The following is a 576,716-nucleotide window of genomic DNA, read 5'->3' as shown; positions in this document are numbered from 1 at the left end:
CCAGTGGCTACCTCGGAGCCGTGTCGCGACTCGCTACCCCAGGTACTCACGCAAGATGAAAAGCAGCCCTGGGAGGCGCCCCCCAGCCATCCTCCCTGCTCGGTCACGGCGTGGCCGCGGCTGCTGCAGCTGTTCCTCCGAAAGGTCCGCTCCGGAGAAGAGAAAAAAAAAAATTAAAAATAAAAAGGATGAAAAAAAAGCCGCACACCTCGTTTCTCAGGAGCCGCACAGGCTGCAAAAGCACACTGCTGCGGAGTGGCGGGGAGGAGGGACGGGGAAAGTGTGTGGGTGTGCGAGGAGGAGGGGAGATGCCGGCGGAGCTGATGGAGCGCCCACGCCGAGGGACGGGGCGGGCGTACGCGCAGCCGGGCGGGGAGGCGGGGAGGCGGGAAGGAGGGATTCCCCCCCTCCGGCGCCCCGCCGCACCCGCGGAGGGGCTGCCGGGGATCCCCTGCGGGGACCTCGGGCCGCCCGTCGTGGCGCTGGAGCCCAGCGGGTCTCACGCCGAGCGCTCCCGCTCCCCCGGCAGGGTCGGCGCTGGGAGCGGGGCCGGGATCCCCTCGCGCCGGGGTCGCGCCGTCCATCGCTGCCGGAGAGGCCGGGCGGTGGAGGAGGGGATATCTATTCCAGCGCCGGCTGCTCACTGAGCGTCACTAATTTCGGTGAAGGCGAACAGCTGCTCCGCGTGTTAATTCAGGAAGAAACGTGCAGCTATTTTTGTGTGGCAAGGTCAGAAGCAAACCCGCCTGCTTCTGTGAGCGGCCATCGACACACCTGAGCTCTAAGACGTCGTGACAAACCACAACACGCACCGTAACATAAAACCCAACAGGCCCAGCCGGGTGCATTAAAACAGAAACAACACCGGCCGTGCCTGTGCGGGGCGTTTTTGAGGGGAGACAGGCAGGAGGTCGCACCTGGGGTGCGCTTCGGAGGTGGGACAGGCGCCAGCTGAGCCAGGGCACTCGAAGGTTTGTTCCTAGCCGGGTCAAGGATGCGGGAGAGCGAGGCCCGGCGCTGAGCGGAGAGTGGGCTGCGAGGCGGGGAGAGAGCAGAGCGCACCCCTTCCCTGGGCAGGGAGGGCTGCCCGCCCCCTGCCCTGCCTGGGGGCCCTCAAGTCTCCGTCAGCCCAGCGCCTCCCTCGCTCGCAGGCCGGGGCAGGGGCGGCAGGCTGGCGGCAGCGGGGCTGCGGGAGGAGCGGGCGCTCCCAGCCCGGAGCGCCGGCTGCGAGGTGGGAGCGCGGCCGACTCCCGCGCTGCTCCCTCGCTCCGGCTGGTGCGACGTTGAAATTTTTCTTCCCATCTCTCATCGGGACCTTTTCTTGGAGCTTTAACGCGCTGCCACTCTCGCCCCGGGACCAAGAGCACATCCAAATATTTACGATTTACAGCGACACCAGTCCCAGGTGCAGCGGGGATGAGGAGCTCTACACTGAGGATGTTTTTTTGGTAAAAAGCCAAAGGGACAGCAGCGATCCGTGATGGCATTACGCGGATTCACTACCAGTTCACATTTCTAGTTCAGGAAAAGGCATCTAGAGGAAACCCTTTTGCAAAGGGTTTTGCAAAACAAGATATTGCAAGGTGAGTTTTGATTGTAGGCAGCTGCCCTTTCTCTGCCAGGGCACACAAGTGCAGAGAGGGGCTTTCTTGCTGGGAAATGGCTTTTTTAAATAATAAAAGCTGATACTGAAGGAACATACTGATTTTTGTAACTATAATGTTGAAATTCCTTTCCTACTTTCTGTAACTATTAAATATATTCTGACCATTTCCTCTCTCTCCTGTTTCATGATAAAAAGCCATTCCTGCACACCCCCCAATAGAGTCAGATTGTGTCGGTTGTGATACAGGATTAACATATGGATAATCATTTCAGGGAACTATACAAAGGAAAAAACAACAATCTTCTATAAAATATAACTTTGACTGTAACAGGCTGTATTTCTGTGGTGATTTTTGTGCCTGGCTTCCTCAGGTCCTACACTGATGAGCTCAGTGTTTAACTACCCTTTATTCCCCCCTCTAGTCCACTATTTAATTGGAAATTTTGAGGCTTTTGGCTTTTTGAGGCTTCTAGGTGGATTCCAAGCCCTGAAATACACGATCCTGAGCAGCTGCCCATGCATCCAGCCTGTGCAAGAGGGTCTAGGGAGCAGCTCAGAGAGAGCAGCTGCACTGAAGACAGGGGAAAGGCTGACCCACAGCTCCACGGCACAGAACTGTGCTCCCCCAGCTGCACAGTACAACAAAGCCTTCAGCTCCAGCGACAATTGCCACTTCCAGCCTGCAGAGCCGCATTCATCCTGCTCTCTGTGGTACAAAAAGGGAAAGGCCTAAGATTTTCTAGCACGGAACAACCCCCAAAACACTGACAGAGCAGAAAGGTCTCACCTGAGGGAGCCAGTGCAGCATCAGCCACCCTGAAATGCTGTCACCAGGGACAGTTTATGGTCCCAGTCCAGACCACCTGGAAGCAGCCCTGCCATCTGCCCTTACCCCCAGCTCCGGAGACTGCCTGGGTATCTCTGAAGGCTGAATCCCCCTTGCTACCCCCAATGACCAGACATAACAACTCTTACCAGCCTCCTCGAAGGAGCACACAGCACGGTGACAGCCAGGACCACTGCTGGCACATCCAGCAGGAACGGGGCTTTCCAGCTGATTGTGTTTGCCTCTTGCAGCTGGCGTCACAGGCAGCCCCTGGGCGACAGCACCTGAAGTCTGCAAGGAAATCAGCCCCTGAAGGGTATTTTGGGTCTCTGGAGATGCAGCTTAACTGCACTCAGGTGGTACAGGGGTTAAATATGGCCCCACCTGGAAACAGTCAAGTTAATGACCAACCCCCAAATTACTGGAAGTGAAAGAACAGCAGGCTGCCTGTTGAGGCCAGGGTGTCATGACCCTCCCCATCACAGCTAAGTTGAATTTATCTGACGAGGTTCAGAGGGGAAGAATCTGCCACTTCCCTCAATGAAATTTCACTGAAGTGGAATCCATCACCCTGGCAGGCAATGACATTTTAAACTGCTTTAACTCAGTATCAATGTTCAAATTGATTAGCCTATTTCATCTCAATGGAAATTCTCACCTCATTACATTAGCGGCCAAACTTCAAATAATTTTTGAATCAAATACTACTTAAACAGTATTTCAAAACACTTAACTGATAAAATTCATCACTTAATTTCAAATTACTGCCTGCATTTTATGCTAAATTGTCAGCGGATGAAATACATATCCATGTGGGGAGCTGAGCCTGGGAGCTGACATTTCCTACTTGGCCATTTCACAGAAGCCCATTTTTCTCTCTGAATTGATGGACGAGCAGGGAGCACAGACTCAGACAGAGGCTCTGGACAGTATTTTCTAGCCTTACAAAACCTGTGTTTTCCCCTGAGGGCTGGAATGCTCACCAAGGAATTAAATAGGCAAGTTTCATCTCCCTCGGAGAGGGCCGTGGGCTGAACCCAAGCCCTGCATTCCCAGTGGTTTCTTTAACAGGTAGTGCAGGGTTTTCCAGCCAGGCTCTAAGTGAGCCTAAGATGCTTCACCATCCAGTTCCCTCCATACCTGGTCTGTCATTTGCTTCTCCTTGCAGGCTAGAAGCCACTGCAGTAGGCAACAGTATGAAATTCCAGCTCACAGCACTGTCTCCACCAGCTGTGTTTTAGAGGACATTTTTAATTAAAGGAAAAATCATAATAAAAGTCCTGTGCAGCATGCTCTGGAAACACTTTAACACTTTTGCTCCCAGCTCCATCCAGCACTTGAGCCAGGTTTAGAGAGCAGGGGGAGTTGCTCTCAGTACACAACTTGTCTTTTAAAACATTATGGATCATCAAGGACCAGGAGATGCCTCCATAGGCTGTGGCATCAGAATGGGAATTCTGAATATGCACCACAAGTTTGAACCCTGCTTTAAACACCTAAAGATTCACTGACCTCTGTCTCATTGCTGCTAAACTGCACTCAGGTTGCTGCTTTTCCGGGTTGTGCTACTACACTCCACTGGGGCAGTTCTTTTGTGCTGCATTGTGCTTCTATCACTTACATAAAATTAAAAAAAAAAAAAAAAAAGACTCCTTTGACTAAATAAACTGTGATAGAAATATATTTACACTATGCGCATTTTTACAGGAAATACAACTTGCTAAAAATTTGCAATTAATAACGCCACCCTGCAATTCACTGCAGTCAGAACTAAAGGATTTGAATTTTTAAGGTTTTTATTAGAGAAGTTGAAAGTTTCATCTCAGGACTGACAATAACATAATTATCTCTCTTCATTTATTTTGTTTATAGGAATATGTAGAATTTGTTTGTACAAGCATATACAACAAAGTAATTGGTGCTTAGTACATTGAAATCAGGAATCTGATTTGTTCTAAACTACCAGTTTTCCATGCAGTCATCTTTGAATTGGCAGCATGGACAAATTTCAAGCCGAATGCTTACATGCATTGTTTGCAATATAACTACAGCAAGCTCTGGAAACATGCAAATTAACACATTAGCAAATTGGTTTTATATCTAATGGACATAAAAAGGTTATTCCTGATATGAAATTCTGAAAATCTGCATAAATACTTCTGTGTAAAATTAAATTAGTTATGTACTTCTCTTTTACTACAAGTATCAAGAATGCCCACGTAATTAATATACACACATATATATAGAGACCTTGTAATGCTAAAAGTCTTTGTAATTAATCAAACAATATTCTGTGCCATACATTTACTCAGTATTTACCAGCTAGTAGCATGACTGTGGTCATATAATAGGCATTACAGCCTTAGTAGCATTTGTATCACATGCAAACATACTCTTAGCATTTCTGTTTACTAATTTTATCACGTGGCAACATGTATGTGATTTTCTACAATGTTGTGTTTCCCAAGTGTATAAATACTTTTTACATTTTCACAGTTACAAACTTTTTGCCAAAAGCCATTTAAACAATCTTTTAAGTTACAATGAACTGTAGTATCCGGGATCTGCAGCAACAGGATCAAAATGCAATTTCTATACAAGCAATGTAGGATGTAAACTTTTCTTAAAGTGCCTAACACGTAATTCCTTAGAGCACTGATCAGTTTTGGCACGAATACACTGTATTTCCCTCAGGTTATCCACTGCAGTAACTTCTACAGGATACTGGCTCCTCTCAGACATGATAGAGTTGATATGGCACTTGTGAAGGACATCATTAGGCTGCAGAAATACCCTGTCAAGTTACTGCTGCAGCTGACGAATTTAGTCGATGACTTTGCACACATTGTACTTTTGAATATACGCAGTTACCTTTAAACTGCCTGCTGTCTGCTGCCTGAAAAAAACCCCACTTGAAATACAGTTTAAAAATCACCCAAACTCAACTCCTTACTATCCTAATTATTACTTGGCATAAGGTCCAGTTCAGTGGGCTCAGGGACATCAGGTGCCAAGCATCTGACGAGGCGTGGCGTGGCGGTGTCTGGCAGCGTGGGGTTTCTGCACAGCAGATCACACATGAGAACACAAACGGGAAATTACATGACTTGAACTACAGCTTTGTTGCCATCTGAGATGATATTAAAGGTATCTCCTGTGTTTCAAGGCTCTGATTGTGTGGTTCGACACAGGCAATGTGCCTGGTGAGATACAGAAAGGAAAACAGGAGGGGGTTTAAAAAACTCTTCATCTTTGGGTCAGGGTTTTTCTGAACAAAGGAAATTCTTATGGAAATCCAACAAAGGAAATTCAGTGCCCAGTGTTAAAAAAGAAACAATGCAAACCTTAAGACTTGGTGGTCCGTAGCTACACTTGATATTAAGAATAAAAAAATCCAAAACAAACCCCTGCCAAAACCAAATCAAAACAAAATCCCACTCTTCAACCTCAGCAATGTTATTTTGAATTTTGCTCTCATTTTAAGGATGCTGTGCTCTCCAGCTTCAATTTGCTTGTTGAGGCTTTAAACCACTGTTGCTGGCCTGCGATCCATCTCTGCTTCCAGCTTCACCATCTGCTGCATCTCCTTTGCCTGCAATCCAAAATAACCGCATGAAGCGTTGCATTAGATCTTTTGTTCCCAATGACGCACGTTTCACATGAGAGCGTCTGAGTGAAACACGGGCAAAACACACTGAAGAGATAGGTAACAACATTATTTGGACACTCCTTGTCCCCCCCACCCCATGTCACTCTTTTTTCAAAATCAGATGTAATCTTTGTATCTACAAATTCTTAGGAAATGTGTTTTTATTCTATTCTGGGAGCCATGGGTTGACTTTCTAAAGAAATGTGTGGTAAAATGCAGAAGCCCCAGTTTTGGGGAAGAAACTAGGCAGATGCCTTTCTCCAGATAGGAAATATCTGGGAATGTATTGTTACTGCTGTTGTGAGAATACTGCAATGTGTTAATGCCTGGAATTCATCTATAATCTGGATTTACTTCTTTCATAAAGACAAGGAATGACTAAAGTCCACCAGTATAACATCTTCCTTGAAGTAGGCAGGTTTTTTTAAGCAGTATTTTTAAAAAACAGTATCTTTTTAAAAAATAATTTTTGTCTGATCTGGAGATCCTTATGATTACAGAGCGAGTGTGTTTCACCTCAGGATTAGAATACTGCTATATGCTCCATGGGATCACACACTACGAATGCACCTGAAACTGTATCCAAATGCATTATGCAAAATTCAGCAATGAATACATGCCAGACCTCACTATAAACTCTGCCTGCCTCGGGCTCTGCAGGCAGAGTTAAAGCTCTGCGTGTTAATGGTGACTGGCCTGGGAATCCCCTCTCAGAGGGGAGGGCACTTTTTAAATTCCCTTCCTCTCTGATGCACACACAGCCACACTCTCTTCTCCTGTTACCGTGTTTTGGTGTGAAACTCTGCAGTTTAAAGCAACTGAGAGTCAGCATCTCCATTTTCCCCAAGGGCTCTCAATCTGGGAAGTTATTTAAATCGTTCCCCAAGGACCCTGAATAAATTGACCCAGAGGGCAATCTAACCATCTATACAAACTCAGGAGCATTAGGACAAGTTTCAGGAAGAGACAATCCAAGCTGCTATTTTCTTTGGTGTAACTGCTGTATATCCATCATGTAGGGAATAATGCTTCGGGGACTTGATTTATATTAACTATGTTCCCCCAGAAGTTGTAAGAGTTGCTTAGACAGGGAACTTTGCTATACAAGCTGCTACTTATGGAGTCACCTATTCTGGATGTGCAAACACATTTGCATCAGTGAAAATGGGCAGATGTAGGTCAAAAGTAAATGAGGGTGCACCTCTATTCCTTTTGCAAGATAAATGTGGATTTATGCAGATGTGACATACCTGCCTTCTTGAAAAATCTAGCCCTGCGCTTGCTTAATCATCCTCATCATCTTTTGGGGAAAAAAAGTAATTATGATAACAGCAAAGCAACCATCATAAATATGATTAAAAATTAATCAATGTTCTCCATTTAAATGACTTAAAAGCTTGAAAGTAATGAAGAAATAATTTTAACATGAAAATATGGAAACATAATAAATAAATCAATATGGACAACCTCTTCTGAAACGGCTGGATTTTGCCTGTGTGTGAAATGAAACATCCAAATAAAACAAAACCCTGTGGTTGTTCCTTAGTGACTCACACATTTCACGTTTCAGGCTTGTGACTTGACTACAGGCACAGAGTCCTATAAATATTCTGTGTCCCAGTGTATTGTGTACAGAATTCTTTCAGAGAACCTGGCCTCAAAGACCACATTAGCACCTAGCAGAGGAGCAGGATCTCGCTTGTGCCGTTCTGAGGCTGGCTCAGACAGTGCATTCTGGCATGAACGCACCAGCGCAACAGGACAAGCCTCTGGAACCTACAGTGGATCCATGGAGTCAGGGGCAGCCAAGGGACTCTGCTTTCAGGATGCTCTCCTGAGATCTCAGACAGGCTAGGAAACACATACAGTAAAAGAAGAAAAAAAAAAAATTTCCCTAGCCTAATGAGAGGTTTTTTCATTATTAGTGTCAATAAATAAATGTTGTTACAGTGGGTGCTGTCAGTGGTGCAAGATGTTACCAATTCAAGAGAGTAATTCGGATCAGGCAGTGCTCTACAAGGGGATGTTCCAGCCCAGTGCAGCTCTTTCCCTTGGCAAGAAAGGGGTTAATACAGATTCCGTGGAGTAACGATTATTTAGGAAGCTACAGCAGCACAGACACATCATAAAGTGTAATTGCCAGAGCTTGTAACGTGTTGCAATTTGAAGTGAATTTTAAGGTGCTCTTCCACAGACACTAGGTAGCTATTTCCAGCCATCTATTCTGTATTTCGCTATTCTCAGAGTGGAATTACTTATTTTATTACCATACTAAAATATGTGGATACCCTTTGTCTGACTATCAGCATTAGCAGTTAATCATGTGTGTTAACACTAAACTACTTTTTTTAGATCAATAGACACTCTCACAGACAGTTTGGAACCCTAACCAGATCTTCCAGTAACAGCAGCTAATGTACAAGTTAATCTCTAAATATTTCCTCTGCACATTGCTGTTCATATTCATCTGAATTTCAGATGCTAAAGCACAAAATACTGTTAATATTGTGTCAGGCTCAAATATCTGTGTGCAAACAAGATTAACACTGTGCTCACTATGTCAATGGCACTTCCCAATGGTTGCATTTACAAGGAGGGCTCCAATGATAATGATTTAATTTAGAAGGAAAGCACACTGAAATAATAATTTGCTTATTATACGTCCATCCTACCTTGTGTTTGAGACACTGCATGACAGGATTTCAAAAGCTGTTTGTACAAAAATAAAAATGTCAAAATCGAGTAATACAACAAGAAGCAAATTAAATGAATGAAAACTGAAGTGAGATTGAAAAATTAATGCAAGGAAAACATACATAAAACAAAACAAATTTAAATTCATAACAGTTTGTACTGAAGGCTGTTTCCACACATAATTCTACTTTTCTCCATTGTATATTTGTATGAAAATTTTCTTGCCTTGTTCGATCAGGAAAAAAAAGCTTTTTGAAATTCTCATTAAACAAATACCACCTGGATGCAACTTTGATACATCAATGTATATACCAATGAAACCACAGCCAGCTGGGGGTTGCAATGGTGCACTTTTGGGGCTACAAGGAAATGGTCCGAACAGCACACATGGAAATACATGCTCTGATGGATCAAATTAGAGTGAGTTAAAAAGCTGTTAAGGACAACCCCTGTGGCAGAGGCCACCACATGCCCACACAGAAAGTGATAACCAGCACATGGAGAAGCTTATTCCATTTAATATCTGATGATTTAAGCTGACTCAAATGACAAATGAGCAAACTCACGCAGGCTGTTGCCATCCCTCAGCTGCAGAGCTGTAAGCCCAAGTGAGGAATCATCTAATTGCTCAAAGAGGTGACCCTTCAGTGACTCACACTTATCCCAGCTCCCTTATACAGAACGTGGTTATCACATTATGGTCAAAAGCACAACCAGAATCATTCTCTCCTCTCTGCATGTTTTTAAAAAATGGATCCAAAGCTCTCTGAAGCCAATGGAAAGAAAGAACTAATAACACCATAGCTCTAGATCAAGCCCATCATTTTCTGTCAGCTATCACAGTGATGCTACAGATCTGCCATAACCTAATTTCCTCCCCCAGGTCCTGCCTCCCCCAGATCCTGCCTCCCTGCCTTTAGATACTGCTCAGGAGCAGACTGACTGAGTGATTCATTCATGCTGGATGTTGGAGATGGCATCTACAGCAACTCTGTCAGGGATCAGAGCGGGACTTGTGGTTGTTGTCCAGGAGGAGGTGTAGTGATCAGCAGAGCCGTGGTGGCTGGGGCTCGGTGGTAGCAGCCACCTGAGATCTTACAGAGCTGTCATCCCCTGGGAGTTACCCAGGCTGCAGCTTTGGGCCTGTAGGACTCTCTTCTGACAGTGGAAATACTTGATTTGCCTGTACTCTTCCCTTCCCTACCTGTTACAGGGGGGAAACTGCAACACGTGTATCAGACAACGAGGCCCGTGGAAAACAAATACATATGGACAGATTCTTGATAGATGTTTCAGAGATGTTTATTCTCCAGCCGCATGGCCGGGGCTCTGCCGAAGAACTGCTCAATCACGGGACCCGAGGGTCCTTGCCTGTGCAGGGGAACACAAACCAACCAAAGGGGAACGAGGCTGACCAGGGGCTCCTACCCCTTTGCAAGATGGCTTTAATTTGTATTATGGTGTCTTCCAGAGAGTTCAAGTTGTGAACATTTAACAAACAGAGAAGTGAGTATATAACCTGTGACAGTAATGGGTATTAAACAGAAAGTAGTGGCTATTAAATGCTCCCCTTCTCTCTCACCCCACTGAACTGCTGGGTATATTATATTCCCCTTGCAGTTCACATTTTTAAGTGCAGTACTGCAAGTCTATGCAATTATTCCAGCTCTTCTGGCTCAACCTTTCAGCAAGCGATCTGCTCAGAACAGAGTGTTGCTTCCACCAGAAATAAGATTATAATTTTCCTTTCCTTGCCAAGTAGTTTTTCAATTAAAAAGAAAAAAAAAAGGGCTTATAAACCAGCAGAAAATAATAAGATATTTTAATTAGGAAAGGGTGTACTAGTACAGATAAAACTCCCCATGCTACTGTACATCTTTAGAATTCAGTCCAAACTCAGTGTCTCTCAGAGTTCAGGGATGCTCTGGGTACATTTCACCTCCAATTTTTCAATCAGTACTAAACATGTCAGTTCCAAAATGAAGAAAACTGATTTGCTTGAGTTACTTTTGGGGAGTAAGTAAAATGGATATGCTGGGTCCTTAATGACTGTCATATCCAGCTAACGAGTATCAGTGTGGCTAAACAGCTGAAAGGGCACTCTGGCTGAGCAGTTCAGCTCCCACAGGCTCAGCTGAAACAAATCTGGTGCTGTATCATCATTTAAGCCACCTCATCTCTTCATTTTGACTACCAAAGTAGGCAGTGATCATGAAAAGTCCCCATTTTGGTACAGACTTACATTCAGAAGGATTCTATTCAGTCTGACTCTGGTTACTGTTTTCTCTAGCTTGCTTTTCTCTTAAGCCTTTAAAACAAGATACCTGCTCATTCTGCTTCTCCAAGACTTCTAAGTGCTCAAGTTGAACTTTTTTCAACTGATCCATTTCCTTTGACTGCTTCATTGCCAGCTGTAATTGAGAGAAAATAAGGGGGGGGGGGGTGGAGAAGAGAATATAACACATTATTAACAAATAAAATAAAAACCTGCTTGGAAGATATACACATATATGGTGTCTTGCCCCATTTAGATGGCATGAAACATCAGAGGACACCTAGTATACCACCCAATCTTAAGAAAAGCTTAATACTAATTCTTTATTAATTGATATATACATATTGCACATAACACACAGACTTGGCAAACACACAGGAATGAACAGTAATTCTGTTAATTCAAAATAGCTTCATCTTGTACAGATGTCACATCTTTTATGCTACAAGTATGTAGAACAAAGCAAAGACAAAAATCTACTAGAGCTGGATTCTCACCACAGAGGAATGAAAAAGAATATGCAGAAACAGTGCTCAGTGACTTGTCAAAGTTATAGTTACCCTTTTTCTCTCTTCCAGGAACTTTTTTGTGTTGCTGCTGTTCAGTTCTCTGACTCGCCTGAAAAAACGCAAACGTTCTCCATGAAGACTCATTGGAAAAAAAGAAACCCAAAAGCTACAATAGAGAGAATCACAAACTCTCAAGGTGTCTTTTGTCTTCTGATTATCTGTACCAGGTGGGACTAATGGCAAATTGTACATTCCCCTGGCTACACAACTTTACACTTAGAGATTTCCAAGTAAATTAGCAGTATGACTGAAGACTTGACTGTTGTGAATGAAGTTTGCTTTTTCCTTACTCAAGAGTGGTGGTCAAAACGTCAAAAAATTTTGTTTCATTAATTTGTGCATCCCTTGCTGCACTCTGCTGTCAGTTTTGGAATATAAAAAGTGCTGTGTGTCTTAGGAGTGGTAATGGAAAAAAATAATCTGATGATCACAAGCAAAGTTACACGTATCAATACTGCAAGCTCCTTAAAGCTGCTATTTAAGCAAAAATATAAATATACAATTAATAGCTACATCAAATAACTGAAGCGTCTCTTCTTAAGATTTCTGCCATGAAAGAGAACAAAAATAGTTCAAAAAGTTGAATCAGCCTGCAAACCAGAACTGCTTTCGGATCTGGGAACAGATTTATCTTGGAGTCATTAGTGAGGTCTGACACAACAAAGCAAACAGTTACCAAGGGCTCTGACAACTCATCCTCCTGATGAGCTGGGAGTGTGCAGCACTCAAGGGACTTGGTTCAGCCGGAACAGGTTCAGGCTTTGGGATCAAAATAGCCCAGTGCCAAGGAAGGGATGTAAAAAGGGAAAGAATGAGCCAGACGGCAAGGCCAAAGTGAAGGGGAAACCCCAAAGGCTTATGAGACATCATCGTGTACATTCTGCTTTTACTCCCTTCTCAGTCAGGCCCTCATTTCACTGGAAAAGCAGGAAAGTATAATGCTCTTGAAGTACAATAATTTAAATGTAATAGTGTGATTAGACCTACTCTAGTTAGTCAAAGATGTTCTGGGGCTCAGAGTTATTAAAAGGATAAATATGAGAAAATCACCATTTTTTCCTAAAATTGTCATCTAAAAATATATCCAGCACAGTCATTAGACCTTGTTTCCATACATAAAAGCATGGTTTTAATAGAATTAACTCATTACTTCCCTTATCAGGAAATGATACTCACCTCTCTCTTTCAGCTTTGTTTTTGATAGATTTGTCCTGGCTTATGGCTTTGCTGTTCTCCATCGATATTTTAGCCTGGTTGGCACGCATCTCCTTGCTTTCCCTGGGCAAAACCAAACAAAGTCATTAATGCTTAAGATACAACAGTTGTGGAGGTTGGGTTCCTCTACACTGTGGTTACTTTTTCCTTGAAGAGTTAAGGAAGAGGAAAAAACAAACAACATGAAAATTCCCTTCCTTTGGGGGGAATTTACACAGCTTGAGCAGGCATCCAGAAATCTCCATTTATTCCAGGGAATATAATCTGAAAGACCCATTTAAAGTATTTTTACACTTTGAATATAGTAAAAGGGTATAAAACACTCTCTTTTCTCCCTATTATACGCGTTGTCCTAATATCAGCTACTGTCACATACTGAGAAAATGCAATTTATCTTTTAGAACTGCCTAAAAAATTTACAAATCCTGCACTCAGAACGTATCAGCAGTACCAACAGTAATAATATTTGCTAGTTGTGCTATGAGCTGACAGACTTCCTTTTAAAACTTCTACTTCGGGCCTGAGGAGAGCCCTTTGGGCCTGAAAAGAGTGATTTAGGCCATGATCAGGCTGGTGTTTCATTTCTCCTTCTGGCTCAGTGAACCTTTTAGCCTTTTCTGTGAAATGAGAGAGCTTTTAAAATTTTTTTATTACGGAAGTGTGATGCCTTTTTTGTTTTTTGCCTCCAAGAGTTCATAAGGTGAAGCATTTCCTGAACACAGAGTTAAAAGCAGTGGTATCACAGCAAAAATTAGTCTGGGTTCTAAAAAAAGGATGTGTTGAGAGCACATTTCATTCCAACAGTTCTTTCTCCAAATAAAAGCTTTTATGTTCTATACTGAAATTGAAGTGATTTTCAAGCACACTGTCTTAAAAGGAGTGCTGAAATAATTAATTTTGATTACTGTGCTGAAGGATATGAAAAAAGTTAGTGTAGGTGTTCAAACTGACTTAGCCTGTTTGCATCAGATACAATTTTAGAGTTAAAGAAGTTAAGAGGATTAGAGGACTACTGTGCATCACTGATTTAGAAATGAGGCACTGGCCACGGAGGTGGCTGAAAGGGCCAACAAATCACGTTGTCTCCAGGAAAAACACTCTCCCTCCCACAAGCAGTGGTGATTCCTGGAGCCAGAGGTAACTGGAAGAAGTGGATAAGCCAGGATGGTAAAGAAAATAAGAAAAAAAGGATTCTGAAACTGTGGCACTGCAAGATTTAGCTGCTGATTCCCCACTGGGTCATAGTGACTGCACCTCTGAAATTTATACAAACATGTATTTTGAAGGGATACTTTAAGCATGTAAGTCTATCCTTGGAATTTATATATATATATTTAGATGACATCAAAGTGCATTAACATGTTATTTTCTGACACCAGTATTGTTTGAATAAATAGAAATCTCTTCTTCTGTTAAAAAAACGCACTACACAATTTTTCTCTCTCTCAGGTTATTTTATCTGGAGTACATAATGCTTGTGAACAACAGCCTCATGTCCCCAATTTCTGAACTGCTGCAGGATCACCACATCCAGATCAGTCAAGGTAACTCAGGCTGGGGAGGCAGGGGGCTCAGCACCCCTGGAGCTCAATAAGCTTCAGGTTTTTAGCAGTATCTGCTGCCTTCTGCTTTGTTTTTAAATGAGCTCAAAGCACAGACAGTAATTGCTTTTTGTGCTGCACATGGAGGGAAAGCACCTTCCCTACAGCAGGCAACTGCATCATTTTAGATTATTGATCTCTGCTACCAGCCCTGTGCCCTCTGTTGTGATATCCAACTCATTACCCAGCTCAGAGAGAGGGAAGTGGTAAGAACAGCCTGCTGAGAGCCTGCTCCACCTCCCACGCTGCCCTCACACAGATCCCTTTTTTCCTGTGGATATACCTGAATTGTCTCCTGGCCTCTACAGATAAATGCATTTATGTCTTCCTACACACAACGTATTACATTAAAAAGTTTGCAAATTATGAAGTGTGAAGTCTCTTTGGGGCATTATTATTCACATGTCAATATTTCACAGTCCAAATGCTCCTAAAATATTCATAGATTCAGACACAGTCTTAAATTAGTTTTAAACAGGAAAGTCCCCTGTCTGCACAATTAGGACTGCCACACAAACTCCCAAATAAGCAGGAACACACTAAATTGCAATGAATAAAGCAGAAAGAATATTGAAGGTTGTTAGTCCTGGGACAGCTGAGCAAAAGAAGTTCTCAGGATTTATCAGATGTAAATTTTCAGATCTGGTTCTTAGTAGCTTTAAACACAGAGCAATATATGGACTGAACACAGATGATTTGTAATACGAAAGCAAAATCCATTGCTAATATAAGAATCATAGACAAGAAATGATGGAGGGCTGTTTAAACAACATACAGATACAGAAATTCTACACCCAAATACTAAAACTATGAGGGAAAAAAAACTTGTAAAAAAATGTAAGTTTTGCCTTAGTGTATATCTAATGACAGCTTCTAGCAAAGTTAAGAACATGGAAATACATATGGAAAACAAAAACTTTACTTTCCCAGGCCATATATTAGTAAATTATTGTCCAAGCATTCTGACGAATTTCCAGTAGGATAGAAAAAAAGACTCAAAAAAGAAAGTGATGTGATTTCCTGGGCTGATGCAGCCAAGTATGATTTAGAGGTACAGCACCGAGGACTGCACCTTCCTCTGGCTAATAACTTTTGAATGATGAATTTTTATAATAATTTAATAATAATTAATATTATAATTTTAACAATAATTTAATAATTAAAAATTTAATTTTTGGACTTCGTATTTGACTGGATGTGTTTTGCAGGTCAGCTTGAATAGATGGGCTAACACAGAGATTAACATAAAGATGAACTCAGTACAAGCCTTTTGCTGGGACAATTCTCTGTTGGATGGAAAGCTTGCAGGTCCCAGCATGTGTTCTCTCTGATGCAAAGATAAGCTGTTTTTTCACTCAGGAATTAAAAAAAATAATTTCAATTCCTTCTTCAAATGTGATTTATTTATTTCTTTTCCCCCACGCTTTTTATGTGAAAGGTGCTGAAGACAATTACCTATGAATCTACATATGTATGAATATATATGTGTATGTGTATGCACATATTTTATGTTCATATGCTTTTAGGTGCTCTGAATAATAGAATATAGGATAAAAAAAATGATTCCTCTACTTACCACCATTTTTAGCACTGTGACTATGATGTGTATTTAATTTTATTTGATTTCAAATAGGCAGGATGGTTAATTACAAAAGCAGTAGTGTCATGTAGCATCTTCTGGGTGATTATAGCAGGATATTGTAGATAACACATCAGTCTAATGTAGCTTATCCTGCAAACCCTTTAGACCTCACTTTTCATGGATCTGTCTTATAAGCCACCAGTACTATAAACATGAGTCCACAGCTGACAGCAACTCCAGAGGATATCTCCGTATTTGATACTTCTCAGTTTCCAGCCTCTCAGCTGAAGTTCCTGGGTAAAGCCAGTGCAAACTACCAATGCTTCATCACCCCTGCTGCCTTTAATGAGGTTCAGATGATCTAAACCAGCTAAGAAGCCCACTCCTACATCTACCTGTTGGAGGTTAGGATTTTTCCTTTTTTTTTCTTTCTCTCAGGGAATTTTGTCCCATTTGTTGCTAAGAGACGATAACGACCCGTACTTATGAGAGACAAAAGAAGCGGCCAAGGTGGGGGGAAGGGTGCAGCTGCACTCTCGTAGTTATGGGGCTTTTCTCTCGGGAAGGGCAGAGATACCTCGAGATTTTGGCTGGAGGGTGAAGGGCTGGGCTTGGCTCCTATCGCTCTTGGGATCAAAGGGGAGACAGGCTGTGGTTGCTGTGGGGAGAATGTGCCACCACTGCGGGGTTCCGTCTCCTACTGTCCTCTCCTACCATGAGTGAAGCTCTGCTCGTAAGAGCGGCCATTGCACTGGGGTCTTACGAACACCCGATCTCACTAGAAAGGATCCTCACCACCTACTGCGGTGCCTCAGGGGAAAACCCGGGACCCTGAGCCCCTCCCGCCACTGCCCAGCCCCGCTGCTTCTCTGCCGGTGCTCCGGGTTTTTGGCTACACAGTAACACCGCACCCCCTGCCTGCCGGGACACCCCACGGCTCCTGCTACAGATGTGGAGTTTCTGATACATCTCCTTTGATACCCCGGGAGTGCCCGCCTCTGCCATTCCAGCCGCTGCTCCAAGGTTCCTGCTACAGCTCATTTTCGCCATGCGGAGGGGCATCGGGACCAGCTACCCACCGTGAGTTTATAAAGGAAGCCCTTTTTCTATCTCTTCCACCGCCGCGCCCGCCATTACCCCGTGAGGGAGATGCGGCCGAGCTCGCGCCACAGCGCCCCCTGCAGGCGCGGGGAACCATCGCAGCCGCCCTGCCCGGCCGGGAGCCCCCAGCGCCCCTGCCGGCTGTGAGCGGAACTGCACCCGAGGGGAAAGGGCCTGCGGCCGAGAGAGGCTGGTGCTGGGCTTCTGCTCTGTTTGCTGCTGCTGCTGCCGGTGTTGTTGTTTGTTTGCCTTATTATACATACACATGCTAGTAAAGAACTGTCATTCCTTTTCCCATATCTTTGCCTGAAAGCCCCTTAATTTTGGAGTTATAATAATTTGGAGGGAAGGGGGTCACATTTTCTGTTCTAAGAGAGGTTCTCACCTTCCTTAGCAGACACCTGTCTTTCAAACCACGACACTACCTAAACCTTCTATGGTCACTTCTTTTACTTCTATCGCGCATTCAGCCCAGTGCCTTTGGCAGCAGTACAGGAGCTGTCAATGCAAAAAACTACAGCATTACACAGAGCAGACCTAAACCAAGCCCTCATTATTAGGCAGCACTGCCCTGCTCACCTGTCATGGGAAAATTTGAGCTGCTGGGTTTGTTGTTCATGAGCATTAATGAGCAGTTTCTTCAGTAGTTCACACTGCTGGTTCAAGTGCAAGTCGCGGATTTCCTGCTCCTCAGCGCTGTGCGTGTTGATCATCTCGGACCATTCCTTGGTGTGCTGAGCCACGATCTCTTTGACCTGTGGGAAGGTAACACCAGCTTTGTTAGAAGCTCCCAGATGGAGCAGCTCTTCCTGCTCCTGAAGGTGATGTAAAGACAATCATGAAACAGGTTCTAAAGAACACAGCTAAATTATGAAAAAGGAAGTTGCATAAATGAAGTTGCTTCACAGATAGCAAAGCCACTGAGGACACTGCTGGGTGATATAAAAAACAGATGTAAACCAAACCCTACTATTAGGACACTATTATCTAAAGTGCCCTGAATAGACTGTCTGAATAAATAGGCTCTCCACTGTACTACCATTGTTTTAAAACCTTCTCTAACACCGAGTTAATAATAAAACAGTTTCACACTTTTGTTGCCAAGAAATATATATATCTTAAAAGTACTGAACTTAACAATGGCAAAACCTAGTGAGCAGGATTTCTCTGAGGGCTTAAAGATAGCCTTTGATTTTGTGGAGACAGTTTCACAAACACAGAGTGTTTCCAGAGAAATCCTATATTTAGTACAACCTGACTCTGAAGATGGTCTATGTATCTTTGTTTTATATTCATTAAGTCAGCAGGGAATCTGACAAGTATTCTTCTCTTGCTTATCTCCCAAGACTCACACGAATAATGAGATTAAAGTTTTGGAATGTTCCCAAGAGACAGTATTAAGAAGTCTAAATCACCAGAGTGGTTATTATAATAATATATCACACTCACTGATTTTGAAAAAAAGCTAATAGAAAGATATGTTTTATTAACCTTTAATAATTATCTTTGGGTGTTTTGACATGTTATCCTACTTTTCCATAAATGGTATACAAAATGTGCCCCCCAATAAATCCATTTTCAGGTACTCATTTCAACTGCAACCAGTAACATCTGGGTCATCTTCTGCAAAAGCAAACTGGATCCTTTCTATCAAAAATTGCCATAATTTTGCTTAGAAAGTGAGAGAATGATGCCAGTATTTTAGCTGGGGTTTGCATAATGAGGAACAGATTGTCTTGCACACAGTGGTGAAGGTGAAAAAAGTGGAGATTTTATCAGCCCCAGTTTCCATTCTGCCCCAGAGAGGCTCCTCTGAAGGTGATGCCTGAGATGCCTCTTACCTAAAGCTCATGCTGCCTAATAAAGAGGGAATCTAATGAAATAAAGAAGTGAGTAATTCTGGAACAGATCAGGATGACTACCACTACTTGAAAGCCAGATCTGCACTTAACTATAGCTAAATTGTGGTCTCATATCAAAACTGGTACACGCAGCTGATAGAGAGCAACCTGGAGATTTCTACAGAGAACAACAAAAGCCTTGTGAGGCAGAAGTTGGTATGACTAAGACAGGCCCAATTCCATCAGGGGGTTTAAGAGTCAGTGTGCCTCCAGCAAAATGAGCCATGCTTATTTTTGTGCATGTGGGGAAGTATACTACTAAGCCCAGAGCCTGTCAACTGTGAAATTATATGAAGGATGTGGTGCAGTTTGTGGGAGTAGTATTTTTAATAAGGTGTTCATAAGTACTGCTTTCAGAGCCAGAAAAATACGAGGATTCAGTTTCAAAATGAGTAAAAATAAATGCTTGGATGTTGTGAAGGAAGAAAGACTAACTTTTCAGGTGGAGTTTTTGAGAGGCTCAGGGACAGACACTCCAGCTCACCCCTGGCACCACCTAGGGCACTTTAGTTTGGGCCAAGTTTAGCCCAAGCTCCTTGAACCACTGGTGTGAAAAGGTGAGCAATTCCAAAGCAGGATTTATCACTTAGATACTCTCTGCCTCTCTTGTATCTGCAGGGCCTCAAGCACCAAGACACTTGAGTTAGGTTGCATGAATCTCCTCTCAACAGTGAGACCTCATTTGGCTTATCAACCCCCAGGGAGACCTAGGATGAACTTAGGAGAGCTAGAAGTCATGGCTGAAGGTTTTAGGAAAACACGCTCCTTATTTATATTCAATGCAGAGTTTCCAGATGGAGTCAGCTCTATCCACAATATGAATAAAAAATGGTGCAGGTAGATCAGTCCAAAATCCTGGGTGTAATTTGGAGCACAGCAGCAAAGGGACCGTGCCTTCAGAAAACTCCCACAGTCACAGTGTTAGAAATTATTAACAGTTCAAAAAGACAAGTACTGTGACATGGCCCAGGGAGCAGGAGGTCAAGTGTTCACCACCACCACCACAGGCATTCCAGGAAACAAAGAAGAGTTTGCTTTTATTTAAAGCCTCCTTACACTGTAGAGAAAATGCAAAATGAACTTTGCATGAAAGACGAAGCATGACAATAAAATAGTGAAATAAATACTGGAAGCCATGGTGAAAGCAAGTGTTTTATGACTTTGTTGCAAAGAGTTTACAAAGCCCAAACAAACAAAGAGGAACAAAGACTCAAGGGCTCATTTCAAATGAATAATGTAATAATTGTTTTTAAATGGTGAATGCTATAAACCACAGAGGAACTTGAAGGCAGGAATTCTGACTCTCAAGTACACTGATACCAAAGAATCATGTAACATCTCATAGAATTATTGAGTCCAACTCCCAAAGAAAAACCCTGCAAGGTGACAGTGTGGTAATACTTAGATAAAGTATTTAATCTAAGAAGGAAGTAATAATCAGAAAAACACGCTGCCTGTGTTCATGGACAGATGTGCTGTGATGTGCTGCTAATTCCAGAAGCAGCAGGCAGTCTAAGAAGCAGATACACCTCTCCTTGTAAAACGAGCTTTTCTCTAGGGAAGTGAGAAACAGAGAAGCTTTCTTTTATTACACATCCACCAAGGCAGAAGTCTCATTTCAGGTACAGCAAGATATAACCTGATGAGAAGGCTGTAAGGGATGTGCCAAACACCAGTAACAGACTTTAAATACCCAATTTGACTCAGATTCCGAACAACTTAGAACTCATGGCCATTAAATCATCTGAAATCCAATTTTGCTGCAGATCTGTGATACACTTCAAAGTTCAGCTGTAGTAAATTCAGAGAATATCCCTGCTTTTCTCCGATTTATTAGCAGCATAGTTGAAATGACTATTTAATTTTCACTGGGCTGCGCTCTTGTCCTACTTTCTCCTATTAAGGCAGTGTTGCTCGTCCTAAAGGATAGGAAAAATAACCATCAGCTAACTTCTCTCTTTCCTGTTCTGCAGACTGTCTTTGCAAGCCTGTCCTTTCATCTGTTCCTACACTGGGCCTAAGAGACTAATTAAAATCCTGATAAGGAACCTTCTATTTCACAGCATATATGCAAGAAATTTGTTTAGCAACTAAATTCAAGCAGGAATGATCTTTGAAGTAATCTTTCCTTTTTTTTCTTTTCATCCTCTGCCTGCTTGATATTGGGACCTACTTTCCTTATACAGGGGAGTAATTTGCATTTGCTAGGTTAATTGTGTGTGAAGTACACGTTGGGACATTCAGATTTAATTTCAATATTCTATGTCAAACTCGGGCTGGATGTTTCCTCATGACAGGAGGAGTTTTGTAGATGAAAAGGTCTCTTTGGTGCCAAAGGTGTGTACAGGCACATTGTGGCACAGAGCTGTACTGGAGGACATGAGCTGTAATTAAAGATGAATTATGTTCCAATCTGATATCAAAATTAGTGGGCCAAATGCTGAGAAATGCTGAACAACTGTTAATTAATCAAACTCCTAGTATATCAGTGTAATGCATTCAGCATCTCAGAATTTAATCTACTTTAATTGCACCTACCTTCATCTAAGATAAAAGTTAATTTCCCTATGGTCTTGAGCACTGTTTTCCAACCTGTTGCTTGCAAACCTTTGAATGATCTCCAGGAATAATTCAAGGGCCCACGCACAGCAGTTGAAACAAAAGAGGTTGGTAAATAATCTGGGCAATTTTGATGGAACCACAGTGAGCAGGACATTGAAAATCATTAGAGGAAGCTTCAGAGGGGGATGACTTGCAGAGGAGTTCTTTGGGAATTATCCAATAATCAGAAGCTTGGAATTTCAAGTCTTACACTGAAGTCTTACAGTTTAAATCTTACTGTTAAGTCTCCTTTCAAGATGTCATCCTAGAACCTGACATGGGAGTGGACAAGAAAATCAATCTTTTTTTCCAGGTATGGATTAAATTGAAGGCAACCAGTTTGAAAGCAGGATTTTGAAAGGAACATAGCTCAGAAACAGAATATATTTGTGGAAAGGGAGAACATGAGTCACATTTATTGGATTTGGAAGATTAATGAACATTTGGATGTTCCTTGTGTACAAATGGCACTTAACTCCAGACTGTGAGTGACACAGGTGAGAGAGAGATCAGAGCAAAGAGATTTCTATGTAATGTAACTTCAAATGAGTTTTGGAGCTTATGTCTGGATGATTGGGAGCCAGTGCTCCTCAGAGAGTTTGTTTCACTGAGAGAGGAATAAATTTTTTATTTTTTAAGTTAACTTTTATTTTAGGAAAGGGTTCTGGACTTTTCATAGGGGAAGAAGATAGGGAGATAAGACAGTACTTTAGGTTTTATTCCTGGGGGTGGGGTTGCTACATCTACAACTGAGAGGGCAGCAACAAGAACGCAAACTTTGTTTAGAAAACCAAGATTTTCTCCACATGAAATAATAAAACCAAAGACTGAAGTTAAAAGAAGGCAAGATGAAAAGTTATTCTAGCCTCAAAGATGGCTGTGTTTGTATGAATTTTCTATTCTTGTCTGATTCTTTTTACAGGTTATAGATTTCACTGGGGTCAGTCTCCAGTACTGCCCTCTCTCCAGATGATTTTATACATGGATGAGCCTTCTGGTGTCCCTGCCACCCTCTAGTCTGGATAGCTTTCAAAAACATGTCAAAAAGTCCTGGATAAGACTTCCAAAGGAAATAGGGAGTCAGTGAACACAGTAGTGGGATGGAAGTACAGAGGAAACAGCTCTGAGCAACTCCATGCGAGCCATGACCTTGAGACCAGCTTTTCCAAATTAGCTGAGGTTGAGTCCCAGGGCACTTTTATTCTCCAGGACCTTGTAGAGAACAAAGCAACGAAGCAATGGGGGAAAAAAATCCCCACTAGAAATAAGAAGGCATTTGGCTCAAGAGCAACTTGGAGTCCTCATTCCCTAAGAAACAGATTACCAAGGCCATGGCGACAATGATGGAAAATGAAATAGAAACTTCTTTATGTATGTATTTTGGGAATGTATTTAGCATCCAAATTTCATATAACACACATTCTCTTTGTTTAACTAGAGCTGACACAAATGACCAGTTTCACTTCACGAGGCACAAATACAGCTCTTTCTTCAAAAATTTCAAAACAGCAGGAAATTCGTGTTGCTTTAAAAAAATTTTTTAAGAAACACTTTTAGACACTCAATTACTCCCATTCTTTTCAACATGTTATTATTGCTGAAAATGATTCATATGCTTCCAAGGAAATTAACTACCACTTGGGTCTCAAATCTCTCTTTCAGAAGTTGCATGTGTTAAAATTGGCTGTTTGCTTACCTTAGATTTGTGATCTGATGTTAGTGTCTGAATTTTAATTTCCGTTTCTTTCTTCAATTCAACACAATTACTTCCTCTAAAAACAAAAGGAAAAATCACAAATGTGTGCCACAAGTTAAACATCTCCCCATTCAGTCAGCTCTTACTAATTAAAATGTTAATCAAAGTTGAAGTGCTGCACGGTATTGGAATGAAATTATTTCTTCTGGCAATTCATTCACAACTTACAAAATATTGTTGGATTAATGATCATTCAATTCAAACACCACATGATTAATTCTAGATTGGCCCAGCAATTATTCTGTTGCTGAGGATGTGTCAGGCATCTCCATTTATGATACTTGGTTCCTTTTCCAGGCTTAAAATACCTTGCCAAGAGAAACCAGTTTCTGCCTGAAAACTTACAGGCCTATTCAGTGCCTTGCCATGATTTTAGACTCTGTTTTAAAAGTAATTTTGTTACTTATATTTAGTTGGAGGCAGAGGAAACAAAGTCATTTGAATAATCACCTCCCAGGGTGATTTGGGTGTACTAAATTTGAACACCTATAGAATGTGTAAGTGTCCTTCTGTGAGAACAGGTGAATGGGCTGCAAAGGAGGGGCCTGGAATAAAACAGTATCTTGAGAGACCTCTGTTTGGACACCACTGTAACATTTTTGTGTTGGATTATCCACTGATGTAAAGTGATGCAGCTCCACTGTCTGGACAGGGACACGTTCATTTATCAGCTGCAGCTGGCCCTAATAAGGAAGGTCATTGCTTGACTGCAGGAACATTAATCCATGTTTGCTCCAGAAAGGGAGATTTATGAAACTCTTAACAAGTTTAAATCCTATTTTCATATCAAAGTACTGCTAAACTTACGGAAATTAGCAGAAAATTTTACCATCAAACAACACCAAGAAAGCCCTTAATGAAAATAGTGTGGCGTGTCTTGTTTTTCCAAGGTCCAGCAGTCATTTATTTTCTAGCCAGAGCAAGGGAAATTGTGTAGATGTTTCTAGCACTGATTTGACACTTTGGAAGCAATCTAAAGTCAGAGAGAGAGGTTCTGACTGCTGTTACCACTGCCTGAAAAACCCAACAGCTAAAAGGGATGTGTTCTTTGATCACACTGTGATCAGGGTGTGGCTGTAATGCAATATCTGATTTGTTGATCAGTATGAAAGACACTGATTCTTTGGTGTGAATCAGACACGCTTTATCCCCAAATAGCCTAATTAGTTCAATCATTGGACTCTTCAGAATACCAGACATCCAAACTGATCCCTTCTCTGGAAACGCAGCTTTAATCATATCCCAAGGCAACTTCCAGTGAGTTTGGACACTGGGCATAATGGGAATTGCCCCCAGCTGCAGTGGCAGAGTCCATGGTTGAACCATGGAGTCACAGCTGGGAACAAATACCCAGGGACAGCCCAGCCCAGTGTCACCTACCCATGCTCACACACACAGATACACTTGGATTTCTGAACAGTCCCAATAAATCAGAAGGATCTTTACGTGCCCTGATTTTAATTCAGAGTGGGAACACAACCATACCTATCCCCATATGCCTCTCTGAGATTTGCAAGCATCTGAAGTGTATGACAGAAATAGCACAGGGAGCAAAACCCTGTCCATCTGTCAGTGAATTAGCATGTGATTAAAAAATGCGACTTTGCTGAACAATATGCAGTTGGCATTTGTCACACCATGTGGCAGAAATGGACCACAAAAAAAAACCGCACTGACAAGATCAGAAGAGAAAGTTGTCTTTACACCTATCAAAGCCCTTTTTGTCAGGAAATAATCTGACAATTTCAATATGAATGCCTTGAAAACACGTTTAACAAGTTCTCTTAAAACTTTTGTTGCTTGCAAATGCTCCGGAATGATAGCCAAGGAAATGGAGCTTTTCCTGTACTCACTGAACCCAGGACTCTGGATTCATCAGAGCATTTAATAAGTTCAATAAAATTTATAAATGTCAACCAATGTGTTCACTTGTACGCATGTCCTTTAATACACTGCACAGCTAGGGTGGGCATAAGTACCTTGCAGAGTGGGCTTTCAGGGCTCACCCCGAAGGAAGCCCTTTAAATATTTTGCTATGGCATTAAAAAGGGTTTTCACAGGAAGTCTGTGTTGATACTGATTTTGATTTGGCTGCTAATTAGATGCCAAAAGGTAGTCCTGTAACACTGAAGAGCCATCAGGTGACTGAGAGCTCTGGAGTCCATGGAAACTATGGAACCATGGTAAGGAACAGTATTTGGCTTTGCATTGGAGCTGCTTCTGGAGTGGTCATTTCCAATTTTAACTCATAACAGGAAACTATCATAAAGGCTTTGGTGTCCATGGAAGAAGCGTTATAAAATTAAGAAAAGATGCTGCAAGTAGCCAATGCCTCAAACTGGGAATCAAATGATCAACTGCTTTGATACTTGTCCCATTTTGGGGTACTCTGGACAGCATTGTTATCCAGAGCTTCCCAATATTTATTGCACAGAGCCAGCCATTTCCACCTTTAACTTCCTGGCGCACCTTCCTTGGCTGTTTTAGTCTGGACAGGCAGAGGCATTGGCTCCTTCTCAGGCCAACAGGAGCACTGAGATTCTTAAATACCAGAGCACAGGGAAACCTTTCTGCCCCCACAAGAATTATGGTGCAATGCCCAGAGTTCACTTCTCTGCCCCTGGAATAAATAACCTGACTGTAATTAAAAATCCAGCTATATCAGTAACGTTCTGCTGTGCTGTATTCTATGAAATTGAATCAAAGCCACATTAAATCTATCAGTCCTGCAGTTGTCCCCTCTCTGTTTGGAGTAGTGGTAATTTTCTGGAAGAAACTCCTTGGATTAGAAGTATTCGTGTGCTTACAGTTCTCCTGTCTTGGACAAAAAGAAGTACAGCATGAACTGTGAGCTTTCAGTAATTTAGTGAGGAGAATTCTCCTTTCCTTGTTTACTTCTGACAGTTCTGTTTCTGTTCCTTTCCCAGATTACAACGTGCACACTCAAAAACCCACCACCGTTCCAAATAATTTACAGAAAAAGTAGTCTTGGAAGATTCAAGGCCAAACAGGCAGCTATGTTCAGTATTCAGTGAGAGAGTTGCTGCCAGCTGTTGTTGCCAGATGACAACAATATGAAATTAAGAGCAACTATTAGCATAGCTGGATATGGAACTAAAGTAATTCCTGCTGTCTCAATGAAATTCCAGTGACAGGGTGAAAGGTGGAGAGGAGAAACTGCTGCCAGATGAGCAGCAAGGCAACAGCAGGTCCTGCTACTTAATTCCCAATTAGAATTAGACATTTTATTAAAGTCATCGGCATCTTCCACGAACCTTTCTGGGACAAGCAGGAGATCCACACAGATAATATCCCAGGCCATCAGCTTGTGCAAATCAAAACAACTCCACTCAAGTCAAAGGAGTAAGACTGATTTATCCCACCTGAGCATCTGTAGGTTTTTTGTCAAAAAGAAACTTCAACTCAACAGCACGGCAAAAATCTATTATTTTCAAACATTCAAGATTTAAAAGCCAGCTTTTCCCCTAAAATCAAATCATTGCTGCTTTCTGGTCATTAGGGCTGTTGAGGACCTTAGTCTGCTCTCATGGAACACGACAGTGACATTCCCTGGGGAGTGCAGTGAGACCAGACCAGATCAGACCACAGAAATAAAAATTTGCGACAACTCCTTCGCTTTTAATTTTAAAATTCTGATAGCAAAAGACTAGAGAAAGGCAGAGTGAGTCCCATATTTATGGGCTAGGCTCATTCTCAGGTTGATGTAGGATGCTGACTCAAGCTGCAATGAATGCTTTTTATGAATGCTTTATTCCAAACCACAAAGCATAAGATATCAAATCTACTTCAAGTCTAAAGAAAAATAATTTAATATAATCTCTTACCCCTTCTTCTTCATTGCCTTCTCTAACATTTTCTCGTATGATACCTTTTCTTTATCATATTGGGCCACTATTTTGTCAATTTGTGTGCAGTGCAACTTCTGCATGGCGCTGTGCTCCTGGAAAACAGTAGGACCTTACCATTAGGTTGCTGGATTTTTGACGTTCAATTTTCTTATAAGAAAGAAATATCAGTGTAAGAAATACCAGTGTATGTATGAACAGACAACTCTGACAATGGAATTTAATCTGGTCTAGCTATGTGGTATTAAACATTCCAGGTATTCCACCACAAGCACCAAAACATTTCTCCTTTGTTAGAAAAATTAAAACCTGCAGTGAACCATAAAAATATGGTACATTTTGAGACAAAGTAATGATGGAAAAGAAGTCGTACGTTGGAATAAATGTCCATTTAAGTGCAATTCTGAAGACCTGGCCCATGGCCCCCAGTGACTGCAGCACTCTTATCATTAAGAAATCCCACCTTGTGGCAGAGCTTCTCCTTTAGCAAGCGACAGCAAGCTGTGCAATACAACTTAACTTTATATTCTCCTTTATCTGAACAGCAGCTCATAATGATGCAAATATTTGACCAGCACAGAGAGCACCAAATATTGAATTTACACTACAGTAGGAAAAATGGTTCTTTCATTTATGTAATTTTATTAATACCCAATTGCCCTGCATTTTATCTAATCGTGGCAAAAAGAACCTCATTAATTAATAGGGCTTCATCCAGGACTTTATCTCTATTTTTTTACAGCTCTTTTTGCATCTATTCTACACTTGCTGTTCTACTGCTCTTTATTATTATTTTCTACACACCTTTGCCTTATCACTGTTTCTTCCTCTAAAAATGCTAATTAAATACTTTTACACTCACTTTTACCAAAACATTAATACAAATGCTGCAGTGCTTTTAAAAATCTAGTACTGGGCTGTACCCCAGCACGCCAGCATCTGCCAAGCACTTCCCTAGGGAACACATACAGCTTCCAAGTGTTGTATTCAGAGCGGGGAACTGAATTTGCTTTTCCACAGAGGATTTAAAGGGAAACAAATAGACTCTGTCAATATTAAAACATGCCAGCCTCATCAGGGGATGTTTACACTGACTAACCAGGCAGGGAAAAATAGGGACAGTGAAAAGAATGACTCGAGCATGACAGCACCAGCCAGCCACAGGTGAAGTGATTGAGAGCATCTCTCAAACTACCCACTCCCCTCTGAATGAGCAGAACTGTCCAATTCGTGCCATAAAAGACTAAGCACAAATTCTGCAAAGCACGAGACTCCTGCCCACTCCATGATCTAAAAAGGCACATCATGCAGAGCTAGAATTCATGCTTTTCCCTCACAACAACCATCATTTAAGCCGTCAGTCTTTGTGACACTGAAATCTTTTGCAGATCCCCTCTACTGCTACACCCTGCTCATATGAAAGTCTTGCATCTGAAACATATTGTGGACCATATCCACTCATTCCCTTCCCTGGTTTTCCTCGCTATACAAGTTTGATTTTCTGTCTGTGCTCAAAAGAAAATCCATCACACCTTGATACTGCACCCCAAACATCTGTCAAGATTCTAAGAAATATGAGTGGGTTTTTGCAGCATCTTTTGTTTTCAAATGCAAAGTTTCAGTTGGTAACGTGTTTTAGGTTGATTCAGAACATGTTTGCAGGTAAAAGTCCCCTCAGGTAGGTTCTCATGATTTCCTCAATCCCACTGAATGTGCACACCTTTCCATGAATACATTCACAAATTACATGTCATTACAGACTGAAGCCACAGATCTGCCAGTGCTCTGAGAAGCCACATAATTGGTACAAAAAGACTCAAATCACAGCAAGAGTATCCATGGGAAAAGAATAAAGAGTCATATACTGTTCCTTTGGGGTGTGTGTGTGGGCAGAAATCACAGTTCAGTCTATTAAAGGGAAGAGGAAATAAATTCCCATTATACAAACTGTTATTCCTGCCTGGTATCTCCCTAAAGCAACACAAATACTGTGTACAACTGAAAACTGAGGTCTGGAGGATTCTTATTACAGAATAGAAGGATGAGGAAATAAAAAAAAGGAACTAACACTTCCAATTCAAAAATCCAATTTGCAGAACTTTATTAATCTACAGTCCCATCATCTTTGGTACTCTTGCTTTTGCATTGTGAAATGAAGATTTTTTTAATGTTCTTTTTTACTAGGCTTTAATCCAAACAGTATTTTCAACGTCAATACGAAAGTGCAGGAGATGAATTTGGGGATTTATATTAATTATGCAGCTCTGGTTACTGTCTAAAACCATACGAAATTCCTCAAGGGGCACTTGCAACTATCCCTGTCGTGTCTGAAACCTCCAGAACTGTACACCACAATCCTCTGTTGTGCTGCTGGGCTGGCAGAGAATATATATCAAGGTAATCCTTCACTATCCTTCCTCTTCTGTCTAGCCCAAAAAGCACAGAAACTACCTGATAGCCCTGAAAAATAATAAAGTGAAGCAGGGACCCACAAGAGCAGGCTGCTAAGAGGTGAAGTTGGTGACTGAGATATGTCCTTTGCCCTTACAGCCCACCTGCCTGTGATGCCACCCCAGATCATTCACCTAAACAGTACTCAAGATATAACTTGATAAAGAAGAGATATAAACCACAGAACATCATTCAGACATATCAGCTGTTCTGCACTTGCACAGTAATATTAATACTGGGAGATTAAAGTTACTTCAGGGAATGCAGGCAGGAAATACTTTACCTCAAAAGCAGCCAAATGCAGGTGTTTTTTTCATGGATGTGTTGTTTAAGAAAAGCATTTCTGCACTCTGCAGAAGTGACTGGACATATTATTTTAAAATTACCAAAAGCACAGGTTACCAGAACTAAGATCCAAGAGAAGTTATTCCTAACAAGGAGGTTTTTTTAAATGGTGACAATTACATGAATTTGCCACTGTTTTTCAAAAGTCAAACACAAGGAATACTACAGCACCAGAGGCTGATAGCTTCCAACTGGACTGAAGTTTGGATCATGTTCTTCACTCCCAAGAGTAATCATCTGCTCTTCAGCAATCCCAACACAGGGATTTTTGGAGAATGCTACTGTAGCTGCTGGAGCCAAAATGGCTGAGATGCTGAACAGAAGTAAATAAATGAAAGGTAACATCAAAGAACACCACCGACAGAGTGCTGTGTGCTGGGAAGCCTGGCACCACTTAATTTTTGCTTCCCATAATGCATTTTCCAAAGCCAAGTTTAGATGGAAAAGCATTAGACTTTTCTTTCCTTAATAAGCATCATGAACAGTTCCCTTCCGCTTACTTACTCCTCCAGATCTCTGGAGTGTCTATGGTTAAATGAGAGCCAGCCTGTTTCTGGAGCTTTTAGGTTTAGTCTGCTTCAAACACAGGCTTCCTGAGGCTGATCATGGATAACCAACTGCAGAGTTCTCCTGCTCCATGCCAGCTGATAAAATGCACTAAGAACAGCGAGGAGCACTGCCCTGAGATCAACTCTGAGCTAACATGGCTGCACTTTCCTGCTCAGACTCTCTGAATTCCAGGAGCCGCCCTTACTGGAGCCTTTAGGCAGGCATGCCCCAGGCAGGCACTTTGCTGTTAGGACAGGCCTGCACTCTGTACTTAGGACCAGCAGGACACAGGCTGGCTCAGACACAAAATAGCTGTGCTTGAGCTAATGCTGAAAGCCCTTCTGAGCGCACGGTGTTTTTAGATTATGGCTGGCAATTTTTTCCTCAGGTTAGAGGAAGCAGGTGCAAGCCTGAAGAGATGGATAATTTTTTTTTAATATTAACAAGCACAGTCTTGGCTCAGATATCCGGTGGGTCACGTGTTTGAGGGAGAGACAACCCTGAATATGTCTGTTTTCTACATAACCACAGGACCATTTCTGTAGCAAACTGCTGGCTGTTGGCCAATGAAATGACAAAGTAGTGTCTAAAAATAAGAAGCTCTCCAAAAGATTGACCCTATGAAGGTCTAGAAACTGTTGATATCAAAAAGTGTTGGTGACAGACATTTTTTCTTTGAGCATGGGCTTTGTACACAACACAGAAGCGCAGAAATCACTCGTTTCCCCTCTGCACAGAGTCAGTAAGGAGGCTGAAATGTAACTATTTGATTTTATTATATGGCTTTCAATACTAAGAGCCCCACAAAAGTGCCAATTATTGAAAGTAATTTCTCCATACTTCATTGTACAGAGTCCCAGGCCCAAACAACAGCCATGAAAATAAACACAAGGACTGATATTAAAAATGCCCGGGCAACCACATGACATGAGATCCACAGTGAAATTTGTAAGCAAAGACAGCAAGGGGGCAACTGCCCCAAAAGCCCAGAATGGATTTACAGGTTTGCCAAAATTCAGAACTTGAGGTATTTTCTTATTGTAACTCATTCTGTAACAAGAGTAATGGTTTTCTAATGACAGAGGGCAGAGGAAAACTGGCTGTGATTTTCTAACATGAAGTGTATTTGTGGTAGTGTTGTATGTAATTGTGGTACCAGTGCCAGGAAAAAGCTGTAACACAGATGTAAACGAGGAGGACCAGGACACTTCATTTCTCAGCTACACATCCCAGTCCTCTCTGGTGATTTTGCAGTTTCTCCAGTGCCTGCCCTCCGTGCAGCACCACCTCCCATCATTACTGCCTTGTTTTCCCATGCTACCTGTCAATAAGTCGTGCAAGAGGGAGCAAGATAAAATCATTACCTGAAAAACGTGAGCCTTGGATGTTTATATGGGTCAAACAAATGTGCACTGAGTCTCAGGCAGACATACAAAGGGTTGCCACAGGGAAAATGTGCTCACTGCAGCATATTTCAGTATATTTTAAACATATATGCCTTTCTTGGGAGTCCAGCTACCATTCCTTAGTCTTTCCCTATAATTTAATTAGGAACTGCCTGTGCTAGTGAGCAACTGTTTTCAATTAGGCTCAGAGAACTCTTAATGATCCTACCTTGGCATGTTTCTTCTTTAAGGCATTCAGCTCTTTCTGCTGTTTCTTTAAATGCTTTATATAAGCCTAAAAAAAGAGAACCTGGATCAATTTTTCTGTGGCCATATTGACTTTAACTAGGTAAAATCACTATTAGAATTACTAATTACTTAGAACAAAAAATTAGGAGCACACCCTGGAAAGCTTGTGTCAATACTTACCTTCATTTGCTTTAAATCTTCTATCTTCACTTGAGGAATGAGGTCTATACCTGGGAAGGTATTGATACAGTTTATGTAAAATTTCATACATACTAGTATATCTATATTTAAAAGTTGGGTTTTACCACAGCAACCTACATTTAACTTCACAATTAATTAATGTTTTTCACCACATAAAAAAAAAAAATATCACAGGTTAATGAGAAAATTATTTGTCAAGATACAGTTAATTTCCTTTTCCCATGTACTCTTCAATCAACTGCCTTGTGGAAAAAGAATGGAATCAATGAGTGTATTTTAATCCCTTACACTTCTGGACTGAAGTGTCAAAACACAGCAATTTGAGAACTGAAAAAAAGCTCCTTCTCAGCAAACACAGCAAACCATCTATGAATATTAAACAACTTCAGAATGTTGGTCCCGAGCTGGAGATTGCACTGGCACCACTTCTTTCAGTGGGGAGGTTTCTTGGGTAGGGTTCTACATGACTACAAAAGGATTATCTGAGGCTAGGAGTGCTTCTCGTCAGGTAAAAACACAGCAGAGAAAATTTACCTGCAGCCTGTGCAGTAACAAAACTAAAATTTGCATTTTGCTTAATACCAGGTTATGGGAAAAGGAGCAGAAGTGAGCTCCAAGACTAAAGGAGAGCTTAAAAAATGAAGGGGAAACAGAAAACCAAAAGAAGTGAAAATTCTAATGAAATTTCAATCACACAAGACTTAACAGTACTATGTAGATGAATGAAAATATGTTTTGATCACTTTAACTGCAATGCAAACAAAACCCGATCCCATTTAATGTTTATGCTTTAATAAAAGCTTTGTGACATATTAAGGGGTTTTTAAAAACTAAGCACATCCTACATGTAAGTGTGAATAAAAATGCCAATACAATGGCACAAGAGCTGTAATTTTTAGGCTTTTCTGAGGTTTCGCACAGAAATGTTTGCCTGTGTATAAACACACTGCAAAGATATTTAGTTAACTGCTCTTAATAGTGCCTGTGGACTATAAGATTTCCTTTGCCTTGAAAAGGACTTTCTGGCTTTTAAGGTGAATTTAACTGGAAAATGCTCAGACACTGTAAAAAAGGAAACAAAAAAAGGGGCAGAAGAGGTAGGCAATCTCCTTAGGGAATATGAATTTTTTCTTTTCTTAGAAGCATAAGATGCTGCTCAAGTATATGGAATCAACATTAGTCTAGCAAATGAGACAGGAACAGATGTAGGCACAGATAGAGGCTGAAGTTTTCAAAACCACAAGTGATTTAACTCTTACTGAAAATCTGAGACCAAAAAAAACCCCACATTCTTGTGCATTTGAAAGCCTTCCCCATTTTGCTGGATAAGTAATTTCTAATAGCAAGATGAGTTGCATATTTTAACAGTGGTAGAATGATTGAGATCTTAGTAAATCATAGAGGTAAGAAATACAAAATGAGAATCATTACATGGGATATAAAAATGAACAGCTCTATTATAACATGCAAGAATAATGATAAAAATTGCAGACAGGAAAATGCAAAGTACTGAAATCTCAGTTTAAGAGCAGGCTTGCATCAGGCTGTGGTGTTTAAACAGACTTTCTAAAGATTTTATTTTAAAACATTTACTACATAGAACTACAACATAGAACATCTCCTCAGTTGTCCAGGTCTGACTCCATGGCAACCAGGAATCAGTTGTCAACCCCAGCAAATTTCACCCCTAATGAATGCACAATAAAACCAACACATGTGCATCTTGGTGATGATACATGAAATAAGAGAACACCTCGCTGCATAAAGTGACCTGGGTTTTACACCAGGGAAGAACTTCAGAAAGAGCTCAGGTGCCAGAGACAACCTGAACATTTGATTCATTGCCAAAAGTGAGTCCAGAGAAATACCATTCTGGTTCTCAAGAAATCCCTTCACAAGTGTGTACTCAGCCATGTGTGCTTAAATTTAAGAACAAGAGCCCTCTGTGTTCCTTTTCCCTTTGGGCCAAGGTGGATGGGTGAGTGAACCACGTTCTAATTCTTGTGGCCCATTAGAAGAAATATTTATTGTGTTTCATTCAGCTGTACAAATTTGTTTTCTCACTTAATCTTCATTACCTGGGATGACATGGGAGAAACAAATAATCCCATGTGACTCTATAAAATGACTTTGTAGAGTGAATGGTGAAGAGTTAGGAAAAAATACTTATTTCCTTATAAATGAGCACATTTAATTTTTTTTTTTCAATAAACATGCCATTTCCATAATCACTATTCAGAGTAAAACCACAATGTGAAAACATTTCTAATTGTTGGGAAATCTCTACAGAATCGAGTGAATTCTAAATACTTTTAATTACTTAAATCTGCAACTCTGCCAAGGGATTTGTGAGGGAAGAAAAAAAGCAGAAGTGTTTCTGTGGGCTATGCCAGATAACAGTCACTCCTGTTGGCAGTCCTCCAGGAATCTTTACTAGTAAACCATTCCCAGAGTCATGCAGGTTATAAGTAACATATACATATATATTAAACAATATATCTGTGCACTATAGGTGTACAGCTACAGAAAGAGGTCACTTGGTGAAATAAAGCTGTTTTACCTTTATACAGTCATTTTAGTGATAGACAAAATTGATTTGCAATTAGACAAAGACAATTCCCAATGGCAAAATGATAAGAATACAACTACAAAACTAAACTTGAATGAGTGTTTCTCTGTGACTGTCTGAATCACTTCAGAACAGAGGGAGTGGTTTTTGTGTACCTTTCTTGGCGTCAGTCCCAGACCCAAAGCCTGCAGTGGTGCTTGGTCGAAGCTCAGAGCTGCTCTGAGGTGTTACATTGGCTTTGGGATTATTGGCTTTTCCTTTTCTGTCATTCTTGGAAGTGTCATTTGGTACATCAGCTATATCACTCTGAAAGAAACATCCACATCATAATTACTTGATTGTTCTTTTACCTTTAGTGTAAAAAGTTGGGGAAATTTCTGAACTTGCTTACTTTAAACGTAATATAATTGCAACGTATTTTCAAACAACACTGTAGGAAATCCTTTGTAACCTATTTCAAATAGCTACTTACTAAAATACAACTCCGCCCCCATTTATTGAAATTTCTCCTTCTAAAGGATGTATTAATGTGATCCATAAAAAGTCAGTATTTCAGTAAATGACAAAAGCAAGACAAAGAAGCTTATATTTGAAAATGAGAAATGACAAAGTGAATTGATGGAGAAGGGCCAGTCTAATTTAAATAAAAAACACAGCATGGACATAAATGGGTTGTGTTTGTCATTGATTCTACTTACTGTTTCAATACCCATAGCTCTCATTTGGTCTGCTCTTTTTTCTGTGATAGACAAAAATTTCTTTGGATCTGATAAAGCATCCACAATATCTGTAAGAAGAAAAAAAAAATCAACTTTTTGTGCGCTTTGGAGGCGTTTGGAAATGAGTATTCTACAAAAACTTTACTCTGTCCCCGTTATTATGAGACATGGCTCGCAACAAGAGTCCAGCTTTCCGTAGTGAATTTGGCAGGACTGGAAGTGCTTATTTCCACAGCACCTGGAACATGGATCAGTTCATAATGCACCAAGGCGTGGTATTAATCTAGGTACCTTATTTAGGAAAAATCCAGTGACTCCATCAGACTGAAGCTGCTCTAACTTCCTCTCAGTTAATGACCATAGAATTTGAGACCAGAATGGGATCTCCTGAGCCACAAAGCACTAACTTTGTCCCTTGATTATTTGAGGGGGCGCTGACTGACTTGGGAGTGCAGGGAATTGCAGAAAATGCCGTTATATTTCCTAGTTAAAGAGCAGTTTCAGGTGGGTTAAAGCAATCAGGTAAATCTATTCTCACTGGCCTTTGTGATATTCCATGTCTGGAACATGACAGGCTGTGAAATGGCTTTTGTAAGAAAGACCAACATCTGAATCTTGCACATGACACAGTACTACCAGTGGTATCACAGTCCTGGGTACCAGACAGATTACTGAACCTGTTTTCCATATGCAGTGATAAACATGCAAGCATAGGATGACAAAGTCCCAGGAATTTTTTACCTGCATATCGAATAATCCCTTTCCATGCTTAACTCCAACAGTCAAAAAAAAGTGAAAATATCCAACCCATTAAAAGTTTTGGCAAGAAACTTCTTGTGCAAGGTAGGGGCTGGGCTGTATCATCTCCCTCCCAACCTGAGTTGTTCTGTGGAATGCTCCTCTGAAGCCACAGCACAGACAGGTCTCCCATTCCCACAGAAGTTGCACTACCCTTGAAAGCTCTGTTTATCTACACAAATACATCATCTCCAATATCTGCTGTGACCCACTGATGTCTTCTGAAATTTACTTCACATTCACAAAAGCCACGCAGAATTTATTTTTAGCCACGGCAACGGATTGTGGCTCAGCACCGACTGTTTCTCCTCTCCCTAACTCATTAAGGATGTCTTTTTTGTCCTTGGCACGCACTTTTCAATGAAAACCCAGGGCTACCCTGCCAGCACGATGCGTCACTTGAAAACTGAACCTGATTATCACGAGCTTCTAGGTAGAAATGACTAACGTGTTTGGGAGAGCAGGACCTCTGTGCGTTGTCTAAGTAAGCACATCACCAAAGGCTCAGCACTTCTGAGGGGGATGTGACTCATCCCTGCCTCTCACATTGTCATTTGTCCTCTGCTTACGCTTCCCTTTCTCCCCAGGGAGCTGAGCTGGGGGTGGGGAGCAGCATTTTGTGGGAGAACTGCAATTAAATATAAAACTCTGAGAATCACTGAAAGAGTACATTACAGAGGACACCAACCACTAACCTGAGCAGCCAGGCTTACTCACTAGAGATTTCTATTATAGAAGCTTCTCTTTGGAGACTGCTGCTTCATTTGCATCAATTTGTGCCATTGTTGTGTTTTATTGGGAACAGAGGGGCTGATGCAAATAAACCACAAGAAATTACCAAGCCATAAAAAAAAAAAAAAAAAAGAAAAACACACATCTTTTAAAGCCTACAATGCATCACCCATTCTAGTTATTATTCAGGGCACATTTTAAAATCTTATTCATACAGGTTAAAAAAACAAAAAAGAGAAAAAAGAAAGTAGGCAGCTACTGACTTGAGCTCTACCTTCCTACAGGTTTGTTAAAACAACCATGGAGATCCTAATGATAGCTCATAAAACAATGAGAAGTTCACTGCAGTTGATAAGTAATTAAAAACCACATGCCAGCAGAATACTAATGATTCCACCTGAGTTTCAGAAGTTATTTCCCAGTTGTTCATCATGCTGCTGTTCTATATCAATGAGGAAAATACATGAGGCACATCCAACCTATGTGGGAAGGGAGAGGAGAACTATAATTGAACTCACTTAGTTCCTATTAATATGGAGTCTGTTTTTGCCACTGCTGGCAGTAAACGACAACAACCAGTTCTCTCCTTCTAGCAGCATTTTACTGCAACAATATTGTTACTTAGGGGTAGCAATGATTTCCTACCTCTACCAAATACACCATCTACAGCAATGCTGACAGTGTAGCACACAATGTGCAAATTCTAAACTGCTGTTGAGATTCTCTTTGAAAAACAAGTCTTTCACTTCTCTATATGTAGAATGCAGTTTAAAAAAATAAAATAAATCTATTCTCCTTATGGGTCCAGCACACTCAGCAGCTCAAGCCACATCAAACTCAGTGCTAAGTTTAAATTCTATTCTTAGAAAAAGTCTGGTATCAGAAAACATCAATCCCAAATCAGGAGCACGACCTTAGCTGAGAAAATATTTTAACTGAGTCATTTACTGTCAAAAGCTTCAGTTCAGGTAAGAATTAAAGGACACTCTTAAATGTGTATCTTAGACTGATGGCTCAATTACCCTTGAGGATCTCAAGTTTAAGCAGAAGCTTACGTTTCTCTTGAGACAAAGTCCCTGCAGTTAAATACTGTCGATGAAACGTGCTGCATGATGGCATGGTGGTGCTCCAAGGCCCGTGGCAAACCTCCAGCTGCCTTGCCAGAAACCAGGATTTCACATGTGAACAACACAAATGCTTCTGTAACACTTTTTTCTCACAAAATATTGTTCCTGAAGTCTCAGCTTGTTGATTTCTTAAAGTCTGAATAAACACCAGCAAACACAGACTTGAAGATAGGTTAGGAGAACCTTCCTTTCCTTCAGTTTGTACCATGGAGATCACACTCAGAGAACTGCAGCCATTCTTTGCATAGGCAGCAGGTTTGAAATAGGTGTTGTGAAGAGAAAAACACTGGTTTGATCTATAATCTTTCACCAATAGCCCCCAAGGTAATTTCTGCAGAGTCAGAGCACTAACATTTAGTGCAATTCCTATTTTACAGTTTTAAATTGTTCACGTATTCTCCGATGTACAAGCAAATTTCATCTGGGGTGAAGAAGCCCTTTCCCTGAGGCACACCCTCAGGGGGAACTCACCCAGTACACTGATTTTAGTGGTGTAGTGATTATTCTCAGCTCTTTATTCCCACACACACACGTGGCAATTTGCCACTCTTCAGTATAAATGACCACAGCTGATCATGGAAATGGCTCACATTAAAAAAAACTGTCCTGAGAACCCAAAACCAATTAAACCACACCAAAACCATGCAAAATCGGGAGAGAAAAATGCAGAGATGCTGAATTATTTCACTAGCCATTTCTAACAATGCGCCAATATTCCCAAGAATATAGAATTGGTTTTGTGTGAAAAAACTACATTTCTGCATATAGTTTTTTATACTTATAGGCCCATCAATATAAAGTACATCCTAACCCTACAGATATTTATATCAAACAACATGTAATAAAAAAAGCAAAAAGAAGACTCTTTCTAAACTGTCAACAGAGAAAATCAAATTGAGCTAAGCAGTAGTAGCTTATTTTCCACAGTATTTTGTTATTTAGTAGATATATGTTTTATCATTAACACTGAGGCAGGCACTTGGTCAAAAAGCAGATTTCTTAACTCAATATCCAGAGATTCCAAGGAGCTAAGATACTGAATCTTTCCATCCTCCAGCACTGCATGTGTGCTTCTGGCTGGCACAGTGAAACTGAAGCACTTTAGGACTCGCACACCGAGATAAAGGCTTATCTCACCTCCAAAACCATCAGGCACATATGTTTTAAGCACAATGTTGCAGAAAACCGTTGGAAGAGAGAGTGGTTTGTTGCCTTCATTCCGAAGGGAAATGTGTCTGTAACCTGCTTGTAGCCCATCCAGAGGCAGGATCCTCTGACCAATCAGCTTATTATTGTCATCATACACTGCTATTCTCAGGACAGCAAGATCAGGGAGGATAACCTGGAAAGCCACAAAATGCAGACATTCAATGACACTGATACAGCAGCTCCCGCCCCGCCTCCCATGTGTGAACTTTGTGTGCCAGAAACTATCATCACTGTAAGATCAGGTCATTCCCTGCAAACCCCACTTTTCAAAATTAATCTTTCCTAGAAAAGCTTTTTTCACCCTAAATAACGGGTAGATTTCAGATTATGTAAATCCTGCAGCTCACAGTTACACCAGCTAAATATTTTGCATGTTTATTTTTCATTACTGAAGACTGGTGACACTGATAAGAAGGCAGGTAAATACTGCATGGGAAATGACAGATACAGCAGCAATCAAAGGGCAGGTAGTGCTGGATCAGGAGGAATTATGACAGACAGATGGGATTTGGGATGCATCCAAAAGGGCAAGGAGAGTGCAAGCACAGGCTGATGGGGATGTCTGAGGTGCTGAAATGCTGTGCTGCCAGCAGAGGTGGGTGTGCTGCTCTCAGGACATGGGGGTTCAAGGCATGCACAGGGAGCAGGGACGCTGCAGCCCCCTGCATCTGCCAGTCCCCACCTGGGCTGACCAGAACAGTAACAAAGAGATCTCCTGCTCTCCCTGAAGCAAAGGTGCTGCCTCTGTGCATGGAGCAGTGAGGAGGAGACAGACTAACAGAGAGGTGCAGCTCCACTGCCAGCCCACCTTGACTGTATGCTGGGAAAGATTTCCCACTCTTTCCCTACCTGGTGCTATTCACCAACAACTCTGGGACAAAAGAGAAGACCTCAGTAAACTGTGTCTGCCTTCTTCCTTAGACCTTCCCCCTGCCACTTCCATTTTCAGCCTTGGGGAGCACAAAATAAAGTCTGCTTTTGGTCTCTGAACCCATGTGAGCAGTTCACGGATATCCTGCTCTACTCGACTACAGCTTAGCACTCCCAGCACAGGTCACCACCAGCACTTACCCCCTCCTCCCCTTACACAACAGAGGGACAACACAGAACCCAGGTTAGAATGACTGAAACTTTATTTTAATTAAAATAAAAACGAGAAAACATGACAGAAGAACAATCAAACACAGTACCTGAGAACAATTGCGTAGGGTAAACCATCAGCTTGAGGAGAACACTGCAACCCAAACAGGGCAGGTAAGATCTCTCCCCTACAGGTCACAGATCAGCACATCTTTCATTACATGATGGTCTTTGACATAGATTTGCCAGGGAGCAGAAGTGGGGACTAAGTTTATTGTTCCCTCTCCATTAATTTGGTCTGGTAGGCACTTCCACCTTCTCATGACATTTTAGCACTGTGCCTTCAGTATCTCCAGCTAGAGGAATCCTTCCTTCCGTGTTTATGCCACTCACCTGCTTGATCTTCAATGTACATTGATTACAATGCTAAGATATGACAAGGGCCTGAGGTGAAGAAAAATAATTTCTTGGCTGACCTAAGAGCTCAAGAGAACGTGTGACCATGTGATTGCTCCCTGCAGAGTAGTAATGAGAAATACTGGCATCAGCCTCTGTACCCATGTCCCAACACACAGGTACCCCCCCTTTCAGACTGGAGCTGTGCACCCTGGAATTTATGGCCCTTTTGATGTAAGAACTCAGACAGCAGCAGATGCTGGTCATATGGCCAGCAAGCCATAGGCAGCAGAATTGCCTGTACCTAAGCATCTTCCCTGTGCCTCCTCATACACAGAGAAAGGCACTTGAAGTCACATTCATTCCAGACTATGAGTTCAGAAAAAACTCTTGCATCAACTAAATTTCTAATAAAAACTGGCTATGCTGTTAGGAAAGCAGATTAAGTGTGAAATATACCCAAGTGTGAAGTGCTATCAGCACTCGGCAAAGTCTGAACTTTGCAATAGAAGTCGGAGCTTTGGAATAAAAAAGCAACAATTTTGCATGACAACAAAACAGGTGTAAGCAAAACAGATGTTATCAAAGACAGCACTGTAACACATGTAGTCTGGATGGAACTCCAGGCAAAAGAAAAAAATAAAATAAATATATATATGTGTGCATCATATATATATAAAGACTGAGAGATAAAAACTGAACACGGACAAATTATCTCTCTCTTTAAATCCCCCACGCCAAGAAAAAAAAAAAGTGTTTTTCTTTTGCTATTGAAAAAAAGAAAAAAAAAGAAAAAGGTACATGATGCACATGGACTACTGAAGGAGGGAGCTGGCAACACGCCTGAGGAACACAGCACCCTTCCAACTTTTCCATGTAATGACATTGACCTTAGCTTTGGATGCAGCATCTCACCTGCCCTCTGGGCTGAAGGAACAGTGCAAGATAGCAGCCACTGCCAGGGCAGGGAAGAAGAAATCTCCAGGGAATGATGGTGTCCACCAGCGGGGCTCATTCTGAGCAGACTGCATACCTTGAACACAGGCATGGTCACAGAGGAGGTGGCTACCTCCAAGTGGGAGGAAGAAGCAAAGGGGAGGGAAAAGCCAAATGGAAACAAAAACAACAAAAAAAAATCATGTGATAGCTACAGAGGTTATCCATTAGAAAAATAAAACCAAAGCAAAATCAAAAAAAACCAAAACCGAAACAAACCAAAACCAAGCAGCCTCCTGAAAGCTGATTTCAGCTTTCCATTGTTTACTGCAGTAAACAGGGGCCCTACAAACCCTTTTCCATGGGAGCAGCACTCATCCGTGTGAGCAGTCAGGCCGAAGCAAGAAGGGCTGGCTCAGGAGGGCAGGGAAGCTCATGGGCACAAGTGCTGGCAAACCACAAACTGTGCTTTCCAGAGATCCTGTATCCTACCTTCCTAAAGACAAAGGATTCCTCATTGTAAACAGGGTTCAGGCCGTTGTTCATCACCATGCGTGTGCGGAACTCCTTGCGTATCGTGTCCGTGGGCAGCCCGTACATATCCACCTCCACGTACGTCCCAATCTTCTTGTCTGACAAGAACTGGCCAGATATCACCTGCAACACAGTAACAGAGTAAGGAAAAGCAACACAAAGAAAGAATATTGGAAACAGTGGTCATTTTTCACTGACATCACTCTGAGAAATGGTTTATAGCTAACAGATGCGTTTAGTTCCTCATACGAAAATGGTGTATTTCAAACTGCACCTCTTTAGAAAAGCTTTTGTGATCAGATATATAAATATAACCTTCACCTGAAATGACTGTGCTATGGTATTACCAGCTGTCAGTCATCCCAACCAGCCAGTGTCTCACAGATGCATTCACTGTATGAAAACACTGAAGAAAACAACCAGAGTTGGCACTGCTATTCCACAACTTCAAACATTCTGTTCAGAAGCACTTTTTTCTATTATACATCTTGACCACAAGAGGTGAAAGGAAACTATTGCTCTGCTTTCACTCAGGGTTTAAAACTAATCATGTGTCAGTCTGACTCCACAGAATGTGTCTGGAAAGTACAGGATGCTTAAAAAGTGAAAAAACGAAAAAACCCACACGATTCCTCTGTATTGCTATATATATAAAAATTTGTTGCCATTTCGCTCCAAGACTAATCTAGCCACAGCAGGTGATTACTCCAGGGAAAATTTTCATTCCATCAAGATGATCTATTACTTAAAAATACAGCTATTGTTTTCATTACTACAATCAAGGAGGGAAGAAAAAAACCCTGAAACATGATTTCACAGACCTAAGCTCATTCCAAATCCTTTTGTTTCCATGACCTAACATCCTTCCAGGGAACACTCTGGATAATAGATCTGAAAAGTTATGTGGCTGAGGGCTATCATTGATGGCTTTTGGTCAACTACTTAATTACAAAATTCATATGGAATTTTATACTAGTTTTAGTCACAAAAGAAAAGTAACTGTCAAAATACATGGCCCAGGAATTATCTGATTCCTTCTTGGAGGGACTGTGCTTTCATTACCATTGAAGAAAAACAGCATTAATAAAACATGTTTATTCTTCTAGAGGTGCAAATGGAACTTAGTTCAACATCTAGAATTCATGAGGAATGCTTGGCCACAGAGGGTGTGACATTCAAATGCAGCCCAAGGAAAATGCTAAATGAAAGCTGAAGTCTCTTGCTCACAAAACAGGTTTTACAATGATCAGTCTCCTTCCAAAATTTGATACCTGACCATGCTTTAGAACTACAACAGGAGCTTTGTTAATCATAGATAACTCCAAAGGGCCTGCCTCACATCAAGTATTTTTCTTTACTCATTTTGAAAGAATCCTGTCCATGTGTGCTTGGATTCCTCCCTGCTCTGTGGTGACAAGTGATGTTGTGCAATTTCACATTGTACATGGGAATGAACTTCACTCCTTTATCTATTAGTGTGGGCTCATGTATTTCAAAAAGACCATGAAGGCTGTTAGAATATGACAATGTGTAATAACACATAATTTCTAATTCTATCATGTTCCACTCAGATCAGGTAAACAAAGGCATCTTAGCCAGCAATAAAAAAAAACAAACCAGTGGAAACAATTTGCTGAAATCTACACAGCCCAAGCACATTCACTGTATATGTCCTATTTCTGCTGATTTTAAATGTGCTTTTGGATGTGATGACAGCTGTCTGTGGCTGTTTTACCTGGACAGAACATGTTGCAGCAATGACACCATCTACAGGAGTTTCAGAGAACGGGTCAAACGTCCTGTCTGGTCGTCGCATGAAATCTGGCTTTAGTAGATACCTTATTTCAAGGAAAAAAAGGAGATTATTCTTGAGTGGAAATTAAAAGTGTATTAAATACAAATGAAATGGATGTTCTGCCTTTAAACAATGAACTCTCCTACAGCACTGTAAAACACAGACTCATCCCAGCTGCAAGTGTGAGGAAGTAAAAGGAAGTATTATGGTTGTCTGGAACATGGATAAATATTAATCTTCATTTTGAATTACCAGCTACTGAGAGATGAAATCAAGCCTGGATTTTAAGATAAAAATAAATGTAATACAGTCAAGGACATTTCAAATCAACTGAATAATACAGTTTAAATATACAGGGAGTTACCATATAATAAAACACAGATGGTCTCATTTGTTTTAATACTTTAACACTTTGGAAAAACACAGAGGAATTTTTCAATTTTATTTTTCCAAGTGAAGCAGTTCCTTAGAGTTCAAGACTCATACACTAAATTTCAGCTTGAAGCTAATTTTTTCATTGTGGTTATGAAACCTTGGGGAAACAACTGATAATGTCAGTGCTGACAGATTGTTAATTATAGCAGCATGAAAGGTACCACCACAATAACACTTACGAGACCTCCCTGAGTACCTTACACTAGATCAACGTAACAGTGAAGCCAATATGTGCTTTGATGCACCAAAACCCAAGGATTCTGCCATCAAAATGAAACAGCAGTTGATCACAGAAAAGCTGCACGTTACAGACATTCCCTTCCACTCATGGAAGAAAATGTGTAACTAGAAAAATCTTGCTAATTCTGCAACCCTGACAGACAAAGCTGCTAGAAGATTAATTTTTATCCACCCTTAGTCTCTCCAGTGGATCATTGGTACACAATATTATAGAGGCCTAGACAGAATTCAGAATTAAAAAGTGCTAGAAAAATTTCAGTGGAAAGAATGTCAATGTTTTCTCCCATTTTGTAATAACATGCTTTCTATTTGAAAGTAGTATTACTCCTTTTTCTTCCATTAAAAATGTTTTTCTTCCATTAGGAATGTGATTTCTTAGTATTCTGTTAATTTAAAGTAGGTTGGGGCAGAAGGCAATTACTGGAAACATCCTTAGCCTCTGTTTTCAGCCTGCTGAAATAAAAAAATGCTGAAACCAGTGTGGCTTGATCTTGTTTCATCAGCATGAAAGCTGCAGGTCTGAGAAAAGAGGAGTACAGGCAGAAGGAAATGTTCAGCTTTTCATTTCCTTTCTGTGACTGAAACACCCCCACATTTCCAATGCATATCAAAATATTATCATGCATTACCACTACACTGCTTTAGTAGCAAAAAACTGATGTAAGAATCCAGGAATTTAGTTGATAATTTTGCCTGTCCTTCAGAGAATTTGGCCAAAGCAAGCAGGTAGTCTTTTACTAAGCTGGTGGGTCCAACAAGAAAGGAACCAAACTCTGCCAGAAGAAAGCTTTGGTTTTCTTCTATTCTTGTTATTTTGATTGAAATTAGAGAGACTGCATCTTTGTCAAAGCCCCCCTAAGAGCCTCTTCTGGGGTGCTCACAACTGCAATAAAGGCATGGAACGGCCAAGCACTGTGTGCCCATTCTGCAAATGAGGAATTTTACCAAGCTTCATCTACTCAGATTTCTTTCTGAATAAGATCTGCAGTAGTAAAAGAGTAGCTCCTTCCCAGGATGAGTTTGCAGATTTTCACGTTTCTGGACTGTCATTTCCTGTGATTTATGAAACTTCTCCTTTTTTCCTGATGTCAATGATCAGTCTGTCCTATAAAGGTAGATACTCAACATTTGAGAAAAATCTATCAGCATCACTTGAACATCCTTTGTCATGCAAAAATCATGACCAAGAACTAAGGCGAAACACTTCAGTATTCTCTGTGAAATCTGTACTCCAATCAAGAGTACACAGACTAAAAAAATGTCCCCCATGTATTCAGACTCCACTTGTCCAAGCAAATTCGGCAGTTCTGTGAACTGTGCAATGAATCTCCATTCAGAGGCATATCTTCAAAGAAAGGCTGAGAACAGAAGGTGGAGATATATTTAAATAACTGTGTATTCATGATCTTCATAATATGAATGCAAAGCCTCTTCTTGCTCATTTAAAAACTGGGCATACTTAAAAGCATATTTCATTAGAATACCTCCTTATGGGGGATAATTCTCCCTGAACTCTGCTAATTTCTACTCTTCACCTAGCATCCCATTTTCCTTTTGCAACACATAATTAGTAGTGACAAAATTTTATTAAACCTTCGTAAAGGACTCTGATACACAGTGACAACAGTTTAAACCACATCACTCACCCGCACGATCCATTGTACTCAAATTTTCCTTGATTCAACTGCATTGCTAAATCTGCCAAGAGAGAAAATTTACTAACTTCCCTGCTGAATAATGCAGATCATGAACTAAATCAGAAAATAAGACTGTTTGTCCAGAATAATCAGTTTAAATAAAAAATAAATTTAATGCATGTAAAACGCATCTAAGAAACAGAAGGAAGCAATGGGAAAACTTCATATTTCTTCACAGGAATAACAGCTTTACCAAGCACTCTGAAGTCCGTGCTGTGCTTAGGAAACAGTCTTTCCCTGAATTCAAACACACCTGGCAAGCAGGGAAGCAACAGACTGTGGGCATGTTAAGCGCCCGGGATGTGATTTCCATCATCTAACTTTTGGTATCTACAGTACAGATGTCTCCATTACTGCAGATCACTTTGCATAACAGAGGGATACAGGAGCCTTAACAGTACAAATAACCTCAGAATAAAAAATATACTAGAGGAGACATCTTTGAAAAATGTATTTCTTCACAATGACCACAGACCACTACCTCTGATGAAGCTGTCTGTATCCTGTTTTAAAGAAAGTGAGATGCATATCCCACTGGTTTTCTGTGGACTTAGTTGAATAAAATACCACACAAAAAACCCCACAAAGATCACAGCAGCATTGCTTAGTTTCAACATTTAAAGCATGTGAGTTTTAGTGAGTGCATTGTTACGGCACTTGTATAGCAAGACGTATAATAAACCTGTAATAACCTCCCTCTCATCCAACCCTCTCCAGAACTTTGTAAATAATAAAATGCTTTTCTGCAGGTTTCTACTTACACTAGAGCAATAAAACAGGTCTTTCTCTTGCCCAATGGACTGTACCTTCAAAGGGAACAAAATCTGTTCTGTTGGTTCTCTGATACACAAAATACAAGACTGTCACATGCCTATACCAGTTATTACTGGATTTACTGGGCAGCTGTAGTTTTTATTTCCTCAATCATCTTCATCTTGACAACACAGCTGGATCACAGAAGAGGAGTACAGGAAAGTTGCTCACTTCCACTTACACAATTACTACTCTTAATTTGCAACATAAAGGGGTTGGAAATGACATGCAGTAGGCGGAGGCAGTGCTGGGAGCAGAGTGAGGTTTGTATTTCTGCTCCAGCCTCCCTATCATGTCCAGTGGAGCGCTCTAAAACAGTGTATTCCAATGTATCCCCTCTCCTCCCTCCTCAGCTGGTGAAACTGGGGCACAGCTTTACAGGACAGAACTCAGGGTATGGCCATGAGAAGTGTCTGCAGTACCAAAGACACGGTGCAGGGAGGGGGAAGCAAGCACAAAAGCACTGCCACAGCCAGAAAAAGGCAATGGAAAACCGGTCTGTTACATATACACGACTCAAGACATTCCGAGATAAATTAAAAAACCCAATCAAAACAACAAAAAGCCTGCCCTGCTACACTCACACCTTCATTGAACAGGAACAATGCATCTCCTCTCAGATCACCCTGCAGAGAGGCGTTCCCATTCCCTGGCATCATTCCCTCAACTGGGATCTCAGACCCCATCCTCTGCTGGTGAGCACATGACTGCTAACACTTCCCAATAACTGGACTAGAGATGCATTTGTCACACAGTCATTACTCTTTACCATCTTAATCTGTGCACTCCATCTTTGCTTTGCGGACATGCACCCAACTGTGCCAGACCTCTGTCTTGCGAAGGCACTGATTTCCCTGTAATTAACACTTTTTGTTAATAAAAACCATTTCTGTGAGAAGATGCAGTACTCCATTATTTTTCCATAAAAGGGGACTGAATTCTCCTTCTGTGTATGGCTGGTTTTACTGCTCCTTGTCTTACGCTTCTGTAATTCCACCCCACTGTATTATTTAGCCATATGTCTGCTTCCTCAAAAAATGCCAGAAGCAAATCCATGGCATCTGTTGGAGAGTTACTGCCCAAGCCATTCTTTAGGATTGAGGTTCACTGGTCGTTGCTGCGTACCTGGGGTCTGATAGTTCAGTGAGACCATCTGGCAGCCAGCGTTCCAGAAAATTTGAGGCATGTAATTACTGGAATCCACACGGCCTCCCTTTGGGTATATCCGACTCATTTGTCGTTTATTGTAACTATAGAATTCATCAAGGAAAATGAAATAAAAACATCATAGAAATGTAGAGTCGTGTCCTGGTATCTTCAGTATTTCAACATCAAAACACACTTCTTTATGTTAATCTTACTCTTTCTCCTTCCATGAGGTACTTCCCCTTTTCCTTTGTAGACATGCAACACCAAATCTAGAAAGGTGCACTGGTTTATTTTAGGATTGGTAGAAAAGTGGGATGAGGAGGTGAAAGGATACTTCACAAACTCAATGGCATGAGTCTTCAAATACCCTAGTCCGACTGATTCATTGAAAGAGGACATGTTATGGTGAATATTGCGTTCTAGAAAGAGAAGACAAGACATTTTAAAACACCTCTGTAATGACAAATCAAAACTCAAAATCATGCACTATAACATCAGGATATTTTTGGTCTCTTTCTCCATTATCAAATAGAATCAAATTATAGTGATAAGAAATTTTGCAGAATCAAATTACAGTGATGAGAAATTTCATAGTATTTCTGACTTGCTTTTCTGTTTCACTTCTTGGGAAACCAACAAAACTTTCATTTTTTGTTTAGGACAAGATCGTTATTCAGAGCCTGCGTTGTGTGGTAGATAAGGCAAACCGACATGATAAATGGTCTGGTGTGCAGGATCAGCTCACTGCTGATCACTGTGACAGTCGTGCTCACCTTACTGCAGAGAAAGAGGAACTAAAAAAAAAGCATCTTAGTTGGAAAGGCCCACGGAATAGAGCCAACCTCAACAGCTTCATATTCTCCCAGTAATTTAGTGACTCCGTGTGGATGACTAATGGAATAACATGCTAACTTTACATTCAAGGAAACAGGTCTACAAACATACTGATGATGGTCATTAAACTATAAAAGACTCTTATGCCTTTATTTCTAAACTCAAGAAATGTAGAGATTAAAAAACTACCTAGGTTAAGCAAATACTTGTATTTCATTCAACCTTTTATGTTACCTTCTGCTACATCGAAACCTTGAAATTTTACAGGTTGAGCATAGTTGACCATTGTTGATAAATATGGATGTATATTGGTTGTGGCACCTACATATTTGTAAGATGCCATCCACGCTTGTTCATCTTCCACAGTTACTAAACCCTGAAAACACATTAAAAAGAACAATCACCATTTCTGTGTGCAAACACTGTTGTTGGGTTTTTCAAAGGTGGGACAAAATTATACCCAAATCTGCAGAAGGTTAAAGACAGTGCAAATTAATACAAGTGGAAGTTTAGTGTGAAAAGTTAAGATTTATTTTCTTGCTGATAAAAGACTCTCAATGTTACAGGATGCATGCAACAGGGCTGATGATAGAAAAGCTCCTAAGCAGTGGGTAAATATTACATGAAGTTAGTAGGATAACACTGGGATAAAAGCTAAATATTCCAACAGACTGAACAACGCTGGGAGATAACGATCCATCTTTGTCAAATAAATTCCAAAAAATTGTGATTTAATAAGCATTTTCTAATAGAAAATGTGTATACTTGGCGCTCAGTAGAACTTCCTCAACATCAAAACACAAATAAGGTTCCACTATTAAACTTTACTAACAGAAGCAAACCAAAACGCAGAGATGACATCCTTCACTGGACAAACAGATGTCACAAGACCAACAAGAGACACAGTATCAAGTTCATATTCTTATCCACTTCAACTGATAAAAATCTGAATCCATCACCTATACAAATATGCACTTTATTTATAATAGAACTTCAAGTTTTCTACAAGTATCTCATCTGCTAGAAACCCACATCAGGAAGCACTTCTTAACTGGATCTACCTGTCCAACATTTTCCTTTCTCTAAACCAGTTTGAAACACATTCTTTTCACTGAAATGAAAAAACAAACAAAAAATCTGTCAAGCTAAGCAATCTCTGCAAATTCATGTTTTTCCCACACATGCATTTTTGGTTGTTCTCCTACCAGTGAACCAGTGACCAAAAAAATCTGACTGTAGGCTGACAGTGAACTTCTGCTGGAAAGTACGAAGTGTATTCAAAAATTCGTGCAGCGCTGCTTTTCATTTTCAGACTGCAGCTCGTGTTTGCCAGCAAGCTCTCCCTCATTATTGTCTCAGGAAATAGTCAGTAAGAGGCAGTGCCACCAAGCCCTTTCTGGGCTTGGAGGATAATGCAGCTCACAGAACCTACACTACAGCAACTCATTTACTCCCTGAGATGGGAGAGTAAAGGAAAATGAACCCACTTGCCAGCATTATGGCACCTCTGCCTGCCAGACAGTGCAGACACATCTCAAAGAATGCAAACCATGGGAAGTGGAACCATTTATGCCTTCGGATAAGATGATTATAGTCACAAGTAACACAATTTTCTGACTGCATAGAATTACTGAGCTAGCAGAACGAGTCCAGGTACACATTGTTGTATGTGCATTTTAGATGGAATTAAACTTCCAGCAGCCCATGAAATCAAATTGACACCATATTTTAATGCTGACCATCAGGGCTCAACCCAACTGCTTTTCAGAAATGTGCATATTGAGGGTTCACAGATCTGATTCCAAAATATGCCAAGTACATCCCTGTGTTAGTAGAAAACAGGCATATTTTTTTGTTGCTAGGTCAATAGCTGTTAATAGAACTTAGGTCAAATTCAGGCAAAATTTACTCAATGAAACCAGTTCTTTTCACCGTCTTAACTTTGGAAAGGCCAGTAACTCAGGAAGAACTGACCACCCATCTTCTAAAACCCAGGGTTCTTTAATGTACCTCCTGTTGACTGCTCAGAACAGCTGATCATATCTGCCTATCTTGATCCATCCACACCTACACCTAAAGGAACCACAGGGAAAAGGGAGTCAAAGGGATTATGATGCCTCAGTGCCCAGGCAATGGTAGCCTGCAGGTACAGCTCTATGACTGCACCAGCAACACTTTGCCTCAAAGACAGTGTCCCAAGACAATGTACTTACTACCCATTGATTTTATCTTACTCACTTGCAGACCCTTCATTTTTGGAGTAGGGCTATACTCTGCACTGTTCACAACTTTAAAACTATGAATTAAGAAAGGGGAAAGGATGGAATGCTTCTTAAAGCCTACAGAAACAAAGGAATGGTTACAACAGCACACAACCCTGTTAGGGGATAGAGAAGACAAAAGGGAAAAGTTGATCTCCATGTTATTTACACCTCCCCATCCCTCAAGAAAAGAAGCAGAACCCACTTAGAAAACAACACAGACTGAAACAAAGTGTGGTTAGGAACAGGAGCAGCTTGAATGAGAGAAGAGGAGGAGGAGGAGAGTGGAAAGAGGTGGGAAGAGTCTTACAGAAGGGATTCCTGGGAGAAGATAAATGCAGAAGTCCCAAGGGAAAGCAAAAGGAGGAAAAAGAGAGAGGAAAACAAAGTGCAGTCAGGGTAAGGGCAGAGGAAAAAATAAAGCAGGGATGATACATCTCAACACCATTCAGAGAACTGGGTTCCCAGTGCATGACACTGGAGACTGAGATCAGATACTTCTAAGCAGGCAAAGGTCATGCATCCCTCTCTGTCCCCAAATTTTCTGACAACCCTAACCCCAGTATAAAAATATAGCAGAAGAAACCCTAGAGGACAAAAGGAGATAGAGTCACTTTCAAAACTAGGTGCAGTGAAACTGAGCATAAAATTGTTAAACCACTGAAAATGTATGGTAAGTAATATGCATGTTATATATAAAATATAAAGCAATAAAATAAACTACATAACATCCTGTGTCACCTTTTTATTGTTTTCTTGCTCAGAATCTTCAACAGCCTAAGGGAAAAAAAATATATATACATTACCCAAAGAAAAAGCAACAGGAAACACTCACAGTACGGAGAAAAAAAAACCCTCAAAAAATGAATGCATTTAGCAAAAAGTAAACCCTTTTCCACCTTCCTGCATGGCTCATCTGCCCCATACACTTTCAAAAATTTGTAGTCTCTTCCAAATTTGGGTACACAAGAATGAAACTCAACAGCTGGCTAGCCATGGGAATAGGATGAAGGATGCCAGACAGGTAAGCGTGAACCAGAGCTATCACTAGATGTTGGGGACAGGAAGTTTCAGAGAAGAATGAAGGAATAACACACCCAGATAAAGATACCACAATAAAGATCATCTGATCTGGATGTGCAAACTGCCAGGCTCTGAAAACTGAAGGGCTAAGAGTGCTGTAAACTGTGCTTGAAACGTCCACATTGGAGAAGGCCTGTCTCAAGATGTTATTTGTAACAGGGCAGTCTGATGTCTGCTTTCAGTTAAAAGCCACCACTACTTAGAATCTTAGATAAATATTGTCTTGGCACTGAATGTACATTCCTACAGAATAAAGATCAAGTCACTGATCAGCAAAGAAGCAGAGAAGTTACCCAAGGACATGTGCTGAGGATGAGGGACTAATCTGGAAACAAAAAACCAATCCTCAAAACAACAACAAAACCCCCCACCCAAGCAAAACACTCCAAAACATCCAGATAGTTAAGGACCAGCTGACTTAGTAAATGAAACTGCCCTAAAGCAAAGAAGTGAAATGATACTTCAGTGACTTCAGTGGGAGGATCCATGGAAGTCCTGAAGAAGGAAAGAAGTGAAAAGATACTTCAGTGGGAGGATCCATGAAAGTCCTGAAGAAGCAAAAACCTCGACTTGAAGAGATACACAGAAAGCAGGTCTGATGTCTCTGGTACTGCTACAGACACACTGCTATTTTCCACACCTACACTTCTATCTGGAGCAAGATCCAAAGGAAACCAAGCAGGAGGGAAGAAGTGGCCAAAATACTTGAGTGACAGAGGAGCATGATCTGCTAAGGTACCTTAGCCCTCACACGTGGGGTTTTCTCTGTAGCAAGCAGCACTAATGCCTTCATTGCCAGAGCAGCTGAGTTCTGAATTCCAATATTCTGTATCTAATTACCATCAAGTAATATTCAAGTTACTGAGCACAGACTGATAAATTGCAATTGTCAGGTATGAGTGGAATAAAGAGAACTCTTTCCCTGTCTGCCAGCTGGCTGCCTGATAGAGCCCCCCTGCCACACCACCCCAATGTGAATTATTGTCCTATTTTGCATTCACTGCTGTGGGTGGAAGAGAGAACCTACCCTAAGGGTTAACCACAAAAAATAATGCAGGAAAACCCTGCAATGAAGACACAGAATGCAGCCCTGCAAAAATACTGCTGAGCAAGGAAGCTGATGTTCCACCTCTTATTAGGATTCTGCACCTGAGATGCAAAGTAAAATATCAGAGGCTGGAGCAGGAAACTGCTTGCTGCATTTAATTAGTATTTTTGATTAAACCCCCCACTTGTATGCTGTTTCCTACATACTGATTCTGTTTCCTCAATGAGTATATCCTGTCTGAACAAGGGGAGAGTATTTTTGGCTACAAAGCTTTGTGTTCTCATGAACCTAAAGGTAAGGGGCACCTGGTGAAGATCTCAGGTTTGAATCTTCTGACAACAAGTGCTCTGATGTTTCCAAAAAGCAGAGTGACTTTTGCAACAACCTCCATGGAAAGTTTTCATAAGAATATATATGAAAGAAGCAATCCTACCTTTTTGACACTGATGGCAACAGCTTCTTTTTGACTGTAATCATCTACAGTAAGGTCACTTCCAAACTTGTACTCGGGATGAGCTTCTTCTTCCTGGTCAGCTGCACAGAAAACAAAAAGGATCAGTGCAAAAACCACAGCAACTGCTGGTTTTTTTGCAAGGCATGAAACAAATGACAGTTGAATTCACAGGTTTGGGTTTGGTATTTTTTAGAAACAGGAATAAAATCGAGGGTATTAGATTTCTAAGAGTTAGTTACTGTTAACTGTTTCCAAGCGTCGTAAATTACAGCTAAGGCCTGAGATGGTTAGTAAGAGAAATCTTATTTGCTGTATTTTTGAAGTAATCAGTAACTTGCTTAGCAAAAGTGTAAAAAAAATAGCAAATAGCCTTGGGGAAATAACAAGAACTGATGAGAGAGTTCTTTAAACAAAGATCTAAGAAGATGCCAGTGTCCTGGCTTCTGGTGCGCACTGTCAGACTCCTTGTGTGCTCCCACTATAGGGAATTGTTCTCTTTTGCTTTTAAGGTGATTCTCCATTAGAACCTACAGTACTTGAAGCTAAAAAGTAAAGGAAAAAAATATAAAATATATGAGAAGACCAAGTGGTAGGCTAAAGCTAGGACATTCACTATGACAGAGGTCACAGGCAAGTTCTGTGGTTCAGACACTTGCAGACAGCACATGATTTACATCTTCTGAAGCTGGACATTTAAAACAAACAGGGTGGATCACACCCTAAATAGGTGTATTTTTCTCTGCTGGCCATATCACTGGCTCAGAGCGAGACATTTACACTGAAGATATCTGAGGTTTGGCAAGAAAAACCCTACTCCTCATTTTATCCTTAAAAACTACAATGCAATAATCCCCGCTGATGTTGACACAAGTGTTAAACACAGTGACAGTATGTGTTTTCATAGCAAAGATCACAACTTCTTAGTCTTTCTCTCACAGACAATGAAAATCTGACTTGGTTGGTGCTCTAATATAACTTCTGAACAGTAAATGGAAATTGAAATTGTCTGGGATGAAGTGGCAAGGCTGGCGTCTGTACAAATGGTCCTGCATGGAGCCCAGACATGCTGCTGCTGCCACAGACCACAGGCACGTGGGTAAGGTGCACCCAACCCACTGATCTACCACAGGCCATGTCTGAGAGCCCTTCTCCAGGAAATTCTCACCGCTTTCTATTTCCTCTTCGTTATCATCCTCCAGGATATTTACAGGAGCTGCAGTTTCCCCAGCCTCCATCATCTTTTTCAGAGCATCAAGCTGTTCTGTTAATATGAAAAATAAAATCAAATTAGTCGTGACATGAACTGTTTGTAGCACAAAGAAATACAAGAGAACCATCACAAATGATTCTCCGAGCCTCAGATGTACTTCTATTTAATGAGTTCTCTGACTTTTCAGTTAGTAATAAAATTTTACAGAGCAAGGAGCATCATTAAACACAGACTGATGTTAGGTATGAAAAGTGGTCAGTAAGGGCTGTATCCAAAGCTCACTGAAGTTAAGGAGAATATTTCACAGAAGCACAGTATTAATGAGGTTGCAAAAGGCCTCTGAGATCATCGAGTCCTTTGACTCAACACCACCTCATCAACCAGAGCAGTGCTCTGAGTGTCACGTCCAGTCTTTCCTTAAACACCTCCAGGGATGGTAACTCCACCACCTCTCTGGAGAGCCCACTCCAATGCCTAATCACCCTTTCTGTGAAGAAATTCCTCCTAAATTTCCACAGACTTCAAAGGTCTTTGGAGCAAGCACATTACTTGCTCACAGAATAAACAGACAGCTGTCTCTTCGGTGCTTGATCCATGCAAATGGAGGCAAAGTGCTTGGGTTTTCGATTGTGTTTCCATGGGCATTTCAGTTTGACAGGAGGAGCACAGCCACGTACGACTGAAGCCAGTGCAAGGTCTGGGTGCTTATCTTTGAATGGAGAAGGACCAGGGTCTATCATTACAGCCATACTGGAAACTAATACAGCAACATTATTGTTACTGAAAAGAAGATAAATATCAGAACTGGCAACAACAGCAAGAAGAGCAATTTGAAATTCCATTTCATTTCATGCTTATCCTGGAAAAACACAGCAATGCAACCAGACCAGTGTAGGCAGAATTTACAAGAGATTCTATCTGCCTTATATTTTAGCTCAACCAGCAGTTTGATAAAGTCCCAGGATTACATTTCTGGGTCTGTCTGTGCCTGTGCAGCATGCTGATATCAAGGCCTAGACTCTGGCACTCACATGAAACACCAGGGCAAACAAGATGTTATTTACATGTAATTCATATTCTTCCAACACTAAAGTACAAACAATTTGGAAACTTTAGTAACGAAGTCTGTTTGTAGTGATCTGGAGTTTCACTTATTTATTATTTGACAAACTTTACTTACTCTTTTCTACTTCAGGTTTCAGCCTTTTATTCTTTATGAGAATCTTTCTTTTGAGGTCATTAGGAGATGGTAAGGCTTTACCTTGTTCAAGCTGTAAAACAATTCAAAGAAAATGCTTGATGAGAACAGCTATTTGGCCCCTCTGTATCCCTGCTTAGGATTTGGACTGTAGGACAGTGATACTATGGGGCAGTGAACAAGCAGTGCCACCTCAGGCACAGCCCCAGGAGGTTGTGTGCCTGCAGTTACACAATTTCCTCTGCTTCTCTCCTATCCCCGGGGAAAGCTGTGCTCAGGCAAAGCTGCTGGATGAAGCCAGTACTCGGGTCTCCAGCCTGTGCCAGCCCCAGCTGCACTGCTCTAAACATTTTCCCCTTTCTCCTGCCTAGCAGGGGGTGTGGATGTGACCTGCAGCTCCTCATCTCAGGAATTCCTGCTTTCCCTCCCTCCCTATGGCTCACACAGTCCAAGCCACAGCTTAGCCTGTTACCAGTTGATCTCTAAATAAGTCACCTTTTATGGTCCCGTCAAGCTGCAGCAACCCAAGTGAGGCAGCCCATGCACGCCTGGAGAGTGGAAATGGACTGGCACTGGGGAATGGAAAACTACCCAGTCCTCAGCTACGTAATGGGGACTGGGTTTGCCAGCAGGGTCACAAATTCAGTATTTGTGAAAGGCAAAGGGCAAGTTTCACATACACAAGGAAGTTCTACTAAAAGCTTGTTCCAGCGTGGGGAAGGAGAAGAAGATTGAGAGCAGAGAAAAAGTACTAAATCCTCTCATTTAAGCCCCATCGCATCATTGAGGCTACAAAACAGACACTTGGGTATGGTAATTAGCACCCTCTCCACCTCAGGCTTGATAAGAATATTATTCAGGCAGTTGCTGGTATAATCACAGAATATTCTGAGTTGGAAGGGACCCGCAAGGATCATTTGAGTCCAACTCTCAAGTGAATGGCCCTTACACAGATTGAACCCACAACTTGGCATTCTTAGCACCACAACAGACTGGGGTTTTTCAGTGAAGCCTAAATGAAGGAGCTGAAGGTACTTCCATAAATAGTGACAATTCTTAAAAGAATTATTCAGATATTCTTATCTCTAAATCCAAATCTGAGCTGCAGAGAAGCAGCATTCCCGGTGAACAAACAAAAAAACAAAGCACCACAACTTGAAACCAAATAAAAACAGCAGAGGTGACAAATAACCACCCAGCAAAAAAACCCCAAAAAACAAACCCATATCAAGCCAACCCCAGGAGAATGGGTGCAAACCTCCTTGTGGGAGGGTAAGAATTCTCCACACCCACCAGGCTGGCTCAGGCAGGGAGTTTAAGCACGTTGGATGAAGAGAACACATTTGCTCCTGACAGAACTGGGGCTGTAACTCCACTAGATGTCAGTGCCGCAGAGCTCATTTATGCCAGGCTTCCAGGATGCCAGGCTGCATCTCCTAACAAGACCATACTTGGATGCCCATTTGGACAAATATTTGCTTTTTTCTTAAAACCAAATCTGCTTCAGCCAAGCACCATGTCTCTCCTAAGTCTGTCCCCCTCAGTCACTAGCCCAGGTTATCCAGATCCAAGCACTTGCAAAGGACACGTTCCAAGCTCCTCCTGCCATCTCTGCAGTGTTTGCTTTGGGAGCAGCTGGGGGCTGAATTCACCCACGAGGAGGAAAGGACACAAAATGCAGAAAGCTCAGCAGTGCTACAGAGCACAGGCAGCTGAGGCTAAATACTGCACCCTGAGGTAGAAGCACAGCAGCCTTTGGCCAGCTCTATTTTAGGCTTCCCAGAGAGCTGCTGGAAGCACCTTTTTGTGAGGGATGTGGCAGCGTGCTACAAACATCACAGGGCAACACTGCAGATTTCGTTCTTTGGGATGCACTTTTCAGGGCAACCACCTGACTTTCATCAAACCTTGTGTGCTGCTGCCCCTGCAACATGCAAGGAAAGCCAGGAAAAGCAAAGCTCTAGGGATGCTAATGCGAGGAGCCCCCTTTGCCAGGGTCACATGGAGCTGAAAGGAAAGGCAGAATCCTCCTTGCTGTGGTCCCCCACAGCACTACAGAGCATCTGCAAGCTTTAGGTTATTGCTGGCACACAGTGAGCTCATTGTAGGGAGCAAGGAAGGTCTGGAGGAGGAGTTGCAGGCGCTGTGTAAGGAGCTGTTGAAATCTCAAATACTGTGTTTGTAAAGGAATGTCTGTTGTTATTTCCTGCCATGCAGGAGAGTGAAGTGCCTGCAGATTACAGCGCACTCAAGAGTCCAAACGAGACTGCAGGAAACTCCTGGTGCTTAATTTGATTCTTAATGCAGTAGTGGGGCCACCTAGACTGCAGGACCTGACCTGGAGCATGAAACATGCAACGTGCAGCTGAAAGAAGAGGTTTCTTCAGCTGAGACAATGCAATTTATGACTAATTGTTTTTCAACAGTGACTGGCAATTTCAGTGGGGAATGACCTGCAAAGACAATGTATGTGGTGTATTTTATGTAGGTGCCAACATTACATCACACATCAAGGTGGGGGGATTTCCCCAGGCTGCCTGCCAGAGCCCTGTACAGAAGAGATTAAACAAATCAGATAAAGAAAAGTTTGTACCAAAGAGCACAGCCACCCAAAACCACTAGTGAATTCGGAAAGCACAGGACTGGCAGCGAACAGCACTAAAGGTGATCTCAGTTTATCATCTCTTTTAAATAAAGCTAATATAAAAAAAAAAAAGGAGACTGGCAGAATAAAACATACTGGATGTGTTTCTAGAGGCTGCTTCAACAGGAGATCTCCAAAAAGATCTTCACAGTATTTTGACATCTTGTACTGTTGGTATTTGCTGGAAAAGATGATGTCAGTTAATTTTTAAATATAAAAAAAGAAATCACTATCACTGAGCACAAAAGAATAATACTAAGTAATGTAGACATCCCAAATTATATACTGCCCACTTGTTTCAACTGAGAAGTATTACTTTACTGTAATTATACTGTCAATAAAAGACTGTTATCTGACACAGATGAATTTAACAAGACCAAAAAAGTAGAATAACTGAATCTCACACAGCTAATGGAACATCCAAATACATTTCACAGCTTTATCACAGACAAAAATATTGCCATTATTAAGCTAGATAAAGATTGATTAGTATATTAATAGTACATTAAGTGACATTCAGTATGCCTGCATACCCCCCCAGCTTTCAAGTATCATAACACAGTATTTTGAACTATATCATTTTCTCACACGATGCACAGTTTAAAAATTAAAAATGGGCACTACATACCTGCAGTGATTTTCAAATGAAAGAATGACAGGGTACTCTGATGTAACAAATGCTGTTTCCTTAATGGCTTGAATTACATCCTGTAAAAATCCAACAATAGGATTCAAGTTAGAGCGGATCAAATAAAAAGCGTAACAAAAGGGATTTTTTTGTTATACACCTCACCCTGAGAAACACAGGGCTGTGTCTTAAATGTGCAAGTGAAGAGAGAAGCAGAATAAACCGTGTGCTCCTCATGCCCCACAAGAACTTAGACTCCCCAACAGGAGCCTCCCTGCACCTGCAGCAGGATGGCACCTTCACCCACAACCATCAATAGATCTGCTGCTATCACCTATTGCCAGGGAGAATTCCTACTCCCAGAGAAACTCCTGCATCTTCAGGCTTTTTCCACAGCTAGGGAACTTCTCAGACAACAAAGAAGATATTAATTCTGTGGTGCAGAGAGCCCCAGGCAGCAAGCCTGCTTCCTGCAGTTTCTGTGGAAAGGCAGATGGAGCACAGGGGCGTATGATGCAAGTCAGAAATTAACCCCAAGGTCTGGGCCAGAAATCCTGCCCATGTCAGTCCATCACATGGGAGCAGCATTCCAGTGCTGAGGAGGGGAGGGTGCCCTGCTTGGATTCTTGTCCAGGCCTTCTCCTGGGGTCTGCTGCCAGGTGTAGAGGCCAGGCACTTACCTTGAAGAGAATGTCTGTGCACATCGCTTTTCCATGGGTTATTATTGGTTCTTGGTCTTCACCTTTGCCATCCCAACAGTCCAGCTCGACACACCTAGAGATCAAAAAAAATTAACTTAGTGTTTCCTTACAGGTGAGCTACCTGGGACATGTTTTAGCAGTGATGGGCAAAGCAGTAAGTTGCAAATCAGTTTTGGGCATTACAGAACTCTTTCTAAGCCGTACATGTGTTATTTCAGGGTTCTTCTATACCTTTGGATAAACTACCTTAAACATGGCATGTGTGGGTCAACATATTTGCATCGTCTTTAGCACTATGCCACTCTTCTTATTCTCATTCTAGTAAATCAAGAAATTAAGCAGGAAATCATAAATTTCCTGATTCTCATTAATATAAAACTTCATAATTATAAAGCAGAAAGCCCTCCGAAATTCTCCAGCTGTCATTTTGAGATCAAACTTCTCTTAACTTTCTCTCATTTGTATCAATTTCTACATTCCACTGCCTGGAATTACTTTTGTGAGAAAAATAAGATTCGTAAACAAATAAATGTGTTTTCATTTACCACACTAACGTATTTATACGTTCAATTGTACAATATATCACCAGCAAGGTATATTAAGTAGGTTTAAAGTATCAGATTCACAAATATTTGTTATCTCCTGCTTCCAACCTGCATCCAGCCAAAAGCACTTGTCTGTACATCTCCACTGAAGACTTGCCACCAAACTGCCTGCCTGTTAAATATGTATTGTGAGAGGAACTGATGAAATAATGAGCCAGAGGATGGTCCATTTCTTGATATAATTCCAAACGGTCTAAGAAAACTGGGGCATTTTCATCTGACATCAGGTATCTGCAAAACCCATCACTGGATATGACACCTAGAAGGAAGAAGAAGGCATGGTAAATTACTACAAGAAATTAGAGTCAACAGAAATCAAACCATCCCACAGAGCAGGAATCCTAGCACAAAACCTGTTATTTACACAGGTTCCTGCAAACAAACAGCTCTCCCCTTCCTCAGCTCCAGGCTGACCAGCAACTGGTGCAAAATGTGCCATTATGTTCCCAGATAACCAGATCACAAATCAGGTGCCCACCAGTTCAACACCTGATGCCCAGCACTCACCATCAGCAGAACTAAGGCAGCAAAAGGATGTGAAGAAGGCAAATAAGTAGTGACATCTCCTCAGAACATTCCCAATAGTTTTGATCTTTGGGACTTTTTAAGTCAGGAATTGTGAGCTTGCATGGACCAGGCTTCTATGGCCCTTTCCTCCCCTCTTTCATATTTAGTCCTGTGCTACATCACTGTCAACCAGCTCGCGCAGAGACTGTTCCCCACTGACAAAAACATGGGGATGTGTGTCTAAAAATGTTTGCATGGGTTCATTTACAAAACATTAGGAAAATCTAAAATACCTAACAGTTTACTGTTTGAAATGCAGGTTCATACCTTTGTAAGTGAAAACAGAAATCTACAATGAACATGGGACATACAGGAATTCAGAACAGAGATTTTGTAACACCTCTCATCTCTCTGCTGGTCTGTGCTTCAACAAAGTATAAAAAATACAAATCAAGGGGTTTAATGAAACCAAATTAAGAATAATCAGTATGGCAATATCGGTTTTTAAGAGGTCAAAAGTCTGAAAAATGAAAATGATCTGTGGTAGTGAAGAAAGGATTACTCACAAAGAGCTCCTGCAGGGAATGGTTACCTGGCACTAATTTTGACATTGCTTTCTCTGAAGCAATTTATGAACACTCAGCTATGGTTAAGGCAAGGTTGCAGCAGCCCTATTTTTATTTTCTTTAAGTCTATTTTTCTCTTATACAGAGAAATGAAATCCAGTTTCCATTTTACTCCTAACTTTCTGAAAAAATCCTCTACTGGAGCTTAAATTTTCTGTGCTTGGTGTCAGCCAGAGGTGAACTGTTCCAGAATGTTTTACTCAAGTCCTCTCAGCTGATTCTGAGTATGAAAGAAAGGGGACAAAAGGGGACAAAATGGAAATTTCAATTGAAGGATGGTTTTATTTTGTTATCACCAAGTACTTTAAAGCAGCAGCGCAGCTGTATCTCAGATGATACATACTTCTAGTGCATCATCTTGTGGAAAAATGTCACAGCTGAATGGATGTTCTAGACAGACCACAGCTGAAACCTCAGCAACTGAGCAGAGCTCTCTATGTGTTCAACAGCTCAGTGTTTGTTTTTGACTTGCACTTACCAGGTGGAAGAATTGGGGTTTGTAGTGTTCCTGAGCACACTCTGGTTACTGAACTGCCCAGCATGAACTTGTTCAGCTTTACTCACTCCTGTCACTGAAATGTGACTGAGGAAGAGTCAGCTGCTTATTGCTACTGCCTTTTGTATGTCAGCCTTGTTTCCTAAACCACGCCATTTAGCAAAAAAACACACAAAAAAAGGGTTGTCCTCAAGTATTTTGCTCAACAGCAAAGTTTTATCTAAGAAGGGGAAAGAAGCTGATGAGATCCCTGGAGGAACACTGAGGTGGACTTCTGCTGTTTTGTTGCTGTTCTCCACAACCCCATCCCTGCAAGAGGTTTTCCACATTTATTGAAAACCTGATAGAAATAAAAATCAAAGAAACTAAATAATTAGCCAAGGTTGAATTTTTTGTTTTTTCAATTTTAGATTTATTTCCACCTTCAGAAAATATGTTTCTACACCTTATTAGTGTGCCTTCCTCATGTTGAAAAATATTTAAAATGCACTAGCACCAAGAATCAAAGATGAGTGTCTTTAAAATTATAAATAAAATGGGATAGAGCTGACAAAAATTCAAGTAATTAATAATTAGAGTTCATGTGGAGAGGGAGGGAAAGCCTCAGGCTTTACTGGGGCAGCTTTAGATGCTGCCTCCTTCTGTTGCCTGCTTTGCACATCACTCATGCGCAGAGGCTGCAGCTCTGCTGGATGTGTAAATACTTCTACCTTGATCCATGAGCCTAAATGTCTGTGGAAGAGGATTCCTGTTAGGATGGGCTTTGCAAAGCTGCAGTCTCCTCTCTGCTTGCTACAACAGCAAATCTCAGCAAAAAGGGCAGGCAACATAGATGGGGAAAGCAACATTTTTCATTTCTGCAGTTGATCCCAACACAGCTACTGCAGCAAAATGGGTAAGAACTGGGAACAAAATTCAGCCACTGTCACCTCCTACACACACAGCAGCTCAGGACATGAGCAGTCCAAGAATGGCTTGCAGGTACTTCCTGCAGCCTTGCTCGGAGAGAACATTTTTCAACCCATCCACATAAAATACCCTGCTCTGCGCCAGGCTGCTGCCCTCAAGCACTAGAGAGATTATACTATAAGAAGGTGGATGCATATGGCAATTTTTTAAAGTTTTTGCACAATATCTGTACTTTGCAGAGCTCTGCAGTCTCTCTGAAACCTTGACCACAGCCACTTGCACGTTGCCTTGTTGCTGCAAGGAGCCTCCGGTGTTGTTCTGTATTTACTCAATCCCAGCCTCTCCCTCTTCTACCAGGATTTGTAGCCACACTCTAACCTGGATCAGGGAAATAATCCTTCTAAAAAATTATCTGATTTTGAAGGGGAGGTATTTTTTTCAGCAGAGTAGTTTCCTGGTCCAGTACCCTGGGAGCCACGCAAGTGCTTGACCCACAAGGACTGTAAACTCCCTTTTAAAAGTCTGGATGCCCCAGAACAAACTCCCCAAATGCCTAAACCCAGTGAATACTGAATTCCCTCCCCCATTTACCTTTCCTCTTCAAGTCTTCATCTGGCTCGTATGTCTCAATTATCTGCATTGCTCTTTTTGTGTCATAAAAGGGAAACAAAATTTCATTGAGCCGAGGATCTCGTTGATGCTAAGGTTAGAAAACAACGGAATTCAGCAAAACAATATAGTGCATGGCTATCATCCAAGAGCATTTCATTACTGCAGATGAGAAAGAAAGAAGTGGACATCTAAAAAAAAAAAAAAAAAAGCAGCCCTAAAACTTACAGACTACTCAACAGCAACTTCAGCATTAGGTAGAAAATGAACTTTATCTTTCATAGGAAACCTAGGCAGTTTGATCACAAAAATATTTTTAGAAAAGAAAAATCCAATGCAATAATATAACTGATAATACTCTTGCTTATTCATGAAAATAATGACTGCACGTGGCATCTGTGCAAATGGGATGTTGAAAATAAATAGCTCAATGTCTCTTTGTAAATTCTCTCTCTAATCCTTTTTTTTTGGTAAACTGACAGACTTGACTGGTGGCACTGTAACCACCTCTGCAAAAATGCAAGTCTTACAGAATATCTACAGACAAAGCAAAAAAGTAAAATAAAGCTATACTATAAATACAGAATTTGAAATCTGGGTTTAGAAATAGGCAAGCACTGGATGATTATTTGTGAATTGTGGAAACATCGTGTTTTTAACTATTCAAAAACCAGCATAGGTTCTTAGAAGAAATATGCACAAAAATTTCACAGCATCATCTCTTCAACTCACAATAATTTACAATAGTAGGATTTCATAATGTATGCAATGTTTAGGTACAATTCAGCAGTGATTTCTAACAGACTAATAAAATTCAGAATTTTTATGTTTTCACTTTATAGTGTGCTATGTAATTTTGGTTTTTCTCCGTGCTGGATTAGAGCTGCACACTGTGTGCCTGATTCTCCATTAAAAGAAAATTTAAACCAGAATTGACGGAGTAGTGGCATGTAAGCAGATGCAACAAAACAAAGAAATAAATATGACTATGAAAACACTCTTTTACCCCAGAAGGTGCAGTTTCCAAGCTTTAGTTTCCGCAGAATTCAGAGATGTAACAGGCCACCCCCATACTGGCCATCAATAATTTGGAGTGGACAGGATGGTGCAGACATGGGTTACACAGCACTATCAGCATTTGCTGTAATTCCTTATGTGGAAACTTTTTTGACCTTTTTTGTTTTGTTTTCCATGAGAACAGTAATATCCAATCCAATCTCTTTTCTTACAACCAATCCATTGGTGCATGTACTTAATTAACTCCAAGAAATTACAACCAATGCCAATTCAGTCATGCAATTAAGGCGGGATCTTTCAAGTAATGCTTCTGGCAGTCTGCAGCATCTAAACACAGCAGGTTTGTTCTGGCCAGATCGGCTGCTGGGATGCCCCAGTAAAACTCAGATGAAACATGACACGAGAGCAGATGGATGCAGGACATGACTTGCTCAGCAGCACACACCAACACCACTACAACACTGGCATGCAACAGTTCCACGGTGACAAATGACAAGGCTTTATACCATTAGTGACAATACACCACTTCAAAAAATCGTAAGAAATAGCAGGGAAGGTTCTTCACTCAAGAAGAGGGCTCTTCCCTACTTGTTTTCTTCTACAGTTAGTCATGAGCAAACAGAAGAAAATAAATGGGGATAAAGCAAAAAGTCTCCTCATGAGAAAAAGTCCCAGAGTTATTAGAAGGAGCTAAGACCAAAATATTCTTCTAGCAGCAACGATCATTGCTGATTATCAATTTTCCACATGAACAAAAGTGTGTCATGTTCACTTTTTAAAAAAAAGAAAGTTGGCAACTGATAAAGATCTACTTTAAAAAAGTGAGAATGTTCTGTAGTGTCTCTTGGGGAAACGTTCTGCACCATGGAGCTTGGTGGTACAGGGAACTTGTGACACAAAACCAGACCAAAATTTGAAGTGTGAAGTTGCATCCAGAAAGACTAACTTCAGGGCTAATTGCATATGTCCCATGAAGTTGTATTTGGTTATTCTAGTTACCCTGCCAGACAGGACACCCTTACAGCAGGCATTCCCAACCATGTGAGGGTGAACTGACTAAAAACATCAGGAGAAATGATGCCCAGAGGGTTCTGCAAAGAGAGGAAAGCTCATTCAGCCTCCCCAGCCTGCCTCCAGCACCTTGGAGTGGGTACAGACTGAGACACGCAGCAGCTGAAAGTGCGCTAAAACCAGTTCTGCCTCTTGAATTTGCCCTGGGAGTGGTGAGAAGGTCCTTTTGGGGAGATGAACAACTGGGGGATGGGAAGAGTGAATGGGAAGGAGGGAGGGAGAGAAAACAAGTGGAAGAGAGAGAGAGAGGGTGGAAGAGCAAGGAATTGGGAATAGGAAAGGATCTCCCCAATACCTCCCTCCCAAAAGAATGGATGAGTCCTGGTCAGACTACTGAAAATTCCATTTTAATTGTTCCTTGCCTTGTTATTTTTTTGCTGTAAATGAACTGCAGGAGCAAATCTCAATGTGATTTCAGTCCTTTTTCTACTATAGTTCCTTTTTTTTCCCCCCCCAAAATTTGGCTTTAAAAATAGGAGACCTAGACAAAATACTCAGTGCATGACAATAATTAAGTTCCTAAAAACTTCCCAAAAGCTTTAATACTAAAGCACAATTAAATCATCTGTCAGCCAGCTGCATTTAAAAGTCAAATAGAGACAGGAGTTTGGAAAAACTCCAGGAAAGCTGCTCATTCTCCTCTCATACCCAGTAACATGCCCTCATGCTCTCTTAAAAACCCGTAACACTTAGGGCTTCTGCAGCATGCCTTGGAGGTTACTTCAAAATAATTTAAGTTAAAGAGTCTCATGAAGAGTTGCTCTGCCAAGTAACTCCCCTCTCCTGTGTAATGATAATAATGCTTTTCTATCTGCCGGCATTAGACACCACTGCTAATTGCAGTGTTGGCCAGCTGCCAAGGGGACAGAAATGATCCCTTCAAGAGGCACATTCTGGGCCTTTCATTTTGTGCCTTTCAAATGATGACCAAAACTTTAAGCTCTATTTGGAAACCAAAAGACCTCCAGCACAGACCAAAGGCATTGGTTTCAGTCATCAGAAGAAATGTCCTACTCTATAAAAAATACTTGAGTAATTTTTCCCAGCTCTGGTCACCAACTAGGGGGCCAACCACAAGATTTCCAATTCCAAAATGTATTTTTTCAACATGAACATAGCCAACAAGATGCATTTCCCGCCAATACTACCTATAAAATAAGGTTCCTAATTCCGTAAAAAGAATTGCAAAAGCAGCACAAAATTGAGAGCACAACAACTCAATTTTAATTTTTCAATCATTTACTGGAGATAGGGGGTTCTTACAAATGCTGGCAGCTTTTCTTCAGAAATTTAGGCCCAAAGAACTACACTTTAAACTAAAACAATTAGAGATCAAACTTAAAATAATGATAAAACAATAATTTACCTGAAAATGAAGAGGGACATTAAAAAAATCAGAAGCTAACATGGTTTAAGGTGGGGATAGGGCTGTGTGCTTCAAGCACTGAAGTGTATCTATCACTACAGGTGAACTGGGGGCTGAGGTGCTTTAAAGGGATAATTTAAATCACAACACTATCCTTTCTCTCTCCAGTGAAAAGCAAAAATGACAAGCCTTAGCTCTGACCCCAGCCCTGCAAACATTTAGACACTGAATTGGGTAACTAGCTGTGATAAAAGGATGTCTCACAGCAGCAAGATCAAGCCTGTGCTTCAATTTGCCACTAGATATGAACTAAAGCCCCAAGTATGTAACCCAATTATGTAATCAAGCTGTTAATCTTCTGTCTTTTCTTTTCGAATACCCTTTCTACACGTAATTCAGGTTTAGTGAAGAGTAAGGCACACATTCCGTCCTGAAAAATGAAATTGTATTCTAAATTTGGTATATAGGAAACTTAAAGCTTGGACCTTCATACTGAAGTATCCAATATTTAAACATATATATATAAAAACATACATAAAATTGAACTGTAACTAGTAAAACAATTTTAGATAGAGAGATTTTTTGGTAATGCAGCCAAAAATGTCACATAGTGAGGCCAGCAGCTTCCCATGCTCCAGATGAAAATAATCTACTGGTACAAAACCAAGTAGGATGTGTCTATTTTCCATGGGTGTGTTCTTGTCAAATCCACATAGTGCATTTATTGCTGGAATTCCAAATGAGTCAGTTTTCTATAACTTACTGTGCTTTAGGAATAGAAAAGAACCAACCCCACACTGTTTATTGAACTACTTCACACACTCACGATGCTTTTAAGGAATACTAAATACTTCTGCCAACAACTGCATTCTGGAAATACAGCAATAAAAATATTTCCTCTTATTCTGCACACATGGTATTTTAAAAATCATATACAAACTCTTAAAATATCCTCTTAGCTCTTAGATTTGTAACAGATTGAAATAATAGTGTTGAGGAGAATCAAATCCCTGTTTATAAAAGCCTACTTCAGTTTTTCTATTATTCTAGAAGGATTAGCAGATATATTTAGCTGGGGCCTGCAGGTGAAATAATTGCCTGCAATAAAATACTGGGTGCATTTTAGTGGAAACTGCTCAAATGTAACAGTATAAAAAATACAAAACACACAGAACACACTCTGTAACACAGCAGCAAGTAATCAACAGATGCAACTGCAAAGCCAACACGTAGAAAGCACAACACCACACACAGCTGGAGCTGATTTTTGCACCTGGATGTTACCATAATGGAAAGATCAGCGGATCAGAAGCGTAGCAAATAATGGCATGGGGCATGCAATGGAAAGATTGGAAGAAGCAAGCCACTGCAGACAGACTCGTATGGTAGTTAATGTATGAAAAAGCTTACTTCATTTAGAAAGCTCACTAATTGGTCTACCGTTAAATAATCAGTTTTGTCTCCATTGCTGAAAAGAAATTTATTAGAGAATGTAAGTTTTTATACACGATGCTACAGTAGGTATGATTTACATGTTGACATTGTTGATACTTTTAAAACCACCTACTATTTTCTACTTATAGTAAAGGAGCTCTAAAATCTCACTATGAACAGTCACAGAAAACACACTAGCTGTCTATGCTTGGCACAGTATATCTCCCACAACATATCTTCCTATCACTTAACAAACATGACTCCATAAAACAACATGTAAGTCCTCCAGCTGAGAATAAATTGAGTGAAGAAACTTTTCAAACTTCCAATTTCTTACTTAATTTAATTAGTTCACATACTGTGTTAATCACCTAGAGGAGCAAGTTAAAAATTACAGTAGTTAGTAAAGCCAATGCAAAAAAAAGAGTTCCAGGTGCTTCCTTTAACTCATGTAAAAGTTGCTCTAAAATACAGAGTGAACTTTTACATTAACAGTCTGAGAGGGGAGGAAGGGGTAAAACACAGACTGGAGTTTGTGCTAAAGTACTGCTGGTGCTACTAAGATTCAAGGGTAGATCAATTTTACAGTGTTCTCTCACTATTAGTTATGGACTAAAAATGCAGCAAAAAGTCTTTAAAGCAAGATTATCTTAAATTTGAACTTACATCTTCTTAAAGAGGTCCTCTATGTCAGTTCGGGGACATATCTTTTGGGTGAGCTCATAAAATTTCTCGTAAGTAAAAGCTGCAGGCTCAATTTCATCATTCTGCAACAAAATGCAAAGGTACATTTATCCAGACAAGAGAGCTTATGTGCTCTTTTCCCAAGAGAATATTTTGTATCAGAAAAAAGCAACTGAGAACTGGTTTAGCTCCCTAACAAGTATAAATTTACCTGGTGTCTTTTGTGCTCTCGCAAAGTAATTCTAAATCACCTTCATCATAGTTTGATGTGCTCGTATTCTAACCTTACAGTAACATTAATTCTACATAAACACAGAGCTGAAAAACAGTCTATTTTTCTTCTGAAGCATTAAAAAAAAAATCCCCAAACTCAAGTAGTTCAAGCCATCGCCTCTCTGGGGCTGCTGGCAGGGGCTCCCGCTGCAAGTGGGACAGAGCTGGAGAGCAGCTCTCCAAAGGAGGGGAGCAAAGAGCAGGAGGAGACAAGAAATTAAAAAAAAAAAAAAAAAAGCATTACATGCATATTCTGTGCTTATATATTTAGCATAAATAAACAAAAGGTAGTTTGTGACAGAAAAGAAGGGAAGCCTCCTCTAAGAGGCTTAAGGACCTCTGTGTCATACAGATTTAATCACATTTTGGCTCTAGTAAACAACCTCCAGTGATTAGTAAGTAACAAGCAATAGGCACACTTTTTGTGATGCAAATGACTTAGATTACAGCTCCAAACATGAATGAGTCATCAATTTATTAGTACACAAAAACAGTCATTCAAAACCACTAAATACCTTTCCGCTGGGAAGACCTAATTCCTTAAGTGCTTGAAAGATCACTTTTTCTGTTTTACCTGATGCAAAGGTTCTGGTTATGCTAAAACAAAAAACAGTGGAGAGAAAAAAAAAATCAGAGAAATGTTAGTCACTTTTAAACAGTCAGCTCTGTCTCTCTCTTGCTTTTACTGCCAACATTCTCCCCTGGCTTCAGTTGATGAATGTAAGCAGCTTCCAAGTAATAGTGCAGTTGAAGAAGTGCTCTAAGCTCCACAGAGCAGCGCTGCTCTGCCTGCAAGCCAGCCATTAGAAAATACATCAAAATAATGAACTGCAAACAGAACAAAAGAGGGGGGTTTTTTCCCCCAATACACTGGGATACAGAGCCATGCAAAGCATTCTTCTCTTCGCTCTTTTAAGCTGTGTGCTGAGATAAATGACTGTTTAGAAAGCAGCAGATTCTCCAAGTGAGGAGACTCGTATCTCTGCTCCTTCCTGGTTGTGGTGACTTCCCTTCCATTCCAGACATTAACCTGCACCTCCCAGGTCACCCATAAGGTAGGTGTGGACCGTTCCCCATGGCAGCTTCCTTCCTCTTTCCTTTTCAAGCAGCTGCTGCTATCAAGAGACTCCCAGCCACATGCCAAATCCCATTCCCTTCTGAGGTGCTCACCCCTCCCTCTGGATGTTCCCTCACCTCACAGCCAGTGAGAATATCCTGTCTGAGTCATACTACACACAAATCCTTTAAGTAGGCCTCAGTTGCCACTGGAATATTTCCACCAAACTGATGAGCATCCTGTCCTTCCCAAAGCATGACTTCACCATGCATATAACGGACAAACTGGTTTCACTTGGAATGAGATAAATCCCACAAAAATGTACCTATTTCATATGATTAATATGAAAGTGTTTGGTCTAGTTCTGTTTCCATTTGAGATGAGTTTGAATAACCCCTGGCTCTGGAAACAGGGATCCAAACCGGACAGCTCTCCTGCCTTCTGCTTAGGGTTTGAGCTAAAATGGTGTGTCCCACAACCCCTTGGTCTTGGTGTCTTCATCTGGTGAGAGAAACTGAAGTCTGTATCCAATACACATTTCTAACAAAAGCTGTACATTGGGAAACACTGATAAGAATGCGTTGCTCTTTATCATCAAGTGAGACAAACATTTGCTGAGACTTTTAGTTAATCTCATGCATAATAAATAATTGCACGTGGCAAGAGACGTGAAACAAATTGTTGCCATAGCAATTCACGGTTGTTTTGCTCTCCAAAACACTCTAAACTGCCCATAAAAATATTTTCATACTAATAGAATTAAGATCAGGAAGTGAAATATCTAAATGATAAAAAAATATTTTAACAAAACTTAGCCTTTTTTTTCTTTCTTACTGGCTCCTTACAACACTTAGATTTCTATGTCCCTATTTAGGCATCTAAGTTAGCTGTTTGATTTTCCAAAGCTGATAAGTACCAAGATATTTTCACTAAAATACAGACCAAGTTTAACTTCAGGCACTTGTTTCTTTAAAAAATACTCAGGCATCTATTTTTCTGCTAATTCTCAAACACAGAGTAATGTTAGCTCTACAATTTACAACCTATTTCCAGCCCTATAAATTTCTATGTCTGTTGTAATGAATTGGGCTCCAATAATAAATGTCCTGTAAAACATGTAATATTGGTGTAAGTAATTAATCAGATGCGTGCCAAGATTCCATGGCTGTAGGGAACTTATTTTTGATGCCAAACAAATTTTTTTCTTTCACAAAAAATGACAGCAAACATAGCAGTAACTTGTAATGAGAGCAGCAGTGTGGAGAAGATTGCATGAATCAAAAAAGATTGTAAAAATACAGCGTGACACACTCATTTTGCTAAGGCTATTGCAAATAAAACTGCCTTTCCCTCTCTCAGAAGAGACTTCATCCTAGCAGATTTACATTCATCTTGACACCTACAGGTGTTTACTCCTCATGTTGCACCTACAGTGGTTTGGGGCTTATGGTTACATGCCAGTGTACTTCCTCATAAATACTGAAAATACTTCCCGACTCTGGAACTGAGGGATGTGACTCTATTGTGCTTGTTGGTGGATTAAAGGACTTGGATACTTCAGACCTGCACCACTTTCCAACCATTACTTCAAAAATCAAGCCAGCACAACCTGTAGAAATCAATCTTCTGCCATGGCTCCACTGAATTTATCAGCTTGGCTTGACCTGGAAGTACTGACTACGCTGTACAAGGAATTATCTAACTTTGATTTCCAACCAACACTGAAGTATTGAAACAGATTCCAGACACTCTGGAGTAATCAATACTAAACACACTTACAAAACCTCTACTTTCAAATTCACTTAATTAAACTACTACAAAACAGATTTAAGCTTCATTTGTCATAGTTTAGCCTTTCCTTTTTTTCCTATACATTTTCATAGTTAGAACCTAAACTTGCTTAAATCCTTTAAAATGTAGTTATACAAAGGGACAAGCATAGACTGAGCAAAGCTAATTTCCAACCAGGCTCTCAATGAGCAGGTGCAACTCACTCATATAGAAAATCTATTTTCTGCCAACAGAAAGTTGAAGAAACCAAGTAGATTTTTTTTTCTCAACAAACACTGACCTGTTTACTCATCTATTACAGCAGTGCTAAAATCTGAACATACAAAATGTCTTACAAATTGCGTGTCTTTGCAAGATCTGTAAATGTAATTCTAGACTCAGACTGCTAAAATTTATTAAAGCCCAAAAGGCAAAACTGCTACTCTCTGAAGGTTTTCACACTGCTAACTGCCAGAATTCTTTCTCTCCCAAACACAGTACATCGATAGCAACAGACCTATGCCCCAAAATACATTAAAATCCAAAAGTAGCTTGAGAAAAATGCTTGTGACTTTGAAACTCCCAACTGTGCAACCAAGGAGTCACAAATATTTATGGCATTTACCACCAACAGCCCGAGGAGTGTCACCTTCTCAAGGCTCATCATTCCCTATGAAGAATGTGACAGCCGCAAAATTTGTTTCAAACTTGGGAGGAAGTGCAAGGAGCTCTGATTCTACAGAGGAGATTTTTTTTTTCCCTCGGTGTTTTACTGCACTTCTGTGTAAAATTGAAATACAGGAGCATTTGTGATAAGCATTCCTACAGCTGAACAGACCTGCTGGGCGTTCTGTTTCTGAGAGAGAAACCTTCCCATCTGTATCCCCAGAGCTACAGCAATTGCTACAGGAGCCCCTGGCAGCAGGAGGAGGGTGAGGAAGCAGGGCTAAATAAATAACAGTGGATTTAAACAGGTAAAATGGAAAGGTCACTTGGAGGGGAAGCACCAGTGGTTTAAACCAGTGAAAGAGGTACTGGGAGAGAAGCTTGGGTAGGAAATGTGAAACTTTGGTGCCCCTTGCATAGCAGAACCATTCAACTCACATTTCCCAGTGCTCCCTGGCTTGCCTTCCTCATATACATGTCCCTCTCCTTATGCATCTCCCTCCTCCTGTTTCCTTTTGATCTTTCCACTTCCCTTCTCTGCACTAAGTGCTCACGGATGAAAGGGGGAAGCAGTGAAATTCACCCCATCCCAGGCTGCCCAGTGCTGAGACCCATTGGTACCTGTGTCCCACTTCATTATCAGCAGCTCCTGCTGGACCAGGCCAATCCCATGGTGTTGCCATCCTACATCAGGGCCATGATTCCCCCTCTTTTCCAGTGCAGATCTGCAGAGCAGACTGAGTTTTTCTCTCCCCCATTCACACTCCTCACTGACACCTCGCCTCATCCTTTCAGTGGGTGACACAGCACTTCTCGTGTGAGCCCCTAAAATTCTCCACATTTCACTCACACCAAGATACCACATTCCTTGGAGTATCCAGATGTAAAGGAGATTCAGCTCCATGGAATAGTAGATCCCTTATGAATTTGTAAGCAACCTACTTTCGCAGTAAGTTAAACTGCTAGGGACTGATTTATGTTAACCTGTAAATACTGCAAATTCAAATTTAAAGACTTAATACAGTGGACCCAGTGAACTGGACTTTTAAGCAACAGACAGGCTTGTCTGCATACACAAATCTGTGCTGGAGCATAACAGAATTTATGCCTCACTAAATGTGATGTAAAATATTTAAAGGCAGAAATTGTTTCAGACAAGCTAGCACACTATAAATTCACACTGTGGAATAGGGTTCTGTGTTCGAACACAGGCAAAGCTATAAAGTCCTGAAAATCAATTTGTCCCTGTGGTATTGTTCCCTCATCCAGCTAATGATATTCCTCTCTTGGAACTTCTGCACAGGAGGTGCTTCATGGCAGCTGAATTTGAGAGAGAAGCAGGGACTTGGCCATGTGAGAACTGGAGGATTAACACACTGAAGCAGCTTTAACACTGTCAAGGCGTCACCTGAGTCATGAAACTAAAGAAACATGGAAAGCAGCATGGCAAGCTCTTTGTCCTCCTGCACATTCTACAGATGCAAAATCCTCTTTTCCTCCCTTGCAAAAAAAATGTTGTGTGAGGCTCATTTTACAAAGTCCTTCCTCTTGCTCCCTTCTGCCAGTTTCTATTTATGAAAAACCAGCATGCCCCAAAAATGTGGTTTGCATGTACTTTATGAAGAGAAGAACAGCTCAAGGTATGAGCATGACTGAAGTTCTAGAGCAGGAGGGGGGAGTATTATTGCCTAGCCAGAGAGGACTGAAAACCAGTAACTTGTAATAGTTAATAGCCGCACTGAAAGAAAGATGCTGTTCTGGCTTTGCTGTTCCTGACAACAAGTAACCCAACAATTCATTTACCACGTGGGCAAACCCAAATATTATCCTGGGGGTTCCTATAAAAGCAGAAGCATTTTTGGCAGACACATATATGTCTCTTTAACAAGGAATTACAGCTTAAAAGTACCTTTTTGTCCTCTACTTTACTGGCCTGCAAGCTTTTATGGTTCTTTTTTTAAAGTATTTTATCCAATTTTACAACTGAAAAACCCATCCCAGGGTTTGAGGAGTGTTAGGCTGAGAAATCTGATGCTCTTAACTCTAAGTGACTTTGGAAACTATTACAAGAACTCATATCCTCATTACAATGGACTGCAAAAAAATAAAGAAATTACTAGGTTGATAAGAAGTCCTGCCTAGCTTACCAAGGAGGTCAGATAAGAATACCTAGTTCCGTACTTACTCTTACATACATACTAGTAATAAAATTGATATTATATTCCATTATTAGGTGACAGAATTTTATTAAAATTATAGAACTAGGAACTGAAAAAACCTAGAGCTCCCCAACTGTGCTTACCTCCGAACTGGAATTTTCCCATTTGTGTTTGTTAGAAAGGCCAGCTTCATCCAGCTGAAATTAGAAATGAAATATTTTTAAAATATTATTTATTAAAATTGAGGTCTAGATACTTAAGTTTAACTTATTGCCATGTCTGCAAAATGAGTACAAACAAATCATTGTTCCGCAATAAAAACATTTTTCTGTAACCTTTTAGTGCTTGAGACAGAGCAACTCTTTAACTGTAAAGGCAAAAAGCAGTCCAAAAAAATCAGTACAGCAATTAACACAAATATGAAGATGAGAAAGTCTCATGGGATTTTGCTTGCATATGCATCAAGGAAAAAACAAACCAGCCAATAATTAAAACATACACTAGGATAAATCAAATGAGCAGTTACAAATTCTCCTATAATTTCTCCTGGGCAGGTGCCAAATATAGCCTTGAGACATCTTTGGTCTCAATGAAAGACAAACTCTTAACTCATTTAACACCATTTTCTTTATGACACTGTTTTGTAAATGTCAAACTATGAAAAACAATTGGTTTTTTTTTCCAATTCCAACAAGGAAAATACAAGGACAGGAAAATAAAGGAGAAAGGGGAGGAAAGCAAGTAACTTACTGTTTCTTGAGACACGTCATTGGACTGACATTGTTAGCTCTAAAGTTATGTATGATGGATCCAAGCCCTTCTACCCATTGCTGAAAAACACAAAAACACCGAAACACCAAATTAGGGAAACTGAAGAGGGAAGAAGTAGGAAAGTTTGTCTTGGAGGAAGGCTCCTCCTTGCAGCCATGGATAATATTAATAACCTGTGCTGAGGAAAAAAACTACCCACTTCACAGCCCATACCATGGAAAAGTCCAGCCACATTTTATCCATTATTATTTCATCCTCCACTGGACAAAGGGATTGTGCTTTCCACTCTTCCAAATGCTACACGTGCTATCAGCAGCGCTAATAAATCAGCTTATTGCCAGCCGAGGCAAGTGATCCATTGACTGATTTATTAAGCCCTCCATTTATAGCCCCATATGAACATCTGCCTCCCTTTCTGTGGTGGGGGGCAATGTCAGCTATCACTGAGCACCATTATCCAATGGGTGATGACATATTTAACTGGTCCAGTTTAGAAAAGGAATGAAATGAAATATTAATACTCTAGAGCAAACCACGGGGAGGCACAACAATTGCTCAGTGACGCTGACCTCATCTCACACCCTGCTACATAGTCAAGTCCTGCTGGGTTTTCTTGTTTTCATCCTTAAAATGCACAACATTCCAAATAACCACTGGGATGACTTCCAGCCAAGAGCAGCATGACAGCGCTTATTTATGTAATTCCTCTTTTAGGGATCTATTTTTCTGCTGTAGCCTGCACCCAGATTTTGCAGAACTGTAGAGAAGCAGCTTAAGGCTTAGGCCCGAACATGAACACTCACTGATTTCAGCAAGAATCCTGCTAGGAAAAAGCCATGGGAAGAGGAAAAAATGGCAGTGCTACCAGCCAAGTTCAATCTCAATTATGCCATTGTAACACTAGGATTACTCAACAGATAATTTACACTGGTGGAACAGAGATGGGATTTGGTCCACTGCTAAACATTAACCTTCTGAATAAAGGAGCTTTTTGCTTCTGGCCAAATGCTGTGCATGCAGCTTGAGCTGACTTGGGCAGGATCCAGAATATGACACTTATAAATAGATGGAGATGAGTGTATTTTTCTTCTCATGAATGAGTGCTGTACATCTGCAAGACAGATGAAAAAAAATCATGATTTATATTGGAGGAACACTAACATCTTTGGGAAATGGCATATTGTAAACTGCAGGCAGCAAATCCCTGCAGGCTAAAACAAGGTCTGAGGTGTCAATTCAACAGATAAACAACATACTTAAGGAGACCCTTGTACTCATGAAATATTAAATCTGTTTTGCTTTAGGAAAAGTAGTCACTTATTAAGATATGTATTAATATTTAAGTGTTCTTTTTTAAGTTAACTTTTAAATAAGTACTGCATAAGATTCAAATAGATCAAGTGTCTGTCTGGGAATCATTTGAATAACAGAACTCTCACTTAGGAGGAAAAGTCGTATTTGGGGTTTTCTTAGCTGTGTTTTTGGGCTTGAAAACACCCTCCCAGTAAGAATCTGCCCTCCCATCTCTCTTTTTCCAGCTGCATGAGTAAGACGGCTTTGTACTCATAGGCTGAAGGAACTGCCTAGGGAGATAAAGAAAGCGAGGTTCATGGGCTAAGATAATATTACTTATTAGAACTGATATAACTAGAAGCTACTGACAGATTTAGGAAACACTTATCTTTTCCTACAAATATTCCCTCACCTCAGATGATAAAGGAATGGTGCTTGAGATAATTCCATGCTAAATGCCTGAACAAATCTTATGTATACTTCCATGTCCTAGAACTGTTGAAATTCAATTACTATCAACTACCTGCATTTGAAGGTTTGTGGGGTTTTTTTGGGGTTGGGGTGTTTTTTTTTTTTTTGTTTGTTTTTGGGGTTGGGTTTTTTTGGTTTGGTTGGTTGGGTTTGGTTTGTTTTTGTAACATTCCTGCTGCATTAACACTATCACAGGTATATAAACATTTGTCCTCGTACTGTCTGCATTGTCTGTCCCCTCCAAAACTCCCCAGTCTTCCAACACTGACCCAACCACTCAATGGCACATTCACTGCAAACAAAAAGCCCTTGCAAAATTAAATTACACCAAATGCACATTGTGAATAAACTGCAGTCTTTCTCCCTTTTTTCTCTGCTAAAAACCACCACTGGTGCAGTACTGATAATATCAGCATTTCATTTGGAACTAAACACCTACAGATCCCTTCTGATTTGAAGGCAGTGGATTAAGACTACACCAGATACAACAAAAACTAACATTTAAAAGTAAGGTTTGCCAGCACTCAGCTCTGGAGTTACTTCTGCACATCTAGAAAAGCTGCCAAAAAGGAACACTGCAAGAAAAAAAAAAAAGAAGTGAAGAGAGAAATCAATACACTAAGCACTTCCTAAGTGATTTTTTTGCAGGAGTTGTCTTGATGGTTCCCACTTTAGAGGCCTCCCTAACCTTTTTTCAGTGTTAATGCCCTTCCCTAATAGAGCTGACAAATCAGGAACTGCACTCCCTTGGAGCAAAAGAGCACAAACCTACAACCAAACACTGATGAGCCACAAAAGCATCACATCTCTGCTGGCAGCAAGCAAAAGAGGGACCCAAGAGCCTTTGTCCAGCTCAGAATCATCTTTACATTGGCGTCATGTGCCCTGGGCAGGACACGGCAGCTCCAGAGCCACGTCTGCCCATCTGTTCCACACCACAGTGCAGCATCTGGCTGCCTGCCCTTTGCTTTGGGGCTAGAGCAGGTTCTGCAGCGTTTCATCAGATGCTGCCCACGGCTATCAGCTGGCCCCACATTAACCAGGAAGACAACAAAAAACCAAATTCAACAACACATTCAATGCAGTCAGACTTTTTGTCCATCTGAGCCAGAATAGTCTCCAATTAACTACTGTCTTCATACTTGCTTTTAAGGCACTGTAATCCAGTGCACAGATACTCACAAAATTCAGTGTCAAGCTGGCAATGTATTACTTTCCTTCAACAAAACGTTCTCAGATTTAATGTACACTTGTCTGATGACCTTGCAGGAGGGATGAAAGAAGGGCTCAGGTTTTTCTCAACTAACACACAGACAAATACAGCAGCAGCCTCGCTTGTATTCTATGACAGCACTCCTTATTTTACAGATGAAGCTGAAAGACCTGCAAATCTATGTAAGTAACAGGGATAAAGACCCTCAGTTCTCTTCTTTCATGCTCAGCATTTTCAAATCACTACCTTTGCAAAGGAGGAAAATCCTATAACAAGATAAATTCTGAAATGAGGTAGATAGGAAACATTTTGGTCTTAGAAAAAAAAATGTTTTTGATAGAAATCAGGGTATGTTGGATTCTCACTGATGCTAGTGCTGAATATTTTCCAATTCTCAAAATATGATTCAGTACCTTTAATCTGTCGAGGTAGCTTTTGAATGGCTCCCTAAATACAAATATTATTCCAGATTCACAGAGGGATCTGGGCCCTGCTATCTAATCCTAGAAAATCGACAGTCATGAAAAGAAACAAAAACAAACACCAGCGCACCTAAGCTCAGACCCTTAGGCTGATGGAAGAGGACAAAATCTATGCTGCAGGCTGGAACAAGCAGCATGTTGTTTTTCTCTGATGAGATCAAACACTGTCAAACATCTCTAGAAGGAGAAGGGGCAAGAAAAATCAATCAAAGAAGCACTCTCTTAGCTTTTGCTGTAGGACTGAAATGCTTCCGAGGCACTTAGTGACCCTGTGTTAGCTGAGGTTCACCGATGAAACACGGGCAGCACTGGCAGGGTGCACAAATAAGTCTGGCTTTTCAGCTCTATTTTAGCCATCAACCTTTCATTTAGGCAGGGTTGAAAAGGACATGAATTATGAAAGGTTAAAAATCACCATGGCCTACAGCTCATGAAATCCCAGACAAGGCCATGTATGGCTTATTGATCGACGGGGTCAGTATTACCCAGACATCTTGAGATTTTACCTTCCCTTGCCCAGTGCAGCCTCTCCAGAGTTGCACTCCACTTATTCCAGACATCAGGAAAGCCAGGGAGGCAAGGAGGCATTGCCCTCTGATTTTGGTGTTCAGTGTCTGGGACTGGCTGCCAAGGGCTCCGTAGCTTGAAGGCTCAGAAAGCCCACAGAGAATTGTCTCCCACCTCTTCCCAGGACAGCCGTGGGCTGGCAGGAATCACTGGCACTTGCCCTCAGCCAGCAGATGTCCCTCTTCTCTCAATGCAGACATCTCAAAACTCCTCTCTGCTCCACGAAAATCACCCTTCCTCTCACTCCAGCCAGCCACAGCAAGGAGACCAGAGGAGTGGCAGTGCCAAACCTCTTCCCTACCTGACTGACCGCAGCGCTGATTTTTGCAGGATATCGCTGTGAAAATACTGGCACAAAAATAAAAGGGATCCTTCTGACTTTCAAATGTTCCATCAGGAAAGCTGAGGCTCACATGCTCCATACTGGGAGCTGCCCGATGTGTCCAGACTGCTACCACACTGTAACAAAGCTTCCTAGCCTGGAGTGGCTTTTCCAGCCTTGGAGGGGCCTACTCTGAAAGGAGCTGGAAGAATCACTTTGACTGCTTTTGTATGCAAACTAAGAGAAACACAGTGGAGCTCTGCACAGTGAAATCGACCTCCTGGCTATGGAGAACTGAGGCTAAAGCTGTCAGTTTACTGACAATTCCCCAGTGGCATAGCCAAGAACGTCCATGAAAAGGCAGAAGAGCACATGCAAAGCCCCAACAGTTAATTGCAGGCTGGGATATGAAGATTTCTCTAGAGAACAGGGCATTACATCCTGGGCACAGGTAAGCAGTGGTCATATTTAAGGCAGTGATGAGATAGAAATGTTTATCATGTGGGCTAAGAGACATAAGCCATATACTTCCACAGTGGGACACAGAGAACAGCAGGGAGGCTTCTAGAGATCTGTTCAAGAGTGTTTTGCAGGTTCCTTGAAAAGTTTTACTTTGAAACATCAAAACAAACCAAAGCATTGAGAAAGCAGAACTTTTCTGTAATGTATTTGTGGATTATTCCCACGGGAATCTTCTGCTACTTTCTACTACTCTTAACAATATGATTTGGGCAAATGTTTAATAGCTTGTTTCAGGGGAAAAAAATCAGGGTCAATCAGGCTGGGCTGGGTAACATGGTCTAATGGAAGGTGTCCCTGCCCGTGGCAGGGGAGTTCAAACTGAATAGTCTTTAAGGTCCCTTCCAACCAAAACCATGCTATGATTCTATGAAACAGAACTTTTCTTTGTAAATCAAAACGAACTTGATTAGTAGAAACACCAACAAAAGCGATCAACCTGAAGTGCTTCGTCTTACCAGAACATCTTAAACAAACTGAAAAATAAAAAAATTCTCATTCCAGCTGAGAAGCTGGGAAGTTTAACAATGTCAAAATGAAATGTTTTCAACTGCAGTTGAAAATGCCATGCCATGAATATTGTTAGCTGTATGATATAGCCTGCATTTACCTTTATGTTGTTTGTCAGTGTGTAATTAAGCATTTTAGCACATTCTGTTCATTGTGGTACCTCACAGGTTAAGTCACCAGTGTGTGAACCACTGTCTCAGTAACACACCTGCAGAATACATCTATTTTCCATCAAATCCAACTAAAAGTGTAAAACCAGTGTAAAAGGCTGCTCCTCTCTCCTTCCCACCCTGTCTCCCCCGTGGCTGTTCCTATCCCAGACCTACTGCCAGAGGAATGGTGTACATCAGCACTTCCCAAAGCCACATTATCTTAAACACTGGTGGGAGCTTTGCCTCTAAATATGATTTTAACATTAAGGCTCTTCCTTAAATTGAATTGAATTGAATTAGGAGTGTTCACTGAACTCCTCTGCCAGCAGGGCATGGGGAACAGTACTTTCAGGCAGAAGGGCAAAATCTGTGAGCTGGAGAGATGGTCCTTTCCAACAAAACAACTGGAGCTGGGAAAGTACAACCATCAGGGCAAATTTAGCCCTGATATGCACTAAAATTAAGTAATGTTAAAGAAGATGACTTAGGGTAATCTTTTAAACTAAACTCCTTAATGCATTCCAAGAGTAGATGAGCAAAGAAGACAAGAAGTCGAGATTTTGGGTCACTGAAGTACAGCAGCTTTATTGGACTAATGTCAGCTTTGGAAAGGCAGCCCACATGCCAAGGGCTGAGGCCTCACATCAGCACTACATCTCTTCTGCCCTAAGGAAATTCACCCCCAAATATTCACTGGCCTTTTCAAATGTCCTAGATTGAGGAAAACAGATTATCCAGTTACTAGGGCACAAAAGTCCATCTGGGAAGTGAAAAAGAAAAATACACACATACGCTCTCATCTCTACTATGCATGTGTGTGTGTTTTTTAATTTTAGCTCAGGGTAATTTATATAGCCTGATTTAATCAGGATTCCAAACATCAGGTTTTAAATTCCACCTTTTACAGTTACTCCCTACTACCACAGTGGAGCTGCTTTAGGAGTGGACTACGACAGCTGCTTGCAATCAGAGACAGAATACACCCTATTTTGTGGCTGTTTTAAGAGTGGAAATGAAAACCAATTTCTCAGCTGAAAACACCAATAAAATTTAAGTAGATAGAATGTAAATACCAGAGTTGGAGCTTGGAGACAAGTGGAGAGATAATAAACACACTCTTGTTGTTGGAATAGCTATACTTGGAGCTCAGCAATGCCTCAGACAGACCTGCTGAGCACCAGGGCCACATGGGGCTGCCCCTGGGCACAGGTGATGACAAATGACAATGGGCAGCCTGGGATGGGCCTGGACTGGAGGGCTCAGCACTGCCCACGGCAGGCACCAGCCCACCTGCCACAGCGGGGGCACCCCCAGGGACTGTCCTGCTCTGCCACCCTGTGCCAGGGATCTGGCAGAATCTGCTTCCCACCAGTACCACTCCTTGCATGGATAGGCTGAAGAAGCCAGGAATTTCCACCAATTTTCTTTGTCATGGTTCCTCAGTCCCATTTTAACCCATCCTTCAGGGAGTAACAATTGCTTCTTCTCCAGCTGCAAATTATCACCTACAGAACTTTTTTGGGCAGAAAGATTCTGAGCTTTTGTGTTTGAATCTGCCACTCAAATCCCTCATTTTTAAGTATTCCAATCAGGTACAGATCAATCCTGACCCTGGTTTATCTCAGGAAGGGACAGAGTAATGCTCTGTTCCTCATGGCGAGAGTGGGGAACAGCAGAAGCCTCAGGTTTCTTACACCTATTTTACAACCCTCACACATACCAGGGCTGTTTAAGCCTCAGTCATTGCCCCTTCTCCTCCTAACTCTTGCCTCTGACATTTCAAAGGAGGGGCTTATATTTGAACACGGATTAAATCAAGGCCTATTTTAAACTGCAGTTAGCAGCTGCTCAGCTACTTAATGCCATGCAAAGGCTTGCTTCTTCTAGAGGGGATTTACTCTGTCCCACAAGAAAGATGTTTTCTCCTGAACAAAACAGGAAGAATTAAACAGGAGCACTTCTATGTGCAGATAACTCCTAGAAAATTCTATTTTAGCACAGAAGTACAGTAGCAAGTTGATGTATTTACCATACACCAAAGGTCAACACAGTACGGGCCAAATTCCCCAGTGAAGGCAACTTAGAAAGCTCTACATTGATTTTTTTGGCTTGATCTGCTTTATCCTCTCCCTCGTGCCTCAAACAGATCATATCAGATGAGGTGAATCATCACTGCTGACAGTTCTGGATACATGTTTTGGTGGAAAGGCTCCCAAATGCAGGACTCTGACATCCATGGGCTCTCAGAGCCTGCCCACTGCAGCATGACACACCAGTTCTGTAAGGCTTGGCTGTTAATGAGCAGTACATCTTTTCGACAGCATAATTAGCTCATCTCTTGTGACAGTCTGTGTAATAGGCCAACATTCTCACAAACCAATTAGTCTAATACAGGTTATTGAGATCTAAGGTGCCTAAGAAACTTAACTGCAGCCGTTTTCACAATAAGTCAGAGACACTGCTGGGTTAAGTATAAAAGTGAATGCTGCCAACATCTCCTTTGCTTTGCTTCTTTTTTCAAATGCTTTCAAAACATAACTCTGACACATTATTTCCCTTAAAGCCTGCTGAAAATACACACAGTAAAATCAATTTAGTGTACCCATGTAAGTTATAAAAGTATTTCTCCTATAAAGGAGTTTACTCAGCATTGCCAGTGTTTCCAAAGATATGGATCCAAAACAACGAAGAATAAACCACGTCTGCCATCGGGTTTAGTGATGCTGCATTCAGCAAACAGTTTTAAAGGAGGGGACTTAACAGGTGTGTGATACTCATCACTATTTAATACCTATCTCACAGGCAAAACATTATAATCCTAAATACATCCAATCAGAAAAGAAAAGGAAAGAGTGTGTGTTTTTAAAAGCCCATGAATGTCTGGATCTCAGCTAGCAGTGTACCATCAGCACTCTGATCAGGTTTCTCAGAGCAGTTTACAGCCGAGTACCAGGGCAGGTGGAGCCCAGAACTTGAATGTGAACTGCAATCTCAAGCTCTCAGGAAGGATGACATGTAAAAAAGCACCATTGTTTCCTTAAGACTGTTCCATGTCAGCGGGAAACAGAAAAGAACCTGCGTGCACTGGGATCCCCTTAACTGGAGAGAATTTTCTTCCCTGCTTTTGTCTTTTCAAATAATATGAACCACACGGTACAATTAGGTTATTGCTGAACAAAATTTTGCAGAGCTGAACTCCACCCACCAGGAAAATGGCAGCAATTGCACTTCCCTTCAGCATCCCCATCACAGACCCACTGCACCATCAACACCTTATCTGCTGAACCAGCCCCACACAGAGACACTGAGCAGCTCAGGGAATGCTCTGTCCTGTATAATGGTCTCAGTGTCTAATGTTGATAAATCACTGGGCGTGCACAGGCTGATAAAATCACTGCTTCCTCTCACCGCAGCACACAGACCTGTTACAGAATGCTCCACATGCATGTTTGCTGTCCTTTGGAAGAGTCAGGCAGCAGACACAAAACCAGGTATTTCAGTCAGCCACGCAGGCAGACTTGGGAAAAACAATTGAGCACTGCTGATGAGCTCCTCTTTTAACTCCCACACACTGTTTAATTGTGAAATACCTTGGCTATTTCTGTGTTTTCCGCTACCATGAAAGTGAAGCTGATGTTGACCAGATCTGTGCCACTGCAAACACACACTATCCGTCCTTCCAACTCATTTTCTGATTTTCCAACAGCCTCAAGTGCAGTTAGTATTTTGGGATCCTGTGAAAGAGAATAAAGAACTTGTTACATCTGCAACACTTCTGTTATGCAATGCACTATGGTAAAAATGCATTTTCGCCTCCTTTTACATTTACACCTTTAAACATTTGCCAGTCATCTTAAATGAGTGCTTTCACTTAGAAACATTGTATGCAAACCTGAAATAACAATATATTCTAACAGTTGGGAACATGATTGTGGGAACCCATATTTTCATCACGAAAAAGACAAATTAATCACTCCAAGGACTGGAAACAGAGGAACAGTACTAATCCCTAAATTAATTATTGCAATCCAGTTAAGTCCATAGTTCCTGAGAGTCATGATCTCTGTGACTTCTTGGCTGTTTCTTAGCGACGTGTCACACAAGCTGCTGTCTCTGCTGCCAGAGATTTAACGGGCGTATTTTTTAAAGACAGAGCTGAAGTCTGAAGCACACTGGTGTGGCTGTTAGCACGTGGAACATGGGGTTGTCTGCATCACCACATCTCATGTCCCTTCTCTGTGGGGCACAGATCTCGCTCTGTGGATTCCCAAGAGAATTTCTAAGAGACAGGTACCTACAGTCAACACAAAACCACTTAAGACATGAAAGTGGAAATGCGGAGTTCACAACAAATCTTCTAAACTGAGGGCCTGGAGGAGGGAGAGCCACAAATCACTGCAGAAAAACCTGCATATTCTGAAGAATACCACTGTGCAGATTTCCAAAGTTTTGGGGTTCTCCAGAACTCCTAGTTAGTACTTCTGCTGATACTCTTAAAAAAGGCAGACTGTGACCAGCTGCCCTCTCTGAGCACCTATGTGCATAAAGAGGGATGCAAACAAATCTTTTTACATTTTATGCCAATGGAGCAAGAAGATAAAATAAATTCAAACAGATAAGAACAAAATTTGGAAAATGAAACATTTTTTCCCAGATCCCTAAAACAAGTATCACAATACACTGTTACAAGATAATTAAAAACTCTTGGTATGTGCTCTTAATGTCTGTTCAGCTTTCACTGCATCCTGAATCCCGCAGCACGTCAGAAAGACCAGATGACTGAACCTTCCCACTGCAATCACAACAAATCACTTCAAAACCTAAAATTTTAGGCTACGATTGCAAAATAAAAGCTGTGTTACTGGTTTTATTTAAAGGAATGAATGCCATCCTGCATTTCACCTTCCGTTTAAATAGTCTTTGTTGAAATGAAGAGTTTAAAGTAACTATAGAGTACCTTTGGTACAGCTCCAAAACGAACACTGTTGATCAGGGAACATTCTAATACCTGTCCCTCCTGAAATGACAAAAAGGATATGAGGTTCAAAGGTCTGTTGAGACAGGGTTCCATTGGGAATTTCAGCAAAAATAAACAGTGAATTTTATTTGCAAACACTGGTAATAAACACTAAGCAGTATAGTTCCCCTTAATAGCAGTTAATTCCTTCTTAAATGCTTCACTTCTGTCAATTCTAAAAGAATAGGATGAAGACTAGTTTTGGAAATAAACTAACACAGTATTTTAGATCTTTGAAAACCAGAATATAAATCAAGTGCAATAATATATAATATACACTCCTGACATAATTGTAATATACCTTTCCTTCACTTTTCCAGCTCAGAAAAAACCCAAATTCATCCACTTGGAAGAGACAGTTGCTTTCAAAGACAAAAGATTCCTATAGAAAAGAAAATACAGACCATTATTTTAGTCAGTTTGACAAATATCAATTATTTATCATTTGAAAATAAAGGATTGTTCTGTTTCTTCCCAAAGACCCTCCTGCAGAATTTGCTGTTCCCAAGAAAACAGAAACAAGGGAGGCAGGCTTCTAAAAAAGAGATCATTTTTAATGATTTGTCTTATTGTTGATGCTTGAGACACCGGAATGCACATAATTAATATTTTCCTACCTCATTGCAACTATGAGGCAGTTTTATTTAATAAAAGCAGTGATTCTTACCTAATAAAAAATCTTAATGAAACGGAACTTCAAAAAAATTACTGAAGATTAAATGCCTTCAGGTGAAAAATATATAATCTGCCAACGCCACCTTCGGGATCAAACGGCCACATTTCCTTTTAGCATTCAGAATTTGGGAAGCACTTTTCTGTTGGACTATGGCAGTGTACATGCTGCGAGTGCTTTGCAGCCAGAGTATCTGACAAGCAGAGCTTGAAGGATATTGATTTGTAGAAGAAATCAGGAAAGAATGGCATTCCAAAGAGACCAGGCAAGGCAAAAAATCAGATTAGCTGAATTTAAAAAGAAATTTCCTCCACACACCTCCAGCCTCAATTAGAGCATCATAAATTAAGCTAAAATGCAGGAAAACAGTGTGCAGAATCAATCACTTCTTCAAGAAAAAGAGGATCCAGAACTTCCTGACTTCCTTAATTGAAAAGCAAGGAGCACTTGTGAGAAGAGTCCTCTGTGAGGAAACAAACCAGGCTCCCAACTGTGCCACAGAAAACCTGGAATAAACTGCAGCAACTCTCGGAGCAGGAGAGGATCATGGGATGGACAAACAGCCTGTTGCTCCACAGGGGCAGAGCAGGACCCCCTTTGTGTGGGGTTTTGGGGGGCAGCAAATTCAGCTGCAAGGAGCAAGACCTTGGTGCCAGCTCCTCACCCCACGTGTGCCCAGGATTGCGGAGTCTCACAGAGGTGCCTGCTGAGAACAGAACAAACTGTGCCTGATACTGTCCCTGTCATGACATCCAAGGCCCAGGTGCCCACCGAGTGTCTCTGGTATCACACCAAATATTTGAGCACTAAAAACTCACTCCTGTGTCTGCCCATTCTCTGTTTCTCGTTGAAGGTGCAAGAGAATGACCGCAGGCCGTGTTCCCTCACGCAGCTCCTCACAGGCTGTTTCTGGAGCAGTGTTTGCTGAGGGAAAATACAGCTTTTCTGAACCGCCCTTCTAAGGAATTCCATGTCCACCAGTATCTACTTCATTTATCTGGCCACAAATCTGGAAACACAGGGTAAACCAACTATCCCCATCTTGGCAGGCCTCATGATAAAAAATACCTTTTACTTATATTTCAAAAGATAAGAAAATATGAATATCCCTGAAGGCACTTACCTTCAACTTACAGAGATTTTCTGTTCAAACAAGATTAAAAATAGATCCTGATAAAATTATTCTTACCAGCATATCAGTGCTGAGTATAAGGTAAAATTCTCAGCACTTTATTTCAGCTGCCTGTGTAAAATGCCCTGTTTTGCATTCCTTTAATAAATGTGGATTAAAGCACAGCTGAAAGCAGGATCATAGTAATCATATTTCAGATAGAGTGCAGATTGATTTTCTAAAGTAGATAAAACCACTCCAGATCTCAAATGATGCATTTGAATCAGAATATAAATGTTCTGTGTTCTCTTACTTTCACTTGTAATAGGCAGGTCCTCAGTTTATACATTAAAAATAAAAGAGCAATATATTCTCCCTCCCTCCATTTGATAGATAGCACAAAAAAATACACGGATTCACTTTGTTCAATAAAGTGCTTTATGAATCTGCAAAGATGAGAGATTTATTCACGTTACAGGTATTTTGATCCAATTTTCCTTTTCTCTTCCTCAGGGCTTATTTCAAATCAGAGGGATTAAATATATTTTAAAGCTATTTCTTTTTAAAGCAAAAAAAACCCCCATATTGCAATAAAGCATGTTGGTATTGCCTCCCCACAGACATTTCTGGAAGTATTACCAGAAAAAAAAATTGAAGTTTCTTTGTGTACAATGAAAGCAAAACATGAAATATTCTAGAACTTCTGCATATTTAAAAAAGAATAGCAAATGAAAGGCAACTGGCCTCTTACCTCTTCATATCTATCAAACACAGCTCCATCTTGCATAAAAGAGGGAACTGGCTTCTGCCAGTTAAATTCGTAAGGTTTTGCCATGATTATGGAAGAAAATCCTGAAATGGAATGGAAAAAGCACAGTTCAATTACTGTCCTTCAAAAGGAGTATTTCAAAGGCCAAGCAGGAAAAAGGTGACTTCTAGCTTTTCCTTTCACACAGAAGTACTAAAATGTCACAGTGCATTTCCAAATCAAGTGTTTTCCTCCTAGGAGTACTTTAAAATGCAAAATACTTGTAAAATGTGTGTAGGGACTTAATAATTTGAAAAATACTTGCACTGTAACTTCTAGAATACAATGAGGCTGCGATTAACCCAGCTCTAGGTGACAGAATACCACAACCTGTAACGCAGGTAAGCGCTTCTTTTTTTGCTGGGAAACATCAGATGATACAGAGAAAGACTGCATTTTTTCTTAACATCCTAAACTGTATGCTACATAGGCAAAACACATTATATGTTTCAAATTTCATTTATGTTAAATGAAGTCCAGGGTATTTTCAGTCATATTTTATCCATACCTCGAGATATGAATAATATATATGGCAAAATTGATAGGGAAAAATACTGTTTGGAGATATAGGGCATTAAATAAAACTAGGTAGTTGTATTCTGCACTTCTGCAAGAGAACAAATGTGAACAAAATTGTTAATTTAAGATAAAACACAGAAGTCATATTTTATGGACATTACAATAAAGACAGCAAGTTATCCAGTACCTTTCCAATGTCTTCCAGTTACACTGAACTTTACACCAGAAAATGCCCCAACTAAACACTCTGAAATACTGAAGTTCATTTAATCTGAAGTGATTGCTCCTTCTTCATAATGCCATTCAGGACACACAGTACCCTGATTATCCCTTTACACACTGGAGCAGAAAGAGTGGGAGCAGCAGGGCAAGATAAGCCTGAGTGCTGGATGTCAGGAAATCGTCCTGCGAGATGGGATAGCCCGGGTGACAGCAGGACACTGCCACACCACTGACCTCACCCTGTCCTGCCTGTCCCAGCCCTGCCCTGCCAACTGCTGATGCTCAGCCACTCCTGACTGTCCCCAGAGGCACCACATGGGTTAAGTGCGACCAGCTCAGCTCCGGATCCACTGCACCACAGGCACAAGGCCTGGAAAAATTTGTCCAAGCGAGAAAAATAAAGAGCCTACATGAAACTCCAAGGAAAGCATGACAGCCCAGGCAATCCACGCAGACAGAAACATCTTCTTCGACTGAATTTTAAACCCAGAATGAATGCAAGTGCTTAAAAAAGTTCAATAACTTCGTAGTGTTGCCCTCCTCTGTCTTGTTTTCATTTGCATAAAACATCTTCTAACAAGAAAAAGAATGAGAACAAAAGAACTGCTAAAAGTCACTGTCCAACACTGGCTTTAAGAACAGTTATTTTGATAATTTTCTACTGAAAAAATAACCCTACTACTTAAAAGATGCAAAGCACATTTTCATGTTAACCCATCTCCTGCCCTGTTTTGGTCATTGATACAGAAATATCAAAAGTATATATCACATTTCCAAAGCCTTAGGAATAAGATAAGTGAATTCACTCTCTACAACAATCAAAAATACAATTTGAAATTATAAATACATGTCACCATTAAGTGTTCTCATTGAAAATGGGATGAAAATTCAAAATAATAGCTCTCTGCTTCCTAATCTAAAAAACAAAAAGGCCAAATGATATTTAAACTACTCATCTGTACCTCTTTTCTCCCAATGAAGGGATGCTTTGAATAAAATAGACCATCTATATCCAATGTTATCAAAAGCCCCCTTTTCTTTTTGCCAGTCTTGTGCATTTGGCCCTTGCCACTCTGTAAACAAGGAATAATATCTTATTCATGAGGACTATGAGATATTTTGAGAACCTTTCAAGGAACGTGCCAAATTACTAATTTTTATTACTTATTTTGAAGATGCTTATAATTCTCTTGTGTCTTCCAGTTTAGATCAGCCTAGAGCTGCTTCTCCCTCATTTCATGAGGGAAGGTGGATAACAGGACAGCCACCCCACTGCAGTAGCACAAGGGAGTCACGTTCTATATGGCTCACGGACTTCACACATTAGCTCAGAATAATCACAACAAATTGGAAACTTAGGGGCTGTTCTTGGAGCAAAGGAAACTTAAAACATACACACCTGAAGTGACAACCACTACTTTTATGGCATGGTGGCTGTTCCCCTATCTATTTAAATGTCTTCTATTATCAGAATGCTCTCAAGAAGAAAAGTTCCTTCAAATACAACAGGTAGTTCATGCAGCAATAAACGCTCCCATCCCTCTGGGAAAAGCTGACACATTCTGTGCTAAAACATCAGAAATGTGGTGGCACTTTTAAGGCTGTCGAGAATACTCCTCCACAGTCCCAAGCCTATATAAATGGCTTTTAGCCTTTTATACTGGCACTGAAGCCCACACAAACCCAGATTTGAAAACCTGCAAGTTCTTCAACTGCTCTGAACTCCCATGTAAGACACATCCTAATGCTTCCTCCAGCATCTGGCACTCTGAAACCTGGATGTAAAGAGTGCTTGAGCAGACACTTAACTCTCAGAAAGACTCGTTACCTTAACACTACACACGTGCACTTGGTTAGCTTGGCTCAGCTCACCATCCAGTCACAGAAATACAGCTCTGTAAAATCCCTCCTCCACAGGGGTCTTCTCCTTATCTGGTACTCACACAGTCTGATGAACTTGTTACTTCATCGCTGAGACATTAAATAGAAAGAGCTCCTCAGTTTCTGCGGCAACGCGCATTTTTCAAACCTTGCAGTCAGCCTGAGCCCTCCCCACTTTTCCAGCTGCCTTTCTGAAGCCAAGGGTCTGGACCAGGACACAGTAACCCAGCACCACCCCCTGTCAAAGGAACCAGGGTTACAGCCTTTCATCTTATTTGCATAACCTCGCGTTTAGCCGCAAGAAAACACGCCCGATTGCTCGTAACTCATCAAGCAATCAACTTCTGTCTCGGGGACTCCAGCTCGTTGTTATTTACCACCTTACCAATCTCTTCTCTAGCTCTGCTCTCTCAGGTCACTTCAGTTTACAGATGAACTGAGACAGATGAAGTGTGAGGGAAAGACAGCTTGAGTACACACAGCAAGGAGCTGGAGGAATTGTAACAAACAACATTTTTAAGCCGTATGCTTTGGCAGCTGTGCAGAAGGTGAGGAAAATTCTCTCTGCCTTTAGAAAAGCTCTTTTCAGTCTCTCACATTTCTTACACTGCTCTCAAAAATCCATTTTTTCTTAACGCTGTTAGCTTTTAAGATCGCCAAAATAAAATACAAAATATTCCCCTGTGACTCTTTGGATCTCTGTTAACCTTCATTAATTTTTTAGTAGTTCTAACAGAGTGAAAACCAAAACCAATCCCAACCAGCAAATCCTAACAAACGTGACTTTGTAGCATTCATATGGCTGCAAATATATGCATGCATATATCCTCACTATGATGAGAATCAAGAATTAACTCTCTTTAGAGAAATTTAATAACAATGAAAAGTGTGAAGATTCAACTGGGAGACATAGAAGGTTAAGGAACTAAATTTAAAGGCAGCAAAATTTTCATTTGAAAACTTTTATGCCGCCTTTAAAAACTGAAATCAAATCTTATTGTCTTAAGACTTCTCAAAGTACAACAACTCCTCTGAATACCATTCACAAAAGCAGGAAGAACACTCATAAATGCACCTCAGGACTTAATTAATGACTACAAGGGAGAGGCACTGTGAAGTGCAGTAGTTGAATGCCTTTTGAGGTATCTCCCTTTCTTTCAACACTGATTTATGCCTGAAGGCATGATTTGGATCACATGGAATTAACCTGGAGTACCCAAAGACTGAGGACACAAAATTAACCATATCCAGAAGAGCATTAATGAACACGAAAGCCTTTCTCTTTTGTAAGCTTGGCTGTACTAAACTAAATCTGGGGTGTGTGGACTATAAATCCTGGGTTTTTTCATTCTTTGACCAAAAGAAGGACAAGGTGTGGCTGAACAGGAGAAGGAAAGGATTCTGTTAATACGAAGGAGACAAATGTTTGGGGAAAGAGGTGATATTCTAAACTAATCCCCAGGGCTGGCTAGCGTGATGGATAGGATACTCCTTGGATCCCATAAACATCCTGTCAATGTTGAGACACTGCTGGAAAGGACAGCAGAGTTCCTTAGAGCTGATCCCCCCAGTTTCAAACACAGAAACTCATAATTTCCACAGTTCGCTTAGCCCCGAGTATCGTAACAGGACCTGTCAAATTTTTTTTTAGTAATTATTTTTCCCTCTGGAATGAATCCCTATTTGCTGAGTGAGAGGTGAGGAAGCTCTGCAGTCTGTGTTTGCCATTTCACCACCTACCTCTTTGAATTACACTCCCTAAACTTGCTCCAGTTATTGTCTGTGTGGGTTTCAAGTGCAGCACCCACCCAACACTACGCTGAGTTCAGTAATCTTGCCCAGGAACACATGTTTTCCTACAGATAGAAGGAAGCAACTAAAAAACCCAAAAAACAAAGCTATTTCCCACTCTTTCCTCTCACCTTGACGTACATATAACCTTCACCACCGCTCCTGTTCAGTGAACATGATTCTTCACAACAAAGACAACCAGATCTAGATCAGCAGACCTCTCTAACTTTTGGGGTCTTTTTACGGAGTTCATCCCAGTCCAGCAAGTTTACCTGCAGAGCTGTGTACTGGCGTGAACATCCAGCTGTCCATGACTGAACAGGCACTGCAGCACAGAAATTCTTATAAAAAAGCCCCTTTCATTTTTTATTGAGGCTTTGAAGTACTTTTGTATTCAAATACTACAATAGTTTCTAGAAACCTGAAGAAAAGTCAGATCTTCATATATTTATTTACTCCTCAATGTCAAACTCATTTGGTCATAAAGGTGACATTAACATAAGCAAAACGCAGAGGCAGGGTATTTTTTAAACCTGAAACTTTGGTTTCAACACTAGAATTTAAAATTCAGAGTAAGTTTTAAGAAAATAAAAGCCACTATAGTGTGAATCCTAAAAGAAACAGGGAGAGCCACCCTGCTGAATTTCTGCAGTGTATATATAAAACAATTCCAAGATTTCACAGCTCTCCAGGCTTTTCCACAGTCAAAATTTGCTGGTTTGTTGGGTTTTTTCCCCTTTTTAAAAAGTGCAGTTTTTCAGCAGGCTATTTTTAAACACATTATTCCCACAGCTAATGCAAGCAACTTAAAACAGTTCTCCCCAAAACAAGGTCCAGGATCAACAACAGACATGCAACAGGCGCCTGAGCATGCATCGTCTAGCAGCAGTCTCAATTTCCATTTTGTCTCCTTTTCCATTTCGTTTTAATTGCTGGAATGCACTGGCATGCAGGGGCAGCTGAGGGGTTAGACCACAACAAGAAGGGGCCTGTTCTGAACCAATCTTGTGAGCATTTCTCCCAGTTCAGTGAGGCTGCCCAGTGCAGGGCTCAGAAATGAGTGTACCCGCTCCTGGTCCTGCCTTCAGGTCCCAGCTCTGCCTCAGTCACCTCCTCTAATGACAGCCTGTTTCTAACAGGTAATTCCTAGGATAAAACACAGGACTCAAACAGCACCTCCCAGCTTCCTCAGGTTTTTTTCTTTTTGTCCTAATGGCTTCCTAGTTTGTTCATATCTAGAGTTTTCCCCAGGCTTCCTATTCATTCGAAAACATTCTCATTTTTTGACATAAGTGCTTACCACCCATCCTTTTCAGGAGAGAACATTTGCCTTTATGAGAAGTGAATGGTGTATAAAGAGATATGCTGGTTTTGTAAATAAACTTACTCTGGTAGATTTCCAACAAGACTCTGTTCTGACAGTGAGAAATACATTTAAATCAAGCCATTATGGAAAGCTTCTCAGATGATTCACTCAGGTCTAATTCCTCACAAAGTGTCTAATTCCTCACAAAGTTGTAAATTACAGATACTTGTAGTCCCAAGAAAGCAAATTATTTCTCTGCTCAGCAGCAATACAGACCCACTGGAGCAGAGTTTCCCTTTTGAATTGATCCAAATGGATCACCAAAGTCATCTGGACTCGTCACACAGTGTTGATAGGATTGGGATTGGTCCTTGTGTGCCACCATTGGAAACCAACTTTATTAGTTTCACTTGCTGACTAAAATGAGCCTTCAGATAGATGCCACTTTAAATGCCTGGAAAAACAAAAGTAACTTGGCAATTTCAACACCAAAATGTTCAAAAAAAGGTAAAATTTTACTCATTCTCAAAGAAACTCCTAAAGCACTAAGAGAATCTGTACATATTCCCAGAAAAAGGTATGACTTGAATAGTGAGCCACAACGCAGAGCTATCATAACTGGAAGTTACTAAACACTTAAGTTTATTTTTTATTAAAAAATAATAAACCATACATAGAAAACTACAAACTTCACTGAATAAGAAAGTTGTTTTTACTTTTCTTTCCTTCTGGTGATAGAAAATTTGGTGTTCACATTCTCGATTTTGTAACAGCAGAGGTGAAAGGCAAAGGGAAAGGCAGAGATCTTCCCAAGGGATTATTTCAGGAGAGAAAATACTCATAATGCTGTGAATTGTACAGAGGATTTAGCAATCGGACTCATCAAAAGACAGTAAATAACCACTGATTTTCATTTACTCTTATTATTCAGTATGCATCTAACAGTACCATTTTGCTTTTGATCTGTCAAGTGAACTTCATTTCATAACGTGAGCATGTGATGAACCATTCCCTAGAACTTTCCCTGTTTTATCTCATTCCAATAATAAACACTAACCATATAAAACATTAAGCTGTCTAAAAATGTGGAAGAAGCTACATTTTTATCTTTAGTCAAGCAGAAGTCTTAGAGGTGTTCAGGATTTATTTAGTTTAATGTCAAGTGTCCCATTTCCTGGAAGCCATCTCGTCCCCAGGTAGTAATAGAGAGCAAATTAGACTTTGATGAAAACAATGGTTTGTGTAATCGTTGCCAAGATCCTTTCTGGATTGCTATAGCACGTGATAGATGCATACAATGTATCTGGATTTAACCAGCAGTGACTTTTATTAAGTTTAATTACCACTCTGGGCTTTCAATAGAAGGCAATGTTAAAACAAAGGCAACCTCATGGAATAATCAAACAAATGAACAAAGCAACCAACACGTAGCACTTGCAAAACATCTCAAGTATTTTCTGATTTACTGAAGCCCAGATTCTCTCTTTACAGTTTTGTAAACTCTGACACCTTGTATCATTACAGCAACGAACCTCAAAGGAATGGGATTTGGGAGATTTATTAAAAAACAAGTTTTCAATATGATCTTTGGGCAATTAATACCATACTTAATTTCTGCTGTTGTTTAATCTGCTGCTGACAAGTAACACAAGATATCTTAAGTCAGTGAGCAGAGTTTCTCACTTTTAGGTACCCCTGTACAAAGTATTTGTGCAAATTATTTGAATTAAAATCATGGGCAATTTTGACACTTAGAACTTCAGTCTCTACTTTTTAGCTTCATTCTGGAGCTTTGTGCTCTAAAAGGTCTTAAGCAGAAGTGATTTCTGTATTTTAATATGATAGGAAGAGATAAATACATGTTTGTAATTAAAATTCTAGCAAGAGTTCAGGTGGGAGTACAGAAAAACAGCAAACAACCTTAAGTGAGCATCACTCCTGTTACAAATTCAAGAATTTGGGAGTCCAAGGACATAAAACAACTGCAAGATTCTAAGACCGAATTATTAGCTACAAATACCATGAAAACAAACTTCCAAACGACATTAATATCAGCAGTCTTTCCTTTTTAAGTGCAAGGAAAAGTGTTGGAAAGAACACAATGTAGTACCTTAAACAAAAATGAAACAAACTACAGCTATCAGCTGCTCCGTGACCACATCCTGAGGACACAGTTGTCTGTTTCCAAACACTGACACAGACTTTGTATTAATAAAAAGCAATGAAAGGTCAAGATCATATTTTCGCAATAACTTCTAAATCCCTGCGTGTTTGAAATAATCCCTCCTATGGTCAGGTACTTTAGTTCAAACTAAACTTTATTAAAGTTTGGACATGATTTATTAGGATCTTTTTCAAAATATACAGATATATTAAAAACTAATAAGCTGTGAGGAACATAGAAGTTACTTTAAAATCTAAAATTAGGAAAGTGACATTATAATTTGCTGGGTTTTGGATGATTTCTAAGAAAACAAGAGTGACCCACACTGCTGGCTTAAAATTTCAGACAAAGCTAAGGTGATCTTTGGCAATTGTTCCAGCAGTCTAAAATGCATTAATATCAAGAAGCTGCGTTCATTATTTGACAGTTGGCAGTGTGTAAAAAATAGGTATTTGTTGAAAGTTTAAACTGATTACAAATTTCTTGGGACCTGGATAAAGCCTGTGAACTACAGTCACCATGGAAATGCACAGGGCATTTATACTTTTAAGATTGCCATTGTGCAGTTTAACCCATGACATTGGTAAGAAGATTTTGGTATCAAAATCTTCATTACATCAGAAGATGTAAGCTGCTCAGATTCCATCTCAGCACCCACCTTCCGCCCTAGAGACAGAGGGTTTCACATTCCCTTCTTTAAACTGGAGAAGGTAATATGGAATGGAAAGCAAGAAGCATAGACCTGGCATCTGCACTTGATCAGTGCATTCCTTCCTTCCTTCCTTCCTTCCTCACACCCGACAGCCTGTTTGTTTTCATCTCCCTTTATCAGCACCCCTGAATCACATCTCAGAGCTAGGGCAATGCAGGCAGGGCATTATCAGCTGGCTGGAATGGAAATTAGCCACTGTCCTTCTGCCCAGGCCAGCAGTAAATGCAAACCCTGGCTAGGAGAGATTCCTAGGTGCAGCTTTTTTTTCCTACTCAGTTCTGTGACAGACCCAGGCTCAAGTAAGCACAGCAGCAGAGCTGTGAGCTGCCCTTGCTGAAGTGTGGCTGGAGCAGACTGCAGCTCCCCATGGAGATTTTAGTTGGCTGGTTTCATTTTATTTTTCTGCCAAGATTTCAAGTTCACATCACAGAAAAAAGTCTCCCAGTCAGTATCAGGAAAAGAAACTACATGGGGCTCACAGTGTGCACTTCAACACTCCTGTGCAAAAAACAGATCTGGGAATCAGAATGACATTTAATGGATTGGGGAAAAAAAAAAATAATAGCAACTGTCTGGCCTTAACACTGTTGCAGAGATTCAACTTGTCTATTCTCCTCACCCCCAGTCACTTTGCGTGTTGTATGCAAAACCAACACTCATCATCAATTGTTCAGGAAAAACACATCCCCTTTGGGGTTCGTAGGAGTCAAGGGATGCAGGTTGCAGGCCGTGGTGAGCCAGACAGCTCTGGAGTCCTGGATGGACATTTTGCTATTTCCCGTTTTCCTCTTCCTCCCTCTGAAGAATGAGGCTAGCAAGACTTGTTTTAATTACAGACGTAGTGATGCTAAGTACACCTTTCATCACCAATAACACCCAGTGCTAACTCATTAACAAGCTGGGCATTTTGCTGAAGATGAGATTGCCCCGGTTCTAAACACAGTGTATCACAACTAGGCAAGGCTAAAAATAAACTGCTGTGTATAATTTGAAAATCCAGAATCCCTCTTTCCAGCAGGACAAATACAGACAGCCATGTTGGAGATATACTGGGTTATCACTTGTTTATATCTTTAATTTCTACAGAAGCAAGAGGAAAAGCAACTGGTTCTGAGCTTTTAGTTATTACTCCTTCATTATGGTAGGTAGGTGGCAGAGTAAGCATTTCTTGCCAGTTTGTTTCAGCCACATTTCTTTTTAAATAGTTGTGCCACTGCCCAGAAGCTCTGAAAACAATAAGAAAGATTGTGCAGATAATGTGGACAAGGATAAACAAAAAATACCCGCAATCCTTGAGCTGGTCAGCTCATAGTTAACCACAAGCAGAAAATGGGAATGCATAAAAAACGTGGCATCACAGTCTCTTTCACTAATCCCTGCCTCAGAGAACCTGTGCAATCTGCATATTCATTTCTATTAATCAAATATGAAAACGACTCTCTTGACATTGTGCTCTGTTTCCTGTCACAGCAGTCGCTAGTGAACTGACAGCTGTTGTCTCTTTGGGGTAAAGGGAGGCTGTGTGAGACTACTCAGAACTTTATCTGATGAAACAGTTCAGGGTGCTAATATAGTCATTATTGAGGCATTCAGCTGTTTACATACCTTAAGAACAACACCCCTAAAATGTCCCTCTGAATATTAATGTATGGCTTGTTTAAGAAATGGGGTAAAACCAGGCATGTCAGCTATTAAAGAGAGGGGTGGGAGAGTGCTCCAAGCCAGCAACCTCTCCAAATCTTCCCGCTGGATGCATTTTGGCTTGTTCAACTATTCATAAGATATATATATATATATATATATGAAATTTCTGAAGGAAAGGCATCTCAGTTTTTGACTGCTCCAAGTGGATGATTTGACACAGTATTCCTAAAGGGATAAAAATAAAAGTGTTGGTATGTAGCCTATTTGTGCAGTATGGAGACGGAAAGGAGAGCCAGGCTGCCAGTCAGGAGTGCTGGTATGGCCTGCTGGCCCTCACAGCCCATTTGGAACACTTCTTTGCCAGCTCCTAATAAACAGCAGGATTTACAGCATGCTGAGAACTTCCATTTATTCAGATTTTTCTGGACCAACTGGCGACACCAGAGCCAGGGGACTCAGTTTCTCTGAATTCCTAACTTTGAGATGTAATTTCAGTGTCAAGCAGCAGGGAAGGAGAGGGGGAACTGATACCTCTCTGAGCTCCTCCTCCTCCTCATCAATGCTCTTTCTTGCCACCTGCTGCTGAGGAGGAAAGGGACACATGTAGCACAAGCAGAGGATACCTCTGCCTTCACAGGTACATGTGGAACACACTCACATAGGCAGGGAGATGAGCAGCACCTTCTCCTCTCTCCCTGGAAAAGTGAGAGCATGCACATCATGCTGGAACAGGAGGACATTCCTGACTCCAGGCAACCAACAGGGCAGAAAGAAGTGAAACGGATGTGTGGGGCAGAGCACAAGAATTGAAAAGAGGAGGAAGGAACTAACAACAGGAAAAGATAAAGGAAGCAAGGATGGGGTGTCTGGCACTGATGTGGGCTGAGACAGCATGACTAAGTGCTCAAGCAGACCAACACAGCTAAAATCAAAAGGGAAGATGGCCACATTTTCACCATGCTAGGAAAGAACAACAGATCATCTGGGAAATCTGAAATGGAAATTATTTGGGACAGCACAGACAAGGCTATTTTTAGAGATTATTCCAAGTATGAAGCTGGGTTACTGCAGTATGGCTGGAAGGGAAGGAACTGGGTGGAATATACACTAAGAAAGACCAACAAAAGAAAACCCTGGTGTCTGCGTGTGGGGGTGAAAAGGAGAGAAGTGGCAAGAACACTGCCAACATTCCAGGCAAGAGCAGAGGGGGGGGGGTCGTTTATTGTGACAGCTCAGGAGTGGGGATGGCAGGGCTCCTGGTGGTGAGGAGTTCAGTATTGCCCCATGCTGCAGACAGACCAGGGGATGAATGGGGAAGAAGCCTGGAAAGGTGAAAGAACGGATTCTAGACATGAGGGTGGAGGTCAAAGAAAGAGCAGTCTGTTAAGAAGCCAGCAAATGAAGTGGGAATCAACAGATGCAACCAGTTACACCATAAAAATTGATAAAGGGACCCTCACAGAGACAAAAGGAAATGTTTTGCCATTTGCACTGGCTGGATGAACTGAAGTGTTCTCAAGTGGTGCTTAACTATGGCTGCCACCATCCACTCTGGCCTCCTACAGCTCAGTAACAAGTGGCACACAGACTCAGGAAAGGCAAAGCCCATCAAAATAAAGAGCAGTGTAACACCCAAAGCACAGCAGACCCCATGGAAAGTGAAGGTAACATTTTTACATGTCTAAAACCAGCTTTGTCTTCATCACTGTTAAGCATTTCCAGCATAATAATTACCATTGCAAAAAATAAAAACTTGAGCCCAGCAGGCTTTTCCCACAAGAAAACTGGTCAGCTAGTTCAGACTGCTTTTTTTTCCTGTCACATACCTATTAAATGCTTCAGACTGTTTAATGTGATAAAAATGTCTAGACTGGTTTTTGACTGAAAGCTTAAGGAAGAGCGTTCTTTGCCCTTGGCTAGCAAACTCCTTGTAAGCACAATAAAGTGAATGCTGTCCTTCTGCAGCCCACACTTCCTGCATACATCCAATAAATCCATTGCAGGCATCTTCAGAAATCTTGAGATTTGAGAGGCCAGCCCAGGGAAATGCGAAGCATACAGGTACAACATAGTACATATGTAAATATAGTGTTTCTTTGCAAGGAAAAGTCTGCTGTTTATCATCAAATACAGGCATTGCTGAGGAGAAGATGACAGCACCTCTCACAGCAAAAAAAACCCCAAAAAATAACCAAAGATGCTCTGCTGAAATTGATGAAGAGTAAAACACTTTGCTGAAGCAGGCAGTAGAGTTTAGGCAAGGAATCCCAATGGGCACATTAGAAAAAGCGTTGCCACGTGTGAATCAGTGCATTCAATGCTTTGTGGTCCCAAGCTGCCCTCAGTCTCCAGCAGCTGTTTATTTTTGTATAACAAAACTTCTAACATAATTACAATCACTCTAAACTTAGATGCGAGTACACAGTTTATACTAAAAATACCTCTGGCAGTGAAATTACCCAGCTCAACTGGTCCACACCCTCCAGCCCTTTCTTTTCAGAGGCTCTAAATCTGCATCTGTGGAGAGGGCTGTGGTCAAGGAACAGGTGCATCTGATTCTTGTCAGCACGTGTGACTTGCATGGTGGAAAATCAGCTGCATACCATGGAAAAAGCCTGAGAAGAAACACTGTCCCTGGACACCACTCATCGTGGCCAACTCCCATAGGAAATAAACCTTGCCAAAAGAATTAATGGACAACATGATGTGAGAGGAACATCACTCTGGCCTGGTCACAAACTGGACTGTCAAATCATGCATCCAAGTCCCACTTCCCATCTTCCTGTACCCTATTTGTTCCCAAAGCAGTCCTAACATCCTGAGGATAGTTTTTTGTTTAAAATGCTCTTAATCCCCCTCCAAGATCCTAATTAACTCTTGTTCTCTGTGATCGGACCATAAAGGGCACTGCCAGTCAAAGGAGTTGAAAAAGAAACAACTGACCACACTCTGCAGGAAAACAACTCAGGGCTTGGGAATATCTATGGGAAGGTTGTTTCAGGGGAGGAAAATGGCAGTTTTTCCACATCAAAAAACCGTGGGCAAAAGGATTTGTACAGTACAGGTAAGGACTGAGCATTTCTGGTTTCCATTCTCCTTAAGATACCACTTTTCCTGAATAAGTCATAGTATTCCCCTCTGTTAAAAGAAAGAATGTGGTTTTTCAGCATCACCAGGGAAGGTGATTTCATTAGGTTTGGAGCACTTGGATACTATACAGCTACACTGTACAATGGAGAATAGACCAAGCAAGATGTCAATGTCTAAAATGAATCTTCTGCGAAATAACTACATGCACAAATTGAAAGCTTGCACCAGGGAGGTTGCACGCTGTGGGTTTGTTGTTTGCTTGCTTTCTTAAATATTAATATAGGGTTTAGATCAATAAATCTTTCCTTTTGTCAGCACACTCTCCTGAAATCTTGGTTTCTGTACAGTCCTCATCCATGTCAGAGGGTGCTTTGCACAGTCACACCACAGCTGAATTAAATCCCTTCTTTGCTCCATATATGCTTGTGTTCTTTGGGTACCTGAGTGAAATGGCACATGGAGGGAAAAGGGACTAGACCCAGCTGGTGTTTCTCTGGAAAGCCCCCTGCCATCCCCAGGAACACTGAGAGTGGTCTGCAAGTTTTTTAAGCCGAGCAGCTGGCAGCAGCCTCCTGAAGGTAGGCAACCAGGCTGTGCTTAACTGAGATACCAGGTTGTTGGCAAAGCTTTTTTGGATGGGAGATAAAAGCAGCATAGGGAAGGGAGAGGATACTGCTCCTCCTGAAACAGAAGTGGCTGGCATGAAAACAGAAATAACAGATTTCACAGTTACAGCTTTCCTTTCTACGTTGTATTTCTACTGTTTTCTCAAAAATCTCAGTAGCATGGGCTAGTTAAGGGTTAACCAATGATGTTCATTGCTGGGTGCAAACTAACATGCATCAAGATTTGTGTGTGAGAGAGTATGAACTGAGTGTTCTGGTTTAACCACACTAAGGGCACAGATTGGCACAGTAAACAGGCAGGGTAGTGGACACCAGCGTCCCCAGGTTAAGCGTTACCAGTGTGTGCTGGAGACAACCCCTTATCAGGGGCAACCGGAGTAAGCTCCCTGCAGAAACCCCCGGCAAACGCAGCACACAGCTGCTTGCTCAGAGTGCCAGCAAAAACGGAGCCCCTTTGGAGCCATCACGGGCAAGAAAGGGAGCCAGTCCAACTCTCTCTCACTGAAAAGAGCAGTCCTAACCCCTTGCTTCTGCTTCCTTTGTGATGATCCCATTCCTGCTAGCCCAAGTGATCCCATCTCAAGCAGGTCACAGCTGTACACTGGTGGAAAGCCCTTGGTATTTTCTGCTGCTCTCGTGCAGTGACCAGGTCACACAAGAGTCACGTTGTGACCAGCACAAAGGACAGACTGGCAGCACAGACAGAAGCAAGAGCAGCGAATTTTAGGTGGCAGCAAATTGCATCTCACACATGCTACTGGGAAAGACCACTAGGATTTTGAAAACTGGCTGACTTTGAGCATAATTTCTCTCAGCTTTGATACTCAGCAGCCCATTTTGCCAGGAGTGTTGGTCTAATCTCCCAATCCTAAAGCAAGTTTGCCACTTCTTAAATTTTACAACATACTGAAAACTTGGCTTTAAGACCTGGTTACAAAGCCATTCAAGAACTTGCTTAGTGTAATGATAAAAAGCAAACCCACAGCCAACAGCTACCATAGCTGGTAAGCTGAAACATTTCCAAGAGCCTATTTATTTATTTATTAATAAATCCTATTATTTATTAATAAATTGAACTCAAACCCAGCAGAATTATTGAGCAGAAAAAAAGATGGAAAAAATTGATTCTTAGTTTGTTTTTGAAGCTATGGGTAAACAACCACCTGATGTTACAGTTCAGAATGGCAATACTTGAAAATCAGGTTGAATACAAGATCCTGCAGGTGCTGGATGTGATAAGCAGGGAAACCATGCTTTTCATTGGAAATCCAAATTCACATACAAGATAAGGAAGAGTAAGTTACTCAGGCAAACCTATCACTGTGGCAGAACAATCAGATCTAGGAAACAAAGGCTGCTCTTTTCAAGCTGTGCAACGGACAGTACTCCATTACAGTTAAAGAAATAAAACTTCCTTTTGCTTTCAGACCTGGTCCTGACAGACACAAGATAACATTATCTCTATCCAAACCTGCCTTTCTCAGCTGTGGCTGTGTTTTGGAGCAGAAGTACAGAACCAGGAAAGAAACCAGGTTGATACACCGAGATAAAAACTACCTGATGCAAAGCTAACAAAAAGGCACAGCTGTAAATACGAGCTCCAGACATGCTCCCTGAACCCCTCTGACTGCATGTGCCACAAACTGAACTTGAGTTCCATCAGGAAATTCCATCAGCAGTACTACACTGCAGAGCAAAGCCACCCAGTCTGCAATCATACCTGCAGCTGGAATCAAGGCATGCCCCCACAGACCTGCTTTACCAGTGTACTCAATATTGTTTACAAAAACATTCTTAAAAAATCATGTGCTACATCTTTAAAATTTCAGTCAATGTTTTAAAGAAGAAAACAAACAAACAAAAAGTGTAAAAATTAAGGGTTTTTTTGGTTTGTTTTACGTACATGGTTATTAAGAGACATCCCTTTTTTCCTGCATCAAGAGTACAGAGAATTCTTGGAGAATTTGACACCTCAATCCACCATTCTGTTCACACACAGAAACCCTCTGGCATGAATTAAGTGATGTTTCCAGCTGGAACGAGGCGATCCCTGAGTGCCAATGTTGGTCAAAGACCAGGTGCACGTGAGACATGACCTGGTAGCAGGGAACCAGCAGCTCAGGAATGTTTTATTCAAATCTTCAGCAGGCACATTTACGCCATGCAGATGTGTGAGTTAGCTCCGAGCCAGCTGTGCTTTACCTGCTTTCTGGGGTGTCAGAACCACCTCACTGTGCCTGCTGATTTAGGCAGCTCCTCAGCCACACACAGCTCCCTGCTACTACAGCTAAGCTGCTTTCAGCTCATTTATAGTGCTTGCCAGGGATCCTGGGAATTTCTACCCATTATGGGATGTAGGGCAGCCATACCTTCTGCTGCAACACTCGTGTGAACGCTGCTCCGCAGTGCATTTACAGCCACCCAAAACAGATTGGCTGAAAGCCTTAAAATATCACAAAGCAATCAGAGATGATTTTAGACTGCTATTCTCCAAGACTCTCCAGTAACATTTGCTCTGAAGAACAGCCTGCAGATACTGAAACCTCCATAAATCACTCTGTTGCTCTAATACTGATTATGTGAATGCAAATGAATACCTGCTCCGGTGTAACACAGCAAGGCACTGAAAACACAGCTCTCTAATAGATTTCTGTCTTCCAACTATGAGCCCCTCCAAGCAGGTGCTCTGAAAGGTAAGATTACTACAGCCCAAGCATGGGTGAAATCCAAACCCCAGCTTTGTACTCTAGCCTTTAAAATTGAAAGTTTTCTTCAATAAATCCATTGTTTAAGGATTACGTTGAAACTGAAACTCAGGAAACTCAAGCAAATTGAACCAGGAAAAATGGGCATTTTTCCCCACCGGCTCTGACCAGTGCTCAGCTTATGCACCACTGCTTAGGAAGGACCCAAGAGAACCCCACAAGCATTTGCAAGAATTTGCAAGCAGTGCTTCAATGTTAACAATCCACTGGCTGGACTCAAGTGACCCATCTCAAGAACACCTCGAAAGGCACGTCAAACCTATTTTGTTCTTACTCTGTAACAGACATAAGCAAACAATGATAAATGGTGACAGTGAACATACAGGGATGACATAAAACTGCTGTGTCGCCTTCGGGGAAGAGCCCAGTGGCTCTGTTGTAAACAGTGGGAAAGAGAAGTGGGATGGTGGGACACCTGGGAGATGCAAAGGATGCAAGCTCCAGGCATTCTGCTGGCAGAGGATCACCCAGTATCACCCTGTGTGAGACACACAAGTTCATCACAATTTTCACAACTTTTTCTGTTTCTCCCAAATCCCCTGACAGCACACGGCTGAACAAGAACCTTTGCATCCGTCTTCCACAGAGAATCACAGAATCAATTCTGTTGGAAAAGATCTCTGGGATTACCAAGTCCAACTTTTGACTGAACACCACTGTGTCAACCAGACCATGGCACCAAGTGCCACATCCAGTCTGCAATTAAACACCTCCAGGGACAGTGACTCCATTACCTCCATGGACAGCTCATTCCAATGTCTACTCATTCTTTCTGTGAAGAAATTTCTCCTCATGTGCAACCTGAACCTCCCCTGGTGTAGCTTGAGACACACAAATAAAACTTAGAAATATGACTCGGTTTTCTCTGAAACATCATTAAGGTTGGAGACAAATAACTGAATGCAAACACACAATATTTAGTTGCTCCTTTTGGATACTCCTTGGGCAGTCAGTGTGCACAATTCCAGGGAGCTGTGGCTGCAGGAAGGGTTTGAAGCTGTGGCAGGAGCAGACATTTCTCATCAGTGTAATGTACTCAGAGGCACCTTGCGTGTCTCGAGTGATACAAACCATCTGAAGCACCAGCAGAATTGTATCTTACTCATCTTCTGCTGGGGAAGGAGGAAAAAAACGGTGCTTGCCAAATGTTTGAGATGGCTGCAGAATGAATCCCACAGAAGAGTTTATAGGTTAGAAAAGAAAAAATATTTAAAAAAGAAAATAGAGATCTAGTCAGGGGAGAGGGATGCTGGATCCAGAACCACTAACCTCGGGAATCTTTAGGTTAAGGTTAGCCAGTGTCATTTGTCTGGCTGTGAGCATTTTGCTCAGCTCTTAATTATACAGCATTTCTAAAGGTCTTTGCATGGTTTCAGTATAAGTACTTTTAAAATAGTGTTCTGATGCTGAACCCAAGTATGACAAGCAAACAGTCTTAAAAGATGACAGAAACTACAAACCCAGTGGACATACACCTTGATGAAGAACCAGGTGACCTGGTCTAACTTTTGATTTTCCTTCCAGGGCATCCTGCTTAATGAATTCGAATTTATGTTTATTAGCAAGCCTTTCTAAATTGCACTGCCTGTTTTGTGTAGGATGAATGCAATAGAATGTTACCTCAAAATGAACAGTTCCTAGAGTTTCTATTTCTGCTAAATACAACCTCGGGAGCTATTTTCTTGCACATAACCAGTAGTCAAGAGCATGCAACAGGTACAGATATTGCTAATAGCAATGTTAACCACCTAAATAGGCAGAAAACCAGAAGAACAGTGAGGGATACAGGTGGAATTAACTGGAAGTGAGAATACTTAAGGAAGGTTTCTGTGCATTGTGCACTACATCAGAACAGAAAGCAGGGAGAAAAATTAAAGCCAACTGGTTTCGTTTCCTACTCCTGTATAACAAATGTAACATTATTCTGCTTTATAGCAATACATAGTGACAAAATCTGTGCTTAAGTTATTTATTGAAAAAACACTGAATAGATTTCTGATGGGCAGACAATGCCAAAAAGGGGTAAAGCAAAAAAAAAAAAAAAGAAACACAAACCCCAAAACTAAATTGAAGAGAAAATATTAGACAGCATTAATGACTTCAACAACATTTTCTCCACCAAAATCTTATAGTAAATGGTATGGTTTTACCTTTTTCACAGACTGCTAATCTTACTTTTCTTTAATATATGCTGACATGGAGCTAATCAGACTCTTGAAGTTAAAATTTTTGTGTACATCTGGAGGGACCAATGATCTTGAATTAAAAGAGCACTGTTTGATACTTTCACCTTAATTTCCAGCATATTGTATATACATTCAGCTATATAATCTAACAACTGTCTTTTTAAAAAAAACAAATATGAAGAGGTACAAAGGGAAAATTCATCTTTACATCTCTTCAGGATTAGAAAATTAAATTCTAGTACAGCAATACACTTGGCTGTACACAGCATTATTTATCAGATGGTTGGAAAGCTCCCCAGAAAAACAGACCTCTCTCACAGACAAGAAAAAGGCTATGAATGACAGAAACCAGAGATGACCTAAGAGAATAATTGCATTTCTCACTCTCCAGATGAGCAGTGGTATTAATTTTATATATCAAAGGTCAGTTTTCACCAGAACATCTAATCTGACATTGCACAATTGACTACATTTGTGCTTTAACATCCTAACAGGGTGGGATGGGAGAGCTTTGCTCAGCTACTCCAAGTCAAGGTTTTGAAAGCCATGGACACTCCAGAGGAACAGGGGGATATAATGATGAAACGTTCATTGATGTGGGCAGAAACACCTGTGAGACTCAGCTAACTCACACCCTTCTGTGAACTCCAGAGAACCATTTAAATGTTTAAATACACTTGCACACTTGGTCCAAGTAACATGTGAAGTCAAAGCACAGCTCAAGTCTCTCAAAGTCTGGTTCTGCTGAAGGCATTTTCTCCCTGGGGTCAAAATTCTACCTGCATCTCCCAGTCCACTCCTCTGAACATCACTAAATGGTCACTAATAATTTTCCTATGATTTTTGACTTGTTTATAAGGTCAGCTTTCTGACAGTCACAGAGTCACATGCTGCCACAGTACCTATCAAACTATTCCAGGGCAGCCTGGAAGCTCATTCCAAGTATAACATGTGCATTATTGCTTCTTGTCATCACGGGATTTATCCCAAGCTATTTTGAGAATTATCCCCACAGAAGTCTCTACCAGATTTCCATTGCCACACAAGCTAATGATGAAATAAGCACCCTGCTTCTACTTCATTTTGGTGTTCCTCAATCAGAGCTGGCAACATTTCTAATGGTCATCGAGCCAGAGTAAAAATTTATCACCTCATCATGTAGGATCTGCAAGATTTTCAGTTAATTTGCAGGTTTTTTGTTCTTTTTTCCATGCTTTGAATATGCTTGGATCCAAAACCATTTCCCTGAGGTACATTCCAAATATACACGAACTAAATGCTGCAGAGGAATCTGTAATTTATAGTAAGACTTAAACTTTGCTTAGTTTTGTAATTCCCTCTATTAAATCACCTTTATTAGATACTCTTACTGTGAGTGCTTTACCAGAACGGTCATTTCTTGGAAACTATGGCTTCAGTCATATTAAAGACACCAAGACTCCTATTCACAGTGATCCCTCAACACAAGGGAAACAATGCAAATAGATTGGGCAGACTAAAATCAGTATGAAGATGTCATCAAGTATAGTGGCACATCAGAGTGACTGGCAGCTGCAAAAGGTGTGACCAGTGGTGAACTCCACTTCAGAATAAATACTGGCTTCATTTTAATCTGATTTTTTTTCAGCTGTGCTCTACATGCTTGGAAACATTAACAAGCACAGCTTTCGCTACTAGATAAGATCTTGCCTTTTGGGTAGTTTTACTTCAAATTATTTCTCTCTATAAAATGAGCAAGCTGTTCTAAATTCAGTATTTAGTGACTAAAAGATCCAAAATAACCAGGAAAATTTAATCTTCTGATGTGCTGCCAACCTCATTCAAAATAACCTGTGCTTTAACAGGTTTTAAGATTTAAGATTAAGATTTAAGATTTTTAAATATATGTGCACACAAAGGTACACATATGTACAAAAAGTTTATATATATATATAAAACATACATTTTTGAATGCACAGAGACTGTTTTGAGATACCTCATTGCTAGCTAAACATATTTAGATTTTTGTGCAAAATTTAATTGTTTCAAAAGGATTCAAAGATTACAAATCTTGTGCAGAGGGACATAGATGTTAGCTTTAATAAATTATTGAAAGAGTAAATCACAGTAAGTTGGTAAATGTCTGATTTCAGGCAGTTTTCAATGTTAATGTACAATAACTCCAATATCTTTTATTAAATTAAATCATGACATTAGCTTCATGAAAGATGTTCATAAAAGGTCTGTGCATCTTTACAGATAAAAATCCCAAACAAACCAAAACCAACCCAAACCCCCACAAAAACACCCTAAATACAAAACAACCACCAAAAAACCCAAACCCAACATTAGGTCTTTGAACTGGAGGAGTCTCATAAAAGTCACGTACTCCATTATTCAGGCCCTGGAAGGGCCAAATCCATTCCATTCTGATAGATGTGACAAATTTTCACCTTTATTGCTCCAGAGGCAACCAGCTCTGCAGGCAACCTATTCAAGGGCTTCACTGTCCTTTGCCCTGGTAAAGATTTTCCAACCCTAAATAATCTTTACTTCAAAGATTTCTATACTTCTTACCCCAGACACCACAGCGTACGGATTTTCCCTTTTCTCTTTGCAGAAACCTCTCAAATATTTTAAAAGCCACTGTTAAGCCATGATCAATTTCCCAGTGATCAATCCTAGAAACTGTAATCTGTCTAAAAGCTACTCAGCTGATAAAATGATCTGATGTAAAAGATGACTAATGAAGAGACCAGGTGGTCCAGGGATCACACTTCCCCTGAGGCTGTGTGCCCAGCTCTGGGTACTCCAAACCCTTCACAGCATTTTGTTGCCATAAACAATTACAAAGCACACAAACCCCAGTAACTACCATTCCTTCAGGAGCCAGGGAGAGGACTACAATAAAAAACCCCAATCCAAAGCAAAACCACACCAGGTATGACTTAGCTTTAGTGCTGGACTTGCATTAAAACCTATATCCATTTCTTGAAGACACCTAGAGAAGCTACATTCCCTTTAGACTCTTTGAAAACTCAGTAATAGGTATAAATTTAAGATTTCTGGCAAGTTCAGTAGTTTAAATGATTTTTTTTTCCTGAAATACAAGCAGTAATTAAAAATACTGATTTCCACTATGACCTATAATCAGGAATTCAGATGTGCAGACTCTGACAAATGACAAAACATGCATGATGTGACAGATAGAATACCAGCCCATGGACAGTGGACAGAAGTGATCCTGAAAGGCTTCCCAACTTACGCAATTTGGCTGGAAGTACTTTGCTTAAAGAACAAGCCATTTTAAGTTTGAAAGAAAAGTGGTAAATATTTTTGCTACATAGTTTCCAGTTTACACAGTTCTGAAACACTTTTCTTCTGTCAATTTCGTCTAATTTGAAATTAATTATTACAAAAATAAGGATGCCCAGTAAATAGGAACACAGATCTTTAAGGGTTGCAAAATAAACTGGATTTTATCTTCGTGCCAGACTGATGCTTTTAGCTGCTTAAAATAGAAAACAAATGAGGGACCAAAGCACATTTCCACACAATCCTTGTTACCATTTTTAGGTCACTAAAACAAATTATAGTACTTGCATGAGATTTACTACCTAAAATTTTCAATCCAGCTTCTTTTAATCCTGGATTAAAAAGATGCAAGGACTGAAGGAAGAATGAGAACAACATGAGCTTTCTGAGACAGATTTCCATGCTGTCCCATCTAAAAAGAGATGTGAGTAGCAAGGTCCAACTGAAACATCGATCCTGTGATCTACCAACATTTACAAAGGGTTAACGACCCTGACTACAGCTAGCTTCACTCGGCATCTACTCTGTGTCATGGGAGGGGGGTGTCTCCTGGTATTTATGAGATTGATGCTGTTGAAATAAATCAAAATGGAGCCTTAATCCATGAGTTTGGAAAGACACAGCAAAAGGAATCTCTACTGAGCAAAGAAACACGTGCAACACACTGATCTTCAGAACTTTCAGTTCGTACTTTTGTTCTATGATTGCCATTTTATGGGGAGCAAACACTATTGTCTAACTATCAAGCATCACGAAAATGAAATCCATTTTCTGAGTTTGAAACGGTGGTATCTCTGGCCACAAACACCGTAGTAAGATGAGAGACAGGCAATCAGCAACACATAATTAGTAGATCTACAACTTCCTCTTGATTGCCAAGGCTTATATAAATAAGATGTAGACACTACTCCTCCTGTCTGAGGATTAAAACATGTTTTGTTTTTTAATGGTATCTAGACAGCTAAAGAATGCAGCTACCATTAAGGAATTTTCAATGACATCAGCATGTTTCAATTAACAGAACTAGCTGGCTAATACTTGCCAGTACTTACATCTATATTTAGATTTATTTGATAGTTGCAGTACAATTAATGAGTGAACACATACCGAGAGTGTTTCCAGGATTTGGACCCAACTACTGAGGAGAAACAGAACCTTGACCAAATTCCTTTTCCTGTTAGCATAAATCTGGCCACATCCCAAAACTTTCTGGGATTTAAATAATTTACACTCAGCCAGTCAAAATGTTCCTGTACCCTACAGACAAACTCTTTCACAAGAATTTCAATGGGAAATTAAAATACGCTACTCCTGCCTCTGACAGCAGCAAACATTTCAGAGTAAGCACAAGGCAAAGCTGAAAATTACAGTGGAAGGCAATCACACTCATTTGCCAATGTAACCGAGAACTCTACCGTCCTTTTTTAAGTGTAATGAATTTGCAAATATTAAGATTCATGTGATCACTTCACCTCAGCTTAATTACTCTCCCAAGAGAATATCATATGCATAAGCAGTGCCAGCTGTAATCCCTGATTCACAGTTTAAACACTTACGCAAGATCATCTTCCGCGAGAGAAGAGGAAAACCCGCATTACAGACGGCAAAATTATAGGAAGCAGGGAAGGTGACAACTCTAGGTTTGCCAACCCTGGAATTATGCTGAATGGTTTTTAACTTGAACTCCTTCTGGAGCACTGCCAAGGATCTGGTATCAAGGGATGCTTTAGAGCAACATATTCCGCATGCAAAAGTGCCAAGAGAATATGTTAGGGAAATTAAATCATTCTGTTCCACTACTCAGCACTCATGGAAGCCTGGGCAGAGGCTGGTAATTAGCTAATTTACATGAACTCTGTGCTGAAGAGTATTTAAAAGAATTCCAGCAGTACAATCTTGAAGGGACAAGACAGCCTTGCCCAACTGGCTCATTGGCCTGCACACATCCTGTCATCCCTCTGTCTGAGGCAAGACAAGCCACTTTTAGCTGCACAAGGATGGGCAGTTGGGTGCCTGAAAATAGCTCCATCTCTGCAATTTGACAGTTAAATATGCAATTTCCTCACAAAGAGTCTAATCACTGTCCCATTTAAGGGGACTGCAAAAGCTGGATCAAGAGAAGCAGTGAATCCAACCCTCACTTCAGTATCCCTGTAGGAAAATTGGCATTATTCCTGGGTTTATCCAGCTATCTTCGGGATTGTGACCAGCAGAAACACCAGGGCAGGCAAGGCTTTAGGTGCCACGGAGCAGCACAGAGGCTCTATGGATGCTGTGATGGTATTACCTACAAGTGGTAAATGTTATCTCTACAGATTTTCAGATAGTAGAGGTCAGGGTTTTATTTTGAAATACAAACGACCTTCCCTGTATTCAATGTTTTACCCTCCCAAACTCCATTTTTAAGCCATCTCATTCCAAGGTTTGCAATGGTAAAAACATGGTAAGGTCTCAGGTACAATGAACCATTTTAACAGCGAGAACAAGTTAAAACTGCACGTTCCTCTGCTTTTGCACCACTAATGATCTGCTCATGGCTCTGCAATCACTGTGGTACATTATCTGTCTATAATCTCATCAATTTTGTATATGAAACGTGCATTTGAGAATTAATACCCTTTCTGATGATACAGCTTCATATCCTGCTAATGAAACACGAGCCCAAATGCCGTTTTCAAAGCTCCACAAATATTCCATCTAATCTACTATGCAAACATCTATCTTGGAACCCTGACAACAAGGAACTAACTTTTAATGCTTTCATAACATTTGCAAGTTGGAACAGAAGAAAAAAAAGAGAAATGTTATGCGTCAACAGGATCCTCCTCTTTATGGAAATCAAATGCCAAAAGCAAATATGGAATTCCCTCACATGGCCCTGTTGTTTTCTTCAGTTTTCCCATAGAGTTTAAAAAAAAAAAGTCTACACATGGATTTTAAATAAATTTTAAAAAACATGCACTGCAGAAGGAAAAAAGCTATATATTTCTACCAGTATTTAAGGTTCCAGATTTTATGCGTGAGGTTCAGTGATAAAACTAGTACAGCACTTTAGGCGAGACAAGTTTACAGCTGTTAATTACCCAGTGACTAAATGAGAAGAGCTGAAAAGAAAACAGACAAGCTTTGGACACAGAGCCATGTTTTTAGGACTGAAACAGAAACAGCAAAGTTGAAGCTAGAGGGATTGTTTTCCGCTTGATCTTCTGATCTTTCTGACAACATTTGCAGCCACCCCCCACAATCCCAGGGAAGAAGGAAGCAATTCTCCAGAGCGTCAAAAACAGCTGCACAGAAGAATGTTCTGGCTTAACTGCTGGAACTCTTCCGTGATTAACCACCAGTCCAGCTTGATGGAAACGACTTTCCAATCATTATTATCAGGCGTCACTATGTAAGGCATCTCTCCTCTCCTCTTCCCAAGCTGTGTGTATAAGCCCCTGGTGCTTTCACTGCACCTTCAACCCCCCCCCCTCCCCACCCCGCAAAATCTCCCTCTTCTGTAAGAGCCAGAGACCTTTCTGTCTGGATAATATGGAGCACCTTCAAGGCCCTTAACATGGAAAGAATTATAGCAGTAACTTTTTTACTAACTTCAGGGTTTTTTCCTGTGCAGAAGCAAAACACTCATTTTTATAAACTGAAGAACACAGACACATCAGGATGTTTTATGTTGCTGCACCAAAATGTAAATGAAACAACACTTAATTAAAACCAGTATTTTCTTAGGAATATGTAAAGAACTGGCAACTTTTTAGTCTTTGCTATTCTCTGTGACATAAACAATACAAAAATCGTGGACCAAATTATTTACTTGATCATAAAAAGTGAAAACTCCTGCAGCGAATGAACAGTGTTATGATGGCAGAGTTGATTAAAAAAAACCCCAAAGTTTCAAAATATCAGATATCAACTTACAGGGCCCTGTTCTAGAATGATGGGATGGCTGCAGAGCGTGGGAAAATTGCTTGTGTGTCGGCTGCACCTGCAGGACTCTGCATGCAGACATTCATGCTGAGGGTAAACAAGGAGTCAGCCATGCAGCTATTTGCAAACTGTGCACTTCCAAACATCCACTTCCATGCAGAAATGCCGGACTTGAAGGGCACAACACTCACATCCCTGCAGTGAAAAACTGAAATGATGAGCCTCATACTGTGAGACATCCACCAGTAGAAGTCCCAACCTTCATTCCTAGACCAATTATTTCTGCCAACCAAGATCTGACACTGCTACAGATTCATGGCAAGTGGTCTGACGTTCCTTTTTACTTTGTGCTTTATGCATCTGCCTTTCCAGTTTGGGGGGAAAGAGAAAGCAATTGTTAAAAACAAAAAGCAGCATTGAAGGATTTGCTAAGTATGACCAGGCCATGGAGTTCCCTCTCTTTTCTTCTTTTTCTGTCCAAGATCAGCTGCTGCCAACAGTGGGTGGGGCCTCCCACTAGTGAACAGTCCACCAGTGGAGGCCTGTATCTACAAAAGGCTCTTTCACTGCCAAAACCACTGGCACAATGGGCAAAGAGAAGGGGTGACAGGTCATCAGACGATAAGAAGATAGAAGCAGACACCTGACTGTTCTTTTTTACAGCAAAGTATAAAAACCCCCAGCAATATTAAAAAAGATGTTATGCACTGCTGCAAGCTTAGTGATTATTATCTCTGTGTTTGTCAGGCTGTTACTTTATATTTGGTTAAGTAAACTTTGTATTTGGTCAAGTAAACTCAGCATACCAAAACATTGCCAAACATGGTTAGACAGCAACAGAACCGAGTCAAAAGGCATTGTTTGAAGGGAGAAATTTAGATGGATGGGAGGATACTTGAATATAACACATCAATCAATTATGCAACCATCTGCATGACTCAGTAGATGTGAAAGATTATTCTCCTGAAGGAATGTGCTTAAAAATATATGGAACAATAATATTTCTCAGTAACTTCCCTCTACTCTGAACTTTCTCTGTCCATTTAACAAACACAAAGGTGCTTCAACACTGTTATGGATTACAGAACATTTTATTAAACCTTAATTGCTCACAGGAAATAACAAGATCACAGCCTGCAGTTGTTACACCCAGGCTTCACTTCCCACGCTGAGATAACTCCTGCTATCTGTGTATGAAACTTGCTAACCTGCTATGCCCAGACCTGCAAAAAGACTATTGCTTCATAGGACATAATCCCATAACAAATATTCCCTTTTTTGAAATCAAGTAATACACAAGAGCTGCCACCCTCCAGGTAATCGTCAAGCACTTAGAACTGCATTACTGTAGAACAGTCACACAGGGGCAGATTACAGACACAGGGGCAGATTTTCAAAATGGCCCAGTATTGCAGGCTTCAAAAGAATCTCACTCCTTTTCAGGCTCATGATGAAGTGTGTGAACTTTCAAGTGCTCAGCACCCAGTGAGAACAAACAGTCCTGTCTGTATCACTTGTACAGCAATTGGCCATTTCTCTGAGGACATTATCAAAAGCTGTTCCAGCTTTGTTCTTTTCAACAGCGTTGCTGCCTAATGGCACCAAACATTTCCTGCAAAATAAAGATAGGCTTACTTAGCTTTTCAAAATAATCAATTTGCAAAACTGGGGCAGGGAACATGTGGAATGTATTAACTTGTCCTGATTTTCAGGAGGAGCTGTCAGACGGTTTGTATCAGAGTAGGCCATTCTCTTCCTGCGAAAGCGTTGCATTTCAGGAATTCAGAAACTGGCCTGGGGGAAAAAATAAGTCCTTCTCTGCTGAACTCAGACATAAAAGGATCCGAGCTCAGAGATGCTTTGCCACTTCGCTTTCAAAAAAAAAAAAAAAAAGTTCTCTAAAATATGAGTACATTTTGATAACTTGTGGAAGTCATAAAAACGAGTTTCCATAGTCTGGTGCTACCCTGTACTACACCAAAGTTGTTTAAATTGTTGTTACAGTTAAGAAACAAGAGCCAAATTTGCTGAGTGAAGCACAGTAGATGCTCCAGAAAAGACTGCTTTCTGCTTAATAATCCCCTGACAAAAACAGGGAAAGCTAAGACTTGACATTGTTTACTATCATTACTCTTATTCTGACTGTTCTGCAATAGATGTGCACCTATGCATGAGCTCCTTTCTACAGACAGCTGCTTCTATAGAGGCAACAAGTGCTTTAGTAATAAAATTGAATTCAACTTATACATAAAAATCTCAAAACTTTTCCCCTCCATTTTTTTTTTACTTCGAAAAAGTCTTTATTCCCCCATATTCTGCCAAATTCAAGTACTGCTTCTTGACTTCTGTTTTGGCAAACATCTTTGTAAGAACCCCTTAAACAATAAATAGCAAAACCGCAGTTATGGATCTGAAACACACACTAGGTAATAACAGGGAACCAGCACTGCTTGCACAGCCTGCTTCCCATTCAGGAATTGCTAAAAAGCTACAGAATTTCCATGGTATCAAGGCACCTTAAGTCCTCTCCTCCCATTGTAAAAGCCCTGTGCAAAAATGCAAGACCTTCATTATTAACACAGTCAATTCCTTGGGCAGCAATGTCTCTGCAGTGCAGTTTTAGTCTCTACAATGGTAACAATTTTCAAATTCCTAAGGCTCGTGCCTCTGTTAACCTTTTGTATTTTCCTGCTTTGCCACCTTCCACTGTCTTTGTACCTTTCAGAAAACTCAGCAGAGCTGTAACTTATTCTAGTTTTGATACTCACTCATCCATTGCAAATATACTCTCAGGGAAACGTGGGCATCACCCTTAAGACAAGGCAATTCAGTGCAGACAGAAAATGCCAGGGTTTAATGAAGTAATACAAGAATACATAAAATATGCAGGTGAGGAGAACAGCACTAGAAGCTCTAAGAGATGGTGTATGAGGCAGTACTGAAATCCTCCCTTACACCACACTGCAAAAGCATGACTTCAGCTCACATTCAGCACAAATCAAAAGCAAACTGCAATCCATTGAGAAAATGTGCTTCACTATTCTGTGAGTTTACGAAAATGCAAAGACTTGACTTCTCCACTACATTACAGCCTTGTTTTCTAGCAAACTGCACTCAGATGTTGCTCCTCTGACATCATTAATCTCCATGGAAACCTTAGAATAACTGTTGGCCTGAAATAGGTTCTGTCATCCCAGATCAACTCAAAAGTAGTCCAGCAAAAGATCTTATATCTCATTTTTTTGGCTGTACATTCTTACCAGTGAACAGCACAGCTGAAGAGTTACAATTCCTGCAGCCACTCTGAAACAGAGCTCTCATTCCTAACAATCAGAACATATATAAAGTGAACTATTTTTCCAGCTGAGGCTGAGATACGGAAATTCAAAGATTACCTACTTCTAGAGTAAGATGCAGACTTGAAAAAACCCCAAAAGATGTGTCTCTATGGAATTTTACAAGACAATTAAAGCTAGGAGAGCAGGCTCCTAAAAATTCTCTATATCTCTGCACAGCATTATCCCCTTGCAAGAAAGGTGCAGGGCAAAGCCAAGAGATTTTTCTAAAGGTATTTATTAAAATTTACATTTGGGAGAAATCGTCTATTTTAAACGTCTGTTTCAAGTGGAGTGCAACCAGATGGGTCATGTTGGGTTTTTCTTTCTCCTTCTCCATACCAATGAAGCCATTCTCTCTGATTTATTGTCCCCAGCATGGGGTCAGAAAAGTTACTCAGAGATGTTCTACCCAGCTAACAGGTCCTCTGCAAGCTGAGTTAAACTGACTCAGAGATTCACTAAATGTCAGCAAAGCTGTTTTCTTGGCAAGAAGCCCTGTACACAAATTGGTTCTACAAGGAAAACATGCTGCCTGGGTGTCTACCAGTGCATAATATGTTTTACAGATATACAAATAATTTGGCTTCTTGTAGACCAAAACTAAGAAAGTCATCTGGAAAAAGGGAATTTGAGACTTGCACAGTTGTGGGTGTCACACTGCACTAAAACTTGCTTTATTGAATGTAATTCAGTCATTGCTATGAATTTCTAGAGCTAACTAACAAATTGCTGTATACATTTTTCTGAGATGGAAGAAATAAAACAAAGACAGAGACAAAAGAAAACAAAGGGGGGAATTAAAATAGTATATGAAGATTTGTACTTATTCATTTTCAACAGTTTTGAAAGGAGTTGCCTCCACTTACAGCTGCAAGTACTTAAGATATTTCCAGAAAAAAACCCAACAAAAACAAACAAGAAATCTCTAATTCCTCAGATCTGATCTTCCCAAGTTTAACTCTTACAAGTCACTCCATGATCAGAGTTTATTTCTGTTCTTGCAGAAACTTTGTTTTATTGCATATTTGTCCACTTTCAAAGCTAATAAAGTCCTGGGGCTCTCTGTACGGCTGGGTTATTTTAGCTACTGCTGTCATATGGTAGAACAGAAATTTCTTAGCATGGGGTTGTTGACAGTCTCACCAGCTTGAGTAACACTGCTGATGGCAAATATCACCCAGGCACACTGTTGAGTCTGGGGTTTTTTTTTGTTTGATTGCTTGTTTTATCTCAGCAGCATTTAGATGTGTGCTAGGCAGAACTGGCTGAACTTGGCTGGGGACTTATTGATACCATCTACACTGAATTTAGGAGTTCATTTGTTAATGAGTAATCTGCTAAGTGAAACTCCAGAGATCCACACTGCAGAGAAGTCCACATCAATTCCTAAGGGGGCATAAATACACCCCTGGACTGGGACCTTCAGGCTGTACCTGACATGTTCAAAGCCACACACTCCCAATTTTGACCCTTCTCCAAACAAGAAGAAATAACAAGGCAACTGCATGGTGGCATCCTTGTTACTGGGGGACATCCTGGGGAAAGAGAGGCAAATTAATCAAAACCTAAAGCCTGAATGACGCCAGCTTTACAAGCATGTGGCACAGCAGGCTCTACCTTTCTCTCACTGTGGAGGAACAAAATACACTCCCCTGTTTTTGTGCTCAATATTTATTACAGGGATAGAGTCAACAGGATGCCAACAAGCAGAGCTTGTCTAATACAACAAGAGAGGAAAGCAAACGCTTGACAGCCCCATCTTTTGCTCCCACCAGGAGTTCTTGTAGTTCGGCGTGTGCTGTGCCTTAGACTTACTTGCTAACAATGCAACAGCACCTGCACAGTTTGGATTTTTGCCTCAAAAAGAAGGGAAGCAACAAACACCGGAGTTTAACTCTTAAAGAAGCACAGTCAAAGACTCTGCCACCAATGGTGGCCATGAGGTGAGACGCAGGGGGCCATACCTGATCAGACCAAGCATGCAACTACACTGTTCTCAGAATATTCTTCTGCAGCTTGCTTCTCAGGAGCTTTGAGCTGTAAGCAGTATTTTGGTCTTAAATGGTTTTCTTGATGAGTTTTCATTGTACCATCAACTTACTAAATTCATAAAAACAAGCTCTAAATAACAGGAAACCAAGCTGACAGATACATAATCTGATCTGCTAACTCTGATTAAAAGCCCAGGCACGGGTGTCCAAGGAGAGACAGCAGTAGGATTGCTGCCTATGCCTCTGTGTATTTTCTTCCAGGTCTCCATCTTTATGATGACCTCAGAACCATGGAATCACAGTGCAGCATGAGAATACAAAACCTTTAAACCAGAAGAATGACTCAGTAAATTAGCTTAGAGCTAAAGTAATAAATTGCTGCTTGTGGGGGATTTTTTTCCCTAATTCTGAAAGTCTGGCCCACCTTCCTTTTCTCTGGCTTCTGCCTCTGAGAGTGAGAAGTTATGAAGCCTTCATAATCCTGCTGCTCGCATAAAGGGGAAATTGCTTGGTTCTTTCTCCCAAAGAGGCTTTTATGAAACATTCAGACTCCACCAGCTCAGCAAACAGAATACAAAACACTGCCTGTAGCAGAGAACATCAAGGTACGAAATACTTGAAGAACAAAATGAAAGGGCAAGTAATTTCATTTTTTTTAACTGATGTTAAGTTTCACAAAGGGGGTCCTCAAGTTTTTGTAAAAGACAACATGTCCTGGTTGCTTCTGTTATTCATCTTCTCCACAATAAAGTGCCTCATTCTGGTCTTACAACAATTAACTCTAACAAACAGGAGCAGCAGGGAGAAGAAGGAAAGAAAGACATCCACAAAAGACAACTGAACTTCCAAGCACTTATGAAACAGATTGAGGACCAAAAGAGGCAACATCTGACAAAGGTGACGTATTATCTTTGTGAGGCAAAAGCTCAGGCTGTACCAGCAGCCTGACATTGCAAAGCAGCTCACACTGAAGCACTAGCAAGTATCAAAACAAGGAGTTTATTAATTGCTGTAAAGTCACTGTGTCATAGAAGCACCAGACACAACAACAGCTGAAATGTTTTAAACAAACCCCATATTTTTTAAAAATTGCTTATTGAATACGAGGTCTCATTCCCACTATTTCCAGCAAGTTCCTGTGCAGATCCCATCCACTGTGCAATCTTATGTACTTAATTAAAATAAGAGAAAGTTCTCCAATACCTTTTATTTCAAGGACCTCAAGTGCAGGTTTTTACTTTCAGGATTGCTGTGAGAAAAACCGGACTCCAAGAGAGGATCAAACAAGCTTCCAAGCTACATAAAAAATACGGAAAGCCAGCAAGGCCATCATAAGGTTTAATTACAGAAAGCAAATGCAGTTGATGAAGATGAGCCTTCATGGGTCACAGAATCTTGTTACAGGTCAGGCACTGAATTCCAATGCTGAAGTTTGGCTTGGTTTAAAATGAATGCTTATTTATACTTCTTAAAGAGCACCTTAAAACTAAGTCCAAACACAACCTAATCATTTTTGGCATTTTGAATCTTAAATAATTGGAGACTCATTTTCTTTTTTAGGATACGCACACACATAAGCATCCACATGCACCAAACCACCACTGCAGCTCTGTAACATTACAAATGCTTTTTGAACTCCAGGACAGCCTGGATATTATTGTTCTGCCATAGCCAAATACTTCATTATCCACTTGATTTCTGAACAGCATGTATTCTCCTTGGCTCCATATGAATGCCAAAAATGACTTGTGTTGCTGTTTATCAGTTGCCATGCTATTGTCAACTATTTTTCACCCTTTGAGAATACAAAATCCACCCACAATTTGTCAAGTTTGCATTAGTAAGTTCTGCCCAGCACTAGCATTATTTTCAGAGAAATGGTAATATTTTTCAAGTATTCTAACCACTGGTTATTACTAGTAACAAACAGATTCAGTTTAGGGATAATCAGTGACACTTGAATGACATGCAATGGCAAAGGGGAAAGCCAAGATACAGCAATACTCTGGTATATCCAGAGAGAACATGGAGCTGAGAATGTGAGATGAGAGAATGTGAGTTGTTTGGCCTGGAGCTAAACCCATTTTATGAGTGAAAAAGGCAATTCCAGGTAATCCCTGTAGAAGGTAGTACTCCCTTCTCCCTCGCTGCTTTCTATGTGTAGACTTCTCTGCGTAGTAGAGATTGCAGAGAAAAAGACTGAAACATTCTCAACTGCCCTCTATGAGATTCACTTGGGTAATCCAGAGCCCCTGGTGACACTGGCCCAGGAGATGACAGCTTTTAGGCAGACTGGCCACTCTGTAGTGATTGTCACACAGTTCATCACTGAACCTCACCCTCATTTCTCCAGGAGAATTTAACAGGTTAGAGACCCACACTACACAGAGAGGCTTTAAGAAGGAAGACATCCAGAGGTGTACCACAAGGAATTGTTTGCAGGAATAATTAGTTCCCACAGGGCTTGAAAAATTGGATTTTCTGGATGAAAAAGAAGTACTTCTCGGTGTGGGTCACTGATTCCAATATTTGTTACCAGTCTGCAGGCTTTGTAGCAGTTTCCAGTTGCCAGTGTTGTGTGACACTCATCCATTGCCAAAGAGTTCAAAATTCAACCATGAAGAAGTCTCCCATTTAGTGAGAGCAAGAACTACACAGAGCATTTGGATGATCTTTTTGTTGGCTTGGCTTTGTCATGACAATTAACTGAGGTTAGCATGGACCCAAAGAGATCGAGGCAAGTCCAAAAGGCTTTGTTAAGCTGCACTTTGGGAGTGCTTCCGAAATCCTAGAGCTGCCTAGGCAGCCCTGCTGCACAGAAGCAGTTTCTAACTGCTTCTCCCCAGAGTTCCTCTTCACAAGCTGGTCATTTATATATCACAACCCCTGACTATTCCCTCACAAACTGAGCAGGCTCTAACTGTGGAAATAACACCCTTCTCTCCAAATTTACCAAACACCAGTTTCCCTGCAGCAACAACCCATACCCCACACCTTACAGTTGCTCCCCACTGTTCCCTAAGCTTTCTCCTCAGTTATAAAGGTGTTTCTTTTGGGTCTTGGCTGTCTTAAGCTAACAAAGACTTCAGTGGCACTCCCAGCTCCCTGACCTCCCTCCCAACACCAGCAAGTTGTTCATGTCTCTGCAATACTCCCGCAGTGAATACACCACAGAACAAAAAAAATGTATCTTTCCTTTTGTTCTTAAGGACAAAATTGGCTCCTGATGAGGTTCACAGCCTGACATTTCCACAGAAAGCAATGAAAATGGTGGTAGGCTGACGTTTTGAAACACTGTAAGCCAATATTGCTGTGAAACACATAAAACCTAGAAACTACATGCTGAAGTAAGTCACTTTGCACTGTGATACTCTTCAGAAATTTCATCATACTAATTACAGGATAATACATGAAGTGATATACCTATATATATACATATATGTATCTGTGCACGAGTTTAAACTGATGCACTGAGAGAGGGAGAGTCTCCATTAGCACCACGTTTGCAAATGCTACTCAGCTGTGATCCCTAGTTCATGAGTGAGGAACTTACAAAAGAGTTCTGCACTGGGTGGATAAACAATGGTCTAATTAGACTGATGTGCTGGGAAACTCTTCCTTCTGTGAAGCAACAAAACAAGATGGTCAGTGTGAGACCTGGTGTTATCTGCTAGATCTCGATATTGCAAAAACACCCCTCCCATAGTCCACAAAAGCACAGTACCCAGACAAACACTTCAGAACAGGATTTGGTTATGCCACTGCTAAATCCTTCATGGGAAATGTTTTGCACAGAGGTTTGGTTGTAGCTGGGAGTGTTGGAAGCTGTGGATGAAGCATCCCATTCCCCACTGCACCACACCAGGACAGCTTTTAGCATTCATAAAGCATCCTGAATGATGATTAATAATCATCACAAAGGAGCAGCTGAACAGTGCTGCCACATTTATATCTTCCCAGAATAAATGCTAGCTGATTTTAATTGTGTTTCATGTCTTCCTTAGATGAGCAACATAAACTTGGGAAGATTTCACTCCAGAATGAGTAACAGACAAGCTCCATTAGCACAGGAGTACAGCATGAGAGCTACAAAATACAAGGATAATAATCCTCCTGCACATCCATTCCTAAGGTTTCTAAACATCCTGCCTGCCATGTGGCCAGGCTTCACCTACTGCAACTCAGATGTTTAGCAAGGGCATGTTAGTACCACTGTCAGGCCACATGCCATTCTGTCTGGCATTGTACCAAAACAGAGCCAGAGTTATTCCATGTCCCAAAGAGCTCATGGGAAGTGCTGCCAGAGATACACACAGCTAAACTGAAGGCTCCTTGGAAGCAGGGAGGAAACTTCCTGCTCTAAAGCCTCAAAACTGTGCCTTGCTTACAGAAAAGAGACTTTAGATGAGGCACTGAAGAAGGATAATGAGGCAGCTCATCAGATGTTGTGGTGGCATCTTTTGCTGCAAGAGGCCACAAAAAGAGTATATAGGTCTTGAGTTGAGAATGGAAAAAATGAACAACAAAGGGTTGGGTCCTGGACTGATCAGAGGTGAGAGTATGTTATTTACTAGCAAGAGAAACAGCAAGGGTGACAGGAATCATGGTGAAGAGCCCTGAAGTACGAAAGGAGAGCTTATGTTTGACATACAAGAAGCCAGGAGAGAGAGAGGCTAAAAACCCATGAAACCATTTCAATACGGTGAAGTAAGACTGCAATTATCAAGGCAAGTTTGCTGCAGTAACAGGAACATAACAATTAGATGTGTGCACAGATAAGACCTTTCCAGCAGATGTTAGCCATCTGCCATGCAACCCCCTCACGGAGCAGTCTTCAGTCCGTGAACCAAAGAGCTGAATAACTAATAAAATTGTCACTCAGAGAAATGTCCCGTGTTGCTCACAGCATTTACAATAAATCAGGGGCAAGAGGAAAGCAACAGAGAAATTTGGGGAGGACAAAGAAGGTACTGAAGTCCAAGAGTGCACAAAAGGGAAAACAGCTCTTCGCTGCATATGTGAGTTTAAGAGAAAACCAAAGATAGAGATTAAGTATCACCAAGTGCACCAACAGTAGATGGAGCTGTGAGATAAGAGGAAAAAAATAACCTTTAAAGGGCTAATTAAAGTAGCAACTCTGAAAATGAAGGCACAAAGCCTTTTCTTCATGTAAAGTCATGATAGACAACCCACCAGAGCTGAGTCTGTAGGAGTAGGACAGCCATACCATGTCAGCAGAAGGAGCTGCAACACCTTGTCACTCTTTTTCCTGCCTTTAGATAAGACAACACTGCCCATGGCTAGCACAAGTTAAATCCTTCCCAGCTTGCTGCCAACCATCTGCCAAGATCAGCCAAGCACTAGGCAAACACAAACTCCACCTGATTTAACAGCCTCATAGAGGGGTTGCTCACATTCTCCACACTTTGCATTCTGCATTACATTCTGACACCATCTGAAAATTTTTCACAGAAGCACAGGCAAAAATTTTATACTATTTTCTGAGTTCTTTTAAGAAAATGAATTAGTTATCAGAAGCCTGTTGATCTCTGGAAAGAACAAGCAATACTTTGAGATAAGAGCTAAGGAACACTAGTGATGTATAAAAAGATCTGCAGAGACAACTGGTATCACTCATTGCCATGAGGAAGTCTATAAATGGACTTCACCAACACAAGCCCTACCTCATATCCAGATTCCAAACAAAGCTGGACAACTCTAATAACTCCAGGTGGAACTATGAATTTTATTTGAAACTTTTCTGTAAACAGGAAAAAACCAAACTCTGGTCCTGCACAAAATGGATTCCTGTATTAGGCAACATGCAGTGCGCCTGTCAAGTGTAAGAACAGCTTCATTTGTCAGGGATCTAAGAACTGTTCTAGGACAGGCTTTGACATCTCATTCTTCTCTGAACATCCTCTGAAGAAGCAAGTTCAGGCTTATAGGAAACTAAGGCACAAAAATGGAATCGCTTCTAGCCTTGTTCACTGAAGAAAGATCTCAGTAACACTCCTGTGAGAACAAGCAACAAAAGGGACATTTTATATAAACTTTAATTCTTTTTTCCTCCCACAACTTTACAAGTCATCTCCAGTCACCTTTTTACAAGGAAAGAACTGGAACCTCCATAGCAGCACTGCAAATCTTTTTGGAGCAAGACCACACACATGATGAGGCGACATTATCAGAGCTATTTTTCAGAGACCTGGAAAAGAGCCTGTGTCCAAAAGCTTAGTGGCTGATCTCAGCAGTCAGCCTGATAAAAGATATCATCTGCTCTTACCAGTTTTGCGTCTTAACTTAAAAAAAAAAGAAAAAAAAGGAATGTTTTATATATAAGCAGCTGATTGGCAACATTTACTAACGATTCAGAAGAGGTGGCACTGAGGCCTAACTCTTATCACATGGTGCTAATTGGAGTCCAGGGCCTCCTCAAGCTATCAAATAGATTGTCAAATGGGAATTCTGTGCATACTTACAGGATAATACATCAAAGTATATGATTAATTTTATCAACAATAGCAGGCTTGAAGTACAGGGTGAGTTTCAGTTTGCAGCCACAGAAATGAGTGTACAATCACAGAGCTGGCCTGCTGCAGATCAGGCAATCCATTTCTCTCATTTTTGTGAAGCTGAGCTTTAAACCATGTTGTGTAATTTATAAATCACCACACTGAAACCTGCTGATTACACCATACATGCCAGGACTCAACTAATTTCCAGACACAGTGGAAACCACAGAATGGTTCTTGGGCCCTTAAGCCTATTAAGGAATATGCTAATTACTTGATACTTGATAGAAATATAACGCTAGATGTAAATTACAACACAGAAGAGCTGGTTAAGCCCTTTGTTATTTAAAACAATTTTACATGTTATCTTTTTCAAATCAGCATCATAGCAGAGCCACAAATGGCACCAACAATCATGCTGATCACAGGAAAAGAAACTACCACTGCCAGACACTGCTTCCAGTGTAGCAGCTGAGTAACAGAGAGGATGAGAGAGCACAGGATTCATCCCCACTCCCAGCTGAGCATGGACTGCACGCCAGCAACGCACCCCTGACAGGCACAGGATAAATCCCCTCTCGCCATTGCTGTACCAGGGGCACACACACACCTTTGCTTCAATTCTACTTGTCTACCTCTAACCTAAAGCTGCAGCCAAGGAAAAAATCCATGATAAGCAAATGCACAGCTGCCCCTGAGATGTCCTGCTCCCACCACAGCCTCTGCACCTGTGCACTCAGTGAACCTTGCTCCTGGAGCCTGGGCAGCAAAGAGACCACAACAACAAAGGGGCTCCACACACAGCTGACACATGAATGGCACTGCGAGAGCACCGCCAGGAAAAGGACCCCGAAGGGAGGGGATAGCAAACATTTTCTGTTTGTTTCTAACAACTCAAACATTCAATTGCTATAAGAGAACACAATAAAAAAATAATGGAGCAATATTTAGATCTAGCAAATGCCAAAGCCAACAGTATGAACCGCTCTGGTGCCCAGTGTGGATAGTCAGCTGTACAGTATGCTAAAAGTTGAAATATTTTATTCTTGCTGTAGCAAAAAACTTTGTGACTGGAAGCACTGCAGTAGAATTCCAGGCAGAACAGTAATTTCTGCCTTAATACAAGGACTGCTAGACCATTTGGAAGACAAATAAGAAGGCCAGCATTCACATGGGGATACAGCAAAGAGGGAAAGGGAAGAGCAGTACTGTTGTTCTTTTCTTGGAGAGTTGTCTTGATAGGTTTTAGACCACAAAATACTTCTGGCCAAATCACATGGATCAATTCATCCTAATTCTGGCACCAGGAAGAAGACATGTTCTTAGAGACATTCCTAAAAATCCCACAGCAATCAAGTAGGGAAAGTGGGGGGTTTGTCCATCCAAGTGCAAACAGCTGCATTAGGGCCTTCAAACCATATACACGGATTGCACGAGGACCACAGAACTCGTACAAGGACTACAATTTAAGCTGCCCATTGCAATTTCCCAGTGGCAAACACATTTTACAACGTCTTTGTTTTAACAGGGAAAAAGCCCTAACCAAACCCTGCCTCTTTCCTTCTTTTTTTCCTTATGAGTTCAGTGATGAGGGTTGAGTTTGGATTGACAAGCAGAAACACGAGCACAGCTGAGGGAATAGCAAACTAAGAAAGCTATGACAACTTTATACCCAGGACAATACAACAGGGACCTGCATCCTCACATTTCTATTTCTGTTTCTGTATCATGAAGGTCAGAACATTTGCCTTTTTCTTCACTGCTGCCTTATGTGTGCTTTAATTGCATCATGCTAACAAGCAGTTGACATTTTACAACATGTTGGAACAAGGGATTAATGTTTTAAGGGATGTAAAGGCTATGATTTCAAGCTGCTTTTGTAAGGAACATTGTTGTCGACAGGGGGTTGTAAGAGGAGCAGTAAAAGCCATGTCCAAATTGATGTGGGGAAGAGAGTATTCCAAATTTTGAGATTCTGTATCTGATAAGATTTTGATTGCGTGCTGAAATGACAGAGTTACACATCACTCCTCTTTCCCACAGCACTCAATCTTTTATATTATTTCCCCCGTTCAAGTTAGAATATTAAAGGAAGATCTCCAAACCCACAAAGCCATTTAATGGAATAAAGAAATAAAAAAATCAACATATACCCATACACCAGCTGCAAAGATTTGCAGAATGCTCTGACACAAGCCCATGGTTGCCACAGATAACAAACAAAAACCTTCTGTAAAACAGGCTGTGGCAGGAACAGAGGGAAAAACCTAAGGAAATACTTTGATCCCAGCAGTAACTGCCTCATTCACCCTGGTGGAACACACAGTTTGCTTCTGAGGCATCCCTGGTTCCTTCCCCGGTGGCTCAGGAGGAGTAAAAACCGGCCACTGCCGAGCAGGGACACCGAAATCATTGCACCAAAACAATCAGCCAAAATCGGGGGATTAAAACTGGATGTGCACTCCCTTCTCCACACTCAGAAGATGCCACTAGGGAGGCCCTCAGACCTTTTCCATGGCTCCCAAGCACAGCAGGGTTCCAGGGATATCCTTCCCAGAGTGCCACACAAAGGAAAGTCGTAAAGCGGCAAAACACACGGGGATTTCTTGCAAATGGACCCAAGTTTTGGGTTCAAAAGGTAGAAGATATATACACGGAACAGAAATTAAGTGCCAAACCCTAGCTAGTCTGCAACCAGTGAAAACAGAAACAGAAAATAGAAAGAGAAATTTATTTATACTTGGTGAGAGCCGTGGGCTCTGAGTAGCACAATTCTGTGAAGGACTGCAAAGGAAAAATAGCAAGCAGAAATACCGAGTGATGATTCCCAAAACTTTCACCTTGTGTTCTTAAGGATTAAACCTGAAAACTGAAAAAGGTGGCCCTAGTATGGCTGCAGAATTATTTATGGTGTTTTTTAGATGGGGACAGTTTGACAGTATAAAATAATATAAATAAATAAAGGCAAAATAATATAATCTCAATAAAACAAGTAGCATATTTTACATTGAGCGTCTCTGTGTTATTTCCTTTTTCTTCATAAAACTGATCAAAACAGATCTCCTCCATATCCTTTTCCACCACCAACATAAATGAAAAAAGAATAGAGTAACACTCACTACAACTCTCTGGGTCCATAATAAAGGATTTTGGAGAGCTGCATGTGTCCATTTTTGTCCTTTAAAACCACTTAGGTGGTGATTTGTTCAAGTCAACTTGAAGTTTGTTATTGACCCAGTGGCTGAAGGGTCATCAGTGCCAGGAGAATCCACACTTGTGCATGTACAGGCACATTGTGCTGTCCTATTTATATTTTCATTTTAACTCTGTTGGCCCAAGATGCATCTGTAGCAACACAGGACTTATGGAACTCACTAAACTTTCTGCTGTTTCCCGTTTTAAAAAGCATTCCTGTTGGAGCATATACATGATAAATGAGCTTTGCATATTTGCACATCATTTGAATGGTAATGGTTTCAGCACTGGAAACTTTTTATCCAAAAAGTTCATGAACACGCACAAATATTCATGATCTCACTATGGTCAAATGATCCTGGTTAGAAGTGAATAAAAACATATACAGACATTTAATACAGGACTGGAGTAAAGACATTCCAGTCTTAAAAGCATTAAGCATTTCTAGTATAAACAATAAAAAACTATGATGACATTTTAAATTTGATGTATTTAGAGATGTAATAGATAATAATATTAAATAAACAAGAATAATGTATAAAGGAAATATGCAAAGTTGCAGAGAGACAAGCATATACATTCATCCAAGTGGTTGGACTATATGATGTAAACAGCTGAATTTGGATTTCGTTTAATAAGACAGTTTTGGCAAAGATTTTAATTCATCACCTAAATCTTCTAATCAATTTCAGTGTTTAAATAATCAATCAAACTTAATGCTAACCCTGTTTAATTTTGTAATGGTTTCCTATGAAACTCCACACAAAACTTCATGGATCATTCTTATTTACAGTGATTTTCTGTGAAGTTTTATATAAAAGATTACCCAACATAACTTTTTCAAAAAAGGTAGATTGTCAAGCACTCCTTTCCAACTGACACTGGAAAAAGAAAAAACAAAAGGATCAGTCCAAAGCATCCTGATTGAAATTATGTTGTCAGCTCGGTGCATTCTCAAAACAAAAGGCTTATACAAGAATTTCACTTAGGACTTCTATGAAGACCACGTGGAGGTTGTGTAAAGTTGCATCCCAATCCAGAAAGGCCTTGATCTTTTCATCTTGCACATATTTAATCCTGGGATTGTGCTCACTTCAATGAAGCTTGCCATGGAAAAATTGTAAGGCACACTTTTATACTTTTCAAAGTAAATTTACTATCACTCATGAAAGAAATGCTCCACTTGAAACAGCTTGACAGCAACAATTTGGGGTTTTATTTTACTTATAAAAATACACGCATAGGCATAGGCACTTTAAAACCTCCTTGTAACCTAAATCTCCTAAAGCTACAAATAAATTCCTTCCAAAAGAAAGATGCTTCTCTTCAGACATTCTTAGAATTCCCCATGATCATTACTGAACAGAGGGACTATTCATGGTGATCTTATCACCTACTCCCACATATTATATATAGTCCAAAGTCTGCTCCAGTGCAGGCAGGTGGAATGCAAGTGATTTCATCTGGCCTGCATTCGGCCCTCACGGACCTAATTACAAAGCTGGATGGAATGAGCTCAGGGAAAACACATGAAATAATTTTCAGTACTGTTATTCTGCGGTTCGAGAGCGTCACAAACCCAGTTGCATCAGTTTGCTTGTTTAAAGCCAACCAAATATCTCTCTGATCACTTATGTATGCCAAAAATTAAGAATACAGAAAGAAAGCAATGAATTCATATTTGTCACTGTTTACAACAGATGGATCGTGACAGCTTAAAATCCACAGCTGAGCTGCAGAATCACAACCAGCTTTTTTGAACTGAGCTCTTGAGCCTTTACTGGCCAAGCTAAACTGCTCAGCAGGAAATAGTTAATACTTGCTCACTCTCTGCTTTCTCCACAAGATTCTAGTAACAACTTCCATTCCTGCTTTTTGCAGGCGAAAATTTCTTCCAAGGATACCATTTTTTGGAAGAATATTCATTATGAATTAGGCAATGAGTGTAATTTTGAAATCGATGTGAATTCTGTCACTAACTTAGGAAGAACTAGGATTTGATCTGAAGAATGTTACCCATATGCTATTTAACATTATCTGTAATGTAAACTGTGATGTGAAATACAGTCTGACTGTTGAAAGAACCAGAAAATTGTCTAGCAGCTTCCTGGTTCACCGTATTTCCAAAATGTATCTGCTATAAACTCGAGCTCAGTTTTTTTCAATTCCTTACAAAATAACATTTTTATTAAAATAATAATAAAATTAAAAGGCATGAAAGTCTAATAAGTTGTTTCACCATGCAAACCCAGGAACATTCCTATATATAAATTTTCACTAGTAGTGTATCTGGCTGGTGTCAGGCTGTCAAAATGATTGACTTGATGAAGTCTGGAAATAGGAGTGACAGGAAATTATACAAAGAATGTATTTTTGACACTTTAAAGACAGAGCTTCTTGGCTCAAAGCATCTGATCATGAATATAGGAGATGAAAGATGCTTTTAAAGAGCTTTAAAAGAGGAGAAAAGGGAATTATCCACAGAACTAGACCTGAGCATCCCATACCAGATATCCAGGGCTTCCTGGTCAGCACAAGACCTCACGTAGGCAGCTGAGATCCCCAGCGTGATTAGGTTCAGCAGCACATTTAATCCCAGAGCTATCCCTGGCTGTACAGTGGAGCCTGTCTGGATTTACAGGCTCCATGGGATAGCCTTCAGTACACCACAGACATAAATGGTCATTTACACTGGAAGTTCCTCACAAAGAACTCCCCACTCTTGGGATATCTCTTCCCATTCACGCAAATCTCTGGCTTTTGCTTCCAGTAAATTTCCAACAGGGAATTTTGAAGAGGGGATGCTTTACCAGATTCTGTTGCATGCTTTGAATGTAAAGTTTCTGTTCTTAGCATTTATTAAAAGGTTCTTCAACACTTCATAACTTTTCTGTAGGTATTTGAACCATTCTGCTCATTTTAAGAGGACTGTGAGTCACTGGAAAAAGCCGCCCAGAGAAGCTGTAGTTGCCCCATCCCTGGAAGTGTTTAAGGCTAGGTTGGATTGAGCTCTGATTAACCTCGTGTAGTGGAAAGTGTCCCTGCCCATGGTTGGAACAAGATGATCTTTAAGGTCTCTTCCCACCCAGGTCACTCTGTGATTCATTTAACTCTATAGGTTAAGTTAAAAAAAGAAAAAATGGTGTTTTGTTACATTTGACAGCATTTCTGACAGTCTGTGCACTTTTATGGCAATTTTTTTTTCAGTAGTGAAGAGAAAGAAATTACAGAAAACAAGCCTCTTAAATCCTTCAGTATTCCAATTTTCTACACTGTAATAGTCTGTGGCATAAATCTGTGGCATAGAAAGCCAACAAAGCCTCTGCCAAAAAGTCAGAATCTGTTAGGTGTATAATCAATTAAAAAGAAAATGTAAGCTATTATCTGACAGGTAAGACATCTCCCAGCTGCACTTTCAAATTAAAATGGTGCTTTATATGAATTACTGTGTATTAGTCTAGTTTTGCTTTTATTTGTGGATGTGTACCCATCTTATTTGCAGTGCTACAAAACAGAACTGAATAAACAAATGTTTCACAATTGATTAATGCAACTCAACTGGTACATGGTTTATTTCATTTATATTTAGCAAGGAAAATGTCTCACACGTGCCCCAACTGCACTCACCTTAATTTAACATAAATCATCCAGGCAGCCTCTAAGTTGATGAACCTTTGCTTTTCATCAATTTGCCACCCCTACCAGCAGCTCCGTGCCATCCATTCATATCACCCATTTCTCCGTGCAGTCTGCAGCCTTCCACCCATCTGTACAAACCTTTTTGACTTTATGTCACTGCAAGACCACAATTTAACCCTTCTCCCTTAATTAGAAGGGCTGTTAATTCAGGAAGATACCGCTGACTTAGAATCTGATGCATTTCAAATAAAACAATAACAGTCCCATCATTACAGCTTCAATCTATCCAGCTGCTGGCTCATTTTTGATCTTATTGCAGTATTTTCCAATGCCTTGTGCTGTTCCTGCATGCTACTGCGTGAGTGAAAGAAAATTCCACTGTCGCTCCCATAAATGTTCTCCAGTTAAAAATAAATCAGACAAATAAATAACAAAAATAAAAGTGACCAAGAGTACAGCTTCACACAGTGCAACTGCTCATAAAGGATGACAGGTCCTAAGTGACTGAATGCATAAAGGAGACCTTAAAAATAATGTTAACCAGTGTAAAGGTAAAAATCTTCTGTAATTCACTGGGAGTTTTCTGCTGTGTTTCAATTTCAGCATATTAATGCTAGTCCAGGAGTGCTTGAAACAGCCTTGTAAACCTTTGAGATAACTCACATATTCTGAAGGATGCAAAAAGAGTCTGATAACAAGGAAAGTGCCATAAATGTTAAAATACTTCTTCAAAGAAGTTAAATATTTCTTTGCTGCTTTTATTTCTCAAATATCATAGCTTTTTCCACCCTGAGGCCTAATGGGCAGTGGAAGATTGATTTACCTTAGCTCTATCAGTTTTGCATCACTGAGATACATAAACATATCCTGTTGTAGAGTAGATGAATCGATTTTTACTAAGATGGCTGCTTTCACCCTTGGGCTTGTACTGGTTCAATCGCATTAGCCAGTAAAATAAATAAACGTGTTACAATATTAGCTGGCAAAATCAGAATCAATACAATTTGAATTCAGGTGAGAGTTGAATCGTAACTATCAAAACCAACCAGAAACTAAATTTGAAAGAATATTTCTTATCCAAAGACGTCTGAGTTGCACAAAGCAATGTACAGAACCATTAATTACATGAATTTGTGCTTGGGTAAGTAAAGGTTTGCTTGTTTTTTTACCCCAGGGTTGAGCCACTTCAAACACAGCTCCTGATGCCGCAGGATGGGCACGACACACCCACAGCAAGGGCATAGCTCTCATGGTGCTGCTCTCCCTGTGGGAAACCAACCCTCCTCCTAAGGATACACCCTAGACTGCTGGGCACGACAAAATCATTATGCCAGAACCATTTGTCCTTAGCAGAGAGGAAAGGAAAGAAGCCAAAGAGGAAAAATTCATTGCTCTTTGCCTCCCCAAGGTCTTGCACTTCTGCGCCTCGTCCTCTCTTACCAAGGAGCTCCACCTGTGGATCCAGTGCCAGTCTCTGCTCTGGCTGAGGCTGACCCTTGGAAACAGAGGGCATTCCTTATCCATCGTATGTGCCCTCCTGGCACGCAGCTAGCCCTGGCTGCAAACCTGGGAAATGACTGTAACCACATGCCATTCTACCACACTAACCCTCTCCCTTTCTACATCTCTCGATACATTTTTAAGCAAGCCAATAGTGCTTTAACAGGCACAGTCTCTGCATTAAAGACAGGCTAAGCTGTGCCTAAAATCTGCAAGCAAAGTGCTAAATTCAAGACAGAAAAATACTGTGATAAATCACAGCTTAATGTAAATAAGTACCTGTGTCTGCATCATCACAACATCATCCTTACACCGGATCATCACTGCCTGTTGCTCCTGAACACCACCTAACCAAGAAACCAAATTATCCAGTGCTGCCTCTGCAGTTGTTTTCCGTTTTGCTGATCCAAGGGAAAAAAAAAAAAAGAAAGAAAACCGAAAAGAAAACATCCAGCCAAAATATGACAAAGATAAGTTACTTGCCTACTAATTTTGCCAAAATCTTCTAGGAAATGAAATCAGAATTCCCTTGTGCTGCATTGCAAACGGAAATGCCACACTCCGAGAGCACTAAATGAATGTTACACTGGAGCTGAGCAGGACAATAAAAGCATTGTGACAAACAGTCTCAGTGCCCCACCACACAGACTATTTTCCAGTTATCCTTAAAAGCAGAGACAAGCCAAAAGGAATAATAATATTGATTCTGCTTGACATACATTTCCTACCAGACAACAGACTACTGTGGAAGAACGGCTGGTAACAGATTTTATAGACAAACACAAAACAGCCCTGCCCAGCAGACCACCCAGATCACTAAACACTATTCTATTGCATGTTCCCTGAAAACATTTGCAGATCAGATCCATCCTGGAAACAAAATTTTTTATGGTTGAAATTCCAGAGAGTAAAAAATCCTAATCACAGTCGTCACGGATTGGGCCCAATCTATAAAATTCCGTGTTTGTCTACAGCAGGAACTGGGCCTTGTGCTAACATTAAAGTAAGGACAAGAATCACTACGAGCTCACTGATACACGAACACTCAGTACTTGTTAGGGTGCACTGTGGAGCAGTGGGACTGCACCCACCACTCCTGTTCCTTGCTTTGTCTTTGCTGTAACTACCCAGTACTGGCAGCAGACCCTTGGTACAGCACGAGCCTCAACTTCCTTCCAATACCAGTCATGCAGCCATCCAGATTCTGATGTAGGTCCAGTCACTCCTATGTTTACCATATAGATGGAGTAACAAAATGGCCTTACAAGTCATCAGCAGCTCCACCTCTCCCTCTGGCAGCAGCAGTATTTGAATATGCCAAATGTAGAAAAAGAAAATCCACAGGAAGCAGCAGTAAAATTGATTAATTTTTAACTTGTTGAGGTTTTGTCTTCAAGAAATAGAAAATAATTTGACAACAATCCTGTGTTTATAGCAGAAGTGGGAAACTATCTGCAAACACAGTCTAATCAATTTTTCTCCTTATGTGGATGTATCCTGGAGCAATGCACACACTCCCAATTCTCAAGATCCCTAACACAATAAGGCATGAGAGCACTCAGAAGAATATCCCAGTACAAGAAAATAAACATTTCTTTTTACTAATCTTAAAATATCATATCAAAAAATGATGCTTTTTAGGGATGGAACGTAGAGAAAAGCTTCTTACAAAGCATTTAGTTTTATATTTATGAGAATTAATTCTGTAAAGCTCAGCTGATAAGCTCCTGTTAATTATAATGCTTTCTGTGCATGCCTTTCATCTGAGGTTCTGGAAGCGCTTGGAAAATCTTAATTAGGTCTCAAAACACTACTGTGAAGAAGGCAATTCTCTTTGCACAGAAGACAAGGTGCAGACAGCTTATGTGATTTGCCAAAGGTCACCAAAGGGCTCTGGTGCTAAAGGGCACTCAGCAGACACCAGCAGAGCTGTTCTCCCTCCCACACCCTCACCTCAGGTCACATCTGAGAACCACCACATCACTTACTCCTGTCCCTCACACAAAGGATTTTCAGTCACAGATTGAAGTGCAGGCCACAGAGGCTGAAGGGTTTTTCCCATGGAAGATGCTCTTCCAGCTTGGGGCAGTTGTGTGAATTCCTCTCCTTTAAACCCAACTGGTCTACCCAGACACAGCTGTTCATTAAAGCCAAAGCAAACTCTGGCTGGTATAATTAAACGTTGTGCCTGGAAGGATAAAATATCTTATAGTATCAAAGGTTTAAAATCTCATTTTCAGCCCGGCCTGATTACTTAGACCACTACTATAAAACTATAATGGATAAAATCTCACCTGAAGCTGATTAAATTTTTACTGGTGTAATGGAAGAGTAGCAAACAATCAATTTACATTTTTCTGTGAATATTTACCTCTACTGCAGCTTTGGGTTCTGCATTGGAGCATTCTGCCTGCCAACTTCTTCTAACTTACACCCAAAACTTCAATTTCCCTCTGCCAATTGTCTGCTTCAACAAATCATAAACGTTGAAATATGCTTTCATTTGTTTAAAATGAAGACAGTAATTCAATCTGAAAGAATTCATGATAGCTGCAATACAAAAGTGAGGTGAGAAGATGACTAAGTTGCAAAAGAAAAGCTCTATCTCATAAAAAAACCACCAGAAATAAGGCCAAACATGATTGATTCTTTTGATTGCCAGCTAAAATACATTCAGCTTTCTACACAGACTTGTATTAATGTGTTTAACAGGACAGCTGATGAATACACACTGTGTGCTCCTAAGTAGAATCAGATCCACTCAGACACCCCAAAATCCCTACTTTTCACGGGTGATGAGCACAGAAAGCATGAAACCCTTGTGCACACCAAGAAGAGCAGGTTCTGGTGACAGCACACCTGAGATGGAACCTCTCCTGAAATGCTGACATTCACCATGGATCCTGACTGACAGCTCAGCCTTGGGGGCTGAGGGTGGGGGTAAAAACCAGTCCTACTGTCAGTTTATACTCAACCAGCTTTAACCTTTACCCAAACCAAAACAAATCGTGAGTAGCACACACTTAGCAGTGAGGCACTGCTGCTGAAACCAGAGTATCCAGGATACCACTCATTCATTAGGCTGAGAGAAGTTAAATTTTTGAACAGGGAACAGAGCACTAACAAATTATTCCACTTCTTTTCACGTTTGGACATAATTTTAGCTACTTCTTCAATCACACCTTGACACTACAAGATACATTTTCATTCATTTAAGATATCATTCTGCTGCTTCACACTAGTCATTAATTTGAAGCTCTTACATTTGGAACCATCATTTACTACTCAAACAGTACTTGGTGACACACAGAGACTGAAGAGTTGTCAAACAGAATGACACACAGTTTTTAAAAGTTAGCAAAGCAGTAAAAGCTTAAGATTAAAAAAAAAACCAAAACAACCAGCCTTGCAAATAGTATTTGGAAGGTATAAATGTGGGCGTAGTCAGCACTACCAGGAAAAAAAAAAGAAAGGACAAACAAACCTTGAATGAAAACAAACTTTTAATACAGGCCTTCAATAAGTCTGATGTGTAGTGCTTCTACTGATAAAAGGTTGAAGTAGCCCCTTCAGTACATAATAAAAGCTGAGTTAAAATGTTTCTCACAGAGGTCCCATTGAGATGAAAACCCTGAGGAGAAAGCAAAGACCTGGTTCCAAGTTAAACCAAATAAAACCAAGGTCACCCCAGTACTTTCAGATACCAAGAGCAAGAAATCTGCAGTTATGGCACCACCATCCCTCTGCTACTATGGAGAAAGGGCCACTGCCAGCCCCACAAAATGAGCTGCATTCCAGGAGATTATACTTCCCTTGAAAATAGACATGTCTCGATTTACTGTTGTGTTTAGAGACAAGCACAACTGAAAAAAATTGCAATACTAAGAATATATGAGTGTGTGTTGGCCCCAACGGGCACTGTAAATTGGAGGAAAAAAAGAATTCAAGTCTTCTAGCCCTCAGGCATGGGAACAGCTCTCATGAGAGTATCTGGACACATAACTCAAAACTCAGTCAATACTTGGAAAACAGACAGAGCACACTAATTCCGTGAATCCATTGGCAGAGCCAGTTAGAGCCCCGTGTTTACAGCTATTCAGATTGCAACGAAGCTGAAGATGGCCTCCATTAATTTTATACCATGTTTTTTAATTAAATCTTTCTGGCTACCCAGAACCCAATTTTCTCTTCATAATATGAGTCTTTACTAGATGACTGTAAATAGAACATGGATTCATTTCCATATAAAGAGATCCAAATATACTACCCCTCACTAATGGGAAAAATCAGAAAGCCCCATGTTAACTAACAACTCATCTGATCTTTCACAAACTTGACACACACATTTTAGCAGAACAAGGTGTCAGTAGCAGCAGAAACAGCAACACCTCCAGAAGAACTTCTGCTCCTGCTCTGTAACCATGGAAGAGTCCAGGGGAAAACTGAACCGGCAAACCAGAACCTGAGATAAGGGCAGAGTCTGGCGTCTTGAGAGTTTTGTTGTTTTTACAGGGGATTTCAAGCTTCATGGCTTCTCTTCAGTCATTGCAATAACAGGGTTTTGTCTCAGGTCTTCATTTCCAATTCAAGTTGTACATTGGACTTGTACCTCTCAAAGGGTTATGCACACCCTGGGTCATGCTAGGCAGACAATCCAGTGGCTTGTCTGTGCTCAGGTTACTCCTTCTGTCACATGCAAGTTATCACCATTCCTAATACACTTCTCATACTCATTTTAATAAAAATGAATTTTAGCAATGAAGTGCAAAAGCATGAAGAAGCCATTGGCCTTGGAAGGCAAAATAGCAACAGGTAATTCTATTCACCTTTCATAACATATTCAAGTTAACATTTAAGCTAAAAAGCAGAAAGCTTTGAATATACTGCTTTCAAAAAGCATTCTACACAACAAAAAAGGGAAGGCTGGTTTCATTTCCAAGCATTGCCTGTTAATGGTTTGAGAACTAAATACCTATTGTGAAATTCTAGCAACTACATGACTCAATTGTTAAAATGATTGCAACACCATTCAATAATTTGATTGTTTGTAGTGAGAACTGTTAGATACTGAATGGTCCTGAAAATATGGGACTTGTTTGACTAGGGAGCAGGAAGCTTCTCAAAATCTCACCAATTACTTATGAGGGAAGAGTCAAGAATTAAGAACTTCTGACAAAACTCAGGTCTCAACTTCTAAAGCCCAAGACATACAAGAATTATCATTCTGGTGCCAAGTCATTTCAGCAGAAACACAAGAAAAAAAAATAATGCTTGGGTTTAATTATCGTATAGTATCAGGGAAAAAAACCCAGCACTAATTTTTTTAAATAATGCATTTATTTAACAGGCAGTCAAACAAAAGCCTGTCTCAGGTAAGTTATCTTGTGTGGAGAGCCTCCGCAAGCACAGAGCACAAAATGTGTGTGTAACACCCACAAGGACTCCTACTGTGTCCCTGAGTATTCAGCAGCAGCTCTGGAGGGCAAACTGTTGCCCATGCCCTGTGTCTGCCCATTATGATAGTCCTTGCATTAATGACTTGAAACACTTCAAGAATTTTACCCCTTCATGAAAACCAAACCCACTCACTCAAGAGGAAAAATAAAAAAAAAAATTTAAAAAAACAGATTAAGAGAAAGGATTTAAATCAGTTCACAATCTGATACTTCCAGTGCTCATTTAAGACAGGTTTAGAAAAGGTTAATTTTTAACATTATCAAACTAAGTTTTGGTAAAATCTGGTAGGCAAACCTTCTTAGAGAGGTATGTTGATAATTTTCAGTGCAGGCTGTTCCTGAGTTTTCCATACACAAAATGTAATAGGGAATCACAAAGTCCATCTTGCCCCCAGCGAGATCCTGCACGTAAGGCAAGGTCTAGAGCTGCTGCTGCTACAGCCTCATGTGAAAATGGAAGCTGGCAGCTCAGCCCTGTGAAGCCAGTTGGTTTCCCCCTGCTGCACACACTGTGCCAGCCAGAGGCAGGAACCAGGCTCTCTGCTCAGGGCTGTGGCAACTTGTGGCTGTGGAGCAGGAAAAATTGAGATGAAGGGTAAAAGCTCCTAGGCTACACAGGGATGGGGTGTGGTATGGAGGTGAAGGAGGCAGCACAAAGAGAAGGTTACACCTCAGGTGGGAGCTCATGGGAGGGTGGGGAAGATAAAGAACATGTAGTTATGATGCCTTAGGTTTTAACTTTTACATTTTTCAAATCCTGTACTGCCTAGTGTGTAACTCTGAAGTTTCTTGTAGCCTGTTAATTTCTGCTCTCTTGTGCTAGGCAGACATAACAAAGCCTCTCCAGGCCTGCTCTCCAAGGACACCCAGACCATCCTAGGCCCAAAAAGTATAAACCAAAAGCCTCTGAGAGGGGGGCAAGCTGAGGGGAATTACATCATTAAACTGAAGCTTTAATTGGAGAATTAACCCTGATCTGCAAATGAACCAAACCTATAAAATTTGAAGAACTCGTGACCTTTTGTCCATCTTGGGGTCCATCTCGGCAGTAGCCTCTGGCTCCCCAGGCTGTACCTTTGAAGGCCCTTCAAATAAATACCTACCTTTATTCCCTTATTCTTGTCTAGTCTCTGTTTCTAGGTGGCCTCTCAAGGCATCAGTTATGGGAACACAGGGCAAGAATGAAAGTTAAAGAAAGTAGGGGAGATGTGACTCATTTCAGGAGTCAGAGGACGCACATGCAGAGCGGGAAGGGTAGAACAGCGAGTTTCCAAAGTCAGCAAGGGTAATCAACAGGCACAGTTAGGACCATTAGGATCCCAGCAGCAGAGCTTCTTGTTCCCTCACCTCCACTAATTTCTGCTCTGTAAAGCAAGCTGTCATCTCAAAAGAGAAGGACATGATTCACTGGAGCACGGAGAGTGCAGTTGAGCAAACAGGGCAATTCCAGACCACAGGGCCCAGACATAAAACCTCCTACTGCTCCCAGCTTTACACCCTGTCTCAGCAGATGGAAACACTTACCTGATAGCAGAAGTATCACAGTAAGGAGAAAGGATGGGGCAGGGACCAACACTACCGAAGCAAGGGTGAATATGAGCCTTCCCCTTACACTCCAACCACATGGGAAATGCCCTACCAAACTCTTCCTATCTTCATTTTGCATGGGAGAGCAAGCAATCCAGGTTGCATCCCTGTTTCTACCAGCAAGCTGTCACACCCTTCAGGAAAGCCCTGTGTGTCCATGTTATCCCATCAACATTCTGCTATTACACTCTTTCTTTCTTTCTCTGCCACTCACCTTTTTCACTCTTCATTCTCAAAACAACAATATTGACCATACTACCTTGAAATGGTAATAAATTGCTGAAAGCCAGCAGCCAGCACTAACTCTGAGCTAAATTCACTTACTCTTTGCATAGTTTCTTCCTCACTCAATCTTTTCTTACTTTCACATAGATTATTAATAGAGCTGGTTTAAAACTTTCCACTCAAAACTGAGATTTTATGGAAAACATGTATTTGATTACATTAAATTTTGCCTGACCCCCATTCTCTTCAGTGATTCAGTTTTTGGATTGTCATCATCAGACTGATATTATCACCCCACCTTTTTTTCTGAAGGGAAAACAACTTGTGATGAGCTTAGTTTCACACATTTCTGGGTGAGGAGTCTGCATCCATTGTGTTTGTTTGTCTGCTTGGCACTTCACACACCGCATCCATCCACGTGAAAACTTTTGTCAAGTCTGTCACCACAGCTGTTTTCCAGTCCACCTTACTGAGACACTCTGCAAAAGCTGATGTGCATAAAAGTAACATAAAATGCAATAAATTACACTAAAACAGGAAATACCAGCTTCACTAGTCCTCAGGTTATTTCCTAACACCCAAAGACAAATGCTTAAGGAAATTTGTCAAATGTTTTCTTTCCAAATAAAAGCAAAACACAGATGACCCTATTGGCTTATCTCACTCAGTGGAATTCTCAGGAGTGATGCTATTTTGGTTCTGTGGATGCACTAGACAGAGCTGTCAGCAAACTCAGTTAAGTTATAAGAGTTTCACACGGAAGTATACTTTAATATACTTTAACCTATTGCAGACTACTTCAGAGACAAGGTTTTTAGGAAGGCTTTTAAAACAAGTACAAAGCCAAACAAGGATTTTGTCAATGAGTTTACTACACAGTACTTTGTTACTCAAAAAAAAACCCCAACTTTCTTCCTTCCCCTCAGATCCTTTGACAGAAAGCAGATGATTTCATTCACTGAGACTTGCAAAGAAATTCAATGAGGGCAGCATTCCAGATTGCCTTCCGGACGCAACACGACATCCTCATCACCTCCAGAGGAAACACACGCCAGTGCTGAAATTCCTACTGGAACATGTGCTCCCTCTTTCACTTGGAAAAATCCCACAAACCAAAGAGCCTCAGCTGCTGTGTGATACCCCATGCCAAAACAGAGATAAAGTCTTTGACATCATTCAACCTCCAACAGGAGGAACTCTTTATACAACCACGAGCAGAAGTTTTAAGTAGCAACATTGCTTAAAATGACACTTGAACTGCTCAAAAGTCTTTCTGTTCCCATCTTCCCCCATTGATGCTGTCTCTATATGAGCAGCAGAACACCCACTCCCACCCCATCCCCAATGGCCACACTAAGAAGAAAATGTGGCATTTTAATCTTGTTCTAGTTCTTACAGGCAAAGCACCAGCATAAAATACTGTGATCTGAGAGAAAAGGATGTGCTTACATTTAGAGTTAGCCTGGACAGTACTAAAGGGACAGAATTTATAACCTAATCCCTTTTGGAGACTTACAACAAAAGCAGATCGATGGAATGCCCCATTTTTTCCCAAGAATCATCTCATACAGCAGAGATCAAATGAGATGAAAAAGTTGCCTTACAGAATAAGTATCAGCAAATTTCAAAGCACTGGAAGCACAAAGTGGATTAGAACATGGTCCTATAAAAAGGAGGTCTGGGGTTTAATCTCTGATCTGACAACGCCTGGCTACCCACCCTTGAACAAAACACTTATCCTTTGTGTTCCACCATCTGTAAAACAGGGGATAATGCCATCTCATGGGACTGGTTTGAGCTTTAATTAATTACTGCTCACAAAAGACTTCAGCTTCCTCAGCTCTATGGCACTATTTTAACTATCATCCGCAACTCTTGTACATTACAGCCCTTAGCAGGCACTCCCATCAATTACCGCCAGACTGTGTCATGTATGTAAAACCCGTGGGGCACACAAACATCCAAAAGGTTGTGCAAATTATTCAGATGATCTCAGGCTCTGTGACAAAGGAACCTATTTGACTTTCCCACACAGGTTAAGTTATTTGTATCTAAAAGCTCCAGTAAATGTAACAGGAATATCCTCATGTTAAGCACTGGATGGAATTTTAGGAGCTCTCAACGCTTCTGAAAAAGCCCTTGCCGAAAAAATAGAGTTGGTAAGTATCTGTAGATACAAGCAGAGGGCTCAAAATATTTCCACCTCTAGATGGAAGGGGGTAACAGCAATAAAGTAACAGTGGAGTCAGTTCTCTGCAGAAGGAGCAAGTGGTTGTATAAAAAGGGCTTTTATTTTGGGATCACCATCTTTCCCCTCCAAAAAAAGGCTTCTCATGATAGATGGGAAGGAGGTGGGGCTGCCCCCATATTACCTCTAACCAACCTTTGGGACTTGATTTTCACAGGAAAATCATACAGCCCTTATTTATTCTGATTTCACAAAACAATGGCTTTACTCTGAACTACTGCAGTTATTCCATTTTACAATCCCATCTAGATACTCCCTTCTAGATCATACCAATATGGATGTGCAGCACTGCACTAAAAACCTCAGTACAGAATGCTCTATTTAATAAATTCTCCCTGTTCAGATAGTCTCTGAAGTTTCAGAAAACCAAATGAGAAAGTTAGACAAAGAAACCCTGATATTATTATACAGCATTGTATTTCAAGAGAAAGCAAAGTACTTTGAGTTCAGCTTTTTTTGTTATGAGCATAGTTTGCCTTCAACACAAAAATACAACTAAAAATGCTAGCAGTGATCATCAGCAATTCATTCCTTTCCATTTATAGTTAAATGCTGCACCCTCTCAATATGCAAATAACTGCTTTTCCACTTCAAATCTTGAATACTAAAGACTGAAAAATCAGTTAGCTTTTAAACTGCTTTTAAGAAACCAGTGAGATTTACCGAAATTGATGAGGATTCTTATTGATTTCACTTTGCTCACAGGAATGTGATGGTCAACATACACTGAGAAAAAGCTTCTTCCTGAGAAGCAAAGTTTTCATCCGTTCTTGTCAGAGGAGCAAGAGAAAATCCAGTGTCTGCAGCAGGCTGTGGATATAGGCATGGAAAGAACATAAACACCTGTACCATATTCTCATGGGAGTCAGGAGGCTGTGAGAATATCAGCAAATCACCTGTAACTGGGGGTTACTTCAGCCATTTACAATGGAGTGATGAATAAGCAAGAATGAGGTTTCACTGTCAAACAAGGCTTGCACAAGTTTAATGCTAATATGAGAAAACAAATCAAAGTTTATTAGCTAATGAACAGCCGGGCCCACTCCTTCTATCCAGCTGGGATGTTACATCTGGAGAAGTGGCCAATTAGGTGGGTAAACAACGAGGTGGTTGGGCTCAGCAGTTCCCAGAAAAGACTGAGGGTCCTGGCAGCAAACAGCGAGAAGAGCACGAGCCAGCAGCGTGCTCTGGCAGGAGAGAGCAGCAGCAGCAGCCTGGCCACAGCTAAAGGGCAGGGCAGGGGTTTTACCTCCTCCTGCTCAGTGCTTGTTAGGCCACATCTGGGACTGCACACGGGGAAGGCTTGGACCAGCTGCAGCAAGCCCAGCAACAGGCCATGAGAGCGCCAGGGACTACAGCGCTTTCCCTGGGGGCAGAGACTGCGGGAGCAGGGCTTGTGTGCCTTGGAGGAAGGGTGGGGTAGGGGACACCCAACAGCAGCTCCACCAGTACCTACAGTGGTGTTAGAGGAGATGGACCAGGCTCTTCATGTGGTGCTAGGTGGGAGGAGGAGCTGAAAACACATGGCCTTCACTTCTCTGTTCCCATCCCAATGGGCCACTCTAAAAACAAGGGATGAGGCCGAGCAGGCCACAGGTGGGCAAGGAAGATGGGATGGAGATGAAGGGGCTGTGGATCCTGAACACAGACCAGCACTCAAAGAGTGCAGCAGAACCGAGGTCCCCTCCCACCCATCTGAGGCTGAAAGGCTTCAGCAGACCCACCACAATGAGCGGACAGCTGCCTGCAGAGCAGCAGGATGGAGGGAAAAGAAAGCTTCCTTCCATATCAGCAAACTGTGTGAGGCATAACACTTGTGCTGTCTTCTATTTATGACAGTTTTATATAATAAAAAGAAGGTATTAATTTTTGAGACTTAAAATAAAATTTAATCTGCAAAGGTCAATAAGCAGGACATGATTACAAACTATATAAAGGCCAAGAGACTATTGTGTCATTGCTGAGACTTGGTTCCTGTTCTGTAACCTTTAGAATGACTTTCTGTTCAATCTGAGTAATCACGACCTTTCTCATCAAAAAACTGAGATAAATTCTTAATCCATTAGGAACATGACAGAGAGCTCTCTCCCCTTCATTGTTACAGTATTTATGGAGGCCACAGACAAGTGAATAGCCTCAGATGATATTTTGATGTTTGAGGATAAAGACCAAATGGATATTTTTGCAGACACTGTCACTGAGGAACAAAGCTGTGTTAGTATGGTTTTCAGTTAGTTTTATCTGCTTGTCTAGAAAAAACCAAATCAAATAAAGTCTTTTCCAGCTATTCTAGAACTAAAATAAATACCTACTATTTCCATTTGCTAATTATATAAACCACAAGGTGTTAATTTATATAACATTGAACAAAATTCAGTAACAGATCATACACTGCATCACCTCAATATAAGTAGTTTTTTTTTGTGCACTTGACAATTGTAAAAGCAACTACTTGAACTAAAACAACAGCACAAGAGAAAAATGATTCTCTGTAAACCCTGGACAACAGCACAAGGTTGGTAACTGTAAAAACAAAGAATTACAAATCCCCTTAACTGCAGGGTTAGCTTTGCAGAGAAAATGAGAGGTGGAACACGACTTTAATGCAGCTGGAATGGCTCCCCCCTACCTCAGCTCTGTGCCCAAGCTGAGTTATCTGTCTGGCTTTCTAATCAATGCACCATGCCACACCTCCAGAGGACAAGTCATAACGTCCTAGGGTATTTGTCTGAAACAAGGCAGATGAATCATTCCCCCAAAGATGCCTTATTCTCTCCTGTGACTTCATGAGCCAAAACAACAGTTTAAACAGATGCCTTGTTTTAGGCAGCCAAAGCCAGGCAAGATAAATCCTACCTGTAGAGCTAGACAGCATTATCTCCTAAAACTGTATCTACACTTCTCTGTGCACATAAACATCGCCATTTATGTGCCCTTTCTTCTGGATGGCAACTTAATACTTCATTTCTGCTTAACTCATGCACCAACCAACTTCTGGTTTTATGCCACCTTCTGCAAACATTTTCTCTCCCATTTCTCTCTCGCAGCTCCTGAGGTTTTAGGGTACCTTTGGAGTTTAAAATTGTGGAAATCTCAGTTTAGAATATACTCCTTAAACTGAAGGGATTCTTAAAAACATCCACTGCATTGTAAGTTTACTTTTTAAAATGAAAAAACTTCTGCATCCAAAAAAGAAATGTTGAGAGCTTTTCTTTACACATGTTAATTAACTTGTTCCAGCAAAGTTTCACCTCATTTCCCCAATGAAATAAATTATAAAATCATTAGAAATACTGCATTTTACTGGAAGGCAAATACAATACAAAATTCAATCAGTGCAGCAATGAGTACTTGAGAATGTCACTAATCACAAAAAGCTTAGTATCAGTCACAGCTCTTTCCTAAATAGTACAAAAATGTAGGGAGAGAAATACAGAAGGCTCAGGAGAGTGGAGGATTAGGGCTTTTTTTAAGCTCTTATGACTATGTTCCTTTGATGTGCCATTCTTCAATTCAACCAAAAGTAGAGATGAAAAGATAATTTCTAAAGTCAAATGAAAATAAAACCAGCAAACAGTATAAGGTCTTGAATTACTACAAAATCACCATGTAAGTTAACTACAGAAATTAACTCATATGGAACATTTTATAAGTGATCACTGGCAGCTGCTGTTACCCACTGAATACCAGGGAAATGTAATTATATGAGAGCACAGCTAGAATAAATATCTTCCCTCATAAGTAGGGAAAAGGGAAAGAACAGATGCATGTCTGATGAAAACTAGAAATTTTACTGAAGTTTATGCCATCTGAAGATACGGGCTAACATTTTTTTGCTTTAAGGGGAGAGAGAAAAGTAAAGATATTAAAGAATATATTCCTTAATAAGCAAATACTTCAAAAATATTAGTAGTAGTAGTAGTCGTAGTGTTGTTGTTGCTTTAAACCAAGAAGGGTGTAATTTTGTATTACATCAGCCAATGTGACTTGACCCTAAAAAGGCTGTTAAGCAGTTTAGGTATAAGAAGTGACCTACTTGGGTGTTACAGCAGCCCGGTGCGAGCACCCGTGGACTGGCAACAATATTAGATATAAATAAGAGAACAATTCAGTGCTCTCAGGCTACTACCTCCCTGGTCACACAGCATTTCCTCAACTCTTCCTGACATTAAGCATGTACAAAGCAGCTGAAGCAACCTTCCTTTTCACAGGGCTGAGGCTCTCGAGGAAAGTATTTCAAAAATGCCTTCTGCTGGTCCCAGTGCACAGCTGCTGCCCTGACACCAAGGGCAGCTTGATTAACCAAAGGCAGATTTGCCTGGCCTTTGCACAGAGCTTCCTCCTCATGAGCAGGCACAAAACTACATCCCATGTATCAGAGTGCATGAGCAGAACCTGGGAAAGGCTGGTCTTCATAGGTGTGTTAGTAATCATGTAAAACGAGCCCCTTTTTAAAAAAAAAAAAAAAAAACCAACAAAAAAGGGGCTAAATTCAGAACTGAGAGATACAGTATCTGGTTTTTCATCTCTGTTTTGGGGGAGTTAGCAGGAACTACTGATTTTAGATCATCTAAATTTGCAGCAGGTATTCTACTCTATAGATGAGCTGATTTCACCAAAAAAAAAAGGTACTAGCTGGGGAGAAGGAACAGAACAAGATGGCTTTGTTTACCATGCTCTGCAAAACTTCAGCTGCTTAACTTCAGCTCTTTCCTAAAGCCTCCCTTTCACACAGAGGAACACAAAGGTCAAACAAGGTACGGTTTGCAGTTCTCAATCAACTTCCTCAGCAGTGACTGAGCTGAGTTAATCACTGAGAAGGAACAGCTGAATGACCTGAACCACAGAACAAACACTCCCTGCTTCTGGAAAAGCCTTTTGTCAGAAGTTGTGGGAGCTTCTCAGCAAAGACTGTGCCAGCTCTTCTTCCTCTACAATGGCAATGGGCACTTGATGACTGCAATTACAGTTCACATTTCTTTTATATTTCTTACTGATATAAACTATGTTATATCAGGTTATCACTGCATTCCCACCTTCATGTAGCATTGTTTTTAAAATATAAGGCAGAATTTAAATTCTGAAAATCAATGTTTAAAAAACAAACCCAGAACGAAACCATCCCTTCACTGTAGAAAAGGGAGGGGTAAAGAAAAATAACAAAAAAATAAAAGATAATAAAATTACAAATGATAAAATAATAAAAAATATATTGCATTTTACTTCAAAAGGCAAAATGCATGGACTCAGTAAAGGTGAGAGAAGACGGAGTTTGCAGTAGTCCTTTTAAAAGGTATGAGTTTAAAGCTTTTTCAGAGCTATTCTACTTTTTTTAGCTCATAGTTAAAAGAGCAGATGAAAATTGCTGCATACTTCTTCATTTCCCAAATGTTCCTCATTGACTAACAGAAGGTTTATCTCTATTTTCATAAGCACAGGCTTCTTAACAAAGCCCAAAAGTGAGACTGACAACAGTTTTCCACAGACTGAGCTTATTAAATTCTGATTCAGCAAAAGCAAACACAGGAATAAATTCAGGAAAGCTGTTACTCACACCGCCATTAATGCAAACAATCCCACAAATAACACTGCATGACATTTAACAAACCAAATCCTCTTCCTGTAAAATCATCCATTGAACAAAATACATTTAAGGGCCTATTTTAAAACCTCTGAGGGGAATGAAATACTTTAGGTTTTGATGTTAGCGAGATTAATTAGTATTTATTTATTTTAAAAACCAATAAACTACTGTGAACACTGATCTGGGAAAAACTACGCTTCTCTCGAAGAGCTGAAAACTAAACATTCATCAACTTGAGTTGACGTAACTCCACTAATACAGAAATGTATTGAGAAGGATCTTTTTGTCCTCTTTTCCTATATCCTACAAATATACAAAGTGTAGGAATACGACTGGCTAGGCTTGAACAGTGCCCTAATAAATATTCATAAAGCATTTGTGCTGCAGTACAATCAAGGTTTACAAGAAGTGAAACTATACAGCTGCATGTACCTGTCACAAACCTTGATATCTGTTCCCTTTTCAACGTTAAATTGACAGTAGAGGTGTTTATAGTGTACATTACTACATTTAACAAATCAAAAAGAGAATCGCTTATTAGCATGCTATCAGAAAGGCAATTTTTTTTACTCAAGAAGAATGAAAAGAGCTGATGTATCCAAGAGAAACATCTTAGTACAAAGAAATATGAAGCAAATCTTATTAAAGCAAACAAATAAATATAACGTTAAACTTATGTAATTGTACAATAAATATTAAGCATGTCTCAGAGATGTGTATGTTCATTTTTATACAAGTTTATATGTTTAAAAGAAGCAATTTTTCCTCCATAAATCTACTGCTAATCCTATTATTTGAGTCCTTCCTTGAGCTGGGCAGTATGAAACAGCATCTAAATAATGCAAAACAGTCACTATTCATACTTAAAAACCACAATATTTCCATGAATTGCTTTTGCTGAGTTCCCAAACTAAAATTGAAAACTGTATCTCATTAACACTGGCAAAATTCCATGCCCTCTCAACTTACCAAAATTTAAACGACTAATAAGGAAAGAAAAAAAATAACACATAATAAACCAAGATTAATCTTCAGTTTTACAGTAAAAAAATGTTACAGGTCATGACCAAGAAACTATCCTTTAAAGCCTGCACTATAATTCACTGTAAGAGTGAAAAATCAGAACTGTTCCTTACACAGAGCTGTGTGGTAGCACCAGGAATAAAAGGCTTAATACCTGCTAACACCTCAAAACATCTTCCTGTGCTGGAATACGCTGCTCCCTCCCATATCTATTTTCTCCTCTTTCTATAGATTTCAACTCTGCTTATTGAACAGAAAAACTGCCTACAAATAATTACAAATTTATCTGTAGAATACACAGAACTGCCAGCTCTTTGCACTGAGGTATTTCACACCCCTTCCAAATATATTCTGGCACCTGGGGAAACCCACCTTTATAAATAAAATTTCTCACATTTCCCTCAGACAACACATCAGCATCTCAGCCTTTTGTTTTCCATTTGCTACCAAAAAGTTATCCCCAAACTTGATTCAGTTCCACACCCCAACAGAACAGGAAGGGGAAGAAAACAAAGAAACAAAAGCAGCAAGCTCTTGAAATAGGACACAAATAATGCATCACACTAAGCAGGACACCTCATTTTTAAGAGCCAGTTTAATTAACCACAGCCCCCAATAACTGGAGGATTCACCTTCCGTCCAAACTGCTATTCCAGTAAGGAGTAATTTCTTACATTTAGATCCAGCATAAATTTCATGTTATTTTCATTATGACTTTCCATGAAGCTGTAAGTGACATGGACAAAACATTAGAAACAAGAACATTACCGATCTGAAAGCAAGTAACAAAACAAAGCCAAGAAACTTCTTACTGTCCTCTCCCTGTTTCTCCCTCAGCAATTCATTTTATTATTTCATTTTTCTATTTTTTTAACACATACTTCTCTCTCCTAGGACTGAATAACCTTTAAACGGATCTCCAGCACAAGTGAAATGGGAACACGCCTGACTGACTGTTCAAGAGAAAAAGTGGAGCTATAATTTGCAGAGCACTGTCTAATGCACAAAGTAAACCGGGGAAAGACAGAAAAAATACCACTGTTTATTTTGTGGTCGCCTTCTGATAAATAGAAAGGGCAAAGCTGAAAGCTACCAGTTGGAAGGGGACTTACAGTGTGTTAAATGTTACTAAGGAGAAATAAAAGGTTTCATCAGTTTGGTCTGAAACATTACTGGCTTCCTAGGTTTTGCAGTTTTCCAGAAGCTGAGGAAAACCATGGCTAGGTCATGTCTCTCTCAGCCCATCCAGCCAGCAAGGCTGCACATGGAATCCACACTGTGTGTTCTGACCAGGATACTTTTCCAAAGTCACGTGACAATTCCTGAAAAATCAAAGTGTTTTATAGAAAAAAGTCAATGTCAGCAAGTTTTGCCTCAAGCACAGTTTTCATGTGCCTAACAACCAACCTCCCATGAAAGCAAACCTGCCTGGTGTCCTCCAACACCCATAAAATGTTTCCAGTGGTCCCTCTCAGTCTAGGACAGGCACAGCCTCCAGGTCCCAGGCTGGATTCAGCAGCTCCAATAGGGAGAGCTCACCTCAGTCCCTGAGCATGGAGAACTCAATCTTGAAACTACTAAAAATAAACATTGGAATTGTTGCATTACATTCTCCGCAGACTACTTTTGTTCTAAAATGGAACAACTGCTTATTTGCTGTTTGGATATTTTGGTGGGTTTTTCTTTTTTGTTCCCTCCTGCCTGAAGATGGGGTTTTCCTGTATTCTAGAAGGGTACCTCTACGACTATGCACGTAACTCTATACAAGTCCCCATTTGTAATTTTTATTTTATCTAAGTTTTTATAATTTTATTTTATAAATATTTTGAATGTGTTGTTTACAGTTATATATTCTATATACCCATATGGATGGGTGCTATTTGCAGGTAAGACAGACACAAGGAAAATACAGACAGATGTAACAAAAATTTCTGTATATTTTTCCTTCTCCCTCCTAGAATGAAGCATTTGTAGTCCATCTAGGCAACATACAACTTATCCAACTCAGGGCAGTAGGGCAGGAAATCAAACCAAGGTGGGAGTCATTTACTTTTTAGAACCCTTTTCTTCAATGGATAGCATGTGTTTCATTGTTAAGGTTTTTCTGAGATAGAGTGACGGGAAGAATAAAATAAAAATATTGCAGCAACATATACTCTAGAATCTTTTGTTGGTTTGGCTTTTTTATTAGTTTAAGTATTGCAGACACTTGTGTCATGGAAGAGTTGGCATTTTTGCTTGGATCCACAAGCACAAAGGCGAATGCCAGTCCAAGAGATGCATTTACTTAAAAATAAGCAAATACCAAGAATGCAAGACTTCTCTCTCACTGACTGCCTTTGCTGTGCACACTGGATTTATGTGGAGCACATTTGTATGGTCAGAGATTTTACTTTCCTTAAGCCATAAGCAAAGAAATAGCATGAGAAAGGATTTTTAGACAAAGCCTTAGTGACTGCAGCATAGCAATCAGGTAGGAAACAGCCAGGAGAGCTGAGCCATAATCCAAAGTTTTACCAGACCTCCACCCTTCTCTGCCAGGCGGAGCTGGGTGATACACACTGCAATTAACTGAAAGAATATTTTGATTTATTTCTTGACATTTTAAAAAATAAAAAAAAAAAAGGAGAAAAGAGAAAAAAAAATTGAGTTCTAAAATGGTTCAGCTTTATTTCCTCTACCATTTTTACATTTCTTTTTGCCACCTCCTGGTTGCCTTTTTATCCCTTCACAAAATAAAACCAGATCCACACTGCAGCTATTACAGCACAGCTGTGGAAAATACTCCACCATCACTGAGCTAAAGAGCCTCCCTGAGTTCATTCTGCAGATTTGCCTCTGGCACCTTGCGTGGTCTGTCTGCCTTGGAGGCTCAGTCTCTCTCTCTCTCTCTGAGACAATAACCTGACATTTCACTGCACTTTACTCCCTTTGATCCCAAGATACAGCATTTCCCTATATTTGTCTTTGAAAATAAGGCCTGCATAATAAATTCTTGAAAATTACGTTCAAATTATGGCTGATCTGCATTCAGGTCCTTGTAGCTATTTTGGGGTAAGTCATCTCCAGTCTTCTTACCACCCAAACACACAGGTATTTGATGCAGCTGCCATCGCCCTTGCCGTCACTCTGCCCAACGCTTTCCTCTCTTCCCTACCTTCCCTCACAAGCATCTCCTCCTTGCCTCTGTTGCAGTTCCCCATTCCTGGCTGCCGTTTCCAAGTGACCCCTCAGCACTGAGTTGCCTTTCCTTTAAAAGGGAGCCTGCCAGGGGCAGATGCCTGCAGGCTAATGGGACTGGGCTAGAGACCTGCCGATTTTTGGTACTCATGTTATTCATGTCTCAGTTCTTCTGTCACAGAAGTGTAAGGGAGGCTCTCCTTTGCTGTAAAAGAAACTATCAGTTATGTCACAACCTCTGGAAAGCCAAATCACTTCATCTTTGCTGGCAGGAATACAACTGTAGCAGCATGAAAAGGGAAGAAAAATGTCTTTTCCCAAGGAAAGTGACTTTTCTGTATCACACCACTAATGCCATTTTCCTCAGGATAAAGAATGAAGCACAGACTTTGGATTGCACTATAAAATTGAACAGTGCTTTTTCCAGCCACAGAAAGCTCCTTCCTGTTCCAGGTGACAGCAGCCTCTGGACCATGAGCCAAGTGGGAATACTGCACTTCCTGCAGCTGAGACAGTGTGAGCCCAGCAGTGCCACTCTCTGAATCATGCCACTGATAACAACCTGATGCCCAACACAAAATCGAGGGGCTTAACAGTCCCATATACAATCTAAGCTCCCATCATTTTATGGATGTAATTCTTTAATAAAATGAATGTAGAAAGGCTTTCATGGATAACTCAATACCTTGGGTGGTCATGCATATGCTCACAAATTCAGGGAAGTACAGTTTCACTCTCTCCTACATTGTACTAAAATATCCATGGATAATGGAACACTCCCAAGATAAGAAAAAAATCCATCTTTTACTTACTATCCAGACTAAGATTACCCTAAATTGTCTTGTATTAAAACAATTATTCAAGTCATTCAGCTGCCCTGCTCAATGTTAGGTTTTGACACATCACAGCTCTCATTCAACAGCAAATCAAATGCAAGCTACTTCTTTTCCCTGAAGATGTGTTGCTCAAGAGGGGATTTTATTCCGTAGTCTGTAAGTGCCCTAGAATTGATATGTATATGTTAATGGAACAGTATATAAAGTCACCTCAAAGGCAATTGGTTTAAAATTGTAAACCCCTACAGATGGGATGTAGGGTGACAAGTTAATTTAGAATTAGATATAGTGCACACCTGATAATTGAGAGAAGTGGAAGGAGGGAGAAGAAGGTTACTGCTCTATATTTGAAAAGGTGAATCCCTCCTTCATGAGGATGAGAGGAAGGCAATCCAGAACCATACTGCAAGGATTCCCAAACAGCTGCATGGGCTGGGGATAGGTACTTTGGTGCTTATTGTTGCTGCAGACCATTCCTTCCTATGCAATTATTGTTTGTGGGATGCCACTGCTGTGTGGGATGAAATATAATACCAAAAGGAAGCAAGAGGGATTAAGCTTTCAGTTGTCAGACATGAGCACTACTTTTAGGATCAACAGCTAGCACAGAGACAATGAGCAGAAAACACAGTCACAGTAGCTTCCTATTTTAATAACAGTTCTAATTGCTGACATTCATTTATTCATAGCCAGCTCCGTGTTCCTATTGTGCAAGGAACACTGGAGGGACTCTGAAGATAAGAGCTGTCATCCTGCCCTTGGAAGTACTTTCTCTTAAAAATTGCTTAGGCAAATATTTGTGTGTGAAATCTCTCATACACACAGTGTGAGCATAACGCCAGTGAGGATATAAACCAAACCCTGTAGGGTAAAGCAACAGGCACAAGTGGGCCCCATTCCCAGCTCCTGAGGCTCCAGCATTTTGCCTGTTGGTTTACAGGACACCCAAGTCCCTTTTGACACCTGACATGAGAACTGTGACTGCAGGTGAGCACATAAACATATTCAAGCACAAACAATGAGAAAGCAAATATGCAAACTGGACAGAACTTCTCTGGAGTTGTTTCATGACTGGAGGAAAAGCAGAAGCAGCAGTTCATCTCAACTCCAAAAAAACAAGTAATATAAAAATACAGTAAAAACTATCCATGGAGCTAACAGAAAACAACAAGCAGCTCTGACTCAGCACAGCTGAAACAAAATCTAAATCAAATGGCTGTATTGCCCTTTTCCCACTTTTACCAAAGAGTCAGCCTAAAAGCACAAGGATGTAAAAATGCTCTAGTTTGGCAGAATAAGTCACATTCCATAAAAGACCTATTATTAGCTTTGTCACTGTTCTATTTGTCTTCAATGTCTTTTCTAATAAAACCTAGAAGAATGAAGGGCAATCTAACTATTTCTAAATCTCTATGTAAACAAAAAGGAATGTCCCTGTTTATTTTTTGTACAGAACTAAACACCATATCAATGATAAATTATTTAGGGAGCAGGCTGTGTTCATGCTGACCTTACCTGCCACTGACTGAGAATTTTCCATCCACACCAAATAGGGAACAGCTTACAGGACACAAAGTTGATTTTTATAGTGTCAGACAAATTTACTTCTCTTTCTAAATGAAAAGTGTACAATAAACCCTATGGCCAGCCTCCAAGAGGGTTTTGTCTTCTCATGCATTATAAGGGGGAACTTTTAAGTGCTGCCAAATGAAGCTCTTAAGAAATCATACCTTGAAACTACTGAAATACTGTAGAAACCATCAGTCACCAAATCAAACTCCCTAACAACTGATCAGCTACAGCTCCTTCTGTTGGATAAGCCTGCACTACACATTTTCTTCCATATTAGCCAAAGATTATTTGAAGTAAAACTTTTCAGCGTTTCCTCTTTGATTATTAAATATCCTTCAGCCTCACATTATCCAAGAAGCCTCTGTGAAAAGAGCATACTCAATGCTGCTGCAGAAGAAAAGGGAAACTGAGGAGAGAGATAAAGATGTTCCCATCTGTCAGAAAAGAGAGAAATGGCAAAGGAGATGGTAGCAGCACCACAATAACCCCCAGGGCTCTTATCCATGCACAAAAGTTCAGATGCACATTGTGGCCTTGAGGAAAAAAACAGATCATGGGTCACAAGCACATTTTTATACATATATATTTACATCATGCAACCTCCTTCTTCCTATGATCTACATAAACAGTGTCTTTGCAGACCAGCATTTATTCCTTCCATCAATAAGGATGCACAAGTTTCATTTTCAGCCCTTCCTTACCTGCTGTTCACACATATACGTGGACCTACCTGTGAGACAGAAACTGGACTTGAGACAACCGACTCAAGAGATTCAAAGCTTTCCATTTTAGACTTGATGTATTCTGGTTTGAGTTATTTTTAAGAAACATTAATCATTAGCAGTAAAAAAAAAAAAAAAAAAAAAAAAAAAAAAGGGATGTTTCCTTCCTCTGTACAAAATGGTACATGCCATGGTTAGATTGTACATCATAATCACTTGTATGTTTAATATCAGCACAAAAATCAAAATAAAGGGGTATAAGATACATGCGTTTCCCTTTCACACCCTTTAGCTGGCAAATCCTGTTTCTTTGCTACTTTTCCGGGTGTGGAGCATGTCTTTTTATGTCTCCAGAAACAAAACCAGATTGAAACACGTGGTGCTTTGGACTTCTGAAGGAACTCTGTGTTTTGCTGACCTTTAATTTAGCTCTGAACACTGACTCTTGTGGTCCAACACATCTACCCCAGTGACTCCAAAAGATGTTTACCTATACACTGCTCTACCCTGTTATTCAGCAATTCTGCAGGAATGCTTTAATTCACTGACCCCTGGGAGTGGCCTGTAATATCTCCCATAATTCAAAAAGCAAATTCGTACAGTATGGGAAAGCATCTCGCTGCAAAAGGGCTGAACAACCATCATGTAGCAGCAGTGACTGCACGTGGTCAGTAAAAATGAGAGAGAAGAATCCACTGGTGATGAAAAGCACATTATCCATGACAAGGCCAAGAACTACTTCCAGCACCACCAGCCCAATGGTAACATAGAATCAGCTTTTAATTCGTTTGAACTTCTGCAGCCAGTAGGCACAGCTGGTGAAATCCTGGCATGCCAAACTAGAAGAGCAATGCTCCCATTCACGTTAAAAGAAGATCAGGAATTTCATCTGTTGTCATAGTAGCAAAGAAATACGTTATTTACTTTTGTACCCCCTGCTAAAAGCAGAATAGAGTAAAAAAGAAGTGACCACATGATTTGCTTGGTTCAACAGGGTTTAGAAATTCTGACTTGCTTAGCATTATTTATCATTCATTAGAGAAGCCATAGGGAAGGAACTTCTCTTTGTCCTTCTGCACATGCATGGAAAGGAACAAAATCTCCTTTGCCACCTAATAAGAGGACCTAATACAGCTTCCTCAATTATTGGTGTTTTCTGTTACAGGGCAAATTCAGGGTTCTCTTAAACAAAAGCAGGGTATAAGTATTTCTTCTCATTCAAGCCAAATGGAGAAAAGAACAGCAAGACTATCTGCAACCACGCTAAATTCAAGATAAGATCCTGAGACACATTTCTTCATGTCTTTTAAGAAATGGAAATATTAATTTGGCACATTAGAGTCACACAAACGCCCAACCCATTACCACAGTACTGTGTTCTACCACAGTTCTTCTTTTCATATTTATTTGCTGATCGATGAACAAAACTTTGCCACTTTTTGAAATTGCTCAGTACAACTGGAGTGGGAATGGCAACACCTGCCTGGTTAAAGAATTAACTACTTATTAAGAAGAAAACCATCACTGTGATTGACCAGCATCACTCTTCTTATGCTCTGCTTTCCTGCATCAGTACAAGATAGGAAGACGAGACACTCGGGCACCAAAATAAAGCATTTCAACCACAACCTGCCACAGGAGCTGCAAGACTTTGTGAAAAGACCTGATCATATCAACAGTCGCCAACTAAGTTAATAAACTGAAGTGACCCATGGGAAAGAAAGGTCAAAAAAAACAACAAGCAAAAAAACTCCACAAAACCACCACAGTACAAATTTATATGGTTTCTTTCCTAGAGCCTGTTAATGCAACTAGAAAAACCAGTCCCACTGATGTTAGCAGGCTATACAGCAAACTCATGATCTTTATATTTTACATCAGGGGGAACTCAACTGATAGAAAATGTTATTAGTGCCTGTGAAGTGTCCTGGCTGAAAAGCTGTCCAGGGATTAGAATAATTAAAAACTATTCAGGCTCTGCCCCTTAAATCTGATTCTACTCCAATAAAACCATTCAGTTTTTTCTTTCAACTGTGAAAAGGATTGGGCCTTAAATTACAATACTCTGATAGCTAAATTTACAGAATTAGCAATACCCTGAAAATGTAGAACCGCAGAGAGAAAAGAGAGCTCATAAAAAATAAACCTTATGGGATTGTCAATTAAGATATTTTAGCTTCCCAACTTAAAATAAATGGAAAATATGCCATATGAACCTCTGTAGATATTCAATCATTTTATTTTTATTATATTGAGACCCATAATTGTACCTGGAAGGAAGGAAAAACTGGATCACTTTGTCCCCATTGGTCTAAAAGCACAAGTACCATCAGGAGACATACCTGACTCTCTGGCAAAGTGAACAGTGATGAGACCTGCATTAGCAAAGCTTCAGATGGAAGAAAAAATAATTAGGACAGTCAGAAAAATTTCAGAGGATTTAATTGTTCACACAGTTATGGAATAAAATCCACACCATTTTGAATGTTTAATGAAACCATAGCTGAGTAAGGAGAGCAGTGCACACCTAATCAAATGTAAATACTGCCATGTACTTCATTACATATGCTGAATAAAAATACTCTTGGACCTTAACTTTACCTTCTGTGGCGTGCCCCATACTCACAACTTAGGATTTGCTCTGGAAAACTTGTTTTGGACTGTACCATGCAGGCTGTGAAAAACAGGATCCTTCATGGAATCTCATGTGTGTGAGTTCTACCAGGTAAGTTTGACAAATTTGCCTTTATCCCTCCTTCACAACATTTGCATAGAAATAATCTTCTAGGTAAAGACAGCTTGACTGGAGTTAATAATGTCCCCTCACTGAACTGAGGTGTTTAAGTTGAAGAAGAGTAATTTGCCTGTAGAGAGAACTTGAGTATAAAAAGCCAGCTGAGACAAAGGGTCTTTGCACTTAGTATTAAGCATTTATCACAACTGACAATGGAAAAATAAAGAAACGCCAAAACAGGAAACTATTCCCAGGAGGACAAAACCAAGACTGAAGTTTAACATCCACCAAGAGCCTGCTCCTGTCCTTCTCTTTACTTACACGTGTGGTCAGCTGCACCAGAACACACTCAGTACAGAAATGTTTGTGCTAGAAAGGCCTTGCTGGCACTGCTTCTCGAAAAATTGTCCTAAAGGAACAGTCCCGTAAGAGACATTTTATGAAGGCAGTCTTGCTATACCTAATGGCTGCAAGCAGCAAAACAACACCTCCAGTAAAGCAGAAGCAGCAGCTTTCCTAGTGCAGCCCATAAAATCAGGGTAGGCAAATTTCTAACAGCCTCCTATTTCAGTGCCATACTTGCCAATATTCCCCATTTATGGCTCCTCTAAAAGGAGTAATAAAGCATCCGCATCTCTGTTTAAGTAAAGCTTACAGAAAACACTTCACTGCAAAAGGGACAATAGCTTAAAGTAAAGAATGCCATGAAAGATGTTTCTGCACTTAAAAAAACTCCTGAGATGAGTGGATCTGAGCTATTTATTGCATTGCCTTTTATATCTTCCTGAAGTATCTTACGGAACACATGTACCTGGTACAGCCAGACCTCGAAGTGGAGCTGACACAGTGCAGCAAACATTTTGTTTACCAGACACATTTATAATTCAATTTGCAGACATTTGTAAATGTTAGCTTTCAGTCTGCCCTCCTAATGGGTTCTTTAACAACTCAGGAGATGCACAGGAACTGTGGATGTATAAGGATAATCACTCTCAGGAGTAAATTATTCCATCTAGCCTTTTAGTAATGTTTTAGCCTCAAAATGACAAACAGAAAGAGCCATTTCAAGCAACACATAGCTCCTGGTTCTAAGGAAATCTGTCTGATGGACATGTTACACAAGTAAGAGAACCCAGGATCCAATAATTTCTAACTAATTATATCCTGAACATTTGTTGTGATGTTTGGAAAACTTCTGGATGGTTTAGTTACTCCAATCTTTGGTGTTGAATGCAGATGTGCAATACCCCTCAAAGGAAATTTTCTCTTCTTTTTTTGGCAGGTGAAAAGCAAAATTAAAATTTAGTTTGCAGTAAAATTTTCTTTTTGAAGAGGGTTTTTTAACAACTTTTAGTATTTCCTATCAAGTTATTATTTTAAATTATTTCAGCAATCTAGCAAAAGAATCAGTCTATTAGACTACATTGTCAAATTCCAAATCAAACTTACAGACAACTCCAAATGTCAAAACATGCTATCTTTTGCAACCAGGGGATCATTAAAAAAAGATACCGACTTCAGTGTGAAGAGGAACAAAATGCTTTTAAAAAGAATTCTTAGTAAAAACCCCAAATAATCCCAGCTGAAACCCACCCAACCCTTCAAGATTCTCAAGCAACTGAGAGCGCTCAGGTACAAACTTCCAAAGCTAGAGAGAAGGAAGATTACTTTTTTCACCTTTCTGTAAAGTGTCAAAACGTAATATTAATTCTTCCCGTTCTCAGAAAATCTAGAGAGGACTACCAAGCTATTAAACCTTCTGGTGGATCATTTCTGGTATGAGTTATTAGCATAATTGGGGGCACACTTTATTCTGACCTCTGCAAAACTTTCATTTCCCAAATGTGATAGATACAAAGTGCTTTTATAATACCAATAATGATTATTTCCTATGGGAAACTGCCAATTATAAGTTGGTGAAAAATGCTATATCAGATGTACATTGAGAAAATGAACACACCTACCAACAGTCAGACTAATTAAAGCCATTCCTCAAATATTAATAAAGCTTTTCACTTCCATGGAATACAACCTGTACATTTTAGTCCAGCTCTATCCTTGTCAGGTCATTCTTTCAACAATAATAAATGTTTGATTAGTGGTCAAATACAGCATTTCTGCTGTATTTCTTTCCCCGACAGTAAACCAACACATGTGGGAAGCTGTTTTAACATTTAACCACTTGACTTGAATTCACACTGTTTATATCAAGTCACATCAAGTGCCAGCAAAAATACTCAAGATAAGGAAACAAACCTCATGTTCTGGACACGGTTCTTAAGGAAAAATAAAAAGCACAGCAAAGATAAGCAGTAAACTGTCAAAGAGCTTGGGGTTTGGGTTTATAATACTGACTTCAGCACCTTCTGCTGCAGCCACAAATGCAACAGGTAGTGGCTTCCATGGCATCATTTCCTGCTCTCATGTCACCTGCTGTCCTGTGTCACCTGCTGCCAGCTCATGTGCACTGCGAGGAAAAGGAGGGACAGGGAAAGCACAGCCAAGCCAAAACTGCTGAACACACTGACTGGGCAGAAGGCCAACAACTGCCCTCCCACCAGCACAGCCTCACCTTCACAGCAAATTCAGCACAAATTAACACTGAAAAGAGAAGTCTTGATAATGAAAAATCTCTTTCCAAATTGTATGTGACAACAGAAGAGCCTCCATGCTGATACATCAGTGATGAACAGGGGAAAGCCTTTGATTTCCTTCAAAACATGCACCGGGAAACTGCCTCAAACTGCTTAACATTTTAAAAGGGTAAGCTTCTCAGTTCACCAACTCTGTTTAAACACAACTTAAAGAGAAAAAAAAATATTCTATAGAATCCAGGCAACAAATTGTTCAATTAAGATATGTAGAAAAGGGCCTGAAGAAAAAGAATTTAAAACCACAAAGTTTATTTTTTAGATTTTTCAGAATAGCTAGCTAGTTGCTTACTACATCCTTAAAAACAAATGCCTTGACACAAAAGCAGGCCATAAAGGCCTGTACTGAAAAAAAAAAGAATCCAACTAATTTTCAGGCAGACGGACCCAGATGACTTGCAGACTGGCTTGTGTGACCAAATGTTCACAACCAGGAGCTGGATACACGTCTGCCCATCTGATTTAATGAGGTGAGTGAAGCGCTGCTTCCTTTGTAAGGGAGGAATCTGATCGTCAGGTCCTTTATAAAAACACCCACTGCAAACCCAGCATAAATGGGCAAAGTCTTCCAACTGTACAAATGCCCAAGATAAGGGTGCTGCAGATCTCGAAAAAGCAGTTTATACATCAACACAAGAAATACTTGTAACGTCTACAGTAGCTCCAGAGATGTCCTCCCAACTGCTAACCCAGACTGCAAAAGACCTCATAGTGATCTTGTTTACGATCCAAATTTTCAGTCTGGTACAGATCAAAGAGCAAAAGGTGCAGTTATGAAATCTAAGTAGATTTACTTGCTGCTTTTCATTGTGATGTTTAACAAGTCTTATTAGTTTTGAGAAGAAGAAACAACAGCTCAAATATAAACAACTGAAAAGTGGCATGTGTGTCAATAAGCAATAAACAACATTCCCTCTTTGTCTGTCTTTCCCCTTTGGGTACAGAAAATAACTAGACAGCAGTCTCATCACTCCACATACTGTACCTTTCAAAACTTGGCACAGCAACTTTTACACATTGTGTTTCAGATCAAACAACTCAATACGTGCTTCAGAGATCTGGCAGCAGTTCTTTTGAGAGTTATTTCCTACTTTTCTGGCTTATGCAACCTGTCGAGTTTGGAAAATTTACACTTAGTAGATCCAAAGTATGTGCACAGAGAAAGAGGAAATCATAATAGCAATGATTACAAATGAAGTTTTGAATGTAAATTCGATTTGCCACAGGTATTTCCATTACCTCCAAGAAATCATTCTGATGTGGAACAGCACATGCCACCTTCTCAGACTGCAGTTTTCACAGGTATTGTGATCAAAAGGGACTTGTTTGGGTAAACAGCTGCAGCAGGGCAGACTCCATCACACACACACACACACACACACACTCCCTGTTCTCTACTGCAATACTCATTTTAAGAGCATAATTACAACAGATAAGATATGAACAGTAGAACAAAAGCAAGCTCTGGGAACGCCATAAGATACTGTGGAGTTTTGCCTTCGATTAGCATCTGTTTACAGATATTTTATTTTTTTTTACACTCAACCAAACATTGCTCCTCCATATCAGACCACAAAAGCAGTTAGAGCAAACATCCCTCTGAAATTTTCTACAATTTTAGGGTTTAGAGTAGTTGGAGATGCCAGAAGAAAAAAAAAAAAAATCTTTCTTAGTACAATGCATTTTTTGGCAATAATTTAGTAATTTTCCTTTTTGGCTTCACCAGAAAACAATAAGGGCTAAAGATGAATGCACTATTAATGTGACATAAGAAGACATATTAGTTTAACAGAGAGCATCCAACAGGCCAGTAATCTCACTGTATCAATAGCAGGTCTTGGCAGATAGTTTCAACAGGAGAAGAGAGTCAGAAATGAATTCAACATTTTGCCCAAACTCAGCTGTGCACACGACCTCTTGCTTTCTTCCCCACCACCTAAGTATTTCCTGTATCTGACAGTTTTATTATTACATTTCCCACTTTTGCTACCTTGCTTCCCTCATCTCGCAGCTCTCCCCATACTTTTCAGCTCATTCTGCTTATTCTTTCCCTCTCCATTTCTCTCATAATTGGCCTCAGTTGAAGTCAGTGCCAAAAATCCCACTCATCTATCTGCAGAGGGATCCCTCGGGAACATGGGAATGTCACTCACCATCTCTGCCATCACTGCCCTCCAGCTTGGGCACTGAGTCATGCCAACTTCGTGTAGGCTGAGAAACAAGAAAGGGAAGAGTTTCCTTCCTCCACTCCCTTCTATTCTACTCTCTCCATTTCCAGACACACACACATGCTGGATAATTACAGCAGACTCTTGTGCTCTGGTTTGCTCCTGGATCCAATTCAATCCACTAAGAAAACAACCAGAAAAAAAGAAAAGAAGGGGGAGAGGGGAAGCCATAAAGAACCCCAACATGTTTTAGAGAGCTAAACCTGCACAGAACAAAAGGGTTTGCAAGAACTTCACTTCCTTCAGGGTTTCCTGAGGCCAAACAGTACAAGGTGCCATTTTGTGCCTCTCATTTTCTGACCCATTCTTCCCACACTCTGCATTTTTGGATACAAACCTAGGTCTTCACACATTTTAAAAGAAGAAGGTTTAACTTCAGGCATTGATAAAATAGAAACTTTGAATAAAACAACACCATGACTTAGTTCTTTACATAACCTTTTCAAAAAACAGCAAATAGTCTTTCCTTCCAAGGGAATGGCAGATAAATCTTTCAGGGGACAGTTTTACAAGCCAGTCACTTAAAGAAATACACAGACAAAGAAAACAACCTTTCTCAGCCTAAGACAACTCTTATCATAAACAACTAAAATTTACAGGAGCCAAGATTTGTTTCCTCCCTTTTTCTGCATTAGAATGTCTGATGATTCAGGCGTGGTTTAAGACAGACCTACCACAGACCAATTTAAGGCAGCAGTCTGATAAACTTTGGAGTCCTCTCCAGAAGTCCACCAGTCACTCATTCTTTCACCACTAATGTCTGCTCTGGCAGAAAAAATGAAAACTCAGATAAAAAAAAAAATCACAGAATTATGGAATACTTTTGGTTGGAAGGAGCCTTTAAAGGTCATCTAGTCCAACAGCTCCTGCAATGATCAGGGACATCTTCAATGTGACCAGGTTGCTCAAAGACCAATCCAGCCTAACCTTGAATGTTTCCAGGGATGGGGCACCCACAATTTAACTGTGAAACCTGTTCCAGTTTTTCAATACCCTCACTGTAAAAAAAATTCTTCCTTATATCTAGCCTAAATATAACCAGTTTCAGTTCAAAGCCATTACGCCTTGTCCTGTCACAAAAGATCCTACTAAAAAGTTTGTCCTCATCTTTCTTTAACACCCTCTTAAATATTGAAAGGTGGCAATAAGATTTCCCTGGAGCCTTCTCTTCTCCAGATCAGAAATGACCTTTCAGAATGTTATTCATCAGGTCTGCTTTTGGGCCAGCTCAGTCCCTGCTTCACTCCTAACACAGGCTATTGGTGTGAACAGGGATAAGAAATTAGTCTCCAGTCTCACTCCCAGCCTCTATTTTCTTTATCAGTTTAAATGTACATGCAACTGCAGAGAACATGACAACCGAGACAGTAACAACTGCCATAAATTATCAGTATGCTTTTGTTATCGCTTGTTTTTTAGCTCCCAGAGCTCTGCCTCCTCTCTGAACCAACAACCTTTCTCAGGCTGAGACCTTTGCCACTACATGCATTTTCTGCCCTGTCCATGCTCACCTCTCTCACCATAAAGGTCTGCACAACGCTGGATTTAGCTGTAATTAAACAGAACAGTCTTCCAAAGGAAAGCACGAAGACAACAACATGATCACAAGCAGCAGGGAATATTTGGAAAACAATACTTCATCTGAATGCAGTAAGCTTCATTTGTTTTTCTTTTGCCTCTCTATTTTTGTTTTATACTGTTGACTCCAAGTTTTAATGACCGAAGATATTTTAAGCATTCCTGACCTAGAAATGTGCTAAGAATAAGAGAACTTTATTATAAAGAAAACATTGGCCATCTGAAGGGAAACTCCGTGTATACCCCACCTAAGTAAGCTATGCATGTTGCTTATGAACAGCAGATAAGTTTTCAGACTAAAAGAACTCAATTTCCAGAAGACACAGATAACATGGATAAAGGGTCAGATAGGCTGTAGGATTCAATGGACTTGATTAAGAGAACAAGGGATTCATGGCTAAAATGGATAGAAAATCCAGCCCAGTGAGAAAATACCCTCACAAAATACATTAATTGCTGTGTTTATCAGGGACAGTAAGAAGATATCCAGTGGAGACACAGCCTAAAGCTAGGAGTGGAAACCTCTTTATTTTGACAACAGCAATCTGAGCAAATGGCCTTGATCTCTAACAAGAAGGGCAACTTTTCTTTATTCCTCCCTACAAAGTGCCACTTCCATTTTGGGACCGGTTACCATGCCCCTTATAATGGGCAGGCAGCAAATACTTTGGGACTAAAACTCATCCTAAATTATGCTCAGCAGGTGTGAGAGTTCCACACTGGCACAAGAAAAACAAGTGCAAAATACTTCTGTGATTGTAGCAGGCAGATTACACAGAGAGAACTTCATCAAGGTTTGGCCAAGGAATGCTGCTCTTAGCTCTCCAACTCAGAGATACAGTGACACACAGGTACCCACAGGGGCACAGGTAATTTGACCAAAAATGCACATGCCAAATATTCAGGCTCAGTCCTTTACAAAAAAACCCTGCAATTCTGTAAATATACCACAGGGATCTTATTTCACTTCCATAAAAATCAACTACGAAGTGTTGATGAATAAAATCAATGAGCTAACTGTGATGAGCAGTACATTGTTTTAATTATTATTCCAATCAGGAATGCCCAGTGAACATCATGCCCAGTCTTACACTACAAACTTGAACGGGGATTCAGCCCTCCCTCCTTTAAACGGTGTTGGAAACCATAGTTTATTTAAAGGATTTTCTTTGGCTAGCCTTCTCTTCGGCTCAATCTCTTTCAGAGTAGGAGAGGGGTCAAAGTTCCTGCAGCTCCTGATTATTCAATAACATGACTAATGCTCTCCTAAGGGGAACATGATTACAGGTAAATGATGTGTTATGATAAAGGCACCATCTCCCATTTGCACACCCCTGTCCTCCCACCCACCACTGTGTAAACAGAATAAACCTTTAAGGACGCACTGGCTGACCTCATCTCCTGAAGAAATACTGCCTGGAATCACACTGTAATGAGACACAGGATAGCACAGAATGGCCTCACTTAATCTTTAACAATATGATATTTTAACAGGCTTCTACCCAGAAAATCTCTCCCAGTCATCTTCAATGCAACCAGTATTAACTGCAGCATGCTGTTCACAGACCCTAAAACTGGCTGTACAAATTGTGACTGCCTGGGGCTACTTTTGTTATGTTATTGAGCCAAGTTCTCCTCATATTTACTTAATTCAAAAATTCAGAAATTCTGGAATTGACTATTCCTTTGTTCACAAAGTTTTTGAGGTCTTTGACTTTCAGGGTGGTGTGTAAAGCCTATGGCACATGCTTCTGCATGCTATGGTTAAATGGGTAAAAAAGGCTTCCAGTGGAAAATAGAAAGCAACATCCCTAACTTCCTTCACTAATTCCAAAGTGGCTTTTCCGTCTATTATTAACTCTTATTCTGAAAGCATCAAATGTAATAGACACTCTAGGTAAACTCATTCATCTCCTATTCCTTTATCAGTTTTAACAAATGAACCAACAGTTCTGCCATTAATGGGAATTCATTCTAAGTCTCTTACTAGTAAGATTCCTATTGTTGCACCTGGATAAAAAGTCAGCCCTATCTGTATTTTCAGACCATTGCTCTAAGAAGATATTTACAGAAGTTTCTACTTTCCAAGAAAGCTATTTCTGGCCAACGTAGGCTTATTTTCTTCTTTTTAAATTATTTTAAACTGTACTTGTGCCCACAGAAGAATTATTTTTGTCAGTTACAAATAAACAAACCAACTGTGACAGAACACCGGGTCACAGTGCAACAGATTCCCAAATGCTTGTGGCATACACTACATGGATAAACAAGCAATCCAGGAGTGAAAAACAAGGAAAACAAGTGTGTTTTAATGACTAATGCCAAGGTAGGATAGGTAAAGCACTGCCTACAACCATTGGACCATTACTTCTAATTCTACAATTCTAGATCAACACCACAACCATATCCTTTGGTGTCAATGACTTTTTCTGCACTGAAATTTTCCTACTAAAGATCCCTTTAAAGCAGATCCATCAGCAATTGGAATGCTCATCTGAGATTTCTCACGTGATTTCATTGCAGATGACATCGCAGAATTCTCAGGCAAATTTAGGTGTGGTTTTAGATGAACAACAAAAAGCAAATACACCATCTCATCATTATCACTTCCAAAAATTTCAGTAGGAAGAGTCGTGCATGAGGTCTGTGCCCTGCTCTGCTCCTGTGCAGTAGGACAGGAATCAAAGAACTCACCTAAGCTAAGCTTGAGGTCTCAGTCAGGATTAGCCAGAAACTAACATTTGCCACAACAACCTTTTGAGCCTGCTCAAGGCCTGGATTGCTAAAGTAATTAGGATTTTGTGCCAGCTTGGTGCTTCTGAAGGAAAAGTAGTTTTCAGACAGCAGAAGCCAATAGGGTAAGAATCCTTTATGCCAGCAGAATGGATAAAACTTCACTCAGACTAGGAAGTGAATATAAATTGGTGTGCAAGTGACCCATCTCTGAGTACTAAAAAAAAGTAAAAACTTGTTCCACAAATTTAAGGTGAGAAGAATCTGCTGGAACCACATAAAACTCCAGCACTTAAGTTGCCTTTGCAGCTGTTTTTGGAATGGTTATCACTGGAGTTTATTGGGCCTGATTGGGGGACACACAAGTTCTACTCATCCACACTTCCCAGAATGTTAGACTTCAAAAGGATGAGGGCTCTGAGAACTTTGAATATCCTCATCTGTCTGTGTCTGATCAACCTCACACACATGCTTCCTTAATGTCAGGATATCTGGTTTCAGGAGAGCACAGCACCCTCTGAACTTGCAGTTATGACCTAAATTTCTAATAATTTCACTCCTCTCATGAACCCCAACTGCTGCTTTTTCAGAACACATTTTTCATTCTACTAATACGGACAGTGCAGCATTGCAACAGTAAACCGTATTTTAAACCTGAAGTAAATAACCTGGTAAAAAAACAGAATTAAAATGTTCAAAGAACAGAAAATGCATACCTTTTGAAAATCAGAGATTACTCCATAGAAATTCACATTGTAGAGAATGTCTTCCTTTCCCTAAAAAAAAAAAAAAAAAAGGCTTAATTGTGCATATTCATATTTAATTTCCTAATAAAATCACAGTAAACTACTTCAAGACCTTCTTTTTCCCCCAGAAATAATTTCTCCTTATGGATCAGAATATTTACACTATAGCAAATAAATCTTGTGTGCTCAGTGGGTTTTTGTTTGAAGTTCATTTTATTTTGAGATTCCTGTTATTTAAGCAGAAGCATCATAGCTTCAGGTGAAATGAACACATGGTACCCATTCTTCCAAGCATTTAAAACTAGAAAGCAACACAATGGAGACGAAGGATGGAGCAGTGTGTCAGGAGCAGGGAAAATAAAATATTTTATTTTGAGATATATAATCAGGTCTCGTTATCATCCCAGCTTTGGGTAAAAAGTAAATGATGCCATTGTTATTAGTGCTAAAACATATTTGCTCCATTGCTTTTGCCAACACTTTGGAAGGATGAAAGCATCCACTTCTTCTGTCTTTCCCCACCTTTGGAGGGGAAGGAGCAGCACAGGGGTATCCAACACTTCTGTACCGCTGAGCAGCACAAGTGGGCAGGGCTGCTTTGGGGGTGTTACTGTTTACCCCTCTTTTTTTAAAATGCACAGACCCAATTGATTTCCATGAGCACAAAAGTCTCTCAGCAAGCAAAGCAGCAGGTTTACAGAAACAGGAATGAAAATGACAAAAGAGTGCTCAAAAATGAAGTCAAATCTGAATTCAGATTAGAAATCTGTGTTTTGTAAGAGACAGTATTTTATTAAAAAAAAACCCAACAAATGTCTTCAGCATTATTGAAAATAATAAGAAATTGACTGTTGCTTTTTCAAATGAATTTCTATCAAGAGCTCCTGCACATTAGATCAGAAGCTGTATTTTTCTCTCTTCCATCAAGCTTCCTCTTTCTTCCTTTATAGAAAAAATAAATTGAAGCCTGAAGTTGAGAACATCTCAATATGCACTAGGTGCATACGCAGAATTAAATTTAACCTGCTACTTTTCAGTTTTATGAGGTTTAAGTTTTATGAGAAGAAGAAGGAAAAAAAAAAAAGAACGAAAAAAATCTCAATATTAGAAACAGATTGCAGAAAACAAGTGTCTCAGCCAAGGGAAGCCAGAGCATGTTGTGGGTCTAGCATTTGCTTTGAGAACTCAGGGTGCATAAAACACCCTGAGTACGAGACCAGAGGGACTGAGAACCACAGCAATCACAATTACAGCAATGAGGGCAGTTAAAGAAAATAGTTTCCTCTTCTGTCTAATCCGCCCAAAGTTGCCAAAAATGTCTATTAAAACAGAAGTTGTTCCAAATCATAAATAGCAATGCTGAGAGGATGATGGCTACATACTTTGTTCTCATTAAATATTGACAGCACGCTCTTCTGGTAAGAGACTACACAGTGATTTCCATTATTTTTTTAAATTACTTTTTAATGCCTCAAACTCTCTCATTTTGCTGGTGCACTTTCAGACCAGCAGCTCATAATTACATGACAAGACATCACTGGGTCTCCAGGACTTGTCAGCTTCATACAAAAGCATCCTTACACTTACTTCTGGGTCAGCTAGAGCCAACTTAATGCTAAAATAAACTCCCAGTCTGTGCTGGGAAAACAAAGACATGACAAGAATCTTTTCAAGCATATGAACTACTTTGTTAGTCTGCAATAGAAGATACACCTCAGACATTTTTGTTGTCTTGCAGATTGCGGTCAGATTTCAACACGGTTACATCAGCACCGAATCCAGCCCAGCTCCACTGGAATCAGAAGCATCCCACCATGCCTAATGCACATAACAGAAACAGAACCTGCTTCCCAACTGGTTTTAATCATCTACAGCTTTCTGGGCAGAATGGCCACTGGGCCCTGAAATTTCTCATGTTCCATGTAAACACATGAGTACAATCTCATAAATTTAATGAAGAAAATCAGTTTCTTTCTAGTCATGCAAATACCAAAAAATCTCTCTCTCTTTTTTCACCAGTTAAGTATTTCTTCAGAAGCTTATTTGTGTCCAAAATCTCCAGTGGCCCTTTCAGTGAGACTGTAAATTCTTTGAGGGAAATGCTTAGAGCCAGAGTGAAGCCTCAGTTACAGAAACACTGAGCAGCTTGTAATTCACAGTAACAGAACAACTGATGGGGGAATGGACAGCAGCTGCAGCCTCAGGTCTGTCCTTCATTCCACGACTGGGTGTAAACGCTAAAATTAAAAAACCCTACAATTTTCATTTTTCTCATGTTTTAAAGAAAAAGAATTTTTTTTTTTTTTTAAGTGAATAAACTGGTCTTAAGTACCTTGATGCCTGCTTTATTTTATAAAGGATTTTTAATTTGATGTTCCTCACTTCCTGGACACCTGGCCAGATATCACAAGATTTCAGCTGCACCTGAACACCAAGGCAGGTGTGGAGACATCAAATTCTGATGCACCCAGTGTTCATTCTGGCCACAACACACATTTCTTCACTACTGTTCAGTAAAGCATGAAGTGTTTCTTCAATTGTCACCTGACCTTTACTGTCACCTTAAATATACCCCATGGGTTTCCTCTCTCTTCATGACTTAACCCCCTATTAACCTACCAGGAGAGCACTTACTTTTGCAAAAGACCCAGCTAAATCATAATGATCCTGCAAAAGGATGGACAACCTTCATCAAGACTCTGGGCTTGTCAGTGGAGCTTTTTTAAATTTTATTTTTATTTTCAAGAAGAAAACAAGTTTTCATCCACAGGGATCTAACATTCAAGTTTCTTTGTCACCTATCACTCTGAAATGCTCAGAGAGAATGACCTGACAGCAACACACTTCTGCAAGTCTGTGACTTTCCCATTGATGGATACTTGGTTACAGATAATCACCTCCTTGAGTTACCCAGAGTATAACTTTAGAATTCCAATAAGGACCTTTTGCCTCCTTCTAATTAAAAGCCAAGTACAAGCGCCCAATTTAGAAAATTGGACACCATTAGAGTCTTAATTTAAACATGACAATTTTAGTCTGTCAATATACTGAAATGATCATTACCTACCAAACCTTCACTCATTTTGTGCCAAAAAGGAACTTCAACCATAGTTCATTAGGTAATTTTAGACACACAACTGCTAACATTTTTCAGACATGAATTGCCTGTATATCCCTAGTCTGGATGTGTAGTTTCTAAAAAGATCCTTTCTTTTTAAGTTTTTTTTTCAGGATCTAGGAGTATGGGAAAAAAAAACCCAAAACAACAGAAGAGCCACAAACATGCAAAGGCAAAAGGAAAACCTGAAAAATTCCCTGTCATTCTCACACTTGGGGACAGGAAACCACACTGAGTGATGTGGTGTCAGCACCCTGCCTCCCAGCAGCTCCTGCCTTCCAGGGGCCAGGCTGTTCCAGCCAGGGCCCCACTGCCACATCTCTCGCTCTCATGTGAGGCTTCTGAGAAACCCCAGCTCCTTCCTGGAGTGGAGCCTTGCCAGGGACATCAGTCTGTTGCTGCTGACACACTCCACACATAATTCGGTGGCTTCCTGCTCGAGGCATTACATAATTTGAGCCTCTGGCATGTCTTTCTGGAACATTTCATGTACTCACTCACAGGATCAGCAGCATCTTCAGCTACCAGATAGCTCTGCACCTTTTCTGCACTGACTCTGACCTGGATGGCACTGACTACAGGCACAGATGGCTGTTTATCCCAAGTAAAGAAAACCTTGGCAGTATGACTCCCAAAACAGACAAAAAAAGCAGGTAACCACACACAGTTAAACACAATTAATGGTCACAGGAATACCACAATGGAAATCACTTTCATAAACCACAGAATTCTCTCAAGGGCTGTTGCATTCAGCTTCACTAAGTCAGAAACTTATTAATCAAAGAGAGCATACAGCCTCCTGCTAATACCACATACAACTGACCCTTAAGTCCTAATCTGCCTCCAGCCACGAAGTCATGAGTCAAGGAGTTCTTGACTCCGGATCGATGTGCATATAACTAAATTGAAAGGTAAAATCACTCCTTGATGTTTGCTGAGCAAGATTCAGGACACTGCACTCCTGAAACAGGCAGACTATTTTCACAGAGATGTCAAGTACTTGGAGCCCAGAGATTCTCTTTCATGAAAAGCATATCAATTGATAATAAAGTGCACCCTCCAAAACAATTTCTAGATAATAGAATCTTTTAGACCTTTTTGTACAGAGAATGAGTTATATTTATAGATAAACCCCACATAATTTAAGCCAAGCAATAAACAACAGCAGCATTTGTGCAATATAGAACAGTTACTACAAACTCTTATCAGTATGCAAATGTAATAGAACTAAGAAAAGCAATCTGCAATTTGACTCAGAGAATTTCAGTATGTCTTGGATGTAATTATATACTATCCTGCAGCTCCTGCAGGGAATTTTACCTATGGTTTAGGAATGTTATTATTTTTTTCTTCTTTTTTCGGGGGGGGGGGGGGGGGGGGGAGGTACTCAATTTTTAGTCACCTATAATAATTCTCTGGAACCAAAATCATCATGCTGCAGTTTAAGAGGCTTTCAATCTATTAAATTACTCACTGCTGATGAAAGTATTAACAATCCAAGGACTTCATTTACAGCATTACAAGGAATCCAGGTCAATTATGGGTAAATGCTTTTACTCTGCTTGGGCCAATGAAATGAATTATTATCATGAAAACCTGCACTCCCACCAAGAGTAAAGTTTAAGTGTGTCTCACCATAATTCAAAGAGAACAGAAAGGAAAGAGCAATCCTAGACTCCAAAACGGAAACCGGACACCTAATGCAGGCACTGGGAACATGCAGCAGGTGAAAAGATGGGAAGAGGATGGATACTCCTTTCAGGCCAGCAAGCCAGCAGCTGCCAGCACTTCATATCACTAAGATAAAATCTAATGTCTCCAGGGAAAGCTCAGCATCATCACATAAATCCTACCACAGCCTAATCATTCTTTTTGGGATGTACTCCGTGTTCCAGAAACTGGGAACCTGCTCCTTGCCAATCTCGCTCTGAAATGTAGGCCAGCAGCTCTAACGTAGCCTGTTGTGATCTACACTTTTATTATCCCAATCCTCCTCAACAGCAAGAGAAAGGGATTAAGCAGCATTATTTTTCTCCCTGCATATTTACTGAGATAATTACATACCATACTATAATACAAGATTATTTTGCACAGTGCAAAATAACACAGAATGGGCCCGTCATTCTATGGAAACCTCTTGGTCCCATCACTCTTGGGAGAGTACATGGCTGATCACATTGGGCATGCTCCTCCAGGAAAGTTTAACAGCAAATTCTTCCAAATGTACCAAATAGATGCACTCAGCTTCTTCAAACAATCCCCTTCTTTTGGCAATCATATTTTTAAAATTATTTCACAAAACATTATTAATATCTAAAGCCATCTGTGTTTCTAGAGAATGCTCCTTTCCACACTCTCTTTCCTTCCTACTGGGCTGCACAGTAAAGATTTTTTTATTTCCAACCACTTTTATGCCAGCAGATGTTACACCACACAAAACTGCTTTGCTGCAAGTTCAATAAGAAAGTGGTGGGAAGAAGTTTACATAACCAGACATCATCAACAAAAGCAAGAGAGCCTGGCAAACCACAGGCCATAGTCATTTAATTCACACAAACCTCTCTTCCCCTTTCTCACTCTGCTTTCCCATTTGTTTTAATTCCATAGGAGGATTTGACTGGTAGTCACTCCATAATGCATTGCAAGGTTTAAATGCCAGCAGCTTTTCTTGTCTTGACAAAATGTACAGAGCTGAAATTTAATTACAACTGGCTCAAATGCACTTTTGTTTTGCTTCTACCCACCTGGAACACATAGCCGGTTTAAAGTAAACATGTTTAGTCACTGGATAATATGAAGTATAAAAGAAAAGTTACACTGTAATAAACAGAGATACACTTCAAAACAATTTTGATTTCTTATCTCAGAACCTGGCTGCAACCAGCTAGCTGAAAGTGGCATTACCGTGATGGAAATAGCGTGGTATTTCAATGCAAGAAAGTAAACATATTCTCCCAGATACTAGCACAGGAGTTGAAACCCACCCAAGAAAACCATTTGCATTATCGGTGTGCATTATTCTGCCCCAACGTTTTGACACTGAGTTTAAACATTAAGCTGTGAGTACAATACCTCTTTTTTAAACTAATGCAATTTCTTGGGGCAAAATCTGATATGGCCAGCCAGATTTCCTGAGTGCTAGTTTCTCCCAAGGAAAAAAAAAAAAAAGGGAGACATCAGTTTAATTTTGATTTGTCCAGTAAACAGATCAAAGCATTGCAGCTCTGCAGTGGAGGTTTACAAAGCCTCATTGTACAAACATCCTGGGCCTGATGCTGCTGGCTGCACTGAAGCAAATCTCATCTGATGGCAGCCAGCGCTGGTTTGTGCTACATTGTCCAATGCAAAAATTTACACTTTAAAGGGAAGTCAAAATCTTTGAAGTCCCACTTGATCAAAAATTATTAAAACATGCAGCTTGATTTTTTAGGCTGATCTTAACCACATGTAGCTGGAAATGTTTCACACTTCTTTTCTGTTGCTTATATACCAAAAAACTGTGTTCAGCTTTTGGCTCCTCCTATTCGAGTGGAATAAATTCTTTGGGTGAAGGAGCATTTTTAACAAATATGTACAACGCCTAAAAAAGAGATTCCAGAAGCACTATTAGATCACTGAGAGCTTCAAGACTGCAAAGTGTAAATAATTTTTAGCATAGCTGAAACATCTTTCTAGATCTTTGCTTTGTAAGATTGCAATTTCTGCCCAGCCTCTTCTATTTATTTTCTCATCCAACTGTGCAGTTGAGCTTGTTCAGGGTTTGCTGTTTGGTGCCTTTCACAGAACACAAAGAAAGAGGGAGGAAACAGAAATTACACGACCCATATAAATTAGTTTTAAAACATTCAGCGTTAGGCCTGATGTCCGCAGCTACTTTGATTCTTTGCAAAAGAAAATTCCTTTTTATATGTACATACGGTTTTGACTTGAGTGTCCCTTTAAGCCAGCTTTGCTGATTCAGACTGTGTCCATACCATTGCCAAAGGAAAAAAAAAAAAAAAAGAAGAAAAAGGTGTTCCTGAGTTATGTTCTGACTTAAAAGATTTAAATAGGGAATCCTCAAACTTAGAAACAACACCAAGAAACACATTTTCATTTCTGCTGCAAGACTGCTGTCAATGTCCATAAGCAAAAAGACTGCTTGACAAATATCCTGTAACAGACTGCTTCTAAAACTGAAACTTTGCTCTTTCTGGGCTACAAATCAAAACTGGATCTATTGCATAACAAAAGTATTAAAGATAATGGCCTCTAAGACTGCATGGCACATCAGTGGGAGCAGTGTAAGCAATGCCTTGCTCCATACATTAACCTGCACCCCTGGGAGTTTGTCCGGGTAGAGCGTGTCCATGTTCCTGATTTGCTACATTCTGATCTCCAAGTCAAGGTCAAGAAGTAATTCACCAGGATCCCCATTGCTAACACACATGGGCTGCAGGCTTTGGGGAAGTCATCTCGCCACGCTAAAAAAGGTCTCAACAATTGGAGTACAAAGAGATGAAATTGTCTGAAAGCTGCTTTATACCTTTAGATACTTCAGCATGTTGAACTGAACAACATGGATGCCATTTCTTTTTAATCTGCATAAATCAGTTTTGTATATATATTCTAACTAAAAATGCTGTGTTGCAGTGTATTCTCTCATCTGAGTATCAGCAAATGGGCACCAACCAGGTTGAATAAAAAATAATAAAGACTGCAATGTAATAAATGCCATAAAATAAATAATGCAAGGATAGTCCCTGCCCCAGAAACCTTGCAATTTAGGCCATGAACAAAGAATCCTTAAGGGATCATACCAAACCTACCTAACATTCCTGAATTGACATTTACATTGTGCTGTACTTCAGTTCATACTTTCAAGGCTGGAACTATGCACTTGTTCTGATGTGCACTGCTGAAAGCTGCTCTGGATCTCGTGGTTCACAAGACAGTGAGCCTTCATGTCAGGCATTATCGTGACATTTAAGGTAGATATTGAAAAAATACCTAATCAGAACACTGTGGGTGAGGGTTTGTGTCTTATTGTATTTAACCCAAGTCGAGCTTTAGAACAAATAAATCTGATTTTTAAAGTGCACTACAACCAGCTCTGCCCATGCCCAAAAGACATGGGGAGAGGGAAAGGGGACTAGGTGGTGGAATTACCAAAACAATACCAAGTAACAAATAAAGAGCTTTCAGGCTGGGCCCCTCTCCTCCTGTGTCACAAAGGGTTACCTGTTCTAACCCAGGAATATTACCATTGCTCCTACAGGATCAAATGTGTCCTAACAGCAGCTCCATGCTCTCCTGAAACTGAGCTAAAAATTAGTTTTGAAATTATATCAGGCTCAGCGTGGTCCTCTAGCATTCCAGCAGTATCTCTCCATCCTGACAAAGTGAAATCTTTTGACATCTGATCTTACAAACAAGAAGGCTTGGGCCAGCTTTGTAGACATACACTTTGTTTTGGAAGGGATAGATGGAGCCCCATTGGATGTGTAGCCCATAGGGAACAAATAAAGTTCTGAAGCCAAATTAACTATTTCACCTGCAAAAACTACAGACTGATTTAATCAATCTCCAGCTCTGAAGGACTGAAGGGTTTGTGCACTTGCAGTGTGCTGTACTCAGGTCAGTTTTATTTCTCATACATGGCATATTCCCCTGCCAAGTCCTGACACTATTTGGATTCTCGTTACCTTTCTTTCATCAGGTCAAATTTCAAGATTAAAAAAAAAAAATAAAACACACACTGCCAAACAATAAAAGAGAAGCTATTATCTATCAGATAGAATGGCTTTTTTCCATTATTTTCCTTTTGAAAGGGGGAAGGAATGAACCATTAAGTGGACAAACACCATTTTGGCCTATGAATCATCCCTGATAAAACTGCAGATGCACAAACCCAGTCACAACAGTATTACAGTAAGAGAGAATAGATAAATTTCAACAACCATCCAAAAGGCCCCTTAGATGAGGCACGATGATTTTGAATTGAATTTTGAGATGCAAGGCTCAAATGAACTCCGGTTACTTGCTTGCAACACCCACGCTCTGTCAATAGACAGTGCTGAAAAGGAAGAGCCAAATCTTGTTAAAATTATGCTTCAGTCACTAAGAGAAGTGCTAATTACCAGCTGGACTGAAGACCACTGAGATAAGCAAAACATTCCCTGCCAAAGCCCTTTAGACAACATTCTTTAGTTTCTAAAACCCAAGATGTGATGATAGCAGGAAGAGATGGAAGGAAGAAAAGGATTAATCCACTTTCAGTGATGTTTAAATAAGACTTGCTTTAAATGATTTAAAATTAACTGAGAAGCATTATCTTTTCATCAACTTCTACAAGAAGAAAAGCAGCCAGAAATTTGTGTAATTAATGTGTTATGCATGTATACAGAAGCTCTTTTTAATTGAAACTATAAATTGGCTTTTCAGTAACTGAAAGATTTTAGGTAATGGTTTATGAAATCAAGAAATATTACCAGAAAAGTGGTTATAATTTAAATTAACAATCACTTTTTAAGGAGGAGATGTAGCTTACCTGAAAAAAATAGGTCCACAATTTTAAAACTTTTTAGGTATATAGTTTTATAGCTCTTTAAAAAACAAGCACAAAACTGACACCTTGCTCTGATCATTACTTCCAGTAATGCTTTGAAGAAATACTTCCACAGATCTTTTAAAGGAGCCAGGCAAAGCAATACCTTCAAGAGGCAAGTTTTGGTTAAAATTTCAAATTATTCATGAAGGTCTTCATGAGCATTTAAATGCTGTTAAAGGTATGGACTATTCTTTTAGATGCATCCTTTTATATTAAGGGAATACAACTCCCTGAAAGGAGGCTGTAGCCAGGTGAGGGTTGGCCACTTCTCCCGGGAAACCAGTGGCAGGACAAGAGGACATGGTCTCAGGCTGCACCAGGGCAGGTTTAGGCACAGAAAGGCTGATTAGACACTGCAATAGGCTGCCCAGGGGCATGGTGGAGTCACCACCCCTGGAGGTGTTTAAGGAGAGCCACAACGTTGCACTCAGTGCCATGGTGGTGTTGTGTCCTAGGTTGGATTTAATGATCAAGAGATCTTTCCCAACCTAAAAGATTCTGTGAAAATTAAATAATTCAAAAACGAAACCCACAAAAAGGCTAATGTAGTTTCACACAACTAGAAAAAAAAGTCTCATATCTTGTACTACTATTGTCTTCTGTAAAGAAAACAATTCCCACTTAAAAACAAGAGAATGAAAACACCCAGCAAACATTCTGACACTAAACTACAGTGGGATGGAGCCAATTCCTTAAAACCAAATAATGTAACTGCTAACACAGCAATGCAATTTCCTCTGCCATTTCTACCTGTGAGAATCAAAAACTGTTTTCCAGTTTTCAAAAGCCTTAAAAGTATTGCCACATTGCTCAGCACCTGAATCATGGAAAACCACTCACGGAATCAATCATCTGATGATTCAAAATTACCTGAAAACATACCTGTATGTTTTTCCACATAATTTCAGATCAATTCAATTGATGTTTTTAATGTGTCAGGTATCTGAGAGCTGCACTTAGGTCTTTGTTTTCACAATATTATTATTCAGTTGTTCCACTGTGGGGAGGGGAGGTGGTTATTCCAGATTAAAGTGAGTAGTGTCTTTTCAAGGGTAAATTAGAAATTAAAGCAGGATGAGATCAGGGAAGATTACCAGGCACTGTTTACAAACTGAGCATAACTAAATCAAAGGTATATAAATCAGAGCATGTATTTCTTGGCAGATTGCTTCAGTTTTGAAAACTGAAGTGTCACAGGCTTCATTAAAAAAAAAATCCCCAGCAATAAAGCTCACCTTTTTTTTCAGAAGTAACCTATTTCATGCCAATTCACAGCTACTCCTGTAAAGTATTGCTTTCACCTCATGTGTTTTAAAATACAAAAAGCATTTACAAAATAAATACATGTGTTTGTACAGCAAAGAATTACTGCAAACATATACTTTTGATTTTCCCTCATCTGGAAATGCAATTAGGTTACATGAGGCTTTTAGTTCATCATGGAAAAAGCTGTAAGAAACTAATACACAGGAATCCACACAAAACAAACAAACAAAAATCATTACAAATAAGAAGAACAAACTTTTTCAAGTCTTTAAAAAAAAGAAAAACCCACCAAAAATATGTCCCTCCAAACCCCGAATAAATCAACTGGTAGACTGTCACTGTAGCCAAAACCCAAAAGATCATCTTTTTTCTGAGACTGCAATTCAAAGAATCAGCACCGAAAATGAAGATGCAGCAGAGAATACTTAGTTTTTTCACACGATTTGGACTACCAGATAAAGGTCTATGTGAGCTGTGATTCCTCTATCCACATGGGGACCACAATTCTGCAGTACAAACTTCATTAGTAAGAATTCTTCCAAATGAATTCAACCAGACCAGCAGAGCTGAAGATTTATCCCTTCCATACCCAGCAAACACAAACATGCAATAGGAACAACACCCAGCATTTCCCCACAGTAATGATCACCCAGCTCTCCAGAGAGAGATAAAGGCAAAATGTAAAGGACTGATCCTGCTGTTATCCTTTCCTACCTCTCTAAGCCTCTATGCATCTTCACTGCCTGCTGGATCCACAGGCATCTCTGTGATCATCATTAGCAGCTGAGGTCACAGGAGTGCCATTGGAGGTACTGTCTCCCAAGCACTCAATCCATACATCCACTCACAAAAGCACCAATACAGCTCACAGATCCCACCAGCACCACACCAACTTATTAACTCTCCCTGGGGCAGGGCCAGTTAAGTACCATATGCTTCTTCCAAGGTGCCAGTCTTCATTAATTCCACAGGGAAGAGATAGTATTACTCCCTTAAAAGCAGTGCAAATACTCCCACTACCTGATGCAAAGACTAATTTAAGACATTTTCTTGCATAAAGACACACAGATGAAATGGCACACAAACTATTTTCATATGGCTTTTCTAGTTAAGCTCATGCTCTCATTAGGATATCTCAAAGGAGACCATTTTATCAACATCTGTTTACCAGGCTTGACACATGCCAATTCCAGCACTTTCTCAGCTTCTAAAGAAAAACAAACAAAAAATTAAAAGCATGCAGAGCCAAACATACACAATACTTCAGGACGCATCCAAGTAGACAGGAGTCTGCTTGAGAAAAGCAAAATTATACCAGTGATGTGTGAGGAGCAGCAACCTGTACCACTGAAAAGAACTTTGCTCAGTTTGTCCTCACCTGGACCAAGGTCTTCTCAGAAGTACTATCTCTTCCCAGCCACCTGGTACAGGCACAGGTCATCAAAAAGCTACTCTGTATTTCAGAGCCAAAACCGAGAGCATCAGCAAAAAGAACAGCCAGAGCCAGACTCTGCTACATACTGCCAGATTTGAAGGGCTTGGGGAAAAAAAGAAATGAATCTCTGTATCAGTTCAGTTGCAGCAGAGAGATTCCAGGACCTTCCCCTGGGCAAACGCAGATGTACAGCGGGGGCTGCTCCTTGCCAGCCCCAGACCAAGCAGAGGAGGCCACCAGGGTCCCCGAGCCCCAGCTGCTGTGCCTGGGGGAATATGGCACCGGCAGCACCCCCGGGACACCGAGCCGCAGCTGAGCCTCCTCCCGCCCGGGCTGCCCTATTTGAGCCCTCTGTTGTTCTCCCAGGTCACACCGCTCCCCGCCCCCCGAAGCCCCCACCTTCTCCTCCAGCCCGGGAACTCTCCAATCAAAGCAGATAAGCGCATCATGTGAGGGATGGCAGACACGCTGAGGGGAATTTCCGAGAGCTTCACCGCACCTGCAGCATCCACGGATACAGGAGATTTCCAGTGTGAAAACGACAAGCCAAGCAGGGGTGCCAAAGTATCCACGTTACCTGCAACTCACAGCTCCTGTGCCAGACTGCAGCACCTCATTTGCAATCTGCTCTGATATACCTGCAACCACATTCCATCTTCCCTTGGCATTTAATGTATGACAACTATTTCTAAGCATCTTTTGCTAGGGAAGCAGCACACAAATAACACAGGCTGAAAGACCAGAAAGCAGTAATTACTCAGTCTATTCTTTGCTGATGTCAGACATGCAGTACAGCTCTCGAAATCCACCAGAGCACCCAATTAATCTGCACTAATCCTCAAGAACTATATCTGAAAAACAAATAGTGAAATCAAAGCATCCAACAGCCCCTGCCTGCCCTGCAGTCACCACACCATGGTACCCAACCTCTCCTTTAACAGATCTGTGCTTCCTTCTCATCTCTGCAAACAAACCTACAGAGAATTCAGCAGCCTCTCTCCCCGCCTTCTTCAGCAATGCTTTTATTTCCATGATCACAGTCCTTCATAGAAAAAATTATACCAATTCTGTTGGGTTCAACAGATCATGTTAGCCTTGCCAAAGAAACCACTCCATGGCTCTATTTCCTACTTCCCAATAAGGCATTCATATTCCATTTCAACTCACACTTCACCAAGAAGAATTCTGTATGAATTATCCTAATTTGTATATTTCAAAACAAACAGGCTCTCACTGCAGCTATCAACTCCTTTCTTTCCTCTGTCTCCTTTTAGCAGTGGCAGCAGCAGTCTAATGGCAGAGATGGAGACAAGCACCCTGGATCCAGCACACAGCCTCAGCTGAGAGTACAGAACATCTGTACGTGCAACAAGTACAGCACATGCAGCAACATCCCCAAAAGCTTGGGAAAGAAAACCAAAAGGCAAATGTGAGAGATGTGGCAATTTCAGGCATGGGAAATTAAAATGTTCAAGAAGTAGAAAAATGAAAACAGAAAAAGCTGTAGAGTTTTGGAATGGTCTACAAGATCAAGGAGGAAAAAGATGCCACTTTGGTATGAGAAGTTCTTTCTTCGACCTATCTTGTTCAAGACCACAGCTTACATCTCAGAAAACTCCCTTATTACTTGTTATTTTCCACATCACCAGTGTTCTCAGGATCATGGAAACCCTAGATCACTGGAATCCAAGAGATGCTCCTCATTAACCTTTCAAGTCCTTACTCTCTTTTGCCCCCTTTATTAGTTACTGACCTCCTGGCTGATTGTTTCCAGTCCTCAGAACTGTGCTCAAGTTTAATGTAGAAATTGTTAGAAAAGGAAATTTATCTGTAACTTCAAGAATAAAGAGCCTGCTCTTTAACACCTTTCTCATACCCATTTCCTCCTTAATAAAGTGCACCCAAACATTTCTGAAGCTGAATATATTCTGTCTTGGCTGGCATATTGCTAAACCAACTGCAGACCTAAATTACTTTTATGTAACTATTTGATAGGTGGATGACATTTGTAATTTTTTTTTCTTCATAATTTCAAAAGGTGTTACGCATAAAAACAACAGAATAGCAACACCAAGCCTAGATTAAGACTTCAAGTAAATGGTCTACTGGTACAACATCTGAGAAGGAACAGGATTTAATTTGAACAGTCCCTTTTTAAGCCAGCATTTGTAATGTTACACATCTTCTCAAGGTCTTCTAGGTTGCAAGGCTGGTTCACAAAGAAGTTACAATTTGAGAGCCCCAAAGTCAACTGAACAGAACCAGTTGCTTCAGAATCGAGAGGGCAAAGGCACGTGGTTACTTCAGCAACACCGATTTCCACCACTCCACAAATAGACCTTACAATAGAGCACATTCCACACAGGCTGTCTCACCTCATTTGCCTAAAGCTCCCAGTTATTGTTAGCGAGGAAAGAACAGGCTCTTACTCTGAGGAAAGATCAAACAAGGGACTCTCAGATCTCCAGGTGTAGGGCCTCAGAGTGGTACAATTATACCTCCCATATAAAATTGAAAGCAAGGTTCTAACTTTGGATATATGACAGCTGCCAACCAACTTCTTAACTCACATTTTGATCCCTGGCTCTTTCAAAAAGACAGGTGAGAGACACACTATGAGGAATTAGGAGCACTTGTGGGTTATAGATTTTTTACCCGGCAGCATGGAGCAATTGCATAAAGTCAGATTATGGATTCACCTACGAGGTGGTCATGAAACAGGGGAGGACAAGGGATGCTCCACGCCATATCCATGGTCTTTGTGATCAGTGGTGTCTGTTCCATGACCAGCTATCCGTCTGGGACAGGATCACGACTGAGCTTAACAACACTGACTGGCAATGGAATAGAACAGGAAACCACAAAGAGATCAAACGAACAGCCCCATCTGCCACAGAACCCTCAACTGTGCAAAAGGCAAGTGGCCTTAAAAGCTGGATACCTTGTACTTCTCCCTTTTCATGAGCAGGTACACTACAGTAGGGCAACCTAACCTTCTAGGGACACTCGCACTGCTCCCCAGGAACAGGCTCTCTCTCACAGGAGGACTGACTGGTGCTTCCTACAACTCCAAGGGTGAAATGAAACATTATAACCATTCACAAATACCATTTATCCAAGACTAGTAACACGGGAAACAGGACACTATGACTTCATATTAGGCTAGGAGGCTCTTCAGAGGAGAGGAAGATGAAGGTTTTGTCTCATTCTTATCCAAAAAATCAAGATTCTTTTGCTCTTGCACAAGTACAACTTTAACAAGTACTTCTTTCAGTGGCTGATACCCAGAATGACTTGCAAGACAAATTGACAAAAGAAGCCACAGCACTTCACTACCTCATACAAGCTGATGCTGGTCTTCAAAAGGAGGGGATGCAAGTACTGATTTTCCTCCAAGATCCCTCGCAGGGAAACTATCAGCAGCCCATCATCCAGAAGTCTGCTGGAGAGGAATCTCTAAAGCCACAGTTGTGCTGCAACATCTATCCCTGTGACTCGCATAAGCTGCTTGGGAGCATCTTCCCCTGAAAACTGCAGATTTCTGGCATTAGTGCTCCGAGGACAGCACCAAAAGGGTTGGCCTGATGCTGTTCCCATGTTGTGCCACCCTGTTCCAGGCACTCAGATACATTAGCATGCCTTTCTGGAACAAGGAACTTACTACTAGGCCTAATTAATTCATTCCAGAATGGCTGAGAATCTGTCTTCTTCCACAGTTTCACAAGCCTCTTTACCCATATTTACCAAACTTCCAGAAACCACTACCACCATAAGAAGATGGGTGAGGACCAACAAGATAGATTTTCATAATTTAGTGTTCACAGGGCAAGACATAAGCAAAGCAGGATAGTTAATGCCAAAGCACAGTATCTTTGGTAATTATACCATTGATATCCCCATGTATTCTAACCTTCTACAGGTCAGCTCTTCGGAATACAAAGCCAAAAAATCACATTCTGTTTCTGCAGAAGCAAGAGGACCACAAAACCTGCTGCCAGAAAGTCCTGCCAAATAAAATTTATCTGAGCCTTTGATGCATGCACATAGGTAATTTTAATGTGGTGCTATGCATGAATCTTTCATAAGAATAAGATGTCCTAAACAGTATAATCAAAAAACTTTTGAAGAGCTAACAGGCTGGATCATAAACACCTCCACTGTGTGCAACTTCTGCAGACATCAAAGAGTCTTCCCCAAACCAGATGCATTACGTATCTTGCAAAATTAGTAAATGTACTCAAGCCATCAATTTTGCAATTTTTGAAGTAGCACAATGCATCTATTTATTAAGAGAATGGAACTAAGCCTGGGCTGCTGATTAGCCATCCTACAAATAATGCTTATGCAACCCTTCGTAACGATTTCCACTAACAACCAACCAGAGGTTTATGACTTGGAAAATTTCACTTCTAAACCAATTTACAACACTTCCCAAAATCTAATGGGACAGATGATTCAAACTACAGAGGAAACCAGCCTTCCCTGAAATCAGTGAGGTACAATTTTCGTAAGCAGTCTCTCTTAGGTAAGATGCCTGCATTAAGTTTTGGTTCTCATTTCTAAAATTCTCCTAAGTACTCCTCTGTTACTTCCTCCCTTTCCTCTAGAAAAGGGATTAATTCAATTTTAAGGAAAATATTAAACCAGCAGTTTCAGACTTCAGTCTCTGGCAAATTACGAACAGGAAGGAACAGCAATTGAGCTGTTAAAACCACCAAGGAAAGCAAACCACTGAACAATTCGAAAAGACCACAAAAAGTGACAAGATAAAAAATGAAAAAGAAATATAAAACAAGTCGTTTCGGTAAGCACAAAACTTATATCCCTACAAGTTTTCAACACAGTGTACCTAAGCCTGGTGAAAATGAAGCCATCAGTTCCTACACAGCTGTAACAAATACTTGACAGACTTCCAGCATGGCCCCAAGTTCATCATCACAGCCAGATATTACTGGAACAAATGGCCAAAGTCTGCAACAGAAGTCAGCAGTGTATATCAAGCCCAAACAACTCGCCATTGTTTTTGAAAAGGTGAAAACAGCGCAATATTTTGTGTGAAACAACAAAGAAGTATGTCCTCTGTCAGTAAGGGAAATTCAAATGACTTCTCTTTCCTGCCCCTTTTGGTCTTTCTCTCTTCCCCTTCAAGGTTCTGTCTTCCCTGCATTCTAAGAAAAAGGAGAGAGTCTAAGTTATGCACAAATTCATGACAGAAAACACTATTTTAGAACAAAGCTCCTGTGCGTGGGTGCATGTCTTTAAAATAAAAGGCATTGTTACTCTACCAAGTGCATATCCACAGACAGCAATCAAATCAGATCCTCACATTTTATTTTGACAGCTACACAGTTATATTTTCACCAGAGGTTTGACTTTCATATCAATACCTGGTTTTTAGCAATATCATCAGGAGATGAATCAAAACTGACACGCGAAGGCACAATGGTATTGATTGTGGAAGAGAATTCTCATCCTAGAGCTGTGTAATTTATTTTTAATTACTTCATGAAGCTACCAGTTGCAGGGAGGAATAAATCTGTTCCAACTCATATTTAGAAACTGTCTCTGTACAACACAAAATTGCTCGGCTTTATATAACAATAATTATTTTGTGGTACATGGCACTATTAAGTACCCTTGATCTGGTGAAAGCCTGCAAGTACAGTGGCCATAACACTTTCAGAAGTTGGAGAAATTAACCTGAAGTGAGTAGTATCAGCTTGCTAACACTGCTCAGGTAAACTACAGAATACAACTCTGAACACAAACGTGTTATGAAAGAATCTTCTCCATCCTCTCACAGGATCTGAAATGCGACGTTTTCCTGAGGACCCTCGTTAGCACCAATTATTAAACTGAAATTTCCATGGTGCAACAGCAAGCAAAGCTCGAGAAACACAAATGTTAGTGACGTATTAAGAGAGGATGATGCACACTTTATTGAAGATTTATACTGTGTAAGACTTTGACTCTGTGTAGCCCCTACCATCCACCTTTCCTACAGATCCACCCCATGGACACTTTAACATTATATAAACTCCCCCTGAGATAAAGATTATTCCATAACTTTCTAAAATCATCTGCCTTTGAGAAAGTATTACCTAACAAACACACACTAAATACCTCACAAGCGCATTAGATTCCTTGGTTTCTACTAGATGCCAGCACAAAAGAATATTTGTAATTTATTTTGCGATATTAAAAAAAAAGAAGCCAAGGCTGGATAACTGTAGCTGGAAAGGATAAGCAGGATTAAGTAACAGGTGTCTGACTGCACATAATTCAAAGCCGTGCATGGAATACAGTGCACAGTCTTGGAATGGCTATGGAATAGAAATGGAAACATTGCTTTTACACCTTGCTTTGAAAATTACCACTAAGTGATTTAAAAACGTCTTGTAAATTATAACCCCACAGACAGAGGCAACAGGAGCACTTGTATCCCCAGAGACCTTTGGATATATATGAAAGAAAACAAACAATCTTCAAAGGTAAGCCTGCCTTCCTCCCAGGGGAAAAAAAAAAAAAGGAAAAAGAAAAAGGAAAAAAAAAAGAAAAAAAAGGAAGAAAAAAAAATCCCGCTGCAAGAAAGTTATACTTTACTACACAGAAACATTTGTCATACCGCCCAGCACTGACAAAATCCGGATACACTCAGAAACTACAGCAGCGAGGATGAGGGGAAGACTCCAATCGCCAGGCGCACACACAGCAGGATCCACACAGGGATCCACACATGGAGCACACGGACACGCGTGTGTGCACAGACATACGTGAATGTGACACGAGCGCATTCGTGTGTGCACAGCCGTACATGTATGCCACACACAGACATGTGTGACACGCAGACACACCTATGTGGCACACACCCATGTATGACAGACCCACATGTATAACAGACACACGTATGACAGCCCCACACGGATGTGAGGGACCCACACGGTGACAGACCCTCATAGGTGACAGCCCCACACGTCTGACAGCCCCACACGATCGCGCGCGTCCATCGCGGCCGGGGGAGCCCAAGGTTACGGCCCGCGCGGGGGGGGGGCCGGGCAGCGCCGCTCCCCGCCAAGGGCGCGAAGCCGCGGACAGACCCGCGACCGCCCCCCGTCCCCCCCGCCTCAGTGGTGGCCGCCCCCGCCGATCTTACCTCAGGCGCCGAGGCGGCTTCCTCCTCTTCCTCCTCCTTCCTCCTCCTCACGCTGTGCCAGTGTTTCTGTGTGTCTGTGTGTGTGTGTGTGTGTGTGTGTGTGTGCGCGTGTGTATGTGTGTGTATGTGTGTGTGCGCGACCCGCCCGCCCCACAGCGGCGGCGACTCCTCCTTCCTCCTCCCTTCCCTTCCCCTCCCCTCCCTCCTCCCCCGCCGCCGCGCCCGCCTCAACCCCCGCAGCGCCCAGAGACGCGGCAGGGACGGGGGAAACCCCAGGGCGGCCGCCGCCTGTGCTGGGCGGGCCGGGCCGGGCCGGGCCGCGCCGGGCCGCCGCCGGCTCCCCCCGCCGCCGCGCAGGGCTGCGGGCAGCGCATGGCAAGTGGGCGGCGGGGCCGCGGGCGCGGAGCTCCGCCCGCACGGCCCCGGGCGCGGAGGCACCGCGGCGCTGGCCGGCACCCGCAGGTACCGCACACGTGCCCCCGGAGGATGCCCGCGCCGGCGCGCCTCTGTTTACTACACGTATTGGAAAAGGGTGAGGAGGAAATCCCCCTTCCCCCGTGTGCTCCCGGGCTCCCGCCAGGCCTGCTGCTTTTCACGCAGCCGACGGGAGAAAGGGGTTGTTGCGGAGGCCGCTGGAGGGTTCCCAAAGTCTCGCAGTTTTCGTCTCAAAATTACAGTTGGACTCCTTGAGTTTTATTTGGAGTGAGCTGTGGAGGAGCTCAGCGCACAGGAAGCACGGGCGGTCTGGAGCGCGGGATTCCCTCTCCCGATATCCCCTGACCAGCCCTTTCACAGCTCATGACTGTCTACAAACCACTGCCATGGACTGCCCTTGTGCCCTCCCTGTGCTCTCCTGTTTCTGCCACCATGTGCCCGGTTTCAGTTTTCCCCCTCTCCTAATGATTTCACGAGAAATGTTTTCCCCCGCGTTAAGAAACAAACGTGAAACGCCCACAAACCCAAAGTTCTGAGCTTTACAGCCGAAGCAGGTTCCTCATCCCTGTTCACCTGCACCCCGCCCTCTTGGACTTTGTTAGTGAACTGCGGAGTTTGGACACTTGGGACCACTCCGAGGGGACACCGGAGCTGGTGTCGGGACAGGCAGCAAACTACAGATAAAAACTTATCCAGAGTGAGTTGAGGAAAGAGGGGAAGAAAATCTGAAATAGTTTTGCTGGTCATAAAAAGGGCACTGCATTGCCATGAACTACTCGAGCCAGTAATGCAGTAGCCAAGATCTCAGGCTATATTATCCTATACCGTAAACTGCACAAATCCAGGCTTGGAATGAGAGCCCCCATCCCGAAACCAGTACTAGGATGTGATTAAAAAAAATATTCTGCCTTCAAGAGCTGCCACCATGCTTCTATCAAAGAAATAAGCAAAAGGGGACTGAGAACAACAGCAAGGATGACACGTGATTCAAGGGACAGCCTGTCAGCAGAGCAGACCTGCAGTCTGAGGGGTTCCTGTGCCGAGGCAAGTGCTGTGTTAAGCAGATGTTTGTGTTTGCTTATGTCTCCTCAGGTAGAAATTTCTCATGGGCACGGTGGCAGGGCTTTAGAAATCCATGAAGTGCAGCAAAGCTGCAGCGAAGGCTAGGGTGGGCGTATCAGGCCAAAGGAGGAAGGAAATAACAAAGGAACCTGCATGAGAAGCACGTGAGCTGGATGAAGGCCAGTATTGCTGGCAGGGCTAAAGGGATCTAGTTAACAGGATATGGGAGCAGCAATTATAGCCATTAAAGATGGAGGGTATCAGCTTGAATGTCAGATGGAGGGGGGTTAGTGGAGAGCTTTTTGTTTGTGGTTCCAAAGTGTTTGTTTCTAAATGAATGGGAGATGGATACATTTGTGGGTACACAAATGAAGTGTTCCACGTTCTTTTCATTGCTCTCTTTTCCTTTAATTTGTTTTTTCTTTTTGCCATTGGGCTGTATGTAAATTAAGTAAATTATTATATAAGTAGTAACAAAAAAATATTTAATTCCAGTGAGGCATAATCAGTTACTCGCTAGCAAACAGTATTGGATTCTCCTTAGGAATCCCTGTGTGGTTTCTCTTCAGACGTCTAGAGCTTGCAGAGTCTGTAAGCACTGACATTGTTATTCTGGTCCATAACTCTATCTGGCTTTTCCCATGGTTTCTTATCTCCTTTCACCAAAAATGGCTTCTACATGACTGTAGGTCATGGCTGCGTGCCTGTGCAAGGAGATTTTATTCCAGGGTAAAGCTAGGCCTATTATCTTCATTATTGTTCTTAAAACAGTTTTAGCAAAATGTAGGGACCTGAAATGTTTGGATAACTGCATGAAATGCAGGCAAGTATTGGCATCTCAGAATTAGTGGAAGTATAGTTTCTTTAGAAAAAGCTGCTCTTTGTTCTTTCACAAACAGTCCTTCCCCTTCCTCTGTCACTCCCTGACCTGGCTTGTTCACTGAAAGAAGGGCAGTCATCGAAGGAGCCCATGTCAGGACCCTGGGTTTGCGAGGAAACAGAGCTACTGACACTGTCAGTTTTAACAGCAAGGGTACTTCACCATAGAAGGTGTTCAAAGTCATTGAAAGTAGGGCCATACGAAGGGTCTGAAACTCCCCACACAGTTGTAAAAGGCTGGGTCAGGCCCCATATCAAGATTAACTCCCAGTTCGGTGAATTTTGTTGTGGTATGACTCTTTATACTGTTTGGCCTTCTAAACACAGCCATAATTGTTGACAACACTTTGATCTTTGTTTCTCCACTGATTCCCTCCTGACTTCAGCAGTCAGTGTGACTTAGCTTGTTAGGATAAGGAAGGAGTGAATCCAAGAACCTCCTATTTTCCAGCTACTTCTTAGGTTGACTTGCTGCCTTGCTGTGGACAACATGCAGCAGTCCTGTTTCATTTTCTTCCAACAAGACATTTGGTAGTTATAGCTTTAGGAGCAGTAAATACAAACATATGCAAATGCTAAAGATTTCACCCTCATGGCTTAGCAAAAGGATTTAGGGAAAGATGAACCGTGCCAACAGTTCATGTCAGGTGAAAACAGTATGACCCAGGAAACACAGCTGAACATTCCTAACCTCTGCAGCGATCGGCTGAAACCTGGTGCATTTAAAATGGTTGCCTCTCATAGAGGTAGAGTGCCGCCTCACCTGAAGATAGTCAGCAACAAACTGGAGCTGCCTTCACAGGAACCCACTGAAACTGCAGCATATTCAGAGTGAAAAATATTTTTCCAAAGACATTGAAATTTTAGTAAAGTAATATGATTTTCCCATGTTTTTTCTTCTCTGATACAAGGGTGCAGGACATTTTATAATCACAGCCCCACTAGGTCTTAGAATATCCACCCAAAGGAGTTTATTCTCAGTGGTCTATTTTCGGGCTGTGTAAGGCAAAATTTTCCTTGGACATCAGCATGTGCAGTGATTGAAAGCAGGCAATAGGAACAGAAACATGGTAGGTATTGGGGTCTGAACCTGCAAAATTCAGTGAGAATGTCGAAGCTGCGGTTCTATGCCATTAGTTCACAGACAATCTCTGACAGATTCTCTCTTGATATAACCTGTGTGTGCTTCTCACTGATTTATGCCACCTCTTGGTCAGGCCATTGATTTTTTTTTTTCTCACCACGGATGGTTCTAGTTAAATATGTTGACATTGAATACTAAGGTAAGTTTCACGTGCGTTATACACATTGTAAGTGTGGCTTATTAACCTGGGCCAGGTGCTGTACACAGCAGCTCCAGTGCATGTAGCTACATGGACTTACATCCACACTCTCCCCAGGGAGAGCTTGGCTGCTGCCACAAGGCTCTGCTGGATGTGTTATCATCTGCCACTAATGGTGCTGCAGTTGGTATTGATGGGGAAAACACTGGGCTCAGCAGAGTCGATAGCAAAGCATCCACTTAGAGCAGTAATTTTCCAGGTCTCACACTGCAGCCAGGTCTGAGTATCTGCAATACAAAAAGGCAGTCAACTGGTCACTCAAGGGGCAAGTTGCAGACTGAAGTAGACAGACATTTAATTTCAGGTCTGCTTCTAAAAAAAGAGCTGGGGTAAATAATTTTGGTAAAAAATACTTCTGGTTTTTTTCATAACTGTTTTGTGGACATTGCTGGGCTATTTTGTTGCAGCTTGAGGCAGACAGCAAGCTTGGAATATTTTAGTCTGGTAGTTAAAATTTTGGCAAAATACTGGATGTCTTGGCAGTTTTAACTGTAGATTTCTCTACCAGCTCTCCCTTGCAAAATGTTCAGCTACACAAATATTTTGGTTAGGCAGGGCACAGCAAAATGAAAGAGATGTTAGTCTTGAAGCTGTCCTTTTTAGTAGGTTTTTTGCCCAGGGTTTTTAATTTTCCACACCTGTAAATACCATCCTGTTCCAGACCTTCATGGTCCCAATCATTTGTATCAGCTGTGATGCCTTTGTTTTGTGCACCCATATCCCATCAAATGCTTTGATTTAGGAAAAGCTGAGGTTACCTTACTGAAGGCCGGCTCTCTGAAGAAGCAAAATTTCCTCCAGTATCAGATCTTTGATTCATTATAAAATAAAATTATCTGTGATCATCTTTCAAAAAGACTGTTAGATTCCTCCTAGGCTTTTCAGGGAGCTACACATACAATGATTGATATAATAGGAATGAGTGGGAGCAAAGGGAATGTTTTTCCTCTGCCCGCAATATCATATTAATGGCAGACATAGCAATTATTATTTTTGAGGTCTTTCTTATTAAAAGGAGTGACTATTACTAATCAAGAGTGCCACAGTGGATCTATTCAGGATGCTAATTAGTCTCTTTGTTGTGCTGGGATATATTTATCTTCAGGCTTGTGCTCCAGGTCTTCTGAATGCAGCACCACAGAAGCACAAGGCTTGAGAAGAGTTCCTCCAGAAGCTGCATAATGCAGCAGGGAGGAAAACAGAGCTTTCAGGGTAATGCTGTGCTAATAAGATTGTGTTTTTCCGTTTGGATGTTAGAGGGGAAAAAAAAGGTTCCGTTTCTTTGCCTGGTTTAATGACAAGAAATTAAATTTAGCATTGAACAATACTTTTTGTGTCTTTTAAGGTACCAGTATCTCCACCTTCCAAAGAAATGGCATCCGTAGCAAAAATAGCACGGTACTATTCAACTTTTCAGCCAAGGAGCCAGTCACTGTTTATGGGGTTTATGTGTGCAAGACAAGGGGCTCTGTCCTTCATCAGCATCCCTGTCCCCATCTTCCATGACCTGAACAAGATCTCTTGCTGCCAGACTTCGCTACGTGCTAGGTTCAGCAGCCCAAGGAGGGAGCCCTGGGGCTCCTTTCTCACTTTTGAGAGTTCATTTCTCATTCCTGTCTGTAGAAGAACAAAGCCTCACTCACCCAGTGTGTGGAGAGTGCATTTCACCTCCAGTCTCACCCTCCATGTATTTACATGGCCAGTGAGACTCAGGCTGCCTGCTGAGCTCTCAAACCTGCTTCTGCTCCCCCTCCTCAGCTGAGTGTCTGCAGGGGTGCAAATCAAGTTGACTTTTGTCTAAGTGTTCAGGAGAGCTGAAGGGGGTTGGCATTGCCCGCAAGGAAATCGTGAGAGTATCGGCACAACCAGGCTGAAACAACAGCACTCAGTGTTGTAAATGATGTATAGAAAGCCAAGCAGGTTATGTAAAAAATGCTCTTTGAAAATCGTAAAGGAAAACTTAATAATAAACTGTAACAAATCTGTGCTCACTCAGAAGTACTCTGCTTTAAATATTAATGCAAAATGCAAGAATTTTTCAGTTCAGGATTTTTCTGTCTAGAGAAAGACTTTAAAGAAGTTGCAAAAGACAAAAGCAGTCCAACCCCTCAACCTTCTGTGACTTTTAGTTCAGTAGTTGACAATCCTTTGTTTTCAGTCCTATCAGATACTTTTCAACACCCATTTTCCTAGTGTCTAACCACTTGTGATTTGTTTATAATGATGGAGGTAAATTCACCATCAGTGAATTTCAGTGGGAAATCCAAAGTCGCTCTCTAACATCAGCAGCAAGTTTTTGCCTTAGCCCTTCAATGTGAACAGTGAAATCTAGGGACTCTTCAGCTTATGGGGTTTGTGTTTTTATCGTGAATTGTATGACACAGTGCTTGCAGTGGAAGGTCCCTTCCAGATGTCTACACATTTTGTGTATCTGCTTCTCTGTATTTTCCATTAAATCTTCTAGGAAAAGTAATTTAACCAATAACATTACTCTGTGTGTTTCCCCTCCTACAGACATGTTCCTGTTCTTCCTTTTCCAGGGCTCAGGTTGTTTTATCTTTCTCAAAACTTCTTGGAGTGGTTGGATGATGTAATTTATCTTATTAAGGTGCAGTAAGCATTTCGATGTCACCTGAGTCTGTATTTGTACCATGCAAGTTAAAGTGCATGTGTAGTACCCAGAGGCTTTCCATACTGCTTCAGCATCAGAGATGGCCCTTGAAAATGGCAGTGTGTGTAGTCAGACCGTGATTCTGGTTAGAACAGTGAACAAACAAAAAAAAATCACATCAGCACACTGTCTGAATAGCCGCGATATTTCAATTCTTCTGCCACTTGTCATGTTTCTGCTCTGATAAAATTGCAAAAAGTCAGGTGCACTCTCCTGTCTTTGCTCCCCACCCAGGGGAGGGGGACAAGCCCCCTGGGAGCAAGCCAGCTGTGTTTTGTGTGACAGTGAGTTCCTGTTGTGCACTTCACCTGACAGCAATGAGGGGCAAGGCTGTCTGCTGGTGAAAGGAGAGGGTGGAAGGACAGGGCATGGCACCTGTGTGCCAGAGGGGCCCAAGGATATTAATGCCGCCCACTGCTGAGCCGTCTGCAGGTTATTACATGACTTGATGGACAGTCAGTTATTAGAAAGGAGTCACACCAAGTCCACTGCGTGGGCTTAAGCACATCTCCTCCTGCTATGCTGTTATTTATCTCTCCACTGTACTTCCAGCATTTGTTTTTAATTCATATACTGACAGTGACACATGGCAGGAGTCCACAAATGCATAAGACAGCAGCTGGTTGAGCCCCAAAGGAACTGTCTTTTGGCAATAAATCCAAGGAGCAAACAGCAAACCACACTTTGATAGGTACAGAGCAGGTTGGTCACTTGAATGCTTATGTACCTGCTTGCTGCAGGGCACACACTTAGTCAGGCAGCACGAATGCAACATCAGTGCCCTGCCAAAGCAGCCAGTCCCTGGAGACCAGTGAGGTGAGGATCACACAAGGTCCACCAGGTTAGTGCTGGGGAACTGCAGTTACCCTCCTCCTCCCTCCTTTTGACATGAAACGTTGCCACATCCTCTTCTTGAATAATTAAACTACAGCTGAATAATTCAGAGACTATTCAGAGTCTATTCAGATTGTCTATTGTCTGGTGCTGAGCAGGGGATGACTGCAGCAACACACAATACACAACAGTGGGGTAATGTTCTTGATAACTTCGGGGTAACTTTTTTTACCACAAAGCCATGTTTGGGGTTTTGGTTTGGTTGGTTTGGGGTTTCTTTGCTCTCTCCCTTCTCTATACTAATACTGCCCATACCCGTGGATCTTGAGGTATCATTGACCAACCTGCCCTTGCCATAAAGAGGGGAGCAGTCTCTAGGGTCAGGCTAGTAAGGAACATCCTTCAAACATCACCTGGACAACAAGCTGCATCAGAAAAAATGTGGTGTCCTTCCTAACAGCTTTGTTCAGGCATGCAATAGGGAGGTGCTGGATATCTCCTCAGGCTGTGTGACAGGGTTTTATCCTCTGGCCCTAAAGAGCTGGCAGTAGATGGGCTTGAAGGAGCTGGAAAGAGGCTCTTGTGATTGCTGCCAGGAGGACCTGACATGTAAAGGGATGTCCCCGCTTCTCTCAAATTGCTGGGAGAGGCACAATCTTCACCAGTCTTCATCCCCACCATTGCCCCACTGGGGTGTGTTTTCCTTGCGCTTGGGGCACAAGGTCTGATCCTGCTTTGTCAGCTTGACCCCAAGCTGGAGGGTGGAATAGACTCATTAAAATTGAGCTCTGCCAGCCTCAGAACTGTTCAAAACAGATAGTAAATACACTGTTCCTGTCTTTCTTTTTCTGTCATCCTCCACTCCCCCTCACTTTCTTTCCCATCATCTGTTGCTACTGCTGCCTCCCACAAGCCTTTCCCCACATTCTGCTCTCCCAGAAAAGGCAGGGGCTCTCCCTGTGGAGCAGTGGGTCCGCCTCAGCAGCACAAAGGGATTTGCAGCAGCAGGACTATGGGGAATTATAAGGTAGATTTGGGTTGTGAGCTGTAAAACCTGCCTGCAGAGGCACATGGCAGAACAAAGGAGCACATGGCGGCACACTGAGGCTGCTCTGCACCGGGCCCTGGGGGCAGGAGGTGTCACACGCAGAGCCCTACGGAGTGTGGTGCTGATGTGGCAACACGGGATAGGTCCCACCATGTAAGGAAATAGTGTGCCTTGGAAAGGTGGATAAAACCAGCTCACTCCTTTGAATAAACGATTCAGGTGCCCTGCCGGTCTGGGTCCGAGATTCAACCACCGACACAAGACCAGGCACCCACTGGCTGTGAGGAGCAGAGACAGGTACCAAGTCATCAGGGCTCAGCAGAAGCTGGGGACAGAGCACAGGGGATACCAAGCAAGCAGTTCTGAGCAAATGAAGTCAAATAAATTAATGCAATTTCACCAGTTTCACCAGCTCTACTGAGGATGGATTTGGCCCAAGGAAGCAGCAGGAGGGCAGCACATGAAAAAGTCAGACCCTGGGAACCAGAGAGCTGAGCTCTACAAGCCACACTAGCAATGCTGTGCACACACAAGAACAGCCATGCAGCTCCATAATTGCTCATCTTCTGTTCTCCAGCTCTGTAGTATCACTCCTCAGACTAAAACCTTAATGAGTGCTTGCCAAGTTCTTGTAATCACACCAAATTTCATAATTTAAACATGTTTTGAAGCTCCAGAGAAAAAATGTACATCAGTGGGAACCAGCCATCTGGAAAGCTTTGGAGTCTTTTTTTGCTCATTTGTTTGTTTGCAATTCAGCTATTCCAGTACTGTAAGGGTAATTTAGTTGTTTATTTAATTTTAAAGTTTTTAGGTTACAACACGAGTTTTAACTAATAGATGAAGGCACACTATGAAAAGTAAATGATTCCTGAATGATGAGTGAGGTTTGTAGTTATGCCAAGGTATGGTCCATACTGTTACAACCCGTTACTTCTTCCTAGTGCTCTTTGCATAATAGTTTCTTGTAATGTGATTTTTCCCTTGTCTCCAAATTGTAAAAGAGACGTAGGGTCATAACCTTAGGGTACAAAAGAAGAGACAGAGGCAGCTTCACTAGCCATGACATTAAAAGGTCAAATCATCAAAAGAAAAAGAGATAGTGATAAAAAAATGCCTTCTGAAAACATCCTTTGCAATATGCCATGATCCTGGCCCAGGTGCACTGTACCTTATGACATTATGTATTACAATATGTGCCATCTCTGCCTTCATACAAAATCAAAACTGCTTTAAGTAAATGATTAGGTTATTTCTTCCATGTTCACACCTTTTCTTTTTTTTTTAATTATTTATTCTTGCTGACATGAGTTTATGTACCGTATTATTCCTTTCATTTTCTGGACAGTGGGGTTTTTTTGTTGTTGTTATGATTTGTTTTAGTGGTCCTTTTGAGGCACCTAAGCAAGAAAATAGAGTCAAGAGAATTGAATGTGAATTAAAGTGAATGAAAAGAGAGACTAACAGGTGAGCTGTGACAGGAAAGATTACTTTTGTGGGAAAGAAATCAACACAAGCAGAGGAATGAAAGGACACAGAAGAAGAAATAATGACAAGAAAGAAAGATAACACACAGTGAAAAATAAGAGATGCCAAAAATTGTAATACTGAAGAAAAAGGTACACAATAATCTGCTATAGGGGAAAGAAAATCATTGGACTGCTGAGAAAACTGAAAAGGAAGTCAGAAGAATACACAATTTTATTCCAAAACCAATTGAGAGGCCAATAAAGTGTCAAATATAGGACAAAATTGAATATTCCTTTAAATGACAAGATACATGACCTTGGAATAGAGGCAGCAGTTTTCAGGGGTTTTTTTCCCAGCCATATCTCAGGCAGAAACTGTAGGTGTTGAGTAAATTTTTAATTGAGAGCATAAATGATTTACATGTTCACAGCACTGCCTCCCTCCTTCCTCTGCCACCAAGTGAAATTCTTCCACAGCAAGCATCAAACCTTGATTTCCAATGGCATTGTCATAAATAAAGGCTAGTCCTCTAAGCTTTCTCTGTTTTCTGACAGTACATTGCTTTGTGCCCACTGTCAAAGCTCCGATTGAGACATTTTTCTCTGAGAGTGTGTATTTTAGAGGAACATGGCAATCCAATCAAAATAGCTGTTTATAGCCTTAGGAGGCAAAAAAACAACTGTTAACATTTGGATGTTTCTACAATTAATGTTTGTATGATCTTACATCTTAATGTGAATATATTTGAATGCTTTTGGGTGCTGCATAATAAAGAGCTGGTTACTAAACTTAGCAGCACTTCATGTAGATTAGACATTATAATTGATGCTTACAGAACAGGACCCAGAGAAATTAATTTTATGTTGCTCCAATTTCACTGGTTTAAATTAAAGAGTTGCAAAAGGTCTTTATACCATGGGGGAAGAAAAGAAGTGCCGGTATTAATGGGTGGTGGCAATTGTGTTTATTTGTTCTCTGGAAATGCATGGATGTCTTGTAATTCCTGCCCAGGGTGAGCTCTCCCAGCTCAATTCCCAGCCTTGCTGCATCAGACTTCAGCCTTCTCTTCCTCCTCCAGCATCCCTGGTCTCTGATATTTTCCTTCTTTCCCTGTTTTCTTGCCTTCTGCTTCAGTTCTTGAATAGTGACAGAATTACAGCCTTTAAAGATGCCCCTGTCCCAAAAAGCCAGAACAATACTGCTCACACTGAGGTTTTCTTCAGTCCTTCACCCTTTTCCAGCCTAAACCCATGCCATGGGTTTTCAGCTCACAGTTCAGGAGCAGTAGCAGGAGCAGGCTGGCTTGGCTTGCCTCCTTTGGCTGGCCTCCCTAAAGAAACAACCTGAAATCCTCATGTACTGGTACATATTCCTCTGCCCCCTTCCTTCCCCATCCGTGCTCCTCTTCATGCTTCTTTCAGCTATTCCAGGGGGTCCAAATCTCTGCTGACACCTCCTGTTAGTCCAGGCTTTAGCAATTTTCCAGTCAAAGACCTGGGTGTGTGCACAAAGTTTGGAAGAGGATGGCTTTGCCTAGAGCACAAACACTCTCCTTTCTTTGTCCAGGGCCTGTTCATGTGCCAAAAGCCTTTATTGATCAACCTGTATAGATATTCTGGCACTCGGTTGTGCCTTCAGCAGAAGAAAGACTGCCAGAGGCATAAAGTGTGGATAATTCATATTAGTCAGGCTGGGACCTGTATATGAGGATAGATAACCCAAATCATCCCAATACCATCTTCTACGTGGGAGACAATTTACTGTCCAGATGCCAGACCTGAGGTCAAGCAGCAAGATTTGTACCTCCTGAGCCAAGAATGTAATGCAGCTGCAGCTGATCAATGACAGCCTGAAACAGACTGCAGCCTTGGCCAGCTCCCTCCCAAGCAGGTGCTACAAGGCTGCCAATCTGGCATTCAAGGCAAAGTGGTACCACCACATGATGGAGTAAAGGAGTGGCTCGGATATCTGACCCCAGGAGACGACTTCGAGTTGTGCTGGATTCATAAGACACTAAGGAGAGAAACCTCATCCTTTTTCACATATCCCACAAAGGAATATCACAGAAGATATTTTGTATGCCAATAAGGAAGAAGGAACCCCCTGAATCTAGAATTTATCTCCATCACAAATCATCCTGAATAAACACCATTAATGAGCACTGACAGAGCTAGTACGGAATTCTGTTCCAGCAGTTCCTAGTTAAGCTGGCCTGTTCCAAACACTCTAATCTAAAATTATGTTTATCAGGGAAGTCATAAAAGTGGGAACTCCAATCAGCAATGTTTGATGAAAGAAAGGAATAGATACGATTTTTCGTATGCCCGGAATCCCTAGTTAAGTAATGGCAGTAAAGGGAGGTGAAGACAACAACAGGCAGGGGAAAATCTGTAATGAGGCCTCATTAATACTATAGTTAATTGATTTTCTGCTTAGATTCCAAGGAGGAACAGGAAGCTTTCTTTAAGGTGGGTAGTAGATTAGCAAACATTGGAGAGACAGAAAGGAAAGGAGACATTAACATACAAACAATGTGAACTTTTCCAGTTTTGAAAACTCTACTTGCTTCAGAAGTTAGTAAGAAACTCAGTGGTACAATATTCTCGGACTATTTTAAGCCTTAAAAGATTTTTTTTTCCAAACTTCACATGCCTAAAAAAAAAAAATACTTTTTCCCTGTTTGTGAAACTTCCCCTCTCCTTTTATCATATCTGGGGAGCCATAAATTGAAGAATCCAGCGTTGCTTAACTCTGCTAATTGCTTGGCCCACATCTGATTCTTTTCTCATGTGGCAATTCAGGTGCTCTGAGTAGTGAGATACTGAGAGAGAAACAAAGAGTATTTTTCCAGAATGAAAAAGTCCTGTTTTAATTCAGTTCAGGTAAACTATACAGACTTTTTAAGTGGTTGCTGCTGACTGAAATTAAACAGGAGCAATACAGTGCCAAAAGAGCTGTCCAAGAATATTATCAAAGTAATGATCTGTCTAACCACATACATGTGTTCATATAGGATATTGCTCTCTGAAGTCCCATGGGCTGCACAGCAGGGTTATCCCATGGCATCTCACCCAAGCCCTGATATGTCCATTATCTCAGTGCTGAATTCATCCCGATAGTCCAAATCCAAGAGCAATGCTGTCTTGCCAATCTGTCTGTCTAGCTCAAAGTGCACGTTTTTTTCCCCCTCTAAAACCTTTTCCTATTTATACCCTGCTTCAACATCCGTGCTTTATTCCCCATTCAACATCCATTTTCCCTTAAGAGGGATAATTAATTTAGAACTCCAAGCAATCAGACATAGGTGAGAAACCAGCTTTCCTGGTGTTGCCTTTCTTTTCTTAGCCATTAAATGGTGCAATTCTGCCTCACGTTTACATGGGAACAAGGGAATACACCCAAAATCAAAACCAGAAAATAATTCCTTTTAATGCTATGCTAACATAATGAAACACAGAATTGCAGAAGTCATATTCCTCTACTACGGTATTAATTCATCCTGGGTTCTTAGGTACTAAAAAGTCAAGAACTGACAAAATTGGGCTTTGATGTGTCATCTTCACTTAAGCAACCACATGCTTGCCCAAGTAAATAGTTTCAAGAAGCGTTTTCAGGAACCTCGGGTGCAGTAATACTTCAGAGATTTCTTTTTCTCATCAGAGCAGAGCAGCCTGTTTGCATTTATTGAAGCTTTCTGTACATGCTCCCTGCTTTTAGTCCTAAAGGCTGCCAGCAGTCGGGTGCTTCAGTTACGGGGTGAATCTCAGCCCTTCGTTACCCAAGGTGATGGATGCAAAAGGTCACATCGACACTGCAAAAAGGAAAAATGAGTCCCCAGGCTGTGTGAGCTGTCGACTTAGGTGTTTTGTCTGAACTGGTCTTAGGGTGTCTTTGACCCTTAGAAAGAAACTCATCCTCTGGGACTTGAAAAGGAAGAGGGGAACTGGGAAATAGTTGATGTCACCCTTCTCTCAGTCAGGTTTTAATCCTGTAATCTGAGCGATCACCTCCCTCGCTGCCTTGGGTGACCTTGTTGCTCCTCAGCCAGCTTGTCCTGCTGCCTCAGGAAAGCTGCATACACATGCAGGAATCAGGGCATAATTGTCCTGAGAACATACAAATGGGCACATATTGATGATCTCAGTTATTTAGTGAAATCTGTGCTCATGTTTCATCACCCTAGACTGAGGTCAAATCCTCTTTTGATTTTAGCATATAAAAAGCCCTTTCTTGATGCTGTAATTAAGTATGTTATATTATTTATTCCATACCCTTCATGCAGTGAGTGACTTCTGCTAGCCTGCTTTTTGCGTGATTTCCCTTTAGAGCTGAAACAGTTGGGATAGTGAAAAATATATTACTTGTCACCTCCCACCCCCCAATATTGGCACAGTGTGTAAAGTACGAAAGCGAAAACATTCACACATGCAGCGTTCTATCACTGTGAGTCTACTTGGACTCCTCTTTTAACAAAATCCAGGTGATTCCATGTGATTCTACCTTTGCAACACAGCATGTGCTCACGCTGGATGCATTGTGTTTTGCAGACGCCACAGAAGAAGCCTGATGGAGAGGGGCTTGCGGACGAGAGCGAGAGAAAACTACATTCACAGTAAATAAAAGCATCACCCACAGAGGATCTCTCAACTCAGTGACCTTTGAAGTTGCAAGAACACATGGCCTAGACAGGTAAGGGAATTCCATTACTCATTATTTTCTGGTGGTTTTGTCCTGTGAAGCATGCTCGTACAAGGAAAGAGCAGTTTGCAAAACTGTGTTTAAAGAGAAGTGGATTTGTCAGCCGTGACAACAGCTAGGGGAAGATTTAAATAAAATAATAGGTGTTTTTTCGCCTTTAATGTCTATAATTAGTTAATGCAGCGTAAAAACCAGCATATCATTACTCTTCCTCTCTTCATTGTAGAAAAAATCAACAAAGAGAAAACATGCAAACCCAGTATTTTTTAGCTTGTCTTTTAAGAGCCTGGCTCCTGTTTAGTATGCGTTTAGTAACGATGCATTCAAATGAATAATTTAGACCTTTGATGACAACTTTTCAAGAGCAGTTTTATCAATGTCAGACAGCTTCCTGTTTTTGACCATAGAAACACAAGATAGAAACCACCACCGTCATTATTAGTTTTGGCTCATCTTCCTGCTGTTTGGATAGGAAAGCCCCGTTTTAATTTTTTTTTCTGATAGTGAATTAGCATTGTTACTTTTAGAACTTCCTGATTGTAAATGCTGAATCAAATATATTACCATAAAAGAAAAAAAAAAAACCTGCCTTGTACCAGCACTGCTAAAGCTGCAAAGTCAGACACTCCTGGGAAATGTTAGGATCTGCACTGTCTTAATTTTGCAGGTTATTGCTTCTGTGTTCTAAGGCACAGACAGTCACCTTACAGGTACTGACAGGCTTGCTTACAACAGACCCAGTGATGCCACGTTTACTCACTGATGCTGGAAGAGGGAACCATCCCCCCTCAGCAGAGCAGTTACCTTTGTTGGCAGTACTTTTGGTGGCAGTTGTGTGAGGAAAGATTATTTTAAGGACTTTTCTGTTCAGCTGCACACAACTGCTCCATGGCAATAGCCTCACAGGGCTTAGTTTTAAATAAAGGACTGCGTCTGTCCCTTTCTGTTACGGGTCTATGGCTTTAGCAGGTGTAAGGAGCTCCCCTTGCTCTGCATGAAACATCTCAGCTAAAGACAAGCCCAGCTCCAACCTGGTATGAATTTTTCCCATCCCTGGAGGTTTTTTTCAGGTTGTAGCTTACTATTTCACTTTGTTAGGGAAGGATATCTGGAGTAAAAAGAACTTTGAAATCAAGAGATCAGCTAAAAATATCACTAAACATTTCGTATTCCCTTCCACATGCTCATGGAGATTTTTTCCAGCTTTTTCTTTGAACCTTATTGATTCCTGTTATGAACATAATCTTATGTAGGTGCACACCCTGCATAAGGTGCCAAGCTGCACAGTGTTCTGTTGGATTCAGTAACAGACTTAAATTTAGCAATTTTCTGATTGGAAATAATGCCATTATTCATGTGCCCTTGTACCAACTCCCCAGCTGCTGCCTGGCTCTCTTGACAATATGACGCTCCTGATGCACATTATCTCAGAGGTCAGTGCTGAAGGAAAGGTGTTATACAACACTCAAGAACAAATCCTCCAAGGAGGAGATCTCAGATAGGCACAAAAATGTTATATGCTAATCTTGGCACAACATCTGCTGGGTCCTTACACACTTTAAATATATACAGTGCTCCCTTACTGGGCGTTACTTACAGCTGAGACATCAGTACTGGCTCAGTACACACAGTATAGTCATTGGGACAGCTGTCCACAAGATGGTAAATCAGCAGCACTGATGGGCTAAACTGGGCACAACATGAGCTTATTCTTATTTTTGAGGTTGTATGGAGGTTTTTCTTATAGCTTATGTTAATTTGTGAGTGACCTGCAAAGACACCTAAAGACAGCAATCTAAATCCACAAGCAACCAAGCAGTGGCAGGCAGTTTGTATTCAGAATTTTGCTTCCCCATCAGATCTAAATTTAAAATTTTGAGTCCACTTGCTCAGTGGCTTGATTGCTATGTCTGAAAATTATATAAAGTCTTCAGAGTGTTGTGAAAGAGCAAAGGCTAGAACTTCATCAGTCCAGCAGCCTAGGTGTGAGCACAGAGTAAGCTGGAGGTAGGAGAGCCATCCTTAGAGCAGCCTGGGAACTAGGACACAGCTTGGCCTGCCCTGAGCACCCTGCTGCTGCAGCCAGCCTTTCTCCTGCCCCCTGGTACCACAGCCCAGGCACAAGCCCAGGCTGACACTGCCCAGGTGCAAAGGGAGACGCTGTGCAGCTGCAAACAGCTGGCACCTGGGACAAGGAGCCAGCAGCTCCCAAGCGTTAATGGGGACGTGAGCACCTTCAGGCTCTGCCCTCCTCAGCCCTGCATCTGCAGCTTGGAGCCTCTGCATTTAGAGGCTTGCGTGCAATCGAGCACAAAAGCTGTGGGGACCTGGAGATTAAAATATTTGATTTGCCTGAGCAGAAAGGACTTACTGACACAAACCAGGGCCTGTGATGAGATCTTGTTTACCAGGCAAGTGTGGGGCTGGAAATCAATACACCAAAATTGCTGTGACCAGAAATTAGACTCACTTAGTGAACAAAATTCATTACAACAAGCTATGCCTCACATCACACCTTTTGCATGACTGATTTAACAGTTACTTCCTTCTTGCTTTCTTCCAGAATGACCTTTTTAGAGCAAAACATTTGTAGAAAGTCGCTTGTAAAAATTATGAAGTAGAAAATAATAAAAAGTGGCAGTCATTTTAAATGAGGGACTTGCTAATAAAGGCTTTAATTGAAATATTGTTGAAAAACATAAAAGACAATTTTAAAAACCACAGAAGTGTACAGTAAGTCAGTTGTGCAACATCTTTAACAATTGCTTTTGAAGAACCTTTGATGGGTTCTCTTTATATTGAAACTCTATTTTTTCCTTTCCCCTTAAACATTAGTTGCCCCACACTTGCACTGGCCACAGTATTATTAAATAGGTTAAAAAGATTTCCTTACCAGGAATTACTCTGCAAAAGTGATCTGAAGTTGAAGGAAGAAGCTTTGTGAATCAGAGATGCAGCAGACACAATAGCAGGAGTGTGTGAAATTGTAGAACAAGGGGAGAGACAGGAGCTGGTGACTGGATTACTGATAGAGCTGGGAGAGAACCATGAAGTATCAGTATCTAATAAACTCCATGTATCTTTCATGCTAATGTGCCCTTCTTCAGATAAAGGACAGAAAGCCCCAAGGCCCTGCTCACAGAAATTGATGTTGTGCTGCTGACTAACAACACCTTTGGCTAATGTAGGCAAGCAGATTAAAATAAGCCTGATAAAGACAACAAAAGGAAAAATTTGTGTCCCTTGCATCTTCCTTTCAAATTGACATCACTGGGATGGCAAAGCACAGCTGGCAGGACCACCAGTTTGTGGTACAAACATCTGGTGTGTGTGCTGTATGCACATTTTTACGAAGCACATTTTGGGGGCTGGCACTTCCTTTCTTTCCTTTTCTCTCCACTTCTCCATCCAAACAGAAATACCCTCCAGCTGGTGCTCATCCCAGCAAGAAGAGTAGTAGTACGTATACATGTAGATGGTGGAGAAAAAGAGCTTCGGTGTCCGTTGCATTGCTGGCAATGGACAGAAGCTGAGAATTGTCTTTTCTCTCTTAAATCCTCACCCACAAGCTCAGCTTCCACCTGAACACACTGTGTGTGGTGCACAAACCTGCTGAGCCCTTAGGCACAGCTATATAATACGATGTTCATTGCCAGCAGATTAAAATTCAGTTTAGCACCTATTTGCCCACACAGGGCTGAGCTAGTAGCAAGGCGCAGGTCTCATTAGCACTCTGCTGTGCTGCCCTGTAGACCCAGGAGCTGATAGCAGTTATTTATATTTTTAGAAAGTAGGTATAAACCACAGAAATTATTATTGTTGTGCTTAGACTGGGGGACAAAGGTGTGTTGGCTCACTCCCTGGTGCTGGGTGCCCCAGGATTTGGGATATGAGGCTGGGTAAGGTGTATGCAGGACACAGAAACCAGGGAGAGAACAAGTGGTTCAATTGGATCCAGAAGCCAGGAGATGCTATAGGATCCTATGGTGTTGCCATGGCTCTGGGCAGCATCCAGGCAAGTCCTCTGAGCTGCATCAAAAGAAAGATTTCATTAGGAAGAAATCCTCTTCTGACATGGAAATCATGCTTTTACTATTAATAAATACTAATTTTAAAAAATCAGTAGGACTGGGGCTTTTAATTTCTGAAGGCGCAGAGGTCCAGAGCTATAGAACAGTAGCTGACTTTCATTGCAACTGGTTTCAGACTGGGATTTTAAGAGCCCCATTCTTGTGCAGATCTTTCTTTCCAGGAATTCAAAGAATAATGGGAGACTAAGTTGCATTTGAAGCTTGACGAGTTGTTCATCTGCACGTCCCACACGCTGGGTAGACAGGATATTGCACTATATTTGTATTTGCCTTTCTGATTTAAACAATAGCAGATCTTCCCTAGGAAACCAACAGTATTTAACTAGTGCTGAATTATAAGAGACAACAAAGAAGCTGGGTTTACGAGGAAAAAAAAAAAGGAGAAAAAATTGCACTGAGTAAAGTTACCAGCTTAAAATTATTTGTTCAAAGTTCATCTACTGCAGTGAAAGCCCCCATAAAACCAAGCTACAGTAGAAAGTTCATGCATATAATTTGCATAGCTGCCATTCAGAGCCAGACAGGGTAGAAAATAAGAGGTTACATGCTATTCAAGATCTAACTCCAAGCCTCAAGTCCTTCCACAGTCTCAGCACAGCTGGAGGTTTTTTGCTAAATTTGTCACCAGTGTAACAGGGAACAACCAAGAAAGATGGAAAGAGCGTAATTAGACTTCAGGCTCAGTATCTCAGGGGTGAGAGCAGAGAAGCTCACCACCCCTTTGGAACCAAAAGCTGATCTCAAGAAGTATCACAAACCCAGCCAAAAAAAGAGATGTCACTAAGTGGTTGCATTTCAATTTAGGATAGTTAGAAAGACCAAACTGTATTCAGTTACACTGTTGAAAGAGAGAGTTTAAACCAGGTACAAGTTTGATTTGCAACTGAAATGCTGTGTTCCGGTTTGTTTTATGAGTGTCCATAAATGCTCCACTTTTAGGTGATTAAAAAAAAAAAAAAGTCGGTGAAATCTAGCAAAGGTTTTTGCAACATTTTCAGTGAAATGATGCTTCAGGGGTAGTGAGGTTATGGCACATTTTCTGAAAGATGGATTAACATTGGGTAGGACTTTTCACGAATCCCAAATCCTACTGTATTCTAGATTATCGAAGCATTTCTTCATGTTTTGAAAAAGAAAAAAGCAATCCATCTTGAAAATTTTTCCTATTAATCCTTTAGTTTCTCAAAAACCCCACTTCATTTAGGGTGATATTTCTGAAGTGGATATTGAGAAAAATGCTTCTCTGATCTGAGGATCCCCAGTTTCTCATGAAATCAATATTGTCTATTAGTTGTCCTCTCCATCTCTGAAAAAAATCAAGTCATAAATCTTTCTGGCATCTCTATTCATTCTTCTGATTACACCATATAATGCTTAGGAACAAAGCAAGGTTTTTTTTTTGCTAAATTGCGTGTCTGGAGAGGCTTGTGAGGGGGACTGTGTAGCTGTGGAGATAAAGCCTCTAACTCCACTTTAATACATAGCTCAAAAAGAAAAGAAGTTGGAACAGCCACGAAATACGGAGTATGAGATACACCTTGCATTAGTATTTCTGAGCTGAAGGAATGGGCTATCAAGATTTAGGTGGCATAATATTCTGAATTCTATTTTAAAAGCATCATTATCATCAGAGAACATTTAATATAAATCCTTCCTACGGATTCCCTGCAGGAATAAGGTGGCCTAGCTAACAAAGCCTTGATTTATTCAATAAAACATACTCCTTTTTCCTATGAAATGTAGACAAGGCACCTGCTTCTACCATCTCCATGGCTCAGCTGCCACTGCACAAATATTCCTTTATATCCAAGGAGTACCTGGGCACTACCACATGTCCTGGTGTACAAAGGTCTCCATTCACATGCCTGGCAAGAAAGAGCAAACAAGGACGCCACAACTGCTAAACACACAGGAACTTACTGAGCTCCAAGAGACACAGCATTTCCCACCCCCTGCCAGGATTTTCACACAGCAACGCCTTAGCAGGCACGTGAAGGAAGTCAAAACAAGAGCAGGATTTGCTGCCTTAGCTCTTCCCTTTGCAGCCTTGCAGGAGGGAAGGGAGACAGTCAGGGTCCTTGCAACCCATAACCTGTAAGACCAGTGTCAGTGCACCTATGCCTGTGCCCCAGAGAGACTTCTGCTTCTCATTTATCAATCCTGCCTCTTGCCATAAACACATGTGATGTAAACACAGGTTCATCTCTCAGTCATTATATGCTGTCACTAGGAGCATGAATGCCCCTTTGGCCATTAAATGCCCAGGGAATGGGGCACACCACACAACTGGGACAATCCAGCAGATCTGGAGCTGGTTTGTGTTGTGGGCTCCCGCTGGCAATGCCCATCAGGGGCAGTCTTTGGGGTGATCTAAAATAGCAGGTCTATAGACTGAGTAGGTCTTACTTTATCAGCATCCCAGTGGGTGCCGACCCACTGGCAAATTCCAGCCCTAAATTAGGCACACAAGGAGGCCCGCTGAGGTCAGGGAGACTGCTCGGCTGAGCAAGGCTTACGCACAAGAGCTGCAACACAAGCTCCTGCTAATTACAGTGAGAGCGGGCTTGGCCCAAAGGAAGGGATGTACCAAAAACATGCAAGAGGATTCTCAGGGCAGGAATTGTGTCCTTGTGTGAATTCACCTGTGGAGTATAGGCCAAACATAGATACGTGCTAGGAATGAGAGATACCGAAGTTTGAATGGCATCCTGGCAATATCCCTATTGTGCGGTACACTGATTATTTTCCTAGATCCAGCCTGTTGTGTTACAGCCCTGATTCAAGCCAGTGTCTTACATTAGCACAACGATTTTTCCAAAGGAGACTTCCCAGTGACCGTGCACCAAAACCTACTTCATGAAAGAAGTTGTGACGCTGTTTCTGGTACAGCAATCAGAAACCCAACAGGGAGAGAAACGCAGCTCAGGAAGCGTAACTCAGAATTACATTGCTGCAAGATGTCTACTTTTTAGTGTGTGACTCTGATCAGATCATAAAGAGCACTCAGTGAAGAGTAACCTCCAGACACTCACCAATGAATCTGTAAATGCACATGTTGCTGTCACAATCAGGCTGAAGATGTAGGGGGGCTTCGTACTCTCATTACAGATTAGAACAATGGATCATTTCCATTCCCACAGCTCTCACAACCTGGCTGTAAGAAAATGAATTGCAGCATAGGGAACCAGCAAGTTACACTCTGTATTTAAAAGAGGAGGAGATGGCAAATAGCTGTGTGTAATGTTTAGTGCTTTATGAAACCCTCCCCTATTTTTCTCCAAACAGTTATGAATAAAGTAGCAGCCTGCCTTAACACAGCCCAAACCCAGCCCCTCTACGATAAGGATTTAAAGGTGCCTAAACCTAGTTTGTAAGCAGCTTAGTTTCTGATTAGGATTAAAAAGTATCGTAATCAGAAATCCTGCATTCTTCAGGAAGCTTAAAAGAAAGGAAAATACATAGTGAAAAATTCTTCACTAACCAGTCAACCAACCAACATTAGTGTCAGGATGGCTACAAAATTGCTTTCTACATGTCTGCGATAATTCAAATATCGTTTGTGCTTACGAAGGAACGTGAAGTGTTGGTTACGTTGGGACAATACTCTCCCAGCTCCATTTGTGCTATTAAATCATTTATTCCCAGCACTGTGCTCAGCTGACAGTCCCATACATCAGCTCATCCCGAAGAGAAGATCTATATAAAGTCTTTGCGTGGCTCTTCCCCAGCACAGGACGCTTGTGTCTTGTCTGCGCCCAAGGAATCGGTACAATACAGCACCACCTTCTTTGGTTTTGTCAAACCTCAAGGAAGGCTGGTAATTTCCATTTCCCCCCTCAACAGCCAGACCTACTTTCCTTTAAAAACTCTGATCTTTGCATCCCTTTCCACCCCCTCATACACCGTAGTTTCTATAATCATCACCTTATATAAGAGACCCAGAACCGGGAGCGGTTATTTATCCATGTTTGCGTGCCCTCGCTTTCTCCCCGGAGAGCACCAAAATAACCTAACAGGTCCCCATTTGGTACACGTGGGCTGGCATACCCTTGTAATCAGTGGTGCCCGCTGTCACCCTAAGGGAAACGATGCTGGGGACAGAGGGAAAGGGCTCATGCTGAAGGTATCATGTAGGGTCCTTGCTCTGGTGTTATTTTTCCAAATATTCAACTCCACTTGTGTGCTACACGGCAGGTGATGGGGTACCCAGCTCTGCCAGTGCCCTGGGTTTGCACAAAGGGAGGTGTGCAGGGAAGCAGGAGGGAGCATCCACAGTCCCAGAGCCACTGCAGCACACAAACCTGCACCCACCCAAAGAGTCAGGCTTCTGACTTGGCCCTTGTGCATCTTTTATTGTTGGCCTGTTTATTTTCAGGTGGCCCTGTTGCAGCATTGTCACTCAGCTTGTTTCTAACTGACCTGGCAGGTTTTTACTGCTCTCCTGTCCTGCTTGCTGGCAGAACAGCAAAGTCTGGGGAATTTATGTGCCCCGGCACCCACGCAGGAGCCGTGAGAGAAGCCTCCTCCCGAGGAGAGGAAGTTTTTGCTGACAGATGCCTCTGTTTGAAATGTCCATGTGTATTTAGGCCCTGATCCATCGGAGCATGGGAGCACTTGGCCTTAGGCACATCCATATTGCTGTCACCAGGCTATGTAAAGTAAGGTGGGTATTTAAGTCTTTCCTGGGCTTAAAGCTTCAGTTTATTGTCCTGGCAGCTCTTGTAGCCTGCAGTGCTCTAGGTTGATGATTTACAGAGCAGTTAAAGAAGCAAGTTTGCAGCATACACATATTTCTGCAGTGAAAAAGCACAGGATAACTTGTTTAATCCATTCTGGGGAAGGGCTTTTACAAGTAAACGTGCATTTACCTTTTTTATTAGGCATTTCAGCCACAAAATTTATGGCCTCAGCAGAGTTTTGCCCTGTGCAGAGCACCTGTAGGCAGGAGTTGCTGCAGGAGAAGTCAGTGGTGCATGGCCTATAAATGCCTGCTAGACACCATACAGGGTACTGGGTTAGCAGCAGCTTCATGGGGGTAGACACATCCCAAATTTAGTCACTGTGTCAACCTACTCCTTGTCTTGCCAATTTGGTTCCTGCCAAGCTCTCCACTGACTTTGTTGCTTTGAGGGAAGCAGATGAGAACTAGTGTTATTCCAGAAGGCTGGGGGGATTTCTGATGGGCCCAGACAAGTCTGACAACAAAAATCTAGTTCTGAAAAAATACTTTTCTTCTTTAAACAAAGAAAAGTTTGGTTTCAGTGTGAAAAAATCTCAACTTACTATCAGCACACAGATTTTTTTAGTACAAACCAGTACCCCATCTTGAGCTTTGTGTTACCGGTACCCTCCATCAGCTTTATTCTTTGGCCAAACCATTTCTTCAGTGAGCTGCTCTATGACTGTCCCTGCCACTTGCCAGACCACCTTCCTTCTGTTTCTCCCCCATTTCTGCAGAAATGAACTCTAGACTGTACAATCCAAATTAAAAGACTTAATTTTTGTAACTTGTCAGCCAGACAAAATTAGTTTTGCTGATAAGGGAAATCCGCTTGTTTGCTGGAAGAGAGACGGGAAGTAGCTGTGCCAGCTCAGGGGCTTGTTCTCAGCCAGGACTGGAAATAGCAGCACTCAGCCTCAGAGTTCATCAGTGAGCCACTTCTTCAGTAAAACCACCCAAACAATTTCCTGATGCTTCCCTAATCACGCCTCTCTGAAATTCTTCTCCCCCTCCCACCCGTTGATTTGAAAAAGGAAGTCCCTTTTCTTCTCTTCAGAAACTACATTGCTTTACTGACAGGGTTGAAAATGGACATTATGGTTCTTGATTGTCTTATTCACTCATCTTCCACAGTGATGGGATACAGCAATGATCAGTAAATACAAGTTTTTACATTGGGAATGTAATGCTACCTGGTGTCATCATCACCTCATCTGCGTTATAATAATGCTCGGTTTTCACCTGACCTTTAGAAATCAGCAGATTCAATTACTTGTAGCATTTGCTGAAGATCCTCCAGGGATCTCACCATAAATTATACTGTATTCTACAAATAGATATGACAACACTAATCAGCAAATTAAATGGCAGTGATCATTCCTGCAGAGATACTTAAACATCTGATTGAGCTGGTGCGCTGGATCTATGCAGCCTTCAGCTTCAGACTGCAGAGCCACTGCGCTCATGCATAGGAAATGCTGACCTTGCAAGCAGGCACCTGTAGGTTACTGAAGGTGTCTGATAAAAGAAGGGAGAAAAAGGCTGATGCCTCCAAGCAAATGGACATTGATGGATGGCAACCCCAGTCCCTTCATTAATGTTTTGCTCTGATATTGCCACCCATTTGGCTTTACACGATTATTCCCAGACTGACCAGGGCTGGACACTTCCTAACACTCTTTTCCCTGGGCATGGCAGAGCTGTCACTACCCCAGCACCAAGATGCTGCCTCTCTCCAGGCAGTCCTTGCCAGGTAGTCCTAAGGCAATTCCTCCTTGAGATATATCCAATAGCCTACTCAACAGCCATTTTGCAGTGGATAGGGACTAGATCTTGTCCCATCTCCACCCTCATTGCCCTGTCAAGCTGCAGTGGAATAATACTTGCCCAAACCCCACATCATCAGCTGGCTGCTCCTGGGGCTGTGCTCCATGTGTTGCCTGCACAGTGTGGTAAGATCAAAAATGCTGGGCAGGAAGGGCAGGATGCAGGACTGTGAGGCTGGAAGGTGCAAAATACCTTCTACAGGTCATGGGACAAAGGAGACCATCGTAGGGGCCAGGCTTACAGTGCAAAAGGCATGGAAAGGCCTGAGGCCATGGCTCTGCTGGGAAGGTCAGCCAAATGAGCACTGAGGCATGTCCTGCACCCACAGCCAGTGTCACCTTCGTTTGGCTGCGTCCTCCAGCCATTCACTGAAAGCAGGTGCTGCAGGAGAAGGGCAGCATGGAGCCGAGAGGTGCAACTGCATCCTCCACCACAAGCTGTTATTTTGACAGCTCTATTACAGTCATATAGAAACAACTCCTGGGAAGTGTAAAGCACTATAAAAAATAGGCAGGGAAATCATCTGTCCTGCAATATGCCAGCTTTCACTGCATTAGAGGATGGGATGCCAGTGATGATCTGCAATGGGATCTTTCCCCGGCTCTTTCTTCGGCCACAGCTGGTTATTGTTCGCCCCCAAACCACTATCTGTCCTCTCAAGTCTGTGTGGGTGATGCATCTGATGTTTATTTCATAGCAGCCCTCTCACCCAGAAGATTAATTCATTTTTCATACAAGCATGCAGATCTCAGCCCCAGCTGAGGCAAAGGGATGAACAGCCCTTTCTCAAGCTGCCTTTCTTAGGGAAAAGCCAAAGACGCTTATCCCAGGAATCACTAGCTGTGCTCAGAGCTAAGGTGCAACTCTGCATCCACATGAAGTAGTACAGACTGTGGGAGATACCACAGTGATTTCCTACCCTGGGTGCCATTGACACAAAATCCAAGCTGCTGCTTGCTGTGCGTGTCCATGCCCGGATTTCAGTGAGGGATTTTGGGAATGCAGGTGCATTTCTTGGTTTAATGAACTGTCAGATCTTGTACAGACCAAGGCTCATCCCATATGAAAACACAGCAGCCCTCGGAAGAGATGGACCTCTGGAGTCACCTCTGCAATAGCAAATAGAGTCGTGCACTCAGCCCAGCACAAGCTGCAGTAGGGCGGCCCTGCTGGGACCCCAGCCACGTGTTCCCACTGCTCTGCTCCTTCAGGAGCCTGCAGCATCACCTCGAGGGCTTGGGCACCAGAAGAGGTCTTTGCTCTGCATACCTGTGGGTGCTAGGAATGCCCCTTCCTAATCCTACAACACACCAGGAGCAGATACACCCAGCCACTCTATCACCAAAAATTCAGTATAAAGTTTCTTCTTTTTTTTCTTCTAACCACACACAGTACTTTGTAGCAACACCATCTGATAACCCAGCACAAACAATCCTGCTCATTTGTGTTGCCTCGTTGGCGTTCTCCATAGAGACACACGCACAAGTTTTCTCTTTATGTGCCACTCCTCCCACCTTGGGGAAGGAAATTAGAAGTGCTGATGGAGGAGCTCCAGTCACGTTTCCTTCCAACTTCTGGTGGCATTAGCTCAACAGTGACAGTTTGCAAGGCAAAACAAATGGCTTGTGAAGTGAGTGTATGTTATGGAGCCCTACCCAGAAGAAATTCCTGTCAAGTATTCCAGAAATTCACTGAGACTCTGGTATGTTTTTGTGTGACAAGAGGTATGCTGCAAAGTTTAGCTTTCACTCTCGTTACTGCAAATTATTCTCCCATCTGAAGTGCCTTTTCTCTTAGGCAGTACACTGCAAATTGGTGCTGTGCTCTCAATCAGCATCACCCTTCTGTCAAGGGAATGCCTTCAAGGGCTTCACTGCACCTGGCACTTCTTGTTGAGGAGCCCTTGCAGCAAAAGGGAAAGTTTTCAGCCTGAGGAGCAACACCCAAGTACTGCTGGCAGGAGACATCCTCACTGGCAGCCTCGAGGAGCTGTGACTACCACACAGACTGACATACCTGTTCTCTTTCTTCCTTTTACAAACCAGTGATACCATTAAAAACTTGCACAGGAGATCGGATGTAGGAAGTAACGTTGCATCTTACTGTAACAACTCTGGGTGCCAGCAGAATGTGATTTGAGTTTGAAACAAAACACAGTTTCATTCATTTTTACCCTCATTTATTTAAAAACCACACATTAATGTGGCTGTGTGGTTGCATCCAGGTTGCATATCCAGGAGCTTTCATGATGCCACGGAGGATAAATGACCACTGCAAAACAGCCCAACCTCTCCTTGGGATGGTGACCACACCCTGGCTTTGGAGCTGCCTTTCTGTACCCATCTGGAGATGATGAGGGTCAATCCTTCCACCCTGTCCCACCTGACTCATTCTCCCCTGCACCAGGTGGCCTCAGGAGCTGCCTGCAGATGTGTGTTGGCTCAATGCCCATTTTTGACTTCCAAGCCCACATTTTGCAGCTGGAGTAGTGGTACTGATACAAGCAGTTGTACTTCAGTGCTTAAACAGCACATTCACAAGGACATTATCACAGGAACAGCCCTTGTCCCTTCCTTGCCTTTTTTGTCCTCTATTTCTAAGGCAGCACTTAGTCCTCTAGGGCCACAGGCTTAGCTGGAGCTTTGTGGGAGGCTCATAGTATATATTAATATTACTGTATTAATATAGTAACAACTACAAATAATGCCTTTTGCTTTCTCCCTTCCCCCTCTCCTGTGTCCTCTGCCATGGGTATCATGGCATTGTTCTGAATCTCTACACAGCACCTCTTGTGTCTGGGAATGGCTACAGGAAAAATCAAGACAAGACAGGTATTTCAGCCATGGAACACCAAGGAGAGTTTTTATTTGTCATGAGCTGGAGTAATTAAAAGTAATTTTTGCGTGTTTTGGATGCTGACTTCGGTCAGAGCATGAGCTGTGCAAAATGCTTATTTTTATAGTTTTGACGTAAATCGTGGAATGTTTTCTTTCTTAATTTGGAACACTTGCCCCAAATGTTCCAAGTCTCTGTAGATAAGTCCAGGCTCTTTTCTTCCTCACGACATCCATCTGTCCATTAAAGTCCCAGGGTTGACTGCCCAAGTCGTTTAGCTGGACTGAACACAGGACCAAAGCATCTTCTAAAAGTGGTAACTTCCAACAGTCTTGATAAACCACTGATTCCATGAAAGATGCACAGTTTTGCTGTCTAAAATCTGCCTTCTTCTTTGCAGAAGTGCCATGGGTCATTTGCTTAATAAAACAAACCCAGCCTCCTCCCCCAAGCCCAGCACATACACAAAAATAATTTCCGTGGTTATATTTTTCTCTGGGGATGTTTAAACTGTCAGCTTTGCTGAGCTACATTCTCCCCTCTCATTCTTTCTCATGGGGGATGTCCTGTCACGGGGGACTCGGTGCAAAGTCACATTTTGAAATTTTCCAGAGGATTTAATATTAATGCATGTATAAAAGACTTGCAAAATCTTTCCCTTTTGAAATGATCATATTCTATCAATAGTTGCTAGAGCCGGTGTTGTTCAGCTTGGACAAACAGTTCAAAATATAGTCCATGCAAACACTTCTGATCCCAGGGTTACATGGATGTATCATTTTTCGGATCAGTCACTGTCTCAGGGTACGGGCACAGGATCACTGGCTCAACTCACACTGAGATCCATTTGAAGTTAACCCATGTTATTGGAATCACTTCATGTTGAACGAGGAGCTCTCTGTTTCCAGTTGTATCTTCTCTCATCCATGGAAAGTCCTACTTGGCCAACAACAATAAACTCTTGGAAATGATCGCGCACACATCTCGAAACCTCTACAAGTGAACGTGGGAACAGCAGACGTTTTGTTCTAACCTAGGACACTGGCTAAGAGTCAATTCCTGTAATGGATAGCAAAGCACAAATGTGAACCCACAGGGCCTGTCCCATATGGATACACACTCAAGAGTTTCTCACATTTGCAGTCTCAGCTGTCATCCGCTGCAGCCACCCACAGCCGGAAGTAACGGTGCGAGATCACCGCCAACACCCTCACACTGAGACTTGGGCTCAGTGTTTAATATCCATGATAACCCATCAGTTAAAATCTGCTGAAATTCAACTCTCAAAACACTTGAAATGATTAATAATTAAAAGCTGCCTAGATAGGAATGTAACATGCCAAAATGTTGGCTAGCACAGGCAACTTGGCACAACAATTTGCATTACAGCCTTTTCATCAGTTACAATAAATGAGTGTGGGTAGAATCACTACTCCACTATTAAATTAATATGCTTTTTTTTTTTTTTTTTTTTGCTCACATACGGCAGAAATATCCTTGTGGCACTAAGAAAGGTCTTGGCAGACCTGTGCCTAAAGTGTATGTTGATGCCTGTGCTTCTTGCCTTACAAGTCTCCTGTAGGGTAAGCAGGGATTTAGCCCGAATCTAGCCACCGTGATCACGAGTGCCTGGCTGTCAGTGTGCCTGGATAGGCTCCATCTGCAATCAAAGCCACAGTGGGGCTCCCATAGAAAGCTGCCTGGGAAATGGATGTGTTTTATTGTAAGACGAGTCCCGCTCCCTCTCTAACTGGTGACAAATTGCAATTTTGCCAGGAAAAGCAGGATCAGGCGCTGTTGGCTGATGCCTGTATTTCTGCTGGTAAGGAATGTTAGCTAGAAAACCCAGAATGGTTGTATAGAAACATCTTCCAACTAGTTTTCCCCCCATTTTATATAAATACTGCATGCTTTAAATCAGTTACCTGTCTTCTACATCTCCCTGTGTTAGTGGTTTTGCAGCCTTCACTGATTTAGGGTTGCTAACTCTGATTTTACTGCAGGTGCTATGATGTTTATTGATTTTTTTTTGGAAGTATCATCTCCTTGGGTCATGTGAAAAGTTTCCATTTCACAGCTCAGGAAGGGCCTCACATCAGGAAGGTGCATGCATGCAACTGGTAACTGCTGTAAGCACCAGTAATATTAGTGAGGATAATTCTTATAATTACAAATGAAAATGAGTTTTTTATTTAAATGACACTTTATGAATGTCCCAGTTTAGGTTTTGGGTGGGTGGTAGTACAGAGGAACAAACCAACTCCTGCCCTAGCCGACACCAGTGCTCCATCACCCCGCAGCATACATGCTGCACTGATTTACACCATGCTGACAGCATCCTTGCAAACCTGGTCCCAATTCTGAGGACTGGTATAAGAAACTGATTTGAGTGGCTGATACTGAATTCTGATCCTCCAGCACTTGCATTTCTCCAGGCGTCCGTACCATCTGCATCCATGATGCTGCTGGGTTGCTGAAAGATGACGTGGTTTGGACCAGATCCTCCTCTTGGCTCGGGGCAAGCACAGCATTATTTTCATTCCACTATCTGACGGAGGCAGATCTGGTGGCAATTTAAGAATCATACATTATCATAGGCTATGAAAAGAATAATTTATGCCCTTGAGCACTTCTCAGATCTTTCAGCAAAATCAGACATCTAAAGGAAAATCTAGTTCTTCGGAGAGCCAGGGATGAGTAATGCACACAAGAGAAGTTGGGGTTCTGACATGAAGGGATTAGCATGATCCACCAGCATGGCTTCATCATCTGAGACAGACTCAGGCACATCATGTTTCCTTGTTTCATAACAGCCATCTGGATGTGCAAATGGGAAGATGGGAGCTTGTTCCGTGGCTCTGGTTTGTCTTCTCATGGGCCACATGTCACCTTGGCCTTTGCAGAGGGCTGAGCGCTGCCTTTTGTGCTGGGAGCTTGCACCTCTCCCGTTTCTCTCTGAGACACAGTGCCATGGACTGCAACAGGCCTCTGTGCCAGGAGCTCTGAAAGAGGGGAATACTCCAGGAACACCTTACCCAGTGTGATCACAATCATCCAAAATGATTTTGTGCTGGGGTGGAACTGCTGCTCTGTTGGGCATTTGTCAAGCAGTCCCATGTATAAAAAAATTCCCAGTGCTCCCCCAGGGATCTTGTTGCTTTCATGCAAGGAGTGACTAAGATAGCTTTGCCTCTGCTGGCATTCACCTTCTGCTAGGATAACCTCTCCCCCACAAAAAGCAACCCCAAAACTGCCTATTAATTGCTACAGCAGTGACAATTCCTACAGGAATGGAGGGATCTATCTGCAGTTCCCTGAGCGTGTGACACTGGGCAGTCACCATCAAATAGTTGACCTAAGGCAAATCCAAGATGATCTCATTTTTAAGAAATAAAATAAATACCCTCTGTCCCTCCCTGCCTTACAGGAACAATACCACCCTGAATTTGTGTGAATGCAGTGTTTCCGGTTCGTCTCCCTCACTGAACAGTTGATCGTTCATTTAAAAGAAAGAAAAAAAACCGAACAGAGCAGAGGGTTCCCTCGTGGAATGTAAGACCTCCAAAGGACTTTTGGCAGCATCTGGAGATATTATTAAGTTTTCAGACTAGGTATGCATAGCATAATAATTAGTTCCCCTGAAGAGACCCCAGTAATTGATGGAATTTTATGACGTCTATTATCAAAGTATGAAATGGCTCTTCATAAAAAACAGTATTGGATTTTTCACTCTTTATTCCACACAGGCTAAAAGTCAATATTAATACCTGGCTAGTGAATTCTGACACTTAAAGAAGTTTGTAGCACAAAGAGGTCACAAAACTGTGTACTAATTGCTGTGGAGCTAATGAGGGGATCGAGAGCACCTTGATATGTGCATTGGATTAGACAGACTGCTCAAGAACTACCCTTTGTATTTCTTTGAGAAATATTGAAGAACTTGCCTTCTGGAACAAAAAGCTCTGTTATTTTGTAGAGCTGGTTCTTTACTTCTGGCAGTGCTCCAGAGTGCTGAAAAACCAAGTGAACAGGGAAGAAATAGGATGTGCACTGTGCATCGGCATTGCAAACAGAGGAGATCAAACACCAGACAGCTCTCATGCATTTTGGGATGAGCTGAGAAGAGCCACTCAGGCAGAGGGTGTGAGTGGATTCCCTGCCTATGGGCACAGCAGGACTGGGAACCACTGGATCTGTCTGGTCCTGCCTGACGCTTGTCCTCTGCTGGGGACAGCCAGGCTGCCCCTGGTCCCCTCCAGCCTGGTGTCTGCCGAGGCTGCTGCAGAGCGGCAGCTAGTGCCAGTGGGTGGGAAAGGCTGGGAAAATGAAAGTGCAACACGAGGGGAAGGCAGGAACCTGCTGGAGGAATCAGTTTGTATAGAAACAAACTCCTCATTTCACATGCAGGTCGTGTGCTGGTTTTCATACAACTGTTTTTAAGGCAGTGTTGTGTTCTGACAAACAGGGCTTTGCTGCAATGATCTCAGTGCTTGCAAGTGATTGGAATATGAATAAAAGAGATCTTTAACTGTATTAACTCTATGAAGCAAGAAAATGATAATTGTGCCAAATTCACCTTAACCCATAGTGAAACAGGGCCAATTAAAGCCCAAGATTTTTACCACCATCAGGAAATGTCTGTCCCTGTGCCTTGGACCCTGTCTGGCACCACTGGCAGCCCCTGTCCACAGCCAGTCCCGGTATGGGTGTACAGGTGAGGAGCTGCAGCTTTCCTCAAGTAGCTGAGAACAGCAGCATTTCCATGGAGAGACAGATAATTTCCTTCTCATTAGTTACCTTGACACAAGAAAGTTATCACAGCTCCCCAGTCTGTCACTGGTCTGAGGGAACAGGAATTCGTAAAGCCTGATAGGGGTTTTTAAATTATGGCAACAGAAAACAGTTGCTTTTTATGGAAAGTGAGAGCGAATGCCCAAAGCTGGATTTCCTCAGGGAAAGCAGAGCAATTATTTTGTTGCTACCAAGGTGATACCAGGGTGTTTTCTTCCTATTTCTAGTCCCCTAATATAATAAAAGGAGCTAATAGCAGCAAGATGTAGGAGACACCCACTGGTGAACGCTCTAATGCACCGAGCTAAATCGGGTCCTGTGTAAGAGGCCACGCAGGGTTTCTCAGCAGTGCAGAGCAGAGGCCTGGGGTGCCACAGCCCAGTGGCATTTCATGGCATCACTCCACGTGTGGTACCAGCCAGGTTACACGGGACAGCGTGTGCCACTCTGCACCACCCCCAGCCCTGCCCAGGGGTGCCCAGCCTCGCTGCCAGCCCTGCACTTCCACAGGTGCAGGAAAACCCTTCCTGGGGCGCAGGAAAGGACTTCTCTCCCTCCCCTCCTCTCCAGCTGGGCCTGGCAGCTGCCTGCAGGTTTCTCAGCACGGCATGGAAGGCAGCAGTGGCATGAAGGGGCTCTGTGGTCTCTTCCAGCCCATAAATCAGGGCAGCAAACAGCCCTGCTGACGGCCGGGCTGCGGTCTCGGCCTTAACGATCAGAGGGAGCACTCTGCAGCAGCAAAGTGAAAGCAGAGTGTAATATTTATTTACTGAAAGGAATACAGGCTGTTTCCTACAAGTCCCTTCTCATCAGGAGAGGCTTTTCACCTAGCTAGAGGAACTGAGCTCTCTGCTGAGATCATTGCACTCTTGGATGGGAGCCGTGGCACACCACAGCCACTGCCTGTTCCTCGCTGGAGCTCTGTCTCCAGCTGTTGCCCCGAGGCTGACAGGCTGCACTCCATGAGTCAGGGATACATCTTACCGCAGGCTTTACAGCTTGGGTTTGCTTCCAGCCAGGGAGTTCATCTGCTCTGCTCAGCTGGTGGCGAGCTGCAAGAGCACTTGGGTTGAGTTTATTTATTGCTGAGGGCTCCTGGGATGCCACAGTTTTACTGATTTACACCCTTGGCGAGAGGTGACTCGTTTTCTGGGAGACATCCCATATGGCTGAATCACCATGCTCAGGGTTACTTTACTTACCCTGGCAATTAAGAGGACATTAGCCTTTCCAAAGGGAATCACAGCCTTGGGTGATCACATGGGAAAGTGCCCTCCTGGGGGGTGAGAAAACCCTCGAAGAAAAGAACATTATACTAAGAGCAACAGATCTCAAGGCCAGGAGAGGCTGTGAGATCATCTGGTCTGGCCTGTCCATCACAGTCCACTCTGTGGCATCCACACTGACCACTGGGTGCGAGTACCTGGTGTGGCAGCATCCTGTGCAGCACCATCCCCTCTTCCTGTCAGTGCTTACAGTCCATCATCTCTGCTGTGCATATGCAGAAAGGGAGAAAATAAAGAAGATTTTGGTGTGTCTCTAACTCTCTTGCCTCCAGTGTCCATCTGGCAGCTGGTGTTATGCCTTTCCACCTGCCTCTGGTGGTTTTCCTCTGAAGCCCAGCTTTCAGCTATTGCTCTGTAGCCCAGGGACTGTACAGGGCCAGTTTTCCTCTGCATTTTCCTGAAAATGTGGTACAAAACCTGGACGAGGTGTTTCCCAGCTGAAGGCAACTCACCTGCCCTGCTCACAGCCTCTGCCATCCGTGGGTCAGATCAGTGCAGCAACACTTGCCAGCTAAATTTCATCTTTCCCAAGAACAGAGCAAAGTTTGATTCACATCTCTCCCCTCCCTGCTTTTTTTTTTCTTTTTAAACTATTTGATCCCCCTTACCCAGCCTGTAATCACTTATTTGAACAGGCCAATTATCCCACAGCAGCTCATGACACTAATTACAGTACAGTTCTCAGCAGGGGAAGTCGCCAAGCTCTCCCACTCATTAGCCAGGCTGCCTCCATTGATACAGCAGCAGGCTTTACATTTCCTCTCTTCACATTCATATTCATGTGGTTGGCTTCAATTTGTTCTGAATTAGAGCTTGGCTTCCCCAGTGCTACTTAAAGCCTTTCTACCTGGAGGGCAATCCAGCCATAAGGATTAGCACCTCTTGCCACAGTCTTCCCACTGTGTTTTGGAACCCATCATTCCAAAACCCCCAACCTTACAGAATCATATCAATTATATAGTAGTTAATACATTACCTCCCGTATTTTCTTCTTTACTGTCTGCAGGCTGAACACTTGGATCTTTCATTTCTTCAGTGTTTTTCCCCTCAGATCCTCCTTTTGATCATGCTACCTCCATGGTACTGATCCTGAGGAACCTCTAAACTGTCCCAATGAGAAAAAGTACAATGGAGCTACAGTTGGGAAAGCAGCACAAGCCCCAAGCTTTTCCAGCTGTCTGGCAGATACTTTCTCTTTAGAGGGCCCTTTTTAAACCCAGATTGCCTTATTGCAGTTGGCTTCCTTAACTTCAGTAGTGACCATCACCTGCTGCCTTTTGCACATGGCTTTCATTTCCTGCATTGGCCCTTTTGCTAAGCAGCTCTTGAAAAAAGAGCCCTTGAAGAGTAAGGGAAGGGCCAGCACTCTGAGGAGGGACCAAGTCTGGTGATGGCCAGGAGAATCCTGCTGTGTGGGTTTAGGCTGGGTGATTTGACGTGCAGCTCCTGCACACAGGGCTCTCCAAAATCCAAGGGTATGATGTAGCCCTTGGGGTTTTAAACACCCACTCACGTCTTTCAAAGGCACGGCTGCTTACCTCAAAATTACTTCCTTGGATTCAAGTGCATGCTCAGGTTTTAGGGGGCCTGGCTGTCCAGCCCTTCAGCCTGCTCACCCACTCCAAACTCTTTCTGCCCCTCTCAGCAATGTTCCCCAGTGCTCATTCCAACATCTCAGTTGGACCTGGTACTCTCCTGGAAGCTGCCCCACAGTGAAGGAAACAGTGTAAGGTCAGGAAGCTGCCGAGTTACTCCTGGCAGAACCTGGCACCAGCACTAGTTCTCAAAGCATAAAGTCTGAGGGCAAAATGAAGTCTTCAGCCACTTTCCCCACCTGGCAATAGCAGGCTTCTGCTGCTGTGGTGGGACTGGTTTTCTTCTGGCCATCACCAGGAGCATTCGCAGAACCCACCTGAAGCTCAACAGCCCACTGGGCTTCTCAAAGCAGCTCAGGTCCCACTACTTGGCCTCTGCAACATCAACCTCCCTGTGCTCGGCCTCCAAACAGCTTTTCCACACATCCCAACCTGTTCCTCTCTCCCAGCCAAGTCAGTCTTCTGTGGCCCAAGTACAAGCACCAAGGTCGCCTGCTCAGCCAGCTGTGAGAATCCTACCTCACTGAGCCCTGCAGGAGCCAAGGGTTGTTTCCCAATCCTTCCCGTGGTGGCTTGGCTTTTCCCTCTGTGCTCACCATCACCATCACCATCTCTGCAAACCCACTCTTGATGTCACACCCCATTGCTCCTCTTTGGGGAAGGAAATGTATCAATTTTTTTTTTATTCCCCCCACTTCTCCATTTCCATCCCAGTCTTACTGCAGTCTGTCAGACTCATGGCTCTGCTTTCAGCTCTGTTCCTCCCTTCCTTGCCTGCCCTCATCCCGTGTGTCAGACCCCGTTTCCCTTCTAGTGGGTGATTTGACTCCAGCTGCTTCGGATACTATTTCTTTTAACAGGTATATCCCTCAGTACAGTGGATTAATATACCTGCTTATCTCTTCTCCCAGAGATAATTTTGTACATTGTAAATTCAATAGGGGAAGGCAAGTCAAAAGCCAAAGGAATAGGTTTATTTTTCAGTGCTCTCTGTGGAAGGCCCTGCAAAGGTACATTTCACAGCACATATATAATTGAACAGATGATGAGTGAAACAGCTGGGGCAGTGGAACAGAAGTGAAGGTGCTGTAATTTGTCGAGGCAGTTTACTGGTATGGCTGGAAATCACTTCCCAGCTCTTCTGCAAAAGCCTTCCTGTAAACCAACACATTTTCCTACCAGTTCGTTGGCTCCTGCACGCTGCTTTTTGTTTCCCATTGTTTCAGAGCACCAGCAAATGCACACTGTGCCTCTGGGAGGGGCAGGGGCTGGAAGCACAGGCATGTGCCATTTCTTGTTCTTGGTGTGAACACAAAAGCCTGCAGGGAAATTTCCCTGCCTTCTCCCGGCACTGCCCCTCCCGTCAGCGAAGGGGTCAGGGTAAGGTCTCCCGAGTCAACTGAGGTTTTCGAGTCAATGAACAGAGAAAACTGGTCTTGTGTTAAGAAATTTTTATTTGTCCTTTGGATCTGTAATGTAAGCACATAAAATTACAAGTGGAAGAAACATCATGCCACAAAATTGCATAGAATTTTTACAAAAATGTGAATTATGCCTCTGAAACAATCATAGATTGAGGAACCGAAAAAATATGTACATGTTAACTGGAATATTTCATCCTACTCTGAAAGCAAATCATCAAGGACTAATCAATCACAGACACTATTAATACAATGTACAAGAGCAACACTGATTTCAAAGAAAGGCAAGCAATGATGTCCCTTTAGTAATCTGTCAGTGAATGTTTAGCTAATACATGAGCATTAATTAACATAATTATGAACATGTTAAATCTAAAATGTCTGGCCTTCATTAGAATTTTTAAAATTCTGCTTATACTGCCAAAACCAAGCTATTTTCAGTAGTGTAAAGATATCTGAAGTGCACAACCTAGTTTAATATAGACAGCTCTATTCTATACAGCAGAAAGTCCACAATACAGCATTTCCACACATTCAACACGGAACAAGGCAAATACATAAAAGGCACAAGACTTGCACATCATAAAGACCCTTTTTTCATTATCTTACTCTAGTTCAAGTAATATCAATATTAAATGATAACGGTTTCACTGAAATAGTTTGAACGATGCAAGATGTACAGGGTTACACACTACCTTACACCTGCAGAAAGTGGCACTGTACAGATATAAAAAAATGTGAGGACAGGAAATGGTCAAATACAAACGTACTGTAAAATGACTACAGCTGATAGTATATTTAACCCAACCAGTATATTTATTTCTTATTAAATATAAATAAAAGGTTAATTAGTATTTATTTGCCCAAGTTTCTTTGAAGACTGTGGCGAAGTCCTGGCTCCCCTGAAGTCCACGGGAACGTCACACTGAGATTCAGAGGAGCCACGATTTTACCAAAAAGACTGCACTGTACAACGGTTTCTATAATGCAATAGTTTCAGTTTTAGCATGAACACTGCTATCAGTTTATTCTCGTAATAATTTAGACAATACGTCATTTTAACTTTATAAAATGCAGCATTAAATCTCGACTCTACATTTTCAATGAGTGATTGATTTCAAAGTGCAAAACTAGGATTAGCAGAGGAGTCACCTTTCCTAGCGTTAAGATGAAAGTCAGATTTTTGAATTTCATGTGCACTGATTTCATCATCATAAACTAGAACAGTTTAATTCAAAATATGATCTCCAAACAGTGTGCAATTTTTCTTTCTTTCTGCTCTAAGTTTAAAAAGGAAACATCAAAATACTGCTTGTTTTCCAAGATTTGAACTTATATATATACACCATTATTTAACTGAAAACTTAACCTTGGTTTGTATTTTATTGCTTAAATTTAAATAAAATAAGTTACTTTAAGTACTAAAATCCTGAGGGAATGGAAATAAGGTAACTGTTAACGATGTGTTAAGATGCCTCCCTCTTAAGTGATTGCTTTCTCCGATTGCTGTTTAATGCTAAGTAAGGCCCCGATCTTGCAAATGTGAATGTGAATGTTACTCCCAGCCCAGCTCCTGAGCCCAGCGGTGCAGGAAAACACAACTTTGCAGGATCAAGTGTCTTGAGGCCAATCTGGGGCTCCTGAGCTGGTTTCTCCTTTGCCCTAAGGCACCTCCACCAACGGCCGAGGGAAGGATCCTGCACTGGCCCCAGTACGAATCCGAATCTGAGATGTTTCCTAACTCCTGTTTCTGTTGGGATGGGAATCCAGAGAACAGCATGTCTTTACCTTTTCAAATATCCTGACTTTCACAACGTCTCTCTGTCGTCTGATAGAAATTTCTCAGAATGTGCTGTTACTTCTCTCATGCATATCATACAGTACACTAACTTTGATTGTTCTTACTTTAACAAGTCAGTTAAACAGATTCATATACATTTTTAAATAACAGTGGTCAGGTTTTTATACTTTGCTTTTAAATTTTAGACCTTAGTAAAACTGAACATCAGTCTTAAAAATAATGGAAGATTCTGTTAGATTTCAAATACTGTAGTCCTAAACATTTTATAATCCTATCAAATTCAGTAAGATTAAAATATGATACTTAAAATCAATACTTTCGAGTCTGCAAAATATATATCAAATTTATATTCTAAAACTACTTTGATTTACAACACTAACACCACAAAAAGAATTCTATGATTCCATGATTATTCTATAGCAGTAAAACCCAGATGTTAGCTCTCAGAAAGATTCTCTCTACTCACGGATCCCTGAAACATTCCATTTGGCCAAGAGACCACATCAACTTCAAATAGAAACATGCTGTGTGTGTATATGGACAGATGTGTGTGCACATATAGCTATATATATATATACAAACATATATGCACTCACATGGCGTAACAGACACAGACGTACACAGACACCGACAACCTCCACGCGGATTCTTCGCTCCGTTTTCCTCTCGTCCCCACAGTTCCAAGAAGTTTCAGCAGCAAATATATGTCTCTCCATGTGATAAACATAATTTCAAGACAGCAAGCCACCAGTGCTTGCAGAGCTAAAAAGGATCCAATGTTTCAGTGCAAATGTAAAAGGATGGTACAGCTGTCAAGGTGCAGTTATAAAGAAGGAAACAAAATATGAGTAAGTACTGTGGTAATATTCGCCAGGATCTCTATAAGTTTGGAGCACTTTGCACTGGCACTCCAAAAGGGAATCTGCACACATTTGTCTCTGTACAATACACTGGTCTTCATTAAACATTCTTAACAGTGAACATGGCCAGAAAATTACTCATTGTAAATTGGCAATAAAAAACCCAAACCAAACCAAACCAAAAAAAAAACCAAACCAAACCAAACCAAACCAAATAAACCAAAAAAAGAAAAATAAAGAGAAGAGGGAGGGTAAGGTATTAATTTTCCCATTACAACTGCACTAAGCTTTAGAATAATAATCAGATGAAGAATGAGAATGAAGACCTTTGCAGAATACTTTTTATAAAATGCTCCTTTGGGGAAATGTGCACTTGAATGCAGATTCCTCCTGCCTCCCGAAGCGCTCCGGTGGCAGCTGACCCCGGGAGAGCAGAGATGGGCAGTTGGGAATGGTGCGCCCTGGCGCACTGATTGTTTCTTGGGCAGTTAAAAAGTAGTATCAAACACTTTTTCTTGATTATCTTCTTCCAATTCCTCTTCACTTTGTGGAGGTTTATGATTTGATTTTCCACTGTCAGATGCCAGGGAAGAGGGGGCAGAACTGTGGTCTCCATCTTCACTGATTTTCCCTTTCATGGCTTCCTGTACGAACTCCAGAATTTCCAAAGGCAGTCTTTTGAATTTGTCTTGATATTCCTGATCAAGTTCCACCTGCAACTACAACAAAAGAGACAAAGCTGTCTTCAGGTGTATCTAATGTGACCAGCGCTATAGGATGGGGAAAGTACCACACCAGGCAGGAGGGGAATCACAAGGCATTTCTGCACAATTCAAGAATGTATTCCCTTCTTTCCCATATTGGCACCACGCATCCAAAGTGCCTATTAATTTCCATGCAGTCATTGCAAAGCTGAAGGAACGTGCAGTCATAAGGCTGGTTTTGGGTACCATCCTTGGGTACCCAAATCCTTCGGATACATGTGGATTTTACCGTACTGGTGTCCATACTCCCACTGGCTTTGACAAGACCCCATTCAGGTGTAGTATGGATCACGGATAAGCCTTTGAAAGAGCAAGGCCTTCACTGAGCTTCAGGTAGTTAATCACACATCAAACACACCACAAACATTGCTCTGAGAACAATAAAACAACTTTTGCCAGATTTCTTGGGTTGGAGAAACCATTAGGAAAAAGTCAGTTGTCAAAGGGAGTCAGAGAGGGAGGGAAAACAAGTTAAATTGCATTTCTTAGGGCTAGATCATGGAAAGTTACATTATCGGATTAATGCAGAACGTGTCTTGGACATTACTGGGGAAAAAGTGTCATATCATCAACAGGATGCAAAAGGCATGCAGAAAGAAATCTGGCTATCAGTCTTCAGGAAGCAGTGGGTCCTTTCCCAGTATTTATTTGTACAGCCTTTGTTTTTAGTGCCCATATTAGGATCTGCACGATCCATTATTTAAAAAACATTAATGTGTATGAAAGTTTCAACTGAAGACAAAGCCAATTTTTTCATCATGACCAGTATGAGGGCAGCAGGAAGCAAAAAGGGTGAGTTCCAAAGCCAGACCCGCTCCGTCTGTCCGTTCATCCATCCATCTACCCACCTTCTTAAAAAGAGGGAGTCAGGTTCTGCTAACTGTAGCTGCAGCAGTTTTGCAATAGTTTCTTAGGCAGTTGTGTTCTCAGCTATGTATTTTTCCAGGATTTCCAGGATAAAGGTGCTAGGAATTCTGATCCTTCAGCTCTAGGCCTGAGTCTATCCTATGCAGTTTCAGGTCTCCTTCACCCCACTGCAACAGCTCTCAACAGGCAACACAAATTCTCACTTGAACATTAGGTCCTATCCTAGTCTTACCATCCTTGACCTGTCCACACACACCATGTGACTTTATCAGTACCCCTCCCTCTGAGCCCTGCCAATCCCATTCCCCATGCTTCTGTCCTGGTTTTCATCCTGCATCTCTGACTTTATTTTTGTGAGGCCTCTTCTCCTTTCTCCTGATGTGCAAATCAATGTCCTTAGCTCACCCGGTCTAGTTCTACATTCCTTAATTAGACAAATTCTGCAGCTTTTCTTACTCAAGATCTAAGATCTGTCTTTTTCCTTTTGGTTTCCCTGCTAAAGCTCTTTTCCTGCCTTCTTTCTGGCAGTTTTCCTGATGTCCTGGCCTTGGTTTCCTACCTCAGATAAAAACCAGGTCTGAGGCACAAATGGTTCCACTAAAACACACCCTGCCTCTAAATCTGTATTTCTATCAACTAGAAATACATCACTGTCACTGTGGTAGTTAATCATTATCATAACACCCTTCTTCTTTTCCTGAACCCCTTTGAGTCCTGGCTTTATGTCTAGACACAAATTCCTAAAGGGATCGTCCTTTTGTCTCCATTTTGCAAACACTTCCACAAGTACAGGCATCATCAGAGGAACAGTGCCATAGGGTGGCTGGTGGAGGAAACTGAAAAATGATGCTGATCATCCCTCACTGCCCTGCTCACCACAGCCCCAGGACTCCACTCCTGCTGCCCAGGGAGCTCCTCACTCCTGAGAGATCACATCCGCACTGGCTGGAGTGTCGGCAGCACGGCACTCACATAGGTCATACTGCAAACCCAAAGATTCAATTCTAGGCAACAGGTCTTCTTCTTTCATGGTGCAGTCGTGCTTGGGGTTACAGTTCATGGCTAAATACCTGCACTGCTTAAAAAACACCAGTGTCCAAGCCAGAGATCAGCTGCTGCATTTCCCCCACCTTGTTGTAGTACATAGCATTACTGAATTTGTGAATTTTGGACACCTCAGGTATAGAAGAAGCCGTGTAATGTAAGTCAGGGAAAAGTCTCATGGCTCTCAACTTCCTTCAGAATCTCGATTTGCTTAATTAGGTTTAAGAGCAAAAGAAATACTTGAAATCCCTCAGAAACTGAACGTTATCTGAACCCAATGCAACCATAAGCATGTTGTTAGATAACAATTGTGTCTAATACTCTCCTCCTAAAGCACCTCCAGTGGCTAATCCCCCCTAAATCGAGCATTTTATAGAAATGACATGAATCTGGAGCTACCTTTCTGTCTCCACAGTCAGTCTGTATAGATATCTAATCACGAGAAGGTTGAAGTTAGTTGAGCAGGAGCAGACAGCAGACAAGGAGGGTTGATTAAAACTGCATCAGTGTGTAAAAATTAGTTTTCTTTTCGATTCCAAAGGCACTGTCAGTTCTTCCCCTTGCTCAGCGTCTGACAAGCCCCTCAGATCCCATCCATTCCCTGACCCCCAAACTACCACACAAGGTTAAAGAAACAGGTTGCCTGCTTAAAACCAGCTGGCCTAAAAAATCCAGCTGTTTTTCTTTTAAAAGCCTCAGTATCCTATTTATTCTGTGGCTTTACAGGGACATTACAGTTCATGGCAGTGAATGGAAAGCTGCCCTCCCAGCAGCAGCAGTAGCCACACACATCTCTCATGTGGCTTGCTGATGGCAAGACAAGGTGCCACGTTAGTGTGAAAGTAAAAACCTCTCTGCCCAACCAGCTCCTCACCAGACTCCACCCCAGGGTGGCCTTCCCACTCAGTTTCCTGTCCTCTTGGGTTGCTTCCCATCACAAGTCCACCTACCCCAATTCCTCTGCTCTCTAGCTACTCAAGGTGACCTACACTTGCCGTTAGGATTTTGGAGTCACACAAGGGGGGGGAATGAGACCGATGATTAGACGGGCAGATTGTTATCTGGACCACTGTCCTCATTAACATGTAACAGCCTTCTCCCTTCTGTTATCTCACTACCTGCCCTCTTATAGATCCTCTGTCCTCTCTCTAACCCACAGCAAAAACAACATGAATGTCACCTCCATGTAGCTTTAGTGTCCCACAGTTGGACACTATTTCTTGTTCAGATAGATCTCACCCCCATCTACTTTAGTGACAGGCAGTGAGGTCCTTGGGGACAGATGAATGTGTCAGTCACTCTTGATGGCTGTGGCCAGAAGCTCTTGAATGTGTGCTTCCATCTACCTGCCCTGTAATTTTTTACCCGACAGCACAAGTTAAAAAATGCCAGCTGATGCTCACATCAGCTTTGCACAAAAACTGCCCTGGACAAACACCACCATCTGCACCTCGAGTACAGCCAACACAGCCCTGAGCCGAGGGGCAGGACATGAGCAGGGCTTTACAAGTGAGCAGGGCTCCTGGTGGCCAGCCAGCTGCCCAGCTCATGGACTCATGTTCCCTCCCAATTCAAAGGGCTCTTCGGCATCCTCAGCTACAGCTGCTTTCCAAAAAGGGTCATCAGTCAGGGAAAGGCCTTGCAGTCCTTCCTTGGAATGTGGGAGGGGAAAATTATTATGGTTGTTCAGCTTAAAGCAAAGAAAACACACTCAGAAAAGAAAACAGATGGTATTATTAAAACTGTTTACATTTATATTTATACCTAGCTGTTATTATCAGAACTACCAAATGAACAGCATGAATAGCACTAAAAGCAGACTGTGATCAATAAAGGATTACAGCAGCAGAGGTTGTGGGTTTAGACACTCCTGAGCAAGCCCCTGTAAACTCTCGCATGCTTACAATGTGATCCAATGAACTTCTGTTTCTACCAAGAACCGAAGTAAAGCGGTCACGTGGCAAACGCGGCGGGCTGCCAGCACAAGCGACCAGGAGGGCTTCAAGGCAAGAGGTGGACACGCCGCTGGCCCACACAGCCCCGCCTCCCCCTCACCTCCTCCCCGCACTCCGGCAGCCCAAGGGAAAGGGAAACTGGGGGGAAACACGTCCAGCCCGTCTCCCTTCCTGCAACACCTTTGAAGTCCTTACTGTGAGCACTGCTGTTCCTTCCCGTTGTACCCTGAGAGTGGCCTTTTGGAAGTCACCAATCCAAGGCCTTTCCAAACAGTTCTCCCTCTCTTCCGTCCCCACACAGCTTGGGACACCGCATGCTTGGCCTGTGGCCTCGTAGCATCCTTCTCCTGCTGTAACATCTTATCTGATGCAAAACCAACCCACTTCCACCCGCACTGGGACTCATTCCAGCTCACATGGGTTTTTAAAAATATATTTGCAACTCAAAAATAATGTAAGGGTCACTACTTAAAAAGCATCCCGAGAATTAATCTTCAGCCAAAGATGTTTTGAGAAAGTTATATACGAAATACAACTGGTTACGCATTTTGGTGAAAAAAACCCACCAAAATACAGTTTTGTTGAATCAAAAACATTAATTATGGCCCTATTTGTTTTGATGAAGTTCTCCCACTGCAAAAATTTGATATGACTCCAAATCAGTCACTTTTTTAAGTCTCAGATTTTTCCATTCTGCTGGGAGATTTTCTCTAAGGGCAGCTTTTTGAGTTTTGTGTTTCTGTTAGATCTCCTTTTAAATTTATCTTATTTTGTTTTCCTGATCACTTTCTTTCCCTGAATGATGCAGTGAATTATGAATGGAAAATTATTCAAATATCCTGGCTCAACAATTTAGGTAAAAATAGACTCTGAGGACTAAATAGTTCAGTATCTCCAACAATCTCTGACATTTCCAACAGCAAACTCTTTATTCTCAAGCTTTTTGCACTATTTTTGAGTTAAGATTTCAAATGTGAGACATTTTAAAGTTGTGCTATTTCCCCTTGGGGCAGAGCACAGCAGAATATATAAAAAATTACTCTTTTTGGTATTTGATTGTTGCATTTATTCACCAGTTGAAATGTGATACTCGTTTGTATCTATAATTACTCTGGCACTACCCACATGCAGGATATTATTTAATTCCACATAGACAGTGCCTGTTCTTTTTGTTTTCCTGATGAGAAATTCAACTGCTTCATTTCCTCTGTGCACTTTCAGCAGAATGTATTTTGACAAGAGGCAGTAACTGGTCACTACACCATTTGTAACAAAAGGGGGGCTGCGACCTCTCCAGGGAATTTCTGGTTAGCAAAGCTCCCGTTTTCCTTATCACGTGTCATTGGAAATGTTTATTTTGTTAACACCAGCAACACTGATATTTTCAGTGGGCAGTGAATCCACATTGCAACAGCAACACTGGGCTGGGATTGGGGCCCCTTTCTCACTCCTCCCCTCCTTCTCTAAATCTAGTAAAGCTACAAATACTTATTTTTCTTCCTGCAAATATTTGACCCATGTGCCTAAAGATAATTTTAAATAGAGGATTTGGGGCTTTTAAGCCTGCATCAGACAACAAATATGCATAATGTCAGCGACCTCAATTTAGCTTCCAAAATAGCACATAGAGGACTCCCAGATTAAGGGTACAGAGTAAAAAGGCTGCTGTTCTTCTGCTTTTCATTTTCAGAGCTTACTTAATTAGAAAGCCATTCTGGAGGGATACAGCATTAAAAGACATATGAGTAGCAAGAACTGTTAAAAGCAGATGGAGGCTCAGTAACAGGGAGAGTGAAATTGAGGAACAGAGCTCAGGGATCAAGTGATTTATAGGCAGCAATTTTTGTTTAATTGGAAACAGTAGGAGTTCCTTATTAAGGACCATGTTATTCCCTCCACTAAGCAGATTTGTGCTGGGAAGGCAAAGGAGTAACCACTGCTCAGATGTCCTCATGCCTCAAGGCCACAGTTCCTCTGCAGCACTTGGCTGGAGACGGGGACTTCAGGAGAGAATGTGGGGCTTGAGGGGACCCAGGACTCCCTGCAGGACCTTGCCACAACTGGCATGCCCATCTCTGCCCTCTGTCAGAATGGCCCTAAGACAGCAGCTGGGAACAGCAGGTCCTCGGGAGGCTGTTTGGCCAGGCCTGGGAAAGGAGTTAATTCTGCATGTGCCGAGGGCACCTAAATGCTCCTTTTTTTCTCCCAGTGACATCAAGCAAGTGCATAAAGGAACCTGCCACCATGTTAACGTTTGGGCTTAACAAAGCTTTGGGACAACATTGCTAACCCTGTATTCAGGCAGACAAGGTTTTATCTCAGGAGATGTGGGAGTGTGGAATCATTAAGGAGAGCCTAAGGGCACTTGGTATCTGAGGTGGCATGAGGAACAGCATGGGCACCAGGTAAACAACAGCAGGAAATGTCTTCATGCTGACTGGAAAGCTCCGGTTAATGACTCCTGTCCTCAGACAAGGACATCTCTGCATTTTCCAACAATGGTTACTTTCCAGACCATGAGAGGCACGAGGCACACCAATTCCCAGACTCCTTCTCTGCCTCCCCACCTGAAGGTGATGCTCCCCTAGCCCTTCCCACAAGGTCAAACCCATCAGGCCGATCTCTCCGCCCCACAAAGTCTCCGTGCTGTTTTCCTGAGACCAGGGATGCTGGCTCAGCCACGGTTTTGACTGATCTGCTTTTGCCCCTCTGCCTTCCCATGCCAACAGGCTGCAGAGTCCAGACACTCTCCTTGGAAAAAATCACCAGCAGTCACCTGAAGTGCATCACAAGCCACGGAGTGGATAACACATCCTGTGTTATCTCCCCTTGTACAGACACTCCCCCTCCCACTGCCTCCCTTATCTGCCATGTTTCAGCTCAGTGTCTCTTCCTATTAAAGCAAAGGTGATTTGCTCTGCCTCCCCGAGGGTACAACAAGTCCCCACATAAATGAGTCCCGTTAATATCTGCTGTCTCAAGGCACTAGACTGTAACCTTGGGGCCTCCATCAATCTGTGTCTCCGCCTTTATTAACTGCAACCTCAATTAAACCAATGGGACCGCGAGGAAACCTGGGACCCGGGCTCCTGGATTTTAACACTCTCATAAGGCAACTCATATCTACCTTCTGTATAGAAAACCAACATTTGTTCCAATAACTGATTCAAAATAAATGTTTGGGTGGTGAGATGCCCATCAGTGCTGCCCAGGTTATACACATACAAAACACACATACACCAGTTCAGTATATCTGCTGAAATTAGAGAAGGTCCTTACAGCGAAAGCCTAAACCGGTGATCTTTTCCTTCTGGCAATTGTATTATTAGCAGCAATTTCAGATCTCTTGCAATTTCTTTAAAGAAATTATTTGAAGAAATAGCTTGTACTGAATTCTGTGGGAGGATTTTCTTCACAGTAACTCTTGTTTCCCGTTTCTTCAAAAGTACGGCCGTTTATTCTCATGCAAAGCCCTGCTCTGTGCCTTGTAAGCTGCATACTTGGAATTACTCCTTGTTCTGATGATTATTTCATGAAACAGTTTGCTTTTTTGGATAAAATGCTTTCTTAAGCTGTCAAGTGGCTCTTAGGTGATTCCATAAATGTGTGACCTGTGCACCTCATGATGCATATGAATAAAAATAATTTGAGCTAGAATGAACAGGAAAAAAATCCCCTTTCTATGGGCGTTTTAAGGCTAGATTCTGAGATTCTGTTCTTTTTCATCATCACTAGAGTAAGTTATCTTCACTGTAAGCAAAGGAGAATCTCCTCAGTTTCAATGCAATAAATCTAGAGAAATTCCCCTGAAGTCTCATCTATCAGCAGATACTGCCCTTAGTTTATTGGGGTGGATCCAGGGTAAATAGCTGGAGTGACAGAGCTCAAAGAGAGCTTCTTAACTGGTCCTTTCCTAAAGTGCTGACCATATTTTGGATACTGCAAAACAAACAAACAACAGAAAAAATCAGTGCAGCCATTACTGTCTAACAAGTGATTTTTTTCCACTTCCACGATGCCTCCAAGGCAGCCTGTAAACAGGCAGCTGACTGTCCAACAGCACAGGCCTTCCAAGAGTAGCAGTACTGTAATTCTCATCTCAAGAGGTCATGACAGTCCCTTGGAAACTCATTTCAAATGACATCTTGAGGTTACAACAGCAACAATATATTCCAGAAATATTTCAAACCCCGTATGGATCAGAGAACGCAGGACTCGGAGCTGTGCAGCACCACGGCAGCAGAGCAGGATGTCCCCAACGGGCCATGGAATCTGCAGGGCCACTTAATATATATTGTGTTTTGCCTAAAAGTGGTGTTGTCCCTCAAAGTGAGAGATTCTGGTTATTTTTGAAAGAGGAGAGACAAGAAAAGAAAGTTTCAAGTGCTTAAGGCCTCCTGTGTGAGGGCTCAGGAGCTGCTGAAGTACAGATCTGAAAAAGAAGGTGGTGGAACCCCCAGCAGAGCTTTTGGATTCTCACCTAAACTGAACTCTGGGTTCAGTTTAACAAAGCACTGCCCAGTCTCTCATATCCACCTTGCTAATAGATAATTACAGCGTTGCCTGTGTCTGACTCTTGGCAGGACATCTCTAACAGGTCCCATCATTATCTAAGAAAATTCCCTCTGAGCACAGAGATTTCTCCTCCAGTACGACAATGAAAAGGAAGTAAATAATCTATTTCTCTGTCTCTCTCCAGGGGCATCACTGTGCTCCTCAAAGGAAAAGGAACAGTTCACCCTGTGATTAAGTCTGGCACCTCCTTTCACTGCCATACCCTGCTCTGCCCTTCCTGCTCGGCCCTGACTCTCGAGCCTGTTTCGAGTAGTAAGAGCTCCAAACACACACTGAGGGCTGTGCATCTTGAGACAGCACCTTTCTTAAGGTACACACTCACTGTAATTACCATGTCACTGATAATTGTCAGGGAGCTGCACGGAGGTTTAGAAGCAAGCCATCATTAGCTCAGAAATAATCACACTGATAAAGCCTCTGCTGCACTCTGAAGTTTACCTTGCAGTGACTGTAGCTCTCCATGCGAGAGAGCCTCTGCAGGATGGAGCCTCACTGAAAAGTCTGCTTGGAAAATTACTGAGCAGCCAGTCCTTCTCCTAATATCCTGTTAAAAATGAATGTTTTTAGACTAGAAAGCAAGCGCACTCTGAATAAAGATCAAAGCCTTAGAAGTTTCTTTGAAAATCTTTTCAAGTAGTTGCAGTTCTGTAATCCCTTGTAACAACGAAGGCTATTCCAAAATATTTCCTAACTCATTAACAACATGAACCTGGCTTCCTCTTTACTATTTGCAGGGACTTTTGCATTGACTCTCCCCAAATAATGAGCCACTTTAGTGGCTGACCCATTATTTTTTAACATACCAGGCTAATGAAAAAAACCCATTCAGAACCTGGCAGACGTTTAACAGCAGAGACAGAGCCGCTATCCCTCATTTTCCATCTTCCAGAAATGATGGCTTAGTATTTTGGCCTTTGTACTTCCAAGTGTCAGGGAAGTTTTGAGGCTGAGTTTAACAATGACAAAAAGCTGGGACCCAATTCAAACTTATGTGCTGATGTATATGTTCATTATTATCTAATGACCATCAAATGGAGATGTATCATTGCTGCTGGGGACTCTGAGTCTGGTAAGTTCATGGCTGCTCTCTGTTTATATACTGTGATTATCTTCCTATCCCTCTACTTCCACCATGACTTCATCCATATATCCACACTTCTCATTGTTTCATGCTGTATTACACAACACACTTGGTTTTTTTTACTTGAGAAGCGAAGTTAGTGTAGAATTTTAACTGCAACTATTACAAACTTTAGAGCTTAATGTAAGAGTGACTCTGCCCAGAGGTTCAACCTAATTAAAAACAGCCTGAAGGTTTTTACTTCCTGATACTACAACGAGCTTTAAAGGAGAAAACCCTCCTCTTGTTGTCTGTATTGCTGTTACTGGATTAGGCAGTACTATGCAATGGGAGGTTAATGGAGCCATCCTCATGATGAAGTTCAAGGGATTAATATTTCAGTTCAGTTGTTTTCATTTAAACATTTTCTCCAAAGTTCATATTAACGCTGACTGCTGCAAACTTAGGCAACTCTCTAATTACCCATCAAGTTTAAATGACCCATGCAGAAAACTTTATTTCAGTGATGTTCAGCAAGCATCCCACAGTGCAAAAATTGACATATAAGGTAATTTCATCAAGCCAGACCAACAGGACAAAGCCCATCCCACTGCTGCCCAGAGCAGCTTGAACTCATGCCTGATAAAGCACATACCCAAAGTTCACGTCAGTCTACAGCACAGTGACTAGCTTTAATGGGGTTTGGACCTACAGTTTGGATCTACAACCACACAAGTACAGATGCAAACTGACCAGATCAAGTGAAGGAACTGCTGGCACAAAAGGGCATGAAGGGCTTGCTCCTCACCCAGCAGAGATCTGGGAATAAACTGCCTCAAAATAAGTGGTGCAGAAGTTGTGTTTCAGTGGCTCAGGGTTTTCACCTGAAAATCACTCTCTTTTTCAATTTAAGCAAACTGCAAGGCACAAAGGAGTCTAGGAAAAGGGACCAGGTTGCTGCTTAAAATCCAAGCCTGCTCCAACAGACAAGAGGTAACAACTTCACACAGAGAAGGGCAGATGTCTTTCTCACATCCAGACCTTGCTCTCTTTGTGTACAACCTGATCTGGGTTTCTGTCCAGCACCTGAGCTCCATGAGGAAAGGAAACTGCTGAGGGTGTTTTTCCCTCCTAATGCTTATTCTGGGTGAGGAACTCCCACCCTGCTCATGCTGCAGCCCAAGCAGCCTCACACCCTCTTCTCTGGTGTGGTGGGATATGTTCAGTGAGCCACTGTGAGAAAATGTGTGTAATAGTGCCTGTGTGTCTGTGCCATGGAACACTTTCCATCTTGCCAAGCAGCCGGACATCTGAAAGTCCTCTTGAACATACCTCTTAAAGATACTGCCATTGACTTCTGTGGCCAGACCTTGCTGTTGCCAGGAAAAGGGATACACTAATTCCCTAGAAGCCAGCAGAGACAGGAGGGTAAGGGACACCACAACTTAAAGCTACCTAGAGAATGCATTCCTCTGGTGCCTCCTGTCCCCACCGAGCTCATGCATGAGAAGGTCACACTGGGGCCTCCCCCATGCCTCAAGCCCACTACACGAACCATGAGATTTTCCACTGGGAGCTGGATCTGGTCCCGGGCTTCTCTCCTTCTGAAGTTAATACAGTTCATCGAAGTTTAGTTCATCAGAGGGTCAAGCCTGAACTGAGATGAATCTCATGGAACTTCATTAAGCCCTTTGCTTTTTTTTCCACAGAGAGGCATGTCATCAAAATGTCTATCATGATCCCCCATGAGCTCCACTTTGTTTTTAATCTGATTTCATTTATGGGTATCACTATCAGTAGCTTCTCTCTTGGAAAAGTTTTGCACCATGCAAAACCTTATTTAAGAAAAAAACATTGGCAGTAGAACAGAACCTCTTTCCATTACAAGAACTTATCTTTTTAGTGCTCTATCAGTGTTTTATTATTATTTCGGTACTTGACATCTTCCAAAAGCATTAAAAAGTTCTTGAGAGGTCTTACAGCTTTAGAGTGTATTCTCTGATGCCAATTCTGATCATGATCTAGTTGAAGATAAGTTTAATAACCACTAGAAAAATAAAGACCTTTCATAAGTGATCAAGTGATGTGAAGAAGCAGAAGAGTACTTTAAAAACACACATTTCTCGCTTTAGAGCCCTATTTTAAAAATGTGTAGAGTACACATCTCTGTTGGGGATAACAGAAATTCATCTGGAACTTAGGGAGTATTTATTTCAAATTATGGTATCGGAAATGAATGAGATTATTAACTTGCAGAAACAACTTTTAGAACAAGGACTATAAAATGTCATCTTTTCCCCATCTCGTGGAAATCTATTTACAACTAGAGAAGTACAGACAGATATTAGATTTAGCAATGGTGAGTGAATAATAAAGTCATCTACTACTCTAAATAACAGTAAAAAGATTATTCTGAGTTAGTTACAGAATTATTCCTAAAAAATTCTTATCACTTATGTTATTTAAACTTTCTTACATATCAATTAGTTTGAAATAATAAGTCTTTAGGCTATCCATTAATTGCAGCACTGTTGGCACGATCTGTATTTAAAATTATGCAATGAAAATTAAGCTGGAGCACCAAGCTGTCTTGGCTAACAAAAAAGATTTCCTCAGCCCTTCGGATAGAGAAGGAGATAATGGGGGCACTGAATTCACAGGAGAACTCTTTCTCAGTTTACAATTCTCTCCTGTCACACATTGACACAGACCGTGGAAGCCATAAGCTTAAAAATCTTTGTGTTGAACTTGCAGTGTTGCTTTTCCAGTGCATCCATTTTCAGATCGATTGGCACGGCTGCTCTCAGGCAAAAGGGAAAAGAGCTCCCATGATTAATGCAAAGGAAAGGCAGCCACCACACAGAATCTGGAGGAGAGCTACTTCAGGAGATTCTGCACAGGATAATTACAAATGCAACCAATGGGGAATTTAAATTGTTAAGTTACTCTTTCAGAAGTCAGGGGGAGGCAGGCTGCAGAGGAATATCTGGGCCATACAGCAGGAGAAGACACCAATTTTAATTTCCCCTGCTGTTATGGCTCAAGGCTCTCCAAGAAGCCTCCAACCCACGCTTTTAAGTCTTTGCAGAGCAGATCTAAGGACAACTGAATTTCTCTTGTCTGGTCTTATTTTGCTTCATGGACATACTGAAGCTACACTTTGGCATTTGTCCCATTTGGGCTGGTTCCTGCTGGCACCTGTCAGAGGCACAGCAGGAACTGCCATGTCTGGCACAGCAGCACTGACCAAGGGAATGGGGTTACTTTAGAAAGTGCAGCCATTCCTTGGTAGGTGTTGTTTTCCCAAATCCTCCATGCCTGCAGCACAGAGAAGCCAAAGATAACGTCAGCTGGTTCAAAGAGATCTTGGGAATGGCATCTTCCTGCCATAGAAATTAGAATAAAAGCAGCTGAAATATTCGGATGGAGGGAACTATAGCTGGGAGAGAGACTTCTTTAAATCAGCAGCTCACTCCCTGTCAGCCTCTGCCAGCTCCACCTGCAGTTCCCTGTCTCCTGCATCCTATGGTTAATTGTACTTTTAAATAAGGAAAGGCAGAGCATCCTCCTCCTGATACTAATAAGCTATAGGGAGCACACAAGGGTGAATACTGAGTCAATCCTCTTGTGACAGGTCTGTGTGCTTGTGGATGCTATACACACACATGAAAAAGGGAAGACATCTGAATATTTTTAAGTACATCAATATAATGACTCCACTGACATAAACATGGGTTTTGTGGGAAAAAAATCATGTTACTGAAATATTCATACAAAAGATGCAGTTTGTTCAGGGAGGACAGGTACAAAGAGGATCTTTGGTGAGGTATCTATCAAAGATCTGTATTGTTTTGTGATCTCCAGCACACTGTGGAGAGGGACCTGCCCAGGGTCTCAGGGCAATGACAGAATTGGACATGAAAACACACCCTGGGCACTCTGAAGGATGACTGCGTGCTGAAGCTGTACTTACTTGCCCAGAAAACTTTTCAGAAAGGAATTCAGGAGGGCACAGAATATTTCAACTTCTGAGCAGACAACATCCATATTTATAATCTGTCCTCTCTACTGGTGATTGGATGGGAAAACAGCCATCTCTTCCCATAAAGGATGTGGACCTGTGAGCAGATTTACTGCTTTTCCACATTAAATCAATTCCTGCAGTAGCCAACAGAGAGGATCCTGGCCTATGTAAATCCTCAAACATGGTTTATATCACTGAATTAAATCTGCTTATGAGTTGCAACCATTACATGGCAGCTGATATTACAAGAAATTAACTCCAGTCTTAAAAAAAGAGATCACTTCAAAAGTAAAAAAGCTAAGTAATAATTTAAAAATTGGAATTAATTTTCAACCAATTAGTATTTTCAAGTGGGAGCTGCAGTAGTGCCTGTCTGAATACAAATGGGAATGAAAGGTACTCCAGGCCAAGAGGAGGCGTTAACACTGACATGGAACTGGGGAGAAGTCACCGCAGAATTTATTACTTTATGGCATGGAAAGCATGAGCTCCTGCTCAGAATTACAGTGATCCCTGACAGAAAGACTGACAGTGAGTTATCATTCCCAGGAGCTCCTATAGTTTCCATGCCACTTGGCATTACAGGCTGGTCTCTCCCACCTCCAGCAGCATCCAGGCTATGTGGAGTAAGGTGGATCACTGAAATAACAGGGAAACATTTAATTGCTGCAAGTCAATCCCATCAGGAATACTGACTTCTGAAACTCGACCTCTGCTCTGAAAACTGAACCTGCAGAATTTTCAGCAGCAAGGAGTATTTTGAGAGCAGAAATACTACACTGAGATCTCACCGACCTATGTAACACCCTGCAGAATAAACCTGACCCCTGACCTGAACACTTCTACATCTACTAATAGAAATAATCTCGAGGAGGACCACAGATGAGTGACTGTAAGCTGTTTCTAGAAATGCTAACCTTCAGTATCAGCAGGCTGTGAAATAATTTGCTCTATAAGCTCCATGCCATATGTTTTATTCAGGCATTAACGCCTACTTTGTGAAAATAAAGCTGTCAGGATGAGAGGCACCACGGTGCAGTATCACACCCACAGGCCATGCAGTAGCTGAACCTGGAGGCTGAAGGTGTACTGTGCAGAATTCTGGATGTGTGCAACAGCTACCAAAAGACTTAAAAAATTCCAGGTTTAGGAAAAAGGACAGCTTGATCCTAGACAACACTTGCATATGGCTGAAGCCTTACTGAAAAACTCTCTCATCCACTTAAGTGTCCATTTGAAACACAGCTTAAAAGATCGGAAAAGTGCAGCAGTTGCTTTTAGGTCTTACTTTTTAGAGTTCTTAAGAGCCATCCCTATCCAGCAAAAATGTCCTAGTGCAAAAGCAGAATTAAAAGACTGGACTTGTAAGTCTACATTCTTTCCTTTCTGTTTCAAAATTTTATCTACTGCTGACAAACAAAACTGTGAACTACATAGGAGTTCTTCCTGTAGCTATCTAACATTTAGTCACTAGAGGATTCAAACAGCTCCTGAATGAAGCTGTAATGTAGGTAATTTCTCTAGATTTCTGCATAGCTTTTATTGTGGCTTGGAAGGATTCTGTGCCTCTCCTGTGCAGAAATATTCTCTAAGGTGATCAGTTTTCTTCAGCCCAAAGCCAGCGGTTTACTCCATCAGAGCAGGAGCTGAGATACTCCTTTCTGGCATGCAGGAAAAACTGACTCTCTCCTTCTGCTCTGCCTGCCCTGCCCTATCCTGGTCCTTCAGAGCATTCCAAATGCCTTGTCCTGTGGATGCAGCAGTGAGAGCAGAAAGGGGTGAAAACAAATGTTTCTTCACATCACATCATTCTCATGTTTGCTTTGGTGTGATGGATTCCTTCACCCATTTTGGAACTCCCTGAGTACTCAGTGCCAATTCATTTTGTTTCCCAGTTTTCATGCACAGGTAGGGTGCACAGTTCCACCGCGCACAGCTTCTCCTAATACCGCTCCCTTAACACAGTCTGTGAGGCTCAAGTTCCGAGAGCAGGATGAAGCCAAGGAAAGAATAATTCCAGTGGTGTCAAAGTGGTTACTTGCAACCACGGGAGGTTCTTCTCTGGGGTCTGATTTCCTTTTAACTGTGCAGGAGCAGTTGGATTTGCCAAGGTTCCCAGCATCCTCCCAAGATATCCTAACTTGACCCAGGCAGGTGATACGAGGTTGGCCTCATATTTATTATTTAAAATGTAAATGATGTATGACAAGAACAGAGTTAAAACAAGGTTTTTTTGTTTTTTCGAATGTTCAGTGAGTTGTTTCAAGGCAGCTCATCTCTATTCCCATCCTCCTGCTTTTCAGGAAAGGAAGACAGCACATCCCTCAGGAACAGAAATCGATATTCTCCTGTCACTTAAACACAAACAACAAAGAAATCCCAGTCCCCTAGTGTGCAATTGCCAGTTTAATCTTGCCATCTTCAGTAAGTCACTCCTTTGAATACTGTGGAGGTGCCAACATATTCATTATGGGCTCTGCTTTCTTTTGTCACAACCACTGTGCTCAGGAAACACACATTTAGTTCCCTTGCTGTGTCCAAGAGGAAAACAGCACTCATGAAATCAAGGCCCCACCTCAGTTTTAATCTCTAACCCTGCCACAATAAGAGAATTAAACAATATTTGCAATTGTGTTATTTTCAACAAGCATTTGAAAAAAGTGTTCACTTACTATGCAACAGCAAAAACCTTTAAATAAACTGTAAGCACGTAATGATGTGAATTGATACGTGAGGAATATGCTGGGGTCTGTGTGAGCAGAGGCAGGTGATTCACAGCAAAAAAACCCTGACAAACCAAGTTACAGCCACTTCATAAATCAAACTTTGCCTTTCTGCAAAGCATAGAAGTCAATCTGTACTGTGCAAGGCACTGATCAAACACCCAGAGTTGGTTCCTTCTTCCTTGCCAGTGCATGTCCATGGAAAAGGACATGATAAGTACTTAAAAAACCAAACAACCACCCCAGACAGGCGAAGAGAACAAATACAGCCCTCACTTAGAACCATGGCGGTTCTCTCCCCAAACATGCAAAGCAAATCAAGGCAATCCAGAAGAAAGAAGGTGAAATAGTAAATAAAAATACAAAGCAAGCAGGATTCCCTGATTTAGTGACAAAGGTGTGTGGCTTATTGCTACCCCCTCGACAATGAAAGCCCAAGACCTTCTGGTATGGCTGTGTTTGCAGGAGGATACAGAAGTTTACTTGTGTATAATTGTGTCTCCTGATAGCAGACACACCTGAAACAGTACTTCATTCCATCACCATCTTGTCAATCATTAGCCCTTCCATAAAGCAGTGAAAAAAACTCCCTTACTTTATTCTACTTTCATCTTTCTTCTAGGCTTTGCCTGCCTTTCCCCAGCTGTCTTCTGTTCTCTTCCTCCTCCCTGAAAAACTCACTCTCTTACCTTTAAATCTTCCCCTTTAGGCTTCACTAATCCTGTTTTACTGATCCACATTCATCAATTCTTTCTCTTTGTACCCCGATTCTTCCTTCTGCTGTGATGCCCTGGTTAATCCCTTCTTTATCCCATACTCTGGTGTCCCAGATGACAAAACCCTAATTTATCTACTTGGTAAGCTTAATCTTCAGAGGTACCCAGAATTCCTACCTTCAACACCTTTCCCCACCTCCCACTTCTACATTCAGATGCTCTCAATTCCTACCCCCACATTAATCAATCTTCTTTACCACTTCAGCGAGAAATTTCGTAGTGCCTGGTGTTCTGATCTGAGAGTACTGCAGCTACTGTGAGCAGAGAACAGAGGATATCCCGATGACCCAGAGGGCTGTGGCAAGAAAGCTGGGACAATCATGCTGTTACACGCAGCCCCTGATGGCTGCACTGAGGTGGGGCAGAAGCAGCAATAAGTAAAAACAGGCAGGGAGACAATGGGGTGGGGTATGATCCGAAGAAGGCACAAATTGCTTTCGCGGTATCGAAGGGATGTAATGGTCAGTGGCAGCTCATGTAATGCAGCTAGCAGGTAATAATCAGGGCTAGAATAGCTCAGGGATTTTAGAAAAACCACCAGGCAGTAAATTGTGGATGATCCTGACTTGGTTTTGACATGTAAAATAAAAACAACATCAGCATTACTAGATAAAAAGGGGAATTTTTCACTCACTTTCACTATAGTCTCACATTCCATTTCTACTTCTGTTTTTCCTCTACTTCTTGTTCTTCTATGCTCTTTAAAACAAAACCAAGGATCATTTCAATTTGAGGTGATTAACAATTACTCTAAGCTGAAATGACATAATTCTGTGCATTACAGTAAAGCAACATCTCTTTAATCTATGCACTTAATGAAAAACAAAAGATTACTTCATGCTTCTGTGTGCTGGCTCATTAATATTTGACTAGGTACATGTTAGTCAGAGAAACAGTCTATTTATCACAACCTGTCACTCCATGCTACAAGAGGACAATATTTCAACTGTGTTACAAGGAGATCCAGCTTTAGTTGAAGTGGCAGCTTACGCAGGTTGCAAGAAAAGTCACCTTTTTTCTGGGAAAGGGAAGGAAGCGTGTCTGAAGGAAGAAATGAGCATCAGCCATGCCACCTGAAGTATGAGCTGGAAGAGATACCTCTGGCCTTAGACTGAAATCATGCCTAATGTCATGAACTCAGGGCAGTTTGGATGGAAAGCCTCCAAGGACATCCCCAAGTGCTTACAGGAGTGGTGCTGCTCCAGCCTATTCTCTTGGAGTCAGTCTTGCACGAGTACCTGAGCAGGAAATGTGAGGGACACGCTGCTCCTGGAGGTGTTACCACTGTTCTCTCGCCTTCGTCCCGAGCTGCTGTTTATCTCTGGAGCTGAAACTTGTGTTTGGCAGTTCAAAGAGCAGCAGGATTGTCAGATTGTCCTGAAGCCCCTGACATGCTCCAGGATTGTCAGATTGGCCCGAAGCCCCTGACGTGCCGTCCCCGACTCACTGGGACAGCATCGTGCACCGCTCTGAGCACCCTGAACTCAAACTCTCTCTCGGAGAGGTCTAAGGTCTGGAGCAGAGAAGTCCTGAAGGTAATCCAGCAGCAACCAAAAAGACCTAAGTTTGTTCCTTAGTTTTTGCAGTTACTAGAAGATGGCTGTGAAATTATAGCCCAAAAGTGAAAAAAACGGGCGACTTTTTGGTTGTTGCTAAGTGCAGTCCTTAAACATCATTGCCCTGCCTTTTTCAAGTGGCTGCAGCATGTTTCCTTCTCTGTTGTGTTAAATTAGTGTGGCAACTGTTTTGTCTTACTGTAAAATCAGTGTTATTTCAGCATTAAGTGATTTACTGCTCCATATGGTAGCAATCGCATGAGTCTATCGCTGAACTTGGCTCTGTTTGCAGAAGTTAAATCACAGTTCTGTCACGACAGGGTTGGTGCCACCAAAATCTTGACACTTCCCACATCATCTACTTTATACTTTATCATGTATTCTCGACAGTATTGTATCTGCATTGTCCAGGAGCCAGAGCTGCAGTGGCATCCCCTGTCACACGCAGGTGACACGCAGGTGACAGCCAGCCATGGAATAATTGCATGTGAGCTCACTGAGGTAACCTGTGCTTTGTCTTAGGTGTCAGGTTTGTTACAAATGAAACGGAAAATGGAAACCTTTAAAAAGAAATAGAAACAGACAATAACACAAAATAAAGCTTCTCATTTAATATGTAAAGATGAAATAGCTTAGAAAGTGAGGTAGTACTTTTAATATTTGTTACAAAACATTTCCTCAAAGCATTTTCTTAAACTGAATACAATTACTGAGTCACTTCCTTGGTAATGGGTGAAGAAGCAGAACAATATGTCTGAGCACTGTGTCCTCATTTTACTTTCATGCAGATTCATAAAGGCCTTCTAATTGAGTCACAATGCAGGCAGAAAATATCATTAGCTAACAACTGGCTGGATTTGATTGAAATGCTGTGTAAGGGAACCTATGCCACCTTCTTATGATGCATTGCAGCAAATGAATGAAATGAACTTTATTTATTTTCTCCTTGAAGAATTTTATTTATTTTCTCTCTTTCTCACCTTGGCAGCAGTGGGCTGTAAAGCTACAGCATTAACACTGTCACAAATGGTGTTAGGAGATACACGTGGGGCTCAGGGAATGGGTGCCACTGGCTGTGGCAGCTTGCACCATCTTGACATGCAAAATGAACCTAAAATATTAGCTGAGGAAGCAGAGGGTGACAGTTTGTAGCAGACAAAAAGGTAGTAGCAAGAAGGTGAAATGTAAAGTGAATTAAGAAAGCTACTTTGTTTTGCATAGTTCCTTATCACTCCTCCTGATAAACTTCATTTTTCTGTCCCTCTGATCTATGTACTTCACTGCTTCTGTGCTCCCACTGACTGACAAATCAGATAAAGCAATTCACAGAAAATTGGCAATTTTTACAAAATCAAATATAAGTTTGCAGCACACAAACATTTTGTTGCCGGAGATGTTGGGGTAGTTACTTCAGTGAGGTTTGTAACTACTGAAAGCCGGTTAAGATTTGATTAAAAATTCCCTTAAAACCAGTCCTGGAAAACACTACTAAGCATCCTCTTGCTAGATTCCTCAGTTTGTGCAATATGAATACTTTTCCTTTCTTTTGGCACCGTTTTTAGCCAGCCTCCCTGCTAAAGGACACGTTTTGGTTTGGGAAGAGGTGTGTGTACTTTGTGTGAGGCGTGTTGTGCTCACACGCCGGGATTTAGGTGTGCAAAGGAGGCACACGTTTGCCAGTATCCAGACTTTACCTACCTGCAGGATGAACATCAGAAATAAGTAAACATTTCAACAAAAGCAACATTCAAAAATGGTAACAAACTCCCCTCTACTTAACGAAACTGAGGATTTTCTCCTTGATTATTTATCAAAACACAGTCCATGGAAAGTAACAGAGATATCTGGGTAGCATGAATCCCACAGGCAGAGGAAATTAGGGTTACCAGATACAAATACTTAGCTGCGAGTAGGGTGTGCACCACTCAAAACCTGTATTTTTTATTGAGCTTTTAACAACACGGTCTGTGCACTTGCACCACTGGGATGCTCCCGATCCAAATGGTGGCAGTGCAGCAGACATCTGTCAGATATTTCCCACACGGGTGCTCACTAGTTTGGGAGCTCCAGGCATGGCCTTGCAGCGTCAGAAAGTCAGAGAGAAACACAGGGATTAAAACAAACACTGAATTTCAAGCTCTTTTCTATTCTGATGGTCATGACTGTACTTCCGGAATTGCATGGTTCTGAAAATGCCTGAGCAACTTGATTCCAGTGTGAGCAGAATCTTTCTGTTTGTACAGACATTGCATTAAGCAGCTCTTTGTGAAATCTCTAACACAGAGATAATAAAACACAGAAAATACATACACGTTTGCAAATCATAAAGCAGCCAAGTATCTGTTGCTTTTATTGGTGCTGAGACAACATTTTAGGGAAGACACACACAGAAACCAGACTGTAGAACACTGATGGCAGGGAGGAGTGTTAAAACACTATCTGCTATTCATAGTCACTACCTAATGCTGGTTTCCCAGAAGCTTTCTGGAGATGCCAGAAAGTCCAGAAATCAATCCAGTAAAAGTTTAAGCTTTTAAAATATTGAAGTTGAATATAGTCTGGTTTATCTGATAGTCCTGGACGTGTCCTCACGTGTGCAAAGGGCCACCAAAAAAAAAGCTGCACTTCGTATTTCTGGTTTCTAAGCTGTCATAAAAAGCTGTGTTGTGTTCTCAGTTATTGTGCCATTCCTATAAAGAACTACAGCATAATTAGTCAGCATTTCTCTTCTTGCTGGCACATAGAAATGGGCACATAGAAATCTTGTCAATCACCACAATAAATCATGCTGCTCTAACACCTCTAATCAACTCTTGTTAACATGACTGCTCTTCACAATTATCCATTCTGAACCTTTAAAACCACAATGAAGAAATGTGTATCAGGCACAAGAAAAAGGCAATAGTGCTTATCCACAGGAGCTGCCTCACAGCACATTGTTCAGTTCCCTCGATAATTCACACACCTCTCAGCTGTTCAGCAACTCACACGTGGTGCTGCTGCTGGCTCTGCCTTTGGCAGACACACACAGGGTTTTCTGAGACCACAGCAGCACAAAGCCACCATGCTAGAGAGAGCAGGAAAGATTTGTAAGAATAGTTTGAGGGGAAATAGAAAAGTTTTAAGCAATGGTGCAATCAAAGTGAGTTACGATTTTTAGAAGTGAAGCATTCCTGCCTAGTGCCTTCTCCTTTTTCTGTACTGTATTGCTCCCACCAAGGGTCCAGCTAACTAAAGGATTCCTCTTCTCTGAGGGCAACTCTTCTGACACTCTGGCCAGCTGAAGGAGAAGCAAGCAGTGCTCACTGGCCACTAAACTGGGGGAAAGCCCAGGCCCTCTGGAAAACAGCACATTCTCTCCAATGGACCAAGCAAAACTTTCTTGCTCTTTATGGAAGCAGCCCTGGCCTAAATTCCTAAGCCATGACTCCTTTTCAAACTTTGTTTCCAGCTGTGTTGTATGTTGTGGAGCTCGTCTTCAATAGAACGCGCCAGATGTGCTTTAGGCTCTTTTTCTCTAGGTATCTACTAACAGAAGATGAATTGCCAGACCAAGAAAACAGAAAAGCCAGAGGCAGGGGATGTGCTTTCCCATGGGTGTCATCTACAGCAGGGTGGCACTAACAGAGACTTAGGACAAAATCTACCTCATGGCAACACAGAAACAGTGCAAAACATTTAAGGCAGCAACTTGTATTCATATTTTGCAAGCTGTGAAATCCAGTTACAGTCTCATCTTCCCTGGACCAGAAGAGATCCTTCACATCCCTATCACAGAGACAACACAGATCTAGGTTTGCTGATCAGTCGATCCAAGACTGACTGTGTTGTAGGCACAGGAAAAAATGCAGGAGGAAGAGCTTGGTCCTGGCTTTGATCTTAGTCAGCGAACCAGTAAAAAAAATTATTCAGATTAATTCTACTGCATGTCAGTGAAAATCACTGGTTTAACAGCAACACTGGTTCCACAGATGTGTGGAACCCATCCCTGTGCAATTCCACCCTTAAGTTACACACACAGTCCAACTGCAGCAAGAACAGTCTTCAGATACACTCCTGTTTCTCATCCTGGGCAAAGAACATTCCCATTCCTTCTTCCTATGGATTACTTTAGATACAACCTTTTAAAAAAAATCAACTATTATACAGCAGCTTCATAAATGCCAGAAGATTAAGCCAGAATATGCATCTTTCAGCTCAAAACAGAACTCCCAAACCTCAATACGAGGTCCAAGCAGAGCATCACTGAAATTATGTCTATACAAGAAATTTTATTTATCACCTTTACCATATGAAGCGTAGCATTTACTAACTTGTAAGCTAGACAGAGATCAAGAGAATGGAGTTTATTTCTCAGAAATGTATTTCCATTAATACAATGAATGTTAGACACAAAAAGTCCAGTCTGGGACTCTTACCCAGAGTTCGTGTTCCTCTGGTCCAGCAGGAAGAGTGAATGCCCTGTGGTTATGAGGCCACCAGATTTTTGTGGAAGTCTCATTGGAGGACATGAATTGAAAGGCTCAAAGGTTTACTCATTTGGGACACAGGTTTACTCCACTGAAGTCAGTCTGAATTTGCTATTGATACCAGTCAGAGCATATTAAAAGTTTGCTCCCCATTGCATTCGGCACATTGCCTTTGTCTGAGATGTAGCTCAGCAACCCCTGTCAATCAGCTACTCATCAGAGGAGTAAAAATTACTTTAAAAATTGAAAGAACGCAAGGGGAGCCAATATTTCTACAGCTAATCCAGTACCTCAGGTTGGCAAGGGATTATTTTAGGGCAGTTTTGAAAGCAGGCCTTCCGATCTGGTCAGCTAAAGGGAATGAAGGAATCAAAGGGACTTAGGTTACCACTGGGAGCAAGCTAAAGAAAGAAAGACAACACAGAAGCATTTTGTATTTTCACTAGGCAGAAACATTTTTTGTTATAATTCAGTAAGCACTAAAATAAGCAAAGTTCTTTCCCTGGCCATGGGGACACAGCCACCAAGAGCTTTAGGAACTACTGACTGCTCCCTTATAGGACAATGAAACCTTTTAGTTGTCCTATAATGGCCCTGTTACTGTAAAGCTCGAGTGCCAAACCTGCTTCATCACAGGACAGCACTCAGTTGTCCCAGACTTCCTGCAGGAATCTGCATTACTGAGGACACTTCTCCCCTCGTAAAGCCTCGGAATGTCTAGAGCACACATTCCAATATTCCTTTGATACAGGTGAAGGTTCTCAATATTTCATGGTAAGCAGTGCCAAATTCTCACTCAGCATTTGAGTGTTACAAAGACATTTATATATGTATGTGTACAAAAACATAGCAGGGACCAGGGAGGACCTCTGGCCTCTGAGGTGAACCATAAAATAAGGAGAGATCAACTCAGCTCCACCTTAAACCCAGCCTTCTGTCCATACACTGCATCAGTTTAAAATAAGGTACCCAGTACCCAAAGCTGGAGCTGCTTGTCTGATGGCTGAGCTAAGCATGAGCTATCCCAGTTATTTCTGCAAGAACACAGCCTGCAGCAGTGTCCTGCCATGCTCCCCCTTCCCTGTGTCCTCAGAGTAAACAGGTCACAGGGAGGAAAGCCTGAAAGTTTTCCAGTGAAACGTATTTATTGCCCCAATTCAGCAAATGTTCCACTGCATTTCAGTGTTTTAAAATGTAAAGTGGTAACACGGATTGCAAAATTAAATTATCTTGAGAGAATGTAAAGGACCTGGTCCTCTGATCTTGATGGTGAGAAAGAATCACAGAACAGCTCGAGTCAGAAGAGACCTCTGGAGATCATCCAGTCCCACACCCCTTCCAAGGCAGGGGCACCTGGAGCAGGTGACACAGGAATGCATCCAGGTAGGTTTGGGGTGTCTCCAGAGAGGGAGACTCCAGCTTCCCTGGGCAGCTGTTCCAGTGCTCTGCCACCCTCAGTGTAAAGAAGTTCTTCCTCACACTGAGGTGAAGCTTCTTGTGTTTCAGTCTAAGGCCATCACTCCTCTAAGGCCATGACTTCCTGTCACTGGGCACCACTGAAAAGTGTCTGGCACCTCCCTTGGCTCCTCCTTGAGATATTTATGTGGATTCATATGATGCCCTTTCAGTTCTCTTTTCTCCAGACTAAACAGGCCCAGTCTCTCCTCAAACAGACCCTTCATCATCTTTGTCGCCTCTACTGGACCCTCTCCAGTAGCTCCTTGTCTCAGAAATTGCCTTTCTGGAAATGATACTCAAAACTGGAGGACTGCAAATTAAAGAAAATTCTCATCCTATCCCAAAATATCATTCTATATTACATCAGTACCTATTCAAAGTGATTCCAGTAACATCTCTGAAAAGATTATGAACAAATGCCACAGCAACTGAGATAAGCATCAGGCTGAGAACGGACATCTCACTGATTCAGCACCTCGTACAAATGAAATAGTTTAGTTGTCTTATCCCACAAACTGATTTCCTTTGCAACTTTCCCCAACCCATTTCACTGCCAACCTCTCAACTGTCCTATCTGCAAAACTGCATGAAATACAAGTTACTGGTTCAAATTTTAATACTATTAGACTCTGAAAGCAATAGCATGGTCTTGTCTTACAGACAAGCCTGATAGCTTAGGCAATTTTAGGGCTTTCTCTGTATTAAATATAGCACATTGCACAGTTTACAGTAAAAGGAGATATATTTCCTAAGAACATTCAAAATCCAAATCCTTTCCCTAATGAAGTGTCAGATGAAAGGATCTTCTGTGCAAACACATCAAGAAAACGCCATCTCCCAAAATTTCATTAAACATTAAATGACTGTGAATTACACAAGCAAAAAATGTTGGGATTTTTTTTTGACAAATTTTATTAGTTTCATTTACTTGGTAAGACAGAATACATATGACAATTAGTTCTTCAAATGACTACATGGGGGAAATCCCTTCTGTCCTGATGCTGTGTACTCTATGACAAGCTCATTTGTTTGTGTCTAAGAACAGATTTTCAGCTTCGTTCCTTTCTGAAACCAAAGTTAGCCTCAGACAGATAATGTAGCTGCTGCTAATAAACCCGAGATGTCTTAATATCAATTTGCTGGATGGAAAATCCTGCTTATTTTGAACTAATTTAGTACAGCAGTACCTGTTTAAGATCAATTCGCAGCAGACTATTTCCTATTTATTGCTAATTAAAATCACGGATTTCCTGTTCCGAACAGCATATAAGCCTGAAAAATTAGCTCCAGCCCAGTGTGCTATTGACTCAGCTGGGGCACTAGATCTAGATTTACCACCTTATTCTGAGGTTTATAAGAACAACTGCTCTCAGGAATGACAAATCAGCCAGAGGGAGGTCAGGTGAGGAGGGAAACCAGGAGACAATGGCTGAGATTTGTCTTCTCAATGTTATGAAGTGCAGAATGGCTCAGCTGTGCTTTTATCTGCACCCTGAGGTACCAAGAGCACATAGACTGAACTCTCCCTTGGCACATTAAATTTGGGGACCACCCAGCCTTTCTGCCTCAATTCCAGCCCTTTCCGGCCTTGGAGAGAATAATACTCCAGCTGTGTGCCAAGGGGATATCTGCAGGTGGCATCTGGGCTTAACCTTATCCACCCACACTTCTCTTGTCAGGCCCATACAAAACTGTTTTCAACTGATTGTGCTGGGCAGACAGAGGCCAATTCTTTCTTTTCTGGAACACAGTTCAGCCAGGAAAGCACACAAGCTTGGGAACAGCTATGAAAAATGGGAATACTGGAGTGGTCCTGAATTAAGGACGATTCCACCCCATGCTTTCAGTACATTGCTCCAGAGCATTCACGTCCCTGAGATCTGAGACTGCCTGAACCGCACAGTTCCCAGGAAAGCAGCACCTGCTGGGCTCCATCGTGACACCAAACTTCCAGAGGGCATGGAGAAGGGCTGTGCCATCCCTGTCTCCCTAATCCACATAAACTGACAGAAGATGCACTTACAGCAAGAAAATGCTTATTAATAAATCGACCTTTCTTTGTTTTTCCTCCAAAAATCTTTGCCTCATTCCCACTCCAAGAGCCTAAAATCTGCTCAGGCTCATCTTGGGGGATTTAATCACTCACAGCAGTCCGGATTGCATTTCCACCCAGAAGTCTGAGTTTAGGATATGTCAAAAGGGACAAAGAAAGGTAAAAGCCTAGGAAGAAGCCACGCAGACCTCAGGACAGACATCTCTCCAGAACTTTGGCAAACCAGGTGCCAACAAATGCTTCATTATTGACACCAAATCCAGCAAAACCTCAGTGAGACACAGATCCACCTCCTTTAAAGTTTTACTTCATGACCCCAGATAAGTTAGCTGCCTGGGCACTGCACATGTGCACAGTTTTAAACTCCAACCATTAACTACTATGAAAAATAACATGAACTTTTGTTAATGTTACCCTTTGTTTTCCCATTTTTTGAAAGATGCCAAAGATCATTCTGGAACTGGAAGTAACATTCAAAAGCAGTTATTAGTGTCCAACTCTGTTACCAGCATTTTCTTTGACACCCCAAGAATACTTACTCAAACAGCTTTCCCAGTCTGTCTCTTATTCATTTCTTAGTTCGATTATTTTTTTTAAACAGTACTTGGTGATAGTAATAACATTGCAAAAAATAGAATAGGTGTATAATTAATGAAATAATTGTGCTGAATATCTATTCACTACGTTTAATAAGTGAGAAGTACTTCAAGTTGTCTTTCACTGTACAAGTGTCTAATTCCTGCTCAAATGTTTACATAATTCTTTTGGTTGAAACCTGTGCTTAAGAAGCAACTGGGCAGGGACTGTTTGTGAGAGGCCCCTGCAGAACCAGCCGAGGGTTTTAGGGTCTTTGTTCCTGCACTGAGCTACTGCAAATTCATGAACATTATCATTTCTTGAAGAGATGAAGTCCTACTAATACCTGGAAAAATATAAGGAGGCTGAAATGCTCTTGTATTTCCAACTGACTCAGGGCCCAGCTTTTTACAGATGGCAGACTTCACTTCAAAAGCAGACAGCATCCTTAGCAATCCTCGTTTTCTCTCCTCAAGATGATACCATTCTTGCAGGCATGGCTGACCAAATTCTGCATCTGCTTGTTAGCTGCTGTAGCTTAAATTAATTAAGTGCATGCATGTAATCTGCTGCCAAGTGGAATTTACATTAACAGGCAGGACCACAAATAGGAAGAAAGCTGGGGTTACTTATCTCACTGCAGGGGAAGGAAGGGCAGAAAGCTTGAGACACATTCTCTGAGGATCAAAGAACCAGAACCCACAGATTGCTGGTCACTTCTGACCAAAAAGCAACATTTTGGTTCCCTTCAGTCTCATTTATTCCGGTAGTTCAACCTGCCTGGCAAGCTGATAAAACCAGCAGTGCTGATACTGTCAAAAAGGGAATTATGAAGTGACAGGGGGCAGTTCCCTCCCCCTGGGGCAAACCTGAGCCCTGCTGGAGAAGGGCTGGAAGTCTGAAGCTGTTTAATGACAATTTTCCCCAGGCTCTGGGGAGCTGCCCCAACTGGGGTCAGTTCTGAGCTGCTGAGCAGCACAAACCATTGACAACATGCAGAAATAATGGGAAGTGATATGAATGCAAGCAAATATTTGCAGGAACACTTATTCTATCTGCATTTCTTATTAAAAGAATGCAATCAAATTAATAATGATAAATATAAATATTAATGTGTTGATATTTAGATGATGAAATGTAGTTTTGTTGTTCAGAGAACTAAGCTGCTCCTGTTTTCTGCAGGCTTGAAACAGCCCTTTGTTTATCTTCATCTTGTTTGGCAACATAACTTATTTATTTACAGCATGTCAAGGGAGAAACCTAATTTCTAAGGACATTTTCCAATTAACTTTCTTAATTAAAAGTATAAGTTAGACTCAATTGGTTTGTAAATAGCATTATCTAAACCCCCCAAAATGAAAAGGTTCTGGGAAATGACTGAGAATACGCCTACACAAGCCTGATCAGAAATGTTGCCCATCTTCCATTCTCCAGGTGTTACAGATGTTGTCTGGCATTCCGAACGTCTGCTCCTTTCCTGCCTGCTTTGGAAACAATGACATTTGCTCCAAAGTCTGTAACATTCTTAGGGAATTGCTGCTCCCTTTGGTGCCTGTTAGACAGTGCTGTGAGCAAACACTCCCATGGAAGCTTGCACTTCAGACCATGGGCTTTAATGAGTTTGGAGCTCTGCTCTGAATATGAAACTGTAACAAGAGTCTCCGCCATGATCCAACTTCATGAATTTGTGCAAGAATTCAGTAATATCCCAGGAAATGCCTGCTGCTGCACTGATTCAAACCTCTGCCATTCAGACTGAGAACTTTAGAAAGATTTCACAGTTTCAGGAGGCACCACGATTTTGTCTTGAGTCCCCTTAAGGAAGTTTGTGTAAGGCTTTTAAACTCTGTCTTTGAAGTTAAACCAGACACAGGAATTGGAACCTAGAGACGACATTGTCATGTCTGACTTGGTGATCAATTAGAAACAGACTCACCCCACTGAATAGTTCACGAGAACTGGGAAAATATTTAAATCCAATACAGTCAAAGAAGATGGTTGCAAACCACTTTAAAGCCCTGAAATTACTTATTTCCCCAGCGCATTTATGGCAGTGAATAACCACGCTCTTTGTGGATGCAAGAGCATTTCACATCTAAAAATAACTTACACTGTGCACTGATCACAAATCTAGATATACCCAAGGCAGCCTGGAGTCGCAGATCAATTTATAACACTTATGTAAAATAAAAAATAAAATAAGCTTAAAGCAAAACTAGATGTTCTACTTGCCCCATATTTTGTGGACATATGCAGTGAGTTATTGCAAGCTTTCTCTGAGACACAGTAATTTAGATGAATGTACTTCTTAGCAGTTTCAGTACTAAAATACCATTTTTTCTCATATATTGAAAATACATGGGAATATATTTCCCATATATTTAGCAGGTATAAACACCTGGCTACCTCCTGCTCACATCCTGACTGTCTTACAACAGCTTCAAGCACACTTTTAAGCAGCCCTTTTCCCTGCTTTAATACTGGAGAAACAGATAAATGTACTTTGATATATTTGCTGTGCAAGACGAGTAGTTTCTATGTTCCTATAAAATGCTTTCAGAAATAATAATGATAATAACAATAACAATGGTAACAAAAGAAGCTGTAAACTCCAGTAGGGCCTGGCTGTAACTGGAGAAACCAAATGCCTCTGGATTTTGAAGACAATTAGTCCCCACACATTTTAAATTAGTGTGTTTGTGTGCAGACAGCAGCATTGTATTCTGATTTTGTAGTGGTGTTTTTAACCGCATGAGTCACAGCTTGGGAAGGCAGCTGAGGAAACCTGATGGCTTCCATGCTCCACAGCATTTCCTCGTGTCAGAGGAAAAGTGCTGCTTCTGTCCAGGACAAGGTATGAGGGAACCTCTCTGCTGTAGGTTTGGCATGTGTTAAATCCATTTTGCAGATAGCACAGAACCTGGGAATCCATAAATCTGCCTTTCCCCTTTCTTGTTTTCCATACAGGGGAAATTCTGACTTCATTGTTAATGCAGTCAACTAGGAAAACTTGAGTAGACCACAAACCTCCTTTCTGGGATTGGTGGTTTCAAAACAGGACTGGGAACCATCAGGACTGGATTCTAATTCTGTCATGCAGATAATTTGCTCTGAAAGATGCTTAAGCCAAAGATTTCAAGCACCGACACCTAAAGTAAGGCACCAAATGCAAGTTAACCAAGCAAAGCCTTCAATACACAAAAAGGTGGTACTGGTTTGAGTTGGAAGCACCACAAGGAAGTTTTATCATACATCGTTTTCCTTTTTGGAATGGTCTACTGGGGTTTTTTTCAGACGCACACATTTAAAACTCACAGCTGAATTTGTCTTGACAGTGTCATTTCAACCGAGCTACAAATATCTTCTGTTTGCTGGGTTAAGCTTCAGAGACTTCTAAAAGCAGAGTGCTTCAAAAGCTAGGTTTCCTCAAAAACATATCCTAAGGTAATAAATATCTGGAATCTCTCTTTCTAGGAATAATTCACCATAATGACCAGGGGTTTTTTGGCATCTTCCATCTCATTTACACCTGCTCTGAACTCCAGTGGATTGTTGGCCATTCACTGAAATGTGAGTATCCACGGAGAGATTAAAGCAATCCATGACTTGGAACTCCATGGGCTCCACTGACAAACACCTGACTCCCAAACTGGCAGCAGTGCCCATAAGAGCTCCTAGAACCAACCCCCCCTTCCTTTTGGGTTCCCCCTGCCAGGATTGCTGTGATTGCAGGTGAGCCTCCTGCAGTCCCGGCTCAGCGGGCCGCTCCTGTTGCCAAGGTCACCTTTGCAGAGTTCTATTTGCATCCAGCTGACGTTGATTCATGTTGCCAGATGGCAAAGGACAAAGCACAATCGCTCAACACAACGTGTGACCTACTTACACTCCCAACAATCTGCTGCCTAATACTTGGGAAATGCACGGAGACTTTGATTAAAATTTTAATTTTGTTTCATAGTTGGCCCACATGTGGCATGTACATTTTGCATCCCAGATACATCTGCTCCAGCAGGGCAGTCGCGTGATGCCTCCGACTTCCTTCTGAAACAGGGCCTGTGAATGTGTAAGTGTCACTTCCTCATTTCCTAAAGGCACTCTCAAAAGTAATTACAAGTTGTTGGTTTACATATGGACAGCTAATGAAGAGCCAGACACTCTCACGCTGGCACCACTTAAAGAAATAGTGACGGCAGTAACGTGTCTGCTCTAGAGAAGGAGAATAAAGACACGATACAGACAAAATTCACGCAGGGTTCCTAATCAAATCCGTGGAAAGTCACAGGGGAACTCTCTGTCCGTGCTCAAAGTCACATATATATTTACAGGATCAGCAGGACTACAGAACTTCTGCAATAATTAACTCTAGTGTGAAGGCATGTGAGAATAATGGAAGTGACATCTGGTCATTGTAGGCCAGATTCCCCAAATTGCTAAGGGCTTTAGGAGTGCCACGACTGCCAGGCTGGCTCAGATCCACGGCGGACTGAGACCTGCACCCTGCCTCTGCCCTTGGCTGGCACCAGATGCTGTCCAAAGGAAAAAGAGTTCTAGAGCAGACACAGATAAAACAATTCCCACCTTCTAGCACACCTTCCTCGTCCTGATCTCTGGTACTTGAACCCTGGCCTAAGTCCTGCAGTTTGAGTTTTAGCAAAGTTTTAGTTCCTGTCAAAGTATCAATCAACAAGAACTTCAATGCCGAAAACATTTAATTTCTGAAGTGGTCTCCAATCCCATTTTGAATCTCCTCAGCTTTTGACAGATTTTTCAAGGGCTTGGCACCAATAAATGAAGTGGAACTGCTCAAAGTCTCAAGTGCTCAGCAGCTCCTCTTGTGAAAGTTCACCACCAGACCCTCAGAGAGTTCAGTGGTGTGTGAATCTGGGCACACACAACTCAGTAACTCTCCTAAATGAAAACAGAATGCTTGTTAAAACACAAATCCTTCCGGCAATGAGAAAACAGAACCCAAAAAGCCTGCAGAGAAACAAGTCTGACATATTTTACACTGAGGAGGAGGTGACAGATCCTGGTTGGAAATGGTCCCATCACATATTAATACTATTTATTTGGGGGGAAGTGAGAAGGGAAAGCCAAACACAGGGAGAAGCAGTTGTATCATAGTGTAGGCACTGCTAATGAGGTGATTATAGGTAGCAGAGTAAGTGAAAATAACTGGCAGGACACTGACTAAAAAAAAAAAAAAAAACAAACAAATATTTTATTACTGAATAAAGACTTGCAGGGCTACACTCAGGATATATCATTGCATTATCTCTGTGCCAGCCATGGTGCTATCTTCACCAAGAAGTTCCCAGGACTGGGAAGATGACTAGAAAGTATATTCCAGTTGTGGATGGAACAGAAAACAGAAATATTTTACAATCAAAACAAACAAACAGAAAAAAGCTCATGAGTTTCTATCTGTTACTTTCTCTTTTATGCTTTACAGAAAAGATCTACATGGGAAAGTGATATATTTTAAAGTTCTGTTCCTTTGCCATAAATTAAGTTTGGAGAGACAAAATAATCCAAAGGAAGTAGCAAAAAAAAAGTGCTTATGTCATTATTGAGGAAAGCACAACAGTTCTGGGAAAAAATACCAAGCACCACTTTTTAAAAAGAAAAATCAGAGAAATCCCTTCTTCCTTTTAAATCAAAGGAAGCTCAAACATAGATTTTAAGCCAAATCTTCATGCGTAAATTGGAGCTTTTACTATCCACAGAACAATAGCTTGTTCTAAACACAGTTACTAAGTATTTGTGTGAAGTTTAATATAATATTAGGAGTACTGTATCATACCAGACACAAGTGTCTTTGTCCTGAGCAGTACATCAGCCTCAGACTCTGGGAAAAGCTGATCCTCATGGTACAGGTATAAACTCCATCACTATGTCCATCTGGTGGACCTGATTCCACAGCTCCTGTTCCCCATAAAACTTTTTGTACCAAATGTCGTCGCTTACAGGCACCAAATGCACATCTGGAGCCTGGTTTGGGGCAGTAACCCCATTACAAATTTAAGGTCCCTTCTTGCCCTCAGCCCACAGCAAAGCTCCCACAGCTTTGCAGAGACAGAGACTCTGATGAGAACCAGAGATGACCTGACCTTGCTGCAGGAACAGCTCTATTGCAAGCACACAGTATTACTTTTCTAGTTGTTGGACACCATAATACAGGATACATAACACTTTACTGGATTAAAATGCCCAGTGCCTTGTGTCCATTAGGGCTGAGCGGTGGCATCACAAACATATCCCAGCCCTGACAGCACCTGCTGAGTGAATCAAAGAGGCTCTCCTGGGCTGCTTGGCAGAGAGCATCCCCCTCCTCTGCTGGGTCTGGTTGTTTTTTGACTTAGAAGTCTGGGGAGGGGGCAAAGTGTCTGTTTGATTTGCTGTTGCGTGGGAAAGGGGCCAAAGGTGCTTGTGACACTGCACTGTGCTGGGAAATTGTTTGCTCTTGGTACAGCCTGCAGTTTATAAGCAAGATGCCACAGAAAACCAAACATAATTGAAGAGAGCCTCCTTAAATGAGAACAAAGTAAACAGAGATGCTTCACTAGAAGTTACATCCCCTGATCCTTGTGCTGTCAAGTCCATGGATGTTTATTTTCTCTTTGGTTCAACTTAAGAATTAATTATCTTTCATAGAAAACACAAGCTGCTACCGTTACATTAACAATACTTTGAACAAAAAGGTCTTTTGGGGGGCAAGTCTGTCTTCTAAAGAAAGAGATAAATTTAGTAAAACTCATCCTTACATGCTCTTTAGATCCTTCAAACAGGAGTTTGCAACTGCTTCGCCTGCACTGAACAATCACAAAAGGGAAAAAATCTCTTCAATAGTATGGAACTGGGGTAAACTAAGAATAGCAATACAATTGAAGAGTTTTGTTTGGGTTAGTGCTCCAGTTTGTGTTTTTGGAAGAGCTAGATGGATAATATTCAGGATAGCTCTTTATTTAAGGAAAGGAGCACACACCATAAATTAGGAAGTATAAATATTTAAAGGTTTGCTGAAAGCGTACACAACCAACCTATTACGGCTGAACTGCTTTTTCTAGGCAATAGCTACAATAGATGTCCTTAAAAGTGATCCCTTGGTGTAACACTGGGCAAAGGCCAAGAGAAACTCTGTTTCCATAATGGTACTCTAGGGAATTCTTTATTTTGAAGTGCCACATGGAATATCTAAATTAAGTCATGGGGGCAAAAAAATTTATAGTATCCAAAACGTTTGCTTGGGCATGTAGTCCATAGCATCACCCTGTTAATCACACTGGAGATAAACAGCTCTTCCCAGATTCCTGACTCCAGTGACAACTGCTCCGGAGCTGTCATGCCTGACGCCAGCTCTGCTCAGAACTGCTCCCCTGACCACAAGTTTGGATGTGCTTTTAGGGTTATAGTGAAGAGTAAGCCAAAAGGGGGGAAAAAAAGTGCCCAAAGTCTCACAGCTGAGTAGCAGGAATTTCAAACAGTTCCCAATTTGGAAATGGCTGAGAACAAGGACACAATCAAACCCAGTGTCTGGGAGCATGTGCCTGGAAAAAGTATCGTTTAGTGAGTCTGCAAAAAATCCCTAAAAACCATAGGATAGTGAAGGATGAAGGCAAGTGGGAAGATCAACAAGAGGAGTTTTTCCTCTCTCTGTAATGGTTATAGAACCAAAAAACGTGGCCTGTGTACCATGTGATTCTTTTAAGTCATAAGCACTACTTTAAGATTCCTCTTGCTTTGTCTCTCTGCTATTCCCAGGGAACTGACAGCGCTGTGACTGTGTCCCTGTAAGCACCAGCGCCAGGCAGGTTTCACCTGTAATCACAGAACACTTCCCTCCCCTCTCACACCTTGTCATTTCCCATCAGCCGTGAGCTGGGATGATGGATCACCCTGCACAGCTCTGCTCAGGGAAGCAGGGAATGTTTCTCTCCACAAGCCAAGGAGAATGGCCTTGATTTGGGTCTTTGCACAGCCACGGGGCCAGCGGGGAGGGACCCGCGGGGGGGGACCCACGGCAGGTCCCAGCGCTGTCCAATGTACCATGCAGGCTGCAGGACAGCTCTTGCCAGGGATGGACCTGTTCTGCTTGGAAACTGAAACTCTGAGGACTGGGAGCAAGTTTCCAGTCCATGTGCCATTTTATACTTTCACATCCCAGCCCTTCTCTTTGCTTTGCCGGTAAACTGATGCCGCCCAATTTTCCATGGATTAGCAGCAAAGGCAGTTGAAGTTTTTCTTAGTTGCTTTTTTTCCCTCGAGTAAAACCTTCATCATCCAGTTTATAGGTGAAGCAGACAATGAGCAACACAAACTCAACCTTGTTCTAACAGCATTAAAAAGCAAAATTTGAATTTATACCTAGCTTTAACTTGCTTTCACAACCAAAACCACAGACGAAATACAAGCTGCCTTTCTTCTTGACAATAACTGACAATAAAACCTACCATCCCCTACTTAGTTACTCTTCAAATTTTAGATTTAAAATCTTAGTAGAGATCAAAAACAGAGCTGTTCCATGCTAAAGGAATGCAATAGAAATGGCCATCAGTAAAGCTCAGATGTGAACAAATAAACACACATCTGAAGCATAAACCTTTGTCTGCCTGTCAGGAAACACCTCAATATATCCAAGAGCCTTTTGTGCAAATGGAATCATTCTTCTCATAATAAGTCTCATAAAATAAAGTAATTTCAGCTGATGGTACGCAAGGTAGAATTCACTTATTGTTTCTGCAGATGAGTGGTTACTAGAATGTCAAATTTCACTCTTTAAAAGAGGGTTGGCTTATAATTTATCATCATGATTACAGTCTAAATTTCTCTTTTAAATTTTTAGTTTTTAAAAAAAACATTCCCGAATTAATGAAATACAAATGTAAAACATTTAGTCTGAATTTTCACAATTTTTCCTCACTTTTTGTTATTAAATATGTGTATAAAGATCTATGTGCATCTGCAATGAATTCAGCAGAACTCACTATTACTCCTTCTGATTTGAAGGCACGCAGTGCCACTCAGAAATCTTACTTAAACTTTAGATTCACCAGTCTGGGGTAATTGAAGCTACTGTGGAATAGCCTAAACCTGAGCTAGGTGGCCATTTAGAAGGGGAGGCTGAGAGCCTTGTGGGGTTTATTGAAAAGCTTGCAATTACTGCTATCTAGTGTTACTGTATTCATTTAGAGAAAAAAAAAACAAGATAAGTAACTTTTTTTGTTGTAAAGAGCCATTTAAGAATCTTCTTTGACAGCTAATCTAAACCACAAGAATTACTCTCCTAAAGAGACCCATCTCACAGACAAAAATTAGGTGCAGCAATTTGGAGTGTATCCCATATCTGTTTTCACGTGCACCAAGAAAGCTTCACACCTGTCAGAAGAGTTAATCTCAATTCATCCTTTGCTTCAGAAATGTAATGCCTGTCTCTTTCATTAGAGAAGTTCAGGTCAGTTCTGCTGACACCATTTAAAACCCTCACCCTCAGTCTAATTTTTAATCAAAATGTGTGCTATAGGTCCTGCTGGAATCTCTGTGAGTTCTGTGTTGGTCTTCTCACAGAGCTGGCACAAAAAAATGGGTTATTTGAGTGTTCCCCAGCACCATTTCCCTCCCCTGAAGGACTTGAGACCTGCCCAGGTTTCTTGTAGGTATCTAAATTCAGAGCAGATGAGCCTTACCTCCAGTCCTGCACCTACTGCCCTTGGAGTATTCTTCAGTTCCATTATTTCATGGCCCCTTTAATTAATAAAAATTCACTTTAGGACTCATCATTTAATTCAAGTGAGTTAAACAGCGCAGCAATGTGGAAAGATGAAAGTCTTGGAAATGCAAAGTCTGAGGAAATGCAATTAGAGCATCCCACTTGACCAGTCCTTCAGGTGGCACTCATCACATTTGCACAAATCCACACAAAAGCAGGAAAAGGTGAAAAGGGTGAAGTATTCCCTGGATGGCAATACTCCTGCACTGCCAGTTAGCAGCAGCATTAAACTTTAACAAATGAGCTGCAGAACACTGTACCCTTCCATGTAAGTGCAAGACTGAGACCCAAAAACCCCATCAGGCAGTGAAATGTTATCTTTATACCAAAACTCGGTTTCTGAGGTTGCAACAGCCTTTTTTTCAAGAAAGGAAGCTGAAGGAAACCCTGGCACAAAAACACACGTTAAGTAACAGCCATTTTCATCAAAGACACTGATGATGTCTATCAGTGCCCCAAGAATGCCACCAAATAAAAAAAAAAAAGAGAGAAAAAGAGGATGGCATGATTTCAGCCACTAACTAAAATGAAATAAAACCTTTCAGAAATGCAGAATGGGATGATTACAGCCCACAGTTGTCTGCTGTTTATGACACCAGCTGAACTTTGAATTATAAAAAGGGTGAATATTCAACATCCAGAACACTACAGTAACACCTCATGGAGAATCTGGATGTCATTATAGGTAACATTTGCAAAAGGGCAAAACTCAGTGAAGTACTTCAAAGATGGTGTTTGAGTTTAGAATTTTACCTTTCTCTATTTAGGAACTCTACAGGTCTCTATGCTAGGATGGATTCATTAGGAAAACAAAGCACTTCTGACCACCTGACCTACATGGTGAATTATGCACCATATTCTTTAGTTTATGGTGTTAGAAATCAAATTTTCAGTCTAAATAAGCCCAAATACCCAACTATTCTAAAAGATTGATTTGTTATGTTGGATGTTTTTAAAGCATAGTAGCCTAAACCAACAAATAGAAAGCTCAGTGTATTAAAAGGACAGATACCAGCTTGAAAATTATTGCGCTTGATCAGCGATTTAAAGTAAAAAAGAGAAAACGTCTATCTCCAAATACTAATTAAAAAAAAAAAAATTAACACTCCCTCCATCAAATATTCTATGTAAAAATAGAAAACCCAGGAGAAATTGCTGCCATTTATGAGCTGTTTATCCAGTCTCCTTGTTCCAGCAGCTTTTCATCATTCACACTGCTTCTCCTGTGGGCACATCCCTGTTACTGTTGTTTGAGAAATCCCTGTGGCCTGTTCAGATGTCCCTGCAAGACAGGAAGCACCAGCTGCAGGGATCAAGAACACCCTGAAAATGATTGAAACTCTTCTGCTGCTGCATTATGACAGAGGCAAACCCAAACCACTCCATGGGGCCTGTAACAACAGAGATGTTTCAACAGCACTTCTCCTTGAGCTGCCAAGAGAGCTTGGCAGTGAAAAAGTACAAATTGGGGAAGGACAAGGAAAAAGTGGAAACTGGGAAAGCCTGACTTCTGGCAGCTCAGAAGAGAAACTGCTTCATTTGATGGGCTGAGATCCAGGGAAAGCTCAGGCTGCTCTGAGCTCTGTGAATGAGGCAGAGCAGCTTCACTGGGGCACTGGGGCGGTCTGGTGCCTCTGGCTAAGTGTCCTGAGGAAGCACAGGCCAGGGACAGAAAATCCTTAAGGAAAATGCATTGGAAAAGAAATGGCTGCAGAGCAGGTAAAGGAGAGAGGGAAACTACCACGTTCTGTCTCAGTGGTGAGCCCCCAAAAAGGACTACTTTCTATTCAGGCCACAAGCTGTCCCAAGTATTAACATTGCAATGTGCAATGGACTGCTGGGGATCAATGCCATAACTGAACATAACTCCACAGAAATGATCCCCAGATGTCACTTCCAGGGAATTGAGTCCTAGGTTTTTACAGATGGATAAGAGAAACTGAAACCCAACAACAAGTAAGCAATTTCAGTGGAATTAAGGAGTCACAGGGAGGTGAAGGACAACATTTTTGTGTAAATTCCAACATTGTATTCTGAATCAAAGAGGGAAGTGCAACACACAGGGCAAAAAAGAATGAGGGGAGACATGATACAATTGTGGGTTAAAAGTTGGTTAAGAGGCAGTTAAAAGAGGCAGTTAAAAGATGGGTTAGAAATTTTCTTTACTAATTAACAGGCTCAAGAGACAAAGAATGCCCCAAAATTCTGCATCTAATTGCATATTAAGGACCCCCATAACTGCAACAGAAGCTGCTAAGTGTTTAAAACATTTCTAAAAGCTATGGAGTGGAATGAGTAAGAAATGTTTAATGTGGAACTGCTGCTGGATATTGCTCCCTTTTCTCCTGAGCTGGGATGGGAAGCCTGACGGGATGCTGGGGAAGACTCCCCTGAGAGCTGGTGTCCCAAGAGCCACCCCTGTAGTAACTAAGGAGCCAGGACTGCACAGGCACTCAGGAAAATTATGGTTTGTGCATGAAGGACTCAAGTGTGAGTGACAGGAAGAGGAGCAAGAGCTGCAAGATAGGATTGAGAGGGCCAGCTGAGGAATATCGTGGAATCCTGTGTCTGCTGAGAGGGAACTCCTGAGAGGGAAATGAAGGTATTAAATAAGAGCAATTTGTGGTTCACATATCACAGTAACAGTGGGTTGCACAGAGTATGGGATAGTAGAGATCATCTTATCCAAATACTTGCTCAGGAAAATGTAAATCTGGTAAGACAAAAGATGGAGTGGGATCAGTTACTGCTCTGAAGGCAGCTTTTCATATAAAACATAGGCCAAGCTGTGACTCTTCACATGACATGAATAATACACTTCTGATTTTCCCTGCTGTGTTATTAATATTGCATCTTGTCACAGGCCTGTGCACCAGACAATAACTGCCCAGCTCTCAGAGGGAGAAACAGAAGCCTTGACCTGAAAAGCCACCACAAAAGTTATTGGAGAACACTGCTTTTGGTGGAAAACAATCAGCAAGTCAGGACAGAAAGAACATTCCTCAGTGCCCTCTGCACAATGAGTAACATCATCTGTAAGCGAGGCAGACAATGAACCCAACAAACCAATACAAAATGTATTTTCTCACAATATGTTATCAGCTCTAAATGTAACAATTTGTCTGAGCTAGAAAGTCACATTATTTTTTTATGATACACCAAACAGCGAGTGAATCTGATTGAAATGGGCGAGGGAGGGGTGACTGGGGGAGCACTGACACAGCAGCATTACAGCCAAGGTGATCCTTACGAAGCTTTTGTACTCCATGTGTAAAGAACATAAAAATGTTGGGAGGGTGCCCTTCAGGAAAAGATAAAAATCAAAGGAAAACACAGGAGTTCAAATCACTGGAGGGTGTTGATCAGTCTGTAAGTGTACTTACACAACTCTACAGCTGAGCAAGGGATGGTGGATACAGAGTAATTACACAATGGGGGCAGCAAGCAGTCAGTACATCTTGTCTGCACGAGCAAGAGCTGCCCACCAGAATACAGCAGAATACAGCAGAAAACTCAGGGCAGGAACAGAAAATGTTTCATTACTGTATCAACACAACAAAGAGTGAGGAACTGTGAAACTATCACTGTTAATCTCAACTTTGGTACAAGAAGCTCTCAGTGATGGAGCTTTCCCTATCCCCCACACCAGATGGGGCAGGTGGGGAGACAAAGGCATCCAGATAATCCCAGGAAGCAGGAATGCTGGAATAATAAACATGAAGGCAAATTAAAAATGTCATTTCCAATTAGAAAAATGGAAGAGGAATGTGATGGGGAGAAAGGGAACATTTGTTTCACAATGAACAGGAGGGAAAAAATAAACAGTGTTAGGCAGAATGGTTTATGCAGCTCTAGAGGTAAGGATTCCATTAAGAGAGGAGATTCTCTGCATTAATTGGGAAGCCACAGACATAATGAATGCAGGATGACATTTTGATGCTTCACTTGTCTTCTCTCCTGCCAATCCATCTCTCTGCTTTGCAATCTGTCACTACTGACGATGTGTTAATCTTTGGGGTGAGGAGATAAATCTGTTTGAACCCTTTCTGAGAAGCAGGTACCTGTTAAGCACTGCAAAGAGCCTCTCCTTGGAGGGAAGAGCCACTGCAGTTTGCCGAGAAGAGAATTTATCTAGCAAATAATGCTCAGTGAAACCCTCCATAACTTCCTCCTATATTTACTGTCTAATTTTCATTTATATACCCCTTATTATCTGAACACCTCAAAACCTCCAGTGTGCTTAACCTAACAAAGCCCTAATATAATTCAAGGAGCATGAGGGCAGTTTCATGAGAGATAAGCAGGGATGATGGTAACTCGTGTTACTGGAGCTGGAAGGTTGGTACACAGATACTCTGTGTTTTCTACAGGGTGGAAGGAAGGAGATGAGTGCATGAATCACTGCTCAGCTGCTACCCCAGACATGCTCCAGCACAGCTCCTTCCTGAGCTGTGAAAAGCAAGTTCAGTGTTCTGTGTTGCCTTCTCTTGACCAAACCTTTGATTCCCATCAATTGCCTGAGGTCCCTTTCCTTGTGCCATTTTGCTGCATTCACAGCCAAGGAAGGTTCCCAACGGGCAGGCAAAATTTGTTCCCCATTTGTTGTCTTTCCAGAAGGGAACCAGAATATTAAGCAGGCAATTTTACAGGACAGGAGAAAAAAAAGAAAGAAAGTAAAAAAAAAGGTTTGAATCACACTATAATTAACAGAGAGGTGATCATGCCAGTTTGGAAATTGCTAATATAATTTTATGATACTGAATTTTCCATCCTGCAAGACTGTATATAACTGTAGTTTAACAGATGCATCCAAAATGTACATATCAAACTAAATCTCTAGAACTATAGCATCTGCGTGTCCTTAATTTAGCTAGTGAACATGTGCACATAGGTACACATAACCAAACATTTACTATTACATATATAAAACCACATTTATTCATCAACATAAACAAATGGATTATATCTATTCCATTTCCTCCTAATGTGACTAAAATTCACGCTGGCCAGGAGGGGTTACTGAGGTAACAGCTTGGCTCCTAAGTAATGCTCCATTTATTAATCTTCAGATGTCAGAACTGCCCTGTGGGGACCAGGAATCAGTGTCTTGGATCACAAACCTGAGGGCCCATTCAGCACCTTTGAAGATGTAATTCTCAGTGTAACTGGCTATCGGATGCACTGTAAAACCTTGCTGTTGTGATGTGCTTTAGGGTATCTGCACATTCCTACACACATTTTGTCTGTTCTATAATGTGCATTTGCAGAGCACATTTTGCAAGGGAAAAAGAAAGTGGATGATGTTATGGTACCACAGAAATCAGTTTTCCTCATTTTATCTCTTCCTAATTGAGGGCTGTTTCTGTTGCCAAGTGAGGTCTGGGCTTCCTTGATGTATAAATCAAGGATGTTTGTTGCACTAAAACTGGCATGCAATTGCTTGTCAGCAGTCACCGTGCTTTAAGAAATGAGTGAAAGAAATCAAAGGAAATGTAGAGTATTACTGGAGACTGTCTTTGATGATGAATAAGACTGTGAATGGCTGATCAGGTCTGAAAAGGAAAAAAAACCTCAAACATACAGTGAAGGATTTTGATATAAAGACATTTAGATTTAGGCATGCTGAAAATATAAACTAAGAAGTTTTGCATTCGATGAAATTCAGTCTTTACTGTCTAAACATCCTTTGTGTGTGTCTGGCCCTCTGAAAACAAAAGCACAGCAGTGGGGAGCCTTTTCCCAATGCTTTTGTGCCCAGGATATTCAGCTTGGGCTCTGCCTAATGAGACTAAATTGCCTCCTGTGCAGTGGGAAAGTGGCCCAGCCACTCTGAAGTGGGCTGATCTGGATTAGGCAGCTCCCTGTCTGTGGAACCAGAGCTGTTCTATGCCTGGGATATTTTCCACACATCTTTGTAACCTGTGTATCATCTCTCTTATCTGATGGAAGATTTCCCCAGTGAAGCTCACAAATATGCAGACCACGTCATAGCACCTCTTTAACACCTCTCCCCTTCAGGCTGCTCCTTCAAATGAGATTTTTAATCCGGAAGAGATGCCATTCCCACAGGTACTTGGAGATACTCCTTGAAATTTAATAGCAGCAAGTGATGGCAAAGAGGAAGAGGGAGGATGAAGCGTAAGTAAATAAAGCCTATAGAAAGAGTAGGAGAAAGAAATTACATACTGTGAAAAGAAGCTTGATGCAAGGTGGAGAAGGACAAGTAGGAGAGAAGGAATAGTGGAGTAAAGTGGGGAAATAGATAAAAGGAGAAATAAAAAAGGCTGAGAAACCTCCTTCCATTATCAGCAGGGTAACGCTATGCCTGATAACCCTCTTTAGTGAATGACTTCATTTCTAGAAACCAGGAGCCAATCTGGAGAGCTGCAAAGTTGATTGAATGAACCAAGGTTGAGATTTCCTGGCCCATACTCAGTAAGTTTAAAAAGAAGAATTCTTGTAGCACATGAACATCAAAACGGCTTTTTCTTTCATTTCTTTTAGGGAGTAAGGTAAAAAGAACAAACATCTTGAATTTTCACCACCCCCATGACTTGGCGAACTCAGTGTTACAAGACTTGGGTTACCATGTTAAAAGATAATGTTAAAAAGTTTAAATTTTGCCTTGACCCTTCTGGAGTCGGGGCTCCCGATCTAAGCACATCTGGATTAGGCCTCCCCTTCCCAGGCACATCCATTTACTCCACACAAAGCTTACACATCTCTGGGACTCCACAGAAGAGATCATTTTCAGGTACAGAGCTGCAGTTGAGGTGCTTAGTCACACTCCACATTCTCTTGGCAACACCTCCTTCCAAACAAGGGCTGAATAATGGGAGTTTACTGAGTCACTCCAGTCCAACCTATGGACTGTCATCACCCACAGCTCCTGGATTATGCAACTGCAGCAACCCTGTGGAATTCCTCTGTTAGAAAATGCTGATTTGTTGCAAGTGAGTCACAGGAGAAATTTAATGAAAAGTAATCTTTCCAGGGAACATCTTTCCCAGCTATGCTGCTACTGACTCCAGAGGGCTGCCAGACCTTTGAAAGCTCACCCACACAGCACGGAAAACAACATGGAAACGGGGCTGAAATGTTGCCCTGCCACTTTCTCTCCCTTCTGAATGTGCAGGGCTTGCTTCCCCTACCAAGCTCAGTACTCTTAACCTCCTGGGAAAAAGACTGCATCTCAAAACAACAGCATTTTCTTGTTGTTATTTTTGTTGTTTCTAAAAAGAAAAATCCTTCCCCAAAATAGGCTAGACATGATTTTTAATAACACTCTTTAAATCAGGTACAGTTTTGAAACTCTAGCACTAGGGTTTTTTTATTTCTGTTACCCTTTCTAACAGTACATTTATCATCCTAAAGGGTCTCAGTGTAAGATGAACCCATCACCCACCTTGTCAGGATGGTACAGTTAAAGCGACTTGCACGACTCCCTCCTGTGTAGACACCCGGCATTATTTTCATCAGTGCCTCTGCTTTGCAGGGTGATTCTGCACAAAAACATTGTCACTCTCCTGACAAATGACTTGCATACACAAAGCTGTTCGTACACTACAAGCTTTGCAGGACCACTGGTTTTATTTCTCTGTTCATTAAAGAACACATTTTTCCCCCCATTTCATGCATTTTAAAACATCTCTCTAATGAATTCACATACTAAGCATTCATATTTCTTTCAACACTTTTCTATTAGCTGTGTCAAACTGAATCTCGTGCCATTTGTCATGGTGCACTGAAGGTCTGATAGTTAAGAAATATGTTGCTGCTGTTGCTGTAATGATGAGCACAGGAGTACTTGGTTGTGCCTCTGTGGCATTTCTGGCTCAGTCTGAGAGCAATGAGCGTGTCCATGGTGCTGTGTGTGCACTGTGAAGTGGCTCTGTGTGCTGCCATGCATTCCAAACACACTATCTGTGTACACCCCATGCATAATTCAGCCCGTGTTTTATCATGGGTTTTCCTGGAGTGCCAGCCTAGCTCATGAAGAGGGGAAGGAGAGTCAACAGCTTGTGGTGCCCTGTTGCTCCCTGAGATTTAGCATGCAAAGCACTTGCCTTTGCAGGATCACAAATATTTCCACAGCACAGACCTCTCTGGGCAGGTTTAAATACTGTGCAGTCTAAGCTAAACAACCTGACACAAAACGTTTGCAGTCCCTGGCTTCTTAAATTTTTTAGCATCACTTTCAGTTGTTTTCTCCTCAGAGACCACAATGTTAACACACCAGTTAGTTCTGTGCTCTTTCCTCTCACAGGCAGTTCTACCTGGCTGGCCACCTGTCACCGCTCTGGGAATTTTTGCTGTGGAAAGCAATCAATTTGGAAGGACAGGGAGGGCAGGAGGGGGTCACAGGAGTGCAGGGACTGAGTGACAGCTGGCATTCAGCCCTAACCCCAACACAGGAGCTCTGTGGTTGGGCAGGGAATGGGACAGTGCAGGTGGAAGCATTTGAGAGGCCACAGAGGAGACATAAGGGGACTTTCAGTGTTACACTGTTCACTCCAGGGTGGCATTTTCTTGTCATTCTTAGCCACGTAGTACCTAGAGGAGCATCTTCTGCAGAGAAAACGTGCTCTCCCAAGAATGTTTTCATCCTGAACTCGACTTTGCAGAAAGAAGCTATATATTCATTTTTCACACCCTTTCCCCAGTTTTATCTTCAGTCTATGCAGACACACACTGCACTGCTCTCTGCATAGGAAGCTCACTTTTTTTTAGAGGCATCAGCTATTCACAAATGTTAAAATTAGAAGTTAGGTCTGCTTATGGAAATTATACTTGTTCAGAGAAGTTTGGATGCTGCCCAGAGAAGTTGTGGATGCCCCTGGGTCCCTGGAAGTGTCTAAGGCCAGGCTAGATGGAGCTCTGAGCAACCTGGGACAGTGGGAGGTGTCCCTGCCCATGGCAGGGGGTTAGAGCTGGATGGTCTTTAAGGAACCTTTCAACACAAACCATTCTATGACTCTGTGTTACAAAGGGAGAAAAGGTAGTTTTCAGTTTTTGGTGTTTACTACACAGCTGATCATTTTAATAGCAATTCACCACTTCCCTTTTCTCCTTTTAACTAATCTGCTTTCTGACTCAAATTAAGAATTAGAAAAGTAGTGCAGTATTGTGAAATCTGTTACCCTACAAATGAAGCACTTCCCTTGCTTTTAACAAGTGGGTCTGTTTGCACAGGGGGTTGTTCTGGAACAATGACCCAGCTCCAAGGGAACAGGGTCTGTTCCCTCAGTTTGATGGTCCTCACGGCACTGGGCTTTCATGAGCTGGGAACACACATTTTTTTTATCTGCAAAATGGTAAATAACGACTCCTTTATTGCTCATTAGTCACACACAGCTGGGCTCATGTGTGCTGCCACCCAGCACCTCCAGGACTGTGCAGAAGCCACCAGGGGTGGTGAGGAGCAGGGTGGATACACTCCTAGTGCTGCCATGGCCGGTGCTGGATGCAAAGCTGGATTCCGGGCTGGATTCCAGCAACCTGGCCCAGTGGGAGGTGTCCCTGCCCATGGCAGGAGGTGGAACGAGGTGGTTTAAGGTCCCTTCCAACCCAGCCCATTCTCTGCCTCTCACCCCTGCACTGTCCCAAGGCAGGACTGCCCCAGCTGCAGCTGCACCTTCTGCTGAGTGGGGAGAGAACCGGGAGATGCTGCCTCTGACTCTGGGAATGGGGAGTTCCCTCTGCTTTGCCTCCAGCCATGGGGAGCTCCTGAGCAGCAGGGGCCTCTCGCGGTGCTGGCTGTGTCACACAAAGCTGGACACCCTGGGGAACAGCTGGGAATGCAGGAGAGTCTCAGCTCCGCTTTGGATTCCATCCTTTTTGTATCAGGAAGGCCAATTAACCAACTAATCAGAGTGGCCTAGGACATGAGAAATGTGCTTATCTGAGATAGGTAAAATACAGAATAGATTCACTTTTGCAAATCAGAAAAAAAAAATCTGTGAGGTTTCTTTTTTTGCAGGAAGAATTCTCACTTTTTTTTTGCCTTTTTTAAAAAGTAATTTTCTGTGAGCTGTTTTGTCCACAGAGCATAGCTGGATTCCAGAATCACTTTTCTTAAAAAAACCCCAAACCACCACCACCCTCGCAGTTCTCATTTATTAGCATGTTATCCAGGAACGTCTCAGTAACCTTCACAAACCAGGTCTGGCTGTCACATGCCCTTCATTATGGACCACACGCTTGCCTTCACCAGTATCTTTAAATCACCAGTGACACTGGTAACTTGGTCATGTTCCTGCTGATTTACACGACTGCAAAACTGAAAAAAGTCTGCCCTTTCAAGTAATTTATTTTCCCTTTTATGGCAGCTCCAGAGCAAACCCAGGATTTTCTCTGGCTTCCAGTCTCCATGACCCATGTGAGAAAAATCTCTCCCTCTACCAATAAACTCCAATTTAAATTTATCATATTTTTCCATGTGTCCCATTCATCAAAGTATTTCTTTACATTTACATTCTTCCTACGAAGAGCTTGTGACATTTTTATTTAAAAGAAAGTGCTATCAGAATTCAATAAAAAAAATTTAAAAGCATTCTGCATATTCACACTGGAAAGTGATGCTGTTGATTTAAAAGTTAATGTTTCCAAGAACATGTATGTGTAAGAGTAACACTGAAGACATTCAATTAACACAATAAATATCACCTCAAATTGTTAGATGTATCTTTTGTGACCTGATACCCATTTCTCACACTGCAACATTTATTCTGCTGGAAAAAATAAACGACCATTTAAAATGTGGATTTGTGAAGAAAAATGTAAACAAGCAAGGCCTAAATCTAAAATAATCCTTTGAGCATCCTGTTACTGGACTGAATTCTTTTGATCTCAGGCCTGTGACATGTCAGTCACTTCAGAGAACTTAAGGAAGTTTTATTGCTATAAAACTGGCATAGGATAAAGGTCAGCCTATTTATTTTTAATGAGTGAAGCGACATTATTTACTACTCAGTTTACAGGCTGAAAGTGCACTCTGCAGTATTTATCCCATGGGGAGAAACAGAAAAGAAGGGACCACCCTAACTTCCCCAAAATAATACTCTGCAACTGGGCACTGCTTAGCAACTGCACCAATACAGTTACAAACCCATCAGGGCTTCAGCTGTTCAAAGTTTGGGCTCACTGTCATAGCTGGATGCTCAGAGGTGCTGAGTAAAGTGCCAAGATCCTGCAGGGAATGGGCCATGAATACTGCATCCCAACATTTAAACACAAGCTCTGATCCACAAGTGGGAAGAAGCCAGATCAAGTCACAGGAAGATTTGTAAATCTCACTCTGTATTTTATTTTTTTTCTTTTAAATATTTCTTGGTCACTGAGGCTATGAAAATTCCATTCATTTCTCCATGCTGTTGCCCACTTAATGTGGTAAAGAAGTATTTTATTATTCTCTCTGATGAATACACAAGCACCAGAACCCAAAGCTGAACGGTGGAACAAAGAGTAAATTACTTCAATCCTCTTCATTCTCTGCTTTTTTGGCAGATAATGCCATAAGTCATTCTAGCTTAGCAGCCACAGATTGAAGAGAGATTTCTTTTTAAACTTTGGAAATGTTAAAATTGAATGAACTAACAAAAGAAAATTGTACCTAAACAGGGAGAAAATAAAAGAAGAACTTTTCAAATGGCTATCAAATCATTTTTATGGGGTTTTTTTTGCAATGAGTCTGAATACTCATTTTTTGGGAGGACAACTTTCCCCTGTCCAATCCAAATCCAGGCAATGCAAAGTCCCATGAAACCCAGTAAACTGAAATAACCTTTTCCTCCAAACTTCTTCCCCAAAATTCTTGAAGAGTTGCCTGTGGTTGAACTGGAATGCATCTGGAAGTGTTTGAATTAAGTGCAGCCTGCCCAAAAGACAGCTTGGCTTCCTGCAGAGGTGTAAAGGATAAAAAGGGGATTGTGGTGGACAGAGCATTGTTGTTGTGAGTTAACAGGGAGCTGAAGCGACACTGGAATACTCATCAAAGTTCCTAAGGGCTGCTCCCTTCCAGATGAGTGCTGAGGGCAGCTGAAATACCTTCTAGAAGTGCTGCAGGACACATTTGCTGTTTGACCCTCCTGCACAACAGCATCACCTGCACGAGGTGACCACAGAGTTTCACTTAAAGCACCAAAGCTGCAGCCTCAGAGTTTCGAGAGGCTCTGCTGCTGTGAAAGATCAGCATCTTGTTCATTTGCTCTGCAACTTGACTATGTATCATTCTGTTTTTCAGGTACAGTGTTAATATTAATTTTTGATTGGACGTGGAAGTGTCAACTCCCACATGGTGCAATTATTAACAGGTGCCAAACTGGGAGAAAATAAATGTATGAAAGTTAGTATGCATCAGGTGCTTGTATTTTCCATTAACAAGAACAGATTTATAATTTTAAAAAATTGTTTTCATTCCATTTCTTGAAGAGAAAAAGGAATTTCATGCCTTAAGGCTGTATATTCTCTTCATTCACTTGAAAGACCAGAGAGATGCAACACTTTGTTCTAAGTTTGCACAGCTCCTGGTGCCTCTGTAGGTCTGTGGGACCTTTTCCCACAAAGCCCCACCCTGCGTTGTGCCATCTCCCGCATCCCTCCAGGAGCCCAGACTACCTGGCAGGCCTTGGCTACACTGGGGTTGTGAAGAGTGAAGCAGTTCTGAGCAGAAACATGGGCTGCAAACTGAGGAACCACAGGAGTTACCCCTTCCTTGGCAACTGGGGCTGTAAGAACATGGTCCATTGGAGCCAAAAGAATCCAGACAACTCAGCTGAGAGCAGGAGCTGGGTGCAAGAGCACAGGAGTCTCAGTATTACACTGAGATTTAAGTGTAGCTCTGACCCACGAGCATGGATAACAAAAGTCTCATTGATTCCAATTAGAGGATGCTTGGGTCTATTTACTGTAACTGAGTCGATTCTCAGAAAAATAATTAATTCCTTGTCATGTCTCACGTGTATTGATTTTTGTAATTACAACAGAACTGGAGGCGAGGGTGCAGGGGGAAGGAAAGGCACTTGATTCCTGTTTAATTTGATGCACAAGCTGTCAAGGACAAAGCAATTGAGATGCCATGGCCATGCCCATCCTTGATGCTCTCTCTGCTCTGATGTCGTGTGCCAGACGTGCTGGAGTGCAGGATCCAAAATCACACCCCGCTCTGACATAATGCAGTGCACAGAGCTGCTGTCTGCAGCAGCCTCCACAGCAGGCAGGAGAGATGCCCAAGGGGAAGGAGATAAGGACAGGACAAGCTTAATGTGTATCAGTGACTAAGAGGAGGAGACAAAGCAGTAGAATGGGAGAGAAAGAAAATACAAGTTGTTGCTGATATAGAGCTGCCAGTAGATAATGTAGGAGAAAACAAGTAGTGAGAGAAAAGAAAATACAGTATGGCCTAGCTTGGTAATGATGCTGTTAGGAAAAAGCAGCAGGAGGGAATCAACTTTGTTTCCCTTAAGATTTCACTAAAATAGCAAGTTAGGGAGTTTTTACCCAGAGTCAAGGCAGCATTTGACTTCTTAACAGGTGATAGTCTCCTCCCCCAAGCGTGTTTGTGGGAAGGGCTGTCCTGGTTCCCTACACACACAGACCTGGTTGTAACACTCAGTTTGTCACAAAGATATTGTCATCACCCACACAGACACAGAACGACCTTTTGGGCCCACTAAAGCCAATGCCTGCCCTAACTCCAGCAGGACCACAAGAAGCTGTTTCCAACCTTTTGCCTAGAAGTACCAGTTCAGGAAGTCTCCAACTCTCATAGGAGCAAAAAACCTTTTTCTAATACAATAGACCTGCAAATAAAAGCTGCAGAACAGTCTCACATGCAAACACTAGAAAGAAATTATATATGTGAGGGAGAGGCAGAGCTTAAGGGTTTAAATCAGTCCTGAGTTAAGCACTCTCAGCTAAACACATGGTATTTTAAACAAAACAAAACAGAAAAGCCTCCAGGACAGGGAACTACTTTGCATCCAGTGTGTGCAGTTTCTAAAACCTGTTGTCTAAAATGACAGCACTCTAAGGCAAAATTTCTCCTGGTGCCCTGTGCACACCACAAGAGAGGAAGCTGCAAACTCATACTTTGAGGAAAGCCAACAGTGAGAGGTTGTGGCAGTGTGTTGGCAACACTTGGTGACATGATATCCTCCTGGCTGGGAAAGAGCTCTGTGCACAGAGTCAGAACACAACAAACTGTAAGACACGAATAAATAACCAAAGGGCAGTGATGGATGACAGCAGATCTGTCTCCAGTGGAATTATTGGGGAGAATACTGAAAATTCTTTCCCTCTTAATATATTAAACTCATTGTTTGGGGCCGAGTTGAGGCTGCCAGAAAAGCCTTTTAACACAGCCAGCATAAATTTCAGTGGGTGTTTGAAGCAGGAGAGCCTGGGTTGTTGAAAAAGCAGCCCCCAGAAAGGCTGCTGCCTGCAGAAAACACATCAGCTCTGCTCAGCTGGGAAATCATTTGATCTATTTTATACCATCCACCCCGTCAGTGAGGAGGCAAATATGGGTATGAAATATGGACACAGAGCAAAACATAAAAAGAGACTTAATAAAATGAGTAATCATGTTTTCCCTAAACCCTCTCATGCAAGCAGGAGGCACTAACATCATAAATTCAGCACAGTGCCTGTTTCAGTGTGTAGGAAAAGGAAAAAGCCCTGGAGCCAGGCCCTGTGAGCACATCCCTGCAGAGGCTGTCTCAGGAGGCATGGAGAGGGCAGGGTGAGGAGTTGGCACTGTGGCCAGAGGCAGGGGGTGACAGGGATCTGGAGCTGCTCCGTGCCAGGCAGAGAGAACTGATGGAAGAGTCAAACACAGCTGGCCCAGCACAACCTTCCGAAATTCAGCTCTAGTCCTCAGTGACAAATTTCCAGTACTTTATGCTACTCCTCAGTACATCAATAAATTAAAAATAAAAAGCAAGAAAAAAAGAAGAAAGGACACAGCCAAAAAGAAGTAACCAAGAGCCCAAGGATCCCAAACAAGCTGGTGTTAGAAGCATTAACTGATTATTCTCTGGCATTTTAAATTCCGGTGTTTAAATTCCAGTTCACAAGCCTGATAAACACATGATCCTACAGCACCAAAGATAAAACATAATAATATGTATAGTCTTTACACCCAGACACCCACAACATCAAAAAGTTCTAGCTTATTTATAAACACGATTTTAAAAAGATGAGTAGAAAATTGGAAGTGCAAACATTTTTATTTTCCCAAACTATTGTAAACTTCTGGCTATTCAGCCCTTAGCCTGATCTATTCTCTGGCTACTTCACAGAGATGACATGAAAACACTGATTAACTCACAGCCAGTGCTAGAATTCAAGCTGTAATACAGGCACAGAACCATCGGGACTGTGGACACAGACAAGGAATGAGAACTGAAGCCAAGGACACACATTTGAGCAAGAGCAGAAAAAATGAAAGCAGACATGACACAGTGGGCTGTGAAGAATTACACTTGGAATGCTGCTGCAAACAAGTCTCCCTCCATGTGGAAGTCTGATTATACCTAGGTTTTCCTACAGGAAGATCAAGAACAAGTGCAGGACTCTGAACCTTCTCCACTGAAGTTGGTGGCAAAACTGCCACCAGCTCCACTTGGAGCAAGAGTGAGCCCCCAGGCTTAAGGATCAAAACATGCATTCCAAAATGTTACGTGTAGATGCAGTGCATTAAATCAAATAGAGGAAATCCAGCAAGCAAGGTAGAATATAAAGCACTATTATTGTAAAAAAGTGCATGTTTCCCACAGAAACCCATCCTGCTGGATGGACACCAGGACCGGGGGACAGCATGCTAAGGAGATATCTCTTTTTCCTTTAGTGGGAACTGTGTTTTGCTTCTGTGCAGCTCAGGCACAGGGGAGGGAAGGGCACACTCTGCTGGCCACAGCACCTTTTACACTGAGAGCTTTTGAACAACCAGAGTACTGAAAAATAACCCTCATCCCCCATCTGGACCTGATGTGGTGCCCACACCAGGCTGCTGCTTGACTTCTCTCACCCTGAGTCTCAGTGAGCGTGGCTCTGATGCTGTCAATGGATTCTCTCATGTTTAAACATCAGCCTACCTGCTGCAAGAGCTCTTTCTCTCCTGAAGGACAATTTTAGCAGTGTAACATATGTTCAGAAACTCTTTACCTTAGGCTTTTCATCCAATATTTGCTGACGGATCTCCTTGTGTTTTTCTACAAGTTTCTCCTGCCTTTTACTCTGAGCATCTTCTAGCTGTCAGAAAAGAGCAGAGAATCTTTTTTCAGAGCTTGCGCATCCTCACTCTCCCACCTCCTACCCAACAAACATTCCATCCATCAAAATTAAAACATTATCATCGAAACTATGAACAATTCCAATATAAAATCACACACCACTGCCTCAAGCATCCCTGAGCACGACTGTTCAACAGTTGGGTGTGGACATGAAACCTCAGACTTCACACTTGAGGTTCAGGATCAGAAATGCCTAAAGGACTTACTGCAGACTTCTAATGTTATTAAATTATAAATCTTGGGCTTCACTTAATAATGCACTCAGACATAAAACCTACTTAATTTGCTAATTCTTAAGGTTGTTTCCTAAATCAAGGCTTTTCTAAGCAAAAACGGGCCAACTTTTGAACCTAACTACCTTTGCATTGAAATTTAGAGGAGAATTCAAAGGCTGCATACATTCCATAGTGATTTCACACCCCAAAGCACTGCAGTGCACAATTTCAGCCCAGTGTGAGCCACCTGCAGCTGCAGAAAAGCTAACAACTGTAATGGAATTCTTTGATTTGTATTTACAGAACTCACAGAATGCTTTTTACATTTCAGTAACTGTTCAAACGCAATTAAAGTTAAAATATACTCTGCAATTAAATGTTCATTGACTTTCCTTATGCAATCTTTGCATTCAGCACACAGCAGCAAGCCCATTTAAAAAATGGGTGCATTTTCCATGAATACACACAGGATATTCAGAGATGAAATTGTATTAAAATCTGCCCTGCTCAGCACCATCCCCCAAATGCTGACTAACAATTAATGAGGAGCTCTCTGAAATCCCAGTTTTCCTTTAACTGGAATGTGAAGCAAAGTCTACACTGCATCTGCTAAAAGTCAGCAGGTGTGGAATCTTTATGCTGAAGCTTAGAATCTGCAGTTGAATATAATCTAAAAGGTGAAAGGTGACATTTTATCCCCCCAGGTGCAGAATAAACCCCTGGCCTGACATACCCTCTTTATGTACTGCACCACCTCCTGGATGTAGGACCGGATCATTTCCGTCTTCTCCCTGGGGGAAGCATTCCACGAGTTATTGAGTTGGTAACATCACACCAATGTATTTTAACCCCCTGCAACTCTTTGCCAAATCAAGGCCATGTTTAAGGACCCACCTAATTAACTTTTCTGCACTCTCTGATCTGGTCCTTGTACCAGGCCACACCTTTATTACATGAAGGGCTCAAACTTCCCCATGAACTGCACAACATCCCCCTGCTCTTCCCCCAGCAGGCTTTTCCCACAGGGTAATGCCACGTTTTCCAAGTGCTGTTGGTGTTCCCAAAGTCTCAAATGTCAGCGTGGGAGCTGCAGCGCCATGAGCAGAGGCACAGTGCCACGGTGTGGCAGAGGAACAGCCTCTGCCAGAGCAGGCACTGCTGGTGACATGCAGGGACAAAGCTCCCACAGGAGCAGGGCAGGCACGGCTTGGCCCCCAGGCAGAGCTGAACTCAGGGAAATGGAACTTTATGTCACTCTCTGAGCCAGTTATTTGGTAACCATCGGTCAGAGGCTGAATACAAGACGCCCAAAGTGATAAATGCACATAAAATAACAATTTGTGGCTACTTCAGTCAACCAGTTTCAGGACAGTTACTCCAAATCACTGATTGCCTCAGCCAAGACCAGTGAACTGCTCCTCAGGTGGCACTAAAATCAGATGGGTTTAGGCAAGCCCTGGGTGGGTGTAAAAACATTAAGTAAGAACAATTAAAACAATGGATTATTATCTCTGTGCAATATTCTTTCCCAAATTTGTGTAAAAGCTTTAGATGAACAACAGTGTAGCCAGAGTGATTCAAAAGGGATTCACCAGAAGGTCTCACTCCTCTCTGCCCTACTCCCAGAGTGAGGACAAGCTGTGTCACAGACACAGGGGGAAAGCTGACTTCCCCATGGAGTTCCCATCTCACCTCTCCAAAGAGCTCTTTGAAAAGCCTGACAGAGGAAAGTCCTTGGGAAAAATGAGGGAAAAAATGAAAAGGAAAGGACAAAAGAACTGCTACTTGTCTGTCCCTGAGCCTTTCTCACTAGTGCCTCATTTACCTCTCAGCAAATCATTTCCTACTGCAATTGATTTTTACTGCTGCAGTATTTCCGTAATGGCCAACTGCTTTTTTCTAATATGAATTCCATGCCCTCTGACCAGCTCTAACCATATTAAGTATTTCTCCCTCTTTTTCATAATAAATTATTCTCATCTTTTTTTATTTAATAGGATGTTTATTGAAATTTTTAATGTGTTGATTCTTAAACTACCTGAAACACTTCACTGTGTGTGTGATTTCCTTTCAGTGTTACCAAATACACAGATTCTCTCGAGAGGCTCCAAAACCTCTATCAACCCTTTTACCTGCAGAAAACCAAACACAGTTGTGCCTTTGTTACATGGTAAAACTCAAACACTAGAGGGTTTCTTTTTTTGTTTTGTTTTGTTTGTTTCTCTTGTATTTTTAACTGCTCTAAAGTAAAGACTGGTAACAAGAATAGCAGTGCAAGATTAAAATGCTCCATTTTCTTTTGGAGCTGCTTGCCAAAACAAATGAAGGAGGACAAACAAACCGAGATCCTGTGCCCTTGGGAAGAACATAATCAACTTGCACAACTACAGTTTGTGTTGTCTGGCGGTGCATAAATGGAATTAGCATTGCTGTGCCTGCGCAGGGCCACTGCACCCTCAGAGCTCAGCTCTCCCCTGTCCCCTCCCCAGAGTGCCACCATCACTGGATCATTAGCAGTGTCTGAGGGGAATTTATCCCAAAAGCAGAGTGAACCTCCCAGTGTGGTGTGGCCACTTCTTCTGGAGAGCAGCCTTAATGGAGTTAAGAAGGAAAGACAACTCACAAATAGAAACCCAAGTTAAAATGAAATCAAACCCTGCGGGAACGGGAGCACTAAAGCTATTTGTACTTAGAGGAACAGTGCCTGGATGAACAGCATTTTGGGGAACTGCTCCATCAGGTGCTCCCAGGAACATCCCCACTCCCCACAGCAGCACCTCTGCTTCTGGCCCAGGCTCTCCCTGCTCATGGAACAGAAGACTGCATTAGCCCCAGGGAATGAAATTATTATCAGGGAAAGGACTCTGGTGAGGCCTGACTGAAGTCTGCCTTGTATTTCGCGTCGACACCTTCCTTTGATTTACCAGCTGTGAAAAATCTTGTATAAGGATATGGATCTAGGGATAGACTTACTCTTCCATTTGATTTTTATCCTTGGACTTTGCTTCTGTGATCTTCTCCTGCCTCTTCTTGTCCATTTTTTTCTTCAGTTCTTTCTTTTCCCTAAAATATAAAATATAAAGGGAAGTTCAAAAAGTATCTAAACAAATCTCACAAGGAGCAGCAATCAATGATAAAGGGAACAGCACTTACTTTTCACATGTTTCTTTCAGTTTCTTTAGCTGGTTGTTCTGACACTCCTCTGCTACATCTGTCAGCTTCTGAATTAGCTAAAAAAAAAAATCCCAAGAAATAAAAATATGTATTTTCAGCTAAATATCATAGAGGCAGCTAAATTTCCTCAAAAGTCTGCAGCAGACGTGGCAGTGTTACGCCATTCCCAGATTAATTACCGACAATCAAAAGTCAGTAAACATTATTATCAGTGTAAACACATTATTAACTTGTGGAGTTCAGCCAGACTGGTGCATATCCAACTCACCCAGAAACTGCTACTTCTCTGTACATCAAGGTGATACACTTTCACAATATTAAATGTAAAACCAAAATATATTTCAAGTATTTTACCTTTGCTAGGAATGAAAATGCCTGTGATAAATCATAAGGGGTCACGAATTGAATTTACACAATGCTAATTGCAAACTGAATTCCTGTGTCACTGAACATTCAAGGCTTTCTGTGAGGGCTGAAAACATCCCTCTTGTAATGAGGATTATTACAAGGAATGGTTTGGATTTCAGGGTGGTCAGGGGGACATTGAAAATTCAGGCATGACAGCTATGAAAGCCAAGCACGGAGAAGCATAACCTACATTTTGATCACAGAATGAAAAAGATCTGAGTCATTGGTTTGAAGTCTGCTGTGGGTCCATCTCTTTTGTGCCCAAACCAGTAACAAAAACCACACCTGTGGTGGGGATGCTGACAGGAGAGGAGTCATGGGCAGAGCGTCTGTGCCAGTTCAATGAACAGTGAATGAAGTGGGAAATGGGACCCATTCAGTTTGATCACCCTTCTAGTTTAAGTCTGATTTTGTAAAATCACCCTCTCAGGGTGATGAACCAGGAATGTATAACAAGGCATAGCTGGTCTGATCCAACTTTTCATTCCTTCGATAAAAGCAGAGAGGTACCAACAATAGGCTCCTGTCTAAAAGAAAGCCATCAGAACGGACCTCTCAGCTGAAAGGCAAATTTTAATTGCAACATTAACTCCTGCACAGCTCAGAGAGAAAACTACCTGAAAGTTCTGTGCTAAAAAATGAATTTGCTCTGCCACCACCTAACTGGATAATGCCAGAAATGTAACTTTGCTTTGAGAAATGCCGTTTCCCATTTTGGAATGAGAAATGAGTCACCTCACAAGATAAGCCCAACTATGTGGGTCTAAAATGGTTCTTTTTTATAAAAATTCAAATCTCTGAGATGAAGCCACCAGCTGTTACTGGAATGGGGACTGTCCCCCTGTGGTGCAGGTAACTGTGTCCCTACAGGCACCCTGGAGTAGCTGTGACTCACACAGGGATGGGGAAAAATATGGCACCACTTGGGAGCCACAGCTCTGCGCTGATCCACAGGAATGAGTCTGTGCAGAGGCCTTGCTGAGCAATATCCACACACAAATCACTCCTCTGACCTGCTCTTTTTGGGTGGCAGGGCAGAGGAGAAAAATCACTTCACCCAACGGGAGTGAAGCAAAATGTCAGGTAATAGAAAAAAATGCAAGAGGGAGTTGTTTGCAGTTGAGGAAGAGTTTGCACTCCCATAACACCCTTTAAAAATGTCATTCCTGCCTAAGAATATCCATTAGCATCAGCTTCCATCTGCCCAAGCTCCTCTATTTCAGCTTAGAGGGCCTATGATCCTACTGTACTTGTCAGCCAAACTCCAGCTGTAAAAACAAAGCTTGGCTTGGACCAATGAATGCGAACTATTTCTTCACCATATACAGAATATGTCCTGCGTCCCCTTAAAGCATTCATCTGCCACAGGAGCACTCTTTGGCACAACCCTCTGTCCTGGGCAACGTTTGAATCTGTTTTCATGGTGTTTCGATTCATTTTCTGGCTAATCCTGCCTCCCTGTGTGTTTCAGGTTGGAAAAGTGGCAGAATAAAACAGGAACATCATCCAAAAGCTGCAGTAAACCCAGAGTTATGTAACCAAAGGTAGCAGTAATCCTGTTGCCTTTGTGCCTTCCATCCAAAGCCTTCCAAGCTGTTGGAAGTGTTAGTGACAAAGTGACACAACAGCCCCTTGAAGCTGCAGCAGAACTCAGGGAAGTGAAGCTCTGAAAGGGACTCCAAGTAAGAGAAAGCCCCAGGTGATGAGAATTTGTGCCGGTGCCGTCAGTGCTCACCCCGAGCCTGACACCACAAACCTACCAGCTTGATGTGCTCTCGTTTCTGGTACTTCTCACTGTAATACTGCTCCTGCCTGAGGTTCAGCAGCTGCTGCTGCTGCTTCTCCTTCAGCTCCACGAGCTTCTGGGTCATCTCGGAGTCGAGTGCAGCCAATTCCTGCTCAATGGTGGAAGAACTGTGATCAGGGCTGCTCGTCTCAGACCTGCAAGGACACAGCACACCCCGAGGGGTCTCAGTCACCCGGCACCTGCACCCTGCCTTTATTTATTTCAATTTGCCTTTTTAAGTCAGATATTTATAACTAGTCCATTAATAAATTCCTCAGCACCACACACAGAGCAAGAAGACAGGTGATTTTAGCCCTAGTAAGTTCAATAATTTAATTTTTAAAAAAATTATTAGCAATTTATTAATGGGATGGCCACTGCTTTTAAACCTCATTTCACTGACCCACCAGGGTGATGTCAACCAGACTTAGTGTAAGTGAGCTATAAATGCAACAGCCAAGATTTCCCATGAACAGATGCTCATAGAACTTGTTTACCCACTTCCAGACATAACTTGAACTTCAAAGATGCACAGTTCTCAGCAGAAAGGGTGAATGCTGAATATTTTGGAAACCAAGTCATCCCTGCATGCACTCAGCAATAAATTTAAGAGCTTAACTTTACATCTGCACTTACAAAATGCTGCACATGGTAGGAACATCCCTTTATTTGGTGTTTTGTCCCCCCTTCAGGAAATGCCATGCATAGCACACACAGGAAAGTGCTCCATGGGCTGCTGACTTCAGAAGGGAAGTTCACACCCCAGTGGGGAGCAAACCTCAGGGAGGCAACCCTCAGGAGCAAGGGAGAAACACAGTAAGGAAGCTAAAAAGCAACCCTAAGGAACAGCTTGGGTCTATTTTATTCTTTCTTAAGACAGAAGGAAGGATGGATGTAACTGTGAAAGGAGATATGATGACACTAAACTGCTCAAGAGAAAAATAAGCAATAAACCCAGTATCACTCTCAAGCCAACACTAAACCAAACCCAAGGAAAATACATTAAAAACTAAGAAGATGCTCTGTCCCTGCTCTGCTGCTGTGCTTATTGCCATGCTCAGGTGCTAAATCAGTTGCCTGGGAAACGTCAGAACAGCGCAGGAGATGGACAAAACAACAAAACCTTGAACAGGGAGGGTTGACATGGGGAGAAAAATGAGTTTGTTCCTCAGAAATGTGCCTAGATTACAATGCAGAGAACTGGCTCTGCCTCTCTTCTCTCTCCCAGGTTCAAGTGTGCAGCTGCTGTCACTTAGAGTTACTTCACCCGAAATAATGTGATCCTGCTTTCATCCATCAGAGGACACGAATCCCAAGGTAGCCTTGTTTTATTTCTTGTATTTTTATTGTATTTGAATATTCTGATAAGAGGTTAAGTGGTGTCAGTGTGATGGGTGAAGGTAATTTAAATATTACAGAGCCAGAAGACAGTATTAATGAATATTACAGTCAGCATATGATGCCATTACACAATACATATTTTAAAGCTGACATTTCTCTTGTATTTCTGGAAAAAAGAAATCAGGCCTATTTCTAAGCACTGGCTAAAATACTGACTGCTTTTTATGGAACATGATCATTAAAGAAACTTCAGAGCAACACCAACAAAACACTTGTGCATGTGTATAAATAAATATTTCAAACTTCCTGTAGACAATGGCTTTACTGAATCTTGGCTCAATTTTAGACAAGGGCATAAAGCAGAGATTGCTCCTGACCAGAGACAACACATTTTTATGCCCATCTGATACAGGGACTCCGGTGAAGTAGTGATTTGTACTTGGCAGTTACAAGCAAAGAGTGTCAGCAATAATTTAAAATGATTAAAATCCCCTTTATCCTTGGGATGTAGTGTTCTATTAGAAGTCTGCTGCTTGAGATAATATATACTTGCAAGTTTGAAAATCCCTGAAAATATATTCCTGCGTTTTTTAAAATTCAACCTCCAGACTTGTCTGTATGTGCACATAAAACTTCACATCTCCGACACCACTGTGGCAGCTCCACGTAGGAGACTGCAGGGTTTTACTGCCTGACATCATGAATGGTTTGCAGTCAGATCACAACACAGTAAAAAACCCAAATCCTTTTTTGCTCAAAAACAAGTGAGTCATTTTATTTATTCAGCTTGATTTTCTGCTTAAATGTGAATAGGAGAAAAGACAGAAATGTGCTGTTGTTTTGCCTGCCACTGTCTGTCACACGCTTTGGTGATAGAAAACACTGCAGATAAAATATCCTTGTGCTTGCAGATGACAGCCAGTCATTAAGGGAGTTTGTTAAACTCAAGTACAGAACCTGGAAGCCTGAAAACCGGCAACAGTTTAAGCCAGCTGAACACAGATATACTGGGAGTGTCAAGCTCTTATTAAGCCAAATGACATTCTGTCATCAGGAAAGCATAAATGAGTAAGCTCCTGCCCAGGGACAAGTTATGGCCTGAGTCCCAGTCATTTACATTTAGAGGTACTATCAACAAGGGTGGCAGCCAGAGCAGGCTTGCAGCTTTTTTCTCTGATCATCTCCTACCAAAAAGTAATTTTTTTTAAAGTTCATTCAATATCATCGTATTTAAGAACTGCAGCTGCATCAATTTGACATAAAAATTAAGAGGACTTTTGTGCTTATCTAGTTACTTTAAAAAATAAATGATGCTAAGACAAAAAGGATGCACCAATGGGAGAAATAAAAGTTCAATTGCAAGAGTATCTGACCCTGATTGGCTCTGTGTGTGCATATGCTTTGCCAGGAGTTACGAATTTTTCTTTATTAACATGCAGTTCCTTACCATAGGAATAAGGCAATAACTGTGGAAAAGGTTAGTAAGAAGTCATTGCCATTTCTGCATTTAAATTGATAATAACAAATAATTAGTAAATAAATAATATAAAAATTGTATCAGCACAGAGAAAGAGACAGGGTGCAAGGCTTGGGAAGAGAAAGCACAGAAGGGGTGTTCATGCAGAGGCAAAGCCAGGCAGTCGTTAAGAGATCCCCAAGTGTTCTGGATCACTCATGGTTTAAACAGCAGTCAGATGTTTATAATCTCCAGGTGTTTCTTTCCCCTAATTCTACACCTGATGCCTTCTACCGTAGTGTGAGTTTTTCCAAGGCTCTAACTGGGAGCCAATACTCTCCTCCACCATTAACGACGAATGTGCTGCTTTTGGTTTCTTCTGTGCTCTGTCACCTCCCTCTGAGTTCTCTACGGTAAGGGAAGGCCCGAGTAAAGATCTCCAGCAGCACACTGCTGAGGCAGGCTATGTTTAACCCACCTTTTCTTGCTGTCCCTTTTTGCAGTTTTCTCTAGCACCGCCCTCCGCCGCAGGTAGTCGTTCTGGATCTCGTTGTACTTTGCCGTGTGCTCTTTGATAAGGTCGGTGGTTTTCTTGTGGTGTCTCTTCACCAGGTCCTTCATTTCCTTGTAGTGCTTCTTTTGAAGTTTCACAAAGGCCTTCTGTTGTTTTAGCTCCTCAATGGTCTGTGCTTCCACTTCTGCAATGATAATAACAAAAGTCACTTCACTTTTCCAGCAGTGTAGGATTTCAGTCAGAGGAGCCAGGGATTGCCGTGAGCAGGAATGAAACAAAACCTGCTTGTCTACTGTGGGTAAAGGGAATACGGCACAAACTGAGTAGTTTTACCTGAAATAAGCTAACTGGATAGAAAGCACCGTGATAAAATGGTTCCTCTACTATTCACTATATTCAGAACAAATTTAGTTTCTGTTCTCACAATAATGCTGCTCTTTTTTCTGCATTAGATGGTAACTTGGTGCTCATGAAACTACAACAATTTTTTAAAAATTCCCTGTTGGCACCCAATCTCATGAAATGCGCCCAAACATTGAATACTGCAAACCTGAGGAAGAACACTTGGCATGTGCATTTTCTAGGAGTTACTGCAGTGCTAATCCTTGGAAGAAATGCCTAAGCCAGGTGGCCTATTTCATAAAAAAAAGATGTTTTTCTTGACAAAAAGCTTATCATTTGTGCAGTGTAACCTGTGTATTTATTACCTGTGAGGACACTCTGGATAAGATCTTCTGTCTTTGCAGGTGCTTTCACCGAACCTAGAGGTAAAAGAGATGTTTAATTCCAATTCTTTTAAAACATCAGCCATGACTGTGCTGCTTGACTGAGGGTTAAAACATGGCAGGTGACCCAGGACACACCTTGACATGGCAGTTATTCATCATTGGAGAAAATACATCTTTTGAGCAGGAGAGGAGCAACATGGAAAACATCAACCCTGTGACCCAACACAGAAAGGTGACCTTCCAAAAACCCACCTGAGCTGTGTTGTTTTACTTATAAGGAGGACTGAACCACTCACACAAGTCATTTGAGTGGCATTAGGCTGACAGTACAACTATGTTACGTATTATGATGTCAGTGCCAAATTCCTGCACACAGGATGAATCCAGCTCCTTGGAAGTCAGTCAGAGCATGCCTATAGAGACTGCAGTCATAAAATTATAAACACTGTGTTTAACAAGCATTTCCTTTAGCATATGTGTCAATACAAAATACAGAAGTACCTAAGCCTGTATTTCGTGTGTGGAATAAGATGTATAAATACATGCATAAATTAGGCACAGCTGTAAAAACAATTCCGAAAGATTCCTGCACTTGCAACAACATCAACAAAAAAACCTGAGCACATTTTCTTGCTTGTAATGAACTTCATTTCCACCACTAGAGCAACTGTTAAGTAGCAGATATTTGTATATTTGAAGATTTGCCCCAACAGCAGAGAAAAGTGGTGGGAAAGTTTCCACCTATTTTAGACAAACAAAACAAACACACACCACTTCCCAGCTTTGTTCTTTAAACACAAAGCACTTCAAAAATTATTATCCAGACTTATTTTAAAAAGATGGGACTTTTTTTTTCTTTTCCTTTGTTTTGTTGTTTGGTTTTTTTTACCTGGTGCTGGCTGGCTGTGGACAACCTGAGTTGCTGGTTTCGGTGTGAGGGAGGCAGTGAAATTTACCCCATTTTCTGCTGGTGTTGGCCTGGGTTCATTGTTAGCTTCAGATGGTGCATCCCCGTGGTCAATCTGAAATCACATGATAATTCACATTATTCTTCCCAACTAGCAGACTTGATCTATTTGCAGGTAGGTCCAGTTCAGCCTGGTTTTTAAATGTAAAATTCTGCAAATGTTGTATCTAAAAATCATTCTAAAAGAAAACAACAGAAGAAGATATCCTTAGGAGCTGTGGTAACCCAGGTGGCTCATTTGTGCTGGGTAAATTTCAGGCAGAAATAGAGCATGTATTATTCTGAAAAAGTATTTTAAGCAGATATAACTCATCAGGGACATTTTTCAGTACAATATATATTAGCTGCACCAGATGTGAAGGCTGTATTTTAGTGAAGAGCCACAAAATCTTTCTAGAAATAATGTAGATGCTGGCAGGAGAATGCTCCTCAAATCCCTGCTGTGAACAAAATGTGTGCACAAAATTGCTTCTAAATTTCATAGATACACACAGCACTACCATTTTCCACCATTCTCACAGAACAGAGACATCCTTCTGACTCCCAGGATCTTACCTTCTTGTAACTATACTCCAAGGGTAATATATAAACAGTACCTCCATCCTGCTGCATGAACACATCTGTGGTATCCAAAGATTTAAGCATTTTCCACCATCTTTTCCCTCTCTCCAGTCTCCTCAAGGCTCAGGCTTGCAGCGTGCATGGTACTACACACTGACCATCTGAAATGGTCCCTGTGACCATCAGGTTTTAAGCAGGCACCCGGCACTCAGCAAACAGAAGGTCATTCAAAGCAATTTTTATTTTGAAATGGCCAGGCCCCACTTCCTGCTGTCCCTGCAAGGGGCCAGTTGCCATGGTGTCCCAGGGAAGTTTTGGATTTGTTCCTTCAGCTGCTTCCATCTCCCTCTTTGATGGTAATCACATTACATGCAGAGGCAGGATACCACAGTTGTTGGGTTTTTTTGCCCCGTGATTACTCCCCACTTGAAAAATATCAGCCTGTGCTGCATCAATAGAGGCAAAATGCGTTTTGATCCAACTGTTTTGCCCTGCTCCTGCCACTGATTTCCTTCAGCTTGACCCTGACACTACACTGTATATTGCTAAACAATTCCTGTCTCAACAGCCTATTCCTACCAGAATTACAGGAGGAAGATACTGTAGGCAGAAACACGATGCAATTGAAAACCAATGCCAACAACTTCATTTATATCAATCAGGAATGACTGCAACAAAATATGGAAAAAACATGATTTAGCCAACATTTCTGACAGAGGAACAATGTGACAGGCAAAAGCTGTAGCTGTGACAAACACACACAGATGTGGTTATCCTCTCAGCTCTCCACAAGCTGCAGTTCATTAGTTTAATAAAAACAACGTTTGCTACACAGATCATCAACAGTTAACACAAATAAAGGCAGAATTCCTAACTTCTGGCATCACTGTGCCCCACTGCATGGAAAGTGGGTATTACCTTCTTTTGAGACCAGGTTTTTATGTGCTGTGAGATGCTGCATCTCAGCTCGTTGAGGAACTATTAATATAACCTGTCAGTCTAGGACATAAAACATCTGTTTTCAGAAACTGAAGCAGAAATGTGAGGCAGGATCACAAAGTAAATATGGAATAATTTTCACTACATCAAGCAATCTAATCTCATTAAAAAGCACTTTCTCTTCCCATAATTCATCCTACTATGCTAAAAGAATGCTAAAATAAACACAATTTTTCCTTAAAAAAAGGATTTTTCCTTTCAGGCTGTTTTTAAAACATGATGTAACCCAGCCTTCTAATTTAGAGTTTTAATATTCACATAAACTGGTTTCTATTTCACGTTGTCATGTCTTTTGCAATACAGTACATTTACTAAGCAGAGAGATGCATACCCACAGAGGAATCTATATGGTCTATTTTTATTTCTACAGAGAAAAGGAGCTACTTCAGGCTGGGATTAGTTCTTACCAAGGAACTCCTTGCCAATTTCTTTGGATTGTTCCTCCTGTCTGTAAAGGACACCAGGCAAGGGAAGAGAGGGCAACCTTCACTACCTGTATGCTCTTGGGAGATTTACAATGTATTCATTTAAAGGTGCAAAACCCACGCTGCAGGCATTGCATTCCCCAAAACCAGCTCTTCTCAGGCCAGGCTGGAAAGCAAGAACCGACCAGAAAGGTAAAGGTAGGAATTCCTGTCATATTTATGATGGGAACTTTGTAAATAAATCCAGAAAAGATGCTGGAACTTCTGTCAGTTCTTCAGCATTCTTTGTTTATGTGATTACACTGACCATTAACAGACAAAGTAATGTGAAGCCTGAAGAAAGGCTGATTTATTTGTTCAAAACAATTCACTATTAGGTAGCTTCCTTCAATGCTGTTCTGTGAGAAGCCTGGGGAACTTCCTAAAGAGGTTGAGTTTAAACTTCTACAGCAAGGAAAGCAAAGCAAAAACCTCTCAGTTTTCCTCTGACAGCTGCTCAGATCAAAAATGTGTGTGAGGGGAAGGAAAGAAGTATGGGGAGTGGAATCTGTGCTGGGAGACAGCTCAGCTTCGCACACAATCAATTATAGTGTGTAAGCTTGAACTGGGCATTGGAAATGTGAATCCAGGTGCAATTAGGTGCTCATTTCTAGCAAACACACTTGGGTTTGTTCAGCTGTGTTGCCAGTGAATGTACTTACAATTATTAATTGGTGTGATTGTTGTGGGCCAAAAAAAGTGAAGAAAACAGACTGACATGGTCAGGGAATTCAAGATTTCCAAGTACAGACCAAAATATCTTACCCAAAAAGTGCCTTTAAAATAGAAGGTAGCAGTGGTGAATTCAGGTTGACGACACTTCCAGTGGCAGTTTTGTCCCTGTACCTTGGTGCTGCAGCTAACTCAACCATTACATATTTTTAGCAAAAGCACCACTACGATCACTACCGTTTTCTTTTACAAAGTATTTCTGTGCTTGTCCAAAACAAGCTCCTTTATCCTATGAGCTTCCAAGCCCCTCGACAGAGTAATCTATCTTCCATTCACTGCAGAAGATACTCTACGACAAGAATTTTTCTAACTAACAAATAAGCCTGTACATACCAGGAAAATGTGTAGTTTTTCAAAAGTAAAAATGACCTCTAAGATATTTAAAGGATTATGGTAAAAAAAGGCTTTGCTATTAATATAGAATCTCATGTGTAGTGTGTCCTAGATAAATATGTAAGATACTATTGAGCATTTCAGTGTCCTCATTCAGCAGAACTTGTGACACTGCACAAAGAGTAAATTGTTGGCTACTGAATTGTAATGACTTTCACTCATCTGGTCTGCTTTGGGAATGTATTCTTGGTTACAAAATCTAGTTCAGCGAGGTTTTGCACATCTGAGAATTGCAGAAGGCAGGCACCAGAGCAGAGGGCAGCTTAGGATTAAAAAGCATTTCTCTGTCTTTGCTAGAGACTGTGCTGAGAGCATTCTGATCACTTGGTGTGCACAACACCTGGCACAGCCACCTTAGACAGACAAAGCTGATATTCTCAAACACTGCTGGAAGCCCCAGTGAGTGTCTGGAACAGAGAGACTGAATGTTTGAGCGTGCACAGTCCATCAGAAGCCACGGCTGAACTCAGTTATGCTCAGAACATCTGTGCATTTCAGTGCACAACACCTTCAATCATACAGAAAAATGGGTTCACAGCAGCAGGTAACCATATAAATCCAGATACCTAACAACTAAAATTGTAGCTCCAATAGCTTTCAGCTCAGCTACAATAGGCCTGACCATTTATTTACTCCATGGTCTCCTCCCTCTTCATTGCTCTTTCTAACATCTGTGAAGGGTTGGATGAGTTGAACTCCAGAGGCCCCTTCCCACCTAAATTATTGTATGATTACCCTGTGTCTCTTTAGGACATGTTTGCTCACAGATAATCTATAGAGACACCATAAACTGAGACACACAAATGTTTCTCAACAGAATGACCTCTCCAGAGACAGTCAGAAATTCTGTAAAATTTTTAATATTTTCAGGAAAAGCTCCTGACACAGAGTTGTCTTTTTAACAAGGGGAACCAGTAGCACACTGGAAAACAACAGGCATTGACTCACAAAGATTTCAGTTCCTACAGAGCAAAGTTGCACAGCACACACATAACACAGTTTTTCATTTCTTTCACCCCTGAACAACAACCTGCCCAATGTACACCACGCTGCCTTCAGTGAAACCACACTCACAGTGCAATGCTGCTGGGGTGTCGTGTGCCCCAGTCTCGTCCATGGTGAGATGTTTACAGGTGTTCACGTAATCAACATGTACAGTCCCCAGGGATTTTCAATATTTGTCTTTCTAAGCAAAGTAGGTGCTTTTAAATACTGTAGCATGATTTCCAGAGACTCAGAAACCTCCCTTACCTCTTTCTTGACCTCTTCCTCATCTTCCAGAGTCAGTGCAGCCAGCTGCTTAGCTCTCTGCTCCATCAAGTTTACATATCTGATTGGATTGGATAAGGCCTCAATCACATCTAGGAACAAGGCAAATACTTCAGTTTCAAAGCCCTGGTGTTATTGCCCCAGCACTCCTCAGGTTTTAAGAAGGAGGCAGAACAGTGTTTTTCACAGAAGACGGTCTTTCACTGCATGGCATTTAAACCTACCCTTGTTAAGAGCCAACGGCTATACACACTTCTCTCCCTCGAGCATGGCACTTTGCCTAGGAAACAATTACATACTCGTGTGTCCTGCATGCAAAGTGTAATTTGTGTTCCAGTGGCAAATGCCTGGGGTATTTCCTCCTTTGGAGTCTGCTGCAAGTAAGAGTTGGCCCTAATCCTAAGCCTCAGGCAAGTCACTGTAGATCAGGCCATCTGCTAGGAGGGAGGAGACAGAGTGATCCATCAGATGCAGACCTTTGCTCACAGGACTGTTATCCCAGCCTGGCAAGTCATCCACACTCCATGCATTTTGTGTTTCAATTAGCCTTTCTATTCCCCAGTAGGAAGATTACCTGCATACTACAGAGTTACCTGCGTAAGTGTCAGGTACGTAGTCTTTGACCTCTATGTACACAAAGAGAGCTGGCAGTGTCAAAGGCTGGTTCCTCTCGTTCCTCAAGCAGATGTAGTGATAGCCTGCAAAGTAAGGAACAACCAGTTCACAGCATAAACCCTTCCACAGGCATTTCCAGTGCATCTCTGCTATCATTTGTTATTTATAGTGTGGCTCCAACTGACCAAGCAGCTCCAGGGACTTCTGGGAGGGAAAGGTTTACCTGAAGGGTTTCAGGGATAAGTGTACAGACTGCTAGAAAGGCACATGGCACTGCGGTTTAAAATAGTATGTTCTGTTTATTCTTACATATGTGACTGATGCTAAAAATGGTAATTTATTTAAATTTTTCATGTATTCTGTTTTATTACCTGTGTCTGGAGTTTTTTTAGTTTAGTAGATCTTATTCCATTTTCAAAAGTGACTCTGGTAGTACTCAGCAATCTGAACAGCCAAAGTAAAATGAGATATAACAGCCCATCCACACACAGGATCTAATTTTAAAAATACACAATGTGGCATGATGGCTACAGAGTGTGTTTGTGTGTATAAATCCTATTGTGTGACCATCCTTAGAAATAATTCTGTAAAAAGAAAAATTCCAGACTGTTTTGAAAGCTGGCTGTCCAACCTTTGACTGATCACCGTGTGGCACTGAGTGCCATGTCCAGTTTGGGAGCCACACATGAGGGAAGTGTCAGGATCCAAGTCAGGAGCAGGATGCATTTATCTGGGGGAATCCTCACTTGGCTGATGTGAGCAACTCTCTCTCCAAGTAATGGTTAAACCCTTGCTTTGGGAATAGTGACAAGTATGCGGATGGACAGCATGATATAACTTTCAATAGCATCTCAGAAAAGAGAGAAATTACATACTACAAATGGTTCTCAGTTCTCTCAACATCCTCCAGCAAGTTTTCAGCATGGACACAAACTCAGAGCAGCAGGCTGTTCTCCATCACATGCTGTAAAGTGATGATGCTGGAGCCACAAGGACAGAGAATGGGCCTGTGGGGAACAGCTCTGGGAAGACTGCACTTACCAGAAGAGAGAAATCCTTCCCACCCCCTTCTCCTCTCCCATCACCCATCTACCTTCCTCTGGCACTCAGCAGATCCTCCAGGAAACAGCTATATCCATTAATCCAGCAGAAAATGCAGCTGGCATAAAAAAGGTTTCTGCTGGATTGATAAACAGAGTTTGCTCATGAAAAAGGTGTGGAAATTCTTCTTCAGGAATAATTTGGCCAACTGTCAGATATGGGGACGTGAGCTTCGGGCTGGATAAGGCGCAGGGTAGGTACAGATATTCTTCCTCTTCCACTGCAAGTGAAGCTGGGAGCATGTTCATGGCCCATATGCTTGCCCTAATTCAGCTTCCTCTCCTCACTGGAAAATCTGGCACTGAACTTGAACGCTTCCCTTGCTCAAACTGCCAATGTCACTGCATCTTTCTGAAGCAGGATCTCTAACAAGTCTCTGGCCTGGAAAATGTGGCCGGAGTTGTCGCACAAAGCAATTTTCATTTAAGTGGCCACTAATTATAGCAGAAATAATATGATTTAGAAGAGGCCAATACTGATATTTTTCTTTTAATTTTCAGCAATGAGAATGAAAGTAATTTTGGATTGATTTAAAGGTGTTACAGAGATATAACAACTATATACAGATATACAGAGATAGGTCAGTCTTTCATGCATGTAGAAATTACATTGAGAGGAGCAGATTTTGCTTTCATTCCCAGCCACATCCCATTCTCACAAAGATGACAGATCAAAATTGGCTGTTGCTGCCCTTTTTCCTCTTAAAAGTGTGCAGTTGCACTTTTTAGCATAAACCTGTGAGCATGAAGTCAGTGTACTGGAGATAAGGAAGTGCCAACTATGCCTCCGATGCTTTAATTCCATTGGTTTTCCTGGATGGTTAAAAACTTAAATTTCTGGTGAAATAGGGTATGTTTCTTTTTTGAACCCAAGATAGATTATTCAAGTCCTCAGTTGCTATGAGGCTGCTGAGTGGCTGCTGATTTAGAGCAGTTGAGATTCTGCCTTGCTGTCTCTTTTAACCACACAATGTCTGTCTGGATGAGGATAAAGGTTTTACCTGGTCGAATTGCTGAGACCGGCAATATCCGATGGCCGATGAATTTCCCTCCTTCTTCATACACTGCTAACCTCAAACAGGCCAGGGAAGGTAAAACCACCTGGAAGGCAATATTGTTGCATTATTAACTTTCAGCTTTGGATGAAGCAGCTCCATAGGCTGCACAGAATACATGCTAAAATTTATCTAGTCATTGAAAGAAAAAAAAAAGCAACAATCCAAACCTAGGAGCTTCTCTGATTTATTTTCAACCTACTAAAAATAGTAACCTGTGCTTCTCTGAGCATGGGGGCAGTCAGGCACTATCGTTAACTAAATAGAGAAATGAAGTACACTAATTACAAGTTCATTACAGAAGAAAAATGCTCGTGATGTTTCCAAACTTAAGCTCTGGCAGGCTGCCAAAGGAAAGCCATTCAGAAGGCCAAGTATTCAGGGAAAAGAGCACTGCTGCAAGTAACAAGTGTATAAACATCCTTGTGAGCTACACTTGCTCAGAGAAATCTGAAAGAAACTGTTTCACGAGCACCTGGACTCAGGATATACCTAACCAAGGTGCTCAGAGAGCAAAACCCAGAGGTTCTGTTCAAATATTGGCTGCAGGTGTATTGCAAAGCGCAGTAAAACATTCACAATGCATGGTCCTAAAATGTGCTCCGTGTTTTCTGCCCCCTTAGAAGCTTAGAGAATTGAGTCTGAGTAATACTGCATGAGTAGCTCAGAAGTTTATGTCTCATCTCAAGTGGATGGGATTTGTGTCTTCATCACCTGGGCAGTGATTTTGTAGCCCAATCTAGGGATAAGCAGGGACAGCAGATTGCTTTGGCTGTGCCAGCTCAGCCAGCCAGGCTGCTGGAGCTGCATTTCCATTGTCCTCCTCTCAGGTTCCCGGGAGGGCTGCTCAGCCAGGGCAGAGTGCCATGGCCATTCCACTGAACTGCTGCTGGGATCCGTGCCTGCTGTCCATCCCAGCCACACGGCTGCTGCTTCCAGCTGTGCCACTGAAACAACCAAGGGGACTTCAGAGTCACTTCTTTCAGCAGGAGTTGCCACAACTGGAGCAGCCAAAGTTCAGCAAAAACAGCTGAACTATGAAATAACTATTCAGAATCTCTTTTCCTGCTTTCTAACAAGTGCAAAGTTCAGTAAGCCATGGAAAGACCCCATTGGACAGGGATAAAAAAAGCACAATGCCCTTTTGGGAACCAAGTGTTACACCAACCTTCTTAAACACTATGGCTTCCTCTTCCCAGACTGGATTCACCGCATTGCCTTGAGAGGTCTTGGTCTTCAGAGCTTTCCTCCTGGTATCCACAGGCAGGCCAAACATGTCCACTTCCACATAGGTACCAACTTTTTTATCAGAAAGGAACTGACCTGAAATTATCTAAAGCCAAAGAACAAAGGAGCATCGTTAGAGATCACTGTGGTGGATTAGGAAAGGAGTGGCTGTAATGCAGATGCATAATTCTCATTAACGATCAGATAGAGTGCATTTAAAATAAAACCAAAACAACACTAAGCCCACAATAAACAGGCCCCCCCCCCCCAATATTTAACTGCAGACACAGAAAAACAACCTGTGAGGCCTGGTTTCCTGTGACCCTGTGGTCCTGAATTCCCCCATGAGCGATAATGTGGTTGAGATCATGCTGCTGCCCTTCCCTCAGCAGGAATACTCATTTGGATCTCTTCCTCAATCTGTATGCCTATTTCCTGAGAACTCTGAAGTTCTATCTAGTCTCAACAACAGGTTCAAAAAATGCTTGAAAAAACAGAGGTTTAAATGGCAGAGAAATGACATATACGCTTTTAGCTGTGAGGGAGAAAACAATCTTAAAAGTTTGTATTCTAATAAAGGCTCTTCACAGAGGAGTTTTAATATGAAAATAAATTGTAAAATAGCTGATGTTTCCTAGTTCTTATTTTTAACAGGCAGCACAACTCTCAGCTTGAAAAAATGAAAGAAAGGTCTGCAATTACTTCAGAATGCTGAAGAAGCACAGGAGTGGTGCAGTGTCACCGTACCTTAACAAATTGAGGCTTGCCTACAGCAAATCTCAATCCAGTGCCAGCTCTGCCTGTGTGAGCACTGACACTGTGACCAGCAGAGCCCTCCCTGAGCAGGCAGAGGCAGCTGCCTTCTGACAGCTGTCTGCTGACTCCTGGATGCTCATCCCGTTAAAAAGCTGTGCATCTCCTAATAGCTGCTGAACGACTTCCACCTCCATTTGCTCTAATTGCAGAAGAAAGTGCCTCTAAACCCACAGGAGGGGCCTGAAAGCTTCCATGATTGCAGGTCACCATGAAAGGTCACCCCACACATCCTCTTCTATTACTGTGCATGTCACTAGACTATTCCTTTATCCACATCCCTCCCAGCATGGCTCTGCTGCTCTTCTGCCTGCAGCCTGAGAGGAAATACTTGTTTTCCCTCAGTGAAAACAGAGGATATTCTGCAGGTGGACTCTATAATACACAGGCTGTTCTAATGGACAAGACCATTAAGGTAGTAGCAGGACTCCAGGAAGTTTATGGTTTTCTAGCTGGAGATACACCAAGTGAATTTGTCCCCCTGTCACAGCCAATGCAATCTTATCCCCCTAAACACTCGCACAGGTAATTCTCAATCTGCAAATTCCTGGCAGTCCCTGAACTTCATTAGAGGTCCTTAAAAAGGAACAAGGAAAAACAAGTTTGCAATGAATTGCAGCTGACATTTATGGTTCCACAGTTCTGCTGGAGAACTTTCAGAAAACCAGAAAAATGTATTTATACTGAGCATGTAGAGTTCTAGCTATTCCAGTCCAACCTCCCACTTCACAAAAGCATGTTTTAAATCCAGCTCTTTGTTTCTAAAAACACTGCCAAACTGATCCTAAATCCATTCACTTCCCAGTTCTGTGATTCTGTCAGTACTTCTATGGCAAAGAATACATACAATAAAAACATATTGATTTATCCTACAATATGAAACGTGAGGCAGAATTAAATGACACTCCAAGAAATGAAATTTATTTTATTTTCTTGGCTTAATATAGTCATTTTCTAGGCCACTGCACCACAGAAATACAAATACATCCATGCTCTGGCATTGCCATGAGAGCACTTCCACCAGCAACATACGTACCTTGACAGACAAAGTGTTGGCTACTATTCCATCCACTATTCCTTCAGTAAATGGATCAAAGTGCTTGTCTGGCCTTCTCATGAATTCTGGCTTTAACCTGTATCCACTTTTGCCATTGTATTCGTACATTCCCATGTTTATTTGCATAGACAAATCTGGATGTTGAAAATATTGGTAAGAGTTATCTTCTGGACAGATAAAAATTTCAAAAAGCAGTAAAACAAAAAAAAAACCTGTAATTTCATACTGACTGTAACAGCAACAGTACAAGCCTGGGTTAAAGATTTTAATTAACAGCTCTATAGTATAATTTAATCCCTAGATAATTTTTGATGAATAAAACCTTTCCTACCTATGAATCAGCAACTCTATCAGAGAAGTGGACATGTACAGCTTTCCAAACCCAGAGAACAGCATAACTTACCTACGGTTTGGAAGTTGAGGGCAACCATCTGGCAGCCAGCATTCCAAAAGACTTGTGGCATGTAGTTGGAAGAGTCTACTCGTGTTCCCTTTGGGTAAATCCGGCTCAGCTGCATTTTGTTGTATCTGAACAGTGAGTAGTTAAGGTATAGAATATATGACAAAAATCACCTGGCAGAGAAGTGCAACTGCAGGGTTAAACACAGGTGATGCTTACAGAATGGCAGTGGGTTCCTCATTGGATTTCTGTAGCCATCACACTTCCAGATGTCCACAGTTTTGTAGGAGACAGGATAAATATGGGGCAATTAAAGGTGCTGCTTGTTCCTGCATAGGGTACTCAGAATAAGCAAGGAAAGAGCACTGGCAGATGCATTAAGAAGATCATATTAATAAAATGCCATTTATCTTTATGGTTCCTACTTTGGGATTTTCCTAGGATTACATTTATAGAATGTTTACAGCCAGTTGGCTGTAAACAGTGAATCTTCCCCCTGCAAACAGTGAACCTTCCTCTGAAGCAGGGAGAGATGTTCAGTTAAAAAGTGTTTTTCTGGAATGAGGATTGGAATTGGCCTCTACATGGACAGAAATGATGACTGTATACATCTTACGGTTGAGTCTACGAATCTCCGAGATGAGGACGTGCTGCAGGCGATCTGTGGAAGGAGCTTTCCATTTATCTCCTTTGAGGCACTGTTTTATCTGTTTATCTCTTTTATCTCATTCATTCTTAATCGCAGCCATGAGGAGACATACTGAGAAACTTCAAAAGGTCTAACCAGAATGTTCCTTAGCTTTTCTTTAGAAGTTATTAAAAAAAAAAATAAGAAACTGTGTGGCAATAAACCAGCTCAGTGCTCTGAGAAGTAGAGGTATGATGGGAAAGCGAGTTCTCATGTAACTTTGCAAAAAGGTCAGCCACATTTTGACAATTTGTTCACCATAACTCTTATCACTCCATACAGGATGATAAATATAACAATCAGAATACAAAGAATTAGGTCTTCAATATGTCATTTATGCCTATTCCCTCTAGTCCTAGCCCACAGCACGAGGATTCATGCCAGTTTTTAAATTAGCTCATCAGAACTCAGGCCAATTAATTCATTTAGAAAGACAGTCAAATCTACAAATTTCATTTGGGTTCCCTATTTCCCCAGCTCCTGTCTCTGAATTACAATAAAGCTCTGTAGCAAATCTCAGATATAGCAAGACTTAGGAAGCAGGTTCCTGAAAGTCAAGGATACTCCACAAATTCCACAGGAGACTTTGTAAGTTGCTCAAGCCCTTTAGTTTCCACAAAGGAAGACATTTCAAAGCTTTTGTTGCGTTCTGCAGGTTTAGAGGGGAGATAAAACCAGTGACATGTTAGAGCATGAACTCACGTGGCTTAGTCCCAGCCCCCTTCTCCCACCTACAGTTCACCAGCTCTTTTCACCCTCATCCCAAGGAATTTACACACAGGTTTGCTGACAGCAGTGACCTCGCTCTAAGCTCACACTGCACACACTCTAAGCTCCATCTGCACTCACATCAGCACTGCCCACACTGGTGCTGCCCGAGGTTGATGCAGGACCAGCTGCAGGCAATGGTCAGTGCAAAACACTGTGTGGATGTATTCAAGAAGGTGAGCCCAGAGATCCCATCTGTGGCACAGAGGTGCTGCAGCAGCTTGCTGGGGGCACTGCTGGATCTCTGGCTTGTCTTTGCAGGCTGGTGTGTGGGCTGGGAGCTGCAGTAACCGATGTCCATATCATATTAAAGTGAGCAGTGCTGTGCCTGCAGTGGCTCTTGGTACATCAGGGTATGGTCACAGCTGTCAAAGCCATGGAACACCACTATCCAATCGCCCCTGACGGTGCACTCCCAGTGTCCCAGCAGGGATTCAGACCTAATCCCCAAATGACAGGAAGCCTTTATGACCTCTGATCTGCCAGTGGTGAACAGCTCCTCCTCCGCGTCTGAGGCGGTTGGAGTAAACATTAATTTGTGCGCCATTTGTCACTCACCTCTGCCTGATGTGGGCACAGCCGTTTAATGCATCCAAGCATCAGGATGCAGCAGAGAGCCTAAGTCAAGACCCTGCAAGCTTCAGTACCTTTACTTCTGTTCAGAGGTAAGGATTTCTGTAAACAGCTTCCCACTTCACCCTAATCAGCCGTGTGGCTGCCTAGAAGGAGCCACAGCTCTGGAGGTCACATCCATTAACTCCCTCAGCACTGATCCGTTTAAAAATGAGGGGATCAGTGCCTGTGTTGGAGCAAGATCTCTCCAGCCTCAACACTTTACTGAAAGCAAACAGTAAGGCAGAGAAAAGGCCTGACCTCATCCAGGTTTAGAAATTATTGTAATTGTGCTGCAGCAATCCAGAGATGGCCAGGAGGCAGGGCTGGCCAGCTCCCGAAAGTCAAACTGCGAAGCTGCAGGAGAGGGATGAAACTGAACAAAAGCAGAGAGGAGCAGGACAGAAACAGGTGGGCACTGTCCTCACAGGGAGCCAAAAAGGAAGCAGTGGATCCAAAGAAATGAGGAACTAGATTGTTTTGGCCAGTGTGAGAGGAAAATGTGCTGCCAGCCTGGGAACTACAAACCATTCTCAGTCCATGCTGAAGAGTCAGAGGATGAACGTGGGATTCCAAAGGTAATTCTCTGCCTCTAGGAGAGCTGGGACTCACCCTTTATGGTGGTCCCTATTTCTAATTAGCAACCATCATGCTATTGCTGTTATTCACAGCTGTTATCTCCTAATGGCTTGAGATTCCTGTTATTCCCTAGAGGCTGCTCTCCTACCACTCCCTCTTCCTTTCTAACACAAAATATCCTTTCTTTCTCCAGCTGGCTCACCTCCATCTCAGCTTCTCATAAAGACACTGAGATTATTCTTATTCCAGCTACCCTCCTACTGATGGCACAGCACTAGCAACACACATGTATACTGCTTTTATCCTATTTAGAATGTAGGGGCTAGAATTTCTTGTAGTAATAAACTCTTATCTCACAGCCTTGTCTTAAAGGAGAGTATTTGTAGGAAACCAGAGCTGGTAGCTGTTAAAGGATTTGGTTACCAACTGTCCAGAGCTTAATCACACTCATAATTAAAATAAGAACAATTATTTCCTTGTAGTATCTGGAGAGGATTAAGGGACCTGCCTTTTGAAGAAAAGACTGTGCAGGAGAGACATTTCTCCCTCGTGATACATGACACCCTGCTACCTTATCAGGAGGAAATTACAGCAGAGTGAACAAATAACTCATTGAAAACTGTCTGAAAAACGTGGAAAAGTACAGTTACAGCTACTTGCTGCCAGAGAGAGGGAATGCTTCTGGTGAGGGCTGTCAGGGGACTGGTACAGATCTATGGCTATTCAATATTTCTGTTAACAACTTGGGTGCAAGACCAGAAAATGCACTTTTAGAACGTGTGAATGACAAGCGGTGAGGTACTGTTATCACCATGGAGGTCTGGACCACAAATCCAAAAAAAATCTGAATAAAAAATTATGTATTAGAAAAGTGCTATAACATTGAAACAATAAAACTGTATCAAAGACAAGTATGGATCTCTATACTTAAGAAAGTGAAGTGAACAAAAATAAAATTTTTGAGAAACAGCTGGATAGAAAGCAAATTGAAAACTAATCCTCATCTAATCCCTTCTTTATTCAGCTCATTTAATGAAGATCCAGCAGTGAGTCCAGGCCAAGACTAAGACCAGAACACCCAAGTCATGCTTTAGCCAGCCAGCAACATTTACCACCTAGGGACATATTTATCACATACTGATTTTTTCTGACACAAACACCAAAAATTTAATTCCTTAACAATATGAGTTCACTGAAACAGTATTATTGATCAAAGGTCACATCAAGACCTAGGAGAAAATTCTGGACAGTAGCAGATCTTTACAAAAAACAAAACACAGAAAGGCAAAGACATGTGAACAGGGAAAAAAAAAAACCCTACATGAGACAATTTTATAACAGCTGCATCAACTTGTAGTGCTAGGATTCACATGGCTTCCTTTCCAGAAGGCACATCTCCTTCCCACTGTGTTCTTGTAACTCTCATTAGAGCTGGAGGAGATTATAAACACCCAAAGGGACACTACTACAGGGAACAAGCACAGCTCCCTGCATGATTCTGTGACTGCTCATGTGTGGTATCTGTATAAATACCCACATAAAAATGAACACTTGGGAACTTCTTACATGTTTATTATTCATCACAAGCAAATGCCAAATCTTGTACAGAGACATGGATTTAGGCAGCAATTACCTGTCCTCTGCCAAGGACACCACAATTCTGGAATAAATTAAAATGCTGTACACTTCTTTAACTAAGAAAGCTCCAAAAGCACATTAAAACCTGTCAAAACAAAGTGAAAAAGGGCAGGCAAACAGTGGGGGGGTGTGCATCAAGGAAGGTAGAGATGCTGCAGTGCTCACTGAGGATGGCACCGAGTGCATTCCTAGCAAGGCGTCTTCTGTAAAAGCCAGCAGGGGGTGAAATTACGGCCCTTTCTATACAACACAGAGAGGCAGGAAAGTGAATTTGCATGTGGAGAAGGGCAGACTCTGCTTGCCCTGAATCTTCTGTAGAAGTACCAGAGGCAAAATGAAAGTAGGAATATTTAGGACCACCTTTCTCAAACTGTTGAAGTTACTCTTCAGTCATGGACAACAAAGACAATGTAAGCACATAATTTTCAACACTGTTTTTGAAATGTCAGCACGTTTACTCTTGATGGAAGTTGGATATTTAGACTAAAAGAGGTTTCAAAACACAAATGGATCTATCTGGCTGGATACCAAGGGAACATTTTCTGTCTGTGTGCCTGTATCTAACTGAGAGGAAGCCAAGCAACACTCCTGCAGAACTCTGCCAAACACCTGCCAGGTAATTTTAAGTATGTTTCTTACTTACTTTTTGATACTTCAAATGACTCGAACTTCACAGGCTGAATGTAGTTTACCAGGTTAGACATCTCTTCCGTGGCCATAGCCTCACTTCCAGCAGTACCCTAGGGAAGAGAAGGAAAAATGCTGCAGTTTGGGTCTGTCTATCAGAGGCCACAAATACCAAAGCCCAGTTTTCCATCAGTTGTGGTGTCTTTCACTTCCCCTGGCTAGCAAAGGCAATGCTTCATATAGGGAATGTCACATAGGAAAGAACAAAATGGGCTGTAAGATGTAAATGTTTACATTATACTGATGCTCTATTCATTCTTTTTATGTGGCTCCCAGGGAAGGGAATGCATTACCTCTACCCATGCACAGCGCTGAGCACATTTATCAGTAGTGTTGGACAAATAATAAATGAAGCTCTACGTTTTTGATGTCAAGTTTTCTTCCAACAATGCTAAAAACAACACAGGCAGCTGCCTAAAACTGATCTGCTGTGGTGCTATTTGTTCTTAATCTTCAGAAAATGAAAGTATAAATAAACAAAGCAAAGATGTGCTTCCAAACCGACCAACAACCAACTTGGAAAAGCTGGTGCTGTGCTTCCCGGCGCTCTGCCTCCCTTTCTCCACTGGATGGCAGCCCCACTCCTGGTAACGCGCGTGAACCCGCAGCTGCTGGAGCCGACCCAATCCCCAAAAACACATCTCCGCCCTTACTTCATCCATCGACGACTTCTTACAGTCATCATCGTAGTCATCATCATCGTCGCTCTCCATCTCTGCTTCTCCTGAGAAGTTTCAAGCAGAAAATAGTTACTGGCTGAGGAAACAGTCACAATTACCAGTGACAAATTCAAGAAAGACATGCAAGTAGCACTGCTGGGAGCAGCCTGCACTGTACATGTGCTTTTTGTCACAGCACCAATCAAACTCACTGCTCTCGAGGGACTCATCCATTTTCGGCATTGCTTTAAGTTCTTATTGCCCAACCAAACAAGAACTCTTCCTTTGCAGCTGCTTGATGCTTATTCTTTGGCAATCAGCACTGTGCAGTGTGCTCAGTGTGTGGGGTAGAGTATCACAGACTGCTCTGAGAGATATTCCCGAGTTTGGGACACAGCCCCAGGGTTTGGAGATGTGAGTTCAAACTCCTGCTGTTGCAGGATCCATGCAGGACCTCCAGGGAATGCCTCACCCACTCCAGGAAGCAACAGCATGCACAGGGTGAAGAAACCACGATCAAAATCAGTGAGCTTCTCCCGTGCTGCGCTACCGAGGTCTGCTCAGCACAGTCCATCTGTTCTGGATGTGTCACTGAGGCAGCACAGCTGGGAGGGTCTGGCACAGGAGCCAAACGGCAGGAGCTCCACAGCAATTCCCTTGGCAGAGCACTTTGGGGTGCCTCGGTCAGGGCTCTGGAGCAGAGCTGAGCCGAGCCGCGCCAGCTGAGGGCAGTGCGAACCAAACAATGGGAGGAGATGCCTAAGGCTCATCCTTTCCCTGGAAACGTACTCGGAGTAAATGGAACCAAATAAAACACATTTACTGCCTTGCTCCCAACTGCAGTGCGCTCATCAAATTTCGACGGGCAAGACGTAAATTCCTTCATGTTAATTAACGAAGAGCTCCCCTCACCTCCAAAGTGTTTTGATTTGGTTGCATCTGAAATTAAACCATTAAGGAATATCAAGCTTATCTTTGACTTCAGAAATTCCTGCTGTGGGCCTGGCTGTCACAAAGTGTACCCTGTGCATCTTAAGACTCTGGAAAGGAAGATTTACTTGTACTGCAGTCACTTATCCACACCTGTAAGAGTGACAGCTCTCCCTAAAGATGTTATTCCACAAGCCTTCCAGCTTTCTTCAGCAGTGGCAGCTCAAAAATCTAACTATTGTGCAGCATTCCCAAACTCTCCAGAGAATGGTAATACAGTCTCAGTTCCTCCCAAGTCCACTGAGTCAATAAAGAAACTCCTCTTTGTTCCAGCAGGCCTCAAATCTGGCCCAGTGAGCCCCTTCTGAGAATGGAGAGCACACATGAGTGTGCCTTTCACAACCAAACGATGACTACCCAGCCTGCATTTCCTTCCATATGCAGATGTTGAAATGTCAGGCTTTTATTCATCAACACATTTCCTCCTGAACGTTTCATTGAAGAAAACATGATTGCTCAACAAGCTCAAGGGATGGCTCAGGGAGCCTCAGCACAATGCAGAGAGCCAGCCAAGCTCTCACAGGATTTGCACTGACAATCTTTGGATGGGAAGCTCTCAACTGATTTAACCAGACTGGCAAAATAACACTTTGCAAAGTCCACAAGAAGGGGGAGGTGGGCAGATTTTGGCCAGCTTGCACTTCTGAGATAAGAGGTACACGATAGCCTGTTCTTGCTGGAAGTGTCCAGAGAGGAAAGTATGCAACACACAGTTTGTTTATTTAAAAACACTTAACACAAATACTCCCAAGGAGATCAAATCTCATTTTCAAGTTCTGCATCAGACAGCAAAACCAGGACAAGCAACACACAGGATTGCCAGCATGGAATCAAAATAAGTGTTTCAGGAGGTGTGGTACATCTGCACTGCCTTTCCCTCAGCAGCACAGCCTGTGCTCACACCCAGCCCTCTCTCCCTGATTCATGGCAGGGACACAAAGCCACCCTGAGGGTGTCTAAGGGACAATTAGCTGTAATGCCATCATCACTATCTGCAATTAGATGGGACTACAAGGCCAGGTCAGCACAGGACCTCTTCAATGCTATGTGGCACACAAATACAGTGAAAATAGAGCCCTTCTCCAAGAAAGACAGAAGAGTGTCGAGAAATTAGGGGATGTTGCTCCTGACCACAAGATGAAACAGATACTGCCAACCACTCACAGGCAGAAGAGTATTATGATATCCCACAGTGGCAGGGAGGAGGAGAGAAGATCCAGCAGGCAGGAATTGTGCAGCAAGACTGATTTATTTAATTATTTTACAAACTCTTTTATGGACTTTTTTCTTCATAGTCTAATTGGTCAAAGGATCAGCCACCCCTTGGGGGTGATTGGCTAAAATCCTAAAACATCCATTGTCAAAATATTTTTCTACTGCACCATAAACAAAGCTCTGCAAGGTCGCAGGTGTTCATAGTTTATAGAACTCTACTAGTATCTTCCCTGAGAGAGAAAAGTATCTCATGGCACTGGAAAGAAGCAAGAAAAATTCTTGCTAGCAGCAATATTGTATCCACAGAAGAGCACAGGAAACTCCAGTGAAACAACAGGGCAGCTTTAAGGATGTTTTCAAGGAGCAGTCCTTGGTGAGTGGGGCAGTGTGAGGGAAGCATGAAAGTGCTCCTTGGGAAAAATAAGGAGTGGACAAAGAAGGCCGAATCCCAGCAGATGGGTAGAAGGGTTCAACACAGTAATACTGAATGGAGGATGATCAGGAGAATCGGGAATGACAAGCCAAATCCCTGGGTCGAGGAAGCAGCGTGCTAAACATTATCCATTTTCATCATCCTGACAGATACTGAGAGCCTAATAAAAGCAAAGGTTAGACAGTGCTTGAAATTCAGAGGAATCTGGTAATCTGCTTTCTCAGACCCTTTCAAAACAACAGCCAGGATGAATTATGAATGTGGTACTTGCTGGTGCAGCTTGTTAACTCTGCAACATTTGGGCAGCCACCAGCATCACAGGGGGGAATCACCTTTTGAGTTTTTTCCACATCAGCACTTGCTGATTTTTAAAAAGGGAAAAATAAACTTTATTCAGTTTGATAAATCATTTTTCTTCGTAGCAATGGGCCACGGCCTCAGCTGGCATCAGCAGCCATGTACTAATGCAGTTACATACACTGAGCCTAAAACCTTTTATCCAGTTTTATTTTTAGACATCATGAAACTATGGAGCCAATTCTGCCCTCTCTCTCTGTCTTCCCATGACTCTTTCCTTGCAGCATCCACTGCTCTGACAAAAACATCATCCTATCAGTGAGAAACGAACGATTTGCTTATTGAACAATATTTAAATACTGCTCCACCAGCCAGTTTTAGCTCCTTTCAGTATGGGCCTGCTTTTGGTGAAATGCACATCCCAGCAGAACTGCCACTGTTCCTTCTGCACTGCGATGGAACTTCTTTGGAAATCTTGCTTGTTTTCTTCTGTTCATTGTGCAAAACCAGCCAGGTCTAAGATGCTTGTTTACCAAAATTACAATCTATCTCGCAAGAGTTATCTCAGAAATTCTTCTGCTTTGTCAGCTTTGCTCCACTTTTAGAGAAGGTTTTTTCCACTGACCAGTATGGAAGTTACTTCCTACATCAGTTTCATGGGCATCCTGCAAGGCATCCCACAAAGCTCAGAAGTCTTTAATTATTGCTACTATTTCACCAGCACGCCACTTTCATATGGTCTTATAAATATATCAAAAACATGGGTTTATTTGGGTTTAAATCTGACCTCAAGCAGCTTAAGACACAGCAAAGCTTGATATCAATGCCAATATGAATCTCCACTTTTTTTTTTTTTCACTGCTGTGAAAAACTCATTTAGAATCCCCAGAAGGCTCAATCAGCACAACTTTCTGCTGGAGATCAGCAGCCATTCTGACAGGAGGTATACAACCCAATAGAGTAGTTTGAAAAATATGTCCAAGTTGCTAAATGTAAAGATTATATTAACGTTGGAGTACTGAAACACTTCATTTTGAGGAATGTTAAGAATCAGGCTTATGATTAATTGCATTACACCACAAAGAAACTGGTATTGGGTGCAGAGGAGCACAAGGCTTGCAGAGCTCCAGCACCACATTTCCAGTATGGAGATGTGAGAAGGAGGGGTGTCATGGTGACTCTTGAGCTCTGCCATGTGGAAACTCTTCATTACCACAATGTTCTTATAATATGGTGAATAATTTTAACTGTTTGCAGACAGAAAACTGACACCTCATTTACAGAAATGCTGCATTCTCATAGCTGTAAGCTGTAGCTATTATCTCTGGAGCTGTGTTCTGAATACTTAAAAATTCAAAGTACTCTAGAAAAATGACATCCTGGGTGCTCCTCGTCAGTCATCCCTAAAGTGTTCTTAAGTTCTGTCAGATTTGTCTGTCCTTAGATAAAATTGGCTTAATATTATTGCACTTCCCACAGGTATTGTTCAGATAAATTCACTGCTGTTTGTCAGGAGCTCACAGGCAGCCTGGATACCCCCACAGACACTCACTGAGGATGCTCTATCTAGGATCAAGTATTGAATGACAGAGAGAGGAAAAATATTGACTAATTGCATTCTCAGAAAGAAGCACAAGTCCTAAAGGAGAAACAGAGGCTGACACAAGGATTACAAGCAATGTGTTTTGGCAGTCACAGATGAACCAAGTGACCACAGCAATTTTGCAACCTCAGTTCCAGCATTTTCTAATTTGTAAGTGCTCATCTTCATAATCAGAGGCTGTTACAGAGGTGATACAGGCATAATAGTCAGAGTTAGTTTGCAGAATTACACACTCCATTATGGAACTGACCCTTCTGCCTTGCATCATCATCATCATCTTTATTCACAGCCCGGGTCTCTTCCTAGAAAAGCTCCTAGAAGGGTTCCTGACAGACAAAGCTGTTGTGCTCTATGCAGCCCAGGCCCTCAGAAAGCCAAGGACGTGTTCTTTGCCACTGTCCTCACCATGTGCTCATAACAAAAATGGGGAGTTAGGAACCCAGGGCTGATTTCAAATGCTGGAAAGGAGAAGCTGGAACACACACTTATTTTTCTCCTGCTTGGGATTTGTCTAAAGCAAATCAAGAAAATAGTATTAAGTCATCCCTGACACCAGGATGAATCTTCCTTTGAAATCCAAAGCCTACTCCAAAGCGTGGCCTTTTCATAGTTTCTTAAAAACAACAGTTGAAAACTCTTTCTTTGCTGCTAATAGGATAAACAATGTTATCCACAAATGAAGCAGGATTTCTTTCTTGTTAATTCAGCTTGGGGCAAACTGCCAGGATGAGAATTTTCAGCTCAGTTAATCAGAGTTTAGAAAAAACTACAACCAATGGGAAAAAACTTTTTAATAGCAAATGGCAATGAACTTATATTCCAGCAGAGCTTCCAATTTACTCTGTCAGTATTCTACTGCTGGAGCATAAATGTCTGTCCTTACAAGAACACAAAATTTCAGTCTCTGTAGGAGAAGAAATTCCAGTGCAGGGAACAGACAGCAGGATATACAGAATTTGTTGGTTTTGCGTGTCTCCATCTCTGGAACAGAAAAACATTTTATAGTACCTTAAATAGAGGTCCATGACATGTTCACAACTAATGCAGGACAATAGAAGTTTGAGCCTTCCCTGCCTGAGGAACAGGGATCTCATCCCTTTATCCTAAACCTTAAGGCACTGCAGACCCTCTGCAGCTCTCCTGGGCAATGGGTTCTGTCTGGAAGGGCACTAAATGGCAGGCACAGCCCAGAGGCGACAGGAAAAAGAAAACATTTATGTTTGATACTAGGCTTGGGCACACAGGAAAGGCAGCCAAGGGTGGAGGAGTTGGCAGCTCCCTCTCCTTAATAAGCAGTGCAGACAAATGTTAGCACACATGAGTGAGCCCTGGGTCATTCCCTAAGGATTCCTCAGCCACAAGCCCTCACAGAACAGACGCCTGGATGAATGACACTTCGCGTTGTTTCCTGCTAAGCAACCTGCACTGGTGCACCTTTACCTTGCTGGAGCACTGCAGTTGGATGGGACTGGAGCTGTAATTAAGCATTTGTGCTTGAGGAAGGAGAGTATCAGTAGATCCAAGTCCTACCTGCTCCGGGAGAGGAAGGCTCAAACATACTGGATGTATCACTGCAAGTGTTGGAAGCTTGCTCCGAGAGCTTCTTCTTTGCACTCCCATCTGCTGACTTGTGAGACTTCTTCTTATTCTTCACCAGGATTTTGTACATTAAATCCATAGGGCTTGGGAGAGGAACCCCAGCTTCCAGCTTACAGGAAGAAAGAGGAGAGATTTGTTAGAACAACAGAAGAAACAAGCTTATGGCAGTTTCTTAGGGACCACATGGTACAAGACAGTTCTGTAACCTTTGTAAGCCCTGTTAAAATGAAATGGATTTTGCACAAGAGGCAATGTCAACAGTAAATGAAACAGCGCTACTGAGGGCACTTAGGAAGAAAAATGCTTTATGAAATGTCTGCAGTAATAACCAAAATAAGTATTAGCTCAGATATGAGACTCTACGTTATAAAATGGCAGCTATGAGGATCAATTGCATTTAGAAGATCACAATTCACTGTATCAGGGCAATCTCTGCATCAGAAATGATGCTTAAGTCACCAACAGCTCACTTTGCTTAACTCCCTCCTTTAGGCTGAAAGGCTTTACATGAAGAATGAGGCGGGACTGAGACACTTAAATAAAAATTGACACAGACATTTGTGATATGATAAACACCAAGCCACATTACCGGGTATTTTTCCAATGGATCCATAAGCAGTGCATCTCCAAATATTAATCTGCAGTATTCTGCCATTTTTGCCTGTTGTTTAGGGCTGAAGGGAAGAAAAGAAAGAAAGAAATGAGTCCTACTAATGCTCCAGAGTGAAAGAAGCAGTAACGGAGTACCTAATAGCCCTAAACTAGATATAATTTCCTGATCCAATTGTGTGAATTTTTCAGTGAGACCTACATATATCATGCAATTATTTCAATTCCTCTGATAGAGTTCATCAAAAGGAACACACAAAAAGTAAAGGCGTAAGTCAATTGAATAACAGTGAAATGACCATAACATGAATTTGCCTCTTTCAGGCAGTACTTTTATTCGAAATTTAAATATTGCCCCCCTCATGTCACTTTATACATGTGCCTGGCATTTTGCTTGCACTACAGCAGTTTTCACGACATCCTCTGTAAATAAACTGAACCTCAGCAAACTCTGCTTATAACCAATTTTCCCGAAGTGCAACCAAAAGATGAAATAATTCCTGCATATCAGTGATGGAAGATTTAGGATTGCAGATAGGTTATATGGCTCAGAAATATTACTCCAATCATCTCAAAATGCAGCTCGGTACCACAGGCACTCTCTAATTTTAGAAAACGGAGTATTTTTGTTGTATGTGCCTGTTTAAAATGCGTAGCATCTGAGCTGAGGCATCGTTCAAAGTTTCCTTTTTTGACACTCTGTTGGGAAGTCTCGATTAAAGGACAGGTTTATATAGCTTAATATAACTTCCTCAGCTCCTGTTAATTAGGATCTGCATATCATGGAAGAGACAGGGATGCTATAAGCCGTTATGTTACCATGGAGCTACTTTTCATGACAAAGTAGAGCTGAGTATTGAGGAAAAAAAAAAGAAAAAAAATGCTCATTTTTCTCTTGCAAATCAGGAGTTCAACCCCAGCTGTGCCCAGCTGGTCAGTGGTTACCATCTCCCAGGGTCAGTGTGGCCAAACCAGGGCTGAGATAAAGGTTGGGTGGCCAAAAGACATTTCACTCAGAAAATGTAACTTCCCTGGGATCAGCATCCTGGATGCCCCTGGAAGCAGATAGGGGGTAAACCAGTCATTAGCTCAGTCACTGACAAAAAATACTGCGAGGAGGCTTTAAATTATTCCCCAAAGCAAGAGCTGCATGCAGTTTAAATGCTGACAGCATTTCATTAATGCTGTCTTTTGCATGCAGCCAATTCTGCACAACAGCTGAAAGGCACTTTTAGCCAAGGATGGAAAATAAAGATGAAGACAAGCAAGGCAGCAGAATGGTGAACCCACACAGGAGAAGGTGATGGAAGAACAGATCAGGCTCGGACATTGTGTTGAATATTTCCAACCCTCAGCTACGAAGGGAAATAAAGGCATCACTCCAGCCAGCAGAGTGTGGATGTGCCATAAATCCAGGGTCATTAGGAAGAGTTTTATTTCAGTCTTCTCCACCAGCGTGTGTTTTGAACAAATCCATGCTCTCAGAACCCAGAAAGTTCAAAGGACACCTCCTTGAATCAAAAGAGTGCATTTATTGAAACCATAGTAATTAGATGTGACATCATCATCCTTAAATGGGCACAACTCCAAAAAGAACTCTCAATAGGAATTCAAAAAAATAAAAAGCAAGAGTTAAACCTAATAAATTTCCAGCTACTACCAGAGCTAGAACAAATTCTTCTGATCTTCGGTGTTTAATTACATGTTTACCTCAAAGAGAGCACAGTGTGAACTTTCATTTTTGCAAACGAGAAAAATGTAATGCAACATTATGTTGGTTCAGCGTATAAATTCCAGTGTCACTGCATCCCAGAGGCAGAAAGTAGAAAAATTACGTGAAAAACTAATGGGTTTTAATACCATAAAAAACCCTTGAGGTACTAAACAAGGCCAAAGGAGGAAAATCGTGACATTACAAAATTACTTGAATTTGTGAAGTGGACTATGTGTACAGATACTTTAAAAAGCTCCTAAGAGGGAATAAAAAAATATTTAGGAGTACCAGCATTTAACTGTGTGGTAGATTTTTGTGTTCTCTCTCTCCCTAATATACATATCTATGTATGTATTGTTGCAAGGGAGAGATCATTAGGAACAGCAGATTCCACAGCCCTACTGAAGTCTTTTAAAAAAAGTTGGAATACCAGTTTCTTTTTATTTTCCATTCTTTGGAAATTATGAACCAGAGCAACAGAAATACCAAATTTTCTAAATCAGTACATTCCCCCAATTTAGTTATGAAGTCAAAACCCAGGTATTTCTTGGTCCACATCTACTGTTACTAGAAATTCTCTCAGCATTCACGCATTGTAGTGAAAATTGATTGTCTGAAAAGAGCTGACTTTATCTGCTTTATGATTTTCCCTGTGCGGACATGGACAGGTAGCACAGAGACTAATTATATATGCCCCAAAATGTGCCAGGGGAGATAGAGGGGGAACATGATACCTGGAGATACAGAAATATAAAGAAGATTAAGAAATGTTTTCATTACCATTTTTGTATTGCTTGCACTTTGTTTTACTGTGTTTGTATCGTGCCTATTACAAAGGTCAACCACAGAGGCTCTTTGGCACAACTACTGCTCCCAACATTACATTTTTATCACTTCTGCAGAGATACTTCCCCTGCATAAGACAAAGGCACAGATGCTTCCCAGAAGAGTCTAAAATAATTTGAAGTGTGGGATGAAAAAGTGATAAAAATCCTGTTAATATTTGAAGCGACAATTCCAGCCAGCAACCAGCAGTATGAATAACTGTAATTAAATTTAATCTTGGAAGCAATCTTATATGGATACTGCTCAAGGATCACTTAACCTTTTTGCTATGTCATCAGTGCATTTCTAATTATAGAGTGTCTGCTTTCAGATTTGCAGATTGCTTATCGTCTTGCAAGCCCCATTTCAAACGTCAAGGTCTTCTTGAGGTCTTTTCAACATTTTCAGGCCACTTCTCTGTTTTTTTCACAGAACCACAGCTTTTCTTAGTGGTCTTTTTTTCAGTGTGCACATTTTGACTTCACTATAAATGACGGCACACATAATATTTTATGTTGTCTAAAAGTTACATGCTTGCCTCTTTTTCAAAAGTTTTTATTGCATATAAACAGACAAGAAAGAATACACTAATAGTGGAGTTATTGTAAAGAAAAAAAAATCCTTAATGTGCCATAAAGATATTGGAGAGGAGCCGTTTTAGGAAAAACACCAAAGGAAAGCAAATGAGATGATTTACACAATGTGCTAGTAAGTGATTTTTCCCCTAGGTGGACAGAGAGTGTCAAAAATACTCTCATGAACATAAACCAGAAGGAAGAAAAATTGCATTTTAAGTCCAGTGGTGATTAGCACTGTCATCTCTACAGTGGTAATGTGAAACATATTTACCTCTGATAATTGCAGTCTGTTTAAAAGCCAGGAATACAGAACACAGGCTAAAACCATATTTTTTGTTAAAGCCAATGCCAAAATTTCTAGGGGACGAGAATTTCACAAACGACTCTTGCAACTTGAAAATCAGAAAAAATGTTTGGTCCTCTAGAAGTAGGAATTGATAAAAAAGGCTTTGTTTGACAGCAACTCTATAAAAACATCAACATTTTTTGTTAACATTTAGGGCAAATCCCAGCTTTAAGATCTAGGAGAAAAACAACATTCCAAGTAAATGAAAAGACAAAAGGAGCATTCCATGAAATTAGGTGAAGTTTTCTGTGAGTGGCATGACTAATTGCAGATTTCTGCAGCAACTAGTGAAGGAATGAAGGGATAATTGTAGCAGTTGGTAAAATAACTAGAAATTATTTTCAGCCAAAGCAAAATCAGAAAACACACCCATTAAATCTGATCATCTACTATAGCAGAGAATAATCACTAGCAGGAAAGCCTCAGAAAGAGAAAACATTTGGTAGTGGTTTTGCAAACTTGCTTTGCTAAAAAGCTGTGTCTTAGCAGTGTATGGAAAAGGATATCAGAGAATACACATAAGGTTAATCCATTATTCCATGGCTGGAGGTTTCTGGAGAGAAAGGTCCAATGCCTTCTGTGGGGCAAACTGTAAGTAACAGAGTAGTGCAGCAGGAACTCTGCTCCTTTTCTGTCACATTCCTGCTGTGTCACACAGCCTTTAATTCTGACACTGTTTCATCTTATAATTTTAAAGCCACTTTTGTATATAACTTCCATCTGACAGGAGTTTATTTCATAAATCTTTTTAGTTCTTTATCTTCCTAAAATAGAACAGATCACCCTGGAACAGTTGAAGATTTAAGTCTTAATGACTTTAAAGGAAGAAAAATGTAACCCTTGTGGTTAAAATAATATAGTTGGTTTTTTTTTTTTTTTGCCTTATAGTAACACAGTGAATGTATATTACAATAAATCCAGAAGAATGAGCACGAAATGTAATACATTCAAAAATGATGGTTGAGATCTTTCCTAAAGGCCAGAGGTTGTATTTGGAAGCACTGTGAGCTCAAACCTACAGGAGTAGGTGAGTGCAAGCAAGTCCAAAGGGACACAGTATACACCAAAAAGAAATGAGGGAGCCATTAGAGAAGGAAATTAAACCCAGCATCTGTGTGGTCTTTCAGAGGAAGACAGGAATAACTAAGCAGGATTTAAGAGGTAGCTGTTTGAATCATAACCATGTGGCCTCGAAATGTGTGCAGAGCAAACACATATTTGCCCACAAAAGGTAAATTTACACTCTGAGGTATACCGGTAGTGGACCTCAGCTCTCAGATTTTAGATTTTTCTACCTACATAATTTTTGATCAGTATTGTCACATCTGTTCTTTAAAACCATTCTTACATAGCTTCTTCTACCAGTTCCTTCCCTTATGACAAGAATGTTCTTCTTAAAACAATGGAAAAGCAGTTAGCCCTCACCCTTTTCCTCTTTCAGAAACAAAAGTGCCAACATCTTTTCTGATTTGTATAAAAACATTCATAGCTGCCCCGAGGAATAGTTTTATTTTACATTGAAAAAAAAATTTAAAAATTAAAAAAGAAAACAAAACAAACAAACAAACCAACCATAAAAACCCAAAACAAAACAAAAAACCTCCAAAAATTAGTTTCTAAGTCTAAACTGCCTCCAGAAGTGTTGGAAATGTTTTCACAGCAAAAAAAAACACAGAAGGGGAAAAGGCAATTCAAGTTAAGGCACATGTTATGTGTTTGAAACATGCAGACCTGGTCTCTGCATTCAAAACCAAAGTTAATGAAAAAAAAAAAAAATCAGAACTATAATAATAAAATAGATCACTGGGACAAAGCTAGAAGTGTTCTCATTTTTCTTTTCTTACATGGAAAAATTGTAATTTTTCTTGTAACTAAAAAAAAAAAGAAAATGAAATAAACTTATGCAAACTGTTATTTTTTTGGCAGAAATGAACAGTTCCTGGCCATCCATGCCACCTATTTTGCAATCCTGGAAGTCCATGGTTCTGGCCTCTTCTTCTGACACAAGACACAGACCAAATTCTGAATATGTTTATAGCACAGAATAGGGTCACAAGCAGGTGAAATACTGCCTCGTTTTCTTTGGAGTATTGCTGTATTCCAGCAGGACACACTGAGACAGAAACATTAACAAAATACCTCTCACAATCAAACTTCCTCTCTCATACAAGAGGTTCTGATTCAGGAAGGTTTTTAAGAACAGGCCCAATTCATTCTGATCATCGCTGTGACTGAGGCTGCTACAAGTTCATTTTTGGATAAGAGCTGTTGTTTGTGTCACAAGTGCACACACACAATTCCAGGCCTGGACCTTATCAAAAATGAGACATCAGACAAGAAAATGTGGTAATTACTTACGAATCCACATGATTTTCAAAGGAAAGGAGGATTGGAAAGGGTGATGTCTTAAATGCACATTCAGCAATAGCTTCTATTACTTCCTAAAGAATCAAAATAAACACAGTTACAAATTTATCTCTCTAAAGAAGGAGAGTTTTATTCCTTGAAGACAGACAAGACCCAATGAGCTCTGAAATCATTCCCTGAGATAGACCTTCCTTCCCAAACATCCCAAAAAGCTCTGGATGTGCTCTTGCCACAACCACTTTCTTCAACCTGAACTATGATCAAATCTCCAAAACATCTGATGAGTCTCAAGCACCACATTTCTCAAGAAATGACCTATGTCTGCCAAAATCAATAGCTTAAATGTAAATCTTGGGTTTTGTGTGGAGTTGTTCCATGCCTGCAGCTATGGCTTTCATGTGCTATTCTGTGCAATAATAAACATGCTCTGACAAAGGCAGATCTTCTAAACATCATCAGCACAAGCACGTATCCATAAAATCCTTAGCTCCTCTGACTCACTTTTTAGTTCCCTCTCTTTTTTTTTTTTTTGGATAACAGAAATCCCTTTAAAGCAAAAAAAGGGAAAAAAGACATCTTTACTTAATTAAAACAGTTGGTTCTGTGGTAATTATCAAAGGACTCAGAAAAGGAAACTGCCGTAAAGTTTCTTTTCAGCTCTATGGAAAATGGAAACCCTAAATCCAGTAAAAAAGTCATTTGATAATGATGATTTTAGTGGGGTGCACAATAACTGCACTCATTGTTACAAATGATGAAATGTTTCCCTCTTGGAACAAATCTCTCTTCCAAAAGAACAAAAAACACTGAAGACTTTTCATATACATTGCTGGCAAACTCTGGAGTTTCTAAGAACCCATAAGTCTCTGCCATGCCAAATCTTAAGGATGACTAAAACCTAAAAGACGTATTTATTTTAAACAAGCTTTCTCTGGGGATTCCTCTTGTTCATTTTCTGTACTTTAGAGGCTCAACTAAGAAGTGTATCAGTAAGAAATCCACTTCCTAAAACAAAAACTGAACCTCTGGTACATTCTTTTGGCACATTTAATTTCAACTGCCTTCCCACTGCAAAAGGGGATGGAATCCTGCATGAGTGGGGAAAACAACCTGGAAGAGTAGAATTAGGATGAAGTGATGAGATCTGAGGATGAAAAGCTCAGACACTGGTTCAGCGAAGGTAAATGCTCCATGGTCAGAGAGGAACAAGCTGGCAGGTTCCATACTTCTCTCCAGCTGCAGAATGACTCACCTGAAGCGGTCTCCAAGGTGTAAATGTGGTTACACACACAGAGATTCCGGGGTATGCCATGACATATATGGCTGTTCCCTGTAGGATCCCCCCCAGCAGCAGCTCACAAGCCTCAGCCGAGAAAAACCTTATGGATTTCTGAGACATGGAGCAAGGGGAAAACCAAGGAACCAAAAACCCCAGGAACATAATGATGAGGAGCATACAGTGCTGCTGCCTCTGCACTTCGGGAAATCTGTCTGAGGCTGTGAAAGCCGGCAGACTGAGCAGAATCCTTGTGCCGTGGTCCTGGCAAAAGTGTGAGCTGATAAATGATTCAGCATTCAAGACATGAATTGATTCTCACACTCCTGACACATTATTTCACTGCCATTTTGCTCCTCCCCAGCCAAGCAGCGCACTTTGAGTGGTGAAAAGAAATCGGCAGTCGAGATGTTTTTCACATTTTTCTGTGTGGATTAAAAAATGCCTGCCCTGAAATGACTGATGAAATACTCCTGAGTAGGTTTAAAATACCTCCCAATATCTCTCCTGCCAGCACAGTGCCAAGGGTTGAACATTTAAATAACCAAGGATAATCCTTGTTCCTGCTAATAATCCTTTTAAAAATCAGATTAATTTTGTTTTAAATTCCTGCTCATAACCAAAGCAGTCGAGAGCCATCTTCCTTAATTAAAGGACTTCCAGCAATCAAACCCCATGCCTGTAAACATAATTGGCTTCACATAAACGTAACTGGAAAGTTAATAACAAACGTGCAAGAAGGTTGTTTTACGTGTTTCTGTGATTAACTCAATCAGGGAAGAATTACAGAGAAAGCAAACTGGAAAAAAAGGAGTGTTCTGGTACAAGTGAAATTTGGTGTTCTGTCTGTGGCAGAACTGTTCGCTTTTTTCCCTAAAGAAAGGCACTAGAAGGCAAGAAAAACCACCCAACAACAGGTTTCAAGTATGGGAGAAATGTCTCAAAGCTGTAGCTGGCACACAAGCCACACGTAATCCCTGCAACATAACCAAAGTCAGTAACGAACATTTTCCCACATATTCTTGCACATGGCTAAGTCTAGAAATGTATTTCCATGGTGAGTTAGTGTCTCAGATGAAGAAGAATTAATTCTTCACACTTCAGAAATGATTTCCTGATGTATCATTATAAGCTGTGCTGACTACCAATCCTAACATTACAGGAAAACACCTCCATCGTGCTCCTCTAACACCCCAGACCAAAAACATCTTTAAGAATAACAAGATGATAACAATCTAAGGTTATTGCTAAGGGTAAGGTCTCTACCTTATACTGTAGAAAAGGAAATGGAAGATGGAATTCAATAATAAAGATGACTTGTTTAGGGTTTGCAAGGCACAAATATCCCCTCACAGTCTCCAAAGATACTAATTTTTCCTTTTCACCCTCCAGTGCTTCGGATCTGATCCCAAGTACCAGGGATAAGGATAACAGTGCACATACACTTATTGATCTTTTCTAAATATAATGCTGAGTGTCTGGGTCCTGTGGATGGAGCCTGCCCATCTGGCCGTGAGCACCATATTCTCTGCCCACAGGAATTTAAAGGCTTGCAAATTGTTGAGATCTAGCTGCTGTTTCCTGCCTCAGTTCAGGACTTTCACCTCCTACTCCCAGTGACCAGGCAGAGAAGAGAGAAGGAGTGAACTGATGTGTTGGTTATTGCTGTCCAAATCCTGTGGCCTCCAGCTCTGTCCTGTGGAGCTGTAACCCAACAATGCCTTCACACCCCCATATGTCCCTGTGCAGAACCAGTTGTGGTGGCTGTGCCTGGTCCTTCAGTCCTGGCTCTGGCCTTGGCTGGTTCTCTCCCTGTGAGATTTGCTGCAGGGATGTGCACAGGACCATGGACCTGGGCATGGAGCCCAGTCCCAGATGGCAGTGCTATCACCCCACATAATCCCTTTTCCTCACACTGCCATGACCACAAGGACCCTCTCTCCCCATGCAAGGTCCAAATGCTGCAACTCAACTCTTCTCTTCTCTTCTCTTCTCTTCTCTTCTCTTCTCTTCTCTTCTCTTCTCTTCTCTTCTCTTCTCTTCTCTTCTCTTCTCTCCTCTCCTCTCCTCTCCTCTCCTCTCCTCTCCTCTCCTCTCTTCTCTTCTCTTCCAACAAGTCTGCAGCTGCTCTGTAATTTCCTCTTACTGCATCTTTTTGCCCTCACATTTCTGCCCCTCCCACCTTCGCAGTGATATATCTGTGATAGTTTTGCACAAAAAGAGCCCTCCCCAGCTAAACCAGCTACATCAGTGTGCTGCAGTGCTGTACCTTGAAGGATATCTCAGTTGTCATGGTGAACCCATGTGTGATGACCGGCTCCTCCTCTGCTGTGCGTCCCTTCCAGCAGTCCAGCTCCACACAGCGGCAGCCCGACAGGAGCACTTGCCGGTACATCTCCACCGAGGAGTTGCCAGCCAGCTGTCCAGCTGGGACAGAACACAAAGAAAGGGAAGTCATTTTGGGCCTCAGGAATAGATACAACTGATCTAACAATAATCAGAGTTAACAGCAGCTTTTACCCTCGGCTGAGAGGAGTAACACTCCAAGGAACACAAAGATGCAACGGAAATTACTTTGGCACAGTCAGTGTCGTGGTTCGGATCCTGCCCTCAGTCAGAGAAATAACCCAGCTGAAGCCAGCTCAAAAGCTTCTGACAGGCAGCATCAAATACATGAAATAAAATAATAATAATAAAAAAGCTTAGTTCTATGAGATTTTATCCCTTGACAAGCAGTGTGAAATTCAGAGGCAACTCAGGAGACCAAGACCACATTTTCTCACAACATGCAACGCAGTTTAGTACAAGATGAAACAAACCCCCTGCAGACACTAATGGCACCATCATTAGGTCTCAAATCAATATTTAATATGCTAACCACTGCAATGAGTTGGTCAGTTAAATTTCCTGATGTGATACTGTATTATGTAGAGAGAAATTCAATTAAACTGTCCTTTTCCAATAATGAGATATTATAAATCTAAAAATTAAGAAGGAAAATTCATTTTTTCCAAACTTGGGAAGTATTAAAAAAGAAACATAAAAAAAAAAAATCCCAACCCAAGCCAACAGAGAAGTCTAGTGGGATTCAGGGAAGGATATCCAGCCAGGTTGTCTTCATCTGCTGCAACAGGTTTGATTCCAGTCCTTCAGACACAAATTTCTTGCAGCAGAGAGGTAACAGTAATGGAAGAATGGCTTTGTGCTTCTATGAGATGTGAAGAAACTGGATGCAGTTTCCTGCCTTCTAGCAGACTTCCTGAGAAGATCTTCCTGGATTTCTTGAAGGAAATTAATTTTCTTTTTAAGGAGGCAGGGAGCTCATTTACAGCAGATTCTTTGCTGACTGGGGACATATAAATACTTCATCTAGACTGGCATATAATATAATGCAGATTAATCCTCATTTTATTGTCTCTGCGATTCCATGTTTAGGTTTTATGCTGGGAAATACACATTTTGGGATTTGCTTCACAAAACAGCATTGTCTGCCTTTGCTCTGTTTTTACCTTACACTAAAACTGTAACAGAACCGTTCTTATTTGAAAATCCCTGTTTACAGTTTTTGTCTGATACATGAGCTGGAGCAATCATACATACACCACAAGGTATTAACATTACTCCTGTTGAAATCCATAAGAATTCTCACTTTCTGCTGGAACCAATGGCAAATATCTGTTAATAACAGAAGAAACTGGCCAGTGCTGGAAAGCTCTGAAAATCCAAATGGAGTCAGCAAAGTGACAAGTCTCTTTTTTTTGTTTTTGGAATTTAGCTTTTTCCTGTTTCACCTTTGGTTATGAAGATTATCTTTCTTCACAGAAAAGCCTTTTTGGTGCAATTCCAATGTCTGGGTTAAGTAGTGGCTCTTTTTCTTTGCAGGATGCAAACAAGCATAAGCATGGATCAGGGAATAACAACTCACATTTCCATGTACTCATCCCTAAGCATCTGCCTAGGAAATCCTGGCTCTCATAGGGATCCATTGAACTCTACTGCCTAAAAAATCACTTTCACTTAGAAAACTGTTCTAATGTTGTCTCTCTTTTCCCTCAGAGCATTTTGAGTTTGGATTAACAAACTATTCTATGATTAACAAACTCTATTTCCTGAGAGACTCCTGGTGGTTGTCACTGCTAAGTGTTTTGGGCTCCAAGATCCTTCACCTTCAAAAGTGCTTAAGAAAATCATGACATGCATCACTTGCCATATGACACTTCCCACACTACCTTATTAATAAGGCTCAGACGTTTTGGAAGGATTCCTGCAAAGGATAAGAGGATATTCAACCTTTGAACCATACAATCTTCAGAAAGACTCCCAGGCAGAGTGTAAAATGCTAGCACATGTTTTAATAGTCCCAACAGCTTGTTTTTCTGAAATATAGAATATGAGGAATGTTCCCTCAAATGTTTTTTTGCATATATTATTTAGAAATTTCCATTGTGTGAGTCGCTATTTGCATTTATTTTAAAATACCCCTTTTGTATTCCAATATGTGATAACAAAGACACAAAGGGAACACTTCCAGTCTATTTTTAATAGCCTGAGTACAGATCAATTTTTTAATACTGGAAATTGAAAGCATTATGTATTCCCTTCTACAATACAAGCGTCTACAGTAATACCATAGATAACATTTGCATCCCATCATTCTCTATGGGCTAAGGAGAAATGGATTTTGAGAAAAATTCACATTTCTGAAAAATATAATTGGCCAAATGATACCTGACAGGATACTATGCAAAATGTGCCAGTGCTGGTTGATCTAAGCTGAGGACATGACCCATGTTTCCCCACACAGAGCAGTTCCACACTTCTACAGCTTTAAGCTGCTCATTTCTCAGGAAGTGTATCCTTGATGGGTTCATCCACCACTGTTTTTCCAAGCGAAAGTTATTTGAAATACAAGGACTTAAAACATAGTTGCAATCTATTTAAGATATCTTTCCTCCCCAACTGGGGGATTTTTGGATCCAGGTATTTGGAATCACCTGACTCTTCACTATTCTAGAACCAGAGGCTGCTTCTTCCCTCTCTCCCAGCACTTTCTCCCAGCATGAGGTGCCTGTATCCTCCCTCTGCCATGCACAAACATGAGTTGCTCAATCTCCTCTCTCCACGCAAGGCCTGGAGAAGCAATCAGTGCCTTGGATCATACATTGGGGTTTGCAGTGTGCAAACTCAGAGCCCCAAACTGCTGGGAGCCTGGCTCCTCACTCCTGCAGCCACACAAGGTGCTGGCAGCTGAGATTGTTTTACACACAGCACATTTATCTGAATTTATTTTCCTCCTGAGCTATTTCACCATGCTCAGGCCAAGCAGATCAGACCCCACAGTGTGACATACTCTGCTCCTGCTTGCATGTTAGTCAGAATAAGGCTCTCAGCCTTGCCTGTTGTTTTTAACACTTTACACTGGACCAAAGCAGGATGTGTGCCTGGCAGCAGGATGGTATCACCCAGCTATCCATCCCTTCCATATGGTGGTGTCAGCTTGGAAACTGTTCTGGAAGCTTTGGAGGTGAAGAAGGTTTCAAGGAAGTGCTGAATGCAGATACTAAGCAGGAACAGTGAGGACTGAGGAATCACTGAGAACAGAAAAGCTGGAGGATGGTAGATGAGAGGTCACAGACAACAAAGAGAACATGCCCCTCATGAGACTAGAAAGAACTGAAATACCAGATTGTAAGCAGGGAAGCACATGCTGAGGGTGAACAGGATAGTCCCACATTGGCTGTGTGTGCTCAGCGGATACCTCAGCAACCTCCTGCTGGTATCATTGCTCCTTTTAGCCAAACATGTTACAGGCATGTGATTTTCATATTTTGCATTTCCCATATACAACAGCAAATTGCACAGCCAGCAAAGTATGCAAGGCTGAGTGTGATATGTCATCATTTGTCTCTGACTTTTGGGTGCTGCTGAAAGAAATGTTGCAAAGTCACTCCCCACTGTGACCACAGCAGAAACCGGAGGTGCGATGCCAGAAAAAAGCAGAGTTGCACTTTAAGCGTTCAAGGGAAAGAAGAAATAAATATGATACTTGTGAGAAAAAATGATCAGACAGTAAAAAAAGTTTCTAAAAGATGACATTTCTTTAAGTTAGCCCAGGTTCGCTACAAATCACTTCCTTCTTTGTGGATTTTTACCTTTGGTCTTAAAAATTACATTTCCCTAAGAAAAAGAAAGCAGTAACACTTCTAAATAAATAATCAGGACTTGATGTACTGCCAAGGGTTTCTACTAAAGGCTAGGAAAATGATCAGCATAATTAAAAATAAATTGAGAGTGTGCACATGTTTCTTTTTATGTTATAATGTTGCTTCTTTGTGCACGCTTTTTCTGGGTTAAAAAAACTAACAAAGGGAAAGATAATTGGTAGGGCATTAAGCACAGTAATCATAAAGTATTGCCAGACTGAATGGCTTTCTTATTGTCCTGGTAATTATGACATGACTAGCTGCTATTTCATGGTCTCAATCAGGGCAAAGGTACTTCCAAGGCTTCCCTTCCAAATCCATGAGCACTTGAGCAGATCCTTCAAACTCTTTTGGGGAAAAGGAATAGCCTGTCACCATTAATTTTATTAATTTTACTTCCTTGCTGGAAGAAAGCAAATGGGAATGTGATTGCTGTATCTGATCTAGGCTCAGAGCAAAATCCAAGGCTTTCAGTTCTTGTAAAGCGCAGATAAAAATCAAATCATTAATCCCATTGTCAGCCAGCTGCCACACATTCACTGAAGATAACGAACCCACTAAAAGGGAAGGGCTTGTGGTTTGTGCCTGTAAATGTGAAAACACGCACTCTGACAAGGAATTGGAAAGTTTCAAACTTCTTTCCTGAGTTTACCCTGCTTTACTCTCCCCAGTTTACTAAGATAGGAATATTTTGTCAAATTAAGACTACAGATCATGTTTCCAAATATAGCCTCTGAAGTTACTTGGAAATGCAGGCAAAGAAACCTGTAGATGCAATCTGGGATGATTTGCAGATTTTCACATACAAGTCAAAGCAAATTTAGCAAGTGTCAAGGTAAATAATTAAGCATGTGAGGTCACTCGTAGTGCAGTTAAAAAAATCAGAATAGGTTGGACTAATCATGAATTCCCATCCTTAATTCTTTGGGTTTTGGCTTCTGTGCCTCCAGACCTTTGGAACACATCTCTGTCCTGACCAGCCCTGATAAAAATCTGCAGTATGGAACTGGATATAAATTCCTGCTGGTAGAGGAGAGAGCAGTCTTTTATCTCTTCAGATCAACTTTGAATTGCATTGTCTTTAAACCTCCTGTGGGCCTGTGCTTCTCACTTTCGTACTACAGCTTTACTGTTTTCTTCCAGAATATCTGTATAAAGCTGAAGCATTTGGCTTAAGCACCAACTAAGACTCAGTGACAGAATGAAGTCCATATTGGAGGTAAGAGGTCTGCAAAACATCATAGTTAAAAATTACTTTAGCTTTGGCCATGTCTTTGCTCCACCAAAGAGCATAAATTTCTGCATATTGGAATCATAACTTAAAAGCGACCACACTGATTTTCTTTTCTTTTAATTCAGAGAAAGAAAATAGCTGTCAAAACAAATACTTATGTGACAAGTTCTAGCACAAAACACATTTTACAGCCGAGATATAAACCCTTGAAAAATGGTGTCTAATGGAAACAATGACAGTTCATTCACTCCCTGAAAGCACGCGAAGGTGCTGGAGAAAGAGCTGTAACAAACATAAAGCAGATGAAAATAACTCCCATGAGGTCTGTTTAAACTGGGCATCACCACTGCCTGCCGTTGTTTATGTTTTGGCATGCTGGCTTTCTGAAGGAGTTGGTCAGTTAAGGCCAGTCTGTTAATAGCATTAAAAAGCCTATGTTATGCATAAGCCACATTTTTAGCACTCAGTGCAGCATCATTTTTTAAAATTTAACATAATGCTAAGTCACTAGCAAACATGACAAGACAAAGCAAACATCAAATCAAACAGGAGAGAATTCCCTGTGCACATCTACTTGCCCAAAACATTTGTTCCTATGTAAACGAAACTAAAATAGTAAATTTACAATTATTTTCTCACAAGTTAACAGAACCTTGGACTAGAAAATGAATGCCAAAAGTTGAATTCATAAACTGCCTTAGCTTTTTCTGAGTCTAAAGCATTGATAACCTTGCTGTGCAGTCAGTACAGTTCAGACTGTAACTCCAATTAACGGGAGCTTCTGGGTGCTCAGCCTTTTTAAAAACATGACAGCACCTAAAAATTTCAGCTCAGATGTTAGATAGTGTCAGGGAACAGATTTCCACTCCTTGCATTTATGGGCTGTCAGAAAGTTATGTGCCATGTTGGAACCTCCCTAACCTCTGAATCAAAGCATATTTCATGGAGCACAACAAACTGCCAGATTTAATGTTTAGGGGCAAATTTATGAGCTACAGAGATGTTTCCCATATTCTGCTTTGCACACTTGTCTGGCTATCTTTGTTGTCATAAAAAGTACAATGTTCATTCTCCTCCCTAAAGATGGACCTTAATCTGGAATCCTATCTAAGTTGGGGGAAACTTTCCAGGGACTTCACTGGGCTTCTGACCAGGCCTTACCTGAATAATGCAACTGCTGCTCACCTGTTAAAAAAAGTGTATTTGATGCAGTTGTGTTGCAGCTACAACAAAAATCAAGTGCCACCCTTGTTTTCCTGAAAACTAAACTCCATCATCTGTTTAATGTTGATGTTTTTAGTGTATTTTATGTTACCACTGAAAATATGCTCAGAATTTCTGTAAGATAAGAAATTAGATCTCTCCACCACTGCTGTACCTGTGAGGTAGGTGTTGTGTGAGGAGTTGATGAAATAGTGTGACAGTGGTTGAGACATATCTTCATTTAAATCCAGTTTCTCAGGTGGAACGACGCCGTTCTCTTCTCCACTCAGATACCGCATAAATCCATCCACGGATATCTGTCCTGAGAGAAACACAGACCCAGGGAAAGCACCAATTAGTTTCAACTGCAGATTTCGTGACATGCAGATAAATTCAATACACACTTACACAAAAGCACATGTGAAAGAGCATATAATCATCAGCCTGGCCTTCACCTAGTTATCCAAAAACTCTTTTGTTACTACTACCTCATTTTCAGCCATTCAAGTTGCAGGTAACACATAGCCCTTTAGCTGTAACAAAGATAAATCACTTCATAATCAGCATCTACAGAAAATCAAGGGCATGGGGGAATCAGAATTACAGAAAGCTGTAAGAACAGAGAAAATAAATCTAAGCCCATCAAGGAAAGGGGTCTTTGGGGGACAAAACAAAATACTCTTTCCAGAGGAAACCAAGAAACCTGTAGAGGGCCACAAACACAGGTAACTGATCTCTTTTGAGTTTGGTTCAGCATGTGTATGAACTACCTTTCAAGTGGGAACTTAGATTTGCTTTGTAATTTTTATATTTGTCTCCTAATTCATATCTCATTGGAGTGCCAGCAGAAATGATCATTTCATATGCTGCTGTCAAATTAGAAAGCTGAGTCCTATCCTCAACTTAAATATCCCCATTGATCTCAGTGGAGCTGCTCTTATTACATCAGGAGGACTTCTGCTGTCAAGCCTTCTGCATAAAGTTGACTTTAGGGTGTCAATTTCTACATTTAGACTGAAAAGAAATCCAGTAGCCTATAACTGAAGATTATTGCTTAACTGAACAAATATGAGACATTTTTCTTTGCCTGATATTTTTTGCTATTTTGTCTAGGTTTCATCTGTTGATTTACTCAACCACGTATCTTTAGTTATTTCAGCTCCTGCCTACAGTAAAACAGATCTTCTGTATCTCTGAAGTACATGTTTGGTGACTCCCAACAATGAGAATTTCATACCTCTTGTGCCCAACCCAAAATATTCTACACAGTCAGTTAAAGCAAAATCTCATTTGCCTGTTGATAGCATTGAAAAACTGAAGATTTCAGTTCTACTCCTGACTCTGCTACTCTTTCCTTTCAGGATCAATCCCTTTTTATACTAAAACATATAAACTTACACATATTTTCCTAGCATGTTAAAAGTAGCAGACAACCCTGCTCTTTTTGGTTTTTTGGGTTTTTTTTTTAAAGCTTGTAATCACATGATGCAAATATTGCATGTAAAGCATTTACTTAAAATCTGTGCTTGGACCTGACTTGGCTCTTGCTCAGAGAGGAAAAGATATAACAGTCTTAAGTGCAGATCCTCATTTTCATAACAACCCAAGGCTGGCAGCACTAAAAGAACTTATTCATATGACAAGAAAGGCAGTGACAATACAGAGCAATGCAGTTACCATTCACTCTTATGACAACAATTGTAAGATGGTTGGAAAGAAAAACATCAAGTCCATCCACTAGTTTAAGGCTGTAATATGAGGGCAATCCACAGCTGGTTTGTTATAGGGAAACTAATCATCCAGAGATGAAGGCCCATGTGCTTTCCTTTCCACAAGAAAAACACAAGTAGGTGAAAATCAGGAAGAAAACCCCACCACTGAGGTTTTTCATGAAACTAAAGGTTTAGGAACAACTTTTCTACCGCATGAATCTACCAGAGAATGCCAACAGTACTAGGTGCTATAATGGAGTTCGCTTGACCTATAAACCACCTAAGAGAACACTCTGCACCAAGTTTACTGGGACTAGGCAGAGCATGTGGTGTTTATCCATACCAAGTAAAACAACAGAGGAAAGGACAGTTAAGATCCGAACAGGACAGCTGCTACTTGCATTCTGTTGTACAGATAGGCTGATTCATGCAGGTGTCACTTTCAAGGTTCTTAAAGTGTTCTGTGTGTTCAATCCTCAGAGTGTACCTCACAAACAGGGGCCTTGTTTTTCTGATGGAGATGGTCCTCCTGTGCATTGCCACTGGTATTATCATAAATCACAGCGAGCATTATTCACATGTATAATTAGGCAGCTTCTGAGTTACACACTTGCTTGAGCCCATGGCTCTGGAACGCTATTTCCCCTATCCCAATTAAGCAGTCAGCATTTCAGAAAGTGAAGCAATTAGCAAGTTCAATTACAGCCAATATTGCACCCATGAGAGTTTGTCTGCAGAACGGAGATGGCAGATGTCAAAGGGGCTTTGTGTCCTGGATATTAAAAGAGTAGATTGTTTGTGACCAATGTCAATGATATTCTGAGGCCAACTGCAGAGAGGATGATCCTTGGTGGACAGTCATAAAAAAAAAAATAGCCTCAATTAAGTGCTAAGATTTGTTCTCTGTTTCCTTAAACATATTACACATTTACACAGACACTGGCAAGAAAAAAATAATATGTGATCAGTTGTTTCCATTACAGTTGTCATCTTTTATCTTGGATATATAATAGAAAGATTTAATGATGTGTTTAGGCATAAAAAGTCAGAGAGACAAGAGATACATAATGCAAACATACAGAGACATGACAAATTCACATTTTTTCCTTTCCTTTTTTTGGCTTTTTTAAATTAAAATTACCTTAGCCCTAAAATTTTGATGAAACTTCCAAAAATATCTAGTATGCTTTATATACTTCAAGTTGTAGAGTTAATTGGCTTGCCTTTTTCACTCACTACTGCCATGTTAAATTTGATCTGATGTCTCGGGATGGAACTCACATCTGTATAAGCACAGCAGAAGGCATGTCAGCAGCTACAGCCCTCAGTGAGACCCTTCTCTCTGCAGGGCTTTTTTTCTTGCCAGCATAAGAAATTTTTTTTTTTCCCCTTCAAACACCTCTTCTCTAATTTATCTGATTAATTACAATTTCCCTCCCTATGGGGTCACTCAGTAGTGCTTTACTAAAACACTTAAAATCAGCCAAACATAAAAATACCTCCTTTTTCCTGAGGTATCTGGCCAATTTAAATGTTCAACACAACTCATTCAAGTGCCACTGAGACACCTCCCGCTGAAGAAGGCAAGAGCTCCTCATCCTCCTCTCTCCCTCAGGCCTCTCCCTTTTCCCTTCTCACTTTGTCCACTTTCCCTCACACTGGACATTTCCCTCTCCCACTTTTCACATTTTTCTCTCACACACAGAACATTTTCCCTCATTGCACTTTCCCCTTCACTTTCAGAACCTTTTTCCCTTCACACTTTGTGCTTCTTTCCCCCACACTTCCCACTTTTCCTCTCCGTATTTTGCACTTTTCCTCTCCATATTTTGCACTTTTCCCTTCACGCTTTGCTCTATTTCCCCTTACTTTCCGTTTTTCCCTTACATTTTGCACTTTTCCCCTCACACTCTGCACTTTTCCTGCCTCACTTTGCCCTTTTTCCCTCACACTTCACACTTTTCCCCTCACACTGTGCACTCTCCCCCTCACACTGCACTTTTCCCCTCACTTTGCACTTTTTTTCTGCACCTTTGCCCTTTTTCTCTCACTCTGCACTTTTTCCCCTCTCGCTTTGCTCTTTTTCCCTCACACTTTCCATTTTCCTCCTCATATTTTGCACTTTCCTCCTCACACTTTGCACTTTTTCAATTGCATTCTTTCCTTTACACTTTGCCCTATCTCCCCTCACACTTTGCACTTTTCCCCACACTCTGCACTTCTCCTGCCTCTGCCCTTTTTTCCTCACACTTCACACTTTTCCCATCACTCTGCACTTTCTCCCCTCACACTTTACACTTTTCCCCTCACTTTGCACTCTCTCTTTCTGCACTTCTGTCCTTTTTCTCTCATACTCCACACTTTTTTCCCCTCACACTTTGCACGTTTTTTGACTCGATTCCCAAAGCACGAATAAGTGGCCGGCTAAAGTTTGGTGCCAGCCAAGTAAGTACAGATCAATTTTAATGTTTTTAATGTGCATTGGAACGGGCCTGAAAAATACAAGTGTGGACAAGAAATATAAAAGTGTCTAATGTATTCTTAGTCACAGGCATTCTCAACACCTCAAAATTAGAAATGTGTAGCTGCACACTTGGGTAAAGATTATATAGACTTTGATCTAACTCTAGAAATGTACCTGAATTAAAAACTTTCAAGAGTTTGGAAAGGCGCTGTAAATCTGGAAATGTCTCTCTATGCCTCCCTCTCTATTTGTACACATGTGCAGGAAAGTGTGAAGCAGTTTCTTAGCAAATGGTTCCACAGAACACCTCAAACTGCTGCTCCATACAACCTTCAGGGAGGTGAAATTCATGCAGAATCAAAAAAGAACCACCACACTGGGAACCATGTGAAGTCACCCATATTCGGCATTTTTTCATTAAAATTTGGTAGGAAGGAGAAGTAATTTCCTACTAGAAGCGTAATATGTTGAGAGATTCTATTGAATTTCCTGACTGTGATCAGCTTTATTATATGAAATTTGGGAAGTGTCTGTGCAGGTTGATCTTTTTCTGCATCCCTGGCTCTACCTGATTGTTCCAAAATAGCTACAAGGGAGGGGGAAAAAGAAAAAAAAAAAGGCATGAATGAAGAGGCAAGTTCTATGCATTTCACAATAATTCCTTATTAACTCCAGCTGCATCATCCCATACCTTTCAAGATCTATTACAACGGATCAAACACATGAATGTGTGAGAAAAGGAGACTTAGAGGTGACCTTATCGCTCTCTAAAACTTCCTGAAAGGAGGTTTTAGACAGGCCGGGGTTGGTCTCTTCCACCAGGCAGCAACTGACAGAACAAGAGGACACTGTCTCAAGCTGTATCAAGGAAGGTATAGGTTGGATATTAGGAAAAAGTTTTTCACAGGAAGAATAATAAAGTACTGGAATGGTCTACCCAGGGAGGTGGTAGAGTCACCGTCTCTGGATGTGTTTAAAAAAAGACTGGACATGGCACTTGGTGCCTTAGTCCAGCTGAGGTGTTAGGACGTGTTGGACTCCATGATCTTGGAGGTCTCTTCCAACCTCATTATTCTGTGATTCTGTTATGTTCCTGGTTCAGAGAAAACCACATAAAAATATAACTGTTGCTTTGTCCACAAGTATCAAGGCTCTTCTCTAGTCAACATTAGTCAGCTCTAAAAACAACAGAAGTCACTTCTGTTGTATTTTGTATTCTGTTTTATCCCAGGTCCTTTTTCCTGGAAGCACTCTTAAGGCAAGTGACATACTTCTGGCAAATGATCTATTGAAAATTCACAGAATTTACAGGGGTAATAAAGTGAGTCCTCTTTTTTATGGTTCTTAGATCTTGTTAGGATTCATCAATCAAAATGTTTTCTTCTGCAGTTTATGTGATCTGGAATATCCCCATTCCTGGGAGATGGTGTCCACAGATTTACCATGAAGCAGGAATTCCAGCCAGCTGAAATGGTTGATAGGATAGACTGTACTTTGTGAATATACTTCTCAGAGGCTCCTGTATTTGAAGACTTACTGTGTTATCACAAGGCTGTTCTTAGTCCTGTTTGACCAAATCCAGAGAAACCAGCATATTTCTTGCACGGGGCGTGTAACAGTGCCAGGGCAGACACAAGTAACAGCCTCATGGAAAACTGTTCCCATGCAGTTTCCGGAGCTGGAAAAAGCACAGGCTGCTTACGACACAGAAATCCTTCTCCCATTGCCTAATGAGACGCAGGTAACTCGACAAGATCCTGCTTTCCCAACCCTTTCAGCAGCCAGCATGACCAGCATGTTGCTCTGGATGTAGAAACGCTCCTGTGTCCCTGGGAGCTTGCCAGCTCCTCAACCTGAGGGTGTAAACAAACCCCCGCTTACTCAATACCTGCTGAAAGTTCAAAGTAGGGTCGAGCTTCCAAAAGAAGCTTCTCCCCCCGTTCAGTGCCCCCTGCAGAGGTCCAGGATCAAGACCAAAATATCAGTATTGCAGTAGTCTGGTGGAAATGTAAAAGTGAAGCTAACCCTGAGAACTTCTCAAACAGCTGCTTGATCTAAACTTCATCCCCTTATTTCGGCTGGTATGTTGGATGTGCAGCTACTTAATTTTCACTGGGGTCTGCCCAGCCTGCTCCCAGGAGCCTTCCAGTCCTCTGAGAAAAGTCTTGGGACAGAAAACAAGAGAGGCACAGCAGCCAGCGGAAAAGACAACTTACGTTACCACTTTTCTTTGCACTTTAGTCTTGCAACTTTAACAATAGCCTTCACTTGTCCCTTAAAAGTTGTGGATGTTTTGTATGACACTTAAAATGTACATTCACTTGTACACAGTCAACAGGTTTGGCCACACGGATCTTAAACACTTCCTTCTGAATATTTGCAAACTTCATAGTGCTTTCCATTTGTTTACACCCGTGCTGTTATCCACTCAGTTATAATGTAGCTGGAAAGCACGATTGTGCCAAGAGTTGTTATTAAAGCAAAAAAAGAAAACAAACAAAAAAGGAAGTGAGACAATTAATTGGCACCTTTTATCTCCCAGTCAGCAGCACAGAATTACAATAGCATTTTGTCTGATGGTGAAATCAGGTCTATTCCAATGCAATCTGTAACAATAATCACATTTGCTGTAATCCCACACAACTGAGCAGTCCTCTCAACTCAAAGATAAGAATCCGACACGTAAAGCGGATACTTGATAATCCAGTGAGAGATCTGTAAATTGTGTCTCATTGGGAATTTTCTCTCACAAACCAGCACAGCAATTTACAGCTCATTAGGTATTAAAATTTCATGCACAGTGTGGAGTAGGATGCACATAGTCCTGGTGTGTCTCTTGACACTGGGCACACATTAGCTACTCTGTGCTTTCTAGCTTTGTGAGCCAGCAGAGAAGCTCACAAGATGAATTTCTACAGAATCACATGGTGTGGGACACAATGTGCCCGAGCCGCTCTGGTGGCACTTGCAGCATTTGCATCCTAGTGATTTGGGAAGTGATGCTGAAACCTGCTTGCCTTTCCAGACACATGTTCTATTACTATATTGCTATGGGGCAACTGGAATTTCTGTCTGTATTCAGTTTTGCAAACCAGGGCAGGACACAATTGTCCTGTTGCACTGTCCAAAGGAGATTCCTCTCACAAGGAGAGAATACGGTACAAGCTCAGCCCAGACTGAAAGGACCGCCAACCCTACAATTGGAGCACCAGACCTTACCCCAGGAATCTCAGTGCTGCTTTGCTTTAGAAAAACACTGAGGGCCAAAGACTCTCAGGCCTCAGGTCAGGATCTGCAGATATATCAAAATATCAAAGTACCAACCACCATTTACACACCACATGCAGAAATTGTCATAGCTCCTCCATTTTAGCAGTTCTCTCAATGATCAGTAAGGGCAAAAATTCATACTAGTCAGACAGCCTTATCAAGTTAATAAGCAGAGGAACAGCAATGTATCTGAATTACTACATCTGGATATCAGTAAAGCATTTAATGAAGTTTTAAATTCACATTTTTCCTAACTGGAAAAACTAATCTGCAAAAAAGCATAGATAGAAATAAACTGAGGTCAGCTTAAAAGATATGGGTTTCTTTGAATTTGAAAGCTGAACTGCACAAAAAGTTCAGAGGCTGAACACTGATCAGCAGTAGGTCTAGTTTCATAAAGTCCTTAATAATGTGAAAAAAGGAGAATCAACAACACAGGGTTTAAAGAACAGACAGTTCTCTGGTTGCTGTTAGCAAAACAAGAGGGTAAAGCTGTAACGAACCAGGTATGTGGGACACAAATCAAATGAGACCACACAAATAATAGTTCAAGCTACGTAGCTAATCACTAGAGCAAAGAAATACCCAAAATACAGAGGTGAATAGGGAAGAAGACGCCTAGAAATCTATCAGAAGCAGATGAGATGCAGAGAACAGCAATCCATCTGTATAAGAAACTGCATCAAAAAAGGTGCAGAAGAAAAAGGAATTAAACAGGTAATGAGATCAGAGTAAGCATTAGAAAACTTGGGGTGAGTGTCTGAAAAAGCTTGGCAGTGCTTCAACTAACTGTGCTAGGAAACAGTCATGCAGTGGATTTATTGGTTGTCTCATTGCTTAAATCCTTTAAAATCAAAGCAGGACAATATCCTGTTGTGTTCAAATCTTATTTCCGTTCTCTCAACTTGGAGGGAAACATAATGGATCTAATTCTGCCCTCAGTTACACTCACTCAAATACCTTCTGTAATTAGACAGTTACCTGGCCACAACCCAAAACAAGCTGTCTTTGGTAACATGTTCTTGAAACAGAAATGGAAAACTCACTCAGTAAGAAAGGAACAGAGCAAGATTCCTTGCTCCAGCCTCGATGGGTGCAGCGTAATAAGACACAGGGAAATCTGAATGTGAACAGAGAATGGTAACTCTGATACAAGATCAGAATGAACGCTTACAGAATGACAAGCAGTCGGTGAGGGAAAACACGGGAAGGCAAACACGTTGTGCCTAAGGAGCCTACATGAAAGGGCTTGCTCAGTATCCGTCAATCCATGCGGAAATATCGCATGCCCAAGGACACCGAGATCCAGAGCATTGAGCAGAGGAAGGCTCATCAACCAAGTAAAGCAGACTTCAGTATGTCTGAATCAGGAATGTTTGTCATTCTAATGAAGCTATCGTATCCACTTCATCATCTGTACAAGTGCACAGAGAAAACCAAGAGTGGACACAATTATTTACCTTTTTTTGAGAGGGGGAGGGGGGCAAGAAAATATTTTCAGATGGAAAACCACTTCTCTGAACTATCAAGATGAGGCACTGCAACCCAAGACACTTAATTCACTCCAGGGAGGAAATACTTCCTACAAGCTTCCAGGCAAGCCATGCCAAACAGCAAATCTCCTACTTCAATCAGAATCAAAACTTTGGGAGCATTCCAAGGACACTGCCATCTCCAAAGAAAAAGGAAGATGGAGTGTCACCCGAGAAAAAAAAACAGCTTACCAAATCTCACTGGGGCCTGTAGGCACGAACCATCCAGGTTTAACAAGATCTTAAAGCCACTGTGTAATGTTGAGCATGGTATTTATTTACTATTTATTTACTAAATTTATTTTATTAGGAGTCACAGGCTTTTTCAGCCCTTTTCAAGTTCCCAGGAAGGAAGGGCTCTAACCCACAGGGGCTACACGGCCTATGAAAAGGATGTATTTTTTTCCAGTAGTGGCAGAAAACAGCAAAACACACACTGAAGCAGGGAAGATTCTAAACACTCAACATTTTCTCTTCCTCAAAATTTATACCTTGGAAACACATTTATTTTGATGGATATTGATCTTTTAAATGTCTACAACAGCTTTAAAACCTTCTGCTGTTACAATGCACGGTCACAGTTCAGGGATTCTGGTAAGCAGAGGTTTCATGGTAAGGAAAACAAGTCTTGGAACAGTTTCTAAAACTTTAGCAGGCAGATACATACAAACTTGAATAACAGGTAATTGTTAAGGAGTTGGGGAAAACCCCAAGCAACCAATCTCTCCTAGGTCTCAAGACTGAAGCAGGGTTTTACAGACACGAGCCCATTCTCTGCTCTTGACTTCTCAGCAGAGATGTAGTAGAAATTCTTTCTGACAGGATATCCCTTACAGGATATCAGAAGACAGTTCAGATCCAACTAAATCCACAAAACCACTACAAAATCACCTTCACACCAGTCCCTAGCTAGCAGTGGAATGAGCACTTTGCAACATGGCAGATTCCTAAGGCAGCTGAGTGGAAAGGATTTCAGTCAGACAGATAAAAACACCATTCATCCCAGCAATACTATAGTTATTTCTGACAGAAAGAGGGACACCACTGGAATATGTCACTGTCTTGCCAAACCTCTCAAAAACATCCTCTGTAGAATGCCTCAGAGTGATCCTGAGAGAAGGAATAATGTTAAATGTTGGCTTACTTCCAGTTGCTAAGTTGCACTAGAAGACATCTAAGAATACATATTTTTTTCTCCTAAGTGATACTTCTCTACATAAGCTATTAATGCACTTGCCAAAAAGACTGTCCTGTAGTATAATGGGAAGAGATAAGAGAAGAGTGTCAGTGTGCTGTGAAGTGGTGAAAAAAATCTGAAAGAGAAAAATCACAGGTGACATTTTTACTTCCAGAAACTCCTGCAGGTGAAAAAAGATTAATATTAAAGAGAAGTGAAAAAGAATAAAGGGGTGGCACTGCAAAGACAGTGCAAACAAACTGAAAAGAAGGGATTTTAGTCCCTTTAAAGGGCCTTCCTCATCTATTCTTTAAACTTGGTTCTACAGCTGCAGGCACTGCAGTGGACAATCCCTTTCATAAACAACTTGAGCTCTCTCTTAATAACAATTGCTTTTTCTGCCCTCTTTACTACCTCTGTGCCAGGACCATATTGTTAGGAAAGTCTTCCTAATTTCCAGCCTAAATTTATTCAAGGCCACTTGATCCCTCTGTGTTCTTGTGCCAACATTGTCCTTTAGTTTACCACTTCTTTCTGCCTCCCTAGCGTTTAACCCCGCTGTATTTATAGGCATATTCCAGCTAAAGGATATTGTTAGATGATTACATCTGACATTAGAAGGGAAACTTCCTCATATGGATGCTGCACTCCAGCAGTGCTCAGGCTCCAGCACTGCTGAGAGCCCTGCTCTGACAGATACCACACATCCCGAAACACTCAAGGATCAGGGCTGGCTCCTCAACTCCTGACTGTCTGTTGAGTTGAGCTGACCAGAGGATGAGGCAAACCCCAAAAATGACACACAAAATGGGATGGCCCAATGGCAGTTAGCCCATTTGTGGCTCTTCTGCCACCAGTCCTAGATATTACCCAGTGGATCCCAGCAGCCTTCACTCCCTCTGTCCTCAGGGGCCCTCTGCAGCTGAAAGCACTACATTTGTACAAGTCGTAACATGCCATGTTTGTCCAAACTTTATCTACATTTGTTTCCTTCAGCACTTGAGTCCAGGCTCCTTTATATTTTCAGAAGTAAACTTTATCTAACATTCATCTTCAAATAATAAATCCTGCATCTAAAATTGAATACTTCCCTGTGCTCCATGGAAGAGGCAGCAACAAGCACAAAAGAAACAGTTTTACTGTTAGACTAAGTTCTCTATTTATGGGCTCTGATAGTCTGAGGACAAGTCAAACACAATACAGGCACACAACTGCAGAAAAATACGTCTCCATAACCCCCACAAACACAGTATTGACGTAAGAGTCCCTTATCTCTGAGCAAAGGCTCCAGCTGGAGGGAACAAACCTCTAAAACCTCTGAAACCATGTTTGCTTTGTGGTCCTGTCACCCCAAGTTTTTCACCCATTTTCAGTGTTAGGACACAGGTCTGAAGGCTGCCTGCAGGGTTTGAGCACAGGGCCCAACAGGTGGTCCCTCTGGATTCCAGGTTGTGGGACAGGAGTCACTGGTGTGGTGACTTCCATGTTTGATAGTACAGGGCTGGGCTGGCTACAGAACGTGAATTATCACTATTAGTTTATGCTCTGCAGCTCTAAAGACACAAATTCCACAGTAAGTCTGGGCTGTTTCACATTCAGCACTGTTTCACTGATACCAGTGGAGCTATTCCTGGTATCAGATTCCAGTTCCAAAATGGATTTCTGCAAAGCTCATGCTTATTTCAAAGTCTCTGCATTATACACAGAAGATCACGAAACTTAACCTCCCTGGAACCCTAAATATATTTTTGGTATTTTCATTAACTTTACTGCCAACAGCAGTGTTCAGTGTTGCAAAATCCATTATCACTAGTCCACATCACTGTTTCAGTTGGTATAGTTCACAGAGATGACACACTTTACCTGTAAATCAGATGCAAAAAATCCTAATAATTGAGGACTTTCCATTCCAGAAGATTTTTATATTTAGTTTTGCACTTGAGGTGCAATGTTCCAAACAACTGAAAGATCTGAAATTAATTTTACAGCTTAACTAGAAAAAACAACCTACAGTGTATTACAGAAACGTATTTTACATGCTCCTTTTGACAAACAGTTTCCATTAAGTTATTTATGTTGACATGTTATCCATACTAACATTTGGTGCACAAATAGAGATATATATATGTATATATATATGTTTTAAAACAATTTTTTAAGAAGGCTTTCTGGTAAGCTACCCAACTTAGCACTCACTGCTGACAGCCTGGGCTAGACTACAACTTTGGTGTGGCTTAAACATTTTAAAAAGTAATAAATCAGTACTGGGATCCATTGTTCTGTCAATATTTGAGACAGAAACAGTGCAGAGAACTCTCCTCTTGTACAACTGGAATACTGGAAAACACTGACAATCCCAAAGTCAATGGGCTTTTGGGTAAGTATTCTTACTTTCCAGTGTTACAGTTGGGAGGCCAAAGACTTTCAACTGTTTTGTAATACTTCCTACAAATGTTTCATGCCAGAAAGCCCGACCATTTGCCTGAATGATTTACACATCAGAATTTATGCTTTAAATATTATGAAGTATGTCTTAGAAGTAGAGCCATGGCTGCACAGTGCTTGTTTGTGCCATTAAAATCTGTTGCCTAGGAAATGACCCCCTTCTGCCATCAAAGAAATCCAATGTGTAATTATTCTTAAGCAGTTACTAAAAGGCAAATTTAATGCAGTGGGATGAAAGTGTTTAAATTGCATAGAAGTTTAAAGGAGGAAAAACACATTTATGCTGGAGTGAATACTGCCTGGCGTTAGGGCTGCCATGGGAAAAACACATACAATAGATGCTGTATAAAATTAAATATCTCTTAATCTAATGATAATTGCTTAATTTATTTTATTACCTAAGAAAAACTCAGCAAAACGACTACCAATAGATGTGCACTGCAAAACAGAATTAATACTGGAATTCATGGGCAGAGTCAGGGAATCAGCTCCTCTACAATCCTTCTCAATACATGTCTAACCAAAGCTGACACACAGTGAATAGAAACAGAAAATCTGGAGAAAGAAACACTGTGAAATATAGGACCAATTAATTAAATAAGCAGCGATAATATTTAAATAAATGCATCCTTAAGAGGGAAAAAAAAATCAACATCTTTATGCCATTACTTAAAGCACTTTCACATTCTATTTTTAAATCTTCCACCACAAAAACCACTCTAAAAATAAAGGCTGATAATAAGCTAACCTTTGCACGGCTCCCTCCAAGGACAATGGCGGAAGCATGGATTTTATAGCTTCAGTTTTTTCACACCTCCTTTCCCTAGCAGACCTTGGTTTTGTGTTCTTCCCTGCTTTCATTTCTAGTCTGGTACATGGGTACAGCTCTTCTTGCATGCTTGGGGTGTGGAAGTGACACAGGATGCCCCCAGAGCCAAGGCTGTGGCTCAGTGGTTTCCAAAGCACTTACCTGGTTTCAGAATGAAATGTTTAAACTGAGACATTGGGATTTGAGCTCTCAAAGCTCCTTCTGAACTCAGAAACTTTTAGAAATGAATTGCATCATTAAGTAGAGGAAGAACCAGCATGTTTCTGCAGAATGGGAGAAACGTATATACGGCAAAGTCTTCTCAGGCCCCCACAGCCCCCCAGCACACTTCTGCTGACAGGGAGAGACTGCTCAGCACTACCAGAGACTTCCTCCTGCTTCCACCTGATAAGGGAGCACGTTCTACAGTGAATTAATCTCCTTCACTGCATGACACAAAGCATTAATCACAGCAGCTTACCTGAACCACAATAAAACACTACTCCAGATGCTTAACCTATGCAGATGTCAAGCCCACCTATCTGCTGATTGTGCAAAAGTTCCACTGTATCCCAGCAATAAATACACCTAAAATATATCAGTTACAAACAGGAACATGGGCTGCCTTTCTCTCAGAACTCTGGAACCTAAGGAACTTCACCAGCAACACCACCAATGTTAGACTTTACCAGGTACCTGAGGAGCTGCAAAAATTTAAAATATTATGGACAGCTCTTGCTTACTGTGTTCAAAATAGTGTAGTTGAGTAGGAACAGGGACAACAAAAGGGCTATGACGGTGACCAGAGCACTAATGAGATCCCAAAAGCATTTGAATAGTGTTGTGAAAGTCAAGAGACAGCACAACACCTTGCTAGAAATTCATTTAATTAGCTATGAGAGGATAATTAGAAGAGAATATTGCAGTACAGACAATGAACTCAGATGATGTCTTAGGTTTTAGCTTTTATATTTTTCAGATCCTGTATTGCCTAGTATGTAACTCTGAAACTTCATACAGCCTCTTAGCTACTGTTCTCACATTTTGGTTAGACACAACAAACTCTCTCTGGGCCTGGACTCAAGGACACTTTGTTGTCCCAGGTCCTGAAATATGTAAACTCAGACTCTGGACAGGAGGAGCAAACTTGGGGTAATTACATCACTAACTGAAATTATAATTGGAGAATTCACCCTGATATGCAAATGAACCAAACTTATAAAAGTGTGAAAAACCTGTGACCCAGCATCCACTTTGGGTGGAGTCCCTCGGAGACTTTTGACTGCCCAAGGTGCACCTTTGAAGGCCCTTCAAATACATACCTGCTTTTATTCTCTTAATCTTGTCTAGCCTCTGTTTTCAGGTAGCCACTTCAAGGCATCACAGACAGGAAATTAGGAGGAACAATCATCAGATGAGTGAAGGTCTAGAACTGTCCAAATGGAGCAAGGAGTCAGGTGCTGTACACAGCTTCCACTTTATGAATTTGGATTTACATTTTCAAGGAAAAAAATCCCTGATTTTATTTAAAAGAATTTTTCAATGCATGAAATTTTACTGCTAAGAAGCATGTGCAGCACACTTTCGGAAGTTGCCCAGGTACCTGTGTTCATGTTTCTGGCCAGAAACTGTCTGGAAATTTCACTTCAACAACCCCGGGAATTGCCCTTTCTGGCAGCAGGAAGCCTGGGTGATCATCCCTTTTACAGGACACCATATTAAAAGATTAAATCACTGTTCTAAATATGTGGTTCCATTTTGGTGACATTTTATAGACATGAAGCATTTTTGACAATTATTCTGTGAGTGTAGAAATGAATGCACACCTACACTTCATTGAATATACAGTGAATTGCATTCCCAACTCAGAGCAGATGTACAGAAAATATTGTGTCCCCATGTCATTCCTGATTAGCCAATTCCTGTCATTTTAAGGCAGTAAGCTTGGGATTTACACTGGAGTTGCTGCCAGTTGCTGCAACTCAGCTGCCAGACAGGGAGGTGGTGTCTTCAGCACAGAGGTGGTTCTCAGCTTGTGCCAGCTGGACCCCAGTGCACAAGTCTGAAAATGGAAAAAAACCCCACAACAATCCCACAAAAAGAATTAACTCTCTGTGATCTGCCTTTCCCCTGTTCAAGTCAGCATTTTGGGAGAGAGCTGATTCTTTAAGAGCAGGATAAATCACACCCAGGAAGAGAGGCACCTATGAAAGGTAAACAGGGTAAAGCTGGAGGTGTCCCACAAATCCCATTGGAGGGTGGTAGCAAACACCACCACAGCATCCTTCTTCTTGGGCTCTGTTTCATGCTTCCTCCTTATTGCTAGTCAGAAGGTGATTCGATTTTGACTCTGGCACACCAGCACACCTCCTTCTAATAAATCCTTTATTTGGTTTATATGAAGTGCTAATATTTGGGTAACAAGAATGATCTTTTAGGTAACAGACTTTCCTGCTGTTGGTGAGAAATAAGGTAAGCACAGAGTACTGTTCTAATATTTGTACAGATGAGAAAGGAGGTCACAACGTGTTTCCATTGACTCAAGGTACTGTTCCTGTTGACGTCAGAAGACGGTTTGCATAAATATGGCTAAGAAGCAGGATTTAACCCTCCAGCAAAAGCTCTGGAAACACTCTGTTTGATTGGACTAGAAAAATAAGAAGACTTAAGGGAAAAATTAGAAGTGTTTGAGAGACAACACTGACCGTGACATCGATTTCCTTCAGGAAGACGTCAAGGTGCGAAGGCTTCCGGGGAGAAGTGAGGGAGTGCCTTCAGTTAAGCTCTAGACTTTTGTGCCTTTTTTGATTCACAATCTCTGGACCAAACAATCTTTTCCATATTAGACCTGTTTTGCAGGATACTCCCGTGCCTCTAAAATTTCTAAGGCGTAAGCACATTAAAACCTGGGCTAATCATTAGGAAGTGTGGATTGGAATAAAACAGGATGCAGACACAAACAGAATGCTATTTTTTAAGACTTGTGGTGGTAGCAAAAACCTGCAGAGATTTGTGCAGGAGTTCTTTCACTGGTTTTGGCAGAAAGCCCAGCTAAGTCACAACACTTGAGATGTTCAAAAGGGAATTTTCTGTGATTATAGCACGAAATACAGTGAGCCGATCTCACATCTTGCTTTGTATGCCACTTTATCCAAAAGCAGAGGGCTAGACTTAATAGTATTATTAAATGATAGAATTATCATGCTCTTAGTTCTGCTGTCCCTGGTTTTTTTCTTTCAATTTTACATTGTAGATGCTGGTAAACAGCCACTGTGATAGTCAGGTTTCTGCTGAGGGTCACATACCAGAACAACTCTTCTGTCAATCACACACACTGCAAAGCAAACATGGAAACCAGCCCCATCCTTCCTAACCTGATACCAACCAAACACATTTAAAAATGCACCACATGACAGCTCACAGGCCTGTATGATCCAAAAAGCAGAGAGCTGGGAAAGCAATTGGATTTTGAACCAAATTTTCCTTTAGCATGTAGGATAACTGAGTTACTGTTTCAAATCAGGAACTGAGTACAGCAAGAGTGTGAAAACCACTGACCTTTCTTTGCTAGGTTGCTGTTGGGTTCGTACTTCTCAATCAGCACTTGAACTTGTTCTTGTTTGAGTGGTGGATAAAGGATCTCATTTAATCGTGGATCCCGTTGCTTCAAATTTATGAAGTCCATCATCTGATCCACAGTAAGGTAGGGTTTGCTCTTGGCACCACTAGAGAAAATTAAAGCAACAACAAAGTCATTTAAATACACTGCCTTGAAACCTTGTTCCATGTCTGAAACTTCCCAAGGAAATCAAAACGAGATTCAAACTGTCATACAACAAAAACATCACTCCACTGTGTCTCTGGACTAATTTATTTTGCCAAAGATTCTTCATCAGACATCTAGGAGGATCTTTGACAATGTTCAGCATTACAAGCATCAGTGGAAGATTTAAAGCAATGCTAAAAGCCTTTCATTCCTCTGAATTCTTGAAATTCAGCTATTTTAAAAAGAGAAAACAACCGTGGAATTCAATCCCGAGCTTGCCACGAACACTCTGTTAGCATTCCTGGCCCAGCTATTTGGGTTTACTGCTGAATAACAGCAGCCCTGACTTCATTATTCTAGTAATTTGTGTGGGTCTTCTTTTTATAAACCTTCTAAAAGCTGTGAGGTCCTCTGTAATGCAAGCAAAAAGATGCCTATTCAGAGAGTCAGTAAAAGAGCTGAGTTTGGGTACGAGCTGTGCCCAGACGGAAATCCAGGAAGCCTCCGAGCCAGGTGATGAGCTCACGGTTGTCTACAGCACTCAGGACTGGCCGAGTTCTGCTCTGCCAGGGAGCAATAGGGAAGCCTCTCTTGTGTGCAGTGGGAGCAAAGTGGGACAGGGCTGTGCTCCTCTGAAACCCCAGCCTTAGAGACAACAACTCCAAAAGGGGACTGTGAGCACGGCCGTGTTGCTACAATACATTCACCGATTGCTTTGGTGGTCGTGGGGTGTATTTTGGAAACTGCTTTCCTCTCATATTGCTCAACGTTCTGACCCCATTGATCAGGCTCTGCTGAAACTGGAAGTTCAAGGATTGCTGCAAGGGGTAGAAACACCAGCAGTTACAGAGCTCATAACTGAATGTATGAAATCAGTTGTAGCAGGCTGCTAATTTCATTTCACAGTGTGAATTCATCATACACAAATCCTAAAAGTTACTGCATTTTTTTGCAACTCCTAATTAAGCTTTCGGGGGTGCTTATACATATTCTCAAGCCTATTCCATGCTGTTATTGCTTATTATTCTTCTTCCTTTACTTTCTTAGAAACCTAAACTATCCTGATCAATGCAGAAAAACAAGACCTGGCAGTTCTGCTCCTCTAGGAACAAATTCCTTTAAAACTCAAGCCATCAGAAGTGTAGGTAAAAGCCTGGGAGAGAAGGAACCCTTGATCCAAGGTTAAATAACAGCTCTGCTTGACATCTAAATCTGTTACTAGCAAGCACTGCATGCTGCTATAGTATGAATAACCTACTTTGCCATCCTTGGCCTAGAAAATCAATGAATGGGAAAAAGAAATAAATAAACCAATGAGAGTCTTTCCTTACAACTCGGAAAAGATGTGGTCGATCTCAGGCCGAGGGCAGAGGTTGTTTAAGAACACTCTGTACACTTCTGGCGTGAAGTCGTCTTGAGGGATTGAATCATTCTGTGAAATGGGGAAAAAACGGTGAGAGAGAGATACAACATTTTTATATGTTCTTTGCAAACAGATCGCTCACTTTTTGGCTGCTTTTGATTTCCTTCCTGCTATCTAGAGGAGCCCAGGTTCTGCAGGATTATAAATTCCCCCAAATAACAGAGCAGCTTAAAGAGCACATCCTTAAAAAACACATACAAACACATCTATCAGCTTCCATGAGGCACAGTTATCTCATCTCTGAGCACCTGCGAAGGAGAAGGAAGGGACATCTCCCCATCTAACCCCCTCACCTACAGCAGAAATAGGTGTGTAAGTCCTGATGAAGCCTCTGAGCTCACCCCCAGCAGTGCTGAGCCTGTGTTTTTGAGTGAGCAGAACAGCAGCGTCACAGAGGATGAGGATGTCACTCATCTTTCCAAAGCTGCCACACAAGTGGAGAACAAACTGGGTCATTGTGTCATTACTAATACACTTGTTCCCTGACAGCAGCAGCGATTTTGTCTTTTCCTTCCTGAAGATACATGTTCAAGATGCCACAATTCTGGGCAAGACTCAAGCAGCACAGCTTTTCCATCCATCTTTGTCCTAAACACTCGGTGTAACACATTTGGGAATCAGATTTCTTTAAGAGGAATTGATAAAAATGCTCTCCTGCAGAAGACATGCCAGGATTTTTCTTCCTTACATTTTCTACAATTTAGAGCAATTAAAATTTAGTCCAACTCCTAGATGAAAATTTCATCATCCTCACTACATTTTTCTCTGAAAAAAAATCAAATTACTGGAGGCAATTACTGGACTGGGTAAGCCCTTTACATGAAGCTTGAGAGTCCTTCATCCAAAGCCGTGACATGTGGTCCCTGGGAGCACCACGGGCCCACAGGATGCGTCTCCACACTCCCAAATACAATGAACTAGAGGAGGAAAATTGTGACTTGGGCACAAAGCTGTTTGCTGGGAAGGTCTCTGGAACCCGGCTGTCTCGGAAGCGAGCTGCTGCTGGGGCAGTCAGTGCTTGTATTTATTCTGCCTGTTTAACACCGTTGCCAAGGGAACCGGAAGCATCCGTTCAAGCCTTTGTCACACACAAGGAAACTTTTCTATGTTTTTCCTGCTTTAGGTTACAATAAATGATACCACAGGCATCGCTTCGTTTCCTTTCATCTGAAACCCGCAGAGGCTCGAGAGGGTTGTGTTCTGTGTTTCTGTCCACAAGAGCAGATTGACCAAGCTGGGCTGTTCCTCTGCTCTGCCTGGATAACCATCTCCAGACTCCAACATTCTAAGGTGAGCCCTCCTTTCTTTGGCAAACTGCAAGTGGCTGCAGGGTGAACTGGTTCAAAACTTCCCCAGCCAAAACCTCCCTGGGTATTTCACATGGGATTACCTCCCTGAGCCAGGCAACTCGCCAATGGCACAGCTGCTAAATCCAGTGCAAGGGTGGATGGAGAAGTTGGGAAGCTGAAGGTAGAAGATGGAAATACCTCCTTTCAGTGACCCTGAACCCGCACCCACAACACTTCGATAAATCCGAGCTGTGGTGCTCTCAGTACTGATACCTGCGTTTTCCTTAAGGTTGGGATTCTCAAAGCTTGGGAATTTTCTGGTTAGAGCTGGCAACCCGCCCTCCCCTGCTCCCTCTGCTTATAACCCTGTCCAGCAGGATGCTGCTCCTCAGCCAAGGGCTTTTCAATGATTCTCTAATTACCACAGAACTACAGCCCCCCATCAAGCTACTCTTTTTTGCTTTAGGGGGATTTGAAGGTGCTCAGCTGAACAAATGTGGATCTCTTCCAATAACCTAAGACCCAGGCTCAGATTTGCCACTCAGATCCAATTAAGAGACCTCGGTTTGCCTCCCCCTATCTCCAAACACCCACTGCAAAGAGAATAACCAACATAAGCCTTCAGGCGTAAGTATACAGAACTTTTTAATAGGCATTTCCTACCAGTATTATAATCAGTGGGCTACAAAACACAAATATCTAGATGGGAGTTGAGAGCTGCCTCAGGCACAACCTCACATAACTATATTTGGCTTCCAAAAGCCTGTCTGCCCAAAGGGATTAAAATATGCTGCCCCCTTACTCAGCCTGGTCTGAGCCATCCCCATTTCAGAGGAACCACCCACACACCTTATGGGCTCATCTCCTTTTTGACACCAATGAACAAAGCACAAACCTCCTGTACCACACGAGAGCATCCCTCGCTTCCAGCCTGGCTTTATATTGGCATTCAATTTTATTCTGTGATTAAGACTCTCTACTAATTTCAAGCACTGTTGATTTATCATTTGCCTGGTAACCTGCCTGCTTTTATAACATCTGTATCCAGTCTGTTACACATTTGGCAGCACAAGAGCTAATTCAGATTATTTGTACAGACTGGACTCAAGAGCTGGTTATTTTATTTTAACAGTCAAACTCCCTGGTGCTTCATTGTGAACCTCAACATTAACTGGAAGGCAAAAACCAGTCTTAACAGCCAAAGGGGCAGCTAAAATAAAGCTCTTCAAATTCTATTTAAGGTACCTTTAACCAAACCCAGAAACCCCAAAAATATCCAACAATGACAAAAAGGCAACCCCACTCCCAAAAAGCAGACAAGGTTTTTAATAAAAATCATAGGAGAATCAGATGGCAAACTCAGAAATTCATTCGCATATTTTAAAAGTTTGCTTAAACATTTATTTGAAGATTCCCCTGCTTTCAGATCTGCTGGATGACAACTGTTCCAAAAATCAAGGCTTGGTCCTGCAAGACTCTACACAGGCCAGTTCTGACCCAGAAAGAGAGAGATTAAATAAAGCCATTGATTAAGCTTTGAAAAAGTGCTTGACTTGAGGTCCATGGGTCATCCCACTGTGGTCATGCTCTGTTGCTCGGCTGAATCAGGGCTGGAGCGCTCAGCACTGCAGAGAATCCACCCTTATTAAGATCCTTGAATATGAAATAAAGGAATTATTTTCAGCAACTCTGAGGATTCTCTCTGGTGCTATTCCTCAGGATGAAAGCAATTATCCAGGCAGTGAGAACTCTTCCTCCTCTTGAACTAAATGCAGTGCCTGCATGTCATGCCACGAGGTCTCCGGGCAAACACATACACAGAGAATTCCCCGGAGAGCGGGGCTGAGGGATGGGGATGTTTGTCCTGTCACAAAAAAGTCCACACAGGGACACTCTCCCCTGGCAGCTGTGCCCAGGTCACTGCAAAAGGCAGATGAGGGACTGTCCCAGGCTTGAAGATTCATTCCCAAGTTCCAAGAGTTGCAGCAAAACATCGTGTGAAGCTCATGGCCAACATGCTCTGTGTCTTCCCCGAGCAAGGAGAAGCGTGGAAACTCGGGGAGAAAATCTTTAGAGGACCTTCAAGAGGCATGAATATGAAGAACCAAAGAACCTAAACTGGTAATGTCCATGAGAGACTTTCATGAATTCTCTAATTCGGTGGTGTTTTGCTAAGCAAGACTCCCTGATATCCAGCATGCTGCTGGAGTCTATTGTTGCTCCAAAGCTTTATGGGAACACCATTTGTCCTGCAGTACAATAGGGCAGAGAAGCTGGAAGTTGAAGCTAAGAATTTCACTTGTTCAAATAAACAGGAACACAAAGGAAAAGAGCCGTACTTGAAGTTCTGCTTTTATTCCATTCTGTTACCTCCATGAAATTCAGTTTTGCCCTTCTGCAATATTTTTCAAAGATGATCAACACAGTTTTCTTTGGTGCATGCAGCGTATTTCTCTTTCGTCCCAAGCAAAGAAAGGATGTACTTTATACTCCGAATAATTTCCAAGATGGTATCCCAGCAACGAGCATCCAGCAGTGTGTATGTAAAACTGGCTCTACTTAGATAAATAGCAGAAAAAGGCTGCAGTTTCTTCCAAAGACCCAAATGATATTTAAATTTTCTTTTCAGAGACATGTAGTAAACGGAAGAAATAAATCAGCTAATTCAGAAAGCAGCACCTCAGAGATTTTTTTGCACGCCTTTTCTTGTATGTTGTCAATTAAATGGAAACTCATCTTTATTCTCTCCATATTTCTAACCTCACAATATTACTTTAGGTAAGGTTATTACAGTATTTTATACCTACTTTGCCGGCATTCCTTGGAATTTTATGGAATTAAGCTCCCAAACCTACGAAGGAAAGTCTCCATGTAAGGGGTGTCTGAGGTTTGGCTGGTGAAGATTTTGCTCCGTTGTTCTTCTGGAGCTGCAGGAATGGGCTCTATTAAACCACTGGGGGAGCAAATGTTGAGGAAACCTCACAGCACAGAGTTTTGTATAAGCTGAGGGAGGGATCAGGAGATGCAGGCTCTCCTCTGCTACGGAACAGTTTTGCCCCACCTCCTGGACCCCTGAACATAGGAATTATCCTGCAAGAAGCTTTCCTGGGATTAAAACCCAGCTTGAGCAGGGAAGTGGGACCAGATGTCCCACTGTGGTCCCTCCCAGCCTTACCTATTCTGTGATTCTGTGACTCCAGCGTTAACTGGAATCATATGCTTGAGCTCATTTCTTCTAAAAAAAAGCCTTCTTGAGGGTGAGGTACCATCCTGGAAATGCTCTGGGGGCTGAGGAGAGCTCCTGGATTAGCCGGATGCAATGGCTGCATCCCTGCAGTGCTAACAGCTTCCACACCACAGCATTTCAACACTGACTTCATGCATCTTTCACATAAGCCAGGGTGGGTTTAGCCTGTCACTTATCTCCAGCTGTAGATCATTAGCTACACCTCGGGCTAACACTGCTCTGAAATCATGCCTTGGAAACTGTGCAACAGTCACCTATTCTTAAAAAGCCTCACAGGATTCTTCCAGGACAGGTCACACAAACTCTGCGCCCTTTCTTTGAATCCTTTCAGGCTTCTTCCAGGTGCTCCTGGTCCCTGAACAACTCCAAATCAAAGGTACTCAGATGGGTATCAGGAACCTCTGTGTGGGAAAGCCAGAGCTGCTGCTGAGGACCCATCCAGCAGCAAAGCCAGCACAGCAGGATCAGCCTTGAACAAACTCAGTAGAGAGGAAACAGCCAAAATCCAAGCAGCGCTGATCTGCACATGCTTACCCTGGAAGAGGGAAGGTTACAGGCTTCTAACGCAGTCTCTACCCGTTTTCTGTCGGAGGAGAACAAGCGGTATATGCTGCAAAACGAGGACAAAACAGAGGGATTTGGCTTAAAGACATGCCTTGATGGCCCATGTGGCTCAAAGAGTGAGTATCTCTTAGCAGCCTATTATATCTTTAGCTATTTATTTCCATTTGCTGGCTGCTCAGTAACAGAGGGGAGTTAAAAAGTGCTCACAGTTTTAACTCGACCCCACACCAGCCCCTATCTCAGCAGATATTTATTTCAGCTATCACTGGTCTCTTCATTCCACCAGTGACATGCAATTTAAATCTGTTTATCCTCACAACAACACGTCCCTGAGATAAAGAAATTATGGTGGTTTTTTTTATTTTCACAAGTGGAAGGAACTAGGGCAGAGAGGCAGAATGTCTGTGCCCAAAGGGCATTTGAACAGAGACATCCTGAGTATCACTGGCCACTCTTTCCTGCAATACATGCTATAAACAGATGGTAAAATTATTCTTCTAGACACAGGGGCCCCATGCTCATCCCAAGCATATATTCACACCCCAAAGTCAGCAGAGAGCACATGGTAAAGAAGGGACCAGCACTTACTTCTTCAGAGGAATGCGCCCCTCTGGAGTCACCTGCAGCTTGAGTTTTGTGTAGCTGTGGAGAGAAAAGCATCCTGCTTTATTTTTACAGCATTTTGAAGTACCTCTCCACCTTTCTAGCTCAGGGCTAGTGCTCTGATCACGTGCAAGTTCCACTCAGCTCCTTCTCTCAGTATGAAAACCTGTTGGGATATCATTGCTGAGTAAAAACCTTCAACTGTCTGTCCTGAGGTAACTGTAAATGAGTTTTGCAGTAACATCATCTGGTGAAAAATGTGGCAACACTTAAATATTTAAGAGGATTTTTTGGTTTTTTGTTAAAAAACTCAGCTTTTTCACTTCACCCACTGGTCTGCCAAAAGAAGAAGAAGCTGCATGGTTCTAATAAACTTTCCTTTTCTTCCCAGCAGAAAATGCCATTAGCAACCACTTCAAAGACAAAGTGCATGCTAATACTAGAATAACTGGGATAGGAACATTTCCCCAAATCCTTGACTCCTCACATTCATCTTCTGGAAACTGAAGTATTTCGTGCTACTGTGTCACCAAACACATCTCCCAGCACTGAGGCAGATTAAAACAAAAAAGTCACAGCAGTTACTTAAAAAAAAAAAAAAAAAAAGAAGTTTCTTTTATTTTGCCTTCTGGTTTTTAAAAATTTTAACTATATTTTGGTCACATTGAGTGTTTTCCTCTACAGCCAAGGAAGTTAGAAATAACAGAAGATGGGGAAAAGCTTCTCAAGCTGTTTATTATTGTACTTCCAATGCTCCAAGGAACTGAATGTCATAAAGAAAAAACCCTTCACTCTGCTCTAATGCAATTTGTTTTTCTATTTCAACGAAAGGGTTCTGACAAGGACTCCAACCAACCCTTTGCTTAGTACACTACATATAAGGGGAAATAATTTCATCTTCAAAGTCATAGATTTCTGAAGTGACTGATTCGGCATCTGTGCAGGGGAGCTGGGAAACCTTACAGTTTCCAAGTGATTTATTAATTAGCGGAAAAAGACACAGGAATGCCATGCTTGCCTGCAACTGAATCTACACAGTGTGTCCAGTGACTTCATCTTTAATTAATATGGCTTGAAAAACTGCCAAAGAATAGCTCCAAACAAAACTGGCTCTACTGTACTGTGTGATGACACATTTCTGCTCTGATCTGGGCAGGAAAAGGCCCATTAGGTACAGCCCCAACCCTCCCCACCACAGACCTGTCAGCAGAGCCCTGTGGCCACCTGGGGATTTGAGGGGCAAGGAAATAGTAGAACCAAATCACTGTTAAAACCCATCTCCGACCTATGGAGCTGAAGGAAGTCACCTGCTCAGGTGAGCGCATCGCCCACTGCCAACATGCAGAGCCATTAGGAAATGTTAAATGTTCCAATCCATCTGGGATTTTGTTTGCCTAATACATCCCTGCTGTCCCAATACACCATTATCAGACACAAAGCTGTAGTTCCAGCCACATCCACTGTTCAGAGCTGCCTCAAGAATTTCTGTGGACTCCAGCTGCACCAGGACAAATGCTGTGAGAAGGAAACACACACCCACACGTGCACATCCCTCCTCCCCAGAACAGGCACCTATGATTCTGTGGGATTAAAGTTAAGCACTTCGGAACACTCTGACCAGCTATGGTGCAGCTAATGAAATTAGCCATTCACACCCTCACAAAGCCCAGGAAAAGGGGGCATTAACTTGCTTTTTGGATGGAAGGAACTTTTAGGAACCTAAGTTTAGTATTTAGCTGGACTGAGCCCCTGCCTGTGAGCAGGGAAAAGTGTTAGGGGGACACACTAAGGTGACTTTAAGCAGCTAACTCCTAGGCTGGGGAAGGTGCATCCCCTCTTTTAGAACCCCAAAAGGCCAGCAAGTACCCAGTTCAACACCAGCACTTTCCGGCAGGCTTTGCCACGCTGCTCTCAAAGCTGTCATTTGTACAAAACTGCCTCAGCCCACGCACTTCTCATCAGTTGAGAATTGCTAACCTCAAGTTTAGCTCTCTTCCCTTTTAGGTGTGTATTTCAGCCCAAACATTCTGACAAACAGCTTTTCTACCTCATGGAGAGCAACTCAGAATCTGCCCACTCTGCCAAGCAATCCAGAGGAATGGAATCCCAGCTTCTCTCTCTCTGGATCACATGGAAATCAGAAAGACCGGACTGAGGAAAAGGGACTTCTGGCATTTCTCTTTTTTTTGTTATCAATAAAATCCAAATAGGAAAACAAACCAGAAGCAAGTCAGTCCAGAATATTCTTTCTTTTTAAATGGAGATCTCCAGCCCACAGCTGAAGCTACCACTATACAAGGGGCAGGGAGAATTTAATTCTGGGTTTCTTGGCAATAATTTAAGTTTGCAAGGAGAACCCTAAAAAGGATTTTTGTTTAGATGACTTCTAGATAACAGGCTTTTTAAAACCGTAAGAACAAGGACCTGTGTTTACAGAAGTGACAAGTCACCAGAGCAGAAACAATAGATGACAAGGTGAGTAAGAAGCAAGGAGGAAAATGACGCAGAGAGAAGAGCAACACCCACAGCGTGACATGCGAGGGCCACTTACGCTTTTTCCAGAAACGCGTCCCTTGACATGTTCTGTGCCAACAAATTTGTTGCCAAACTGAACACTTCATCTGACCATTCCTATGAAGAGAAAAAGCGAATAAATGAGACTCAGTTTAGATATTTACTGACACAATGCAAAATATTTCTTTAAATTATGCTTTCAAAAAAAAGGGCCTAATTAAAACCTAAACTTGATTTTTCCAATTACAGCTTCCCTCCTCATTTGTGAGACCTGATTTTTTCATGCTGCAAAAAAAATGATGGCTGTTACAAATGCAAGTACTGACTCTATACAAGATCTTACCAGCCAACATAAGAAAAAAGCTTAAAAAAAACCCCAACCAGCAGAAATATACAGGAATACATTTCAATTACTCTGGTGTGCAAGGAACATGCAACTCCAAAGAGCTCTTTCCCCCTGATTGTACATCCTTACACTGTGGTCCTATCCCTCACTAAATTTTTTTCCCTCTTCCCAACGTAGGGAAGAAATGCCATAGAATCATGGAATGGTTTGGGTTGGAAGGGATGCCCATGAGGATCCAGTTCCAACCTGCTGCCACAGGCAGGGGCTCCTTCCCCTAGACCAGGTTGCTTCACATTGCTCAATTCCTTCCCTTGCACCCCTGACCTTTCCTGGGGTCCCAGCATGGCTGATCCATGATTATAATGCAAAGTTTAGACTCCCAGAGTTTGTCCTGCTCTCCTCCCTTGCAGGTCACTCCTGCAGCTTTTCATTGACAACTTCAGTGCATTTTTCCTTTCTGAGTCGGTGCTTATTCACAATCTTTAATTGCAAATCTTTTTAATCACAACTGCAGTTTTGGCTTGGCTTCGTTTCACCCCATTAAAAGAAAGGGAAGAAAACAAGCAGTGCCTTTCCAAACAATGTGATTTTTTTGTTTTAGTTGACAAAGCTTTCTGAGTTTTGTTCCAAACTAAAATTATGTTTCCTTTCATAACAGTCCAAATCCAAGATTCCCACTGCTACACTCTTTGAGAAGTATTCCCTTCTCCTTGGCTTTTCTTTTTCCTGAGGAAAAATTAAAAAAAAAAAAAAAAAAAAAAAAAAAAAAAAAAAAAAAAAAAAAAGAAGGAAGATTTCATTCTGACAAAAATGGATAATGGATAGGGATGGGAAATAGCACTGACTTCCAATGAAACAAACATTCCTGTGTCTCTCTGGAGCTTATTAGCTTGTTTTATCTAAAAAGCCTCATGTTTCCACATGACCAGGAGATTGATTTGAGAGAGGTTCAGAAGCTAGGGGGTTTTTCCATCGTTTTTATGTGCTAAGGTTTTTTCCCTGACGTTATCAGACCTTGTTCCTGAAACTGGTCTCGCACCACTGCTCCCAAGGAGGAATAGATAAGGCTGCCTGTATGCCCAGTGTTTTAGTGGTCTTTGATATCCTTCAGCTCTCAGATCCTGAAGTCCATCCCTTCCACCACCTCATCCCTAAGCAGCTGACATAACACCTCTCCTGTGGCTGGTGTTTCTGGAAGAGAAGCCTTCTTCCCTCGAACAGAGACTTGTTCTGGAGGCAAATCAGTGCTGCTGAGATAGTCCTCCCCTCCACCTTCTCAAGGCCACTGCCATTTTTCTTCTTTAATTGTTTTTCCTTCTTAGGTCTAGTTTGAAAAATCAGGAGTGTGAGAAAGCAGAGGAGGAGGAGTCTGGTTTGTTAGCAGCACAACTGCTTTGCTGTGACTCTTGGAACAGAGAGCGTATTAAGTGCAGCATCTGTTTTTCTTCTTGGCAACTCATTTTTCCAGGCTCAAAATAGGCTCATCTTGTAAACACTGCTTTGTTTAGGCACTAATAATAGCTGCTCAAACTTCTCCCTGTGACACTAACGGCTGCAGAGATTAACAGCAACACAAAATATTATTTAGAAATTGAAAATACGCTGGCTTTTAACAGATCTTGATAGACTGTTTTCATCTCGCTGCTTCTGCTGGGCTTGAAGCTGAAATATTTTGTATAAAACAGAGGCAGGGCACTTCAAGAGTACCCCACAGCCCCAGCTCTTCCTTTTCTTTGTCCGAATGCTTGTTGACAGGAATGTAAGGGGAACTCGCTTATTATGTGCCTGTCACACACATTATTTATATAAGCAGTCTTGCCATTTGTTCCATTTTGTTCCTTTCCTGGATCTCCAAGGCAATCCCATCGCTCTTGCCAAATATTCCGAGGGCTACCTGCAGGCTGAGCCGTTTCTAACCAGGTCACAAGCAACACTTGCTCACTGTCTCTCCCATTTTAGGGTCCAGCCACCCCAGAGCCACAGCCAAAAAGCCAAGATCAGAAGATCTGCCAAGGATCACATCATCTTTCCAGCCGCTGATCTGAACCCTTGGCAGGAGGGGGAACAACAGCCTTGAGGACAGAGCTGAAAAAATAGAGAGATGCTTGGGACTGACTTTGATGGGCTCTCACCAAGCTGTGAGTCAAGATGTGCCTTGCTGCTTCAGCTACCAAATGGCTCCATTTCCTTGGGTTTGCTGCATGGCAGAGAGCAGAGCCCACACTCCAACTCTTTACCAGCGATTCCAGCAGGCAGCGCTGGCGGAGAGCACTCCAAGGGATGGAAAGCTGCTCTGTGTGGAGAGAAAACAGCCAACTGTGGGAAGGTTACAGCAGCCTCCGGATCACCACGGCGCTGCAGCCTCTGTACAGATGTGACACAATGGGAAAATAGAAATGTGGCATTTTGGAACAGGGCTGCAGCAGTGCCAACAAACCCGGCACTGATCCCATCCGGGAGCGGAAGGACCCAGCCTTCTGATCTTCAACTCCGAGCAAGTCACATCCATCATGATAAGAGCTTCCTGAACTTGATCCCCTCTTGGCTCTGTCCAGTCATGCCAGTTCATCTTCTATTATTCCTGTGAATTTTGCTAACGAATAATTCAGCTGTTCTGTGCTTCGGCAGGTAGCACATGAGCAGCAGCTCATTTGGAAATGTACTGCTCAGTGAAGTAATCCCTCTTGCACTGCATGAATAAGGATACCATAAAACACTCAGTGCAACAGAAGAGATGAGACCTTTTTCATAAGAAAAGGCAGCACAGTCTTGAAAACACTTCCTTCAAATCGGGACTGACTATGTGCGAAGGCAATGTTCCTCGCACATTTCTTTTTGGTGGGAGGTTAACAAAGCAAGCTGCTGAAACTCTAAACTTTCAGAATTTTATTTTAAAAACCCCATATCAAATGGATGTGAATTTATGTGGCTTGCTTTAGCATTTTATTCTACTGATCAAGCTCTTACATACAGTGGGGAAGCTAGAAAAATAAAGATGTATGCTGGAAAGAATAGTATAGCGTGACTTGTGAATCATCCTTGATGACATCATTTTACTTATGGAGGAATTCATCAGCTCTTAGTGATGCCTTTTACCCAAAGCTCATCAAACCGAGGAGGAAACAGATTTCCTTGGGCTCTGGACAGGGGCCTGTATGGCCAGGATTGGCAGTGCAGAAAGAAGAGAGCTGGCACGAGAAGCACGAAAGAGAGTGAGAGGAAAGAGATGGGAAAAACAAGATGTTCATCTTTGAAGCTACTGGATTTGGGAAGAGAATGAACTACTCTAGAGCAGACAGAGGTTGATAGGTTAAACTTCTTAATGCTGGGAATGGAGACAGAGAAAAAGAGCATTTGCTCAGAGTAGGGTTTGAGAATAAACCTCTGCTGCTTCTCTAGCACTCTGTGGATGCTCACAAATAAATCCTACCCCAGACAGGCATTCTCAAATGACAATGAGCGAGCGCTCTCTCAGTGCTGCTTCTCTTCCCCATCAGGACACACCTTCCTGCCTGCCCTTCAGACCAGTGCCTGATGGATTTCAAGCTGCATCCCTTGAACAAACCTGGTGCCCTTCAGCTCACCACTGATGTGCTTTAAACACCAGTTAGTTTCTCCCGGAGGAATGAACAGAAACCAGCACACTGACATTTCTATTGAGCGCATCTGAGGCAAGCTGAATAACCCAAGACCTGCGTTTTCCTAATCTCCCCATAGCTTGGCCAGGGGATGTGACAAGCAGAGTTTGTAGCAGAAAAGGCAGCCCCCTGCAAAGGGAGAAAACCCTATAACTGAGTAATTTTAACTGCCTCATTAAGACCATTACAGTTTACTTTGCCTTTCTCCTTAAGGGAGGTCTGGTCAACATTTGCCACACAACTTGAATAAGGTATCACAAATTAAAGGCTAACCAAAAAATATTCATGCACTGAGAAGGAAAGGTGGGGGAGATTTCCATTGGCACTTGCTTTCCCTAGAACATCAGAAGGGTCAAAATTTGCAAGTGTGGCATTGAAAACATCTTGTACTGACATTCCTCCCCAGAGCTCCCTGAAGAGATGATTTGTGCCTGATGTGCTTATTTATTACAACTTCAATATAAAGACCAATAAAGACCAGATTCTGTGTTCTGGGTCATATGAAGTTGGAAAACAGGTTAAAAAGGGAGGAATTTTTAGATGTGTTCAACAGTGATCAAAACTGTTTTCATTCAAACAATTGGGACACTTAACGTGACCTCAAAGCAAGCACAGTTAATCTGCAATGCCTTAAGAACTGCATCCCCAGGCCATAGTGCCCAACTGATCAAATATTAATTTATTTGCTCTATTGCATTTACAAATAAAAAGGAAGACTCAGATTTTTTGTTACTCGGATGGTAGGAGTTACTCAAGATTTAGAGCAGCCAAGCTTTTATAAAACATGGTTTTATCCACTGTATTTTAAGGTTCCATTATCAAACAGAAAATAGCCCTAAAATACCCTTTTCTGTGCTGTTTTAGCAAATAGATTATGGCTCACTGACCGCTGGCTAGACAGGAAAGTGTAGAAGGACATAAGCTTCTGATTTGGGTGATTTTCCCTGCTCCTTGATAAGGGACAACAATTTCTGCTGGTAAAGCTTTAGCATACCTTTTCATTTTCCACCACAAACATAGCTCCTTTTTTTTCCTGAAGAGTTATTTCAATCATTTTCATTTTTGCAGTGTTAAGGTTTCTCACCACCCCTGTGGAGTACAGCTGTGCAATTTCAAGTCTGAGGACAGCACTTCCTTCTCAGCTGTTCATGGACCACCACAAACTCTTTTTGTTTCTATTCTTCCATGTCAAAAAAAAATTGGAAACCATGTTTGTGCCAAGCTGTCCAATTGGCTAAAGAAGATTAGCAGAAACAGAAATTTGGCAAGCAAAAATGTCCCCTCCTAGCTGAAGGCTTTCATCCTATGACCTTTTTGCACCTGGTCTAACAATCTTTGTTGCCTGTGAGGTGACAAAATAACTCCTTGCTGTTGTTAAATTACAGCAGGCTGCAGAGAATCTCTTTTTAGCACAATCTAGTGAACTCCAGGATGTAAAAATGCCCGTAGGAAAGTGTTCTGTGCATGGATGACTGGAGGCTGGGATCAGAGCATACCCATATGAGTGGAAGTAAAAAGAGGAGAAGCTTTGGAATGTCTGTTTGAAATAGATAAAGCAAAGAGCTCCCACTTCATTAAACAGTACTGAATTCTAGAGAAATTGGAAGTAGAAGGAAAAAACCCAAGCCCAAAATGTGTACTAATCTCAGTTGTAGTGGCATGCACCACTGTTTTATGTTGTGAGTTGGAAAGAGGGACCTGATGGACCAGCATGGAAAAAGTACTTTTCTAAGGCAATGATTGACTCCACAAGTCTTATCAAGGGCTCTCAGCAGGCAAAATGGGATGCTACTACTGAAATATATTGATGTGTGTTTGGGGAGCCACAGGGTAACATCTCGTACCCAAGCTAAAATTTGTGTGCACCACTATTTTCACAGTGATTATTTGGGCTTCACAAACAACATTCTGAACATGAGCACACTTATCAGGGGCACAAATCTTGCTGAATAAACTCCTTGAAAAAAAACCAAAACACAAAAAGACTGCACACTTCTTCTCTGGAACTGAGTGGTACAGCTCCAGAAGAGAACTGCAGTTCACTTCACAGCAATTCCCACTTTCATCTCATTTATCCGTATCTCGAAACAATACTTCCAAAACCTGAATTTGATATGACAGATGAAGATGTGTTACCTTTGCTATATCATCTTGGAATGCCACCAGGTTCAAGTAGGATATATTGACCAGGTCTGGGCCATACACAACAGTTATCATCCGATTTTCCAGCCGACCTCCTGCGTTCCCAGCATCCAGCAGCTCGCGCAGCTTCGGATCCTGCAGGTGAAATAACGACGAAATAATTAAAAACCTTTTGCAAATGTATTACACTAAAAGAGGTGCAAAAATTGCAAATACTTCCATTTTGAAAACTTGTGTTATTTTGAACATTTTCAACATGACGGCACTAGGTTCTGATCCAGTTAATGGCTCATTAAAATATTTACAGTTATTAACCCAGAATAAAAAGGAAATCACTGCTGTAAATCCTTCAAAGCCTTTGAGCTCTATATTGGTGCTGTACAGACTCAGAGCTGTCCAGCTGATGGCTGCACATTCCTATTTTCAGTTATTTTGCCTCAGAAGTTAAGCAAACACAAACTGTGTTGCTTGTCAGAACAACACAATCTGTCCAAAGGCTACTGGCCTCAACAGAGAGATTCCCTGTGATTTTAATGAATTTTAAATAAAACCAAAAATAAGAACTCAGTTTCTCCTAAGGAATAAAGATGACTTCTGGAATTAACTTTCTTAAACACTATGAAATGAATAATGGAATTTTAGCGTTGCCCTCCTCTTTCTTCTTCATGTTCAAAAGGTCATGTATTATTTAAATTATTAACTAGATTCCATTTAGATTTAGCTTTTAGCCTTTTTCCCCCAGTTTATATCTAATACACAATCACAGAATCATTTAGGTTGGAAAAGACCTTTAAGAGCATCGAATCCAACTGTTCCCCCAGCACTGCCAAGTCCACCACTAACCCATGTCCCCAAATGCCACATCTACACCTCTGTTAAACCCCTCCAGGGATGCTGACTCAGCCCCTCCCATGGGCACCTTGTTCCAGCCTCAAGAGAGGAATGACTAACACTTCTGTGAAGGAAAGGTACATTCAATGATTTTTATCAGCTATTAACAGACTGAAGCTCAGCTTCATTGGCAACCTAAGCTTGTGAGTAAAACCCTCAGGTTATTCAGTGACTCTCCTCGGTTCTATTAGACTGCACCATTTCCCAGAAATGCATTCATTGTGTTTTAAACTAAGAAAACTGTTTGGTCCTTGGCCTCATGGTGAAGTTTATAAAGACAGATGAAGAGCTGCCCTGCATGACTGGATTCAGTCCTTTGAGAAGGGCCCGTATAATGTGAAAGCTCAGGTTTCCTAGAAGGCAAGACTTTTCAGTCTCCCGCAAAAACTAAAAAATGCCCAGCAAACAGAATCTCTGGGGGATGACAGATTCTGTGTAGAGATCAAATTATTTCAAAACTGACACAAAAATCTACTGCAGTTTACATTTCACTCTCCCATGAACCTTCTCCCCCCACTGTCTGCATATGTTCAGTGTTTGTGGTATTCTTAATATTTAATAACTTTTTGAATAAATATCTGAATTTCCACCAATTGATACCAATTAAATTTAATATAACAAGATTAAGATGACAAAAAGGGCATTTTTCAGGGATCTTGGAGGAAATCCTGTACCAACAAGACATCAATCTAAAGGGCATCACCTGACTGGTATCATATCTTCCTGGAGGCAATGGAGCTGTATGTGTGTTCATCAAACACTTCACCAGGTTTAGGAAAGCATTTTTGGAGCACAAGATAGAAACTGGAAAGAAAGTACAAGGCTGTCTATCATAAATGTGAGTCTCTTTAAACACTTGGTATGATGGCAAATGTTGCAGGAAAACAGACAGAATAATCCTATTTAAGGGCTCTGTAAAGGGAATATCATTGTGCTCTGAGACAAAGATGCTTTCATGGGTAAACAAGTTAATCACAGGCTTTCACAGGAGAGAAAAACAAGAGAGGGATACAAAAATAGTAGTTATGTTTCAGAGATGAGGATTCAAAGGAGAAAGACAAAGAAATGGTATCATTTAGATCTGGGAGAAGAGCTAAAGAAATGCCCTGCAGTTGCTAAGTCAGTCACGGTGTATTACTAGATGGGTTACTTTCTCTTTTATTTACAGGCTGGATGTTACAAAGCTTTGTTTTATGTCTCCAGGAGATGAGAATCCATCTCCTTTTTACCCTCTACCGTTTCAACCCCCAAATCAGACAGATAAATGCCTCTGCTCAAGGGCCTGTCTGGGAACAGCATCATTCTTTCTGGGCTCAGACAGAACAGGATTGTCTATCTGCCTTCACTCCCTTTCACATCATTGTCATTCCTCTCTCCCTCTCCCTAGCTCAACCTCCAGCTCACAGTTTCACTCCGGATGATGAACTGCAATCGTAGCAACAAAAGAAGAGAGAAGATAACCTTTTTCTTTCGTATTTACAGTCGGCCAAGGGATGTCTCAGTGATGAATCACACCCCAGTTAGACTAAGATACGCATTAGCCACGCACCACAGAATAAAAAAAGAAACATATTTGAAATGAGATGCCTTTTCCAAGCAAATTCATCAAAAGAGAAGTTATCTAGCTCTGGCTCGGTAAGGTTTGTAGAAGCGCAAAGTAAGTGGCAAATCAAGCAATGTGAGTATGAATTTGGTTTTACAAACCAAAGACTTTTTTCACCAGGTTTTACAGGCAAGCAATTAGGCAGACCATCCTCTTTGGGTTGCTGTGTTTGAATGACAAACATTGAATTTCTCTTTCTGTTTAAGACTTGTCGAGCAAAGTTCGAAGCACACAGTCCATTACTGCAGTGCATTATCCAGCCACCATCCAGCAGCTGTTAATAAAGGGAATACACCACATGTCCTGGGCTGTCTCAGTGCAACCTATGTGCTCCACAGACTCAAAATACGTATTTTTATAGCTGGTTTCAAATATATTTTTTAGATTTTATATTTTTAAGTTCAGTGCAGGAGAATAATGTTGATGCTAACATGATTCACACCCTCTTTGACCCCTGCCTTGGGTGTCTTTTCCCTTGAGAGGTGACAGATGCACTTGTCAGTGACAACCTCGCCCTTAGCTGATGATCTAGGTCATAATTAGTCCTTAGATCTGAAGTTCGCATACACCAAAGCCCACTGCCAGCTCCCACATTCCTCATGAACAGCTCTGCTCCCTTGTTACCACCCTTTGCTGCAAACACTCCTAAGGAGATGAGCAAAATATCCTTTTATCAACATCTTGAAGACTATCAATGCTCTATGAATCAAAGCTCTTTTTAAAATGTCAGCAGGTTTTCCTGTGGAGATGGCAGGAAAGCACACGGGAAAAAAAGCCAAACCAAGCAGCAAGACCAAATTTAGCTTCTTTTAAGTAAAATGGATTATTTTGATTTGGATAATTCCATTTTAGGAAATGACACCAAAAAGCCTGCTGCTGTTTCGAGCTGTGGCTTGGGATAAGCTCTTTGCTACACTGGGGCCTTATTAGCAACATATTGAGCTCTTTGATGGACACTCAGAAGAATTACACCTATTTAATATTGATCACAGCAATTTCTGGAACACCTGAGCTACTGAAGTTTGGGAACATGCCCATGGGATGGCCAATAAACAGCAGCTGTTGGCAATACCCACATAACTCATCAAAGTTCCCTTTGTAGCTCAACATTTTAAGTCTTTCATGTTTCCTGACAAAGGAGCCATCCCTTTGCTTCTTCCAGTCAAAAGGCCCAGGAGTCAGCTTGGTTTTCCCCTTCCACTGGAGTCCAGTAGGAGCTTCAGCTCATGCACTGGAGATGCCTGAAGACTGCCCCAGGATCAGGTCAGGAAAATCAGTGTTTTGATTGGGACAATGCTTAAATTCCTGGAGGGAGATGGAATTTGTGAGCAGGCAAATATGGAGGTGGTGATAAGGATGGTGTTGGCAGCACAAAGAGCTTTAAAATCTATCAAAAATCAAATTAGTCATGTTAAATTGAGGTTAGAGTTTGGCTAGAGGACTACCTGCTCATTTGGGAAAAAAACCTTCCCTATTTGGCTTATCCAAGAAAATATACCTTAAATCAATGGGAAATAGAGAATAGTAAAAAAACTCACTAGAAACATTAAAAAAATTGAAATAAATAAAAGCTTATGAAATTCCTACAATTTTCACAAACAAATGCAAAATAATGCCTTTTTGTTAGAAACCAGGGTCCTGTAGACAGATGGATAAAAATAGATTTCAATCAGACTTCCAAAACTTTCTCCTGCTGTATTTCTCTTTCGCTGCAAATCGTAAGAATAACATAAACTTAGAGAGGCACCTCAGCCACATTACAATCTCTGCTTTCACTGTGACTGGTGTTATTAAAATGTAAGTCTTAACCCTGAAATCCCAATTAGTGTGTGCTCTGCACAGCTCAGCAAATACCGTAACATCTTTTATTAGTATCACCAGCTCTTTAAACTTTCTTCTTTTCTGAAAACCTGCAACACACCATCTGTCTGTGGAAACGTTCTGGTTTTTTCATCCACAGTTATAAAAGGCTGCCATGAGGTTCTGTGGCACTCAACACTGATTTCATCACACCAGGGAGCAGCAGGTCAGCCCCCTTTTCTTACTGATGCTTCTCAAAGCAGCAGCACCATCTCAGAGAGCAGCTTCTGATCCCTTTGAAAAGGAAAGGAATCTGTGCAATGCTAAAGATTAAGATTTTCCTCGGGGTTTGATAGTTAAAGAAAACGTGATGGCCAAACCAGATGATTATCAAGAGAATCAGAACAACTTGGGTTGCTGGAACAGGTGTGCAACTAAATATCGGAAATTTCTGGTGAAGACATTTAATTTACAATGCAAAATATTCTCAAAACTATTTTACAGAGCCATAAGGGTACTTCAGAATTCTCCAGACTGCAACTATCAAAGCCTGTATGAATACCTGTAACTATCATGATCCTAAATCATTGTATTTATGTCCTGATAACTTCAGGAGAGATTTGAAGCAAAAATGGCACAGACTTTCATCTTAGTTTCCTGCTCATCAAAGTGAGATTTCCAAGCATTCAAGAATGCATTTATACTTTTCTAGCTCTTTATGCATCCCAGAAGAGGGAATATAGAGGAGGAAAGAAGCATAATTAGATAGCTACATATGCAAAGAGTTTTCCAGGAAACACTCGAGGTTGAGGCTTAAATTAAACAAAGAACCTTGCTAAATTAGGACTTTATATTGTGACTCCATTGAACTCCCACAGATTTTCTACAAATACAATAACGTCTTGTCTTCAAGAATTCTTTATCACAGTGTTTATCAACAAAAATGTAAATACATGCATATATATAGATAGCATGGATCTCTCATAGATGTGACCCAGATTTCAAAATACCAGCTCTCACACTTTAAGCACCAGGTAAGTTGCTGGTCTAGGGGCAGTAAAATAGGAAACACTGAGTGACTCCTAAAATCAAACCACTTACCCCTGTGGCTAGCTAAGGATTCCAGCTGAGTTCCCAAGCCCCAGCTCTGCTGCACTGACCCAACCAAACTCCTCAGTGCAAGCTGCCTAGCACAGAACAACTACCAAAGGTAGGAATTGCTTTCTAAGGCTCTCGAAATTATTTTGTACTACCTGTGGTACCTGAAGCACGCAGCTCTGGTCTGCAACAGTTCTTAGGTCCATGATGATACCTACGAGTTGCTTCTCATCTTTGTGTCTGCACAAGCCTGACCCTCAGAAACAAAATGTCCTTCTTTAACTGGCTGAAATTCACTGCTAACAATCCCCAGGAAGATTTCACAGCTGGTTTCAACACCCTTTGTGTCACACATCACTAAGAACTTCCCATCAAGTGCAATGACAGACTCATCCTTCAAAGAAATCTTTCTTCTCTCCCTCCTTTGTTGAGAACAAATACAAAACTCTCAAGTTTATCTTTCAGCAATCCCTCTCACTGATTAAGGAGAATATCCATCCATGGGGATTACATCGACAAAACTCAGTGACAAGATTTTGTCTGTCTTAATGACAGTCACGTGAAATGAATACACTCCAATTACTACATCAAAGATATTCCAAACAGTGTTCTCCAAACTCTCTTTCATTACACAGAATACACAGGAAGTTTGATAGTTAAATGGATTTACTAATATCGAGTTATCCTTACCAAAATTGTTGTCATTAAACCAGAAATATATTTCGCCTAATAAACGCTGCAGTATGGTTTTATTGCAAATAATGTCTTCACACATCTCACAAAGGAGTATCAGATCAATACATAACCAAAATATTTGCAAATAAATGTCTTCTCCTTTCTAAGGTTTCAGAATGGATTCCAAATTTGTCATGATATCACCATAGCTACCTATGCACAGAAATAGAGCCAGGATCTTGTTTAAACACCCAAGTCATCCAGGCACCATTTCTGTGCAAAGCAAGTCAGTGTGCACAAAACAAGAGGAAGTTTCTTTTAAAAATGCTCTCAATCATCTGAACCGGTCTCAATTTGGCCATCTGCTCAGTTGGTACAGTGGAATATTTCTGACATATAACACAGTATGAGGTAAAAGGAGTCAGAAATGTTTTAGTCAGTCCCTAGGAAAGGAGATCCAAGGCATCCACTGACTCCTGCAGATCTGGTACATGCAGCAACCCCAGATACCTCAGATGAAACTGAAATATCTGTTCTTCCCACAGATATTGTCAGGGAGGACAGGAGACCCTAACTCACACCTCAAACAGCCAATGCTGATTAACCTTCTCCATGAAACACCTAGTCCAGAACAATGGTTGTTTGCCCTAAAATAGCTTCATCCAATTCCGTGCTTGAAGTAAGAGCATCAATACCTCAAGTTTACCAGGACCAGGTTATGAAGAAGAGTAAAGATACTGCTTTTTCTGTGATGTACAACTTTTGAAGAAGAGAGAGTATGTGCCAGCTTAACACATATTTTTCTTTGGCAAAGGAATAACAGGGAGCAAATCTCTGCCTGTACAAATGAACTTTGGAAAAGAGAGGACTATGTCAATAGGCATTTCCAAATATAATTCCAACTGCAAGCTCTGAAAATGCAGGATGAATTCATGCTTTCTACAATACCCACACTGCAAGACATGGATTATTTAAAAACAAAATGTGAGTAATCAGTATTTTTATAATACTTAGGGACATCCCCCCCCAAAAAAATCAAGTCCTCTGTCAGCCACCACACCAGGAGGACAGAACACATCCTTTGGAAGCTCACAGAGCACACACCAAGCTGGAGGCAGCAGCTGATGTGCTGGGCAGCCAGGCTGACAGGTCTCTTTCAACCTGCAATTTTCAATGACACCACAATTTCTGTACCAGATGTGCTGCAAAAGTTTACTGGAGCCAGAACTATAAATTCCCTGATGGATATTCAGTGCCACTTCTGGTGAAGATACTACTTACAGTACATAATCAGATCGATTTCTGGGTGAAAAGGGAGAGAGATACCCAAATGATATCTATGCCATATACAGTGAAACCAGGATTTTCTCTGAAATACAAAGAGAATGAACTGTATGTGCTGAGGAAAAGCCAGGGACAAAACCAGGACCACCTGATTCCTCTTTTTCTGACCTTTCTCACAGTTCAAGTGATCCAAATCCAGCTTCCCTGGGTCTCTCATGCTCTCATGACAGAACATTAAGCAAATATTCAGCCTGGATATTTTTTGTTTTCCATCTTAGTGTTCGTATTTCTCAAGATGTTTTTTTCTAGGTTCATATCTGAGTTTTAAATTGTCTGCAAGACTGTGTGTTCTAACAAAAAACAAGTGACAGTATAAACCATCTAAGTAAAATCAGACCAAATGTAGTGTTTTTCAGTGCTTTTGGCTGTGGTAGTGATTAACATGAAAAAACTTTACATGTCACAGTGTAAATCTTAATTTCTATGACAATTCTAAAAAGGTGACGAATACGAAGCAGCTACAACCGTTCAGAACCTTCCTCTAGGTGTTTGCTAACTCATGAACATTTTTTACCAATTTTTATCAGCTACAGATGGCTCATTATTTTAAAGATGACCTTTAAACACACACACTTCCCTTCTCTGCTTTTCCTTCCTCAAAATTCCATGAGATTTTCTTCAATTTAATTTTAAAGGAAGAGATGAACAGAGAGCGGCAAAAAGAACTTGTCTCATTTTCATGTGACTTTTTTGAACTCATTTTCTTTGGTCTGTACGAGGCTATTGAAAAACCTATAAAAAGTCTTTAAATGAAATGATTTCTACAGCAACTTGCACAGCACCTAAGGGCAGGAATAGCTGGAACAGCAGCTTAATTTTCACTTATCTATAAATCTCACATGCATTGTTCTTCCAATTCGGAATTGCTGTGTAGAGTTATTTTAATAGGGTTATTTCAGAGGTTGAGGTACAATCAGCTCTTCATTTATCTGGCATTTGTAAAAATCTGAGATGCTTGAAACAAGCTGAATGAGAAGTATAGTGGGAATCCCACCACGCTGCTCTGGAGTGCTCCACAAGGGCTGCAGTACAATCACTTGCATTTTAATGCACTATTTTTTTTAGCTGGTGGAAATGTGTACATCCAGACGGCATGAAATGCTGAATGCACCAACTACCCACCCCACACAAACAGAACAGATGAAACACAGAAAGCCAGAATTGAAAACATCTGACTAACGAGCTGCTTATTATTGCAACATTTCAGACACACTCATCAGCAGAGAAAAAAACCAAAGAAAAAACAAGAGAAAAGCCTGTGTGCCATGCCAGCAGTATTTTGTTCTCTCTTACCTGTCTGAGAGACACATTTTGGTGTCATTTTTTTCAACTACAAAGTCACGTGGGATGCTTAATGCTAAAGGTTTCAATTTACCTGATTTTAATTATTGTAAACACTCACTGTTCCCATTACCTTTAAGTATTTAATTCTAGGAAACTCATTTGCAGCATAGGAAAGAAAAATAAACCATTTCAATGATGATGCAACAAGAGTTGAAATTGTTTCCTTCTTGGGCTGTAGCAGCTACTCAGCTCCTGCAAATCAGACCGTGAGCTCAGAACAGGCTCCTAATGGCACATCTAATTAATTATTGATGGCTAATGACGAGTTGTCCTGCACTGTCACATGTCACAAAACTTTCACTGCTCCTTAGTACATACAATTCAGAAGCAGAAATACATGCAGACACTTGACATCTACAAACTGGTGCCAAATTAGCCAGCATAGATGAACTTATTTCCTGCAGATCTTGATGGAGTTGTCCTGGTTCCTGGTGACAACGCAGCTTGATGGGAATCGGAGCCAGGATACCACAAAGCCAAGGGACTTGACTCTGACAATCCATAAAATCAGCTAAAAACCACATGGCAAAATCATATGGCAGATATCACTGCCTTGGATGGTGAAGTTAATAGAGAAATAGTAACACAGAATAAAAAAACCAAAATTCTGTTTTAAAACTTGGTCAGCTTCAATTTACTCCAGAGAGGATGATTTTCTCTAAGTACATTTTAACTTTTAAAATAAGTATCTAACAGAAAAAAAAGACCAGAAATAGGTTCCTGGTTTAAAAGACAACATGACTACTGAAAACAAAAGTAGTAAAATCTACAAGGACTATGAGTAAGAACCACAAATATGTTTTTCTGGCTGAGGAGAGACAGACAACAGTGAATAAATGCAGAAACTGGATTTGGGTGGTTTAACGAGAGATCAATTTCACCACCTGTGAAAGAAGAGGAAACACATTCAGTCACTGCTAGGAAAAGGACATGCAAACACTGATGTCTTCGGCAAGCAGCTGCAGAGAGGAATTCTTCAAGGGATGCCATGGACATTATTTTAAGCCCTTGGTTTTGTACTCCACTGTTTTGAGAACTAACTGGTGAAGGGAATATAAAAAGGGCGGCTGGATCAATTTTAAATCAGGCTCGAAGAACACAACACATCAACTTGCTGATGAAAATCCTGAGTGTCACATACTTGTGAGCAGCCAAACAACGTGAGAATACTGAGACACAGGAGAGGAAAAATCAGTACAAGCAGAAAGTGATGGAAATGGTCCCAAAAAATCCAGATGCAAACTTTTCAGTGAGCAGCTTTGGGCATCTGAATTATCCACATGTGTTCTAGAACCAAAATTCACTCATAAATACATGTTTCTGCCTATACATCTGCAGATACAGAACACTTAGACAACTACAGCAAACTTGGTCCTTCAAACTTCTCCATTTCTATCAGCTTTCCCCGTGGCTCATAGGGAAAGCAACAGGGACAGCAGGTGTTGCTCTTTAAACAGCAGACATTTCTTAGTGAACACTTCTGCATCCCTGATATCCATGGATGGCTCTTTTCCACAGCAGAAATAATTAAACTTTGGGAAAGTGCAAGGAGTCAAAGGACATTTTTCACTCCAAAACCTCACAGGATACTTGACTAAGCACCGACACCAGGTGATGCACTGAAATCAAGAGATAACGGGAATTCTGCACTAATGCACAAACTTAACAACTCTCCTCAATTCAAAGAGGTTCACCTGGTCTTACAGGAGTTGAGAAAGGGCAAAAATTGGCAGAGGAAGTTGAACAGTCATTAATTGTTTTTGAAGTACCTTATACAAACCATGACATCTTACAAAGAATCCAATTTCTTACATTCAGAAGGTAGATCAGCACTTCTCTTCCAAATCTCACTTGCTAAGTGCCAGACAGACTCCCAGTTATCCAAGAATTTAATGAACTAAATCCAGCCATTTAAGGCTGTTTCATCTAGATAAGAAGCTTTCCAGCTTGAAGGATAAAACAGCCTTAAAGGCAATGGAAATAAACCACACTTTGATGTGTGTAAACTACCCAAGCAGTTAGTTAATTATAAAAATCAAAATTTAGCTGGGGGATGTTGAGTAAACAGGTTTGGCAGGAGAAAGGAGACCAGAAAAGAGTAGCAGAGGCTGGAAACGTCCAGCACAAACTCCTGGCCACACTTTGTGCTCCCCCTCTTTGCTGCACTTCCCAAAGATCCCCAGTGGAGCACTTGACTTAGCAAAACTATGAACTCCATGGCTTGACCAAAATATTTCTGAAAGGTTACAAAGTTCAGTGTTTTTTGAAAAGGGAATTACAAATATTTTGTGCACATAAGATTATGGCACTGAGGGTACACTTCCTCCAACTGGATCCTTTCCAATATATCCTTGGGAATACAAATAGTTATAATGGATGCAGTTTGGAAAGGGATACTCTGCAAATATGAGAATATTCTAAATGTCACTGTCCCAAAACAACATCATTTGACACTGGGTTTTAAATACACAGTTCACATAAAGATGCATTAATACCTTGCAGTTCCCGAATTCTTTTCCCCTCCCCGCTATCCTTTAACGGGAAATAAGGAGACAAAACCTGGACATCTCTAGTGATAAGAGAGGTGAAAAATCCTGAATTTCAGTTTCTTCATTTCCTCCCTCTGTAAACAGAGTTTTTCTCTCTTCTCTAAATTCTACTGAATTTCATTTTTCATATATTCTGATAAAGTGCTCTTGCCTCACTGAGAGTGTTAACACAGAAGAAGTCGGTTTTTTTGCCTTCGAATGATTTTTAGAAGGAAGAATAAATGTATGCTTCATACTTAGACATCTGAATAAACTCTGAAGTGATGAAGCACAAAACCTCATTGCATTCACATGAGCAGACTTAAGACTTTCCGTTCCTTGCCTGCTTGTGTTGCTGAGATGCTGCTTTGAAAAGCCACCAGAACCATCCCCCCATCCTGGCTTACAGCAGGAGGAGATCTTGCAACAGAAAATGGCATGATTCCCTTTACACATTTATACCTCCTGGAATTTAAAAGCATCAAATACCCCTGGGTAATAATTCTGGTGGCATGGCAGAGCTTCCCACTGGCCACTTGTGCAAGGAGTCTGGGAGGAGTTTGGGAGCAGAGGGTGCAGTTTGGCCATCCCCCACCAAGCAGCTGGAGGGGTACTGTCATGCCATCTACACCCATATTTATACTTTGCGTTTTTTTTAATTCCGGCCCCCTCCAGAGCAGCCTCTCCTACCAGCACTGTCACTGAGGTGTTGCTGTATAATTTTTCCCTCTAGATTTCAATGTATAATGTCTCCCAAGCCCATCCACAGGTGATGCCTGCCTTCCTCTGTTGGGAGCAGCAATGTGCCTTAGGTCTGCTGAACATTTCAGCAGCCTTTGAAGAGTTATGAAGGTGCCAGTTTCAGCTCTGTGGAGATGTGTGTGGCTGACCACGGAGTGGATACAAAGCCAAGGAGCTGGTGTTAAATGATGGCAGCTGCTTGCCCCAGGTCAGGGCCTCCCATCACTGCAGCACTGAATTGCACATTTGGGCTGCTCTGGTGCAGCCTTATTACTGTGAAGAAATGGATCCTCAGAGCTAAGGTGCTGCACTGCCTTTCTATCCTTTGCAATGGGATATTCCATATTATCCTGTTGTTTCACAGCAAGCAAGGAATGGCTTATTATACATATATATACTTTTTGTAGCTACGAAATGTCTATAGAGGCTTTCTGTAATTCCCTGTTTTATTCAACTGTTTTTATTACAGAAAGCTGAATCCCAACAGTGCTTTGAAGAAATCTCCCAAGCCTGTGAAATGGGACCCTCCCAGCAAAGCTGCCTGGACTGACAGTGACCCCCAACCCCTGCAAACCAGGTGAACTCACCCACCAACCAAATGAGTCCCCTACAGATAAAAACCTTGTGTGTAATGGATTGGTGCTATAAATAGGGAGATCAATAGAGCCTGGAGTCAGCCTGAATGCTTAAATTAATGATTCCCCAAAATAGCAGCAAGACAAGGCCACGTGGCATACACTGGCACCTACCTGAGACTACAGAGCGTGAGCAACACAGGGTCAAAGTCATCTATGGACCTTTTTTTCCTCTTTTCCATATAATTTAGACACTTCAGTAGGTTAGGATTTCTTTTATTTGCTCAGTGGGCTTATTTGAAAAAAATCCTGTCTAGCAATCTGTAATCCTTTGAGAATACAGCACATTTCTTACATATATATATATATATATAAAATAACAAATATAATTTTTTATATTTCTATAACATAATTTATATTGGCACCACCATCTGGTTTTACTCTTTGTACATGGTGGTGGTGCTTGTGGCATTTGCCCCTTTCTGTGGCTATGCAAGCACGACTGACAACAGGGAATCAATTCTCAGTAAATTTTTTACATGTCTGTTTTGATTCTGGTTTTCATCCCAGCTCATAACTAAGCTCCTGGAGGAAGGGAACAACAGTATGTTTTGAAAGAGGGATAAATGTAACATAGGGAAATGTACAATTTGGGCAGGAATCGAAGTACAGCCTTACACCTTCCCCTGGAAAAACCACCTGTGCCAATAAAACAAACGGTGAATGGAAGTGTGCTTGAGCAGCCCTCTGGGCAGAATTCCCAGCAGAAATTTATTTCTGGCTTATCAAGTTTCTAATCAGTTTTTTAAACCAGGCTACTGAATAGGCGTGATTCTCCTGAATGGTAGGAAATTCACTATAGAGACAGAAACTTTCAGGCTGCAGTGGATATTATCTACCCAGAAATGTGACCTACAAGACCTTGAACTGCAGCTCTAATGAGATACTACAGGAGCTTGTCCACAACCAGAATTGCACTCATGATTCAAATGGATTTAAAAATCAAATTTAAAGACCAGACTAGAAAAAACAAAAAATACCCTACAAACAAACAAACAACCCACAAAAGACCCACAAACCAAACCAACAACCAAAAGACCCCCAAGCTACTACTGCTGGGATTTTCAGTGTTAATACAAAGGAATGGAGAAATTATAATGGGGAAAATTTTAAAAAATATAGAAAGTTGAGAGAAAGGACAATTGACACAAATAAATTTACTGCTCTCAAATCAGTTTTCTGGGATCTTTATCAAACACACCTTAATGTGCTTAGCACCATCAGAGGGGTTATACCCTACTCTGATACAGCTTTTCTATGCTCGCCCTCAATAAAATAATATTTCCATGTACTGGGTGAGTTCTTGCCTCAGTGCCTGATCTTTTCTCCTGCCATTTGAAGTTTTGCTTGCTTCTTCCATGTGTAAAACATATCTGATGATATCCACATCTTCTGTCAGGGGTGCTGTGATCTTTATAAAGCTGGAAAGTGCCATCCACGGTCTGGATTTGTTTGACACCTTCCAAGGCAAAGCTCCACTCTTCTTGACAAATCTAATATCTAATAATACCCTCCTCCATCTTCCTGCCAGTGCCTCTTCTAACTGCTGTTTCCATTTCTTTAGGCTTTGTTCTTTGGATCTCTCTCTGCCTTTCTGATGTTTGGGATAATAAATCCACCTACATTATCCTCCATTATATATTACAAGTCAAAGAAAATCATGGCCTGGTTCTCAGCTGTTGGTCTAAGACTGTGAGAGGAACACTCACACAACCCATAAGGCATGGAATTTCGAGAGGGTTCTCCCTGTTATTTAGTGTTATATGGTAATATCTGAATGACCTCCATTCCCTGGACACCCTGTTGGGTTCAGGAGGTTTGGCTCAGATCAGTCCCTCGTGGTGCCACACATGGAGGGAGATCCTGCACCTTCCTTCAGAAACCTGGAAGTGTAACTGCACGTTTGTGCCCCAGTGAAAGGAATTAATTAGATGGATAAGGAAAGCACAGAGCACAACAAATTTATTTGCTTTTTAGTGGACTCAGTACAAGCTCTGCCTTCGGGATGAGTGAGCTGCTCCAGAAGGATGTCCTGGAGGAACTAGGAAGGGATCTCAGCTAACTTTGTGATGAGCAGAAAGCCTAAATCTCACACCTTAAAAAACGAGAAAAGGAAGAAACACTTCCATGGACACAACAACATGAGCTTGCTGCTGCCTCTCTTGAGGCCCCCTGCAAGATCCTGCCCAGACAATGAAGTACAAAAACAAATACTGAAAAACAAGTTCCTATTTTTTTAAAGCTCAGAGCAGCTCAACATGTTGTTTCCCCTCAGATCAAGTGTCAGCAGCAGCAGAGCAAATACCTGACCAGAGCATATTTTATTAGATCAGCTGTCAGACAAGTTCTCTTTTGCCTTAAAAAAACCCCCTATGGCTACATACCAAAAAAAGGGAAAAAAGAAAAGCAAAATAGGACAGACTTTTCTACAATGAAGATTGTTTTTAAAAGCTTCCAAACACTGAATTAGTGCCATTAATGGAAGCACTATGCAAAAAGACTTAGGAGATGCTGAATGTAAGACAGAAAGGGCCGTGCTCAGGACTTTGGGAGTAAAAGAGCATTTGGGATAAGCTCTGCTGCTGCTCTTTCAGAAGCTGTGCCACCGGGAACACGATGTTAATGCCTCCTTTTGTGAATAATCCCATCAACTGTAGCATGAAAAGTCCCACATCCACAAGACAACAAAGAAAAGCAGATGCTCACTGAATACAGGAGAAGCTAAATAGGTGTGGGCTGCTTTAATGAAATGTCCTTGGGGCAAAGGCTGCCCGTGGACACTGCAGTAATTAATTTGGCAATACTAAATCAAGCCACCAAGAAGCAAAGTGATGCCCCTTCCTCCTCGTGCTTCCATGGAGCTGATTCCTCTGGTGATCTTTAGTGGGAGCTCTGCAGAAGAGGGAAATGAGCCAAGACATGAGTGGGATGGGTTGCAGTTTACCCCGAAATTTCTGGCCTAACTCCCATCCATGGTGGGAGCAAAACACTGGGGCAGGCAATGACCTGAGGCACCTGAGCAGCCCTGGTAAAATCAGTGCACTGTAGGTTCACCAGGAATGTGCCCAGAAACTCCACTTTGGGTTTGTTTGGGCTTTTACAAGGACTTCAATTACTTTTACTCCTTACACTACAGACTTTCACAAAAAAAAAAAAAAAAAAAAAAAAAAAAAAAAAAAAAAAAAAAGTGGGTTTTTTTCCTGCTTTAATGTACCTGTTTCTGACATATTTCTTTTGCAAAGGTGTGGCATTTTAACATGGGCTTATGAAGAAAGAAATGCTATTTAGAGAAGGGTATAGATTTTTGTAAGAGCTCTGATTCAAAAGGAGCTGAAAATAAGCCCTTAAAATCTTTGAAGAATTCTATTGCTGAGGCACAAAATACTTTAAAAAACTGATTATTCTTTGGGCAATAGAAAAAACAAGTAAGTGGCTTTGATATTTATAAGACAATGTAGACAATGTCACTTGCTTTTCCCTTTCCAAGCCTTTTTCTACATATTCAGACTTTAAAGTAGCAAGAAGTCTCTCCATATTTTCACAAAATAACACAAAAAAGAAGTCTTTCCTAAGAGATAAAGAAGTGTTTTCTGTTAACCCCCCTGGTGTCTGGGAAGAAAGCAGCAGAAAAGGGGATGGGGAAGAAGTCTCACACACCTGAGACAGTTTTTCCAATTAGGACATTTCTCAAGAGTAATTTTTTTACAGTGGCTGCCAGTTGTTCACCTGAAAGTCTTTCTCAATCTCTCTGGACCTTTTCATTCCATTATTCTTTCTGTATCACTACTTCTTGCCATAGAAATTCCTCATTTGCCAAAAGATATCAATTCTAAAATTAACTTTACGAGAGAAAGTGGTAGATCTTAGATAACACCATCATCTACGGTACCATGGATGTAAACATCAGTAATTTAAAGCTTTCAGGGTGATGTTTTTTCTCATTTTCTTTTTTCTTTCCCCCAAGAGATCCCTACTCTGCTGTATTTCAGTTCTTTTTCCTTCAAATTTCTTTTAAGAGCCCCCACATACTTGATTTTCCTGGATCATTGTTTCAGCCCATGTGGCTCTCACTGTATTCTGTCTTCTGTGAATTTCAGCAGCTGACATCCTTCATTTTCTTTGGTTGAAAGGAAAATTAAATATACACCATTTAATCAGCCTACATATGCTCCAGTTTTCCTTTGTCCTAACTGTTCGGGTGTAATAGCTTGGGTTTTATTTGCTGTTAACAGGCTTGTAATTGTTTTTGATAAAATAATGCAGTGTTTGTTCAGCTCTGCAAAACAGAAATGCATCAAAAGATGAGTTTTGTGTACAGCCATTACATGGGATAAAGAAGGGTTCAGCAGCTAAGTGCTTCTAGTCACTATCAGATTAAATTAGTACATTTACCGAAGTTCTAAAAGGAGAATATGAATTTTGAAGTACTCCATCAAAGTGTACCAAGTTGTTAGAATGCCATTTGCTATTATTTATCCACGCTCAGTCTTTGTTTAACACTCCTGTAGTTCCATACTCACAACACTGTCAACCCCAAGTAGTCAAAAAGCCGTGAGTCACCTCCCTTTCACTGAACACAGCTGCTTAAAATCCAGAGATACATGATCACTGCTACTGCTGCTACTGAAAGAGCCTGGATTATATCCCTGGGCTCAATGTTTAGCTGCTGGACAGCTAAAATTATAGGACACGAACTTAATTTCAAGGAAAAGAGAACTGAAGTTCTCAAATGTTTAACAACCTTGGAAAAAGAACTTGGAGACACAATTTGTGCACCAGAAAGTTTCACACTGTACAATTTTTCACACTGTACAATTTTGCTCATGTTTACAGAAAACACTGAACAGGAAAGCCAGACATGAACAAAAACCATGAATAAGTCAGGTAATTAAGACTTTGAGAAAAACACAGCCATTTTTTTTCAAGCAATTTTACTGCAATGATTTGCTGTTCAGATTTTGCATAAAGATATTTAGGTATCCATTCCAAAATTAGCTTTTGACATCTTACAGAAATGCTGCTTTTTCTATATAGGTGACAGCAATATATATTAAATAATGGAAATTTAGGCTCTCAAATTCAAATGTCTCTCTGGTGTGAGAAACAGCATTAAAATTAAGCAGTGGAATTCCTCATTAGACAGCCCACAACACAAGCACAAGAACAAGAAACTTTTCATTCAGTAAACCATATGTCCCTAAAAATACCTGGCCAAGCACCAAATTATCCAAGGTGCAGTTCTCAGACTTTCTTCCCCAGCACAGCAATTATGCCTCCATTGTACTCTAATCTCTTATTTTTAGCAATGATTGTATCCATACAAAAAGCTGATTAAGTTCTCATCAGCATCTGGCACAACACAGGCTATTCTTTTACAGGTAACCAAAAGCTGCCCTGACTTTTTCTGCCAGCAAAAATGCTCCAGTGAGCAATTCAGGAATATTTATCCCGGACAAACGATTGTTCTCCTGCTAACACACTGACGTATCTTGAGATCAAACTGTAAGAATAAATTTCAGCTCCTGAATGGTGAAAAGGTTTTGTGTGGAGCATGTACGCTGCCTCCCTTCCCCTTGGCAGGATGCCTTTCCAGATAATTGCTAATTTTTAAATACTAAAAAGTGTGTCCTGCTATTGCTAAGCACATTCCTGAGGCAAAAGAGAAATGGGGAAAAAATATGAGGATTAAAGCAAAGTCTCTAAAATCTCACTTTTGTTAGGGAATAGAAATAATGTTATGCCCTGAAAGCCTATGGAAATCACAGTGTGTTATTTTGTTCTCTTGTTGGCTGGGGGATTTTTCCCCTCTGAAAATGTTAGCAAGATGACCCTCATCACTATTTTATGAAGCAAAACAGAAATCACAAGTGTTTCCTATTTAAAGTCTGGAGAACATCTTGTAAGTTCAGGCTCTGATCAACAACTCCTGAAAAATCCTCACCAAAATCATCACCTTTTTGATCCATGGGAGCCACAAATGCCCCAAACTAAGATGTTTCCTCAGCTTTCAACTTACAAACTCCTTGCTATCAGAAAAGCTGTAACTTTGCTGCAACTAAAAAAACCCCAAAACACAAGAAAACAACAAACCCCAAACAAACAACTAATAAAACTCAAGAGAAAAGCCATCTTCCTGAAAGCTTGGAAAACCAAAGCCTGATCGAACCTGGACTTGCAAAAGTGCTGTTTCTGTACAACCTGCTGCCATTAATGCAGCCCTGTCACCTGCCACCTCCCAGAGCTTCACCCCAGAACACGCCAGTCCTGGCAGCCCTGTTCTGGCTGAGGGTGCCTCCCCATGGGATAACCCACAGTTCATGGCTAGTAGGAACTTCCTGGAGAAAGAAAAAAAATAGACAATAATATTCTTTTTTCCCCCCCAATGAAATATCTGGAAGTTTTTGATCTGAACAAAAACAAATTTAAATTTGCAATATCTGCTTTGGAAGTTTTTATTAATTCAGAATGTCTTTAGTGGCTTTGTTTATTTTAAAAAGCCATGCAATACTCTTAGTGCACAATCACATCCTAATCCATAATTGTATTAATCCCATTTTAAATGACAAGGACATCTGTGATCAAAGAATCTCATCTTGTTTGAATCACAGTAGCTCCTGATATAACCTGACACTGATCTAGAGCAGAAGATGCTTCAATGTTAAAAACAAAATCTGATTCATTGTTAGCCTACAGTTATTTTCCTTTCCTGTTAATAATTCCAGTCCTTTCCTATTAAACCACACTGGATACATCAGGCAGATTCTCAGCCAGAGGCATCTGTAAAGTATTCAGGTCTAATCCATGTCCAATCCATTCAGGAATCCCAGCGATAACCTGCAACTCGTTATATACTGGCTCTGTCCGTGGATGATCATTTCACTTCCTCATGGGATGCAAAAGAACATTTCTGCTCCCCCAAATATCCCCTTAATAACCCATTTTTAAGAAATTACTTCAAATTGTACATGGTAACTCAACGTGACAATCCTGACACCACTTCTAATTCTGACTGGAATTCTTTCATTTCTCCTTTTCCCAAGTTCACAAACCCACTTTATTCCAACTTTGTAATTCAATTCAGATTTTGGCAATCCCATGGTCATTACACGGCACATGCAGTAGGATGCAGTCCAACACACTGGCATTTTAAGTGGCTGTGGAAATTGCCTCCCGAGGGTTTTTCTAGCCCAGGCTTTGTCCCTGGATTTAGCAGCAGCATGATGTTCCCATGATACATGAAGGGCTCTGCACTTATTGCTTCACCAGATTTCCAAGCTGTTTGTTCATTCTGCTGGGTTTACTAATTGTGAGCCCAGCGAGCTCAGCCCAGGCTGTAAAATACCAGCTAATTAAAGCTACCAGAGAAAAGGAGTGGGGAGATAATTTCTCAGTGTCTTGATCCTCAGGTATGACAAGCAGCAGCACTGGGGCTGCTTACTTGCAATTACAGGAGCTGCCTGCACTAAATTAGTTCATTTAAATTCTAAATATGGGCTAACAAGGTATACTGTAAACAGCACAGACACGTGGAGAATGACCCCTACTTATGATGCTTCCCAGCAGGTAAAAAAGCCCCTTGATAATTATGATGTTTCAGTACAAACTAACAGAGGTAGAAGGCCAGATGTAAAACACATCCCCCATTGGGCCAACATCATTTTGTTCTTACATTTCTACGGCAAATTCCCTGCAAAGCTCAATGCTAGGCAGCTCCAGAGAGAAAATGAGACCTGGATTAAATACAAACACCTGCTCATTCCAGGTAGCACAGCCAGCAAACATTTATTTTCACTGCACCCAGTGCTGTTTCACCACTACAACAAGCACACGGAGAGACAACTCTTCCATCCAGCCGTGCTTGCAAACTACAGAAGCTTGAATGGACTTTAAGAAACTTTCCGTGAAACTTAAGATGATATTTCCCTTTTCTGTGAAGACCTGGGCCTTACGCAGAGGTTGGACAAGGAAAGGTCTACTCTGTCTACAAAAAGACAGAGTAATGGAGTGGCCTGGCTTAGTATTTGGTTGTGAAGAACCAAAGAGCATGGGAATAGTAACTGGGACACTGCATGGAAAACCATCACAAAAATCCAGCAAGGGGCTTCAACTCAGCACACTTTCCCAAAAGCAGAAGTTTGGCATTTTGCCCAAACTCATTGTGTAAATCCTCTCTTGGCCAACAGAACAAGACAGGCACTTCCAGAGGGAGATGGCTGCTGCTGGAGCTGTGCCAAGAGACACAACCTGGCTGGGTGCCCAGGCTTCAGGTAAGTAAATTACAATTAATACAGAGGAAAACCAGTCAGAGATGATCCATGCAACACCTGACTAATGCCGGGTCTTGCATCACTTTACAGCTCAGCTTTTTCCAACAGTTTGGCTGTCAGTTCACTGTGGAGATGCTCCAGCCTGGTGGAGACGCACATGGAAGTGCTGAGAGCATCTGAAACTACCAAAACAATGTTCTTTGTGCCTTTAGAGTCTACATCTAAAGCTGAGGTGAGAAAGGCACAAGAAGCTAACAACCTTCTGGGTGATCTCACACTCACTTCTGAGCTCCAATGACTTCAGATCGGAGCTGAAGTTTTCCTGGCATGGCACTGCCAAGTGGTCAAGTCCCTGGGCACTCCTGTACCCACAGCCATCAAGTCTTAAAGGTCAAGAGTTAAGACTCTTGTGGCTTTTTAAGGGATTGTTCTCTTTTAGTAGGACAACATCCAAGGGAGGTGCTTCCCCAAAATCACCAGTAACCATTAAATAACAAAACCATTCTGCCTCAGACACAAAGCTCACAGAAGGCCATAAAATTGTCCACTGGCCACGAATCAGGTACTTTAAAGCAATACAAACAGCAATAAAAACATTAGATCGTTATTTCTGTAAACTTTGCTGCTAAACCAGTGTGACAGTTGTGCCTCAGCACACAGACTGAGGAGGAAAGTTCTTTTTTAATAGGCAAACCAGATTTCAGGATAGAGAGAGGCTTGGAGCTGCACTGCAGGGATTAGGGCTCTATCAGCAAGCTGACAGCAGCTTCTCAGCAGCTTTTCATAAGGGTGGTTAAAGGAAAGCCTCCCAGATTTGTTCCTATAAATAAAGGGTTTCATTTGTAAAGCAGAAGCATCAGCAGGGAGTGGACTTCCCATTGCAGGCCTGATCCTGCTGTCAAAACTCTTTCCAGGCTGTTGCTGCTTCAGCCATTCACCAGGCTCCCAAAGCCATGGGGATGTGGTGACACAGCAAGCACAGCCCTCTGGAAGACCTCCTCAACAAGGACATTTGTCACAGGACTGATTTCCCACACAGAGAGGATAAGGTTTGTTTGTTTTTGCAGTGGTTCATGATCTGTTCTTACTCCCTTCCCTCCCAGTGAATAAATCCCAACTAAGATGCAGTTGCCCCCATGGTTACAAAACAAACTGTCAGCCCCCCAAGAAGTGACTGCTGAGTGCAAGGAAAAAAATTAAAAATAAAAGGTAAAATTTAGAGAAAAAAAATGCAGTATCACTGCTTTCTGCAAACAGGAGAACCTTCTCTCGAGCAGTATATTGGTAATGAAATTTAATAGCATATTTGCAACATACAACTCTCAGACAGCAAAGAAATTAAAGCTCAGTGGTGGAAGTGCTCTGCATGCAGAACTACTGAAAGGCTGCTTGACAGGGAAAACAGTGCCTAGTTAAAGCACTAGTGCTTTGGAAGATCCTCACTGAGAGATGTAACCTGTAATATTAGAAAAGGAACTGGCCTTGAAAATTGGCAGATCGTTAAACCTCTGAATTCCTTCCAAAATGTGTATAATGCTTATATTTGCGGGGGGGGGGGGGAGGCTTTCAGCTCAAATTTATGACTGAGAACAAAAACTTACTTAGACTAGAAGAGGAATCAAACAGACCTTAAAGAGACATTGTCTGATTAAACTGAGGCAGTAACAAACATGAATAGCAATATTTGATGTCAGTGGAAGCAATTTTAAGTACAAAGAGGCTGTAGCAGCTCCTACAACCTGCAGAGAGTGGTAATGTCAATCCAAAGTATTATAAAATAAACACACTGGCTTAGCAACTATCAAGAAGTTCAAGATCCGTAAGAAATCCTGAGGAGCTGGCAGCATGAAGAAAGTGAGTGGAATTTATTTATTTTCAGGGAAAAACTTTGAGAAATGCAAAACACATGTGGCACAGCAGAGAAGTACGAACAGGACGAAGCAAACAGCTCTGCCAAGTTCATCCTTGAGCCTTTGTAAATAAACATCTGGTTAAACCCAGGAAAGCGTAGGAAGAATCCTACAAATATCTGCAATGAAATTCAATACCAATCAGAACTAACTACAAAAACAGAAAGCTAAATTACCTGAACCAACCTCACTCTCAGATCTCGCTGCCATTACCTTTTTAATTACAGAGGAAGGTTAATAAAATGTAGCAGAAATACATTTATGACACTTCAAAGACAAGACCTTGCTAAATTCCAGTTCCATCCTGCAGCAAGTGCCTACGACAGAATTAATAACCGGTAACTTAAGAATCTTTCTTTTTAGCAATAAATACAGAGATATTGCACAGAAACTCTGCCCCAGGGACAAGAAATTTATGCTGCAGCGATTAAAGTCAACAACAGCAACAAAGCTTTCACAGTGTTCCAAAATCCTGTTGATCTTTTCAGACCAAGATCTTGGAGTAATACAGGCAAACCAAGTTACCCTCCTGTGAGGGCTACAAATAACACGAACAAAGCCAAGCTCTTGGATGTTCCCTGCAGACCTCCACTCGTGCCTTCACTCTTATTTGCTCTGATTTACTGCGCCTGACCTCTTCCCAAAGGTGAACGTTTAGGCATCTCCTTCATGTTCTTGTGTTTCTCTAGGTATGAACAACACACCCAAACCACAGCATTTATTCCCTGCTGCACACACAACCCCCATACACAGCCAGCCGCACACGATAAGCACAAGAGTGACATTACATCACCAAAGGAGTTCGGAGGAAATTCAATAAACTCCAATTTAATAAACTGGATATCCTGAGCACCAACTTCCCGAGCCTGACAAAGCCTTAATATGTGCAACTGGTTATAAATGCCTAAAAAAGTACACAGCTTGGAATCTCAGATGCTTTTCAGACTCCCGTTTACCTCCCAAACTCAAGTGTGTCTTTAGCAGCTGATTTCATTCCCTACAGCTCAATATAAAGCATACACTGACCTGCAGCTGCCAGATCAGATTTTCCTTCCTCTTGGTGGCAGAACCCACAATAATCCACTCTGATAATCCACCCAGGGTAAGTGATTTCCTTTCTTCCTGAAAGCCCAAGGCAGAGCAAGGGGAATCCAGTCATTGACAAGTAATTTGTGGCTTCGCTTGACAGAGATTAATTAAGATCAGAAGAGAAATGGGAGCAGGGATGATAAGCAAGAGATCCCTGAGGGGACTGATAAACCAGAGCGATGTGTTTCACAACTAACAGGCACATCAACAAACCACAAACCACTGCATTTCAAAGTCCCTCAAAGCAGGACTGTGCTGAGGCAGCAGCTCCAGCCCTGGGTCCGAAGCAGGAGGATGGATGCTAAAACCCAGGACACGAAGACAGAGACCTGAGTCCCACATGTGGATCTGGCTACAGAAAGGCTTTTGCTCTTTGAGTCCAACCAGGAGTAGCTCAAGGAGCAAACATCCATGTCAAATGCCTTTCAGAACTTAAGTCTTACTTGAAACACAACTACATAGATGAGTATTTAAAAGCATAACAGTGTGGCTTTCTATACAAACTGTTACCACTTCAAGCTGGCAGGCAGGCCCTGGAGGGTACTGTGCATCTACCAGGGTGCATTCTGGTGAAAATGCTTTGCTTTCATCTTGTAAAACGTATCTGCAGGGCTTGAAGACACACCCAGAGCTGCTCACAGAAACTAAAATTACAGCGTAACTATAAACAGTTGGTGCTGGATACGGACATGGCAACAGCACCTTCCACACTTTTCCTAGGAAAGGGAAGAGATTGCAAAAGGAGGCTGGAATCCACACTGAAACTTGGAGCAAAATTCTCAAGGGAAAGTAATAGTTAACTACAGAAATGAATTTTCATACAACTAGATTAGAATTATTTACCTGGGTTCATTGCTATAATCAGTGAAGTCTTCTGAGTGTCAGCTCCAAATTAAGCCAATATAAATATCTGATGGAAGTTCACAAGTACGTATAAACAATACACTAATGACACTGAATTGTTTTGTAACATTGAAAATGAGATTTTACTCCTAATGAACTTTCTACATACTCAAATTATTTTAAATTATTTGTTCTACCTCTATTTGTTCTGGTATACAAGATTATATTCATGAGGTGTACTTGTGATGCATAGCAATGTGCAAAGTATTTTTCAATATTTAGTCATTTGAAAAGCATAAATATCAAGCAATCCTGAAGTTTATGGATGAGTAAAACCCCACTGATAACTGGAAATCAAGCTCAGGAGGAACTGCTCTGCAGCAATGTATGAAGATTTCAGTGCGGAGAAAATTCAGCCCGGTTGCAGGTGCAACATTCACCCGCTGCATCCACTTGAACACCACGGAGCAATTAGCACGTTTCAAAGGAGCTAAGGACAGAGGCAAGACCTTTTCCACCAGGAGCAGCACTAAAACATGAGCCCAATTTGTGTCAGGTGCTAAACTGATCCCACAGCACCGACTGCCAGCTGTGCAACCTCAGTGCCCGTGAAGCTGAGAGAAGGGAGCAAGACCTGAAAATCTGGCTTAAAAAAATATTTAGGATCAGACATTCAGGGAACAGAAGGAGGTAGCTACTGCTTCCAGAAGAACAGAGTGGGAAGAGCTCCAAGGCAGGGAATTGCACCATTTCATCAGTCAGGCAGCCACAGTAACATTTAACAGGATTTTACTTTTATGAAGAAAATTGTGGCTGAAGCCAAAAGCAGATTAAATGCAACACCAAAGCAATGTGATTTGTCTTTTTACAAAACAGACGTGCCTTAATGAATTTTCTCTTGAACATTTTCTCCGAGCAGCAGTGGTGTCCAGCTCTGTTCTGGAGATGTCTGTGTACTTGGATACAGGCTTTGCAAGTATTATTGCAAAGTGAGACAAAGTGTGTCTCACTTTGGATATGGTGCTGCAGTTTAATCCTGCACATAAACCATCTCTTGCTCTGTGTACTTGTAGTCAGTGCTATTAATTGGCTGCCTCGGGAATGAATTAATCTTCTTGGTGAAACATCTTCATCCTATGTAACATGCATTTGCATTTCCATGAGTCAACCAAAGTGGGATATCAATTAAGAAACAGAAAAAGAGCAACTTGGAGAAAACCAAACCACACCTCAAGCAAGACCCAGCCACAAGAATGAATCCTTGCTTTGCCTCCTCACCTTTTTATCAGATACTTTTATTTATCACTTTTTGCTATTATTGTTTTACATTGAGGAGGGTTCATGCACTAAAATTCACCTGATAGATCAGGTACAGGCTTCATATACAGAAGTTTCTTTCTAATTGATAAAAAGAAATAATAAACGTTTTCTAAAGGGACTTTTGGTGGATTTACAAAAATCTGTATCTGCCCACAGGTGCCCACTGGGACTCCTGCAAGCACGTCCTCCCTTCACCACCGAAATACCTTTCCAGATCTACTCTCCAAGCTCTAAATTGGAATAAAGTTTCCAGGGTCACATTTCCCCCATATGCTTGGCTTAGTCCCTCTATGTGTCTGCATTTAATTTTGGTACTGGGACTTCTGACATTTTGGAAAACTTCAGGCTCTGATCATCTGATTCAGATGCAACCCCAGACTCGTAGACACCTACGTTGTGGGGGTGGCTGGATTCTCAACTCTGCTTCAACTTTCTCTCCTATTTTAGCATTACATAACGCATCTATTTCAGTCTGTGCCATCAAACATTAAAATAAGAAAAGCCACGCTTCATAGCTGAATATAAAGTGAGTTCTTGATGCTCATGTTCCCAGCAGGGACATTTAACCATATCCAGTCACTGCCACAGGCACCTGTGTAAAGGGACTGTAGCAATCTTGCCTTCACAATCATTTTTTAGAATAAAAGCTGCAGGTGCACATTAATACTGTAATGTATGAGCTGCAGAGAGTGCAAACTGTGCCATTATTATGACTTGCCCTATATCCCCATAGGATTTCTTAAACTTCAGGTTTTCTAGCTATTCTTTTATACATGGATAACAATCTGTGAGTTTTATGATAATAAAATACAACAAAAAATTGCTTAATGCTAAAATTGACATGCTTAATAAAATAGTAACTAGAAATTATATTAAAAAAGCAGCCCTTTCATATTTTACTCACAGTGTGGCTTTGAGCAGGAAAAGCTTACCAATTACTTTTTTGGATAACCTATTACAACAGTGACAATTTTGAAAGAAAAGACATGATTTTACAGCAGAGTTGTAAGCAGGGAAAAGTAGACAATCCCCATCAGCAAAGAGGAAATAAAGTGCTCTCTCCTCTGGCTCTGAACAGAGACAAATGTTATTTGTTTTAATGAAGAATGGCTCATACAAATGCTCTTTGGATCTGGTTTGTTTTTATTTTTTGGAAAAATTTTCATCAGATAATGTTTTAAAGTATTCCCAAATGTTTTTGTATTACACAGCTGACCCAATTCATTGTCTAATATGTAATGAAAACGTCCAGATTCACCTGTAGAGCAGAAAGTACTTGCAAAGTTAATGGTGTTTGTAAACGACACCTTCTTCCCCAGCCCTCCTTAACTTGACGCAGTGATCACACATCTGTTTCCCTTCCCAGTGGAGTATTAATTTCTGCTGCCTCCCAGCCCTGAGAGCTCTCACCTGCCGGCTGATATTAAGCAACAGCCTGACAGCAGAGGGAACAAAATAAAATGAATTTGTGCAATTGAAGAGTAACTGGAAATATTCCTAGAGAGGGACAGATTAGCACAAGAATGACTGCTGGTCATTAAAGGCTGTCCAAAACACTCTGCAGTGTCGGTCCCTCGTATTTCATCTATTTCTACTCTGGCAAAAGTGCTCTGCTTGCAGAGCTGTCTCTATTTTTATACTTTCTGAAGAGAGGGAGTTAATGGGTTTCACGCTGCTTTAACACACCACACCCTGGAGAATTTTGTCTAATATTATGTAGTAAAGTGGTTACAGCAAAAAAGAAAACCAGTGCCACACATTTTCCTGAGAACCAGGCTGGACTTTCCCTAACACTGACCAGCAATGGCTGGTACTGAACACAGTCTCCCACACTACTACAGAGAAAAAAATACATAACAATACCCAAACTTACACCCAGGTAAACTCATTTGATCAGCAAGTCAAGATCTACAATCTTGGGAGGCAAGATGTGCTGTCAGATCTGTGCCTCTCTGCCAGTACAAACATTTCTATCTGCTTGTAAAAATCATCCCAGGATCAAGCTGTGAAGAACTTAAAGAGCTTGAGAAATTCAGCCCATCCCCTGCCAGTGAAATGGTGCTGAGAGTTGTGTACCGCAAACCCAAGAGAGACATTTTATCAAGGAATTCAGACCAGGAACAATAGGCTTACAGATGTCCCCAGCCCTCAGCTTAGCCGAGCTGTCCTGTGGGGGCTTGCCATAAAGCTTGGCCACGAGGAGAACAATGCTGCATTCAGCAGGGTGGAGTTCATCCTCTCCTGGGAGGAAGGATTGGGGTTAAATAAGACCTCAACTTCTTCAGATGTTGCCTCCTGAGAAGCAGCTCATTCATACTCACAGCTCCACGTGCAGCCCTGCCTGGCAGTACACACCCAGCACAGCGGCTGGGCCCGGCCACGAGCTGCAGCCCCTCCCTGGGGCTGCGGGGCACAGAGTGCTGAGTGCTCCCCTCCTGCGGCCTCAGAGCCACACCACCATTCCCGTGTGTCTGCACTCACTCCTGATTTCAGGCTTCCTGAAGGCCCCTGGCTTTCCCAGCTGCAGTGGCCCAGCTGGCCGAGAATCCCTGGCTGTAAATTCAGGCACAGCTTCTCCTCCGTGGCCCTGCAGGTAAAAACCTCCTCAGATACATCCCCAAAGGTCTCACCAGTCTCCACAGTGGAACTTTCAGCACAGCCCAACAGGAGCTACCCTGACCACTAACTTCATAAATCCCTGAAGGACACTCGAGGCAGGCAGTGCCTTCCCTGGAGCTGGGCTGCTCCAGAGATGCCTCAGAAATCTCCCCTCCACATGGGAAGGCACCAAGGTCTCTCCCAATACCAAGGCACACATCACTGGAGCCCAGATGCTCTCCTGGCATTTCAGCACATCACGAAGTTTGGCAGCAAATTCTTACCACAAACACAGGGATTTTCTCGCTGCCCTCCTTGTTTGACAATTTTTTTGTTCAAATTTTATCTAATTGTCATAAAGCATATGTATTCATTTAAAAACACATCAGTCAACCATCCAGCACACTTGGAAATGCATATTCAACAGGAGATAGGAAACTCAGTCTTCTTAAAATCCTGGGATTATTTTCCTCATGGGAAGAAATCGAACGTTTTCTGAACATTTGCTATTAATTAAGTACGCAAGTAATGCAATAGCAGCAAAATCAAAACAGATTATGTATATAAAGTGAAGCATACACAGAATGCCAAATAATATTCCCCTCTTCAAAGATGAGACCTGTGAAACCACTGGAACAAAGGATGCAGTGCAAGCAGGACTCGGCAACCAAAGAAGCTGTACAGTAAGATTAAACTCCAAAACTTTTATGAATACTCTTTCCTGAACAAAATGAACTAATAATTTCTCCAATTCCCTTCAAAGGGATTACTTAAACGCAAAGTTACGCATGTACCTCAAAATATTTATGAGCATGGAAGTCTTCCTGTAAATTGAAAATAAATTAATCAGCTCAGCCAGTGTTTCACCAGGGCCCCCTGTTGAAGGCAGAATATGTGACATGGTCCGAATAAAAGATGAGGTCGTTCCATAATCTCCATGGATGCAGTTCTTGATGAGGTTATGAATAATATCACTTTTCATTATATCTCATGGCTGTTTGAAGTCATTCTGCATCCCAGTATGCACAAGCCGAGTATCGCTCCATCTGGAAATACATTCCTTAAAGGAAGCAATTTTGCTCATGTAGAAAGTCTAATCCTACAAAGTCCCCAGGAAAAGATTCTGCCAACTTCAAAGCAGACCGTACTCCTTGCAAAATATGGTAATAATTATCCATCCCTTCAGCACATTAGAAATATTCATTTCATCAAGGTCAGGCAGTGAGATCCACTTGAGGGACTGTGACTGCTTGCTCATTTTAAAGCCTGATTTCTATATATTGCCCCATAAGTATCTGTGAAGTGTGAACACGAAGAACATGCTGAAACTACCAGGTTGTTAAGTAGGAAAACGACATCGAACCCATTAATTTAAAAGGCTGGTTTGTTTCGTTAGACTAATTTAAGGAGTTTTGTCTGTTTTTTTACATTAAAACACACTTTTCACTTAGTAGCTGAAGTTAATTTGAAGCTCATGCATATGGAGAGATTCATTACCAACAACACCAAAAGAAGAACTAAATACAAAAACAAGCAATTATGTTTCTTAATTGCTGCTATCTCATCTAGGGTCAAAGACATCAATGTCTTTTCATCACACTTGACATCCTTAGGCAGCATATCCAGAGCTGCTCAGATGCTTCAAATGCCTAACTACAACACACACAATCCTGGGCAGCCGTTGGGGTTTAATATTTCTAAATTATGACGTTTTATCCCCAGTACTGCCTCAGTCTCTCCATGGGTTCTGGTCTGGGAGGTGGTTAATAAAACTGAGTTGTTAGTGGAAGATTTTTCATAAAAGATAAAGTTGCAGCAGAGTTGTTTTTATTACAATAATAACAATCCTACAGGGGCAAGGAGGGTTTCTGATGAGATTTTCGCAGCTTTTCTAGCAGGAAACTTACAAAAATGAGACATCCATGCCCAAACAGAAAGAGAAGTGGATGCAATCAACAGACTCTTTAGTTGCCTTTCCCATGGCTCACTGCAGAAAAAAGCCCACACCTTTATTCTGCAGATACTAATTTCAGAACATGGTATTTTTAGGAAGGAAAAAAAAAAAAAAGAGAGGAAAAAAAAAAGCCATATGACTGACATATATTAATTAAACCCTGCTGTGATGTTTATTAGTTTGGGAATAATTATTTAATCAAGAAATAGCTGCCAAGCTTTTGATTTGATGCTGATGAATAGATATGTTCAAAAAGATATTTGAAGCCAACCGAAGTAGGAAAAAATCCAGAATAATTCATAGGAATTTGAAAGCAGTGGCTCAGCACAAGAACACTGACCTTGCATTTATTTATGTTCTGAGTCTGAGACCTTTGGCATCTTTTCTGAATAAACACCATTGTGATCTGCTAATGTTTATTGGCATGACTGAGCCAAACATGAAAACAACCCATGACACTGCCCGAAGGAAACGGGATAAACAACCTGGCAGCTCGCTGACAACTTGTGCTACATGTCCTTCCACTGCTCCCACAGAAACACACCTCGGGAAAAAAAGAATCATAGGATGAAAGAACAAGGAAATCCAGAAAGACAATGAGGAGGAGGAGGAAGAATGGCCCAAATACAAAGCTCGTATGATTTCTCTAGAGTCAAGCAAATGTCATGCTGGATTAAAATAACCAGTTAAAACTCTCCACATACAATATACACATACATACAATAAACCAAATATGTGGCTTAGAATTACCTTGTTAGACATTTGTTAGGCATTGTCTTGTTAGACACCTTTCTTGTTAGCTTTAACACCTTTCTAAGGGACCTGGATCAGGGAATTGGCTGGACATGGAAGATCTTTCCTTTATGGCCAATTTTTTGTCTTCCTGAAAGCCATATACTGCCCTGTGGAAGGGGTTGTCAGTTCAGCAATGCATTTATGCTTCTCTAAAAATGCTACAACCTTCAGAGGATCGATCTTATGCCAGGGATGTCTGATAAAGGAGCACTGATTCCCTCTGGAGTGGCAGGACATACTGAGGAAGAAACTGCACCCAAGCATGAAACCAGGGACTTCACAGGTATCTTGTGCTGCTGCTTTAACAGACTTGGCTCTCTCCCATTGAGGTAACAATCTTCTAATTTTAAAAGGAGTGGGAGATTTTGTGAGCCTGAACGTCAACAAAGGTTTTGTCTGTCAGAGTGAGGAGGCGTAATGGGAACCGAGGGAGGAGGAAGGTGCCACGTTGTAGAAAAGGTGCCTGAGCTCTCCTGAGTACAATTTTCTCCTTCCCAAGCAAATCTGAACTCAAATTTGCCGTGTGTGGGGACCCTCTTGAGAATATGCCATTGGTGCCATCATTTCGAACCCAATCCATTTGTCATCTAAGGCTTGGGATCTTAGTCTTGGCCTACTTTGCTGGGGTTCAGTTCCAGCTCTTTCTGTGAACATCTTTTCCAGCAAAGCCAGAGCTTTGCGAGATGGATTCTGCGCTTACTAACGAAGTGCAGGTAATTTTGGCAGTGCGGTTTCTTGAGGCTCCCTTTCCTGTTGAGCAGTTTAAAAACATTCACAGTGGCAGGGCAAGGGGTAGAACATACACAGACCATCTCCTCCCACCTCTCCTATGTGCCTGGATAGCACAGCCAGCCTTAGTTCTGCCTTTCCCACACTTTTGAGGAATTAATTTTTGAATATTAACAGATTTCCTCTAAGACTGCTTCCTGTGTTTAACTTATCCAAGTAAAGCACCAAATGAAATACCTAATTTACTCATTTCTAGAGTAAATCATGAACAAAGGCAACCCAGAATAAACACCTGCAATTAAAGGAGTAATCTTTACACAGCTAACTAATACATGGTGTTTGATACAGGATCAAAGCCTAGTGAAGATAGGAAAGTTTCTGGTTTTCAGATGTTTAATCTCTTCCACAGTATAGGACAGTTTGTTTTGAGTGGCCAGTATATGCTCAGTCTACAAGTAGCCTGGTCTCCATTGAGATTTTACTTCAAGCTGAAAACCCATTTGCTAAAGGTAAGATTTTAAGGAGTGTCTAGACTAGGCTTCACCCAGGTGTCATCTGTTAGAAACACAGAAATACCTTTATGCTGGGCAAAATAACCCAGAGTGGGGTTAAATAAATGTGCACGAGACTTTCAGTAGACAATAAAAGGCCTGCAAAACCTTAGAGGAATGCCAGGCAATTCAGATCCATGATTAACAAAATCCTGTTCCATATATTTAACATTTTTAAGGACACCCCTCTCAGCAAGGATTGCCTGCACAAAGGCTCAGACACAGTCCTCTCTATCACAAAGTACTGTCACAAGCACACACAGTCTGTGCTTTTCCCCACCCCACATAAAAAGGACCTGAGGCTGAAGTGGGTTAGTGTGTCACTATGACAGCAGTGTTTCTGCTGAAGACACACCATGCACAGAAAAGGGACCAAGAAGACAACAGAAAAATGACATCTTGTTTTGCTGGGGCACAAGCTTGGAAGAAAACCAAGCAGAGTAAGCTGCTCATCTATTGCCTTTTGCATTATTTTGTGTTGCTTGATGCCTCAGTTCAGGTGCTCTGTGTGCTCGCTCTCTGAGGGTTGTGGGCTGGAGCACATGATCACAACCTCACCAAGGAGGCTACAGGCAAACAGATGCAGAGTCACTGTCCATCCCCTCATATAATTTCTCCTTGCACCCCACCTTCCCAATCCCCTCAAACTCTTCTCTGCCTGCAGGTCAGGACCATGGCACATCTGGCAGACACAATTATGAAGGCACCCAGGTGTATGGTTTTGGGTTTGCACCTCAACAGCTTTTCAGGACCATCCAAGTCTCTCTAATGCTACACATGCTCTTTAAACCACTGTGGAGTCATGGGTGCATCTACAACAGGGTATGACAGCTCTCCAGGCATGTAACAGTGCTGGGTCCCTTTTGACAGTAGTCCTTCTGGCCAGACAAATAACAAATACTAATACACTTTTCAGGTGTAATCTTGTAATTGATTACCTGCCTGCAGTGACATGATTGCATACACAGAAAAGCATTAAAAAGTCTAAAGGAATACAAGGAAACACATCTTGGACTCTTTTAATGGCTTAACATCCCAGGGGGAGGAAGAAGGAAGCATGCTGTGAACACAGCAGCATTTGGCTTAAAAACACAATGTATGATTTATTAATTTTGATGAAGGTTCTTGTACCATCTAATTTAAGAGAATAAAACATATTTAATCCTGAGCAATCTTGCTGAATATGCAAGCTGAGCTGTCCACCACCCAGCTGAACCACACCTCTGTGTACCGAGTATTTTTAAGGAAATGTCTGAGCCTTACTGGACTGAAAACTGCGCAAGCAGCTGTGGAACAGATTCAGCAGAATCTGCCTTCTGAAGAGAACTGCAACCTCAGCCTTGTGCCAGTTCTGCTGTAGGTGGTGTTTCTGTTTCCTATGGACTGAGCCAAATCAAGTCTCACTAACACCAGGTTATCCTTCAAAGCCTGTATCAGCTCTCACATTATACACAGCACTGCAAACAAATTACCTGAGCACTGCTTTGACTCTTCCCCAAGAAAATGTGCATCAACATACAAAACAATGATCCTATGAGATCTGCAATTTGGTGTTATCACTAAAGGGATTGTGGAAACAATCTGTGGGCAACAGAACTGAAATAATCAAGACAAAGAGATGGAACCATGGATATGAATCAGGCACGGACATTAACAAGCCTTGTTTGTCTGCTTACACCTGGGCACAACAAATATTATTTTTCCATTACCACTGGAAGGACACCTCTCCCCCCGAAACATCGAGTTGCATGCTTTATTCTTTATTTTTCTCTATTTGCAGACGGATATAAAAGCCTCGTGAGCATCTCATACAACAGAAAGGTTTATATTCATAGTTTGAGGGTGAAGCCCCATGCTGAACCACACACCACACAGTGTCAGTTGGATTAGGATGTTTCAAATGTGGAGCTCTTAAAGCAGAGTGGACATGAGCAGGTTTTGTATCAGCAGGAAGGATCAGAATAGACGTAAGAGTCTGAAAATCATCTTGGCTTCACAGGTGAAAACAGCTCTTACAAGTGACTTAAAACTGAGCACTATTTTATGGTAACAAATGATGCTTTCTTTTTGCTATGCCCAAATAGTTTAAAATGTAAAATTTCATTCTTCCTAATACATTCCAAATAGTTAGTACAGGTATAAATTTCAGGAAGAGCTGAGTCTTGGGAAATATGAGAAATGAAATTCTAACGTACTGCAGTAACCCATGGTGATGAATCTTTCCTATCAGTGTTAGTCTCAATCCCAAACTCTCTCCAGGTTAAATAAGGAAAAGTGATGCAAGCTGGAAAGAATCCTGCATTATTTATGTAGTGAAGCAGTAGGTAACTGAGAAATTGGCGTTTAGATGCACCTTTGCCAAGCTAACACATGCTCAGGTGTTACACAGTCTTTCTTGCAAAGTTTGTCTGGATAATAGTGCCACACAGCTTGACCCAAAAACCTGCTAGGAAGCTCCCAAAGGGAAACCAAGAAAGCCCTGAGGGAACACACAAAGCAATGAGGGAAAAGGAAAAACACTCCAGCCTTGCTCCTTTCGAGAAAATGAAAGACTTTTCCTCATGCCTGCTTCAGGTATTTGGAAGGCTATGGTCAGGACCGGGTAAGGATGAAGCAGCACCATTTCCCCGGGGCACAACTCTCTCTAAACATCCCCTTGTTCTTATTAATACCCTAAAGTCCAGAGGCCTTTCCTAGAATTGGCTTAAATCCAATGAAGGTGCCAGTATGCACAGTGCATAGTGAACCAGGATGTGCCTGAGTGTGCCCTGAGAACTCTGGAATGAAGCCAACAATCCACTTTTGCACAGGTTATCCCAGGCTGCGCCCTTCCCAGCTGAGTGTTTCCATGCATGAGCAGGAGTTGAGCGAGGGCCAAGGCACAAAATCGGAACGTGAGTTAATCCCGGCAGCTCCAGCCTTGGGAAACACAGAGGAATGAGCCAAATATTCTCCTTGTAAAAGGGAACTTGGCTGAGTCCAGCTTAATGTTTATATTGCTGAGGGACTTGGCTCCAGTTTGCCAGTTGATGTGTGGACCCATGAAAAGCTTTATCTCGCTTTCCAAAAACACTGTTTTAACCTTAGAAAGAACAGGACTCTGACATGAGGAAAGGCTTGGATGCCTTGGTGTTCCGAGACACATTCCAGACTTTGAGGAGAAATTACAGGCAAGAATCTTTTAATGTCTTTCGCAAAAGTGGCCTTTGTCCAGTCTCCAGTAACTGAAAGGCCACAGCTGAGACCAGCCCCACCATGGCTGTGGAGATACACAAGCACCACAAGTATTGGAGCAGGACCTGGGAGCCTCCTGGCAAAATCCAGACTCCAAATATTCCCAGCCTCAAAATATTTCCAGATGGCAACACTGGGCGGAGAGCTCAAGCCTCTACTTCTGCTAAAACCTGAAAAAAATTCTGTCCTTCTCAACAGTGGAGAGTGAAGGAAGGATCTGTTACAATTCACGTCCCAATAAAGAAAATTTATTCAAATTATAAAAGCTGCAGCATTTTAAAAGGTGGCTTTCTCTTCTTCCTTAACTCCTCATTCATGTTTACTGCGTATTCCACACAGATTTTGGTTTAGCTGAGAAAATCCTGAAGTGTTCCTTTGACAGTGGCTGGTCAAATAAAAAGGCAACAAGTGGCCTGTGATGTAAAATCTCAGTCCTGCTTATGCCACCAAAATGCTGCTGTTGTCATCAGTTAGGCACAGGCTTCACTTTTGATTCCACACATACACAATTTCTGACTGCAAACATGTGAAATGTAACAGAGGCGTGGTCATACCTAAGGAGTAACAAGAGCAAAGAGTAAAAAGAAAGAGACAAAGAAGAGAAAAAAAAAGGGGTGAAAAAGAAGTAAAAAGGAAGGGGAAAGGAAGGAAAAAGGGAGGGAAAAGGGGAAAGGCAGAGAAAAATGAGAAAAAGAAAAGAAGAGAAAAAGAAGAGAAGGGAAAAGAAAGGGGAAAAGCAGGGGGAAAAGGGGGGGAACAGGAGGGTAAAGGAGGGGGAAAAGTTGGGAAAAAGGAGAGAAAAAGGAGACAGGAGAGAAAAAGAAGAGAAAAGAAGAATAAAAGAAGAGGAAAAGAAGAGGAAAATGAAAACAAAAAAGAAAAAAGAAGAGGGGGAAAAAAATAGAAAATTAGAATAAAAGGACTACAATAATTGCAATATATATTGCATTCAGCAGATTTCTCCTTCAGAGCAATAAGTAAATGGCAGTGAGCTACATCCTTCAGTAATCACACAGCGTATCTTGTAACTTCATCAGAAAGAGTCAAAGTTTAAAAAATGTTATAATAGGAGATGGAGACCAAGTATGAACTTTCAATGACAAACGCAAGAAGCTGATCTCAGAAGAACATTTTGAGCTAGTTTAAATCAGTATATCTCCATAAACATCAGGGAAAGCGCTGTAATGAGACCACAGAAATCAGCCCCAGCTTTCCATGCTGTACCAAAAGCAGGGGAGATGGAAGCAAAGGTAAATTCCATTTAAACATGTACTCACATTTAATTATGCAGCTACTACAGTTTGATCTGATCTGGACCAGAGCAAGGAAAGGGCAGTTTCTGTTCCAGCACCAGCTACAAATCACAGTAATGAACAAGAATTAGCTGCCTGCAGTACGTATAACTGGGGACACTCTGTGACGATTTCCAGAGCACATCACACTGAAAGTCAAGCAGATTCATCCCCCACTGCATAACTAGCACCACTTTTTATCCTTAAATGAGAATCTTGTTACAACGAACTCCAGAGAGTAAATATCTGGGTTTATTTGAAATTATTTTAGTAGAAGTTTAGTAAAACAATTTACTCAGACTGTTGCTGCTTCAGTAAAAACAATTGACTTTTTATCCTGATTTTATTGGTGCTGCTGGGGGAAATGAAACCAACTTTTCATGGTAATTCCAAATAGGAAAGCTCAGCCCCTAAATTTTCTTCTCCCTTGTTAAAATATTCTTTCCTTTACAGAAAAGCAATAAAATGGCCTTATTGTTAGCATAATACCAGGTATGAAGAGATTTCTCTGATCACCCTTTATATCCTGGCAATACAATCTGATCAATTCAGTGCTGCAGATACACTCCAAGGGCAGCCCCTAAAGCCCAGAAGTACCCAAAGAATTTTGGCTAATATGTCACACATACAATGCTGACAGAACAACTACAAAAGCTTCGGAGTGTTATGCCAACATTTTGTCCTCAATTCTGCTTTTTCTTCAGCCTCTGTAAGAAAAATTGGCAGGTATGGACGGTGGGTTTATAGTTCTCAGTTGCTGCTGTTTCAGACTAAGTGGAGTGTCTTTATGTGTCATTCAGGCAACATCCTTCCCCCCTCTGATTAAAAAAACCCACAAAAAGCAGCAAGGAAGCAAAGCAACCGGAAATATGACATTCCTCCCCAAACTGGAGTGCCCCAGAAGGAGTCAGGCTGTCCCTGGCAGGGAGCTCTCCGTCCCTATGAACAAACCATGGGCATTTCCCTCCCACAGGATCTCAGCGTCTGCTTGAACACTCTGTGCTGGCAGAGACAGACCCAAATTAACAACTCCCTAAAGGGAGACCCCTCTTAGGGAGGTTGGTTAAACAACTTAAAGGAACTTCTGATCTAATTCGTGCTTATTTTAAATCAATGGAAAGGTACATGGCCTCTTTTGTGACCCTCTGTTACCACTATTTTCCCTTGAATCTCTGTGGAATTTGTTTGCATCAATTATGAGCAAATAGCAATAAATTCTCTACCTTTTTTTTAAAAAGTTCTTTAAGTGATGCAAAACTAAAAATTACAGAGCTAAAACTAAATAATGCTTAATTTGATTTTTTTTTCACAATATTTTCTGATAGCAGCCCCAATCCAGCTGTACTAGTTCTGCAGACAATTTCTCTAGTTCAAAGGAGGAGATGTAAATCTCCTATAGCTAGCTGGGAGACATTATCTCGATTAAATTCATGAAGAGAAAGAAGGAATTTTCCTTACCCAAAAATACAGAAAACAGCTAAGGGAAAATTAGAACTCATGGGGCAAAATCCTTCACAAGCTGTGCAGGGGTTAGTTAAATATAAAAGCATGCTTAGAAACCAGCACTTGGCCAAGCAGGCACCTAGCAACAAATGCTGCACGTGATATGTTTTTAAATAGGAGAGAAAGTGTTGTTGGTAAGTGAAACATGAATTCCTGTTTGAAACATCTCTTGCTACTGGTGTACCAAATGCCACAAGGCTAAAGATGCTCCCATGACACCAAACTGAATTACCAAATTCTCTGTTTCCTGCTACATTCTGGCAGCGGCTGTACCTTCTCCAGAGCCACAGATAGGTTTTCCTTTTCTTCGGGGATTTCGTCCAGAAAAGCAGAAAAATATTGAAAGGATCTGATGTTATAAATTTGTGATGCTCAGGTGGCTGTAACACTTCCAGCCATAAAGGGAAGAAGATGGCACTCGAGACAGGTGCTGTGTTTTGCTGTGTCTGGGAAAAAAAATCCCTTGAGTTTAAGCCAAGAAAGTCTCCAAATTAAAGGTGTCCCTAGGATAACTTCACATTAGTGCCTGCATGTTAGCAGAGGCTCCATTGTCCTCCTTATTTTTCAACTTGATGTCCTGAAAGAAGCTGCATGACTGACCCTGCAATCTATCACCGCAGTGATGGGCACTTTATAGTTCTGCACCTTGAATGGGCACAGAAGTATTTGCAGGCTGACAATATAATGTACAGCTGTATATATGTGTAAAAGCTGGAATTAAGAGCTTAAATCCACTTTGTGAGATGTACGGCCATTAAAATGCAGGCAATGATGGAAATAAAGTAAGGAAAAGAACAAAGGAAAAAGCTATTATGCACTTGTTAGGACTAAACATCCATTCACTCACAGTTGTTCCCCTACCAAAACAAGAAAAAGAAAAAAGAAAAAAAAAAGGAGAACTTGCCAAGTGTAAAAGTCTGTGCCACGAAATCCCAACGGATATAATGAGTAATGTAAGAAATCCTTGTGATGTACAAGATGGAGTTAAGTTCTCAGGGTACATAAACCGTCACAATTTAACAAATATAAAATGAAAATAAATGTTTCAAGTTGTGTAAAAATACAGCAGTGCCAGCCAGTCATACTGAAAATGGAAAATAAAGATGGGGGGGGGGGGGAAGAAGAAAAAAAAAAAAAAAAAGCCACCAACCCATCAAGTAAAGCATGGATCCAAACCAACATCTTAAGACTTCAGCTGTCACAACAGTAGTGTCTAAATACCACCTTTTCCACTTTTATGTTTTAAAAACATATTTTATCAATTCCTCATAGGCTTTGGGGAACGTTTTTCCTTGCACTACTGTTGAGGCTGTTTGGTTTTGGCACAGAGGGATTATCTGATGCCATCAGTTCCAGTGGCAGTGGCAGAGAACCGGAGAATTCCCTCAGCAGGTCCTGGGCAGCTCCCCTGCAAAGGCTGTGTTTGAGCAGAATGGGTGTAAAAGCAGCCTAGATCTTCTAATTCTAAAATTGCAGAGAAGTCAGTAAATTTACAGACACCTAACCATAAAAATCTGCCTATCAAGACCAGAAAGGTTTCAAGCCATAACAATCATTACAACAATTCATTCACTGTGTGCACATACACTGAGGCTGCTTAACTTCTAACACACAGAGAGAGACACACACATTCGCTTGTGGTTCCTGCTCACACCACTGACATTCTGCCTGTGGGATGTTATATTTCTCCTGGATAATGTTATTACATCTTTTATTGACGTCAATAACCTTGTTTTTCGAGGACAGTAATAACTTCTGGCTATTTTTACTTACTAGCAGGAATTTACAAATATTAATTGAGGTCCATGATCCTTCATGGTAATAGTTACCAGAATGTTCAGAAAGGAACATCACAATTTCTCCTGTAAATAGTGCCAGGCCAAGAACAAACACAAATTTAAGTTGGTATTTCAGTTGCTCTCACTGTGGTTTTTTCACTCCATGGGCTAGTAAAAGAAGAAGCTATAATAAAACACTTCTGTTTTACCCTTTTCCACATGATCAACCTTATTTCAGCCTCGAGAGAATAACAAGTGTTTTGGGAAATGTGCAGGAAAGCAAAAATTATTAAATGATATTTTCTCAGCTTTCAAAATGCAATGTTTGAAGGCAGCAAATTGGGTAAGGAAAGGGAACATTCTTATTCCCTCCTCTCTGTCCCTATGCAGCTCAGCTCTGCTTTCTTAGCCTGACTCTGACAAAGGTGGACAGAGGAGGTACAAAAGCATAAACCCCTGTAACAGACCTGCTGTATCAAGGGACAGTGTGTTATGAAGCTGTTCTCCCATTTCCAGGTATTCCGTGTCCAAACTAATAATAATAATAAATTTATGTGTTTTGCCGTGGGCCACTCTAAAACATCTCAGACTTTTCCAAAGCACCTTGTTCTGCTCTGATGTAGCTCTCCTACTTCATTTATCTCTTTTCCTGTTGCCTACTTGTTCTACTGATCCCTTCTCACAAGACACCTTGATAGAGCAGCAGACTACATCCAGCCCCTACAATCTGTTCTTCTCTTTTTGGGCACCTCCCAGTGGACTTCCCTTTCCCCCTGCTTTCTTTTCCTTCTTGCCATTCTTCAGGGAAAGGAATCCATCAGAGGCTACAGAATCCTGTTGCAGCAAAGGAAGCTGCTGCTCAGGCTACACCAAATCCAACCCCTATGGTGGCTGGAGAAGCTGAACAAAGTCACTCATTCAGGTCCTACAAAATCAATCAAGGCCTTTATCATCAGCCTGAAGAGCCATTTATTGTAACACCTGGAACGTAAGAGTGACCAAAAACTTTTTAATGAGGACACAAGCAAGGACAGCAAAACCCCATGGTATCATAAACAAGGAGCTCTTTTGTACAGTGATAACTGGAGTTTTTCTCCTCAATATAGTCCTTTGTTCACTTTAACGTGCACCCAATGAGCTTAATGCATTTATAATTCAATCTTTGACTGCTTGGCTATGAATAAAGGATTAGGCCTGATGTGAAAGGTCATGTTGACCTTGAGAGCTATCAAGTGACAAGACTTTTTAGCAATGGAGTAAACAATTTAAATACATCTTGGGAAATAGAAAGATCCTAATGATGGAGCCAAACATACAATCAAATGATACTTTGTTCTACTAATAAAAAGTTTATCCTGTCTCTTTCAACTCCATTCATGCAGTGATTTTTATGTATTCTCTGTCAACCTGGCAACCCAGTTTATCAATTACAGCTATTTTTTCCCAGCAGCTTCCACCATGTAAAGTTTGCAGCCCCCAAAATACAAATCTTAGCCATGCACATCAAGAACATAACATCACCTTCAATAATCTTTTTATCTACCTTTACTTCTAACTCTTCTGGAAATTATTGTCCCCCCCAGCCAAAATTTGCACAAATGCAAATGAAGAGAAAACATTTAGAAACTGGAGTTTCTAAGCACTTTTTTTGAGGGGGAAATGTGTCTCAAACACATGTCTCAATGCTGCTCCCAGCCAGAGAAGTGGGTCCTATACTTACATATAGATTGTTTCATGATGCATTTCTGCACATAAAAGCCAAAGAATCCCAAAAGTAATGAGAGGTCAGTTTTTGGTAAATTTTGTGATTAATGGAAGTTACAAAATTTCACAGCTTCTCTCCTACATAAAATCACTACTTTTTTTTTTTCATCCAGAGTGCTGTCAGCTGTTGACAAAACCTGACTTTTTAATGGCCTGCATAAGCTTGGCTGACAAAATTCCCAGTAGGTAACACCCATCTACCACACAGCACCAACAGATGACAATGCCCTCCGAGTTAAGAGCGCTGCTCCAATAATCCTATGTGCTCTTCACGGCACCATCAAAAACCATTTATTTATTCATGAGCTTCTAGTGAAGATTAACACTCATCCCAGTGAAGCTGGAAGATAGACAAGGTCCTTTTCCTTATCATTTTCCAGATAAACCAAAACAACAGATCACAACACTAAGTGCTGATCACAGTAATGCAGTACTTAAAAAGTTTAACCTCAGAAGGCACATGAAATTACAGCCCCACAAATCACAATCAGCTGAAGGACAGCCAAAAAAAATTATGAAATTAAATTAAATTCTGAAATGAAAACCATTCTGGAATGAAAGAAATGAAACCATTGAAATGGTTTCTGAAATGAAACCATTCTGGCCTGTCTCATCAAATGATTGGAAATGTAACAGGGATGGCATCTGATAAAAGACATTTAAGGAAGCTCTGCCAGAGTGTCCTGGGGCTCTGTTTGGCAACAGCTCCTTTGTACCTGCCTCTGGGAGGCTGCAGAAGCTCTGAGTACATCCCCACAGCCACTGCAGGCTTTCCAGCACCACTGTATCAACAGCCAGCCTTGGCACAGTCAGCAGTGATGTCTTCTGAAATCAGGGCAGGCCTACTGACCTCTCCATTTCTTGAAGGAAGAGATGTAACAATCTCTTCTATGAGACAAACTAGGAAAAAAGTAATAAAACAACAGAACTCCAGTGACAAGTGCTGTTGGGAGGACTTTTCAATTCCTCCCAGGAAAAGGCACTCTGTTTTTGTCTTCTTTTCCTCTTCCTGAAAAAACAGATCTGGGAATGGATCTCACAGGGTGCCCTGCGATGCCAGGCATAGCAAGGAGGGGAGAGGGGAGCTCCAGCAAGCTGTGTGTGCAGCAAAGAGCAGATCCAAGTGGATCTAAACCAAAAGCAACAACTTTTACAATGCTCTGAGATCCAGGAACATCACCTTGGCATGAGATAGTGAAAAGATGTTCACATTCAGCTGTACCATGGTAGCTCAGGTTTCTAAACTCCACGAAGTAAAAACAAATTTGAACTGCTTTTGTGCATTACTTAATCTATCAAGAACATTGACACACTATACACCACATGACAGCATTGATGGCCAAGCTCATCATTTCTAAGACACATTGAAGACTTGATATTAACCCCTATTCTGTTTACATACTAAAGTATTCCATGGACCTCTACAGAACTAGGCAGGTAAGCGGAACTGCGCTGCTTTGTGGTGTTTATGATCAGGAAATTAGTAATAATTTTCTTCCATCCTGGTAGATTTACTTGGAACCTGAATTATAAAAGCAATTTTCAGTTATGCACTGGGTGTACGAACAAGCCTTTTCCGTAATAACACCACTGATTTAAGAGGGACGATACTTCACAGAGCACAATCACATTTGAACAGTTGTTATTATAGTAGCTCCTCTATAACTGGAGCATTAAATAAGTTCTACTGTGTTATTAAGAAGTCTTGAAAATACACTTTGAAGTTACTTAAAGTTACATTATGGCCCTGTCACTTCTTCTGGAAGAAGTAAGACCGGGAAACTGGGGAGAGGCACAGAATTACAAGGTTGGTGTGACAGCTCCACTGCAGGCAGTGTGCCCCTGTAAGAACCACTCCTTAGTGCCTAACACCCTGACCCACAGGCAAAGCATTTCTCAAGACACAACAAACATGGGTGTCTCCTTCCAGGGCTTCTCAAACCTCTTCTGACCACACAGCAAGAGACCTAGTCCTTTTTCACACGTTTTTGCCGTGCTTTTTGCTGCCTTGGGATAAATCTTCTACCTGCAAAGCAAGTAAGTGAGGCCAGGGGGAGAGGCCCCTCCCTATAAGCGGCTGATCTTTTCTCATTAACTATGTTTTTGATGCTGCTTTTGATATTTCTGAGGAGACACTGATGGCATTTTTTTGACACAAATCTCACCTGCTGAAATGTCACTCTGCATGTCAGAGTTCAGGCAGCAAGATGAAGATGACTGACCCAAACCTCTCCATTAAATATAGATCAGTCAGAGAAACTTGACTTCTGCCCTTCCAATTGAAGTCCTTTAGGAAATCAATCCCATTAAGTATCATTCACAGAAGTACCTGTAAGCAAGTGGCTGAACTGACTAAACAAAATCTCTGCATTTTGCTCACGTACATCCAAGAATTCACCTCACATGGAGTTAAAAAGCCCCACAAACCCAAACTGATGTAGGAACGCTATCATAGATTAATCAAGGTGTAACAAAACTTCAGCTAGTGATAAATGTGCAGCACTGTGATGACAATCATAACCAAAAGAAGCAGGAGGATTATTTTCCACTGCAGAGCAATGGGAGGTGGGCAGATGCCAGCTTGCCAAGGGACTTTTCGAAATGGCACAAAGTACTTGCAGTTTGTGTTCCTACTGACTGTGCTCCCCCATCCTCTCCACACACCGACTTTCTCCTCAGCTTCTTGGCTCATTTTAAACCCCCAAGAGTGAAAGCCTGGTTTTAACAGAGCTGTGTAATTCTTCCCAAAGGAACTTTTCAGTTGCAGTCTCTCCATACATTACCTAAAACAATATGAATCTGTTGTCTGAAACCCTGTGGCCCTATTAAGAAATCTCAAGCTTTCTTCAGAAAGCTGAAAGTGAAAAAAAATCAACACCTGTAGAACCTTGGAAATTTAGACAACACAGTTTCATGCTCCCAGTGTTCCCATCTGGAATGGGAAGTAGGATTACTTTTGTGCTTCACCTGATAACAAGTTTAAGTCTCTACTCTCAGTGCACAAATGAATCAGTAACATTATTTCAAACTTGAGGACACACCCCAATAAGTTTTAAAATCAAATTCTTTTATATGTCTGGCTTCCTGACAGAGGTGATGCATCACACACCCCTCTGCTACAAGCAGGCAGTGAAAATTAGAGGGAAATTTTTCTCCCAGGATAGCCCAGACAAGGCACTGACTGCAATAGTATTCCCTGGATAAAACGTCACGATTTCAACGTTCACAGATTTCTCTGTTTAAGCACACAACTGACAGCTTTGCAAACCTGAATCATGTCAATTTCCCACCAAATACAGCAATTAGGCAACACAGATGGCAACAACATTTACATCCTTTACACGCTACATCTGCCAGAAGAAGGTCAGCAGGACTGGTTTGCTTTGCAGTTATAACTGAAAAGCTCTAATACTTTAAATGGAACTTTATCCCAAATCGTGGCTTCACCAACTCCAAAACAAACTGCACAAGGAGAGGTGATGGTGTCTTGTGGTTTTGATGTAGATGAGCATTAAGTGTAGTCTCCGATGGGGCAGAAATTATTTAACATATTTATTGGTTGCTTAGAAGCAGGGAAATCTAAAATATAGTTCAGAAGTGAAAACATCACTCCCCAATGTCACAAACCATGTTGCACAATGAAAGTTTTGCCAAGATAATTGAAATTATAATAGAAAGCACCCACCCTGCCAGTTCTTGCACTGTCAAATCAGCAAAATATACAATCACTTAGAGGGATGTGTGAGATATACTGCTCATATCAGACCATGGGAAGGAAAGCAGTGTGAGCAGGTTCACAGGAAACAAAGCAGATGGTGGCACCTTCTCAGCTCTCTGAAAGAGCTATTGCAGCACCAGCATTTTGTGAATCCAGCTGGAAAATGGGCAATTACTCCTGGTTTTGCATCCTGGAGGTCTTCTGCAGAACTACCCTTCCCAATCCTAGCACTGCCAAAGTAATTAGTGCTCCTCAGCTCCCCGCATGTTAATGGCTCCGTCTATGACGAGGTCTCAGATAAATGGCACCATGGACAAAGAAACCACCAGATGTTAATTCGAGCTACAAAGCTCTGTTCCAGGACAGTGACTCACCTGCTTTCTCTCCCTCATCAATTGTATTTTGAAGTTTAAATCAGAGAAACAAAAATGGAGAAAAGGAAGAGCTGGACCCAGCTTTTTCTCATCATCCACACCCATAGTCAAAGAAATCTGTACTTATATATAAGTCTCAACATCTTCAACCCAAGTCCCTGTTCTCAGACCAGTTAGCTCAAAAGGTATCTCTTTTGTCCAGTGGACTTCAGTGAAAACCCCCAAGCACATAAATCCATCTGGATGGAAAACAGGGTTTTACCAGAAGGTTATTTTTTTGCCTTAATAGCAGAAGAAACTCAGAATGAATCATTTCATGATATTATCTGAGAACATGTTGGTAACCTCTAAAATCACTGAAATTGTGGCTCCAGAAAGATTTTTTTTACCAAGGTATCATTTCATAACAAATTATATTTAAACAGTTTGATTCATTTTAGCAGACCAAAACACCATGCTCAGATCAGACAGTGGTGAAAACATCTCTCTAATAAACTGAGAATGCAAAGAAAAAGTAGTTCACCTCTCTACATAAAAATTTAATATGTATTCTTGCATTTTTCCTCCAGCCAAGAAGAAAAAAGAATCAGATCTAACTCCCTACTCACAGAGTAACAATTCTGATATTTGACTACCTTTTAAAAGGCAATTCTAATCCAGTTTTTTAAAGTTCACCTACAGCAAATTGCTGCCGAGAAATGGATGGGCAGCTTTTGAGAGTTATTTCCTTGAGTTATTTCCTAACTATTTTGAGAGTTATTTCCTAAACCAACATGGTTCATGACAGATCTGCAGTGAGTGACCTCTTCTGAACAGACTGTGCCTCCTGTTTGCTTTTCCATCCTTCAGGCTCAAACCCATCCTTAGGAACTGGGAATGTGGTCTGGAGTGACAGGTAAAGTTCACAGAGAAATGTGGTATCTTCATGAAAAGTTAGGGATATGGGAGTTAGGATCTTCATTAGAGGTTTTGTTAAGGGGAGGAACCCTTTTGAGGAACAAAAAAGGGAAAGAGGCAGAGACAATTTTTCATAGGAGTACAGCAACTTTCCACCACACTGATCACATCCAGGTTTTCCCTGGATTTACACTGTTACAGGACAGGTGAGAATCTAGTGCTAAAGATGACGCTCACCTATGGCGTAATTATATTGGAAAAAAAAGAAAACTACTCCACTTGACTGCCAAATATGTTAGAAAACAGTGTGTACTTTACCTGTAATTGTCTGTTTTCCTAAAATTAGCTTTCCTATGACACCCAGCTGGGATTTCTAAAAGCCTGTCCTGTCATAGTTCCATATCTGAATCTGGAAAAGATACACAAAACTTGCTTGCTGAAATGTTTTATCCAAAAGTTATTTAATGAAAAATGTCTTCCCTCCCCCCCCCGACAGTTTTTACGGAATTTTCTGTATTTAGTTCAAAAAATCCCCAAACAGCCTCCATCTTGTTCAGTGCTTGTTTCCAAAACGCATAAAATATTTTGTAAATGTTTCCTAAGAAGCCAAACAATGGATGCTGATAAAAAAACAACTTCACCAACACCCCAACAAAGTATGTATGTAAGTACTGCCATGTTTGGAGGAGGGAAGGCTGCGCTGGGTTGTAACTTAAGAGGAGATTTCTCTGCTTGCAAGGGAAGGATCCTGCTCTGGCAGCCGCAGGAAGGAGGGGATGCTGCCGTTGGCAGGGCAGGGATGCGGAGCTGGCAGCTCTGGCTGTGTGGGATTTGAGACACACACACAGCATGACAAGATTTACAGGCTGGGAGTAGGACGAAGACACAGGGAGGAGGCAGCTCAGGGGTGAACATGTGGGAAGAAACGGAGAGACAGCAAGAAAGCTCTTCCAAGGTAATTCCTGAGGGTCTTTGTCCTGATTCCAAAATCCAGAGGAGATGAAAGCACCCGGCTCTGGGTGTGCCCAGGTATCAACCCCAAACTCCAGCCTGGACACTTCTGAAAGGAATAAAACCAGCAAAAATATAAAAACCTGCACAAACCAATGACACCTACAAAAACCTCCCTAATTTACATCAGTGAAGGATTTGGTGCAAAGAAAAAGTGCTGCAGCAAACAAAGACCGCGGCGATGGTGGGAGTTGGAAATGACAACCTCATGGAGTCCTCAGCCCCCACAACTGCCCCGAGCCTGAAACCCCCGAATAATCCCCAGCCCACTGGTGCCGTGCCCAGGAAATAACACGGCTTTGAGCTTGCCTGTCTTGGGTAAAACAAAAGCTTTTGTGACTCATAACAGAAGGCTGAATGCTAAAATTTCCCACAGAACTGTTGAGTGTGTCTTTTGAAACAAACTGCTTATTACCAGGGACTTGTCGTCCCAAGATCAACTGCAACCTTGACATCTGCTTATTTTCTTTCAGAAAACCACCTTGCTCAGTCATTATATATTGAAAGCTTGATGGTTGCCAGCAGCTAGAAGGGTACAAACCACCAAGCAAGTGCCACAAAGTGGTAATATTGAAGCTGCAGGATGTAAGGCTGCTGAAAGAACAAATAAATACTATTGGTACAGAGAGCTTTAAGAAGAAAAAAAACTGGATTTCCCAAAGAAAAATATAAAGCAAGCCTTGCACAACTTCTTTCTACAGAAAATTTCTATTAAATACATCCTTTTGCTTTTCATGCTGCCTCAGCTGTCACCTCGTGAAGGCTGAAAAGGGAATGGATGCCAGGAGGAGAGAGTAGTGAGGTCTGGCTGGGCAAGGGTGAACAGAACTTCTCTCCTCCTCACCAACAGCCCCTGACAGCTGGTGGCAATCAGGAGAAGAGTTTTGCTGTGCACAGCCTCAGTGAAATACCCTGCAGAGCTGCAGGCTGCTGAAGGTATCTCTAAAGCTGTGCTCATGACACCCATGTGGGTTTTTCCAAAACTCTCTTTGTGCCGGATGTGTCCCTGAACTGATCCACAGTCATTAAAAGCAGAACACACTCACCTCACCACCTCTCCCTCGAAGTCCTGCAGGGACTATATCCAGTTCTCCTGGCTTTTCCTTCACACAATAAGGTGCAGAGGTGGTGAAAGGTGGCAGCTCCTTCATAATGTCAGGAGGTTTATGGGGAACAAGGACAAAGTAAGTTAGTCAGTGACTTTTGGCTGAACTCTCCAAGGAGGGGAGCACACTGGCTCTTCATGTCCCAAAGGACACTAAAATCCTGGCTATGTGCAGCCTGGAAACCTGCTGGCTGTGGGAACAGAAGATCAGGGATGTGCTTCCCTCTGGATTTAATAACACCATATATGTAAATCTGAGGAAGCTTCAAAGTCACTGGACAATATTTAAGATGCTGATACTTAGCCATGCAATAATAATGTCAACTGGAATTAAATGCATTTGAATCGAGGGCCCTAATTGCCTTGCAGAAACTACCTTTTCAACTGTGGGAGAAAAACATATTTTAGGGCTCATTCCAGAAGTGTATGATACAGAATGATGTCTGCAGTTTTTCATATTTAAGTTAATTCAGACACTTTTAAAAACACTTGCAAATAAAGCACTACCGGGAACCATCTTGGTGCTTACACTGGAATCAGACACAAAACGTGTGATGGTACAAAACCATCATGATCAGTAGGTAAAACGAGGCCTTCCACAGGTACCATTTCTGTAGGTGGTGTGCTCTGAATGTCCCTATATTGCAAAGATGGTCAAGGCTCTAACTCTGAGGTAGGAGAGACTCACTGCAGGGGGAAGAGCAAGGATTCCAGAAGGCAAAGGGAAAAGTCACAGTGGGGAGTCACCTGACTGTGCCTAGGACATCTCAGTATGGGAATTTTTCTGCCAACAAACACTGCAAGGTGAACTCAGCTCTCCTTCCTGCCCCTGTTAACAAAGGCCAATTCTTGTGCTCTTGGTCTGAGCCACCGTTTCTCTCCTGGAGAGGAGCACCTGGAGAAATCCCCTTCCTGCAGCCCCTGTCCCAAATTTGGCTTCAGCAGCCAAGTCCTTCTCCCAGTTACTCTCACAGCCCCACTCAAAGCCTTTTGCCTCTCCTCCAACATCCTTTCCAAAATCCTATTGGGTCAGTAGGCAAAAAGAATGGCAAGCTCTTGCCCAGCTGCCAAACACCCCTATAGGTCTTTCTCTTCCCTTACTCAAAATGCTCTCAGCAAAACCTTCTCAGTGCCTCTCTGCCAGTGCAACTTGGTATTAAACACTTTTACTCTGAGTCCCTGAACCTCTGCCCCAGCTCACAACTGTGGCCTTGTCTATTCCTAAAATAGCTTTTATTTTTATTTCTTTCCTCCCTCTCTCCTCCATGCCTGCACCTCTTATTTCCTGCTTTCTCCGTGCATCACTCCAAGAGCAGCAAAGATTTGTTGCTCACATGTTGAGGAATGCTGCTTCTGTCAAAAGTGTTATTTATAAGGATTGGAAGGCTTTTTCCTGATGAGAATTTCTGGGGATGTTTTGGTGTCGCCAATCTTCTTTCCAAATAGGTCTTTGACAATTAGCTTTAAAAGCCTATGAAAGCAAAACAGTGGAACAGAAATTTGTTTTAAAAACCCCAAACTCTTTGGAAATATTTTTAAAACGTGTGTCAAGTCCTGTGAACCCTCCAAGCAGCTAAATAAATAACCAATGAGCAATGAAGGCATTTTTTAGCTGTTGGGGTGGGATAATTCATCCTGACTTCATTTTAGGGACATGGCCCAGGTTGCCTCTAGGTCATGTGTATTCTTTGACACATGGAGAATTTAGCCTTCCAGAATTAGGCACTCTGAATCACACCGTTCAGGATGCATCACATATCTCAGGACAATGTGTGAATACCCAGGGTTTCTGGAAACACAGAGCTCCTAAAGCACCTTCCATTGGAAATGGTAAAAACAAGAGTTCCGGAGCCTCAAGCCCCAGTCTCCAGCTAGGACAGTTGTTTTGAGCCTGCCACAACTATTTCAACAACAAAAATATCTACTTTTTTTTTTTTTTTTGAATAAGTTCTGTTTGTCTTTTTTCAAGGTAGATATAAAGCAAGCTTTAAATCTTGTAAGAGACTTGTGTCCTGTTTACCCAGCTAGAACAATAGAAATTCAACTAAAAACACAGGTTTCGCTGACAGGCAATAAACTGGGAGCTCATTCTACTCTACTGTCAGGAACTGCGAAAACAGGCAGCAGGAAGATTTGAACACCCACAAAGCACCAAGAAGAATTTGGAATTTAGCTCAAAAACACAGGGAAATGACCCATCCCTGTTCCAAACAGTGGCATGTAGAGGGATTTCACCAGCCAGGAGGAGAAGCAGCTCCCTGACCCATGGATCTGCCTGCTCTCCCATCGCCAGCAGGATGGAGAGAGGGCAACAATTCACCCTTTCCCTTTATTACCCAGCTGGAAAGGCATGGCAGTGCAAAGGGAATAACCACATCAGGATATGACACTTTAATTAAGGGACTGAGTCCCTTAAAGCAGCAGTTCCTCCCCACTGAGAACTCCTAAACCCCACCTGGTGCCAAATCCTGATCCATCCATGGTGGCTCTGCTCATTATGTGTAGCAGCTTTTAAGGAGCTTGAAAATAAAATGCACATTTCTCTGCTAGTTGTAAATCCTTTGTCACCTGGCAAAGCAGGATTATTTACCTACCACTTTTACTCATAAAAGTACTACTATTCTGCTTAAATTTACATTGTGTTTTTATTGCGGAGACTGTGGAAGTTCAGAGTTCTCAGCAATGTTGTCGTAACTCAAACTGAGCTGTTTGGGTTTCCAGACAAACTCCTTATCAGGATGTTATTGCCACTGTTAAAACCCAGAAAAAAGAAAATGACTTCTTAGGTTTTGGAAAAAAAGAGCTATGGAGCTTTAACAGGACATTTCATTAATATTCCTTGTAGTGTATATATTACAATCTCATTAACAAATCAACAAGCAAAGTAATTATTTTGGGGTGGTTTTTTTTGATTCTCTTAAGAGTATAATTTAATATGAAGATCATTCTTTGCATTTCTGGATTTGTCTTTTTAGTTTGTAAATAAGGTATCAAAAGTGGGAATGAAAGCATTCTACTATAAAGCACTTTAAAAAGAATAGTCTACCAAATTAATTCTGTGACTAATCCAAAGAATAAACTTTATTATTTTTCCTTATGTTCCTACTAATGATGTAATTTTCTTTATTCCTGAGGACTAAAGTACTACTCTCCAAAAAGTGCTTGTAAACCCAAGATATCAATAGTTAATCAGGCAGAATAAGCATTAAATAACTTCACAGTAGAACTCTGCCTTATGCTCCAAACTCTGCACTGGAATAAGGAAAAAATGAGAAATCAAGAGTTTTATGATTAAACTCAGTGAAATTCTTCCACTTGCCTCATACCAGTTGACTAAAATGGATTTCAAGTGACAGGTCCATGTTGATAAAGCTTTTAAGAACACAGTCAGCCATGGAGTAAACAGGACCTGTTTTCATAGGAGCCGACCATGCCCAAATGGAAACGATTTCTAGTCCCTTCTCCACCTGCATTACAGGTCTGCTATCAAGCAAATTCCAGAACTAAAAGAGAAGTAGGAAAAACCTCCAGTGCATGCAAAATTTCAAGAAATTTAAAAGACCTTTATACAGTTTAAGAAAACAATATTTCAAAATCTAGAGTTGGACTACCAAAACAGTAAAACCCCAGCAGCATTTATATCATTTTAGGTAACTTTTCCTCTATGTTTTCTATGACTCACAGATAGAAAAAAAAAAAACCAACTACTTTATTTAGACAAAAAAGAATGTTCTGTTTGAAACAAAAAGAGCACTAGACAGTATTTCCCTTCTCCAGAAATGTGAATGACAAAATAAAAGAGACAGTCTTTGGAAGATTTGTTTTCTTTCTTCGTGGTGTTTGTGTGACTCAGCCAGCACTAACAGCAGTCTCCAAAATGTCTGCAAATGGGGGCTTGAGAGCAGCACACACCAGATCCCAGCATAGGGTGAGCACTTTCCAAAGGGGATGCTGCTCCTCTGAAAAAGTCAGGTATCCATAAACACATTTATGGAAATCACTGTCAATCTGAAAGGTTGCCCATTGCTTTCAAGTGGTTCAGTGGTTCAGTTTCTCTTGTCCCTCTCCCTACTGCAGAGAGGCTTTCTGGGGTGCTTAACTAAGAGTGAGCAGCATCTTTTATTTATGACCTGAGAACTCCTCACAGTTTCTGCTCCACGCTCTGTCAAACAATCAACAAGTCTGTGCCATGGGGCCAGGGCTGAGCAAAACCACAATACAGCAGGAAACAATATTGATGGTGCTGCACACAGAGGAGTAGCAGGTGATGATGCAGTTTGGACAGGAGGAAAATAGCACCCTATGATGAAAACCAAGGAAGAATTTTAAGCAGGTTGAATGAAATATCTGAAACCAGAGGAAGCCACAAAGATGGGGTGAGGGCTGCAGCACTTTTCCCAGACAGGCTGAGGGAATTGGGGTGGTTCAGCATGGAGAAGAGGAGGCTCCAGGGAAACCTCAGAGCTTCTTCCAGTACTTCAAGGTGCTCCAGGGGAGCTAGAGAGGGACCTTTCACAAGGGCTTGGAGTGACAGAACAAGAGAAATGGCTTTAAACTGTCAGCGAGTAGGTTTAGATTGAATATTAGGGAAAAAAAAATTACTCTGAGGGTGGTGAGGCCCTGGCAGAGGTTGCCCAGAGAAGCTGTGGATGCCCCGTTCCTGGAGGCGTCCCAGGCCAGGCTGAACGAGGCTTGGAGCAACCCGGGATAGTGGGAGGTGTCCCTGCCCATGGCAGGGGATTGGAACAAGATAAGCTTTGAGGTCCCTCCCAACCCAAAGCACTCAGTGATTCTATGATTATGTAAAAATTTAATATAATTATAGCCATGATAGATATGAGGCATGCAAGGTCTGCAGGGAAAATAATATTGTTTATTAGAATAATTGATGCAGTTGGAAAGGATATAAATGTCTGATACAGCACATTTTACATTGTGCCATCTATGCATCCCTTTCAAAATGTGTCTAGATGATTACAGCTTTCCAGCAAGGCAGAAATTGCCTCATTATCAGAAAAATATTCAAACTGATGGTATACACAGCATTGTGAAACGTGGGAGATCATGGAAGTGGGGGGTGAAAGAAAAAGAGAAGATTCCAGATCTCAGCTAAAAGATTTTCAGATCAAGCTTCCTTGGCAGAGTCAGACAAATAAAAACTGGCACTTTTTCAAAGCAATCACAAATGGCTGTAAGAAAAGACAAGATAAGACCATGGCTAAACTTCTGTGTGCATCAGGGGCTAAATCCTGTTGAATCCCAGCATGAAGTTAGAAAAACAACTGGAAAACTTGCTATACAAGCAGCCTGTAGTTCCTGGGACACTGTGCGAGCACCTGTGTTCCCACCTGCTCCAGGAGAAATCCCTTCTTCTGGCACAGGGATCAGGCACAGCCACCTTGCTGTTTCCTTCCTTTTCCCACAACCCTCAGTATCAGGACCCTTGTAATTGATAAGAAACATGTTGTGAGAATGGCTCCGAGCACCAGCCTTCTCCTCAGAAGAATAAAACACCAGAAAGATCCAAATTCAGCTCAACTTCTTTGGTTATTTGGCTCTGAAATATAGAACAACCCACATATGTTCATTTTAATAATGCAGCAACACTCCTTCCTAGTTCCCAGGAGTTATTCCCTCTTTTGAATGATCTCCCAAATTCATAAGAAATTAGCTTAATTTCTTTCTGCATTAAAAGTGCAGATTCCCTCTCATTTACCTACGTATCTGTCGGAAGTTGGATTATTTAAAGCTCTCAAATAATTCAGCCACCAGAACTTAATTCATTTAATGATTACATGCAAAACTGAACCTTTGAACCACTTCAGTCAACTGGCTCTTAATTATTCTTTAGCAGCCCCGTAATAACTGGAAATATTTTCTTAAACTGTGGCAAAGCTGAACTGAGATGTGTAAGCTGGAGCTCAGTTTCTCCACAGACGCTTCATTATTGTTGCCATGTGCATATTTATAACATTAGTTTCTGAGCAACCCTTCGTGATTATTTCTAGACTGCCAGGACTTTGGGAGAGGTCCACACTGGAAGTATCCACCAATTCATATTAAAGTCAAAACCACGAGGGCCAGACCTTCAAGCCAGGATAACTCAGCACAGCTCCAGTGATTCCAGGGCTGCTCATCCATCTAGCAACAAAGCTCATGCTGAAGACCTGCTAATTCTGTTTTCTCAGGAACATAGGGTCATTCTGCTTTCCACAAGCTTCAAATGCTCCAACACTTCAGCACAAAGGGATTAAAAAAGCAGAATTAATCTTCACATAACTTACTTGACCATACTGACAACTCTCGCCAATTACAAGCACGTAACCCCTACCCACGGCTTGGAAATGACTTGGATGTTTGGAAAAGATGACAAGAAATTACAAACTCTCCTGGTTAGATGGGTGAAATATTTGCAGTAACAAAAACTGCCTGGAAATGGATGGCATTTTTAGTAAGGAAGCACACACACAACCCTGTAAGTAAAGCTTTCTTATATCTTCTGCTATCAGTGGCTCTAAACTTCAAAAAATAAATTATTCATCATCCCCAGCTCCTTGACAGCCTTTGCATTAATTTTAAAAATAAAAGTAAATTGCTTTGAGTTGAAGAAGGAGCCTGAAGTGCAGACTTACTGAGCTCTATTAGTAGAAATAAAAAGGTGAAAAGAGTCTAAAATTCAGATAATGAATCCTGAGGGTGGCAAAAAAACCATCAGCAAGACGCTTCACCCAACCTTCTTGTTGCTTACACAACCCCAAAAGATGTCCTACAAGAGATAACCCCATTTTCCTTACTTAAAATCTTCAATTTAGAAACCTGGGTGCAAGAAATTACTGCCAAACCCAATCCAAACCATCACATTTGATAACACTCTTTATCAAAATCTGCATTCCATATCAACAATGTGGGAAATTTGCCTAACCAAGACTAATTTCATTCTTTAAGGGTTGCAGTTGTGACCATGTATGACAATGGTCGTGGAAACGGCTTGAAAGAGTTCCTTTGCAGAGACACAAGAGTTTTAGAAAGGACTCTTTATGGATTATTTGAACTACAGCAAATAGATGAGAGAACCAGGCAGTTTTTGTAAGACAGAAGGGTAATGCAGCACAAAGATCAACACAACCCTGGGCGTGAGAGTCAACTTAAATCATTAAGTTCCTATTGTGCACACCCCAGATGAAAACTAGGGCTGTCTTTCAAGACTGTCAGCTGCAAATTTATTTATTTATTTATTTAGAAAGGTCCTATGTTGAAGGACCATTCTCAACAACTGATACATGTAAAGTTCAAAACGGAGCTGAATCAGCAAGTGCAAAGCAGGAGCATATGGTGAGTGAGATGAAAAAAATACCTGCAACCAATAAAATCTCTTGGAAGATCTATGGCAAAGCAGTTTCACAAACTTCAGTGGCACCATAACAATTTGAAATGAGCAAATAAAAGACTCCAAATTAGCTATCTCAAGTTTTCATATAAAATACGGATGGTCTCCAAACCACCATGGGAAGGTTCATCACTTTCCTTAAAAAATTATTATCTCCTTCTCAATCTTAATCTTTTTATAATGCATGCCATATAATTTTCTTGATTTTTTCAACTATTTATCATTCTTTCCCCTCAATAAAACTTCATTAAGGTTATTAAACAAAGAAAAACTTGTATACAGCCCCTCTGCTGTAACCTGGTATTCTGGCAAAATGTAAACTGCATCGCTTTGCCACTATCAGTATTTTGATATTCAAGGAGAGCCAGAATTGCAAATTTAATATTTAAATCATGTAATAAAAGCAGAAGAAACCCATGCAAATACATGAGTTTTTGCCTTCTCCACTGTCTCATCCTCTTCTACAAACCTATTTTGTTTGGTATAATTGAAAAACAGGAGTCCAGGTGCAAGGTTCAATCTTTAATTGGCCTTAGTGAAGAAACTTGTCTCAAAAGAAAATAAAGACAGGAGGCAAAATGACAATTAGGACCACGTATCTTATGGCATTAACAAAACAAATGTGCATTCTTGATCCTTTTTTACAAAACATATTTATTATTTTTAGCCTAGGTCAGGAGTGGCACTTTGTTTTTAAGATAAACTTTCTCTGTGGTGGTTCTGGCTCTGTAATTCCCATTCTGCCTTGAAGGACTGTCACCTTTCTGTTGATGGATTTTATTTTTTAATCTCTACAAATAGGACCTTTTTAATGCTGACCAAGTATCTTCCCCTAAAAATGACAGTTTAAGCAAAACTGTGTATTACTGTTCCTCTCTACAGATACCTGCCCACTCTATATCCAAGAACTACATCCAGTAGGAAACAGGAAAACCTGCAGAGCTTCAATGGGGCCACAGGTACCATTTGGCACATTTATACTACCTTTACAGATTCTACAGAACAGTATAAACAACCCTCGCAGCCAAGACAAAGCCAAGCAAATTGAGAACATTTAAATACCTTTTTCCCTGATACAAATATTAGACAGCCAAAAGCCCACTAAGACATGAGTTGGTGGCTGCTTGCCTGTTTTATCTACAAGCCTTTCCCTTCACTGATGCTCAGATGTGTTTGATAGAGAAGGACACATTAATGTCACCCGCTGCGCAACGCCATGGAAATGTCTGGAGTCTGCCTGGAGATTTGGGGGGGACACAAGGAGTTGCAGGGCAACTGCCTTGCCAAGAACATGCCCTATGGCAGCTTGAATGGGATAAAATAAATCTAAAACAAGCTACCTAAGTATGTACTAATTTCATCTAATAAATCTAGCTCATCTGCAAGAAAACTTCCTGGCAAAAGAGAGCATCCTGTCAGCAGCTTAAAAACTTCCAGGCATTTCATTTGCTTCCACATAACACATTGGTCATTTGAGCCAGAGTTTAGGACAATTTGATCCAGGTCCCACACTCCTACAGATAATGATAAATAATGGTGCTATTGCTACATAACTTTCCTCAAGCCTGGTAGTTTCCCTGCCCTGTACAGGCAGAGAAATCCCAGCAGTTCCTCAGGGATGCCACGGAAGTCTCTCAACCAGCATACAGGATTTGTTTAGAAGTACACTTATAAAAAATAAAACCAAAAAGGCTCAGCCCCTAGGCAATTTCTGGTTTGTTCACTCATTTATTTTGCACAGGAGAGCATGAAAGCGTAGTTTCCAACAGAAAGCATGAAATCATAGTTAACACACTAAATCCCTAAAGAAGAGCAGACTGATTTTCTCCCTGAAACAGGCAAGAGAAAAAGATCTCTGTCACACAAAGCAACCAAAGAAGAGCTACGCAGATAAGGCACTTCAAAAAGAAAATTATTTTATAATTTGAAGGACAATTACTTAGAGATTTGACATTCACAAGCATCCAGTTCCTCAAGGACAGGAGCACTACCGTAAATCCAGCTACCACTACTCCCTGCTTTAGCATCACCCCGCTCCCATTTTCCCATTCTCATATGCTCACTGATGTACAGCCTGATTAAGATTACACCCTTTGAGCAGCCAAATATAAGGAAAATTCCAAGTTTACTACCTAAACGCTGCAGGCTAGAATCCCTCAGATGTTATAAATGACTGTACAACCCCCGAAATCACAGGGGAATCATTAACTTCATCCCACAAGGGACCTGTCTTTGCTTCTTCACAGTTCAACTGATTTTAGTTTTTTTAATCCAAATTTTGAGAGTAACCTAAAATTTTCATCATGTAAAATATTAACAGTTTTCCCTGGATTTAGCTGCTGCAATAGCCAGCTCTTGCAGAATTACAAATGTGGCCGAACCATGAGGGACCACCCCAGAATCTCTCCAGTTAGAGGTGGAGCCTATTTTGCGAATTACAGGAATCTGTTCCAGGTACTGATGCTCACCATCACTTGCATAAAGCTTCGCATAAAAAGTAGGGAAAGGTTCCTTAAGTCTCAAAAATATTTCACACTTTTTTGATGGAATTTCAGTGAGATTCAGTTAAATTATGAAGTGCTAAAATAATCATCATTTTACTTCTTAGGAGAATGTCAGCAACATGGCTCAATAAACATCATAAAAGCAGCATTTCCGACTTTTCCAACTTGTTTCGTGACCATAACCTCTGTGTTTGGTAACAAAATATGTAGATGATAAAGAATTAAGAATTAATGATTTGGGAAGTCAACTTCCACCACAATCTCAGTGGAATTCAGCATGCAAAATCCTCAGGATCTTCTGAAAATATTAGGTTTTAATCTTTAGACAAATCATCTCCATACCCAAAACCTGATGCTCCACAGGGTTGCCCTTGTGGGTCACGTACCAAGATATGGAAGAGGAAAGAATTTCTTTTACACTTCTGGGAAACAGACAAAATCAAACCCACTCAGAGCAGCTGTTTCCACACCTGCAGCTGCGCTTGCTTCCATCAAACCAAGAGCGATTCCCATAATCATGGCATCCAAGGATATGTGCATCCAATTTCTTTGTATAAATAAATTCAGTTATATGAACTCTAGCTTTAATAACACATTATTCTTCAATTTTTGTGAAAAGATGGTACCTGGGAAAGTCAGAGATCATTGTTAGGGATCTGGAAGGAGTTATATAATTGCAGTGGAAGATGATATGAAAACATGGGGTAAAAGATAGGAACAAAACACTACAAATCTTCCATTTTCCCAACGTAAAGTACAAATATCACATGCATACAAGAGCAATGTAATTATTACTACACAGTTTAAATTTATTCATTACTAGCTTGCTTTGCATCGCCTAAAAAATCAGCAAGATTCTGTGGGACAGCAGAAATGTAATTACTAAGATCAATTCAATGCACTGTGCCATTAACACCTTATTATAATGAGGCCACAATATGAAAGCATCTCATAGACAGAGCTGTGTTTTGCAATTCATGGTGCAATTAGGTCTAGGTCTAATTCAATGAATCCAGTTCTAAGTGGGATGGAAATTCTGGATGTGTTTGTCCTCAGAGATAAAGGTCAGTCATGCAAGGCAAAATTAACTTCAGTGAGAAATTAACAGGAGAAAGGCTTGCCAAGCACTGGCACAGGCTGCCCAGGGAAGTGGCAGAGCCACCCTCCTTGGAGGTATGTAATTGATGTGGCGCCTGGGGACATGGTTTAGTGGTGGCCTTAGCAGTGCTGGGGGAACAGTTGGACTCGATGATCTCAGAGACCTTTTCCAGCCTAAAGAATTCTGAGACTCTGAGAACATGTAAAGGCTTTTCCAGCAGGAACTACAGTTTTAAATAAAACCCCCACAGATACACAAATCCTGAAATCCTGATAACTAATGATTCAGTCAAAATATTCCTTGACGTTTCGTTTTCCCCCCACCCTTTTCTTTCAAAATTTTCTCTGTACATTGGCACAGATTGGAACTGACAATGCCCATGTCTGAAGCTGCAAATCACAATTTTCTGCACCAGGGCTTAAGATTAGAATCATGGATTCCTGATTTATGTATTCTAATATTCAGAGATCCATACCTTCAAAACAGGCATATTGATGAACTTTGCCTAAGAGCTAAAGCATCAGTCCTGTGAACATTTAAGCACAGTCTTTGATTCCTGCAGGAGTAGTTATGATATTCATTTTGAGTGTATTTCAGCAATGTCTTGGACCATCTTCTGTATTTCATTATAGACAGTCCTAGCTCAGAGCACCAGAGGGAATTTGTCTTCAGGCTCATTCCCAAAACATCCAAGTGATACTTCTTAGTACAGATTTGCTATTATCAGTCATTACCACCCCAGATCTCATAGCACAATACAATTAAACTGCTGAAAACAGTGAACACTCGACGCTGCTCCATTTTTGTATTTTTTCTTGCACAGCAAAACACAAAACAAATGCATTACATTAATCAAACCCTGAGAAACTTCTGAGACAATGAAATTAAGCATTTAAATGTTTCCTTTGAATTAATATGAAACGCATTTAGTGATACCAGGATGAGGCATAATGTATGCTGTGATTTCTCCATCTTAGATGCAAACAAAACACTCTCTTTAGTATTGTTTGTCCTGCAAAGACCGTATGAACTAAATGTCCTCTGATTAAACAGAGCCTTTTTGCTTTGTAACTTGTTCTTCTCAAGCACCTGAAGTTTGAGTATAAGCTGATCCGTAAAATGAACTTCCACCTGAGTTACACCTTCTGGCTGAAAACCACTTTACTGGAGATACAAGGTCTCTTAAATTCAGTGAAAAAAATGCAGCTGCATGTGGACACTTTAAGCAGGGAATTGAATTTTATAAAGCCTGAACAATTTGCAGCTTACCAGGTAGGAATGTTGTTTCCAGGAAATATTATAATGATATTCTTAAGCAGCTTTGGTGACTCAGTGGTAAGTCTCCGTATTGTCGTGTGGGAAGCTGGAATTTGAATTCTTCTTCCCCCTGGGTTGCCACTTTGGGATTCTTGTGCCAAAATAAAGCTGTGGGTTGTGCAGGGGAGGAATTTTTTGTGTGGTCCCAGGATGCTACACTTGCTGGGGGAGGCTGCGCGGGCCCAGGGCTTGCCTGGAGGGGGCTGTGCTCAATACCTGCCTGGGGAATGGGGAGGATTTAGGGGCCTTCAGGAGGGACCCAGTGCAAGGAAAAAAGGCAGAGTTTTGGTTTAAAGTCACCTTTTCCCTTTTTTCCCTAATCTTTTTTTAATACAATCAGTTTACCAACTACAAATAGGGGCATAAAGAGTGTGACCAGTTCACCCTCTTTAAGCTGATGGTATTTTAGTCTCCAGTGAATGCTTTTATTGAGCATCCTGCTGAGGTGAGGGTATTGAGCATCTCCAGAGGTGCCAGAGATCAAGGATTAGCACCTGAAACATCTTCCCTGCCCATACTCAGCTTTCTCCTGAGTTTTCCAGCCCCTCTCCTGGCTCCCTCCATCTCCCAGGAACCTCACCAGGCAGAGCTCAGTGTTTCATTGTTTGTTGAAGGCATCAGGAGCTGAACGTTGTTGTGCTGTTTGCAAAGCTGACAGACACTGACCTGGGACACACACACAGGACCACAGCCTCCACAGAGCAATCACCCACCTCTGCAGAGTCACAGCTGGGTGCACTTGAAGATGTGGACTGAGGGTACTGATACTAAAGGAGAGACAAACAAGAAGGAAACTGAATAAACAGGGGGTGAGAGAGGAGTAGTTTTTCTCCTCATGCAAGAAGCAGTGGACACAAACTACAACATCAAAGATTTGTGCTGCAGCTCATGAGAAGCTTTGGAGTTATCCTAGATAGAAATAAGGCCCTGCTGAAGGCATTCAGAGAGGTACCTGATGCAAGCTCTCTCCTAAAATCCATGCTTTGGGTTCCCAGGTTATTTGAAAGATGGAGCCTGAATGAATCAAGTCACTCAGCTGATGTCAGACACTACAAAATGATGAGTGTTGCAGTGTCACAGGAGGCTTTGAGGACACAGGCACCAACACCCTCCAGCAAACAGCACCGCACTTCTGGAGACCACGCACGTGCTAAAACAGAGCCTGCCCTAAGTGGATAAAGCCAGATTTGCTCAGTAGCTCAAGGATTGAGCCACGAAAGCATAATCCGCAAATATCAGTCTAGAAAGTGAGGCTAATTCAGCCTTACCATAGCTGAATTTTTTTTTTTTTTAAAACTGTCTTTAATTTGCAGCTTATGCTGCAATTTCTAAGCTGTTCCACACAGGCCAACAAAACAGGCAGGAAATTCATCGGAAGCACCTAATATTTATGAGAAAGTCCTTCTAGGCCGTACACAAAGACACTGCTCTTCTTACTCAGAGTCTCCTCCTTGTCTTCTCCCTACTTTTAGTAGCATGTTAGGGGCAGATCTATGCAAGAAGCTTCTTCTCCAGAGAGCAGTGAAAAGGGATGATCCTGTATGAGCAAGTTGGGCTGAATAGAGAAGGGCCCACATCTTGCTTGACATCAGCCCAGCCCATGGATGAGACAGCAAAAGTTTTGCATCTATTTTTGGGGGGGGGGGAGGGGGGAAGGGAGGGAAGAAATTAATTTTTTTTGCTTTGCAGTCAGAAGAAAGTCCAGAAATTAGTTCTTTGAGGGTCATTTCTCCTATAACCACCTCAGGAACAACAACAACAACAAAAAAACAACCAAAAAAAAAAAACCAAACAGGCTTGAAAAATCAAAGAAAATACAAAGTACACTCTACATTCTACAATATGGGAAGCAAACTAGGTAAACCATTTGGTTCAGTTAAGACAAGCCAATATGGGAGCAACTTCAGTATCCAATTTGGTTCCCAAACCAGTTTTATTTTATCATATTCTCGTGTTCTTAGCTCCTGGGAACACTAAATTAATAAAAGGTCTATCCTGCTTTGCCAAAACTAGGGTTTAGTTTTTGTGTAGTTGATTTGATGATGGTTTTGGCAGAGCGGAAGAGACACAGGGTGAAAACATCCAGTTTTAGTCAAATAAAAAAAAGAGGTGATAAGAAAACAGAAGAACAGCTTATTTTTATATTTCTTCTTTCATCAGAAGTTGCATTTTATCTGTACAAGCTGAGATTACAACAAAGCTTTAGTGATGACTTCAGTAGCACCACTGACCTATGAAAATCCCATCCTGGACAGGAGGATTTTAGTTATTAAGGAGAGTATTAACTTTCACAGGTTACTTTAGGAAGCCGAGGAGCTGCACAAAATAGACACCTAGAACAACTCGAGGGTCACTGGCCTTAAGTGAAGACAAAATAACCATCAGCCACCATGTGCCAGGGCCAGCTGGGCAGCTGCAAAGCAGAGACCATCTACAAGAAGAAAGGGGTGAAGCTGCTGGCCAGCTGAGAGAGCTTCAGTCACAGAAAATACAAAATCAGGTGATAAAAGAGGTGAGTGTTGCGTGTCCCGACTGCTGAATCCACAACAGCTGTCTGAATGGACATTTTCCCTTATCTCAGGAGCTCAGCTGGCACCACAAAATTCACACCTTTATTCCCCACTCCAGAGAATAGACCAACACTTAGGGAAGAGGGAACACAGTGGAAAATGGGCAGCTGAGGAAAGAGTAAGACATGACATGGAAGGGTGCAGAGAATATTTTCTGATTTCCCCTAGATCTTGTCACCTCCCGCCAGGGCCTCTGATGAAATCTTCTAAAACACCAAGAAGGCTACAGCAGTGCTGGCGTGGAGGCACATCCAGAGGAAGATGAGGCAGGAATAAAACCCAGCACCTCCCCTGAAACCTTCCTGTACCTTTGCAGAGAGTGCCACATAACCTACAGAGAGAACAGGCAGGTCTATAAATGTGAGGCTCCAGCAGTGAGGACGACAAACCAAGTAACAGGGCAGGCCTTTAAAACTTCAGCTGTCACATTTAAACTAGAAGTTCAAACCAAATGGGAAAAGGATGGAAGTAAATCAATGGAATACTGGGAATAAGGGAGCTGGGGCTGCAGAATAGGTTGTACCTTAAACAGACTGGGCACTGCAAAACTGAAGGGTCAGCACTTCAAATCAGATACTGTGGAGTAAGCACTGAATTTCTGCACTTCTGTCTCACAGCTATATTGTGTCCTTTGCCTGTGTAATTATTAAATGTGAGATCAGGAAGACGGAAATGAGTGAAATATTTACACAGGCACACAGACACGTGTCTGTCAGCTATCCCATCTTGGAGCTTCCAAACCAAATCTGCACAGAGCATTTTAAAAATTCACAAAATGCAGATTCCCATCATCACGTGAAATGCCTCAGGGGAGAAAACAAAGCAGGAAAACATCTTGAGGTAAGGATTTTCAAAGTATGAAACGTGCATTGGAGAAATGTCTTAATCTCCAGTGGAAATGCACCAAGTGAAACACTTCAATATTAAAACAACTAATGCTTTTAGGACAGAACAAGTTCCCCAGTAGTATATTAATGCAAAATTATGTGCTTTGAAATGGGAAGTGATTAAAAATATACCAAATAAAATCAAAACATTGGAAAGCTTTTTTGATGGCAAGATCAAATTAAGAGTAATTTTTATTCCACTTGGAGGGAAAACTGTATTAGCATCCATTAAAATCTATAGTAAACTGATTACTGATGATTGCTGTGGTTTAAATATGCACTTTGTCGACTTTGGGAAAGTACAAGTCGAAAATTAATCCAAAATACCCTTGGAGAGCCTGGGTAAGGTGCCTGAGTGATGGATGGATGGAGATTTTCACACCTGCAGCCTGCTCAGGAGCAGCCACAGTGGAGGAGTTGTTGGTTACTCATGCATAGGGACCAGGACTTCCTAAAGCAACTGAGCTGCAGGGCAGCGGAAAGGAAATCCACATCTGTGTCATTGCAGTAACCAAAAACTCAGAGAATTTCTTTAAATAAAAGGAAAAGTGTGTCCCTGGCAGACACACAGGCAGCACAGAGCACCCCTTGCAGGCTGGAGTATTTCTGGCTGCAGAAGACCAGGAAGGTTGTGGTGATTTACCAGGGGTAGCAAATATCTCCCTTGGTGTGAGACTGCACTTGTGGTATGTTAAGCATTAGGGGTAAGAAACCGTGGAGATTTGTAAACAGAGTACAAACCCTGTTAATATCCTTTATTGATTAAACTGTGTCTCTGTAAGGAGGGAAATGGCTTCAAAAGGCATCTCAGAGAGCACAGGAGATGGGCTGTGGCAGCTTACACACTCTTTCTTGCAGAGGCCTTGCACTGACCCATATTTGTAATCAAAATAAAATCCTCCTGTGAAGGCTACCAAAGCCTCACTTACCAAAATTCCACTAACCTACAAGATAAACCCTTTAGTCTGGAAACATTCATTTGACCTCACCGTTACTTCTGTGTGCAGAACTAACATGGAACGATTTCCTAAGGCACCCTTAAAGGCAAAAATGTCTTCTTCCACACAGCTGTAGATGGATTTCCCATAAAAAGCCACCTTGTACACTTTCATCGTATTCAAGCAGCTGCATCACGGTGTTTAAATGCAGCTTACAGATCAATGCAGCTCAAGGCCACGTGATAGAAAATTTCAATGTCACAATTAATACTTAATCAATTTGCGGTGCCTTGTTCTCCCGCAGGCACTTAAAATGCAGGGAACAGGTACAGCCTTAAACTGCTGAGAGAATAATTACCACCCTGACTGGGCCCTCAAGACAATGCCACTCTGCTGTGGTGTTCTGACAAATACATATAGACACTCACAGATCCAGTGACATTTTCTTTTCTTTTATTAAACGTTCTGTGTGGGCAAGGAAAGAAAGGAGGTTGCAGTATAATTTATGACACCATGTAATATCAATACTAAAATACAAATGAAAGAATTTTAAAATAAAGTTGCAGTGTTTCTTCCAGTAAGTTCCCCTTTTGTGTCATCAGTAAGTCTCATTTTTGATATTCACATGGCAAATGAATGGTTTTACCTTCTGAAAGGGAAAAGTCAAATCACTGTCAACAAAACGATCAAGAAACAAAGATGATGCATATTAAAATTAAGATGTTAAATAATTAAAGACTAAAATTTCAAAACTCCCCACTACAACTAGAAGGAAAAGTCTGAGACAAGTTTTGCAGAAGAGACAGTAGGTAAATAACTCCAAGTCTAGAATTCTGCAGCTTGGAAGTGAAACGGATGTTAGGAAAGTGGTCAATAACATCACAGAACAGCACAGAGAACACAAGTAGGTGACAATTATTCCCACAACAACCAGAGGAAACAACTAAACCAATCCTATATAGTGCAGCAAGCAGTTTTTATTTCAAGTCCTGCTGCTGCAGTGAGCTGGCCTGAATCAGCTTAACACGTATAGAGGAGAGGTTTGCAGCTGAATTCTGCATTACCACAGCTGCCAACTGTGAGGCTAATTCCTTACCCTGCCTCCCTGCCTGACTCCTCACTGGGACGGGAGAAGGACCATCACTAGGAAATTAAGGATTGAGTCCTGCAATCAGTCACTGCACTCTGAGAGCACTTCCACACTTACTGCAGCAGGGCCATCCAGGATTTAAATGGGTGTGTTCTCTCTCTTTATTTACTATTTACAACTTAATTATTTATTTTCAGTGCCAAGACAAGGTGCAGATGCCCAGTTACACAATCTCACCTGCAGGACAGTTCTGCCCGAGCAACACTTCACAAGATGCAAACCTGGCATTTTAGCTTCAGAAGCAACTTTAAAGTTTTACATTAGGTAACACAACTTTAAACTGATTGACACCAGAGCCCTAAGAGCAAGCACAGCATTGATATTGGGTGTTCCTGTCTGAATTTGATTTAAAAACTTGAGTCCCACACATTGATGACACTGTTAGGTAGTTATTTACTACTATTCATGATTTGGGACAAGTGTTAATCTGATAAACAAAGGGTTAAGAAATGCAGACACCACCAATAAACAAGAACATCATTAAAGAAATGTTGTTCTCCTAATATTTCTACTGCTGCTAATCTTTAGAGAATCCATTTTCAATCATTTCTCAGGAACTTGTCCTCAGCAACTTTTAGGCTAAGAATGTGATCATTTGTACTGCCCCTCAAATAAAAAACCACTGAGGAAAATTGTCTGGGTCACATGTATTGGGCAATTCATTTGAATGCACAATGTCTTTCCAACAGACTGCAAAACTACCCATTTCTCTGGCTTTGTGAGCTCCTGCACACGCTGAATTTATGAATTAACAAGCCTCGTTAGCCAATTTCTGAATGCACACCTGAAAGAAAAGAACAGACACAGCAGTAGATTTATTGGTATAGTAATGCCTAAATGTTGATTTGTTCAGCATCAATGAGAGAAAACCATACGTACTCCATGTGAGACAAAAAATAAAAGGGAACCAAACCCATTTCCATTTAAATGCCTGGAATTTACACTCTGTGCTTAGAACGACATTGCCAAAGAACTGACTTAAGAGGCTGCTGCAACAAAAGCATTCAGCAGAGGAGAGAAAGAGATGCCGAATGCAGGAGGTGCAGCACCCTTTGCAAACCCTCTCCTGTGAAAAAGACATCACGTCCTGCCTGCTCTGCCAGACATTCTCATTTGCGGGACAATTCCTACCAAATGGCTTAGACACCGTCATTTCCATTCAGAAGCTGCTGCTGCTTTGCTGGATGGCTGCGTGCTGTCCATTAATGCTCCCCAGCTGCCTCCCAGCTCTCCGCTGGCACGCTAATGATGCCCAGCATGCTAATGATGCCCAGCAAAATAACACCAAGATGGGACTGTCATATACAACTCAGGCACTGACACCATAACAACCTGATTTCCAACCACCTGCCTGACCACAACGCTCACATTCAGTGCACTAGCTTTGCACTTGGGAACAGGAGTCAGACCTTATGGACTGTTCTCTGCTTCCTCTGCTGCAGTCAGATCATCAGACCAGAAGATGTCTATTCTTCAACAAAGGAAAGCCTAGAAATAGCTTTCCACTTGCATGAATGCTGGAAATAAATTAAATAACCTGTTGCAGATAACCCAGTCAGATGCAAATTCTGGCCAGTGTAAGAAAGGAGGAAAAGGAGAGGACAGAGTCTTTCCTTATGGGGTCTCTCCACACCTCAGAGTGGAGACAGTGTTCATACAATGGTTTATACCTTGCCCTTAACTCATACAAAAGTGAACACTTAAGAGCCATTCCATTTTTGTAATTTTACCTTTTCCTCCCTGTTTAATCAGTGTGGAGCTCATGGAATCCTTTCGGCTACATCCCTGTAGCCAGGTGCCAGAGCCAGAAAAGAAGGCTGTCCATGCTGCAGTCCTTTGGAATAGAGCTATTCTGTTTCAAATTTCTCATAATTTCTAATAGTCTCTAGTAAATCATAGGCTCTGTAGCTCACTGGTGAATGATTTGTATTAGCTACTGTTTGAAGCATTGGTATAAAATGAAGAAATCAACCTTGGAAGCATTTAAAACAGATTCCCACGTGCATGCTAAATCTGAAGAGTAACTGAATTAATACAAGCGGGCTCTAAGAGAAGGTTTGCAGTCAGCTCACCGGTGCTGTGATAGCTGGGTGGGTCTCTCTTAGAAGGAACTACAGTTATCAAAGAGGTCCGAATGAGCTGGAGCAAGCAGTGACGAAAAGTAACACAACAGTCATTGTCACTCATCATACTCAGGAGCGGTAACAACTTCCTCTCCTTTCTTCTTTCAGCAGCACAATTCCCAGTGTTGCTTCTATGAGCTAATGCTGAGAAATCCTGTAAATCACCCTTTTGGAAAATCCAGCATTGAGGTGCTTCATTTGCTCTCTTTTTTTTGCTTTTGCTTTTCATGGAGGGATGCAACTCACTGCTGTGGGGAAAAGAAAAAAAGAAAGGGGAAAAAACCCCCAACCAAACGGAATAAAAACATCCAACCCCCTAAAACTGAATGAAAAACTTCACAGAAAACCCCCAAATTAAACTGCAATGAAACCAGTGCAACTTCTCCCACTTCAGAAAATCTTCTATCTCCATAGAGCAATTGAAACACAATTTAGATGCCTTGGAAGGAAGCAGCAAGCCTGGCAGCTGTAATGCACTATGCAGCAGGCCAGACACCACCTAATGCAATAACAGCATCTTGAACAGTACCAAATCTCCCCAAATCCATCTCTCCACTATCTCACTCTACAGCTTTCCTACTTGAAATAGGCCTCTCTATTTATATTTTTAAAGATATGACCGTGCAATCCACGTATTAAAAGAAACACATGATCTCTTCATATTTACACAGATAACAAATGAACACAGAGACTGGGCGTTACTGGGAACCCCACTGGAGAGTCTGTGGAGTGTAAGACTTTGAGCATTTTAAGGTCCTAAAGGAAGGTCAGCCTCAGGGGTCTGTACTACTTTAAACAATAAAAATGAACTTCTCCCACTCTTTACAGCTTCCTCCAACAAAGTTTAAGAAAGGAAAGGAGCGCCACCACCCAAATGTTTTGTCCTTTAAAGAAGAGGAAAAAAAAGAGTTCTTTTTACTCTAAAAAAAAAAAAAGCTTTGCAGTTTGGTGTGGGGTTGATTTGAACACGTAGGAACAAGGAGGAACCACAGCACACACACATTAACAGGAAGATGATCTTCCAGCTATAGTCCACTCCTTGACACTGGAGGCTTATAAAATAGAGTTGCAGGCTGTATTTTTATCCATTAATTTCTATGAAGAGATATTACAATACAAAATTATCTCACCTGCCAACATTTTAAAATGAAGAATATGTTTTGTGTCAGAAAAATAAGCTGGCTTCAGAGAGGACTTTGAAAAAGGGCAGGGGAGAACTACACTTCTCCTGCCAAAATGTGGAAGGGATACTGCCCAAACAGAACGATTTGGCAGGTATGTAGCATTTATATATCTCATAGCAAAATACAGAATGCTTTTCTTAAAGTATTTTAAGAAGAAATAAAATGTATATTTGAAAGACACTTTCATGAACATGTGTTACAGTCCAGACTACACAACACTGCTGCTATTAAAAACAAAGCCTAGTCTAAAAAGAAAAAAAAAATACCCAACCATATCCATGGCGTTTGGAAATGAGAAATAGATGACTAGGAGCATTTTCTTCATTAAGTAACAAATTGCTTCTCAGAGATGGATATTTTTAAGATAGAGCACAAGTGGCCAATTGTCAGCTGGTGTAAATTATCACAGTTGCAGGGAGCTCTATTTTTACCAGCTGAAGATTTACCCCTAAGCATCTGCCAGTGAAGCCAGCCAGGGAACCACAGACATATATATGGGATGGCATTGATTCTGAAGAATCACAGGATAATTACAACGTGTTGGGCAATTGCAGGGACAGGAGGATAGGAAAAGGAGGAGGAAAGTCACAGTAAGTAAAGAAACAAGCAGGAAAGCAGACAGCAATCTGGTAACTCTCCAGGCACGGCATTACTGCACCAAAAGCTGTGTTACAGCCCTCCCTTCCCAACCCTGTGCTGCAGATCCTGTATATAAACTGTGCTTAAGCATCTGGGCTGAGTCAGCACCACTGTTCTTCCCTACAGCAGACAGGGACAGCTGGTGACTGCTGAAACCAAGAGAGTGGATATTCTGAAGAGTGGGATAAAGCCTTTATAAGATTTTAAGACATCAATTTTCATGGGCATCTTGGCTGAACAAGTCCAGTGAACAAGTCCAGTCCTAAACCACCTCCCTGATGCCTGGATCGTGTCCCCACGCTCTGTGTGCTGCACTTGACCAGCTCCTCCCACGTGGCACCAGGCCTTGGTCAACCTGGCTGAGGGCTGGGAATCAGCCCATCCCTGCTAACAGCTGGGGCATCCTCCCAAAGACCTGCACGTGCTTGCTGGGGGTGGCCATCCCCAGCCATGGTTTGGGTTTCTGCTTGTTCTTCGCACACCATTTGTTGGTGTAATCACCACAACCCCTGCACTTGATATGGAGTTAATAGACTGCAACAGAGCAGCTTCCACAGCACCACAAGCACTGGAAAGCTTCAAATTTAAACAAAGCACCTTCCCCAGCATTCCATGCAACGCTTCAGTGAGTTCAGAAGATAGGAGGAGAGGAAAAACTGTTTCCCAGAGTGTCCCACGTCAGCAGTATCTTTTTGCGTGCTGAAAGCTCACCTTTCCCTGTACTGACAGCAGATGTGCTGCTGGCAGCCACCTTCCTGTTGCTTCATTTGCAGGAAAACAGGAGACTGGAGCTGTTGCATTTTTGAAGAAGTGAACCATATTAACCCAGCTCGGCAATGTTGCCTCTTAAAACTATAAAATTCCATTGCTCGCAGTATGTCACTTGTTAGCTACAAAAGCCAATAGATTGAGTAGCCCAGCTACTGGTAAAGAATAACTTTAATTACATGACATAATCATCAATTAGCATTTATCCAGAGACGAAGCTTGCATTCATGGGTGATAAATGACATAATACTGAATGTTCAGGAGCACTTAGTCACATCCCCGGGACACAACGGATATGCCACTGTTAAGCACTTTTACGAGAAGTTTAGGTACCTTTCTAAATGGTCACTTATGCTCAAAAAACAGTGACAGACGTAAAATCCGTGGATTTAGACTTAAATTCAGAGCAGATAATTCTGTCAAGGAAACATTATGAAAAAGATGAAAACCAGCAGAAGCAGATTATTAAATTTATGCTGTGCTGGCTTCACTGCCACCACTTTTAACAACAGGCTTTATCCTCCACCTAACTAAATTTATGCTAATCTCCTCAAGAGTTCCAGAAACCCAAACCAGAGAAACTCATCATTTTAAGTATTTCAAAACTCACTTCACAATACTGTGCTTTTCATTTTTATTTTAACCTCCCCACAAAAGCCTATTTCAGCCTTGCCTAGTAAATACTGTAGGGTATTTACTCTGGACGTCAAAGCGCTGGCGGTACTTCCATTTCATTGTAAAAGGCCAAGACAACAAATACAGATTTATTATTAAATGTCCCACCTTTCACACTATGCAAATTTGCCCAGGCTGCAGCCTACTTTTGGCAGTCCTCTTTCCCAAGGGCCCTTTAGGAAGAGGCTATCAGCCAGATTAATTATTTTAACAATAGCAGCCTTTTCCTACTGGTGTTTTTTCTGTCACCATTATATGACATAAAGCAGGGGGGAGGCAGAACTAATTTATCCAGCTCATAATGTATCTCAGTCCAAAGCTTCCCAGAAGCACTGGATTCAGTGTGCAGGAACAAAGCCGCCAGCCTTGCGTGACAAGTTACAGGGGACAAGAGAAGAGCATCGCGTGTCCCTGCCTCTGGAAAGGGCTGCATGGTCCATCTGGCTGAAAAGGCTGACCACCACAAGAAGAGAGGGAGGGACAGCTGTTAAAAACCCAGAACTAAAATAACCTCCTCTGCCTGTTGTCATTCCTTAGGACACGTTGGCTTTCCAGTGGAAAATGCGGTACCTTGTAAATGCTTTGATGCTCAATGACTTGGGCACGGTTCGTTTTCGGTCCTGCCCTCCTGCCAGGATCCTAAATGCAGTGGCATGTGACCTCTGGGCAGCTCCTGGCACAGGGACACACAGTGACCTTCCCACATGTCTCACGTGGAGCCCTGGCACTCCAGGAGTGAGCATTGTCCTGCCCAGCACGGCTGCGCAGGGGCCTCCCAGGGCAGGACAGCCTGGGGCCACGAGTCCACCCAGGAGCCAGCCCAGTGCTGCTGCTGGGGCTCAGGGTGGGAAAAGGAACGCTCGGGGATCCCTACCATTCACTATAGATACTGGATGTGTTTATGGGCAAGAAAAACTTAAGTACATTATTTTTAAAAATGTAAAAATTAGGGATTTTCTCACTTTGAGGTAACACCTGAAGATAGCAGCCCCTAGCGAGTGGGATAACACAAACCCAAGGATTCCCTAACTCCTCATTATTATTTTTTTTACAACTCTGAGCCACAGATCTGCATGGAAGGAGAGGGAATCATTCCTCTGCCAACCTGAGTCGCTGCGGATGTCAGGACCTGCGTTTCTGCTGGGATGAGCTCAGCCTTATGGCTTTGTATTCCAAAGTCACTCTTTTTGGAGATCTGGTCCCAGAGATGCAAAACAACTCAGGCACAGGGGATTAGGTCATGTGAATAGGGTGCTCTCTGTGTTAGATTTAACAGAAAACATAAAGCAGTTGGCACTCTGCAGCCTGCTCTGTAATGTTTACAAAATGATAATAACCGCAAAGAAATGCCAACAGGAACTTAGCACAAGTTAAACAAATCACCCTCAAAGTGGCACTCTGACACAATGGTGTCAAAACACATTTCCTTTCCCACTGGAACAATCCTATTATTTCATGCTGGCAAATGGAGAGAAGAAAAGCAGTTTTAAACCCATGGGAAAATGGCACATCTACAGGGACATGAGAGAGGCTGGTGAGCTCACAGAACTACTTGGGGGAAGTTGGGCTTCCTCAGGGAAGAACTTCTAAAGGCAATGGGTTTGACAGAGAAGAAGCCTAGAGAATTATCCCATGTCAGCATAAATCCAGGAAAAGACAATGCCATCTTCATTACTCCAACAGGCACCAAATCATAATGCTCCCACAAAATGAAAAAAAATCTACTATCTGCCCCTCCTCCTCCATACCAGCAGAGCAGCCAGCGAGACAGAGGAAAATAAATGGTTTTCCCAGTACTCCAAGACTGGCCAGTGGTATAACGTTCCACAGGAATAAACAGAGTTTTGCGCAGACTGACCAAGATCCTCCCAAGCCAACGGGAACATCTGATTAGGAGAGGCCCACGCTCAACTCTGGCAGGGTTCACCCATCCACTGGCACAACCTGCACTTCCAGCTCAATTTTCCAGCTCAATATTTCACTACCATGTTTCTTCAAAAGACTCCGTGCTTATGGAGTGAAAGACAAACATTTCAAGGAAAAATAGATGTCAAAATCAAGAGTCACTTCTCCTGGCACTTCACTTCTATGGGAAGCACCTCCATCTCTCTCCCTATTTCTGCCTATGGTGTGATGGGCTCAGATGCCAGTTGGACAAAACACCACATCCATAAACTTCAGTGCCAGTCAGGGTTGGGATGGAGAACTGGGCAGCTCAACCTAAATCCTTTCATAGAGTAACTGGGGAATCAAAGGAATTTAAGAAGTCTCTGAATAGGATTTTAGGACAAAGCTTGTGAAACCAGGGGATCCAGGACCTAAAGACCTGGTAAATCCCTCCCAACTCGACCTTCCCACGAAGCACAGGTCAAGCACAATAAATCTTGAAGTAGCTTTAAATGAGAAGTCCAGTGACTACAAGTTGAGTGTGTCTGACACTGCCAGCAAAAAGATACAGGCTCTGTCAGTGAGATTAAGATCACTTACTACACAAGTTCGGCACAGGATGCCGTAACTTAAATCAGGAGTGGAAAAGTTTAAGATATCCCTGGCTTCCTGTACATAAGCAGCAGTGAGGATGGCAGGAGCAGATCTGCTGCTGCTGAAAACCTGACTGATGTATGTCAGAGGTGAGGAGTGGATCTGCTGCACCCAGGAACAGGAGTCCATTAGCATGCTCCTGAAGCACAACTCCAAACTGAGTTTCATCCCATTTCATTCCAGAGCATGCTAAACCTGCTCTGCCACGTGAAATGGGAGGTTTGCTTCAAAAGAACACTCCTGTAGCACACAGAGTGCCTCTTCTGGCACGACAGGAGTTGGCCAAGCATCCTGTGCAGCACAGGCTGCTGGCTGCAGGCAGAATGGAGTTGGACACAATGGGAGCGCTCTGGAGAACAAGGGAATGAGCAGCAAACCAAGGTACCGATACAAAGCCAGCATTATTCAAGACTGAGGTGCCCCCTCAGCCAAGAACCAGTGACACCTGACACCTGGAGTTACAAGAAGTTCCCCTACCCAGACACAAAGGAAGTGTGTGCTGATGTTTAAGGGTGACCGGGGCAGCAGGAACCGAGGTGTGCAAACAGAGCCACGCTGGGTTATGTGTACGGACAAACAAATGCAAGAGCGCGCAGGGAAAGTTAAAGGCCCACCAGAACAAGTGCCAGCAGGAGTTCAGCATTCAGCGACACTTAGTTGCTCTTAAAAAGAGCTGAATGTAGAGAAGACAAGTGCAAACCTGGCAGCTCACGCAGGAGCATGTTATTTTATGTAACATGTCAAAAACATGTCAAAATTACCTATTTCTGTTTTCATTACTTCCTTCCCTGAGTCTCAGAAGAAATTGTAATGATGTTTTGCCTTGGGGTGCAGGACCAGGAGAGAGAAGAGCCTCCCCTGAGCTCTGTCCTTTCCTGGCTTCTTGTGTGATGGGCAGCACAGAGAACAGCTTCAACACATGGCACTGCTGTAGAGCATAACGTAGCTCCTAAAAGCCTAAAAGGGTTTGGACACCTGTCTGTAATGTTAAAAGGAAAAAAAAAAAAAAACCCGAACATAAAAAAAAAAAAATCCCAAACCATTACCATGCCACAATTCTGTATATTTACAAGACTTATGTTTTACTAACATACAGAAAAGATTGGTGAAATGGCACTACAGCATTCCTAAAATGACACAGGAGAAACAACTATCTGAAGTGTTGCTGATGTTGAAGAATTTCTCTCAAATCTCCATGGCCAGAGACCAAGTAGTCACACCACTGGAAGATTAATCAAAACTATGTAAATGCATAAATATCTCAAATTTAGGAAGGGAAAAAACTAGATGGTTGATTTACATGTCTGAAACAGAGCTACACCAAGTCCCCTGTATCACAACAGTTACTGCGAAACTTCAGGCCAATTACTAAGACAAAACCCCAACAATGAATCTGTGCTGTGTGACCATCGAAGATCAAGGTGTGCTGGAATTGTTTTATTGCTTCCTCTTTGAGTTCGCCAGAGGAAACTTGAAGCGATTACACGTGGGGATGATGGAGGGGTGGGAGGGGAGGACGAGGGTCAATTGCACTATCAGTTCTGGACACTCTGAAGGGAAGTCTGGGCACTGGAAACCCCGATGTGGACATTGCTGGCATCCCAGCCAAAGCCTGGCTGATCCAGGAACACTGCACAGCAGGATCTGACAACCATTCACTGCTAATTATGACAGTACCCTTAATAAACAATATTGATTTTCCTCTTCTGATTGCTCAAACTCTAGAATATCTCTGTTTTCACTGAATGTTCCCGAGTGTTCCTGGAACTAAATGGGCTGACTCCCTCAGAAAGCTGTGTGGCACCTCACTTGTCTCTAGAGGCACCTCAGCTCAGTAATTACGCTGCCACCTTTCACTTCTTTCTGGCTCCAAACAATGTTTCTGCAGGCTTGCTCTGAAGCAAAACAGCCATTTAACCACACACAAAGGGACTGCTGCCTTCCCAAGGAAAAAGAAGTCAGATTTGTGAATTTCCTTGGAAAAAAAGGGTATAATTACCAACCATTAGTAGCACATCTTTCCCCCACAAAAGGTTTAACACTAACATTCCTTAAAGGGTTTCCTGAGCCTTTTTTGGTTGGTAAAAATATCCCAAAAGGGCGGAAGAAAAAACCCCTTCACAACATAAGCAGCATGGAGTCTTTTTGCCGGATAATGCATTTCTTATTTTGGTAATAATGAAAGGCACGTTGGGCGCTTTCTAAAGCAGTTTGTTCCAGATTGCTGGCTCCCACTGTACAAAAAAAAATAATGACCCCTTCCCCACCCCATCCAAATAGTAGCACGCAATCCCGGCGGCACAATATCCCATTGTAGTGCTCTGAATGCCGGCCTGGCAGAGGAGCTGGTGGGAAGGAGGGAGCACAAGCGCCCCTTTGCCCTCCCAGCACTGCTAGTGCCAGCTTGGGGTAGGATGAGTGACGGCCGCTGCCAATATGTTGATCCAAGGAAATGAAGGAAGAGGCCATGCAAAGATAAATGCATGGAAAGATGCCACACTCTGGCCCTGCCTCCTCTGAGCTGCTGGAGGAGCTGGGGAGAGGAAGTTTGAGATGGACTGCACAGGCATTTCAGCAGCACTGCCTTCTCTGCTTGCAGGGCTCCGCTGCCTAAAAGTGACAAATCTCCTTTTTCTTGTGATTCTGGAGTATAGAATAGGATCCCGATTTCAGCTGTCCCTGCTTTTTTTCTATCACACCTTCCTGTCCCCTGTCCTCCTGCATTTATCAGAGGAGTACAGGGACAAGTTTAAAGGTCTCCCACAACCCACACTGAGCACTTGGATGCCACCCTGAAAGCTCATGAAAAGGCTGAAGTCACCTTGCAAAAACAGAGCTGTACAGGATGCAATTAAAAAGCAACCTCTGTGCTCAGGTAAAGCAGGTGAACCAACAAACAGCATTTGAGTTTCTAAATGCCTCAGCCACTTCCAGAATATCCCATGACATGCTGACCAAACCCTTGTGATGTGGGAGGTAGAATTCCACCACTTGGAGAATCTCCTGGTAGAACTTGTGGAGTAAAGGCAAGGGAAAACCCGTAGGCTGAGGGTGCACATGGAGCTGCAGGCCTTGCAGGTGGCCCATTACATTCCTGCATGGATGGCAGCTGCTGTTGCCCCAGCTCCTCCTTGCTGACCCTGCCCACAGAGCCCAAGATGGTCTTTCCCCATCCCGTCTTTGCTTCCCCTGACTCTCCTGGCAGCCCTTTTTCCACAAGCTGACGGTGGTGAGGCTCTCAGCCCATTGCTTCCTGCAGGACTTGGTTGACAGTTCTGTTTTGTTTAGGGCTCCTCGCAGTTTAGCCACATAATTATGTCCATTTGCAGCACAGAAATGAATTCCAAGAATAAAGTGACTCACATTCATTAAGGCTGTTTATACAGAATTTGACAACAGTGTTGCTCCATCCAGAAAGGACTCTGTGTCCATGTTTGTGGCAAGGCTGGATGGATTCATGACAGTGGTTAAGTTTGTAAACTGAGATGTGCCCACCTCCACCTCATGACCAGGAGCACAAAGAAGAGAAAACATCACACAGGGGTTATTTTACCTGCCTAAAAAGCACATTTCATTTTCTCTGTAACTCTGTTTTAGAAATTATTGGGAGTTTTTACTCCAAAAGAGCTATGACAATTTATTGTCTTGTATTAAATAGCACAATTTTGATTATTTAAGCTGAATTCAGGCTAACATAGTACATAGGTCATAAGCTTTAAAGTTTGAAAGTAAGTCCAGCACAACCACACTTCTGGGCAGGCAAAGAGCTGGTCATATGGAACCCAAGCAAGGAGATAACACAAAGAAACAAATTAAAATTCTCCATGAACTTTAGCTGCAGTCGCACAATGCAGCAGCACATTCCCCTGAACCACAGGCTTTTGCCACTACACCAATTAAAGAGAAATTTCAGGCACTTGGAAGCCCCAGTGTAGGCACTGTGTGAAAACCTGGGTGGTTTTTTAGTAATGTTAAGTTTATAACCTAGCATCTCTTTGAAATATTTGCCCATTAAAAACTACACAGCTGATCCTGAGGTACCTCGGGCAAAACGTAATATTGTTCTTCAGTAATTAGGTCAGGATCTGATATTTTAACCTCTGTGTACTACTGCTGAGAAATATGAGCAAAAGTCAGTGCAACCTGAGGCTTTCATGATAGGGTCAGAACCTCTGTACTGTAAAATATTCCAACTGACCCCAAGGGGATTCAAGTTATTACTGAATATTCCTTCCCTCACACAAACTGTCTTCCCTCCACTGACAACAGTGTGTAATATTTCCATCAGCAAAAAAACATTCCCCAATTTAACAAAATGTCCTTCTCATTTATAATCAGCATCTTTGAGATGAATCTTGTCCTCCGGCAAACACAACAACTGTTTCTGTACTGAAGTGGCAAATAAAATCTGTGTTTGGTGCTGAGCTCAGTTAGAAAAGTGTTTTGTTTTTAAAAAAACAAATATCTCATTTTCAAAATCACCCAAGTAACACTAAGGCTGTGTCCTGCTGGCTGTCAATAACAACTAAATCTTTAGGAGGTGACATAATGATAAAATTGTTGCAAGCAGAAAGATTTCACAGATTGAATGTGGCTATTTGCAATTTTTCAAACCACATTTGCTATTTGCTATTTTTCAAAAAAAGCAACAGCAAGTGCACAGCACAAAGCACAGAACATTTTCCAAAAAATCAAAAGCTCCAACAGGAATGTACACATGGCTTTTGCTCCATGAAATGAGATGAAAACCAGTTGTGCTGACCCAAGCTCTGGAGCTGGTTATATTCCCACTAATAGGTACTGCTAGTCTGGTACAGAACTGACAGCCTTCTTTTCCCAAAACTTTTGGGTCCACCAAAGTTCATGTACTCAGGCTAAGTGTGCTTTACAAGGCTACACAGAAAAATGTGGTTCTCTGCTCATTTTTCCATGTGCCAGAGCAGGAGATAGATAGCAATTGTATTGTAAAAGCCAATAACCACCTCACTTTATTCATTCCTCCCCAAAAGACTGATATTGCTTGGTTTTCCAAAAGCTTGATTTATTACTTCCAGCAACCCGGATGGGAATTAATTGGGAGAAAATGCAAGAGCTGTCCAAACAGAAGCCTACACAAGAACTACTGCCTGTAAAGCAAAGCTAAACCAAGAGCTGGAAAAGGTCACAGCCTTTTATTTCTGCAGGCAATTAACCATCAGAGTGACTTATTCAAGGATTCGATCCATTCTTCGAGCACAAATACCAAAACTTCCTCAGTTTAATATCGATAGACAATTTTGCTACTGAGTTAACTCAGTTTCAAACTAATTTTCAAACACATAATCCACCTCAACTGTGAATTTGGCTGGGGAATTGTGGGCCGGATTTCCACAGCTCCTCCCAGGATGAACAGCACAGAGCTCCCACCACCAAGGTGCTCACAGAGCACCTTGTGGTACCACATGGATGGAGCGGACCTGGAGAACCACGACTGCTGAGTTCCAGAGCACTCTGGAGAAATTCTGGGGCAGCAGAGCAGACTTTACAATGGACTGGATGGACTGACTGGGGTATAAAGCTCAATCAGGTATTTTAGAGGGTAGAAATTGTCAATAGCTTCTCCTTTCACCCTACACTTCTGTTTACAAAACTACTGTGAAATAGATTTTTTTTTTTTTTTTTTTTTAAATGTCCTCTTCTCACAAAACCAATGGTGAAATTCTTTCCCGTGAGGGTGGGAAGGCCCTGGCACAGGTTGCCCAGGTAAGGTGCGGATAGGCCCGTCCTTGGAAGTGTCCAAGGCCAGGCTGGACAGGGCTTGGAACAACCTGGGAGAGTGGGAGATGTCCCTGCCCATGGCAGGAGGGGTTGGACTAGGTGGTCTTTATGGTCCCTTCAAATCCAAACAATTCTGTGATTTGGTGTATGATGAAGTGAGACTACCAAAACAGAAAAAGAGCTAAATGAGGCACATGCTTGGTGCTCATGACACCAGCTCCAGCCACCTCAGGTAGCCAGAAAACTTCCTGTATTGCATGAAGGACAACTCACTACTGGAAAGTATGGCAAATAAAAAATGATACCATGAATAAAGGCAACTTTAAAATACATATTTATTGGGAAAAAAATCAAAGAAAGCCTCAACTGCACCGTTTTCAAAAAACATCCTATTTGAAATAATACCACAAGCTTCACAGAAGTGATGTGAAGAGAGAATACAGCTCTTGTTTCTCTCGCCATCAGTGAAACAGAGAAAAAATCATTTAGCAAGTGTTCCGCTTCAATACAAACCACCACTGCTTTTAAGTTTTGAAAGAAAGCCAACCAGTTCACTTAGCATTTTCTAGTAATAAGCATTTACCCAAGACAGCCATGCCAGCCTTTTGTTTAGTACAGAATTATTGCCTGTATGCCTTGAAAATTGAGCCTGTCACGCAGATATTATTTTTATAAACGCTAGCTCACACCCATTTAATAAATGAAAGCATCTCAGACACAATCATAACCCTGCACAGAGCAATCAGACACAGCAACGTGGCCATTTTACAAAGCACTGAATCAAATCTGCAGGCATCTCCTCCTTCCCTCCACCAGCAACACCTTCACATTGCCGGAATATGTACGGAGCAAATCGGAGTCAGCTCAAATATGGGCACAAACGTTTAAATCCAGGCACCAACACTTCACTCAGATGCCAAAAGCTCCACGCAGCACAGCAGTTTCAGAGACAGAAGTAAAGAATACATAGCAAACCCTCAGCTGGCTCCAAAGCTGTGGGTTAGTTTTACACCTGATCCTAACCCAGGAAAGGTGATTTGATCACAAAGGTACACAGAGACTTGTGATGTAGATGGATAACGTGAGTACAGTTCTGCTTCTTCATGCAGATACATTATTCCCTAAATTTAATAACCAGAAATAAGAAAGCATTCTTTTGCTGCTATTTTATATTTAATCATCTGCTTTCAAGCACCCCTTTGAGGTCTCAGGTAACTTAAACAAAGAGAGCTTGGGCCCAGTAACATCTTAGCTACATGATGCTAAATGGTTTTGACAAGCTCTATTATAATTACTTTAAAATGTTTTGTTCTAATGCTTGTGTTTGCTGAAGTCTTTGATGGGAGATTAAATTATCTTCACCCTAAATTCCTATAATAAATTAAAGAAAACAGAAATGTAGTGTCAATTTGTGTCCAAATCTGCTTACAAAAGAGAATTAGCTCAGGCCTTTGCCCAGCCAAGCACTTAATCATGTGCATAATTTTTATTGCGTCAGTATTCCCACTGATGTCAATTACCAATTGAAGCTACAATCACAAGTTCTATACATGCCTGAGTGCTTTCCTGGAGCTGGGCCTGAGAGAATTCTCAACACATGGCAGTGACTCAGGACAGCCAGTCCAGGGAAACTCTCTTGGGACCAATGTCAGGAGAAAGCTCAGCACACAGCCTGATGTTCCCTTACAGAGAGAACTAAGTTCTGCATGATAAAACTTCAATTACATTTGTAGCATAAAAAAAACCAGCACCAGGCTGCCCTGAGTCAATGAAGTACCATCCAAACTTCAGGCAGTTAACTGATGATTAGAGTAGTGCCACTTAATTAAATAAAACCATGAAAGATACAAAAAACTGTGAGATTTACTGCATTTCTGTATAACCATATGTTACCTTACGCCATGTTTTATGTAGTCCGGGGGAACACATTGGTATCTCCAATTCCCATAGGAATTGCTTAGGGAAGAGCTCACTTGGATGAGCAGCAAATGAAGACGTCTGGGGCATCTCAAGGTAACAGCTAATTTGGGTAAAGGACTTTCAAGGTTCTTGGGCACCTGCCTGCAGACAGAAAGGGACTGCTGCTGACTGGCTTGGAGTCTTCATGCGCTAGTCAGGAGAAGCACCACTGAGATACATCCGCAGCTGGGAGATGAGGAAACCAGAACTACTTGGGAGACTTGTCTGGGAAAGAAAGCTTTCACAGCAACAAAGTTTTGGGTTTCTACAGCAGAGACCAGGCTGAGCTTCTGCAAAGGCAAGACATTTTATCTGTGTTGTGGAGTTGAGAGCAGGCTCAGGCAGCCAGAGAAAGGGATTTCATTATCGCTTCATCACCCACATCCTGTCCACAGCCAGCGCTGCCTACTTTGATGGCTGCTGCCACTTGTTCTCCCCCAGAACCCAGCAGGGAAGATAAGGCGTGTTTTGGGTTCTTTTGGCTGCAGAGGATATTGTTTTTCTTCTTGTTTTATAAACTCTGCTCTGTCACAGCTCTTGGCCATTACTCAGATGAGTGAAAAGGAAGTATTTCCTGCTTTCTGCATAAAGCAGTGTCTACCATTGTAATAATTTGTATTGTACTTCACCAAACTCCCTTTAATTTGCAATGTATAGTGTGTGTGTGTGTCCATTAACACTACAGATATATATACGCTTATACATTAGATATACTAGTCACATACACCTACAATTTGCAGTATTAGACTTGTAGCCTCCAGATTTTTCTCAGAATTACTGCTCTCTGACATCCTTTTTAAACAAGTTTCAACATTTAGTCATTACTACTAGTACAAAGAAAAAACCTACCATTTTAATTTCAGAGACTTGCTTAACCTGATCCTAATACCAACTAATTTTTCATGCTGACCAGCACTTAAACTTATACCTGCATGGTAAATTGGTGGGGTTTCTCCATTTTAAGTATCTTGTATGTTTAATTTCTGCGCAACAAACCTACAAAAGTTTTGTGTAACTCTTGGCAAATGCCAATCATTGCTTTGAAGATAAAGCATGAAAAATCTTCTTCTTGGTACCATCTTCATCCATCTTGTACCATAATTTTTGCCTTGGTGACAGCAGCAGCTTCCAGCTCCTGGGTGACCAGGAGAAATGATAAACCCTTCCCAAGCTTTACACTTAATATAATAAATCCAAAGAATCACACGAAGCAGCAGAGCCCTTGCAGAACAAGTGCTTTAGCCTTCTTGTGCCAGTGGTTTCTTGTTAACACAAACCAAAAATATGTTTTAAAAGCTTTTAAATATATATATTTATGGTGGGTCCCCAGAACGTCAGGCACAGATACTCCGAAAGCTCAAACTTGCTTTTGTTGATATTCAAAGAGGATGAGCATGGGCTTGATTTATTTTTTTCCTCCTCCCTTAGGAATGGTTTCCACAAAGGGCAAATTTAATAATCAATTACTATATTAAGAACAGAACCTATATTAAGTCACAAATCTTCATCCAGCAATTACAATATAAACAGACACATCTGGCTCAGGAGATCCCTTTTCATTCCTTTTCTGTTTGGTTTTAAACTTCCCTAATTTCTTCCTACACTTCTTTAATAACAGTTCAGCAGTGTTAAGCATTTCCTGGTGGGGTAGAGCAATAAGAGCACAAAACTCCTCCACAAGAGGCTGGTTTTGCACATTTATTCACCCTGCTGTGAAGACCCCTGGTGAATTTGTGATTCTGTGGCTGCTCGTCTCTGAGATTCAACTTTAGTTACTTTTAAATGAATAATCACCAGCTAACCAGACCAAGCATCTCCATTAAAGTCCTGCCTATGTTTACAAAGCCCCATGAAAGAGGGGTGCCTGTCCAGCATTATTTCCCAAAGGAACACGGAGCTCCTCTGCTGCTGCAGCTTCATCCTATGGTCAACTAATGACAAAGAAAGGGCTTACACGGATCACACGGTTTGAAGTCAGTCTGTAATAGAAACCAAAATTCACTTTCTCACTCTTTCATTAGCACTTCAGAGTGCAGAATGCAAACCTGTACATCAAACCAAAACTAGCAGAGGGACAGCAGTCAGAAAATAAATTCAGCTGTGTAAAAACAGTGTTAATTTTTATGTGGAACTGACATAGCTGTGGATGTTTTCCCCTTGTATGCCCTCATTAAAAGACGTTTTTGAGCTGTTTTACAAAGACAGGATTCTTAAATTAACCATGAGATCTAATGGAGGTATTAAATATGAAAAATTTGGGAAAAAAACACCAGTTCTCACTGATACTCTGTTCTGAATTCATAACATTAATCCTGGAGTAATCTTTACATTCTGCTCAATTTCAAAATGTGAATTCCAAGCAAGTAACTCTGATGCTTTTCAAACTTTATCTGAAGTTCCTAAAATGGAATTTTCCAATTTGAATCATCTCAGCTTAAAAACGGAGACCGGAACTGCCTCAGTACAATTCACACATATATTTAAGGACACAACATTTCATACTGCTAAAATAAAATGTTTTATAATGATCTGCAGGAGCTCAGCTAAGATGCCTCATGCGTTTGCCTTTTGCATCAGAGACCAGAAGAAGATACCAAAGGGGTTTAAAGATGCTATGTGAACACTTTCATAGTGGTATTGACCTGACAGAAAGAAATGCCTGCCATGTCACAAGATGGGTGACCTCAAATCTGTCAGCTGTGGAAGAAAAAAACCCACTATTTACAGGTTTAAACTCTAGCTTTGTAACCTGTTTGCAAGTGCTGTCTGGGACACCTGAAGATTATTTGGTCTTACCATCCTTTTAATGTTTTTTTTAAATTATTGATTTTCTTTTTAACACCAAAGAGCCTGTGTTCGACTCCTGGAACCCAAAAAGACAAATTCATCCTCTACCAGGCCTTCAAAGTAATAGTAAACAAGGAATCCAGCATTTTCTTCTCTTTATTTCATTAGATATTTGAAAGTTAAAATGTTTTCTAAAACATAGAATAAAAAATAGGATTAAGTAAATACAAATTTGCTTTTGATGTGCCCTCCTCGAAGGACAGGAAATCCAACCAACATTAAAAACAGTGGTCCAGAAAAGGCACAAACAGTTCTCCCCATGCTTTACAAAGCTCTTTTTCAAGCATATAATCTGACAGGAGAAGAGTTAAACATAAATCCAAATGGTACTTGAGTCCTTCTTCTGCTTTCCAATGTCCACTCAACTTCCAGGCACCTTTGCTGGTGAAGAGGGCATTTATTCAAACCAAGTCATGGGGGTTCCTTTTTGTGCTGCTTAGAACGTACAGGGCTACTTCATGTTGGTGCCAGAAGTCAAGAGTGAACTAAAGACACCCAGAAAGTATAAAACATGTAAAAAATACATTCAGCCCTTCTCAGTTCTACACAAAGAATTCCACTTTTTGTCTCGTCTCCAGACTCAAACATTGTACTTAGGAAATGACAGGACTCTTCAAATAATGTTTCCAGTTCTTAAATTGTTTTGTCTCAAGGGTAATTATATTAATAGACTTCCCTGGGTTTAATTAGCATTTTGTATAACCCCAGCTGATCATTAAAATTTCATTTAATCTGATCACCAAAGTACTTATTTTAGGTCCAGTCCAGATGAAGGAATTGCAAGTTACAATTACAACTGAGTGGATGAGCCAGGGCATTTTTCACTCCTAAATTTAATTTCAGCATCTCAAGTCCATTAGTGTGGATTGCAGAATCTTCCTCCTTATTTAACTGACAGCAGCAATCAATCACAACGTCCTATTTTGTATATTGGGAACACTAATTCGCAGTTCCTGTCACTCAGCAGTCGCAGGTGGCTCTTCCCTACCCAAAACTCAAGGTCTGCCAATCTTTGAGCCTCACTGGAAGGTACCAGCACACATCTCAGTGCGGACAGTTTCATGCTCACATTAAGTTATTTTGTCAATAAAACCATTTCACCAAAGAAAACAAGCTCCTGCCAATAAAAGAACTGATTTGCTTCTACAGTTGTGTTTGTAATAGAGCTTTTACTACTCAAGCTTTTGTACAAAACCTCTAGAAGTACATCAGGCTCCAAAGAGCTGAATCTCCCCTCTGGTTTCTGAGGAGCTGTGCTTCCAGGTGAATTACTGGGCTGAGAGTTAGGGAGGCCCGAGGGGAAACTTTTCCAAGCCCAGGGCTCTTGGCAAATGTAACTCCACAGCTCCTTTGTCATGCCCACAGGGAAGCATTAACTCCTTTTTGGAGGAATGGTATATGAAGGATTGAGTACACTCACTTCCCTGTTTCTATGAGGCTCAGCCACTTGTGGAGTCATGCATCCTGCAATTCCCAGCAGGTGGGAATAATGGCACCATGAGAAGCAGTATTATAGTTCCAGCTAAGTCCTGGAAACACGGCAAACTGAGATTAAACCAATTCTTTCAGAGGGAATGACAGCATAAACACGCACACACATTCAGCCAAAATAACAGCAAGAGCAAATCCTAAATTGTCTCTATTAAAACCAAAATCAAGCAACAAAACCAACTGCATCAGCACTGTTTTATATCATAATCCTGTACTTTATACAGACAGATAAACCCCAAGAAATGGCTTTGCTACACAGAAATGAGGATGATTTGATAAAATACAACTGGGCAAATCCCACAGACTAATAGACATACCTCTATACAATAAATTCCCACAGGAGTGCTGCTTTCCTCCTTCCCTGAGCTCATACGAACATGGCTATAAAGGTGCTTTGGGCAGACTCTATTTCTATGTCATTATCTGCCATATCAACTTCAAAACACATCACAGTGCTGGATACAGAGCCTGACACTGGATACTTACAGAACCATTACTTCCTCTCCTTCTGGCTTCCTTACAATGCATAAACTAGAGAAAACACCTCTGTGATTAAAGGAATATACTCATGGAATCTCAGCTGCTTGGGAGCACTGATTTTCCATGATGTTGAGTGCTCCTGACTAGGTGCAGAACGACTTCAGCTCCCAGTCCTCAATCTAGTTTAGATGGAAACCTTATTCTAATGTGAGGTTAAGTCTTGAGTAATTGCCTCTGGGTACTAGAACATTTGTAGCTGAGGTGTTTACAAGGCCTGGTTTACACATACTTATGGTAGCAGCCTTTAGGTTAAACTGAGAACACACAAAATTGTTTGTATTTCCAAGAGTTTGCTTTAATTGTCCAATATTTTAATAATCTGCTTACAGCCTGTCTGGTTTTGTTTATCTGGAAGAAGCAGTTTGCATGAGTAAGATAATTCGATTTAAAAAAATACATTCCCTGTAGATGTCTCCAATATGTAGAACATTTTGGCCACTGATGTTCTTCAAAAAGGCTGTGCTGCACTTTCTACACTGAAGCCATAATACTCCTTGGGGGAAAAGGTTACTTGATGCATGAGAAGTTTGGGATTTTATTCTGTTAAATATTTTGTTGCAGATCTGAACTCCTTGGGCCATTTTTGTTTGCACAAATCTTTCCCACTAAGTATTAGTCATGCTCTGAGTTCTGTTAAAATAGTTTTGATGAGAATTCTTGTAGCTGACACAGGGGCTCAGAAACAAAATGAAGCTGATTTGTAAGCATTTATTTTATCCAAAGTTTGTGGCTCAGCTGCTTATCTGAACTTCCATGATAAACTTTGGCTTGCTTGTAAATCTTAGCAAAGATCTTTTCATTAAACCACCAGCCATTAACATGAAAATTCAGTAAGGAAAAACAAGTGCTTTGAAATTAAATTTTAAAAAAAAAAGAAGCTCTTATTCAACCTATTAGTACTTTAAGAACTTGATTTCTAGATACCATTAAAAGCAATTAAACTCCAAAGCTCCAGAACTGCACTCCAAGGAGAACACATCGTGGCAGAACAAAATGCAAGGATGCAATCATTGCTGTGTTGAAAGTGCTGATGTTTCGTGTCTTTGGCTTTTAAAACACAGAGAGTCACTGCACCAAGAGAAATTAAACTGCTTGTGATTCAACAGCCTGGATGTGAGAGGGGGCCAGGCAGCTGCATCTCCCATGTTCTGGAACGGCTCATCAAAAGCAGAGAGCTGCTATCATTTCCCGAAGAAACTCCTGCTGCATCCTCTCTCTGTAAATCAAATCTCCACACGTGGTTCTTCAGACCCTACCTGCTTCTCGACAACTTGCTCAGCTTTTCAGATGTCAGCACCAGATAATTTTATTCTTGCCAGGCAATGTAACCTTATGTATGACATGCTCTCCACACGGCCTCCTCCACTGCTGCTAATTCCTGCACAATTAGCATTTGGTGGCACATGCTTCACGAACAGAGAGTCCCTGTTTAATTACCAGCACCCTCAGTCAGAGATTACCCAGGTACACAAAGGGGAACTGCCTCCATGCACCTTAGAAGAGAGAGAAGCATTTACAGAAAGGACTCTCTCTACTGCCCTTAACTCTATGCCCAGGGCAGTGTTTATTTAGCCAATGTTTCACTCAAGAGGTTTTGAAATACCCTTTTGTAACTTGCTTCCAGGTACAGTCTCATCACCTTGTTTTAAACTTCACAGCTCAACTGAGATGGCTTATTAAAGACACTGTGATCTTCTGTCAAGAAGGAATGTGGTCTCAGCTGACAAGGAAGGGTGGTGTTCCCACAAACGCTGCAGTCGAGCTGCTGGAAGAAGAAACTTACTCTACACCTGTGCCGAGACCTCTACCAAGGAAAGGAGGCTCAAGACAGGACCAAGTAAGCTGAAGGTGGAGAGGAAAATAATATAACAGTGCCATGTCCAACACCTTCTCAGGCTGACGATTTCAAGAGTTTTCTGTTCTGTTGGCAACTGAGCTCCAGTCCACTTCACTCAGTCTTTTCCAGAAATACATTTCAGCTCTGCCTCTTTTCAGCCATCTTTTTTTAAGCAGAAAATCCAGCATCTCTGTGTTAATACAATTTCCCAGGCATGAACTAAGTAACAGGCAAAGCTCCAGAACATTTTACATTCTGGATAAAGTGACACAAATTTTACATTAAGTTCATTTCCTCGGTGCCAGAACAGGAACCACTGCACCATTTACTTATCTCCAGCTGCTGCAGATCCTCAGAGATGGAGGCTGGAACTAGAACAGCACCAACTCCAGTGTTCCCATGTCAGGCAATGCCTTTGGGAAGTTGCCTTCCTGCCAGCCCTTTTTCCAAGATGTCTATAACTGATGTCAAGCAATTCAGAACAGAAAGCCAAGCAGTCGTGCAAACCAAGAGCAGCAATTCAGTGGCAGCAGATGCGTCTTCCTCAATTATCAGACATGCACATAGCAAGAAAGTTTATTCAGATAATCTTTCTTATGCCTCCTGCATAGCTTTAGAAACCTTTGGTCTTCCCGTTTCATTTCCCTGGATGTTGACAGTTAAGAACAATCTCTGCTTCTCCAAGAAAAAAAAAGTAACTGATGATTCAGAGATGCACAATTAGATTGAGATATTCCAGGTTAGGAAAGCAAATGTGACAAGGCTGTCAGGATCTTCCTCCCAGGTTTAGGAGAAACAGATGAGATGTTACATAAACTCCTCACTGATCACCAAGGTTAAGCTCTACACCAGATCATCAATTTAGAACCATTTACTATTCCAACATTTACTTAGAATTACAAGTACTCTACCATAATTTAAAGGTTGTTGGAGGAAAGAATGAATGGGAGCTTATTTTTTATAAATAAGATTCATAAAATTGAAGAAATGTAAACTTGGAAAGGACTTGAAAGGTCATTAGTGAAGTGTAATGGAGAAGAAATACTTGAATAACACAAATACAAATGCCTTTGTAAATACTGCTCCTGCTTAGTGCTTCACTCCCATTTTACAATATCCACACTATTCCTACTTCACTGCAAAAAAAGCAAACAAATATTGAGGGCACTGTCTGATTTAGTTACTACTGGAAAATTGCATTAGGCACAGATCCCAAAATAATAACTATTCTGCTCCTCAGCTTTTAAACAAAACATACACATTTGCAAACACTCTCTATGCTGTGCCTGCCAGCCTGCAGCTCATTACAAAGCACAGCAAAAAGGCTACACTGATAGTACTGCAGATAACGTATCTTGATCCTTCACTTTAAGTCAGCTCTTTCATCCCTGAAATAATGTCAATAAATAGCCCTGCAGCTACAGAAGCAAACACGGTTTGGGCTTTAAATACACCAAGAAAAACGTGAAAATATCTATGGAATTAGACTGTAATGCTCTGAAGGGGAAGATCAGACTGGCAGGAGGTCAGGGATTTGTTTATATCCATCTTCCCACCTGTCTGGTGCTTTGGCTGTGACATGCTGAGCGAGGGTAATGGATGGTTAGTGGTCATTCCTGCTGATTTGGACAGCAGGATGACGTGAGGGTTTTCATTAACAGAAACATGGGAGCCAGCTTTCTAGGATCAGACAAATTGGATTTCAATGCTCAAACATGAAGTGTGCTGTCAAATGCAATTTCTTCTTCAAAGAAACATGCCCTAGATAGAGGAATGGAATTGTAAATAGATTATAAACCATTTTTAAACTGATTACAGGTTACTGCAGGATCCAGACCAAAGACATGCAGTGGTGCAGGCTGAATATCACTGAACTGAGCTCCTGGTTTAGGGGGACTTCACATGCAATTTTCAAGAAACAAGACTAACTGCAAAGAAACTTTCTGAAAGAAAAGGGAGAAATGCACTAAAAATGAAATATCACTAAGTAAAAATGCTTTGCTGGGTTGGGTGTAGCTACACCAGGTTCAGCTTGGACATCAGAAGAAATTTCTTCACGGAAAAGGTTGTTAAACATTGGTATGGACTGCCAAGGGAGGTGATGGAGTCACCATCCCTGGTCAAGAAATGACTGGATGTGGCACTCTGCTCTGGTCTGCTTGACATGGTGACAGTTCAGCCACAGGTTGGGCTCAATGACCTCAGAGGTCATTTCCAGCTGCAATGATTCTGTGATTCTGAAATAATCCAACATTAGCTGAACTTCATAACTGAAGGTGCTTCACATAACACTTCAAACCCCTTCAAAGGAGCAACTGTTTGGATTCCAACTAGGAGTTAAGTAAATACAGATGTAGAAAGAGTAGAAAAATAAATGCATCAATGCACTAAAACTGCACCAGCTTATTACTTGCTGCTTATTGGACTTTTTCCTGGCTTAGCTGTTTCCCAACAAAAACCAAACAGCTGCTAAGATTGCACATGGAGCTCTTTGCCCCTGCATCTTGTCCAAGCTTTGCCAGATGCTATTTGGAGAAGACATCTCTCCTGCCTCCCAGACCCTGAGGGTTCCCTGGTGCTCTGTACCCATGCTCACATGCCTTTGCTTATAGCATGTCCTGGCACGGGGCTGAGAATCCGTGGCCAAGGTAGTGTTTGCAGTGCTGTGGGGCTGGCACCAACTCACAACATCCTAATGTGATTTCAGAGCTCTGCCCCTCTCCTTGGGGTCTTTATTTTCACATTTCACCTCCCCTGGCTGACAGTCACTCCAATTTAATGTCCTCTGGCTGGTCTGTGGTGGCCTCTCCAAGAAAATGTAATTGCAGTCAGCTGCTGACACTTCATTCCTACCAGACAAGGCATGTGGCCACCACCCAGCTCTTCCCTTCAGGAGAAAAAGTCACTTTTAACAGATGACCAGCACATTAAAAAATAGACAAAAGCATTTCCCACATTTCTAAAGGAGTCTATTTTAGACAGCACAGTTCATGCTTTGTAACAGCACTCCTATCTGTAATGTATCTATAAACAACGAATAGAAACAGATTTCAAGTTAGAAATAGAAAAGATTGTGCTTGGCTCAGATGACCCACTGTGGTCCCTTCCAACTGTACCCGTTATGTGATTTTTTTAAATTTAGAAAACAACTATTTGTTTTAATAGGAATCTATCTCTGGTCTAGCAAAATGTAGATGATTTCCACTGATACCAAGTATTTCAAATGAGAAAACAAGCAGAAATATTTGCAAAATATTTAAATTAATAGTTTAAATAACTACTGTTTCTAAAATATGGAATTTGAGACTAAATATGATTTTACATGGAAACTTTCCTCCATGTCTCCCTCATACTGCTGGTTGCTAAAAAAGCTCATCAGAATTGTTTTTGTACCGTTCCTGTCTCATGTGTAAGAAATAAAATTTACTCTGTATTTGTTAAAATGCAACTTTTAATGAAGCTCCCAATGCAGACATACAAAGAAATCCGAACACACACATTAAATTATGCTGAAAACCGAACCAACCCAGCAGAATAAACCAGCCTGGCTCGCTCTGTGTGCCCAGACTAAACTGTGCCCTCCCAGCCCAGAGTTTGCAGAAGAATTTAAACCCAAAGCCAGCTGCTGCCCACATCACTCATCCCTGCATTTCAAGAAAGCTCTTCAAACACAGTAAGCCATCATATTTCTTTCCCAGCCATGGTTTCAAACATTAGTGCTTTTGTTCTGAGCCTGAACATTATTTTCTCTTACAGGACATGACCAGCCAGCCCAGTTTTTTGCAATGTGATGAGGTTTTTCTTTGTTATATCCACTAATCAGTATCAAGAGCAACTTGGGAAAGAGAGATTCTGGATGAGCAGAGCCCACTCAAGTTGGCTTTTCAAACTAAGATTTTATTATTTGAAGCAAATTTAGAAGGAAGCCAATCAGCTCCCTCTGGGTGATGGGAATTTCAAAGAACCCTGCTGCACATCTCAAGAATAAATAACTGAAACACAGCTTTTTTTTCCCCCCCTTTCCTTTGGTGATTTGCCTGTTGATTACCTTTTCATTTCCTGGAGACAATTTCTACACCTTCTACTTCCCAAAACCCAAACAAAATCAATCCACCCCCCCAAACTGCAATCATCCACTGATGGGAGAGCGAAGAACTGGAGGCAGCACACGGAGCCTTGTGTTTCTGCTGCCTCTGCTCACAGGCCCAGCTAGAAAAGCATTTCTTTATTTCACTGGGGGGTGGGCTCACTCCACCATCGAGGGAACTGGAAAACACGAGACGTACTGATAAGTGACCTATAAATAGATTTTGGCTTTGCCCAAGTGCTCTGATTTGCAGCAATTGATGTAAGTAAGCTCTAGGTTTAAAGCCTGTGACAAACACTACTCTGAAACAGCTTGGTTGTGTAAACAACTGTCTCCATGGTGCAAGAGAGGATGAAATCCACTCCTCAGTGCCCTCCTTGAAAAAGCGGGCTCATGGGTTCCAAGCAGGGATTTTGCTGTGTGCCATTAGCTTTTGCATTTTGTGTCCATGCTGCCAAAACCACAGAACCTATATTAGCACTTGCACGGTGGTCCTTGCAATTCTCAAGCATAATCCCATGCAGAAAAGCAGAGAAACACAAGTATTTCTTAAATTTTTTACCTCCAGTTCTCTTTTTTGCAACAGGTAGAGCAACTGTACCACGCTCATCTGGCCAGATTGAACTATGTATTCATGCAATTCAATTCTGTACTCCCAGGAGCAATAGACAATGTGCACCTAAAGAAAAATATCCATCTGCATCGACATCAGGGTTCAGTATTTTCATGCAAATAAAAAATCTCATCTTTTTTCCTGGTTTATAAGCACATTAGAATTCTAAGTATGTCTCTAATATTCAACTGCAATTGAAATAATTTAGATCAAATAGTTTTATATTACATTTGACATTGCTCAAAGAGTAAAGGAAAACGCTTTTTTCTTCCTCATACTCTAAATAATGTTGCAAATAGTTTTGAATTTATCATCAGGATAAATGGCATGACTAACAGGCACAGTTCCTACTCAGGGGAAAGCTGCTGACAACACTTCTACATTCTCATCATTCGTCTTAATTCTGGGCTATTTAATATAGAACTCTCTTCAAATGATGCTTTGTCTCCCAGTTCTCTTATCCTGGGATCACACCTTTCCTGGATGTGCTAAACAAATGCTTGGTCATTGCAGGGTTTCTTCCTACAAGGCTTCTGGAGCACATGCCAAGTGCCTTGATGAATAAGGCTCCACAGGCAGGGCAGGAATCCACTTCCTTTCCATGGGACATGCAATCCCAGCTCAGGCGATTCCCCGTCTGCACTCCTTGGCTCCCATCAGGAAGGGAGTTCACAGTGGATCCTGTTTATTACAGGAATTGTAAACAAAGGTGAACAAACCTGTATAGGAGCACTAGGGGTGCTCACATTAGTCCTCCCTGTTGTGGAGTTGCACAAGCTTTTCAGTTTGCTTAAAGATATTGAACTGATAAGCTGAAGATTATTCCAAATATTCAAACAGCTCAAAAATATGAAATTTCCTAAAGCCATGGGGAGGTACCCACAGTGCCAGCAGCAGGCATATGGTCCGGGAGCAGGGAGAGGGAACCTCACATCCCCATCCCCTTCAAGCATAAGGGCTTGTTTCCATCCACACAGAGATTCAGAGGACAAGAACTTGTGTCTCCTTCCACCACACCTTCTCCTCCCCTGGCAACACTGCCAGCTGTGGGCAGCTTTTTCCCTGTTGCCAAGCACAGCACTGCTGTAAAGAGCACAAGACTGTCTGAGAATCACTGGGTTTTGCCAGATGGCAGAAAGCTAACAGAGATTGTGTAACATTTGTTTACAGCCTGATAAATTTTACCTTTGCGCTCGTAATTTGCCCAAAGAAGTTTTCAGTGGAAGTAGAAAACACGGTACCTCCCTTTCAAACACAGGAACATTTAAATGCTCTTAATCAAGCTGGTATCTGATGCCTAAAAACACCAGTAAAGGCTTCCTTTTAATTACATAATTTGCAAGTGTCACATGCAAACATTTAAATTAGCAATATCAAGTGATTATGCTTTCAGAGAAAACACTTTAAATATAAACCAAAAGGAAAAGCTGAGCATCATCAAAATATGAGGAGACCTAAGCACTGCTTTCAAATTCTCCTTTTTTATTATGTAAGTAACAGTTAAATAATTCCACTTTTCCTCCCACCGTTTGAAACTCTCCTGACTCCAGCAGGATGAAAAAAAAAAAACAACAAAACAGTCTTAAAAAAAGAAATCAGTTCCCACAACTGAAATACTGCCACAAACTTATCAGCGTCTGAAAAATGAGCGAGACAATATTAAGTGTCGCCTAGAAGAATTTACAGCAGCAATAGTTCCTTTGAAACATGCACTTTGCAGTACAGGGACAAACATGGTTCAATGATTAACACCTCAATTATGAGAAGTTGCAACCAAGGACATCAGAGAATTGTAAAATGGTTTGGGTTGGAAGGAGCCTTAAAGATTATCTGGTTCCAACCCCCCTGGCATGGGCAGGGACAGCCACTAGAACAGGTTGCTCAGAACTCCATCCAGTCTGGCCTTGAACACTCTACTTTCCTCAAATTCAAGCTCATTCTACACCATGAGGCACCTCAGTTCCCAAAGCACCCCAGAGCCTTTGGGCCACTGCACAAACACTCTGAAGGACAGTATGAAAGCAACTCCAAAAGAAATTCTCCTCTTCTTTCAGCCAAAACCAAGCAAACCCAAAGCCCTGCAGCAGTTCTGAAAATGTTCATGGACTCACCTGTAAAACACACACACACCACGAGACCTCAACAAGCTCCTGTCCTGCCCTTCCTCTCTCCAACACCTTGCATGTTTACCCTGGTAGCTACAGTCCACGGCTATAAAGAAAGACTTTACCACTGTTCTAACCAAACATATATAAGTATTTCTGGAGAAGAAGGTGACATTCTCTCCTACAAAACCAGTGTTGTCTGAGGGGTGTGTAAACACAGAGAAGGAAGGGGGAAAACTTCTGGGCTGCAGCTCAAGGCTGCTGGGGATGGAAACAGCAGCGTGGGCAGATCCCCAGAGCCAGCTTTGGGAGCAAGCAATTGTTCTTTTCAAGGCATATCTGGGCTAACTGGGATAGCATAAAATCAGCCTTCCCTCTCAAACTTCCAAATAACCATTTTGAGGTTTATAATTTTTTACCAAAAACCTGCTGCAGAAAACCTTCCTGTGTTGGCTTTGATCTTTAACCCTCTGAAGGGAGTCCGGTTCTCTGCAACAGCCAAAGCAAAGTCCCCCTGCCCTGGAGGGCTGGGATCTGCTGCCACAGCTCTATCAACGATCCCCACACACATTAACTTCTATTTGTCTCAACATGCAGGTAACCATTCACACAGATGCTTTAGTTTACCTGAATTCAGTTTTGTCCTTTTTTTAAGCATTTTAACAACATGCAAATTGCAACCATTATTTCTGAGATTAATGTTTCCCCTTTATACCATGACCTTACCTAGCACGGCTGTTCTGCTTCTGCCACTTCATTAGCAAACACCATTTTGAAGCCATTTACACTAAACATTCCCAACTACAGCACACAGTCTCTCATATAAATTATTTTAAATGTATTTCATTAATCTTGGAGGAAGGAGGTTAACTCCAAGCGGCAACAACAAAAAAATCTTTGTGTAATTTCAGTTATGGCATTATCAATATAGAATGTGTTTCAGAAAAGAGAAAATAAGCATGGGATGCGTTGCAAATCAGACCCACCACCAGTGCAGCTCCCCTGAACTACCAGAACCTTCCACCACAGTAATCTTTTATAAAAATTACTGATAATAATAATTTTTCTGTATTTCAACACAACAGAAAGATCTCACTTCCTCTGACCTGTTTTTTTAAAAAATCAAATTATTTACCAATTGCAGTAAACTATGTTTAACACTGTCCTAAGCACCAGGACTGGTCACAACTTTCATGAATTCCAACAACCCAGATCGTGATATATTAGTATTTGCAAGTCATACTGGCACTTGTTTCAGGATTCCTTCTGGAAATAATACGGAAAAGACATGTTCTTTTAACAGGTGTTATGGTAATTAACCACCACTGGAAGTCTGGTATGTGGAAACCAGTCTCCCTTGATGGGAATGAGCCCAGACGTGAAGACAACACACAGCAGGGTGAGAAAACATCAGCTTCCATCTAGGCCTGATTCTAAATCACACCTCAGAGTTCACTCTGATTCCAGAAGACAACAAAGAAACTGGATAATGCAAAATATCACAGCCAAGAACTTCCTAAGAAACTTCCAGCCAAGGGGATTTCTTCTCCAAAGTAAGGCTATTGTGTTTTCATCCAAATTCTTCCAAATAAGCAGTGTCACTCAGAAGCTCACAAACCTAAACCATATGGAGTATGTTTTTAAAAGAGCGAACCTGCATTTCAACAGATTGCTGCACTTTACAGATATGCACTCAGGAGTCTTCTGTGTTGTTTGGCAATTCAGGACTGTGGTACCAACTAAATCCAGAGCTACCTGAACGTTAGCATAAGATCAGCATGGAATCGTCCCTTTCTGCACCTGCTCTTTCTGGGACACGCCACAGTCCCAGAGCACTGATACATTTCTGCCAGTATTGCTGTAAGAGTCTTCACAGTTCAGGCTGGTTAATCATTCAACCAACACTTGAGGGGTATGAAGGCAAGCTCATACTCAAGAGGCTAAGCATGGGAAATGTTTAATTCACCTGCTTTCTTACCCAGCCCCTAAAATAATTTCTGTTCACCAAGAATGACACGTATGTACATTCACAAACAAGATTCGTCTGCAGATCAACCTTCTCAAGAAGGAATACCTGACTTTTGCCATCTATAGCCAAACTATGAAGGATATTGGACACTCCCAGTGCTATTAACCACAGGAAAGATCCAAATGCAGAAAACCGCTCCTAATTCTGTCTCTGTGCAATGCTAGCACAGATCAGCCACATCGAGGAGCAGCTGTGCAAATTTTACTCAGCCAGTGTGTAGCTGTGAAAATTCTTCTCTTTGGAAAGACTCAATCCACAATGTACTCCACAGCAAGAAAAACCTCGCTAAATCATGTATAGCTGTGTATCAGTCTTAACATACCGCAGTTTTCACCAGAAATACACTGCTCTTTAGTCTCATGAATCACAATGGGTTGAAAAATGCATTAAGCCAACCTTTGGCCCTCAGAAAATGTTCTAGTAGCTCTGGCCTACAGAGAACCATTTTGCTTCCCTGTCCCATGCATTTTTAAGGAACACCCCTTCGAATGGCTCATTAACAGCCCAGGAGTGGAAGAGCGTCTGAATTCCCCAGTGGCAACAGCTGATAATTTTGTTTATTTAACTAGGATTAGTTTGGGAGGTAATGGAGCTGAGAAAGCCACAGACAGGCAACTAACACTCAATACAGCTGTAATGTTTTTTGTTATCACCACAGAAATTCTGCCCAGGATTTATTTAAAAATGAAGTATTTGTATGTCTTACTTGGTAGCATAATCCTATTCATAATTAAATAGGAAGGGAGCTTGGTTTAGTTTGGTTTCAGAAACAACCTATGGTATTAAAAACCCCAAGCTATCAGATATTTGGATGCACTTGCCTATTCTTTCTTGCACATCCACTGCTGACAAAGCAAAAGAAACCAGTCTCATTTCTGTTTGATGCTTTGGAAAAATGGTAACATGGATTTAACATGAATATACTGATATCACTACCCTGAAATTCCGTAGTTTTCTGCTACTTCATAGTTCACATGGACCTCTGGCTATTTCCATCTGTTCCCATTAACGACCCTACCTGTAGCTGAATTTTAAGTCCTGCTCTCATATTCCTAATAAAATGTTTCCCTGTAATACTGGCCGAGGTCTCTTTGCAGGACACCTGTGTCCCTACAAGGTCTCTGGTGCAGCTGGGGCATGCCAGTGGCACAGCCACACCTTGGGACACACACAGACCAAAAAGCCTCACAGTTCCATCACAAGATCCCAAAAACCCATTGATATGCAGATGATAACAAGCATATCAAACCTTTGCAACTGATTAAAACCTGACAGCTTTCTCCAAACGGCTGTTTACAAGCTGAGGGATGTAATGACAAATCACCAAGCTGGATTCCAATAAACGAGGAAAATTTTAATCATTTGTTCTAAACAGTTGCAGAAAGATGCATCTGCTGTGACATTTTCACTTGAGCCTGTTGATCCTACATTTGAAGCTTCAGGGTACTGCACTACCATCAGATCTCGCCACTCTACTGCTAAAATACGTGCATTAATATTTATGAACTATTTCTAGATGGAGATTATGGCTCCGAAGGAAAGACGAGCAGGGTTCAGTTATTGAGAACCTTTACATTTTCCAGTGAAAAACTTTGAAATTCTTTCCACACTGAGCGTTCATGACACAGGCTGAATGAAGCATTCCTTATTTTTATGGATGGCAAAATTTTATTTATTAGTTTTTGTCTTAGTGTTGCACTAGGGCTGTACTTCACAAGACTTTGTGATGTTGGTGCACATCAAAAGAACACATGGATCTGCAAGGTAACAAACAAATAATATTGGAAACTGACAGGCAGTATCAACATCTTAGCATTGCTAAAAGTACCTCCAAAATAACTTTGTCATCCCACCAATTTTTAAATTTTGTGCCAGCCACTGCAAAAATGCCATTTGTCAGATTTGAGGTTTATCACGAGTGACAGAACATTGGGGTTTGTGACAGCCGTGGCGGGACATGCTGTCCCAGCTGCACTCTCAGCTCATTAACATCATTAACATTAGTTGTGAAAGCAGGAATAAGACATCCCTGTCCTGGATCGCTGGGCAGCAACATTGGTCATACCAAAAGGGGCAAAGGAAAAAAAATGAAGCATGCATCTACACAGGTTTATTCAAAAGCACCAGCAGCAGTAGCATTTAAAGCACGGCTTTACCGATAATTTCTGGTGTTTTCAGGAACTCAAATATCATGTATTTAATTGAGCAGTGTCTACTTTTTCAAATTTAAATGTCAAGTTTTAAAATTACAGTTGTAAGATGCCTCTGTGCTTCTTAAAATATGGAATTTCTTATTACAGGCTTTGCACTGTGAACTCTGGCAAACAAAAAGAAGATGGAGGCTTTATAAATACAACAAAGAAAAGTATAAAACCAACCAGCTCAGAAAGCTAACTGAAACAGTCAGCAAGTAGGAACAAAAAAAAATTAAATCCTCCTGGCAATGATTCATAGTGAAAGCCTTAGAAAAAACCCTGTGCTTTCTGCCATGCCCTGAATGTTAGTAAATCGTGATTCCAACAAGCTGCCCAGACAGGGCTGAGTTACACAGTGGATAACACACTGCTGAAAAGGTCCCAGTTCCCTAAGCATTAGGGGTTCTGAAGAAGATCACCAATTTGGGCCACTGAAGGGTCCAAGGAAAAGCCCCCTCACTCTCAGGGCCCACACTCTGGGCAGAATTTAAACCACTTCCATTTCCACATGAGCACTGGCCAAATACCATACAAAGAAATGCATCTTAACCTTCCTCAATAAAGTAAAACTCAACCTAGACAAAATTTTTATGCAACTCAATCATCATTATGAAAAAAAAAGCAGTTATGTAAAAGAATAAACACATTTGGGGTGGATGTTTGTGGCTGTTGCTGCTATCCCCCAAGGTGAGTGGGAAGAAGGTGAGCTGCGTGCACATTCCATTTTTATTTCTTTTTGGCAGAAATAGAACAGTGCTTAGGCATAATTTACATTTTCTAATTTAGCATCAAGGTTGTTGAAGGGAAAGCAGCGTGCATTTCTATCAGCAGACAAAAATAACAGCAACAGCAGCGTTTGAGAGGGGCAGAGCGACAGAAGTCGGTGCTGCAGAGGGCAGCAGGTGTGTTGCTGTCCTGTGCCATCCATGGACACAGCTGTCTTTTCCGGGGAATGGACTGAGTGGACAAAAAGTAAAAAAACCCAATAAATCTGCCATTTCCCACAGGCAGTCTAACCAGGGTGTTACTGAAGGCAACGTAAATGTCCCTGCTGTCAGTCCTACTGACTCTCAGTCAGAGCCATGGAGTGCAGCAGCCAGCACTGCACTCCAGAGAGCTCTGACAATTCAAACAGACTTGCACATCCTCATTTCCCCCCAAATCCCCCGATTTTCAGTTAAAGAATTATTTAGACTTTCCTTGCTAGTTTTCCTTTTAGTTCCTGAGCCCACCTAGTTCAGGAAATGCTGCTTTTCCTCTACAGATGTGTTAGAAGCCAGCAAACCTTCCACAGCAGCTTTTGGAGTACAACTAAGGTCCAAAATCATCTCACTCTACTTGAGCATTTCAAGAAAACCCACTAAATACAGAGAGGCTAGTGCTGATATTAAAATAGTAGTTGGAGTCTTGGCAAATTTGTGACATTCAAACATCTGAATTTTTTTTCTCTGTAGAGCTTGCTTGTTAAAGTGAAAAAATTTGGGGCAGGGGAGCCACGAGATTTTTTAAAATTGGGGATTACTCTCTAAACACATCTTGGCATGAGAGCGATTCTATCATCCATAATTTCATCTCCTACAGGTTTCACAGTATATGTTATTTAAAGAAATTCATTTCCTGCTGAATGATTTATGAGGGAAAACAGGATGCTGAGGGAAAACAGACTGATCAAATGCATCAAAAGTTTTCAATATGAGCATTTACCATGGGGTTATTTCCTTCTCCCTGTCAAGTCATCCTGATATTTCTTCTCACTAGTAAAAACACTTATATAGTTGCTAAAGATTTTAGTTTCCATAGAAACTGTTATTGGCTAAAGTAAATACAAGATGGTAAAAAGTGTGACCTCCCCAGTCCTGTGAGCATGTTTGCAGCTGCCAGATTTTCACCACCTGACCATTCATTTCCCAGTATTTACTGGTGCCTGACATTTTTAGCTGCGGCTCCCTTCAAAGAGCACAGACACTCTGCTGAGTGGCACTTCCATGCTTTCCAGAAGGCATGTGAATATTCATAGCTATTCCTACGGCTCCTTGTACCAAAGCACATTTTGTGTTATTTTGCAGACCTCGTCACTGAACTTTACAAGGGAAAAGATATCTCTTAGTCTGCACATAAAAACCAAGCTCGGGTTACCAGGTAATGTGTGAATAAAGGGAAATAAATCATTGCTTCATCACAACTAATGATTTTCTCCTGTTCTCAAAATTCCTCATGCTCCCTTTCCTACCTGATTCTAATGCCAACTAAAAAGGCAAAGTCCTGATAATCATTTTATAATTCCTTCACTTCTTTACAAATTTCATTTGAATGGAGGCACTTTTCCTGACATACACAAATGTGTCTTTTCTTGTTCCCTTCAGAACAAGATTTTCATTTTCCTTCTCATGTAGAGCTCTGCTGCAGTGCTCTGTGCTGCCTGAGATTCTGCCTTTCTACCAAGGAATCAGCTTTTGCATGTATATTGCATTGAGATGGAAAACCCTGTCACCATTTCTGAAAATAGCAGCTGAAGACAGAAGGAGCCATCCCTGACAATGTGCAAAAAGAAGGCGATGCTGGAGCTTCTCAGAAACTCAGGGTCATCTGAGTAGATTGCTTTTCATCTCCCAAGCATCAAGTGCCTTGGTATCCACTAAAAACTCCCTTCTACATCATTAGAAACCCAAGTTCCTGCCCACATGACAACAGCACTGCTCAGGGGCAGCCACAAATTCATTATAGAACCCAAAAGTGTGTTCTCAGCTCATTCTTTGTGCTACCTTAACATGATGACTGTAGGGTGAGAGCTGCACTTCTGTGCCTTCAAGGGAACTTTTGAGGCTAAACATTGAGGGAACAGAGAAAGCAACCAGACCAGCTGGATGAGAAACCCAGGAAGATGCAAAAAACATGCAAGAGCAATCACAAAATATATGGGACTGGACTTACAGAAAAGTACTATGGAAAACTGAGTATCAACCAAAAAGGCTAAAAGAGAAACCTTAAAACTCCTTGTGCTTCTCAGTCCTTTTTCAGAAATGAAGAATACTCGTGGCAGTGCACTGAATGCAGCACGAGAACAGACTGAGTTTTGGAAACTAGGACTGCCTACAGTCCTCTAAAATCCTTACTTGCTGGTGGCTCTGGGTAGCAGCACACCTCACACATTCTGGTAGCCTACCGTGGGTGAAGTTAATGACACTGAAACTTAGCTTTCTATAAAAATAAAAAGGAATTATGCTTTTTTATTTAATGGAGAAGTTAAGGCTTATTAAAAAAGACACTTATTTCTATCAAAAAGCAGCAGTAGATTAGAAATACACCAAATGAGGTTTAAAGACTCCCATTAAGTTGGTAATGACAACCCATAGGTGAAATCTACTCTCAGAATTCTGAAAACAGATTTAAAAATGTGCATAAACTGGCAGAAGTCCCCTAATATAAAAATTGTGCAAAACTATGGGCAGAAGGAGGGGTGGTGGGGTGATGTAGAGAAGATCACCTCAGCCTCTTAGTTTACAGTGAAAGCAAGGGGTGCTCCCAGCTGGAAGCAGAGCTGTGGAAAAGAGCCCCTGAAAAGCTTTGGTGAGTATCCTCCATTCCCAGTGCTCTCTCGTCAGCCAAAATCCCAGGGGTTTTACTGGAAACCTCTGTGCAATCCCAGCTGCTACTGCCTGACTTGGAGCCAAGCCTCCTAAAGCTGAGCTGTAGATCCTCTGTGGAAGTGACGCGCACAGGGCTCTGCAACGCCGCTCACCTGCAGGCGACGCTCCTCTGCTCACCCCTACAACACGCATCAAAGCAAACTGGTACAAATGGCCCCAAAAGCAGCCTTTTATTTCACACCATTTGCAAGATGCCATCAGCAGCCAACCCAGGTGCCGTTTTCCTGCTGCCCACACACAAATCAATGACAAAAAGCGAACTCATTCACACAGGTGGTGTATTTCACCACCCCGAGAGCCCGGATTTTCTCCTACCCTTCATTTAATGCCACTGCTGTCAAATCTGTAACGTGCTGTAACAAAACCAGCCTTTATGTAACCCAATAAAAAAAAGTCACCAAGGCAATAGCTACGCATAAATTTTAGCTAAAAACATTTTGTTAGAAGAACATGAATGTCCTCTGTAAAGCGGGTAGCATGTTAAAATAATGTTCTAGACATTGTTAATACTTCATTGCTATTCATCATAGAACCATTAATCATGGTGAACTCATTTGGTATTAATGTGGATGTCATAAAGTACTTCTGTTGCATTTCAATTATAACTCAGCCTTTAAAATGCTGCCAGCACTACATGGAGAGCTTTGAAAACCAAATGTGAATAATCTGTTCAGAGATAACTACAACTGCTTTCTGGCACAGAAAAACAACCTTTTCCATTCCTAATTACCCAGGGAGGGCTGAGGAGCCCCTGGGGCAGTACCTGGGCCCAGGGCTGGCTGCAAGGAAGAAAGGTCACCCAGACCCAGGCATATTCCTTCCCCAAGATGAGAGGAGGAGAAACATTCTTTTGGTCTGTTCAACCAGGGCTAAGCAGCTGCGGGGCCACACCTTCCAGCCCCCGGGGATATTTCATTTTTTCCTATCGCTCCTGGGATTCCCTGAGGCACTCTCTTGCTTCCAGAGCTGAGTGCTTTGGTTTTTCCTCTGATGTGCTGTGTCTGCCCAAACAAGAACACCAGAGAGAACTTGCATCTACAACCTAGTGTCTGTAGAGACTATAAAGGAGTGCACAATACATTAGGGCAAACCCAAAGGGAGCTGATATCCCAACCTCTCCGATAACAAAAAAAAATCCAAACAATCTCTTTCTGGCCTCAAGAGGCACTGAAAGAGGAAAATCAGCAGCAGAAAATACAACATGGACTCAAACAACTATCAGCCCCTTGCCATCAGGGAAGCCAAAAACTTGTAAGTGTACCTTGACAAACCAAGACTTCTGTTCCTGGGCTGCCAGCAGAGCTTCCAGCAGGATTTTACACCCAGAATCCAAAGACAACGGCTCAACAATCCCAACGCTTCTCAACAGAAACAGTGTTAAACAAAGAAAAGGCAAAATACTACTACTTAGTGACGGGAACTTGTTTTTCTTCCTTTCAATTCTTGCATATAATTCCCATTCTTTTTTATCAAGGTCAGCAATGTAACAGGGAAGCACGCAGCAAGAATTCCTACCTTGGGAGCTCTGGCATGTTTTCCGCATCTGGCATCTTTGACAAGGCTGATATCCAGCAGCTCAGTCTCCTAGAAGGAAAAATTGCAACGCAAGTTATTATTACATTATTCAAAAAGCCTTGTTGTGTTATCAGTGTCCCACTTCCCACATCTGTTTGTCCAAAGTAAGATCAGCTTCAAGGAGAGCTCAGGTACACCCAGGCAATTCCAACAGCAATGCTGTGCAGGTCTCCTAGGATATATAGATTATATAGGAGCCATAAGAGTCAAGCTGATTTTCTGGATTGCTAAGTAGCAGGTGCTGTGCTTTTGGTTTAATCTTTTTAATACAATTTTAGCATTTTGATGCTTGTCATAGTGTGACAAAAGGCAGTGTTACAATCAGAAAACCCTGCCTCTGCAATAGAAAACCTGCTTTATTATTGCCAGAACACTTTGAGAAGTGCACATAACCCCCCCCAAAGTGTTATAACGATAACAAGGTTCAACAATTTTAGTGACTCAGTAAAACAACATGCACTTTTTGACAAGCATTTCAGAGTTCATGTGCTACTCTTAAGTTACGGGGTTATACAACACATGCCATGCTTGGAATAAAACTGGCACATGAGAACAGCTTCTGCTGGGCAAATTCCTGCCCTCCCCTACACACACATAACCTGAAGAATCCCCTTTCCCTGATTTGAGGATTTGGAAGGAGAATGGACGCTGGAGATGGGAGCAGTGTGACTCCCAGCTGCCGACAGCAGTCTGAAATACTTCAGCAGCAGTGTGACCACACTGCAGGGAGAGCCACACCACTTCAAAGCATTTCAGCCTTCCAGAGTAGTAACTGCAAATGCTGTGCAGAGAACTTCGTATCTTTGTCCGGGACAAAGCCATTACTCCTTTTCTTCTAATTCCAAGGAGTAAAGAAAAATATAAATTGATGGACATGTTATTTCACCAAGGGTTACTTGGGATCCTGATTTTTTTTTTTCTTTTCATTTTAAGAAACCCACTCCTGCACAGCTTTTGCAGACCTTTGTTTTCTACTAAGACCAGCTCTACCAACCAGTTTTCATGTGACTGTACATTCATCACATTCTCCCCTGCCCCCCCTAGGAATCCCAGTTCCTCCAGTTCTAATACTTGCTGAAGTCCATGAGCAAATTTTCCCTTCTTTATGTGGCCTGTTTAGGGAAACTTGCACTTTTTAGAGGGTTATTTTTTGCCCTTACTTCCCTGAAAGAGTACAAGGGTATCAAATCTTGCCAAGATTTGAAAGAATCATTGGCAGGGTGATAAAAGGTGGAAATAACCCAAACTCCACCAATATACAGGGCATATGGACACAAGCACTCTTCTGACAGTGTAGGTGGAACTTTAAATAAAAACAGTTTACAATTAATTACAATAAATAAAAAAAAATTACAATTACAAGCAGGAGGGCTTTGAGTCCTTTTATGTTAATCCATGTGACCATAAAGATCCTGGCAGGAATGAAAACAATGGAATATGGCAGAGCTACACATGAATTTATCACACTCAGAGCAAGAACTCAGGTGGGAAACAGGAGTTATATTTACCACACCAAACAATACCCACACCCCGAACTGGTCTCATGCCCACTGTGAAATGTTCCACAGAAGCTCCAGGCACATGCAGACCATGTCATAAAAATCAGATTTCACCAACTGAAAGGACTAACAAGCACTAAAAATAAAGGCTTTAACAGCAAACGCATGAGGGAAATTAAAAATGCTGAAGAAAAATGGATCTTGCACTGAGATGCTGAGCCACACAGAGTGAATTTCAAAAGCTTATTTTATTTGTCTGGTACTTTGGTTTTAAAAAAAAAAAGAGAAGAACAACAAACAGTAATTTATTCACTTACGAAAGTGCAACTAGACCTTCTGTAACACAAACACAAAAAGACCCTTTTAAGTGGAATAACACACATTAAAAAGAGACACAAGAAAAGGAAAAGGCAATGACCAGCACTCCGAAGGACCTGAACAACCCTGCCTAGTTCTTCATCCTCCCAGATGGAGGAGGATGAGCAGGTATAGGGTTGGTTTGGAGCTTTGACTACTACTTTCAAGCTGCTTGCATGCCACCAAGCCACATGCAGAAAATGTGACCACCTGAGGACCCAAGAAATGGCAAGGGCAGTCTAAGAAAAAGGGGAAAGTGGAATTTTGTGGGGCTACTTGGCCAGCCCAGCTGCCAGGGCTGTAGGAATGGCTGACCCCTGAACATGCACCTCATGGCCTTCCTGCCCTGTTACCTTTCTGACAGAGAACACAGAGTTTGTAATCCTATCCCTAGAATCCTTTATATCCCTGTTTGACAACATCATTTCATGTAAGTAAACAAGAGCAGGACCTGCATCCATGGAAGTGCCTCTGTAGGCAGCATTCAGTGGGGTTTAGATAAATCAGAATTCATAATGGGCCATTTCTTAGTACTTTGATACAAAAAAAACCTCCTGGAATTCCCTCACCCCAGGCACTTGCTTTCATCTTTCAAACAACTAATTAAGAGGGCAGAGATCAACTTCCTTGGAAGTCAGAGGAAATACAATTTCCTATTTCCCTATTGCGAAATGTGGGTCGATTTTTGTAAAGGGAAAATACACTTGAACAGTGGCCAAAGAAATGCCCCATTTCCTGCACAGCAAAATAGCCCAAACCGTCCCCCACCTCAGTCAACAGGAGATTTGTTAACGTCTTCCTCCCTCCAGGCTTGGAAAATGCACCCTGTGTAGCAGGAGGCACAGAAGCCATAGCAACTGGGGGGAAAGAAAAAAATCCAAACCCTCTGCAAGTCCAACTTTCCCCTGTTTAGAGACCTCCGGTCACTGCTGCTGAGACTTAGTCCTGCAATAGAGTAACATCTCTTAATGCAAGTGGTAGATAGATCCCTCCAATAATTTCTAATACAAGAATTCCGGAGCTGTGAATTATTAATCCTACTATGTTTGGTTTCAATTAGCAGCTGAGACAGAGATGCATTCAGAGAGGGCTGCATTGTGCAATCTCACTTTTATGGGTGAGCACACACGCACAAAAGCAATGGATTGTGCAACCCTCAGCGTCTGCTAGAGCACTTATAATTAGGCCCATCTGAATTTAATATAATAACACCAATTTATGCCAGCTGAGGACCTGGCTCACTTCTATTTTAAACTGCCCAAAATGATGCCAACTGAGTCATGGTGCCTTGGGAATGTGCTTGTGACATAACCCCAGCTACAAAGCAGGAATCCTCGTGGATCCCGCCCTGCTGGAGAGCCATCAGCAGCAGGGCAGGCTGAGAGCAGGACCAGCTGTCCTACAGAACCACCCAAAACTGTGTCAAGGAGACCCAGCAAGAGCAGGTGTGCATTGTCACAGCTACACGGGTTAGTCCAGAGAGCCAACTGCTTTACAGACATCCCTAACAAAAATAATTCCACTCTTCTGCAAGCACTCATTGTGGCTGAGGAGTCATGTATTGCACTGACCTCAACTGTTCAACCTCCATTTCTATGTCCCTTCTGGCTGGATGTTCTTTTTTCCCCAATGTATGGCACAGCTCTCAGCCAGCGCCACTTCGGGAGACGCTCTAACCAATTAAACTCTGTAAACTCATTTTCCACTTAGCTGGAAAACCTGTGGCTTCACAGTTTCGAATCTGAAGAAGAAATTGTGTGCTGAAAGCTTATCTAATTCTTCTAAATATTGCCAGTCAGTCTAGTAGAAGACACAAGACTGCCTTCAAGGTTTGCCCAACACAGTGCTAGCAAAATAAGCTTTGGAAGACTAAGCCAGTTTTCTAAACAAGCACCATTTAGTGCTACTGGATGGCAACATCTGGTCAAAGTTTTCAAAGAGATAAGGCCAATTTGCTGAAAAAACTCCAAACAGAGACTCAAACAACATTTTCTCTTGGGAGTAGTTAATCAAAATGAAATGGTACTTTAATATAGTAAGACCCTATTTTATCATTTCTGAACATGAAAGCGCCGAATACCTCTGGAAGAAAAAACATATGCAGTTCTGTGCTATACTTATTTTTATTCAGCATTTTAAAAATGTTGTTTTAAATAAAACCACATGACTACTGTCCTAACAACATGCTAGAAAGAAAATATTTAGATCAATATTTGAAACTGGTTGGGAACAATTACAGAATCACAGAATCATTTAGGTTGGAGAAGACCTCTGAGATCACTGAGTCCAACCTTTGACCAAATACCACCATGGCACCAAGTGCCACCTCCAGTCTTTCCTGAAGCACCTTCAGGGATGGTGTCTCCCCAAGCCCCTGCGCAGCCCATTCCAATGTCAAATCACCCTTTCTGTGAAGAATTTACAAGTTATGAAGAAATTGCAAGCTCTGCTAAAGAACTACCTTAGGCCCTATAGGTTCAGAGTAAATATGTATGGAAACTCATCAATTTACAGCCATTTATGGAATACACCTCACTCAGGTTTCAGGGATTTTGACAGTGATCCATCAGCCACACTCAGATTAAATTCTCCATGTGAGAGTAAATCCTTAATGCCAGTTCCAAAAGATTGCTTGCACAGCTAGAGGATGTCACGTATCATTCCTCTGTTAAGAACGTATCTATTTTTCCTTATTATCATTAAGACTAAATTGAATGAAACAGCAATTTGTCTTCTCATCCCAAAGGAAAACCGTGGAGGACTGGCGAGACTGATTTAACAGAAACCTGCACCGACAGCTACAGGTAGGAACAGCAAGGTTGTCAATGACTGTAACTGGAGCTGTGCTAGAGTAGTGCTGTGCTTCCCCAAAAGTCCCGTTATATAATTGGTAAGCTGCATCCCACTAGAGAGAGAGAGTCCCTGAAGAAGCTGTCTCCATGCTTCCTCCTGGCATGCACACAATTCAATTATCGGGCATCAAAATTATGGGCTGTGTCAATAAGGCAGCAGCAGAACAGCACGTACACCTCAAATCAACAGGAGAACTCTCCTCAACAGCAGCAAAGCCTTTTTCTGCACAGTTGTCCTTCACTAGTTCAAAGTATTTTGTTACCTTCCCATCCATCCTTCTCAAAGAAAAAACATTAAAAATTTTTTCATCAATGCTAAATTTCCCAACCCGCCCAAAACAACCAGAACTCCTTCTAGCTCCTTGCAGGTGATGGATAAAGCAGCAGCAAGGCACTCAAAGGATGGAACAAAGGCTCAGGTTAAGCTCTTATATTCCTGGAGTAGCCACTGACTTCTCAAGGGTCAATTAAACACACAAAATTTTAACTTGGTTAAAGTGGCTTCTGAATTCTCCACGTTCTAAACATCTATTACAAAATTCAAAGCCCAAAACAAATCCACCATCCTGGCACATGAAATGAAAATTTGGGTGAGAGGCACAGCTGTTCCTGATGGGCAGGAGAGACAGAAAACACTCTGCTGCCTCCACAGCTTCATTCAAAAATCCCTTATTTTCCAGCTGTTCCTTTCTGGCCAACGAGCACTGGCAGAAAATCACTGCAGCCTCATCCACACCAGCCCCATTCTGAGCATGAGGCTGGGCACATTTCACCACACACTCAGGGGAATTTCCAAACCCCCAGAGAGGAGGGTCCAGCAGAGGGGACTGTTTGTTGTCAGCACCGCTACAGCTCCCCATGGGGTTCGGGAGGCATTGCTGCCATTTGTTCTGTGACCTGCAGTAACAAGGGACATCCCCTGAGGGTGACACGGGACATCTCCCAAGGCAGGGAGTGACAGAGATGGAAGAAAGGACAGATATGTGCTCCTCTTACACAGAGCAGCACTTGGAAAGCAAGAAGTGATGGGTTTAAACACTGCCTTGACCACATGGCTCCCTAGGCCTGGACTAGCATTTCTGAACAACTGGCAAAACCATGGGGCTTAATATTACAGGGAATGGAAATTTTTCAAAAAATCGCTTGAACAGAATGAGAACAGAATGATTTCTTACTACCCAAAATGTATTATCTGTAAATTTGAACTTGTGCTAAACTTTACTGGGTGGTCAGTTATTCTTAATTCCAAAAGACTTGAGGGATCTTAGCAACACAAGAAGCAGCATCTATGATTTGACTCGGCTGCTCTGGGAATGAGCTCCAAACTCCTTGTAAGGTTTCCTGGCACTTCAAGAAGAACCTGCGAGCAAAGTTGCATGACATCTGTTCTCTGCAAGGCCATTACAGGAGGCATTCCTATGGAAAAATAAGCCCCAATCTGAAAAATTTTGGCTATCTTAACACAGAGTCTCTCAACGTATCCCTGGAGTTGTAAGAACAGCAACATTTTCTAGTAGAGGGAAAATGATCTGTGGTTTACATAAAGCATAAAACATTGAGCTATTAGGAAAAAAATGAGGAGAAATTTTCATGCTAAGTGCCCTTTTAATAATGAAAATGAAACAATTCTTCTGCAGCTATGCATAGAGTTCTTTGCTTCATTAAAGGAAAATTTCATTTGCTTGGATTTACAGATGCTGTGGCTGAGCAGTCTAGAAACTGGCACAGAGATTTAACAATACAAATCTTAGTGCAAAGAAACAGGAAGCAGAAGAACACAGTAAAGATTTGCTGCCTGCCTCCATCCCAGCAAATTAACCAGCACAAATAGGCAAAGGACACGGGGAAGACTCAGTGTGCTATGATCAGCCATCATCCCAGGTGAAGCATTGGAAAAAATTCCATACCAGGTAAGACTTCAGCCATGCTACAGTTCTAATCCAAAGTCACCAGTGCTTGATAGGGTATAAACAGCCTGGTATGTAAAAATAATTACTACCTCTGTTAGTCAGCGTCAGTACATGCTCAAAAAAACAAGCCACAATCCTTAATCTTACAGCCTACACACACAAGACAATCAGTGAATGAAAGGAGCAATGGGTTTGTGAAGTCATCTCCCAGCAGAACAGAGGAAAACAGTGGCAAAACTGGAGAAGTACCTCCCTATCCTAATCCCACACCCATTAACATGGTGACTCCTTATCCCACTGCTGCCTTTGCCAGTGCTCTTCCTTTCCAGGAAAGGCTCCATCACAAGAACACTCAAACCCAGAAGTTTCTCATCCCAACAACTTGGATCTGTTGCAGCTGGCAGTGGGAATTGTATGGACAGGAACACCTCGAATGTACCTAGTTGGAACTGGTTTGGTTCTTCTAAAATTGCTCTCACACCGCTGCTCATCCCACTCACACAAGCAGGGAAGAATAGGAGGAAAAGGAAAATTCATGAGGTGCAGCCATATTCAAAAATGAAAAGAGCTGGGGGAGGACCTGCTCCAGAAGAAAATACAAAAGCACCTTGTAGGCAGCCTTCATAATGGTACTTGATTGATTTTTATTCACATAACTGAGAATAAGATGGCAATTTGTAGCTTTAGAGTCACAAGGAAGAATACAGTGAACTGAAGTTTTAAGCAGTATATTAAAAAACAACAAAAAAGTAGTATTTCTATTAAGAAACTTCTCCTTTCGAATCACAACATGTATGATTATGATGATTAAATGCCTGCCCAAGAAGGAACATACCATATTTTGGGGGTGATGTTCTCATGCCATTATTTTCCACTGCCATGGGATCACAGACTACACAGAGAGCATTATTATGGTTTTTCCTTTGAAGCAAGTAAAATGTATTATTTTCCACAGAGTCCCCCAAACAGAAAACAGCTGGAGCAGAGACTTTCATCCCACGTGGAAAAGCACTGTACAACCCCTGCATCCACCACACCTGACAGTGGCAGCTCCTCCTCAGGAAAATCTGTCTATCAATAGAAGGTTATTCCAAGACTGAATGAGATCAGGTCTTTTGAACTTTTAGAAAAGTCCGTTTTTAATGCATGCAGCATAAGCTGGAGGCATCTAAACAAATATCCACACATTAATAGCTCTGGCTGTATGATTTTAGAAAGTATTTCAGCAGGTGAGGGTGCTTTTGGCAGAACTCCGCTGCTCTGGAACAGTTTTCCTTCTAACTAGTTGGGTTTTGTGGAGGGATTTGGAGACTGCAAATTCAGGTCAACAGTACAGGGCTTTTGGATTGTCTATATTAAAACAATAAATGCTCTTTATGTATCTAAGTTTACGACAGCTGGGAGATTCGGACCTTGGAGTTGCTCTGCTCCCCACATAACAAAGGGAGCTTTAATGTTAAGGCACAAACACAGCAACGCATGTCCTACTTACACGCCTGCCGCTTCCATGGATGGATAAAGAGAATCAACTAAAAACTGTATGGAAGCAGAATGTATACCCCTGCCAACTCCTCTAGCTACAGCCCTGGCATGTGTTACTTAACTGGAAAATCCACAGTCCAGGCACAAATCCAACTGCAGACTTCAGCTATAACATGATGCTTGAGCACTAACAACAACAGCTGAAAACCTGCAAAACCTGGAGACTGGAAAAAACCTAAAATATCTACAATTTAGGAAAAGAGAGGAGAAATAACCCCAGCAGCTGCAGGCACATTAGTGGGATAGGCAAAGCTTTGGATAAGATGATGAAAGGAGTATTGATCATATGAAGGTAAAACAACAAAAAAATAAGAGACCACATGAGCTTGCCAGCCAGATCATACCTAAGCTGATAATTTTTTTTTTTTTTCCTTGGCACAGGAAACTTTGAAGATCTTCTCTGCCTGAATTTTAATTAATGACATGAGCCAGAATTGACAAGTCATTATCCCAAACTCTGGTCACCAGTACTCAGAGATTAATTTAACCTTAAGGAGCTACAGAGAATGTTCCAGAAGCGATCACAGAATCCAGAGTAGGCTCTTGTTAGAGGAGACTCAGAGAGCTTGGCTTCCACCAAACAGCTAAGAGGGGGATGATTATTGTCTATAAATACATGCATTGTATAATCAGCTGAGAGGAAGAGAAGCTATTCAATCTTGAAAGAAGTAAGAACTGAGTTATATGGATTCTAATAAGTGTGGGCAAAATTAGGACTATTTTTCCTCAGATATTGAAAGCAAGAATCACTTTTACAAAGGGGTTTGATGTGTGTCTGAATACTAAAATAATACATGCACTACACAATATCCATAAACATAGAGCACAGAAAACATTTTTCTACAGTAGTGATCTAAAGGAATTGTATTTATTTACAGCTAAATTTTTGAGTTCTCACTACTCCAACCACCCCGCAGCTTTATCTACAAAGTTACCACTGGATAGTTCAGAGAATAACTCATTAACTACTAATTTGCAAGTGACCTATCTGGCAGGTGTTGATACTTCAACAATTTTGGAGATTTATACTTCCAGGCTCTTTATATGAACACCAAAAAAGGCAGCAGAAGCTGCACATGCAGAGGGAAAAGCTTTTCCCAGCCAGATCCTTGACTGTTTGCTGCTCTCAAGGAGGATGAAGCCCACAAACAGCATCAGCTGAAGATGTCCACACACACCAAAGAGATGAGAAACATTCAGGTGAGGGCACAACAGATCTGGAAGGAAGCACTGGTTTGTTGCAAGGGAAATCATATTTTGCTTCTTCAAATATGCACAGTCCCTAGTGCAGGAACCTGGCAGCAGTTCCATGTTCTTCTCCCTGTGCTGTGCCACAAACTCTCACTCCGTCCTCCCACAGCCCCTTTCACTTCACCTGCTGCTGTCACTTTAATTTCCCTTATTAGCTCTATTTGCTGCTTACCTTGTAAATATAAGTGAGTTTAAAACAGTTATTTGTTCGGTGTTTATTAGGGAATTAATTAGAGGGGAGTAAGAATTTCTTGCTAATTTATTCCTTACAAGATGTAATCATTATTATTTTTGCATGCTCCCAGGGTTTATGGATAAGTGCATCTTAAAAATCAAAGCAAAAAAAAAAAAAAAGAATCCCCAGATCAGAATCAGTGGGTGAGTCTCTACAGATTTAATTTACATTCATCTGCTATTAATCTGAATGCATAATATTCTTCACCATAATTTTATAAATCTCTAGACAGAGCTGGGAAATTATTTTTATTGAAGTATTTGCATGCGCATGCCTCAGATTCTTTTAGTCTTGGCAGCTGTGCCTGAAATTGGAATTTACACTGAATGAGGAAATACGGGTCATTCTGCAAACACAACAGAGATGAAGTCAATGGCAACTTGTTGGAAGACCTTGAATTCTTGCCAAGCCCCGTTTCCCAAAATATTTTGCCCTACACCACATTCAAGCCTCAATTACCAGCTACTCTCTCCTGCAGGAGCCAGCTGCTCTGAGCATCAAAGGCACATACACAAAACAGAACCAAGTTGTAAATCAGCAAAAAACCTGTAAAGATGGATGATTAGCTCTTCTTATCGTTCATCAAGCTAAAGAACACACTTTTCTTAACAGGGACTCACTTCAGCCAACACCTGAACTGTGCCAATAGTTGGCTGTGTTCAGCACTACACTGGGCACACTCCAAACTTTGCATCTTATTCCATTGCCTGAACCCAACACTTCGGGGCTGTTACAAGGTAGGGATTTTTTTTTGCTAACTCTGTTTCGTTGGCAGCACAAACACAAGAAGATATTTTTCTCTCCTATCAGGGCACTCTGGCTCTTTCCTGTTTATATGTTCTCCTACTATGTGGAACTAAAAAGCAAGGCAGCAAACCCAAGGTTAGCCTTGTTGTCTAATGATGTTTCCTTATTTAGCAGCTTGTTTGACTGCGGTTGCTGTTTTCTCCCTCAGAAATGTTCTCAGTTCTGTTCTCTGGAGCATAATTATTCCAAGTACCTTTTCCCCACCAGCAGCACGCCAAGACTTCTTGACTTTCCAAAAGAAAGTTTGTGTTCTTGAAGGTGACTGAAACACGACTTGAAGAAAGTAGTGAAGGACTCAATCCTGGCAGGGAAATGCAAAAGAAGGAGAGGACGTAAATACTTTGCAGGTCCCCCAAGCCTGTATGATGCACAATTTTTAAAAACCTCAAGGGCATTTTTCATGGCACAACCAACCTTCAAGCTTGAAGGGTATTTAACACCCAGACATGCTGGTGTGAATCATTTGCATCTCATACTATCAGAAAGATCGTCTCGCTTTTCCAGTGCTCTCCCTTACACGATCTGGATGTCAGCTCTGCATTTCTTTTCCAAACTTGAACCACTCAGCATGAAATAATCCTGCTGGATGATTGCCTGGGCTGGGGTGGGTTGGTCGTTATTATTCTTAATGTAGCAGCCAAGGTGATTTCACCAATTTCCTCAAATGAAACTGCAATTTCTGAAATAAGGCACATCCTAGCGAAGGAGATGAATGGGAGTTAAAATGCTTTGGAAAATGCTCCATGCATGCTCTAAAATACCAACTAACTCTTGTATGTGGGAAGATCTGATGCCTTCCTGCTTGGAAAAATACCTTCGGATTTCAACAGTCAGTAAGGTTGTCGCTACCACATCTGTGAGATTACAGCCAAGTTCGGACAAGCTACTGAAACATCTCCTTTTCAATAATGAACATAAAAACCCAGAATATATATGCATACTGTTCTCAAAATGCATAAGGGAAATTAAAATGTTTAGTCTAGCATTTCATAACATTTAAGTGGTTAAGTTTGCAGCCTAAGTAATGTCTTAACAAGTGTCTCGTTTCTAAATAAAATGTCACGTGTAATGAAATTATTGTTAGGAATCAAGGGTATGATTTAGCATGTCTTTCGAAGCAGGCTAGGCTGCTTCTAAAACAACACCAGAAAGTGCTATTATTGAGTAAAAAGCATGATAGTTCAGGGGAAAAAAGGCTCACACACTTAGAAAAAGGAATGCTTTTTCCGTAATTACGTCGATTGAGAAACAGCTATTTTTGTCAGCATCTTCAAAGAGACTTCTCAAGTAATGGAAAGTAAACAGGGGAAAATGAGAAAAACAACATTTTTAATTTTTTTTCCCCCCAGAAAAATGGTGGTTTGAAAACCAACAATGAGAAAAATCTATTTAGGAGAACAAGGAGAGCAGCATTTGGGCGCATGTTGGGGTCAGGGGCATCACTGACTATGATTTTAGGCCATGGACATGTCAGATCAGGATTTTACTGATAAGAATTTAACTGGAGCTTGTCAAAAATCCCTCCTACAAGATGCAGCCAGGCAGTCAGGACAGGAGGGGTGATGACAAGACACTCAAACTTAGAACCTGGTTGACAGCTAAGCCTGGTAAAAGACACATGGTGGGAGAGAGAGCAAATAAACAGGAACTTGCTAGAAGGTCATGTCTGTAATGTTTTGTGGTCAACCCTTGCAGCCTTATAATGACAGCTGTGATATTTAGTGTTATATTTGGTGATTTTTTTTTCCCTACTAGTATTTGTGAGTCCAAGGTCCTGTATGAGAATTACAGGATTAAACATAGATTAGGATGTGTAGAGTGACACACAAGTTTTTTTAGGCACGTATCTCCTGGCCTGTGTACCCAACAAAAAATATTTATCCAGTTAAACCAGACTCTCAAATTCTCATTATCCTTTCCCAGGATAAGCAAACTCTTATGTCACATTTCACCACCTTCCCCTACTTTTTGCAGGATGTTTTATATGAAAATCCACAAAGCATCTCATAGAAGGGTCAGGGTAACCACAACAAACATGTTTTAACTTAATAATGGGCAAATACAAAACTGGTAGAAACTGTGCAATTCTGTCACAAACAAGCAAATAAACACAGGAACTTGTTACCCTTTTTCTTCCACACCTTTATATAAATTCCTGTTTCAAAACTTGTCTCTTCTGTAACAAAGAAAATCCCCCCTCAGATGCATGATGTAATATTTTATACTTCTTTTTCAGTCTGGATTATTATCTCCAGGATCTTTCAAACTTGATTCAAGACACTAATCTGTGTATCAACAGCTCTGGGACAGTGGGTATATGACAATGTAATGGCATTCCCGCTTCCTTTCCCACAGCAAATAAAATTTTCCATTCATTAAAAAAATTGCAGATACAGCTTTAATTTCCCTGAAAATCTGGCTTTACTGACAGCCCAGATCTAAGTTTACCTTTTTCTGTACAGAAAGGCCTCTTATAGTCTAACCATGGGTATCTGTTTTTTAGAATAAGTTTTTATTTAGGCTGGCAGAGGCTTAGTGTCTCTCAGTAGCCTCAGTCTTTCAAAAGGATTGTTTACCACTTCAATTAAAGAAGAACATAGTATGACCAATTAAAAAGATGAAGGAGCTGGGGTTTTATACTAAACTTGAAATTACCCTTATGGATAAACAAACCTTAGCCAATTATTGCAGCAGCAAAACAAATTAAGATACAGTCTCAAACCAGATTAAACACGAGATTAATTTCTTGAACAAGTACGTGCCCAAGATGGGAGAACTCCTCAGCAGCCACAATCCTGGGTGTCCCTGTAATTCTGGCCCTGAAGGAGGAATACAGATCATTCAGGCATTGGGAAAGCACTAGTAGAAATGATATTTTAATACTTTTTCCACTATTTTGTGTAACTTTTGTTATGAGTTTAAGAGACTCATTTGTGCTTCAGGAAGATCCTATCAATATTTGAGCAGCACAGCCAACCTTCACCAAATAAATCAACTGATCTCGACTTTTATTGCCCTGGATATAGAATCTACATTTGATCATCTCATAAATAATTGCTCACCTCTGATTCTCAGAAGAGTTTGAATGGTCCATTACCAAGCAGAAGCCTAAATAACGAACTATTACTACTCCATTGATGGCACATTGGTCTCCCTCCTTCCAAAATTCGTAATAATGAAGCTGGGCATGTCGACTCTGTTCACTTCAGAAATACTGGAGACATTTGTTCTTCCTGCACTTGCCACATAGGGACAGGAATCTGCACATTGTCTTTCCCCCCAGCAATAAATCCCAACGGAAGACATCACCATTGTAGGGAATAGATTTCGACACCCATGACTGCCTGATTGATTTGCTTTCTGAAGGGGGTTTTTGCTCCATCAGAATCCAAAGCAAACTAAACACCAGACACTGTGAAGAAACAGGAAAAATTGTTTCCCAAATGGATTTATAAAGGAAACTTTGGAAATAGCCAGAGAGTCAACATTTACTTTGGCTACATAAGCCCTCCTAGAGTTTCCCTGGAATACAGAAATGCTGCTCAGGACCATCTTAGCATGGTTGTGTCTCTGGCAGCTGCTGCAGAACAGGTTTCTCTTCAGGACCGGATGCAGGGATTCCTCCCGAGCCATCCCATACAAAACCCCGCTGTGTGGAAAAAGGAAGTGCAGATGCTGTTAGCTGCACACGCCGAGTGCCTGCACTTGGCTCCATGGTTCATTCCTGCTGGGACTCCCTGCAGTGCCACGAGCCTTTGGGAAGACTCAGAGCACAGGGAAACAAACACATCCTGTGCCTTCTGCTGCTTTACAAGTCCAGGAACCAACCCCCACTGGGTAATAAAATGTGCCCTGTGCATAATCATCATTTCTCCCTTTAGATGTGCATGGAACAAGTCCCTATTTCTCTTCTCTTTCAATCCCAAAATTAGTTTCCAGAATGCTTTAGATTATTTAAAAAGGAAAAAAGAAACCCAAAACTTTTTTCCAATACCTGATAGGAAAATGGATGTATTTCTATGGCAGTAACTGCCACTCACCACAGACCTTCCTACATCTGCATTTACAGCTCCCTGAGCATAAAGAGATGGGGGGAAAATCTGATTTGAGTTTATTATGTCATTTTTATGGCTTTTATGGAATAGATGTTAACAATGGACTTCTATGCATGCAGGTTAACATATGTCTCTCACATTATGGAGTCAATATCCTACCCAGTGTAAATCTCAAAGTTCAGCATGCCCTGAATTAAATCCTGTAACAACTCCTAAAGATGACAGTACAATCTCTAATGTCAATACCATACTCTAGTCCATGGTTATAATTTGTTCGGTCAATAATTCACCACAGTCTATTAAACTTAGTACTGGCTTCCTCAAAAGTGCTAAAATAAATGTTTAAAAGATTCCCAATGGCATATTTGTAGTTATCTATAATTGGCTCTGCAGCATCACAGGAGCAGATCATGGAAATTATATATATAAATCAGACCACGAGCTTAATTTCACACTTATTCTCCAAGGACTGGCATAAACAATTGCAAAACCTCCTGTAGCTCATGATAGCCTTAATCCGCACAGCCAGCAAGACTCCTCCGAGTTTTGTTCTCCTTTGGCTACATCAGGAGTCTGAGCAGAAGCTGAAGGCCAATTCCCAGCTGAAATGACAGGATAGCTCCTCATTAGAAAACTTCTGATTCCACAGCGTAATTCAGCCCCAGCAAGCAGCTGAGAGCAGTCAGGTCTTTGGGATGCAGCTGTTGTGGCAAAGGATTGGCTGTGGGACGGAGTTATGGATGTGAAGGGGAAAGTGTCCCTGCCCTGTAGAACTCCACAGATCCATTATGAAGAGATCCTCCCTATTCAGGTGTAACCTTATGGGTGACACACCAGTCCTGACCAACAACAGTCACAACAAAGCTCTGATTTTCAGGAGAAGGATGAGCAGCAAGTGTCAGCTGGTTATCTCTATTACCTCACTCTTCATTATTAAAAAAAAAAAAAAAAACAACTAAAAAACCCCAATACAAGCAAGCAGTGCAGAAGTGTGGAGTGTTTTGAAAAGCTTGTATCTACCTTTGTCATAGATATGAGCGCCATGAGAAGCTAAAAAACAGGGAGGAAAAAAAAGCCTGGCTGGCAAACGTTGATGTACAGCCGCTCATGTTATAACACACTTCTGGATTCCTTTTTTCATCCATATGCCAGGAACAATTGACCTGAGGCAAGGCTTTTTTATTGCAACTTTTGGCAGATCCAGTCAATATCCATTATTTACAATTATGCTTTTGTGTGTCTGTGTTTCTGCTGCAGTATCTCTGTCCAGTTGTCAAGTCCAGATAGGACTTTGCCATATGATTATTCAAAATGTATTTAGTAAGTGATGCAGATGGAAGACACAGGAGGAAAGTAATACCAGTATGAAATTACATTCCTAACAGCACTCTGCAATGCATCTCTCTAAGCAGAACGTATAAACTAGCACTAAAAAACCTCTGCTAAGCCCCTTCTTTGTTCACGTTTCCTTCAGTGATTCTACACCCTTTGTTTTCCTGATCTGTAGTGACCAGCAGCTGCCTGGACCTGCACTGCAAAATCCCACTCCTACCACCCCACAGCACAGATCCTGCTTAGAACAAAACCCACAACATAACTGGAGTCCCCTACACCCATGCTTTAAACAAAAATCCCATGTTCCTGGGATGGCATTCCTGGCTGGGGAACAAGACCTGGTGTAAGCATGGACCTGCTGCCAGCAAAAGCTACAGTTCAAAAGTTAAACTCAGCTTGATTCATTTCAGCTGAGCAGATTATGGAGTTTCTTTCAGCTGACAAATTTTTGATGTGATATTTCAAAAGAGTGATAAACTTATTGTAAAGCTGATTAAATTTATCATGTGACAAAATCATCTAATGGCCAGAGGTCCTGAACTTTCCCTCTGAATAGCTGAGGGCAGATCAGGCAGGTACCAGTTTAGTATCCAGCTACATCCAAGCTTCTCTCTTCTGCTCCTGGGACAGCAAAGATATTTTCTACGGAAAGGTGGAAAGGAGAGGCAGGGGGGAGCCACAGGAGTTTCAATATCAAACACATGACAAAATACACTCTTGTCTGTACTTGCTTTCAGGGCTCATTGCAAGTAACCATATCTTGATGCCCCTCCCTTGTTTTCACACTCCTTTTTGTGAGCATCTTCTAGCAAGTGATAAGAGGAAGCTGCAGGCTGGAATTTGCAAATGCACTGAGTGTTGGAGTTGCTCAATTCCCCCTGGAATAAATGGTATAAGCAGTAGCAGTGCTAATGGAGGAGGGCAGCCAAGAATGATTCCTCTGAGACAAGAGCTTGTCTGAATTACCTATCCTGTTAGGACTCTTGGAGGACAGAGGAGCTTTGGCAAAGCTACACTTCTAACATCTCTTTCTAAGCCAGCCAAATTAATGCAAATGAACAATGGCAGGCCAAAAAAAGCTTCAGCAATATAATTTGGCTGTGTACTAAATATAGTACACAACAGCGTGCATTCTGTTCTGAAATGCAACTCTACCAAAAAGCAAAAGATAACTTCTAAACTCTCTCAACACTTTTTTTTTTTTTAACATCTCTACAAAAGACCAAGGATCAGGTATTGCCCAGTTTTTGCAATCCTTGAGCAAAACCACTGCAGACTAACACACCAACACAAATAACTTGACCATTGCTACATAATCAAGAGGCAGCAGAGTTCAGTGCCTCATGCACTGTTCATGAAGGATTTATAGGAAGGAAAACTGGAAAAAAACCCTATTCCTCAGCAAGCACAGGAATGACGTAGTGCAGTGACCGCTCAACAAACCCTGTACCAGTTCTGCTTCTCCTAAGCTGAACAAGTGATGGATGGAACTCCTGCTCTGTTCACGTGTGTCTCCCCAATGCCATGTCTGAGCAGCTCCTGCAGCCATGGCAGACCCAAGCTGATGTTCCCACTAAGCCAGGCTGCAAGACACCTAATCCAGGCTGGGAAAGAAGTGGCTGTACACCCACAGGCTGCCAGTTCTGCCTCAAGCTTGGATGAGAGCACCCACCAGCCCCTGTCCCTGCCTCTGCAGGCGACATAACCTGATGAGCTCAGTCCCACTCCAATGGGAGAAACTAAAAGTTCACACAATCTAGGGAGACAAGCATTTGAGCAGGCTCTTGTTGGCATGCTAAGTCGACAGATCCCACCATTTCCTTTCATTGAGTTTTTGCTGTCTGCATATGAGTATTAAAAAAAAAAAGCTACCAAGAAACGGTAAAATACTTCTGGGCTTGTTGCAGGAAGGCTGAATAGTGAGAAAATGCTAAGGGTCAAAAAGACTAAATTCCCTATCCAACTCCAGTAGCCCTGCCAGCTCTGCCTCCCGACTAACAGCATCCCTGAGATGCTGCCCATACTGCCACTGGCAGAACTGTTCAGATATGATTTACTCTCTTCCATCCTTTCCTCTCATTCCTCCAAAGACTTCTGTGTCTTGGCATCCCCTCCTCAGGCTTGCCATCTCCTAACCCTGCCAAGCCACCACTTGTCTATTGCAAGCTTTTTGTGCATTTACAAAAGCGACCTCGTGACCTCTTGTAGAAGTCACCTTGACAACACAAAGGGACAGCAAGAAGACAAACACACACTTCTCAGTGCTGCCTGTAGCATCAGCCTGACTTGCTAGCATGGGAACTCTTCTTTCCTGAGCTATTCCTGCTCACTCACGTCCTCTGTCCCCACACGGCACTAGCTGGTGGAGCCAGCTGCTGCCTGCAGGGTTTAAGGGAAGGTTGTGCATAATTCACACATTTCACAGGACTGGATTAAGCCTGGAAGCTCGGCTATCCAAATGCAGGTGGAGACATTGGTGCAGCAGCCAAACAAATTTGCTGGCAGCCCTCACATCATCACTCCATACATCACAGTGAAGTTCTCTGCCAGCAATTTTGGCTGCATGGAGCCCAGCCTGGAGTCATCCATGCAAGGTAGGATTTCACAAACTACTCTTCCTGCAAGTAACATCTCCTTCCTCATGCAATCCCCAACATGCTGTGATTTCAGGCTCAGGACGGTTGCTCTGGCCACAATGAAGTGCCTGGGGTTTATTCAAAATTCATGATTACACACCAAGGTGTAGCAAGCACAGCTTTTGACTGACCAGCACATGGGAGAAGAGACAAAAGACAAGGCTGTTGGAAGACAATCTCCCAAACCTGCCCTCTCCCATAGTTCCTACTTTGGGTTGAGTTTGGAGCAAGAAGAAAATAAAGCTGATTTCAGAACATTCATTTGGAAAACAGGTAGGGCAAGGCAAAAGCAGACTTTATTTAAAAATAAAGATATTGAGACATTTGCTTTTAATGCTGACTAAACACTTTCTACAAGAAGAAAATTAACCCTGTTTTCTCCTTTCTGCCTCTCTAAAGCTAATTTCCTTCCAGTTGCTATCTTGCAGAAATAATAGGTATTGACTCACAAAATTTGTCTTTGGTAGCCTACAGCAAGCAACAGCATGTGCCTGTACTTGGAATCTAAGAAAGAAGGAAACCGTGTTTGTCCTCCCACGACCAGGCAAGCCAAAATTATTTGGGGGATAATTTTAAATCACACATGTGTTTAAAAATATACATAGAAACATACTTTTGGTTTGTTTAAACCAACAGCGCATGTCAAGGATCATCAGCTTCAATTCCTCCTAGACTTTGATGGCTTGTTTAGCCACAAGGGAGAAGAGGAAGTTATTACTTTTTGCAGTAAAAATGAAAAATAAACAACCCCCCCTCCATTCCTCCAGACCCACTCCTCCTCACACACACACCAGAAGACCCAAAACCAAGCAAACAGTAAGCCCCAGAGGAAATAAACATTAAAAAAAACAAACAAGCATAAAATTCCTGAAAATGTACCACCTTTGAAGAGAACATTTGGCAACCACTTCAAAATAACAAACGAGGACATGCAGCCCATACATCTCCTCCCTTTGCAGAAATAAATTGAGAGTTGCTGTGATACTTAAGAGATCCATCAACAGCAGAAAAATAACCAGTGAAGCTTTTGCATGTGTGTGTGTGTGTCTGCAGACCTACAGTGTTGACAGATTCTGCCATCTTCAAAAGACATTCAATGCTGTTTGAATTGTAGCTCAGTATTTAAAGTCGGCAAGTCACACCTAAATTTTCCATAATACCATTTAGATTACCTGGAAAAAATAATGCTGATTTGGGTATTCTCCACATCATCAAAAAATACACATTCAGGGCATGTGCATACAAATGACACATCATGTACTTGACGCCTTGTGTTTTATAGGTGTGCCCAGTGATCCAAAACAACAACAACAAATCTAAACAAGCTTATGTGTTATGAGATTCTTTAAGTCATGCATTTAAGCTTCTTTGTTACATGCTCTTGGTCCATTTTTTAACCTACTTTAAAAATTTCACCTACAAGAGCAAGAAAACTCCTTTCTCAAAACAAGCCAAAAAATCTGTCATGTCATGATGGGACTGTAGAAATTAGGACTTCTAACAAAACACCAAATATGGTGAGGTTTAGGCTTCAGAGGATCTATGAACAGCTAAAGGAATCAGTGAAACCAAAGGTAAAAATAACAACAACAGGAACTGCACTACTGATTTCAACAGGACCAGGTTCTTATACTGCCTGCCCAAACTTAATTTATTTTGTGTCAGTCGATTATGCCTTGGCACTTTGCCCTCCTTTTGCGAGCCACAATTTGTAAATTAGTTTTCAAGGTTAAAAAAAATGCAAGGAAATGAGATTTCCTACTGCCAAACAAACATCACAATGAAGTATTGCAGTAGCTTTCCCAAAAGTGCATACATTGGTCACTCTTCTGATTTAAGAATAAACTGACAGGTGATTCATTTGCGTTTTACCACAACCCCGGCACAGCCAGGGAGATGTGCAGACCCCCAAAGCAGCAGCTCAGCATCTGTATTTCCCCACGGTGTTCCACAGCAGCCACCTGAAAGATCATTTTCACCACATGAAAAAGCCCTGAGCACAAAGCAGGTGCAATGGGGACAAACCCAGGCAAAATTCAGGCAGCCATTCTCTTCTAAACACAAGGTTCTGTCTGTTCTACAGGATAATCATCATCATCATCATCATCATATGTCTCAGAAGAAATCTGGAGTCATATCTCACTGTCTGTTTTGCAAACAGAGTTAATGAGAGTCATGAGGATAATGTTTTTCATTAGATTGAGGATATGAGCCTAATTCAACTCCACCGAAATCAATGGCAGGCTTTCTATTCATCTTAATGAACCTGAATCAACTTTTGTAATGCCAGAATGCAAAACCCTCCACTAGTTCTGCCTCACAGAAGTATCTGCTGTCTTCAGAGGAGTCCTAGGACAATTTAGCACACCAAAAATTAGTCAGGTCAGAAGAAAATAATACACAACCAGTGAGGGTATTTTCATATAGAAATGCCTTATGTAGCTATTTCCCAGTGACATATGTCCCTTACTCTACTTTTTTCAGTGTTATCTTCAAACTAAATTAATCATATAAAATCCAAAAAACCTCAGCAGGTATTGACAAGAACTCATGTGCATGCATGGGATATGTGTAGAGAACTCCAGGGCAGTGCAGTGTTCCAGTGTCACAGAAAGCCCTATTCATTTTATCAATGTAAGGAAACTGAAATACAGTATTCAAAAGAAAAGCTAAAGAAACTGCCTCTTTTTCCAAAGCAGAAACACCTGGTAAGTTTCAGGCACCCATTTACAGGAAGGAAAAATAAAGGAAACAATGCTTTCCTCCACACAAGTTCTGCAAATGATGTATTTTAACAGGTACACAAACTAGGATTCTGGCTACAACAAAGGACTCCTGTGTTCTCTTGTTACCCTCACTTAAGGGCAGCAAGTGGCAGCATCCCCACAGATAAATCTTAACCGGTTTGTTTTACAGCTTTGCTTGTTTTTATACTAAATAATGGCAAGGCGATGGGAGGAAGGGAGGGCTGCATCAGACCAAAAGCACATCTGGAAAAGCTGCAAGGATGGACAAGGTGGTTATTATTTGGATCAACGCTGTCTTTGGCTGGGTCCAACACAAACATGCTGCAGGACAGACCCTCCTCACAAGGACACAAATCACAGGGATGCTCATTTAATCGCTGCCAATTGGATACAGAATGGGAATGAAAATATTTTTTACTTAAATGTTGACTTTATAGCTACCTCAACAGCAGCTCTACCACTCCCATCAAATAAATCTTGCCACCAACTTGAAGCAATGTCCTCCCTCCCTAGTTTTCCTCATTGTTAGCAAAGCCATCTATATTATTTTTACTCCTTGTTTTCATTGTAAACTGTGTGCATAATGCCAACCCCCCTCCAGCCCCACAGAAGCTCTACACTTCAAGAGGACAAAAACAGTAATGAGGACTACTTGTGGAAGTTCATTGGGGAGGCTGCTCCAGTTCCTTGCCCATCTCCTGAGCACTTGGGGGATGCAATTCATCTTGGTCTAGTGCTTTGTCAACTTTTCACAGTTCTAATTACCTCATTATATGCTTCACTACACCAGTCAAGCCTTTTTCCATTCTACATCGTCTCTTATGGTCCTGTTGCTTATCCTAAGGAACATTTTTTTTTTCCTATGTGTGAAAAGCAGCGCAGGGAAATGAAGTGAACTTGCTCAGTGAACTTCTCGGCTCTTGCCCGGCTGCATGCCTGAAGGCACAGGATAATTAGGCACATGCCAGACAGATCACATCTGATGCTTTGCTCTCTCCAGCTGATTGCCTTTCATCAGCACCTTCAGTCATCCTCAGCTTACTTTCTTTTTCAGGTCCCTGTGTGCCTGTCACTTCACAAAGAATTATTTTAGGAAGAAGTATCTGGAGACAGACAGGTTGGAAACAGATCTGAAAAAGCAGGAAACTGAATACAGAAAGAACTGCAGAGATGATGACATTAGCCTCCCAGTTCTGGTTTTCCATGGCTAAGAATAAGTTATACCTGCTACCATAAGTATGGAAAGGCTTTCTGGAAGGCAGAGCATTAAGCATGCACCAAAGAGACAACTGATTTGTATTTGCTGTTTACCCCATTAAAGGGAATTGTTTCAAATGCAGGAAGAACAGGGCTATGTTGAACACTGTTCAGATCTTCTCTAATCCAGATTGAAACACAGGGAAGATGAATCTGCACCTTATGAAAGTGGAATCTGGCCACCAGCTCCAGCAGTGAGTCTTCCTGCTCCTTTCAATTCTCACCTCTAACCCAGAGACCTGTTTTCTCTTCACCCCCCCTCCCCCTTTTCTCCTACACCTTTCCACATTCCCTCCAAACATGGCATTGCCAGCAGGAAGACCAGGCTTCGGCTGTGTTCTGCCTCGAGCCTCCCCTCCTGTGACACAGACACTCCTGAGGAATTCACTACATCTCCAGCTGGGTTGCTCAGTTTTTGGTTTATAGAGCACATGCAAAAAGCCATCTTGGCAAGAAAAGAGCGCTACAACTGCTCTGTCAAAGGCAATTAAACTCATAAGTGCAAGTCAAGAACTTCTCCCTGAAAAAAGAAAAGGAAGGGATTGAACTGAGAAAACTGAAGCCAGCATTTTGTGGAGCACACCTTTCAGGACAGAAGAACACCCAGCTTGCTGGCCCTGTACCACAGAGTTTACCTTGTCAGCTGTTAACACAACCAGCTTTTTATTTCTGTTGACCAGGAAGCACCAAGTGAGAACAAAGCAAACACACGTCTCCACATTGTCAGTGGCACAGAACAATGTCAAAATATGTCCAAGGAGCTACAGACAAAAGCCTGGTACATAAATACACACGGCTCAGACCACTGAGTCTATAAAGAGCACTGGTTTCAATAAACACTGAGTATCTGCACTGTGAGAAGATGCCTATGAACCTGTAACCTGCTCAGACCAGTCTTCAAATACACAAATTCAACAAGATCCTAACTGAAAAAGCTACTTTCAAAACAGGTCAGGTCTAATTTTAAGATTATTTTCATAAGGTGTGTTCCCCATTAGCAGACCAAGGTCTTCTGAAAATGTTGATTTTGGAGCTGGTGGGACCCACTAACGACTACAACTTGTAAATCCTACCTTCTTCTTGCCTCATCTGACATGGACAGGAGCCTGGTGCTGGGGGGAGATGGAGGTCTAGATGAGGACAGAACTTGGTCTGAAGTTGTTTCATGTCCAGCCACTGCCACTGAGCCACTCTCAGAAGCTGCCATGGAGGCAAACCTGGGATGCCAGGGAAGCAATGCTGAAAATCCAGCCTTAAATTTGGGTGCCAAAATCCTTCTGGATTTTCTGAAAGGCAGCTAACAGACTGGAAGGTTCATCAAGCTCCAGGGAAGGGAGAGAACTGTCTTTTCTCCATTTTCCTCTCATTCTGTGTTTGTTTCCACCAAGCACCTCCAGCCTCCTATTCCCAGGATTTGTTACTCCTCCACATCAATGGCACCTATTCTTTCTTCTGTTTACCCTTTCATCTGCTTTCTTTGGCATTATTTTAGTCATCCAAACAGCTGATTTCCTTCCTTTAATAAAAAGTGCCTTTCCTCTCTTATCTACATGGTCCCAAGGCATACAGCTCTGAAATTCTGCAAGGTTTGGGGGCAGAGGATTTGTTCTTGCTTTGTCTGGTTTATTTGAGTTTTGTCTTCAATCACCTCTCTCCTGCTCTAGAAAGAGAATGTTGCTGTGGGAGACCAGTGTCATCAGATCTCTTTGATTCCTCATACAGGAAAAAAAAAATCAAAACAAAACAAAGAGGAAAGGCCAAGAAAAATATAGGTTTTGGTATTTGGATTAACTGCATTGATCCTCTAAGATGGGAAACAAATAACAGCCCAAACCAGCCCTTAAAATAAGTTACAAACCAAACCAGCCTTAATACAGAAAAGCAAGGGACCAGCAGGATGGGGGGGAATAAATCAAGTCAGCCATACCCCAAAGGATAGCTGCTTCCAAGGAAAGAGTTCAGACTCGGAATAAATTACAGCATTTTGATCCCATCCACTACTTCAAAAGTATTCCGCTCATCACTGGGACCAAAATTTCAAAAAGGGCTCAGTTAGTTCCCATTTGGGCAAGAAAGGAAGTAGCCAAATTTTACAAAGAATTGGACATGTAGCAGTGAGCTACACTAATATCTATTAAGAAGAATCTGGTGTTAATTTATATTTCTGCCATTACTCTGCCTCTCTCCTGAGTCTGTTGACTCAACCTCATCTTTCAGCTATGCCCAATATGCATTCTGCTAATGTTCCCTGTAAGCTCCTTCACAGCTGTTTTGCTCCCAGTCTCACATCCTCAGTCAGTCTCCCAGTTGCTAGTACTGCTCTCTCCTTCACTTCATGTGTGCTCCAACCCTGGAGGGGAGCCAAGGCAAACTGCTTACCCATCCCTCCCTATTTCCTTTTTAATAGAGCACAGCCTCTGGTGCTCAGGTAGCAGAATCCTTCCATTATCTCACTGACCTTTTCGCATATTTCAAGAGGTTATTTTGTGGCTTGTGCAAGTAACAGCAGAGTTCAGGGAGGTTTGTGTTGTCTTTCCCAAATCTTCACCTCTCCCATCACACAGTCCCTCAGTGGTCACCTCATAATGAATGGATGTGACAGGTCTAACCCAGCCTAGTCCTGCTGTACACCAGCACTGCAGGAGGGAACAGGGAAAGGAGGATTTTGATGCATAAAGAATGACTGCATTGCACTGGAGCAGACTGGGAATGACCTTCTGCTGGTCAAGACCTGGGGCACAGCAGGAGGAGAGGAGGGACGACTGTACTGGGAATGAAGTGAGAACAGAAAAACACAGGACTGCCTGTCCTTAGTGCCAAGTTCTGCAAGTTTCCTTCCTGTGCTCCTGCAGGGCCTGAGGCATGGTGGGTTCTAGCACAGAGGAAGGCAAAGGATGTCCAGTTTAGTGGGGTGTGCTGTGGAAGGAAAAGAGTGCTTCTGGAAAGGCTGGCAAGGAGGCTGGGGCCCCAAAAGTGAATTCTGATGGCCTTCCCTTCTGTACTTCTGCAGCTGGGCTGGATGCAGTGCCAGACAAGCTCTCCTGAAGCACTCACACCTTAACTCCCACTGACCTCCAGTTCAAAAGGAAGGCTGGGTTTATACTTCCAGCACTAGACTAAGACTCAGACTGACATTAATTTTCTGTCCTTGCTAAACCCCTGGTAGGACCATCACCAGACTACTAACTTCCACTATGTTTCAGACTCACTTTAACAGGATGAAAATGATAATAATAGTATTTTCTTCTGTTCCAGACTTTACTTTGTTATTTATGAGTTTGCCTGTTTGTTTTTCCAGAATAAGGGCTAAATTCTATGCTTGTTTGGAACTTTATCTACGAATGAATAAAATAATGCAAAATTTGAAAAAAAAAATTCAAAAGAAGCTGCATATCTCAGTACTTTACTACAACACTTTAAACAACAGAGATTTCAATTTTGTGCCAGAATGGAAATTCACCCAGTTTGGGAACATACCTTGATGCTGTAGATATGTGCCAGTACCAACTCTACCATTTCTATGGAAGATTTTAGTTCTGCAATATTAAATATGGCTCTAATTAAAGATTTATCACAACCTGTCCCTTTGCATCTGGTGGCTGTGTAGTGCAAAGCTGGAGAAGCACTGTAAAAATCAAGTAGCTGCTGTAATGCCAGCCGTGCTTCCTGTGAGTTCCAAAATATCTTTGGACATCGAGCTTGCTGTGTAACAAAACACAGGGCTATTTGTATTTCAAACTCCTAATGATCCATTAAATGAGTGTACGGTATGAGAAGGGAAGTGTGTTGTTTTTGCTGTTTATTTTTAGAAACATCAATAGGAGCTAGAGTGTAATTTTAAAAAATTTGCCAAACCTTACATCAAATTTCAGGTGACATTTTTGTGAATTTAAAAAAGGTTCTTCTAGTACAGCAAAGCAATTCAATGCTTAAAACTTGTTCTGCAGTAAAAGACAAATGTTTTCTGATTTTCTACATTATTGAAGGCCAAGGAGAAAACAAAACCAGACTCAAAGATAAAATAAACTTCCACAAAAGGAGCAGAACTCCAGCTGCTGATTAATAAATAGGAAGTGCATCGAGAGAACAGAGCTGGTACTACTTTGCACTACAGCTCTTTTGCACTGGGATCTGACTTCATGCCAAAATAAACACAATAACAAAACAGTTGCCTTTCAACCTGCAGCAATGGTTCCAAAGATTCCCCCTGCACTGCAAGTGAACAAAACATGAAATGACTCCTCTCTCAAGCACACGGTTGCTAGGAAAACAGCTGTGAAAACCTAGAAGTCTGCAAACAAAATGTTAGAGCAATCAGGGCCATGAAAATGCTCAGAAAACAGACCTGTTTCTTAGAAAACCAGTTTGAGGAAAAGGCAGCTGTCAGCAGCTGTTTTGGGCACACAGGGCACTTGTATGGATTTCACATGGCACCCAGTGGGATGGACTCAGCCTCCAGGCTCCCAGCAAGCTCCCCACACTCCAAAGGCTTCACTTTGATGCCATGACATTTCTATCAGGTATTGAATAGCAGTTTTCTGTTAGAAAATGCCCACACCTCTTGATCTTTACAGAGAGAGCTGATTAAGCTTCTCTCCCAAATTTAATTCAGCACTGCATGCTCATCAAATGTGTCACAACTGGATCTTGTTATAAATCAATAGGGACTGTAGGGCACATAATCAGATCAAAAATGGAGAAGAGCACAACTTGCACAACAGAATCCTGACACAGCAAACCTTCCCATTACAGGCTAAGTTGTGCCATAGGAAAAGGAGGTGCTTTTCTGGCCAGGGAGGTGGACAATTGCCATTTGTATTCAGAACAGCAGCAGAACACAGCGACCACAAGCATTCTGGCAGCTCACACACACTATTGGCTTTCTACATTATCCTAAGATTGGTAAATCAATAGCAACAGAAGGATTCAGCTGTCCCAGCAGCATCTCTATCACTCTATTTTACAGCTATGCTATATCAAGTATCAAAAAAACACTCCCCATCCCCGCCACCCCCCTGAAAAAAGAAATCAATCCCAGAGTATGTACAGAAATTCCTAGAGTAGTTAAGGATCTCTGGGAAGCCCTGCATGAGTGGCAAACCTAATCAGAGTTAGTGCTGATTCCTTAAGCCTCTGGCCAACTTTCATTCACAGGACTCTTCATCCCATTACAAAAGATGAAAAATTCCAAGTGAGGTTTGAGACTGCTCAGAGAAAGCCCTGCACTAAATGAAAAGAAAGGACAAAAATAGCACTTACTATTTTTGAGATTCACACCTATTGCTTTCCACTTTATTCTGTTTTTCCCTGTGTTTAAACATGGCCTCCCACACTTACTTAACACCTGTTTAAACACTGTTTAATCACTTGATACTTACTGAACGTATTCTTGTTAAGAGGGATTTATGGCACTGACCTGATTAGGCAACAACCATTGGCATTGATAATCATTAGGCTACAATGGCTCCCTGGGAGATGTCCCAGTAAAAGTGGCTGTCTCAATTAAGCACTGCAATTAAGTGGACCATATCTATAGGGTGATCTCACAAGGAGTGAGTTCCTTGTGTTAATACATTTTTAATGCAGAATTAGTAGTTTTGATTAGAGAAGAGAACACTACTTACAGGTTTGTCTACAAATTCCTTTCTTTGGGGGGGAGGAGGGTAACTACAAACTCTTCTGTCGATGCTGAAGACTCCTGACCAATTCCCATAAATCCTGTGGAAGCACAGCTCTGTGTGTCTGTGTCACCTGAAAGGCACAGGTTGCACTGGAGGATTTGCCAACCAGACTGTCCCAAAAAAGACCCCCTGTACCCAGGGGATGTGCAGTTGACAGAAGCTGCTGATACGTGCTTCATTTATTCAGGGAATTCAAAGAAAACAGGGAAATTAGGCTGGGGAATACAGGAAGACAAGCAAGAGTCCTATGGTCAAAATCCCAGTTTTGCCCTCAGCAGTCCTCTTTTCTCCAGAGTTTTTTGGAGCAGCCAGGCAGTCTCTCTGGGTAGGCCTGGGCACCCAAGCTATTCCAGTCCAGTATGCAGAGGCTGGTCCCCAGCCCATTGACTCCCACAACCCTTGTGTGACCTTGGTGAGCTGGCTGGGCAGCACAATGGGCACATGCCCAAAATCCATTTCCATTCTGGCTTGTACCCAGTCCCCTGAGAAGCAGGGACATCCATTAGCCCTCTCATTACCCCAGTCTCCCTGGTGTTTAGGAAAGGCGAGCATTTATCCCATCATTCATGGGCTCAGTCTACCATGGAGACCCTCAGGGGCACAGGGATTAAGACACGGGGGTTTCAGCACATCTGAGCCCTGCAGCCTGGGTGCCAAACACCCCAGAACTTTTGCAGTGAGGAGAACTTTGATCCTTGCACAAAAGGCTTCCAATGCATTCCCCATTTCAGGGAAAAGGGAGAGGATGCATGGCAGGAACCCCTAACATCGATTTGCTGCAGGGCCAGTATCTTTAGAATCAGTGGTAACTGTGCTTGAAGCATATAAAATGCTGCCTAATTTCAAGAAGCCTGTTGTCAGGGATTAGGATTTTTTCCTTTTGTTTCCTTCTCTCATAGAAGGAAATAGGAAACAATAATGACCAGTACTTAAGAGAGACAAAAGAAATGGCCAAGGTAGGGGAAGGGTGCAGGTGGCTACTCTCTTACCTGGGGGATTTTCTCTTTGGTAAGGCAGAAATACCTCGAGATTTTGGCCGGGACATTGAGGGGCTGGGCTCGGCTCCTCTCGCTATCGGCATCGGAGGAGAACGGTCGAGCTGTTGCTTACTGAGGGGAGAATTCACTGCCACCGCCAGAGCCCAGCCCTGTCCTGCTTCTTCCTTACTGCGGCCGTCACTACGAGGTTCCTGCCACAGCCCGTTTCGCCGTCCACCCCGCCCGCCATTACCCCGTGAGGCGATTACCTCGCGCCACAGCGCCCCCTGCAGGCGCGGGGAACCATCGCTGCCGCCTGCCCGGCCGGGAGCCCCCAGCGCCCCTGCCGGCTGTGAGCGGAACTGCACCCGAGGGGAAACCGCCTGCGGCCGAGAGAGGCTGGTGCTGGGCTTCTGCTCTGTTTGCTGCTGCTGCTGCCATAGTTGGTGGTGTTTGATTGCCTTGTTATGCATACTAGTAAAGAACTGTTATTCCTCATCCCATATTTTTGCCTGAAAGCCCCTTAATTTTGGAGTTATAATAACTTAGAGGGAAAGGGCTCACATTATCTATTCCAAGGGAGGTTCCCACCTTCCTTCACAGTCTTTCAAACCAACACACCTGTAAAATAATCCTACCTACAGGTGTCAAAGTCAAGGGACACATTCTGCCTCCTTACTTTGTGCCTTACTTTCTTAAAATGCAATTGAGGTGGAAACATCTCCTGCATGACAGCAGTGCAGTAAACAGAGATCAAATCTTTGTGGGGGTTCTCTTTGACACCACAGTGAGGTTTGCCAGGTAAAACCATCTCAAGACAATTAACATGACTCATAAGTAGTCAGGCAGTTGTCCTTCTTTACATGAAATACATGGGGTCCACTTATAAGCCACAAAGTATCCATGGCAAATACTTCCCTAGGAAGTTTTAATTCCCTTCTATCTGCTGCATGTGCCTACCAGCACAGCAGCTGTTCTCATCAAAGCACCACAGACAACACTCTGAATCATTGGCAGGAAAAAAAAAAAAATCTATTTTAAAACTGGAATTTACTCTTATAAGCCATCAAGACTCTTGAAGATATTACCCAAAATTTACAGCTTAATCCCCAAACTGTAGGAAAGAGCAAAACAAGGCTCATAGTAAGACAAAACTACTTTTCACTTTTTTTAGAGATGCTGCAGCAAAGTCTTCAGCCCCCGGCATCAGGCTTCTGGGTAGCTGCAGTCACTGATTCATACCTCATTTCTGACAAACTTCACTAAGCCAGTTGAGCTGATACCTCTTCCCCAGATGAGAACAATTAAGACAGTAAAATGCACCAGGCACACACTCCAGCACTGCTTCCACATGCAAAGCAGTGCCATGGAAACAGAGAGATGCCAGTGCGGTGGGATGGGCAATCGGCAGTCACCAGATGAGCAGTGAATCGAGGGCTGGGGCAAACAGCTGTCAGCAGGATTACTGACACAGATTGCATTTCACAGGGCAGCTCACATTAATACTGCAGGATGGTATTTAAAAAGCTGGACAGAAATGTGTTACTTCATCATTAGCCACCACATTATCACTTGCCCACACAGATAACATGAAGGCTGGTGGCGTGACCTGCAGGCTGGAGAAATAAAGGATTCAGCTTTAGCTTTATCTCTTCACTTCAACAGCCATTTCTACTTATTTCCTATAGCCTGTAATTTTACACCTTCCTATGCAATACTTTTTGTTTCCCAGCAAAAGAAAACGGGCAGCCTGTGGATTGCACTACTGCCCTAACTTAATAACAGACAAACCACTTGTTCTCAAACTTGGAAACAGTATCCTCTGCAGCAGATCTACAAACAGCTGCAGCAGGACAGCCTCACTCTCCAGCTCCACACAGATGCAAACATCTGCTTCTGTCTCCTGCATCTGACCAACGACTTCAGGGAATGCTGCTCCTCCATCATCCGGCCCCGCTTCTGATCATGCTCGGCATTGCAAAGCGTGCGTTGAACACCATCAGAATGGGAGAGGGGTAAACACCATAGAGAGGAAGTGAAGATAAAGAGGCAGCATATGCTGAAGAGGCAGGCAAGGGCTCTGCCAGATGTTCTCCAGTGAAACACGCGATGGATGCGTCAGACCTAACTCTCCACAGATGTCTGCTCCATTGGAGGTTAACAGGGCACTGCATAGAGGACAGGAGTGAGACACCACACTTGAGGCACACCCCAGGGCCTGAAGCCAGAGGTGAAGATGAATTTTAGGTCTCAGGCCAGACTGACCTGCAGCAGCCTTTCCACCTGCTCTGCCATCAGTGGGGCCCTGAGCCACAGAGGTCTCCTGAAGGACATCGGCCAGAGCCCGACTGTGCCACTTCAGTACAGAGGCATCACAAACTCGCTCTGAGCTCAATGGGTTCCCACAGCAGCTGCAGCAATCCAGCCTGTCTAGCCTTATTTATTTGATAATGTTTCACAATCTTCTCACCATTAAAACGTTAATGAATGCACACGTGCCAAAAATACCAGAGAAATTAGCCATAACACCAGCTATATAGCACCTCTCATAGCTTTTTCACTGCTATTTTACCAGTGCTATTGCACGGTGGTAAGGAATTCCTAAAGGACTCAGCCTTTTTATGTTTTTGGAAAATTTGTCTTCAAATTAGATGCTGCATATATAGAGAATCACAGAATAGTTTAGGCTGGAAGAGACCTTTAAAATGATCTGGTTCCAACCCTCTACCATGGGCAGGGACACCTTCCACTGTCCCAGGGTGCTCCAAGCCACATCCAGCCTGGCCTTGAACACTTCCAGGGATGGGGCAGCCACAACTTCTCTGGGCAACCTGTGCCAGGGCCTCACCATCCCCACGGTCAAGAATTTTTTCCTAGAACGTCTAATCTGAGCCAACTCAATCCAGACATTTACTGTCTTCAAGTTCCAAAGGACACTTGTAATACTTTGGATGGCCAAAACAGGAGCCAAAGGAAACCCAGACATCAACTCTGTACCAGTATTGGGCTCTCCAGAGGGAAGCAAATGCTGGGCTCCAGCACACCTGACCCACAAACACCCAGAAATCCTGCAGGTACAGCACCTGTCACAGAGGTTACCTGGAGCAGGTGTTGAAAATGATCTACAAAAGAGAGCATGGGAGGGGGGGGAATCCCAGAGCACACCTGCAGTAATTAGAAGAACTATGGTACGAAAGAAAATGAAGGCATTTTCATTATGTGGTCCTGAACAAGTATTTGTGTCAAAACCTCCATTTCTGTGAATGAGGTTTGTCCCCTCCCTTTTCTCTATTCTTGCAAATTATAGCAGCCCAATAAGAAAAAAAAAAAAGCCAGTCTTTCACCATAACCCAAAAGAAAAGGGTGATGCTGCCACTTGAGCTACATTCCTCATGCCTTCTCCTAACACTCTCTAATAACATGTTTATCTAAAAACTGCACCAGAAGGCTTTTAACCATTTCTGTTTATATAGTACACAGTGAAATGACCAGTGGCTAAATTTCAATCATTACTCAACAAATCTGGCTTTTTGAATTGGTGATTTCCTGTTTTGCTCTCACTATAGGACTGATTCAGATCTCCCCTGACGCCAACGGAAAGTGATTTCAGCCTTTATCAGCCCAAGGTTCCCAGATTCTGTAATTCACAGACACGAGCAGTGCTTATTTGGCCAAGAGCTGCCCAGCTGGGATGCTCCTGAAAAAACCAGGCTGCCTGGTCTGGAGAAGCCCAGCACTCTCCTTACTTCCTATGTTACTGATAGATATGAGCTGTAAATTGGATGATCTTGCTCATCCACAAGATGAATATGAAAATAAAGTATCAGCTTGTTCTCAGTTACATTCCAAAAGCATCACTTCTTCAAAAACTCTTCAATGATAAGAAAGTGTGTCCTGTAGCACATCTCTCAGTTTAACAGAAAAATTTGAAGGTATTTTCCATATTACTAAAAGTACATGGCTAAGAATAACAAACTTTTTATTTCTATTTGCAAACAAAGTCAGACAGTCTCGATTTTTTTTACAAGGAAGAATACTAAACACATCTATCTCACCTGGAATACCACAGAGTTTGGAAAAGTTATCAATCAGTTGTGATCTGGGCCATTAAAGAAGCTTCGTGTTTTTAATGCAGATTTCTGTCCCAAGGTTTTAAAAACAGAGCTGCACATTTAAGACTTAGGTTTCTAGAGGAAAAAAAAGTTTAAGCTGTTCTGCCAATAAAAATGTTAACATTTTATTTATAGAAACTTTGCTCACTTCCTACAGCAGAATAGATAAACTTTAAATTGTGCCATTTAATAATGGACAATTAAACACATTAAATGCAATACAAGCAGCTCAACAGAGCTGAATACACATAGCTCTGATAGAAACAGCAAGTTTCTGACATTTCCTACAAATCAGAAATTTTGACAAACACTTGTCCTCCTTTGTGAATATTTTTTCCTCCCTGGTCATTCATCAGCTGTAGATTAGTAATTTTACTAAGGCTTTTTTCTCCAAATGCCCAAGCCCTGCACTGAGAGGAGACAGCCTCAGGTGTTTCAGATGGCAGTGAATAAATTAACTTCCAGGCACACTAGCAGCAAACGTGACACTTCTCAGCTTCATTCTCTACAACTGATGATTGTCCTACCCATATCCTCAATTCTCTGTCTTTCAACTATCCCATAAGGCTGCAAAAAACCAATAGCTTTTACTTGCAAATATCTACACCCAGATGCTACCTCTTGGATTTCTTTAATTTTTAGAGAAAAACACAAAAGTGGTTACTCCAACATTTTCTTCTTTTTTACCCTCTCTTTTTGGCTTTGACAGATTTTTATTTTTAGGTTGTTTCTTCTGTTTTAAAGGCACAACAAATCAAACTTTCAAGCACAACCACACAGATAAGGAGGTAAAATGGAGGTGAGATTCATGAGAACTTTCACAATAACCTTTCTCATGTCATCTTTTCCCTTGACACGCCAATTCATGCTTCATTTGTTATGTCCATTGTCCTCAATGATTAATGTTGCCCTTCCCTCCCCCTCTGCACCACCGGAAAAGCAGAATTTGGAGCAGTTTGGCACAACTCCTTCAAGCCCACCAAAGAACTTCTTCCCCCACTTTGTGACTGCCACAGCTGCAAGTCCCCAGCTGAACCAGCACTAACTAGGCGACCTGCAGAAGTATAAACCTGCCAAGAGCATCAAAGCCTTCTAGCAAACTTTCAGCCCCCCCGCCCCCATTTCCCTCAAATCCATGAGTAGCCCCTGAAGCAGCCTCTGCTGCTTCCACCCTTCCTGGCTGCAGCTGCTTTGCTTCCCAAGGAGCCCACCTTGTTGCTGAGGTCCCATCAACTTTTTCTTGACAAAAAGAAAGTCCACAGTGGGCTGGACTCTGCTCCTGAGCTACAGGAGCCAGACTCCAAGCACCGCTGTTTCCTGACAGAAACCACTGCAAGGTTTTCCTTCGATCCCAAACAAGGGCAGTGGCTCTTACTGACATAAAGGACGGTATGATGTTACATCACTCCGTACCTGCAGGGCTCAAGCCCTTTCTGGGAGAAGAATTGGCAAAGAAATGAGAGCTGTGTCATCTTCCCCAGAATATCTGGGCTTCTGGGTCTGGCCAGGAGACTTTGTGCATCTCTTATGGCTGTAAACAAATTAAATCCTCAAGTTCAGGCTGTAGAAACACAAGAGACCTGAAAGTCCCTCTGTTGCTGAAGCCAAGCATGGACCAAATGACAGCTACACACCCTGAGGGACAGGTTATGGTCCATCCCAGGAAACCCTGTGAGGGAGCTTTGCTCTGATCTAAAAATGCCTTTCTTCCTCTTTCTATCTTTGAAAGTACAGAAGGAGAGACATGCTACACCCCCCCCTACGGCTTTCAGAACTACTAATTCTGTTCCACAAGTCTTTATTTTACCTTTTCCAGAAAAAATAAATCTTGAGGTATAAATTGGGAGCAGATGGAACGGGATGTTGACTGTCAGCTTCCATTAGCAACACCGGGAACTCGCCACACACCACAGCCAAGTCAGAGCCTTTCATCTCAGCCCTGCACAACTGGTGGAGGAACTCGTTGTCTGTGTTAGGGCTATTGACATGAAAACATCGGCCAAGGCCAGACGTGACTGCACTGATGGCCAGGCAATTATTGGTATAGGATGGCTCTGCCCATGAATCACCAGATCACGGTGCAATCACTCAGTCATGGGGAGGCTGGAACAGGGTCGCACAACAGGACAACAGTGAAAAGTTGCATGGGAAGCAGAGGTGGATTTCTGGCATCCCAACCCTCCTTCCTTTCAAAAACTCCAAGTTGCACTGCTAGAGTGGAGCATGGGAAGGCTGGGGACCAAGCAAACTGTGACACTGCTCTGTGCTGTCCCGTGCAGCCATAAAAATGCCAATTTTGATGAGCTGCCCTCTTAGCACTTTTCAGTCCAAAGGAAGGGGACTACAGGCATCTGCAAGGCAGGGAAGTGCAGCAGGGGCATACACAGGAGCACATGAAAACTCCCTGAAAGAGGAGCTCCCTCCAGCTCCTGAGAAAGAGCAGTTTTGAGAAAAAAACAGCCCAAATCTCCACCTAGAACCTCCTGTGTTACTGCCACATTTGCCTTTCACAGACTTTCAGGAGTATGACCATACAAGGGACCCAAGTACAATGTGTTGGCTGCTGGTGCCTCTGCTCCTCATCTCAGCATTCCCCCACAACTTCTGGAGGTGTCCCATCTGTCTGAGCCTGCTCAGCAACAACGTGCAGCTCTGTGCTCTGCCCCGGTGCCAAAGGCACTCTCAGCCCGTGCTGAGCAGCTGCCAACTGCACCAGCCCTCTTCCATCACTGCTCCTGAACCACTCCTGTCCTGCCACAGTCCTCCACAGCCTGGGGTCACTGGTGTGAGCTGAACTCCATGGTGATGCATCAAAAACTTCCACCATAGAGAGCCCCCGATCTGCACATCCTTCAAGGCTGTAGATTCCTACCTTCATCCTTTAAGACAGTTAAATAATTTGGAGCATGAAAGGACATTCAGTGTGAGAGATTCACAGTCATCCTCCTTTCTTTTTAAAAAACACAGACTGCTAGGCAATGGAGAATAGGTTGTACTGACTGAGTACCACCCTACATCAATCAAGTTCCTATACACAGTCAAGCACCATCAGATTGATGCATCACTTTACACAGATATGAAGCCTACATATTTTGGAAAGCAAAATTCTGGAGATGTAAAATGTTGATTTGGCACCACAAGCTTTCTCCGAGCCTCTCTCCCCCTCAGTTATTTCCTGTTTAATCACCAATACACACATTACCCGAATTTTGCAAACAGAGAGCAGCACACCACCACGTCACTTTTATGAATGGAACAAATGTAGCCATGGTGTCAAGAAACACTGGACAGAGAAAGAAAAAAAGAAAAGAACAACTTTCAGCAAATCCGGTGACTGCCCAAGTCTGAAGTAAGTCACAAGATCCATCAATCCACGAAAAGAATCTCATTTTTAAAATATGCAATGAAATGTCACCTCTCAAGATTGTCTATACTCCACAGAATTAATAAGAAATGGTTTGGCAGAAATTCAGGTAGCATAGGAGGAATTAAAAGGAGGTATTTAAAGAAAAAAGAACAGAAGAAAAAGGTTATATTTCAATTCCTAAACCTTTAAGATATCTCCTTCTGGAGAGAGACCTTAGTCAGGCCAGTAGATGCCAGTAAGAGTGACCTGGCAGGATGCAAATTATCCAGCCTCTATCCCTGGACAACCAGTGCAGCCTTCAGCATCTTCAGCCCTGACTTCATCACTGTAGCAAACTGATTGCTTCTGACAGGTGACAAAGGACACGAGAGGACAAGGAGAGCTAGGGGCAAACAGCTTCTCCTCAATCCTGCTGATCACAGCGCAAAGTATTTTTGAAGTATTATGCCAGCACTTTGGCAAAGTCCAAAGGAGGAGACAAGTGTGCAAAGTCAGGGAGGATGGATTACCTTGGCTGATGGATGTCCTGGTTGTTGCAGACTGGAAGAAACTCGAGTGCTTCTGGTAGTGGCTCTTTGTCCTTGCACCAAGTAGCTCAGTCCTTGCCTTCCAGCTGTGACATGGTGTTCAGTGGTCACACACAACCCCTGCCCTGAGCTGGGCTCACTCACAGCCTGTATTTAACCCACGTGGCACCACTGACCTGTAAGTGCTATCCAGATGAAAAGGAAGCAGGAATATCTCATGAAGAATTCAGGCTGGACTAGTCTGTAGGTCTGACAGACAGCAGCAGAGGTTGATTCTGGTTAACACTTGGGGTTTTGTACCCTTACCACTAATTTGAGCCTAAGTAAATCTTATTCCACCTCAGACTCAGAACTGGAAGGGAAGTGAAACACTGGACAGATTCCTCTAAGAAGGATTTAAGATAATGCACCGTGTGAAGACAAAAATAATGCTTTGAGGGGTGTTATGGAAGGAATTTAAAGTAAACACTTTGAATTCACCTTTTGTTCCTCTCCAGTAAACTGGAGAAGATTCTAAAGACGCAGGATTGTTGGTGTGTTTGCAGAGGTAAAAGCAAGCTTTCAGAGGAAGGAAAGATCCTGAAATAATTATGATCAGTTAATTTAAGCCCAATTGCAAGGAACACAGTGAGAAGTCAGAAGGCTCAAGAGATGAAGATGAGTCACTGAGCTTTCTGCTCGCAGGCAGTCACTGCTAATCCAGCCTGGGCAGTTGACAGCAGACTGTGCTGCTACCTGCTAGTGGTTTGAATTACATGGTTCCTCTGGAGCCTCCACATTCCTGTGCTGCAGGCAGGACCATGGGAGGGAGAAGTCCTCACCTCCCTCTCCACATGTATCAGTTTGAACCAGGAGGACTGCTGTTTAACACACTGTGACTTCTGACAAAGGTTGTCTAGCATTACCTCCACTCTGAAGGCAGGAGAGTTCCACATGGAGAGAAGTGCAATGGGATGAAGCTCTGGAACTGCAGCAGACACACAGCCTTGCTAGAATACCACTATTAACCGGCAATGAGAAGTTTAACACAATAAAAAGTATTTTAGCCCATTGCATCATCATGCAGACCCCAGCCATGCTTATACCTTGCTGAGAAAGTTTCACACCCATGTGAATTTGGCATATTGAAGAAGCCAGAAGTACAAGCATGGTACAACACTGCTCTCCACACAAGATGCCAAAATACCCCATTTGTCTGCTCTGCACATTCCCAGGCATGTTGCTTTGGGAGCTGCCAGCATTTGCAGAGGAACTCTCACCAGCAGCAGCTGAAGCCTCTCACTCTCCTCCTATCATAGCTGTCAACAACTCATTAAAGCTCAATGCCAGCATTGCATTAGCCATATTCCATCCTCAAAACCTCCTGAAGGCTTCTTCAAATGTGTTGCAGATCAAAAGCATCTGCTCCAAATCACCTTTTAGCTGGCCTTGGTATCATATCTGAAATTCTCTTGCCTCTATTTACCCAGATTTCTGTGTTTCATCAGTAAAACAAGCCACAGCTCAGAGAACAGCAGCAGGTGCAGATTGTCTTGCTCCTGCTTTAACTTTCTACCTCTCCACAACAACTGGAGGACAATTTTTTCCTAAGACTATGGAATAAATGAAAAAAACCACAAGATATTTTCAATTACATCATCAAAAGGATCTCAAAGAGGTATCAACAGAGTGGATATTCAGGAAGAGACAAAGGAAGTACTATTAATCCCCACATTGGAGATCCAGACCTGAAGTAAAGGAAGATTAAATGAACCCTCTTTGTTTACCCAGGAAGTCTGTATCTAGCCTGGAAGACAAGTCCAAGTCTCCTCCTAATTTCCAGCCCAGCCTCTTAGTCACAAAACAGACTTCCTTCCAACTAATAAAAGCTTACAGGAATCTTAGTTCGATGCTTGCATGCAGGCAAATCAGCTCATCTTTCATAGCAGGAGACAGAGTGCAGATGCACACAGGAAAAAAAAAGGAATAGATGAAAAAGCTGGTTGAGATGATCTTTTTAAGCATTTTTTTTCTGGCCCTTGCCCAGCACACCCTCTCCTGCCACCGCACAGGCCAATAAATCATCATCTCTCCACATCATGTACATGCAGCTTGTGTCTCTTGCTGCACTGTTGTAACTCTACTGAATTTATCTTCATCTTTGTTCAGGGAGACAAATGGAACGATGTAGAACCTGCTAATGAAAGTTAAAGGAAAGACAATTAGATAGATGATCACAGTAATGTGAATTAGTTTGAAGAGCTTTCAGGGCCCTGTGCAAGTGCAGCCACCTTCCCAGGAGCCAAACAGACTGCTCTGTGTGCTGGCAGCTGCGAGATTCTCCCTAATGATCAGAAAAAATTCCTGGGCATTACCTACTGCCTGTATTCCATCATGAAAGCATAACATTCTCGAGTTCTAGCATGCTTTTGAGTTTTACAAGGCAACCACAGCACCAAGCTGAAATTCAATCAATACAAATTAGTTCTAAAGTGAGAAGTTGCTGTTAGTTGAACAGGCAAGTCAATTTCACCCCGGGAGGACAGAAATGAATAAACACTTATTCCTTTAACTCTTTGCTGGCCTGACATCATGGTTTGCAGGAGCCAGTCTGGGGACAGAGGGTGCTCAGGCTGCAAAGTAAAAGCAGGAGATCTCCAGCTCATGTGATGCATTGTCCCTGCTGCCGACACGACATCTTTATGTGCAGCGTATTGAGAATGTCACCCCAGCAGGGAGATGTCTATTTATTTATGCAAAATATATTGTCAAGTTAAAATATTTTGTGTGTGTGGAGATACCTGCACTTGGATTATAAAGGCAGGTTCTACACTCTGAGCAGGGAATGCATCTGTTACAGTAATGACCTGGGATCTGCTGAATGCCTGAAAGTGGTCAGGGCATATCCCAAATTGCTTCTTAGCTCTGCTCCCATGCCAACATCAGTGTTTGTTTCTCCAGCTGGATGGAAACCCTGGACACCGCCAGAATCACAGCTGGACACAGTCCGGCAGCAGTGAAGAAGCATCTGCAGACTTCCAGGCATCACCACTTGGAAAGTTCAAGTCAGACTCCAAGGTATGCAAGTGCCATTTTAAAATGAGTAGTTTTAAACACCTCTAAATATTTCTATAGAACAACTGTAAAAACTCCTTCGGAATTCTATTCCCACACAACAACGCAAATTTTACACATCAGGAAGCACACTTTAATAAATGTTCCTTTGCAGGATCTGTTCTCTGGTACTTTTACAGATTAATGGTACCACATACTTCTTTCCAGAAGAAATAAGAGCAGGAGGCACACAATGGTTCCCCAGCCAATCAGCTCAGGACTGGGACTGCTTTCACAGCACTGCACATGGCGCTTGGCAAGGTAAAGAAGAGCTTTTATGCAGCATTACAAATGGTTTCAGTAAAGGCAGAAGATAGCAGCTCTGAAAAATCTCACATGGACTCCCTAAGGGGGTTTGATGCTTTTTAGCACAGCTGGTCAAAAAACAGGCAAAGGCTCATTCAGCCTAACCTCCACCCAAGCACTGTTTGCCTCTTGGACAAGGATTCCTGAAGACTTGCAGAGCAGGAAGGATGAGGATAGGTGAGGCTTTGTAACTGCACAGTGGGATGAATCTGGATGGGATGGGATGGGAGACAGACTGACCCTCCACACAGAAAGAACCAATTGGTTCTATGAGTGATCCCAAATAATTCCAATGCAGCTCTTCTGACATGCATCTACATATCAGATTCTTCTGAACAGGAAATATAACACACATTAACTGCAGAGACATAAGGAATTCAAGAGCTGAAATGCAGCAAGATCAGCACTTAATTAGATGAAAACAAAATTACCTCTGTCAAAGGCAGACTGTATCTCTTCTATTCTGGTCATAAAGGAGAAATGTTTAATCTCCACATCCTTCAATGAACAACTTTAACATCACTTAAGCTGCATAAGACATCATGTCCGGGATGACCCAAAATCACAATATAGAAAAAAATCTGTTTCTCAACAGAGCAGATGAAAAGCTGTATGGATTTATCAAGAAAGGTTTAAAATTTATCTATTAAATTCTTACAAATTCCTAACAATAAAGCATACAAATGGTATCCATTTGCATGGGATGCACAGAATGGAAGGACCAGAATAAGCCTTAAGTTCTGGGAGCCCTGAGGTGAGCTGTGCCATCCAGGACTCAGGGAGAATATCAGCAAATCCACATTCTGCAGTGCTACTGCAAAGTCTAATCTTTCTCAGAGGTTGTTGCTATAAAAGACCTTCAATATACTTGATCTCATTTACTTAAAAAAGACTGTCAGAAAGACTTGTCAGCAACTTCTTAGAAAGGCAGCAGAGGGAGAGGAAGCAGATTGTTAACATTAGAATATCACCTTCCATCTGGATGTGTTTAACATAGGATCAGATACAAGATTTGGACATAAATTTGAAGTCCTTGGTCTCATGCCCAGATTAAACTTGAACTTAAGAACTTGAAGACATGTTCTCATCTGTGGGATGGAGCATGTTAATAAAAGCTCCAAACACTCCAGCAATTTCACTGCTTATACTCCCTTGCACTTCTTTAAAAAAGATGCTAAGTACATTTAAAAAGAAAAAACTATAAAAAGCCATTAAACACCTACAAGCTCTGCTGTACACTGAAAAGAGAAAAAAGAAAGGGAATAGACAGAAGTAATCTCTGAAGTTCTGCAGTTTCAAGCAGTCTACTAATAAATGGACTTATTGATAGGCACCATCTGAAAATAAGTTCATGACTGCCACTTACATAACAATGATCTCAGTCCCAGTCTCTGCTTCTGAATAGAAGGATAAATGTAAAATATATGGAGGGATGGAGAACACCAGACAGTAACTACTTTTCAAGGGGGCATTTTGAAGAGAATAAAGGAACTACATGTTGCACTCCATGAGGTGGCTTATTGTTGACAAACTGTTTTAGTGACAGCATCTGAGTAACTACAGTGGATGTGAATTTCGAGGGGAATCTACAGCTGCCTGTGAAACTGTATCTTCAGAGCAGAGCACATCTAGGCTTCATCACATCATACTCCTCAGGAATTCCTCATTCTCCTCACAGCCACCAGCTTCTGTCTCTGCTTCTCCCCATCCCTTTGGGACTACCTCACCTAATGAAAAACAAAAACCATCAACTGCTTTTTACAAAACTTTAGTTTCATTAAATAGGTTCAAAAAATAGTTTAAAGTACAGGAAAACAACATGACTTCACCTGAAAAGCTGAGAAATGCAGTTCACCTGATCTGCCAGGTAACTCCAGCCTTTCCGAAGCAGCAGAACCTGTCCAACACACAGAGCATCAGCAGCCAGAGCATCCCTGCATCAGCTCTTCAGGTGCACTCACAAGACTGGTCTCTAAAACCAACCACAAACAAGCAGCACAAGAAGCGCACAGGAATTCGGACTCAAAATAGTGGAAAAAAAAAAAAAAAAGGACAATATTCTTCCTGCTAGCAAACAGAATCAGAAGAGTCAACCTCCAGCCTACAGACTTGGGCCTCCCTTTCTCTCTCCCTGGCAGCAGGAAAGGCTCAGGGGGGCTGGGAAAGAGCCCTCTGCCCATCCATCAGGCACCTCCTGTTTTGTTAATACCCAGATTTACAGACAGCACATAAAAGCCTGGCTATGGCGAGCTCCACGGGCTTTAAATAGCTCTCACACCCAGAAGGCATCGATGTGAAATACAACTCTAATACCCAGTGTAGGTAACTATCTTGTCAGCAACACAAATTCACAAAACCCAAATAAACTTCTTCAGGAAAATCAACACCAGCCTTTCCCTCACAACTCTCCCCATCTTTCTGCAGCCCAAACCAGCCTACCCTGGGTGAGAACATCTAAACAAAAGACATTTTAAAGTAAAATCAAAGTTAGACCATAAAACTTTTAGCGAACTTTTTAAAAGAAATTATTTCTACATTTTAAATATTTATTTTCAACATCACCACCCAACAATAACCTGCCAGTACCCATCTGAAGAAAAAAAAAAATTCTGTTTTGCACTTGACATAATAAAATCCCATATTTATTTTCTTATGTAAATAAAGAAGTCAGAGCAAGAACAAAACAGATTTTTCTGCATGGAAAAAAGTGATTTGGTGGTGAATTACTTGCTCTTCCCTTGTCTTTTTTAAAGGGAAAGATGGGAAAAGCACATTTCTGATCAGAAAGTGCTAAAGATTAAAACAAGAATTAAAATTAAAAAACCCAAACACTTCCTAAACCAACTGCATCCTTTGTTGTGGATTTTAACCATACCCTTTTATTCCACAGCCAGATGTCACTGCAAACTTAGCCCCAAAAAGCCTGTCCCTTCCCAACGTGCCAAAACAAACCTTTGCTTTCCAAAGGAGAACATCACCATGGCTCAGTGGCCACCACGTGCCCACATCTCTGCTCAGGCTGCACCCACAAGGAGAAGCTGCAGCACAAGAAGTCCCTTCCCTGGGTTAGGGGAAGAGTTGATGAGCAGGAATTTTTCTCACAGGAAATTTTGGTGAGGAATAACACACTGTCAGGCTTTTATAAAAAAAATATTTTCTTGCAGAAAAAGGAAACATTTTCCCTTTGGCAGGCCAGAAAAGGAAGAGCTCCATGTTTTCCAGCGTAACTGTACATATTTCTTATGAAAACAGAAGTGCTTTATAAGCTATTTGATGAACTAAGCAAACACTATTAAAAAGAATTACCATCTTAAACACTTGGAGAAAACATCTGCTACCAGCTCCCCTAAAGGCAGAGTAACCTCACAGTAAAAGCTCTTCAAATGTACAGAACATCACATTCAAAAACATTAAATTTCACAAAAATTAGTCAGGAGAGAGAACTGTATATTTCATTTTTGTCCAAGCTAGGATTACAGCTGGTTCAAAAGGTAAAACTGTTTAAAGCAAATGATCTGGAGCACAACATTTCAAACATGAGTTCTTTTTCAGCCACTGTGACACAGAGCTCAGCTGGGCATCTGAACCACAGTCCCACTTGAGAACAGTTGTTCAAGGCTTCCTTCCACTATGAAAAGGTATTGCCCTTCATGTGTTATACTGACATTGATTATTCATATCCACTGCATTTTTAAACTGAAAAGCCCCACTTGGTCACAAATTATTTAAAATGGAAACACTCCTGTCTCAGCCCCAAGTTTTGTTGTACCAAGGTGCACATGAAGTACTGTGAACAAAAAGCAGAAAAGCCCGTGGGAATTTTGGTACTGACTTGAATAGAGCCTGACTTTTTCCCTATTGCATCCACATTTCCCAGTTTCTTTTTATTGTCATTCATTTTCATTCTCATCCAACCCAAAGCATTAACCTTGCAGTCTAGGTGTGCTAAAAGCATACATGGGAGAAGAGTATATTTATAGCATGTTCAGGAACTTCTCAGCACTGACAAAGACTGGGGCACCATCAGAATCCGAGCTACAGAGCAGCATTTGATCATCTCTTACCTCCCTGAATGCTCCTCCAAAATCAACAGATGGACATGGCTTAGAAAGCAACTGCTACTGTTACTGCTGAAGAACTCTGAGAGAAATTAGCTTGTTCTTTTACAATTGTAATTTAGCCGTGAGCAAAACAGATGCACTGGAACTATTCCACGTGACATGGGCTTGGCTTATTACATGGACCTGTTAAATCGAATTGTATTCCCCTCACTCTCAGCCTGTACCCAGGGAAATGCATGGATACAACTCCATTCCTACCCAGGAACACGTTGAACAGATTACGACTTCTGTCTACACCCCAACATTGGAAAGTATTTCTGAATCAGGACATCACAGTTTCTAAAAACACAACAGTCAAAGCATCAACCCTTACTCAGACAGGGATTGTCCCCTGATTAAGATTTCTGCCTATTTTCATAAACAGCAACAAACCCTCCAGCTGCTCTGCACCACTGGGTAGACTTTAATTTGCAAAGCAGTGCTTAAAAGGAAGACAACTTCTTAGAGCACCTGAGATTTAAAGGAATTATCTGAATCACAAAGAAGCATCCATTTCCAACCAAAAAAAAAAATAATGGTGACTAAGAGCACAAAAGATTCTACATAATTCAGTTGCTTTCTCCTGTCTGCTTTGACAGGCAAACTTGTGCCACAAACAAAGGCTTGGTAAAGTGTGTTTGTTTTCCATCCCTCATAATTAGTCCTTGCATTCTCTGATTTGTCAGCTTGGTATTAAAGAATAACAATAATTTTCTATTATAATGTAGTGCTCTAAAAGCATTTAACGGTTCCTCTTTGCTACTGAATGATAAGAGACTGCACTAATTAATTGCATTCCCTCTGTTTTATGCTTCATAAAAACTTTAGCAGAGGTTTCAAAGGCACAAAAGGACATTTAAACAGCCTGCACTCCCTAGAAAACAGCCATGTGTGCCTTGAAAAATTTCTTCCTAAAACAAATGGCCACAATGAATAAAGTTTAAAAGATTTCTGATTCAGGAGGACTTAAGAATTCATGCCCAGTTACATCTAGAACTTTAATTCTAGAGATGCTTGCTCCTTCCAATTTACTGGACAACACTGAAGTTAGTAGCATTCCTACACAGATGGAGAGGTCTAATATTTCTCAAACTTAGTGTACAAAACTAATCAATAGAAAATAGCTAATTATTTTCTGGTTTATCCATAAATAGAGGATGGGAGTTATTTTCTGGCTATCAAAAATATTGTAAAATTAAGAAAATTAGAAAAAATAAATCCCACATGAAACAAAACTCCAAAAGTATCAGAGTTTCAAAATTAAGCTGCGTTAAGACAAATTCCTGATGAATAAGTATTTTCTCCAAAAATAGCCTGGAGGGCTGAAGAAAGGCAGTGCAATCTGTGAGCTATCTGAGAAATGCTGAGAACAAATACCCCACTCTTATTTAACAAAACAACCGTAATTTAATGCATCATAAACCAGGTTTAATTCATTTCAGGATGTTTTAATGAAAGATGGTAAAATAAGGGACAGATAATCTATCTGTGCTTTTTATCCTACAAGTATGTATGATCTCATGTCAGCACCGACACTTTTCTTTCTTACATAATTAGGATGTAGGATGCCTATTACTGAGACACCTACATAAATATTAAATTAGGACATTTATTCTTCTCAGTTATTACAGTCAAGCCACTGGAAGAATTCATTCTCCTTCCACAAATCTAGCATTAATCACCCTCTCAAAGCAAAGCTACTGCATAAATGCATTGCACTCACACGTGTTCTATTCAACTTTGAAGCTTAAGTCCAAATAAATATTTTTTTAAAGACTGTGCAATATTGAAATTATCATTTTGAGCTTCCCATTCAAGGAGAACTAAGCACCATGGTCTGTCTGCCGTGGGGTCTGTTACACTGGGCACAGTAATTGTCAGATTCCAGGTAGTTATTGTGCAAAAACCCTAAGCCACAGAAATTATTTAGCCACTCAAAAATGTAAATGCCAAACACGTTAAAGAAAGAATTCCGCCTGTTTCCATTAGGCAAACTGGGTTAGAGCAGATGGCATTGCCACAGAGAGAGGTACAGTTAGAGGAGAAAACGCCGTCATGGGGGGCAGACACTGGAGAGGCAGCTCAGGGCATTTCTATCCAGTCACCAGGTCAGGGATTTGTTTCCTTCAAACTGGGTTAGCCCAGCCCCTCTGAACGCCAGGGGTTTCCAGAAACCCATGAACAGCCCTGAGGCATTCAGGACTCCAGCTCTTCCCAATAAACTGGCAGATGCTCCAGGCACTACCTTCTCTGTACGGGATGTTTTGTCACATAGCCAAGCCTTCAGCCTCAATCTTTTCTGCTCATTTTTTAATGAATAAACAGATAGTGGTTTGTGACTTGATAAAAGAAAGTAGATCTTATCAGGTCTTTCTTGAAAAGAAAATACTCCCAGCAGCCAAAGTATGGCCTTGCACATTGCTGAGCTAATTGTGCAGCACACGCAGGAACTCCAAGGGATGTCAGTGAAGCCCAATTTTAGAAACGAGAGCACAGCATTGCTCTGGTGAGCTGAATGCAGTAGATAAGCACAGAAGAAAATTCAGAACTAACTCCAAAGGCTTTTGTAAGGTGAGGAACAATAATGCTGTCTAATACAAAAACCAACATTCCTACCCTGGTATAACATTTTAATTTCTTTTTAGTACTAGACCTACTTAAAGCACATTGAATTTTCCAGCAGAAATTTTAGCCAGAAAGCACTGAAGCCCTATGAAAAATTGCTTATGCTCTCCCAGCAGTACTAAGAGCCTTTTCTCTCTCTGCTTTGGACACAAAACAAAGCAGAAACAAATAATTTAAATTACCTCAAAACCGAGGGGGTTTGTCTGCACCACCCACACAGACAAGGAACAACTCCGAGTAAACCCACAGAATTGCTCCACCTCCCCTCTGCAGTATGGGAGAGCAAAAGATGGCACTTTCCCCTCCCATGTGGGTACTGTTAAATAAAATGTGTGAAGGCTCCAGCTGAAGCATGTGATTGTTTGCCTCTAACAAGAGTCCTGTGTCACATTCCACTGACCCACCAGTCGCATCCATGCCTGCTCCCAGCACAACAAACACCATCTGCCTGCTCCCAGCTCCTGGAGGTTGCTGTGTTCTGGAGTCACCTCCAAGGCTCGTATCCAGAGCCTCCACCCTCAGCTCTGCACAGCAATCTTTGGGCTACAGCTAGGAAAAGCTGCCTGGGGAATGCACTGGAACAGCACAGGCTGGCCTGACCCAAGGGTCTTGCTCCCAGAAACTCCCAGCACCACAATCTGGTTGGTGTCTCAGCAAGTGCAGTGTCCCACTGAACCAGGAAAAAACAACTTTTCCTTTCTGAACAGCACTATTTCCAGCCAAGCACTAAGCAACTATTTAGAGATGTGACCAGCTGGGACCAGACTAGATGTGATTAAACTCCTGTCTGTGCACAAGCAAAGGTCACCAAGCTGGACTGCAGCATGACAGAGGGCAGAGCATGCTGCCAGCACGATGCTCTCAGGGGGAACCCACTACCTCCGCATTTCACACCACAGGACACCTCCTGCTTGTGTCAATTCTGGTGGCAGACTGCAAAGCACATCCACATTAAAAAGTTTTTTGTGGAGAAGGGAAGATGGCTGGGTAAACACCTCAGCTGGAGTGAAGTAGTGGATTATTTGTCGCTCAGCATGGCTGTGCAATTTTAAAGGCAAGAGCAGCCTCAGGATTTTATGTTATTATAATAAGGCTTTGCCCACAACACAGCTTAATTGCTCTCAGCCCTGTGTAGATGTGGGAATGAAGTAAGACTACATTTAATAAACTTTGCCACAACAACTCATCAAGAAATATGCTTATTATAGACAAACTTATTGTAACTATTTATGGGTTAGCTTTGTCAACTCAGCAAGACAAAACAACCAAGAAAAACTAAACAAAACATCTTTAAGCTAGCATAGCAACGTCTGTCAGGGCTTCATCAGTATAAGATAAAACAGAGTCAAGGATCCTTGTGCTCTGTCTCATGAGACAAATGCAGCAAGTGCTGACCTGGGTGGGATATTGAGCAGCCCCCTACCCTGAGGAGTTTACAAATCAAAGCAAGAATTACAGAAGGAAAAAAAGTGTTACTTTTGCTCCCCTCTTGGGAAAAAGGCCACAGATAAAGTGAATTGAAGGTAAGGCCAAAGCTCTGCAGCTGAAATGAAAACAGGGCTGTCGGTTCAGCTGTCTCAGGGATTGACCCACAAGACCAAACCCCTCCACACTGGCAGAGCACATTTCTGAAGGTGCACAATTTTAGCTCTTTGCCTTTTATTTTAGGAAGGTTCCTCTTTCATCAAGAGGGATGCATGACAATCCCTCACAACAGATAAAGAGTTTGAAGAAGAGAAGGTACATAATCATCTCGGCAAAGGATGAATCACTTGCTAAACATTCTTCCCCTTCATTATTTTACTGGGAAACGCAACCTCCCTAGAAGTCAAAATACCAGTATCATGCACATTTACACTAATAGCAAGGAGTTACACTCTGGCATCCAGTCTTACCAATGGCACCATTAACAGCCCAGGGAAACAACAGGTATTTCAAACACAACAAGCACAAACACACAGGAAACAGAATCTGGAGAAATGGGAGGCTTGTATAAGCCTGAAAGAGTCCCTGTTGTCTGACCATCCACATCAGGAAACAACTGACCAACTCCAAGAGTAATAAAACATGTGAGTTCTCCACTGACAACGCTGGAACAATTTTTTAACAAGCAAACAAAAATTCAGGATCTGTGGGTGAGTGTGATGAACAGATGGGGCAATGCAGGGAGGAGGATCCCCATCATGACAAAACAGAGAGGATTCTCTTCAAAGAGATGACAAGACTGTCAGCAGGAGTAGCTGCCAGACAGGGCTGAGCTGGATCAGGTCTGCTCTGGTCAAGGTAACCAACCTATTAAAAAAGGAAAGACTTTTCCAACCCATAAGCCAGTGCACAGGTGGATTAAGTCAGGAGGAGATGCTGATTCTGTCCCACTTGCCTGGTAAATCTCCCAGACAGCTCTGCACTTTCAAAGACAATTTTATGTGACACAGCTCTTGACCCATTTCAGGATTTCAAGGCCACCATGTCACCTATGGATGTGGCTGCAATTGCTGATGCTTGCAATTAGCACATATTAATAGGCTGTAAATTCTCCTCTCAGGTCAGAGATCAAGTGCTATGACTGCCTCTAAACTGGGCAAACCCTGCGGCACACAGCAGCCACATACTCATCTCCAGGATAGTCTCTCACTTTTTGAAACATCTCACAGATCAGCCCAGATGGTAAATTAGGGCCCAAACTCACCAATTTCACTGCCAGTGTTTGCCCTGGACACTCAGCAAGTTAACAGAAGTACCCTGAGCTCTTGAAGCACCAGTAGCTCACGGGCCAATTCAACTGGTGCCTCGCAAACACTGACTTCCACATACAGCCCCAATCCCAGCACACTGAATCAGAGGCAACATTCCTGTAAATATTTCCAATCTGGGAATTCAGCACCCTTCCCTTCCTCTGATGATCACTTGCAGCAGTCTTAAAGAGGGGACCTGTAACACAGGATGATGCAAACCTAAAAAACCAGACCGACTACAGCTGCTGTCAGAAGTGGTTGGGATCAGGGCACACAGAATATGTGAATCCTTGGACTCCCGCTTGCCAAACAGAATGCCAGCTCAGCCGGAGCAGGATTTCTTGGAGGCTTCATTCTATGTACCTCTAACATTTTTATCTGCCAAGATATTCTCAAGCTATTTCTTTCTGGAGTCTGCTGAAAGGAATGTATCAAAACATATGGATTTTTCTTGAGGGTTGAGGTCTGCTTCAAAAACACCAGCGAGGTCAATGCAAGTCTTGTTAAGCTCCAGCTCCAGACTTAAGGAAAAACACTAAAAGTTGAACACTTGCATATGACTTTGATACAAACCTGTGCTTGTCCTCTGCAAAAAATTTCTGGGACATCAGTACCAATACTTGGAAAAAGCTTCTCACTTTGGATCACAAAGTTATATTATCACATAATTATGTGATTATGACTTAATCACACAATGTGTTCTACCAGCGGAAGACATTTATGAGTGCATTTATTAAGTGGTATCTACAAGGAGCCTCTCATAGCCTGTAACATGTTTATTAATTTGTTAATTTTATTTTTAAAACCTATGAATCAATCATAGAAACAGCTACTTTAGAGCAACCAATCCCAATTTTTACATTCTAACCAGTAACAGGTACCCTCTCTCACCTGTAACAGAAATGTAAAGTGCACCTGAAATACTTTGCATGGCTTTATTTCAAAAGGCTGCAATAGTCAATATGCATAATGATGAAACAAATTATAACATCCTACTATAAACCATTCCGTTAGAGCTTCATTAACTCAGTATTAAACCAAATTAGGATATAGCAAGCATATCTACAGGGTAGAAATTAACTACATATTTGCATTTTTGTCACATTATACAGTTATACTGAGTGGCCTGACTGCCTCATTTATGTGAAATAAAATTGTCACTGAAGCTGAGTGAAGCTCTCAGAAAAGGTTTCCAGCTCCCAGGACATGACTTTGCAGGGATGCTTTGGGAAGTCAACTACTATTAGTTTAACATAGGACTTAAAGAAGATTAGTTAAATTCTACATGGATGCCTTCCTTCAGAATGAAAGTGACTTTAATATGATTTCATTACTTACGTTTGGAAGTGAAGTAAACTTAATTGAATCAGGTCACTTTAATGGTGAAGAAAAGCACCCACACAGTTTTGATGCAGCGCAACAAGCTGCTTTAAAAATTAACTTCTATTAGTTTTCCCATGTGCTCTTCCATTCACTAACCCTTTAGTAAGGCTATAGTTTTAATAACACTATTAACCCGATTAAGTGAAATTTCACTTTCTCATATTACAGCATTCTACTTGCTAATGTGAAGAAATAACAAAATTAAAATGAGCTCCCTGGAAAAGTCATCCAGTTTCAGAGGAAAGAGTATTTTTGCTGTGGCATCTAAGTGAGTTATGCTAAAGGACCAGAAAAACCCCTTTTTTTAGAATTTAGTGAGTGACATCAAATGCAGCATCTGAGGGGGTGGGAAGGGGGAGGGGGCTGAAGTACCTTTTGGTTTTGCTTTAAAGCCAAATAACTTCACTAGCAGAGACATATTTCATATATAACACTCCATGATCCATATATAAAGCACATTCCCATCTATAAATGACCTCTAATATCTTATCCAGCCTTTCACACAAACCAATTCAGCAGTCAAACAATAATGGCTCATTATCAAACATCTCCGAGGAAAAGACAAGGCAGGTAAGGATGAAAGGATGTTTCGACATGTACTATCTCAAGACAAGACACCGGATTTTATAACTCCTTCTGGCAGAGAAAGAATGAAGATGAAGAATCCAGAATAACATCTCAGGTAATCTCTAACACTCCAAAAGTATCGCTTTTTCCAAGACAGCTTTAAACCTCAGCCCATCTGCCATGTTTGTACAGAAACCCTGCAGACACCATCGCACTGAAGGCGGAGAGGTCTTTCAGCAGAGTTGTAAAGGTAACATCTCTTCCCAGGACAGATCTTAAGCATGCAGAGCATATAAATGCCTGTTACAGTACCTTACTGCACCACGTGCATCTGTCAATCTCCACCTGCACCAGAATATGTCAAGTGCTTTGCAGACATTCAGGTGTCTTAGCACATAATAAAGAGTTAATGACTCCCCATCACTCCTTGCACTCCTGAACAAGGAGTCAGGCACAGCTTGGATCAGGACATCCAGCTCCCAGAAGAACACAACCAGAGCCACCATTACTGGGATGAAGATCTTGCAGTCAGGCACTCATGCATCATGAAGAAATGAGGCACAGAATTAGGTACATCCCACAACTCCGCATTTTCTTTACATCTTGACATAACAGCCACATCCAAAACTAAGCTGTTGGATAGATCCACAAGTTATTTAAGCGCTTTCATAACTTCCCTTACAGTCTGCTACAAGTTCATAGCTCTTAAAACAACAAAACTAAAACTAGCAGGCTCAAAACTGTTGTAACACCTCAAATAACAGTATGAATACAATCAGTGGCTCACAAGCTTTTCTTTAGACCTTCCTGGCTCACTGAACTAAGAGCAGAGAGCAATTTCAGCTTTATAGCAGTTCTCCAGACTGAATGCTTAGGATGTGGCAGATGCATATTTAATTACAACATGTTTGAAGCAGCATCAAGATCAAAAGGAAAAGAATGTTACATTGAAGAGAGTTGATCTAAAGCTGCAGTTAGAAACATGAACCCAGCGGAAGGAGTTATTTGAGTTGGTAGGAAGATATTACACACAGAATTAAGAGCAATGTTATGGTTTTAAAAATGGAGCAAGCAAGCAAGATAAGCAGCAGCACATAAACTAAGTATTTACACAGCTGTAAAACATCTACCAGGAGAATTGTGAGAATGTGTTTTTGGAATAGTGAATGGGGAAATCTTCTCCACCTGATCCTGTACAACAATCTGCTTTATTGCCTGGGCTGCTCTTGAACCCAACATGAATACTAGAAAACATTCATTGATTTAAGCCACATGTATCTAAGCAAAATACTGATACAAACTACCCACTTATTCAGCTAAAAACCCCAAACAGTAAGCCTATTAAAGCTTACATGAAAATTGTGAAAAACGAGGTTCATTCTCCTGTTAGAATTTAAAGAGTTTAATATAAAGACAATAAGAGACATATAAAATAAAGCAAAGGGATAACGGCCGGGTGCCTTGGCGCTCTGCCAAGAGCACACCTGATGCTCGAGGTGAGTCCTTTTTATACCATTTTTACTGTCTGTTCTTTATTCATATTAAAACTTTTCCAGGAATTGATCTGCATGGCCACTCCTTGGGTCCGCCTTTTTAGAGCATGCGTAGTCTTCGGCCTTGTGGTTTTATTTCTTTTGATTCTTGGGTTTGGGCCCGCTAGGTAAGAGTCGATGGTGGGGTGGATCTCTTAATTCTCCAGACAGTCAGGGCTGATTGCAGCTTTGGGCCTCTTTGCCCCCCGGGCAGAGCAGTGACAGCGGCTCTCGGACCCTCCTGGCTGCCCTTTCTCCGGGTGGAGCAGCCTTTGGGCCCTTTTGTTCTCTGGACAAAGTGTTGATCAGCAGCTCCTCGGGCCTCATCCTCTGCTCGCTTGGAGGTTATCTTACTTGCTCACACTTGCTAACATTCTTGCTGAAACGAGAGAAAACTACATCCACACAGCAAAAAAGCATTTCTAACATTATATAATATCTACTTTAATACTTTGCAAGAAGCCAATACTATAATATATGTTTATAACAAAAATGTTTACTTAAAACTTAAAATGGAGGAATATTTTGCTTAAAAGCCTAGAAATAAAACTTTTTCACCTGGTTATGTTGCAGCCTGGTACCAAGACAAATAACTTTGCTACCTTGCTTGCTACTACTGTGCACAGAAAGACAAATGCTGGTCAGTTCAGTCAGTGAATTGGTCCCACAAAAAGACTCCTCTGGGAAAAGGAAGTGCTCAGTGTACTTGCACTAACAGGCTGAGCAGTTCTTTCATTAATTCATTGGTCTGAGCTTACAAACAAGTCTGCCTGCTGATATTTGTCTTACTTTCAGATGTTTACATAAGAATAATTTATTAATTCTGTATGTTGGTTTATTTGACAAAAATTTTAAACTTTCTCAGGCTTACCCTTGTTGCATTTAGTAGTGTGCTTTAATAGAAAGTATTTTATAGAAGCTAGTGATAGTGTTTAACATAGATGAAAATGATACCACAGGAGATAAAGGACCCACTCACACACAGCATCCTCTGCCTTCTACTCACAGCAACTTCAAATAAAGCCGGAAGCAAACATCCCAAAGCACCACGACAATGCTGAGCTGCAGGGATCAGAAGGGTCATCTCCCGCCCTCATTTCTGCTCCATCACCCTTGCAAAAGCTCTCTGTGAAAGCCATAGCTATGGACAACAACAACTTCAGTCTCAGCCACTTACAACAAAGTGGTAAAAGTTTTCAGCTGACATTGAATATGCTCTGTTGTGAAGCAACCATGGGAGGAGGCAAACACCCTTAGCTGTCCTGGGAAGAGTGGGATGCTTCACAAAAGGTTTCCCTGCGTAAGAGCTAGTGCAAATTTCCTAACACAGTCACAACCAAAATTATAAGGAATATTCCCCATCACACTTGATTTCCTCCTCCTCCTCTTTGCCACTTGTTCCCAGTATCTGCCACAACTAGGGCACTTTCCTGTTATGTTCTATTCCCCTTCTCCTCCCTGTTGGCCCGGCAGAAGAAGGGAGCCCAGCTGCCCTGCACATTTGATACGTAGCTCGAGACACTCCAAGGGCACCTCTGAAATTCCTTTTCATCCAGCCACACTCTCTTCACAGGCCCAGACCCAAGAGCAGGAAACACATGCTGAGGCAGAGAGCAGGAGCTGAGATCTCTCCCTGCAATCTGAAGGAAGCAGGTGGTTCCTCAGAGGCCACTGCCAGTTCCCACATCCCAGAGCAGTCCGTGGCCTGGGTGTGGCTGGGGCATAATCAGTTCCTAAATATCCTCCTCTTCCCCACACGCAGCAAAGCCCCCGTTTTGTTATGTCTGGTGACACCACGGTAGCACAGAGATTCAAGACACATAAGCTTCCTGTTTTCATTGTTTAACAAACTCTGGCAGTGATATGCTCCAAGCCAGCTGATTCGGGTCATTAATCAAATCAGCAGAGCGCCGGCAAACAATCTGTTTTAACTCGCTTGGCAACTGAGAGCTGTCTCCAGCTCTGAATTGGGGTAGCCCCAGTTGCCTCTAATTAGCTACACAGCCACTGAACCACCCTTCTTGTTCTCCAAACAAAGGAGGCAAATTCTGGGAAGCAAAACTTCCAATGTGAACAGTCACACTTGCTCCTTCAGGGAGCCCTGACTGAGAACACTCCATGTCTGTCACTCAGACTGGCCTTTCCCTCAGCACTGCTGCCAGTGAGCTTATGGAAGATGAAAGCCAAAGAAGAACAAACACAAGCAAGGGGACATCCACATATGGTAAAATCTTGAGACTTTGGACTCAGTCCAGAATTTATCCCTTTGCCAAAGCTAAAACACATCTCAAGTTTAGGCCAGAAAATTAAGAATGATAGCTTTGTGTGTGGATGATTTAGAAATGGTATACAACTGCCAGTCTTGATAGAGACACTCATCTTCAAAGAATCAAATTAATAAACTGCTATAAACTACTAGAAGTAATAAATACTAAAAAAAAATATAAAATAAAAGCACTAAGTTATTGCACCTTGCCAAGCATGCGCTACTGCAGGGCTGGGACCAAATAGCTCTTCTATTTCCAAATACGTGACACATGCAAGCTATAAATAAACAAGTTCAAGATGTGCGTTGATATCACAGACATCACTCACTCTGCTGTCCTTTACTTACTGCAGCCCATTTCTGACGTTGTCTTTACTTTCTTTCCCTCTCCAGGCACAAAAACAACACAGCCTGTCAAACACCATCAGGTGTGTTAGCACTCATCTTTTAGTCACTCCGTATCATTTTGCAGCCTGGATTTCCTGCATTCAAGTATTGCCTGCAAGGTAAAGTCAGATCCCTACATCCTCTAAAAGATGGGAACTCCCCAGATCTTGTGTTAAGCTACCAGTTGTTCCTCAGAGAATACTATACAAATGCTCAGGCATTTTAATTACTATTATTTAAGCAATAAAGTGCAGGTGGGAAGAGGGTCAACCAGAAAACAATTCTGCTCTTGTGTTGCAGCATCACTGGAATCAGTCACCAAGCATAGAAAAGAAAACTGAAGTAACTGTAGATAAATGTTTTACAAGAGTGTCAGATAAAAAGAAACAGATGCTAAATCAAAACAAACTTCTATATTTGCATGAAATTGTGCAACAATCAGACCAAGTCCCATTCCAAGTCCCATCCTTATGTAATACCATCAGCTAAAGAACTGAGGTGACTCATTCAAGGTCTTCCAGAGTGTAACATGAATTTGCACTGAATTTGTCTGCTAAGCTTTAGGAGCAAAGAGCAGAAAGATGTGTTTCATCTCCCCAGCGGTTCCTTCCTCCCTCCTGGAAGGTCAGTGATGAGGGGATGCCTACAGAGCCTCCAGAGCATTTCCAAGAGGGCATCCTGCTCACTTCTGTCAGTGCTGTACCCAGCCCAGGCAAGTACGTGGTGTCTCTCAGAGATGCTGATTAATTTAGGCTCAACAAAAGCCAGCCACAGTTTAAGTCTTCTGAGTAACTCAAAGACTGAGCAGACATCACCTTGCCAGAGCTGCCCCACAAAGTGTCTATGACAGCAACAATCCCTTAGCAGTAGCAATACTATGAAGTTTAATTCTAACTCATTCCCCGTGTTCATCTGCCCACGTGGCAAGAATACACCCTTCACTCTTCTCTCAAGCTCAGAGGACCAGGGTGAACTTGCCTTCATTGCCTTTTCCCTGAGCACTTCAGGAGAATGACTTATATAACTTGAAGTGAACAGAAATCTTGAATTCAAGTGATATTGCTGGAGATTCTTGAAAATGAGACCTGAACTTGCAAGTCTTTGAATCGAAACCCCAGCTGTGTCAGGAATTATTCACCTGAACAGGGAGAACAGTTACGGAACAGAGGCCCTACACATCGAAGGCAGCCTGAACATCAGATGTTAAGTACACTTTGCTCATTAACAGTCATTGAAGAAATTATCCATCCAATACTTTGAAAACATACACAGTTCATTCTCTGTTATGGCTGATGTTGGTCTTAAAAAGAAAAGCAAGCCAGGTTCACTGAGGAAAGAACTTGGAATGACTTACAGGGGTTTGGCTCTAAGTATTTTCACACATGAGAGGCCTGCAGGTATTTAGAAGTTTTGGTAGCAAAACCCATCACTGCAATCAGCCATTTCTTTCCAAGCTTGAGGGACACGTGGCTTCTGAAGATTATAACACTTTTTCCTCAGAAAAGTATGCAGGCAACTCTAGAGACAAGAGTGGTGCTCAGCACCACAGACATTACTCACACATTTCTGAAATCTGTTGTGAAAAAGGCATGATGTCTTCCAGAAGCCTGGTATGAAAGACTCCACCAGAGAGAACCTGGCAGCAATAAATCCAACAGGCTTCTAAGGGCCATGAACAAGCACATAAAACCCCGAAGGCTTTTAGGCCACGCATGAAATACCCAGGCAAACCTCAGCCCATGCCTGCCTGGCACTGAAGCCATTGCCAGTATTCCCAGTAGAGTCTGAAGCCTTTCTAGCTGAACAAACAGCATATTTAAAAACTGGAGTTGGATTTTGATAGTCTTATAAACCTGATGGCTTCATAGCTTACTAAATAACTTCTGCTTCTGGGAAAGTGCAGTGACTCCAAAAATAGTAATATTTTATCTCAAAACGTTAAGCTGCAGTCCTACATCCATACAACCTCAGGATCCAGACTTCATTTTGCCTTTTAAGTGCCTGGTTTCATGTGTTCACAAATTTATATGGAAAATGGTAACAACTAAGGGTTAATACATGAACACTTTAAGTTAAATGAGAATTCTCAATATGACAGTCCTGGATGGTTTTAAATGCTTAAAATTTTAGCTAATATGTCGCATTAACACTAGATGGGATGGGCTTTTTATAGTTCAATATCTTGAAAGAAAGGAACTTGTTTGAAAGTTACAACTCTCAGAAGCTGTGAAGAGTACAAATATCCAGGTTCTCCATGAGTTCTCTTTATATTCCTACAGTGCAAGCCATTAAACGTTAGTTCCTCCAGAGTTAACAGCCAGCAATTAAAAATCTTCTGTCCTGGCTCACAACAGAAGCTGCACAGCCAGCAGGGCTGGCCCCATGTGATCCCCCTTGCCTGGGGACAGAAGCTGAACAGGCCAAGAGGAGGTCCCAGAGCCTGGCCAGCCACTGGGATCACCCAGAGGATGTTGAGAGGCAGGAATTCCATGTTGAAGCCATGGAATTCAGATCTCTGCCCTCCTGCCTTCGCTCTCCTGCCAAAGGAAAGGCAGAGCAAGGCCCTGACCTGCAAAGGCTCCTGGAGCAGAGTGGATCCAGCTGGCACCTACATTTCAAAAGGCCCACACGTGTGCTACAGGACTGTCACAGCTGTAGGCTAAATCCATTTGAGAGCATGGAAAATCCTGTATTCCCTTAATCCATGGGCTGTAGAATTCTAGAATTAGGCACTGTGTTAACTTGTTCTTCAGAGGAGCTAAAAAGTATAAAGGAAACATCTCAAGAATGCATTACAGGCATTATTTTTTTCCTTCCTTATTGAAGTGCTGTAAGAACAGAGGAATATTTTCCCCCAAGTATTTACTTATCACGCCTTTTCCCTCCTTTTAGGCTGTTTATTTTCATTTAAATGTAACAGATTAAATATTTAAACTTCACAGTGTAAACAATGTATCAGATATATCAAATGCTGGACTAAGTGGGCCAAAATAAATTGGAGATAGCTTACATTCTCTTTGTTGCTGCTGTAATGATCTCCAAGTGACAGCACAATCTCCCCTTGCAAAATGCAGCCCAGAGTGTTCCCAGCTAGCTGGAGGGATAAAAGCAAACCCAAGTCTTCTCATTACAGCACCCAGACAATTTGATTTCATCCTGATTAGATCATTCATTCTCAGGGGCCTCACTACAGTATCACATATGTCTTTATAATCTGTCTTCCACCTGTACGGCAGCGAGGCTGTTCATTCCAATAAATGCAGCTTTAATTGTGTCTATGGGATAGAAAAAGCAATTTTCACAGAAATAAACAATCACTCAAGTCAGCTTCTCACAAACCAACTCTGGGCTCATATTTCTTGATCTGGAGGCAACTCCACGCCTAAGACTTATTTTTACAAACATTGGTCTGAAATCAGAATGTCTTTAATCGAACAGGGCATTTTAATAATCGTTTCATTGACAGATTAGCACGACAGATACTTTCCACTGCAAGTATATAAGAAAGCCTTGCCTGTGTGAGCTACAGGAGTTAAAGCACATTTCAAAAATGTGATTTTACACTGTCCTTGCAGCTATAGTGGCTGTGCCCAATACAAAGGAAAGATGTCTTTCCTGCCAAAACAGGACAATATTTGATGTGCTTAAAAGAAGTATCCAATAATCCTCATAGTTGGCAATTAATGTCTCAACTGCAATTCTAGATTAATGGTTAATACACTACTTATTTCTTGTGCTATAAGGAATGTGACTTACTACATACCTGAGGGACCAGCATGTATCAGAGAGTAGAAATTGGAAAAACACTGAAACCCAGTTCTGCTCTCACACCAATTTTCCTTATATTACAGAGACAACAGCACTAAGTGGAACATAGATGTCAGGAAAAGAGACTTCCATGATGAGAGTCTGCTCAAAAACACACCAGAACAGTTCAGTATTTCTAATTAAGCAGAGATCAGAAGTGCCACAAAAAACCAGAAATGCCTTTGGCAGGAATTTATTCAGTCACACTTCAAAAATATTTCTTAATCTCTGATGATCACTTACTGCCAGTACCGTCTGAAATCCATGGTGCACTCAACCTTAAAGACAGCAACAGCAAATTTCATGCTGATGTTACATGAAATTGGAATTTTTGAACAAACAGTTCAGCTTTTGCTATTTGTACCATGTTCGTTAGTTGGCCGAGCCAGCTGACTGACTGTTGCCTGTCAATTTAATCATTGCAAAGCAGACAAAGATAGACAGAACAGTTGTAGTACAGACTACCAGCACAAATCCTTCTTCCAGCCTTCTCAAAAGTTCCCCCTCAGACCTTTATGCCATTTCAGCAAGAGAATGCATGTCTGCTGGGGATAGACAACAGGGAAAAGCGATTTAGATAATGTCATGAAATGATCTTTTAAGCAGTCAGCACCAAGGAGCAGAACAAATTTCAGTGCATAAAACCATTCACATGATATGTCATGTAACTGAGGTGAAAGCCAATATTTAGGTCTGTGGATGCAAACTTCTTTTTCTGGTGATGTCAAGCCTTGTGAGTACAGCAGACATTCTGGAAATAACATTTTATTTTAGCTCAAGGACAGAGCTGTGTGTGGCTCAGAAGACTGTCACTTCTCAGAGTGATGCAAACAGAATGAATACCAACACGCCACCAGGAAGGACACTCGTGGAAGTAATCCCCTACTTGTGTAACTTCCCTCTGAAGCAAGCATTTTGGAAGTTATCAGACAATTAACAATTTGATAAGCACATGCCATTGAAGCAACTGGACTGGATCCTGGATGCATAGCATGAATTCTACATGCAGTAAAGGAACTCAGGGGTTTTCCCTTTCCTGAACTCAGTGTGGAAATCAGCTTCAGAACAGAAAAGCCTCATTGAGGGTGAGGGGCTTGTCAGGCCCTAGCAGCAAGACCCTGAACCCTGCACATCAGCTCCCTGCAGGGTAAGGCACAGGAGCACTGAGGGGAAGGCACAGGAAGAAGCACTTCATGACAGGCAATACCAGGAACTCGTCACTTTTCACCGATCCCAGGAAGCAATGGACACATATACTGTAGCACTGGCTTCAAAAGACCTCCTGTGCTTAAAACTACATTAGGTCAGGCTTAAACCTAGTTCTTGCTATGCCACTGGGCTGTCATCAGTCCCTATCCAAAATGTCCTTTAAGGCATTTCTGGGACAATGAACTGATGACACCCAGGGCCCATTATGAGCCATGTGGCTGCTCTGAGAGCCTATGGAGACAAGCAAAGCAAGCCCAAGTAAACCCACACACAACCACCCTGCCAAAACCTCCCAAGTTTTGAGAACACTTGTACCTCATCCCTCTGAACACAATGACTGGACACCAAATTTGCAAGCCTCTCCAGTCCTTCCTCTGGGCATCAGACTCATCTAAAATTATGGTATCATGGAAGTGAATTCATCAATCTGATATAATTGAGGACTTTGTGTTACCTATATTGCAGTTGCATATGAAAGCAGAGGATTTTATACCACATCCAGAACATTGTCATTTTTTGGATTCTTTGCTAAAACAGGAAAGAACTAAATTATGGCCTACAAGTGCCAGGTAGGCCAGGGAGCAAATAAAAAGAAAAACTAGTAAGAAAATTTAATTTCTGAAAATAGCTACTTTTAAAAGGTCGAGACTGGTCTGTGTCCAGAGGGAATGAATAGTTCCTAGAAACTGAGAATACAAACTGAAGCTCACATGTAGACTGGCCTAGAGAGTATCTGTGACAGTCAGGAGACAAATTTATCAGGTAAGATGCAGGACACATCTGCCTTACCAGCACACCAAACACTCGACATTTTGTTCCAATTCTTCCTTCCTCGTCCACCTTATCACCTGGACTGTATATAGAAAAAATCCGAGAGTGCTTGCTGCTGAAGAAGTAATAACATTTTTAGTCCAGAACATTAATGATAGGAAAGTTATTTTATTCTACCAAAAGCATCTGACTACTGAGTGAAGCAGAAGCACTGCAGCCTGTTACTACATTGCACAAATTCCAACATCATTTTCCATGTGCATTTTGACACTGCTGCTCCAACTGACAAGAGCTTGCAGAGCTGTCCTTATGACCAAAGGAACGCGTCCTTCCATCCCTACTGCTCCTCAGAAACGGGGGATTCTTTTGTGACCTCACCAGCATCTTACAGGGCCCACATTCCCAAAGAAAACAAATACTCTACCTGTCTTTCCTCCCTAAAAGCACTGTCTCCTAAATTTGAACATATACATCCCATGAAATCACCCAATCCACTAGAAGGGGTCATGCCCTCTTTGGCCATCCAATGCAGGCTGAGGAAAAGCAGCACACACAGATAAGTGATCTGTGCATTTTTCATGTAGAACAAGATCACAACACTTCCAGAATTTGGAAATACCCCAGCAACACCCTGTTGGATAGGCCAAAGGCACCAGACAGATGACTGAACATAGCCAATGGCTTGCTTCCCACATAATTCTGCTCAGGATTTATTTTAGCTTATTTTTTCCTCAACAACAATAGTTTTATTTTTAAAACTTAGAATGGCAGTTTTGAAAGAAACTTCTAAAATACCTGGAGGATTTGACTTCACCATTCTAAATCATTATTTTCTCATCTATATAATAGGCACCTCAATAAAGGCACAAAACTCGTATTAAAAGTTGTATTGCAAGCATTAATATTTCTTTGGAATCACACATTAGGGTAAATGAGACTCTGTTACTGGCAAAGAAAATCACTTATTTAAGCTTTCATGGAGCTACAGGTCATTGTTTCATTAAAATCCCTTCTAGCCTAAACATAATGACAATATCTGTAAGTTTAAGTAGAACTGGCATTTAAAGACAGTTGGCCTTAGCACTGGCATTTAAAATAATGTGGGGATAATTCCTGACATTTACTGTGCTGTAGGGAGAGCAGGAAAAGAACAAGCAAGGATTTGAGCTCTGCTGATGCCCAGTAGTGCAACAACATTATTAGTGTCGGTACAAGGCCGCATTAAATCTGGTACTCCACAGCCGGTCCAAGTTTGGAGACACTCAAGGAGCACTTATCTTCCAGTAAATAAGAGCTCAAACATTGCTCAAAGTACTTGAGGATGCATATTATAAACTTGATTCTGGCACTGTTGAGGATTATGGACACAAATGACAACTCAAAGCAGTAAGAGAGCTTTGCAAGCCTTGGTGTTTCTAACCTGAGCTATCAGATGACCAAAAATATTCATGAGTAAGCTGTCAAAAGAATAGCAGCAATTTTGTCTTAAAGAATTATTTCTACCATTTCGACATGGAGAGTAACCTGGAAATCTTAAGGTAAAAGCTCTGCCATCAATCCTTGTGGCTGTTCTAAAAATACCTGCTGAAATTCTTTGCACAGATCTGACACGTCCCCAAACCACCCAAGAGACAAACAGCACTTTCTGCTGGTCAAAACCACAAGTTTTTGCAAAATGTCAGGACTCTGTCACCTGTCACTTCATTTCCCCACCCTTGTCACTTGAGAAAGTTACACCAGGAGTGTTGGGCTCTTCCAGTGATCAATCCCAGCCTCCATTCATCTCCATTTATGCATTCTGCCTTTTTTTTTTTTTTTTTTTTTTACTTTTTTTATGCTATCCTACCTGTTAAACCCACCCTTCCCCCTGCCCCCAGAAAATCCCTATATAGCCTATTGAACCCTCTGAAAACATTCCCGAAGAAATTCCCTCTTCATGGTACTCCACAAGCTCCTGTTCCATGATTCCACAATTTTTACCTTAATTTGGCAGGGACATCTCCAGCAAACACTTCCAAGGATTGTTTACTTACAGTGGCATTTGGAAATGTTAAGCATCTGAGGCTTTGCTCTCTGAACACAGACATACATCTCAGACATGCTATCTGGAAGATAATCGCTTGATTTTCAAGGTCCAATTAATTACTTCAAAGTTCACTCCCTCAGAAAAAAATATTTTAAAGGACACCAGCAAGGACAAAACTTTCCCAAAGCTTATCAAAGCCACATGAAAAAAAAGCTCCTTTTCTCACTGAGGATGGTACAGAAGCAAAAAGCAGTGTGTGCTGCTTCTCCAGCGCTTTTACACACACAGGAGTGGGACTACAAAAAGGTTCTTGGGAAAGGCTCTATAAATAAGAAAGTGGCAGCAGGATGGTGGGAAGGAGGAGGACTTCACAGCACACTGACTTTTATGGTAATTTCTTACAGGGTTCTCAGCAAAAGCAATTTTTTGTGAGACAAACTGCCTTCCTGCAAATCCCTTCCCCCACTAATCAAAGCAAACAATCCAACAGCCCCTGTGCCCATCACCTCCACACCCAAATAATCCCTCCACCATCACATACCACCCCTGTTCTCTCAGTGATTTGGCAGCCCCTCAACTCAACGAGCTAAATTGTTCTGCTTGTCAGTCACAGATCCAGCCTTCGGGGACAAGGATCCTTCCCTTCTGATCCCTCAAGTACTTGGGACTGAGAATTTCGGTGGAAATCTCAACAACCACCCACGGGACACCTGCTCATGCCTGAAGGGGCTGGCTGGAGACAGAGCTTGGCTGGACAGCCACATGCAAAAGACTCACAGGAAAAACGTGGGCTGGCTCGGCCAAACTGAGGAACAGCTGAACAGGGAGAAGACAAAACATTTTCCAATTATCACTTTAAGGTTTGGTTACTGGCTGAAGGACAGGATGCAAGTTGGGAAACAATGTTTGGGGACGCCGGTGAATACACTTAAATCCGCTGTTTTCCGTAGCCCTTATTGTTTGTCTTGCAAGAAGGACTTGCAAATTACACATTTCATAATAACATCTGATTAATTGGAAATAAATCTCTATGTTCAGCCTGACTTAAGCTTGTCTTGTTTGTTTACAGGTCTGCTTCTCTTTTTAGCAAGTGCAACAAGAGCTTCAACAAAAGCACTAACCATGCACAGACATTTCCTTTGGAACTTTCCATCAACCTCAGCCAGGCCAAGCCTTTCTTTATTTATTGCATAACTTTTCTAGGAGGTAAATACATATAATCCAGGAAATAACAGCAGGCTTGTTTTCTCCCGACTTCCTTTACATGGATAAAACTCTTGGGAGAAATCTAATCTCAAAAAAAACCACCATCTTCTGATGTCCCACCACAACACATTGCCTTGAGAAATGTGCACGAGAATACATGGATGTGTTTAACTCCCACAGCTTTTAAGTGCCTGCACTTCCCGAGCTTTAAAAAGTCTTGACACTATGTTTACATGCCCAAAACAATCCTTTCCCATGGAATTTCACCAATTTCACATGCCCTGGGAAATGAAGAGCTGGAACACATTCAATACAAGCAAATGCACGCAATACAAGAAGCTGAGGGCTCAAATGGCTGAAACTCTTAGAGATGATACACAACAGAAGGCAACAGAAATTTATTTGCTATTATTCTTTGTGCAAAGTAAGAGCATACTTTGCAATCAGAAATAGCTATTGAATCAAATGGAAAAAGTCTTGCATGAACTGCAAAAGCACTTTCATTCTTCAAAGAATATCAGCGAAGTAATGCTAAGTCCTAAAGTTTCTCCCCCACAACATACACTACTACATCTTCTAATTACTGAATTTCTTTCAGGTAGGCATTAAAAAATACAAACCTCATTCTAAACTTACCCTGGTTTCTAAATGTCTAGTGAGAAGTAGCATAACAGCCAACAAAAAAGTATTTAGCTATTAAAGGACAACTATTAAAGGAGCTTTTTACATTTGACTTAAGGATTCAAGTATTAAACACACACTGGAGACTGCTAAAAAAACAGATTATTGGGATTGCAGGATGCCCAGTCACAGGTCAGGATCCCATTCTCCCAATTAGTTTAGGGCTGAGACTGGAAGAAAGCAGCAGAACAGCACTGTATTATTTGTAAGGCAGCCTTGACTGCTACAACCTGACAGAGGGGGACTTTTGGCCCATCCACCAACTTTATCACTCCCCATTTCCAAAGGGACTATTTCTTTACAGCAAGAGAAACATTGGTTTAATATTTCATCTGAAGGACAGAACCTGTATTAGGGACAGGCTCCATCTTATTTCTGCTGAGTAAAGGTTAGCAATGAATTTTCCAGAACTTCATTAAAAATCAGAAATTTACAGTAATGGGCAATATTTCAAAGCACTGGTGTTGAGAACACAAAGTAGATCTTACAAAACACTTATTTCTATTAAAAATACTCTGAAAAGTCTATATTAAATTCTTCAATGCTGTAGCACTGAGCAACTTTTCATTGCTTCACCTGAGGTCTGTGTTGTCACAAAGTAGGGAAGGAGTCAGCCCAAATCCAGCATTTCCCAAATCTCAGCCAGCAGCCAACACACAATAATGGAATAACTCACACTGAAATCAAAGGGGTGCTTTTAGAAGCATTTCCTACCTTTTGAAACACCTGCAAATATCAGAACAACACTCACCTCAAAAAGCAGAGGGTCTCAATTCTGCTGCTCTACCTCTTAGAGATCCACTTATCAAAGCTTTAAGATTTCACAAGGACACAGTGAGATCTGCCACAATAGCTGTATTCTGTGAGCACCTTGAAGAATTTCAATTTCATTCAGCTGCACCCATGAACTCTCTCACTTTTGCATGTCCAAGATAACAAATTACTTTATATTGACATTTTACCTTAAAAATACAAAAACCTTTCAACCTTAAGGGTTGTAGAAAGGTCTACGGACATTTTCAGTAACTTCTGCTTGATGAGTTAAAGACAAATCCTGTAGGTTCCATATGAATAAAATTACAGCTTTTTTCCCCCAGAGCTGTCAATCAGTCTCTTGCAAAGTAATGCCAGTGAACTTGACAAGACATCAGATTACATTTCTGTCAGCTTTAATGTTAGAAAATTATTTCCATTAATTACTCCAGTCAATCAAAAAGGAAAAAGTAACTTTTCTACCTAATACTTTTATTTTTCTTCACTGAATACATGGATTGAAGCAGTGGAGCAAGTCTGCTTTCAAGAGAAATTACTGTCTCCAAATACACGAAGTTAACACAAACCACCAATCTCAGTGATGCCCTGTGACCTACATGTCAGGGCACTGCCCAGAATTGAGGTTTGGTTATTAGAATTGATCCTGTCCCAAACTGACATGAAAAGGTGGAATCCAGCAAGATGTGGCTCACTCACAAAACTCCTCTCCCAATTCTCCACAGTTCAAACACAGTTTTCCCTTTCACCAGAAGGCAGCTTCAGTTTTAGTATCCCTACCCCCAGCAAAGTAACAGGTCATTCTTCCTAAAAAAATAAGCAAGTACACTCATTAATTCTAAAGTTTTCCTTCAGTGGATGCATTCTGAGCAAGTACAACTGCTTCTGTAATCACACAGTTAAGTCATTTTCCCCTCATACTAACAGAGGGGAAACTATGAACAAAATTTAAACCTCAACCCAGAATTTTAACCTGTTCTCCCTGTTTTTAAAAAAGTAATCATACATGCCAAACAACAACAACCCATTAAAAATTCATTTGCATTTCCCACGTTTCTTTTTATTTTCCCCATGACATCAGAAAAGCTACAATCACTGCATCTTCCACTATAGCTACACTTCTATTTCAAAATTTTGAGTTGTTGCTCGTTTTGCTTAAAATACAGCATTATTTCATTGGACAAACCATCAGCAGATACCTCTGCTAGAGAGGCATCACTTCAGCACATTTTTACTGCCAAATGCAACTCCACGTGGATGTTGAAGAGGCTGCAGTACCACCCATCCAAACACTTCACTTTGCTCACTGCAAACAAGGGTCATGCAACAACAGCTTGTGCGTTTTGTAGTCTCCCCAACTCCACCTTCCATGAGAGGGCAGAGAATTACACAAGGAAATTGTCTGAACTGTAGAGCAAGTTGTAGTGGCAACAACAACAAAGAACCAGATGAAGTCAGTCTCTGGATTACAAGATTCCTTGTTTGGCTTTCACACTTGCAGAGAAAAATTCGGAGTCCTTGAATACACAATTTTTCAACGCCTCTCAAGGGTTACACACAATCAGCCACACAACCACTCCAAAAGAAGCCTGAAGTTTTCTTAGCACCTCATATCCTGATAATTATTTCCAGTTTCTTTAAAAGGCCAAGCTAATGATTACACTTGTAGCAACAGGTGTAGATTCTCCACAGCTGGCAACAAGCATTTCCTCGGCTCAATCATGCCTCATTGCTATTCACCTGCAGGAACAGGAAGCCAAATGCCCTCGGGAGAAGATTCAGACACAGCTAATGATTATCCACAGAGGTGTGAAAGGGCCAGGAAACAGACCCTGTCAAACAACACAGCCCCTTAGGAAGATATCAGCGCCTCACACGGCTTCAGACCAGCACTGCCCAAGCACACACTTCATTTCCACTTCCTAAAAGTGCATTTATACTCGCCCTTCAAGGGCTTGGACCAACTGTGCTCACAGCAGACTATTCAACACTGCCTGCTCCTGTAGCAGTGGTACAGCAGTACCTTCAGTGACACTGAAGAGTTACTTGGTGCTGAGATCCCAGGAAAATCTCATTTCCCAGTCCCAGGAGCCTGCAAGGCTCTCTGTGCAGACACAGCAGACAGTAGGACAAAGCTTCACTCTACAGAAATTCTTTGGTAGGAGGATAAGCACTGCCTCCTAGAAGATGCCACCAGCAAACAACTACATTTAGCTTCTGGCTGAGAAATTGGGAATTCTCTTAGAGACTAGCTGGTGGCCCATCTCACCTTTCTCCCAAATGACTACATTAACTTCAGAAAACTCAAAAAAAGCCTACCAAACACATAATCAGGATGAAATAACCTACCAATATTTAAATACATTCCATACTGTCTTACCAGACTTTCCCTTTGCTACATCTGCTGTAGGATTACGAGGAAGGAAAGAAGTTTAGTCCACTGCTTTGAGAGTTATTCTAGTTAGGTTAAAATTATTTGGGCCACCACTTATCTGTCACTCCAGGATTAGGCAGCTACAGGTGATGAGGAAATGTACATCAATATCTTCATTATTTTAATTGACTCTTAAACTGTCAAGGAGCAAAATGCTGCTGTCAAAAGAACAGATCCCAGAGAAGAACCCACCTCATGACAGAGGCAGGAGTTAAACCAACAGCTACAGTAAGTGTCAGCCAACAAGAAGCAGCCTCGCTCACACGCAGGGTAAGCGCCCTGCAGAGAATGCCTTGGGATGTGGGATTTAAAAGTAGGCACCAAATACCAAGTGTTTCTTCCCTCTCCAAACAATGAAGAGCAGTAAATCCTGCTTTTATACAGCTGTACACTAAAGGATTTACTTTTTCCTACCATCAGGAATAAGGGTGCTCAGGAGAGCTTGTTTAACTGCAGCTCAGCTCTGTCAGATCAGAGCTAGCCCAGGTGGCTCTGTGTGGCACAGTACAGCCACAATGCTTTATAGAAATCACCACCTGTCTGATGTATGAGACCCCTTAAAAACTCACCTCAAACTTTATCTACAAAAAAACCCTCTCCAACCCTAACTATTCCATGTGATCCTGTGAAAATAAGTGCATTTTAGAGTGTCACACCTATCAGACACCCATTGTGGATGTGATAGCAGCACATCTAGACAGTCACAGAACCAACACAGTCTCCTTGCTCCCTCATGTCACCTTCTCTGGAGCCAGCATCACCCAAGGCTGTTCTCCCTCTGCCAGCTCCAATACCCCAGGGGAGTTTGTAGGGAGCTGTTTGGGCCTCAGGGTCACCCTGAAGTAAAGCCTGCTGGTGGGAGCACTTGGTGGCTTCCCCCAAGCCCCAGGAATGAACTTGCACAGATGAGCTGAAGGATCAGCAGCTCATCAGCAACACCTCACAGAATGGAAGACATCAGCAAGGGCTGAGAGGAGGGACAGCCCATGTAAACTTCATTAAAACAATCACCATGAAACAGGAACACTCCTACTGTGCCAGGACACCAAATTAACATCCCAAATTCAGCAAAAGCCAGAAGCCCCCAAATGTGACTCTTCTCACTTACACAGAAGGCTGGACAATGCTTAAAGGCCTGAGGACCCAAATGTTTATCCCAGTGTGTGTTGGTGATGTGGATACTCATGAATTATCACTTAAGTTATCTTCTCCTAAGAAGGTACCTTGCTAGAAAAAAATTCCCTGGGCACAAAGCTAAAACAACACATAAAAGCTCATTGCTGAAAATCAATTTAGCTTCAAAGACCAAGCTTTATAACTGGCTTGCTTTCTATCTTGACAGCATGCACAATATGAACTCACTCAAAAAAATACTGCATGATTTTGAATTTTCAGACAAAGTTATGCTTCTTGCTAAAAATAAATAAATAAAACTAAAGAAGAACAAACATGTTTTCCTCCTTCAGTGAAGGACCTTTCGAATGCCCAGCAGTGTAACTTACTCTGAAGTCTAAAACCCACACAGTTTAGCTTGACTGCTTAGAAAATGGTCTAAGTGAAAAAGATTCTGGAGTTCAAATGAAATGCTCTAAGCTATCTCCCCATGGTTTGCAGAGAGAGGATTTTTTTCACTTTTATGCAATATTCATTAGTTATTTGCCTCCTGATCTAAGGTTTCCATTTCAAAAGCTGTTTATCATCAGTGTAACATTTTGAAGTGACTGGAAAGCAGAAGTCTGCTTACAGCTCTGAGGCTGCCAGGTAAGCAGCAGGGCTCCTCCATCCCCAACTCCCACTCTCCACACTGCACACCAGCACTTTAAGACCAGCAGTCCAACACTGCACCAAGGTGTCACTCCACAACTCCAACATGTTTCTGACTTACTGAAGCATCTCTGATGCACCATTACTAAGTCACATGCTCTGTAAGATGGAAAAAACCCCACGAGGATACAGAAAACATTCAAGAAGAGAGGTCCAGAAACCATTATGTCATGAGAAAAGGCTTTTCTAGATTTTGCACACACAACAAGCAATGCACATCATTCACTCTGGTATCAGCATACATCAGTTTGACAGAACACACAGTTAAAACAAAGGTTTCCAGATCACACAGGACCTTGCAATATATTGCATTTTTTCTCATGTTGTTGATTTGTGGAGTGGTTTGTTCATCAGTAGCTGTCTGACTGGAATTGAGTCTCTGGAGCAAACACTGCCATTCCTATCACAATATCAGTCAAAGACACTCTCAGGCCTCCCCTGGCAGATCACACATTTCAAGGTATATTAACTTCTTGGGAGCTCAGGATGGGGGGAAAATAAAAACAACAACAAAAAAGTAAAGCACATGCACACAGCTCTATGTTTGTGGCACATTTAAAACTCCAGCATCTCCTTTTAGACAGCCTCTGGGGAAAAAAAAAACCAGGCACATTTAGACACAGGAGATATGACTGATCTCCAAAGTCAACAGAACATAAATTTATTAATCCACATCAGAGTAAGCCTTGTATCTTCAGGCAAATTCAGGTTAGAATACTGCACTGTCACCTGAACTGATCAGTGCAGGGTAAAGTACAGATGAAGATAAAAATAGCATCCTATTTGTCTTTAACAAAATCCAAGTAAGTTTGGATTGAAACCAGAACTGCTCATTCTCCTTACATGACAGTAAGCAGATACTAATGTCTATTCCTACTCCCCATGACTATAACTGAAGTCAAACATGACATTCAGGACTTCCAAAAGCATTCCATTTGGTGCAAGGCAGCTTCCTTAGCTCAGAGTAATGAGTCTGATTCCACAAGTTAGCCTATTTTATTTTATACAACCTACAGAATCAAGTATAAAAAAATACTTTCAAAAAACCCCAGCTATGAAATCAAGGGAGTATATCTGGGTTTTGACATTTTCCAGATGTTACAGAGCTACAAAAGCCTGGTCCCTTGTCCTCGCTACTCACGTAGCAACACAAGCCTGGTAAATTCCCTTGAAGTCCACACATAAGAAGGCTGTTTATGAACAGCTCATTCATTGCCCAGCCAGCCAAAGGAGAGCTCTCCACCTTTGCAGGTAACAAACACAGATGAAAGCCAGCCAGGCTTTCACTCAGCAATCCCTTTCTCAAATGATATGAAGTTTGTGTCCTACATCCACTAGACCTTCAATGGTGGACAAAAGCTGCCTTTTCAGTTTGAGTCTTTGACTTGAAATGATGCCATTTTCTCTTTTTTTGGCATATAATTTTATTAGGTCATAACAGCCTGTTCCACGTTCTCAAGCTAATTCTGTAAATCATGTGCACCATGATTAATCATACCAATATATGACAGTTTAGACCACCCAACAGACTATATTCCAAACAAAGCCAAGCCAATTACACAACTTACTGAATGCCAGTAGGATATTACACTAATGGAGTAGATTTTACAATTTCTGAAACAGTCCATTAAGACTGTATGATTTATTCCCCTAGATCTTATTCTTTGAGTCATGCCCATATAACTGGCATTTTTTTATTCTCTAGGGAATTTACTGTCAATTTATAATGCCCTCATGATTCACAGATTATCCTCATGTTGGTGTCATTGTCACGTAGATTAAATTCAAATGTACAAAATTAGTCTGAAACAGCTCAGTTTCACCAATCTCAGATATGGATGTGCTTCAAATCCCTCTTCTGAATCAGGCAGAGGGAGACTGGGGCTTAAGGCTCTCCAGACCCTGAGTGATCTCACACTGGTCAGTCACACTTATTTTAACCAACAGGAAAACTAAAGTACCTTGTTCTGTCTCCATGAAAAGGTTCCCAGAAGCAAGTCAAGTCAGAGTCACCAGCTGGATGCTTCACTTCCATCTCACCCTTTTCTTTTCACCTCCAAGCCCACTGTGGAATCAGGATGTGAGTGACCTGCCAGCCACCACCACGCTCTGCACGGGCCAGGTAAAGCTGAATGACTCAAGCCCGTGAATCCCAGGATGCAAATGCCAGCTCCAGGTGTTGGCCACCTGTCCTTCAGGGGCCACAGTCTGAGGTCACATAAAACTGCAACAGCAATATGAGCCAAACATATCTCCAGTCTTATGACACTGGACAGTTTTAGCAAGCCTGGATTCGTATTTCAAGCCTTGGAAATCCTCAGATGCCACCAGTGTCTGACAGCCACCTACAGAGCACCCTTTTGTGTTACTACCTGCACACAAGAACCATTCCTTAGGCTCTGAGCTGAGACTGTTGCAGACTGGCACTTTTGACTTGGCTCATTAAAATCACCACTTCTGTTTCTCATTGTTCTGATAATATAATACCATGGCAACAAATGAGAAACTCCAAATTATATGCATGACTCTCAGAGGAAGTGCATAGTTCCTGTATATGCAAACTTTGATCTACTGCAGGATGGTCAACAGCATCTGTAACTCTAATATCCCACATTATTATAACCATTTAGCGAAACAGATCATAAAAAGATTGTTCCATTAGCCATCTTCCTGGCAGAAATCCAGGGAAGTTGCTGAGTGGCCATGACAAAGTCCAGCATAAATCCAAAGGATTTGGAGTGATGGCTGGGGCTAAATTCCTACATTCTTCACTGGTAGTAGGCTTACATTGTTATTTTCAGGCCCACATTTTTAGTCACAATATTATTCATGTGTCTGAGCACTCCAAAGAAGGTGACACAAAGTGACATGCCATACACAGTTAGATTTGTAATTGCCAGTCCAACCATACCCAAGTCTCTGTCACATCTTAAACCTGCTCTGAAGGTAATTTGTGAAGAGCTGTTTTAATATAACACGAATGTATCAGAGTGGCACAGTCTGTGTGCACTGCACAGCAACTCCAGAAATGAAAGAATGCCAAAAGCCATCCTTTGGCAGTGGCAAAATTCTTCCACGAGGATACAGGGCATGCCCAGGAAACTCAGATATCGCTCCAGACAGAACTGTGTATGCTAATCCTGTCAGTTCTGTATGAAGCAGAATTTGAGATAGGAGGGGCAGAGAGGAAGAAGGACCCCCAATTTTAGCCTGAACCCCTGCAAATATTGAATGAAATGCCAGAGAAAAGTGGAGGCAGAGAAGGAAAATAAAGTTTCATTCAGCATTATGAAATGCCTTATGTCAGTTCCCAGGCAAGAGAAAAAGCTTTTTCAAGGAAGAGATCTTGTTTCAACAATCAGCTTTGCAACGGGACTAAGATAAGCCTTTAGATACTTACACACACATACTGTGACTACAAAAGGGGAGATAATTTTCCCTTTACACAAAGGCTGCAAAGTCTAAACAATTTGGTGAAATGTAGGCACACCACAGAGGAAAGTGCAAGTATTTCAGTCTGCCAGTCAGAACAGCTGAGTTGATCTCCAGCTTTCTTTACCTTAACTGTGCCCCCTTCCTGGGTCTGTGATTTCAGTAGAAACACTGATTGAAAGTCCAATATATGTGAAAGAGGGATCTAAATCTGGGTATGCAACACACAGATACGCAAAAGATACTGGTATGAGCTGTCAGTAGCAAGATAAATTTGCAGTCAGTACACTGAAAAAATCTACTTCTGGCAGGAGAAAGTGCCACTCTTCAAACTGATTTTTCCATATTTTAAAATATACTGCATGCAAGTCTAACAAGAGGAGCTTTTCACCTCACCCATCCAGCATGTATGACATCATTATGCTCACAAAGCCCTACTGCAGCATCTCTGACAAGCTCTTCCCAATAATTTTCACTGGCAAAAATGTCTATAAGTTTGTGTCTTCAGGTGTCCCCAACAGGGAATGATGCAAAGCCACAGAGTTATCATTTTAAACCATGACACTTATTGATAACATTTTATGTGAACAATCCAGTTTCCTCTGCAACATGGATTTTCCAGCCAACCCAAAGCCAAACACTGCAGTGTGGTGATGCACTGTGCCCCTACAGAAAGCACTCTGCCTGCTAAGCTCCTCTGAACACCCTTTTCACAGGGCACTGACAGACACGAAGCACTTAAAACAGCTGCTAAAGCGTTTTCCTTTGCTGTCAAGCACCAGCTACTCATCAAACACCTCAGTGAATTACAGACCATCAGAGCATTATAACAAATCACATTGCTTTTAAGGAAATGCTTTCTTTAAAGTAAAGAGCAATTGAGGATCTGCACTTAAAAAAAAACTCAGCTTCAGGGGAAAAGCCCTGAGCAGGGAACTGAAAGGCAAAGTTCTGCTATCTTCAGATTTCACAATCATCATAACCCTGTGTCAGGGAAAGCATTTATGATTTTTAATGATTCTGCCTGGTTCTCTACTGCGGTGTTAGCTTAATTTAGAAGAATTTTCTATGTGAACAGCATGGCCCTAGGCTTTACTAGTTAGCAAGCAAATCTGGATTCAAAGCAGAAAACCCACCTTTATTTTACTTATCTCCATTTTTAGGGAAGTTAAAGAACAAAACCATCACTGTCTTGTTCTAAAAGTTGCCTTAAATACAGAATATTTTTATTTGTCCCAATCTCAAAGTTGAAAGTGCCAAGATAGACTACCTAAATTTCCCTAATGGCACTCCCTGCATACTTTTTGGCCATACTCCTAACTTCCAAGCATTAGTGTTCCACTTCATAATACCTTTTATTAAATAAGCCCTGATGTCTAACTGTCCTGAGCAAACACAGAGCAGCTAGAATTAAAGAAAAAGAGCTTCCTTTGGAATTTCATTATGGTTTTAACAAGGCTTCAACAAGCATCACTCAGTACCAAGCAGCTGTACCCTGCTAATCAATATTTTTATTATGACTCATTACAGCACTTACTGCTGTTTATCAGTCAGAGATAACCAGCTCCCTGGGTAGTAAAGCACCTGCCCAAATTATCCACAGGCTTCTTAAGTGTGAAATACTGTGCAGTAACCACATTAAAACTCTCACTGTTTGTTCACCTCAGTCAGTGGTGAGTTGGCTGTCAATAAACAGAACCTGAAACAGTTCCCAACCCACAGAGCTCTCCAGCTTTGGAGCAGGCTCTGTCACCTGGATGTCACCCCTCAGCCAGGGATGTCACGCCCCAGTCCAAGGGCAGCCAGGGATGTCACACTCCAATGGTACCTGCACAGGCAGAGGCAAAAGGCTCAGTAAAGCTCTGCAGGCACATTTTGACCAGCCTTGGGATCAGGGGGAGGTTCTGGTAATCCCCAGCCTCAGACAGCACAAGAGCTCTTTGCGATGTGGCATTGGGGTAGAATTTCACTCTAAGTGCAGCCCTGAAATAGCAGCGCTATATATACACTCCCAGTTGCACTGGGTTAATTGGGCAGCCCAGGGTCTGACATGCCCCAGAGTCAGGATTTACAGGCATTCTCCAGCCACCAACAGTTCTCTGGGACAACAGAACACCCTGTTCCCCTCACATGATGCAGAGTACACCTTGGATAAGGGCATGCGGCATCCTCCACAATAAAAATCCAGACATTGCAAATGTTCCTGGGATATGAATGAAGACAAATCTACATCCTCTACACTGCAGCCCCTGCTCCTTGCCCACACTGAGTGCATGAGGAACAGCTCAGCATCAGAGAGCTATGACATCACAAACTGGGTCTCAGAGGTGAGAAGATGCCCGTCATTGGGGTTTCTGTTCACAAGTAAAGGATGGATGTCAGGAAGTCACGTTACACTGCTAAATGTGCCTATGTGGAAAGATGAACTGGAAGCAGTAATGAAGATGAATTCTCACTTGCTGCCTGGTGTAGAGCCCTCACTGTGGAAAGGCAAGACAGAAGGTTTGCTGCTGGCAGCACACACGGCACACCTACACAAACCACAGCCAGGGGAAGGCACAGTCTCCCCCCTCTTTTGGGGATTTGGCACCCTCCATAGCTTGCTCAGAGTTTCAGTAGCACAGCTGCTGCCTGGAGAGGAGATACAGCAGCACAAAAGACCAGGAGTCTGCCCATGGATTTTACATTCCTTGTAATCCAGTGGAATATTTGCAGGAGACTGGCAATGCAAACAGCATCTGTACAGTTAGAATTATTCAAAAATAAGATACACACAGTGAACCTAAAACTTTTATAATTTGTGGCATTTGAGGCTGTTACTGTGTTTGCCCAATGCTGGGTTACTACAAGTTGTCAGAAAAAAAAAAAAAGGACAGAACTGAGATGATTCCCTAGGAAAGGAAGCTACAGAGTGCCTTCTGTCCTTACACACTAACCCCAAACCAAAAAGGAAGGCAGTGAACAATGGAGCACATTGTCACCACTGAACATCCAGGCCAGGGGCAGTTCTGCTCTGTGTGATGCCAGCTGCAAGCATGCTGAGTGTGTAAAATGCCAAAATTGCAGGAACAGGCAGGAGGGGGAAGCAGAGTAGAGTTCACTTTTTTAGTGGTAAAAAGCCTTAAGGTAAACAAGGCAAGAATTAGTGCAAAACTGACATTTATTGCCACTCTCCTGTATTTCTAGAGCATCTTTCAAACTCCTCAAATTAAAAAAAAAGCCCCAAATTGCTAACCCATTTCCCCCATAGTACTGATTAGCAGTGGAGCACATATGTTCACACAGGAAGATCACATGTATGGAGACAGCATATATCTTATTTAAAGACCATTACTGTTGAAGCACTCTCTCTTACACAGCTAAAAAAAAAAAAGAAAACACACAAAAAAACCTCTCAAAGCATAATAGGGAGAGGAAACAGCCAGGATGTGAAGCATTACAGAGAAGTCAATCCAACAGGCACGCCAGGAGATCAGCTATCCTTCCAAAGATCAGGAAGGCTGATGTGCTAGGAGCCAGTTTTTGAACTATGCTAATAATAGGTCAGTCAGCAAAGCTGATGCTGCACATTCAACCAAATCTATGTACAAGCTGCAGGCACGAACACAAGAGACTTTTTTTAATTAAGGAGGCAACAAAGAGACTGCAGGCTGGCTTATGACACACCAGCGGTTCTGTTTACTGCAAGCCCTGCTCAGCTAGAAAACAGACACCAGCCCAGGAAGGCACTTGGGTGGATTTTGGTCAACTTGGACACAAGCTTTCTTTACTGAGATATTTGAACTGAAAATTGTAACAGCAAAACAGTCTCCAGCAGGCAGATCATAAAAATCTTCTTGCATAAAAATTTAAGTTTTCAGTGTTTTGTAACATTTGACATTTACACCCATTTACAGCCAAAGCTTACAAAGTCTCAGTCCTTTTAAACAAAAGACAACCTACAAATCTCATCTTTATGGGAAAGTCATAACCCATGCTCAACAGACAGCAAGGATAATATTCTCACATGATATAAAAGGTTAGGATTGTTCTTAGTGCCCAAGAACTCAGCAGTACATAAATTTGGCTGACTCCAGAGTCATCCTCACTTTCTGGGGTTCTCTGGCTTCCTCACTTCATAAACTGGACCTGTGTTGTGGATTAAACCACAAACCTCATTTTCTATTCCTGCCTCCCTCACAAGAAGGGAGATATTTAGCATTGGGAAATGCTTATTAGAGATCTGTGTTTGATGTAGTACCATTTCCCTAATGGGCCTTGAACAATTTCCATGTTTTGAAAGCAGAGAGATTTCCTTTAAATCAGCAGCCTGGTGGGAAGCTGACCTCCATGAAATATTTCCTCACATTTTGACTGTCTGTGGCAATTCCCTACCACTTTCCCTGTCTCTTCATTATGCTCACATGCAGATTTTTAAGTGGTTGGGAAAAAAACATGAGCTGTTCTCAAGTTCCTAATGCCACCATGGTGCCTCCTAATGCTACACCTCAAATTCATGAATCAAAGACTGCAAAACCCAGATTATTTGCTGTGCCACCACTATTACTTTACTGTCTGCTTCAGGTTCACTCCCAATTTCCAGTGTCATTAAGAAGCAAAACCTCACATCACCACAACTCCTTGTCCCAGGGAAGTCCTCATCCAGATTTCCAGTGAAAAGATGAGCAGGACCTCCACAGGACCACCCCCACCTTCCAGAGCCTGAAACCCCTTATCCTTACATTTCCAACTGAAATCCAACAAGCAACCCAACCCCTGCTCTCAAATATCAGGGACAATCCACTTTCAGCTTCACACTCAGTTCACAGATGCAGGAAAAGGATAAAGAAATAGAGCAAGTTTAGAGCAACACCATTCATTAATCCATTTTACTTTCCCTTCAGTAGGGGAGGATTATGATCTGATATCCAGAGGGTCCTATGGATATAAAACTTCCCCAGTTTTGGTATTATTTCCCTTTGTGCCTGTCTGACACTGGAGAATGTGCAGACGCAAATGAGAGTTTGTTGGGGTTTTTTTACAGAAGTCCATGGATAAGCATCTGAAATAGTAGAGCACTGGGAACACAAGGCATCTCATACAGAATAAAAAAAGGCAGCAACAAAAAAACCCACCTGGTAGAATGCCAGGACACAGACCCAAGTAATTCCAACTCCTGTGTCCTACAGCTGAAGCAAAGGCAAACCTGTTCATGTGGCAAAACGTGATAGAGGCCCAATCCTCATTATGAAACAGAATTAACAGAAAGGGATGGTGATTGATGAAATGATAAGGATGCTACAAGAATGAGCAGGAAAAGTTAGATTTTCACTGCACACACTAAAATACTCCTTCATAAGGACACCTATGCATTATTTTTTCTCATTCAATTAATTGCATTTATGGTCTCAAGTTTAAGGGTTTAAGTTATTTGGCTTTTTTTTTGTTTACATGCCAGAGGGGGAAGTGTGAATACATGTTTAATGAAGCACTTCTTGGATGTTTTCAGCGCTGAGACACACAACTGAGTAACCTTGCTCTTGAATAAATTAAGGCAAACAGTTGAGGTTTGGAGCAGGTATTTTTAAACCTGCTGCTAGTAAATATTCCATTCTCATTAAATTACTAGGTGTATTTCACATATTGATATATTAACTTTGGTCTTTATTGTATGCTTGTCAAATGTACTGTAAAGCATATACAGACCTAATGTAAACATTTTTGACCCACAGGGCAATACAAATACTGACCCAATTATTTTAAAGCTCTGCTTCGAAAGAGACACAAAAGAACTCTCTTACGTAACAGGCAAAATCCCCACCAGCTGGAAAAATGCCACATCATCTTCCATTTGGATGAGGGCAATGGGATTGCCACAGAATTTACAGACATGCTGAAGCCAAACCTAATCCTCCCGAGTCCTACCTACAGTCCACGGGCTCCACTGCCCACATTCACTGTCATCTGTGCTGGGTTTCCAGGCCCCAAGGAACTCAGGACCACATCAGGATACAAGAAGGGAGAGGACCTTCCAAGTCAGAAAAATCCTCTCATCTTTATCATAAGGAGCCACTTCATGCACTCTCATGGCACAAGAGAGCTCCAGCTCAAGGCACAGGATTATTGCTCCAGGCTCTTGTATCAAGCTCACATCCTGTGGCTGAGCTGCAGCATGCTGGCACCAGTTCTGTCATGTGGGAACCCAGAGTGCAGAGAATATTTCTCTGCCTGTTTTGAGGGGTTTCACCCCCCTGAACAAGACAGCTTTTGACCTCTGTCCATGGAAAAAACTGCCTACTATTAGAAAAGGACTAGAAACTACACTAGTGTAAATTAGGTGATAGACTACTATGTAAGATTGTCACAGGGTAAAAAATTTAGATGTTTTGGGTTTGTTAATGTAGTAAATAGATAAAAGCAAAAAAACATCAAAATGGAGGATTGTTGTTGTTCTCCAAACCTTCTTCTTCTTCTATTACTACTCCATATTCTGCAGTAAAAGTAGTTTGGGATGACTGGACAAAGAAGTCCACAGTTCCTGGCTGTGTTACTAAATAATTGGTAGAAAAGTAAGAATAATGTACGTTTTTAGTAACCATTGGTTGATTTACCTTTAAAAAGGCCATGTAATCTTGATAATTCAGCTTTCTCCTATATTCTCTGCTTTGCGCTGTCTGGATCACACTAGTGACTCCTTCTCTGATAAGACTTAATAAACAACTATCAAGAAGCAGCAAAGGCTGAGAGTCCCATTTGTCTCTGGAACCTCTGGCAAGGACTTTAAAAACTTTCCCATCAGGAGGGGTTTGATTCCAGCACAATCAGTGTCATGGTCAGTGATGTTCATACATGGAAACAGGCCTGTCCCTGGAAGAGGAGAAACTACCCCACTCTTTCCCTTGAAAACTGCAAAACTGTTATTAAAAAACTGTACAGTGCAAGTCTCTCTGCCCAGAGATATCCTCAGCCTGTCAGTCTGCCAGGAATGGCTGCCTGTGAGTACTTCTGTGGCTTCACCACCCCATCTTCTCTGAAATACATTTAAAATCTTGAGGTAGGAATGGTGCCATGCACTCCCTGAAGCTGCTTCTCCCTGTAGCTGAAGCCCTCGGTTGGGCTGTGCTGCTGCTCAAATTGCAAGGGGCTGAGGAGGGAACCTCCAGCCTCACATTCCCTCCCAGAGGGTATCTCAGCACTCCCAGTAGCTTCTCAACAAACACTTCCTTTGGACAAACAAGATCAACATCTGTTTGCAACAGGTATTAGAAATTGCTGGTGACTCCCAGGAACTGGGCACTTAGGTTGTGTTTCACAACACAGACTGTTAAATCTTTGTGGTGCAGCGGATGAGACTGGGTCTGCATCCTCTGTGTTTTCTGTGTGCTGCCATGTCACTGCTGTTGCCCAGCTTTTAAAATAAAGGAGAATAAATCAGTATGTGCTAGTGAGAGAGAGGACAGCATATTAACCATCCTCAGACTTTTAAACTCCTAAATGGATCCACCACAAAAGCAATATCTGCTTTCCTCCTTTCCCTCCTTTTCTTGCAGTGTTAGAATTGCACTGAGTCAATGGCTAAGTGCCTTCTCCCAACATCCTTTTGATTGCGTAACAACTTCCAGACAAAGGATGCAGGAGTAATAACGCACAAACTGCCTGACAATATCTTTTTCTTCTCCTAGGCTGCCTATGCATCCATTAATACATTTATGCATAGACAGAAACCAGTCTTTGTCTGGCTTTTCTTTGCAAGCTGGGCTAAACACACCAAATGCTTCCAGCTGCTGCTCATCTCCTGAGAAATGCTTTTGATTATCACTCCTTTTTACTCCAGCAGACTCTCTTCACCTGGTTAAATTTTGATTTATCTTTCTTCCATGCTCACGACCAAAATAAGAACAAATGGAAGAAACTGCACTCCATGTTTAAAAAAAAAATTAAATAAATAAATCAAGAAATTGAGTTCTGTTTCAGTCAGGTCATAAAACACAACACCACAATGAATATTGTCTGGATTTGCTGTAGTTAAGAAACATTACCTAAACAATAAGGTAAGTAACAAAAACTTATCACATCAATTTTTCTTTTTAAAGCCCATGTCGAGAACCATTCAAGTAATAATATGGAATCAGCCAGCACTCTGCACACAGATGAAGAAAATATTCCAGTATCTTCAGCAACAAAAAAATTTCATACTGAAAAATACAATTAACCTCAGAAAGCTGTCCTGCCATCTGTTAAAAACAAAAGGTATCAAACGTTCTCACTGTTATCAGAAAATAGGGAAATGCTATGGACGCCTTGATTTTGGAGGATTACCTTTCCTGATGACAGCAATGTAAGCTGAAATATGCAAATACACAGTGAGCGTGTCAAAATGCAGGATACCACACGGCTATTACCTAACTGCAAGATTGGAACTTAAATGAAATTACTTAACAGAACTTCACACCACAAAAACTGCCACCCTTTAGTCTTTCACGTGTGGCATATCCTAAGTGGGAAGGATCTCCATGAGCCTGAAACTACAGATCTTGGATTGTTTATGAGGAGCACACAGCTCCTGAGACTACAATGGAAATTGGTACTAACTTATTTATCAGAAAGCTACAAGTGAAAGCAAGTGAACAGTGCACACTGGTCATGTGTATAAAGCTTGACCCTCAGCAGCCTTTTGGAGCCTCATCTGCTCCACTGCAGCATTACCCAGACTCACTGACGGGGCTGCAAACCCTGCAAGCACTGGCGGCTCATGGAGAGCTACAAGATGGGGTCAGTGACACCGAGGGAGGGCTGCTCTCCACAGGCATCTTCACCAGAGCTTTGGGCTCTGACTGCACAAAGAGCAATCTCAAGGACTGTCCAGACCCACTGCTAGACAGCAGACACTACAGATTATTTGCCTTTCCCTGCAACAGAGAAGAAACAGAAAAGGAAGGGAACAAGAAAACAATGCCAGAAGCAGCTCAACCAGCCAATGAGTTCGGGAAAGCTGCAGAGCTACAACCACCAGTTCCCTAAGCTAAATAAAATTTAACACAGGGGAGTGGTTGTTTGTTTTGTTTTTCCCTCCCAGTGATTCATGTAATTTTTGTGTAACTTTACTGATAAGGAGGCAACAGCAGGCAAAGGAGGCAGATTGCTGTTTTAAGCACCACACCATTTACTGTTTCACACAGTGGCAAACAGGACACACAAATGGCTTGAGAGATGGCTGCTGCTCAGGCCTCATCTCCACACCTTTTGTGGTCAGCTCCCAGGAAAACATGCCTCATCAAGGAAGCTGGCAGCAGGCTTCTCCCACTTCATCACTTTGTTTAGCAAGGCTTATCTTTCCACACACAGAAAATAACAGGCCTTACTCATGACAAAAGCAATTGCTTAAAAAAATAACATGGGGAAAAAAGAGAAAGTGATCACAGAGGTTGTATTGTCCTTGTATTTCTCCACATAGTTCTACTATCATCACAGGATCACTTCACACAAAGAGAAGGATATTAAAGAGAATCTCCTATATAACCTCCTTTTTCCATGTATTTGCAATTTCACAATAAACATGAACCCAAATACTCTGTAAAAGCAGAAAATGGCATTTCCTTCCCAGTCCTTGCACTATCAGCACCCCAGCAGATATACATTTACTTTCTTTAAATAGGCACTGCTAGGATGGTGTTTAGAAACAAGCTTCACCCAGTTGTCATGAATTATTAACCAGAAAAATCCCTCTTGTTCTTTACAGAGTCTTGATTTGCAAGTTTAAAAATCAAACTAACACTTAAACTTCTTGCATAAATACCCAACCTTTAAAAAAAATGCTCTGAGCATTATAAATACATTTCTTCATGAATATGAGAACAACAATTCTATAAATAGCTATTCTTCACAGAATTGCTTCAAGACATTGTTTTTACAGACAACAGTAGGAAACTGAAGGAGGTCTTAGTGCCAAACATATTAAAAGTGAAATAAACTCTCCAATCAACTCTGGGTTTCCACTTATTCTTACAGAGTTCATCATTATTTTTTAGCTTATACAATTAGTTTATGCAAGGGAAGGAACAAGCCAAAAGGCTGCACTGCATCCTGGCACAGCCACTGGGTCAGTGTAAATCAGTCACAGCCTTCAACTTCTGAGGGCACTCACTTGGCCGCTCTGGGCAGTAATTTAAAACAACTCTGCACTGTCAACAGATGAACTCACTATTACCCACCACAACCTTGTACAAGCACAGGCAAAGACAAGATTTTCATTATAAACTCCACAATATGATTCCCAAATATACTCACACAAAACTGTGCTCCATCTCCTCTCAAAAGCAACATAGGAAGATAAACACGATCTAACGTAATAGCAAATTGCCTCTTCAGCCTGCACATTTCATGTCTGCTATCTCCTCAAGCTATTTTTGCCCCGGTATCTAAACATAAAATCAACAGGAACTCCTGAAAAACAGCTACACAACTGGTAAACCAGGTTTCTGCAGCCAGAATACCACAAGCACACATTTAGTCTTTCTGGCAGATTCTCATACAAGGCCAAAGCTCAAGCACTAGGAACTTCAACACTATTTTCAACAGGGAGCCAGTACAAGCACTTACTTGATCAGTACTTGAAAATTCATCTGTATGAAAACAGAAACTGGTTCAATTCCTAGTTTCGATGCAGTGCTTTACTATCATGACTGCAACACTAATTCTCTATTATAAATCTGTCTATGAAACAAACTGCACCCAAGTGCTCAGGGTGCTGACCTCTTTCCCTGTGTTTCCTTGAGTTTCCAGCCTCCAACAGCTGGGAACATGACAGCGGTGGTTCTGAGGGGTGACGTGGATGTGGAACTGGAGCATAGCAGCGATGAATCAGGCCATGAGCTTTCCCAACTGCTCCCCAGCCACGGCAGTGAGCTCAGCACACCAGAATGTTTTTGAAAGTGTCCAGTGAGGATTAGTAAGAACTTGGTGATGTGGCCCACCAGGCATGGCCAGGGAGCACGTGGATATTAAGGAGGAAGAATTCAAAGGGAGCTATGGCCTCCAGGAATTCTGGGCCTGTCATGCACCACAGACAAAATCCTCTTGTGGAAAGCAAGAGAAACCACAAGCCAACTATGAACCACAACAGCATCCCAAATGGATCCTTCCTGTCCTTGCCAGGACAAGTATACACCTCACTGGGCATCACAGCATTAACATGGCTGGAATTTACCAAATCTTCCACCCATCTCACCAAGATTTGCACACCACGGATGAGCCACAGGCCTGTTGCCTTTGCTCTCCAGAAGAGCAGAGGAAGATATGCTGATAAAATGCTTGTCTGCTGTGCCAGGACTGCATGTCACACCACAAAGAATGAACCATTCTGGAGCTGGAAGCTTTTCTCTTACCTTATTTTGATCTGTCCAGTAGAAGAAAAATCCCTGTGGGTCTGTTCTGAGGATAATTGGAGTCACAACAGTGGAGTCCTGGCAAAGAAACAAACAAAAAATCCATGTCAGCACACAGAACACATAATTATGCACAAGCTGCTTTGCCATCCGTGTTAATGAATTGCAACATCTAGAAGTTACCCTGAAGGTATCACTAGCAAGATGTCACTAAAAGAATTTAGTATCACCTGCCTCATCTCCATTTTTCTGACATAACGTATTTCCATTACTGTGGAGACAGCACCAAATAACTCCAGATCTGACAACATGTGGAGTTAATCCAGAGGAGCTGGAAGTAGATGAAGTTAGGCATAATACCCTGAATGTCAAACTAGAGCCCACACAGTAAAGCATTATAGTTAGCAGGAGTCCGCTGCCTACCTTAACCTGACTTCAATTTCAGGTATCAACGTGAGCTAAATACCTATAAAATTTACTTTTACAAAGGCTGAATTTGCCTAGAAAACAAGGAATAGCATTCTTTACATTAAGACTTTCGTCAGTAACTTTCCATTAGAATTTAACTTTTTTTATAATCAAACCATGAAAATTTTAGTAATGGGAATATGTCTATATTCCACCTCACTTTCAAATTGGTTGAAAACCTGTCTAGTCTGGTAACATCCATAGCTCAAAGTCACTTAAAACCAGGCACATTTCTTAGTACACTGAGTAAGGCAGCCTTGTTACCTACAAATTCATGTCTTCTGACTGACAGCAGTTCCTGACTCTGGAGACACAAGCTCTAACCCAAGCCTTTTCTGCAGGTGGGAGTTCATCACATCTCTCCCCATCAGGATTCCCTGGTGCCTAACAATAACAGACACCAGCACAGCCTGCTCCTAAATAGGATTTCTCCTCTCTTTCTCTTCTATTTTTCATGACATCTGTAAAGACACTGCTGTCTCAAGACCTCTACCCATTTTCCAAACTCAATTTAGAAGTTATGGAAGGGGCACAGAAGGGAAAAAGACAAGGAGACAGAAAAATCGCCTAAGCCTCAGCTCCCCAGAAACCCAGGCTAAACAGCTTTTCCTCAGAAAGGATTTATATTGCTGTTGAAGTGCTAAAGGTATTTTACAGCTTTAGATTTCACCTCTTTCCAAAGCAGTAATGTGTGAGGTCAGTCTATATTGCTTGGAGGAAAAAAAATGGGCTGTAATAGGTTCAAATTTAAATCAAACATATTTAAGTGTGGAGTTTAAGTGCAAGGAAAGTTGATGGAAGTGACACTATTGTAAATAAATAAAACTTAACTTCTCTAAGTGTCATTTCTGATGCAAGTACACTTGTCCATATGTTACCAGTACAATTCTTTGTGACACAGTACTCCCAGCAATTGGCATTCCTGAAATAGGGAATGCTGAACTGCTCCCAGTTCACAGCTAGGAAAAAAATGAGACCCAAAGCAGCTCAGTGACAGGCCCTGCACCAGCCAGGAGCCTACAGCAGAACAAGGTGAAAGAATAAAATGCCATCAAGCATATTTTTATCTCAGCACAAGAGAAATACATACTGAAGGGCAAGTTCTAAACGAAGAGAAAATACAAGATCAAACCCTTTAATGAGTGTAGAAGGCCTTTTTGTAACTGGAAGATCCAGGCTTTGGATCTGTCCACAGGTGCACTGACACCCAAATGGTGTCACAGGAGTTTTCAGAGGCTGGGAAGTGTGGCTGTGCCAGTGCCATGGAAATGTCCCAGGTGGGCTCAGAGCTGTCATAAAGCACCACTGACCCTTCATTAAAACACCGCCCTTCCCTGAGAGAACAGACATGTAGAATTTGTAGAATCTATTTTCCTCTCATTTCTCTATAGTTTCTAGCATCCTGGACACCTGAAAGTTGGGTTCTGTGATACAACACGTAAATTTGGTTTTAAAATATATCAGGTCCTGAAGAAATCAATCTGTATCCACAAGCACCTACAAAAGGGTTCTTAGACCTCCACCATTCAAAAACAGGAAAAATCCCTGTTTTGGAAATAAAACTCTCCTTTCTTAGCTTATCTCATTGTGTCATACACAGCCTGTGTGTGAAAATACAAAATGAGGAAAGGTAAAGAATAAGTATCCTTCTACCTTTGGATGAGATATAAGCAACTTTAGGGGGAAAGAGAAGGAAGTGATGGGAAACAGACACAAAGCAATTATGCTTTAGGATCAGCAATTTTGCTGGTTAATCATTTCAAATCAGTTGCTTCAAACCAACATGTGTTTGATGACATACAGCTATCAGAGTAATACTTTTGTAGATGTGGGTTGTAAAATGTTGATTAAAATCAGACTCAAGAAAGCGGAGGATGAGGTGGCATAAAGGAAACTTCATCATGACAGGATGAGTCTTAGTCTGGGAATCTCTGCTCTAGAAAGCTGTTTGGTTGTGTTAGGCTTTTTGTTTGGTTGGGTTTGGTTTTTTAATTAACTGTACTACTCTAACATTAGGCACAGCACAATTAATGTGCTGATGAACACGAGAACCCCACACTGTCACAGGATCTGAGAATAACTTTGTACATGTATTTGTGCAACACATGTCTCAGGAACTCTTCCACGCAGTTAGCAGCAGCAATAAAAGCCATGTGCATAATGCTTTGTGTCCTACAAGATAATTATCACTCTTGTAGATCCCTGACAAATGCCACACTCCGTTCTGGGTGTGGAGGAATAGAAAGAAACTTTCTGAGTCAGCTCCGCAAGTCCTTCCCCCTACTCCAGAGTAAAGCAGAGTCCTTGGTCACCTGGAACAGGTCTCTTGCTTTTATACTACTCTGCAGTCAGGGCTTGCAAAGGCAGGAAACAATCAAAAAGACACCTGAAAAACCCTTTTTGGAATATGCATTCAAGAAAAGCAGCAGTTCAAGGCTCTGAAATAGAAATTTGCTTCAACCAACAATCATCTGGTGCATTTATTTACAAACATTATTGTACTATAAGGGAATAGCTGTGGTTTATGACCCATAATACACACCTGCAGTCATTTATGAGTATCCTGAAGTCCATTAATTCAGCTTCCTCACCCAAATAGCTGACCTCGTAACTCTCCTGAACAGACTGACCAACCACACACAACTCTGAAGAAGAGGGTTATGGACAAGAGACAGTAGAGAAGGAGTAAAGAAAAGACCCGAAACTTCAAGGACAAACAAATCAGGAGCAGACCTTTGTATCGCCTCTAACCCATTCAGATCCAAAAGTGAGAATAAAATGGAAAAAAAAATGCGTTGCCCATCTCTAAAGCTGAAGGGTTTGGAAATTAACACATTTAAATGTGTAGTAGGAGTACAGCCTATATCCTATACCCATTCCTCTGGATATCAACAAAGTAAGCAGCCCTTTGAGCAGCAGGCCACATTCTTGGGGCAATTCCAAGCAGACAAAACAGGTGCAGGAGGAGATGACCAAAGCAAAAATCAGCTGTGACCAGAAGGGATAGAAGAAAAAAAAAAAGGAGAGCATCCCAGTCAATCATGCAAATGACTGGGGGTTGTCAGACTCTTTAAATGCCACTGTGGATGCTCATGCCAAGCAGCAGCTTGGTTTCCAAGAGATTCCTTCTGCAAATTCCTTGAAAGAAAGAGCGGCCCTAACCTGACAGTCCTGGTGTGCTGTGTATCATACCAGTCTCAGCTTAAGTGAATAATTTTCTTGAAGGGCTTTTAATTTCACCTTTAAAAGTCCTCCACTTTTTTATTTGCTGACTTCAGGCCAATTCTCTACTTTGCTCCAATATCACAGCCTCAAATGAGTAATGTGGCTGTTCTATACTTATTCCATTAAGTTGCCTCTTAATTGGCTGTCCAACCTCAGATCCTGCATTAGCAATATTCTCTGGTTTATACTTTTAAACAAAGAGGCTTCAACTTTATGCCCAGAAAGTGCCACAAGGAACTTTGGGATCCTTACCAGCCAGGCACAGCAGAGCACAAGCACAGAGGACCAATGGACAAGTCCATAATTAAATGACAGCCAGATAACTACTTCAAGGTCTGATTTTAAGAGTGGGTCCCTCAGACTACACCTAACATCAGTGAGCAAAAAGTGCCACCTCCATTTCATTACTACTGACCCATAAAGATGATCAAACAAAGAAAATTAGTGAAGAGGGTGAAAACTTTGGTTTAGCTCCTTTCTGACTTTATATATCAGGGCACCACCGTGACCTGGCTGTGCACAAGAGATGGAGCCTTTTACTCAACCATGAGCCAGATAAGTTTGTGTTTTAATAAATCACATATTGATAATGATGATGCTGCTTAGAAACAGCTGCAGTCAAAATTCACATCAAAAGATTTTTAAAAGAAAAGCAGAGCAGTCTCTGTCCTCAGCTCTTCTGACAGATGGGGCTCATGACACTGCCTTATTAAGGCTGACTGTTCTTTCCTTGGTTCGCCTCGGATTTTCAGAGACACTGAACATCTCCAAATATAACCTGAAAACTTTTACACATCATTATTTCACTTGCTTGAACCTTCTGGAAAATTTCTGCCAAAATGCTTTGAAACACAAAGCTAAGAAATATGGACTCTTTCTGGCAGAGGCAAAATATTCTTGAGCATTTCTTTCACTTTGGCAAAAGGGCTTGAACTCTGGTTGAACAATGGTGTAAGATGTGGGGACAGTCCCTAAAAAGAGCTATCTTGCCACCCCACAAGTCAGGTGGATTCCAGGCCTGAGAGAAGCAGAGAAGGAGTAAAGGAGAAGGGATAACAGTTTCCACAGGGTCAGCAGACACATTAGCTGTAAATTCCATAATACACTGAGTACTCAGACTGGAACTAAACAGGATTACCCAAACAATCAGAACTATGAACTTCTTCAGGCTGACAGCTGAACTCTAAGTGAAAGGGAGAAAGTTCTCATCCCATTTGCAGTGACCCCCTGAAATAATCTGGAAGGGCAAAGAATTTTACTGAGGGCAGGGGAACCAGATCTGCCACATAAGTTAACAGGTTGCAAGAAGAAAGCATTGGGGAAGGTGAAATGAATGCTGGAAGGACCAAAAAAAATCAAAACTGAATTGATCTTGCAGAACTGTAAAATGAAATTCCACTTGTTCAACAGGAACATGCAGGAAGATATCCTTCACTATCAGAGTGGCTAAACCCTGAAGAAATTTTGGTGATGGCACCACAGAACAGAAGTCATCATCCTGCTGATCAAAGACTGCAAGTTTCAAAGATCTACCTTGAGTGGGATTTGTTTCTCTGAAGCCTGTCCTACCCCAACCCATTTCTCAGGATGTCCCCACACTCAAGATGAAGATCTTCTTACTGCCTGAGTCCTTAAATGTGGCAAGCTAAACAGTCAAGAAAGACAGAACAAAGGGAGAACTTCAGAGCAAAAGCAGCCAAATGACAGCCAGGAAGATTTTTATCTTGGCCAAAAAGTTCTTGTGTGATGCTGCGAAAATCATTTAAACCAGTCTGCTCATCAGCATAAATGCTGCATTCTGATTTTGAGAGAATGTTGGAATTATATTTCCACATCTCATTTTCTAATTTTCAGAGATGCTGAGCCCAAACTCATCTTAAGTGACTGGGGAAGCATTCTGAACATCTGACTCTATGGTTCTGCAGGCTGAAAACTAGGTACAACTTATCTAATCACAGATTAAAAATTAGTAGATTTTTAATGCAGTTCCAAAACAAAAAGACCAACAACAGTACAATTGGAAGCATTCTGTTATTTAATAAATCACATATAGATAATGATGATGCTTCTTAGAAACAGCTGCAGTCAAAATTCACAACAAAAGATGGGCCTTGTGAAAATAAATTGAAAAGTGCTTATGAAGCAGTTACTTTATAATAGATAAAAGACTCCACAGTGAGTAGTTAACTGTGTGTTAACTATTTCAATACAACTTTCATTAAAAATAAGGTCTTGAGTATTCAAACACTGAAGCAAAGAAAGCACACAGTGCACAACCCAAATTCACAGTCAAACTTCCCTTTCCCAAAGAATGCTCTTTTATTTAGGAGTTCTTTTCTGGTTTTGACTTTCCCAGGTACCCACCAACACTCCAAAGGGCTCCAAAACTACACTAACAGAGATGTCATCTATGACTGAAACATCAGAGCTTCCCAGGCAGGCATCTAACCCATCTGCAGTAGATCCAAATCTTATTCCCGCCCCCCCTTAAGTTATAAAGGGCTTTCCAATGGAGTTAACCAAGTTCAGGCTTTCCCATTTACTAAATATTAACTCTTTAAAATGGTAAACTCAGTCTCCTATGTTGCAAAAGACCAAAACCACAACTTATACTCATTCAAATAAAATACTTTCAAATAGCCCAGAGCTGATACTTGTTTACTACATAAATATTAGCAACAAAGAAGAAACAACAAAAACTCTAGAATGTCGGACTTGACCTCTTCCCTCCAAACTGAAAGTGTTCACAAAAAAATAAACTCTTCAGCTTATTGTTTTAGTTTTATACACACAGAACAACAGTTGCTCATTTTTCATGTCCTCACTAATGTACTGGAGTGGCAGGCTTGTGCACAGCTTAAAAACAAACAAAAAAGGCAGGGGGGGAAAAGTTACTTAAAATAACTTCCGAAAAATTCCAAGTTGTTTATTTGTTTCATCTCAGCTCATCCGTAATAAAGATACTCTGTTACATCTACTTGTAATTTCAAAGGGGATACTCTTGATAATCTTCTTTAAAAGAATTCTAAACAAAGCAGCCTGCAGATTTCCAAAGCATTCACTCTGAGCTCAAAAATGCTTTATTAAGACAAAGTGCTCTAAGAGAAAGTCATTCAAAGAGAAATTAAAAGACCTGAGTTTGTTTTTGCTGCTCACTTGGGGAAGTGCTGTAGCCACTAAGCAATGCTACCTATCAGGAGGTTTGTTTGCTGCATTAAGCCAATGCTTAGGAAAAAAAAAAAAAAAAACATGGCTAGAAAATTGGAATCCTGCCCCTCAATTTAGGTAGAATTCACCTTAGCAATATAGTTAACTTAAAAGTGAAAGTAAATAGTGTGAGCCACGGAGAGATCAGTCAAAATCTTTATGCATAGTACATATTATCACTAGGGAAGATAAGAAAGCCTTTAAGCAAGAAATGAAAACAAACCTATTTGTGAACATACGCCACCATATTAACTTGTTACGGTGTGCCAATTACAGCTCTCAGAAAATATCAGCTCAGCTGTGCTCTGGCTGTTGAGCTACTTAAAGACTCAGTTATGTCTATCTTGTTCCCGCTACAGGCCAGACAAAAACAAAGAAATCAGCCAGGCCCTTAAGAGAGATAATTCCTGGGAGAAGTTGCTCTTTATACTCAGGTTTCATTCCCCTTCTCAGCCTAGAAACACATTCTGCTACATTAAGCTTAACCCCCTACCAAAAAAGGCTTCACCTTTGGACTTAATTACATCCTTTTTTTTTTATTAAACTGCTTTAAAATTCCCACCAGGAAGAGCTGCTATCACCTGGGTACCACCACAGCAGAGGGTATCAAGCCAGCTCTTCCCAAGCCTTCCCTCTCTCTCACTTCTGTCTAGGAGTATGAGAGCACAGCTGTTCAAAGCCAGACAGCAGCCAGAAGACTCAGTCTCTCCCAGCAGTCGAGGAGAAGTAGCTATAGAGGTTCAACTCAAGAAACAACTTGAGGAAGCCAGTGCTCTGCCAACCACCATCTGAAACCAGGCACACACATGGATACAGCCACAAAAAAAGACCTAAGCAACCAGCCACATTTATCTTTCACAGATTCTAAGAGCAGCTACTTCTGCTTCTGCTCAGTGCCTTGTGAATCCAAAACTACACATCAAGAGCAACATATCATTCTAAAATTTGCTTTCTGACCTGTAATACTCTTACAGAATAAAACAAAGCATAAGTTACGGGACAACAATAATCTCTTTGACTTTAGTGCTTTACACCCTGATCCCAGATGGAATTTGTGAACAGGCTATTAGGCACTGGATGGTGGGAGCAGTATTACATCCAATCCAAAGGCACAAAAGAGCGACTCGTCTTGCAAAGCCAAAACTTCGTAATTGATTCTTAATGCTTCTTCAGTTTAGAAGCTGAAGATGGTCTGCAGAGGAAATGGAATTCCAAGAATTCCACCTGCCTGTATGTGATCTGGAATAGCTGATGTGACCTCCTCCTCTCCACTTCCCCAAGCTCAGGCACCGCATTTCTCTTTCCAGCTGGATCATCCCCAAGTGCAGGGGCAGCAGGCACTGGATGAGGCTCACGGGTGACACACAGCAGATGTCAGTGCTGTTCCTCAGAGAGAGGGTTCATGTGAATTGTCTGTACCACATCTGCTATTAGCACATCAGTTGCTGATCAGGTACAGAGCTACGAGAGCCTCAGGATGGGAAGTCCATGCATGGACTGGTTTTCAAGTCTGTATCACCACAGCTTTTGTCAGACTGCTCTGCCCACCTTGTGACAGTCTCCTTCTCAAAGCTGGCAAATACTTTCTGTAACAAACGTTACTCTACACAACATGAAATTCCTCAAACGCCTCTCAGGCTCTGGTTTAAATGCTTCCAGCATTCCCATTTAAAATTCTCTGTGGTTTAAAGCTCAGCTAGAAAAATTTTGCTTTGGGCTGAAACTTGGTACAAGTCATAAGAAGTCACAACAACCACTTCTGCTTCACAAAATGCAAACAAAAGTCAGTAGGACCATATTTAAACTGCAACACAAAATGGAAGGGACCAACAAGGAGAGGACAGAGGCTGCCCCAGTGCACAGGCAATGTGGAAGAACTGAACTCCCACTCTCACACAACATGAGAAAAAATAGTGCATAATAAACATCAGCGCATGAGCCTGGCTTTTCTGAAGAGCCCTGGTAGCACAGCAGAGCTAAAGTGCTCATTATGGCCAATTGTGTTTTACTGTTACATGTTGTAGTTTACTACTTCTTATTAGAGCCTATTGTTTCGCTAGCGAGTTTGTGCATGCCTGTTTACATGAGAGACCACAGAGGTTCACATTCAGCAACATCCTTTTTAAAAGCTCTCCAGCAGATTAATTTCACAGAAAATTAAGACTCTGAAGTGGTTAATGGCTACTCAATGGCAAATACTTTTCAAAGTCACTGAACGTGCATTTGTCTGAATGCCTACATACAGCCAGAGTGGCAAAGGAGAGACTCACTTCCCTTGAAACCTTGGATTTTGTGGGGCTTCCACTGCTGAGAACATTATAGGCAAGACAGGAGAGCTGAGGTGTGGGAAATGTGCAGACACACACAATGCACAGTCAACAATGAGTTAATGCTAAAGTTCTTCATCACAGTGGGGCTAAATAGGCATCAACTTTCACAAGGCTGCCAACAAAGCACTCAAACACGACAGGACTCATCTCAGTCACACAGTCCAGGTAGCACCTGTGGCCTGCTGAGTAACACCTTTAACCTAAAATGCACATCTTTCTCCAGAATTTAGCCATGTTTTATTACTGCAGACTTTAGGTGTACAATTCTAGATCTTTTTACCAACTAGCCTATAGCAGACAGGTTATCCAGTGAACATCCCCTGTGCATAGAGAACACCTCTTCATCTTCTAATTCTATCTATATGATTATTATTCGGGAAATAGCAGTCAAACTAATAATTTTAAACTGTTGCCTGATGGCTTGGACTTTCAGTCTGGAAACTTAAATCATCATTAACTTGACCTCTGCGTATACACACGGAAACTCCTTGGTAGCTTACCAAAAATAAAACAACAACTGCAATGACAAGGCTGCCTTTTCCTATCCTAAGGAAAATGTCAACCAAAAGAAAGCATTTTCTCTGGGAAGTCATTCAAGCCTAGTTCCTGAACATAAATAACGTGTGTCAAGCCACTGTTTGGTACTGTGGACAAGGTCAGTTTGCCGAGCCTATTAAAAATATGTGTAAGCTTATTACTGTAAATAAAACTTCACACCACAAGCTGCTTGGTTTCTGATGTTCTCTCTCTCCTTGAGAGTGTTTATCGCAGGTTTACAGGGGTCAGGCTCACACATTTGGCTGCTGGACAGGCTGAAAGCAACGGCAAAAGAGACATAAGCCAAGAACACATGAACTGCTCCTTCTCCCTCCCTGCCATCCCTCCAGTTGTTGCTGTGGATGTCTTTAACACAGCCAAGCTCACAGCAAAAACACAACAGCTCTGAAAACAAGTCATTCTCAACAATTCTGCTGATATTCAGACTGCCTGCCTTCTTTCCCAACCATTTCTCTACCACAGCCTAAGTGTCACGATGCCTCTCTGCCTCCAGACACCATGCACAGACATACTTTTTGGGGCACCTGCTCCTCCACACACAACTGAGACACCAACACCCAGTGTTGTACTGCCGGAGCAAAAGCTAGCAGAGGACTCATCCTGCTTTCCTTCTCTGCAGCACAGCAGGCTTTGAAAAAGGCGACTCTTCTGTTTAGCTTCCCTTTCCTCTCAAACTGTCCCGGGCATAGCCAGCATGCCAAGAAAGAAATCCCAGCTACCGAACAGTTGCTCTACCAAAGGTGAGGTGGAAACCGCACTCCTTTGCTATGTGAGGCAATACAAGTGTAAAGGGCTGGGAAGCAGCAAGTAGTAAGGGAAAGCAGATGAGATGTTGAGGCAAGTCTCATGCCCGAATTAGCCAAGAAAGAAGAGTGTCTTCTGCAGAGGAAGTAAGATGACCAAGGGTATCCTAATTGTAAGCCCTGGGAGAACATATCCAGGGCTTGACAGCCTCACCAAAACGAGAGACAGCGAGAGGAGCAGGAGCCAGAAGGAAAAGCAGAGGCTGGGAGGAGGAGACGGCAGATAGAACGAGAGAACAGGTTGAAACAACTATGTTACAGAGGTGGCAACACGCACAGTAAAACACGGGAGGCGGGAGAAGACGCTCGCGAAAGGAGCCAGCTCAACACACCTCGCACCGGCCAAGCGCAATTAGACAGGAGAGCCCTCGGAGAAAGTTTGCCCGGCATACGGCCGCCGGTTCAACACCGCCGCTCGGCTCGGGCAGCACACGGCGGGGACACATCTGTCGCCACCCCCGCCGCCCCGCACCTGCCCTCCGCACCGAGCAGGGCACGGCCCGGAGCCCTCCCACCCGATCGATCCGTAACCCCACCGTGCCCCTGCCGGGGGAAGCGGGGGCTACTCACATCGTCCCACTTGACGAATTTGACGCCTTTCTTGAGGGTTTCGGAGACGCAGACGGGCTTGAGCTGCAGAGCGTGCACCCCTGGCTGTGCCCCGGCCATCTGCACCGCATGGACGCGCTCGCTCTGCCCCGGCGCGGAGGAGCCGCGGGAAGCGGCCGCTGCAGGAGGGACTCCGGGGCGCCGGAAACCCGGGAGAGAGGCCGGCAGAGGCGCCTGGAGCGGGCAAGGAGGCGGCTGCCCGAGCGGCGAGGGCGAGAGGCTTCACTGGCGCTGGCCCAAGGAGCTGGCGCGGCAGCGGCCGGGGCGAGCCATGCGGCGGCACATCCTCTATATACCGCCGGCCCGCCCGCTCCTCTCACACACACGCACGCACGGCACGGAACCGCGGCGCTGCCCGCTCCGCTCCCCTCCCTCCCTCCTCGCCGCTCCTCCTCCCGCCCCGCCAGGCTCGGCCCCCGAGGTTCCCCCGCGCCCAGGGCAGCGCCGGCGGCGCCGCGGCGCCACCTCCCGGCCACCGCCACCGCCCGGCCACCGCCGCCCGCTGCTCCTGGCCACCGCCGCCCGGCACTTGCCTTCCGCGGAGCGAAGCCCCGAGCAGCCGCCTCGGCTCCTCCGGAAGACAGAAGGACGGCAGGGAGACGCTGGGAATGGGAGATCCGTCTCCCTCCGCGGGAAGCACGCGTGGGGCTCCGGTACCGCACCGAAATGCCCGCCAAGGGAGCGAGGGTGAGTGTCCACGCGTCTCGTCCCACTGAGAGACGCGACCAGGAGAGGTCTCTCGGGCTGCCAAGGGGGTAAGCACAGAATCACACAATGGTTGGGGCTGGAAGGGACCTCTGGAGATCATCCAGTCCCACATCCCTGCCAAGGCAGGGTCAGCTGGAGTGACACAGGAACGCATCCAGGTGGGTTTGGGATGTCTCTAGAGGGAAACTCTAGGGCAGCTGTTCCAGTGCTCTGCCACCTTCAACATTAGACGTTCTCCCTCATGTTGAATACAACGTCTTATCTTTTAGTTTTAGTTTTGAGGGAGTAGTTATGGCAAAAGCAGAGCAGAGGGACAGCACTGAGCCTGCACAGTGATGCCAAAAGAGGAACAACTTTTAATTGAAAGAGTGGCACAAACAATTCCCATCAAAGCTTCATGCTTTAAATACACAGAAATTGCTTTACCGCAGCTTTTTAAGATGAAGAGGCTTCCTCAGAACAAAGGCATGTGACCTTAAGTCAGTTTTAGGTATACTCAACTCAAAAGGCATAAAGATGGCAAAACGTCCTCTCACCAAGCAAAATTCTAAATCCAGAAGTTTTAAGGCAATCTTTTTGAAGAACAGAGTTATATGTGCTCTGCCAATGACCTTCTCTCTGATAGAGTCCCTGTGCAGTCACAGAGATAAAGCATCAGATGACACAGCGTATGAGATTTCTAATTTCTCTGTACGGGTTTCCAACTGACCCTTGGGATTTAGGAGCAGCAGGCCAAACTTCTGCTACAGACAAAGCAAATGACATAGAAAAAAGTGTCTTTGTATGTATTTTTAACCTAGTACAATTTTGAAATATCATTCCTCCAAACTAAGTATTTTTTCTTCAATCTGAGTGGAGATGTTGGCTCTGTTTCTTTAATTAAAAAGCTACAAAACTGGCATATTGGATCGCTGATTTGCTCTCACTATAAAGAGTTGCTAAAGCTTTTCCTCTGGTCCTTTTCCAGATTCTTGCCCTTCAACAAAAAACTTTTGATTGCCTTTAGTGGGAGGTGAATCTGCTCCTTTACGATAGCCCATTCACACAGCATACGCATTTCAAGGTCAATTAACCCATTTGATCTATTTTTTGTTCTTATTAACCTTCCCTGCAAACATGGGTGTCTCATCAGTCAGGATGAGAGCCTGCTCTCTCCCTGCTGTGCTTTAATTCCCAGCCATTTGCCATGACTTAACCAATAACCAATTCTGAGTTTGGCTGCACTGACGCCTGGGGTTGCTCCATGATGGGGGAAAAGGGAGAGATTTTCAAGACCATTTTCACAACTGCCTTTTCATCTCATTTCATATAGCATACAGAAGAATGAAAATAATACTAAAATCCCCAGAAAATAAGAGCAGAGAGTACTGATGCTACAATACTTACTCATGATCCCTTAAGCACTTGCATTCCCAGTAGCCTACTGAAATCAGATCTTGGGAAAATGTAAACCTGCCAGGGATGGTGGCCATTTCTGTGGCAGTTTTCTCAACAAATCCACAATCCACTTTCACTTGGCCTGGCCTCATTTAGAGTCTTTGCTAGGGAAAAACAAATCCCAATTTATGATATCTCAGGATTCCTGATGATGCCATAGGCTCCCAGCAACCATTGATCTGAACATGGAAGAGGTGGGCCTATGGATTAGGATAGGCTCTGATATGAAGTTTTGTCTGGAGCAGTTTTGTGGTTTTTCAGATTTGACTATTTTAATCTGATAGTACTTGTCTGAAAAGAAACACCCCTTTTATATGGCAGAAATCTAATGGATTTTGCATCAAAAGGAAGAAGCAGCACAAAAGGAAGTGGCATTATGCCTGTGCCTTTTAAACAACAGCTCTGGCAAGTGCTTATGATTCAGCCTGTGCTGAAATTCTGGGCTCTGTGAAATCAGTGGGAATTTTAGTTTCAACCCAGATAGCTGGCTCATGTATTACTGCTATTGCTTAACTAGCATCTGCTCCAGCAAGGAGCACATTTCTTGGTACCTAGAACATACTGCAAACAAATTCAGTGTGTGTCTCAATCCAGTTCCTTTTCCATGAAGCATGGGATCAGTGACCTGGAAACCATCTACACTCAGCAGGATTGTTACACCCAGAAAGAGTATGAAGGTCTTGTCATTAAATGATTGGACCAAGCATGGCAAAAGAAGAACCAGGCACCTTCCTCCAAAGCCTCAGGAAACATCTAAATGCTTATCTTCTATTTTTTCTCCTCTCAGCCCCTTTCAGTTCCAAGGGTGAAGGAAAGATGTGGTGCTAGGAAAAAAAAAAAAAAAAAAAAAAACACCTCAGCAATGGACTTACTCAGGTAGTTATTCCAAATCATACAATTCAGATGTGATACCTGCTGGTCTCATGTTGCTGCAAGAACTATTTCAGAATGTTTTCATTTCTCTAGGTTCAAAAATCTCAGCCTAGACAGTAAAGTGATTGCCTTGCATAGATAATACACATTATTTGAATGCAATATACCCATAAAGCATTATTTTTTATACAAGGGGCTTAGGTACCAATGTTTCATTTCCAGAGGAATGACTGAATACACAATGTTTTAGATACACATCTGGAAATGTGTGTAAACAAATCAGGAAAGGAGCAATAACTGATTTAAATAACAGATGGCTTTGACCAAAGTCAGGTCAAATGAAGACATGGCAAAAGCTACACAGAAACACTGTATATGAAGTGATATCAGAAATGCACCAAAACCTAAATTTATTATTTTAAATTTGGTTTCAGAGAAATATATATGAGAACTCTATTTCACTTGCTATCCTGAGTTTATTGGTGTAATTCTAGTTTTTGAAAAGAAGCAGTCGCCTCAGCCTTGAAAATGCTTCACTGCAATGGTGCACTGAACATACTAAGAGTTAAACATAGTGTTTGCAGGATTTGGGATTAAAGATAAACTCAGCTTCACCAGAAGTATATCATCCTAACTGCATTTTAAATTGGGTCAAATTATACTTCAATTATCAGTGGGAGCAGGATCATTAAATTCTATGGAACAACTCCAGAAAAGAAATATAGAAAATGTGACCCTATCTCTTGATAAAAGATCAGTCCTTCTGATAAAAAGCTCCTTTCACATCATGCAGACAGCAAAGCTCACACCTGATCAATGCGACAGCAGTGCCACAAGGTGTGGTGAAGCTGCCTTGTGTGTTAAGAGATGACATCTTCCAAATGCAGTAGCCACTCATTTACTGATAGAATTAATCTGCTAATTCTTCCCTAAACTCATGGCCAGAGGCCATTGGAATCTGTTTATGTTTGATCTGCTCCCTTTACAACATGTCATACATACAGAACAGCAGTCAGATACAGCTTTTATCTTTACAAGTGAGCCTGATAACTTATGTGACACAGCCACTCAATCAGGTGACTCTTGAAGAGTGAATATAAAATTCTGGCACACAAACCACCACCATAGCAACAAAGACAGCCTGGCAACAGCAGCTGCTGCACAGAAAGAAACTGGAAGGGGAGGGGAATCTCGTACAAAAGTCCATTTCCTGTTGAAATAATTTTAATTTTTCCCCTCACATCGGAATCACAAATGTCTCCAAAATACTGGGAGAATAAAGATTAACGCACAATGATGGAAATTATGACACAAATAGCATCTTTGTGTAAATGAAGTGGCTGGGTCACTGCTACACTCAACTGGGACCATATTTTACTCTGGATGGATTGACTTGATGTGCAGCTGGCACCTGTGGAACTGCATGTCACCAGGAACAGTCCACAATGCTGCAGACAACACCCTGCATGAGGAAGAATGAACCCTTGATGGTTTGGACAGAAGATGCTGCTAAAAGAATTCCTCCCTCACTGAGACCTGAGACCTCCTACCCTGCTCTTTCACTGGGGATGGGCCCTGGTTTGCCAGGTCCTTCCCTGATGCGGCTTCATCTCATGGGCCCCTCTTCATGTCCCCCAGCATCCAGGCCACCAGGGAGCCCTGACACTCTGCCTACTTAACCTCTGCTAAAAAAAACCCCAAACTATTACCAGAAGAACACAAAATTATTGCCATACTTGCAGCAGTTAAAATGGCAAGTTAAAAAGTCAGCTAATGCATTCCCTAGGAAGTGTTAAGTCACCTTTTATGTACTATAACCTGTTCTTGCTTCCCTGTTAAATTTACAGCATAATATATTTTTTTACAGATTGTTAAAACCAGTCCATAAAACATACAACACATTTAAGAATGTTGAAGTTAATTATGAACGATTTCATGGCCTACCAGGTCTGTTAAATCACATGTGGGGTAAACTGCCAAGGGTCCACTGACTTCAAAGCTGTGCATTTGTTTGTCCCAGTGTAATGTATGCACCTTTGCCTTTTTTTGTTCTCTTCTAGCTCAACTTTTGTCCCAGCTGTATATGCAGATTAGAACCAACTCAAAAGCAGACTCTCTCATCTGCTTTAATTTACATCCAAGTTGAGCTGTGAGTTGAACTAAAAGACAGAAATATTAAATGGGCTGCAAAGCAGGAATTGCCTTGAAAATCCCCATCCTTTTTGTAGAGCAGAAATTATGTGCTCTGGACGAGGTAGCTGCTGCATGAATGGGACCTCTGTGCTTCATGCAAAGAGAAGAATGCTGGTTTGTGCTATTCTTGCAGTGTCTGAAAATTAGACATCTAATGGTATCTTTCAGAGGCACAAAGATGTTTCCATATTAGTTATATGCCCAGCATGCACATAATGAGAGTCAGCATACACTTCCTCTGGATTCCCATCCGTAATTCCCACAAAGCTTTTGCATGAATTGCTATGACAAAGCAATATTTAACTAACAGCTCTCAGCTGTATTTCCCATTATCATGGTGGAGTCATGTCCCATGGTAGCTAATTCATTTAGGCCTAGCTTACAAGTTTGGTACAATTAAAAAAAAATATATATATATTAAAGCTGTCAGCAGGATGGTTTGTCTTCAGAAAGATGGGAGATTATGAGTCTGAAAAAGTGAATTCTGTTCCCAGATCTGGCCCAATCCTCTTTCCTTAAACTCAAACGAATTCATCTTTCAGGTCCTTCTAGATGGCTCTCACCCATTTCATTGCTAAAGGCAAAGAGCCCAGCATACACATACCCTGGATTCTGGAGATCGCCAGGGCTTGGTTTAAGTACTCTGAAAATTAAGGGTCTATACACCATTGGGTGTATTTCATTTCCATTGAACATTTAGAGAAAAGAGTTTATAACACTTTCAGATGCTAAAAGTTAAAGAGAAAATTTGTGTTGAATTTCTTGCATAGGAAATTTGACATATTTTAAATTTTTAGATTTCCCAATTGCTGTTTTATCTCTTGATACACCTGAATTGATCCAAAAAGATTTTGATGGTAGACCTTACCTTGAAGCAGCTCATTTGAAACTTTATGCCTTGCCCACTACCACTTCTCTCTAAGCTCATTTCAGAAGTATTCTTATAATACCATCTCCTGAACCATCGCACTTTCATTACCATTCTGGCTATTTTACAGAACCTGCAGTTGTAAAGGGTAGAATTCCACAACTGACAAAACATTACTCACAAAGCACTAGAACACCATTTACATATCTGAAAACACTTGCTTTCAACTGTGTTTCTAAAACTTGGAGCAATTTTCTTGTTATGTAGGTCTTTGAGCCCCATCTCTTGGAATGAATCCTAACTCTTAACAGCAAAAAAAACCCCAAGTCCCAGTTACATTTCAGAGAGGCTGGTCTAAATCTAATTCAGTTCTTAATATTGCTCATCTGAATAAAACTCTGGTCACTAATAACATGTCTAATGGAAGAAAGGACTCAGTCTCCTGCAGTCTGTGAGCTGCCTCAGCCCAACTTCCAGTGTCAGTATAACAAAGGACAGTGTCCTCCATAATCATCAAGTTGAACCAAATAAACTGAAAGCTATTATGGCCTATCCAAACTTATACTCTTATTAATATTTACAATAAGCATTTTCCAATATATAGTGCATTCTCTAGAAAAAAAAAAATAGAGTACCATTCAACAGGAACTAACAGTTTTCTAGGATTTGAGGTGAGAGCTAAAAAGCTCCAAATGCAGGTTCAGGAATGGCTGTGCTGATGGCCCTGTCACTGTGTGGCAAGGGAAAGCACTAACTACAGCACTTGGCTGTCTGGGAAGCAATCTGCTCTAACAGGATGCCTGCTGAGCAATCAGAAACAACATTTACCAACCTCCCAACCAGGAGACATTGTTAGAAGCACAGAGACATTGTCAGAGGAAGGGAGGATGTTAAATGGGGGAGGAAAAATGCCTTTTATGAGGCCACCATGGGCTACATCTTGATATTTATCAGTGAAACACAGCCAGGAGGAGGAGAAGAGGGAGAAACAGCTACTGTGTCTATTCCATCGCACTGCAAGATCACCAAAGTGCTGGTTACCTTACTCACGTTTTGTATCAGATACTCAGCTCCACAATACCCAAAGTCCTCTTGTTCCAGGAAAAGTAAGAAGAA

At 41.7% G+C, this 576,716-nt stretch overlaps 3 protein-coding genes across 6 annotated transcripts in view; all 3 read right to left on the bottom strand.

Moving 5' to 3' along the window:
* Positions 1-90, bottom strand: part of LAMP5 (lysosomal associated membrane protein family member 5) — a gene marked incomplete at both ends in the record, with an annotated part of 8,910 nt that extends 8,820 nt beyond the window's left edge. Inside the window, one exon of the mRNA XM_082302461.1 lies at positions 51-90. Within this exon, the coding sequence (XP_082158587.1) occupies positions 51-90 (40 nt within the window). The remainder of the gene's footprint in view (positions 1-50) is intronic.
* Positions 91-4,287: 4,197 nt separating this feature from the next.
* PLCB4 (phospholipase C beta 4) lies at positions 4,288-190,946 on the bottom strand. Its single transcript, XM_082276996.1, has 39 exons — positions 190,840-190,946; positions 171,249-171,308; positions 89,814-89,914; positions 87,580-87,660; positions 87,219-87,278; positions 85,852-85,995; positions 76,712-76,791; positions 76,105-76,158; positions 70,825-70,906; positions 70,019-70,119; positions 69,329-69,386; positions 64,447-64,555; positions 61,366-61,576; positions 60,692-60,785; positions 60,012-60,091; positions 59,480-59,564; positions 56,722-56,812; positions 55,497-55,592; positions 54,311-54,411; positions 52,488-52,523; positions 49,720-49,861; positions 48,986-49,070; positions 48,628-48,752; positions 46,639-46,690; positions 44,258-44,360; positions 42,481-42,645; positions 39,505-39,709; positions 35,690-35,778; positions 35,147-35,297; positions 32,402-32,451; positions 32,202-32,267; positions 27,222-27,337; positions 23,317-23,392; positions 17,698-17,873; positions 12,796-12,897; positions 11,611-11,668; positions 11,100-11,186; positions 8,754-8,790; positions 4,288-6,024 (listed from the first exon to the last, which is right to left on the bottom strand). The coding sequence occupies exons 3-39, from the start codon at positions 89,895-89,897 to the stop codon at positions 5,936-5,938; spliced, it is 3,621 nt and encodes a 1,206-aa protein (XP_082133122.1). The 5' UTR covers positions 89,898-89,914; positions 171,249-171,308; positions 190,840-190,946; the 3' UTR covers positions 4,288-5,935.
* Positions 190,947-227,870: 36,924 nt separating this feature from the next.
* On the bottom strand, positions 227,871-569,854 carry PLCB1 (phospholipase C beta 1). Of its 4 annotated transcripts, none has more exons than XM_082302897.1 (33): positions 569,483-569,854; positions 558,322-558,399; positions 472,597-472,665; positions 366,796-366,936; positions 360,713-360,792; positions 358,147-358,200; positions 357,529-357,604; positions 352,367-352,467; positions 350,828-350,994; positions 334,037-334,183; positions 327,491-327,648; positions 323,937-324,019; positions 318,096-318,180; positions 317,438-317,615; positions 311,364-311,434; positions 310,667-310,763; positions 306,991-307,075; positions 305,742-305,866; positions 305,318-305,472; positions 303,410-303,574; positions 302,188-302,287; positions 300,065-300,169; positions 299,454-299,563; positions 294,976-295,108; positions 294,066-294,119; positions 293,323-293,542; positions 290,022-290,202; positions 287,833-287,909; positions 287,653-287,742; positions 285,413-285,470; positions 284,337-284,423; positions 248,929-248,993; positions 231,097-231,225 (listed from the first exon to the last, which is right to left on the bottom strand). In XM_082302897.1, the coding sequence occupies exons 1-32, from the start codon at positions 569,579-569,581 to the stop codon at positions 248,955-248,957; spliced, it is 3,468 nt and encodes a 1,155-aa protein (XP_082159023.1). In that variant the 5' UTR covers positions 569,582-569,854; the 3' UTR covers positions 231,097-231,225; positions 248,929-248,954. The 4 variants fall into 4 exon arrangements, with proteins under 4 accessions (XP_082159021.1, XP_082159022.1, XP_082159023.1 ...); XM_082302898.1 differs by having other exon boundaries at positions 231,099-231,219; XM_082302895.1 differs by lacking the exon at positions 248,929-248,993 and having other exon boundaries at positions 227,871-231,225.
* Positions 569,855-576,716: the final 6,862 nt, after the last annotated feature.

Source organism: Coloeus monedula (assembly GCF_965178545.1).
Source record: "Coloeus monedula genome assembly, chromosome: 2".
NCBI classification, from domain to species: Eukaryota; Metazoa; Chordata; class Aves; order Passeriformes; family Corvidae; genus Coloeus; species Coloeus monedula.
This window is presented reverse-complemented; position numbering and strand designations above follow the sequence as displayed.

Bases quoted from the DNA above. Each gene is read 5' to 3' on its own strand.
- PLCB4 (XM_082276996.1), bottom strand. From the start codon at position 89,897: ATGGCAAAACCTTACGAATTTAACTGGCAGAAGCCAGTTCCCTCTTTT. The intron at 87,279-87,579 runs GTATATTACAAT...TTGTCATTTCAG, and splicing joins GCTGGAAAAGTGAAGGAAAG to GAGGGACAGGTATTAGAATG. The intron at 61,577-64,446 runs GTAAATGGGGGA...TCTTCCTTCTAG, and splicing joins TGAAGACTTGAAGAGGAAAG to GTGTCATATCCAGTGATGGG.
- PLCB1 (XM_082302895.1), bottom strand. From the start codon at position 569,581: ATGGCCGGGGCACAGCCAGGGGTGCACGCTCTGCAGCTCAAGCCCGTC. The intron at 318,181-323,936 runs GTAAGTAATTAC...TCTTCCCTTCAG, and splicing joins TTTGAAAATCATGTGGATTC to CCCTAAACAACAGGCAAAAA. The intron at 300,170-302,187 runs GTAAAACCTTTA...CTTACTTTGCAG, and splicing joins GGTCTCAGCAATTCGACCAG to GCTATCACTACATCTGCTTG.